Source organism: Pongo abelii, chromosome 11 (assembly GCF_028885655.2).
Source record: "Pongo abelii isolate AG06213 chromosome 11, NHGRI_mPonAbe1-v2.0_pri, whole genome shotgun sequence".
NCBI classification, from domain to species: domain Eukaryota; kingdom Metazoa; phylum Chordata; class Mammalia; order Primates; family Hominidae; genus Pongo; species Pongo abelii.
This window is the reverse complement of record NC_071996.2, coordinates 80,239,346-80,816,061: the sequence shown is the minus strand read 5'-3', so window position 1 is coordinate 80,816,061 and position 576,716 is coordinate 80,239,346. Positions and strand designations below refer to the sequence as shown.

General features: G+C 38.9%; 4 protein-coding genes, 3 long non-coding RNA genes, 1 other non-coding gene and 2 pseudogenes across 14 annotated transcripts in view; 6 read left to right on the top strand and 4 right to left on the bottom strand.

Moving 5' to 3' along the window:
* Positions 1–28,130: 28,130 nt before the first annotated feature.
* Positions 28,131–34,615, top strand: LOC129058053 (uncharacterized). The gene is made up of 3 exons (XR_008522879.1): positions 28,131–28,751; positions 34,188–34,338; positions 34,438–34,615. It is a non-coding gene; the product is annotated as an uncharacterized LOC129058053 (long non-coding RNA).
* A 1,900-nt stretch (positions 34,616–36,515) lies between these two features.
* LOC112132540 (U5 spliceosomal RNA) lies at positions 36,516–36,619 on the bottom strand (annotated as a pseudogene).
* Positions 36,620–49,564: 12,945 nt separating this feature from the next.
* On the bottom strand, positions 49,565–66,758 carry RBM45 (RNA binding motif protein 45). Of its 3 annotated transcripts, NM_001131567.1 has the most exon segments (10): positions 49,565–49,823; positions 53,024–53,224; positions 54,923–55,086; positions 55,301–55,385; positions 55,562–55,691; positions 57,825–58,004; positions 58,777–58,899; positions 60,998–61,124; positions 62,792–62,914; positions 66,332–66,715. In NM_001131567.1, coding segments are annotated over 9 exon segments (1,425 nt in total). In that variant the 5' UTR covers positions 66,632–66,715; the 3' UTR covers positions 49,565–49,823; positions 53,024–53,031.
* Positions 66,759–74,678: 7,920 nt separating this feature from the next.
* LOC112132396 (cytochrome c 2-like) lies at positions 74,679–86,748 on the top strand. The gene is given in 3 exon segments (XM_054548834.1): positions 74,679–74,847; positions 86,184–86,251; positions 86,551–86,748. Coding segments are annotated over 3 exon segments (435 nt in total).
* Positions 86,749–106,270: 19,522 nt separating this feature from the next.
* On the top strand, positions 106,271–553,542 carry PDE11A (phosphodiesterase 11A). 5 transcript variants are annotated; one of them, XM_054549537.2, is made up of 21 exons: positions 106,271–107,546; positions 167,659–167,817; positions 272,080–272,169; positions 282,657–282,797; positions 304,895–304,959; positions 340,577–340,709; positions 360,752–360,827; positions 363,091–363,158; positions 364,103–364,195; positions 405,335–405,385; positions 446,685–446,831; positions 447,092–447,199; positions 462,970–463,079; positions 473,642–473,732; positions 477,405–477,505; positions 495,551–495,628; positions 500,947–501,010; positions 507,146–507,220; positions 512,781–512,864; positions 547,227–547,390; positions 547,468–548,956. In XM_054549537.2, exons 1-20 carry the CDS (start codon positions 106,635–106,637, stop codon positions 547,380–547,382), a joined length of 2,802 nt encoding a protein of 933 aa, XP_054405512.1. In that variant the 5' UTR covers positions 106,271–106,634; the 3' UTR covers positions 547,383–547,390; positions 547,468–548,956. The 5 variants fall into 5 exon arrangements, with proteins under 5 accessions (XP_054405512.1, XP_024099169.2, XP_054405514.1 ...); XM_024243401.3 differs by having other exon boundaries at positions 547,227–553,542; XM_054549539.1 differs by lacking the exons at positions 106,271–107,546; positions 167,659–167,817 and adding exons at positions 254,359–254,506; positions 255,065–255,208 and having other exon boundaries at positions 547,227–548,956.
* On the bottom strand, positions 139,985–140,087 carry LOC112132414 (U6 spliceosomal RNA). Its single transcript, XR_002914187.2, has one exon. It is a non-coding gene; the product is annotated as a U6 spliceosomal RNA (small nuclear RNA).
* On the top strand, positions 183,295–184,816 carry LOC100433228 (apoptosis inhibitor 5-like; annotated as a pseudogene).
* LOC112132294 (uncharacterized) lies at positions 451,564–503,386 on the bottom strand. Its single transcript, XR_002914113.2, has 5 exons — positions 503,283–503,386; positions 476,265–476,407; positions 473,625–473,759; positions 472,100–472,361; positions 451,564–451,764 (listed from the first exon to the last, which is right to left on the bottom strand). It is a non-coding gene; the product is annotated as an uncharacterized LOC112132294 (long non-coding RNA).
* Positions 553,543–557,773: 4,231 nt separating the features above from the next.
* Positions 557,774–562,411, top strand: IFT70A (intraflagellar transport 70A). Its single transcript, XM_003776028.5, has one exon. It carries the CDS (start codon positions 558,080–558,082, stop codon positions 560,075–560,077), a length of 1,998 nt encoding a protein of 665 aa, XP_003776076.2. The 5' UTR covers positions 557,774–558,079; the 3' UTR covers positions 560,078–562,411.
* Positions 562,412–570,898: 8,487 nt separating this feature from the next.
* Positions 570,899–576,716, top strand: part of LOC129058052 (uncharacterized) — a 9,444-nt gene continuing 3,626 nt past the window's right edge. The window contains exons 1-2 of the long non-coding RNA XR_008522878.2: positions 570,899–572,319; positions 572,837–573,000. This is a non-coding gene — a long non-coding RNA (uncharacterized LOC129058052). The remainder of the gene's footprint in view (positions 572,320–572,836; positions 573,001–576,716) is intronic.

The window sequence follows — 576,716 nt, the reverse complement described above, 5'->3', positions numbered from 1 at the left end:
TGTCTAGAAAATCAATTTTTTTTTTTTTGGAAAGGTGATCACAAGTTATATTTTTGTTGCTATTAACCATTTGATCTCCTGTTCATTTGGTAAGCCACAGGATCTTAGTCAGGTACAAATCCGTTCAAGAAGCAGGTTGATCAAGCATTTAGAACTTGATTCAATGTAAGAAGCAGGGTAATAATGTTTCTCTTCTTAAACACACCTACAATTTTGATTTCTTCCCTGCCCCTGCCCCTGTGACATAGCATGTTTCATAATATATATTGAAGGTTTATAGGTTTATATATCTTCCAGTTTTTTAAGGTTTTTTTTTTTTTTTTTTCACAGTCTTGCTCTGTCACCCAGGCTGGAGTGCAGTGGCACAATCTCAGCTCACTGCAACCTTGGCTTTCTGGGCTCAAGGGATCCTCCTGCCTCAGCCTCTTAAGTAGCTGGGACTACAGGTGTGTGTCACTATACCCGGCTAATTTTTTTTTTGTATTTTTGGTAGAGATGGAGCTTTGCCACATTGCCCAGGCTGGTCTCAAACTTTTGGACTCAAGCAATCCGGCCGCCTCGGCTTCCCAAAGTGCTGGAATGACAGGTGTGAGCCACCGTGCCCAGCCTATCTTCCAGTTCTCTAGCCTCAATTAAAGGATTCTAGATAGATTTCAGCAAAACTATTTTAGGCCTACAGTGAAGTGAAAATACAAAGCTCAGTTTACACCAGTCTAAGTCTAGGGAGATAATCAGAGTTTGATTAAGACAAGAACAGAATAAATGTGCCCCTAACTGCCAGAAGGATGCCTCACCAACAAGGCCGACGTGGTATAAAACTACCAATCTCATTCATCCCACCAGTTTCTCACTATGCATTAGTGCTTTCTTGCTCTCCATGTCCCTTTTTGTCCATCTTATATTCCAGGGTCCACTGTTATAATAATTTCTCCCATAAAATTTCCTCAATTCCTGAACTGCTCTTTCTGATTGGCTACATTTGAACCCTGTAAGAACTCAGGTACCCCAGCTTCTCTTGCTCTGCATGTGACCAGCTGAACATTGGTGGAGAAAATTACACATTGACTTCACTCTACCTTTAGAATCTTAGTTCTCAAAAATACTCATTATACAACACAGCAATCATACGACTTTTCCTGCAGCTTTCTTTTTTGCTCTCAAAAATACCATCTCATATATTCTTCTCCATCCTCAAATCTGCTACTCCATACCACTTCAAACCTCTATCTGACAGTCTTGCATCATTCTTGTTGCGAAGTTAGAAGTTCAAACAGGAACTTCTTGCTTTCCATTTCACCCATTTACAAACCTACCTGCATCTAATTCTATCTTCTCTTTCTTCCCTCCAATTACCACTGATGGATTCCCCCTCTTCTCAGAGGCCAATGGCATAGAAAACATGTGTCCTGGATACCAGTTTTCTGGCTACCTCAAGGACTTTGCTTCTTGAGTCATCCCTTCCCTCTACTGTAGGATCAGCCACTTCCTCTTTCTGGGATCATTTCCAAGAGTATACAAGCATGCTCTAGGGCTAATCATTCTAAAAAAGCTTCCCTGATTCTATTCTTATCTCTCCAGCTGCTTCATGCTCCTCTGTTCCATTTCATAGCTAATTTTCTCTGCCTTCTCACTTCCTATTCCCTCCACAGGCCATTTCTATCTATTTAATAGCTTCTGCCCTACTGTCTGCCAGACTGCTCTCATTAAACACCACAGGTTGGTCTTAGTGACTTCCATGTGGCTAAATCCAATGTACGACTTTCTATTTACATCTTACTTGATCTTTTACCTGCATTTGACAAGTTTACTACTTCTTCCTTGAAACACTCATTCTTCTTTCTTGATTTCTGGGAGACCACATTGTCGTGATTTTTCTTCCTAACTCTGACATACCTCTTTCAATTTCTTCATGGTGCTCATTCTATTAACTTCTTTTTTGCTTGTTTGTTATTTTTTTGTCTATTAACTTCTAAATGTTGGTATTTCTGAGCTTTCATCCAGGGTCACAGATGCTTCTCTATGTAATCCCTCCTTGCAAATCTCTTCTCTGATCTACAGACACCGTTTTCCAGCTTCCTACCTAACATCTCCACTTAAATGTTTCACAGCATTTCAAACTTTACATGTTCAAGACTAAACTCATTTTATTCTTACCAAACCTCTAGAGTTTCTTATTTAAATAAATGATACCACATTCCACTTAATTGCTCGTCTAAAATTTCACTTCTCATATCTAATCAATCATTAAGTCCTGCTGTTTTTACCTTCAAAATATATCCAGTATAGTAATGCGGACTTTCCATTTCTCTCTTCTCTCACTGGAAATCATATAAAAACAAAAGAAGGATAGAAAGAAGAAAAGAAGGAAACTCACAAGAAATGTTTCACATTAAACTAAGGAAACAGCTAAAATCTTAAACCACAAAACAAATTATGTGGTTCCCCCAAAGCAGGGAAGATCATGCAGGAATTCACATTCACAAAAGCAGAAAGAGTGTTTGCAGATGTAAATTTCATAAAAAGACAGCAAAGAACATTTCTTCAAGGTAAAAAGTATGTTTTTATTTCCAAAATCTCAATACCTTGTTTCTAACAGTAGGGGCAAGGCATACATGCTGGCCACAAAAGCACCCCTGGACCTGGTTTTGTTCTGAGAAGTGGCAGAGGAAAACTTAAGTGAGAAAATATATAGACAAGCCATACTATAGGAAGCAGTCTGTCTCTATGGCAGAACCAGGGGAAAAACGCATTGTGAAAATTTTCTGCCTGTTTACTTTGGCTGAGGAGAACTGAAGGCTAAACAAAATTACATAAAATCAAGATTATAAAAAATGTTCCACTAACCAGTAAGTGACCCTGGTCCTTCTATTACATGAACCTCTTTTTTTTTAGACGGAGTCTCGCTCTGTTGCCCAGGCTGGAGTTCAGTGGCGCGATCTTGGCTTACTGCAAGCTCTGCCTCCCAGGTTCACGCCATTCTCCTGCCTCAGCCTCCCGAGTAGCTGGGACTACAGGCACCTGCCACCACGCCTGGCTAATTTTTTTTTTTGTATTTTTAGTACAGACTGGGTTTCACTGTGTTAGCCAGGATGGTCTTGATCTCCTGACCTTGTGATCTGCCCGCCTCAACCTCCCAAAGTGCTGGGATTACAGGCATGAGCCAGTGTGCCCGGCCTACATGAACCTCTTGCATGTAGTGGCACAGGAAAAACTCAGCTGTTTCAGTGATGAGTAATCAAAAAGGAATATGCACAGTATTCATACAAAGATGCTACACAAAGAAAAAAAGAACAGAACAGGAAGAAACAAAGGGTTGACAAAACACACTTACAGAAAAACATTTTCATAAAGCAGCTTACAATTATGATCAAACATTTTACCACTAACCTTAAACATAGAATGAATGAATCTCCTCTATGAGGAAGAACCACAAAGCAAAAATATAAGAGCTTATGGAACAGATGTTAACACAACAGGAAGAAATGAAATGTAAGCTGATAGAGCATATGGAAGGGAAGAGAAAAAAATGTAACCATTGCAGAAATAAAAGCAAAATGGGAAGTAATATGTAGGTAAATATGTCCTGTTGAAATCACAAGAAGAGATATATTAAGTGGAAATGAGGAAGTGAGCAAAATGAAATGGAAATGAAGAGATTTTTAAAAAGATTAGATAGCAATAATTGATATAAAAGGCAAGCAAGGGAGAGTCAATTGCCTAATTGAAGTGTGGGGAAAACAATTACACAAAAGTAAGGAAATAATACTTAAAGATATAGTTGTAGAAAAATTTCCTGAGATAAAAGAATACTTAAAATCTTAAAATTGTATCTTTTCTTTTCTTTTTTCTTTGTTTTTTTGTCAGGGTTTCACTCTGTCATCCAGGCTGAAGTGCAGTGGTACCATCACAGCTCATCACAGCCTTGACTTTCCTCAGCTCAGGTGATCCTCCCACCTCATTCTCACAAGTAACTGGAACTACAGGCATGTGCCACCACACCCGGCTAATTTTTGTATTTTTAATAGAGATGGGGTTTCGCCATGTTGCCCAGGCTGGTCTCAAACTCTTGGACTCAAGCAAACTGTCCACCTGGGCCTCCCAAAGTGCAGGGATTACAGGCATGAACCACCATGCCCAGCCAAAATCGTATCTTGAAGGGACCCAATTTATTCCAGGAGAAACTCTCTTGGAACAATGACTGAGACATACCCTATTAAAGTTGTGGAACTTTAATCAAGGTGACATCAACAAGAAAGCAGACTAGGAGGTCCTAATGCTTGTCCCTCCATAAAAACAACAATTAAACAATCACCTACTGACAAAAATAGCTCTGGGATTGCTCCAGATTACAAAGAAGAAGCTGCAGCAAACCAGTGGAGCACAAAACCAAGGATGCCCATATAGAAAAGCATAGCAAACATTTTACTCACATTATCTTGTCCCCCAGTTCATCACAGCTCAGCACCAAGATGGATCCCCTTGGCTGTGACCTCCTCCCAGTCGGAAAAAACAGACTAGAGGGATTCTGGCAACCTTTGCCACCAAAGACTTCAGCAGTCCTTACCACCGCTGCAAACACCTGCAGCTTTTGCCACCAAGGACCACCCTTCTCCCCAGTTTTCGCCAACACTGGTATCAACTGATGGAACTGATCTGAGTCCATGCCACTATGCTCTCCAAGAGGAGCAGCTACCACTGCAGCCCCCTTGTAGCTGGAGCTGGCATTCTCATACCTATCTGTAGATTAATGTCTTTCCCCATTGAAGCCAGTCCACAAAGTCTAGAAGAGGTGACTGTTCCCTCAAATATTCAGACATCCCTGCAAGGCTATAAGGAACACAAAAATTCAAGAAAACATGACACCATCAAAAGAACACAATAACTTTCTAGTAACTAACCTTAAAATGAAGGAGATCTATGAATTTCCTGACAAAAAATTCAAAATAATTTTTTTAAAGAAGCTCAGTGAGCTATAAGAGAGTACAGATAGACAATTCAATGAAATGCAAAAAATAACACAAGAACAAAATGAGTTCAACAAAGAGATAGAAATAATAAAGAAGAACCAAACAGAAATCCTGGAGCTGATCAATACAATAAATGGCATGAAAAATGCAATACAGAAATTAAACGGCAGACTCGATCAAGCAGAAAAAAGAACCCATAAACTCAAAAGCAGATCATTTAGGCTGGGTGCGGTGGTCATGCCTGTAATCCCAGCACTTTGGAAGCCGAAGAGGGTGGATCACCTAAGGTCAAGAGTTCTTGACGTACCCAACATGGTGAAATCTTCTCTCTACTAAAAAATACAAAAAATTAGCTGGGCATTGTGGCATTCACCTGTAGTCCCAGCTACTCGGGAGGCTGAGGCAGGAGAATCGATTGAACCTGGAAGGCAGAGGTTGCAGTGAGCTGAGATTGCGCCACTGCACTCCAGCCTGGGCGACAGAGCGAGATTCCATCTCAAAACAAAACAAAACGAAACAAAACAAAAAAACAAAAGAATATCAGCTGATTTCTCAGCAGAAACTTTGAAAGCCAGGAGAGAGGGAGATGATGTATTCAAAGTACTGAAAGAAAAAAACTGCCAATCAAGGATAAATTATCTTTTAAAAATAAAGAGGTAAAGACTTTCTCAGACAAACAAAAATGAAGGTTGTTCGTCACCACTAGACCTTACAAGAAATGTTTAAGGGAGTTCTTAAAATTGACACAAAAACATGCTACACAGCAAAGTGAAAACATGAAAGCGTAAGTCTTGCAAGTAAAGGTAAATATACAGACAAATACAGAATGTAGCACTGTAATGGTGGTGTTTAAGTTACTTTTAACCCTAATAAAAGTTAAAAGATAAAAATTGTCAACGGGTATACAATATAAAAAGAAGCAAGCTGGGTGTGGTGGCTCACACCTATAATCCCAGTGACTCAGGAAGCTGAGACAGGAGGGTCCCTTGAGGCTAGGAATTTGAGACCAGCCTGGGTAACATAGCAAGACACCATCTCTAAAAAAATAAAAAAATTAACTGGATGGAGAGTTGTGCCCACAGTCCCAGCTACTTGGGAGACTGAGATAGGAAGATTGCTTGAGTCCAGGAGTTTGAGGCTGTAGTGAGCTATGACTGTGCCACTGCACTCCAGCCTAGGTAACAGCAAGCCCCCATCTCTGAAACAATAAAAATAAATAAATTTATAAATTTAAAAGAAAGCAAACTTTGACTACAAGAACATAAAGTGTTGTAGGGGAAGTAAAAGTGTAGTTTTTCTATGCATTTGAAATAGTTATCAACTTAAAGTAGGTGGTTACAACTGCAAGATATTTTATGCAAGCCTTGAACTAATCGCAAAGAAAAAAACCTACAATTGGTACCTGAAAGATAAAGAGAAAAGAATCAAAGCAAATCACTACAAAAAAATTAAATAACAAAAAAAAAGCAAGAGAAAAAGAGAGAAAAAAAGACTTTAAAACAGACAGAAAACACTTAATAAAATGGCAATATTAAGTCCCTACCTATCAATAATCACTTTTTGAGATGGAGTTTTGCCCTTGTCGACAGGCTGGAGTGCAATGGCACAATCTCAGCTCACTGCAACTTCCACCTGCCGGGTTCAAGCGATTCTCCTGCCTCACCCTCCCAAGTACCTGGGATTACAGGTGTGCACCACCACGCCTGGCTAATTTTTTTTGTTTTTAGTAGCAACAGGTTTCACCGTGTTGGCCAGGCTGGTCTCAAACTCCTCACTTCAGGTGATCAACCTGCCTCAGCCTCCCAAAGTGCTGGGATTACAGGCATGAGCCACCGCACCCGGCCAATAATCACTTTAAATGTAAATGGATTAAAATCACCAATCAAAAGGCATAGAGTCCCTGAATGGATAAAACAACAGGATTCAGTGCTACCTTGTCTACAAAAGACTCATTTTAGATTTGAAGACACACGTAGTCTGAAAGTGATGGGATGAAAAAAGACATGTTATGCAAATGGCAACCAAAAGAGAAAAGGGGTAGCTATTCATATATCAGATAAAATAGACCTTAAGTCTAAAACTGTCTCTAGAGACAAAGAAGGTCATTATATAATGTTAAATTATACATTTACATGTATAATTTATATGTATTATACATTTACATGTATGATGGAAAATCAATAAACAGTTGACTTAAAGAACATTCTAGACCAAATGCTCTTAACAGACAGAACTTTCCATCCAAAAGCCAACAAATACACATTCTTCTCAAGTGTGCATAGAGCATTCTATAAGATATATCACATCTTAGGATTCAAAACAAGTCTTAATACATTTAAGAATATCTAAATCATTCCAAGTATTTTTTCCAACCACATGGGATAAAGCTAGAAATGAATAACAGCAGGAAAACAAGAAAATTCACAAATATACAGAAACTAACAACATGCTCTTGAAGAACTTTAAGTCAAAGAGGAAATCGAAAGGGAATTTAAAAGGTATCTCAAGACAAATGAAAATAAAACACAATATACAGCATCTTATGTGATGCAGCAAAAGCAGTACTAAGATGGAAGTTTATAATGATAAAGGCCTACATCAAAAAAGAAGAAAAATTAACTAAGCCCAAAGTCAGGAGAAGGAAGGAAATAATAAAAATTAGGGCAGAAATAAATCAAATAGGAAATGAAAAAAAAACAGGAAAAATCAAACTAAAATTTGGTTTTTGAAAAGATAAAACTGATAAACCTCTACTTATACTAAGAAAAAAAGAACATTCAAATAGATAAAGCCAGAAATGAAAGAAGAAACATTACAATAAATGCCTCAGAAATAAAAAAATCATAAGGGACTATTATGAACAATCATATGCCAACAAACTGTATAACCTAGCAGAAACAAAAAAATCTGTAGACATATAACCTACCAAAACTGAATCAAGAAGAAGTGGAAAGCCTGAATAGACCAAAAACAAATAAGGAGATTGACTCACAATAAAAAATCTCCCAACAAAGAAAAGCACAGGACCAGATAGCATTGTTGGTGAGTTTTACCAAACATTCAAAAATAATTAATATCAAGTTTTGTAAAACTCTTCCAAAAAAGAGCAGAGATAACACTTTGAAACTCATTTTATGAGGCTAGCATCACCCTGATGCCAAAACCAGACACAAACACTACAAGGAAAGCAAGATACAGGCCGATATCCGTGATTAACATAGATGCTAAAATCCTCAAGAAAATACTATTAAATGACCGGGCACAGTGGCTGGCGCCTGTAATCCCAGAACTTTGAGAGGCCGAGGCGGGAGGATCAGGAGGTCAAGAGATCGAGATCATCCTTGCCAACATGGTGAAACCCCGTCTCTACTAAAAATACAAAAATTCACTGTGTATTCTTGGCATCCTTGTCAAATATCTTAGGAACACAGTAACAATAATAATATAAATTGTAAAGTGACCTTAACAACAACAAAAAAATAGAGAAAGTACAAATACACAGAATGATAAATGAAAAGGGAGAAATAGTTGCGTATGTAGAAGTAGACAAATAATCCAGTGACTCTGCTCACCCCTGTTATAGAGAGCTGCTATTATCTATGAAAATAAAACGGAAAACAGGAATGAATAGATGAATGGACTTTGAAGAGACGTTATAGTCTTTGTTTCAACAATAAGGATTATCTTATTCAATACATTATTTAGGTGTACTATAGTTAGATACATATAATTTGCCAAAACTGACTCCAGAAGAGACAGAAAATCCAAATGGACCAGTTACCACAATAGAAATAAAGTAGTTTGGCAGAAAATTCATAAAGGAACAGAAAATTCCAAAGCTTTTATTTTTATTTTTATTTATTATTATTATTTTTTTGAGATGGAGTCTCGCTCTTTCGCCCAGGCCGGACTGCCGTGGCGCTATCTCGGCTCACTGCAAGCTCCGCCTCCCGGGTTCACGCCATTCTCCTGCCTCAGCCTCCCGAGTAGCTGGGACTACAGGCACCCGCCACCGCACCCAGCGAATTTTTTGCATTTTTAGTAGAGACAGGGTTTCATCTTGTTAGCCAGGATGGTCTCGATCTCCTGACCTCTCGTGATCCGCCCGCCTAGGCCTCCCAAAGTGCTGGGATTACAGGCATGAGCCACCGCGCCTGGCCCAATTCCAAAGCTTTTAAAACTGTTTCGAAGTATATTAAAAGAAAGAAACATTCTAAATTATTCTCTGTCACTCTCTCTCTCTCTCTTTCTTCCTGAGACTCGTCTTAATCTGTCATCTAGGTTGGAGTGGAGTAGGGTGATCATAGCTCGCTGTAACATTGAACTCCTGGGCTCAAGTAATCCTCCCACCTCAGCCTCTCCTCCGGAGTAGCTGGCATATCAGGTGGGTGCCACTGTGTGTGGCTAACTTCTTAAAATTTTTTGTAGTGACAGGGTCCTCACTATGTTGGCCAGGCTGGTCTCAAGCTCTGGCCTCAAGAGGTCCTCTTGCCTTGGCCTCTCAAAGTGCTGAGAGTACAGGTATGAGCCACCATGCCTGGCCTAAATTATTTTAATAACCCAATATTTGCTTTTAAAAAGCCACACAAAGCAATCTCATTTATGACTATGGATGCAACATTTCTAAACAAACAAACAAAACAAAACAAACAAACAAAAATTGCAGTAGTATTTAGTAGCATAGGAAAATTATAAGCCCAAGTAAGGTTTATTTTTAAAATGCAAGGATAATTTAAAATAGAGTGATTCATTGTTATAATGGATATAAGGAGAAAAAAATCATAATACAGTTTCTATACTCTATCTATATTCTATATCTATATTAGAATATATTCTAATAGAATATGTTCTATATTCTATTTCTATCAAAAAGTTATTTGATAACATTCAACAGTTACTATTGGTTTAAGAAAATTAACCTCCCAACAAAATAATAGGAATAAAAGGAAACGTCCTCGACATGGTAAGACATAGCTACCTAAACCCGAAAGCTAGCGTTATGCTGAATGGATAAATACTAGAAGCATCCTCATCAAAGTCAGGACAAGTCAAAGATATTCTAGAGGTTTAACACATGATAATTTAAGACTATCCTAGAGGTACTAGCTAAATTCAATTAGAGACAAAAAAAAGTAAGATGGGGTATAATTATCATAATTTGAAGATTATATGATTATATATTTGGAAAATCCAAGAAAATTGACTATTACAAACAATAAGATAATACAATAAAGTTGTTACCTGCAAAATGATTATATAACAGGTGAACATATACATTGCTCTCCCTAAACCAATCAGAGTGTTTCAATAGGATGGGGTCAAACTGATTAGTGTGGGCCAGTTGGGCTCACACCACAGTTAGCATTAAGGCAAATCACATTTAAACAGCTTGGAATGGACTGTCCCCCACTCCCCCGATCCCCCTAAATTTAAGGGCTGTTTACAGGGAAAAGGATAAATGGATACTGGATGGGAAATAACACATGTCCACTCAACCAAAGAAGGATTAGGCATTTTGGTTAAGATTAGGAGCTACTGCTAATCTCCTCTCATAAAACGGCGCAAAAGAAATAGTATAGTGATTACTAAACAAAGATATTTAAAGAGAAGCTAGCAAGAATAGTAGAAGTGCTAGGATTTTTATTTCCTCCAGCAATATTTAAAATGAAGTAATTGTGTCTCAAATCCTGATAAATCGTTAACAGGCTGCGTTACCCATTCCATCATCCTGCCTTTTCTCCGCTGTTGTTTACTTTCTCTTTTGGCACATAAAATTGTCCAGATGAGCCATCTAGGAAGGGTACATTAATTTAACTGGGCATACGTGAGCATTAAAGGCTTGTGACACACATTGTTACATAAAGAATGCTGAATGCTTGTATACTGTAATGAATGTGTGAGGCCAATAACTTTTTAATAGACACATCATTTGGTAATTGTAGATTATTGGATCCCAAATACCTTGCTCATTAACAGGTGCTCATATATTTCAATTACTCTTATTCTTCTTGGTTGGTTTAAAACAATACTTTTTTTAAAAGTCTAATTAAGTGGTCTTCTGACATTTTAGCCAAGATGACTTTAATAATAGCAGTAATTATATAGCATTGACAATATTTTCATGACTTACAAATACAGAAGTTTCACAATTGTCTTTAGAAGTATACTTTGGCTAAGCATTTTTAAAAACAAGTTACTTTGGGTGTCAGAAAGATAATTGGGAATTTCTTTTTCAGAGTGAATTGTTCTTCACTAGATTAAAATTCAATATCTGTTTACGTTAGATAGAAAATGGAATTTTTATGATCCACCACCAACTTGACTGAATTATAGTAATATGGCAGTGGAGAGATGACAGGTATCATTTGTGTGTGGGAAGCATTTGGCAACATGTTTTGATGAATTTCATCCTGATACTTTTCTCCAACAGGTATTACTGGGTTTAGAACGATAGTTTTTTAAAGTTCTATTAAACATTTTTAAAGATAAAAGAGCTAAAATAAATGTATGGTAATAATTCAGGAAGATGAAATAAACATGGAGCTTGTAAAAGTAGATAATATAACTGTTGTTTGTATTTTAATGCCTCAACCTTTAAATTACAAATACGTAATTTCATAGAAAACATACATTTGTAATATACATTTATATTGTAGTTAATACACATACTAGTTTGATACATTAAAATGATTATAATACTGTTTCAAATGCAGAATGTAAAAATTATTGCGTGCTATAATATAATTCACATTCTAATATAATTCACACATACTAATATAATTCACACTCAAAAATTTTATTTTTAACATGATCTAAAATACTATTTTTTCTCACTCATCCCTTTTAAAAGGCACAAAATAAGGAACAGACAATGAAAAACACATTTGGTTGAAACTAAAATAAGAATACAGTATTTTTTTTTCTTTGAAACAGAGTCTCCCTCTGTCGCCCAGGCTGGAGTGCAGTGGCGCGATCTCAGCTCACTGCAAGCTCTGCCTCCCGGGTTCACGTCATTCTCCTGCCTCAGCCTCCTGAGCACCTGGGACTACAGGTGCCCGCCACCACACTTGGCTCATTTTTTGTATTTTTAGTAGAGACGGGGTTTCACCGTGTTAGCCAGGATGGTCTCGATCTCTTGACCTCGTAATCCACCCGCCTCGGCCTCCCAAAGTGCTGGGATTACAGGCGTGAGCCAAGGCACCTGGCCAGAATACAGTATTTTTAAACAATCAGTTTTTTTTGAATAGTTGATGCAAGCACTTTATGGTAGATAAAAAAGGATAAAGTAAAAAAGATAGCTCTTTTTCTTTGCTGCTGCCAGGTGTCCAGCTCTTCTCCCTGGTGGTTATACTATTACCAGTTTTTTTTTCCTTTCCAGAGCTGTTCAGTGCAAAGAAGCTAATGAATGGGTAGAAATTATACAAACAGTATCACTGTACACATGTTCTATACTGGGTTTTTTTAATTGAAGAACATCTCTGGGAAAATATTCCATATTAATGCCCATAGAAATACTATGTTACTTTTTAACGTTTGCATAGTATTCCATTGAATGATGCACCATAACTTATTTAATCAGTTCTTGTATTAGTCAGGGTTTTCCAGAGAAACAAAATGAAGAGGACATGTGTATACATATAAAATTTTCTTTTAAGAGAATTACAGATGCTGGCAATTCCCAAATCTGCAGGGTGGGGTAGTAGGTTGGAGACCCAGGGAAGAGCCGATGTTGCAGTTCAAATCTGAAGGCCAACTGCTGGCAGAATTCATTCTTGCTTGGGGAAGGTCAGTCTTTGTTCTATTCAGGTCTTCAGTTGATTAGATGAGGCCCACCCATGATATGGGGCACAGTCTTCTTTACTCAGAGTTCACTAATTTAAATGTTAAATCTCATCCCAAAACACCCTCACCAAAACATCAGAATAACGTTTAACCAAATATCTGGGCACCGTGGCCCAGCGACTTAAAATTAATCATCACAGTTCCCTATCAATGGCTAGTTTGTTTATGATTGTTGGCTAATATATTGTGTATTCTAACATATACATATTTCATAGATATGCAAGTATATTACAGATTAAATTCCTAGAAGTGGAAATGCTAACAGTCCATGGGTGTATGCTTTTAACATTTTGATAAATATTGCTAAATTGTCTTTTGAAGTGCTTGTACCAGTTTATATTTAGAAGGATGAGAGTGTCAGTTTTTCCTGTCCTTTCCAACACAGTGCTATGAAATTTTTTAATCTGCTATTTGGATGGGTATGATATGAGTCAGGTAACTAATAAGAAGGCGTAGCCGGGCGCTGTGGCTCACGCCTATAATCCCAGCACTTTGAGAGGCTGAGGCAGGCGGATCACGAGGTCAGGAGTTTGAGACCAGCCTGACAAACATGGTGAAACCCCATCTCTACTAAAAATACAACAATTAGCCAGGCATGGTGGTGTGTACCTGTAATCCTAGCAGGGCATTAGAGGCAGGAGAACCTCTAGAACCCGGGAGGCGGAGGTTGCAGCGAGCCGAGATAGTGCCATTGCACTCCAGCCTGGGCGACAGAGCAAAACTCCATATCAAAACAAAAACAAAACAAAAGAAGGCATTGTATGCATTTTAGCAAGGATATTTCCCATCACGTATACAGATTCAGGATGTACACAGTAGTGTTATCAAAATAATGATGGAATGTAGAATTCAATTTATTTTAGTATTAACAGTAGTGCTAAGAGATTATAAATGAACCAAAATTCTTTATTTATCATTAAGAATCTGACACAGGCATTTAAATTTTTCAGTTATACTTTGCTATGGTCTGAATGTTTGGGTCCTCCCAAAAATCATACTGTATGTTAAAATCCTAACATCAGGTGTTTGTTGGCATTGGGGGGTGGGACCTTTGAGAGGTTATTAGGTCATGCGGGTGGAGCGCTCAAGAATGGGGTAAGTGCCTGATATGTATGGTTTGGATCTGTGGCCCCACCAAATCTCATGTTTAACTGTAATCCCCAATGTTGTAGGTGGGGCCTTGTGGGAGGTCATCGGATCATGGGGGTGGTTTCCCATTAATGATTTAGCACCATTTTCTCAGTACTGTTCTTGTGATAGTGAGTAGGTGAGTTATAGTGAGATGTGGTTGTTTAAAAGTGTGTAGCGTCTCCCCCTTCTTTCTCTCTTCCTCTTGCACTGGCCATGTGAATTGTGGCTCCCACTTTGCCTTCACCATGATTGCAAGTTCCCTGAGGCCTCCCCAGAAGCTTATGCCACTGTGCTTCCTGTACAGCCTGCAGAACCGTGAGCCAATTAAACCTCTTTTCTTTATAAATTACCCATTTTCAAGTATTTCTATATACCAGTGTGAGAATGGGGAATGGACTAATGCAGTGCCCTTATAAAAGGAGCCTGAGAGAAATTCCTTGCCCCTTCAACCATTTGAGAACACAGCAAGAAGGCAGCATCTATAAGCCAGAAGATGAACCCTCCAAATCTGCCTTGAAGTTGGACCTCCCAGCCTCCAGAACTGAGAAAGATAAATTCCAGTTGTTGTAAGCTAACCACTTTATGGTATTTTGTTATAATAGCCTGAATGAATTAAAACATACTTTGTGGGATAATCTGCATACTTGGGGAATATTTACAAATTTGGAAATTCAGTAAAGTTCTCAGGATATATACCCTGTTGTAACATCAAAGATGAAAGATCAAAATCAAAGGAGATAGATTTAATAGGCATTTGGAAAATCAGTTCAATAGGGAATGATTAGATAGAAACCACCTAAATGTCCACTGAAACATGAGTGGACTGGGCAAGGTGTCTCAAGCCTGTAGTCCCAGCACTTTGGGAAGTTGAGGCAGGTGGACTGCTTGAGCTCAGGAGTTCAAGACCAGCCTGGGCAACATGGCAAGACTTTGTCACTACAAAAAAAACAAAAACAAAAACCCTAAAAATTAGCTGGGTGTGATGGTGTGTGCCTGTAGTTTCAGCTACTCGAGAGGCTGAAGTGGGAGGATCCGATCCTTTAGCCCAGGAAGTAGAGGTTACAGTGAACCATGATTGCACCACTGCACTCCAGCCTCAGTGACAGAACAAGACCTCGTCGAAAGAAAGAAAGAAAGAAAGAAAGAAAGAAAGGTAGATAAAGAAAATGTGGTATATAACATACAATGGAAGACTATCCGTAAAAAAGAAGGAAATCCTGTCATTAGTGACAACATAGATGGCCTGGAAGATATTACACTAAGTGAAATAAGCAAGTCACAAAAAGGCAAATGCTGCATAATTTCTTTTATGTGAGGCACCTAAAATAGTTGACTTGTAGAAGCAGAGAAGAGAATAGTGGTCACCAGGGGCTGAGCGAGGGAGGGAGTGTCTGTTCAATGAGTATAAAATTTCAGTTATGCAAGATGAATTATCATGCACTTAAAATTTTGTTAAGAGAACAGATTTTGTGTGAAGTGTTCTTACCATAATACAAGTAAAATAAAACAACATAACATAAAATAATTAGTTTTACAAGTGAAGAAGGGGGAGGAGCTGGGAATGATGACCTCCATTCTCTTACTATTCTGGCTTTGGAGATTGGTGGGAATTCATTTCTGAAGGAATCATTTTGAAGAAAGACCAAGCGGTGAGGGGAAAGGGGAATTCTAGAGGGCTAGGAGGCCAGAAGGCACCATAATTCTGCTTCCGGGAACTTCTATGTGCTGAGTCTCCACTGAAGACAACAGTGTAAGTAACTAGTGACAGAAAAATAGGAGGAATCTAAAATCTCAACATCCTTTATTTGTGTATTATTTGCTTTGTGGTAGCTGTTGAAGTATTTTATTCTAGTAGCCAAAATTTGTTTTTAAAGTATAGAAGTATAAACAAGCAACATAAGGAACATATTTTCAACAACAAAAAATGCTCACAGCTCACCCTATTATGAATAGCTCTTTTGTTACATAATATTTCAGACATTTCCATCAGGTTTCACCAGAGGTTTGATCTGTGATTAACATAGTATCTTAAGTAAATTATATAACAGCTATGAAATTTATAATTTCAATCACCATTACATTGAATCTATAATTAAATAATATCTACTACTATACCGATTGTTTATTTAATTAGTTACTTTTCCTTTATCTAGGAAGGCATTATTATATCACTATGCTGTCTTATAGTTTAATAAATTGTTCATCTAAAATCTCATACTAACTATGCTAATTTTGCTTAATATTTAGAAGAGGTACAATTTTTTTTTTTTTGAGAGAGGGTGTCACTGTGTCACACAGGCTGGAGAGCAGTGGTGCAGTCGATTATGGCTCACTGCAGCCTTAAACTCCTGGATTCAAGCGATTCTTCTGCCTCAGCCTCCCAGGTAGCTGTGGCTACAGGCACTTGCCATCATGCCCAGTTAATTTTAAAATTATTTTGTACAGATAAGGCCTTGCTATGTTGCCCAGGCTGATCTTGAGCTCCTGGCCTCAGGCAGTCCTCCTGCCTCCTGCCTTGGCCCCCTAAAGTGCTGGGCTTTTTAAGTGTGAGCCACTGCACCTGTCCAAGGAGGTACAAGTCTTAATAAAACTGCAATCAAAATGATCCAGAACAGAATGGGGACATTCAGAAAGTCTAAGCTTATTCTCCTGTTCCATTATGGACACTCTGGAAGACATTGAGGAGGTTCTTTTCTGTGCCTCTTTTTCTACAGGTCAATTTAGATGAATCATTACCATCATTTTGTGACTTTGAAAATCTAGGGTTTCAGAATAAAGGGTTAAATAACTTTATACATTTGAAAAGAAATAAATTTAAAGAAATTTATTCTTCCTTTCTTTTCCTTTCTTTCTTTTTCTTTTTTTTTTAAGATGGAGTATTGCTCTGTTGCCCAGGCTGGAGTGCAATGAGGCGACCTCAGCTCACTGCAGCCTCCGTCTCCTGGGTTCAAGTGATTCTCCTGCCTCAGCCTCCTGAGTAGCTAGGATTATAGGCACATGCCACCATGCCTGGCTAAGTTTTGTATTTTTAGTAGAGACTGGGTTTAGCCATGTTGGCCAGGGTGGTCTCGAACTCCTGACCTAAAGTGATCCATCAGCTTTGGCCTCCCAAAGTGCTGGGATTACAGGCATGAGCCACCATGCCTGGCCAAAATTTATTATTTCTGATTCATAGAAAAGTGTTAACATCAAATTATTTTTAAAATTATGTTAATAGTGAAAAAGATAATAGAAATTTCTTTGTCATAAAATTAAATTTTGTTTCTTTTTTAAGGAAGTAAAATATATTAAGGTATTACATTTAAATATAACTTTTATATGGCGATAGCAATGGATGAATCTCCATTTCATTTCACTATAAACTATATAATTTGGTTTCCTACTGCGAGGGCTTTAAATCATGATACTTAAAAACAGTCTTATTTTCCTAGTTGCAAAAAGCTCTGTTAATCAGAAAATGCACTCTTCTGTTCACAGAAACAGATGGTATGTAATATTTGACCTTCTCAGAGAAAATAGAATTTAAAAATACTTGAACAAGAGTACAAACATATGAATTTTGAAATGCTGCAGGTGAATACACAATTTCTAGTTAAAAACTCTCTTAGAATACATCTCTCATCAAATACTAGGCCTTGCTTGGAATAAAGGAAATCATTCATTGGAGTACTCTGCTTCTCTTTCACATCTCTTGGGAAAAGAGGAGGAAAATCAGATAATGAGAAAATGAAGAAAGCAAACTCTAACCATCAAGGTTTCAAATGTGTAGTAGACATACATTGCGTTGACTACCTAGTTCACAATGCTTCTCCAAATGGCTATATTTTTCCTACTTATCCCACCCCACATTTGGGAAAATGTTCATCCTCCCCTTGCTCTGAATTGGAGGTTCCATCCTGTTACTGATATAACTCCCTGACCCTGAAGAGATATGCATATGACTCAAGAAGGGCTAATCACTTGGCCATTGTGATTGGTCCAAGGGATGCATGTATGAGTTAGTCTATGCCAATCAGTCTCCTTCCCAGAGATTTTCCAAACTGGGGCCAGGAGGAAGCACTTCCTTTCTGTTTGGTTGCTAAGCTATGAGGCTAAGTTTGGATCCATCACAGGCCATGTTTCCAGTCTTACACAGATGGCAGATCCAAAATCATAAAGTTAAAAATCAGAGAGAAGCAGATTCAAGCATAGAGAGAGAAAGAGAGGGAGAAGACGTTTAAATTATCACTTCACACCCATCAGGATGGATGGCTACTATATTAAAAACAGTGTTGATGAGGATGTAGAGAAATTGAAACCCTGTTGGTAGGAATGCAAAATGGTGCAGCTACTGCGGAAACCAGTGTGGTGATTCCTCAAAAAATTAAAAATAGGACTACCATATGATCCACCAATTCTACTTCTGGGTATATATCCAAAAGAATTGCAAGCAAAGTCTTGAAGAAATAGTTGTACACTCATGTTATCAGCAGGATTATTTCACCATAGCCAAAGTGGAGAAACAACCCAAGTGTCCATCAATGAATGGATAAAGAAAACGTAGTATATACATGCAATGGAATATTATTCAGCATTAAAGACAAAGGAATTATGACACATGCTAGAGTAAGAATGAACCTTGAGGACATAATGACACATGCTAGAATAAGAATGAACCTTAAGGACATTATGCTATGTGAAATAAGCCAATCACAAACAGACAGACACTGTATGATTCCACTTACATCACTTACATATGAAATCTATAGAGTAGTCAGGTTCATAGAAACAGAAAGTAGAAGGGTAGTGGTTGAGGGCTGGAGGGAGAGGGAAATAGGGAATTTTTGTTTAATGGACATAGAGTTTCATTTTGTAAGACAGAGGTTGTGGAGATTGGTTGCACAACCATGTGACTATCCTTAACACTACTGAACTGTACACTTAAAAATAGTTAAGATGGTGAATTTTATGTTAGTGTGATTTACAATTAAAATTTTTTTAATTAAATTAAATACATTCTTATAATCATTAGAAGAAAATCTAGGTAAAAATATATCAAATGTAAGCATGACATCAAAAGCAAAAGTCATAACAGAGAATGTCTATGTAAACAAAGAATGTGTTAATGCTGATTATCTGTTGGCCTTTGTGTTATGGTTACTTTTTTAAATCTTTGATTTGCTATTTTTCTGTAATGAACATTACTGAGTTACATAATGAGGAAATGCAATAAATAATTTTTAATTGGGAAAAATGAAATATTGTGGGTTTTTTTGTCTTTCGCCAAAGATGGTGAATAATTATAAAATTTGGTGTTAGTGAAGATATGAAAACAGCTACTCTTATATACTGCTATGGGAATGTTATCTGGTACAACCTTTCTGAAAGGCAATTTAGTCACCTGTACAGGCCAAAATTGATCTGTGGTTTCTAAGTCTCTTTATCTGAATGAATTGCTTTGTGTTTGTTTGTTTGTTTGTTTGTTTTTTGTTGTTTTGAGATGGAGTCTTGCTCTGTTATTCAGGCTAGAGTGTAGTGCACCATCTCAGCTCATCAACAGCACACAGGAAGCTACTTACCATGGTGGAGCCATTTGCTATCACTTTGACATCTTGTCAAAAAACAAGGGCACATGTAGAAAGGCTGAAAAATGGCTGATAAAAGGCCAACTTTAAAAATAGAAAGGAGATAATTAGGAAAACACAAATCAACACGCTTAATGTTTCTGTTTAGACAAGATCCTGAAGCATTAAGCTGTAACATTTAAAAAATATTTTTCTCAGTAGAAGAAAAAATGGAAAAAGGGTGTTTGTTTCATAATACTGATAGCATATCACACTTATATTACTTGAAAAAGTAAAAAAATATAGTAATATCCAGGACTACCTAATTAGGCAGAATTTTAAATCTGACATCCCTAAAGATACAGTTTTCTTAACTTAAACATTGATTTCTAATGCCTATGGTCTGATAAAAATAGATGTTAACAAACAAAACAGAGCTAATTTGTGTCATAAGAATTAAATCTCAGTCTGTTTCTGCAAAAAATGATTTAATCTGTTAATGCCTGGGGTAAAGGATTTATAGCAATTTTTCAAATAGGAATAGTTCCAAATACTAGCTTTTCCCAGATATTTCCCCCAAGGACTTATTATAAGAGAACTTCAATTGATGTGTAAATGAAGAAGACAACTGCCTACATGGATGATTCAGGAGAGTACCAAAACCATCTATCTTACTGATGCCAACAGATTCATTATCTTCCTTCCACCAATCTCTGGGTATGTTTTGAATGGAATAAGCCTTCAAAAAAGAAAAAAAAAAACAGTTTCTTTCTACTGCAAACTCTTTAAGGAGAATGACACATTAAATCCTGTTATGAACTAAATGTTTATGTCCCCTGAAAAACTCATATGTTGAAATCCTAACCCCCAAAGTGATAGTATTTGGAGGTGGGGTCTTTGGGAAGTAATTAAGTCCTGAGGGTGGAGCAGGATTAGTGCCTTTTTAAGGAGAAGAGCTTGTTCTCTCTTTTTCTGTCTCCCCATCCCCTTCCTCTTCTTTCTCTGCTCCCTGCCACAGGAGGATACGTGGAGAAGAAGGCCATCTGCAAACAGGAAGTGTGTCCTGTCTAGACACTAGATCTGCCAGCACTTTTATCTTGGACTTCCCAGCCTCCAGAACTGTGAGAAATAAATATCTATTGTTGAAGCTACCCAGTTTATTGTAGTCTGTTATAGTAGCTGGAATTGACTAAGTAAGGCAAGTCAGCTCCAGTAAGGATGAGTTACTCTTCTGAGAAGGGAAGAGCCATGCAATATGAATGCATGGAACACAGGGATCACTAGGAGGCAGGGGTTGAAAGAGGGAGAAAATAGCAAAGAAAAGGGTGGTGGACCAGACAAACTTGTCCTACACCTTAACTTGCCTTCCCAAGACAGACTCTGGCTTCCACTTAGGCTTTTTCTGTTCCCATTCTCAGCATCTATATCTTTCCACTTCATGCTGTTTGATCAAGAGAGGGAAAGTGGAGCAGGCAAAGAGAAGCTCATAAAATTTTAATGTTATAAATTATAGCCCTATTTAATAGTCAAAAAGTTGAAAAATAATAGTCCTTTGTAACTCCAGAGAGAAATCAGTTAGTGAGATGGCACAGGTAGGCTTCCGGAGAGGCAGACTGTGGGTCAGAGATGAGCAGGCAGGAGGTTCATTAGGCATGCTCCAAGAATCATCACCTAGGACAGGAAAGGCAAGGAAAGGGAAGGGACTGGCAGAGGGAGAAGTGGAGCCATGATGGATTGATGGATTCTCAATGAAACCCTTAGCCCTCTGGGATATTCTGAAGCAGGGATGACCCATCAAAGATGCCTTGAAGTGGGGCAACAGGGCTAGGCCTTTATACATCTGCATTGACCAGTGATTGGATGTAGACCACCCCAGAAAGGGACAGTCACCTTAGGCAAGGAATCTCTCTTCAACTGAGGAAATCCTTGAAAGGAACTGACAGCTGCGGGCTGCCTTGTCCACAGCATTCCTTGCTCCTCAGGGAATAAAACCTTCAGTCCTGAAGGGGGAATCTGAGCAGTGCATCACAGTCACCACCACAGAGAGAAAACTCGTACCTACCACAAAGCTTAATGTATATTTAATAACATTTGTTTAATAAATGAATATCCTTGTTCTGTCTTGCAAATTGTCTCCTTCCCAACAAAAAAATTAATATGGTATTATTAAAGTTTTTATAGACAATTGTCTTCGATAACTAGTTTTTCTCATGTGAAAGACTGGCAAGATATCGTTCTGTAGCTAAACCTGTGACCAAGGAAAATGGCATTATGTGACAAATATCTGTGAGAGTCTGCTGTAACTTAATGTACGTTTAGTTTTGCATTTTTGTGAAAAACAATTTGCATTTTGAAGCCATGTTAAACATATAGAAAACTTACAGAAAGAGGACAAAGAACTTTTGTTATTTGAACAGTTTGAGAGTAAGTTGCTGACCTGATGCTGTATTACCCCTATACTTTAGTGTATCTTTTCCTATAGACAAGGATATTCTCCTATTTAACCAGAACACAATTACTCAAGATCAGGAAGTTAACATCAGCACATTGCTATGATCTAATCCTTAGACCATGTTGAAGTTTTGTCAAATGTTCCAATGTAATTTATAATAAAAGAATCCAGTCCAAAATCAAGTACTGCATTTAGTTCATCTCTTTAGTTGTCTTCAATCTGGAACCATTCCTGTCTTTCCTTGACTTTCAGGACCCTGACACTTTAGAAGATTATAGGTCATTAATTTTTATAATGTTCCCCAGTTTAGCTTTGTCTGATATTATCTTATGATAAGGTTATGCTTCTTTGGCAAGAATCTCACCGAAGCAACGCTGTGTTCTCATTGCATTCTATCAGAGGGTCTACATTTTCAATTTGTTTTATTACTGAGATGTTCACTTTGATTATCTGATTAAAATGGTATCTTCTAGGCTCCTCTATTATAAATTAACCTCATTTCCCTTTTTTTATTCATAAATATTTTGCAGGACGTACTTTGAGGCTATGCAAATATCTCATTCTCCAATAAGTATCAATTTATTTATTTATTTATATGACTGAAATTGTAGATTTATGCTTTAATCAATTTATTACTATTATTTACTTTGATGCTCAAATTTTTCCAGATTTATCTAGTGGTGTACTCTTGAAGCTGACTTCTGAGTCATTTTGACTTGACGCCTGCACAATTTTGGGGGGCACTTCTTACTTTCTAGCTTAGTAAGATGTTCCAGGTTAATCTTTTATTTCCTCTGCCCTAATCCTGAAATCAGCCATTTCTCTGAGCTCTATTTTTTTTATTTTTTATTTTTTGAGACACAGTCTCTGTTACCCAGGCTGGCGTACAGTGGCTCCAGCATAGCTCACTGCAGCCTTGAACCTCCTGGGTTCAAGCAATCCTCTTACTTTAGCCTTCTGAGTAGCAGGGACTACAGGTATGCACTACCACACCTGTCTAATTTCTAAAAAATTATTTTTGTAGAGACAGGGTCTTGCTGTGTTGTTGATATGGTTTGGCTCTGTGTCCCCACCCAAATCTCATCTTGTAGGTCCCATAATTCCCATGTGTTGTGAGAGGGACCTGGTGGGAGATGATTGAATCATGGGGCTGGGTCTTTCCTATGCTGTTCTATGACAGCGAATGGGTCTCATGAGATCTGAGGGTTTTATAAACAGGAGTTTCTCTTCAGAAGCTGTCTCTTTGCCTGCTGCCATCCATGTGAGACATGACTTGCTATGTCTTGCCTTCCTCCATGATTGTGAGGCCTCCCTAGCCATGTGGAACTGTAAGTCCATTAAACTACTTCTTCCCAGTCTTGGGTATGTCTTTATCAGCAGTATGAAAACAGACTAATAAAGTAAATTGGCACCAGTAGAGTGGGGCATTACTGAAAAGATACCCAAAAATATGGAAGCAACATTGGAACTGAGTAACAGGCAGAGGTTGGAACAGTTTGGAGGGCTCAGAAGAAGACAGGAAAAACGTGGGAAAGTTTGGAACTTCCTAGAGACTTGTTGAATGGCTTTGACAAAAATGCTGACAGTGATATGAACCATAATGTCCAGGCTGAGGTGGTCTCAGATGGAAATGAGGAACTTGTTGGGAACTGGAGCAAAGGTGACTCTTGTTATGTTTTAGCAAAGAAACTGGCAACATTTTGCCCCTGCCCTAAAGATTTGTGGAAGTTTGAACTTGAAAGAGATGATTTATGGTATCTGGCAGAAGAAATGTCTAAACAGCAAAGCAGTCAAGAGGTGACTTGGATGCTGTTGAGGGCATTCAGTTTTATAAGGGAAGCAGAGCATGAAAGTTCAGAAAATTTGCAGCCTGACAATGTGATAGAAAAGAAAAATCCCATTTTCTGAGAAGAAATCTAAGCCAGCCTCAGAAATTTGCATAAGTAATTTGGAGCCAAATGTTAATCCCCAAGACAATGGGGAAAATATCTCCAGGGCATGTGAGAGGCCTTCATGGCAGTCCCTCCCATCACAGGTCTGGAGGCCTAGGAGGAAAGAGTGGTTTCATGGGTTGGGTCCAGGGTCCCCTTGCTGTGTGCAGTCTAGGGACTTTGTGCCCTGCATCCCAGCTGCTCCAGCCATGGCTGAAAAGGGCCAATGTAGAGCTCAGACTGTGGCTTCAGAGGATGCAAGCCTCAAGCCTTGGCAGCTTCCACGTGGTGTTGAGCCTGTGAGTGCATAAAATTCAAGAATTGAGGTTTGGGAACCTCCAACTAGATTTCAGAAGACGTATGGAAACACCTGGATGCCCAAGCAGAAGTTTGCTGTAGGGGTGGGGTCCTCATGTGGAACCTCTGCTAGGGCAGTGCAGAAGGGAAATGTTGGGTGGGAGCCCCCACACAGAGTCCCTACTGGGGCACCACCTAGTAAAGCTGTGAGAATAGGGCCACCATCCTCCAGACTCCAGAATGGTAGATCCACTGACAGCTTGTACCATGTGCCTGGAAAAGCCACAGACACTCAACACCAGCCAGTGAAGGCAGCTGGGAAGGAGGCTGTACCCTGCAAAGCCACAGGGGTGGGGCTGCCCAAGACTATGGGAACCTGCCTCTTGCATCAGCATGACCTGGATGTGAGACATGGAGTCAAAGGAGATCATTTTGGAGCTTTAAGATTTGACTGTCCCACTAGGTTTCGGACTTGCATGGGGCCTGTAGCCCCTTTGTTTTGGCCAATTTCTCCCATTTAGATTGGCTGTATTTATCCAATGCCTGTACCCCTATTGTATCTAGGAATTAACTAACTTTTGATTTTACAGGCTTATAGGTGGAAGGAACTTACTTGCCTTGTCTTGGATAAGACTTTGCACTATGGACTTTTGAGTTAATGATGAAATGAATTGAGACTTTGGGGGACTGTTCAGAAGGCATGATTGGTTTTGAAATGTGAAGATATGAGATTTGGGAGGGACCAGGGGCAAATATGGTTTGGCTCTGTGTTCCCACTCAAATCTTGTCTTGCAGCTCTCATAATTCCCACATGTTGTCAGAAAGACTCGGCAGGAGATGATTGAATCAAGGGGGCAGGTCTTTCCCATGCTATTCTTGTGATAGTGAATGGATCTCATGAGATCTGATGGTTTTAAAAACAGGAGTTTCTCTGCGCAAGTGCTCTCTTTGCCTGCCACCATCCATGTAAGCTATAACTTGCCTCTCCTTGCTTTCTGCCATGATTGTGAGGCCTCCCAAGCCACGTGGAACTATAAGTCCATTAAACCTCTTTTACTTTCCAGTCTCAGGTATGTCTATCAGCAGTGTGTAAATGGACTAATACAGTTGTCCAGGCTGGTTTTAAACTCCTGGGCTCAAGCTATCCTCCTGGCTTGGCCTCTCAAAGTGTTGGGATTACATGGGTGAGCCACCACACCTGGCCTATGTCTCTGAGCTCTATTTAAGATCACCTCTCCACTAGGGCACTTCACCCATCATAAGGATATAAAAGTATGCTAAAGAAGAGTTTATAAAAACTATATAATGGAGTGTTTCTTGCTCTTTAAGTTTGAAAGATACAGCACTCTGTGCTTGAAATTCTAAGCTCCAAAGGTACAGATGTCATAGGTTTATTCCAATATCTTTACTGTGTAGATGTGTATCTTTAGTGTATCTAGGAAGTAATGTAAATTTAATAGTTTGCACAACATAGTGCAATTTATATAGCCAAGGCCTGTAAAAGGTGATAAAATCCATTTAAAACTGCTCTGTGGTAAGATTTGTGATTGCCAGTTCAGCAGCATAAGGGTGATGGACTTTGAACAAAATAGACAACTTGGGTTTGTGTCTCAGCAGAACCCTTTAGTAAGAAAATAATCTCTACCTCACTAGGTTGTGTAAATATTAAATGAGATAGCTCTCATATAAACTGTAAAGGGCTATTTTAATATAAAATATTATTTTAAAATGCTTACAGTCACATAACTATTAAAACCTCAAAAAATGAACCTGGTTTTCTCAAGGAAAGAAAAACCAATGTGTGAAAAAAACAAACAAACAACAAGAACAAAAAAAAAAAAAAGAAAAAAAACCGGTAACACTATTAGCCTTTTAAAACTGAGATTGTATTTATAGGCTGCATTTTTTTCACAGAACCTTAATAGAACTCAAATTACCATTGTGCTGAAATCTGTCTAATGATTACCATTATTGCCTAACTTTCTTACATGCTTTGTTAAATTCAGGATATGCTATTCTTTGGGGTCATCTACAGATAAATTGTTTGTTAAACTGTTAAAATTACTGAGAGTAAACCACTAATAAAGAATAGTCTGCAGCTCTTTCAAAGGTTTGTAAACTATGGGTGGACCTGAATAATGAGTTAGGAAGAAAATGAACTATTAAAGAATTCTTACTTGTTCTTATTTAGCTGGAGTTTTATAGAAAAGAAGAGAAAACTAGTGAATTGCTGTTAATTTTGTAGGTAAGAGTGTTACTGTCTTTTTAAAAAGATACTAGCTTCTAGAGACATACTAAAACATGAAAAAATGTAATATGAAAGAGACATTTTTCCTGAGATGAGTGGATGAAAGTCTATAGTTCAGGAGTCAGCAAACCTTTTCTGTAAAGGGCTAAACAGTAACTATTTTTGGCTTTGCAGGCCATACAACTTCTGTTGCAACTACTCAACTCCACTACTGCAGCACAAAAACAGGCATGTAAACAAAAGAGTATGGCTGTGTTCCAACAAAATTTTATTTACAAAAGCAGGAGACAGGCTGGATTTAGTCTGTGGGTGATAGTTTCCAACCTCCGGGACAAATGAAACTAAATTTGCCGAGATTAATGTTTATGAAAGCTCAGTGATGGGTACATAGAAGCTGTTACACTATTCTGTGTACATTTTATATATTTTAAATTTTCCATAATAAATTTTCTATAATAAAAAGTCAAAAACAAAGAAGAGAGAAAATTTTGATGAGAGAAGAGAATGAGATAACCAGGCTGTGATAAAATACCTTCATATTTGATATACACGTTTTACTAGTTTATTTTAATGATCCGATTTGCTGGCTACTTTCCATTTATTTATTTATTTATTTATTTATTTATTTATTTTTGAGACAGGGTCTTGCACTGTCTCCCAGGCCGGAGTGCAGTGGCTTGATGATGGCTCACTGCAGCTTTGACCTCCTAGGCTCAAGTGATCCTCCTGCCTCAGCCTCCCATGTAGCTGGGACCAGGGGTACATGCCACCACACCGGACCAATTGTTGTATTTTTTGCAGAGACAGGGTCTCATTTTGTTGCCCAGACTTGTCTCGAACTCCTGGGCTCAAGCAGTCCTTCCGCTTCAGCCTCCCAAAGTGTTGGGATTACAGGCATGAGGCACCACACCCAGCCTATTTTCCTTTTATATAATCTGCCTGATCATTTTTTAAAAAAGGTACTGAATTGGAATATTTTTGAAACTATTTTTTGGTAATATACTACATTTGGCATACTTAAGTGCCAAGGGATTTTAAAACCTTTTATTTTTAAAAAACCATCACATGAAATAAAGGATATATTTCATATAGGAGTCTAGGACTTCGGATTACAATGCTATTGAAAGTTCATGATTTGCATTATTCCTTTACTCAAAACGCATGGCCATGATACATAGTACATTAAAGGAAAAAAATACACAGCTTTTTTTTTTTAAAGGACTTAGCTGTGTTCAGTAAGATAAATCTCCCTGAGCCAGGAACAGAAAATGCAGTGAGGAAAATTGGTAGGTGGAGGCCGGGCGCGGTGGCTCACAACTGTAATCCCAGCACTTTGGGAGGCCAAGGCGGGTGGATCACGAGGTCAGGAGATCAAGACCACCCTGGCTAACATGGTGAAAACCCGTCTCTACTAAAAATACAAAAAATTAGTCGGGCGTGGTGGCGGGCGCCTGTAGTTCCAGCTACTCAGGAGGCTAAGGCAGGAGAAAGGTGTGAACTCGGGAGGTGGAGCTTGCAGTGAGCCGAGATCACGCCACTGTACTTCAGCCCGGGGAACAGAGCGAGACTCCGTCTCAAAAAAAAAAAAAAAAAAAAAGTAAAGAAAAACGAAAATAGGTAGGTGGGAGCCATGAGCCTGCTGAACTCTGGGTCAAGAAGTAGATAGAGGCAATTGTGACTTCATATCCTTTTGGGAGATCAGAGACAGGTTCACTGCCTAAAACCAGGAGCTGGGCTGGTGATCCTCACTTACTCCCATCCCTTTCACAAGGAGGCTTAAAAAGCTGCTGCTGACTACTGCCTGGGACTACAGCTTTAGGGGAAGCTGTGAGCTTTAGGAGGCAGGACAGAAACACAAGCTGGCAACCAATATTCCACATGTTATCATGAAGGATGTAATCAATGACTAGTCCAAATTATCATTTTTTTAAAATTTTATTTTGCCGGGCGCGGTGGCTCACGCCTGTAATCCCAGCACTTTGGGAGGCCGAGGCGGGTGGATCACGAGGTCAGGAGATCGAGACCATCCTGGCTAACACGGTGAAACCCCGTCTCTACTAAAAATACAAAAAATTAGCCGGGCGCGGTGGCAGGCACCTATAGTCCCAGCTACTCGGGAGGCTGAGGCAGAAGAATGGCGTGAACCCAGGAGGCGGAGCTTGAAGTGAGCCAAGATAGCGCCACTGCAGTCCGGCCTGGGCGAAAGAGCAAGACTTCAAGACTTCGTCTCAAAAAAAAAAAAAAAAAAATTTATTTTAAGTTCCCAGATACATATGCAGGACATTCAGGTTTGTTACATAGGTAAACGTGTGCTGCTGCACGTATCAACCCATCACGTAGGTATGAAGCCCCACATGCATTACCTATTTTTCCTGATGCTCTCCCTCCCCCCACCTGCCCTCACCACCAAGGACAGACCCCGTATGTGTTGTTCCCCTTCCTGCGTCCATGTATTCTCATTGTTCAGCTCACACTTATGGGCGAGAACATGTGGTGTTTGGTTTTCTGTTCCCGTGTTAGTTTGCTGAGGATGATGGCTTCCAGCTACATCCATGTCCCTGCAAAGGACATGATCTCATTCCTTTTTATGGCTTCATAGTATTCCATGGTGTACATGTACCACATTTTCTTTATCCAGTCTATCACTAATGGACATTTGGGTTGATTCCATTTCTTTGCTATTGTGAATAGTGCTGCAATAAACATATACATGCATGTATCTGTAAAATAAAATGATTTATAGGTCCAATTTATTTACCCCTTTTTGTGCCCATATCCTTTGCCATTGTAACGTTGAAGTTCTTCCCATAAAAGGCAGTATGGCTGGGCGCGATGACTCACACCTGTAATCCCAGCACTTCGGGAGGCCGAGGTGGGTGGATCACGAGGTCAGGAGTTCAAGACCAGCCTGGCCAAGGTGGTGAAATCCCATCTCTACTAAAAATACAAAAATTAGCCAGGCGTGGTGGTGGGTGCCTGTAATCCCAGCTACTAGGGAGCCTGAGGCAGAGAATTGCTTGAACCCAGGAGGCGGAGGCTGCGGTGAGCCGAGATTGTGCCACTGCACTCCAGCCTGGGTGACAGAGTGAGACTCCGTCTCAAAAAACAAAAATAAAAATAAAAATAAAAAAGGCAGTATATTTTTCTGGGCTCAGCCATGGGATATTCTTTGGCCAATGGGGCATTAGTAGGTATGATGAAAGCAAGGGCTTGAAATGTGCTTATCTAATGGGGCTTGCCCCCTTGTACTTTTGTCACCACAATGAGGAGAGTTTTCCCCAGGGTAGCTGATGCCCTAGGCCCCAGAATAAGCATAAGTAGCAGAAATGCCCTCCCTGTTTGCAGACCTGGCAACTCCACTCACCTCACACCATCTCTGTGGCTAACGGTGCCCCAGGTGATATGATCCAGCAGCCTCCTGGCCTCGTCCCCTCCACTCTCCCTCTCTCACTGTTCCAGGTCCATAGCTTCCTCTCTCTCCCTTGAACACCTGCCCCAGGGTGTTTGCACTGGCACACCCTCCCCCTTTCTGCCCAGCTGGGCCCTTCTCATCACCCATATGTCAGTACAATTGTCATCTCCTCAGAGAGGCCCAGGCTGCCCAGGGCCCCAGATTCCAGCTGCGCCTCAGAATGAGCATGTGGAGCATAACTGTCCTGGCTGCCTGAGACCTGCTTTATAAAGTAAAGCTACTTCAGCGACTGCAGCCTGAAGTTGCCCTAACTGACCTGCAGACCCATGAGAAAATTAAAAGCTTATTAACAAAATGGAAAGCTTACATGTCACTGAGATTTTGTGATTGTTTCTTATGTAGCAATAGTAACCTAATCTAGAAGTCAGCACCTAATACTGGGATGCTGCTGTAATCAGAACCTAAAATTATGGTATTAGCTTAGCGTGGTGGATATGGTGAGGCAACTATTAGAGAAACTGAAAAATGGCAACCTGTATTTGTACAATGGTTGCCCATAGTAATGTGGAGGATAGTAGGATAGTTTCTAGGCATATGCCAAAGGTATGGGGCTAGGTGCTTTAAGTGCTATACTTTTTTTTTTTTTTTTTGAGACCAAGTCTCACTCTGTTGCCCAGGCTGGAGTGAAGTGGCACGATCTTGGCTCACTGTAACCTCTGTCTCCTGGGTTCAAGAGATTCTCCTGCCTCAGCCTTCTGAGTAGCTGGGATTACAGGTGTGCACCACAACATCCAGTTAATTTTTTTTTGTATTTATTTATTTATTTATTTTGAGACAGAGTTTTGCTCTTGTTGCCCAGGCTGGAGTGCAATGATGTGATCTCGGCTCACTGCAACCACCACCTCCTGGGTTCAAGACATTCTCCTGCCTCAGCCTCCTGAGTAGCTGGGATTACAGGCATGTGCTACCATGCCTGGTTAATTTTTTATATTTTTAGTAGAGATGGGGTTTCTCCATGTTGGTCAGGCTAGTCTCGAACTCACAACCTCAGGTGATCCGCCCGCCTCGGCCTCCCAAAGTGCTGGGATTACAGGCATGAGCCACTGCGCCCGGCTTTATTGTATTTTTAGTAGAGACAGGGTTTTGCCATGTTGGCCAGGCTGGTCTCGAACTGCTGGCCTCAAGCAATCCACCTGCCTCAGCCTCCCAAAGTGCTGGGATTACAGGCGTGAGCCACTGCTCCCAGCTTTAAGCCCTATTTGATAAAATAACAAGAAAAATGAGAAATTCAGAAAAAAAAAAATTCCACTGACTTGCAAGAAGTGTTTAGAGAGCCCAGAACTTGCTTAGTTGAATAAAATTCTTAATCTCCAGCTAGTGAAAGTGTTTCTGATCCAGCCTGGGAGAAAAATATCAAACTAAGGGCAAGGCTGTAACGTTCTTCATTTAGACATCTGAAAGAATTAAGGTATTGCCTGGTAGATCCTTTCACCTGGAAAAAGGGGTTTCTAGAAAGCTTAAGGGCAGGGTCCCTCAGAAGTCGAATGAGCATTAGTTCCTCATAATAAAGTCTAGAGAGACAGGCATGTAGCAAAAAAGAATTGTGGGTGTAGGGTGTTTTTTTTTTTTTTTTGAGATGGAGTCTTGCTTTGTCACCCTGGCTGGAGTGCAGTGGCGCAATCTCGGCTCAGTGCAACCTCTGCCTCCTGGGTTCAAGCGATTCTCCTGTCTCAGCCTCCCGAGTATCTGGGATTACAGGTGCATGCCACTACGCCCGGCTAATTTTTGTATTTTTAGTAGAGAAGATTTCACCATGTTAGCCAGGCTGGTCTCGAACTCCCGACCTCAGGTGATCCGCCCACCCCGGCCTCCCAAAGTGCTGGGATTACGGGTACGAGCCACCGCGCCTGGCCACATAAATTTTTAAAAAGAATAAATTATGAAACAAAATCAGGCTTAAGTGATCCAAGAATAGGTAGAAAGAGTTTTTTAAAAATTTGCTGGACATGGTGGTATATGCCTGTAGTCCCAGCTGTTTGGGAGGCCAAGGCAGGAGGATGGCTTGATGCCAGAAGTTCAAGGATTTAGTGCACTATGCTTGCTCCCGTGAATAGCCACTGCACTCCAGCCTGGGCAACATAGTGAGACCCTGTCTCTAAAAACATAAACATTTTTAAAATAAATAAAATAAAAGAGTTTAAAAAATTAGGAGAACATACCAATTTAAAGACTCAATGGACATTCTAGACTGCACACAGTCTAAGAAAGAATTACTATATTTTAAGGCATTACTGAGGAAATAATGTAAAATGCAACAGAAAGAGGTTTTTTAAGATGAGTGAGAAAATAAGTGACACAGAGACCAGACCGAGAGGCTCCAACTGTCTAATAAAACTTCAAAAGATGAAAATAGACAAAATTACAAACAAGCAATATTTGAAGAGATGGGGCAGAGAACTTTCCAAAATTGAAGAATAATCCCTTAGAGTAAAAGTACATTCTGTACCAAGCAGGATAAAATATAAACTCTTATGTAGACACATAAAAGCAAAACTGCAGGATACAGAAAAAATTTAAAGTTATCAAAGAGGGGACAAAATTAACCATAAAGGAATAAAAATTAGACTAATAACAGATTTCTAATTGAGAAAAATAAGTGACAGGATGCCATAGAATAATCGTTTCAAATTGCTAAGGGAAAATTACTCCGGATGTAGAATTCTATACTCAGCCAAAAGCTACTATCTAAGAGTGAAAGCAAAGTAAAGGCATTTGCAGACAAAAAGGAAACAAAATGAAACAAAACCCCAAAATACATCTCACTGAAATAACCATTAGAGCTTGCAAGAAGAAAAGTGAATGTAAGGGAAAGAAGTTAGATGCAAAATACAATGATGATTTTATGGCATGTGAATTGAATATCAATAAAATTATTTTGTTTAAAAAGAAACAATGATGAGCATAAAATTGTCATGTTTGAATTTTTTTTAAAAAAATGTATTTTATGATAAAAATGTTGAAACCGAATTTCCAGACAACAATAAAAGAAAACGTAGGAATTTGTTAATGAGTAAACAAAATAATGTCCTTTTCCTGTTTGGAAGGAAGATACAAATGCCAAATAACTTTAGACTTTAGTAGGAAGTTTAAGGGTGGCCCCTAAGGAAGAGAAATGTAATCTATAACTTCCAAGTAAGGAGAACATCAAAGTGGGGGGATAATAGAAAACCTTATCAATTTGGCAGACGACCAGAACTAAAGAAGCAAATGTTAATAATAGTAAACACATAAAATAAAATGATAAAAAATAAATGCAAGAGCTAGGCACGATGGGCCAAGTGCGATGGCTCATGCCTGTAATCCCAACACTTTGGGAGGCTGAGGTGGTTGGATCACTTGGGGTCAGGAGTTCAAGACCAGCCTGACCAACATGGTGAAACTCCATGTCTACTAAAAATACAAAATGAGCCAGGTGTGGTGGTGCACACCTGTAATCACAGCTATTTGGGAGGCTGAGGCAGAAGAATCGCTTGAACCCAGGATGCAGAGGTTACAGTGAACCAAGATCACACCATTGCACTCCAGCCTGGGCAACAAGAGCAAAACTCTGTCTTAAAAAAAAAAAAAAAAAGAGCTAGGCATGATGGCACACAGTACAAGTCCCAGCTATTCGGGATGATGAAGCAGGAGGATCACTAGAGCCCTGGAGTCTAAGATCAGCCTGGGCAACACAGTAAGACCACACTTCTAAATGAATGAGTAAATAAGTAAATCTAAATGTCATGAATCACAATGAATGTAAATGGGTTACTGACCTACTGAATGGCAGACTATCAGATTCCACAAAGAACAAAATATAGCCACATGTTGCTGTAAGAGATACATCCAAAGTAAAATGTCACAGAAATTTTGAAATAAAGGAGTAAAAATACACTACACAGGGTTCTGATTCTGAAAATAATAGAGGAGCTTTTTATCAGACTATGTCTCCTCTAACAATTATAAACTCTGGGCAACATATATATATTCAATTAGTTCACATATATATGACCTAATTGAAGGTACTTGGAGAATCACCAAAAGCAGACAGAAACCAAGGGGAGTAAACATTGAAAGAAGAGAAACACACTGGGTGAGATTCATGTTTATGAAACTTTACCTCAGCACAGCAATGCTAGAACTCAAGCAGAAAAGTGCAGTCTTACTGGCTTGAGTCAATGGGCAGACTTTGGGGAAGCCTAAGCCGTTTGAGAGCAAGGGAGCATCCTTCAAATAGGATAGAGCTAAAAAACAAGTAGTCCCAAAAATCTATGATAAACCTCACTCAACATTTTTGGCTGACTCTTTGGCTTTGCATGTGCAAGGGAGACTACCAGAGATGATGGTGATGGAAAACAACAACTGAAAGGATGAGAAATCCAGGGGCTGCCCACTGCAAAAGAGGCAGAGTTAGAAATGGGGGTCCAAACAAGCTAAGTGCCTGCTAGAACAGAAATGAAGACTCTTCATATAAAGGTAATAGAGTCTAGTCTAAACAATGTTTGATTCCCAATGTCTTATATATGATAAAGCTAAACATGTGAATGACTAACGTAACAACTGTTATTCTTACAGTGGGTTACCCTTCAGCCATGAAAAGGAATGAACCACTGATACGCACAACAGCATGGATGAATTTCACAGACCTCATGCTGAGTGAAAGCAGATAAACACAAATGAGTACACAGTCAACTCTCTGTATCCCTGGGTTCCACATCTGTGGATTCAACCAGCCTAGTTTTAAAATACATGGAAAAAAAAAATGGATGGTTGTGCCTGCATTGAATACATACAGATCTTTTTCTTGTCATTATTTCCTAAACAATACAGCATAACAACTGTTTACATAGCATTTACATTGTACTAGGTATTATAAGTAATCTACAGATAAAGTAAACAAGAAAATGTGCATAGGTTACATGCTAATATTACATCATTTTACTTTTATTTATTTTTGAGACAGGGTCTTGCTCTGTTACCCAGGCTGGAGTGCAGTGGCACAATCTTGGCTCACTGCAACCTCCGCCTCCTGAGCTCAAGTGATCTTCCCATCTCAGTCCAACAAGTAGCTGGGAATACAGGCGTGAGCTACCATGCCAGGCTTTTTTTTTTTTTTTGGAGAGATGGGGTTTCACCATGTTGCCCAGTCTGGTCTCAAACTCCCGAGGTCAAGTGATGCACCCACATCAGCCTCCCAAAATGCTGGAGTTACAGGCGTAAGTCACTGCACCTGGCCTACATCATTTTATATGAGACTTATCCATTTGAGCATACATGGATTTTGGTATCTGCGGGGAGATCCTGAGAACATTCCTCCTCAGATACCAAGGGACAACTGTATGCTGTATGATTCCATGTATGTGATGTTCTAGAAAAGGCAACACTATCTAGTGTGAATGAAATCAGCAAAAGGATATTCTTGTGAGATTGATGGGAAAGGGGCATGAGGGAACTTGCTGCCCCAATAAAAATGATCTCTATCTTGGGGTGCGATTGTCAAGAACTGTGAGGGGTCTGAGATGTTACCCTACTTGCAAGATAAAAAGCCTGCCACCATCTCCTGCATCAGAGACAAAGGGCTTCATTATCCACAACACAGTAAGCAGCCTGAGCTGCATGTCTGCCTTGGCTCCTCTTGTCCCCCAAGTCTTACAGGGGTAAGGCAGAGTGGCCCGAGTGGATGCCGTGCATGCCACAGTGTGTGCTAGAACTGAGGAACACCAAGCTTAAGGAGCCTAAATCTTTAATCAAGAGCTGTAACTCTGCTTGCCCTTTGCCCTGGAAGGAGACATTATCTTAATTTTACTAAACAGAATTTGTCTTTTGCTCCAGAGGGAGACACTATCTGTCTTCTGATTCTGTTTACTATATAAACATTCTTTAAAAGATAGTGTCTCTGCTTACAAGACAATCAGAAACACAACAGACCCATGGGAATAGTCTCCAAAAGTGGGTTATAAGAGTGTATGCATTAATCAAGAATTCTCAAATCTTACACTTAAAATGTGTAGACTACACTGTAATCTTTATCCCCCAAAACACAACAATAAAACCCTTTAAAACAAACACAAAAGCAGAATTAGGTGTGGACAAATTAAGGATGACAGAAAAGGGGAATTCCTGTGTTCTTGTGAATCCTCTAAAATTGATAGGTTTGGGAGAAGCCAGCCTGCCTTACTGGCAGCTGACCTCACTGTAAACTACTTCTTCAAACTACGTTATATAATTATAATAGAAGCTTATAATAATTATATAAGCTATTATACATAAGGGCAAAGAAGTCATCTTTTTTCTTTCTCTTCACCATTATGTCCTTGGCAGCTAGTACATACATGTTCAATATATTATTGTTGAATAAACTTGTACAACCAAGGTGAAAAAGGAACTAACATTTTGACCCCAAAGTCACTGAGTCCCCTCTTTATTCTGCCATCTGTAATCCTTTTCTCTTGCTTTCACTTCTTATCTCAGTTATACTTTTCTTACTTTATCCTTCCACCTCATTCTTTCAAGGAGTCATACAATGGAATAAAATTTTTTCACAATTACATGGTCTATTTATAACATAAAGATTTTATACTTCCTTCTTAAAAAACAAATAAAACCCAGAACACTGGTTGAATTAAACAGTGTGTAAACTTAAAAAAAAAAAAATCCTTAAACAAGAGGCCTCAAAAAATTGGGTAAAGACTGTTCCCTCCACGGAAATCTTCAGTAAAAGGCAAAAGATTTATATGATCTGAAGAGAAACCAGAGTATCACAGTGTGTGAACTTAAGTGAGGCCGTGGAGTCATATTTCTTGAGGGCAAATCCCAGCTCCATTACTTATTTGCTATGTGTCCTGTCAGAAGTCATTTAACCTCCCTGTGCCTCACAGTATCAATTTCACAGAACTGTTAGATGGCTAAATGGGAAAATATCTCACAGTGCTTGGAACAGTAGTGATATAGTAAGAGTTTAACAAGTATCATCTATTATTCAAAAATCACCTAGATTTGGACTGTGAACTAGGCACTAGTAAAATTGTACAAACAACAAAAATACAACATTAAAATAAAAATTAGCATGATCTTTAAAAATAAGCCTAAGTAAAACTTCAGTTTGAAAAGGCAGTACCTAAACAATTATTGCAATATCTATAGAGAATGCACGCTTGTTTACAGAATCTCTGCAGGAGACATACATAGGAATCCTTCATGCTGTAATCCAAATGGATAAAAATGTATTTTGTGCCTATTATGTATAAGGTGCATAGTTGTGTTTGAGGTTACAAAAATAAAACACAGGCTTTGCTCATAAAAACTTTATAATCTAGTAGGGCATACAGTATATTTTTAATTTTTTTTTTTTTTTTTTTTGAGATGGAGTCTTGTTCTGTCACCCAGACTGGAGTGCAATGGTATGATCTTGGCTCACTGCAACCTCCACCTCCCGAGTTCAAGTGATTCTCCTGCCTTAGCCTCCCAAGTAGCTGGGATTACAGGCATGTGCCACCACGCCCAGCTAATTTTTTTTTTTTTTTTTGTCTTTTTAGTAGAGAAGGGGTTTCACCATGTTGGTCAGGCTGGTCTCAAACTCCTGACCTCAGATCATCCACCTGCCTCGGCCTCCCAAAGTGCTGGGATTACAGGCATGAGCCACTGTGCCTGGCCCTTTTTAGATTTTTTTTTTAAGTGCAAATGTTCACCAAGGAAAAATGGAAAATGGTGAAAAGCAAATACACCCATATGGCTCTTTCAAATTCATTCTAGCTTAAAAAAAATTGTTAACTACATTATATGCAATTTTGTATTCTGCTTGCTTTCTCTAAATAGTAAGCATGATTTCCATTCTATCCCATAGTTTTGGAAGGATTTGGTGTTACATAATATTTGATTAGTGTGTGTACGTGGTAGCATCTGTAATCTTCGTTATGGCCACTGATATTTAGTGTAGCGGTTAAGAGAATGGGCATCAATTTTAAGTCCCCTGTATCTGAAGCCCAGCTTTCCCATTTGCTGGCTGTTGCTTGAGCAAGTTACTTTATTTCTCTGAATGTACTTCAGCTTCCTGTTGATAAAATAGGAAAAATAGTACTTATACCATAGAGTTTTGAGATATATGTAAAGCCACTCGCCCAGTGCCTGGCAATAAATCTAGCTAAGAAGCAATTTTAGACATTGTTTGCCTTACCAACATGCTTTCCATACCTTCCCCATTATATTGCAGTCATGCAATTGGGAACAAGCCTAGACACTGATTCATTTAAACAACTCAGGCTAGTCCCATCCTTCCAGCTAGTGATTGTTTCAGACTAATCATGAATAATCCAAAGAGTCCATGACATTCATATGAACATAAGAATGGACAAGTAACCAATTTGGGCAAACAGATCTCATTGTTGATCTATTGAGATGTGTATTAGAGTTGAAGAGCAGGCTGAGCAACAAAGTGAGACCCTGTCCCCGAAAAAAAAATGTGTATTAATGGTTTTTTTCCCCCAATGGGAACTGCTCTTTCATCAAAGGATAAACCCTACTTAGCAATGATATGTTGTTCTTTAAACACATGATTTGTACCTCTAATATTTTATTTAGGTTTATTTGCATCCATATTCATAGGTTAAAGAACAATTTATAGCTTTGATTTTTGTCTTTCCAATGTTTTGGTGTCGGGGTAACAGTAACTGCACAAAATTTAATGTGGTGTACACTCACCTTTTTCTGTCTGCCAGAGAAAATTTATATAACATAGGAATAATGTGCTTCTTAAAAGTTTGGGAGAATGCACAGAGTGATCAGGACTCATTTGAGGAGATACAATTCATTGGTTACTCCATTTTTTTCTTTGGTTATTGACCTGTTTGAATTTTGTAATTCTTGAGTGGGTTTTCTAAACTTGTGTACTGAATATTTCATAGCAAATATTTAAATTAAAATAATTAAGGATGACATTTATTTTTAATAATGTTTTTCATTAACTTTATTATTTCTGATTTTAATTTTTTAAAAAAATGCATTTGCCAGGAGGTTGCCTATTTGCTTTCCTCTGATTTATTTCTGGTCTTGTCCATATTGTTACTTTTTTCCCTTGTGTTACATGTCTAATTCGTTCATTTTCATGTTCTAAATAATAGTGGCTATCAGTTTTCCTTTCAGCATAGCTTTAAACATATCTTCTAATTTTTATTTGCCATTTTGTTTTCACTCAATTTTACTGGATCTTTTTGACAAAACAATTGTTTAGGAGGCTTCTAAATTACTTTTCACGATTGTGATTTACTTATTAAAATTTTTTAGTTTTATTACCATGTATAACTTTTGCCCTTTAAAATGCACTGCAGGGAAACTGTCAGGCTCTAAGGATTGCTTTCAGCTATTACAGGCCATTCAGATGCTGAAGTAACGTACAGCAGGTGAGCACTGAATGTCAGAACCATTTCATTCCTCCAGGAATCCACGGCAGCCTATAGGATCTAAGCTTAGGGTAGAAGAGAGTAAGAGGTGTCCTTGCAATCAGACCAAAGTATTTCAAACAGAGAGGCTGGAAAGAACATGTTGGAGGGGTTTTGTTTATCCTGCTATAAATACTGTAAATCAGCTGATGTGCAGAAAGCTAACAGATCTTTCTGGGTCCTCTGTGCTGCTTTTGTCATTCAGCATTGCTTTCTGATCAATTTGTAAACTATTCCATTTGAGAAAAGATATATATTTTTTCTATACATATTAATTTTGTTTTATTTTTCAGTTCTTGCAGATAATTTCTCTCCATATTTGATTTGTGTTGTGATGGTTAACAGAACATGCTAAGGTTTCCATCACAATCCCTACACTATTGTAAAGTGTACTTTGTACTTTCACATTTTAATATATGAAAGTATATATATATTATATATAAAGTATATATAATATATAAAATACATATAATATGAAGTATATATTATATATAAAATCTATATTATATAAAGTATATATTATATATAAAATATATTATATATAAAATATATTTTATTATATATAATATATATTATATATAAAGTATATATAAAGTACTTTGTAATTTCACATTTTAATCCTATATGAGCCTGCGTATAAGTGTCAGGGTCTGTTGTCTTTACTAATTGTAATTTTATCAGTGACTATGCTTCTGTTATTTAGCCTTATAACTTCTCCTTAAATTGTACTCTGAGTTACTTTTTGTGTTAAGTGTGGGTGACAGAATTGGATTTAAAGGTAAGTCTCTTGGACGAAGGAAATAATTGCATTGTTTTTAGAATTTAAACAGTTTCAACAGTTTTGGTCTTACATGCTTTTTTTGTTTTTACTTTTGTCATACACACAATTTCACTTTTGTATTGTTCAATAATTTGAAGAGGAGACATTCTGTTATTAATTTTATTATTAACAACCTTAACAGATTTCAAAAGATTCTTAATCTTACATTTAATTATCAAAGTAAAAAAAGAATGAATTTTAATATTTCTTTACAAAAGAGAAGGATTTTACCCCTTACCCACCTCCATCCCCCCCAAAAAATAAACTGCCATTCCTTCTTGGCCTTCATTAACTTAACCTAGGGTTATAAATCCCACTGAAAAATTTCGAAATAGATAAGTCATATAATAAACCTCTTTTTTTTTAAAATGAAATTTACAATTACCTTCATTATTCTAATAGTTTCAGTGATGATTTCAATACTCACCGACTGGCCTTTCTTTCCTCATTCTTTTATTCTTAATTTTGATTCATTTTGGGAGTGTGGTGATTAATTTTTTTCCAGAAAGGGCAAATGAGCAGTACATTGTATATCACAGAATGTCTGTTACCTTTACAATTTGGATGAGTAGAGAAATCTTGGGCTACAAAACTGCAGACATTGCTCCATTCCAGATGGCATTTAAAATGTGTAGAAGAGGATCTTCAGTCTTGTGACTTTTAAAATTTTTTAGATCAACCATGTTTCTTCTATTAAAATGAGTTATTGTTTATTGGGAACATCTATTAGTCAAAGGATAAATCTCTGTAATCAGCCTTTTTGATCTGCACCTTTTCTCTTACTATATTCGTCGGAGGGTGCTTTTTATCTTTTGCTCTGGCGCTTTTTGTTCATCCTAACTTATTTAAGCTGCAGAGAATCCTTTAAAAGAAAGCTTTTAAAGCACAATATATAACATTGATGAAAGCAGTTCTGATCTGGATAATGAACAAAAAGTGGGGGAACTTCCCTCCATCTTCGCTTTGTGGACTCATGAGAACCCACAGGATTCTGAAAAGTAGTTCAGTATTCACTGTTCATCATGGATTCAATTTTCTTTAGTGCTATGACTATTTACTATTTCTGACTCAAATATTAATTTAGCTTCTCCCTTTCTTTTCTCACTCTTATTTTCCTGCCCTCTTGCCATCATAATACCCTGCTGCACCATAGGGGGAGCAAAAGCAGATATTTTCTAATATTTCTTGTTCTATAAGCACTGGAAGAACAAAGTCCTTCTTTCTAAATGCTACAGGACATTGCTCTTCTCTCATTCTGCAGAACTGTCTGTTTCACCAGCCTCATGCTGATTTTTGCTTTATTCACTAAGAAAGAAAAACTTTAATTGAAGTATAAGATAAATAAAAAATGCATACTCCATAGAGTGCAGCTCAAAAACGATCAGTTATCCCCATCCTGGTCAAGAAAAACAAGACCACCAGCACACCATAACTCCCTTTGTGAACTCCCCCATTCCATTCTGCTCAAAGGTATGTTTTGCTTGTTTTTGAACTCTGTAACTGGTAATCCTACAGCACATCTTTTGTTGGCTGGTTGCTTTTGTTCAACATTATGTTTGTGAGATTCCTTCAAATCATTAAGTGTAGCAAGTTAGCTCATTTCCTTGCTATAGAGTGTCATATGCATTCTGTTCATGGACATTGGGGTTGTTTCCACTTTGAGGCTACTATGAATAATACCAAGAATGTTTCTGTATGTGTCTTTTGGTACATATATGTACACATCTTTGTTGGATATATGCTTAGAAGTAGAATTGCTGAGTTGAGGGTATACATATGTTCAACTTTAGTAGATACTGTCAAACATTTTCCCAAGCGGTTGAGCCAATTTGCATCAGCAGTTCTTGTTGCTTCACACTGTCACCAGTACTTGGTACTGTCAACATTTTAGTTCTTGCTGTTCATACCACTGTTAGGGTAGCTTATTGTAGTTTTAATGAGCAGTTCACTGATGACTAATACGGCTGAACATTCTGAGTTTTAAAAGATTCTTAAGCTTATATTAACTATCAAATTAAAAAGAATATTTTAATATTTCTTTACAAAATGAATCTATCCACTCCTCCTGTCCTCTGCCAAAACAAAACAACCCCAAAACAAAACTAAATAAAACTCCCCAAACAAAAAACCCTGCCCTCTTCTTGGTCTTCTTTTGTGAAGTGCTTGTTCAAATCTTTTGTCCATTTAGTTACTTATTTCACAATGAGGTTATCTAGGCCAGTTGCAGAGAACTGTCAGACTCTGAATATTGCTTTCAGCTCTTTCAGTTTACTGAAGTAAGTGCTGATATAATATCCAGCAGGTGGTCAAAGGTGTTAGACTCATTTCATTTCCCCAGGAAATCCCAGGAGGTCCGTCAGATCTGCAGTAGAAGAGGGTAAGGGACTTCCTTGCAATAAGATCAAAGTTCTCAGTGTAAAGAAGCTGAAAAGAACATTCCGCACCCCCCACCCCAATCCCTATCTGTAAGTATTCTAAATCAGCTGATGTGCAGAGGCTAAGACATCTTTCCGTGCTGGTTATGTCACCTTTGTCATTCATACTCTTCAGGTCAGAGGTGGGATCTTTTATGACTCCCCTACTGAGGTGAATGCCGCGTGTGGTTCTCTTAGTCAAGCAAACCTCCAACATAGTGCAGCTTCAGGGCCACTAGTGAAGGAATGCAGAAAGAAGCCTATTATGACAAGACTCTCAATAGCTGTCTCAAATTAATAGTATAGCCTTCTCATACATAAGTTAATAAAGAGTGTCAGAAGATGGGAGGCTAAGGTGTCATCTTGTTTTATTTGTTTTTGTTTGTTTGTTTGAGACGGAGTCTCACTCTGTCGCTCAGGCTGGAGTGCAGTGGCATGATCTCGGCTCACTGCAAGCTCCGCCTCCCGCGTTTCCACCTTTCTCCTGCCTCAGCCTCCCAAGTAGCTGGGACTACAGGCGCCCGCCACCACGCCCGGCTAATTTTTTGTATTTCTAGTAGAGATGGGGTTTCACTGTGTTAACCAGGATGGTCTCGATCTCCTGACCTCGTGATCTGCCCACCTCGGCCTCCCAAAGTGCTGGGATTACAGGCGTGAGCCACCACGCCCAGCTGTCATCTTGTTTTATTAACAGGATGTTCCAATGTAGAATTGGAGTCAGCCATTTTTTAAAATCCTACCCCTTACTGGGATTCTACCGAATTTCTATTTAGTAGAAATTCTTTCTAGTTTCCACTAATCTTAACCTAAGTTTCTATGATTGATATAAATTTTCTTCCTACTTAATGTTTTCCAGGTTGTTTTTGTAGAACCCTGAGAGAGGAGGTTTGCAGAGGCTTGTATTTACACTAATATTATCTTTCTTATTTTCTAGATGAGAAAACAGACCCAAAAAGGCCATGTGGGTACCATATATGAAACTCATTTTTGGGGAACTAAAGGCTAATAATATCAACAAGATCTAGAAGACATGATAAATTCCTGCTACAAATAGCTAAAAGCTATTAAGTAGAAGCTGGATATTCCAGGCACATTGCTAATCTTTAAGGATGATGTAAGGGAGATTTACTTCCGATTTTTTTTGTGTGTGAAATACCTCCTTTGAGTTAACATAGTAAAATAAGACTGTAGGGACTACATTACAGTACCTGGTATAGACTCCTTATTGCCTATGATTCCCAGATTTAGGCTAAAAGTAGTAGGAGATGAGTCCTGTTAGGAATTTCTGGTGAAATAAACAAGCCAAGATGGTACCTAATGGTAGATGAATTCTGGTAGGAGTTGGTGATGATAAACCAAAGGTAGGTGCTATCTTTCCTAGTACACTCTTTTTTTGCCACCGTTGACTCAATCTTGATATTGATAAAGCAGCTCCCCCTGTCCAGTGCTCTCAAGCAACTATTGTAGATTGTTTCTAAAGTCAGTCCTTTAAGTAATAGATTAAAATCTTCTTCTCTACCCTCTTCAAAATGGTCACACTGGCACTTCTATTAAGTTACGAATGTACTAATATAGAAAAGGGAGGAAGACTTTTGTGCCAGTGGGACAATGATATAAGAATGTAAACATTATCTCCTAGGGCCAAAATCCAACACAATGGATAGGCTTTGTTTTATTTTAAATTTATTTTTGAGATGGAGTCTTGCTCTGTCACCCAGGCTGGAGTGCAGTGGCGAAATCTTGGCTCACTGCAACCTCCGCCTCAGCCTCCTTCGTAGCTGGGATTACTCCAAAAGATTCTCCTGCCTCAGCCTCCTTAGTAGCTGGGATTACAGGTGACTGCCACCACGCCTGGGTAATTTTTTTGTATTTTTTTTGCAGTAGAAACAGGGATTTACCATGTTGGCCAGGCTGGTCTCAAACTCCTGACCTCAAGTGATCCGCCCACCTCAGCCTCCCACAGTGCTGAGATTACAGGCGTCAGCCACTGCACCCGGCCCAGATAGGCTTTGTTGACAAAGAGAAAAAAAAAATGAAATTACATATTTTTATATATCAGAACTTCTAGTAAATTAGTATATGCCTTTAAAGTAGATGACTTTAATTTTTTTTCTAGCATAAAGAAACAACAAAAAAACAGAGCAAGCAAGCAAACAAAACCCTTAAAAACTCTGAGCTAATGAATGCTGTTACCTATGTCTTGTTAATGCTAGAAAATATTAATAATATATAAGCAAAAAAATTAGTTGTAACATCATTACTTACAAAATCAGAAAAGAATTTGGAGAAGAATTCAGAGAACGTAGTTTCACAGAAGTTATTGGTGGGAAGCACTTTGGTTATTCTTCTGTGCTCAGTATTTCCCCCAGTTTCTGTAGAAAACAGTACTGGTTCTTGCCTTTTCACACAATTCTTGAGTTTTGTACCTCATATACAAACAACTGTTTAAAAATGGTCTCCTGATGCCTTCCTTCTGCCACTTCTGTAGAATTTCGGTCAGACAAGCAGTTTCTAAGAGTCCCACGGTGGTATAGCCTAGGTTAGCTAGCTCACATGGACCTTGACATCCAGATACTGTCTTCAATTCATATATGACAGTCACAGAACTCCCTTTCTCTCAGATAATTACTCAAATTTTCACAGAGCCTGGTAACTTTCTCAAAGTATAGTGGGAGCTGCATTTTCTACTAAGGACAAGACTTTTCTACCTTAAATAAAGTCAAAGCATGGCCATTGTAATGAATGAACTACAACTTGATATTTTAACTGAATATTCCTGTCTGATCTCCTACCAATACCATACCTTCAGTTCCCAGGATCCATGTGTTCTTGAGCTACTGTTTCTAGAAAAGGAAATAATGCAATCCATTTATTAGAATTCAAGTATTAAAATGGAACTTCTTGTCTAATAAGGATGATCATTTTTGTTTTCTCTTTACTAAAATCATATGTAAAAATAACTGCCCTGATTTTTAATAGCGCTTACCATCCACATATGGAACAAAGCCTGCGTGTGGCTATACCTCTAGGTGAAAAGGCAATAGATTTCACTTGTTCTTGCCCTCACTGATTTTTAGCTTTAGTATTTATTAAAGGTATTGAAAGTTACAATGTACCTATAAATCAAAAGGTTTTTGGGTACATCAAAAAAGCATTCATTTTACAAGAAGATTCATCTTACGATTATAAGAACACTCACACACACACAGAGGTATTTCTGTACCCTGTTGATTATTCTATTTCAGTTTTTTTGACAATGATAATTACATCTCCTTCATACTCCTTTGTCATTTAAAACAAATAATGTGTACCTACTTACTTTTTCAGAATCCCAATCTTTGGTAATTTACTTAGACAATTCACTTAAAAATAAATGTAAATAAAAATATTAGGTAAAAGTTTTGAATGGCATAAACAATTACCATCCTTTACAAACATCAAAAAATATTCACTAACATAAAAAAGATGGCCTATTATTTGTTATTTGTGAGACTGTGTTTTTCAATTTCTTAATGCAATTCATATTTACTGACATTAACTGAGGAAAAACCAGATGCTTAATTCTAAAAAGTGCCCAAGGTAAAAAGACTAGGAAACAACTTCTCGATGCGTTACTTTTACAACAATCCAACCTAAGGTCCAACATATGAAATCTCTTTGGGCCAGTATATTCCAAAGTGAATGCCACTGACCACCCCATCATAACCACAGCTTGTTCAGAAACTCACCCCAAACCTGCAGAACCAGTATACCTACATTTTAAACAAACACTCATGGTGATTCTTGTGGACACCAAAGTTTAAGAACCACAGTTTTGGCCGGGTGCGGTGGCTCACGCCTGTAATCCCAGCACTTTGGGAGGCCGAGGCGGGCGGGTCACCTGAGGTCAGGAGTTTGAGACCAGCCTGACCAACATGGAGAAACTCTGTCTCTACTAAAAATACAAAATCAGCTGGGTGTGGTGGCACGTGCCTGTAATCCCAGCTGCTCGGGAGGCTGAGGCAGCAGAATCGCTTGAACCCGTGAGGTAGAGGTTGCGGTGAGCTGACATCGCACCATTGCACTCCAGCCTGGGCAACAAGAGCGAAACTCTGTCTCAAAAAAAAAAAAGAACCGCAGTTTTAGGCATCTCAAACACCATCATTTCCATCTCAGTGCCTTAAATTAACATTGGAATGCTGCACTTTATCACCAATGTTTATCACCACCTAGTGGTAAAGTCCCTTATTTCTACTTTCTATGGGTTCATTCATACTGAATAGGATCCCAATTAAGAGAGAACAAAATTCAGAGAAAGCTAAAATTTTAGAGTAATAATTTCCTGGGTATTTTTCACTATCTTTTTATCTATGGTAGATGAAACCTGTGGAGCTAAAAATACTGAACATTTTCTAAATGTATTTAACCATGAAAAATTCTTTCCAGTATTTCAAGGAACATAGTTTGGAACATGTTGCTTTAGATGCAGCAAATTTGACAGTTGCTTTCAGTAAACTACCATACAAGACCTCAGTTAATGAATTTACAAGAAGGCTTTAATCAGGCTTATTTTAAATGTTATTTCTTATTTTAACTACATACTTGAAAGGTTTATTGAGATGTATTGCTTATTATTTAAAAAAAATTTTTTAAGAAATATATACTAATAAAACTTCACTGTGTTGGCAGTTTTAATAACTAACATTTGCTGGGCATCCAAGTATTTATATATTATGTTCTCATACTCAAAGTGCATCTGAGAAGTAAACATTAAGGTGAAGACATAAACAACTAGATTACTAAATGCTATTTTTTAGGTTCTAGAATTTCCTCATTCTAAGAAAAATCTAAAATTCTGGCTTTTAAAATACAGCTTTAGGGATCAACTGCAAAAGATAGGAAGACAGGACCAAGGCTAAATGAGAGGATTAAGATGAAATGCACTCTGAAGCTGAAGTAGGCATTGTTTACTGAGACATGCAATTGGGAAAGAAAACAAAACAACAGGTTGTACTGAAAAAGCAGTGTTTTGTAGGTAGAGAGGTATCATATGATCTCTTTAGAATTTATACTAAGAGTCAAAGAAATACATCTAGATAAGGCACCTTACTCTTACCACAGCTGTTTGCTGGGACTGGCTGCCTGACTGGTAGAAGGGAGAAACCGGGATCATTTAATCTGAACAGAGAATGTGGAGGGCTGACCAGGTATATGATAGCTACCATGTGACAGATTCAAGCTCTCCTAGAAAGCCCAGTGAAATACTTTAATAGGGGAAAACTGTAGGAAATAGGATCTTATCTCAATTGTGAAGATTAACCAAAGACGCAATAGACTCAGGTAGGAGGTAGAGTGCTCCTTTCTATAACTAAGTGTTACTTTTACACGGTTTAGATTAACCACCTGGCAGAAATATTTTTGAGGTAATTCAAGCATTAGTTACATGGCAGAGCCCAATAACTTGTAAGGAACAATTTAATTCCAACCTGTGAAAACTGAACTATGTGTACAGTAAATGAGTTTGGGATAACTACACCTATTTTTTGGTAATTAATCCACAACTTCCCTCATTTAGGTTTTTCATTGCTTTGTTCTTTTAAAAAATTAAAAACAAAGAAACAGAGGACAGTGGCTATTCACAGGTACAATAACAGCACTCTGCAGCCTCGAACTCCTGGGCTTTGGCACTCCTACCGCCTCAGCCTCCTGAGTAGCTGGGACTACAGTCACGCGCCACTGCACCCAGCTTTGCTTTCTCTTTAAAATACATCCTCTGCCTCATAGAAAGATACCTGGCCCAATTCTTGTCAGCAGTTTTGCCTGTGAAGATACGACTAAATTTTCTTATCTAAATTTGCTAAAATCACTGACTTTTAAAAGAAAAGATTTTAGTTTTCCAATGGAGATGTCCAAGTATAAGATACTCAATTATTAAGATTGCTGAATTTAATCTTTCATCGTTTGAGTCAGAATGTGAGAAGTATAATGAGGAGATAATTATGTTTTAACAAATGCATATCATTTATAATACCTTTTTATGAAAAGTGCCAAATGCTTGATTTAGATATACCTTTTTGATACATATCAATTCAATGCCGGAGCTAATAAATTTTTTTTGTTAGAAGTTTTCAAAATACAAGCAGAATAGATCCCTAATTTTTAATCTTTATTTAGTTTTAGTTTTTATTTTTGAGACAGGGTCTCGCTCTGTTGTCCAGGCTGGAGCAGCACTATTGTGGCTCACCGTAGCCTCGGTCTCCTAGGCTCAAGCAATCTTTCCGCCTCAGCTTTCTGAGTAGCTGGGACTACAGGCACACACCACCACGCCTGGCTAATTTCGTAATTTTTTGTAGAGACCAGGTCCTCTATGTTGCCCAGGCTGGTCTCCTCTTGAACTCTAGGGCTCAAGTGATCCTCCCATCTTGGCCTCCTAAAGTGCCAGGATTATAGGTGTGGTGAAAACCACCCCTGGCCCTAATTTTAATCTTTAATTTCAAAATAACTATACTTCCTATTGTAGTCTGTTTTGAAAATTCCTTACATGTCATATTTTTGGAGTGGCCATTATTTCTATAAAGATAAAGATGTCCATCTTCCAAAGCCACTGACATTTATTTAAATTTATTATTAACAAGTTTTAATTTTTTTATCACTGTTGCCTTATAATCTTAAAAGAGCTTTACAAAATTACCAACACATTTTGGTATAACTAAAAAAAATACAGTATAAAATATTTCCAATGATTTTGTCTTTTGTCCTTAGATTAAGTGTAAACAGTTAAGCTGCATGTATAGATTGAGTAGCAATTACCATATTTTACTGACTCTAAGATGCAATTGATTGAAAAAAGCACCTTTTCATGTTTTATTAAGAAAGAAAATAAGGTTGTCAATTACACTATGCCACACAACTGATATCGAGATGCTTCTACTTTCAGGGGTGTTAAAATGTGAAAGATGTGCATCTCAAAATCAATGACATATGGCATTTAGTCAAATTCTAAAGACTGTCTATTAAATTTTTCTGTTCTTGTCTTTCACATAAATAAGTCATGATTTAGTTAAGCAAAGAAAACTTTATTTCTGCTACACGTAACAACATATTACTCTAAGGAACAACTACTATATTCGTTTTAGCATTAATGTATGGATTCAAAAATACATGTCAGCAATCCCTGCTTCCCAGACAAAACAATGCTGTACACAGACTATCAGGTATATGGAAAAAAAAAAGCTGTCAACTGTCCACAGGGAATGCGTCCAGTCACATTTTCAGTCAGTCAGCTGAGGATTATGTCATTATTTAGTCTTTGTTCTGTAGAAAGAACACAACACAAGTATGAAAATCATCACCTGAAAGGAAAGGAAATAGCTGTTGTAGTATTCCTAAAATGTTAGGAATTGTTCCTTTATTTCAATATACCCAATGTTATCTGCTTAATCATAGCTGCCCCCAAATACAACCAAACTTACTCAGAAGGGTGATGCAGGTGCTGAATTTCTAGAGGGAAAGTGTTGTGAATTAAGAAAAAATCTGATGCTCTGAAATACTAAAATTTATATTTTCCTCAAACAGAAAGAGAATTACATTGTGGTTATCAGACCCATCTCAAAATAGAATTCAACTACTTTCAATGTTATATCCTTGGATCAGTTGCTTCTATTTCCCAGTCATGACTCACTTAATCCCAGGCCCATACCTCAGAGATAAAAGAAACCAGCCTTCATGAGCTGTGTTTGCAGCCTCTTAAAAATTAAAGAAACAAACAAAAAAGTGCACCTACCCCAAAAAACTTGTCACAATCATATAAAATTTGGGAAAGTCTTCCACAGTATTTTATTGAACCTTAAAAATAAGGTAATATGTTTGTTTAATACACCAACAAAGAAGAAGAATCTCGTAATGGAGTCCATTGTAAATAGAAGATCCGCAGCAAAAATAAAAAAGCCATGCTGCAATTAGAAGAAATTCAAAACCGTGTAGCTAATCGTATCCTATCCAAATAGCCATTTTCAACTAACCTGACCCTACTTTATCTCTGCCCTGAATATGTGTAACAGTTCAAAAAAGGGAAAAATGATAGATTAAAATTTTTATGAACAGCCATGCTGAATATGCAATTCCTCTAATGCAGGAGATTGGATGAGTTTAAGGGAAAAATGTGGTATTTATAAAGCTTAGTTCTCACAGCACCAACTGGCCACGAGGTAGTTTTATATCATCATACTTTTAGTTTCTGATCATTTGGATGTCATTATTTTAGATAAGAAGACATCTCAAAGGTTTCACTGAAGCTACAAATGCAAGAGTTTTCAAAGCCTTTTTTTCATTTTACAAGGAATTTTGTTGACTCATTGTCTCTCAAAAGCCCTATGAGAAAACTGGGCCTCAAAAAGGCAAACAGGGTCAGGCGCAGTGGTTCATGCCTGTAATCCCAGCAGTTTGGGAGGCCGAGGAAGGCAGATGACTTGAGCTTAGGAGTTCAAGGCCAGCTTGGGCAACATGGCAAAACCCTGTCTTACCAAAAAAAATTACCCAGGCATGGTGGCACATGCCTGTAGTCCCAGCTACTTGCAAGGCTGAGCTGTGAGGACTGCTTGAGCCCAGGAGGCAGAGGCTGCAGTAAGCCGAGATCAGGCCATTGCACTCCAGCCTGGGTGACAGAGTGAGATTCTGTGTTTAAAAAAAAAAAAAAAAAAAAAATAGGCGTAGAGACCAGCCCAGTCGCAGTTAAATGGCTTTTTATTTTAAGCCCAATATTCTCTTTAACATGTAAATAATCATTAGAAAAGGTTCAACCACAAGATTAATTTATATACTTTTCTACACTGAGAAGTCGAAAGTCTGTATTATTGTCCTTTTTAAGAACAAAGATTTATTGAGTAAAAGCAAGAACTATTTATTTCCTATTATTGAAATATTCACAGACTGGAAAAAACACATTTTTTGCATGCTAGATGATAGCTTCTCCAAACAGAATTCATTCTTAACATTTTATCCATAAACAGGAAAAAATGCTTGCTAATTCCTTTCCACTGCCAATTTAATATATCCAGGGTTAAATTGCTAACAATGTATGGTACAATGAGAGTGGTTTTGTCATTTAATAAAACATTTAAAAAGATTTAAAAATTAGGATTATTCATAATGGGCCCAATGGGCACTTTCTCTTGTCAAATGCCTTCTATGAAGGAGGAACTAATCATGTGATCCGTTCTAGGAGAGGAAGGGTCATCAGCAGTGAGGCCTGGCAGGAATCATTCTCATACGTGCTAGCTCACATAATTGGTCAGAAAGAAAATCTTAAGTGAAAAAAATAAAGGTTTCAAGCCAGTAACTTCAAACTGAATTCAAAGTGCCTGCCATCTACTACATTTGACCTATAGTAGACTTGGAAAGTTAGTGTGTGGGAACAGGAGAACGGCTTCCCCTGAAATTCAGAATTATTTTACAGAATAAAAACAGCCAAATTTTAAGCCAGGCACGGTGACTCATGCCTGTAATCCCAGCACTTTGGGAGGCCGAGGCAGGTGGATCATGAGGTCAGGAGATCGAAACACGGTGAAACCCCGCCTCTACTAAAAATACAAAAAATTAGCCAGGCGTGGTGGTACATGCCTGTAGTCCCAGCTACTGGGGAGGCTGAGGCAGGAGAATCACTTGTATCCAGGAGGTGGAGGTTGCAGTGAGTCGAGATCTCGCCACTGCACTCCAGCCTGGGTGACAGACCGAGACGTCTCGGGGGGGGGGAAAAAAAGCCAAACTTTAAGGAATGTTTCCCCAAACCATACAGATATAAACTAACTGTCACAGTCAAAGAAATTGTAGTTTGATTTTTGAAAACTAATAAATAAAATAGGAAATGGAATTCATATGGCTGTATGTATCAAAATTTACAATAAAGAGTTTTTGGTTGTCAGGTTTTCTTAAAAAATACATATATTCATATGAGAATATTTTCTGAATGTATTGTTTTAATGCACAAACTCACAAATATAAGTCCAGAAAACACCAACATTTAGGTTCAAAAGGTCCAAAAATGATAGATTATTTGATATTGCTTTTTAGGCATTTCATTAGAGAGAAGTCAAAACATTATCTTTATAAACGACTGTTATAAATTACCTCAATTCATAACTCAAGACACCAATTCTTCAAGTTAAAAATCTTTAGAAGTATTTCAATTTTTTTTTTTTAAAGCAATCCTTATTCTAGCACTGGACAACTTTAAAGTTTATATAAGCACATAATAAAAAGTCTAATTCTTAAAATCTAAGATTTCACAAACAAAAACTATTATTTATCTTTCTAAATTGAAATGTGATTTTATTTTATAGAAGGGTAAAAACATTCTTCAGTAAATGTCAACAATTTTTAAAGTTTAAATAGTTGCAAAGCTCTTTTAACCGACAACTTCTAAATCACTAAAAAGAAAAGTTCATAAAGTACTTACACATATTCCTCATTTACTATTTACTCAATATGTTTTAAAATTCAGATTAAAAAGGGCTTACCTCAAGAATCAGTAAGTTCTTTGCCGTTTGTTAGATTCTTCTCTTGGCGAATCTGCCAGCATAACTTTAAGTCTCACCCCATTCAGAATCTTTCCATGTAGAGTGGCAATGGCATCATTAGCACTTATTCTATCGGCATACTTGGCATACCCCACATTTTTTCCTGACACAAGGTAAACTTCGATCAGGTTACCAAAACGACTGAAACAAAGTGAAAAAAATAATCAACCAAAATTGATAAATACAACTGCTCAGGTCTAAAATTTGGAGTCCATTCTTGACTCCTTTTTCACCCTTCTCCCCAGATCCGACCTCCAACTCATGTCAATCTTAAACATCTCAATCAGTCAATTCTATTCATTCTCATTCAGGTCTCTCTTCTCATTCAGACCATCATCTTTTCCTTAATCTAACTCCTTTTTCACTAGTTTCCTTACCCCTGAGCTTGTCCCTCTTCAATCCATTTTTCACTCTGTCTTCTGAGTGATCTTTCTAAAACATAAATATGATCATTTACTCCCTAAAAGTCCCCTCAGCAGCTCCCCACTGCCTCCATGGTGACAACAAATTCCTTAATATAGCTCTAGAGCCTTTCTGACATTGTCCTTGGACTCTTTAGTTTCATTTTCCCTAATAATCTCTCAAATTCCCTATTTAACAGCCCTTCTTTTACATTCTCTATGGCAGAAATAACCATGCATACCCCCAGCTTTCACCTGTGGAGAAATTATTTTTATCCTTCAGGTCTCCACATACACTTTCCTTCTTTCAAGGCTTCTCAGAGTTTCTAAGGTAACTGCTCTTCCTATGTATCTTACACATTCCTTATCACAGCAACAATCACCCTGGGTTGTAATTTTCTGTTTACTTGTCTGTTTCCTACATGAGATCAGCTCTAAGAGGACAAGAATCATAATGTCTTGTCCTTTTAATATTTTGTTTACATAATGTCTCTTGTACTTAGCACAGTTCCTGCCTTGAACAAAGAGGAGGTTCAAGAAAAAGCTAAATATATCAGTTAAATAAAGGTCAAAATACTTGAACCATATCCTGATATTTTTTTTCCTTTTGAGCCTCAATATACTATCACATTATGTCCCTGATATTTTGTGCAGCTCTTTAACAAGCTTCCTATCTATCAAATTCACTAACATTCTTGTAAGGCAAATGGGAAAAAGGCCTAAAAGAAAAAGCGAAGAAAGGAGTTATGTTAAAAACACAAAAATAAATAAGAACCTTCCCTTTATTATAAAAAACATTTATATATTTTTCCCTACAATCAAGTAATTGTTTACACAATGCAACTGTATAATCCTTAAGGATCCAACAATGCACCAACAAAACAGAAGATGCTTAGTAAAAAAAAACACAAAAAACAAAAAGGGTCTTACTCTGTCACCCAGGCTGGAGTACAGTAGCACAATCGTGGCTCACTGCAACCTCGACCTCCTGGGCAAAAGCAATCCTGCCACCTTAGCCTCCCAAGTAGCTGTGACCAGAGGCATGTACCACCATGCCTGGCTAATTCTTGTATTTTTTGTAGAGATGGGGTTTTGCCATATTGCCCAGCCTGGTCTTGAACTCCTGAGCTCAAGCGATCCTCCAACCTCGGCCTCCCAAAGTGTTGGGATTACGGGCATGAGCCACCACACCAGGCCCATTTCATGTTTCAAAAACAAAATAGCAGGAAATTCTGTATGGAGCCTTAGGATGTGTGACTGATAAACAAGAGAAGAAAATAATCAGAAATTGAAAAAGATGATATAAATAAGGAGTTTTTAAAAGCAGAGAACAAATAATCTCTACCTGATAGGTACTGGATGAAGGAAGTGTCTAGATTATGAGAATAATTAAATTACTAGTGTAAATAAAATATAACAAAAAGTGTAACTTTCTTACCAGAATATATCTTCTAATACGTCTAAAGGTAAAGGATGAGGATTAAACACAATAAAAAGTCTTTCTTTCACAGGAGTTTCAGCAGGGGCTTTTTTTTTGCATGATGGAAGTACAACATCTGTCTGGATTTGAGGCAACTGTGATCCAGAGCTTCCTCCAAATTGCTGTTAACAGGTAGAAAACAAGAAAAAGAAAAAAATGCCCTTTAGGGATTTTTGGCCAAGAGCTAAAGACAGATATGTATCATGGCATCTATGTGGTCTTCCACAATAGCTCTGAAAATTTTCATACATAGATAATCAACAAAGTATGATTTCTCTTCACATTTATTTTATATGCTATTGATATATTATAAAGGTTAAATTCTTACCTACTTACCATAAATTGTTGCTGACTTGGGTTATTCCACACCATTGATGCAAGCTGTGCAGCTACCATCTGCGTTGCCATTTTTCTAAGGAGACTGGAGACAATAACTGATAATTTACAGAAAACTAAAAATATTCAGTCTTTTAACAGTAACTTGTTTTGTGTGACTTTCTCACCTGAGAGGTCAATTGTTTCTATTTTTATTCTTCAAGTCCTATCAATCATGTACACTCAAAGCTCGGCTTTAGACACTCTTGGAATGGTACTTACTCTGTTGCATTACTTCCATCATCAATGAAGGAAACACCTATTCGGTTCCCAGGAGGGTACTGAAATCCATGTAGTTTGTATTTTGCATAAATAGCTGATGCTACATTAAAATACTGAACCACTCCATGACCTAAAATAGAGAACATACAGAAATGAAAAAGGAAAGCAGACTGAGTGCCTAAGGCCTATGTTACAATCTATCACAAAAATGAAACCATGTAGAACTCTAATATCACACAACTAGTAAATACAGAATCAAATGTATCAGAAAACACAGTTCTGTTATCATGTGTGCAACAGGTGTATTCCTAGAAAAGGAAGAAATAATTTAGGGAAAAATATGAACATGATATTTTAGGGAAAATGGAATATTAACATACATCCTGTCTAATAAGTTTAGTTTTAGGATACTAGCTTTTCTTATACGATACCAATATACTTAAAAGTCTAAATTTTTATTCTTTGAAATCTACTTTGAAATTTTAAGATTTTCCCAACCATACTGGGTAGGAAATGAAATGAGAAGTGACAGTTGAAAAGAATATATACTCATCCTGGCTATCTGCAGCAGTAGGGAGAGGAAAAGTGATTTGAATGAAAAACAAAAAGATAGGGAACAGAGGATCTCAGATCACAAGTGATATATTTTACATTCCTTTGGAGAGATTTCTGCCAAAGGGACGAATTTCAATTTAGGAGAGTGATGTTGAAGGGAGGGACAATGTTATAATGCATTCCTTAGAGAGCCCAGGAGCTTGTGACACAACCAAAAGGTTTTCACATTTATAATACAAACCACTGGGGAAACACTTATAATTTATGTTCATCTGGAAACCCAAGCATCCAATATGATAATGAAATTAAAATAAAACACAGAAATCAAATGACCATATAAAGTTAATTCAAATGAGATTCGAACTGTATGATGACACCTTTATTAATAAAAAGATGTTCCAATGACACATATATTTCAGACACATCCAACCAGAGAAACAGAAGGTACAGGAACAAATACATTTTGACATACCAGATAAAAGGGAGGGAACAAAACAAAATAAACACAACTTCATATGCATATAACAAATGTGCCAAAGAACACAAAAATACGTGCCTAGAAGTCTTAGAACGGAGAATGACAGCCTATGATCGGGTTAAGGTTGGGGATGGCTCAAAGACAGTTCTACAAAAAGACTAGTGCTGGGTTGGGTACTAGTGAGTATGTGGGGTTGTCTGTATGAAGGGTGGAGTTACCTTAGTCCTGTTGGTCCACATGACCAAACTCATGTCACTACTTCTATGTCAACAGCCATGCCACTCTAAAAGGACTAAATCAGGTATCCTTACAAAACTGGAAGAGATGCCAACCAAGTATGATTTCTCTCTACCACCCCTCACTAACAAAGAAAAAAAAACCCTTAGATTTACTGAGTGCCCTATTACATGACAGAACTTGCATTAAGTTATTTTACATATTTTATCTCTAATTCTTACCTAACCCTGGCAAAGAAGGTATCAATGATCCAATTTTACATACGAGGAAAGAGAGGCTCAGAGGGGATAAGCAAGTTGCCAAGGTCTCAAAGCTGCATGCCACTGCTGGGATTTGTACCTGATTCTATGCAAAATGGAATGCTAAACTTTCCCATTATGCCACAATGCCTCCATTAACAAAGAGCCTTAATAAAATCAAAAGCTTAAAACACAAAGATGGGTTAGCTAATGTTAGATAATGGGTTTAATCAATTAACTAATTAATAAGTTCACATGGCTGATATTGGAGTCTTGCTTCCATTGAGAATTGGAAGAAGCAGGAGAGAAGCAGGGCATTTAGATGCTTGGAATGAAAGGAAGGAAGGGTATAAATTTAAGAGAAAGAGATCTAGGGATGAATGAGGAGGAAATTTTGTGAGTTTCATAATTTTGTCTAGCATTAACCAAAAGAGTACATAGTGATAGAGGCTCTATCCTGAGGTATTTTTTGTTGTGCAACTGGAATACAGAATGTTATATTTTGTGGGAGTTAAAATATATTTTACAGTGAACAATTTTGTAAAAAGAAGACATATTTCCAGGGCTTTGTTTATTAAGGTATCACCATATTTTGAAGTCTAAAGTAGAGAAAAAGGAAAGATAAAATTCCTGTCACATGAGCAGTACTTGACATAAAAGTGCCACTGGAGAAAAGCCATTTTAACAAAACTCTGTGTGTGTGTATATATATATATATATATATATTTTTTTTTTAATGTGAACATTATTTTACCATAATTTGAATAAGGATCTCGTTGAACTTCACAATATTCCAATCCCGGTACTATATCAAAAATGCTGAAAAGCTGTTCTTCAGTGAAAGGAACTCTTGATACAACTGACAAGCGTTTGGAGATTGCTTCCTGGCCTCGGCTGTCATTCTTGTCAAAACTTGAAAATTCAGATTGTTGTTCTCCAACAATATGAAAAAAAGTAAATCTTTAGATTTCTACACAGCCAACAATTCGCTTAACATTTTAACTACTAGAAAACAAAGAGTCCATTGTACTGAATAAAGGCACCATATTTTGTAGTATGCTTCTGGTCATCAGAACTACCGATGGGACTAATGACAAGAAAAGACAACTCTCCCCACTCCCCTACCTTTAATGCAGAAATATAAGAAGAAATGCATAGTCTAATTTCACAGAAAGAAGTTTATTAAGCAAAACTGAAAAATATGGTAAGTATTTTACCTGAACGTTTACGTCAAATAACATTCACAGGCCTTACTTTCATTACCCATTTTCCCCTTTTTCTATCAGAGCTTCTTCTTTTACCATTCCTCTCCTTTCTGTAGCCCTAATTTTAAAGCAGCAGTAGTTCTGGGACAAAATTTTAGGACTCATACGGAGAGGATATCTACATATGTCTTTTTAAGTTTTTGGTCAGCTATATAGAGGCAGAAGCTCACCCAAAAAAGTGGCAGTGGCAATAGTTTCTAATATGAGGAATGCGTAACTTAACAGAGAAAACTATAATTAGAAATCAGTTAAACAAAATAAGTGTTAAATATTAAGAACTTCAGGAGTCATAATCCACTTTTTAGGAATAAAAAAACTACATTTAAGATTTTTATTCACTAGGTGAAATTTATAGATGCCCAATAACAGAGTATTCTTTAAAACCCAAATTAGATTGCATATACTACATTACACTATTAAAAGTAAAGGTTGCCTACTTACCAAATGGAAACATATTTACTCTAGGTTCATGTCCCAAAGCCTCTTGCCTCATATTACTATAATAATCTTGTTCAGAGGATTCAGAAGCTTTATTTTTAGGTTCAGCCAAGATTGCTCTAAAACCTGAAAAAAACCCATGAATTTCAAGTTTCATAGCAAATTTAACATACCTGCAAATATACTTGATTGCTAGTGCCTGACTTAGCTTTATAAATATAATTTTACAAAGCAAAATCTATACAATGGCCATCTCCTCCAGACCTACTTCTTTGCTTTCTGGAAGATGGCAAAGAGTAAATGACAAACAGCAAGAATCCCAAATTACGGGTCAATGTAGACATGAAAGATCAGCAATTCTATGCTATCCGTTCCCATCTCCCCCTATTACAGATAACATCGTCATTCATTCACTAAGCTCCTCAACATCAAAATCCTGTAGGGCTTCTTCATATTTAAGCTGTCACCAAGTTTCTTCCTTTGAAATGCACACAATTAGAATATGCTATCTTTTACTCTAACTTCTCTGGCTCTGTTTTTAATTAAGATTCTCTTCAATTAATTACAAGAGCCCTTTAACTGTGTTTTATTTTGCTTCTGGATCAAGGGTTCTTAACTAGGGGTCCAAGGATGAGCTTCAAAAGGTGGGAAGATTCCGCGAACCCTCTGAAACTTTAAACAAAATGCTTATTATGCATTTATGTGCACATGGGCATATCTCAACGGTTCAGTTTTCTTCACATTATTCAGTGGCTTAAAAAAGGATAAAACCAGCCAGTCTGAATTCTTCTCTGGAAATCTATCATTAATACTGTGGGGTTAGATCAACTGTTCTTACTTTTGTCTTTCTAAACAATCTACAAAGGAATCCTAATGCGGACTAACCTTGAACTTTTCCTAACCTCCAATATATGGTTCCCATGTTCCAGTGTACCTAGTTAACTGTGTCTCAGAATGTCTCAACAGAAATACTATGCTTTACTCAGACAGCTGCCTTCACAGCACCAAGCAAAAGACATGTTTATTCCTGGCATTGTGCCTCTGCTAGCACTGCTCTCACCTTCTGTCCTGCCTCCTCGACACCAGACACAAGTCCTACCCCCTCAGCATGTGTTGCCATGCTCATCCAGCACACTTGTTTTTCACCATTGACAGACTCTACCATACACTTATGAACATTTTTTTCATTTGGCAAATTCTTATTGAGTCTACTATAAATGGCAGTTACTTTTATAGAGAGCTTAATAAATCTTTATTGAGGGCCTATTATTGTTCTAGATACAGACAAATAAGACACACTTCTTGCTTTCAAAGAGCCTTTAAAAAAAGTTCTTCCATTATTCTTTATTTTTTGCCTATTAGATCTTGGCTACCCAATACAGCTATAAATTCCTTAAATGCGAAGGCTGCCATATACTTCATCTGTATCCCTCTACTTAGCATATTGATCAGTATACTGCAGGTACTCAATTAGTGCTGGCTAAATGAGAAATTTAGAAGGATCTAAGAGAAAATTTGGGTATGTACCTTAGGGGTATCTAAGAATTCTACTGATTAACAGTAATTATTTCCAGTATGTATAGATTTTTATAATGTCCTAAAATCCAGGAATTTAATTACTCTACATATCATTTCTAAAGGTCAATATACCTAACTAGAAGTATACCAACAAAGAATATTCTCTTTGATATATTTAAAATTCTTATTCTTTATATATACAGCAACATCAGAAGATCACATTCATGTCACTCTAGCTTGAAATTAACCCTATCTATATCAATTACCTATGTTAGCACATCTTATAAATCTTATCCTTAACCTATAGGTTTATTAGTTATACTTTATACTCTTTGGGATGTAGATCAAATATAAACAAATATAAAGAATATTTTTAAAATCTTGAAAAGGTAAGTCAAGTTTTTAATACTTAAAATTCTAAAATACACTTAGAAAACCTTAAAAACCTATAAAAATAATACCCAAAGTATGCATTTCACTTACTAAGTTAATGTAGTTGCTCTTATTTCTTCAAGATAGTGCCTCAATGAATGTTTAATCATAGCCCCAAAATATTTTTCTTCCTTGGACTGTAAATATTTAAATACCCACTGCTAGAATTACATTAGCAGATACAGTTATTAGCAAAAACTAATATTAAATTCAGTTATTTAGAATAATCAGAATTTTTTACAAAAGTTTTTAACAATGTTAAACACATCCTTACTTCGATCACAGTTTTCTATTGCTTGGGCAGCTTGTGATGGTTTTAAGTATCGTACGTAGCCCAAACCTTTACTTTCTCCAGTGACTTTATTCTTAATAATGCTGCAATACTCGATATCTCCATACACCTAAGAGAGTTAAAAGACATGATTTTAGGGGACTTAAAATTAATTGAACAGAGTATTTCAGAACTAAAAATTTGTTTATATGTGACCCTTGCACGCAAAGAAATAAGCAGTATAAAATATGCAGATATTGCATATTTGTATATGCAAATATGCTTATTTCATAGACGAGGAAGCTGGGCTTTAGAGAAATCAAAGAGGGACAAAGTCACAGAAGAGTAAGAATTTGTACATGGTCTGGATAGCTCCAAAGTCTTGCTCAACGGTGGTTAAGAGCCAGAGCTCTGGAATTAAACCTTCTAGATTGAAATCCTGAATCAACCACTCATTAATTAGGCAGTTTACTTATTCTCTCCGTGCCTACCTCTTTACTAAAGGGGCTAACAGTAGTATCTACCTCACAGGGTTCTTTAAGGGTTAACTGAAGTAAAACATGTGAAGTGCTTACATGGGGCTTGGAACATACTCAAAGAACATTAGCTATTATTACTTGTCTGTCTTCTAACAGGAACATAAATGATTGTGTATTCTTTTGAAGGAGTGCTTCTCAAAGGGTATCTCTAAAATATGCTGGTTCACTCAGAAAGTTACCATTCTGAGAAACATGCAGTAGTGTTTACTTTCAATGTTCAAAGAAATATGGAATATAATTGGTATTTATTATTTTACAAATTCTTATGTAATCAATTAGCAACTTAATTATTGTACATTATAAAGTGTTATATTTGTTCATTAAGGAAAAGATAAAAATTTATAAATATTTAAGGGTAAAAAACATTTTCCTTACTACTGGAGGATCTATAAAATATACGTTTTCGGTATTTGTTATTTTTGAAGTATTTTATTGAATTCTCAATTGGGGTAGGACAGAAAGTTTGAAAATTACTTTTTACTGCTTGTTTTCTTTCTTGCTTGTTGCCACCCAATTCATGGGAGGATTAGTAGAAAAAAGATAAAAAACTACAATTCAGAACAATTTAAAAATGGCTTTTTAATAATTTGTGTGAAAGCTTATCACTGCATAAGTTAATGGCTAAAAAGACATAAAATTATCCTCAAATTTCATTTATATAGGTCAGAGCTATATTTACGTTTTCTTCTTTAAATATAATTCCTTCAAAGGCCCAATTTTAGGACAAAAACTCTTCAAAGAATAAGCCTTTCTGTGAATGAGTACCATGTCAACACACCATAGGCCGGTTCTCATTACTAGATAATACAGTTCACACACTCAGGTCTGCCTGATTCGCCTCTACATGCCAGGCAATAGAGGGGAGTGATAAAAGCCTGCTTTGAAATTTTAAAGACCAAGAGCAGGCTCCAGACTCCGACAGCCTGGGTTTAAATCATAGCTCTACCACCTACTAGTTGTGTGACTTTACTTAAAAGTTTCTGAGCTTTATGCTTCATTTCTGTGAATCTCTACTTTCACAATAAAGTAGGGGGAGACTACCATTACTATTTTCCAGCTTTTATATATTCTTTAATTTTAAAAACTAATTTATGCTAGGTTTAATATTTAAAGAGTAGATTGAAATTGATGAAAACAGTTATGTAACTCCCCATGACTACTCTATTGACCTTATTCCAACAACACTTCAGATTTAGTACCCATACAACCTATGCAGGACTATGAGTTATCACATATGCTAGCTGATTAGAATAAATACCTTAAATTTTTCCCGCAGATCTTCTTCTGTGTAGGACTTCGGTATCATAACAAAGATTCTTGTAAGTTCTTCATCTTCAACATCTCGGTGACTTCCAGATGATCGGGACTGAGCAATGAAAACCTAAGAAACAAACAAAACTCCCAAAATAAAATAATGTCAACTATTTTCCCATTTCTTAAATTTTTTCAAAAGCAATTATTCTTGCAATTACTTCTTTTTTTTCTTTGAGACGGGGTCTCACTCTGTCACCCAGGCTGGAGTGCAGTGGTGTGATCATGGCTCACTGCAGTCTCAACATTCTAGGCTCAAGTGATCCTCCCACCTCAGCCTCCCAAGTAGCTGGGACCACAGGCACACACCACCACACCCAGCTAATTTTTTAATATTTGTAGAGACAAGGTCTTGCTATGTTGCCCAGGATGGTCATGAATTCCTGGGCTCAAGTGATCCTCCTACTTTGACCTTCCAAAGTGCTGGGATTACAGGTGTGAGCCACTGTGCTGGGCCTGCAATGACTTTTTTTATGAGATAATACCAATCTCTGCATTGTGTTTTTCCCAAATGTATTTCTACTTTTGCATTTATTTTTAGCCAGAGTAATTTGAAGAAACATAATACAATTAATTAAAACACCATAAACAAGGGCACTCGCATTGTTTGTTTCTTTTTCCTTTAAAGGGGTCTCTATATCTTGGTCTCTGATCCACTGCTGGTAAAGGGGGCTCTATATCATTGAAACATGAGAAAACTGGAACTTATGAAATTCCAGAGTAGGAAGCAGCAACCAAGAAAACCACAGTGTTAGAGACATATCCCTTTATAGTCTACTTCTAGTTATTCCTTCAATAAATCTATACTATATGTCAAGCACTATATGAGTACAACTATTAAGTAACATGGAAATGGCCCACTAGAGTCTTGTGGCTGATATCAGTAATAAATGGTAAATAGGGAAATACAAATAGGGAAGCTTTAAGTATATGCAAAGACACTAGAGAAAAAAAAAAGAAGCACAGGTTAAGATGAAATTGGAAGTGCCATCAGAGCACAGATTTCTATATTTTAGAGGACTGAGGTGTTTCAAATCTCTGATAAAGGAGACAGTCTATGTAGAACATACGTAAAATAATTAACCTCCTCATGGTAGATTTCTCCCATAAATCTTTACCTTCATAGACTGAGTGTTCATAGGCTCTAGATAAGAAGCATTCTTGCAAAACTACAGCCAAGATTTTTTTCTTCTGTTTTCTAGGTTTCCCCCTTTCCACCAGATAACATAGTTGGTCACAGAATAACTTTTACTTGGACAATCTTTTCTGGCTGAGGCCTGGTATGATAATATTGTTGTCTTATAGATCTTCTGAAACTTTGCAAAAGCAAAGTACAATAGAAATATTGAAGCTGAATTAATTTAACTGGAAATGCTGAAAACAACCCAAGAGTGTTCCAGTTGAAGATGGCTCAAGTTGCAACTGCTGAATGAAACTAGTCTGTTAGGGTGTGGTGGCTCACAACTGTAATGGGAGGTTGAAATAGGAGGCTCACTTGAGCCCAGGAGCTTGAGACCTGCTTAGGCAACATAGTGAGGCCCTGTCTCTACGAAAAATAAAAAAATTAGCTGGGCATGGTGGTGCACATCTGCAGTCCCAGCTACTCAAGAGGGAGGATGAGGCAAGAGGATTGCTTGAGTCTGGGAGGTGGAGGCTACAGTGAGCTGTGATCAAGAAGCCACTGCACTCTAGCCTGGGTGACAGAGTGAGATTGTCTCAAAAAAAAAGAAAAGAAAAAGAAAAAGAAAAAGAAACTAGACTGTCTAGCTAGGTACTACAGTGAAACAACCTTCTGGCTAAAACTGAATAGTCAAAAATGTGGCAAAGAAAATAGTAAAGTTTATTTCTTTTTGGGAACAAGATCTTTAATTTCTCTGAGGCTAAAAGAGAGGGTACATTTCAGGGTTGGGCCTTTAATTTCTCTTACAGAAATTTATCAGGGGAAGGTGGTCCATCAATTTCAAATATGGGACATTTTTTTGAGTTGCCCACAAGGGCTCTGTGGCCATGTTACACTCAAAATATAAAAACCCTCTCCACTAAGGTCATAATTGGACAGCGATAAAATTCATCAGTCTAGTACAGGGGTCAGCAAACTATAGCTCCATTTTTGGTATAGCCCATGATGTAATAACTGTTTTTACAATTTTTAAGGACTGTAAAAACAGACAAGGTTATGTGACAGAGACTGTATGTGGCCTGCAAAGCCTAAAATATTTACTAGTCAGCCCTTTACAGAAAAAGTTTGCCAACTCCTGATCCTGTATGCTGTGGCCCTACCATTAATTTTGTTGCTGTCATTCTGACACACTTCAGAGGGTTGGAGAGGTGGGAGGAAGGGACTGTTTACTGTGTTGTTGGTATATTCCCAGGCTCCTTCTTTTTTGTGGATGGAGCAAGACCTCCAGAGACTGAAATATCTCTGAGTCCTTTATTTACATAAGTCCATATTAATACCATTCTCAGTCTGGAAAACAATTTTTTTAAAAAATTGAGAAAATATTTTGTGTAAATTACCAACAGAATAACATACACAGCAACTATTTACATGGGGCAGACGAAGGGTACAATGTAAGCAATTGCCAGATTCTCAGGATTGAGTCCTGATTTGAGATCACAGGGAGTAAGCTGTGACATCTTGGCTACTATTGATCAATAACAAGCACATATTGAGGGCTTACCCTGTGTGAGGCACTGTGCTGAAAGCACAGATTATGTCAAATAACCCTCAAAATGATCCTTCCTGCCACGTGTCATTATCACAATGATTTGGCTCTTCTTAAGGCAGTTTACTTTGGTCTGCTTTCAAAGAAAAGTTGCAGTAACGGAAAGGGTCAAGAACCAAATGTATGCTATTAACACTTTCAGAAACAGAGCTCATTCAAAATAATTTTCCAAAATAACAAAACGTGAAGAATATGTTAACAGTGACCGTTTTAAACACCTGCACTTATTCTTTCTGTACATGTATTCTTTCGTCTGGTACTAGGAAAACGTCCAACACCAGAGGTCCCCAGTTTAAAGTACTTTTGTCAAGTTGTTAACGCCTCATCTCTACCTGAGGAAAAGTAGAGTTTTTCCGTTTTTTATATATGGAAATCTGGGCATCTGAGAGAGGAAGGTCAGAAAAGTACTCAAAGTAGGCTAGGACGAGTTTGGCAGTGAACTCAAGAGCTGGTGGATTAGTGAGGGTGAGGGAGAGGGGAGGCCCAGCCACTGCTGTTCTGTCACCCGGTGGCTGCGGTTGCCGGGTCCGCTCTCGTGGGGCAAACATTCCGCATCCCGTCCCCTTCCCTGCAACCCGGCGAAGCTTCGTGGGAGGGGAGACTCTCCTCAAAGCAGCCCCTGTCCCCAAGCCAGGTGCTGTCTGGTCAGCTGCCGGGAACGGATGTTCCACTCCTCCCTCACCTCGGCAGAGCAGCAGGTGAAGGGAGGTCCAAGAGGCCCACTCCTTCCCCCGAGGGCACCCCGACCCGGGCACCCGCACCTTGATGGGCTTGGTGTCGTTGGGGCCGAGGCACTGGCCATGCATCTCCTCCATGGCCCTGCAGGCCTGTGAGCTGCGGGCGAATTTGACAAAAGCAATGCCCTTGGACTCCTTGGTGTGCTTGTCCCGCACCACCCAGATGTCCTGGATGTCGCCAAAAGGCGAGAAGCGCTCCCTCAGCACCGACTCAGGCGTGTACTTGCTGATCACAAGGAAGATGCGGCTGTTGGGCGGTTCGTCCAGGCTGTCCACGCCCGGGCGGAAGCCCCCGCCGCTCGCAGAGCTGCCAGCTTCGTCCATGGTGCTCCACCCGAATGCAGGAGCCTCACTGCTCTTTGCTTCTGCGGTGTCTGCCACCGTTGCTGTCTCACACCCAAGCCTTTGCCGGCTCGCTGCTCCGCTTCCGGGAGAAAGAGGAGTCCCGCGCCAGGCGCTGTCCAGCCGCGCAGGATGCGGCCTTCCGGGGAGCGGCCTGCAGCGCCCCCTGGCGACGCGGGGGACCCTGACCCAGTCTAAGTCTCAAATCCTCAAATCCAGCTGAGCCTAGGCCCAAGTGTCAGATGTGCAATCGTTGTTCCCTGCAGGCAGAACAGCGCTGCCTAATGCACAGGCTTTCCCAACGCTGGCTTTACCCCACCCCTAAGGCCAAGGATTCTTTCCAGTGTTAAAGAAAAAATTATTCATGACACTCGTTAGAGATGGTACAGGAAGGCCAACTTTGACAAAGGGAGCCGTGGAGATAGGTCCAGGGACAGCTGCAATGGGGTCTTGCAGTGGGAGAGAGAGATTGGACTGAATTTTGACTCTAATAAGGACAAATTTCTAACCAAGAAGCTGGGTGGGAGGTCAGTGGATGGAAAATTACAAGGAGGGAACATCAGTGTTAAGGAGGATTCTGGCTAAACCAACTTGACAGGATAGTTGCTGAAGGCAGGCCAGGGTGATTGATATCCATGGTAGTCAGACACCAAGAATGAGGATTTTCACTACACTGATTCAGCAGGATTCTTGCTCAAATTGGATTCTACAAGGACAGAAAGCCCAAGATCAAGCCTAGTCAAGCAGAGGACTCAAAGGAGCCTAAGTTTTGGTCAAAGCGGAGAGTTCTTTGTCACCATCTTGGTCATAAGCTCAATAGACGATCAATATAGGACAGAGTTCAAACTATACAGCATTAGAGTTGGAAGGAAGCTTTGAGATCATTCAATTTCAGCGTCATTTGTTAGAGATAAGGAAACTGAGGCCTATAGCATAGCCAAAGTAATAGAGATAAAAAGTACGGCTAAAACCAGAACTAACTTGGCCGGGCGCAGTGGCTCATGTCTGTGATCCCAGCACTTTGGGAGGCCGAGGCTGGTGGATCACGAGGTCAGGAGATCGAGACCATCCTGGCTAACACAGTGAAACCCCATCTCTACTAAAAAAAATACAAAAAAATTAGTTTGGCGTGGTGGAGGGCACCTGTAGTCCCAGCTACTCGGAAGGCTGAGGCAGGAGAATGGTGTGAACCCAGGAGGCACAGCTTGCAGTGAGCAGAGATTGCGCCACTGCACTCCAGCCTGGGGGATAGAGCGAGACTCCATCTCAAACAACAACGACAACAACAAAAAACCCAGAACTAACTCCATCTGTTGATTTACTCAACTTCTACAAGCAACCCTGGGGTTGGAGGGCAGTGAGGGTGGACTGCTCAGCTGTGGAACTAAGAGAAATCATAGAGTGCAAGCAAAGTCGGAAATGCCTTCTTGTTAACAAGCCTTAGAGGAGAGGTCAGAAACCCAGTAGAAATCCAGAAACAAGGCCTGGATTTAGCAGTGGCATTGGCATGAAGTGAAAGGAATGAACCCCTAAGTAGACTGAGGGCAGAGTTCTTCAAATGAACAAGTTCTGGATGCTAAGACCTAGGCTGCTATGAAGTCAACCAGATAAATACTTATTGTACTCCAACTATGTGCCAGGCTCTATGCCAGGAGCTAGATATATAATGAGGAACAGGAAAGACATGTCCTGAGGGCTCATTTTCCCCCACTGTGAAAATCTTACATGTAAATATATAATGCAAAGTAATATCAGATTATGTTACATGGTTTTGCTGCTGAATTGTGTGAGCCTGGACAAGTTACTTAATACTTGCAGCTTTGGTTTCCTTAACTGTAAAGTAGGAATAATACTACCTACTAAATAGGTAATACATATTATTTTATGGTTGGATTAGTTAAGCTTGATAGCTGCCTAATAGCTACGCAGGAGCATGACTATCAAGTTTAATTAATTCACCCATTCACTTAATAAGTATTTTTGACTATCTACTATGTGTTAGGCACTGTGTTATACTGAAGGGATGCAGTATTGAACAAAATAATTACTCTTCTTCCCCCACAGAGTTAATCATTTAGCCTTGTATAGTTATGCTCATATAAGATAATATATATGGAGTTCATAGTTTAGAGATCAAATGAGATAATATTTGTATAATGGTATAATCGAGATTAATTTTCTTGTTCCCTTTGACTATGGTATCCACTCCCCGACCCCTGATATTATACAGTTGTGTGATGACTACTGAGAGTCAGGGATTGTGGGTTGTCACCCTGGATTTAGCACTAACAAGATTTTTATAATTTCTCCTTGTATTACATTCCATATCTGTAATGAGGGTTCTGTTTACCCTGAGGCTGAACAACTCTAGGAAGTATCTTTTCTTAACTTTCCATTTCTCTTTATCCTACCCACAACAATCAAGGTAAATGAAAATAATTTGATAGTGTGATAATTTTGTTCATGAGAGGACGTGCAAAGCAATATTATTTGCAAACCAGTGCCATCTAGTGGAAAATGTGTAATTTTCTTAAATTGTCCTGACTGGGCAATCTCTATTCTTTGTGAAATAAGACTACTGATTGGTGTCCTGAAAATTTTAGGCTGTTATTGAGAACAGTTAATTCTTTTCTCAAAAAAACATAAAAGATTGCATAAAACAAAACCAGGAACAGAAATATTGGAAAATGCCAGGAAAGCAAAATTTCTTTACTATCCAATTGTGTGTAATATGACATATTCAAGGAAAATTAGAAATTTACTTATAAATTAAAAAAATATAGTAAGTACATTTTCTTCATGACTTATGTATTTATTTTAAACAGATTTATTGAGATATAATTCTTCTTCTTATCTTTTTTTTTTTTTTTTAAGGGATGGTGTCTCACTATGTTGCCTGGGGCAATCTTGAACTGGCCTTAAGTGATTCTCTTGCCTATGCCTCCTAAGTAGCTGGGATTACAGGCGAGACCCACCACACCCAGTGAGTTCTAATTCTTACATCATACAATTCACTCATTTGATGTATTCAATTAAATCACTTTTAGTACCTTCACAGCATTGTGCAAGCATCATCACAATCAATTTTAGAACATTTCATCACTCAATGACCAAACTGTTACATTTCAAATCATAAAACCTTTGAACATGAATTACATGTAACTAAAACACCTAAAAATGTCTGAGGTTTAAAAGAATGATTTTTAGTTAGTCTGCTTAATAGAAGAAACCAGGTGCTGGGCATTTGCAGACTAAATTTTTTTCAAGGCTTTAGAACATGTAGCCTATAAAGCACTGTTATTAGAATGTACACACATGTTTGTTTCACATGAAATTCAGATTTTTTTTGAAACTTTTTCTCCCTCAAATCTTTTCTTTTTAAAAATGAGAGGTGACATTGTGACTAATTTTTGAAATGCCAGGAGCAAACAGTAAATTTTTGTCATTATTTTCCAAACTCAAGTACAATGAGGCTTACTTAGTTGGTGATATTAGTCTTCATATGTTACATTCAATTAACTAAAAATGTTTTGCCCTATTTGCAAATTTTTTATAGGTTTTAAAACTAAGACTTATTGGTGATCAATTAGTAGCTTTCAGATTGTTGTATATGAATATGGTCCAGAGTTTCCATTTGACCCATCTGTAAGGCTACTCGCTACTGATAACGTATGCAATTACTTAGTCTGACCTGTGGCAGGCACTCAAGAAATGGTAGTCTCCTTCTTGAGTTTGCATGCCTTTGTTTGAGTTTGAGAATAATATCTAACACCTGATTTTTTTTTTTCACGGTATGCTTGCTCCTTTTGATTCAACTTGATGACATATATCTTTTAAATGTGTAGATCACAGGACAAAACTCATAGATACCACTTAGAATAGTTTCATTAAAGCATCTGGTGACTGCGGCTATTTAAATTAAAATTACTTAAAATTACCTAAAATTAAAATGAATTATAATGAAAATAATTAAAAATTCATTTCCTCAGTTGAATTAGCCAGTTTTCGACAGCTCAAGAGCTATCCAGAGCTACTGGACAGCGGGCACGTAGAGCTAAAGACTGCACAGCAGGTACAAGGCTTTAAGCTTCTGCGAGAGGTGAGATCCCACGGGATCTGGGGGCCAATCAGCCGCGGGACCGGGTCCCGGCTTGCCATTGGCTGGCGACCACTGGAAGCGCGCGTCCGGCTGCGCCTGCAGCCCAGGGCGTGAGGTGCTCTTTCTGGATCGCCAGCCTTGAAGTTGAGGCGTGGACTCTGGCCGGGTGGCTGTCCCAGGTGATTGCTGGGAGCGGGGGCAAAGGGCGGAACCACTGGCCGTTTTTAATGCCAATACTAAAAAGTGTTTCACTAGCATTTCTCTTTTTATGAAAAGTAAGACATAGCAATGGTATGTACCCACCTAGTCCTCTTTAAGCACTCTCAGTTGGGTAAAAAGAAGTTGTAAGCATCTGCAGTGTTACAGATATTGTGTTCAACACAGGGTTGCCAAGTCACCCTTAAAAAGGAATTGTTCGCTGGGCATGGTGGCTCACGCCTCTAATCCCAGCATTTTGAGAAGCCGTGGCAGGCGCATCACGAGGTCAGGAGTTCGAGACCAGCCTGACCAATATGGTGAAACCCCGTCTCTACTAAAAATACAAAAATTATCCGGGAATGGTGGTGCATGCCTGTAATCCTAGCTACTCAGGAGGCTGAGGCAGGAGAATCACTTGAACCCGGGAAGCGGAGGTTGCAGTGAGCCGAGATCACACCACAGCACTCCAGCCTGGGCCACAGAGTGAGACTCCGTCTCAAAAAAAAAAAAAAAAAAGGAATTGTTAAACCTATAAGATTATAGATTTAATATTAATTCTTCTCCAGTGCTCACCAACCTGTGACCGTAAACAAGTCACTTAGTCTCTCTTTGCCTCATTTTCTACATCTATAAAAATAGAGATGTTAATGGTATCCATCTTACAGGGCTATTGTGAGGACTAAATAAGTTAATAATATATAAAGTGCTTAGAATATGCCTGTCACATATTAAGCACATACAAATGTTTGCTACTGTTACTCTATTTAATGTTGAAATTATTACTTCATTCTTGGAAGAATGACCATTTTCATACTAGATGCCACATCTTTGCCTATTTCAGTGAGATATTTCTTTTGAAATATGAAATGCTGATAGAGTGCCAAATGATTATAGGACAAAATGAATTCTCTTCATATTCTTCCTATCCTTCTCAAGATATTCTATCCCTTGCTATCCTGCTCTTCCCTTCCTGCTATTACTGAATCTGTTGGTTTTAATGCACTTGGAAGAGGGTCATAGGTATTTGCACTGGCAGTATTCGTCTATGATTAGAGAGGGCAGAAGTAAACATTTTAATTGTGATTAATGCTGGTAGTTTTAACAGTTATAATGGAAGTATGTTACATGTGACTTTCATGTGAAATCTGTAGTTTATGAGTAAGGACAGTTTTTTGTTTGTTTTTAAATGTCTAGTTTCCTGAATTACTAGTAACATTTACTTAGTATAAAAATCAATATGATTTTTCTTTTTTTTCTTTTTGAGAGAGTCTTGCTTTGTCATCCAGGCTGGAGTGCAGTGACACGATCTCGGCTCACTGCAACCTTCGCTTCCTGGGTTCAAGTGATTCTCTCACCTCAGCCTCCTGAGTAGGTGGGACTACAGGCGTGCACCACCACACCCAGCTAATTTTTGTATTTTTAGTAGAGACGAGGTTTCGCCATGTTGGCCAGGCTGGTCTCGAACTCCTGACCTCGGGTGATCCAACCACCTTGGCCTCCCAAAGTGCTGGGATTACAGGCGTGAGCTACCATGCCCAGCCTCAATCTGATTTTTCTGCTTTGTATAAAAATTGGAAATAAAGATTATCTAGTTAGTGCTTAGATGACTTTTTTATGATATAAGCTTTATGGTTATGGTGAATGTATTTTGTGAAAAGGCCAAAAATGTGCTTTTGTGACTGAAGTTTTATCCTTTATGGTCTGTGCTCAAAGGCTTACTGAATTCTGAACCTATTTAGATAATTAATAGAACTGATAATTGAATGCAGTACTCTGAGTGATGTTTGAAGTTTTAAAGTAAGCTTCTCTTGGATAAAGTAAGTTTTCTTACCCGGCTTTCCATGAAACCTGAACTATTGGTTAATAGCTTAGTTGTTTTTGGATACTACCTAAAGAAAACTATCTTCCCTTTATGTGGATTATTGACACTGTTATGGGTTTCCACATAGATTTAAAGAAGTTAGGGAGATACTGGTTTTGCAGGTTGTTGTGTATAAAGCATTGGCCTTTCTTGGAGTAGTAACTAAGAATGTTTGTGTCATTCTGCCAATATTGAAGAATACAGATTGTTTAACTACAGTATGTTAAACAATTGTATGAATTGTAGTTAAACAATGTATTTCTTCTATATTGGCAGAATAACACAAAAGTTTTCTGTTTCTATTGATAGATGAATATGTGCTTAGGACTCTACTCTCAAAGAATTTGGTATTTTCATGATGTCTGTAGTAGTAATTCTTTGCGTTCAAATCCATCCCAAAGCCCATCTCGCTTGCACTCATTCTTCACAGAACACAAAAACAGAAAAATAAAACCCAGACAGCGTATTCCTTACTATATTAAAGTACACTTTTTTTTTTTGGACAGAAACCGCAAGTGTTTATTGCAGAAATCTGGCCAAGGTCCCAATTGGCTGGGCAGGTGAGATAGGGAGGGGTGGAGAAAGTGATCTGGCTCAGGGGCTCAGAGCTGTGAGGTGATATTGGGTGCCAGGCTGCAGGTTAGACCTATGCCATCTGGTTCCACGTTCAGGGCCTTCATTATGTCATCCTGTACCACCGTGGAGAACCTCCTGAGACATCGATAAAGTACAATTTTTTGATAGTTTGAAATTATTTTAATTTTTACATCGTTTTAGATGGAGGAGGCATTTATTTAGTTATATAATTTTTAACAGTCTCAACCAAAATATCTTTGTAAAAAATTTATTTTATATATCTACCAAGGTTTTTGTTTTTGTTTTTTGAGAGGGAGTCTCTCTCTGTCACCCAGGCTGGAGTCTAGTGGCGCAATCTCAGCTTACTGCAACCTCTGCCTCCCAGGTTCAAGCAATTCTCTGCCGCAACCTCCCGAGTAGCTGGGATTACAGGCGTCCGCCACCACACCTGGCTAATTTTTGTATTTTCAGTAGAGACAGGGTTTCACCATCTTGGCCAGGCTGATCTCGAACTCCTGACCTTGTGATTTGCCCGCCTTGGCCTCCCAAAGTGCTGGGATTACAGGCATGAGCTACCGCACCCAACCCAGTAAGGTCTTTACTACTTAAAACTGTGTATTTTCCACTACATTAGTATTAAATGCATACTAATGCTGACTGAACTCAACAATGTTATTTCTGATTGCTTTCAGATAATGCTTGATCTAATCTGGTATCTATAGCTAAGAATGTAAAGTAAATGAGAAATTATGTTACATATAGGTTTCTATGGCTGCATTCTTTTCTGTATAATTTTTATTTTTACAGTTTGATTATTGTAGACATATCAATACTCATAGTAATATCATATTTAAACACCTTTCCTATTTGTTCTGTTCTTATTTTTAAATAAGGGGATGCAAAATTAGAACTATATGTTTTACATCATCTTTTGCACATGCACTTTTTAGAAATGAAAAGGAATATGATTGACCTGGATAAATTAATATAATTCTTTGAAGGCTGAAGTAACCCATTTGATACCAGTAGCAGTTTCTGAAGTAGCTATGGCTAGAAACTTAAAATAAGCCTAATTAATGAGATGATTGTCTTTATGAAATTGGATGCTATAATATATCTGTGTTTTTGAGCACCCATACATTAAAGCTTGCATGCTTTAAAGGATATGTTTTTGTTTAACATCATCAGCATTCACTTTAGCCAAAATGATGGAATTCTTTTTTCTCCCCAGCTTTGAAAATCTAATATATATATATTTTTTGGTTTGTGGTTTTAATGTTCCATTGCAGAGCAACATGGGAGATGCTGAAGCAGGCAAGAAGACCTTCATTCCAAAATGTGCTCTGTGCCACACAGTGGAAAAAGGTGAAAAACACAAGACTGGTCCAAATCTCTGGGGCCTCTTTGGCTGAAAAACAGGAAAAGCACCAGGATTTTCTTATACAGAGGCAAACAAAAACAAAGGTAAAAACTAACAGTTGTGGGAGAGAACCAGATACATTGTAGGAAAGAATAAAGCATATGATTTGGCATTATAATAATTTCCTAATTTGCAGCGTTAAAAATGGACCACTCTTTACATATTACTGAAATATGGATTTATATCATAAGACCTGCATTTGGATAACTGATCATCCTTTTAATCAGAAGAATTAAGAATCTTGTATGGAACAGGTTTTTGCCTATACAGGGTATTTGATTTTAGTTAATACATTTTTCTTGAAAAAGTATAAGCTAGATTTTTAAAAAATCATATTTTAGTGGTATAATGGTAGTAGTGATGCTATGTGTAGTATTGATTTTAGCAGAGTGGGAGAAATATTATATAGTTTGAAGAGTATATTCAGCATGTTTTTTTGTTTGTGGGAAGAGGGTAAAGTGAGACAGTATCTTAGGATTAAGATCGAAGTGGTTGGAAAAGACTACACTATCTTTGCAAAGCAATTTGTCATTCCTGGATATTATAATCATATGGAGATATATATGTGTGTGTGTATATATATATATATAAAATCTCTGAGAATGGAGATTATAATATGATAATCCTGTTAAATATATATATGGTTATATATATATATATCAGCTTTTTTGAGTTTATATATATATATATCAGCTTTTTTCAAAATAGGGTATAACTCTATTTGAAACTTTTCTTGGGGCCCAGCATATCTTATAGGTTGGCATTTCAAGTCACTACTATTTGGAAAGGATTTTATTTTATTTTTTATTTCTTTTTATTATTTTTATTGAAGTGAAATTTATATAACATAATTAGCCATCTTAAAGTGTACAGTTCCGTAGCATTTAGTGCATTCATAATGCTGTAAAATCACTGCCTTTCCCTATTTTCAAAACTTTTTTATCACTCCAGAACACCTGCATCCATTAAGTAATCACTCTGCATTCCCCCTTAACCCTATTCCCTGGCAACCACTAATCTACATTCTGTCTCTTTGGATTTGCCTATTGGATCATATAAAAGGAATCATATAATATGTGACCCTTTGTGTCTGACTTCTTTCACTTAGCATAATGTTTTCAAGGCCCATCTAAATTGTAGCATGTATCAGTACTTCATTCCTTCCCCCCCGTTGGAAATGTTTATTTAACAACAACAACAAAATTACAACAAACAACCCGGAATACAACAGGTGGTACAGAGAAACTAAGTCTAGTAATTTTTTATGGCAATCAACACTTCTTGTGATGCTTTTCATTCCTTTTTATGGGTGAAATTCTAGTTATGGCCTCTAGCTACGTAATTCCAATCTCTGACTTTGTTATTACATGACCCCTGTGCATCTCTGTCTTTACATGACCATTTTCTCATAAGGACACCAATCATATTGGATTAAGGGCTCATCCTACACCAATATGACCTCATCTCAATTAATCATATCTGCAATGACTCTATTTCCAGACAAACTCATATTCTGAGTTACCAGGGGTTAGGACCTCAACATATCTTTATTTGGGGGAGACTCATAATAAAGGACTACTTTTACATATAAAATAAATACATAATTGGCCAAACATGGGGGCACACACATGTAATCCCAACACTTTGGGAGGCTGAGGTGGGAGGATTACTTGAGGCCAGGAGGATTACTTGGTCTGTAAGACCAGCCTGGGCAATGTAGTAAGACCCTGTCTCTACAAAAAATAAATTAGCTGATGGCTGGGCGTGGTGGCTTATGCCTGTAATCCCTGTACTTTGGGGAGCCAAGGCGGGTGGATCACCTGAGGTCAGGAGTTCAAGACCAGCTTGGCCAATATGGTAAAACCCCATCTCTAAAAAAAAAAAAAAAAAAAAACAACTTAGACCAGGTGTGGTGGCTCACGCCTGTAATCCCAGCACTTTGGGAGGCCGAGGTGGGCAGATCACGAGGTCAGGAGTTCAAGACCAGCCTGGCCAACATAGTGAAACCCCGTCTCTACTAAAAATACAAAAAGTAGCCAGGCATGGTGGGGTGCGCTTGCAGTCCCAGCTACTTGGGAGGCTGAGGCAGGAGAATCACTTGAACCCAGGAGGCGGAGGTTGTGATGGGCCGAGATCATGCCACTGCACTCCGGCTGGGGCAACAGAGCAAGACTTTGTCTCAAAAAAAAAAAATTAGACAGATGTGGTGGTATATTCCTCTAGTCCTCGTTACTCAGGAGGCTGATGCAGGAGGATGCCTTGAGCCCAGGAGGTTAAGGCTGCAGTGACCCATGATGTCACAGCTGTACTCTGGCCTGGGTGACAGAGTGAGACCCTGTCTCAAAAAAAAAAAAAAAACAAATTAAGAAATTAAGTAAATAAATTTATAAATACATAGTTGATAAAATACTTATACTAAAAGTACATTGAATAAAATTTAATATTTGTCAAGTCAGTAGTATTTTATCATCTTTTAAAATATCAGCATATTTATTATTAACACAATATCATTGTATTTGGGATGTGCAAAAATGCTGGTAATAGGTACTGGTAATAATTTGGTCTTTGTCCTGGGTTCCTGGCAAGGAACCTCGAAAACCTTGGAATTTCTAGAGTGACAAGAGTATGTTTGTTATTATAGTTGGCCCCTGGGACCAAGACCTGAGTTTATGTTTATAAGATGAATTGCAGTGAACTCCCAGATAGTTTCAGGATGGGTGCTGACCAAACTGCAAGGACCAATCAGGTGATTTCAGAATTAAGGCTTTGAGCTAGATGAGTAAGTCTGACCTCTGGGAACAGAAAGGGGGTTGGAGGTTGAGTTCAGTCACATGGCCAGTGATTCACACAATCATGCCTGTCTAATGAAGCCCCAATTAAAAACTTTAGACACTTTCAACTGGAACTCTGGTTGAGCTTCCTAGTTGGTGAACACATCCATGTGTTGGGAGAGTGATGAGACCTGATTGCACAGATAAATGACTCAGAAGCTTTTCATTTGGGACCCTCCCAGCTGTCACCCTATGGGTCTCGTCCCCTGACTAGTCCTGATTTGTATCCTTTGTAATACAACTATAATTGTAAATATAGTTCTTTCCTGATTTCTGTGAGTCGCTGTAGTAATAAATTATTGAAGTCGACGAGGTTGTGGGAACCCCCAAATTTGTAGCCAGTTAGTTGGAAGTTTGGGTGGCTTGGGGGCCCCTGAGCTTGCAGCTGGTGTCTGAAGCAAAGGTACTATGGAGTCTGCGCTTACTCTGGGCAGGTAGTATTAAACTTGCATTGCAGTTATTGCAATAGGATTCTCAGTTGATAGACTACTGAATAGATCAGTTTTTAACTCATCTTCATTGTTAGCATTTATATAGCTTTTTGATTTTTAAAGTAGTATTTCTCTATAGAGTCATTTTATTATTATTATCCTGTTATAAGCACAATTTTTGAACTTCTAATTTGTAGAGCAGTCTTAAGCCAATGTTGTTCCTCTAACTGCCAGTAGTTTGAGGAATTTATTCCTTAATAGCATTGATTTGAAATAATATTAAAACTTATACCAAATATGCCTTTTATTATATAGATTGTTGCCAACAGTTGTAAGGCTTGGTTTTAATATTATTTAAGAATTAGAAATAAAATTTCCCTAAATCGGATTATTTAAGTAATATTTGTGACTAATTTGAGGGTATAATATTATTATTTGTTAGTTCTGCTGATGAAATAAGACCAATAAGTAGCTTACTATGTTAATTGCACTAGGATTTTAAAATAAGTTTACTTAAAACTAAACAAGGATTTAAAAAATATGTTAGCACAGCTTGGCTAAAAACAGACTTCAATAAGTAAGAAGAACCAGGAAGTCAGTAGTTCAGTGTTAATAAAAATTGTGGTGCACTGTCAACCGTATTTTATTTTTTTGTGTTTGACCTTTCTGTTGCAAATAATTATACTATTTTTATTTTCAGAAGAATACAGAAATTCTCAATTTTAAAGATTCTTTGTCCCATATGACTTGTGTAGAATATAGTTTTACAAAACTCATGATTATACCAATAATCTTATATTATGTGGTTTTTAAAATCGTAGCAAAATATATATAACATAAAATTTACCATTTTAACCATCTTAACTTACAATTCTGTGTCATTTTAAGCACATTCGCATTGTTTTGCAACCATCACCACCATACATTTCCAGAACATTTTCATTTTCTCAAACTGAAACTCTGTACCCATTGAATAGCCCCTGGCAACTGACATTCTGCTTTTTGTCTGTGAATTTGACTGCCCTAGGTACCTAATACAAGTGGAATCAAATCATACAGTATTGGTCCTTTTGTGAGTGGCTTATTTCACTTAGCATAATGTCTTCAAGATTCATTTATGTTGTAACGTGTTGAAATTTCTATCTTTTTAAAGACTGAATAATATTCTATTATATGTAGATAGCATTTTGTTTATCTATTTATCCATTGATGGAGACTTGGGTTGCTTCCACCTTTTGGCTCTTGTGACTAATGCTGCTATGCACATGGGTGTACAAATATCTGTCGAGTCCATGTTTTCATTCCTTTGGGTATATACCCAGAAGTGGAATTGCTGAATCCCATGATAATTCTGTGTCTACTTTTTTGAGGAACAGCCATATCATTTTCCACAGTGGTTGCACCATTTTATGTTTCCACAGTTCCATTGTGAATTACAATACACAAGGATTCTAATTTCTCCAACTTCTCACCAACACTTATTTTCTGTTTTTGTGATAACAGCCATCCTAATGGGTTTGAAGTGCTATCTCATGTGGTTTTGGTTTTCATTTCCCTAATGATTGGTGATGTTGAACCATATATGTTGTGTTTTTCTTTCTTCTTCAATTTTTTTTTTTTTTTTTTTTTTTTTTTTTGAGATGGAGTCTCACTAACTCTGTCACCCAGGCTGGAGTACAGTGTTGTGATCTCGGCTCACTGCAACCTCTGTGTCCCAGGTTCAAGCTATTTTCCTGCCTCAGCCTCTGGAGTAGCTGGGATTACAGGCATGCGCCAACACATGCGGCTAATTTTTTTTTGCTGTTGTTGTATTTTTAGTAGAGACGGGGTTTCACCATGTTGGCCAGGCTGATCTCGAACTCCTGGCCTCAAGTGATCTGCCCACCTCAGCCTCCCAAAGTGCTGGGATTACAGGCGTGAGCCACTGTGCCTGGCCGTACTGTATTTTTAAAAACATCAGTAAATGGATAAAATTTTTCTTTTGAGAATAATGTCTTTATAGTGCGTTGAAGCACCACTTGCATTTTTGGGCAATGATAGTTGAAGCGGGTTTTAGAAACAAATTGTTTGAATTAATTCATGATTTTTCCAGGATTCTATGCTAATAAATGGTGGAACTAGGATACAAACCCTGGTTTTCTTGGGCCTTTAAAGAAATCGTATCATGAGATTAGCATATTAGCTAAACTATCTTATTAGGGATTTAAGTCTTTATCTTTTGCTTATTGTCATGTCAAATTTTGTTAGTGGATGTAGTAGGAGCACATTGAATCATAAATGTATTAATAACTTTAAAAATATTTTGAAATACTTACATTATACAAAAATCCAAATAGTTCAAAAGAAATATTTACCATTATGCATGGTAAGGAAATTATGTATGTTCACTTTTCCTGAAATTCTCCTATTCCTGTCCCTCTACCAACTAAATTTATTTGCCAATATTATTCTGTTTGATAATTTTGATAGTCATATTTATACTTTAAAGAATATCCATGTGCCTCTACAATTAGATTGATCTACATTAAGCAACATCTGCTTATCCTCCACTATGAAGGATGAGAAAGCCAAAATATTTATACAACCTCCCATTTTTCATAGTCTCCAACTCTTACCACTTAGGTATGCTGTTATTTCTACTCTGATATGCCATATATCATTTACATCCCATGTAACCATAATTACCATAGTTGTTTTTAATGTTTGTTCTACATTTAAATAGTACCAGTGAGTGTTCCCAGATGTTACCATATTATCTTCATTTATCTTTTGGTTAGTGGATGGTTTTCTATTCATTATAACAATAAGAAAGTATCACCAGAACTATATTGTCCCAGTTTTTGGATGTTTAAAAACAGCTGGGGATCGTTATGACACTTGAATGATAATTTGGTCGTAAAATTATTGGGAGACATTTTAATTGCTCAGGATTTTATATGCTTTATGTTGAATTATTGTTTGGAGAAATATGAAACCAGCCTGATGGCTTTCCATTATGAGTTACTTGGTTTTTTATTTTATTTTTTTCTCCCTATGTTTCAGTAAAAGTCTTACTGAGAGTTAGCCAATTTGCTAGGCTATATCTAGACCTTGACTGATCAATTTCACTATCTCCTGGGACATGCTATATTCTTCCAATTGATAGATTCAGTGCCTTTAGTTTTGAAAGTTTTCTTGAATTATATGTTGTAATAGTTTTACTCTATTTCATTTGTTTTTTAAAAAATCTTACTTCGGCCACCGGTTGTGCAGATCTTGTATCTCTTTGTCTGAGTATCTTCTGTATCTGTCATTTGACCTGGAGCTGATAGCTGGAATGATCATTTAAAACTATTTTTTCCATTTCATTTTTATCAGTATTTTGAAGTCTGATTGTGCTAGCAGCAGCATTGTCCCTTTTTGCTGTCATTTATATGTTTCTGTTTTATCATTTTCCACTAGCGTCTTTGTAGCTCTATGATATGGTTTGGCTCTGTGTCCCCATCCAAATCTCATCTCGAATTATAATCCCCATAATCCTCACATGTCGAGGGAGGGACCTGGTGGGAGGTGATTGGATCATGGGGGTGGCTTCCCTCATGCTGTTCTTGTTGTAGTCATTGAGTTCTCACGAGATCTGATGGTTTTATGAGTGTTTGGAAGTTCCTCCTTCACACTTCTCTCTCCTGCCACCTTGTGAAGAAGGTACCTTGCTTCCCCTTCATCTTTCTCCATGATTATAAGTTTCCTGAGGCCTCCAAGCCATGTGGAACTGTGAGTCAGTTAAACCTCTTTCCTTTATAAATTACCTAGTCTCGGGTATTTCTTTATAGCAGTGTGAATGGACTAGTATAGTAAATTGGTACCAGGGGTTTGGGGCACTTCTATAAAGACACTTAAAAATGTGTAAGAAATGGCTGAGCATGGTGGCTCACACCTGTAATCCCAGCACTTCGGGAGGCCAAGGCAGGAGATCAAGACCATCCTGGCTAACACGGTGAAATCCCGTCTCTACTAAAAATACAAAAGATTAGTCGGGTGTGGTGGCATGCGCCTGTAGTCCCAGCTACTCAGGAGGCTGAGGCAGGAGAATTGCTTGAACCCTGGAGGCGGAGCTTGCAATGAATTGAGATGGCACCACTGCACTACAGCCTAGGTGACAGAGCAAGACTCTGTCTTAAAAAAAAAAACAAAATGTGCCACTCCAGTTTCAACTATGGCTAACTGGGTAATGGGCAGATGTTGGAACAATTTGGAGGGCTCAGAAGACAGGAAGATATGGGAAAGTTGGGAGCTTCCTAGAAACTTGTTGAATGGTTTTGACCAAAATGCTGACAGTGATGTGGACAATGAAGTTCAGGCTGAGGTGGTCTCAGATGAAAATGAGGAACCTATCAGGAACTGCAGTAAAGGTCACTCTTGCTATGAGTTAGCAAAGAGACTGGCGGCATTTTGCCCCTGCCCTAGAGATCTATGGGACTTCGAACTTGAGAGAGATGATTTAGGGTATCTGGTAGAAGACATTTCTAAGCAGCAAAGCGTTCAAGAGGTGACAGAGCATAAAAGTTTGGAAAATTTGCAGCCCGACCATGTGGCAGAAAAGAAAAACGTGGGCCAGGCGCGGTGGCTCAGGCCTGTAATCCCAGCACTTTGGGAGGCCGAGGCGGGCGGATCATGAGGTCAGGAGATCGAGACCATCCTGGCTAACACGGTGAAACCCTGTCTCTAGTAAAAATACAAAAAAAAAAAATTAGCTGGGCTTGGTGGTGGGTGCCTGTACTCCCAGCTACTCTGGAGGCTGAGGCAGGAGAATGGCGTGAACCTGGGAGGCGGAGCTTGCAGTGAGCTGAGATCGCGCCTGGGCGACAGAGCAAGACTCCATCTCAAAAAAAAAAAGAAAAGAAAAGAAAAGAAAAACCTGTTTTCTGGGGAGAAATTCAAGCTGGCTGCAGAAATTTCTGTAAGTAACAAGGAGTTAATTGCCAAGACAGTGTTAAGCACCAAGACAATGGGGAAAATGTCTCCAGGGCATGTCAGAAACCTTCAAGGCAGCTCCTCCAATTACAGGCCTGAGACCTAGGAGGGAAAAATGGTTTTGTGGGCCAAGCCCAGGGCCGCACTGCTGCTCTGTGCTCTGTGCATCCTTGGGATTTGGTGCCCTGCTTCCCAGCCACTCCAGTTCCAACTATGGCTAAAAGGGGCCAAGGTACAGCTCAGGCCGTTGCTTCAGAGGGTGCAAGCCCCAAGCCTGGAAAGCTTCTATGTGGTATGGGGCCTGCAGGTACACAGAAGTCAAGAATTGAGGTTTGGGAACCTCTGCCTAGATTTCACAGGATGTATAGAAACACCTGGATGTCCAGACAGAAGTCTGCTATAGAGGCAGAGTCTTCATGGAGAACCTCTGCTAGGGCAGTGTGAAAGGGAAATGTGGGGTTGGAGCCCCATCACAGAGTCCCCACTGGGGCATTGCCTAATGGAGATATGAGAAGGGGGCCACCATTCTCCAGACCCCAGAATGGTAGATCCACCAACAGCTTGCATGTGTGCCTGTTTTGCCACAGACACTCAATGCCAGCCTGTGAAAGCAGCCAGGAGCAGGGCTTTACCCTGCAAAGCCACAGGGGTGGAGCTGCCCAAGACCATGGGAACCCACCTCTTGCATCAGCGTGACCCAGATGTGAGACATGAAGTCAAAGGAGATCATTTTGGAGCTTTAAGATTTGACTGCCCTGCTGGATTTCGGACTTGCATGGGGCCTGTAGCCCCTTTGTTTTGGCCAATTTCTCCCATTTGGAAAGGGTGTATGCACCCATTGCTTGTATCCCCGTTATATCTAGGAAGTAAATAACTTGCTTTAGATTTTACAGGCTCATAGGAGGAAGGGACTCACCTTATCTCAGGTGAGACTTTTGACTATGGACTTTTGAGTTAATGCTGAAATGAGTTGAGACTTTGGGGGACTGTTGAGAAGGCATGGTTGGTTTTGCAATGTAAAAATGATGTTAGATTTGGAAGGGGTCAGGGGTGGAATGATATGGTTTGGCTCTGTGTCCCCACCCAAATCTCATCTCGAATTGCAATCCCCATAATCTCCACGTGTGGAGGGAGGGACCTGGTGGGAGGTGATTGGATCATGGGGGCAGTTTCCCCCATGCTGTTCTCATGATAGTGAGTTCTCACAATATCTGATGGTTTTATAAGTGTTTGGAAATTCCTCCTTTTCATGCTTCTCTCTCCTGCTGCCTTGTGAAGAAGGTGCTTGCTTCCTCTTCACCTTCCACCATCATGGTAAGTTTCTTGAGGCCTTCTCAGCTATGTGGAATTGTGAGACAATTAGACCTCTTTCCTTTATAAATTATCCAGTCTTGGGTATTTCTTTACAGCAGTGTGAAAATAGACTAGAACACTCTACTTTGAGCCCTTAATTCATAAAGGCCTTTTTTGAATCCATGGAAATATGGCTATGATTTTCATCTGCCTATTTATTAATACATAATTTCTGATGTGTATTTTTCATTTAACATTTCGTTTTTGTTTTTCGAGACAGGCTCTCACTCTGTTGCCAGGCTGGAGCACAGTTGTGCAATCTCAGCTCATTGCAGCCTTGACATCCTGGACTCGATCATCCTGCCTCAGCCTGCTGAGTAGCTGGGACCCCAGACGTGCACCACCATGCCCGGCCATTTCTTTTTTCTATTTTTTGTAGAGATGGGGTTTCACCACGTCACCAAGGCTGGTCTTGAACTCCTGAGCTCAAGTGATCCACCTGTCTCAGCCTCCCTAAGTGCTGGGATTGCAGGTTGCAGGTGTGAGCCACCATGCCTGGCCTAACTTTTGCTTTTCATATTCCTTTCTGCTGTGTGTATATATGTGGGGTGTGTGTGTGTGTGTGTGTGTGTGTGTGTGTGTATGTGTGTGTACTGTGTGTATTGTGTGTATTGTGTGTATTTTCAGTACTTTCTTGTGCTGGTTATTTTTGATTATTACCCATCTTCTGATGAAGATAATCTTTTTGGACTAGTTATTTGCAGAAGGAAAATAAGGATGATGGTTTGAGTTTTCCAGTTAGTTTTGATGTCTTCCTTACCCATAGTTATATTGGAGATAACATATGCCTGAGCAGGTATGGGTTTATGTTTTGGTGGGGCTGTTATTTGGCTCTTTACTTCAGCTGGCAAAGACTGGCAGGCCTGGGGTTATGTTACCTTTGCAGTTTCTCTTGTACCTTATAATATAAGTTAGAGTGCTTCTTTCAAAGAGGACATATTTATGTTTTCTTCATTCATCCTGGCTCCCCTGGTCCTCCATGGTGTCAAACTGAATTTAAGAAGACTTTTATGGCCAGCAGATATATCCTATTCTTTTTGAGCTAAACAAAGGCTTATGCCTTTGCCTTTCAGAGTGTGTCACATACTTTGGAGAGATGCTTAGTGAAAGGTGTCATTACACTCTGGTCTAGGTTTCATGACCTTGGTAGGCTTCTAATTATAACAATTATAACAGGTGCTTCCTCAAAGGTTTTATCAAAAGTGAAGGTAGCATTTCTGTTTCTCTTTCTCTATGTTCTTTTTGACTGGTTTTAGAAAGAAAAGAAAGGAACCTTTCTCTATTGTCTTAAAACTGGATTTTTGAAATCATGGATTTTGATGGAGATCTGAATAGAGGCAGCTTGGTATGATAGGTAGAAAAAACATGGAAATATGAGTTAGTAGTCATAAATTCTTGACTCTAGGTAGCTTTGTAATCTTAGGACAAGCTTTGGACCATCATTTACTAATCTGCAAAATTAGAGATTGGATTACATGATCTCTAAGACCTTTTCTAGAAGGAACTCACTGTGATTCTTGGAGGATGAGAAACTGCTTAAGCATAATATGTCTTTGGTGGTAGTTCATTGGTTTACCATAGAAGACCCTAAACAGTATGTGACTGTTTCTACAGTATGGATTTCTACAGAGAAGCCAAGGAGTGGAGACAAATTTTGGAAATTTCTTATAGGTCAGGATCTATAAGTCTCAGTTAAAATAGCCTCCCTACTGAGTCCAAGATTAATCTTTTGTTCACATATGTAGGTCAGATCAGAAAGTGAGCCCTACAAATGTAACTACACAAACTTGAAACTTACCTTCACCTTTGTAGGTATTGTATGGGGAAAAGAGACTCTGATGGAATATTTGGAGAACCCAAAGAAATATATCCCTCGGACTGTATGTGGTGGCTCACGCCTGTAATCCCATCACCCTGGAGGCCGAGGAGGGCGGATCACCTGAGGTTAGGAGTTCAAGACCAGCCTGGCTAACATGGTGGAACCCCATCTCTACTAAAAATACAAAAAATTGCTAGGTGTGTTGGTGTGCGCCTGTAATCCCAGCTACTTGGGAGGCTGAGGCAGGAGAATGGCTTGAACCTGGGAGGCGGCGGTTGCAGTGAGGAGAGATTGCACCATTGCACTCCAGCTTGGGCAACAAGAGCAAAACTCCGTCTCAAAAAAAAAAAAAAAAGAAAGAAATATATCCCTGGAACTAAAATGATCTTTTCTAGTCTTAAAAAGAAGAGTGAGAGAGAAGATCTTATTCAATATTTGAAATGGGCAACATCTTCACTTCGGAAATGTAAGCCAAAATTTCTGATTTCAAAAATTGCACGTTTAGAGAAGTCATATTTGATCTTTTTTGATCAGCCTGTAGTAAGTTTAGCATTTTAAAATAAAGGTTGATATTTTTTATTGTGTGTGATCTACTGATCAGGAGCCCTTCAGATTCTGAACTCGCTTTTGTTGGCATGCTCAGGAAGGGGATAGGTCAAGATGGAGGAGGAGAAGGAAGGAAACTAAAATCTGTTGTTGTTCAGTAGTCTTTACATGCACAAAATAGTTTATAAGTCTAACAACTACTATTGATGATGGCTTCCACATACTTATTTCTCTGTAATTGGAATGTAAATATAGAAGACCTTAGCTTTAATTTTCATTAAGTTGTGCTTGGTTATGTGTTTGCTTTTTATTATAAACAATACTTAAAGCAACTTTTTAAAAAGTAGGGAAAATAAGGTCACATAGTTGATCTTACCTTAGGAATGTTTTTGGGAAAAAAGAGCAAATTGTTGACCTTGGGTGACTTAAAATAAAAGAGAGAAGGAGAAAAGCATGTCCAATGTTTTAAATATTTGTATCATATAATATGTAATCTTCCCACATTAAGATACTTTGCTAATCCTGAGTAATATGAAGGTAAATTTGCAGGGAAGGATAGCAGGGACACTGAAAGAGAGGGAGAAAAAAACCCTAAAACCTTCATCATAAATGTGGAAAAAGCCCCCACCCCACCCCCTTACAGCAAATATAAGAGATGCATGGTGGGGCAGGTCTACAGCAGGGCCTGGGTGGAAGGGAACAGTGGCTTTGTGTAGTGTGAGGCAGCCCCTGCAGCAGCTGTGCAGTCCTGCAAGTGTTCTATCACCCAAATGATATGGCCCAATGCAAGAAGGAGAAGCTGAGTCTGTACCAAAGGGATGGGTAGTGGACTAGGTCAGGAATCATTATGGGTGAGGATAAGACATCTGTTACCTCATTTACACTTCACAACGGTGGCCCTGTGATGTGGGTTTTACCTTCTGTGTTGACACCTAGAGAGATCTGGCACCAGAACCAAAACTTGGATCTTCTGCTCCAATTCCTTGTGGCTTTTCACCATTATCTTGGGGATGATATATTAGCTAGTTAAGATATTAGTGGGCTAGGTGCAGTGGCTCACACCTGTAATCCCAGCACTTTAGGAGGCCGAGGTGCACAGATCACTTGAGCCCAGGAATTGGACATCAGCCTGGTCAACATGGTGAAACCCTATCTCTACAAAAAATACAAAAATTAGCTGTCCATGGTGGTATGTGCCTGTAGTCCCAGCAACTCGGGAGGCTGTGGCAGGAGAACTGCTTGAGCTTGGGAGGTCAAGGCTGCAGTGATCTGTGATTATGCCACTGCACTCAGCTTGAGCAACAGAGTGAGATCCTATCTCAAAATAAAATAAAAAAGATATTAGCATATGCCTCCTGTGAAGATGTCCTAAAAGAGTTCTCAGAGTGAGGGGAACATATTGACAAACAATGATTTCCAGATAGTTCCATTAAATCTGCTAAGTGCCCAGGCTTACTCTTAATGCATCTGGTAAGTCGGGGAGAATGCACTCCTCATGGAGCCCAGTGCCAGTATTGTGTAGGAAAGAGCGCCTGTGGGGGCCCAGGGAAGGCTTCAGAAAAAGCTGAGCTTGTTATTCTCTCCCTGAAGGAATTATCTGATAAGGGCAGAGACATCTGTAGGGACTCTAAGAGTGTACTAAGGATGTTGCCAGTTTCAGAGCTCAGTTAGGTTTGCAAATAGGTAGAATTAGGTGATGTACCTCCTATCCTAATTGGCATGAGGCCAGAGAGCTCTCTGAGAAAGAACTTGAACTCCATCCACATTTATAATTACAGTTTGGATTTATACAACCCTGACAGATGAACTTGGTGGCACTGATAAAAGCTATATTGCAGGGGGAGGTAAAAGGCCCTCAGGTTTGGAGCTTGAATACTTTTGACTTACGGGAAGTAGAAAGAAGATAGTATGAGGAGAGTTGAGATGAAAAAAGGCAGGTGGGTAGAAATGGAGAAATTTTAAGTAGATTTCCATTTAAAAAATTGTAGTTAAAAATAATATGTTGAATGTTGCTTTATGTTTACCTTAGAGCAAAATAAGTATCTCTTTGCCGATAGCAATGTTTCCTGTAAAGAAATAAAAGTTGAAAGAAAGTCTGCAAATGAATGCAATAAGTAAAATACTTTATTGTGATAGGTGTTATTATTGAATATATATTATTTCTGAGAGGCTTAAATCCATTTTAGGATGAATTTACATAAAGGGACTTTTGGGTATGGTGGGGATTTTATACTGTGCCAATTTAGCTAAGCTGGAACTGCATTTTCCAAATTATTCTCTATATAGTCCTCATTTAGGGCTGGTCACAAGAGAAATTTGTCTGAGATTGAAAAGGGGTCAGGCAGAAACTTTTACATTTGGAAGGTCAGTTCAGGGCCCCAGTTACAAATTATACTTGTAACTAATCTATTGGCTCACCTTTGTGTGGTGGGACAACAGCTCTTCCAACTCCTGCCACGTACTCTTTTATAGCTTTTCTAAGTCTTGGGCCAGGACTGTGTGGAGCTTCAAGAGGAAAGGGCCTCGGTTTTTCAGGCCATTCATATCATCCAGCTTTGAAATCGGGAGAAACAGACAACACAGGTACCAGTTTACCCTCACAGGCTTGTCATTGCTTTCTCTGTTTGGCTTGCAACTTTCTTTCCAAGTACTTGCTCTGCTGATCTACAACAACCTTAGGCCCATCACCAGATGCAGAACCATTAACAAAGATCCTTTGACCAGACTTGAGTCAGGCTCCTCTAAACTGTCTTCTCTACTAGGCCCTGACCTTGGTCTCTGTCTTTGATCCACTTAGTGCAGTTTTAGCAAGAATTGTGCTAAAGTAGTTTAGCAAAAATCTCCCACCCTTGGTATCTGATAAAATTCCTCACACCTCAGCTTTGATATCTAATCCCCTGGCCTGCCTTCAGCAAGTATCCTGTTAAGTTGATTTGGCCAGAATCACCTCTTACACCTGGCATTTCCTCTTAGTGCTTTTCCGTCCACTGAGCTTCCACCCTGCTCCTTAGCTGTAAGCTCCACTTGACCTGTATTTATAGTTGAGCTCAATCTTTCTCCCTACTGCAAAACTCTCATCGCAGTAGTCTCTTCTTCAGTAACATCTTTCTTCCTGTCTTTAACAAGTGTCGGAATAATTTTTTTCTCTAACTCCAACAACCTCCCATAGTCGTCTTCACTAGTTCTGCTCTGTGGTCTTACTGACTTTCCTCTGATCATTTAACTGTCCCTTTCTCGACCTTTATCTCCTCAACTTCTCCCCAAATTGTGGAAGGCCCAATTCCTATAATAAATTCCTTATTCACATCAATCATGGTGGTACTGCTTATCTGCTGAAACCCTAACTGATACGGGCATCATATCTGTGCAACGCCTACTTTGTGAAAGATGAGAACCTCTAAGGAAATTACTCTTTGAGTGCACTTCCGTCTAAATTAGGTGTACCCTGACAGAGCAGAGGAAATAATAATTAACTTTTACAACTCTTTACGGTTATCAAGTTGTTAAAGTCTGAAAATGTCTCCTACACTTGAATTAAATATCCAGTAGGAAAAGGATTCATGTTAATCAGAGAACAGATTTCTATCGTGATGAAATCTGAAAAAGTAAGTATTTTTGTTTTGTAGTACCGTTAACAGGAACCAGGAGACTTTAGTGACCAGGAAATGTTATGGTGATAACTTACCAACAAAAATATATTTAAAAATATTTAGACCATTGGATGATTATATAGGAACACTGATCACTTTTAGCATAGGCAATTCTAGTTCATGTCTTCATAAGGATCTAAAAGGACAAAGTGTTGTTTCATTTAATTAAAGTGAAAATGTGAGATTAGTTAACTTGGCAATTATTTGTGTGTTACAGAAGGTACAGAGAGAACTCTTCAGAAAGCAGTGGAACATTGTCAGATCCTGCATTCTTAAAATTTTTTTAGACTAGTGAGTGAAGTACTTCCCAGATGTATACCTCTAGTCAGTAGGTCTTGTGGGAAACAACGTACCATTTGTTTTTCAAGAATAATAATTTTTTGAATTGAACCCTTGTGTCCTACAATATATTGTGTATAATACAGAATAATTTTGAGCATTTATGTTTTGCTTATTCTTCCTCCTCATCACATTCTTCTAAAATATTAACATAGATTAGAATTTAGAATCAAATTTTCTTCTTTGCATTTTTCACTTTGTGATCATTATGATTAACTTGAGTTTGAAATCACAATTTCATGCATTTCCTCAGCTTGAATTTCTCATTCCCCACAAAGTGGGGCTTCATGTAAACACATAATACTATGAGAGTAAGGCAAGTCAGAGTGGGGCACCATCATGTGAGTCATGGGTTGCATGAAAGACAGAGGTGGGGGGCTTCAGTGAAGAAAAGGACAGTATTTCCTCATTTATAAAACATGAGGGGTTGGGCCAGATCTCTCATTTTCGAATATATCTTATTGCAGAACCACTTGTTTAAATGCAGCCCTCCTCCAAATGGGAAAAAAACAAAACAAAACAGTGTTTAAAACAGAACCACTCTGATTGAGAAGTGGGACACCTTCCCTACTCCTCCATATCCTTCCTCCCTACTCCTAAGTATAAAACTACTTTCAAATAAAGTGTACAAAGGTTAGAAAATGTTTGAAAACTTACAGTTCCCACACTCTCATTTTATTTTATTTTTGTTTTTTAAAATTTGTATAAATTTTGTTACATGCATAGATTACATAGTGGTGAAGTCAGGGCTTTAGGGTATCCATCACCCAAATAATGTACACTGTACCCATTAAGTAATCTCTCATCATCCACCTTCTTTTCTCCTCCTCCCTTCCAAGTCTCCTTTGTCTATCATTTCACAGTCTATGCCCATGTGAATGCATTATTTAGCTCCTACTTTTAAGTGACAGCATGAGGTATTTGTCTTTCTGTGTCTTACTTGTTTCATTAAAGTTAATTGCCTCCAGTTTTATCCATGTTGCTGCACAAGATATGATTTTTTTTTATGGCTGAATAATATTCAATTGTGTATATATATGACATTTCACCCAGGCTGGAGTGTAATGGTGCAATCTTGGCTCACTGCAACCTCCGCCTCCCAGGTTCAAGCAATCCTCCTGCCTCAGCCTCCCGGGTAGCTGGGATTACAGAAACCTGCTACCACACCCGGCTAATTTTTGTATTTTTAGTAGAGACGGGGTTTCACCATGTTGGTCAGGCTGGTCTCTTTGGCCAAGCTGGTCTCAAACTCCTGATCTTGTGATCTGCCCACCTCAGCCTCCCAAAGTGCTGGGATTACAGGTGTGAGCCACAGTGCCCGGCTGACATTTTCTTTATCCAGTCATCCATTGGTGGAGGTTGACCATATCTTTGTTACTGTGAATAGTGCTGTGATAAACATACAGATGCAGGTTTCTTCTTGTTACAATTATTTCTTTTCCTTTGGGTAGATACCCAGTAGTGGGATTGCTCATTTTAAAGTTGAGAAAACTGAGGCCCAGAAACTTCTCCAAAGTCAAACAGTTAGTGTTAGTCCTCAAAACTGGGACTAGAACACGGGTCCTGGTTTCCCAAAATCTGATGTTCCTACTTTTATGTGGGGTTCTGGCCAGATTCATACACTTTTAATGACTATTGTCTATCCAACCACTTCCTCACATTTAACTTTTTGTCCTTCTATAAAAACTGCAACAATCATATAAAATAAAAATTTTTAAATGGAATCTTTCTGTTTTAATCTTACCAAGAGATTTATTTTTGGTTTGTTTTCCTTTTTTGGTAAGTATTTGGAATAGTATTATGTGAAAATCATGGCTCTATAAATTGCTGTTTGATCATAAAAATAGGGTGGTCATTTCAAACCACGTATGCCCATCTCTACCATAAATAAGAATGTGGTCTGTTACAGTGGATTACCATTCATTAGTTTATTCAATAAATATTTATTTATTGTGCATTATGATATCTGGTCTCTAATGATGGCCCCTGATAAACCATGCTTCCAGCTATTCATGCCTTTGTGTAGAACTCTCTCATGCTGAATCCGGGTTGACTTTGATTACTTTAACCAATAGGATGTGATAGAAGTGATCTTATACTAGTTCAGATCCTAAGCATTAGGAAGACCTGGAAGCTTACACTTTTGCATTTTGTGGAAGACCTACACCACCATGTAAGAAGGTTGGCAGTCCTGCTGGAGAGAGCGTGTGGAGAAACCTTATGTAGAGAGAGAGGCCTGAGACTATTGGAAGAGGGGAAAGGGGAAAGATTGATTCAGCCAGGAGATGGGGAGAGAGAATTTGAGTGATTCAGTGGTTCCGGAGTCCCAGCTGAGCCCAGACAGAGTGATCCATCCAGTCCAGTCAAGTCTCCAGGTGACTTCAGCGAAAGATTGTTTTTATTAAGTTACAGTCTTTTAAAAACCTAGGATAGTGGTACTTTTCGTAGCACAACTGTCTCCGAAAATCTGTTTGATTTTTGTTCTTTTTGTCAATCGTCCTTTGTGCTTGTCAGGCTTTCATGGAGTCACGTTTTTTACTGAGCCATTTATTTGCCCCGGTACTGAGTTTTAATTGGCTTTTGTTGCAAGACTATTTTTAATTTCATCTGTAATTGAGATGAGAAATAGTTGCAGCTTTCAGACTGGCAACTTCTAGGATCTCTGGATTCTCTATTTTCCCTTGAATCCCTGCTTATAAATAGGCCAGTTCTTTTTCTGAGTTCCCTTCTTGTACAATCTTGTTAAACACAGCTAGTAATGACCAAATACTCTAGTAACATTTTGTTCTTCAGTTTCTTCACCTGAAGCTGTATATGCTTTAGGTTTATTTTATTTTTTTATTTCAACTTTTGTTTTAGGTACATAGGGTACATGTGCAGGTTTGTTACATGGGAATATTGTTTGATGCTCAGGTTTGGAGTATGGATGCCATCACCCAAGTAGTGAGCATAGTATCTGATAGGTAGTGTTTAAAACACCCCTCTCCACAGTGTCTTTTGTTCCCATATTTATGTATATGTTCGTTAGATTTCTTACCTGTTTAAGGTGTTGTAGGTGACAGTTTCACCAAATATTTTATCCCTGTATAACATGGGTTACCATTTTTCCAGCTCCCGATAATAGTTTCCATGCCACTCTCTGTCAGGTATTGAATATAGGGCCATATATTTTGGTAATAGCAGCACCTCACATCTAGGTACCAATTTCTGTATGTCAACTTGCTATAGTAACAAAATCTCAGGGACCTGCAACAACAAAACATTTATTAATATTTCTCATTCACATGGCATATAGGCTGTGGTTGGATGTGGTTTTGCTCCAAGTATCTTCTCATTCTAGAACCCAGGTTAAAGAAGTACCTATATGGACATTCCCACTCGTGTGGCAGAAGGAAAGTCTAGGAGCCATGGAAGAAGCTCCTGATGTTTCAGGAAGCTTCTGCTTAGATGTGGCATACATAATGGGTGCTCACATTCCACTGATCAAAACTTATGTTAAGTGGGCAAGGCCAATGTCAATTAAATGAGAAGGTATACGTTCCCTGAAGGAGGAATGCAAGTCACATGACAATAGTTTGTCATTCTTTTAGAGGGAAGAGGGTAGTAAATAATTGCAAAAAAGAAAAAAGCTATCTACCATAAACATGTATATGCATTTTTTTTTGCTTGTATTTTCGCTTCATACAATCTTTCTGTTGAACCCAGTTTCATTGCTCTTTGACTTACCTGTTAACCCGACCAGTCATGCCCTATGCGTCAACTTCGCTTTATTCTTTTTTCTAGTTTGTATAGTTGCTTGCAGCCTGCCTGCTCCCATGTCAGACTTGTTCGTGTCTGCATTCTGGCTTGCGAAACCATCAGCATTTCTTACTCTCTGACTACTTCTCCAGTAGTGATATGTGAGCAATAAACCAAGCCTTTGTAAAATCCAAGTTTAGATTGACTACAGGCTAGTGATCAAATTATTGTGCAATTTTACCTGAAGCATGAAGAAATTAGATAACTGAGATTATTTGATAGCTAGGACTAGAAGATTCTATTCCCCAGTTATATCCAAGAACCTCACTGAGCTGCTCAAGGAGGTAATTTGTCATTGAGGTTAAATTCTGATTTAGAAAAGAAAGTTATTTCTCTTGCAATTCTGCTTAGAATAAACATGGTCTTTTTACCTTGGAGTGTTAATTTTACTTGAAGATAAAAGTCTTTTTGGATTTTTATACTTTTGAGGTTTTACCTATTCTGACATGGAGGGATAGCTATAATACACTATTGAGTAAAGAAAGCAAATTTCTGATGGATCTTATAGAATGGCTCGCTTTTCTATATTGTTTTTTTCTATACATACAAGAATATGTATGTTTGTGTATATATGAAGGTATCTATATAGCTATTGGCTATTGATACATACCACACTGATAAGTATGTGTTTCTTGGGAATGGAGATGGAAGACTTATTTTTTCTTTATATAATCTTATGTTTAAATTTTTACAAGCATATATTATCCTTTTCGTAAAAGAAGAAAAACTAAAAGTATAGCTCAAAGTCACTAAAAAATTTTGTCAGGTGCAAAAGCAAAATCCGTGAAACTGTTTTCTGTCACTAAATTTCATATTATTTTATGAAAATCCAGAAAGAGGAACATTTTCCTGCATAGCAAGTTATTAGGAAACTTATTTTGTATGTATTTTGGGAATGTGGTGTTATTAGTTGTACAGCCAATCAAAGGTATGATGAACTACTTTAGCAGGAAAAGGTAATTCAGACACTTTCTGGTAGGGCTCTTTGAATCTATATGACTTCCCTGGACATGTGCTTTCTTGGCCAGTCTGTGGAGACCAACATAGCCAGTTCTTTGGAAAAACAAGTGTGTCATTTTTCTGAGCAGTACTTTAAAAAAATTTTTGTTTTTATTTTCTGGCTTCTCAAGTTGGTTCAATTTCCTAACACTTTTGTGCTCCTTCAAATATTTGGTTCTATTGGCTGGGCGAGGTGGCTCACACCTGTGATCCCAGCACTTTGAGAGGCTGAGGTGGGTGGATCACTTGAGGTCAGGAGTCTGAGACCAGCCTGACCAACATGGTGAAACCCCGTTTCTATAAAAATACAAAAATTAGCCGGGCATGGTGGCAGATGCCTGTAATCCCAGCTACTTGGGAGGCTGAGGTAGGAGAATTGCTTGAACCCAGGAGGCAGAGGTTGCAGTGAGGTGAGATTGCGCCACTGCTCTCCAGCCTAGGTGACAGAACAAGACTCCAACTCAAAAAAAAAAAAAAAAAAACTTTTAGTTCTACTGAGTTCTGTTTTTCTGTACAGTGATTTTTCAATTAGCCCTAACTAGCAGAAAGTATGTGAGAAATACAAGTAAAATTCTAAGCCCTACAACTGACTGAACAGACCGTCTCTTGGCCAAGGGTATCAGAGTAATCTTGAAAACTAAGTTCTCAGCCATGATTGTGTGAGAGGTCAGATATGGCTTGTTACACTTTCTCCCAGGCTAACTCTCCCCTAAGAGTACAACAGAAACTAGCCCTTTCACTGATAACAACCAGTCACTTGATGCTGCCGCACCGACCATGGAGTGGTTCTGGCCAGTCCACCCAGAATGCACAGTGAGGGTTTTCGTGTCCTCTGCTTTACATTTGATGTCAGAGAGCAAAAACATCACCCTTGGATCATGCTAATGCTGCTGTTTTTTGTACGTGGGCCCCATGAAGGGACGTACAGCTGAACTGCGCATGCACTTTGTTTCTTCTTTCATAAGTATTCATGACTCCTCCTATAGCTGATTGAATATGTATGTTTGGCCACCCTGTTAAACATAAATTCCTGTTCCCTTTGCCCTTCCCTCAAAGTGTCTGTTTCCAGCTTCTGACTGGAGACTATGCTTCCCAGCGTGTTAGAATGGCCACCCTGCAGGCTGCAACACTTATGAGGGTTGAAATTTATGAACTCTGTCATTTTTTAGTTGACATATGGTTTTTAAAAAAGGTTTTACTATTAAAAAATGGTATACGTATTTTAAAATTGCATTTCTTTCAGGTATATGGACTGGTGGCTAAATTAATGATAACAACAATAGTAATAGAATGGCTAACATTTATTGAGAGTTTACTATGTGACCGAAACTGTTCTGTTTCTTTCTTTTATTTTCAATCCTGCTCCTTTTGTACAGATACTATTCTAAGTGCTGTACCCATATTAACTCATTTAATACTCACAATTCTATTAATGATTCACATTTTGCAGATATAGAAACTGAGGCATCTTGCTCCACCATGGCTTGGTACTAGTGGGAATATGCAAAAGGGAAATTGAGATCAACTTAAAAGAAAATAATTAAAGGTGGTGATGGAGATGACATTGTGCCTGAAGCCCCCCACAATGGCCTTCACTATGACTGTGTGACAGATAGCACTGCTCCCACTTCAATTGGAAATCTAAATGAGAAAAGCCAACCTACGAAGTACTGGGTAGTCTCTGATACATATTTAAAGTGTGAGTTCTATTGCAGAAATGCAGATGACTTCAACCTTGGTGTCCTTTTGTGAGGAAACCTTTGACAGTAAGTGTGAAAATGATAACTTTTAATAATTTTTAAAAAAATTACTTGTGCAAATGTTGAAAGAAAATCACCAGAATTGTTTGCAACTGAAGAAAGAAAAGACTGAGCTTAAAACTCCCTCCAAGGTCAGTGTCAGAATATCCTTGGAGGGTTAAGCTCATTTAGTAGGGGAAAATTTGGTGAGGTCCGGTTTGAAGAGATGGGTGAAAGAATGCAGGCAAAGGCAGCCAGGCTGAGAAAGATGCCATTTTGGTCATTGTTAACAAATGACACTTCCTACTTTGCTCAAAAGAATATTTGATGAGAGACTGAAATTAACCAAATTCTTTACCTTATTATTATAGTATAGCATGAATTGAATAATTTGCTCAATTTTTTCTTTTTCTCTATATTTTCTTTTATAAACTGGTAAGACATTTAAATTGGTCTATTTCTTGGTGATAAAATAGCTTGTAGAAAAGTTTTCCTATAAACACAAGAGTCTCATTAAAAAGCAGGTTATGTGCCAAAAATGTGTATGTATACACAAGTGAGAAAATTTTTCAGAGGCTAAACTTCAGGAGGAATATCTGGCATCGGGTTCTGTCTTGATTTGTTCTTTAATGCACAAGGGTATATTCATTAGCTGTTTTTATAACACGTAGTTGTGATGTAATTGGAGTTTCCAGAATGATAACTAATTATGTTAGTACTATTTCACATTACATTGCACATTAGTAAGATTAATTTGGCAACAGATTCATGGTTTCTCAAAGTTCAAACTATCTTTAATTTTGATATATTTATTTTGGAAAGATAAATTCTGACATTAAAACATTATAAATGTTTTATGAATAACTTGTACAGTATATTTTTAAAAAATGCTTATTTGAAACTAGAGCTGGTTGGCCTTGCTCGTCTGTCATTTATCATGATCACTCAAAAAATAAAATAATTAATTGAGGGTTGGCATGTTTTTTTTAATATATTAGTTGCTGTGGAAGTTACTCTTGGGAGTAATATTTCATCTTTGAATCAAGCCATAAATAACGAATGAGACTAATGGAAACTGTCTTTTAAATGATAAGGCATTTATATTCTAATTTTATAAAATTTTTCCTATAAGACATGTAAAACAGTGCTGGAATGATTAATTATTTTTGATTTAGTGAATGAAGGCATGGCAGTTAAGAAGAAAGGCATCAGTGCTTAATATTTATTTCTGCCCTTCTTCTTCTATATAACTTCCCTGAATTCAAACCTAAATTAAAATCTGTTGTTGGACACATAGAGCAATGGAACAGAATAGAGAACTCAGAAATAAGACTGCACACCTACAACCATCTGATCTTTGACAAACCTGACAAAAACAAGCAATGGGGAAAAGATTCCCTATTTAATAAATGATGCTGGGAGAACTGGCTGGCCATATGCAGAAAATTGAAACTGGACCCCTTCCTTACATCTTATACAAAAATTAACCCAAGATGTTTTAAAGACCTAAATGTAAAACCCAAAACCATAAAAACCCTAGAAGAAAATCTAAGCAATACCATTCAAGATATAGGCACTGTGGCAAAGATTTCATGACAAAAACACCAAAAGCAATCACAACAAAAGCAAAAATTGACAAATGGGATCTAATTAAGCTAAAGAGCTTCTGCACAACAAAAGAAACTATCACCAGAGTGAACAGACAATCTAAAGAATGGAGGAAAATTTTTGCAATCTATCCATCTGACAAAGGTCTAATATCCAGAGTCTACAAGGAACTTAAAGAATTTACAAGAAAAAAGCAATTCCATTAAAAAATGGGCAAAGGACATGAACAGACACTTCTCAAAAGAAGACATTCATGTGCCCAACAAACGTATGAAAAATGTTAAACATCACTGACCATTAGAGAAATGCAAATGAAAACTACAATGAGATACCATCTTATGCCAGTCAGAATTGTTTCTTGGCAATTATTAAAAAGCCAAGAAACAACAGACGCTAGTGAGTTTGTGGAGAAAAAGGCATGCTTTTACACTGTTGGTGGGAACATAAATTAGTTCAACCATTGTGGAAGACAGCATGACAATTCCTCAAAGATCTAGAACCAGAAATAGCATTTGACCCAGTAATTCCATTACTGGGTATATACTCAAAGGAATATAAATCATTCTGTTACAAAGGTACATGCATGTTTATGTTCATTGCAGCACTATTCACAATAGTAAAGAAATGGAATCAATCCAAATGCCTATCAATGATAGACTGGATAAAGAAAATTTGATAGATATGCACCATGAAATACTATGCAGCCATGAAAAGGAACAAGATCATGTACTTTGCAGGGACATCAATGGAACTGGAAGCCATCATCCTCAGCAAACTAACGCAGGAATAGAAATGTTCTCACTTGTTCTCACTTACAAGTGGGAGCTGAACAATGAGAACACATGGACATGGGGATGTGGGGAACAACATACACTAGGGCCCATCAAGGGGACGGGGGAGGGAGAGCAGCAGGAAAAATAGCTAATGCATGCTGGACTTAATACCTAGGTGATGTGTTGATCTGTGCAGCACGCCTTTACCTAGGTAACAAACCCGCACACCCTGCACATGTGCCCCAGAACTTAAAATAAAAGTTGAAGAAAAAAAGAATCTGTTGTTGAATTTTTCCCTCCAGCTTTTTCCTCCTTTTGTTCTATTATTAGTATGTCTATACTCTCAATCTTAATACTAGTTATGGATTGCTATTGAATATAAAAATATCGTATTGCATTTAAGGATACTTCTGATTTTTAGAAAATAGAATTCCTTGTCTGTCAGCCTTCATCAGTGGTATCTTGTATTGTCAGTTGTTCTTTAATGTAAATGTTCTACCTCTCTAGCTAGACTGTACATGTTCCTTGAGGAAAGAGATGACTCTTAGACTATTTTATATTGTCAATGTCTTAACTCAACAGTCTTGATTATTTAAGATATTTTAGTGAAGTTACCTTTATGAAGATTCAAGGAATATTTTAAATATTGAATTTATCCATACTCTGCTAGGTTTGAATCTCCAAATATATAGAAAATATTTTCAATAATGAAAAACCAACCAATTTTTTATCAACAAATTATTCTTCAGCAAGATATTTTGATTATTGCTGATTTTTCTGGTGAAAAATACTCTTGATTTTAAGATGAAGAAAATATGTAAAACATTTATGGCATGATATTGAAGCTCATTTTTCTGTAACTTTATGGGTCATTATCATTCACCAAGATATCTTTGAAATTTTAAAAACTTACCTTCTAGATACTTATTAATCTTTAATACAACTATGAATGTAGGTGGGCTTCTGGCTCAGAGTGCTTTTAATTTCTAAATTGATAAAAGAAGAGATAAAAGAGTAGTAAAGTGTGTTTTAATGTAAAATATTTTTTAAATGGAGAATTAAATGCATCGTGTTGGGTTGAATAAACACCAAGTGTTCAATGGTTTCTAGCAGGTAGATGACCAAATGTGTGGAAGCAGGACACATAGGACACAGCACAGCTTTTTACTGGGGAAGCAGGAAACATAGGATGTGTGACATTTGAAATAGATGTTAATGGAAAAGAGAAGTTTGAGAGTCAGGGAAGGGGAGAAGAGCATTTCAATTAGAAGCCCAGAAGAGAGAAGGGGAGAATACTTGGAGAGTTGTGGCAGGAGGTGAGAAGAGAGATGGAAAATAAAGGTGCAATGAGGAAAGCTCTTGCATTCGTTTCCTAGGGCTGCTGTAACACATTACCACAAACATGGTGACTTGAAACAACATACATTTATTCTCTGACAGTTCTGGAGGCCACAACTCCAAAATCAAGGCATTCAGAAGATTGATTTTTTTTTTCCTAAGAGCATCTGTTTCATGCCTGTCTTCTAGAATGAGGTGGCCACCAGTAATCCTGGATATTCCTTGGCTTGTAGACCCATCACTCCATCTGTACCTCAGTCTTCATACTACCTTCTCCTCTGTATGTCTCTGTCTTCTCTTTTGTACATATATTATAAGGAAAGTGTCACTGGATTTAGAACCCACCCTAAATCCAGGATGATCTTATCTTGAGATCTTTAATTACATCTGCAAAGACCCTCTTCCCAGTAAGGTGACATTCACAGATTCTGGTGGACATAGGTTTTGTGGAGCTGCAGTTTGACTCATTACTTGCCTTTTGACAAGGCCTTAATGTGCCATTTTTACGTTTGTTATGTGGAAGGTGATACTGGTTGGTAGAGAATGGACAGATAATGAAGGCTTGAATTAAGGAAAGCAGGCTTGGAGAAGGCAGCTGGATTTAAACAGAAATTTCTGCAGTAAAATATACTGGATTGAGTGATTTCATGTGGGTGGGAGTAAGAGTGATCTTGGAGATGAGAAATTTGAGGTGCCTGTGAAACATTTAGGAGGAAATATTTTGCAGTAGTTAGAAGTGGGGCTTTGGCATGATCATGCCACTGCACTTATCTGGGCAGCAGAGTGAGACTCTGTCTCAAAAAAAAAAAAAAAAGAAAGAAAGAAAAGAAAAGAAATAAAGAAATGGGGCTCTGAGGTTCAGGAGAGAGTTTGTGTGGTGAATTGTTAGATGAGTGGCTCCCAGTGAACCATACCTGTGAGTATTCATGTCCTTGTCCCTCTCTCAACTGATGTGCTTGGCTATATAATTGGCTTTGATCAATGGGACATTAACAACTATTGTATAGGCCTGATAGGCTCTTGCATATTGGGCTTACCCTCTTGCAACACTCCCTCTTGAAACCCAGATGCCATATTGTAAGGAAGGACAGGTTATCCTACCAGAGCCAGAAGCCACGTAAAGAGGAACTGGAAAATTAGATAAAATGTGGAAAGAGATCTCCTGGAGAAAAACTGAGCAGCCTCAGCCACAAGTCAGCACTGAGGCCCTAGATATGTATGAGAGGCCTTACTGGACTATCCAGCACATCCCAGCTGCCAGTTGAATGCAGCCACATGAGTGACTTCAGCCAATACCAAGTGAAAGAGAAGAACCACTAGTTAACCTACAGAACTGTGAGAAGTAGGAAAATTGTTGTTTCAAGTAACTAAGTTTTCAGCCTCCCTTTATGTATTTGATGATGCTCAGTGGTCACACAATAAAAGTCAGTAATGTCTGTTTTAGGAGACGAATAATTAGGAGGCAAACTTAGGAGACAGAAATTCACTGGGCTTTAAGAGGTTAATAGCAAGTTGTGAGATGTTGGTAAGGGTGGGATGGAACTATGAGTAGATCAGAGGTTGGCCTAGCAGGTGACTTTGGAAGAGTTATGTGTCTGCTCTAGATTTCAATGTAACCATGAACAAAATGTGGAAAGCATAGTACTAGATGAACTATAAGCTTCCATCCAGTACTAAAAATGTAATGGGTCCCCTTTGGAATAACAAAAGTTATCTTGCCTGCCACCTAATGTTTTGCACTTTGAAAGTACTCAATAAATGCTAATTGGCCATGATAAAGAAATAAATACTTATATTAAAAAGGAACTTCTTATTCTTGAAAAATACAAATAGGAAGACTCCTTTATGTTCTTTAATGAGAGGCTACTTGGACAATCTTTACAGACTGGTAGAGATGGGAAAGGGTAGATGGAGGAGGAGCCTGCAGAGTCTCTTCCTTGCTCTGAGTGATCTATCTTCACAGTATCGTGCCTTTTCATGTGTGATAGTGCCCTGGGGGATTCTATGGACTGCACAGTATCTTCACAATGTCATACCTTTTCTGGTATGATAGTTTGTGCCTGAGGGGGCTTTATAGACTGCAAATGTTGTCATAGAGTGTATTATAGATAGTTTTGATGGAATTAGCAGATAAGCAGAAGAGGTCAGAATTACACAGAAAATTGTTTGGAGCTATATTTCCTAAAGGGAAATATATTTTTATTTTCTTTACCAAAGGAACCCCTTCAAGGTTCCATATTGGGCCATTCTTTCCTAGTGGGACCTCTTCCATTATTTCCTAAGGGGACCTCTTCAAGTTTCCATATAGGGCCAAGAATCATCCTTTCACCCTGCCAGATCTTATACAGATCCTCCTTTGTCCCCTCCTACTCTTTGCCCTGTGAGGATGAAGTATCAACAGGCTTCAATACCTTCTAGCTTATATCTGATCACTGATAGAAGAGAGGGAAAAGAATAAGTTCTAGCTATTATTAATATTTATTCCTAATATCCCTCCTTTGAGGTTAGCTTGAGCTGATGATGCCTTTTTTTTTTTTTTTTTGAGACAGAGTCTCACTCTGTTGCCTAGGCTGGAGTGCAGTGGTGCGATCTCAGCTCACTGCAACCTCTGCTTCCCAGGTTCAAGCAATTTTCCTGCTTCAGCCTCCTGAGTAGCTGGGATTACAGGTGCATGCCACCATTCCAGGCTAATTTTTGTATTTTTAGTAGAGATAGGGTTTCGCCATGTTGGGCAGGCTGGTCTCGATTCTTGACCCCAAGTGATCTGCCTGCCTCATCCTCCCAAAGTGCTGGGATGACAGGCATGAGCCACCATGCTTGGCCTGTTGATGCCTTTTGATGGGCTGTCACTGCTCCCCTCAAGGCAGAAGTCACTATCCAATCCTCTTTCCTTCCAAGTCCCAGTAACTTTTTCCTCCTCTTCCCCTCATGTCTAGGGGTGGTAACTTCTCTACCGCTATGAGTCCCAGGTTTCTTCACTATTTCTGTGGTTTACCTATATTCCACCTTTGTAATTTGTTCCTTTGTAAATTAACCTTCTTGGAATTTAATTTGAGTGTGCTCTGTTTCCTGTTGGGACTATGACTAATACACATACCATTCTGCAGATTGAGAGTGACGATAAATGGCAGTGTGGCCACACCAACACACATCTCATTATCAGTCCTCCATTACAGCCCTCTGGACTATCTTATGTGTGCTGTCTGTCACTTTCTTATTTTCTTCCCCAACCATTAACTCCTTTAGTGACCTCACACACCAAGCAGGGAACATGGCTACAGCCGATTCAAAACCAAGCTCAAAATGTTGAATTCACTTTTTCGGATTTCTCTTCTATTGCTTTCCCCATCCTTTCCAGTATTCTTCTCCACTCTCACATCTCTTGGTGCTGTAGACGGAGATCTTTAGTCAAAAGCACAGCTTTTGTCTTGGTCTTCTTTTGTCCCCGGAGCCTGGAACATGATAAATGCCAAACAACTGCTTGTATAATGAATACATGGAAGATGGAATTAAGGAAGTGTCTTTATTAAACTTTCTGTTTCTAGGAAGCCCAGGGTTGGTCTACTTCTCTCCCTTCCCTAAGAAGCTCGTTGCTTCATTTTCATCAGATCTCTACTCAGTGCTTTTCTTGTCTCCATGCACAACACTGCTGCTGTATTATCACCAGTCTCAGGGTAGTAAATGTTTTTTGTTGTTGTCTTGTAACAGCTTTATTGAAATATAACTTACATACCATAAGATTCATTCAATTAAATGTACAATTCAATGAATTTCAGCATATTCAGATTGTGCAACTATCACCACAATCAATTTAGAACATTTTTATTATCCCCCACCCCCCAAAAAAACTCATACACATTAACAGTCTCCCACTTCCTTTCCATCTAGAAAGTAACCTACTTTCTGTCTGTATGGATTTGCCTATTCTGGACATTTCCTATAAATGAAATTTTACAATATGTGGTCATTTGTGAGTGGCTTCTGTCACTTTGCATGATGCTTTTAAGCTTCATTCGAGTACTAGCACGTATCAGTGCTTTATTCCATTTTATGATTGAATAATATTCCATTGTATGGAGATATCGCATTTTATTTGTCTATTCCTCAACTGATGGACATTTGGATTATTTCCACTGCATATCGGTAAATGTTTAACAATTAGCAGTCCATTAAAAATAAAAACCCTGACACATAACATTTGCTGATTTCCATGGTGTAAACATTCCCGTTGTGACTGATTGCAAGCTCCATGATGTGACTGAACACAGAATTGGAAAGAGATTTTAAACTAGGTACTCGTGAGTCCTTACAAGCCAGTTTCAACATATCACTAACCATCTTTACTGACAGATCACTCAAGTGACCAGAGACATAGCTACATGCAGTAAAGTTTCCATACATCGTCACCTTAGAATAATAGTAATAACAAAAGTAATACAACAGCTAACATTTACTGAGCACTTTTTATGTTTCAGGCACTATACTAAACATTTTTTTTTTCTTTTTAAATCTTGATCACCACTCACCTTCTTGGAAACCAGCAGCTCCAAATTACCAGGATTCTATGCTTGGTTTACTGTCTCCTAGCTGGTCTCCCTGCTGTTTATTAAATACCCCAAACTCTTCAGCACTTACTTCCTCTACCTGGTAAACTCTTTTTCTGTACTGTGTTTTACACCCTTTCTCTATGTAACCTACCCCTACCCCAGGTACACGAATTTGGTTAAAGTCATGAATTGCTCACATAGGAAACTTTATTTGCTATTTTCGGGGAAATGCAATTCCATTAATATTTACTGAGCACCCACAAGGCGCTGGGCAGTGTTAGTGAGCAAGTCCCAGGAATCCTGGGAACCAACAATCCACAGTCACATCCCAGAAAAATAACCCTGCCTGTCTCTGAGGGTGAACGACACCCTCGATTCCTCGGAGTCCGCTTCTGTGTTCAGATCCCTGCAAAACATCAACACTTCTATCTCGGACTCCCACTGGGTTCCCGCTGGGCCTCCTCGAAACGCTAACGGATTAAGGGGCGGTGAGTAGGGAGGGTTGGGGAGGTAAGGGAGCAAGAAGCGGGGAAGGAACAAGGTGCGTTTCCCTCTTCTAATCGTGTTCCAATCAGGAGTCGCGTACCCAGGCGCCGATTCCGGCCGTCCAGAGACTCTTCCAGGAACCGCCTGGCAGCCTGGGCCGTGGACTTTGGCTGGTCTGGCGTCCGTGGCTCCCTCCTCCTCTCTCCTCCCTCCAGGCTCCATGCCTCACTCAGGGGCGTGTCCTGCCCTACCTCCCTGTCACAGCGGTCCACTCATCCGGTTACAGCAGCAGTTCCAACAGCAGCGGCGGCGGCAGCCAGAACAGGAGCAGCGATAGCTCCGATTTCCGAAACAGGAGCCGGGGCAGCGGCGGCAGCTCAGTGCAGGGCACCTGTGCGGAGCAGGAGTAGCAGGACCAGGGGGTGGGGTCGGTGTCAGCCACTCTGAGCTAGAGAAGGACGAGGCATCTCCCAGATTCCACTGCTGGGAATAATCTCCAGGGGAGGTGGCGCCGAACTGGGAATACTGGTGGGGGTGAACATGTGCAGGAACAGCTAGAGGCCTCGGGGCAGGAAAACATTTGGTTCACGTGTAGACAGGCAAGGAAAGCTGTCTAGGACCATGGCAGCCTCCCGTCTGGACTTTGGGGAGGTGGAAACTTTCCTGGACAGGCACCCAGAGTTGTTTGAAGATTACTTGATGCGGAAGGGGAAGCAGGAGATGGTTGAAAAGTGGCTGCAGAGGCACAGTCAGGGTCAGGGGGCTTTAGGTCCAAGGCCCTCTTTGGCTGGTACCAGCAGCTTGGCTCACAGCACCTGCAGAGGTGGCAGCAGCGTTGGTGATGGCACTGGACCAAATGGCTCTCCCCACAGCCAGCCCCTTCCCGGTGGCGGGGACTGTGGTGGCGTTCCCTTGAGTCCCAGCTGGGCCAGTGGCAGCAGGGGCGATGGGAACCTGCAGCGGAGAGCTTCTCAGAAAGAGCTAAGGAAGAGTTTTGCCCGCTCCAAGGCCATCCACGTGAACAGGACCTACGATGAACAGGTGACCTCCCGGGCTCAGGAACCCCTGAGTAGTGTACGACGGAGGGCACTTCTCCGGAAGGCAAGCTCCCTGCCCCCCACCACAGCCCATATTCTCAGTGCGCTGCTGGAATCGAGAGTGAATCTGCCTCAGTATCCCCCTACAGCCATCGACTACAAGTGCCACCTGAAAAAGCATAATGAGCGTCAGTTCTTTCTGGAATTGGTCAAAGATATCTCCAATGACCTTGACCTCACCAGCCTGAGCTACAAGATTCTCATCTTTGTCTGCCTTATGGTGGACGCTGACCGCTGCTCTCTTTTCCTGGTGGAAGGGGCAGCTGCTGGCAAGAAGAGCTTGGTCTCCAAATTCTTTGATGTGCATGCAGGAACCCCTCTGCTGCCTTGCAGCAGCACAGAGAACTCAAATGAGGTGCAGGTCCCCTGGGGCAAAGGTATCATTGGCTATGTTGGGGAGCATGGAGAAACGGTCAACATCCCTGATGCCTACCAGGTAGGACTTTGCATTGTCCCCTTCTCCCAGAGCCCCATTGGCTTGGGAGATAAGCCTTCGGTTATCGTCTGGCATCCAGGAACACATTAATTTAGGCTCTTTACAATACAGATCTTGCTATTTAAATTCCTGAGTTTAGACTAGTTAGAATGTTACTACAGCATCTTTGATGTGTTGGTCCTTTCTTAACACCCAATGGCTTGTGAGAAGTTAATATATCACCCAATAACACCACTTATTTCTCTGTCAAGACACTTTGTCTTTAACACTTTGACACTTTGGCTGGTCTGGCATCCACAGCTCCCTCCTCCTCTCTTTAAGATATCAATGTGTGGTTTTAGTATGTGTTTGTGAGTTGCTAGAAAAAGATGTGTGCTCCAGAATTCCAGTGTTAAGATGAGCATTTTGGTGTCTTTGATGTCTTTTGGGGACCATAATGCTTCATTCTGTAAGTCAATATTGGAAAGAGAACAAAGTGCTTAACTACTTCCCTGTTCCCTTCTCTAGATTAGAGTTGTACAGGTTGTAAGGTAGGGAAAAGAGGAAAAGAAGAGGAAAGTCAGGGGAAAAATGGGCCTGTGACCCATTTGTGCCTTCTTAGTATCTATTTTAACTGTTTCTGTTGTTGAGATTAGAAAGATTGGACAGATAGAGGGGCTAGTTATCTTTAGGCTCAAATATAGCATTATCTGTAGTCAGCTTTGATAGGACTGAGCAAGTAGGTTTTTAATTTATGAAACAAACAACAAATATTGATAATTTTTTAGCAACTCCAAAGCCATCAGCAGGGTAAACATGTTAGTTTCAAGTGGAAAAGGAAACTCAACATGCCCTCATCTGGGTTTTCTGAGCCTTTCATTTTCACAGCATTTTGAACTTGATATTAGTTGCTGGATCTGAAAACCAGTCCGTTCTAATTTCTTCAGTATTTATTCACTGAATGTGATGAAACTGGATGTTATTTTCTATGAGACTTCATCAGGGTTCATAAGAATTAAAAATTCTCATCCTTGGTTAGGAAAGTTTTATAGTCATCTGGTAAGTACTTCTTCCAGTGGTCTCAGGGAGCTACATGTTTCTCTAGAGTTTAGTTGCTGTTGCTGAGAATAGCAAAAAGAGTGGGAAGGACACTAAAGGTAAAATTTTATCTATTTCATCTGAAAGTTGACAGTTTTACATAGAAAATTGACTAGCTTTTACTAAAGCCAAGTTTCATATTTTTGTGTGATATCTGCCAACCTAACACTTTAATATTAAAGGATGTTTGTCAAAATACCATTTTTGTTAACTTTTTATTATAGACTAAGTGCATTATTCATTTTATCTTTCTTGAAAACTTTAAAAGGTGTAGGTGAAGCAACAATGAATGGTTTTCAACAAGTGTTTATTTCTCTACAATCCTAGAAATCTATGAGAAGAAATACAAGCATTTAATAATTGATATGTTGAAGATTCTATACAAATTTTGTCACAAATTATTATTTCTAGAGAAATAAAACAATCACACATTTTCTTCTTTCCTATTTTTTTTCCACATCCTTATTGTATGCTTGGGCTAAAGAAAAATACCTTCCTAGTTCAATGATACTTATTCTAGCCTGGGGTTGCAGCCTTTTCTCCTTATTGCCCTTACTTTTAAACTTCATCCCTAATTGATTTTCTCCCATTTCTGTAGCTTTTATTTCTTACCGTCCTCTTTCAGGCCCTAACTTTTATTTCATACTGTCCTTTCTTTAAGAGCATAATTCTCAGCCTCTTCAACAGTTAACTTGTCTTGCTGCTATCTAGAATTGTGGCTGTAGGTGTCATCACAGGCAGGGGAAAGCAGGTTTTCGGCAGCTGATGCTTCCTGTGGGCTCTACCCTTACTCTGCAGAGTGTAAAGCAAAGTTGCCTTTTAATATTTTTGGAAGCTGACACTGGGAAAGAGGAGTTTTTCCTTTTCCCCCCAGAGTAGTAATGATGACCACAAAAGGGGACTGGGTTGTTGTGAGGACTGGCAAAAGGCAGGTAGGGGAAAGGTGCTATATGGGTTGGGAATTTACCCTGGGTTTACCTTGTTTTCATTTCTATCTGGTTAGAAAGTTTCTCTTTTCTTTTTCCATTGGCTTCTTTTATGTATCTCTGTATTTTTAACTTGGTGTAGTTTTCTTCATTTTAATTATGCTACTCTTCTTTGATAAAGCTACTTTTTTTTTCTTTATTATGGTACGCTACAGTCACCAATGGTGTGACCTTGGAGAATTTCTTAATCTCTCACAGCCTCAATTTCCTCACCCATAAAATGGGGACAATAATACCTACCTAGCAAAGATTATTTTTGTTTATCTCAATAAAATGATATATTGTGTCAAAGCCCCTAAAATAATATCTGGTACATTGCAATTACCCAGGAAATGGTAACAGTTTATGAAGATAATGATGATACCTAGTTTGCTGATATTCTTTTTCTTTCTGTTTACCTTATTTTCCATTGTTTTGCTCCTTATCTGGAACTGAGATGTGAAGTCAGCACATTTTGACCAGCCTAATCTTTTCCATGCTCCACCCTTAAATTAAGTATTTTGGAACCAGGTTTACATTCAAGGAACATGAAAATATCTATCCTTCTATTCTCTACTTAAAATGTCCCTAAATGTGGTTGGTAACACCATATCCTAGCCTATCAAAAGTTCTATACTTTGTTCCTCTTAGTAAGACATGCAATGTAAACTTTTTATAGGGTTGTTGTAGGGAAGGATGTTGCATCCTTCCCCAGTTCTAGCATTTTCCTCCATCCTTTCCATTTCCTGGTGTTACAGATTTCTCTTAATGAAAACTGACAACCTTCCAAATACATGTTCTTTTGTCATGATGTTTTAATTTGTACCAAATATGCAAGCATCTGGAAGTTTTTATGTAAATGTGTAACCATCCTTCCTGATTCTTTGTTAACTACTATATTTTTAAGGTGTTTCTTGCTCAGCTTCAGACAGTGTATTTTTTTCTTCAGAAGGTAAGATTTTTTTTTTATTGCACAGTTTCCAAATTTAATCATTTAATAATTACATTGATGATACTCTTGGGGGTTCCTAATATGGGCAAGAGAAAGGCATTGAAGGGACAAAATTATGATGATAAGTGTGGCATTCTGGAGTCAAGGGTAGAATATTTAATGAAATGCTAAAATTGAATAGAAGTTCTGACAGCCCAAAACCCCTCAGTTTATTTCATTATTTTGCATTACTTTCCTCAATTAGTCCTGAAAGACAGACTTGAAATTAGGAAAAAAATAAATTGTAAATGGAAAAAAAAAAATTCGTTTTTAGGTATTCAGTCCAGATCATAGTGACTGCAGTATACCTTTGCCCCAGATAGTTATAAGTTATTTAACAGCCCACTTTAATATAGTAATGAAAAAATTGCCCTCAAGAGGTTGAAAATAAGAACATTCAAGTAACAGGTGTTCTCTTTGAGATTATTGTAAGCATTCAGAATATAGCACTTTAAACATTCATAAAAATTGTGAGGTGAATTTTTGTCTGTGTTGATAATGATAATACAGGTGTTTGATGGGCCCGGGTATGAAAAGCAGCAGGATGTTTTGTTAGATGAACTGAGAGGAGGAAAGGGGATGACGCTGAAGGGTTACAGGTGCGCCTGTCTTTCAGAAGGCCTGATCTGTTTACACAACAGCTTCGTTTATTCATTAGTTCCAACAAACATGCACAGAGAGCCCATTATCCCCAAGGCCTTGGGTAGAGGGCCTATGGGTGTACAAAGGACAGGATATGCTTCTGCTCTCCAGGGGTGTACAGTAGACAGCCATGTACTGTCCACAAAAAACTAGTACCAAGCTGTACAAACTAAATGATGTTAGTCTTGGACAAGTATGGAGTCACTTTGTGACTGGGCTCATAATGAAAGACTTCAAGGAGGAGGCACCATTCAAGCTATAAATAGGATTAGATTTTCCAGTTAGAGATAGTTGTGGGGTAGGGAGAAGTGATTCCAAGTCCAACAAAATAGCTTCAGCAGAGACACAGTGATGACCAAGCATAAAATATGTATAAGGGAGAGTGAGTGGTTTAATTTGGCCAAAATATTGCATATTGCATATCTATGACATTCTATTGTCATAGAATGATTTGCAAAAGTAAGGTGAGGACAAAAGAAGGAAGGACTTTGAACACCTAGCTAAAGAGTTTGAACTTCACCAAGAGTAGGCCACAGGGAGCCATTAAAAATATCTTAGCATGATCAAAGTGGTATTTTGGGTAACCTGGTGGCAGCAGCTGAATGGATTGAACAAGGAGAGGCCCAAAGCTGTGGAAATAATTAGGAGTCTACTGTCATGGTCTGGTGGAGCCACTCAAAGCTGTGGAAATAATTAGGAGTCTACTGTCACGGTCTGGTGGAGCCATGATGAACAATTAAACTCAAGCAGGAACAGTGGGAATGGGCAGAAGGAGACAGATGGGAAGTGGCCTGTGGGTGTGGATTTGGGAAAGGAGGGAGGGAGGTCAATGATGACTCACATTCTAAATCCAGGAGATATGAGGAAGTGTGATGCCTTTATCCAGAACAGGGAGAGAAGCTGGGTTAAGGGGAAAGATTCTAAGTAGGGCCAGCTACATAATTTGTGGAGCCTAGTGCAAGATGGTAAAGCAGGACTCTGGCCGGGGTTAGAGAAGTCAGTCTCCCCTTCCCAAGAGTCTGTCCCCTAATCCATAGCAAGCTCCAGTCTGAGAGTCCGAAGGGATTGCAACCTCTAGGCTGGGGCATTCTCAGTATTTGGATTGAGGGTGGGCAAGGGGCCCCCGCTGAATTGCCTGCCTGAGGTGCCATGCTGCTGCCAGCTCTGGGTGAAGAGAGCCACATCCTTGCACTTCCCTGAGGTGGTGTGGGGCATGCACCTGCCCCTCTCCGCACCCTCCCCAGACCTCATCTAAGAGCAGAGTGCAATGGCAGACATGAGATGTGGGCCTCTCCCTCAGCCCATGTGACCTGGTTGCTAAGGGCAGAGGTGAGACTGGGGAGGATGGATGGGGCCTGGGACACCATGGAGCAGGGATCAGGTGGCCAAAAACCAGTCCTGGGCAGGCAGTGGGAGGGGAGACTGTATGTGAACCAAGGTTCTGGACTCTGGGGCCCATACTCCATTGTTCCATTGGACTATGCTTACAAAGCACAAATTCAATAATAAAAAGTATTAAGAATCGCACACAGCATGGCATTAAACCTCAAGCAGGGGTCTTTCATGCCACTGCACGGGTCACATACTCATAAAGCGGGCCCTGAATCTGAGTCATATGGAGTCTAAGGTAGAGAAGTTCAGTCTTAATCCAGCCTTGTCTACTGCAGCCCTTCATGTGGCCTCAGCACCATCCTAATTAAATTATAGGCTGTTTTCAATGCCCAGATAGTGCTTTTCTATTCCTGTATTTTGCATCCTTTCTGCCAGGACTACTACTTCTCCATCTTTGCTTATTTAGAACCTGCTTGCCTTCTCATGATATGAGAAGGGAGAGCTGAGTGCCTTATCCTTGAAGAGAGGAGTTGGAAAACAACACAAAAAATTATACATAAAGTTGTATTTAAGAATGCATTGCAATATGCTGATATATATTTATTATATACATTTTCTAATATGAATAACAATATTTAATACTTCGCTGAATTTCAGTTTTCTTTTTGGAATAATCTCCATTGAAATAATCACATTGGTTTGCCTCAGGAGGAATTAATTTTAGGTGTCCAGAAAATTCAGCGATGTGAGTGCTTCGTTCCCTGATGAGCCAGTGCTGATAGATATGGTCTACACTTGGGTTATTGAGTTGCTGAGATTTGTCCAAAAAGGAAGATGTTGATCATACTCCAACACTGATATTATAAAGGAATTTCATGAAATCTTATTCCAGCTTTGCACAGTGTTTAAAAAAATTCTCCCAAGCGCACGAACATGTTCACTAGCCCAGAACCAGAGTTGATTTTGTGTTTGAAGTAGGAAACTCTGCTATTTCAGCCTCTTTTCCTGACAGACACATGATCGTGATAAACACAAGGACAAATTGCATTTGCTGCTTTGTACATGAGGATAGACTACAGAAAGGCACAGTTCCTACAAAATCATGGAAAGGTAATTTAAGGTTAACTAAATTTTTTTCTCAACCCATAAGCTAAATGTTTACTAATCTGACCAATTTATTTTGGTTCCTGAGGTTTGGGTCACCTGTTTATTAACAAGGCTGGCTTAATTTGGAAGTTAGGGTTTCATGTTGAATATAATGTTGAAGAGTCATACAAACTTTTCTCTGAAACAGCTTTGAGTTGTTTTATAGGAAAGTCAACAAGATCCTTGAGGTACATTGCTTGCTGCTTATTTTAAGGGTAGCATTTTGCAATATAACCACATTCTTTTGGAAAGTGAAATTTTAATCAGATAAAGGCAGTTTAATCATAAAAGAGTGGGTTAAGTTGCTAATATTTTAGGAGAAGTTTCAGTTCCTGGTCATTTATAGGCATTGAGGCTATATTTATTTATTTGGATTAAAATAGTAAAGAAGGTTTTCTGGCATTAAAAAATATACTTTCTATAATTCCTGAGGTTTTTTTTCATTAATTGGTTGTTTTTGACTGAACAGTGGTTTCATATATTAATGACAAATTATGTTTCCCATCATAACATATAGCTTAAAGGCTGTCGCAAATTCAGGAGAAGAAATCTTTTTTACCTGAAGTAAAAAAAAGGGGAAACCTATGAGATACCTCTTTAGGGTGTCTATTTTTTTCTTTTCTTTAGAGACAAGATCTTACTATGTTGCCCAGGCTGAATTAAAGCTCCTGGGCTCAAGTGATCCTCCCACCTCAACCACGTGAGTAGCTGGGACTATAAATGTGTGCCACTGAGCCTGGCAGGGTGTATACTTTTTTTTTGTTTTTTAACTTAATAACAGAAGGTAGAGGGAAGCTTCACTGTGGATGAATAGTAACTTCATTTATGGAGTACTAACTTTGAGCCACAAAGCTCGTTAGCAAGCAATGTCTCTTTTAATCCTCTCAACAATCCCCTGAGGTAACTATGACCACCCCCATTTTACAAAAGGAGAAACTGAGGCTTGGACAGTTTAAGTAATTTGCTTAAAGTGACTCTGTTGGTAAGTGAGGGAGCTGACTCCCTTATTCTCTTCAAGTTATTCTGTTTATTCGTGAGATTCTGTATCCTCAAAGACAATCCATAAAAGGTAACCTTGGCCAAACACACCTACAGCGAAGAGGTGACTTTGGTCTAGTTTGTGCAACCTGTTCTCTGTACAATCTCTTTAAATCCATTTGCCTGACAATTGAATTCTTAGGTTACTAATAATATTGTTAAACTGTAAAAGGCATCAGAGTGTGACAGAACATGCTCTAGACTTACAGTCAGGAATTGTGGTTCTATTCCCAGTTCTGCCTTAGTTTTTTAGCTATAATATAGGGATAATATGTTCAGACATGTCTACCCCATAGTATTTTGTAAACCTCTAATCATCAAATCTAATCATTAGATTGCAATGAGATAATGGAAAAGCATTTTCCAATGGATAAAGTCAGAAATGTAAGGCCTTATTAATGTTTTAAAATACACAGTTTTTATTCACAGTGTTGTCTTTGGAAAGGACTTTGAACATAATAGGAGAGTTTTGATCTAAAATGTGGTAGTACCTGTATTGACTATAATTCCGAATTTTCTGTATTCTTGATGTTCTAGCATTTGAGGCTTACGACCCTGGAGAGAATGCCCCTCCCAGGGCTAGCTAATTTCTAGAGAGAGTGAAGAACTCCCTTTTGAGGGTACCTCTGATATATAAATCAGCCGATTCAGAGCCCTAACTATCTCCTTTATCAAACTCTCATACACCCAGACAATATTCTCCTTGCCCTAAATCACCCAGGGCCAGGTACCCAACAACTAAAGACCACTCCTATAGCCCATAGTTTGCCAAAATTATTCAAACTAGCCAATCCTAAACTTACTCAGCTACCTACCCTGTCTCACTCATCCTTCCCTGAAGACCCTAGTAAAGGTTAAGTGCTATGCTCTGCCCTGACTTCTGCCTCCGGACTGACCCTGGCCCTTCCCTATGCGGCCCTGCACAGTGTGTGGTGCCTCCCGTTTCTAGGGTCTGTGAGTATGAACTTTCTTCATGACAGTCATTTCTGTGTTTGCTTTACCATACCCCATTAAAACAAATCCTAGGTACTTTTTAACACAGTACCACACATACGTAATCCCTGAAACACAAGAAATGATTACTTTAAAATGTAAAGAGATCAAATGCTTTAAATGAACATTATGCTGTCGGGATTTAGAGGCCATAATAAATATTCTACCTTTGACAAACACACACATGTTAAATTTCTTGTTACAATTGATCAACATGCCTATTTTTCTAGTCTGAAATCCTCATATGAAATCTCCAAGTTGATGATTTGTAGTTTTATTGTCAAAATATTAAAAATTTTTAAAAATGATGATATTTGGCTCAAGCACTTGCAAACTAAATCAATTCTAGCAGCTGGCATTAAAGAATAAATGAACACTAAATATCATGCCTGTAATCAAGATCTAATAATTTAGTAGGCTAAGTATATCTATGACACAATTTTATTGTAGATGTATTGACTATTCCTTATATAAAACATAGGCTTTCTTTATGTTTTCGTGTTTGGAAATGGTGATACTTTTAATACCAGCATTACCTTTTTGCATTTATGTTGCATGTACTACTTTATCAGATTACCAGAATGTTTTAACCTTTACATTTTTCAATTAAAAAATTAGATGGTACTCCTTTTTCATTTAAATGGGTGTACACAGTTTAATGAGCTAACAGTTTTTGTGGGTATTTGGCAACTTAGTATGCATGATTACATATTACATATTTAAAGTTTTCATAACAGCTGTAATGGCATTAAGAACTGCAGGCTTGGGACACTGTGGGAAAGATTATCCCGGGGTTGCTAAAGAAACCAGTCCAGATTTTTGTTCTTTTCTGAATAAAGTCCTCTGGAAAAGTGAAGCTCTAATCCCCTCTCTCTAATGGCCACCTTTATGGCTACTCACACTTCCCTGTTAGCCTCTTTTTCCTTTTGCTTCCAGAGAACCACTAAGTGAGAGGGTGCACACTCTGTTACTCTGCGCAACTGCTAAGGTAGCTTCTTTTTTTTTTTTTTCTGTCTTCAGGTATGTGAGACTGGAGTCAGATTCTTTCACTTCCCCATCTTTGAGCATTGGCTTTGAAAGCCCAAGACAGCCCTAGCCATAGCCCTCCTTTTTATCATAACCCTAAAATTATCATGCAGAGAAGCAAAGAGAGGAACCAGTGGCAGCCAATGTGCCATGAATTAACCAAGCAGGGAGACGAACAGCTGGAAGCTGAGGCATCTCTCCCCTCTCTCCTTTGCCATTCATTTTTAAAATGAATGAACAAGAGGAACAGCCTCTGATTTGATCCTTTCTTTTACTCATGCCTGCTGTGAATAGACAGAAAGGAGCTTTAAAATATAAAGGGCAGGAAAATATTTTTCTACCTCTGACTTAGCCAAATTAAGATTATTTGCTATGTTACAGAACAAAAAGGTCAATTGGAGGAAGAAGAGCTACTGTCATTATAATAATGTTTCATACTTAAGACTTTGGGTTTCTGTTGAAGAAGAAACTAATTTTGTTCTTCAGAAATAGCCTAAAAAATCAGGATCAACCATTCCTGTAGGTAGCAATATAGCAATATTAATCATTTCTTTTGACTGCCTTGTGAGGTTATATATTTAATGAAGAATCGCATGGAAATAATTTAATGCAAAATTATATAGAAAGATATGAAGGTATAAAATGGAACAGATATGCTTTCTTACTACCAAGTGAAGTCAAACTTTGCTTCTGAGCCACCTCCTCTCTTTACTCTTCCCTATTGATCTCACCCTCATGCTTGAATTCTAACTTAGCACCTACCACAGGATCTGGCATAGAGTAGACGCTTGGTAGATCATGTTTGAGTAAGTGGAAGAGCCTTTATTATAGCCTTTATTTTGTCTCAAGACTGACACACACTGATGAGATCATTATGTGGGTTAGCTTTCTCAACAGGGGTATTATTGGCATCTTGGACAGATAATTCTTTGTTGGAGGTAGGGTGACCTGTGCATTGTAGGATGGTTGTTTAGTAGCATCCCTGGCCTCTCTCCACTAGATACTTGCCTAGTCTGGACAATTTAAAAAGTCTCCAGACATTGTCAAATATACCCTGGTAATAAAATCACACCCCCACCGCCCGGCTCCACCGACCACAACTGATATAGGATAATTTGGCAAGAACCATATACTGCCTTAAGAATAGTCACAACTTCTCCAGCCTGGCCAATATGGTGAAACTTCGCCTCTACTAAAAATACAAAAAATTACCCAAGTGTGGTGGCACGCACCTGTAGTCCCAGCTACTTGGGAGGCTGAGGCAGGAGAATTGTTTGAACCCAGGAGGCAGAGGTTACAGTAAGCCAAGATCATACCATTGCACTCCAGCCTGGGTGACAGAGTGAGACTCTGTCTCAAAAAAAAATAAAAAGAATATTTACAATGGCTTATGTAACAATTCCAGTCATGCTAAGAAAAATTTTATGGGTATGTGCAAAGATTTGTGTATATGAATACTTGTTGTAGTATTATCTATAATAATAATAAATTATCAATCCAAACATCCAACTAGAGGGTTGGATGAATCAATTATGATATATTATAAAAGGGAGTATTTAATCATAGGAGATTGCTCAGAGAATACTATTAAGTGAACAAAGTGTATTCAACAGAATCTCAGTTTTCTTAACAATAACAACAGACGCATAAGGGAAATGGTGGAGTGCACCATTTTCAGAATCAGACTGAATTCAATTCCCAGTTCCATCATATCCAAGGGCTGTGTCATATTTTACCTCTCTAGTTGCTAGTTTCTGCAATTCTAAAATGAGGATAATGATACCTTCTGTCTTAAGAGGTTGCCAAGATTAAACCTGAAAAGTGCTTAACACTGTTTGTCACTTTGTTTGGGCTCAGTAAAAAGTAATTAGAATACTGCATGATCAAAGGGTGGAGGTCAATATGCCAAAACATTGATAGAGGTAATCTCTGAGTGGTGGGCTTATGACTAATTTTTCTCTTCTCTTTTTGTTTTCTTTTATTTTTTTCCATATATGTACTAATCATTACTTAAAGAAACCATATTTGCTTTCTCAGATACCCTTCCAAAGCTCAGTGGCACACAGTAGTAACACAATGGAAGCTCATTTCTCACTCTTCTGAGGCTCAGCACAGTCTTCCTGATTGATAGGTGGCTCTCCTCCAAGAGAGGATTCTTTCCTTCCTGAGCCTCAACACGAGGGTTCAAAGGGTGCTGTCAGCATTAACAGCCCATCAGCAGATGAGGGAAGAGACAGAGAAAAATGGGAAATGAAATGAGAGATTTTCCTGTCCTGTCAGGAAGTGCCACACATTTCTTGCTCATATTTCATTGTCTTTCTAGACTCTAGAACCCAGGGATGTGACCATAGCCAACTGCAGGGAGGCTGGCAAATGTAGCTTCACCCTGACCCAGAGTGGGCCCCAGCCCCAGTCCCATCCAGTCACTGCGTGCCGTCAAAGTCCAGGGCCTTCAAGTGGTGAGCGTCCTCTCCAGCAGGTCATGATTTTCACAGGCCTGTGCTTGTGTGCATGATTATCTGCCCATAACAAAATCTGAGAGGGAAAGCCAGTTAGGCTTTGGGAAAGGGATCAGAATGGCACAGGGAGATGATTCTTCCTGTTTTAGTTTTCGCTGTTCAGAATGGATTGGAGAATAGGACTCTGGGGAATAGGGCACTGGAGGTAGGAAATTTGCTAATGAGATTGTTGCCTGTAAGCTCTGAGGGTTACAAGGTCAAGAACTGGGATCAGACCCAGCTACATAATTTATAGGACTCAGTGAAAAATGAAAACAGGGGTCTTTCTAGGGACAGGGAAGTCAATCTCCCCTTCCCTAGGCCAGCCCCTGCAGGCAGCCACCCGACCCATGGTAGATGGGCAAGCCCCAAAAGATGACAACCTCTGTGCCTGACAAGCTTGCTACCTGGATCAGGGGTGGGCAGGAGGCCCCCACAGAGTCGCTTAATGAACATGCTGTGGTGCTGCCAGCCTGGGGTGGGGACATCCCCGATGTCCAGGGCCTTTCCCTACCCAGAGACACTGACTTTCCCCATACCCATACCCTGGGCCCTGCTAGACGTGGAGGGCAATAGTAGAACACAGGTATCTCTGTTCACTGACCCTGTTGCAGCCCTGAATAGAGCAAGACAGGGCTCATGCAGCTAGGGCAGGAGGCAGAGGCTGAGAACCCATCAGGAGGCTGGACTGTATGTGAACCTCTGAGGCATGCTCCATCAGACCTCATGTACAAAATACAAATTCCAAAAAAAAATTATTAAGAATTTCAAGATAATGACTGTAGTGCATTAAACTTCAAGGGTGGGTGTGGGGACTCTTCTTGGCACAGGACCCTGGGTGAATGCACTGGATGCAGGCTCATGGAGCCATACTGGAATGAGGCCTAGACTATGACTTTGTCAAGATAAATAATGAGAATGGCAAACTCTCCATGGAAGTTCATTCTTTTTTCCACTAACTTCCATAGTAATTTGTCTGTATGACTCTTGCTATTTATTCCAATTTTGGTTGCTTTAATTTTGGTTCACCTGTCTTTCTCTCCATTAGACTGTGAGCTCCTTGAAGGCAGATGCTATGATTTTCTTGGCTTTGTAGCACTCCCTGTGTTTGGCATGGTACCTAGCACATGGTAGGTAGATACTCAGTAAAAATGTTATATGTTATATGAATAAATGAGGAAAAGGAAATATATTAGTCTGTTCTCATGCTGCTGATAAAGACATACCCGAGACTGGGAAGAAAAAGAGGCTTAATGGACTCACAGTTCCACGTGGCTGAGGAGGCCTCACACTCCTGGCGGAAGGCAAGGAGGAGCAAGTCACATCTTACATGGATGGTGGCAGGCAAAAAGAGAGTTTGTGCAGGGAAACTCCCATTTTTAAAACCATCAGATCTTGCGAGACTCATTCACTATCATGAGAACAACACAGGAAAGATCCGCCCCCATAATTCAATCACCTCCCACTGGATTCCTTCCACAACATGTGGGAATTGTGGGAGTTACAATTTGAAATGAGATTTGGCTGGAGACACTGCCAAACCATATCAGGAATATAATGAAAAATTCAGTCACAGGGTAAGTGGCCTAAATACCAGCACTGGGTTACAAGGTCAAATTAGGACCAGGGGGTTTAGCTAATAATGCTGAGCTAGGGGCCAGGCGCAGTGGCTCATGCCTGTAATCCCAGCGCTTTGGGAGGCCAAGGCGGGTGGATCATGAGCTCAGGAGTTCAAGACCAGCCTGGCCAACATGGTGAAACCCTGTCTTTACTAAAAATAGAAAAATTAGCTGGGCACAGTGGCAGGTGCTGGTAATCCCAGCTACTAGGGAGGCTGAGGCAGGAGAATCACTTGAACCCAGGGGGCGGAGGTTGCAGTGAGCCGAGATCATGCCACTGCACTCCAGCCTGGGTGACAGAGTGAGACTCCATCTCAAAATAAATAAATAAAATAATGCTGAACTAGGGCACTTGTAGGCCAAGAGTCCTTGCATTTTCTCATACATAAGGGTAGGACAGGTTCCCAGGTCAAGTGGTCAGGTGCAGGGCTATCATGGTCCAGACTGTGACTGTTGGAGACATGAAGGTTCAGGGGACCAAGCAATTCATCTATTACCAGTAGAGAAGAGGAATGAACAAAGTTGGAAGGATGGAGCAAGAGAGAAAGACTATGACTCCAGTGGTGATGATGTAGTTAATAATGGCAATGTTGGAGCAAAGAAAATGTAGTCTGCATTTCATATGTTTATTTAAATCACTGTGGTGATATCTTTTGGGCAAGGCAGAATGATTTGCTGGGGAGAATATAAAAGGTCAGGCTGGGAACTCTCTGATGTAAGGGTGGTAACTTGAAGCACATTAATGTATGTAAAGAGCCAGAGCTCAGCCTTTGATGAGAGCAAATGCTCTGCCACCACCACCACTTCTGCTTTCCCCTGAAGAACCAAGAGCACAGCATATTTATGTTTTTCTAGTCTGTACTTCTCGACTTGTTTCCAGGAAGTGTCCTCCAAGATTGTCAGATTTGTTTTCGGACTCAAGATATTTTTATTTGGATTATCTACCATTACCCTAGAAAGTACTTAACCCCCGCAATTCTTCTAAAGTCATCTGTGACCAGTTTTGTTAAACAGCTAAATGACATTTCCAAAGGCAGTGATCACAACAGTTAATGCTCCAAAGCTCAAAGGAATAGTTAAATGCATTTATCTAACATGGTTCAGAGTCCCCTGAACTGCTGGCTATCTCAACATTTCCTCTTTTCTCTTAGTCTTTCTCTGTTTCCTCTCCTCTTTCCATTTATTTGTCTTGTCCTCTTAATTTCTTCTTTTTGGACATCCCACACCTGCCGTTCCTTTTGTGTAATGGCTTCCCCTGGTCCGCCCCATTTTTCCCCTTCTCCCTCCTCCTTTCCTTCATCTTGCCTGTCTCTCTTTCTCCTCATTCTCTTTTCTCTTTTCCTAATCCTCTTCTTGCCTTCTATGACCTCACTTACCTTACTATCAAACTGATATAACATGAAAATAAGTATTTGTTCCCAGTTTTTAATTTTACAATCATATTTTTAAATCTCATTGGCCTCTTTCATAAAACAGTTGTTTCTTTTTTACTTCCATGTGGCCTGTGAGTGTATCCTTCTTTTCCATTTTAATATCAGATACATGAAATACTTGTTTTTCTTTTAAATACACAGAGTTTAATTACACTTTAAACTGTTACCCCATGTGGCCCTTGGTTGTAATTTATTTGCTATATTGCAATGTCTTGCAATGTCTTGCAATGTAAAAAGGACCTTGCTCCACCATTCTAAGTAGAACAAGTGACAGAGAAATTTGTATTTAAACACTTGTTTGCAACATCCAGGCTTTTATTAGAATGAGAACGATAATAAATATTCTTTCTTTGATATATCTCTTAGCCTGGTATCTACCAGGAACTTTTAGCAACAGCAACCCAGGAGTTACCATGCCAGCAATTCTCAGGCTCATTGATTGAGGTCTTGTCTCTGTTAACCTAAAGTTCCTGATGGTGAATATCCCCTTCAGGGCTCTTTTTCTTTCTTTTGTATACAGAAAAGAAATATTTTCCAATATTTTCCATCTTCCTGAATCCACCAGGAAGGATGTGGGATAATCACCTTTGTTATTATATTTCTTTTCCCTCAATATGTTAACGCTCCAAAACTTGCTTAGTCATTTGTAAAATTGAGCCACAGGATTTGCTGGTGCCCTTCTGTGATAAGTCATGAAAGGGAAAGTCAACCACGCTTTATCAACCGTGTAGCTGTTTCTGAGAGCTTTTTTTTTTCTTGACTAAAAACTACACAGAACCTTAATATCTGCATCTTCATTATTTTTAGCAGAACATAATCCCTGGGCCTGTATGTGGAAGTGTATTTAAAAAAATATCACCCCAGCTTTATGAAAGATACTTTTTTTCTTTCCTAGAAAAAAGAACCCATTTATTACGAATGCATTTCTTATTCTCAAATTTTCTATAAATGTACAAAGCTAAATAATAAGGCCAGCTTTTCAATATTTGAAGTAGAAAAATGTGAATAATGGAGCATCAGATGGCTTTCTCTTTCTATCTCTTCCTGTAGGGCTGTCATCTTTGATAACCACTATTTGCCTAAGGAGATGTATATAGTAAAATAATCACGATAATAATAATTATTATTACAATAGAAATACTAGTTGGTCCATTATTAATTTTCTCTTTGTAGAAATTCCATCTATAAATTCCTTAGTCAATGCATTTGGAACTACAAGTGATGTTTCCAATATTTGAATATGACTTTGAGCCTGGCACTTTATTTTTTTATTTTTTATTTTTATTATACTTTCAGTTCTAGGGTACATGTACACAACGTGCAGGTTTGTTACATATGTATACATGTGCCATGTTGGTGTGCTGCACCCATTAACTCGTCATTTACATTAGGTATATCTCCTAATGCTATCCCTCCTCCCTCCCCCCACCCCATGACAGGCCCTGGTGTGTGATGTTCCCCACCCTGTGTCCAGGTGTTCTCATTGCTCAGTTCCCACCTATGAGTGAGAATATGCAATGTTTGGTTTTCTGTCCTTGTGATAGTTTGCTCAGAATGATGGTTTCCAGCTTCATCCATGTCCCTACAAAGGACATGAACTCATCCTTTTTATGGCTGCATAGTATTCCACGGTATATATGTGCCACATTTTCTTAATCCAGTCTATCATTGATGGACATTTGAGTTGGTTCCAAGTCTTTGCTATTGTGAATAGTGCCACAATAAACATACGTGTGCATGTGTCTTTATAGCAGCATGATTTATAATCCTTTGGGTATATACTCAGTAATGGGATGTTGGGTCAAATGGTATTTCTAGTTCTAGATCCTTGAAGAATCGCCACACTGTCTTCCACAATGGTTGAACTAGTTTACACTCCCACCAGCAGTGTAAAAGTGTTCCTATTTCTCCACATCCTCTCCAGCACCTGTTGTTTCCTGACTTTTTAATGATCGCCATTCTAACTGGTGTGAGATGCTATCTCATTGTGGTTTTGATTTGCATTTCTCTGATGGCCAGTGATGATGAGCCTTTTTTCATGTGTCTTTTGGCTGCATAAATGTCTTCTTTTGAGAAGTGTCTGTTCATATCCTTTGCCCACTTTTTTATGGGGTTGTTTGATTTTTCTTGTAAATTTCTTTAAGTTCTTTGTAGATTCTGGATATTAGCCCTTTGTCAGATGGGTAGAGTGTAAAAATTTTCTCCCATTCTGTAGGTTGCCTGTTCACTCTGATGGTAGTTTCTTTTGCTGTGCAGAAGCTCTTTAGTTTAACTAGATCCCATTTCTCAATTTTGGCTTTTGTTGCTGTTGCTTTTGGTGTTTTAGACATGAAGTCCTTGCCCATGCATATGTCCTCAATGGTATTGCCTAGGTTTTCTTCTAGGGTTTTTATGGTTTTAGGTCTGACATTTAAGTCTTTAATCCATCTTGATTTCATTTTTGTATAAGGTGTAAGGAAGGGATCCAGTTTCAGCTTTCTACATATGGCTAGCCAGTTTTCCCAGCACCATTTATTAAATAGGGATCCTTTCCTCATTTCTTGTTTTTTTTTTTTGTCAGGATTGTCAGAGAACAGATGGTTGTAGATGTGTGGTATTATTTCTGAGGGCTCTGTTCTGTTCCGTTGGTCTATATCTCTGTTTTGGTACCAGTACCATGCTGTTTTGGTTACTGTAGCCTTGTAGTATAGTTTGAAGTCAGGTAGCGTGATGCCTCCAGCTTTGTTCTTTTGGCTTAGCATTGACTTGGCAACGTGGGCTCTTTTTTGGTTCCATATGAACTTTAAAGTAGTTTTTTCCAATTCTGTGAAGAAAGTCATTGGTAGCTTGTTGGGGATGGCATTGAATCTATAAATTACCTTGGTCCTTATGGCCATTTTCATGATATTGATTCTTCCTATCCATGAGCATGGAATGTTCTTCCATTTGTTTGTGCCCTCTTTTATTTCGTTGAGCAGTGGTTTGTAGTTCTCCTTGAAGAGGTCCTTCACATCCCTTGTAAGTTGGATTCCTAGGTATTTTATTCTCTTTGAAGCAATTGTGAATGGGAGTTCACTCATGATTTGGCTCTCTGTTTGTCTGTTATTGGTGTATAGGAATGCTTGTGATTTTTGCACATTGATTTTGTATCCTGAGACTTTGCTGAAGTTGCTTATCAGCTTAAGGAGATTTTGGGCTGAGATGATGGGGTTTTCTAAATATACAATCATGTCGTCTGCAAACAGGGACAATTTGACTTCCTCTTTTCCTAATTGAATACCCTTTATTTCTTTCTCCTGCCTGATTGCCGTGGCCAGAACTTCCAACACTATGTTGAATAGGAGTGGTGAGAGAGGGCATCCCTGTCTTGTGCCAGTTTTCAAAGGGAATGCTTCCAGTTTTTGCCCATTCAGTATGATATTGGCTGTGGGTTTGTCATAAATAGCTCTTATTATTTTGAGATACATCCCATCAATACCTAATTTATTGAGAGTTTTTAGCACGAAGGGCTGTTGAATTTTTCAAAGGCCTTTTCTGCATCTATTGAGATAATGATGTGGTTTTTGTCATTGGTTCTGTTTATATGATGGATTATGTTTATTGATTTGTGTATGTTGAACCAGCCTTGCATCCCAGGGATGAAGCCCATTTGATCATGGTGGATAAGCTTTTTGACGTGCTGCTGGATTCAGTTTGCCAGTATTTTACTGAGGATTTTTGCATCGATGTTCATCAGGGATATTGGTCTAAAATTGTCTTTTTTTGTTGTGTCTCTGCCCGGCTTTGGTATCAGGAAGGTGCTGGCCTCATAAAATGAGTTAGGGAGGATTCCCTCTTTTTCTATTGATTGGAATAGTTTCAAAAGGAATGATACCAACTCCTCTTTGTACCTCTGGTAGAATTTGGCTGTGCATCCATCTGGTCCTGGACTTTTTTTTGTTGGTAGACTCTTAAGTATTGCCTCAATTTCAGAGCCTGTTATTGGTCTATTCAGGGATTCAACTTCTTCCTGGTTTAGTCTTGGGAGGGTATATGTGTCCAGGAATTTATCCATTTCTTCTAGATTTTCTAGTTTATTTGCGTAGAGGTGTTTATAGTATTCTCTGATGATAGTTTGTATTTCTGTGGGATCGGTGGTGATATCCCCTTTATCATTTTTTATTGCATCTATTTGATTCTTATCTCTTTTCTTCTTTATTATTGTTGCTAGCAGTCTATCAATTTTGTTGATCTTCTCAAAAAACCAGCTCCTGGATTCATTGATTTTTTTGAAGGGATTTTTGTGTCTCTATCTCCTTCAGTTCTGCTCTGATCTTAGTTATTTCTTGCCTTCTGCTAGGTTTTGAATGTGTTTGCTCTTGCTTCTCTAGTTCTTTTAATTGTGATGTTAGGGGGTCAATTTTAGATCTTTCCTGCTTTCTCTTGTGGGCATTTAGTGCTATAAATTTCCCTCTACACACTGCTTTAAATGTGTCCCAGAGATTCTGGTATGTTGTGTCTTTGCTCTCATTGGTTTCAAAGAATGTCTTTATTTCTGCCTTCATTTCGTCATGTACCCAGTAGTCATTCAGGAGCAGATTGTTCAGTTTCCATGTAGTTGAGCAGTTTTGAGTGAGTTTCTTAATCCTGAGTTCTAATCTGTTTGCACTGTGGTCTGAGAGACAGTTTGTTATAATTTCTGTTCTTTTACATTTGCTGAGGAGTGCTTTACTTCCAACTATGTGGTCAATTTTGGAATAGGTGCAGTGTGGTGCTGAAAAGAATGTATATTCTGTTGATTTGGGGTGGAGAGTTCTGTAGATGTCTATTAGGTCCGCTTGGTGCAGAGCTGAGTTCAATTCCTGGATATCCTTGTTAACTTTCTGTCTTGTTGATCTGTCTAATGTTGACAGTGGGGTGTTAAAGTCTCCCATTATTTTTGTGTGGGAGTCTAAGTCTCTTTGTAGGTCTCTAAGGACTTGCTTTATGAATCTGGGTGCTCCTGTATTGGGTGTATATATATTTCGGATAGTTAGCTCTTCTTGTTGAATTGATCCCTTTACCATTATGTAATGGCCTTCTTTGTCTCTTCTGATCTTTGTTGGTTTAAAGTCTGTTTTATCAGAGACTAGGATGGCAACCCCTGCTTTTTTTTTTGTTTTCCATTTGCTTGGTAGATCTTCCTCCCTCCCTTGATTTTGAGCCTATGTGTGTCTCTGCACATGCAATGGGTCTCCTGAATACAGCACACTGATGGGTCTGGACTCTATACAATTTGCCAGTCTTTGTCTTTTAATTGGAGCATTTAGCCCATTTACATTTAAGGTTAATATTGTTATGTGTGAATTTGATCCTGTCATTATGATGTTAGCTGGTTATTTTGCCCATTAGTTGATGCAGTTTCTTCCTAGCATCGATGGTCTTTACAATTTGGCATATTTTTGCAGTGGCTGGTACCAGTTGTTCCTTTCCATGTTTAGTGCTTCCTTCAGGAGCTCTTGTAAGGCAGGCCTGGTGGTGACAAAATCTCTCAGCATTTGCTTGTCTGTAAAGGATTTTATTTCTCCTTCATTTATGAAGCTTAGTTTGGCTGGATATGAAATTCTGCATTGAAAATTCTTTTCTTTAAGAATGTTGAATATTGGCCCCCACTCTCTTCTGGCTTGCAGAGTTTCTGCTGAGAGATCCGCTGTTAGTCTGATGGGCTTCCCTTTGTGGGTAACATGACCTTTCTCTCTGGCTGCCCTTAACATTTTTCCTTCATTTCAACTTTGGTGAATCTGTTAATTATGTGTTTTGGAGTTGCTCTTCTCGAGGAGTATCTTTGTGGCGTTCTCTCTGTTTCCTGAATTTGAATATTGGTCTGCCTTGCTAGGTTGGGGAAGTTCTCCTGCATAATATCCCGAAGAGTATTTTCCAGCTTGGTTCCATTCTCCTCGTCACTTTCAGGTACACCAATCAGACGTAGATTTGGTCTTTTCACATAGTCCCATATTTCTTGGAGGCTTTGTTCATTTCTTTTTACTCTTGTTTCTCTAAGCTTCTCTTCTTGCTGCATTTCATTCATTTGATCTTCAATCACTGATACCCTTTCTTCCAGTTGATTGAATCGGCTACTGAATCTTGTGCATGCATCACGTAGTTCTCGTGCCATGGTTTTCAGCTCCATCAGGTCATTTAAGTTCTTCTCTACACTGTTTATTCTATTTAGCCATTCTTCCAATCTTTTTTCAAGGTTTTTAGCTTCTTTGCGATGGATTCGAACACCCTCCTTTAGCTCGGAGCAGTTTGTTATTACCGATCTTCTGAAGCCTTCTTCTCTCAACTCGTCAAAGTCATTCTCTGTCCAGCTTTGTTCCATTGCTGGCGAGGAGCTGCGTTCCGTTGGAGAAGAGGCACTCTGATTTTTAGAATTTTCAGCTTTTCTGCTCTGGTTTCTCCCCATCTTTGTGGTTTTATCTACCTTTGGTCTTTGATGATGGTGATGTACAGATGGGGTTTTGGTGTGGATGTCCTTTCTGTTTGTTAGTTTTCCTTCTAACAGTCAGGACCCTCTGCTGCAGGTCTGTTGGAGTTTGCTGGAGGTCCACACCAGACCCTGTTTGCCTGGGTATCACCAGCGGAGGCTGCAGAACTGCAAATATTGCAGAATGGCAAACGTTGCTGCCTGATTGTTCTTCTGGAAGCTTCATCTCAGAGGGGCACCTGGCCGTATGAGGTGTCAGTCTGCCCCTACTGGGAGGTGCCTCCCAGTTAGGCTACTCGGGGGTCAGGAAGCCACTTTAGGAGGCAGTCTGTCCATTCTCAGATCTCAAACTCCATGCTGGGAGAACCACTACTCTCTTCAAAGCTGTCAGACAGGGATGTTTAAGTCTGCAGAAGTTTCTGCTGCCTTTTGTTCAGCTATGCCCTGCACCAGAGGTGGAGTCTACAGAGGCAGGCAGGCTTCCTTGAGTTGCAGTGGGCTCTACCCAGTTTGAGCTTCCTGGCCACTTTGTTTACTGAATCAAGCCTCAGCAATGGTGGGTACCCCTCCCCAAGCCTCGCTGCCACCTTGCAGTTCGATCTCAGACTGCTGTGATAGCAGTGAGCAAGACTCCGTGGGTGTGGGACCCTCCAAGCCAGGCGGGGGATATAATCTCCTGGTGTGCCATTTGCTAAGACTGTTGGAAAAGCACAGTATTAGGGTGGGAGTGATCCGATTATCCAGGTGCCATCTGTCACAGCTTCCCTTGGCTAGGAAAGGGAATTCCCCAACCCCTTGCACTTCCCGGGTGAGGCGATGCCTTGCCCTGCTTTGGCTCATGCTCCATGGGTTGCACCCACTGTCCTGCACCCACTGTCGGACAAGCCCTGGTGAGATGAACCCGGTACCTCAGTTGGAAATGCAGAAATCACCCGTCCTCTGCATCGCTCATGCTGGGAGCTGCAGACTGGAGCTGTTCCTATTTTGCCATCTTGGAACCTCCCCCAAAGCCTGGCACTTTAAAGACAAAAACCTAGGTCTTATCTTTGATTACTTTCTTTCATTCACCTACCATATTAGGTCCATCAGAAAGTTCTTTTGAGTTACTCGTAAAACCATCTCAAATCTGTTCACTTTTCTCCAACTCTACTACCACAACTCTTACATATGCCACTGGCACTTTAAGTGCCAGGCTCAAAGTCATATTCAAATATTGGAATATTAAGATTACGTTCAAATATTGGTTATTCAAATGTTCAAATGTTGAACATTTAAATATTCAAATATTGGTTATTAAGATCTTCATAATAACCTTTTAAGAAATGTAGAGTAGGTGCTATCCTTTCCCTTTCATAGATTAGGAAACAAGCACTGAGAAGTTAGGTCCTCTTCCTGAGGTCACAGGGCCACAGTGTTAGAGGAAGGACTCTGTTCCACTCCCACTGTTCCTCCCACTCTTGAGTTTTGAGAGGACCCAATACCTACCTTCTTTCTTCCCTACCCTGAACCAATTGAGATGAGAAAAAAGACAAAAAAGAAATGCATATGGGACATCAAAATGTCACATTTATGGCTTATGAAACAGATATTGGAATATGGGCTTATATTTATAGGCATGTATAATTCTCAGCTCCAGAATTAGATAAACCTACCCTCCCAAGCACAGAAAATGCTGGATGCCCACAGTCCTCCCCATGCAAGGGGCCTGTCCCTTTGGAAATTACAGCATCAGGGAACTGAAGGACTGCTCTTTGGGGGTGGCCTGACTCCCAAGGATTAAAGGGAGGAAAGAGCTAGGTTGTGCATGCCCTGTTAGTCTCCCTAATTCCCTCATCAGATAACTCACCCTACCTTTCTGAGGAGGAGCAAGGAATGGATCCAAAGGGTGCAGGGGTTAAGGGAAGTCTTTCCTCATGGAAAACAGAAAAGGGGGAAATATTGTTCCTCCTCTGACATATGCCATGCCACTTCTCAGATTGTTATACCCGGAACATTGAGAGAACTCTTTCTTTCATGCCGCGCCCCCACCCACCATCCCAATACTCTCTTGCCTCTGCCTTATCTTCTTTATCTTCAGTTGCCCAAGCCAGAACCCTAGGTGTTACCTTTGATTCCTTCCTTTTATTCACCTACATATTAGATCCATTAGAAGATTCTTCTGATTCACTCCATAAAACAATCTCTAATCTGTTCACTTTTCTGCAACTCTACTACCACAACTCTGATTCAAGTCACCATTATCTTTCACCCAGATTATTGAAACTGCTTCCTAGCTGCTCTGCCTACTTCTGTCTGTAACCATTTCTCATGTAGAATGTTCATGAGCAAAAGGAGTTCATCCTGGGTAGGCAGTGGATAGGATGGTAGAGCCAGATTTTTCAAGGGCCTTGTTATCTTAGTCACCTTCAGTTGAAGACAGTGATCCGTGAAAGGCCTGGGAGCAAGAAGGGGCACAGATCTGGGCTTCCCTGCAGTCATCATCTATGGGAATGCAGGCAGATGACCTCTCTCTCTGGCCCTCAGAATCTCCATATATAACATGGGGGTGGTTAGGAAAATGACTTCTGAGACTTTCTCAGCTCTAAAATTCCATGTTAATTATGAAAACACAGAGGAGAAACCTTACAAAATAATTCTGCCCCAAAATTTTAAGCTACTAGCTTTGTAGCAGATTATTCTTGGTGTTGAATGAGGCTCATGTCTGATCTTCTCATAGTGTGTCTAGTGGCTGCTCTATCACGTTACCAGAGGGGCTCAGGGCTGTCATCTGACTGAAAGTACTGATGAGGTGACTTGTAACAAATCTCTATTTGTGTAACAGCATGTTGTTTTATATATCTTTAGGATAGCTGGGGAAAAGCCATTCTTTGATACTGCCACTGCGTGATTTTTTTTTTTTTTTGAGACAGACTCTTGCTCTGTGGCCCAGGCTGTAGTGCAGTGGCATGATCTTGGCTCAGTGCAACCTCCGCCTCCTGGGTTCAAGCTATTCTCCTGCCTCAGCCTCCCGAGTAACTGGGATTACAGGTATGTGCCACCAGACCTGGCTAATTTTTTGAATTTTTAGTAGAGACGGGGTTTCACTGTGTTGGCCAGGCTGGTCTTGAACTCCTAACCTCAAGTGATCTATCCGCCTTGGCCTCCCAAAGTGTTGGGATTACAGGCATGAGCCACCATGCCCGGCCTTGGGTGATATCTTGAAGAAAGAAATTATCTGGGTCCAAGTTTGTTTCTGGGTCTTCTCATCAACTGCAATAAAGGATATAGACAACTATCATGTCATAGGATCTGAGTCCTTTTGTCTCCAAGTAAAAAAAAAAAAAAAATCACAGAAAGTTTTTCTGCATACTTATTCGTCTAAGAACACATAATAAGTCTACAGGAATGAGATAGGCCCTAGACATAGGAATAGTGGACAAAAGATATATGCCTCAAACTAACGACTTCACAACCTATAATTCTTTTATAGTTCTATGCACCTCAAGATTCCTGGCTTTTCCAACTGTAAGAGTCTCCGGACATCTCTGAGGACCCATGAGCAGTGAACAAGTTAATTAGTGATTAACACTAACAGAAATAAATTTACCACTTGATATGAGCAATAATGGGACCCAGGATAGGTTCATTGACTGAGAAAAGTAAAGAGAATCTACAAGGGAACTCAAGATGAACTGACTACCTCAGCTTTGCCAAAAGCCAACCATGTTTAAGTCAGGCCTGCCTGACTTGAAAGGGGCGATCAACAGCCTTCCTTGACCTTCTATCTATCATCTCACCTTCTGACTCAATGACTTTATTATTCTGAAGTTCTGACCCCGTACTTCAATTATAAAAACAAACAAACAAATGAACAAACAAACAAGAAACCTAAGTAGAAAGGAAAATTGATGGTTACAATACAGAGACCAACTACTTTCTCAATGTTATATTTCTATAATTTCTTAGACAATCTACTCCATGATTGTTTCACATTGTAAGATTTATTATAGAATCTTCCAAAAAGTGAACTGAATTCAACATTATAATAACATAAGACTTCTGCTGATAAGACTTCATCCATACATTTTATAGTCCTCAAAGGATCAGCTGCAAAAAAATCATTTTTCAATTAACACACAGGTGAAGAGCTCATATCAACTGTACCAACCAACCCCCCCAAAAAAATTAATAGTAATAGCCAATATTTATTGAGAATATGTTATGCACTAGGCACTGTGGTAAGATTTAGTTATCTCATTTAATCCTCACAAGGTTCTATGAGATAGACACCATTACTTCCTACATTTTACATGTGAGGAAGCTAGACTTGAATAGGTTTAGTAACTTGCCCAAGTTTATACAGCTAGTAAGAGGCAGACCCCAGATGCAAACTGAAATTATCCAGCTCTGTTTAGATTCTACAGTTTTACCATTATGGGAAATATTAAGGATTACATTCAGGTTCTGTTCACATGTTCAAGGCTGGATTCCTGTCCATGAAAGAAGGCGGCTCCTTGATGGAATATGAAGTTCAAAAATCTGCTAGAATGCATTCCAGAAGCTGTTTTAGCCATTCACATCCATTGACATCAGGTAACTGATTATTTTTGTGCAAAGATCCTAACAATCATGTCAGGTTTGGAGAGTTTGGAACAAGATGCCTCAGGAAACTTCATGGTTTGCAATATAATCCATTAATGCCTGTGAAGGCAATACTACTACTACTACTACTACTACTATTGACAGTAGTGATAGTTAACACTTATTAGAAGCTTTCTTAATTTGCCCAAGGTCACCAGCTATTAAGTTGGAGAGCCAGGGTTTGAACCCATATTGTTGGAGCCACAGTTTGTACTCTTAACCACCACAAACTGCTGTCTCTGGTGTGGTATGTAAACAATGAGTGGCAGTCTGTTCAACAACATCTTTTCACAATGCTCTTTACCAAAGTTGTGAGACAGTGTTGCCAAGGACTAAACAATATTTCTGGAAGCTATGTTGTGAGTGTGCAAAATGGATAGTTTCTTTAAATATGAAAAACTTTCATTTGTCATCACAACTAATCAGTACCAAAATCTGCAGGGAAGGAATCTGTTTATATTACTAGGAATTAACTGGATGATATAGTTAACAGATTTCCTACAACATTTTAGAGAGTTTTCAAGGTAGAGTTTGAGTTGCTCTATGCAGGTCTTATACTTGCATATATCCATCATAAAACAAAGAGATGTACAATTTGTCTCTGAGAAAAAACCTGAAGCTCTAGTGTATACAAGCAAGCAACTTATTCTAGAAAAAAACTGCACATTTCTCTTTATTGTGAAACTTCTTGTAAACTCTAGGTGACCTGTAAGTGGGGCACTGAAGTTACAGCCATACCAGTGATCTATTGGTCCAATAGCTTTTTGCTGTTCTGCTATAGGGAATGTCCTTTGGGTGGCATTTGTTACCTTAGTCATGGATTGGTTTGATTGCTGGAGCTAGACACCTACTGAAGCAATCAAAAATAATAAGTGGAGTGGGGTATAACATCCCCCAAAAAAACATCTAGGGACAGAATTTGGGAAATGGAGAGTTTCTATTGTTTCTAGTCTGATTCCTGTTCTGTATTCTGAATGTGGTGATATACTTGTGTAGCACTTTATGATTTATAAAATACTTCACCATATACTACCGAATTCATCCTTGCTGTCTGAAAGTTAAGAATTACTGTCCTCATTTGGAGAGTAAAGAAACAGTCTGAGAGAAGTTAAATGGCTCAGTTTTGGGGCTGGGCAGGGGATTCAGGACTTGTGGAATCATATGCAGTGCTTGTTATACCTCCCAAGAACTTCTTATGTGACCGTGATCATCAGAGGTTTAACACAAGGGTTTATATCAGAAAATCATACATTTTACTGATTTATATATATATATATAAACATTCTGTTTTTGGAAAATATGGTAAAATCAGGATTCTTCACTTCTTTGGTCATTGCATTATTTTTATGAAACGGCCTATTACTGGAAAAAATATTTGAAAGACATTTGCAATTCATGATGTTCCTACTCTTCATGAAGCAAGAACTTCAAGCTTTTTGGGAGATATTTTATTTCTTCTATGTTTTCCTTCTGCAGAAGTCAATCTTTGCTAATATATTTAATCATAGACTGGAAAAAATAAAAAGACATGGTGTTGAACTGGTGACAAGAAGAATGGCAAGCAGTATTAACTTCTTACTCTTTTCTAGTACATTAGGCTGAACAGAAACTACTGTTTGTACCACTGACAAGTTTCTTTATGGTTTTTGAGCTGTATTAAACACCAACATGGACAGAGGCTTTGAGGACAAATTGCTAACTCTTCAAAGTAACATAGTGTGGTGAAAAGAGCCCAAGCTTTAGACTCAAGCATCTCTGAGTTAGCATCTTGGCTCAGTTATTGGTAAATTACTTAACATGAGATAAGCTACTTAGCTTCTCTTAGCTTCAGTTTCCTCATATGTATAATGGGGCCAGTAATATCCACTTTGCATGGTTGTTGTGATTATTCCATGTGTGCAAAACTCTGGCACGGATTTTTGCATACATAAATGCACAGGTTATATGGTAGGCTCCTGGTAAATGATAGCCATCATTGCTATTATCTGAGGAATCAATAAGTCTTGTAATTACCTCAATTTCTTTGCAGTTTAAACTGATCACAAGTCTCATTTAGTGCCTGTTTTAAAGGCTAGCTCACCGTATGTGGTGCTGGAGTAATTGGTATGACTCTTATGTCTCCGCTTGTCTACTGGCTTAGAAGATCAAGATTCAAAGCCAAAGTTATGAGCCATCTGCCACTGCAAAACCAAATTATGTTGTCTTTCTCTTCAAAGCAAATTTTGATGTCTGAAGAACTTTGATCTGTCTTTTCTGGATAGTCAAATCTGTGTACCTTAGCAGGATTTGGCTAATATCTTGAATTTAGTGTGAAAGGCGGACCCAGTGAAGAAATTTCCTGGGGAATTCATGCTATTTATAAGCCATCAATGTGAATCATCTGCCCATGACAGATACTGTCTGTTAGGGAAATAGCATTGATTCTTATAAAAAATGTACAGTTCCTTAAGTTCCATTTCACAAATGGGCACCCAGTACCTAATATGAGCCAGATATAATATAATAGTATAAGACTGCATTGCATAAACCACAACCAGAAATTATCTTTGTGACAATATCAGTTAGAAACTATAACTAAAGGCAAATGATTTATTTTTATCCTGTAAAAGGAAAAAACATCTATAAAATCTTTAGCAGCCATGGATGCCTCAGCCCCCATGTCCAAGGGGGCCAGCTGTCCCTCGCCTCCCACCATTCTCTCTAATGATTTAACATGAGGTTAATACAGAGCAGCTTTGCAGCAATAAGCAATGCCTTGGTTAAGGGCTCTTGCCCCTAAGTGTAGGGTTTTTGTTTGTTTGTTTGTTTTTAACTTCTATGTAATATAGTTATAATTTTAGAGGCTTCATGGCAGAATATCCTGAATGCTTGCAAGTTTTTAAAATCAAGTTTAGCATTCTGAATGTTACTTAACAAAATCACATACTGAGGCTCATGGTGGGGAGAATGGAAAGTCCATCATGTAAAATAGATTAGCTACACATTAATATCTTTCAATTTGCCACCAGTTTATTGACTTGGAATAGCCATTTACTCTTTAAAATTGTATACATAAGGGGAAAGTTCCAGGTTAGATCTTTCAGAACATGAAATAGATCAAATATATAACTAGGATGGAATTTTTTTTTTTTTTTTTTGAGACAGAGTCTTGCTCTGTCACCAAGGCTAGAAAGCAGTGATGTGATCATGGCTCACTGCAGCCTTAAACTCCTGGACTCAAGCCATCTTCCAGCCTCCGCTTCCTAAGTAGCTGGGACTACAAATGTGTGCCACCACACCTGGCTAATCTTTTTCTTTTGTAGAGATGGAGTCTCAATGTGTTGACAAGGCTGGTTTCAAACCCCTGGCCTCAAGTGATCTTCCCACTTTGGCCTTCCAAAGTGTTGGGATTACAGGCATGAGCTACCATACCCAACCTTAGGATGAATTTTATTTAATTGTATGTATCTTTAGAATGTTTGAATAAGAACTATTTATGAGGTATGTGAAGCCAGCTGAGGCTGCATAAGAAAATTACATTTACTAATTGTCCTCTTTCCTCACACAAGATCCTAGACTCATTTAGAAACAGAGAAAAGGAATAGTAATGTTTACACCATGCCTTTACAATTTTTTGAAAAGAAAGCAAAAACCTTTTATGTGAGAAAATTACTTTTGTGTGATCATCTAAAGTTTGGGGCATATGATTAATATGGGCCTTATCAGAAATTTATGTTCAAGGTAGTCCTTTAATTTGCAGGCTGGTTCAGCTGTTTTGTAACATCTGGGGGATAATGCTTGAAAGATTGTCTTTTCGAGGAGAAAAGGATACAGGGCAGATTTGAAACCGGACAAATAGCACTTCTAAAGAGGAATTTAGTGCTTTTGATGCCTCGGCAATGACATCTGTCATCCAAAGTATTATGAAAAACTGGAAAACTTGCCATGCAGACTTAAAATAAATATTAGCTTCTAACATTTCTGAAAAAAAAAAATATGTGTGTGAAAATAGCTCATTGTAGGTCTTATCTAGTTAAAAGTTAATACTGAATATACCTTCTTTGCAGAAGTCACATGATTCTTTAAAAAATTTTCTGGCCGGATGCGATGGCTCACACCTGTAATCCCAGCACTTGGAGGCTGAGGCGGGTGGATCACAAGGTCAGGAGTTCGAGACCAGCCTGACCATTATGGTTAAACCCCATCTCTACTAAACATACAAAAATTAGCCGGGCGTGGTGGTGCATGTCTGTAGTCCCAGCTACTCGGGAGGCTGAGGCAGAAGAATTGCTTGAACCCGGGAGACAGAGGTTGCAGTGAGCTGAGACTGCACCAGTGCACTCCAGCCTGGGTGACAGAGCAAGACTCTGTCTCAAAAAAAAAAAAAAAAAAAAAAATTTCTGAGCTTGACACGGAGGCTCACACCTGTAATCCCAGCACTTTGGGAGGCTGAGGCAGGAGCATTGTTTGAGCCCAGGAGTTCGAGACCAGCCTGGGCAGTATAGTGAGACCTTGTATCTACTAAAACTCAAAAAGATTAGCTGGGCGTGGTGGCTGTGCCTGTAGTTCTAGCAACTCGGGAGGCTGAGGAGAGAGGATCACTTAAGCCTGGGAGATCAAGTCTGCAGTGATCTATGATTGAGCCACTGCACTCTAGCATGGGCAACAGAGTGAGACCCTGTCTCAATAAATGAATAAATAAATAAGTAGATAAAAATTTCTGACTGTTCATTTTTATCATTCTGTATTTTTTGACTTTAAATTACATGCATGTCAGACACTAGTATCAAAGTCATAAAAATGACCTGGACAAAACAATGTAGAAAGAACTGTAAAGAAGGAAGGCAATTCTGTTTAGTAGATGATCTGTAATAAATGGTAATGTCAAAGCATAGTAAAAGAAAAAGTGAGCAAATTGAGGTATGTAGTTCTCTGAAGAAACATTCCGTTTTAGTATCAATAAGTCTGTGGAGTGAAATTTTAGTTTAGTGGTTTAGCCACAGTGTTCCTGTTAACATAACAAGGGTTGGGTTGTTAACTGCTCATGTTGCTAAATCATAACCCTAAGAAGTCTGCACATTCAAAACAATATGTGTGCTGAACATATCAGAAAGGACAAGAGCTTCAGTTCTTCAATTTTCATTATATTGTCCATTGCCTTTAAAAAATTGTGAAATGCATCATATATTCAAGTGGAAGAATAAAATATATACATACAGCATAAAGAAGTATAAACTGGACATCCTTCTACTCACACCAGATTAAAATGTAAAACACTAGCTGGGCGCTATGGTTCACACCTGTAATCCTAGCACTTTGGGAAGCCGAGGTGGGTGGATCACTTGAGGTCAGGAGTTCGAGACCAGCCTGGCCAACATGGTAAAACCCTGTCTCTACTAAAAATGCAAAAATTAGCCAGGTGTAGTAGTGCACTCCTGTAATCCCAGCTACTCCGGAGGCTGAGGCAGAAGAATAGCTTGAACCCAGAAGGCGGAGGTTGCAGTGAGCTGAGATTGCGCTGTTGCACTCCAGTCTGGGGAACAAGAGTGAAACTCTGTCTCAAAAAAAAAAAAAAAAAAAAAAAAGTCACTACGTTGAAATCTTCTGGTGCCCTTTCACAATAATATTATCCTTTCTCTTGTCACCACCACTTTCATTAGCATGCTGAGTGTTGTGTGAAATATCCCCTTGTTTCCCTCCCCATGACTTTGCCACCTATCTTTGTTTTCCTATACAATATGCAATTTAATTTTGCCTGCTTTTGAGCTTTGTATAAATGGAATCATTCTACATGTATTCTTTTGTTTCTTTTTCTGCTCAACATTATGTTTTTGAGATTAATTCATGTTGAAATGTGTAGCAATAATTTCCAGTGCCGTATAATGTTCCTTTGTATAAATATATCACAATTTATCTGTTCTACTATTGACAGACTTTTGAGTTATTTCTAGTTATTTTATTTTATTTTTATTTACTTATTTTTATTTTTTGCTTTTATCAATAATGCTGCTATGGGCATTTTGTATCGGTCTCCTGGAATCTTGGCATCATATTTGCATGACCGCAGACTTTTAACTCTTCATTTTTGTAACTTTTATTTATTTATTTTTAACTCTTAGGTTTGGGGGTACATATAAAGATTTGTTACATAGGTAAACTTGTGTCATGGGGGTTTGCTGTATAACTATTTCATCACCCAGGTATTAAGCCTGGTACCCAATATTTATTTTTTCTGCTCCTTTCCCTCCTCTCACCCTCCATCCTTAAGTAGACCCCAATGTCTGTTGTTCCCTTTTTTGTGTTCATGAGTTCTCATCATTTAGCTCCCACTTATAAGTGAGAACATGCAGTATTTGGTTTTCTGTTTTTGTGTTAGTTTGCTAATAATAATAGCTTCCAGCTCTATCCATGTTCCAGCAAAAAACATGATCTCATTCTTTTTATGGCTGCATAACATCCATGTGTATATGTACCACATTTTCTCTATCCAATGTGTCATTGATGGGCATTTAGGTTGATTCCATGCACGTCCTGCAAAGACATTGATTCCTTGTGTTTGTTATTGTTAATAAGGCTTCAGTGAATACTCGTGTGCATGCCTTTATGGTAGAATGATTTATATTCCTCTGGTTATATAGCCAGTAATGGGATTGCTAAAAATATGGAATGCCTCATGAATTTGCTCATCATCCTTGCACAGAGGCCATGCTAATCTTCTATCATGCCAATTTTAGTATATGTGCTGCTAAAGTGAGCACAAGCATTCGTTTCTTAGTTATTCAGTGTTCTTCTTGTTCTGCTGCCTCTTCCTCTTTACAGTGAATATATATGGGGCCAGGACCACCATGGTCACCAGAGCACAAATTCTAGCTTTCCCTACCAAGCCCATTCCCCTCATGGCCACCTGGTCTATGGACAGGGTCCTCGTTTACCTCCCAGCCAAGAATAGAACAGGCTACTCATGGTGGGTATGAAAGTATGGGCCATGCAAATGTTCTGGGGTGAACTCAGTGAGTGACTCCCCCTCAACCCTCTTTTCATATGTTTGTGTTTTCTCTTATTGTGGAGTACTGGTCCATGTCATTGGCCCATTTTTCCTATTGAATTTGCTTTTTTCTTATTGATTTGTAGGAGCTCCTTATATACATATATATTCTGAACACCACCCTCTTTATTGGTTATATGTATTACAAATATTTTTTCTTCTTTATTGCTTGATTTTCATTCTTTTTTTTAATAATGTGGAATGAAAGAAGTCAAACAAGAATGCATACTGCATGGCTAATTTAGATAAAACTCTAGAAAATGCAAACTACTCTCTAGTGACAGGAAGCAGATCGGTGTTATCTGAGGTGGGGCATGGTGGAGTGGGAGGGATGGAAGGTGGGATTAAAAAGGGCATGAAGAAACTTTGGTGGGGGTGATAGTTATATTCATATCTTGATTGTGGTCATTTCATGGGTGTAACCATATGTCCAGACTAATAAAATCATATGTGTTAAATATGTACAGTTTTTTTGTATTTCAGTTATATCTCAATATATCTGCTTTTTTATAAAAAGAAATTTGAATATTTACATTAAAGGGTATCTAATCTATAACCCTTAGCAATTTTTTTATTATACTTTAAGTTCTAGGATACATGTGCAGAACATGCAGGTTTGTTACACAGGTATACATGTGCCATGGTGGTTTGCTGCACCTATCAACCCGTCATCTAGCTTTTAAGCTCCCCATGAATTAGGTATTTGTCCTAATGCTCTCCCTTCCCTTGTCCCCCACCCCCTGACAGGTCCTGGTGTGTGATGTTCTCCTCCCTGTGTCCATGTGCTCTCATTGATCAACTCCCACTTATGAGTGAGAACATGTGGTGTTTGGTTTTCTGTTCATGTGTTAGTTTGCTGAGAATGGTGGCTTCCAGCTTCATCCATGTCCTTGCAAAGGACATGAACTCATTCTTTTTTATGGCTGCATAGTATTCCGTGGTGTATATGTGCCACATTTTCTTTATCCAGTCTATCATTGATGGGCATTTGGGTTGGTTCCATGTCTTTGCTATTGTAAATAGTGCTGCAATGAACACATGTGTGCGTGGGTCTTTATATTAGAATGATTTATAATCCTTTGGGTATATACCCAGTAATGGGATTGCTGGGTCAAGTGATATTTCTGGTTCTAGATCCTTGAGGAATCACCACATTATCTTCCACAATGGTTGAACTAATTTACACTCCCACCAATGGTATAAAAGTGTTCCTATTTCTCCACAGCCTCTCCAGCATCTATTGTTTCCTGACTTTTTAATAATCACTATTCTAACTAGCATGAGATGGTTTCTCATTGTGGTTTTGATTTGCATTTCTCTAATGACCAGTGATGATGAGCTTTTTTTCGTGTTTGTTGGCCACATAAATGTCTTCTTTTGAGAAGTATCTGTGCCTAGCCTTTGCCCACTGTTTCATGGTGTTGTTTGTTTTTTTCTTGTAAATTTGTTTAAGTTCCTAGTAGATTCTGGATATTAGACCTTTGTCAGATGGATAGATTGCAAACATTTTTTCCCATTCTGTAGGTTGCCTGTTCACTCTGATGGTAGTTTCTTTTGCTGTGCAGAAGCTCTTTAGTTTGATTAGATCTCATTTGTCAATTTTGGCTTTTGTTGCAATTGCTTTTGGTGTTTTAGTCATGAAGTCTTTGCCCATGCCTATGTCCTGAATGGTATTGCCTAGGTTTTCTTCTAGGGTTTTTATGGTTTTGGGTTTTACATTTAAGTCTTTAATCCATCTTGAGTTAATTTTTCTATAAGGTGTAAGGAAGGGGTCCAGTTTCTGTTTTCTGCATGTGGCTAGCCAGTTTTCCCAGCACCATTTATTAAATAAGAAATCCTTTCCCCACTGCTTGTTTTTGTCAGGTTTGTTGAAAATCAGATGATTGTAGATGTGTGGTGTTATTTCTGAGGTCTCTGTTCGTTCCATTGGTCTGTGTATCTGTTTTGGTACCAGTACCATGCTGTTCTGGTTTCTGTAGACTTGTGGTATAGTTTGAAGTCAGGTAACATGACATGTCCAACTTTGTTCTTTTTGCTTAGGATTGTGTTGGCCATACAGGCTCTTTTTTGGTTCCATATGAAATTTAAAGTAGTTTTTTTCTGATTCTGTGAAGAAAGTCAATGGTAGCTTGATGCGAATAGCATTGACTCTATACATTACTTTGGGCAGTATGACCATTTTCATGATCTGATTCTCCCTATCCATGAGTATGGAATTTTTTTCCACTTGTTTGTGTCCTCTCTTATTTCTTGAGCAGTGCTTTGTAGTTCTCCTTGAGGAAGTCCTTCACGTCCCTTGTAAGTTGTATTCCTAGGTATTTTATTCTCTTTATAGCAATCATGAATGGGAGTTCACTCATGACGTAGCTTTCTGCTCGTCTGTTGTTGGTATATAGGAATGCCTGTGATTTTTGAACATTGATTTTGTATCCTGAGACTTTGCTGAAGTTGCTTATCAGCTTAAGGAGTTTTTGGGCTTAGACAATGGGGTTTTCTAAATATACAATCATGTCACCTGCAAACAGAGACAATTTGACTTCCTCTCTTCCTATTTGAATACGCTTTATTTCTTTCTCTTGCCTGATTGCCCTGGCCAGAACTTCCAATAGTATGTTGAATAGGAGTGGTGAGAGAGGGCATCCTTGTCTTGTGTTGGTTTTCAAAGGGAATGCTTCCAGCTTTTGCCCATTTGGTATGATGTTGGCTATGGGTTTGTCATAAACAGCTCTTATTTTTTTGAGATATGTTCCATCAATACCTAGTTTATTGAGAGTTTTTAGCATAAGTGCTGTTGAATTTTATTGAAGGCCTTTTCTGCATCTATTGAGATAATCATGTGGTTTTTGTCATTAGTTCTGTTTATGTGATGGATTACATTTATTGATTTGTGTATGTTGAACCAGCCTTGCATCCCACAAAAGAAGCCAACTTGATTGTGTTGGATAAGCTTTTTGATGTGCTGCTGGATTCGGTTTGCCCTATTTTATTGAGGATTTTCACATAAATATTCTTCAGGGATTTTGGCCTGAAAATTTCTTTTTTTGTTGTCTCTCTCTGCCAGGTTTTGGTATCAGGAAGATGCTGGCCTCATAAAATGAGTTAGGGAGGATTCCGTCTTTTTCTATTGATTGGAATAGTTTCAGAAGTAATGATACCAGCTCCTCTTTGTACCTCTGGTAGAATATGGCTGTGAAGCCATCTGGTCCTGGGCTTTTTTTGGTTGGTAGGCTCTTAATTACTGCCTTAATTTCAGAACTTGTTATTGGTCTATTCAGGGATTTGACTTCTTCCTGGTTTAGTCTTGAGAGGGTGTATATGTCCAGGAATTTATCATTTCTTCTAGATTTTCTAGTTTATTTGAGTAGTAGTGTTTGTAGTATTCTCTGATGGTAGTTTGTATTTCTGTGGGATCACTGGTGATATCCCCTTTATCATTTTTTATTGTGTCTATTTGATTCTTCTCTCTTTTCTTCTTTATTAGTCTAACTAGTGGCCCATCTATTTTGTTAATGTTTTAAAAAAAACAGCTCCTGGATTCATTGATTTTTTTGATGGGTTTTTCATGTCTCTCCCCTTCAGTTCTGCTCTGATCTTAGTTATTTCTTGTCCTTTGCTAGCTTTTGAATGTGTTTGCTCTTGCTTCTCTAGTTCTTTTAATTGTGATGTTAGGGTGCTGATTTTAGATCTTTCCAACTTTCTGTTGTGGGCATTTAGTGCTATAAATTTCCCTCTCAACACTGCATTAGCTGTGTTCCAGAGATTCTGGTCCGTTGTCTCTTTGTTCTCATTGGTTTCAAAGAACTCCTTTGTTTCTGCCTTAATTTCATTATTTTCCCAGTAGTCATTCAGGAGCAGGTTGTTCAATTTCCATGTAGTTGTGTGGTTTTGAGTGAGTTTCTTAATCCTGAGTTCTAATTTGATTGTACTGTGGTCTGAGAGACAGTTTGTTATAATTTCTGTTCTTTTACATTTGCTGAGGAGTGCTTTACTTCCAACTATGTGATCAATTTTGGAATAAGTGCAGTGTGGTGTTGAGAAGAATGTATATTCTGTTGATTTGGGGTGGAGAGTTCTGTAGATGTCTGTTAGGTCCACTTGGTCCAGAGCTGAGTTCAAGTCCTGAATATCCTTGTTAATTTTCTGTCTTGTTGATCTGTCTAATATTGACAGTGGGGTGTTAAAGTCTCCCACTGTTATTGGGCAGGTATCTAAGTCTCTTTGTAAGTCTCTAAGAACTTCTTTTATGAATCTGAGTGCTCCTGTATTGGGTGCATATATATTTAGGATAGGTAGCTTTTCTTGTTGCATTGATCCCTTTTGTCTTTTTTGATCTTTGTTGGTTTAAAGTCTGTTTTATCAGAGACTAGGATTGCAACTCCTGCTTTCTTTTTGCTTTCCATTTGCTTGGTAAATATTCCTCCATCCCTTTTTTTTTGACCCTATGTGTCTTTGCTTATGAGATGGGTCTCCTGAATACAGCACACCAATGGGTCTTGATTCTTTATCCAATTTTCCAGTCTGTGTCTTTTATTTGGGGCATTTAGCCTATTTACATTTAAGGTTAATATTGTTATGTGTGAATTTGATCCTTTTGTCATGATGTTAGCTGGTTGTTTTGTTACGTTTTTGTTTTTGTTTTTTGTTTTTTGTTTTATTTATGAAGTATTTATTGATCATTCTTGGGTGTTTCTCGGAGAGGGAGATATGGGAGGGTCATAGGATAATAGTGGAGAGAAGGTCAGGAGATAAACACATGAACAAAGGTCTCTGGTTTTCCTAGGCAGAGGACCCTGCGGCCTTCTGCAGTGTTTGTGCCCCTGGGTACTTGAGATTAGGGAGTGGTGATGACTCTTAAAGAGCATGGTGCCTTCAAGCATCTGTTTAACAAAGCACATCTTGCACCGCCCTTAATCCATTTAACCCTGAGTTGACACAGCACATGTTTCAGAGAGCACGGGGCTGGGGGAAAGGCCATAGATCAACAGCATCCCAAGGCAGAAGAATTTCTCCTAGTCAGAACAAAATGGAGTCTCTTATGCCCACCTCTTTCTACACAGACACAGCAACAATCTGATCTCTCCTTCCTTTCCCCACACTTCCCCCACTTCTTTTCAACAAAACCGCCATCGTCCTCATGGCCCGCTCCCGATGGTCGCTGTCTCTTCGGAGCTGTTGGGTACACCTCCCAGACAGGGCGGCTGGGCAGAGGCGTTCCTCACCTCCCAGACAGGGCAGCCGGGCAGAGGCGCTCCTCACTTCCCAGACAGGGCAGCCGGGCAGAGGCGCTCCTCACTTCCCAGACGGGGCCGCCGGGCAGAGACGCTCCTCACTTCCCAGACGGGGCGGCCGGGCAGAGACGCTCCTCACTTCCTCCCAGACGGGGTGGCGGCCAGGCAGAGGTGCTCCTCACCTCCCAGACAGGGCGGCCGGGCAGAGGCGCTCCTCACTTCCCAGACTGGGCGGCTGGGCAGAGGCGCTCCTCACCTCCCAGACGGGGTGGCCAGGCAGAGGCGCTCCTCACTTCCCAGACGGTGTGGCGGCTGGGCAGAGGCGCTCCTCACTTCCCAGATGGGGCAGCCGGGCAGAGGCGCTCCTCACTTCCTCCCAGACGGGGTGGCGGCCAGGTAGAGGCGCTCCTCACCTCCCAGACTGGGCGGCCGGGCAGAGGTGCTCCTCATCTCCCAGACGGGGCAGCCGGGCAGAGGCACTCCTCACTTCCTCCCAGACGGGTTGGCAGCCGGGCAGAGGCACTCCTCACCTCCCAGACGGGGCGGCTGGGCAGAGGTGCTCCTCACTTCCCATATGGGGTGGTGGCTGGGCAGAGGCGCTCCTCACTTCCCAGATGGGGCAGCCGGGCAGAGGCGCTCCTCACTTCCTCCCAGACGGGGTGGCGGCCAGGCAGAGGCACTCCTCACTTCCCAGACGGGGTGGCCGGGCAGAGGTGCTCCTCACTTCCTCGCAGACGGGGTGGCGTCCGGGCAGAGGTGCTCCTCATCTCCCAGACGGGGTGGCCAGGCAGAGGCGCTCCTCACCTCCCAGACGGGGTGCCCAGGCAGAGGCACTCCTCACTTCCCATAGGGGGTGGCGGCCAGGCAGAGGCGCTCCTCACTTCCCAGATGGGGCAGCCGGGCAGAGGCGCTCCTCACTTCCTCCCAGACGGGGTGGTGGCCAGGCAGAGGCGCTCCTCACCTCCCAGGCGGGGCGGCCGGGCAGAGGTGCTCCTCATCTCCCAGACGGGGCAGCTGGGCAGAGGTGCTCCTCATCTCCCAGACGGGGCAGCCGGGAAGAGGTGCTCTTCACTTCCTCCCAGACGGGGTGGCGGCCGGGCAGAGGCACTCCTCACCTCCCAGACGGGGCGGCCGGGCAGAGGTGCTCCTCACTTCCTCCCAGACGGGGTGGCAGCCGGGCATAGGTGCTCCTCACTTCCTCCCAGACGGGGTGGCAGCCAGGCAGAGGCACTCCTCACCTCCCAGACAGGGCGGCCGGGCAGAGGCGCTCCTCACTTCCCAGACGGGGCGGCCGGGCAGAGGCGCTCCTCACCTCCCAGACGGGGCGGCCGGGCAGAGGCGCTCCTCACTTCCCAGACGTTGGGCGACTGGGCAGAGGCGCTCCTCACTTCCCAGATGGGGCAGCCGGGCAGAGGCGCTCCTCACATCCCAGACGATGGCGGCCGGGCAGAGACGTTCCTCACTTCCTATACGGGATGGCGGCCGGGCAGAGGCGCTCCTCACATCCCAGACGATGGGCGGCCAGGCAGAGACGCTCCTCACTTCCTAGACGGGGTGGTGGCAGGGCAGAGGCTGTAATCTTAGCACTTTAAGAGGCCAAGGCAGGAGGCTGGTAGGTGGAGGTTGTAGCGAGCCGAGATCAGGCCACTGCACTCCAGCCTGAGCACCATTGAGCATTGAGTGAGCGAGACTCTGTCTGCAATCCCAGCACCTCGGGAGGCCGAGGCAGGCAGATCACTCGAGGCCAGGAGCTGGAGACCAGCCCGGTCAACACGGCGAAACCCTGTCTCCACCAAAAATACAAAAACCATTCAGGCGTGGCAGTGCACGCCTGCAATCCCAGGCACTCGGCAGGCGAGGCAGGAGAGTCACAGGAGCCCGAGGGAGGGAGATTGCAGCGAGCCGAGATCACGGCAGCACAGTCCAGCTTCCGCAACAGAGGGAGACCGAAAAAAGAAGGAGAAGAAGGAGAGGGAGACCGAAGAAAGGGGAGAGGGAGGGGGAGGGGGAGGGGGAGAGGGAGAGGGAGAGCTATTTTGAACATTAGTTGATGCAGTTTCTTCATAGTGTCACTGGTCTTTATATTTTGGTGTGTTTTTGCAGTGGCTGGTACCGGCTTTTCCTTTCCATATTTAGTGCTTCCTTCAGGGGCTCTTGTAAGGCAGGCCTAGTGGTGACAAAATCCCTCAGCATTTGCTTGTCTGGAAAGGATTTTATTTCTCCTTATGAAGTTTAGTTTGGCTGGATATGAAATTCTGGGTTGAAAACTTTTTTTTTAAGAATGTTGAATATTGGCCCCCACTCTTTTCTGGCTTGTAGGGTTTATCCAGAGAGATCCACTGTTAGTCTGATGGGCTTCCCTTTGTAGGTAACCTGACCTTTCTCTCTGGCTGCCCTTAACATTTTTACCTTTGTTTCAACCTTGGAGAATCTGATGATTATGTGTCTTGGGGTTGCTCTTCTTGAGGAGTATCTTAGTAGTGTTCTCTGTATTTCCTGAATTTGAATGTTGGCCTGCCTTGCTAGGTTGGGGAAGTTCTCCTGGATAATATCCTGAAGTGTGTTTTCCAACTTGGTTCCATTCTCTCCATCACTTTCAGGTACAGTAATCAATCATAGGTTTGGTCCTTTCACATAGTCCCATATTTCCTGGAGGCTTTGTTTGTTCCTTTTCATTCTTTTTTCTCTAATCTTGTCTTCACACCTTATTTCAGTAAGTTGATCTTCAATCTCTGATATTCTTTCTCCCACTTGATAAATTTGGCTATTGATACTTGTATATGCTACAGGAAGTTCTCATGCTGTTTTTCAGCTCCAATAGGTCATTTGTGTTCCTCTCTCAACTGGTTATTCTAGTTAGTAGTTCCTGTAACCTTTTATCAAGGTTCTTAGCTTCCTTGCATTAGGTTAAAACATGCTCCTTTAGCTCAGAAGAGTTTGTTATTACCCACTTTCTGAAGCCTACTTCTGTCAGTTCGTCAAACTCATTCTCCATCCAGTTTTGTGCCCTTGCCAGAGAGGGGTTGTGACCATTTGGAGGAGAAGAGGCATTCTGGTTTTTTGAATTTTCGGTTGTTTTTTGCACTGTTTTTTTCTCATCTTCATGGATTTATCTACCTTTGATCTTTGAGGCTGATGATCTTTGGATGGGGTTTTTGTGTGGGGGTCCTTTATGCTGATGTTATCACTTTCTGTTTGTTAGTTTTTCTTCTAACAATCAAGTCTCTCTTCTGCAGGTCTGCTGCAGTTTGCTGGAGGTCCACTCTAGACCCTGTTCACCTAGGTATCATCAGTGGAGGCTGCAGAACAGCAAAGACTGCTGCCCGCTCCTTCCTCTGGAAGCTTCATTCTTGAGAGGCCCTGGCCTAATGCCAGCCAGAGCTCTCCTGTATGAGGTGTCTATACAGGTGTCTGACAACCCCTGTTGGGAGGTTTCTCCCAGTGAGGAGGCACAGGGGTCAGGGACCCACTTGGGGAGGCATTCTGTCCCTTAGCAGAGCTAGTGCACTGTTGCTTTTCATTCTTAATGGAAAACCCAAGTCCTTTTTTTTTTTTTTGAGATGGAGTCTCGCTCTGTCGCCCAGGCTAGAGTGCAGTGATGCAGTCTTGGTTCACTGTAACCTCTGCCTCCTGGGTTCAAGCAATTCTCCTGCCTCAGCCTCTCCAGTAGCTAGGACTACAGGCATGTGTCACCACACCCAGCCCAAGCTCTTAATTTTAATACTACTTGATTTATTGATCTTATAGAAATTTGCATTTTTGTTCTTATTCTTGAAACAGGGTATGAAGAAAAATATTCTCCTATAGTGTCTTTGGAAATTTTTATAAATTTGTTTTCATATTAAGTATTTAGTTTAATTGTAATTCCTGTTTTTGTGTTAGGGTGTAGGATATGAATACAAGTTTATTTTTTTTTCTATTTGAATAAGCAATTGACCTAGGGTCATTTATTGAGAAGTTCATCTTTTCTCATGATCTGTGATGTCTGCTTTGCCATAAATCCATTTTCTATATGTGCATGGGTTTGTTACTAGGCTCTCTATTATTCTGTTGGTCTATTAATCTATGCCTGTATTACTATCACATTGCCTTAATCTCTGTAGCTTATAGAAAGTATTAATATCTAGTAGGGTGAATCTTCTCCCCAACCCCTATGCCTTGTTCTTCCTCAGGAGGGTCTTGGCTTCAGCTGGCCCTTTATTCTTTCATGTCAGTTTTATAATCAGCCTGTTGAGTTTCACACATACACACATGTACACACTCTGATAGGATTTCAATTGGAATTGCACTGAAGTTATAGGTCAGTTTAGGGGGAATTACTGATGTATGAGAGTCAGTCTTCCTACCCAATAATATGATATATATATTTTTTCCAATTTAATCTTCTTTAATGTCTTTTAAGACTTTTTTTTAGTTTTCTCTATAAAAGTCTTACACATTCTTTGCTATATTGTATCCTAGGTATTTAAAAATGTTTATTGATATTTTAAACAGTGTATTTAAAAAATTATATTTTTAGTCAATTGTGGTTATCTAGAAATGCAATTTACTTTTGTGTGTCAATTTGGAATCCAACAACTCTTATTTAAATTTTTATCTGTAGCTTGTTTAAGATTTTCTGTGTAAGCAATCATATCATCTGCAAATAATGACGGTTTTCTTTCTTTACAATCCTTTACCTTTTATTTCTTTTTCTTACCTCCTACTGTGCAAGAACCTCCAGTATCATGTAGAACAAGACTGATTATAACAGGTCTCTTTGTCTTGAAACTGAGCTTATAGAAAATGCTTTCAGTTTAATCATTAGGTATGAGGTTTCTGTGGGTTTTTTGAAATCCCCTTTATTGGGTTAAGAAAGTTCCCTTCTATTCCCAGTTTGCTAAGGAAGTTGTTGCTATTATTTTTCAAATAATAAGAGAATGCAGAGTTTTATTAACTTTTTCTGCCTTTACAAAGATATGAATTTTTTTACCTTACACTGTTAATGTGGTGAATTACTTTAATTGATCTCATATTAAACCAGCCTTGAATTCCTAGGAAACATCAACTTGGTCATAAAAAGTTATCTTTTTTTATATATTGTCTGATTTGTTTCACAAAAATTTTGGTTTTTAGGGTTTTTGCATCTATATCCATTCATAAGCAAGACTGGCCTATATTTTTATATTTTCTTTTTTTTGTCACCCAGGCTGGTGTGCAGTGACACAATCACAAGATTCACTGCAGTCTCAACCTCCTGGGCTCAGGTGATCCTTGCACCTCAGCCTCCCAAGTAGCTGGAACTACAGGCACATGCCACTATGCCTGGCTAATTTTTAAAATTTTTTTATAGAGACAGTGTTCCACAATGTTGCCCACTCTAGTCTCAAACTCCTGGGGTCAAGCAATCTTGCTGTGTTGGCCTCCCAAGGTGTTGGGATTACAGGTGTGAGCCACTATGCCCAGCCTGTTTTTTTCTTAGAATACTCTTGTCTGGTTTTTAAAGCAAAGTTATATCACAAATGAACTGGGAGAATGGTCTTTCTTTTTCCATTATATGGAATAGTTTGTAATAAATTAGAATTGCCCAATGCCATGATGTTTGGTAGAATTTCCTAGAAATCTATCTGGATCTGAGGATGTGTGTGTGTGTTTAATGGGAATATTTTAAAGTACTGATTCAATTTCTTTAAAGCTTATAGGACTCTTTATGTTCTCTAGTTTTTTGAAAGATTTTTTTGGATAAGTTTTTATCTATTTACTTCATCTAACTTTTCAAATTTATTGGCACAAAGTTGTTCATAACACCATTATATTTGTTTAATCTTTGTAGCAACTATAGTTTTAGCCCCATTTTATTCCTGATTTTTTAAAATATAAGGCCTCTCTCTTTTTTTTCTCTCATGATTATTCTCTCTAGAGATTTTCATATGTTATTCTTTTTTTGAACTTTGTTAATTTTTGTCTTAGTCAGTTTTGTGCTGCTATAACAGAATACCATAGACTGGGTAATTTATAACAAACAGAAATTTATTAGTGCACAGTTCTGGAAGCCAGGGAGTCCAAGATCAAGGTGTCTGCATCTGGTGAGGGCCTTCTTGCTGTGGCATAACATGGTGGAAGGCATCATATGGTGAAAGGGCAAAGAATGCTGGGAAGAGGCAGACCCACTTCTGCAATAATGAACCCACTCAAGTGATAATGGTATGAGTGTATTCATGAGGGCAGAGCCCTCATGACCCAAACACTTCTTAAAGGTCCCACTTCCTAATATCATCACAATGGCAATTAAATTTTAACATGAGTTTTGAGGGGGAAAAACATTTAAACCCTAGCAATTGTCTTCATTATATATTTCCTGCCATTTTCATTAACTTTTGCTCTTATTTGTATTATTTTTTCCATTTTCTTGAATTTATTTTGCTGTTCTTTTCCCCTAACTTCTTATGGTTGGATGATTATTAAGTTGAACTTTTTTTTTTTTATCTGAGGTAAGCATTTACAACAGAACCTTTAAGAACTCTTTAACTGTGGACCATGGTTTTGATATATGATGTGTAATCATCCTGGTATTTTTATAGTTAGACATTATTTTTCTTAGTATTTTCTAAGTATTTTATAACTTCTATTTTAATTTTTTGATAGATGGGTAATTCAGAAATGTATTCTAAATGTTTAAATATTTGATTTCACTAGTTATCTTTTTATTATTGTTCCTAACTAAAGTGCATTGGAGTTAAATTATATTTTCTGCATGATGTCAGTTATTTGACATGGTGATTTCAAATTGGCTAACCCGATGACAGCTTTTGGTGAACTTTCATAAACTTTTCATGTCAATCATGGAACTAATTATATGAAATCTCTTGTTGTTGGGTGCAGTGTAGCTAGATGTATGAGATGTATGTGAGCATGCTGATGGGTGGCTTATGGTGGGGAAGACAATATCCAACGATGCCTATAAGATAACCTTTCTTAAGTAAGGCAGAGGGACTTGGAAGCTATGAAATTTTTCAATTTGTTTTTGAAACGCCATCTGAAGGAGTATCTAGGAGTCTTATAGACTTTGGTAGCCTAGGGCTTGTTGCAATTTCTACTGCTTCTGTTGTTCCGTACTATGCAGATCCTAAAGTGAAGAATTCTAGTGGGTTAAATTGATTGCTCATTTTACTGGAACACCTCAGAAATGAATTGAGATTTATAGAATGGTTCCTGACCCTGTTATTTGCATGAGAGTAAATGCTAGCCGATATATTAGATCTTTCTAGCCCAACAAAACCCAAACCTGAAAAATATGAATGGTCTAATTAGCTGGCTATTCCAGGTGCTTGGATTAGTTCGTAAAACAAACACTGCAGCATTTTGCTAGCTGGCTAAGAAAATGACATGTTACAAGGCAGCAGGCAAGAGAACAGTTCTAAGAGGGGCTAATCAACTCTATCCGAGGTGGAATAGCTTAGATGAGAGTGCCAATAAACATGCCGACTCATTTCTCCAGTGTGTCTGGCTAGAGGGCTCCTACTCGCAAACGTTTATGTGAAAGCACTTTGGTGCTTTATTTAAGGAAAAGGCACGCTTGTATTTATCCAGATTATTTACAAATGATTCCTGCTGATGGGATCCATCCTCTGAATGACTTCCCCACAGGTTGACACCTTCAGTTTGGTATGTCACTCCTACTCTCATATTATAGGGCAAGAGATTCATGTCCCCATTTTTTTTTTTTTTTGATGGAGCATGTGACCATATAACTTCTGCAAGGAGTCCAGGTACTCTTGGCACTTTGCTTATTTGTAGCTGAAGCTAGGGTGAACACCAAGGAAATGGAGAACCTGGCCTGGGAATGGAGAAGGAAGGCTTCAGGGATGCAGAGACTTATAGTGGGGAAGGGAATGTGTGTGGAACCAACCAGCTCCAGGAATCCACCTGCAAGGTTGGTGGGAAGTAGTGTTAAGCTGCTTCCAAGTCCTTTTCCCAGTGGAAGATGCCTGATTTTTTCTAACCTGGGCTTTCAGTGGTGGAACACACTGCTGTGGCTGGAGGACTTGTTCACAGCAATCTTTTACAAACTTTTATTTACTAGTTTAATAGTTTGTTGAGTTTTTTTTTAGTTGATAGTATTCATTCTTTTGGAAAATCAGGATGTTTTCCAAGATTATATATGCTATGCCACATAAGAAGTTGTGATATTTCACATTAAATGTGGAGAAGGTCAGAATCTGAGAGAGTTGAAAAATCCATCCATTTCACATATCAGAACATTGCCCAATTATAGTATCTTGACAGTCTTCTGTTCTTTGTTCTTTGTGATTTTCGGGCAATACCACTAAGTTCCTTTGGCATTCTGGGTAGCAGGTCAATTGGACCTTTTATGATAAGAGATTTTTTAGCTAGGATGATAGTGGCTTAAAAAAAAAACAGCCAGGGCCATTTGGATTGCTAGCTTGGACTCACTTATATCTTGCTGAAAGTATAGAATGCTATGGTTTTTCATAGAGATAAATTATTTATGAATATTGACCCACCTCCAGCTTGACGGCTGTCATCTGGTGTATGTTGCCTATCTATTTTACTGACAATTCAGTGGCATAATGGCTTCTATGTTTTTGGAGGGCACTTTTGAAACTATTATGCTGTCTTAGATGGTAATTTCATCACCCTTAGGAAATTATGCTAATTTTACTGATTTCTAAACCACTTTTCTTCATGTAACTTTCTCATGTCATAATAAAACCACTTATAACATGTAAAATAAATTCTAACACTTTTTTTAGTGGTATTGTGTCTATATCATAATATAATCCATTTCCTCTTGAATATGTAGATATTTTTCAATTTTTCCTTATCATAAATTCCTAGAAATGAAATTATTAAAGAGTATAAAAATTTTTAAAAGACTTTTGTTACTTCTTGCCAAATTGCCCTCCATATTTATTGCACTAATTTATATTCTCATTAGCAATGTATAAAAGTAGACATTTCACTGGTCGTTTCAATAAAGCTAGATATTGGCATCTTAAATGATTAATACTATAGTATTTCATGTTAAAATAGGAAATATGTCTTGGCAGGGTTTGAGTAAATTTTTTGTTTTACTTTTGCAATTTATTAAGAGATGAGTACATTTAAGTCTTTATTTTGCTTGAAATTAATTTTGATGTCTGATGTGAGATAGGGGTCTAACTTATTTTTCCCAAATATGTAACTAGTTGAATAATCCATAATCTTCTGACTGATTTTAAATAATACTCTTTTGATTAACTAAATGCACTTATTTCTATAGACATTTATTTCCACATGTACATATACATATATAGGCATATGTGGCTCTCTATTCTCGTTCATCAATTTTTCCATTTTTAGAACAGTTTTAATTATTGTTGCTTTGAAATAGATTTTAAAATGTGATATTCACTGTATTTTTATCATCATGTTCTCACAAGAATGTATGACCTAAAACATTTTGAAACATTTTTAAAAACACATTTTATTTAAAAATCTTAAATGATTAATACTATAGTATTTCATGTTAAAATAGGAAATATGTCTTGGCAGGATTTGAGTAAATTTTTTGTTTTACTTTTGCAATTTATTAAGAGATGAGTACATTTAAGTCTTTATTCTGCTTGAAATTAATTTTGATGTCTGATGTAGGATAGGGGTCTAACTTATTTTTCCCAAATATGTAACTAGTTGAATAATCCATAATTTTCTGACTGATTTTAAATAATACTTTTTTCATTAACTAAATACACTTATTTCTATAGACATTTTATTTAAAAATGTGTTTTTAAAACATTTCAAAACCTAAAAAACTTTAAAAAGCAGACTTTAAAAAATTACTTTTACTTTTTTCTTTTCTTTTTTTTTTTTTGAGACAGTCTCGCTCTGTTGCACAGGCTGGAGTGCAGTGGCGCAATCTCGGCCCACTGCAACCTCTGCCTCCTGGGTTCAAGTGATTCCCCTGCCTCAGCCTCCTGAGTAGCTGGGATTACAGGTTCCCACCATGACGCCCAGCTAATTTTTGTATTTTTAGTAAAGACGGGGTTTCACCATGTTGGCCAGGCTGGTCTTGACTCCTCACCTCAAATGATCTGCCCACCTTGGCCTCCCAAAGTGCTGGGATTACAGGTGTTGGCCACCGCGCCCGGTCAAAAATTACTTTTTAAAGTTAAACTTTTGTCAAAGAGGAATTTTAACCTCTGCATATTAACAATAAAACCTAAACAAATTATGTAATTAAAATATAACATATCACTATGACTCTATAAATTATGGTATTTGCCATAAATGTGGGCAGGATCAGCATGTGATTGAGATAGCTGCCTACATATCAGTTACATTTTTGGGCCACTTTTCGGGTTGTCTCAGTTGTCTTCAGTGGGAAGAATTCCAAAGCTCTCTGTTGGAGGTAGTCTGTGTTAGGTTCTGATGAATGGGTGAGACCAAGTCTCCAATGTCTCACTGTTAGATCTGTTCTTCTGACCTGGACCTGGCTTTTCATGCATCACTGTCTTGACCTTGGCTTGCCCTGTATTCTCTACTTTCTAACTGTTTGTCTGGTGTCTGAATCACAGCTTCATGCTGATAATTCCCTTCCCCTTGTTTGCAGACTGCCTGGCCTTCCTGGTTTTACCTTAGAGCCTCATTTCCCTGATTCATTGCAGTTCTTAGATGGTCTCACTGTGCCAGAAAAAAAGGTGCCTTCTGGTTAGCTGACCCTTCCCATAGCTCTTTCTTCAGGTACTGGCCTTTTCTTAGACATTTTCATTATACACAATAAAGCTTATAGAGCATGAGGTTGCATTTAACTCCAGGTACAATATATTTGCAGACTTACTGTAATAGATATCTGGGCTGTCTATTAAAGCAGTTTAAGAATTCATCATTTTCTTTTTTACTACATCAGTTGCGCTTTGGTTTCAAGTGTGGTGTGGGTCTTCATTTTCCTGTGTATTTTGCCTTGAGATTTGTATGTGTATTTATTGTAATAAAGAGAAATAATAATAGTCATGATGATAAGACAGGACCAAAGAAAAGTGCCAACTAAGAAAGGAAGAACAGAGGGAAATAAGATCAGCAAACAATGTTTACTTTAGCAACATGACTAAAAAAAGGGATAATGCCCCAAACAACATGGTAATCACAATAACTGTTTTGAAACTTCATATCAAATTATTTGTTGGTGGCTATCAACCACCAATTCTATTTGAAAGACTTAAATAAAGGTATGCCCTTTAAACATTTAGCAAATAGAGCTTACCTATGTGAATGTACAAAATACTCCACTTCCAACTATACTACTTCAGGTCCATAAAAGAGTGAAGCTTCAGAAACAATTTTTGGTAATCTTTTGTACTATTTAGAACTCTTTAGGAAAGAATTTGGAGATTCTTTTTGTTTACGGTACAGCAATGAAATTCTGCAAATACATATTAAGAACAACAATGATAATTTTTCACTTTTTCTCAACAAATATCAAATTAGGCCTAAAGAATGAGCTATGTAGTTGCCACATGCTGTGTCTTTGTTTTTATGCAATGTAATCCCAAGTCTTCCATCAATTCAGAACAATTAGTTCTTCTTTCTATGAAGAAAGGCAGAATAATATATTTCAAGTCATTAAAGACTAATCAATTTTCGAAAGCTTTGCCTTCCAAGCATTTTCTGGAAAATAAATGATGTCTACTGATAAGTCATAAGTGTAAGGAGATGATTTTATGAATTGGAACTAAATGAGTGTTACTAAATGATATACCAATAAAAGCAATTTTTTGAGCTTCAGAAAGTTTGGCAATCTATTGGTTTGTGTTTCAATGGATTATTCATTTTATGTTTTTTACTTCCATTAGCTTCTCTACATTACAACTCCATAAGGCATTTGAAAGAGGATGTAGATGAAATATGAGACTGAACTTTTTCTCTGAATCTTTTGATGGGGCAATGGGCTAATATGATGTTGAAAAAGGTATGCAGGCCTAGTTCATGAAGCCGTCAGGGTAAGTGTATGGAAAAGACAAAATAAAACAAAAGCTAAAGCTCTAAAGCATGGTTTATAACCTGTTGTCTTCAGACCCCAGAGGCCTTGGATTTTTATTTTTTATTTTTATTTTTTAAGATGGAATCTTGCTCTGTTGCCCAGGTTGGAGTGTAGTGGCGCAATCTCAGCTCACTGCAACCTCTGCCTCCCGGGCACAAGCAATTCTCCTGCCTCGGCCTCCCGAGTAGCTGGGATTACAGGTGTGCACCACCATGCCTGGCTAATTTTTGTATTTTTAGTAGACACGGGGTTTCACCATGTTAGCCAGGCTGGTCTCAAACTCCTGACCTCAGGTGATTCACCCGCCTCAGCCTCCCAAAGTGCTGGGATTACAGGCGTGAGCGCCCGATGAGGCCTTGGATTTATTAAGTGACCCTCTAATTCAGTGGTTCTTAACCCTACCCTGACAAACAGCCAGAAGTCAGATCCCCTTCAGGGCCCCTCCCCCTACCAATTGTGATTTAATTGGTTGGGGTGGGGCTAAAACATCAGTACTTTCCTAAAGGTCCCAGGTGATTCCAGTATTAACAAGTACTGCCAAGCTCTGTTCTATTCCTATGTATGTCTAAGTGTCTGTAGGCCAAAGAATACCTTATATACATGCATATCTTATTTCACCTTTTCTCTCTAATTTCTTTATAATTTTTCTCTATAATCTTCTTCACAATTTACAATTATAACTTTATAATTTTTGAGCTATATTTTGTAATTCAAAGACAAGGTCATTTGAAAGTGTTATGGAATTAATAGGGGCTTTTGTCATTACGTATTTCCTCATAAGTATGTTCGGGAAACATAATTACATCATGTGGATACTCTTAGACTTGAACAGTTTGAGCATTTTGGCTATGAAGGACCTAAGGTAGATTCAAGATTCTGGTTTTTAAAAATCACCCTTGTAGATTAAACGTTCGTCAAGATTAGTTCTTGGCTTAATCGTGAGTACTGGAAAATTTTACTGTAAAGTATTGGGGATAGAGTCCTTAAAGACAGAGGGAATAAAAGAGATCTTAGGCGACCCATCTTTGCCATGAATGTGGGACCTGGATAAGATTCTCAATTCTGAATCTTGCCTTAGGGAGCCTCCAGTGATTTCTCTGAGAAAGTAGAAAGAGAAGATGGATTTGTTTTGCTTCGAGGCTTCTTTCGTACCTCTAAAGTATGTTTTTTTGGGGCTGGCTGGGATTCTTGAGCATATTAAATATAACTCTTTCTCAAAGACATGAAAGCTGAGTTCAGAGATTGCTTTTTACAGCCTTTGTGGATCTTGAAGGTGGGAATCCTTTTTCTGGGTGTGCTTCATGGCACCACATTCAACTCAGAAACTTGCAGATGGGTTTGCAAGTGCAAGATCCTGGGTCAGAAATGTATCCAATTACTGTTTTCTATGAAGGAGGCACAGGTCAGTTCCTTCACTGAGAAGTAAAAATTGCTTTTGGCCTTGTGACTTTGTCTTTTTAAAGGTTAAAAATCATAGCTGCGTGTTATATACAAAAGACAGATCTGCATAAAAGGCATGGAAAAGATTTCTGCACTTCTCAAGAGCAGTTGTACTTAAAATATCTGAGGTAGAAAAAATATTATGACATAAAAATACTCAAAGCAATAGGAGTCTACCACAATTATAACAGCTCATTCCAGATTTTAACAACCTTACTTTACCTTAATTTATTAGAAATCTCTCCTCTTGTAGATCATTTCTTGTTCTTTTGTCCTAAGGGAGATGAGTAAAAATTGGGCACCATTCTCCATATGATATTTCATTATAATCCTTGAGGTATTTGTTAGTTTCCTATTCAAGTTTCCATTTTCAGAAACAGGCACATTTTTTGCCTTCTTACTAGTCCTGTTTCCTCCTTACCTGGCCTTCTGTGAAGCTCTGCTGGTGATCGTGATGACCTTCTGAAGATCCTGGGCTTAAAAGCTGTTAGGCAAAATTCCTATCCTTACCTGGACAATTTTTACTTTCCATTCCAAGTTCTTTTCCTGAAATTAAAAAAAAATCGTCTATGTCTGTATCTATATCTAAATCTGTCAAACTTCTTTTTGAGCATCTGTACCATGTGGATGACCCACAGTCAACTAAACCTTGAAATGTCCACAACGAAACTCATATTCCCCAGAATCTGTTCCTCACTCTGTTCCTCACTCAGTGAATCATCCCACTACCCACCCAGACATCTGCACCAGAAATGTAGAATCATTTTTACTTCTCTAACTTTCACAACCTTCCAAATTAATCAGCATAGAGTCAGTTCTATTCATTCTACCTCCTAAATATCTCTCAACTCAGTCCATTTTCCACCACTCCTACTACCACTAACCACCATCCTAGCCCAGAGACGGTTCATCTCTCACCTGGACCTCTTGCTTCCAATCCATTCTTTACATGTAGCCACAGCAGTCTTTCTAAAATGAAGACTCAGTCATATCACTCCCACTCACCTTCTTAAAACTCTCTAGTGACCCCTCGCTTCCTCTATGATAAATTTATAAGTCTACACCTAGTTACTAGGCACCCTCTCATCAGCCTCCAGCTGTCTTTCCTACCCATGTCTGACACTTCCCACAAGAGCCACCTTCAGCTTCTTTCTGTTCCTCAAATTAACCAGTGTTTATTGCCTGTGGACTTTAGACATACTATTCCCTCTTTCTGGGACATTATCCTCCACCTCTCCCTAATGCTTCTCTCCTTTTTTTCTGGATAATTCCTATTGATCCTGTGGGTATCACCTTAAAGACTTCACTTTCTTTGGGAGGTATTGTCTGACCTTAGACTAGTTGTGGCACCCTGTTGTGTGTTCCATAATGCTCTGTGTTTCCTCTACTATTGTACTCATTTGTGGTGATTACTTGGTTAGTTAAATCTATTTTTTAATTTCATCTATTATTAAACTTTTCTTCCTTCTATAATATGAGTAACATGTTCCTTTATCTAATTATTTTCCTAATTTTCTTCATCTACTATAATTAATTTAGGCCTCAATTTGGGACTCAGCTTTCTTGATTGTTTTTAATTGGAAGATTAATCTACAGATTTATGTATATATTAGGAAAGTGCATAATTGTATCAGCGATTCTGATCTCCCATTAGATTAGATTAATTTGATTTTATCAAGTTTTGAGTTAATTTGTGAGAATTATCTTATAAGTAGTGTAATGAAGACACAGACAAAGCATGTCCTAAGATACATTATTTTTTAAAACCATTAAGACTTAATGGAGGCTGGGTGTGGTGGCTCATGCCTGTAATTCCAGCACTTTGGGAGGCCGAGGCAGGTGGATCACTTGAGGTCAGGAGTTCGAGACCAGCCTGGCCAACATGGTGAAACCCCCATCTCTACTAAAAACTCAAAATTAGCTTGGTGTGGTGGCACATGCCTGTAATCCCAGCTACTCAGGAGGCTGAGGCAGGAAAATTACTTGAACCTGGGAGGTGGTGGTTGCAGTGAACAGAGATCGCACCATTGCACTCCAGCCTGGGCAAAAAGAGGGAAACTCTGTCTCAAACACACACACACACACAAATAACAGACAAAAAAACAAAAAAAACAAAAAAAAAACAAAGACTTAGTAGAATAAATCTTTCTTCCTAGCTTTTATTTTAAATTAAAAGATTAATACTTACCGCATGTATTAATACAATTACATTTTCTCCTTTTTGTTTTTGAGACAGAGTCTTGCTCTGTCACCCAGTCTGGAGTGCAGTGGCACAATCTCGACTCCCTGCAACCTCTGCCTCTCGGGTTCAATCGATTTTCCTGACTCAGCCTCCCGAGTAGGAGTAGCTGGGATTACAGGCGCCTACCACCACACCCGGCTAATTTTTGTATTTTTAGTAGAGATGGGGTTTCACCATGTTGGCCAGGCTGGTCTCAAACTCCTGGCCTTAAGTGATCCACCCACCTTGGCCTCCCAAAGTGCTGGCATTACAGGCATGAAGCACCGCTCCGGGCCACGTTTTCTCTTTAAGTTATCAGTTTATCAGGTGGATTTAGAGAGGTGAGGAGATGGTGGGGAGAGTTTAGACCATTTTTGTGACTCCTTGTCATGCTAAAGCATCCCAGTGTCTATTGTTCTCGTGCGACTTTGGATGCTTTAGCAATGGGGTAGCAACCTACTCCATAGCCTTGGTGGTTGGTCTACTCAGACTCAGAGTTGAGTTTTGGTCAGTAAGACATCCTTCTCCAGAGATGCAGATTATCACAAAGGTAAGGGCAAACAGGCTGTTCCTTCTCCAGAGTGGATTTTCAGTCCATTCCATCATGGCCAACACCATTGATGTGTAACCACCAGAATACATACCACTCTTCTTGCTCCTCCCCATTTTAAGGCATTTCCCATCAATAGATTTATTGCTCTCACTAATGACTAAAGTCTTTATCATTTAGGACAATGGTTCTCATATGAGGATAACAAAGGAGCATTTAAAAAAATACCAATGCCTAGTAATGATTGATTCCATTTGTGATGACTTTCTCAAGTTAATTTTCAGATGCAGTCAGGGGGAAGAACCACTGATTTTGGTCAAAGATGCACTTCACCTTGTTTAATAAATTGATTTATCAACCTTCTACTCTCTTCATATGTAGACTTTCACCTTTATCTCAATCTCCCCCATTCCAGTAAATGATACTTCCATCCACAGTTTCTCAAGTTAAAATCTGAGGCTCATTGTCTTTTGTCTATTCTCCCCTCCCAACCAATTCATCAGGAAGTACTACAGACTCAACTTCCAACATATTTGTCTACTTCTCTTTACCCTCATTGCCTTTTTCTTAAACCCAGACTGTCCTCATACCTTACCTGGACCACCAAAATTTCCCAACTGGTCTATTTCAATCCTGTGTCATCCTCCACAAAGTTCTTAATTTTAGATAAGAATAAGCCATCTAGGTTTATAAAAATCTTAGTATTTTACTACATTGGGCTTTTTTTTACATAAAAGAGTCGAATGTGTTTTATTATACAGCATTTTATTTTTAGAAATTTTATTTCATAGAATATATTTTTATATTAGAAAACTTCAAATGGGAAAATAACAATTTTTTTATACTTTCATACTTGTAGGCAGATTGTTTTAAGATAAGTAAAATAAACATATTTGAAGGATTAAGTTTTCATTTAGAATGTTTGATATTTTAATACAATTACAAAGGAGACTTCTTCCCTAAACGGAACTTCTCTACATTCAGCAGCTTTCCAAGCTCCTCTTCTTAGGATTTAGAAATTAGTAGTGTGAGATATCAGCTTTTTCTAATTTTAATGTTTCCCAAGGACATGGAACCATCAGTAGCTGATATCAACCGAACAGAGGGGGAAATTTTCAAAAATTAAATATTGTCTAATTTTCTGCAAAGTCTTTATGCATGAATTAGTAGTCTTTCTCTTTGTCTATCCTTATCAGGAAAAATACAGGAGATGTTTGATCACGTATTTAGTAATTAAACTGAATTCTGTTTAAGAGATTGGTAAATGAAGATGCAAAATCTCATATATAATGTTTAGTTATACTCTGATTCTGGGAAAAAAATCTCATTAACTCACCAGAAAAATGGGACTCAGTTGCACAGTTTCTTGAATACAAATCCTCTCAAACTTTTCCTCAAAGATTAAATTCTGGGCTGGGAGCAGTGGCTCACACCTGTGATCCCAGCGTTTAAAGAGGCTAAAGTGGGAGGGTTGCTTGAGGCCAGTAATTTGAGACCAGACTGGGCAATGTAGTGAGACCCTGTGTCTACGAAAAATAAAAAAGAATAGCTGGGCATGGTGGTGTGCACCTGCAGTCCTAGCTACTTAGGAGGCTGAGGCAGGAGGATTGCTTGAGCCCAGGACTTTGGATGCTGAAAGTGAGCTATGATTGCACCAAAGAGTTTTTTCTCAACAATGAACTTATCTGTTACTTCCTTTTTATTGTTAGTGGAATGGCATGGCAGAGCAGAGGCAAAGAGAAGTAGCTTTCAAGTTGTTAAGAATTACTTTTTAAGGTGTTAAGTCTAAAAGGTCAGAGCTTCCACAGCATGGCAACAGCTTTCCAGATGACCCCATCATGATAGTTGAAATCACAAAGCCCAGCAAAGGTTAAAGTCAAGTGTGCCAAGTTAAAGTCAAGTGTGCCAAAAGGCCTGCCTTGGCAGCTTTCCGTAATATGTCTCCATAGACATAGTTTGAAACAACTTGTTCAAGGTCCTAGTGACTAAGGAGAGTGAGGGCTGTAGCCAGGGAGTAGTCCATCGCAGAGCAAGGATTCAAAGCAGCAGCTGGAAGCAGGAGCTAAACACTGGAGCTAAACACTGACAACCCCGTCACCAGTCCAGTGGACAGACACAGCCTTGGGAACAGAATGGCGGCTGGGGGGCAGGTGAACATGCTGTGCTCCCCACCATCCTGGGGTAGGTCGGCCCTAGGGATGTGCTGAGACATGACAGGTCTGACCAGTGGGGTTCAAAGCAACAGAGATCAGCTTCCTTGGGTGCCACAGATTACACTTAACCTCCAGAGAACCACCATCTTGCTGCTGAATTGTTTTTCTTTCTTTCTTTTTTTTGAGACGGAGTCTCACTCGCCCAGGCTGGAGTGAAGTGGTGTGATCTTGGCTCACTGCAACCTCCGCCTCCTGGGTTCAAGCAATTCTCCTGCCTCAGCCTCCTGAGTAGCTGGAACTACAGGCACCAGGCACCACGCCCGGCTAATTTTTTATATTTTTAGTAGAGACAGGGTTTCACCATGCTGGCCAGGCTGGTCTCGAACTCCTGACTTCTTGATCTGCCGGCCTCAGCCTCCCAACATGCTGAGATTACAGACGTGATCCACCGCGCCTGGCCCCCCTGAATTGTTTTTCTAAAGAAATAAGCTTTCTTGTTGTAGTTGAAGCCTCCTCTATGCTTCTCCCTGATGCCACTTCCTTCCTTCCTCTCCACAGGTAATCACTAATATAAATTTAATGTTTATTATTCCCTTACATGCTTTTATAGTTTTGCTACAGATTTGAATCCATAAACGATATTTAGTATTATTTTTAAGTATTGTGGTATTATATAGATGGTATCAGACTGCTGCTTGTTTGTTTCACTTAACATTATGTTTTTGACATTTGTTCATGTTGATACAGGTAGCTCTAATTTATTCATTTAAATTGTATAATACACTACCAAACCACAAGATCATATTTTTCTCTTGATCAACATTCAAATGGCTTCACATTTTTAATTTTCATAATTGATGTTGCAGTGAACATTTGCGTACCTCTCTTCTATATATTTGGAAAAATGTCTCTACGTATATGCCAAAGAGTGGTATGTGGAGCCTTAGGGCCTTAACAACTTTTCTATATTCTGCATAATTGCAATGCAATCTTTTCAAAAGAATAAATTATTTAAAAAATATTATTGTGCATGTATAATATGCATGCCAGGATGAAGCAGTAAATAAGAGAGACAAAATCTCTGCTCTCTTAGATTTTATATTTTAGTTGGGAGGAGAACAAGTAAACTGGTAAGATAATTGCAGAGAATCTAAGTGCTAAATAGTGGCCAATGCTATTCTTCTGCTTCAAGATCTTCAAAGGTTTTCCATTGCATTTGGGATTAAATATAACTCTTTCTAGGCCTGTGAGACTTGGCACCATTTGGTCACTGCCTCCCTCTTTCACTCTCTTTGTCTCCCTGTACTCTAGCCACATTGACCTTTGACTTTTTGGAACTTATTAAGCTTTTTCCTGCTTCAGGACCTTATATGTATTGGTTCATCTTCCTGGAAAGTTCTTTCCACCACTCTTTGCCTGGAAAATTCTTACTCATGATTGAAGTCTCAGCTTATTTGTTCTGTTTTCAGAAGAACTTCCTTGATCCCTATAAAAATAAGTCCTTCATATTCAGTCTCTCTCATGCATTTTGCTTTTTTCTCAGTAACACTTACCACAATATATAAATATACATCTATACAATGTCTGCCTCACCTACTTGATTGCAACTTCCACCTAGCCCATAGCCTGACATGTAGTAGTTCCTCAGAGAAATTTAAAAATAATTAATACAGATTGCTGATTTTCTGAAAGTTTGGTCACATACTTGTTTTGAGCAGGATATTTGGCTTTGAGTTTTGATTTCCCTCTCTTTAATTGGATTCTCCTCTGTCTGGGGTTTAGGGTGGCCTCCATGGATCACCAGACCAGAACCAGGCCTCATAATGGCATTTAAAGACTCCTGGCCAGGCACTGGGGCTCACGCCTGTAATTCCAATACTTTGGGAGGCCAAGGCGAGTGGATCACCTGCGGTCAGGAGTTCGAGACCACCTTGGCCAATATGGTGAAACCCCATCTCTACTAAAATGCAAAAAAAAAAAAATTAGCCAGGCATGATGGCTCGCATCTGTAGTCCCAGCTACTTGGGAGGCTGAGGCAGGAGAATCGCTTGAACCTGGGAGGTGGAGGTTGCAGTGAGCCGAGATCAAATGACTGCATTCCAGCCTGGGTGACAGAGCGAGAATAGCATAGCATAGGCACCAGTGCTTTGTTTTTGTCTTTTAAGCCTCCTTTAACAGGGGTGTGCAGAAGGTACAGGAAGAAGCCTCACTCCAACCCCTGACTTGAAATAGTTTATCATCAGACTGGATCCAGTTTACCATCTACCTTGGAGCATTTTTAGTCACAGTTACTCAGGAGTCAATCTTTTTCTTTTTGTTCCTTCCACCCTCCTTTTTCTCTCTCCTTCCCTTCTCTCCCTCCCTCCTTCCATCCATTCCTTCCTTCCTTGAAAGTGAGTTGAAGGTATTATGATATTTCACTCCCCAAATACTCTAGCATGTATATCCTAAGAATAAGGACATTCTCCTGCATAATTACAACACTAGTATCATACCTAAGAAAGTTTATAATGATACAACTATTTGACTTAACTTTCTCCAATTGTCCCTCCAGAAATATCCTTTGTGGAATTTTCGGAATTTCTAGTAAAGGATCACATATTTTATTTGGATTTCAGGCCTCTTCAGTCTTCTTTAAATTGGTATAGCTCCCATGGTTTAAATTTATATTTATTTAAAAAATTTTTTTTTTGTCTTTCATGATCTTGACATTTTTTAAGCATCCAGGGTTAGGTTTCTGATAGAATGACTGATGATCTCTACGTTTCTTAATTTTCATTTCCTGAATAATTAGATTCACGTTACACATTTGACAAGAACACTGTATTCTTGGTGATGTTGTGTCCTTCCCATTGCATTATATCAGGAGGCACATGGTGTTAATTTTTCTTCTTAAGAGTGATGCTAAGTTTACTTGTTTGAGGTAGGGTTCACCAGATTTACTCACTACAAAGACACCTTTTACCTTTGTAATAAGGAATCTTTAGGTGTGGCACTTTGAGACTGTGAGACTGTACTGTTTAAGTTAAACAGTTTTCACCCAGTGGTATTAGCATACTTAATGACCCTTGCTTGTAAACATAATTATATTGGTAGTTGCAAAATACATATTATATAATTTTATCATTTATTTTATATATTTTAGCTGGCATTCTATAGAGAAGTCTTTTATCTCCCCATACCCCACATCTTTTTGGGAGGATTTCAAAATATCATTATGTACTCATAGATTCTTTTTTCACAGGATCATTTTGGCCAGAAATAAAGAAGTTCTATATTGAACAATTTTTTACAGTGTTTAGTATGTATTTCTCATGTAAGTTTCTTATATGACATTTCATATCCTGTCTTTTTGAAATAACACGTTTTCATAAATTGCATACTATAGGCTTTCCTTAAAAACACGTTTCCCCAATTTTGATGTGTTGCAGTTGGGCTTAAAGTCTCTCTCTTCATTTACTATGGCAAACAACTATGGTGTTGACTTATTTGAATTTATATTCCTTTGGTGAATAAAAATGAAGTCAAATCTGTTATTGTGATTAAAAATCCATGGGGCTAGTTCCCAGTGATAAGGTATCATATACAGAAATATGATACCTGACGTGTACTACTCTCCTTCTCCCTGACAACAATGCACATGCAGTTAATGCTTTCTTTGTCTTACTTTTAGGATCGACGATTCAATGATGAAATCGACAAGCTAACTGGATACAAGACAAAATCATTATTGTGCATGCCTATCCGAAGCAGTGATGGTGAGATTATTGGTGTGGCCCAAGCGATAAATAAGACTCCTGAAGGAGCTCCATTTACTGAAGATGATGAAAAAGTAAGATTTCATGCCTTTTGTGAGTTGTACTTTTCTTCTTGGTCATTGATTGCTATTCTCCTTTAAAAGACAGGAATTATGTGAATAGCTGTTGGATTAGCCCATTCATGGATCAAAGAGCTTTTCTCATGGTATACAAAATGAAATGGGAGTTTTTCAATATTTCGTAGAATGTGGTAAAATTGAAATAATTACTTAATCTTTTTGGTAGCTTGCTTTTCATTATAAGCCTTGGTAGCATTGTTGTTGTTCCCTGGTCTTTATCTTCCTTATAAGTAAGATAAGGATCACAACTCCACCACACATGGCCTAAGGGAAGATAGAAAATATAGGAAGATTGCTGTGTTTCAGAAACTCAGCACTTTCTCCTATATTTTTATAACTACAACGAAGAATTGTTTTCTCAGTTCTTATATAAAAATCTCAATAAAAACGAATGTTATTTAATTATTATTCCAAATTGCTAATAAAAAGAACATTACTTTTGTCCCTGAAGAGTAATTGACCTTGGTGGAAGTAATGTACTTTTTACTCTGAAATTTTAAGTTCTTTCACTAGTAGTTTATTTACCAGCTTATATTAAAAGAGAGAGTCCTCAAAGAACTGAAGTTCTGGCTTTGAAGCTTCTACCTTTATATTGAATAAAATCTGGTTGAATATTTATAAAATTTGTGCTAAAAGCTAATCTCAAATTAGTTTGTTTAAGTTTGATGACTCTCATATTCCTATTTAATTAAAAAACACTTTATAATTTAACCTTCTGGATGTGGGTTTGTTATTTGCCAATGCTAATTATAAATGCATTAAATTAATGCAAATGTTCTGGCACAGAAGGTCAACATGAAATATGATTGTAAGGAAACAAGAAGGTTTTTAAGTGAAGACAGTCCTTGATTGAGGTCATTTTTATAGTGGAATTGAGATGGCCCAACTCTCCTTAAAGGTTTATGAATTCATAGAGCATGATAGGACCTCAAAAGATTTCTTACAATGAAGTAAAATGCTATGGGGTATGAGGTACTTGTATTGGGATCCTAGGAAGCACAAAGATAAATCCCAATCATGTTATGTCATCCAGGAGCTACACAAGGCAGGAGACAAGAATCATCAGCAAGTTGTTCTCAGACAGGCTGGGGGCGCCTAGGAAAGAGAGGCTTGTTCTCACTTGGATCTGAAAAGGCTTCCTGGAAGAGGCGGTATTTGATCTGTCCTCTGAAGCAAAAATAGGCCTCCATCAGACAGAAACAGATGAGAAGGAGAGGACGTTGTTTAGAAGTGAATGTAAATGTAGGCCACTTTATTCCAATAAAGATATTTCCATGGAATGTAAGATAAAGCAGAAATTTCATTTTGTGCATTTTGTATCATAGATGGCAGAGTCCTGAGATGATGTGCCTCTTACACAGATTTAGATAGAAGGATTTGGGTTTTGCGTCTTTCCAAACATAACCACTACATACCCATGCCATCCCCCTAACAGTTTAGTTTGTACACAGATGGTAGTCCTGCCTTTGCTCTGCTGCCTTCATTTAAAAGGAACTCATTATATATTTATTCTTATCTTTGATTCCATTTATGTTAGATTTGTTTTCTGGACTTTTCTTAATGGACTTGTACCTGTGAGATAGAGCTTCATGAGCTGTGAATAATTTAAAGGGAAGATTTGCACAGGACTCTGTACCTTTCTTGAACAGCGTCAATGTTTAGTTCTGTTAAGAATGAGAGCCTGGGACTGAGTCCCAGCTCAGCTAATGACAGGCAGCTGCTTGGATGCACAGCTCACACTTATCTCTGACCTGAAGTTTTCTCATCTGTCAACTATACTATTCACCACTCTATAGCAGGAGAATTAGATAAGATCGTCAATGAGAAATACTTTGCAAAATACAAGAAACTAGGCAAGTGTAAAATACAATTTTTTAAAATAATTAAACTAATATTTTCCCTATGAGTTTTAAAGTATTCTTCTTAATTTGTCACTTATCCTCAAGCAACTTTTTTCTTAGATTCAGCCTTATCTGAGTATTTTCTAGCTTGAAATGATATATTTTTCTCTTCTGTAGTTATCCCATGTGCCACAGTGGCATTTTATCTTCCAGCCTCTACAATTCCCACACCTGACTTGAAAACTCTACTCTAGTTTTGCTTCTTGTAAGAAGTCCTACCAGTTAGTGCAGGTAGATTGTGTTCATGCAGGTGGCACCAGCTGGAGAGTATTTTATCTCAACAACTTCTGCATATGGTTATTGTTATTTCCTGAAAGGATCCTTCCTATATATCGCAAACCAAACAGAAAAGGTGAAGGAGAAAAGCAGAAGACAAAATCTAGAAGTGATTCACGGGAAAGTATTTCTTCCAAATAAGGGAAGACAGCAAAGTATAATGGCTGTACTGGCCATATGATGAGTCTATTTGGGTTGAAATTACATCTCTGCCATGGCCTCAGTAACCTTCGGCAAGTTATTTAGCTTCTCTGGGCCACAATATTCTCCTCTTAGAAGAGGGGTGATAGTAACACTTATCTCACAGGGCTGTAGGGAGATTAAATGAGAGAATCCGGGGAAAGAACTTGGAAGAGAACTTAGGATTTAGTAGGTTCTCATGGGCGATTGATTAGCTTTTCCTGACAGCACGTGAATACATGTGAGGTATCATGTGTATGTCAGTCAGGTCTCAGTTTAAAAATTACCTTTGTCTAATTTAAGTCTATACATTCATATCAAGTGGACCTCCCAGGTTGCTGAATGGTGGTAGCTGGGAAGGTGGCACACCCAGAGAAGGATCAGAAGCTCTGCACCTCTTCCCCTATATCTCGCCCTATGTATCTCTTCCATCTGGCTGTTTCTGAGTTACAACCTTTTATAAAATTATAAACTGGTATTCTATATGAGAGATTGGGTATACAAATGGACAATGACCAGTCCACACATAATGACAGACCCACATTCTCTTCAGCAGGCAGCTTAGAAGGCCAAATCACAGTCTCTGTAGCCATCAGCCTAGCACGGCCAGGATTTGGTCAATGACTGCCACCTTCCCTTTTTTTTTTTTTTATCTCATCACGCCCTCCATCTCTGCATACTTATAACTCAGAGCCACTGAGAGAAAAGCCAACTATATTCCCTGAACTCATTACCTAAAATGCCGTGCTTCTAGTTACCCTGCCTTCAGCTTCCCCATGCCAACAACCTCCACTCAGAACATACCTAAAGTCTATTTTTTTCACCGTAAAACTTGTGCACTCCCCTTTGAGTGTTCCAAATGCAAGAGATGGTGGCTGTCTTCGTTGTTATAGCATGGGATGGATAAATAGCCTGTGTTTGTCCTCATTTAAAGACAAATTTTTATTAAATGCAATCTATATGCCAGTTGCTCCTCCCTTATTGGGATTTCTCCAATTAAAAGGGGGATATATTTCTTTATAAGTTCATGAATCTCTTGCCTTATTAATGCACATACTCTTTTACTTGGTTGTACAAGGTTATCCTTATATGTACTAATTTAAATTCTACGTTTTAACCCAGTTATTTCTGACATATGCGTCCACATACGAATATATTCTACGTTTGTCATTTTGGGAGATCATAAAATTTTCTTCTTTTCTTTTTCTACAGAGCCTAGTTTGCTTAGTCACTGTCCTATTAGTGAGAATTTGGATTTTTTCCTCTGTGTTTCACTAATACAAATAGCCCCTGAATGAACATCTTGAACAAATTACGTTTTTCTTTGGTGTTATTTCCTTGAGGGTATATTCCAAAGACTGAAATTACTGACTCAAAGGGCAAGAAAAGTTTTATAGCTCTCATTCCATGTTGTAGATAGCTTTTGGAAATATTGATCCCATTTACAATGGTATCAGTATGCGTACCTAATTTCTCAGAGCTCTGCCAACTTCGTTCATGTCACATTTTAAAACTCAAATTAGTTTTCCTTGGTCAGCCAAGCAGACTTCAGAAAACCTTCTACCACATTCAATAGCATATACTGCAGCAACCAAAGTAATTTCAATGTTGCCTACAAGTAAGAAAACAAGGAAGCAAAAAGGAAGCCATGTCGTGAGTGTTAGGTGAGAGGCTCTGGAGTTAGAAAGTCTCCAAGGCAGGTTCATGTCTTTGCTCTGCTGCTTATTAACTGAGTGACCTTCAGCAAGTGGCTGCATCTCTCTAGCCTCAGAACCTCCATCACAGGGTTGTTGTGTGGAGTAAAATAGATAATAGATGTAAAGTGCTTAGGGTAGCACTTATTGTCAATAAATGAACCTCATGAAAGTTCACCATATATTTCAAAGCCAGACTAAAGTAATTTGAACCCTGTTCGTAATTTTATTTTATACACATAACTGCCATGTCATCATTCACATGAATAGTGGTAAATTTGTTGCACATTAGCATAATATGATTTGTATGTCGTGATATCATAAAATGTCAACATCTAGAGACTATAAGTTATGTTCTGTATAATTTCAAAACATTTTGTAATATGGAAATCAGTAAATCATTTGACTGAGAGAAATTACAAATTAAATGTGGTATACTCATTTCTGGGCTATTTATGTACCTAACATAATTGTGCATAGGACCACTATATTGTGTTTCTTGGAAATTCTATACCTATAATTCAGTGGCTGTGCTACATCATGTAATACATATACCCTGTAGTAGAAGAGACTGGAAAAATCACCAAGTCCGTTCCCTGCCACCTTTTCCTTCATCCAATGCAGGAAACTTTACCTGACAGATAGTCATCCAGCCTCTGCCTGAAAGTTTCCCTTTTAATGACTTTAAGATCTTCATGCTCTTTACAGTTCTTGGATAATTAGCAATAATTTTATCAGCAGTGGTGGGAGTTTGTATGAAATATAGCCTACTATATTCACATATTAATTATTTAAGTTCCATACTGACAAATTACTAGTTTGATAATTCATGTTGAAAGTACACACAAAGGCAGACCATGCAGGAGAAATGATTGGAATTTTCTGGTTCACTTTGTGGGTTTCAAACAAATATTCCTATTTTTCAGCAATATGTATAAACTAGCTGATTTAGGTGGTATGACTAGACTCTTTGCATTCAATTAAGTCATTACTTTGTTATTCCTGGGTGAGTGAAGGAAGGTATTATTTTGAAGAAGAAAATAATGAGACCTGGATAGGAGCAAACATTTGTGATCTATTAAGATGTGTGGGCACACCAGCATGAACCTGGGAAATGGAAATGAGCAAGGGCTCTTATCTGCCTTCCCAGGTTCCTATACCTCTGCCCTAAAAGTGTCATTTCATATTGCAGTGTTCCATAAAGTATGATATGTTTATTGCAGGTACTTCCCAACAGCCAATGTATTAGCAGTTGTGGCTTGAAGTTCTTCTTTGGCTAATCTCTGTAGGTTTCTTTAGCCTTGGTCACCTCTCTTCAGCTCATGATTCGGAGTGTTTGGTTACCCTGCTGCTCTCCTTCATGCCAACATGTTCTGCCACCCCATAGAGCTGGGATGCAGCCAACTTGAGCTTGGTTGCTGAGGGGCTGGCTGTGTTCCAGTAGCTTGTTACTGATGATGCCGCCCTGCCAACTGGTGTTGAGGATGGTGCCTGAATGATGCTAATGAGTCTCTGCAGAAGCTGGAGTTTTGTTATTAGCAACAGGCCTGAGACTCACAGCCAGATAATAGGGAGAATTTTATAAACTCCTAGCCTCACATTTCTAATAGTGTAAGGAGAATGTTTAGGATTCTTGAGATGTCAGGGGTGCACAAGGTATTTAAATTTACTGTAGTGAGGAGGGGAATATTGACTGCATCATGCTGAGAAGGGGCAACAAATTGATGGCTCCAGAAGACTGAATGCAGCTCACACATGTATGACCTGCATGGGATTTGACTGGCATAGAACTGATTTTTTTTAAAAATTAGATTACCTTTAGACATGGCTGCAAGCTATAGTACTACTATAATAGCCAACCCTCAAACAACTAATCAGCTTAATAAAGTCAATTTCATGGGAGCAAAGACAGATTTCTTCTGTCATCTTATGAATAGTTTCCACAGAAGGTACTTTTCAAAGGTACTTTTTGAATATTTTTAAAAAATATTGTTATGTACATGAATAGTGGTATTACAACAACTCTGCCAGGCAACTTTTTATGTTCCATATTAATTCACCATTGTCTTTATAAAAGATACACAAATGCTAAAAAAAGAATTAACTAATTATTAAAAAATACCCTTTGTGTTCTCATTTCATTTGATTTTTTCCTTTTCTGCCTACATTTCAACTAAGTTAGATTTTTGAATCTGTTGAAATAAAACTATAATTAAGGCCAGGTGAGATGGCTCACACCTGTAATTCCAGCACTTTGGGAGGCCGAGGCAGGCAGATCACAAGGTCAGGAGTTCGAGACCAGCCTGGCCAACATGGTGAAACTCTGTCTCTCTAAAGACACAAAAAAAATTTAGCCGGGTGTGGTGGCGCATGTCTGTAATCCCAGCTACTTGGGAGGCTGAGGCAGGAGAATTGCTTGAACCCAGGAGGCAGAGGTTGCAGTGAGCCAAGATCGTGCCATTACACTCCAGCCTGGGTGACAGGGAGAGACTCCGTCTCAAAAAATAAATAAATAAATAAATAAATAAATAAAAATAATAATTAAAAGTCGGTCGTTAGCAAAAAGGTTTTAAAAGTCCTGGCAGATGGCTCATGATTTCGTTATATTTGATCAATAAGACTTCAGTCCTGGAATAATTTGAATTGAATCCCATAACTCATTAATTCCAATATTTTATCTATATTTAAATGATCTACTCACTGCACTATTTGTCTTTTAAAAGCTGTTAGCCAGGCTTCATATGATCACTGTGAAACTATAATTTGTTCACCAATTTGTTTGTGTTTTATGTGTTCACTCGACTATATCTGACTGAGTGGTTCAAAAACAACCAAGATTCTTCTGTATCATAATCCATCCAACTGTTTACAAAGAATTTTAAAATCTGGAACTCAAGTGGCACTGCAGCTTTCTACCAAAAATAAACCAGTTTCTGTAATTCAGTGATAGCTTTAGAAGGCCAATATAATTCAGAGAAAAATGAAATCAAGAATTATATTGAAAACAGAGACCATTAAGTTCTCCAAAAATGTTTCATTAATTATTTTGCTCATTTTTCTGAAAACCTTCCTGCCTTATCAATAAAAAACATTCACTTCTCTTCTTACAATTGAATCTTAACATAGATGTAGTGGGAATAAAATAATGGAAATAAAATTTATTGAACACTCTGTCAAAGATGCTGTGGTAGACGAAGTTGGAGTTACAAGGAAGAAGCAAGCATTGGCCTGGCCTTGAAAGAACTGAAGTCTTTCTCATTCACTCTTCTAAAATGCTGCCAAGACAGAGGCAGAAAGAAATGTATAATACTGGCAAGCATACTTTCATTCTTTATTAAGAGAAACAGGTATGTTTGGAATTCAACATCTTTGGTTGGAATGCATTGGCTTCCCCCCCACCCCTTGTTTTGATAGAAATGGAATTAAGTGAAAGTAGTTAGTCTTTTCTGTAGTCTTCAAATTTTATAATGCCATTTATTTTTAATTTAATCCCATTCAATTATTTAGTTGTTATACATTGACATTAACTGCTGTATTTTATGACTTTGTTTAATAATTTTGTTCTTTCAGGGCTGGAAATAAACTTAAAAAAACAACAACAACCAAGATTTATGGGAAAACTATTACCAACACAGTACCTGCCAGAACTCAGGTTAAACTTCAGGGATTTTTTTTCTATTGGAGCAATATTGCCATGGTGTCATGGCTCTGGTCTTTTCCTCTTCTTGACTTTAGGGTAAAAAGGCAAATCTGCCTGCCAGGGTCCAGCTTAGGGGTTAACATTCAACAAAAACTGGTCTACCCTGTCCCTGATTTTGTCTTGGGCTTCCCACTCCCATACTTTTCCTTATATTCTTACCTATTAATGGAATTCTCATTTCCACCTTTCTTTCAAGGCTTAAGCCAAATTCTGTCATCTCAGACCTAAGTAGGCACTATTCCAAAAGTGATTATTGTTTGTCTTTAATAGTGTTTCCTAATATTTTATAGTTTAACATTTTTTTCCAGGTGTCCCCAAAAGATTGCAGTTGAATTTTGACTCACATTTATTGAGAAAATATATAATGATTAAATATTAAGGAATTTAAGGAAATCAGTAACACAATAATTGAACAAAATGAAGGATGATACCTACATAGTGTATTTTTAAATTCCAAATGCAGATAATGCTTGGTATGCATGTAGATTTACAGGCCTCTTGCAGCAGAAATTCCAGTGTCTTCTTGATTGCTAATATACTGGCATTTGTAATTTCCTGCTTCCTTAGCTCCTCTTTTTATGTTTCTAAGAGCTACCAAGGAAATGATAAATGCTTAGTTGCAACATCCTTCTTTCTGTTTCTTTCCACATACTCTGCAGGATGTACATAAGGTAGTTTGCAGTTATCAGGAACATGAAAAATAAATGAACTTAGTAAGTTATAGGGCTGTTACTGTTACCGTGCTGAATGTGGAGGACTTTGCATGATCATTGATCTGCATACTATTTTTAATAGCTATATAGTGTTCCATTTGTGTGGAAGAACTATTCATTCATTCACTATTTATTGCGTTTCTACTTAGTAGACAGTATTATGTTTGAGACACGATTCCAAATGCTGAAGTTAAACTGATGAATTAGGCAGACAAAAATTCTTGCCCTCTCAGAGTTTACATTCTAGTGATAAAAAACAGACAACAAACAAAGTAAGTATATAAGTATATAATGTAATTCCAAGTAGTGATTAGATACATAATTTTTTTAAGAGAGGGGGCTCGCTATGGTGCCCACGCTGGTCTTGAACTCTTGGGCTCAAGCACTTCTCCCCTCGGCCTCCCAGAGTGCTGGGATTACAGGCGTGAGCCACCTTGTCTGGCCAGGATATGTAATTTTCATAATTTAGATTATTCAATTTTTTTCTGTAGCTTTTATTTATACGAATGTGCTTAATTAGTCTAGGTAATATCAAAAGGACTAGCAGTAAAGTAGGATATTTCACTAGGAAGCAAGATTTGATCCAGAGCTGTGGCTCAAAATAACTATGATAAATTGTGACTGACTTTTCAACAGAATCTTTCTTTTTTTCCCCTTTACTCCAGGTGTTCATGTAAACTGTGAACACCTGGAGTAAAGGGGACTCAACTCAGTTACTGAGTTCATTTATTTTTCATGTTCCTGGTAACTGCAAACTACCTTACCTAGATCCTGCAGAGTATGTGGAAACCCCTCTAGGCTGCCTTAGGCACTAAAACTTGAAGTTCAAGAAAGTATTGTCTTATTATTATGTTCACCTTAAGTAACTTTTTGTTGTATCTTCTTATCAGTATTAAGTTGTAATCACAATTTCAGTTTGCCATCCCCTGAACTGGGGAAGTTAAGAGACTGGATGATAATAACCTGACATAGCCAGGCTGTAGATATGCATCACAGTGCTGAACAGACAGGACTCTGGCACATCTAGGAGGAAAAGTTTGGGGGGTAAGGAGAGCTCGGTGCGTTCTGATATTAAGGGACTGATAGATACATCCATAGCTCTTAACGCTGGCAGGACTTGAAACAGTATTTTAGTTAAGCCACTTCTAAAAGTGCAAAATGACAAAGAACTGTCTTATAAACTCTTCTCTGATTTATTCAGGACTTGGACAGGAGAGAACAATTTGCAACTGTAGATTAGAAATAAATTTGTTGGCAGGCAAAATTGTTATTAAAGAACTAGAATGGGATGTGGTGAATTGTTATTTACTGGAGATTTCAAATTAAGATGGATAACGGTCTTCTTTGAATAACTAGTTTAGCATTATTTGAATAAAAGAGCAGGGTTGCTTCTTTTCATCTTAGAATGCTGAAATACTTGAATTTGAATTTTTAAAAATTAAATTCCTTTCTGATGAAAAGTAAAATTTAATAGAATCCAAGTATATTTGTCTATCTTTGAATTGGGTATCTCTGCCTTTCTTGGATTTTTTTTCGTTTTCTTTGGTGATAAGATTATTTCCTAATTTTAAAAGTAATATGAGCTTATTATAGAAAATTTGAAAAATACAAAAAAAGGAAAAATTAGTATCACCCATAATCCTAACTTTCAGAGATAATACTGTTAAATTCTTGGTTTATTTACCTATATTTATTTATTTTTACCTACAAATAAAGGTATGTTTTAAAAATTTGCATAAAGTAGTACACACAGTATTTTATCATGCTTTAAATAATTCTTCAAAGATGTAATTTACATGTTTGCATTATTTTCCACTATGTACTTATACAATAGTTTATTTAATCATTTTATTTCTTAACATTTAGGTTGTTTCAAAAATCACATTCTTACAAAATTACAAATAATGACATCTTTACAAATAAGTCTTGGACTGTGTCTTAGAATAGCTGTTAGGTTGAACTATTAAATTGCTGTTTTGTAGGTCAAAAATGATCCGATATCTGCAGTTTTATATGGTTCAAACTAATGCTTAGGATTACTGAGTCAAGGGATTTAAACATTAATTTTTTAAACAGTGTTATTGGGATATAATTCACATACCATACAATGCTCCATTTAATTCAATGGTTTTTAGTATATTTGCAGAGTTGTGTAAACCATCACCACACTCAATTTTAGGACATTTCCATCACCCCAGAAGAAACCCTATACCCATTAGCAGTCACTCCCCATTTCCCCCAGCTCTCCTACTCCTAATACCAGTCTAGGAGTGGTACCTTCTAGTCTACCAGTCTACCTTCTATCTCTGTGGGTTTGCCAGTTTTGGACAATTCATATAAATAGAGCCATATAATATGTAATCCTTGGTGACTGACTTCTTTCCCTTAGCATAACATTTCAAGATTCAACATAACATTTTCAAGATTCATCCATGTTGTAGCATGTATCAGTACATCATTTCTTTTTATGGCCCAGTAATATGCCACCATATGGATATACCCCATCTTATTTGTTCATCCATCAGTTGATGGATATTTGTTGCTCTTTCCACTTCTTGACTATTATGAATAATGCTTCTATGAACATTTATTTACAAGTTTTTGTGTGAACATAGTTTTTTCACTTCTCTTGGATTTCACTTCTCTAGGAATTGAATTGCTGGGTCATAAAATAACTCTAGCGTTTAACCTTTTGAGGAACTACCAGACTGTTTTGCAAAACAGCTGCATTATTTTGAATTGCAACTCGCAATGTATGAGGGTTCCAAATTCTCCACACCCATGTCAGTACTTCTTACTATCTTTTTAATTGTAGCTATTCTAGTGAGTGTGAAGTGGTATTTTATTGTGGTTTTCATTTGTCTTACCCTGATGGCTAATGATGTTGATCATCCTTTCATGTGCTTATTGGTGGAACGTTTGTTTTAAGGGCTCTTGATAAATTTCACTCATTTTTCTCTCCAGAAAATTATATTAATTCATAATGCCAATAGCAGTATATGAACTCACTAAACTTTTATCAGCTTCGATAATTTTTACAAATTGCATTCCCTTGATTTCTAATTTCACTTTATTTCTACCCTTTGATTTATTCAGTGTATGCATGCCTTCCACAAGGAATTAATCAACCATTGGTCTAATTTTTGATATAATTTTTTATAACTGGCATAATTTTTTAACTAGAAAATAAACACTAGCATGATGCAAACTGACCTAAGCCAATTCGACCACACAACTTCTAGGTTATTCATAATACCTCCTAGGTACCTCATAATAGCTTCAAAAGAGTTTGAATTTGGTGGAAGCTGGCTACTTTCCTATAATCTTGCTATTTGGTTTTAATAAAAGCAGATCTCATTTTCCAAAGAACTTAAAACAGATCTACCATTTGACTCAGCAATCCCATTACTGGGTATATATCCAAAAGAAAATAAATCATTCTACCAAAAGGACACATGTACTTGAATGTTCATCACAGCAGTATTCACAGTAGCAAAGCATGGAATCAACCTAGATGCCCATGAACAGTGGATTGGATAAAGAAAATGTGATACATAGACACCATGGAATACTATGCAGCCATAAAAAAGAATGAAATCATGTCCTTTGCAGCAAGATGATGCAGCTGGAGGCCATCATCATAAGCAAGTTAATGCAGGAACAGAAAACCAAATAATTCATGTTTTCACTTTTAAGTGGGAGCTAAACACTGGGTGATCATGGACATAAAAATGACAACCGTAGACAATGGGGACTACTAGAGGGGGAAAGGAGGGAAAGGGGCAAAGTTTGAAAAACTAACTATTGGGTTATATGCTCAGTACCTGGGTGATGGGATCATTCATATCCCAAACCTCAGCATCACACAATATACCCATGTAACAAACCTCACCTACATACTCAAATCTAAAATAAAAGTAGAAATTATAAAAAATACAAATAAAAAGCAGATAGACCAAATCCTGCCACACATAAAGATGTTTATTTAAACAAAATTTTGTGGGCAAGTTGGGTCAAATGGTTCATATACTCTATTCAGCAGTCTTCATGAAGCCCAAGCTCTCTTTATTTTAGATAATACTAACTTTCCTAACAATATTTCAAAGGCAGAATCTGGTTTTCTGCTGGTGGGCAAGCACCAATCCTTTGACCCAGTGGCAGGATTAAACAACTTCAGGGCTTATCTCTAAGGAAACAAGTTTGGAACTTACTAGATTTTCATACTTTATTAATGCAAAGGTAGGTTGTATGTTCTAGAGACTTAGAATATTATAACTGCATGTATCTTGAATAGGACTAATTGCAGTGATAAGAGTTGATATCTAAAATCCATTGTGCCGATTAACAAGCTACTGATTTCACCAGTGAAATCCATTTCTAACGTTGCAAGGCCCCATGCTATTGAAGGCAGACAAAGATCTCTGGAGCACTTGTAATAGCCACATTTTGAGTGCAGCTTTCTGAATACCCCTGGAGTATAAATTCTCACTAGGGTGACTGTCTGCTCCTTGATGGCATGTTAAACTTACACCACACACACACACACACACACACGCACACACACACACTTTCACATTGTCTTTGCTAAGGATTGTAAAGCAAATTATAGACATCAGGACAGCATGCAGTATTTCTCAGTGTTTTCTTTTCTTCTTAAATGAGAAAATGATGGAAACATTTAAGTGTGTACTCTGTGATAGGTGCTTTGCATATACTGTCTCATTTAATCCTCACAACAACCCTGTTGATATTATTATAATTCTCACCTTATGGATGAGAACACTGAATGTGAGCGATTTTAAAAATGTGTCCAGGGTCACTTGACTTGTGCTTGCAAAGCCAGGAATTGTCTGCAACTGTCTGTCTTGGCACACCACATGGGGACACTCGGTGGATGTTCATTAGTTCCCTACTGTTGCATCTTCACTTTTGGGACCCATGAACAGGTAGATGGGCCTGATATACATGTATAGAAGGTTAAATAAACTGAGGTTTAATAATTTTGTGTGTGTGTGTGAGGAGAGGGTACTTGACACGAGGAAAACATTATTTCTAAATTACATTGCCTGGTGGCATTTCAGCTTTCCATAAATATTTGTAACCACACTTGAGCTTTGTGTCTGTAAGAAAAAGTTTAAAACTAACAAAGAGTTAGAAATCATTAAAAAATAATAACGGCTTTATACATATACAGCTATGAGGTAGATACTTTAATATTTTCATTTTCTTCAATTTTGTGCTTTTACTGACAAAACATTTTTAAATTTATGGTTGTTTATTATATTTTCCTCAACTGAGGATGAAAAGAAGGTGAGGATTAGTCTAATTTTAGCATTTTTCTTGCTTTAAAAAGTTGTGCCTCAAATCAGAATTTGCAAATAGCATTTGATTGCACTGAGTGATAAAGTGAGGTGTTCCAGTGTAAATTACCCTGCAGCCTACTTAGAGCTTTTTCCTATGTATAGCAAAATTTATGGAGTATGCTGTTTAAATGAAGCCACATCATATTTCCTGTTGGAGAATTTCAAATATAATATAACTCTGTGACATACTTTGTAATTTCTATTTTTAACAGTAGGTAGTGATTTAAAAAATCTACTTGGATATTTATTTTTTCCTTTACTTCTTTTCTGAATTGAAGGTAGGAATGAAACCATTTTCTGGTCATTTTCCATTATTTCCTTTTATTTCTCCCACATGTGCCATGGATAATATCCTGGCTAGATATGATTGTAGGTTATTTTCACTGTCAGATTCTGATTCCATTGCCAATCAACAAAAGAGCATTTCCCCCACCCCTTTCATATTCTGCACACTCTATTTAGAAATGAGAAAAAGTCTCAAAGGTAGGCACGACTATACTACCAAAGCAGGCGGCAAGGTGCCCCAAGGGAGGGCCCAAGCTGGAGTGAGAGTATGTTAAGAGGGGAAGAAAGTAATGAGTGGTTTTGAAAAATGAGGTTATGTAAGTTAGAGCTACCCAGAGATGCTTTGAAGGTCTATTAGACACAGTTCTTGAAAGGGGGTTTAAATAAAACTAAAATATAATAGCAAACTCTCTCACTGGAGAGAATTTAAAATGATTCCTCACAAGAATTAATTGACACCATCAGAAGGCTGGAACGGGCTTTAACCATCCAAAAAGTGTGCTTGGTATTTTGGAAGAATTGCTCTCCATAGCATATAATAAGTGGCTGTGGGAAATCAGTACCTTTTCTTTAAAGGTGCCACCCAATGTTTAATAGCATTGGGTAGCATCATAGCGTCTGGGCAGTTTTAACTCCATTCTCAGTGCTTGGTTATTTGGTATACTTCATTTACAAAAAACCTATCCATATCTGTCTTCTTTCTTTCTCTTAAAAAAAGTTTCTGATTAATTTTGCAAAGCTTTATTATCGACATCAATTTTGTTTGTCCGAATGTCTCAGTGATACTTGTGATGTAGCGTAACTGAAATTTGTTATAGGTATTCCACTTTCTATTTCCAAACCCAGAGTGAGGCATCAGAATAAGTCTTCAGTTATTCTCCCTTGTCGTGAAGACAGAGAACCACGATCCTTGGATGAACCTATAAATGTCCATTGCTTCTTTTCAGTGGTTGACTCTAAATTTATTTTTAAGTCTCGGCTTAACACTTGGACATGATTCCCATCATGATTAGGACAATCACAGGACATGATGGGCGTTTTGCTGTTCTTATTCTTTTAACCTCTGAAACAGAGTGGCAGAAATTATTGTCTCTATGAGACTGAAAATACATTTTGCACTAGATCTAGAGTGCCCATTGTTTTAAGATTTGATCCTGATGCTGTGGTTTGTTGCCATGGATGTTTCCATTGTTTTACACTTTAAAGAGCCATCCAGCTGGGCATAATAGTGCAGGTAGTGAGCTTGGAGAAGTGCTGAGGTGGCGGTCGTGCCGGCAAGGGTGAAGATAGCTGGAGCAGGCCCTGGGCTTGTCGCTCACCATGCCAATGGTAGAGGAGCTTTATGGCAACTATGGCATCATGGCCGATGCCACAGAGCGAGTGGGCCAGCCTAAAGATGCCTATCAAGTGATACTGGATGGTGTGAAAGGTGGTACTAAGGAAAAATGATTAGCAGCTCAATTTATTCTGAAATTCTTTAAGCATTTCCAGAATTGGCTGATTCTGCTATCAATGCACAGTTAGACCTCTGTGAGGATGAAGATATATCTATTCGACATCAAGCAATTAAAGAACTGCCTCAATTTACCACTGGAGAAAATCTTCCTCGAGTGGCAGATATACTAATGCAACTTTTGGAGGCAGATGGCTCTGCAGAATTTAACCTAGTGAACAATGCCCTGTTAAGTATATTTAACATGGATGGAAAAGGGACTTTAGGTTCATTGTTCAGCCAAATACTTCAAGGAGAGGACATTGTTAGAGAACGAGCAATTAAATTCCTTTCTACAAAACTTAAGAATTTACCAGATGAAGTATTAACAAAGGAAGTGGAAGAGCTTATACTAACTGAATCCAAACACGTCCTAGAAGATGTGACTCATGAAGAATTTGTTCTATTCATGAATTACTGTCTGGGTTAAAAAGCTTACAGACAGTAAGTGGAAGACAGCAACTTGTAAAGTTGGTGGCTGAACAGGCCGACCTAGAACAGACCTTCAATCCCTCAGATCCTGAGTGTGTAGACAGGCTCTTACAGTGCACTTGGCAGGCAGTACCCTTCTTCTCTAAAACTGTCCATTCCACAAGGTCTGTGACATATTTCTGTGAGCAGGTTCTCCCTAACCTTGGTATCTTGACTACTGCAGTGGAAGGTCTTGACATACAGTTGGAGGTATTGAAATTGTTGGTGGAGATGAGTTCATTTTGTGGTGACATGGAAAAACTAGAAACAAATTTAGGGAAACTATTTGATAAGTTATTGGAATACATGCCCCTCCCTCCAGAAGAAGCAGAAAATGGAGGGAATGCTGGTGATGAAGAACCCAAGCTACAGTTCAGTTATGTGGAATGTTTGTTGTACAGTTTTCACCAGTTGGGCCAAAAACTTCCAGATTTCTTAACAGCCAAACTGAATGCAGAAAAACTCAAAGATTTCAAAATCAGGCTGCAATACTTTGCACGAGGCCTGCAAGTTTACATCAGGCAACTTCACTTAGCTCTCCAGGGTGAAACGGGTGAGAACAGAAGAGAACAGAAAACAGAAGAGAACAAAATTAAAGTTGTTGCATTGAAAGCAACAAACAATATCAATGTTTTAATCAAGGATCTCTTCCACATTCCTCCTTCTTATAAGAGCACAGTAACACTATCCTGGAAACCTGTACAAAAAGTTGAGATTGGGCAAAAGAGAGCCAGTGAATATACAACTTCGGGTTCACCACCCCAAAAATCTTCAGCAGGACAAAAAAGAGATGCCAGGCAGATTTATAATCCTCCCAGTGAGAAATATAGCAGGAATTTGGGCAACTTTAATTATGAGAGGAGCCTTCAGGGAAAGTAGAGGGGGCTGAGGTTGGGACACACGAAGAAATCATAGTCGTGGAAGACTCTACTGAATAAGACATCAGCATTCTTCAGCATAGTCATGAGCTTAATATACTTAAATTCTACTACTCATTGGATTTCCGGGGGTGTCCCTTTAAACAGACTGCTGCCTTCAGCTAAAAACTTAATGTTCTTTATACTTTTGTATGTATGATCTACTTTTGTAACAGACCATGGTTGTGTCCAAGGTAAAACCACAGTGATATTTTTGGATGCTTTGTCTGCAATATTGACTTGTTTTTGCAATATCATTATTCAGACTTCAAATTGTGAATCTTTTAAATATCTTGATAATGTTGTTGAGAGCTGTTCATTCTAAAATGTAGTGAAATTCAGTCTAGTTCTGCTGATAAAGATGATCGATTTTGAAAAGTTGCTGATTTTCCTCTTTCCTCTGTTTTAGTTTTTTGCCCCATATATGGAGAAGAGTAACTGTAAATCTTAACATTTTGTTTTCATTGTTTAATAAAGCTGCTAGGCAGTGGTGCAACATTCCTGCCTAGTGTCATAAAACCATAATATTTACATTGCTTTCTTAAAATGTAAGAATGACATTACAAGGTGGGGAGCCAAGATGGCCGAATAGGAACAGCTCCGGTCTACAGCTCCCAGCGCGAGCGACGCAGAAGACGGGTGATTTCTGCATTTCCGTCTGAGGTACCGGGTTCATCTCACTAGGGAGTGCCAGACAGTGGATGCAAGTCAATGGGTGCGTGTACCGTGAGCGAGCCGAAGAAGGGCGAGGCATTGCCTCACTCGGGAAGTGCAAGGGGTCAGGGAGTTCCCTTTCCTAGTCAAAGAAAGGGGTGACAGACGGCACCTGGAAAATCGGGTCACTCCCACCCGAATACTGCGCTTTTCCGACAGGCTTAAAAAACTGCGCGCCAGGAGATTATATCCCGCACCTGGCTCAGAGGGTCCTACGCCCATGGAGTCTCGCTGATTGCTAGCACAGCAGTCTGAGATCAAACTGCAAGGCGGCAGTGAGGCTGGGGGAGGGGCGCCCGCCATTGCCCAGGCTTGCTTAGGTAAACAAAGCAGCCGGGAAGCTCGAACTGGGTGGAGCCCACAACAGCTCAAGGAGGCCTGCCTGCCTCTGTAGGCTCCACCTCTGGGGGCAGGGCACAGACAAACAAAAAGACAGCAGTAACCTCTGCAGACTTAAATGTCCCTGTCTGACAGCTTTGAAGAGAGCAGTGGTTCTCCCAGCACGTAGCTGGAGATCTGAGAACGGGCAGACTGCCTCCTCAAGTGGGTCCCTGACCCCTGACCCCCGAGCAGCCTAATTGGGAGGCACCCCCCAGCAGGGGCAGACTGATACCTCACACGGCCGGGTGCTCCAACAGACCTGCAGCTGAGGGTCCTGTCTGTTAGAAGGAAAACTAACAAACAGAAAGGACATCCACACCAAAAACCCATCTGTACATCACCATCATCAAAGACCAAAAGTAGATAAAACCACAAAGATGGGGAAAAAACAGAGCAGAAAAACTGGAAATTCTAAAAAGCAGAGTGCCTCTCCTCCTCCAAAGGAACGCAGTTCCTCACCAGCAACGGAACAAAGCTGGACGGAGAATGACTTTGACGAGCTGAGAGAAGAAGGCTTCAGACGATCAAATTACTCCAAGCTATGGGAGGATATTCAAACCAAAGGCAAAGAAGTTGAAAACTTTGAAAAAAATTTGGAAGAATGTATAACTAGAATAACCAATACAGAGAAGTGCTTAAAGGAGCTGATGGAGCTGAAAACCAAGGCTCGAGAACTACGTGAAGAATGCAGAAGCCTCAGGAGCCAATGTGATCAACTGGAAGAAAGGGTATCAGCAATGGAAGATGAAATGAATGAAATGAAGTGAGAAGGGAAGTTTAGAGAAAAAAGAATAAAAAGAAACGCGCAAAGCCTCCAAGACATATGGGACTATGTGAAAAGACCAAATTTACATCTGATTGGTGTACCTGAAAGTGATGGGGAGAATGGAACCAAGTTGGAAAACACTCTGCAGGATATTATCCAGGAGAACTTCCCCAATCTAGCAAGGCAGGCCAACATTCAAATTCAGGAAATACAGAGAACACCACAAAGATACTCCTCGAGAAGAGCAACTCCAAGACACATAATTGTAAGATTCACCAAAGTTGAAATGAAGGAAAAAATGTTAAGGGCAGCCAGAGAGAAAGGTCGGGTTACCCTCAAAGGGAAGCCCATCAGACTAACAGCGGATCTCTCGGCAGAAACTCTACAAGCCAGAAGAGAGTGGGGACCAATATTCAACATTCTTAAAGAAAAGAATTTTCAACCCAGAATTTCATATCCAGCCAAACTAAGCTTCATAAATGAAGGAGAAATAAAATCCTTTACAGACAAGCAAATGCTGAGAGATTTTGTCACCACCAGACCTGCCCTAAAAGAGCTCCTGAAGGAAGCGCTAAACATGGAAAGGACCAACCAGTACCAGTCGCTGCAAAATCATGCCAAAATGTAAAGACCATGGAGACTAGGAAGAAACTACATCAACTAACGAGCAAAATAACCAGCTAACATCATAAGGACAGGATCAAATTCACACATAACAATATTAACTTTAAATGTAAATGGACTAAATGCTCCAATTAAAAGACACAGACTGGCAAATTGGATAAAGAGTCAAGACCCATCAGTGTGCTGTCTTCAGGAAACCCATCTCACGTGCAGAGACATACATAGGCTCAAAATAAAAGGATGGAGGAAGATCTACCAAGCAAATGGAAAGCAAAAAAATGCAGGGGTTGCAATCCTAGTCTCTGATAAAATAGACTTTAAACCAACGAAGATCAAAAGAGACAAAGAAGGCCATTACATAATGGTAAAGGGATTAATTCAACAAGAAGAGCTAACTATCCTAAATATATATGCACCCAAAACAGGAGCACCCAGATTCATAAAGCAAGTCCTGAGTGACCTACAAAGAGACTTAGACTCCCACACATTAATAATGGGAGACTTTAACACCCCACTGTCAACATTAGACAGATCAACGAGACAGAAAGTCAACAAGGATACCCAGGAATTGAACTCAGCTCTGCACGAAGCAGACCTAATAGACATCTACAGGACTCTCCACCCCAAATCAACAGAATATACATTTTTTTCAGCACCACACCACACCTATTCCAAAATTGACCATATACTTGGAAGTAAAGCTCTCCTCAGCAAATGTAAAAGAACAGAAATTATAACAAACTATCTCTCAGATCACAGTGAAATCAAACTAGAACTCAGGATTAAGAATCTCACTCAAAACCACTCAACTACATGGAAACTGAACAACCTGCTCCTGAATGACTACTGGGTACATAACGAAATGAAGGCAGAAATAAAGATGTTCTTTGAAACCAACGAGAACAAAGACACAAAATACCAGAATCTCTGGGATGCATTCAAAGCAGTGTGTAGAGGGAAATTTATGGCACTAAATGCCTACATGAGAAAGCAGGAAAGATCCAAAATTGACACCCTAACATCACAATTAAAAGAACTAGAAAAGCAAGAGCAAACACATTCAAAAGCTAGCAGAAGGCAAGAAATAACTAAAATCAGAGCAGAACTGAAGGAAATAGAGACACAAAACACCCTTCAAAAAATTAATGAATCCAGGAGCTGGTGTTTTGAAAGGATCAACAAAATTGATAGACCGCTAGCAAGACTAATAAAGAAAAAAAGAGAGAAGAATCAAATAAATGCAATAAAAAATAATAAAGGGGATATCACCACCAATCCCACAGAAATACAAACTACCATCAGAGAATAGTACAAACACCTCTACGCAAATAAACTAGAAAATCTAGAAGAAATGGATAAATTCCTCGACACATACATGCTCCCAAGACTAAACCAGGAAGAAGTTGAATCTCTGAATAGACCAATAACAGGAGCTGAAATTGTGGCAATAATCAATAGCTTACCAACCAAAAAGAGTCCAGGACCAGATGGATTCACAGCCAAATTCTACCAGAGGTACAAGGAGGAACTGGTACCATTCCTTCTGAAACTATTCCAATCAATAGAAAAAGAGGGAATCCTCTCTAACTCATTTTATGAGGCCATCATCATCCTGATACCAAAGCCGGGCAGAGACACAACCAAAAAAGAGAATTTTAGACCAATATCCTTGATGAACATTGATGCAAAAATCCTCAATAAAATACTGGCAAACCGAATCCAGCGGCACATCAAAAAGCTTATCCACCATGATCAAGTGGGCTTCATCCCTGGGATGCAAGGCTGGTTCAATATACACAAATCAATAAATGTAATCCAGCATATAAACAGAACCAAAGACAAAAACCACATGATTATCTCAATAGATGCAGAAAAGGCCTTTGACAAAATTCAACAACCCTTCATGCTAAAAACTCTCAATAAATTAGGTATTGATGGGACGTATCTCAAAATAATAAGAGCTATCCATGACAAACCCACAGCCAATATCAAACTGAATGGGCAAAAACTGGAAGCATTCCCTTTGAAAACTGGCACAAGACAGGGATGCCCTCTCTCACCACTCCTATTCAACATAGTGTTGGAAGTTCTGGCCAGGGCAATTAGGCAGGAGAAGGAAATAATGGGTATTCAATTAGGAAAAGAGGAAGTCAAATTGTCCCTGTTTGCAGATGACATGATTGCGTATCTAGAAAACCCCATCGCCTCAGCCCAAAATCTCCTTAAGCTGATAAGCAACTTCAGTAAAGTCTCAGGATACAAAATCAATGTACAAAAATCACAAGCATTCTTATATACCAACAACAGACAAACAGAGAGCCAAATCATGAGTGAACTCCCATTCACAATTGCTTCAAAGAGAATAAAATACCTAGGAATCCAACTTACAAGGGACGTGAAGAACCTCTTCAAGGAGAACTACAAACCACTGCTCAAGGAAATAAAAGAGGATACAAACAAATGGAAGAACATTCCATGCTCATGGGTAGGAAGAATCAATATCGTGAAAATGGCCATACTGCCCAAGGTAATTTACAGATTCAATGCCATCCCCATCAAGCTACCAATGACTTTCTTCACAGAATTGAAAAAAACTACTTTAAAGTTCATATGGAACCAAAAAAGAGCCCGCATCGCCAAGTCTATCCTAAGCCAAAAGAAAAAAGCTGGAGGCATCACACTACCTGACTTCAAACTCTACTACAAGGCTACAGTAACCAAAACAGCATGGTACTGGTACCAAAACAGAGATATAGATCAATGGAACAGAACAGAGCCCTCAGAAATAACACCGCATATCTACAACTATCTGATCTTTGACAAACCTGAGAAAAACAAGAAATGGGGAAAGGATTCCCTATTTAATAAATGGTGCTGGGAAAACTGGCTAGCCATATGTGGAAAGCTGAAACTGGATCCCTTCCTTACACCTTATACAAAAATCAATTCAAGATGGATTAAAGACTTAAACATTAGACCTAAAACCATAAAAACCATCGAAGGAAACCTAGGTATTACCATTCAGGACATAGGCATGGGCAAGGACTTCATGTCTAAAACACCAAAAGCAATGGCAACAAAAGCCAAAATTGACAAATTGGATCTAATTAAAAGAGCTTCTACACAGCAAAAGAAACTACCATCAGAGTGAACAGGCAACCTACAAAATGGGAGAAAATTTTCACAACCTACTCATCTGACAAAGGGCTAATATCCAGAATCTACAATGAACTCAAACAAATTTACAAGAAAAAAGCAAACAACCCCATCAAAAAGTGGGCGAAGGACATGAACAGACACTTCTCAAAAGAAGACATTTATGCAGCTAAAAAACACATGAAAAAATGCTCACCATCACTGGCCATCAGAGAAATGCAAATCAAAACCACAATGAGATACCATCTCACACCAGGTAGAATGACAATCATTAAAAAGTCAGGAAACAACAGGTGCTGGAGAGGATGTGGAGAAATAGGAACACTTTTACACTGTTGGTGGGACTGTAAACTAGTTCAACCATTGTGGAAGTCAGTGTGGTGATTCCTCAGGGATCTAGAACTAGAAATACCATTTGACCCAGCCATCCCATTACTGGGTATATACCCAAAGGACTATAAATCATGCTGCTATAAAGACACATGCACACGTTTGTTTATTGCGGCATTATTCACAATAGCAAAGACTTGGAACCAACCCAAATGTCCAACAATGATAGACTGGATTAAGAAAATGTGGCACATATACACCATGGAATACTATGCAGCCATAAAAAAATGATGAGTTCATGTCCTTTGTAGGGACATGGATGAAATTGGAAATCATCATTCTCAGTAAACTATCGCAAGAACAAAAAACCAAACACTGCATATTCTCACTCATGGATGGGAATTGAACAATGAGAACACATGGACACAGGAAGGGGAACATCACACTCTGGGGACTGTTGTGGGGTGGGGGGAAGGGGGAGGGATAGCATTGGGAGATATACGTAATTCTAGATGACGAGTTAGTGGGTGCAGCACACCAGCATGGCACATGTATACATATGTAACTAACCTGCACATTGTGCACATGTACCCTAAAACTTAAAGTATAATAATAAATAAATTTAAAAAAAAATGACATTACATTTTTAGGAGAAAGTAAGTTGCTTTGCACTGCTTACTTAATTCTTTTCCATATATTGTGATACAAACTTTTGAATATGGACCCTTACTATTTGAATAGAAATGTCTATATATAATATACGTACATACATAAGCATATATGTGTATGTATATATATGTGTGTGTATATATATATGTATATATGTATGTATGTATGCTGTGAAACTTGACTACACGACATAAATCACTTTTTTAAATTCCCGGAATGGGTAGTCTGACACAGTGATTATCCTTTTGAGGCTGAATCCGTTATTAACTTGTTATTTAGGTGTTTACTCCCAGTAGCAAAGGATTCTAAGTCAGTTGCACTTACATGATTAGTGTTATTTAAACTAAAAATAAAGGCTGTATTTTCTTTTTCTTTTTCTTTTTTTTTTTTTTTTGAGACAGAGTTTCACTCTTGTTGCCCACGGTGGAGTGCAATAGCGAGATCTCGGCTCACTGCAACCTCCACCTCCCAGGTTCAAGTGATTCTCCTGCCCCTGCCTCCCAAGTAGCTGGGATTATGGGCACCCACCACCACACCCAGCTAATTTTTGTATTTTTAATAGAGATGGGATTTCACCATGTTGACCAGGCTGGTCTCGAACTCCTAACCTCAGGCAATCCACCCGCTTTAGCCTCCCAAAGTGCTGGGATTACAGGCTTGAGCCACCGCGCCCAGCTGGGCTGCATTTTCAAAGACAAATTGGAGATTGCTGTTGGTGAAATACAGCCAAAATACTGAATCTGACTATGTATAGATTTCTACAGGAAGAGATAGTATAATTTAGAATTTGGAGATTTCATAACCAGGGCTACCCAGAAAAAGTGACTTGATAACATGGTACCAAGAAGGAAGGGATGCTCTCTCAGTTTGCTTTTGCCATTTTCAAGATTTTTAACTTCTCAGGTTATTAATCAAAATTATTGTATAAGTTAGCCAATAGAATTTTTAGGTTAAAACAGCAGATGGTGGGGGTGTTTGTGGAGTGTTTAATGTCATGGGGATTTTTAGTAGCATAGAGCCTTTGTTCTGCATTTGAATGTTTAGTATATTTTTGTTTCACAGTTAATCTTCCCTCCTCAAGTTTGCTATTCAAATCAAATGCCTGGATGACATTTCTAGTAGTCTGATGTATTTTTTGAGGAATAGTTTGTGATTCCAAAGCAGGTGTCTTCATTACCATTACCTCTCACTGCAGAAGAAGCAAAATTCCTTTGTTAGAATTACTGCACATATGTATGGGGAAAATAGTTCTCAAAGGCTAGAATGATACAAGTGAGCAAAAGTTGGTCAGCTTGGCTATGGATTGGTGGCAATAATCTCTAAACATTCCAAAAGACTGTGAGCTGAACCTAAACTCCCTTGGAATCTGAACAGACAAAGGAATATAAAATTGCCATTTGAAAACTGACCCGCCACTCTGGACCTCAGAGATAGATCAGCCAGTGGCCCAAAGCCATTTCAACTACAGAAATTGTGTTGAGACTACGGCTAAATAAATTTGAACATTAAGTATAATTTTTCCACTTTTCCTCTTTATAAGCATATTTGTAAACTCACAGCTGAGCAGAAGTGACTTTACTCTCTCAAGTTTGATACTGAGTTTACTGTTCCCTTACCCCTCACTCTTCCCTTTCCCTTTCCTAAGACAATAGTGCACAACTTCGGTTATTTTTGCTTCCGAATTTGAATGAAAAACTTAATACCGTGGATTTTTTTTCTTTTGCAAGACACCTGTTTATCACCTTGTTTAAACATAAATGTCCCCTTATGCTTTTGAAATGAATTTCTTTTTGTAATTAAAAAAAAGACTCATCCAGTTTAAAACAACAAAACTACAAATTATGGCAGACTTCTGATCAGCAGCATGGATTTCTTAAGTAAAAGAAAATGGGAAACCAAACTGCTTCTTACATTCTTGTCTTCAAATTGTTACCAAGGGGAAGATTATGCACAGATCATTGGGTCAAGTAAGGGTTATTGTTCCCTCAGCAAGCACATTGTAATAAGTCATTCTCCTTCTTGAAATTACATCTTCACTAGGATCAGTATATAAAACACAGTTCTATTTGTGCTGGAAGTACAAGGTCGCAGCCATTCACCTGGAAGGTGATCCTTCACAATTATCCCTAGGAAAAAAACTTGGAAAAATACTCTGTGCTCTTCGTGGTTCAATGATGTAAAATGTTTGTATCATGCTCATTATGGACATTAAAGGCAGGAAGCTTATCCAACACACAGACATGTGGGTCTGGTGCTGTGTTTAGAAAGACAGTCAACTGGAAGTTGGTAGCATACGTGCCATGTATACAGCTTTTTATGTTTACTCTCTTAGAAGCTGGTGGAAACATCAATCATTATGATAACATCAAAATTTACTTTTGCAGGCCAGGCGCAGTGGCTAATGCCTGTAATCCCACCACTTTGGGAGGCAGAGGCGGATGGATCACTTGAGCTCAGGAATTTGAGACCAGCCCGCCCAACATAGTGAAACCCTGTGTCTGCTAAAAATACAAAAATTAGTCAGATGTGGTGGTGGGTGCCTGTAGTCTCAGCTACTTGGCCGGCTGAAACAGGAGAATCGCTCAGGGAGGGGGAGGTTGCAGTGAGCCGAGATAGCGCCACTGCATTCCAGCCTGGGCAACAGAGTGAGACTCTGCCTTAGAAAAAAAAAAATTTACATTTGCAGAGTCTAATCTTCACATATATACATATATATTAACTCATATAATTCTCTCAATATTCTTATGAGGTAGGTAAGAATTGTTAAATTTTTTTCTTTATAGATAAAGTAACTGCAGTCTGTCCTGTCTAGCAAGAAGTTAATAGTGGAGCTGGAAAGTCATTCTTCTTTCCTCTCCTTTTTCCTAGCTTGTCATTTTTCATAAACAATGCATTGATTATTCCTACTACTTAGGAAGAGGGGAGCTCAAAGTAAAGAGTACCCCCATTTGATGAATTGTAAAAATGATGTCACTCAATATGCCAGAATATACAGATAAACAATCAATAGGAAATGCAATATTCTATTGGAAGATTATATCAATGAAGTCACAGATAATCAGGTTGCACACTGCCTTGTTAAAAGACATAAAGGCTGCACAAGCCTTATTTTATCAATCCTTACAGAAAAATTTTAAGAACCATGCACACTGAATGTATGAAAATCTTAGAAAGCAAGGGGACTTTAAAAATTACTTTATTCAAACTCTCATTTTAGAGCTAAACATTTTTTTTTTAAAAAAAAAGAAGAAAAATAAAGAGGTTTTGAGATTTTAAATTATTTGCTCCAGGTTGCACAATTAGAAAACCACACAGCTGAGAGTTGAATCTGTGCCTTCAAATGCCACTGTCCCCTAGCCTTACTCTCTACCACGCAGATGTTTGGCTGCCTGTGGGCAGAGGGCCAGATGACAGTGGTGGTTCCATTCAGCTCTGTATTTCCTTGGTGAGCAAAACCACAATGATAGCCCCATTTTATGAGTAGGAAAATTCTGGTTGAGAAGTGCCCCTAGAAACAACAGTCAGTGGTGTAACTTAAGTCTCAAGTGCTTCCTTGCTTGTCTTCTCACAGATAGTGGAGTGTACCATGTTTCTGCTTGTGGAGAATCATCTATATATTTCAGCCATGAGAGTTAAGAATTAAGAAAAAAGGAGAAAAAAAAGAATATCTGTTTTCCAGCTATCATTGAAGTAAAGTATATATTGTCATGTTCTTTGACAATCTCAATTATATTGGAATCAAGTCAAAATGCTAAGGGGTGAGGTTTTAGGCAGTCACAGTTCTGACTTTGTTAAGGCTGATATTTGGATAGATCAATGTTCTATTATGTCAAACTGAGGGATCTTTAAAAATTGTTATGTAAATCAGACACATGCTTAGCTGAAGTATCTTAAAAGAGTGCTTCAGCTACTTAACTATCTTCTGATGACCATTGATCTCTGGCCAAATCATTGACACAAGGATTTAAGAATAAAGAGAACCATTGGAATAAAAGTTTATACAGAATGTACTCTTAACCATTAGACATGGAAACATTAGTGGAAATGGATTAAGAATAGGTAGGAGGCGGATACTTACTGAAGAGGCAAATAGCATGAATGGTAGAAATATTTTGGTAACTTCTGTTTACCATCTATATACATAGAACATTTTGATTCAAGTGTTTTTGATGCAGGCGTTTTGACAGTTAAAGCAAGTGGACGCCCTGGAATCTTGTTCCACACTTAACCACCATCTGATTTCTGGACAATTTTTATTTTCCGCTGTATTAATTTATATACTGTTTGGAAACTTTGTTAAACTTTGGTCTTGTATTACTTTTATGTCTGAGATGAATCCTGTTTGGTGGTAGTGTATTATTTTGATATAATGCTGGGTTCAGTTAGCACTTAATATGAATAATGAAATTGATCTGTAGATTTTTTGGTACTATTTTTATCTCTACTGTCTTTATTAAGATTATGTTAGATGTATTATTTTAGAATTAGAAAAAAAAGCAGTAATATATTATTTAGTCTTTTATAATTAGGAAGCCTCTAAGGGGTTATCAGGTACTCCCCCCAAAGCATTATTATAAATGAGTTTTACTATAAGGGTAAATGTGTTATTTAGAGAACAGTTAGAAATTTAATTAGGGTCTCTTGTCGGACTGGAGCTGAGAATAAGAGATTGTATTATGGCCCAAATCTCTTCCCCTCAATATGTACCCAATTAAAAAGAAATCTCAAAAAACTTATTGGAAGAAGATAATGCTCTTTATATAGATGTTTTGCAGCACTTAAAAACTCATGCCATCATAAAAATCTAGAAGAATTCTATCCTGACCAGCTATGAAAAAGTTGTTTGATGTGACTTTCTATAATTTGCATATGAAAAGAGTATATATATTTTCATTTCCAAATGTAAGATATATTATTATTATTATTATTATTATTATCATTTTTTGAGATGGAGTCTCACTTTGTTGCCCAGGCTGGAGTGCAGTGGTGTGGTCTCGGCTCACTGCAACCTCCGCCTCCTGAGTTCAAGTGATATTCCTACCTCAGCCTCCCGAGTAGGTGGGATTACAGGTGCCTGCCACCACGCCCGGCTAATTTTTTGTATTTTTAGTAGAGACAGGGTTTCACCATGTTGGCCAGGCTGGTCTCAAACTCCTGACCTCATGATCCGCCCGCCTCGGCCTCCCAAAGTGCTGGGATTACAGGCGTGAGCCACTGTGCCCGGCCCGATATATTAGATTTTACTTTTTGAGACAGAGTCTTACTTTGTCGCCCAGGCTGGAGTACAGTGGCACAATCTTGGCTCACTGCAACCTCCGCCTCCCAGGTTCAAGCGATTCTCCTGCCTCAGCCTCCCAATCCTGAGTAGGTGGGATTACAGGTGTGTACTACCACACCCAGCTAATTTTTGTATTTTTAGTAGAGATGGTGGTTTTACCATGTTGGCCAGGCTAATCTCGAACTCCTGACCTCAAGTAATCTACCCATGTTGGCCTCCCAAAGTGCTAGGATTACAGGCGTGAGCCACTGTGCCCAGCCAAGATATATTTTAAATACTTGTTCTTTATTTTATTTATTTATTTAAGATGGAGTCTCACTCTGTTGCCCAGGTTGGAGTGCAGTGGCATGATCTCAGTTCACCACAACCTCTACCCCCTGGGTTCAAGCAATTCTCCTGCCTCAGCCTCTCGAGTAGCTGGGACTACAGGAGCGCACCACCGTGCCCAGCTAATTTTTGTTGATCTTGTGATCTGTCCACCTCCACCTCCCAAAGTGCTGGGATTACAGGCATGAGCCACTACACCACACTCCGCCTTTTTTTTCCTTTTTTTTTTTTTTTTTTTTTGAGACAGAGTCTCGCTCTGTCACCCAGGCTGGAGTGCAATGGTGCGATCTCAGCTCACTGCAATCTCCACTTCCTGTGTTCAAGCAATTCTCCTGCCTCAGCCTCCTTAGTAGCTGGGGATCACAGGCCCACCCTACCATACCCAGCTAATTTTTGTATTTTTAGTAGAGATGGGGTTTCACCATGTTGTTCAGGCTGGTCTTGAATTCCTGACCTTGTGATCCCCCTGCCTCAGCCCCCCAAAGTGCTGGGATTACAGGTGTGAGCCACTGCCTGGCCTTAAATACTTTTTGAAACTATCCCCCCCAGATACTTGTAACTCTGAAAAATTACTGCTATAAATTTTGAAAATAAAAATCGTTAAGCTCTGTTATTGATCAACCACATTATTAAAAGGCAAAAATAAGTGAGTGTTAAAATTGTAACATTAAAGCAGGAACCACAAAGTCTGATATGCAGAAAATTCCATATACAAGTGAATTTTCATCGACTAGGCAGTTATCTGATTGAAACAATTTATGTTTCCTTCTGAAAAGAGTACATGGTTACTAATCACGTAGCTTGTACTAGGTTAATCCTTATTCCACCTCTATCCTTACCTATCCCCATTGGTGCTGGGATGAGGCTTATCAAAGGAAAAAGTATGTTGGTTCTGCATATTATTATTATTTAAAGAAGCTGAAACTGTAGTGAGTGGTGTGAGTTTTAGGTTGGATTCAAATGTCACATAGTCAATTCTCTCTCATTCTCTTTCCCCCTTCTCTCCCTTCATTTCCATCTTGTTTCTTAAAGGATTTGAGACATCTGATGGAAAATATTGGAATATGAATAAACTTTCATGGCCAGATAATGTGATAAGCTGAGAATTCTCAAGGAGTTTTTTTGGTTTTTGGTTTTTATTTTTTTTCAGTGCTAGGATGTGATGGTAATTTCCAGCTACTTTTTGTCTTGACCAGAATGTGTCATTGATCCACTCTTTCTGGCATGAGGTGAGGCTGGAGGATTCCAGTGGACTCCTGGTATTTAGATAAATGCTCCTAACCTCAGGCTGAAGGAATTTCAGATGAGGAGCAGTGACTAACAGCATGCGCTTCTTGATTCCTGCCAACCAGAAAAGCTATTCTCTCTCAAAATCGGGACATTCATTAACTGCAGTGAAGATCCTTGCTAACACATAAGTATAACTGTTAGGATTGCATCCCCACTGGGTCAGTGAGTGGAGTCATTTCCCCACTGTGTCAATGGTATCAGTCCCTAGTTTGTGCATGAAGGAATTCACAGAAAAAATATCCTCTGTTTTATAGAGGAAATGAGAGTTAATTTCCTTTCTTATTTGTAGCTCGCCTCTGAGTATGATAGAAAGATTTGACTCTGGGCAGAGTATTCTTTCTGGACTTTGTTCTTACTGTGCTATGACTAATAGCTTTTCATCATAACCACATCCAGAATTGATATTGCTTTAGGAAACAGCATTCCACATCTCTAGTGAATTGCATATCTTTCTTGAAAAAGAGTAGATTGCTCATATTGTCATTGTGTATTTTCTGATGTAATAGAGGCACTAAAGCTATCAATTGCTTTAGACTGTATGACAGTATTGAAGGCCACTTAACAGAATGCTGAGTAATACAACTGAATCAGACTCATCTCACCAAAAAGTTGAGCAAGTGTATGTGGAGCTTGGAACACAGTTAGCAGGCAAGCCTATTTTGCCATCCTGTCTGAGATATAATACTGAAATTTTGCAGACAGAAGTGATACATTTTTTATGTACAGATAACACATATATCTTGATGCATCTAGAAACCCTGATTAGTTTTGAGTAAAGTAAAAATAACGGGACCACAGAAGACCTCACAAAGGTTTCAGAGGACTCAGTTTCAATGGACATTTCTTGCTGCCTGTATACCTGTCATATGACCAGGCTTTCCACAGCTGCTCTCAGTGGCCCTCAGCTTGGCTCATCTTTTTGACTTCCAACATTAATTCATGTCTTATTCCCACTGCCACAGACAGTGAAGAGAAGATGACTGCCACATGAGAATAGAGTTAGACAATTCAGACACTCTGGCAGGACTGGCTACATAATTTATAGAGCCCAGTGTAAAATGAAAAGGCTGGGACCCTTGTTCAAAAATTAAGAATTTTAAGCCTGGGACAGTAGGACTTTAAATCAAGCACAGGACTCTTCTAAGCATGGGGTCCCTTGTGACTGCACAGGTTGCACGCCTATGAAGCCTGCTTTTTTAGTCTTGAAATAATGAAGGTAGAGAGGAATTTGCTTTACATTTACACAATTTGCAAAGCAGTAATAGAATGCATGAATTTTATTTACAGTGTCTTAGAATATTAAAGCTAGAGAAACCACTGAAGTTTCAAGGTGGGTGATGATAGCGTGTACTCCTTTACAGCATAGCAGGAACAAACTCTTTCTCTGAGAAGTCACACAAGGTAGATCGAAGAGTTTCTTATTTGTGTTGGCCACAGAGTTGGGTTGAACCATGGAAGCATCAAGAGGTGACTGTGAATACCAAGCCTGAGCATGGGTGACATTATTGAACTCCTGGTCTCAGGATAATTATAGAAGGCTCAAAGTAAATGTGTTTATTGATCCAGGCCTGGGTTGCTTTCATCAGTTAGAGCTTTAGAGTGAAGATTCTCACAAAACTTAGAAGACATGAGAAAACACTTCTGCACAAGATTTGGTGTGTGGCAATGGTGGTACTCAGTGACTTCTCACACTTAATCCACTAGAAATTGTGTTTATACTGTCTCCTCTTTCTGACTTTAATTTTACATAGCTGGTCAGCTTTTAATGCATGGACTGTGACAGTGGGGAAGAAAGACTTTACAAAGACTTCTTTGAAGGAATGTTCTAGAGCCATTGAAAAGCTAATAAAAGAATATTGCCTGGTTCTTCTTTTGTCATAACACAAAGTATTAAGCAAAAAATAAAAACATAATAAATGATAAAAATTAAAACACAACTGAGAAATGTCTTCATTCTTTAAAATTCTATAAGAAGAGAGTTGACTCCATTTTTTTAATGCAATAGTCATGCATAGAATATTTGTTTCTGAACAAAATAATTCTAGAGACAGCAGCCTGTTTTCTACTCATCCTGCAATTTAATAAAACATTTATTTCTGATGAGAAAAGATACTCCTGCAGGGATTTGAAAGTGTGGAGTGGCTCACTGTGGTAGAGACTTTCATTTACATCATCTTCTTTATTATATGTAACTACCCAATTTGGTATGTATCGTTATCCCCACTTTGAGATAAGAAAAATGTGGTTCAAAGTTAAACATTTCAATAAGAACGTCCCTCAGAACAGTGATTGTGTAAGGTATCAATTAATAGTTGTTCTATGGTAATTGAATGGTTGGAAAAATACTTGATTTAGCAAACATTAGAGAAGATTAGGAAACTTGGAATATGTAATTGACATTCTTGGAGTATGTAATTGAGGCCTTTGGTTCTTTACCCTTTTCCCTCTTCTTCCCCTTAAGGGTTAGAGAGTCCTCTGCCTCTCGATTCTCACAGTAAGAAAAGCTGCCCTCATAAAGCAGAAAGAAAATGGTATTGGCTGTAGCACTGCAGGCTGGTGGGGGACATATTTGGGGGACATGGTCTTCATGGAATCGTTGCAGTTTTACTATTTAAGTAGATATCAATTGGTTAATCTATCTCTGTTTGCAAAAACACATTGAAGGATGTAGTTGCAGAAAGTTTGCTGAAAAATACTGGACACTAAGTATTATATTTAGTCTTCAAAGTTAACATTTTATGGTAGCTTTTATGTATGGCTGAACACCATTCTAAGCATTCTGCATGCACTATCTCATTTAATCTTCATCATCTAGTGAGATATATACCATTATTATCCCCATTCTTTTTTTTTTTTTTTTTTTTTTTTGAGATGGAGTCTCACTCTGTTGCCTAGGCTGAAGTGCAGTGACACGATCTCAGCTCACTACAAACTCCACCTCCCGTGTTCAAGTGATTCTCCTGCCTCAGCCTCTTGAGTAGCTGGGATTACAGGTGCATGCCACTATGCCCGGCTAATTTTTTGTATTTTTAGTAGAGACGGGGTTTCACCATGTTGGGCAGGCTGTTCTTGAACTCTTGACCTCGTGATCCTCCCACCTTGGCCTCCCAAAGTGCTGGGATTACAGGCGTGAGCCACCGTGCCTGGCCCTATTATCCCCATTCTTAAGAAGACAAAATCAAGGACCAGAGGGTAAAACACATGAGTAGTAAGTGGTGGAATATGGACTGGAACCAGCTCCTTAATCACTGTGGATATTGTGTCTAAGAGGAAGAACACAGAACATTCATGAAACGTGTTCATAGTGGGCAGAGCAGGCACACAGGGACTGTGAAAAGGCTCTGACCCTGCTGCTAGAGATGCTTCTGTTTGTCCTCGGCTTTTCTAGTTTCATGGCTCCTGAAGGCTGACTCTGTGTCAGGAGAGAAGACAAAGCTGAGAATGGGGAAGGGATTCAAGGACGGATTAGCCTGGTGTTAGGATCTGGAATCCCCACTTTCCTGAAGGTCTCCAGGTGGAAGATGATAACAGGTGTGTTTCACCTGTGTGTTCCCCCGACCCTACAGGGTCATGGTAATTTAGTGCTATCACTATTCTTTGCAGTGTTTGTAGTTGCATACAACTGGGTGGGGTTAATCTTACTCTACATTTGGACAAAAAAGGACCCAGAAAGTGAGCAAAAGGATCCTTTTTGCCTTGTTTCCTTGCTGCTTGAAATAGTTTGATAGCTTCCTATTTGAGAGAACTTGTTCTAGATAAAAGGGTTTTGGTTAAAGATCACTTTGGCTCATGTTTTTTCGGGCAATTCCACCCTTCTGCAACATAATGTGTAAGCTTTAAAGAAGCAAATGCAAGCACTTGCGCATTGTTCTGCTCTTCACATAGCAATTTATAAAACTCTTGCAATCCCACTTTTTGTCTTTGTACTGTATCAATTCTTAAAACTTTAAAGTTCAACAACAGAAATCCTCTTATTTTACAGATTAAGAGACTGAGGCAGATAGAAAAGACTTGTTCAGTGAGATACACAGTGCAAAGTTTGGATGAAAATCAGTGTTTCTTAATGTTGAGTTCAGAATTCTTGCATTGCCTCCATGCCACTGATTAAAGAATTAATGAATTTCTCTAAATATAGAGGCTGAATGCCCAAAATGCCATTGCAAGTGAGAAGAGAATATTATCCCTTACTGATTTTTTTTTTTCTGTTTCAATGAGTCCCCTGAAGATGAGAGGAACCTCTGTTATGCCCGTGTTCCTTGCCTTGCGTAATTTTAGTTCAAATCACAGCAACGCACAGATTAAATGAAATAGCTGGAGGTAAATTGTGTCAATCCTTCAATAAGGTATAGTAATATTAAAATTCAGAACTCTAAATGATCACTTTTCAAGAAAGCTTTACTATGTATCTACATTATTAATTTCAATTACCAACTCTATTTGACATGTAGACATTTTTAGTAGAGTTATTGAAGAAAAAAAAGCACTATATTAACTATAATCACCTGAAGTGATAATAGTCACAGCACAGTGACTATCAGAAGCAATTGAAGACTATTACTGGAAAAATCAAATATGCACCTGATTTCAATTGTATCAATTGCCAATTGATTTATTGGTCCATTAGAGCAACTGGTTGGAGGTAGCTGAGAGAAGTTGGAAGGTTCTCAGTAAGAGTTTTTGAATTTCTACTTTATGAACTGCTGGGTGGTGTAATAACAACTACATAGAGACACAGAATGTCTAGGCGACTTGCCAAAGACCATAAAGCCAGTCAGCTTTGGAGCCGGGTAGACCTCAGGCACTATGGCTGTTAACCACCATGCTTCAATCTCTGCTCTACAAGGCGAGCTGGGAGCTTTGCTAGAAGATATTCTTGAATTCAAAACTTAGCTCTGCTACTTAGTAGTGTGTAGTAGTAGTTGGCAAATTAACTTGTACCTCTGTTTTCTCTTTATTAATAGAGAGAGCATTAGTTCTAATCTCATGGGGGTTTTTTTGGTGAAGTTTATGTATATAATGCTATCTACTGTACTTATCACAATATCTGGCATCTAATGAGAACTTAACATGTGTAGCTTTTATTTTATTAATAGGATTTTTATAACCATGGAGGAGTTAAAAATTAGCAGATACATTATATATCCCAAGGAGCTCTTGATTTAATTGGGAACTGAAACATACAATTAGGTGCAAATTAATCAAGAATAAAAACATAAAGAATAAAATCCTATAATTTGAAAATGCTGTAAGGAGGCACTGATATAACCTATGTTTTCTTTCTTTCTGGAGTTTTTTTCACTCAGTTAAAAGTATATGTATGCCATTCATGCCTATCTTCAGCAATATGGTAGGGTATCATGAGAAAGTTATTCATTCTATATTTTTAATATATAGTCTTAAGTTTTCCATTACCCTGTTGCTACAATCTGTTTACAAGAGCAAGCAATTTCATGCAGTTTGCTATGCATCGCTTTTAGCTCTTTCCTTAGGCACCAGTCTAAAATCAGGGTAGCAGTAAGCCACTTTCAAATTATAGTGGTCTTTTCCTTTCATGTCTACGTTTCAAATTTTTATATAAACCACTTCGCTTCCCAAGCTGTCCAACAATTGCACAGCAAGAGACAATCATTTTGGTATTGATTGATAGCTGCTAAGTAGAAAAAATTTCATAGAGCACCAATGCATTAAAGAGAAGGTATATTGCTAATTTGTTTTATTAATTTGTTTTATTAATTGGTGCTACTTTGGGAGTCGGTTTTGTCATGCACTTCTGATAAGAGCTTCCAGTCAGCTTCAGAACTCTTCATCTAGAAGATCACTTTTCTAAGCTGTCAAAGTCAGTTGCCTTGCTTAGTTGACTGAAACAATCAGATTACACAGACTTGATGACTAAACTTGTTTATGTTATGGCTATACCTAGTGAACTAATAATTCTTAGTTTTCTGTCTATCTTGCAGTTCAATGATAAATTCATCAGTGCCATGTATTTCAAAATAAAAAATAATAAGAAACCCAGAACATATGAAAAAGTTTCCTTTAGTCCACCAAATAGCAAAACTCTCATGCATTTATCTATTTTTTTTTTGAGTAATTAATTTATCACAGTAAGTGGCTTCTTAGGTTTGGTAGATGGCCTAGAGTGTGGTTTTGATTATAGCTGCTTTATTTTCATTTATGTAATCTTTATTCATCTTTATTCTGCATCGCAGCCTCAGACTTTTCCAGTTTTCTCAAAGCTACTTGGACTGGCTCACTTTTTAGAGTAGATGTTGATTAAAAGGTGCATCATCAATAGCCCATTGCTTATAGTGCCACCGTGTGGCCTTCATCCATCACTGCTGCCCACTTAACAAGCACAGCAGGTCCTCAATGGGGCTGAATCTAAAACTAAGTTTCTTTAAGAAGTGCATCCCTAGCACGTGTAATTATTTGTTTTTAATCACTATTTTAGAAAACCAAGGTAAAGACAAATTACAAAATGAGAAATGACTGTTATTGAGGACAAATTAGAAATAGAAACAAACCATCTCTAAATTACTTAATACTGTCAAAGGGAAAATATGTTTGCTTTATGAAGTCTGGATTTACAGTTAAATTTTTCATGATTTTTTTCTTGAGACAGGGTCTCACTCTGTCACCCATGCTGGAGTGTAATGGCGTGATCTCAGGTCACTGCAAATTCCCCCAGGTTCAAGTGATTCTTGTGCCTCAGCCACCCAAGTAACTGGGATTACAGATGTGTGCAACCCCATCTGGCTACTTTTTGTATTTTTAGTAGAGATGGGGTTTTACTACGTTGACCAGGCAGTCTCGAACTCCTGGCCTCAAGTGATCCATCTTCCCACCTTGGCCTCCCAAAGTACTGGAATTACAGGTGTGAGCTACCATGCCTGGCCTTATTTTTATAGTGTAACAAGAGGCTGGTGTACATTTGAATTCTTTTTTCTGGCTATCAAGAAATTACATTTTGCTAGCAGTTTTTAGAAGGCAAGAAATTAGGTGCCTTAAATGTCATCTTGTTAAATTGTGAAATATTTAATCCGTTCCTCCTCATTTTGATTCTTCTTCTCCCTTCACATTGGCATATGAATCTTTCTTCTCTGCCACATGGTTCTGTCATAGGAGGTCTTTAAGGCATTTGAATGAATCAATATAGCCCTAAAAACCCCCACCAAGTTGTTGTATCCCCTACTGGCCTGCATTCTGTCCTCAGAGAGTCCTATTTTTATTTCCTTTGCTAACTAATTTGAAGTCTTTTTTTAGGTTGTACCCATGATTGCAATGTCAGAATATTAAGCCTTCATAGCATGTTGCAGTTTGGGGCAAAAATATATATCATTTTGTAAAACATATGAAGAAATAGAAATTAATGTCTAGTGTTTGGGCATTAAGTTGCGTGATGAGAGTGGAGTTACAATCAGGGTTATGGCAGAGAAAACTGGCCAATAAAAATAACAAAAGCTTATATTACTCAAGACATTTAAGGAGAAAAAAAGAAATTAGCTGAAAAGAATTCATTTTGATTATTAAGTATGTAATTTATATTCATTGGAGTTCCATTAAAGAGCTGTTCTCTTCCATTTGTGATTAGTACAATTGAAGTTGTTAAGACGATTAACACACCATTCAAAGTAAGGATACGTGCCCTTTCTCTGTGTAGTATATACTTTTGCAGGCCCAGTCGCAAAGGCCTGTGCCAGTTTTCTTTGTCTCAAGACCAGGAATCTATAGAATGGCAAAGAGGTCAATATCCTGCCTTTCCAGATTCAGCTAAGCGCAGGAAGGATACTCATTAAGTTCATACCTACGTCATTCCATTGAAAAGACTGAGTACTCCTTCCTTTAAAAAGAAAAGAAACAGAAAATGAATCACTAGAGAAGGATATTCTACAATTTTGAAGTACTTCATGTACTAATGTATCTGCTGCAGAATATTTCTAGCAAGATAATTTCATAAATAATTGTTATGAGTTGTGTCCTTCCCACACTCCTGCAAAAGATAAGTTGAAGTACTAACCCCCGTTCCTCAGAATGTGATTTTATTTGGAAAGAGGGTCTTTACAGAGGTAATCAAGTCAAAATGAGGTCATTAGGGTAGACCCTAATCCAATATGACCGGTGTGCTTTAAAAAGAGTTAATTTGGACAGAGAGACCAATATCCACAGAAGGGAAGACTCTGTGAAGAGATACAAGGAGAATGCCATGTGAAGACTGGAGTTATGCTGCCATAAACCAAAAAATACCTGGGGATACCAGAACCTGAAGACAGCAAGGAAAGATCTTTCCTTTACAGTCTCAAAGGGAGCAGGACCCTTCTGACACCTTGAGTTTAGACTTCTAGCCTCCAGAAATGTGAGACAATACATTTCAGTTGTTCTAAGCCACCTAATTTGTGGCACTTTGTTATAGCAGCCCTAGGAGACTAATACAGTAAATATTGAGCTAGTACTTTCTGCCATGCCCTGTGATGAGCACTTGACAAAAACTGTCTTATTTACATCTAGGACCAATCTCAGGAAGGCTATTATTATCTTCCCAAGATACTAACAAATGAAGATAACTAGCTTACTGGAGGTTAAGTGATTTGCCCAAGATCACACAGCTATTAAGTGAAGGAGCTGGGATTTGAACTGAGATTGGTTTAACTCTAGCTTCTGCTGTGTGTGTGTGTGTGTGTGTGTATCTAGTTCTCACTGGATTAAGGTCATAGCCACTTTCACACCACCCTCATATCTCATTGAGAACCACTCACCTCTATTTAAAGGAGAATTACTCTTGAAATTCACTGACAACCCCACCTTTCATGTTCAAGGGCACAAGTAAGACTCTTCATTTCTCTGACAATAAAAGGTTGGTAATATTCTCTTGACTCTTTGTAATTCGAAATTTATAACCTTATTGGCCTTTTCGTCCACACCTCTCAAATTATTTCTGCTTTTTTCCATCACCCAAATCAGTGTAGTTTCATATGTGCAACAGAGTGAAAAATCTACATGGAGTCAATTTTCTGCTTCAAAAGAATTTCTTTTAAAAAATCCAACCAATGTCTTTGTAAAAAACTAAATAAATCTGCATTGAATTGTGTAGATGTCACAGACACTGAACCTGGGCTAAAACTTAAAACCCAAAATTGTATCAGTGAGAATAACCCCATCATTCTGAGAACAGCTGTCTTCCAAAGGTCAAAATAGGTGCTGTATTTTTACTAATACTTATGTCTATGTTACAGTTTGACTCCATTCACTGATCAAAAAACCAAACCAAGAAATCAGTTTAATTTATAACAATGCCACAGGTTGATGCAGTTAAAAAAGAATTACAGTTAGACCAGTAGTTACACAATACAGACAGTTGATTGGACATTAGTCATAGGATATAAAAGCTAAAACCATCAAATTAGATTTCTATTAACTCATCAGAGATAGAGAGAATTGGGAATAGACTTGATTTATAATGCCTAAAATTTCTCCTTATCTGGTATTCATTTTTTTTAGGATGTCACCTTCTACTTATTGGTCCACCTTAAAGCAGTAGGTTTGGAACTTTTTTGACTGTGACCCATAGTCATGGCAGTCAGGGGAGGAGTTTCAAGAACTAGGGCTATCAGCACTGTCAACTGCTTCCGAGAGATTAAAAGGATGATTAAGATAATCTTGATATTTGGGGATCATTATTTATTGAAACAAATGTTCTTACTATTGTTTGATGTTTTCACTATTGTTTGATAAAAATGATCATCTGCCGGGCGCGGTGGCTCACGCCTGTAATCCCAGCACTTTGGGAGGCTGAGGCAGGCGGATCATGAGGCCAGGAGATCGAGACCATCCTGGCTAACATGGTGAAACCCCATCTCTACTAAAAATACAAAAAATGAGCCGGGCATGGTGGCAGGCGCCTGTAGTCCCAGCTACTCGGGAGGCTGAGGCAGGAGAATGGCGTGAACCCGGGACGCGGAGCTTGCAGTGAGCCGAGATGGTGCCACTGCACTCCAGCCTGGGCGACAGAGCAAGACTCCATCTCAAAAAAAAAAAAAAGATCATCTGAGGATATCCATTCACACTTGAGTAATAAAGCTGTCGGTCGGAGAGATACAAGTCCCTGGATTCCACAGAATTGAGATGCTGCATACCAAGAAAACCCTACTTCTTTGTAGGTGTTCCATGTTTCAAAAACATTGCTGTATAGACAAACCACCAAGGCCTTAGGCAACTCACAAGACAGCATCTATGCATCCTGCACCTTGAGTTGGCTATCTCATAACAATATAAAAATAATTACCAACCATGCAAGGCATATTTCATTTTCTTTTTCTTTTTATATTGGTCACCCCCAACACATTGTTTATAAAATAGGAAGAAGTCACTAGTTTTATATGTCAACCTAAAATAACAACAGAGACAGACTTTCCAAAAAGGAGTTTATTCAGGAATAGCAAGGGATTGCAATGTGGGATATGCATTCTATGGTGAACCATAGACACATCCAAAGGGGTTGGGGAAAGGGGGAAGCTTTTAAAGATAAAAAGAAGAAATTCATATAAGCCATTTTCTTGAGTATTCTGAGTCACAGCCACATATATCTAATGGGCTGTCAGATCTTGCCTGCTGTGCCACAGAACTCCCAAACTGCCTTCTCCACTCTGGCCCTATCTCATGAAGCTTTCCCCATCTCTCATCAGAGCTGTTATCATAGGCACAACTTCCCTTTTCTCAGAGTAGCAGATCCAAAGCTTTTCTTCCCCACGTAAGTGCCTACCAACCTCTACCCTAGTCCTATTTATTTGGTAACTGGCTCGTTGGTTACAGAGAAGGGCATCTACTAGGAGCCCTCACCTGTAAACTGACCAGTCGGGATGCTTGTCCTAACTTCTTAGCCTCTGATGTCCCTTCTTCTATCTAGGGCCAACTCCTCCTCATATACATAGGACCCTTTGCCCACCCATCTTCTTTATAGCTTTTTTTTCTTTCAGCTTTTTCTTCTCCTCTAACTCATTCCCCCTTGCTAACCTCTCCCCTATCATAAAACATCATTTTTTGCAATTCAGCCATTCTTTTCACATCTCTCTCTCTCTCTGCTTTCCTTGAAGGATAAACATCTTGAGGGAGGATTTTACACCTGATGTGGCCATTCCATCCATTTTCATTTATTCTTCACTCTAGTTTAATTTGGCTTTCTCTCTACCACTTCACTGGATGCTTCACTGAGGTTGAGTATTACCTGCCAGGCAAATCCCAGGGTGTATTTTGAGTCATCGGCTCCTTTTGATCTTAGAGCAATAACTGATACTGTTTGAAATCTCTCTGGCCTTCTGTCACTGTTCTCTTCCTGTCTCTTGGACCATTCCTTCTCAGGCTTCTCTTTCCTGCATGCCCTTCAGTGTCAGGGTTCTTTATGTAATCCTCTTCTACAAATGGTCTCCATTTTTTAAGTGGTCTTTTTCCTTTTCATGACATTGTCTACCACTTTTACCTTGAGATTTCTAAATCACTCTTTGTAGCTCTGCTCACCTATTATACAAACTTAGCTTGATGGATTTAGCTTTTATATCCTACTGCTGGTATCACTTTCATCTAAGTGAGGAAGACAAATAAGAAAGTGATTTATATTACTTACTTTCTTATGAGACTCTATTGGTGTCTAGATGGTTCTATTTCCAGTTCTTATTATGCCCAGAAGTCCACAATGGAAAGTCACTACTGGGTAGTCACATTATGTCTTTTATAACTGCCTTTTTTTTCTGAATTACTTAGAGGTTGCTATTTTCTAGAATTTTCTTTTTGAATTGTCTGGATGTTCCCACCAGCTCTGTAATAAGTTGAGTGACTGGTATTATTGTCCCTTTTCTGCCATTATATTAATGGGCAGGAAAAGAAATACCCTGGTGACCTTACATAACGGGACTTATAAATATTAGCCTCCTCCATCCTCTCTCTCTTCCTCTTCCTTCCCCCATCTCCTTCTCTCTGTCTAGACAGTGGATGACCAGTCAATAAAGGATGTCCCTATTTGGTGTTCTTCAACTTGGAACAGATCTATGTTTTAGTCAGTTATTTCAGTTTAGTTTAGTATTAGTTTAGTCAGCTAAGGTAGCAGGATGACGTCCATGGCTTTGTGAAAAGCTTCCTAAAACTGAAAGTATCTGTGGAGGTAGGATAATTGCTAGGGACTTTTTAGCCTTCCTAGCCTGACAGGCTAGCTGTGGGGACCTGGGCAAGTCACTTAGCCCTCATGAGTTCTAATATCCACATATGTAAACCTACTGACTTCTCCTTCCTACTTCATGGGCAGTTTGTGTGGGAGAAAATCAATATGAAAAGAAAAGGAAAAGTAAATATACTGTAGGTGGCTGGTAACTATTTTTGTATTGTTATAAAATAGCCTGCTCAAGGTTCACATGCATAGCTGCTGTCTTGTGAGTTGCCTAAGGCCTTGCTAATGGGTGGTTTTTTCTATAGAGCAATGTTTGTTGGAACATGAAGACATAGGGTTTTCTTGTTATGCAGCTTCTCAGTCCTATAGAATCTAGGGACTTGTAGCTCTCTGACAGCTTTATTACTCAAGTGTGAATGTATATCCCCAGATGACTATTTTAATCAAACAATAGTAAATACATTTGCTTCAATAAGTAATGATCCCCAGGTATCAAGTAATCATGGTCATCCTTTTAATCTCTCTGAAGCAGTTGACGGTGCTGATAGCCCTCCTTCCTGAAACTCCTCCCTGACTGCCATGACACCATGCTGTAAGACTCTGGTCCACTGCATGCCTCAGTCTTCCCCTGTTGTACCTCCCGTGATTCACTTCTTTTATCTTGAAGTAGTGGTGTCTTCAAAGTTGCTGTCTTCTGCTTTCCTTTCTGTTCTACAGTCTATCTCTTGGGAGTCTTACTAGTGTACATTATTTCAACTAACACTTTTATGCTAAACCTAGGTCACTAGGCTTATTTGACTTCTGAAGCTCCAAGGCCCCGCAGATCATTTCTGTTTGGATCTTTTGCTGGCTTCTCAAATGCTACATACCCTGAATCAAACTCACTAACTTCCTCTGCTTGTGTCCTGAGTTTCATCATTCTCTTGAGTTTTCTGTGTTGGTCAGTTTTTCAACTACTTGGCTGGAGGCATTGGCATCATACTTTATTCTGCTCCTCCCTCTAATCTCATGTCTATATCTAACTAATTAGATATAGTCAAAGTCTATCAATGTGACCTAGAAATGACTCTTGGATCTATAACCTTTAAAAATGAGAGTTTATATTTCTGCATTCTTGATTCTTGCTGTCACTCTCTGGACTACTATTGCTAGAATTACATTTTTACAGTCCTAATGTGAACGTGTCAGTTTAAATATTTGACAGCTCTCTATTGCTTCTAGCATAAAACCACAACTTTTTAGCATGGCGTTTGAATGGTTTCAGGATTGAGTCTCAACTACTTCTCAAGTCTCTGGACGAATCGCCCATATGTTTCACACTTGATTTGCGTTGGAATTTTTGCCATTTACAGTACTCGAAATGCATATTCCCAGCTCGTTATCTTTGCTTATTCAATTCCTTTAGTCCAGAATTCATTTAAAGTCACTAATGTTCATTAAAGTTCCCCATATGATACCATCCAATAAATGTTTCTTGGATAGAATTATCATTATTAACTTCCTTCCTGAGCATAAATATGAAAGCAGAGGTCAATTTTTTTTCAACGTTGTATTTCCAGTAATTAGCAGAATGCCAAATGCATTACAGATATTCAAAAATATTTACTTGAAAATAAAATCTTTAGAATGACAAGTCTGCATGGTTATATGTATTTTTAATACCCATTTATTCCCCAGGAGATACAAAGTAGTGTCATACAATCTTGTAAATACAAGATTGGTACTGACATAATTAGTTGCAAACCCCACTTTTAGTCACTAAGATCTGATTGTTGATAATAATGAATATTTATAGGGAGAGGCTTACTTTTTTTCTTTACATAAAATTTTGCACATATAGGAATCATAGGTTTCAGTATCATATATTACAGGGCACATCTCTGTTCCTTGATGTCTATTAGCACAGCTTAACAATATAGTGCCCATGGAACACTGAGTGTTTATATCAACATTAACAGTGAAATTATGGGTATAATGCAAACACTGGAGAGTTTTCTTTTATTATTTTACTTTAAATTCTGGGATACATGTGCAGAATGTGCAGGTTTGTTACATAGGTATACATGTGCCATGGTGGTTTGCTACACCCATCAACCCATCATCTAGGTTTTAAGCCCCACATGCATTAGGTATTTCTCCTAATGCTATCCCTTCCCTTGCCTCCCAACCCCGACAGGACCGGTGTGTGATGTTCCCCTCCTTGTGTCCATGTGTTCTCATTGTTCAGCTCCCATTTATGAATGAGAACATGTGGTGTTTGGCTTTCTGTTCCTGTGTTAGTTCACTGAGAATGATGGCTTCCAGCTTCATTCATGTCCCTGCAAAGGACATGAACTCATTCTTTTTTATAGCTGCATAGTATTCCATGGTGTATATGTGCCACATTTTCTTTATCCAGTCTATCATCGATGGACATTTGGGTTGGTTCCAAGTCTTTGCTGTTGTTAATAGTGTTGCAATAAACATACATGTGCATGTGTTCTTATAGTAGAATGATTTATAATCCTTTGGGCATATACCCAGTAATGGGATTGCCAGATCAAATGGTATTTCTGGTTCTAGATCTTTGAGGAATCACCATACTGTCTTACACAATGGTTGAACTGATTTACACTCCCACCAACAGTGTAAAAGTGTTCCTATTTCTCCACAGCCTCGCCAGCATCTATTGTTTTCTGACTTTTTAATAATTGCCATTCTAAATGGTGTGAGATGGTATCTCATTGTGGTTTTGATTTGCATTTCTCTAGTAATGATGAGCTTTTTTTTTCATGTTTGTTGAGAGTTTTTAATAATGGAAAAATTGGTTCATCCTATGGGAATTTATTTGACTGCATATGAGTATTTTCACCTGAATTGTTTGCTTTTTAAAATAGTTATGTAAGCTTCAGTTTATTTGGAATTGTATGTAGTAGTTCTTTGTTACCTTCTCAACTAGTGAGCATCACTTAGAAGAGCATCAGAATTATAAATTTTCTTTAGTTTGCTATAGAAAAAACAATTTCTACCTTAGCATAATTTCTGTGATCTAGATAAAATAGGAATCAATCAAAATCTAACAAAAAGGAGAAATATTTGTCTTTTTAGCTGGGTTTGCCTGAACAAATTATTTTATTGCTTTGAGAACCACAGGGAAGACTAATTGGTGTTGACATAAAAATAAATGTTTATGTTGATAAACCTTGATTTATTAGGAGAAAAAATAATATCTTACAGTTTAGAGTCAGAATAAATACAGTCTCTGTTTTTTTTTGTTGTTGTTGTTTGTCTTTGTTACCTTGTTACCAAGGTCTAGGGGATAAATAAGAATTAGCACCTCATCTGATAAACACCTAATCACCACTCTCCCAGCTGAGAGGGTGTGAGAAAGTGATTAAAAGCGTGGATATTGAAATCAATGTGGCTTGAATTACCATTTATTATCTGTGTGACTTTGGGCAAATGGCTGAATCTCAGACTCCATTTCTGCATTCATGAAATAGGTATTCATTTATTCATTCATTTATTCAATTATTCAATAAAACAAGCAAAAATACATTTGTCCTCATGGAATTTACATCTAATATGGCAATAATAACAGTACCTAGCTTCCACAATTGTTGTGGGAATTAGCTGATAAATGCAGATAAACTGCTTAGCACAATGCCCAGCACCTAGTACATCTAGTAAATTAGAGAAAGTGACTAGTATAGTTTCACACACATATAGAAGAGGCGCGTGTGTGGGGATGGGCCCTGGGGAGACAGTAGATTGGGGCCAGGTTTTAGAGGCTAAGGTTTATTCAGTACTTACTACTGTCAGTCTATACTAGGTGCTTTAAGCTTGTAACAATCCTGTGAGGCAGATATTAGAAATTAACGTTTATTCAATAATTCCTTCATTCAATCAAAAAACCTTTATTATAAACACAATCAAAAGTGACAAAGGAGGCTGGGCATAGTCACTCACACCTGTAATCCCAACACTTTGGGAGGCCGAGGTGGGTGGATCACCTGAGGACAGGAGTTCAAGACCAGCCTGGACAACATGGCAAAACCCTGTCTCTACTAAAACTATAAAAAATTAGCTAGATGTGGTGGTACATGCTTGTAATCCCAACTACTTGGGAGGCTGAGGCAGGAGAATCGCTTGAACCCAGGAGGCGAAGGTTGCAGTGAGCCGGGATCATGCCACTGTACTCAAGGCTGGGCAACACAGGGAGAGTAAAAAAAAAAAAAAAAAAAAAAAAAAAAAAAAAAAAAAAAAAAAGACAAAGGAGACATTACCACCAATCCCATAGAAACACAAAAAATCCTCAGAAACTATTACAAACATCTCTAGGCACACAAACTAGAAACCCAGAAGAAATGGATAAATTCCTGGAAACATACAGGAATGAATCAGTAAATAATTGAAACCATGAACAGACTGACAATGTGTTCCAAAATTGAACCAGTAATAAAATCCTACCAACCAGAAGAAAACCTTGAATTAGATGGATTCATAGCCAAATTCTACCAGATGTATAAAGAAGAGCTGTCACCAATTCTATGAAACTATTCCAAAAAACTGAGACAAGGGACTCCTTCCTAACTCATTCTATGAGGCCAGTGTCATTCTGTTACAAAAACCTTATAGAGACACAAGAAAAAAAGAAAACTTCAGGCATACATCCCTGATGAACATAAATGTAAAAATTCTCAAAAAAATACTAGCAAACTGAATCTAGCCGTATGTCAAAAAGCTAATCCACTATGACCAAGTAGGCTTTATTTCTGGGATGCAAGGTTGGGTCAACATATGCAAATCAATAAATGTGATTCATCACATAAGCAGAATTAAAACAAAACCACAAGATCATCTTATGGACACAGAAAAGGCTTCCAATAAAATTGAACATCTCTTCAGTTAAAAAAAAAACAACACCCTCTATAAACTAGGCATTGAAGGAACAGGAACATACTTCAAAACAATAAGAGCCTTCTATGACAAACCCACAGCCAACATCATAGTAAATGGGCAAAAACTGGAAGTATTCCCCTTGAGAACTACAGCAAGACAAGAATGTCCACTCTCATTATTCCTATTCATCATAGTACTGGAAGTCTCAGCCAGAGCAATCAAGCAAGGGAAAGAAATAAAAGACATCCAAATAGGAAGAGAGGAAGTCAAACTATTTCTCTTCCCAGATGATATGATTTTATACCTAGAAAATCCCATACTCTCTGCCCCAAAGCTCCTAGATCTGGTAAACAACTTCAGCCAAGTTTCAGGATACAAAATCAATGTAAAAAAATCAATAACATTTCTATACACCAGCAATGTCCAAGCTGAGAGCCAAATCAAGAACACAATGCCATTCACAATAGCCACACAGAAAATAAAACACCTAGGAATACAGCTGTCTAGGGAGGTAAAAGATCTCTGCAATGTGAATTACGAAACACTGCTGACAAAAATCAGAGACAACAAATACAAATGGAAAAACATTCCATGCTTATGGATTGGAAGAATCAATAACTAAAATGGCTATACTGCCCAAAGCAGTTTATAGATTCAATGCTATTCCTATCAAACTACCAATTACATTTTCCACAGAATTAGAAAAAACTATTTTAAAATTCATATGGAACCAAAATGAGCCCAAATAACCAAAGCAATACTAAGCAAAAAGAACAAAGCTGGAGGCATCACACTACCTGACTTTAATCTATATGACAAGGCTACATAACCAAAACAGCATGGTACTGATACAAAAAGAGACAAATAAACCAATGGAACAGGTTAGAGAACCCAGAAATAAAGCCACACACCTACAACTATCTGATCTTCGACAAAGTTGACAAGAACAGGCAATGGAGAAAGGACTGTCTATTCAATAAATGGTGCTGGGATAACTGGCTGACCATATGCAGAAGAATGAAACTGGACCCCTTCATTTCACCATATATAAAAATCAGCTCAAGATGGATTAAAAAGTTAAATGTAAAACTTAAAACTATAAAACCCTAGAAGAAAACCTAGGAAACACTATTCCAGACATAGACCCTGACAAAGATTTTATGACCAAGACTCCAAAAGCAATTGCAACAGAGAAATTGACAAATGGGAACTAATTAAGGAGCTTCTCCACAGCAAAAGAAACTATCAACAGAGTAAACAGGCAACCTACAGGATAGGAGAAAATATTTGCAAACTATACATCTGACAAAGGCCTAACATCCAGAATCTTTAAGGAACTTAAATTAGCAAGCAAAAAGCAAACAATGCCATTAAAAAATGAGCAGAGGACATGAACAGACACTTCTCAAAAGAAGACATACATATGGCCAGCAAGCATATGAAAAAAGCTCAGCAACACTAATCATTAGAAATGCAAATCAAAACCACAATGTGATACCATCTCACACCACTCAGAATGGCTCGTATTAAAACATCAAAAAATAACAGATGCTGGTGAGGTTGCAGAGAAAAGGGAACACTTATACACTGCTGGTGGGAATGTAAATTAGTTCAGCCATTATGGAAAGCAGTTTGGAGATTTCTCAAAGAACTTAAAACAGAACTACCATTTGACCCTGCAACCCCGTTACTGGGTATATACCCAAAGGAATAGAAATCATTCTACCGTAAAGACACATATACATGCATGTTCATCGCAGCACTAGTCACAATAGCAAAGATATAGAATCAACTTAAATGTCCATCAGTGATGGACATGGATATACACCGTGGAATACGATGCAGCCTTAAAAAACATGAGATTGTGTCCTTTGCAGCAACATTGATGGAGCTGGAGTCTATTATCCTAAGCAAATTAACACAGAAACAGAAAACCAAATACCACATGTTCCCGCTTTTAAGTAGAAGCTAAACATTGAGAACATATGGACACAAAGAAGGGAAAAATAGACACTAGAGCCTATTTGAGTGTGAAGGGTTGGAGGAGGGTGAAGATCAAAAAACTACCTGTCAGGCACTATGCTTATTACCTGGGTGATTAAATAACCGGTACAAAAAACCCCTGCAACATGCAAGTTACCCATGAGACAAACCTGCACATGTACCCCCTGAATCTAAAATAAAAGTTGGAAAGAAAAAAAATAGAAATAGAGTTAAGTAGTAAATACATAATCAACTAAATAGCTAAAAGTTTAATATGATTAACTCGGAGAAATAGATATGTGTATTACGTATTTGGGGGATTGGTGGATAGAAGATAATGCTTCTTTTAAAAATAAATCTTGAGGTTGCACTGAGCTGAGATGGCGCCACTGCACCCCAGCCTCTGTGACAGAGCAAGACCCTGTCTCAATAAAAACAAAACAAAACAAAACAGAAATAAAATAAATCCTGTTGATTATTTGACTTTTTCAAGTTATTTATATGTATCACCTGGAAAATAATAGAAATTGAATAATATACAGTAATTTAAAAAAACAACCATTATTGAGGATCTTCTCTATACCAGGCATTGTGCTAGGCACTGGAGATACGAAGATGGGTAAGACTCAGGGCCTCCCTTGCAGAATCCACTCACGATGACAGTTCAGTGGAGGGCATGCCGTGGTAGAGTAAAGCAGAGTACTTTCCCTGCACCTAACCCAGTCTGAAGGGGTGCAGCTGGATGATGGAGGCCACTGGAAACATCTCCCACTTGGACTCCAGTTCTCAAGCAGCCACCCTGCCCCATCCTCAAGTTTTATTTTTGGCTTTCTAGATACTCTCTGGAAATTTGCCCTATACTTGTGCTTTAGGATAAGAGCTATTTTCAGATATCATATTTCTGCAAACAGATTTCGAGAGAGAAGCAAAGAATAGGGAAAGAATGGGTTGGGTGTTTCTCTGGATCTACTTTCTCACCTTGCAGGTGGACCAGGGGAGAGTAGTACTTGGGTAGCTGAATTGTGGCTAGATACAGGCAAGGAGTGGGCCTATTAACTTCACTGGACTTGAGTTTATCTTTGTAAGTTGGGAAAATAACTTTTCCTTGGAGTCATTTTTCATATTCAAAGGAATTATAGTAGAAGCCTTTAACGATCTGCTCCTGCTCTGATATCTCATAATTCTCCATGGAGGAGGGTAGGTCACCATATCATAATGCATATTTATGGGGGTATGTGGAATGCAAGGTTACACTAGCACACACTCAGGTCTGTTTCTGATTGATGTTTCCTCTCGAATCCATATAGAGCTCATCCTGAAGATACAGAAATATTGGTGTTTTGAGGGAATGAGTGAAAAAATTATCTGAGTAGGAACCTTTATAAATTTAGTGGAAGATATTTAATCATTTGGAAGCAGTAGATTTTAGTTTCTTATTTTTCTCTCTTTGAAATAGTTAAAGGACATAGATACAGAAAGCCTACTGACTGCCCGATTTTATTTATTTTTCCTACAGAAGGCACAGGGATCTGGAATAATTCCCACCATCCCAACCAATTTCTCTATTTACTTTGTCTTAAAAATTCTTCTTGGCAACTTTTCTTTTGAAAATTGAAACTTTGATTTTCGGGAAGTAACAGTTCAGAATATTTTTTTAAAAAATGCATTTGGATACAGTATTAACCAAACCTCCAGTTCAAATCAGAAAACTTCTGAGATTTTTTTTTGAGTGTTTTTTTAGCTTTTTATTATCTCCCCCTGCATTTACTTGTGTTCATTTTTATGATAATGCACACTTTAATTTGTCTAATAAATATGTTCCTGGAATACGAGTCAAGCTGCATTTAAAATGTTGTTAGGATTTGCTGTTCAAATGGCCTCTACTCTAAATTTATTTTGCAATGTAACTTATCTGACCGTAATTCATCTTTCATATATGCTTGTATTTTGATCTATTGGGTTTGTCTAAAGCAAGGCACATCAATTAACTATTGGATCTATTCCTGTTTATTAATCTCATAAAATCTAAGAGCTATCACTTCAAAATTTTAAAATTCAGAATCTCATGTGATTAGCACTGTTACTATTAATAGCGATGTAGTTTTCCTTTATTTATAATATATTTTATATCCATGATAGTATATTATATAAATTCATTATATAATTAAATGGGCTTATTAAGTTTGAGTATTTTCATTTTACTGATTGTATAACTATAAACTGTGAGTAGGGATATTGACACATTTGTGGACATTTATTCACTGAACAAATATTTATTTAATACCTACCAAGTGCAACACACTGGACTAAAAACACTGTAGAATGTGAAGTATAATATATGACCTTATTTAGGAAGTTATAGTATATTTGGGGAAATAGATATACACACATAATAAGTTACATGATGCAAGGCTTAAATTGCAATATGAGATGACAACATAAAGTAGCATTTCCCAAACTGAGGTATGTGAGATAATTTTAGGTAGTAGGCATAGACAAACTTTTTTTTTTTGAGACAGAGTCCCACTCTGTCACCCAGGCTGGAGTACAGTAGTGTGATCTTGGCTCACTGCAACTTCTGCCTCCCGGGATCAAGCAATTCTCGTGCCTCAGCCTCCCGAGTAGCTGAGATTACAGGTACATGCCACCACACTTGGCTAATTTTTGTGTTTTTAGTAGAGATGCGGTTTCATCATTTGGCCAGGCTGGTCTTGAACTTCTGACCTCGGCCTCCCAAAGGGCTGGGATTACAGGCGTGAATCACTATGCCTGGCCTACATAGACGAACATTTTTATATTAATGGTTATATTTTACAATTATCTTCAATTTATGCAAAATGTTATTGGCTTTCCATTATGGTCATGATCTAAAATTTCCTATAAAATAAAATGTAAGTAAAAATGTGGGAATTTGTTTCAAGAAAATAATAAAGACCAAAACATAACAGGTAGTATGTATTGGCTTTCCATTATGGTCACGATTTAAAAATTTCTATAAAATTAAATGTAAGTAAAAATGTGGGAATTGGTTTCAAAAAAATAATAAAGACCAAAACGTAACAGGTAGTATGTGAATATGGGAAAAAATAGTGAAGGGTATGTGAATACTGAGATTTGGGAGACTGATTAAAGAAATGTCATCCAGTTATTTGTAACAAGGCACATTGCCAGTGATACAGCCTCTATACTAGAGAAGGAAAGGTCTCAGCAGGCTGGGCGTCAGGGCAGGCTCCATGAAGACTTGTGACTAGGCAGAGAGAAGGGTGAGCTTCACACCTTAGGTGAGATTCTCACTGATTAAAAAAAAAATAGAAGCATGGATGAAGCTGGAAACCATCATTCTCAGCAAACTATCGCAAGGACAAAAAACCAAACACCACATATTCTCACTCATAGGTGGGAATTGAACAATGAGAACACTTGGACACAGGAAGGGGAACATCACACTCCAGGGACTGTTATGGGGTGGGGGGAGGGGGGAGGGATAGCATTAGGAGATATACCTAATGTAAATGACGAGTTAATGGGTGCAGCACACCAACATGGCACATGTATACATATGTAACAAACCTGCACGTTGTGCACATGTACCCTAGAACTTAAAGTATAATAAAAAAAATAAATTAATTAAAAAATAAAAAATAAAAATAAAACCTGGAGGCCAGAATTCACATTCTCTTCTGTGACAGAGAAAGAGTTTAGAGTAGAGGTTCTGTGTAGGAGAGGATGGGAGGAAAGCCTGAAGATATCAGCTGGAGAGAGGCAAATTATACAGGACATTGAATGTTGGGCTGAGAAACCTGGACTCTTCCTGCTGTTTGTAAGAGGAAGCCATTTTACTCCGTTTGGGGGCAGCATCCTGGAGGAATGATCAGGAAGTTTCTGAAAAGCCATCTGGATCACATATACGTCTCTTAGCATGAGAGTCTCAATATTGTAATTACTGAAGCATTTGCTATCTGGGATTGACATCTCCTTTACCACTGACTGTGGTTCTGCATCAACTTGTGACCTGAAAGACCAACCAGTCAGGAGGCAACATTAGGATATGTATGGATCCATTTAAAGGGGTCATGTCTAGGGCAAGACTAGACTAATATTAAATATGGGATGCTGGGCAGCCCAAGATAACTTTCAATAGTTTTGCTTAGGGCCCACCTATTTTCCCTAAATAGCTACGTTGTACATGTAAAAGATTTTTGATTAACGTGTTATATTAGATTTGTTTTCATGTGCTTCATTTTTTTTTCTTCTTGACTTGGCAGCTTTTCTGTTTTAGACAATTATATATGACTATGGAAAATCTCAAGTTCCCTTCTATATAACTTGCTTTAATTCTCTCATGTGGGCAGCCTGGGCATTTTTAGCAACCTGGGAGTAGTTCTCCTAAGTTTATTCTGAAGTATGTTTACATACAAATTTGGCTATAAAAATGTAGACATGAAATGACTCTAATGTTTTATAATGAAATTCAATTTCAAAAAATACTCATAAATAATGAAAACCATTATTAATTCTACTGTTTAGTTGAAATTTTTTCATTCCTGATGAGTTTCAAAATGGTACCTTTAGCTTCTTCTTTGATACACAATGGTATCAAAGTGGAACTATTTTCAAATTGTCTTCTGTCTTCTAGGTGGATGAAAAGGAGAATTTTGGGTCCCCATCTCTACTTCAATTAGAGTTTTAAATTAAAGTCTGCTTTAATTTATTTTTATATCTATTCTCTGATGACACTTTGAAACTCTAAAATAATGATGAAAAAGATAATGGAAACTCTAAGCGATGGGGAAATTTCCTAAGTGGTCCTGGGATAAAAAAAAAAATAATGACAATGATTGCTCATCAACCCTGCCAGGAGGTGCTGGGCTAATTCTAAACCTTTAGTTATGTATCAGTAAGCAAGGACAGCACTGTGTAAGCTGGGGTTAATGCTTAGCTATTTAGGAAAAAAAAGAGTGTGAATTTTATTGTTACGTTATTGAAAGAATAGTATAATTATTTATTCTAATCATAAACATTAAGCAGTATTTCTAATACCAAAAATTTTGAAGGCATTACAATAGGAGTAAAATTTAAAGAAATATAATATATAGAGAAACTTCTCACCAATACTTAATAAACCTGTATCTCCTTGTTTCCTTATCTAAATCCAACTCTACTTGATTTGAGTTTTGGATATCCAATTGATATATCAACTTTTAGGCCTCTTTGCAACCTATTTTCTCTGAAGCCTTTCCTATTCCAATAAAGGACCACACCATTCCCCCAATTGTTCAACCCTGAAATCTTTTTCTTACTACTCAAATTAATCAATTCATCAGCAAGTCCCTGTTGGCTTAAAATATATCCCAGTCTGTCCTTTCTCTCTGTTTATACAGTTACCATCCTGATCATGATCCAAGCCACCCTCATTTCTTGTCTGAACTATTGGTACAGCCTCCTATTGGGTCCTCCTGATTCCACTAGTGCTCCATAACTATGTATTCTCTTTAGGGTATCCAGAGGGATACTTTAAAAATGTAAATCAGATCATGGCACTTCTATGCATGAAAAACTGCCACGGACACTTTTGGCAGTGTATTCAAATTCTCAGCCCTGGCTTCCAAGGTCCTACATGATCTAGGCCTGTCTTCCTTTGAGACACCTTTCCGTCTTCTTTCCATCATGTTCAATACTCTCCAGCCATAGGGGTTTTTCTGTTCCTGACACATACCAAGCTCATTCTAGTCTTAGGGTTGTTACACGTCTTCATTCCTCTTCTTGGCTCTGGTTGCCAGATCAGCTTCTTCTTTTCACTCAATACGCCTTCCCTGGGAGATCTTTTCCAAATGAGTCCCTTGACCTTCAAGTTACTCTTTTCTTATAGCAGCACAGTTATCTCATTCATTTACTTGTTTATTGCCCATCTCTTCCTCCTCCACTATGACGTGTAAGCTACTGGAGAACAGCAACCTTATCTTCATGGGAATTTCTCATTCCCAATAGTTAGCACAGTGCCTGGACTGTAATAGGGGCTCAATAAATTTTATTCAATTAGTCAATCTATTAATTCAGTATTTTTTCTCCTTTTATTTCATAAATTTAAGGAGACAAACCTTTAGTTATTTTTCTCAGTTTCTTTCAGTTTGCTGTTACTATTTTGTCAATCTCTAACTCTGGAATTATACGGAGAGGCAGGAAAAAAATAGCACTTTTCTGTACTAAACCCAGCTCTGAGAGTTGCTCAGTTTAAGGAATTATGTCCGCTCCTTAAGGTTTGATTCTGATGAAATTCGCCTTGAGGTTTTAGCATTTCTCTTTTGATAGCCATGCTCTGTACTTCCTTCATAGTGAGAAGCCAAAAGAGGGAGATTAATTAATCCCAGTGTGTGCAAGAATGATATTCCATGATTGTCTCTTTAAGGTCACAAGGGAATAACTTACCCCTCTCAGCCTTATCTTATTTCCATTTGTAGATATAGATTTGTTAGTCTAAATTTTCTTTCCACATCCAAAATAAAATATACTTGTTCAACAGTTAAATAAAATTGCACAAGCACTCAAAGCGGAGATAAAATGCAAGTAGTTTCACAAAGGGCTTGCACTATTCTTGGGATGGCCTTGTGCTGCTCACAAACATTTCTCTGTCGAGGCCATTTGCCAAACCATTTTACATCCTTGTATGTACTAAGGAGGAAAAAGCATGCTGCAATACTTTAGGATTCTATTTATTTTTTAAAATGCATTGAGGCTGGGCACGGTGGCTCACGCCTGTAATTGCAGCACCTTGGGAGGCTGAGGCAGGTGGATCACCTGAGGTTAGGAGTTCAAGACCAGCCTAGCCAACATGATGAAACCCCATGTCTACTAAAAATACAAAAATTAGCAGGGCATGGTTGCACGCATCAGCTACTTGGGAGGCTGAAGCAGGAGAATAGCTCGAACCCGGGAGGGGAGGTTGCAGTGAGCCAAGATTGCGCCACTGCACTCCAGCCTGGGCAACAGTGCGAGACTCCGTCTCAAAAAAAAAAAAAGGCATTGGAAAAACAAAGGTAAAGGATAGAGCAATGTATAGGTAGGTCTTCAACAAATAGTTTTGGAGTTACGGGTATTTTTGTATTCTTTACATCTTTGAAGACTTTCTAGATTTTAAAACAATAACATGTGTTGCTCTTGTTTATTATTCTTATTACTTTTATAATCGTAAAAAGAATACTATTTAAAAGAAAGAATTATTGTAACTAAAACCCAAAGGTGGCTGTGAGCAGCCAACCCTCTGGCACCTTTGAGTGTGACAAGAGAGAGGGCCTCCATCTCTTGTCTCTAATAACCTGGAGAATCACATAGCTCAATGGGCTCTGTTTTATTTTCTGGTTTAGAAAAGCTGGTTTCAGGCTCACAACTGGGTTTGAAGTGTAATTCTTTTCCAGACAAAAATGCTTTAAAAATCACAATGTACTACATAATGGGATTTCATTTCTTCCTGAGCAACATTACCCAGGGGAAGTTTTTTGTTTTGTTTTGTGTTGTTTTTAGGATTTAAAAAATTACTTCCATTGAATTGATAATATTTGGTTCCATGAAAAGAAACACTATTGAATTTAACAGTTCTAACCATGGAAGTTCTGAGACCATTGAAAATAAAGAATTAAGTTTGCCATCTTCTTTATCCTTTTTTGTTGGGAAAAATAGCATATATTATATACAGTATTGAGTTTTCAAGAAAAGTGGAAATATTTGTACATTTATGTTCTTTTGTGCTACGAGCAGCCAGTGCAGTTGATGACATAATTTTAAGTATCTTGCTACTGAAAGTCTGAACTATGGACCAGCCCCATGTTAGAAATGCAGAATCTCAGGCCATTGCAGACCTGCTGGCTGTTTAACCAGCTCTTCAGTGTCTCTTAGACACATTAATTGGGAAGCACTGTCCTAGAATACTTTGGGAATTTCCAGGTCCTAACTGCTACACCTCTAGCTTCATTTATTGCCCTTTCTCCTTTTCATCTTTTATCACTCGTGACCAATAACTTATGGAGAAGTCTGTAAAGCAGGACTTCTTAACCTGGGATCTGTGAACTCTCAGGGAATTGTGGGTGATTTGTGAACCCACTGAAATTCTACATAAAATTATGTATGTATACACATACTCAGCTTTCATTAAATTCTCAGGAAAGAAACAAACAAAAAAGTTAGCCATTCCAGGCTATAAAAGCATAAATACCACCATGCTTCTCATTAAAACATGGAATTGGATGACTCTTGTAGTTACAGAATTATTATTCCTACCTGGGAAAAATCTAAGAGAAAACATCAATATGCCTTTCCCATTGTTTTAATAAAAAGAATCAAATTGACTCAAGAATTGATCACAGAGACCAGGAATTTTTGAAGAAGCTTTCTAATTCCCAAAAATTGAATTATGCTCCACTGGTCCTGATGTGGTAGGTTAGGAGAATATTGCTTTTTTAGTACTCATAGGTCTTGCATGCTTTAGGGTAATTAAAGATAAATGTCTCCATATTGTGAGTTTTGTGCCTTAACTATCATTTTGATTACTTTGATTCCCTATGACAGAGCTCCTCATCCCTGGCTGCATATTAGATTCATCCCACCCCAGACCAATTGAATCAGATTCTCAGATCCCCTGGGGGTGGAGACCAGGTTTACTGGGTTTTACTTTGTTTTAACTCTCCCTGGGTAATTTTAAAATGTAGCCAAGTTAAGAACCATTTGCACAGAGCAATGTTTTCAATAAATTCCAGAATGGCCTTATTGGGGAATCGTGTGTCTTGCATTAACTAAGGGGCACTTGATTCTCTTCCCCCTGGGCAATGAAATCCCTTTTTCTATTGAAATATCATTATATATGTGCACCGCTGTTCTGTCTTTCTTCATTATGTCAAATGGAGGCTGATGTACAAAGAAGCTGTCCAAATCTGGAATTGACTTCAAGAACTATTGAATCTTCTAGCATTTTGTCTGCTGCTCTAATTACCAGTCCATCTCAGAAAAGCTTTCTGATGTTTATATTATGAGTGACTTTTCAAATACAATAAACCTGAAAAGGACCTCTCTCTTGGGCTCGTTTATGGAGGATACTTGATATGCTGTAAGAATGATAGAAATGAGTAATTGTGCTATAACTAAAGAATTTAATTGTAAGTAACATTTTCCCCCCATTAGAAGTACTTGGCTGATAGTGGAGTTATAAAATGAACAGCCTCTGACATTTTACAAGGCTAAGAACACATAAGAATCTGTAGGATTGAGGATTTCAAAGAGAACAGGGAAGCATTGTAGACCAGAACACATAAGAATCTGTAGGATTCAGGATTTCAAAGAGAATAGGACAGAGCATTCTAGATGAGAAATAATTTACAGTCACTAGTATGCCTTTCACCAAGTAAAGGAAGTGAAATCCCATGATAAAGTTTCCATTTGTAAAACTTTCCACTAAGACATATTCGCAAATTGATGCCCAATTACATATTCAAATTTTTCTATTTGGTACTCTAGCATTCGATTTTGCAAGCAGTTTTCCAAAAAATAACCTTAGTTTGTGAACTATCCTTTTCTAAAGGAGATCTCTGGCTATCTGGGCACTTATCTTCTCACTCTTTTGGGAATTTCCATGGGAATTAGAAGGATTTGTGCTCACTTCATGTTCACCTCAGGGATGAACTCACCAAGGGTTTATTTAATTACAATTTCCTCTAAGATGATGAGAATGCATTCCTGAGAATGATAAATTAACATCATTTTAGGAGATGGGAAATAGGGAACGGAGTTACAGAATAATTTAAATCTGATGAAGTTATTTTTGAAGTAGCAGCTTGTACTCAACATTAATGAAAAAAATTGGAACTGATTATTTTCCTAGTATCTATGCCTTAGTCATAATGCTTTCTCAGTCTGGAGAAAATAAATTTTCAGAAAGATATAATGTAACTTGTATGATATTAACTTTTCTTAAAAACAGGATATTCACTTTTCTTCAAAACATGATATTCACTTTTCTTTCCTTCTAGCTAAGGGATTTCTCAGTTTTTCTTTGTGAATGTATTATGATCAAAGTGATTTTCTATTTGGAATGGAAAATGCATGCAGATTATGTTTATGCCTTTAATCTTTACCTTGGCTTTTTTGATTGTAGGAACCTCACCAGGAAGCTCTGTGATAAAGTTGCCCTTCTTTCTAATGTGCTTCAGCATCATTCTTGGAATTTTTGTTTGTTTGTTTCTGATGGAGATTACAGTTTTGTGACAGCTAGGCCCTTGTCTGTTGTTTCATATTTTTCTATGTTATAAAATTTCTATACCTGAGTTCATGAGTTACCTGCCTATTTCATTTCCATTGCTTTGATGGACTTTGCTTTTAATTTAAGCCAAACTAAAATACTCACAGAGGTTTGGCGACAAATCTGAAATATTTTCCCGCTTTTTGGAAAGACAAATAATGGTTGAGTTGTGAAGCTTAATAATCATTTTAAATTAAGCCCACATTTATGACTGTCTAAAATGTCCCAGGTTCTGTGTTAGGCATTCCAGGAAAAGCAGTAATTGCCTGTCAGGGAATCACATATGAGAGGGGAAATAGAAAACTAATAACTATAATATAGTGTAAGTGCAATGTACAGAGTGGGGGCGGACCACAGAAAGATGGCAGAGACCTCTGAGAGAGTTGGAAAGGGCTGCAAGAAGGAAGAATGTAAGTTATTAATATCACCTGTTCAGTTACAAGTAACAGCAACCTCTTCAAGATAACAAGCCAAAAGAGAGAAAGAAAATAAAGAGGGATCAGTTTCCTGGAAGGATATGGGTTTCTGGCAGGAAAAGAATAAAAGAAAGAAAGCTGAACCAGGCCTCAGAAAGTACCCAAACTGCTGAGTTCTGAGCATCTAGGTATCAGAAACTAAAGGACAGTTCCTAGGGGGAGTTACTGTAGGATGAATTGACTCCAAATATTTTCTGTCCTTGTGTTGCCTCCCTCAAGATTCACAAGAGAAAATCCGGTGTGGGCCACATGCCTACCACTTAGATAAGACAGGGGAGGCACTTTGATTTACAGTGCAATCAAAATGCTGTGCAATGAGGGAACGGTAATTCCCAAAGAGAAATCAAGGTGCAATTACTGGAAGAAAGTGGAATGGATGCTATCAAGCAAAAATAACAGAAGTCTGTTCCAGGAAGGGATACTTAATCCTTGGAATATAAGTAGGAGTCTCTTAGGTGGAAAGTGGAAGAATGGCCTTCTAAATAGAGGGCATGGAATAAACAAAGAGTCATAACAGAGTCTACTTTGTCATGTATTGGCAAGACATTTAGCATGGTGGGAACAAACTATAAATGAGGAAGTTTAGGTGGTGAGAAGTGGCAGGAGGTGAGTTAAGAAAGATCTCCATATGGAAATACCTAATGTAAATGACAAGTTGATGGGTGCAGCAAACCAACATGGCACATGTATACCTATGTAACAAACCTGCACGTTGTGCACATGTACCCTAGAACTTAAAGTATAAAAAAAAAAATTGCCTTTTTTTTCCCCCTAAACAATCCTCTAAGAATGTTTGCAAAGAAAATAGCCTTGGAAGATAAAGATAATTCTCTTCTCTGAGGAAAGGGCAAGTTTGTTTCTGCCAAGTACAATGAAGATAAATCTTCCTTTGGGGCTTACTGTCAGGTAAGCTTACTGCCCATTATAGAAGAGTTGGGCTCTTCTATAATGCTCAGAATTCCTCCCCCATAGCACTGCCCATTGCATGAACAGGTGTCACATATCCCACTTGCATTGCCCTTTGGGATTGAGTCTCAGAAAACCTTCACAAATGCTGATACTCTCATTACCACTATTACTCTAAGAAGTAAAATTCTTTGTCTCTGACCCAGGAATCTCATGCCTTCTGTCACCATCCATAAAATTATGACAAGCTAACTAGATGATTTCAAGTGGGATAGGATTTTAGATTCTTCACTGTCTTGACAATAACAACACCTGAAAACTAATATAAACTATCTTTCTCAACATTTTGTGTCATTGAATTCCATTGATAAGTTATGGAAAACACTTATTAAATTTAAGACATTTTCATATTCAGTGATCAAGAAGATACTGTCATAATAAACTTTCACTAGAATCCAGCTATTAAAGCCTCATGTACTTAGCCAGGCAACTAAAATTGCCCAAGTTGAAATTAGTTGTTCAGTTAGACAACAGGGACACCTGGTTCCTTATAAATATCATTCTTCTTTCCTTCACTTTTGTATAAGACTTCTCGTTTTATTTCTATTCATACTTTTTTTTAAGTAAAACTTGTTTACACTTAGCTCAGAGGAACATTTCTATCTAACAAAAAAGATTCACAACAGGAAAGTTACACAGACTTGAATTGGTAAAATATTAGTTGTGTTTGCATAGATTAATAATGTTAATTTTCTACATCACAGTTTCTTCATCTGTAAAAACAGAATATTAATATATACTCTACAGACTTAACAATTTTTTTTTTTTTTCGAGATGGGGTCTCGCTCTTTCGCCCAGGCCGGAGTGCAGTGGCGCTATCTCGGAGTGCAGTGGCGCTATCTTAGCTCACTGCAAGCTCTGCCTCCCGGGTTCATGCCATTCTCCTGCCTCAGCCTCCCGAGCAGCTGGGAGTATAGGCACCTGCCACGGCGCCCAGCTAATTTTTTGTATTTTTAATAGAGACGGGGTTTCGCCATGTTAGCCAGGATGGTCTTGATCTCCTGACCTCATGATCTGCCCGCCTCGGCCTCCCAAAGTGCTGGGATTACAGGCGTGAGAAGGACTAAGCATTATTAACATGATATTGACATGGATGTCACAACTCCCCATATCCTTTTCTTCCCATTTCTCCCCATCCTGAAAATCTCTGCCCCTCATTGTCTCCTAGGCTAGACTAATTAATACTGAGGATAATAGCCTGGTCATGCCTACTTAGATGTATCCTGCCCTGTGACTTCAGGGAGATTTTGTCATTTTTAGACCAGATACCAGACTTTGAGGATGAAGACTAAAGCATAGACAGAGATGGGCAGAACCCAGGTAGCAGAAGATGAGAGAAATAACTAAGCAAAAGTGAGTTATAAAGGTAAAGAAGAAGGAGAGCTAAAACAAGAGGTAGGAAAGAGTGAAGGCAAGACATTCCTGGGGAACTCTAGCAAATTGAACTCTAGAGAGTCTGGAAAAGGTGCAAAAAAAAAAAAATGGAAAGGAGAGAACAGAAAGTAGGAAAGTATTGTTAAGAGTTACTACTAGGATTCCCAAGATATGTAATTAAGAAATAAAATTGCTTTTGTAATTTGGAGATAGTGTCAGAAGAAAGTGGCTGTTGAAATGTGGTTCTTTGAATGCAACATTATCATAAGTTTGAATCACATAGATCACGTATCTACAGTATCAGTACTTACATTTAAGTTATACACAAATTGTTATATCATGTTCTCAACAAAGAGTATTATCTTTATTTTTCCTGCTATTCCAGAATTAATATGAAAAGGGGAATATAAAATAAAGGAGACCTAGATTCCACTGTCAAAGGCAACTAAGATATTTATTTGTATTTGCATTACACCCTGTAAGAATGATAGTACAAAAGCTGTGAAAGTTTGCATTGTCAATCTGAAATGACTCTACTGTCTTTGAATAATGCAGACCTCCCAGTTACCCAACAGCTCCTTCCTTTGGGTGCTGTGATGAGGCTAGGTTAGGCCCTCAGTGGGAGTCGTATTAATCAGGTCATTACAGATACAGGATCATTTTCATTAGGTATTAATTAAGTACTATATGGCAAGCACTACATTATGCACATCACATGTTTTATTGCCTTTATTTCTCACAACACATGATGTGAGAAATATTATTATTATGATCACCTCCATTTTACAATGGAGCAGGAAGCAGGCTGAAGAAGCTCTGAACTCCCCCTGGCTCAAGGTCTGATTAATCCAGATGCTTACTCAAATAAGACCAGCTGGGATGGATCTATACACATATATGAAGGAAACAAAATAAAATATTGAGAAAGGCTATCTCTGGATGGAGGGCTATCGCTGAAGGATGGGTGGCTTTAACTTTCTTCTTCATGCTTTTCTGTGTTTTTCAAATTTGTAATGAATACATGTTGCTTTTCTTAATGTAAAATTAAAATTAAGATTTTAAAGTAAAGATGTATTTATAGAAGTGATTGTGTAACAGATCACTTCTATAACTTACCAGTATAAATGGCAATCCCAAAATTTGTTTAGGATGACTGATTTTAGCTCTAAAATGGGGCAGGAATGAGTCTGAAATTTGGCATTCTTGAAGAGTACAGCACCTTGTCAAATACTGTGTGTGTAGGATGAGCACTAGAATATTTTTCCTGTCTTTTTAAGATGTTTTATATCAGTTTATATCTTGTGATTAAACATTTTAAATACAAAAATAAACCAGAAAGATCTCCATATGACATGGGAAAAGATTAAGACTTTTGGTAATATATATAAAATCAAGTTTTATTATTAAATTTTTTTTTAAGAGACAGGATGTCACTCTGTCACCCAGGCTGGAATGCAATGTTGCAATCATAGCTCACTGCAGCCTTGAACTCCTGGGCTCAAGCAATCCCCCCACCTCAGCCTCTCCAGTAGCTAGTACTACAGGCATGTGCCACCACTTTTGGCTAATTTTTGAATTTTATTTTTTGTAGAGATAGTGTCTCACTGTGTTGCCCAGGCTGATTCTGAACTCCTGGACTCAAGAAATCCTCCTGCTTCAGCCTCCCAAAGTGTTGATTACAGGCACAAGCCACTGCACTCAGCCTGTTATTAATTTTTTGAACAATTTAAATCAGTAGAAAAATAAGCAGAAAATTGGCAAAGAAATTCAGTTGATTAACATACATAAGAAAAAAGTTCAACTCTCGGAAGTGAAAGTTAATGAAAAATAAACAGATATTATTTTCTACCTATCATTTTTCTATCTAGAGTTTGAGAAGACCAGCTGGGATGAAGTTTTATATATTGTACATGAAAGTATAAATTAGAACAAGTGTTATTTTTCTAGAAAAGAATTCGACAGGTATTTTAAGATTCTTAAAGTTTTCTTCATCTCTGATCCAAAAATTCTACTTTTAAGATTTTGCTTGAAGGCAATAATCATGGATGCAAACAGATACTAGGTTTCAAGGATCACAGTGTTTTATAAAATCAAAAAATTGGAAAATTTCTAGAAAATAGTAAGAGAATAAGCATATAAACTATATATCCCAATTCAGACATTAAATCATGTTTTCAAAGAATTTATAATAACACAAAAGGATTTTCATGTTATGTTAAATGAAAAAGTAGTATATACATATACACACATGCGCATAGTATTATTTTGACTCTGTTAAAAAAAAAAAAAGGTCTTACACACATACAATTACCTATCTACCTGCCTACCGTCTATCGTGATCTATATACGTATATGAAGGAAACAAAAGAAAATATTGAGAAAGCCTATCTCTGGATGGAGGGCTATCGCTGAAGGGTGGGTCCAGACTTTAACTTTCTTCTTCATGCTTTTCTGTGTTTTTCAAATTTATAATGAATACATGTTGCTTTTCTTTTTAATGTAAAATTAAAATTAAGATTTTAAAGTAGAGCTATATTTATAGAAGTGATTGTGTAACAGATCAAGCAATGCAGAGATCTAATAAAACTGTTCATTTTCTAATTGTTGGGTATAGCAAAGAATGTGAAGCAACCTAAATTTCCATCAGTTTTTTAAGCAGAGTCTTGAAAAGTAAATTCACATCAGCAAGAATCCTTAGTGTAGTTCCACCTTGTTGTATAACTCAGAGGGCACCCTATCTGTTGCAAAGATCAATGATGAAGGCTGTTTCAGAACACTTTACAAGTTACACATTGACAGAACTTTCTTTTGGTTATATTTTGGTTATTGGTTATTTGGTTTTTGGTTATTTTGGTTATATTTTCCATATCCTCTAATCCAAAATTTCTCCTGCCCTGAGGTAAAATACTTTTCTTCTTGTCTCTTTCTAGAGGACGGAAGGAAAAGATGGGTCCAGGTCTTTATTTTCATCCTTCATAGACTAGAAGCCTGCTTTCACATTACCATACGGTCTTCTTTCCTTAAGATTCCAGAATAAATCATGAAAATAACCTTACAAATGACAAAGAAAGTCCCATGCTCTGATCATGTTTTTCAGAACGTTTGACAGCATACTGTAAACACGTTAAAACAAACAAACTCAACATTAACTTCTGAACGTGTAAAGGACATTTAAAAGTGGCTCCATCAATAAGTTGTGCTGAGAAAACTGAACATCGACATGCAAAGAATGAGGCTAAAGCCTTATTTTACACCTTACACAAAACTTAACCCAAAATGGATTAAAGACCCAAGTGTAAGACCCAAAACCATAAACCTAGTAGGAAACATAGGGGGAAATCTTCATTACACTGAATTTGGCAGTGGTTTTTTGAATATGACGTCAAAAACATAGGCAACAAAGGGAAAAATAGACTGGGTCTATATCACACTCAAAAACTTCTGGGTGTCAAAGAACACAATGAATAGAATGAAAAGGCAACATACAGAACAGGAGAAAATACCTGCTAATTATATATCTGATAAGGAGTTAATATCCAGCCTATATAAAGAATTTGCACAACCCAACAATAACAAAAACTAACATGATTTAAAAATGGGCAAAGGACTTAGACAACATTTCTCCAAAGATGATATATAAATGTCTAAGAAGCATATGTGAAAAGATGCTCAATATCATTAATCATTAAAGAAATGAAAATTCAAACCACAATGAGATATCACATCGCACCCATGAGCATGGCAACTATCAAAAACAAACAAAGAAAAAAGAAAATACCAAATGTTAGTAGGGATATGGAGAAATCTGGAACCGTTGTGAAATACTAGTGGGATTGTAAAATGGTGCAACTACTCTGGAAAACATTATGGCATTTCTTCAAAAAATTAAAAGTAGAACTACCATATAATCCAGCAATGTCACTTTTGGATATATATTCAAAGAATTAAATGCAGGGTCTTGAAGAGATATGTGTACACCCATGTTTATAGCAGCATTATTCACAATAGCCAAGAGGTAGAAGCAATCTAAGTGGCCATTGATGGATAAATGGAAAAACAATATTGTGGTATTGTACACCTACAATGGAATATTTTTCAACTTTAAAAAGGGAAGAAATCCTGTTACATGCTACGACATGAATGGCCTTGAGGGCATTATGCTAAGTGAAATAAGACAGTCACCAAAAGAACAATAGTGTATGATTCTATTTATATGAGGTATCTAAAGTAGTCGAATTCATAGAAACAGAAAGTAATAGGATGGTTGCCAGGGGCTGGGAGGAGGGTGAAATAGGGAGTTGTTTAATGGGTATAAAGTTTCAGTTTTGGAAGAGATAAAAGTTCTAAAGGTCTGTTGTACAACAATGTGAATATACTTAGACTACTGAACTATAGACTTAAAAATGGTTAAGATGGTAAATTTTATGTTATGTGTTTTTTTACAACAATTAAAAAATTTAGCCGGGTGCGATGGTTCATGCCTGTAATCCCAGAACTTTGAGAGGCCGAGGCGGGTGGATCACCTGAGGTCGGAAGTTCAAGACCAGCCTGACCAACATGGTGAAACCCCATCTCTTCTAAAAATACAAAATTAGCTGGGCGTGGTGGCACATGCCTGTAATCCCAGCTACTCGGGAGGCTGAGGCAGGAGAATCACTTGAACCTGGGAGGCAGAGGTTGCGGTGAGCCGAGATCGTGCCATTGCACTCCAGCCTGGGCAACAAGAGCAAAACTCCGTCTCAAAAACAAATAAATAATTTTAAAAAATAATGGCTTCAATGGATGGTATAAGGAATAATAGCTAACATTTGCTGGGCACTTGTTAGGTGCCAGGTCCTGTTCTAAATGCCTTACGTGGTTAATCTCATTTCATTTTCACAACAGTTCTATTAGGTAGAATCTATTATTACCCCAATTTTACAACCAGGGAACTGATATTGAGAGAGGTTAAGAAGTTTGTCCAAGGTCATAAAATGAGGGAATGATGAAGCCAGGGTCCCATCCTCAGCAGTCTGGCTGCAAAGCCTGTGTTCATAGCTATTATATTACAGGGCTAATGTAGATGAACATGTTTAAAACAATAGCATTTCTTGTAGAAAATAATTAATATGGGAAAGGAAGGCCCTCATTACAGAAGGACTGGAATGGGAGTATGAAATCCTTCTCCGTAGCCACAGTGACCCTGCTTTTGTCACTGAAATTCCCTGAGCTTATCTCAACTAGATGGACTAGATGATGTTTAAGGTCCATTTATGCTGCCTGAGCCTGTAAATCGTGCCAAAATATCCTCTAGAATTGCAGCTACAAAGTTATCCAGGGCTTCTGCCACAGGGAGAAATGTTTGGAGGTTCTGCAACACTCCACATTCTGTCCCTCCATCTTCCGAGTCCTGACTATGGCAAACAATTGCCTTCCTTAAAGTAGAACGTGTTACTTTTCCCTATCTCCAATCCCTGTGCACTAAAATAACCATGGCAGCATGGGGAGAGGGGAGGAAGGAGAGGGCAGCTGGTGTAATCAGGTCAAATAAAGGTAATTCCAGAACCCCATTTGGCTGGACTGGTGAAGCATTCTGTACTCTAGATCTCTTTGTAGAGAGATTGAAATGTGCTTTAAGGTGCTTTTTAAATTACCCTGTCAGGTGGGGCAATAATAGTGATTCAGGGTACTTGGTATTTTGGGAAAAAATTGGAATCTCTACACCTGAATCAATCCAGGAAAAATTGCCATGCTGCTATATAAACACTTGGCATCAGGAAAAGGATAGGTAGGAAGGATGTGGAAGAGTGGAGGGGTTTAGGGTTTGGGGATTGAGGAATTTAACTGATAAAGGGGTCCTCATGAGAGTTAGAAGAAAGCAAATGATTGAACTTGGTGGAATCTCAGCTTCTCCACTTACTAGGTGGAAAGTTTAGGACAAGCTACCTGATGTCTTCAAGGCACAGTTTCCTAATCTGTCAAAATGAGTTACTAATACCTAAATCAGAAGATTGCCGTGAGGATTAAATGAGACACTCTATTCAAAACACCTAGCACAGTTTTCAGCTTGCAGCAGGGATTGAACGAGTGCTGGCAGGAAAGCTGAGAAAGGCGCTTTCATTACCCGGAGTTCAGCTGAGAGTTGTGGAGAAGATTAAGAACCCTAACCTTCCCCCGACTGGTGTTAATTTTTACTATGTATTCTCTTTCTTTGATATTTAGTCCAGATTGGTCTGGTCTGAAATATGGTCATGTCAAGCTTTGATTTGACTAAGAAATATGTAAACTTGAAAACAAGTCAGTGCTTCCCAGCATGCGCATCATGAAGCACCATTTCTTTTAGACTGCAAGACAGAAGGTAAACGATGTCCTACTAAGAGACTCACAGTATATATTCAAGTGCAGGGAATGAAAAGTATTTCCCAAGATTTTGTTTAATTTAGTGATTCTTAAATTTATTGGACAGAACCCTTATCCCATAACAGCAATTAATACCACACAGAACACACTTCAGTGTGATTTCTTGATTCCTATTATTTGCGAAGTGAATTGCTTGTATTTTAAAAATTACCAGAATGTATGTTTTCTAAATGAAATTGATAATGGTATTAGCTAGGAGTGCAATGGACAAATAGGAAGGCAAGTTATTATAAATAGAACTTGCATCCTTCCTTCAAGAAGCTGCTGAAATCCCACCTTCTTAGTTCAGCTATTTTGGAATAAATAAAATAGAATCAATTCTCAGGACTCTATTAAATCCTGATTATCATTTCATGTACTTTTTCAAATATGCTTCCAAATATCATCAGGACTGCCTTTTGGCCTGGATGTCTTCAAAAAAACATAACCCAACAACAAATAGGTTGATTTAGATACTCAACCTCTGAAGAAAAAACCAAATTGGAGAATGTATTCATTATTATTATTATTATTATTATTATACTTTAAGCTTTAGGGTACATGTGCACAATGTGCAGTTTTGTTACATATGTATACATGTGCCATGTTGGTGTGCTGCACCCATTAACTCGTCATTTAGCATTAGGTATATCTCCCAATGCTATCCCTCCCCCCTCCCCCCACCCCACAACAGTCCCTGGAGTGTGATGTTCCCCTTCCTGTGTCCATGTGTTCTCATTGCTCAATTCCCACCTATGAGTGAGAACATGCGGTGTTTGGTTTTTTGTCCTTGTGATAGTTTGCTGAGAATGATGGTTTCCAGTTTCATCCATATCCCTACAAAGGACATGAACTCTTCATTTTTTATGGCTGCATAGTATTCCATGGTGTATATCATTGTTGGACATTTGGGTTGGTTCCAAGTCTTTGCTATTGTGAATAGTGCCGCAATAAACATACGTGTGCATGTGTCTTTATAGCAGCATGATTTATAATCCTTTGGGTATATACCCAGTAATGGGATGGCTGGGTCAAATGTATTCTTAATGTATTGAAAAAAAATCTTTAAAAGATACTGTTTTAAGAAAAATTATGGAAAGCTTCATCCTGTACAGATTAGATAAAATAGTATAGTAAACCCATCCCCCAGTTGTACAACCGTTCACTTCTGGACGATCCTATTTCATCTCCACTCCTACCCACTCCTCCTCCTCCCATGTTATCATAAAGCAAATTTCAAACATCATTCAACTTTATCCACAAATATTTAAGTTATATATCTGTAAAACAGAAGGATTCACTCTTTTAAAAAAAATTGAAAAACTATTTTTGCATTAAAAATTAATGATAATTTAATTGCTTCATAAAATTTTATAACACTTTATTTGTTCAGAACAAGGTCCACTTATGATTGGCTGATACATTGTTAAATATTTTTAAAGTATAGATTCCTTTGCCCTCTCTTTTTTTCTCTTGTGATTTGTGTGTTAAAGAGAAGGCTAACGTGCCCAACTTGTCCTGGTTTGCCTAGGACTTTCCCTGTGTTAGCACTGAAAGTCTCATGTCCTAGACAGTCCCTCAATCCAAGAATATTTGCCCTGTAATGTTTCCCACAATATGGATTTTGCTGATTGCATTCCAGTAGCTAACATTTTTCTCTGTAACTATCTATTTCTGTAAATTGGTAGTTGGATCTAGTGTCTTGGTTAAATTCAGAGTCGACCTTCCTTCCTTCCTTCCTTCCTTCCTTCCTTCCTTCCCTCCCTCCCTCCTTCCCTCCTCCCTCTCTCCCTCCTTTCTTCCTTCCTCTCTCCCTCCCTCCTTTCTTTCTTCCTCCCTTCCTCCTCCCTTCCTTCTTCCTTCCCTTCTTCCCTCCCTCTCTCCCTCCTTCCTTCCTCCCTTCCTCCTTATTTCCTTCCTCACTCTCTCCCTCCTTCTGCCCTCCCTCCTTTCTTCCTTTTTTCCTTCCTTTCTTTTTTTGGTAATATGGCTTTATTAGTTGTAGTGTAGTATGCCTCTGCCAGGAGATATATAATGTCTGCTTGGCTCTCCTTTTGTAATGTTAGCAGTTGTTGATAAACAATGTTTAGCTTAGCAAAACATCTTAAAAATCCTTTCCCAGCTCTGATTTCTTCTATTACAGAAGTTCCTGGTTGCATGTTATGCAAGTTTGCTAGGGCTGGAATAACAAAATACCAAAGGCAAAAATGGCTTAAACAACAGAAATGTATTTCCTCACAGTTCTAGAGGCTAGAAGTCCACCATCAAGGTGTCAGCTTGGTTGTTTCTTCTAAGGCCTGTCTCCTTGGTGTGCCACTGGCCATGTTGTTCCTGTGTCTTCACGTTGTTTTCCTTCTGTACCTGTCTGTGTCCTAATCTCTCCTTCTAAGGACACCAGTCATATTGGATTAGAGTTCATTTATGTGACTTCATTTTATGTTAATTACCACTTTAAAGACCAGCCCTGATTATATTATGTGGTACAGGGGTGCTGGTAAGGAACTTCAACATACTGATTTTGGGGGGGAAAACAATTCAGCAATCACACATACCAAACACTCTTTATTCCTCTTCTTTCTTTTTAATAGGAATCTACACTACACCTCACTACGATGGGTTCCCAGGTAGGGGAACCTAATCCTGAGCCACAGGTGGGTGAATTATAGTGGGTCTAGGCTATCTGGTGGTCTTATTTTCCTTGCCAGGGAATTGTGTAAGCATAAGTAGGAAATGCAGTTCCAGCCAGGTCAATGGGATGTGAGGAGGCTGCCAAGAAGCTTCTGAGGAGGATGGTCCTCACTAATTAGAAAGAAGACACAGGAGAAGAAACAGAACTGCTTCTGCTGGAACCTGAGGAAAGCAAGCCAGCCTGCTTGTGCACCACACGTATTTAGATTGGTAGGCATGGCAGAGCAGAGGGATGGATGGATGTCCCTGAAGAGCCTTTGGAATCTGAATCACCTAACCCTACCTCCTTACTGTGGAGTTTCCATGTGTGATGATAAGTCTTTTCCCTTTTAAGAAACCCTAAGCTCATATTTCTGTCACTACTTTTGGAGGCATCCTAAGCAGCATGTCCCCTAAACTCTGTCTCCTAAACATATTTAACAACTCCAATCCCAGCTGCTAGCACTCTTCCCTCCTCCCTTCCAACCTCCCCTTTCACTCCTACATCCTTCCTTTTATCCTAATTGTCATTCTTTCCTTTTTCACTCTGAAATTTTTAGCTTCTCCTAGTAACTCCTCATCTGTTTATCCCTGAGTTTGCAGGTCAAAGAAAAATATTGGGAATACTCACAGTTGCCAATTTCTGCCTGTCTTCATATGATATGTCCTTTTTTCTTCTGCATTGCACCTAGTGTTTGTGGCAGTGTCTTTTGGCTGGTTGAGGCTCCTCTTCAGAAAATAAAATCTATAGCCTTTTTCTCTATTTCTTGGAAAAAGAGAAACTTTCCTGGAAGTGCCCCTTGTATTGAGTGACAGATGAATCTGCATCCTGTCTGGGGTATACAGGATCTTCTATTCACCTTGGAGATCAAGGCAAAGTTAAAGTGTTCTTGCTCTTCCCATTGTAGGTTTTTGGAAAGAAAAGAGAGAAAGTAAATTTAAATCAACTTAGTGCATAGATTTCACAAGAAAAGAGTCATACCTTCTTGCCAAGAGGCCTGGACACGGTGGCTCACACCTGTAATTCCAGCACTTTGAAAGGCAGATCACGAGGTCAGGAGTTTGAGACCAGTCTGGCCAACATAGTGAAACCCCGTCTCTACTGAAAATACAAAAAATTAGCCAGGTGTGGTGGTGTGCGCCTGTGGTCCCAGCAACTCGGGAGGCTGAGGCAGGAGAATCACGTGAACCTGGGAGGCAGGGGTTGTAGTGAGCCGAGATTGCACCATTGCACTCCAGCCCAGGTGACAGTGCAAGACTCCATCAAAAAAAAAAGCTTTCAATTTATTATTAAGTTTCTGTTTTTAATCAGTTGTGTGTCTTTCATGTCTCCCTCAGGGTTGACATTTATAACTAAGTGCATTAGAGGTAGAGTGACCATATAATGTATCATCCAACTGTGAGCGAAAGGAGGTGGTTCAACAGGAAGAAGCCAGGTCACTCCCAAACTGTGATGTATGGTCACTCTAATTAGAGTGCTGTAAAAGCATGTATAGCGTTCTTCTGTTGAAATGTGTAAAGAGATGCCTCTCAAATTTTTTAGGGGCATAGTAACTAGTCCACACAGTTCACCAGCAGCCTAAACTTTCAGAAAATTGAAGCTCTGAGAAGTATCAAAAAGATATTAAAATATAAATACTTAATAAAAGTATCCCTTCATTTTTTTTTTTTTTTTTTTAAGATGGAATCCTTCTCTTATCGCCCAGGCTGGAGTGCAATCATGCGATTTCAGCTCACTGCAACCTCCCATCTCTTGGGTTCAAGTGATTCTCCTGCCTCAGCCTCCTGAGTAGCTGGAGTTACAGGCGCTGGCCACCAAACCGGGCTAATTTTTGTACTTTTAATAGAGACAGGGTTTCACCATGTTGGCCAGGCTGGTCTCAAACTTCTGACCTCAGGTGATCCACACACTTCGGCCTCCCAAAGTGGTGGGATTACAGGCGTGAGCCACGGTACCCGGCCATATTCCTTAATTTTTAAAGTCCTGGAATAAATTAATAAATTTCCAATCCAAGACAGTTTTCAAATAGCCACCTATCTGTGGTAGACCCTCTGTGATGGGAAATCTTTAGAGACCTGTTCTTCTCAGCATTTTTTCAATTAGGGAAGATCTGTGAGCAGTTGATAAGTGAAACACTTTGCTTAAACTACATCAAGAGCACAGGGGTGGCTTTCTGGCCATGGTTCCAATGAAAATAATGTGAGCTTTTTTTTTGAACCTGAATGAAAAATAGATCTGGTGTCACTCACAGAATGTGAAATGATGGGCTGCAATTCTGACATTGTCACCAAATACCAAAATACAGCCAAGTTCAAAATAGACCAGACATGGAAAATTTTAGCAATATGTTCTGGGAGAGCAAGAAAAAAAATGTAAAAGAACATTCATTATTATGGTTCGATGCTCAGTTTTTCACACTTCAATCTGCCAAGTAAAACAGGCGCTTTCCTTTTTCCTCTCTGTCAACATCTCACTCTCTCAAATAACATTCCACCCATCTTTTTCTGTGGTTCCCTAAGACAGTAGGTTAAGATAAATACATAGATGTCTTAGAAGACTTTGAATTTCCCAAAAGAGTTTTAGGAGAAAATAAAGCAAAATTATATAAAGAAGAGACAACATATGTTGAGGAGTGATTTTATGTTCCCAGGCACATCATAGAGCAGGTTGAGAACTGATCAGGTTGCTGTGTTGAATGGCCAGTTCCTTAGGTATTCTGGTCTTTCTGACATCTCTTGGAGATAGGGAGCTGGGGCTAAGATCCCTATTACTCCCTTTTGGCTGATGTTAATTATTTTGCTCAACATCACATTTATGGTAGGTGTTACAGTCAGAGCTGGGCCTCAAACCTAGGTCTTCTGGCTCCAAGTCTCAAGCTCCTTCCATGGCATGCCCCTGAGCAGCCTGCCCCAACAGATCTGCCTCTGGTTGCTCCTTCCCCCAAGGATCTCAGGACATGGCCTCCGGCTGGCAGGGTGAGGCAAGGGCCCCACCTTGAGTGTGGAGGGAGTGGAGGGGTCGTTGGTTTGTGTGGTCTCTTGGGTACTGCCTGTGATTTGTTGTGTCATGCCTCAGAACAAATACAACTTTGCACTAAGAGGGCAATTTCAGGCAATCAGTTTTCACACTAAAAGCAAAAGCACTACCTTGAAAATTTTATATATAAATCAACATGGTAAAATGATGTCTCACAGTGACATTCAGTGCAGCTAAACTACTCTTGTTTTCTGGTCCTTTGCAAATTCGTAGCTATTTAGCCCAACAATTTCCAACACAGGAACTCCTGACCCCTCGCAGTCTGAGAAGTGGTGGTAAGTAGTGGTGGGTAAGAGTTGAGGTGTTGGTAAAAGATGGAGGGCCATGAGTAATTAAATAATTCAAAAAGACTAAAAGAGACAACATGCTTAACCAGAACAAGTCTATGTAAATTAAATAAAACAAGATATTTAGTGTGCTTTTGGTGGGAATTTTATCAATATCTTTTTTTTGTACTTTTATTTTAGATTCAGGAGGTACATGTCCAGTTTTGTTACCTGGGTATATTGTGTAATGCTGAGGTTTGGGGTACAAATGATCCTGTCACTCAGGTACTGAGCATAGTACTCAACAGTTTCTCAACCCTTATTCCCCCCTCCACCTCTACTAATCTCTAGCATCTGTTGTTGCTATCTTTACATCCATGAGTACTCAATGTTTAGCTCCCATTTATAAGAGAGAACATGCATTAATTTGCTTAGAATGATAGCCTTCAGCTGTATCCATGTTGCTGCAAAGGACATGCCCTCACCCTCTTTTATGGCTGCATGGTATTCCATGGTGTATATATATCACATTTTCTTTATCCAATCCGTTGTTGATGGGCATCTAGGCTGATTCCATGCTTTGCTATTGTGAAAAGTGCTGTGATGAACATGCAAGTGCATGTGTCTTTTTGGTAGAATGATTTATTTTCTTTTGGGTATATGCCCAATAATGGGATTGCTGTGTTGAATTGTAGTTCTGTTTTAAGTTCCTTGAGAAATCTCTAAACTGCTTTCCACAGTGGCTACACTAATTTACATTCCCACCAGCAGTGTATAAGCATTCTCTTTTTCCACAGCCTGGCCAATATCTGTTGTTTTTTGACTTTTTAGTAATAGCCATTTTGACTACTGTGAGATGGTATCTCATTGTGGTTTTGATTTGCATTTCTTTGATGATTAGTAATGTGGAGCATTTTTTTACATGTTTCTTGGCCACTTGTATGTCTTCTTCTGAGAAGTGTCTGTTTGTGTCTTCTGCCTATTTTTAAATGGGGTTATTTGTTTTCTGCTTGTTCAGTTGTTTGTGTTCCTCTTAGATTCTGGATATTAGACCTTTGTCTGATGCATATTTTGCAAATGTTTTTTCCATTGTGTAGGGTCTGTTTACTCTGTTGATGGTTTCTTTTGTTGTGCAGAAGCTCTATAGATTAATAAGATCCCATTTGTCAATTTTTTTGTTGTTGTTATTGTAATTGCTTTTGAAAATTTAGTCATAAATTCTTTCCCAAGGCCAATGTTCAGAATGGTGTTTCCTAGGTTTTCTTCAGGGATTCTTATAGTTTGAAGTTTTACATTTAAATCTTTAATCCATCTGGAGTTAATGTTTATATATGGTGAAAGGTAGGGGTCCAGTTTGATTCTTCTGCACATGGCTCGCCAGCTATCCCAGCACCATCCATTGAACAACGAGTCCTTTCACAATTGCTTATTTTTGTTGATGTTGTTGAAGAACAGGTGACTGTAGGTGTGTGGCTTTATTTCTGGATTCTCCTTTCTATTCCATTGGTCTATGTGTCTGTTTTTTGTACATGCTGTTTTGATTACTATAGCTTTGTAGTATAGTCTGATAGTGTGAAGTTGAGTAATACTTCTGGCTATTTATTTATTTATTTATTTATTTTATTTTTTATGGAGTCTCACTCTGTCACCCAGGCTGGAGTGTAGTTGTGTGGTCTTGGCTCACTGCAACCTCCACCTCCCTCGTTCAAGCAATTCTCCTGTCTCAGCCTCTGGAGTAGCTGGGACTATAGGTGCATGCCACCATGCCCAACTAATTTTTGTATTTTTAGTAGAGATGGGGTTTCACCATATTGATCAAGCTGGTCTCGAACTCCTGACCTCAGGTGATCCACCCACCTTGGCCTCCCAAAGTGTTGGGATTACAGGTATGAGCCACTGTGCCCAGCCTGGCTTTGTTCTTTTTGCTTAGGATTGCTTTGGCTATTTGGGCTCTTTTTTGGTTCCATATGAATTTTAGCATAGTTTTTTCCAGTTCTATGAAAAATGACATTGGTAGTTTGATAGAAATAGTGTTGAACCTATAGATTGCTTTGAGCAATATGGCCATTTTAATGATATTGATGATTCCAGTCAATGAGCATGGAATTTTTTTCCATTTGTTTGTGTCATCTACGATCTTTTTAAACAGTGTTTCGTAGTTCTTCTTGTAAAGATCTTTCACCTCCTTGGTTAGATGTATTCCTAGGTATTTTATTTGTATGTGTGTGTGTGTGGCTATTGTAAATGGGATTATGTTCTTGATTTGGCTCTCAGCTTATACATTATTGGTGTATAGAAATGCTACTGATTTTTGTACATTAATTTTACATCCTGAAACCTTGCTAAAATTATCAGTTCTAATAGCCTTTTGGTAAAGTCCTTAGGATTGTCTAAGTATAGAATCATATCATTAGCGAAGAGAGATAGTTTGACTTCTTTTCCTTTTCAGATGCCTTTTTTTTTTTTTTAACTCTTGCCTGGTTGCTCTGGCTAGCACTTCTAGTACTATGTTGAATAAGAGTGGTGAGAGTGGGGATCCTTGTCTTATTCTAGTTCTCAAGAGGAATGCTTCCAGTTTTTGCCTGTTCAGTATGGTCTTGGCTGTGGGTTTGTCATAGATGGCTCTTATTATTTTGAAGAATATTCCTTCAATGCCTAGTTTCTTGAGGGTTTTTATCATGAAGGGATGTTGGATTTTTATCAAGAGCTTTTTCCTCATCTATTGAGATGATCTCTTGATTTTGTTTTGAATTCCATTTATGTGGTGAATCACATTTATTAATTTGTGTATGTTGAACCAATTTTGCATCCCAGGAATAAAGCCTATTTGATTATGATAAATTAACTTCTTGATGTACTGTTGAATTTGGTTTTATGTATTGTTGAATTTTTTGAAGATTTTCATGTCTATGTTCATCAAAGATATTGGCCTGTAGTTTTCTTTTTTCATTGGGTCTTTACCAGGTTTTGGTATCAGGGCGATGCTGGCTTCATAGAATGAATTAGGGAAGAATCCCTCCTCTTCAATTTTTTAGACTAATTATAGTAGAATTGGTACCAGCTCTTCTTTGTACATCTGGTAGAATTCAATTCATATGGTCCAGGGATTTTATTTGGTTGGTAGGATTTTTATTACTGATTCTATCTCAGATCTTGATATTGGTCTGTTTAGTGTTTCAATTTGTTCCTGATTCAATCTTGAGAGATTCTGTGTTTCCAAGAATATTCGTTTCCTCTAGCTTTTCTAGTTTGTGTGCATAGAGGTGTCATAATCATCTCTGAGGATCTTTTATATTTCTGTGGGATCAGTTGTAATGCCACTTTTGTCATTTCTGATTTTGCTTATTTGGATCTATTTGGGTCTTTCTTTCTTTTTTTTTTTTGTTTTGCTTTGTTTTGTTAATCTAGCTAGTGGTCTATTGATCTTGCTTATCCTTTCAAAAACCAACTTTTGGTTTTGTTGGTTCTTTGTATGGATTTTTGGGTCTCAATTTTATTCAGTTCAGCTGTGATTTCAGTTATTTCTTTTCTTCTACTAGCTTTGGGGTTAGTTTGTTCTTGTGTTTTAGTTCCTCTAGGTGTGATGTCAGATCGTTAATTTGAGATCTTTCTAACTTTTTGAGGTAGACATTTAGTGCTGTAAACTTTGCTCTTAACACTGCTTATGCTGCATCTCAGAGATTTGGGTATGTTTTGTCTCTGTTTTCATTTATTTCAAAGATTTATTTTTATTTTTGCCTTGATTGCATCTTTTATCCAAAAGTCATTCAAGAGCAAGTTGTTTAATTTCCATGTAAGTGTGTGGTTTTGAGAGATCTTCTTGGTATTGATTTCTATTTTTATTCCACTGTAGTCCAGGAGTATGGTTTTTCATGATTTCAACTTTTTTGAATGTATTGAGACTTGCTGAGAGTAGATTTTAAGTGTTCTCACCACAGAAATGAGAAATATGTGGGGGAATGCATATGTTAATTAGCTCAGTTTAGCCATGATAAAATGTATATATGTTTTGGAACAACATGTTGTTCATGATAAATATGTACACTTTTTATTTGTCAATTAAAAATAAATAAAATAGAACGTTGACAACAAAAGAAAATTAGAGATAGGTGGAGTTTTTGTTGTTTGTTTTGTTTTGTTTTGTTTTTTGAGACGGAGTTTTGCTCTTGTCGTCCAGGCTGGAGTGCAACGGCGCAATCTTGGCTCACTGCCAGATAGGTGGAGATTTTAAAACATAGTATCCATAAAGAAAAAAATAATAAAAAGATGCTCTTGATGGGGAAAAGTGTGGGATCTATGGATTAGCCTGTGACAATGTGAGTCCCAAGGGGAGGTGATCCTGGCTAAGGAGCCACAGTGCAAGACTCCCTCCATGTGCAAGTTCTGGGGCTTTTCTAATTAAGGTTCAGAGACCAGTTGAGGCTCCAAGCATTCTACCATCCTCTGTGAATCCTTAGTAGGTCCCAGTTTGTTCATGGATCCTCTTTGGGATTCAGGGTGTGTTAATCAGGATGAGCATTTGTATTTGTCCAGGGCTCCCAAAACGACTCTGGGCCTTGTGTTAGTCAATGCCTGTCTCTACTTTCTCTGTGTTTGGCCATGTCCATGGCTGTCCTACACAGTGCATGTGGTAGCTTCCCTATGAATAGTTGTGGGATGAGATTTCTTATCCTTTCTACTCTTCTGTGAATCTTATTTCCAGATAGAAGAGACTTGGGCCATGGAGGCTGTTTTTCAGTTTTCTGTACTATTCAGTATTCTCTGTTATTCAGAGTAGTTATTCAGATTCTACTTTTAACTCTGATTACTGCTTCTGCCTTTACCCTGGGCTTCCCTAGGATGCATACCGGGACTCATGCCAAGACTTTTTTTTTTTTTTTTTTTTTGGTCTATTCTGATCTGTATTAAGCTCATTTACAACTCACCCAGGTATTTTTATTGAATATGGTTGTTTGCTTGCAAGGTAGCCATTGTACAGCTGCTAATACCTGCTTGCCTGCTTGGCTACAGGCCTTTTCATTTTATGAGCATGCACAGTCTGTCTCCTACATGCACTGAAGGAACTTGTTTAAGAGTAAATGAGTCTCTAATCTGTTTTCTCAAATTTATCAGAAAAATTAGCTTCAGAAACACTGGTCACTTTATGAATAGCAGCACAAATATAATGATATTGTGAGAGGGCTGTTGAATTTCACAAAATTAATCGATCAATTGAATTATCTAAGAATAAGCTTTAAATTGAGCAATGAGAAATCTAAAGTATTAACTGCCAAATCACATACAGGTACTGACAAAATGAACAGCCCACACTTACTCTATCAAACTTGTAAATGGTGATTCATTGCTGTTTCTTGGCAGGGAGTATATTTTGTTTATTATAATCATATTTATTCTGGAACTCTGGTTTGTTAAGTAAATAACTTATACAATGGTAGGATTATTGCTCAAACAGCAGTAACCTATTTACAGATCCTATTGCTGTCTTTAGAGTCCCACACAGGAGCAGACTGAAAGAAAAGCAACACTGTGTGCTATGATTTCTGTGCTGTGAGCTTGATGTGAGACTTGGGGGGAAAGCTTTATAAAGTTCTAAGTGGAATTTATTCAACTACAAAATTAACTCTCTCTTCCCACACCCCCACATTCACCCACATACAGCCTCCTGAAGTAATTTAATTGAGATTAACTGTAAAAGAAACCCAGGAAAATGCCAAATGTTGAAAGGGAAGGTAAACCACAGAAGCCACTTCATGGGAATTATGAACTGAAACAAGAGTCTTGTCCTGGTACGGATGAAGCTTCAAGTTCATCCTAGCAGGCTTTAAAATACTGATGCAGCCTTTAAAATACAGTTACAGCATACAGTTACTCAGAGTATAGTAGTCTTCCCTTCTCAGGATTCATGCAGTTACTAAATATCCATTTAGGTCTGATCTTAGAGACATTGAATCAGTGTTCCTGAACATTTTGCCCAGCAAATGGAGATTCTCAGCTAACAAAAAAGTGGTCTCTCCAAATATGGTCTCTAAACCCCAGAGAGTGTGAACTCCTCTTGAAGTGCCAGGAGCAAAACAGGGTATGAGCTGACATCCTGTGGGCTGGTGCACATTGTTCTTGTGGAAAGGAGGGAACAGCCAGCCGAAATGGAGGGAGGAGATTAGGAGGTGTGGATGACTGTGAGAGAACCCAGGCTGGGAGCACTTGCAGAGAAAAGTTGGCTAGCCTTGTTGGATTTTCCCCATCTGCAACACTCGAGTTCCCCTGCAAACTCCAGCAAGTCTTTTGAAGAAAAAAGATTTCTTTTTTTTTTTAATCATCCCCCCATGTCGACCTAAAAGAGCACAGTTTACTTTTTCAAGGTTCTCAAACACCTTCACTTTAAGGAACATAAAAATTGAAAACCTAACTTCAAGATTATTTTTAGACTATTCTGTTGTTTTTGTTTTTATTTTTTTTTTGAGACAGGGTCTTTCTCTGTAACCCAGGCTACAGTGCAGTGGCACAATCATGGCTGACTGCAACCTTGACCTCCTACGCCCAGGCAATCCTCCCACCTCAGGCTTCCAAGTAGCTGGGATCACAGGCATGTGCCACCACCCCCAGATAATTAAAAAAATTTTCTTTAAGCAGTCCTCCCGCCTCAGCTTTCCAAAGTGCTGAGATTATAGGCATGAGCCATTGTGCCTGGCTATTCTGTTATTTTAAACAAAGTTAATTCTTCAGTTTCAGTCAGAATCAGAACTTATACGGGAACTGGAGATACTGAACTTATATTAGTTTTCCACAGTTCTCTCTCTCTCTCTCTCTCTCTTTCTCTTATTTAGAGACAAGGTCACCATCTGCTACCCAGGCTAGAAGGCAGTGGCAAGACCATAGTTCACTGCAGCTTTGAACACCTGGGCTCAAGTGGTCCTCCTGCTTCAGACTCCTGAATAGCTGAGAGTACAGGTGTGCACCACCATGCCTGACTAATTCTTTAATTTTTTTTATAGAGATGGGGTCTCACTTTGTGGCCCAGGCTGGTCTCAAACTCCTGGCTTCAAGTGATCCTCCTGCTTCAGCCTACCAAAGTGTAGTTTATTCTTAGAATCACATAAATAAAATCTTTACATTCTGTCAAGTGATTGTCATAAAGCTTTGTGAGTATTCATTAGATGAGATTTACCAATTGATGTTTCCTCTATCTTATGGCTTTTTTTTTTTTTTTTTTTTGAGACGGAGTTTCGTTCTTGTTGCCTAGGCTGGAGTGCAGTGGCACAATCTCGGCTCACCACAACCTCCGCTTCCTAGGTTCAAGCGATTCTCTTGCCTCAGCCTCCCAAGTAGCTGGGATTACAGGCATGCACCACCACATCTGGCTAATTTTGTATTTTTAGTAGAGACAGGGTTTCTCCACGTTGGTCAGGCTGATCTCGAAGTCCCGACCTCAGGTGATCCGCCTGTCTCGGCCTCCCAAAGTGCTGGGATTACAGGCATGAGCCACCGTGCCCGAGCTATGTTCTTTTAAAATCCACTGTAATAATATATAATGAACTTGGCATTATTGTATTTTAAATAAGTCAGAGCTTTGAGATACTCTTTTGCTTTATGAAAGTAGTTAATGTTAGTATTTCTTTCTCAAAGGTAGACAAACTAATGCAAAGATTGGGTTACTAAAATAGTTATTTTATTGTCCCACTTTACCAATGATTTGATATATTGTCAGCAAAGGTTTATGGAAAATGTGTTTTTCTGGAACTCCTCTGTTAAATACTTTACTCTTAATTCTTTCATTACCAGGCACCTAATGGAACAGTTTCACCTTTGACAATGTGAACCAACAGTCTGGTATCCTGGAGTGTAATGAGAGTTTTGTTCTCTTTTATAATCTTAACAGTTAAGAAATGGATGTCTTTCCTCTTCACATTTCCATAGAACAAAATCAGTGCTTGATATTCATATTGGGTATTGGACGTTTAGGAAATATTTGCTAATTTGACATAAGTACGACAAGTGGCAGGTTTACATTAAGGCAAATTTTTTGAAAATTATGCTAAATAACCAAGAAAGAGAAAATATTTCAAATGCAAAGGCTGACCTGAAAAGTTTGACTAGCTGTCATGGCAATAATTGATTTTTAAAAATTAATGATTGAAAGGAAGAGAGCTATTGTTTGGTTTTATATTTCACTTCATAGGTGTGGGTCAGGGTCACTTGTGCGAGGGCCAAGAGAAAATGAGAGTGGAATATATGTTGGAGTCAGATTGTGAAGGTCCAGGAATGCCCTGACCTGAAGGCAATAGGGAGTTGCTGAGGACATTTAAGCAGAGACTACATGGTCAGATCTGGGGAGTAAATGGTGGCAGAGAGAAGAGGAGATCTCAGCAGGGAGACACTGGAGGCAGAAAGATCAGTGAAGAGATTTTTCTCATGGTGCAGGTGATCATTGATTAGGATTTCCAGATGTGGAGTAAAAAAATTACCAGAATGATCCAGGCCTTCAGGTCCTCAGAATGAGCCAGGATTTTAAGTACATAGGCCCCAAAATATCTGAATAGTGGTAGACTGAGTAGAAGGAAAAAAAAACAGGAAATATAGATAATAATAAATAAAATATTATCTGTACCACATTTTGGACTTAAGCAAAATCAATAAATAGCTATGAAATACTATGAAATTATCAACTCCTCTTTGGAGCATATCTGAGAAGCAATCCTTTCCTTTAAACCTTTCAAACCAAAATCTGAAACTTGCTGCATCTCTTATTTGTGAGCTTCATATTTTACTCCCTAGAGCTGTTTGCCCTCAGTGCCTTAATTTCTTACTTGCTTATTTGTGTTCTATCTACTGAATTATAACATAAAGATTGAGGAGATATTGAGTTATGTATCAGTGAACCAGTGCCTTAAGCTGATTCTTTTAGACATAGAATTTGTTTCTGAGACAGTAAGAGTACAGATAAGAACATCTGAAGCTAGTATTTTGCTATAAACTTTCCCTAAAGTATCATGAAATCAAGAAGGAAAACATAAATTCCTTTTTAACTTTAAAAAAATTTAGTAGAAGTACAGATGATAAATCAAGAATCTTTTTTTTTTCCTAGAAAATGAAAAAACACTTCTGAAATTAGCTTAAAGCATATATTGAGAATGGCTATCTATGAGATGTTGGCAAAATAAGATTAGTGCTGAGTCTAATGTGGAATTTACACAAATAATGCTTCCAATGACAGGAATTGTTTATTTGTTTTGGTTTCTACTATCTTTATTATCTTTCTAAATTGATATATATTTAGAGAGAATTTTTGCTGCTTTCCTATTCTTCTTCAAATGGAGGAAGGAGATTTGGGTGACTGTGAGAGAACCCAGGCTGGTAGCACTTGCAGAGGAAAGTTGGCTAGCCTTGTCCTGATTCTCCCCCTCTGCAACACTCAGGTTCCCCTGCAAACTCCAGCGAGTGTCCTGAAGAAAAAAGATTTCATTTTTTTATTGATCTTCCATGTTGACTTAAAAGAACACAGTTTAGTTTTTCAAGGTTTTGTTCTTCAAAGAATAGGGAAGATTGTATACAAGAAAAGACTGCATAATGTAAAAGTTGATCCTCTATCTACCCCAACCCACGCCTGCCTTGTAAGCTTCTTGGTAGCTGTGTGTATGGGAAGATCTGCCCCACATTCTCCTTTGGTAAGTGATTGTGCCTAAAGAAAGCTTAACAGCCGGCAGAATGTGAATCAACATATAAAGCCATAAAGTTATATATTTGTGTGTATGTGTGCATGTCAATTCAAGAATTATTTCTTGAGAAACATTGTACCAGAGATTGTGCCCTGTTTTAGAAGGAGAGAAAAATAAATAAAATATTGACTCTGATATCAAGGAGTTCACTTTCTCTTCATGATTTGACACTGGATCTTATAAATTCCTTGAGTTGATGGCCTTCTCTAGCTCTTGTGGCCATGAATAAGTGTTAGAGAAGTCATGGAATCAAACTAACTTGCAAGAGTTAGTCTGCCAGAGATATTCGTAAGGAAAATTTCTGCCCTTTAAGACCAATACAAATAGGCATCATTGCTTTTGGCTCAGGCAAAACTCTACTTGGTAGTCAGCATTTCCGTAGTGTCAGCTTAGGTCAGGCTCTGATTTTATCATGGCCATGGATGCTATTATATATCAATATAAATCCAAAATACAATTTGGGTTCATATATGATCATATTACATTTATTTTAGTAAGTGAAGACAAGAATTTAAAGCCATGGCTCATATTCTGAACTATTTCTTTTAAAGGAAATAATGTTTCTTTAAGCCAACACAAGCTGTGTCCAACTTGCTTACTCATTAAATAATAAATTACACTTTAGAGTAAAGCAGATATCTGGGTTTCTTGACCTGGTGAATATATGTCTTTATATATGACATTTTTTATACATTATTTTAGACCTCTTACAGACTGTGTTATTTATTAATTGATTCTTTTATTTATTTAACATATATTGCTGGAGCCACCACTCTGTGCTAGGTGTTCAAAAACATCAGCCTAACATTCTTAAGAATTCCGGAATATTTTTAGAAGTAGATTTCAAATTTTATGAAATCTAAATAAGTAACACAGAATTCTGCCTGAAATGAAGGTTAATTATAACTTTCTCAAATAACTTTATATTTGTGTACATTTATTATCTTGGACATTCGGCATCTTGATAGGAGGACTTGATTTTCCTCTGGAGAACTATCTTGTCCCCACCTCTTAGTCTTTGTTGGTTCTACTCAAAGCTCAATCATGGGCATATGGCTAAGTTCTGGCTAAGTCTACTAGAGGATTGGTTTTCTTTGGCCTCAGAGATTGGGTCAACAATGACCACGTGACCCAATTTAGGTCAATAAGAGTGAGGGACAGCTGAGATAAAAGGAGGATGGGTCAGAATTTTAATGACCTCATTCAAGATCTTATTCATCACTTACTGAAGCTAACCCTACCCCTGTACTTTCTTTTCTTTTCTTTCTCCTTTTTTTTTTTGCTGGGGGAGAGACAGAGCCTTGCTCTGTCACTCAGGCTAAAGTGCAGTGGCACAATCATAGCCCATTGCAACCTGAAACTCCTAGGCTCAAGTGATCCTCTCACGTCAAGTCTGCCATGAACTGTGACTGTGCCACTGCACTCCAGCCTTGGCAGCAGAGCAAGACCCTGTATTTTTTTAAAAAATTAAATGAAAATAAATAATAAATTAATAAATTAAAAATATTTAATATAAAAGTACTGCATTAGAGGTATGTACAAAGAGCTATAAAAGCATTAGAGCTATAAAAGCATATAAAGTGCCATTTCTTTGGTGGAGTGAGGAGAGTGCAGAGAGAAAATGGTAGAGCAAATTGAAAAGTCCAGAAAGATTTTATTGAGATATTTGAACTGGTCCTTGTAAAATAAGTAGAGTCTGACAGATGCACAGAGTAGGCAAGAAGGTTCTAGAATGAGGGAATTATGATGAACAAAGACAGAGGTATACAACTTAGTTGTACATGGGCATGGATAATCTATTGTGACTGGAATACAAGAAATGTAGAGGGAGAAGAGTGCTGGAAGATGGGTCAAGAAAAGTCCACTGTGTGTTGGGAATAGATTATGAAGGGCTTTGAGTGTAGGCCCTCTAAGCCATAGGAAGCCGTGGAACACCCAGAAAGGTAGCTTGGATTGGGATGGGGGTGAGGGAGTGGGAAGTGATGATTAAAGGAAGCAGACAATGTTGAGACATAACTAACAGGTAAAATTAGCTGGACTCGGTGATGTTGGGTATGGGACATGGCTCTAGGTTTTTGGGTTCAGCCCTTTGTGGCAAGATGGTACCTTCACTAAGATATACTCCTCTTGGAAGAGAAATAAGTGGTTGAGGGTGTTTAATTATTATTATTATTATTATTTGTTGTTATATATTCTCTTTTTTTAAATTTTATTATTATTATACTTTAAGTTTTAGGGTACATGTGCACAACGTGCAGGTTTGTTACATATGTATACATGTGCCATGTTGGTGTGCTGCACCCATTAACTCTTCAAGAGGGTGTTTAATTATGAGTTCTGTCTTGGACATAAAGTATTTGAGGTGCTTTTGAGACATCTAAGTGAAAATATTGAGTAAGCTGTTGGATACACACAGATCTTAGTCTCAAGCGGGTAACCTGGGTTAGAAATATAAACTTGAGAGTCATGCATGCAGAGGGCAATTTAATCCAGTATTGTAGATAAGATTTTTTAGAAGGAGAGGAGAGTGAGATAGGAAGTCTCAGAATCAAGCCTCAAGGAATGCTAAAAAGTAAGTCAGATGGGAAAAAAATCATTCTGCAAAAGAACATGAGAAGGAGGAAAGTTTTGTAAAGTCAACAAAAGTAAGTATTTTAATGATATTCATCTGAGATAACTCTTTTTCCCTTCCAGCTTCCTGTCTGTCAGATTTCCCCATTCATCAGGCCACAGACATTCTTGGGATGTAGCTAGGGAAGAAGTCCAGCTGTAGATACCTTTAATTTGAGTTTAGTAGGATAATTTTTATGGTTTCCAGTCCCTTCTGTGGAAAGTTGTTGCTAGCTTTATGCGGTAGGAACAGCTTTTCTGAATACTCTTTTGCTCACCATCCTAGTTCACTCAACATCTTGATGCAGATATACAAGGTCAGTGGTTGCATTTTGATATGAAAGTGGTCTATGGTATGTGGGTCTGGAAGAATATGTATAGTGAAGAAGAAACAAGGTTTGAAATGTGCGAAGTCAGAAACTAGTCTATGGAAAAAAAATCTTCCAATCAGACTTGTAAAATGTGGTTTTTCATAGATGCCTATTCAAATAGAAGTTTTATGCTCTCCTATCAGGAGCATACTCAAAAATGCAGCATATGCCATGATAAACATGCTTTTTTTCTCTCTTTTTTTTTTTTGCTTTTAGATGAGAATTATGCAAAATATAATTTATTGGAATTCCTGCATTTGTAGGACACAAACCAGTACTAGTAGTGCAAATAGGAAATGTGTCTCTGGGTAAAGTTGTATGTATTATGCATCCCATCATAAATAATATAAAGCTCATTTGTATCAATATGCTAATGAAAATGGAATTATTTTCTGTATATCTATAGGAAAATAATATTAAAAATTATAGTTACATGCAGAGGCAATAAAAAAGCATGCTATCAAAAATTTGGAAAAATTAATACAAATATGCTACATTTCTGGATCTTGTGATGTTCGGGATATTGTCAATTTAAAAAAAAACCTTGTACAATATGGTTTCTTTCCTAATTCTAAAAAAAAAAAAGTTATTTTTGAAACAATTTTTTTTTTTTTTTGAGATGGAGTCTCGCTCTGTTGCCCAGGCTGGAGTGCAGTGGCACGATCTCGGCTCACTGCAAGCTCCGCCTCCCAGGTTCACACCATTCTCCTGCCTCAGCCTCCCGAATAGCTGGGACTACAGGCGTCTGCCACCACGCCCAGCTAATTTTTTGTATTTTTAGTAGAGACAGGGTTTCACTGTGTTAGCCAGGATGGTCTGGATCTCCTGACCTCGTGCTTCGCCTGTCTTGGCCTCCCAAAGTTCTGGGATTACAGGCATGAGCGACCGCACCTGGCCCAAAACAATTTTTTGATTGAAGCAAAATATACATATATAATTTACCATCTTCACTATTTTTAAGTATAATAAATAGTACTCATGGTGATAATAAATAATAAATAAATTTCTAAGAATAGAATTGTGAAAACAAAGGGCCTGTACTTTTTAAAGGCATTTTATATATTTTGCAAAACTGTTCTTCAGAATTGTTGCACCAATGAATCTCCCTCAATAATTATATGAGAATGCTTGTTTTCCCATATTATTATTGGCCCTGGGGATTAATTTTAATGATAATATTTGTCAATATAGTAGGAGAAATCTGATAGCTCATTGTTATTTTTATTTATATTTGTTTGATAATTAGTGTCCTGAACACTTTTTGTTCTTATTTTAGCTATTTGTGTTTCTTTTTGGTAAACTTCCTGTTTATATCTTTTGACCATTTTTGAGGTGTTTTTTTCTGATTTTTTCCTACTTAGATGTTCATAAGTATCATAAACATTGCAAATAATTTTCCCAGTGTGTTTTGCTTTTTAATTTATTTTACATATTGAGATATAGATGTTTTCAATTTTAAATGAGTGTGAAGTCTCTCATATAATTTCCACGTATAGGGTATGGTTGGAAAGGCCTTTCACAATGAAGAACTATGTAAATGTTTACCATATTTCCCCTATGGCTTTTATAGTTATATATTTTTATTCTGTCTTTAATTTCCCTGGGCTTTTTCAAAAAGGATTTTCTAATTTTTAGGCTTTTTTCTAAATGATGAACTATGTCCCAACACGATTTATTGATGAAACCATCCTTTTCTTACATATGAACTTATTTTATGTATTTTGTTCTGGACTTCTGTTCCTTTAAGTTGCATGATTATTATGTCCTTAGTACTATTCTGTTTTGGTCATCATAACCTTACAACTGGTTCCTCTTATTTCTCGTTTCATTTAATATTGACTATTGTTAAACATTTTTCATTTCATTTGAATTTTAGAATTACCTTTTTTTTTAAATTCCAAAAGTATCATTCTACGTTTCACTAGAATAAAATTTATAGATTAATTTGGAGAGGTAATTGATATCTTTTTAATATTGATTCAATATCTTTTTATTGAGAAATATGGCATGTTTTTCCATTAAAAAATTATTTAATACCCATTATAACTTATTAATTTTATAGCCATTGGGTATTGGATTTTATCAAATGACCTTTTAGAATATTAAGATGATCATTTTTTTCCTTTAAAAGTTAATATGAAAGTTTGGAATAATTGATCTTGAAACATTGAACAATCAGTTTATTCTAAATATAAATTCTTAGTCATGTTTCATTTTTTAATATTTGGCTAAATTCAACTTTCTAATATACAGATATGTATAGATATTAAATCTTCTGGCCAGGCGCGGTGGCTCACGCTTGTAATCCCAACACTTTGGAAGGCCAAGGTGGGTGGATCACGAGGTCAGGAGTTCAAGACCAGCCTGGCCAATATGGTGAAACCCCACCTCTATTAAAAATACAAAAAATTAGCCAGGCGTGGTGGTGCACGCCTATAGTCCCAGCTACTCAAGAGGCTGAGGCAGAAGAATCGCTTGAACCCGGGAGGCGGAGGTTGCAGTGAGCCATGATCATGCCATTACACTCCAGCCTGGGCAACAGAGTGAGACTCTGTCTCAAAAAAAAAAAAAAAAAAAAAAAAAAAAGATGTTAAATCTTCTAATATTTTTATTTAGGATGTTTCTTATCTGTTTTCATAAGGGATCTATTCTGTAAGTTTGATTTTTGCATTATTTTTATCATGATGTGCTACCAGTAATAAATAATGTGTCTTCAAAAAATATTTGAGAGTCTCCTTCTCTGGATTCTGGAATCGTTTGAATAGCATAGGAATTTTCTTGTTCTTGAAGATTTGAAAGAATTTGCCTGTGAAGCCATTTGGACTAGCCCCTTTTCTGAGAATCAGTCTTTTACAAGTTTCCTTATTATTTCTGCGGTGACTATTTTACTCAGAAATTCTCAGGTCTTGAAGAACTTGATTCAGTTTTGTTAATTTATATTTTGCTTAAAATATACAAGTTTACATCAGATTTGCAAATATTTAAGTTTGAGATTATGGCAAAAAATGTCTATTATAATTCTTTTCGTTTTCTTCTGTAGCTGTGACTCTGTTTCCTTGATCACTTCTGTTTTAGTATATTTTCGGGGTTTTTCCCCTCTGATTAAACTAGCTAGTGACTTATTTGCCTTATTGCTTTTCCCTACATGAGCTATTTCTGGATTTATTTATCAATTCTAATGGTTGTTTTCTCATTTACTATTTTCTGCTTTTATTTTAATTAATTCTTTCCTTCTGCTGTCTTTAGGCTTATCATTTATTCTTTCTGCTTACTTTGTATGTAATTGAGCCCTCAAAATAAATAGCTGAACCATGAAGAGAAAGGAAGCAATAAAGGAAAGGCTGAGACTCTGTTGCAGACAGACTGAATATGGGTGGAAAGTAGAAACTGTGAATAGGGGCAATAAAGTAGTTTGGCTTCGAAGCTAGCATCTTAGTTTGTAAGCTAGACTGTTCTAGGATACCAAATGAGAAATCTTGCCGAATTACTGATGACTCATGTAGACAGTTTCCCCTCTGCTATTTTGGATTGATACCCCAGTTTGTTAATAAATGATTGATTGGCCCTTCACAAAGTTTTGTTTGTTGTTAGGCCAACCTTTAAAGCTCTTTAAGTCTTCAAGGCTATCCATTAAGAATGCCCTGAATTTACTAGGTACCACTTTTGTGTTTTAGTTGCATAGATACAACTTACGAATTTTATCAAGGCTTTTACATTTATAATATTCATTTTAGGGTACTATTACATTAATTAAATATTAATGCTCTAAGCATATTTTCATAGCCTTCTCTGTTTTAAACTCCACTGGAGAATATTACTGGAAATTAAAAAATAGTATGGTTTATTATCCATGTCATTGGTGTTGCATTTGGATGATGAATTATTTTGGAAATTAAAAAAAAAAGATATATAAGTAGAATAATCCCCTCTGGGTCTCATGTGTTTCTCTAAATAGCAATTTTATATTTCCTTATTATTTTTCCTGAGATTATTATATATCTTCCAAAGTGTCTGTAAAATGCTGAGCCACAGTCTTAAATATTGGAGATACTTTCTGATGAGCTTCTAATGAGATTTTTAAAAATACTGTATGTGGTATGAATTTCATACCACATGTATTTCATAATATGTGGTATGAAAATGCTCACACAAATGTAGTTTGAAAAAGACTAGTATTTAATATGTGTAAGACATATTTATACCTTACATTTTAAAAAGTTAAGACAATGGAGCACGTTGGGATGGATAGTCAGTGTGTTTAAATTTATAGCTTTTCTGGATGGAAAACAAAGGTTACTGGGTTCTTGTCACATTGCAAGGATGAGAGGATCTTGGCTACTGTTGCAGCAATGGTGAGAGATCTGGGAACTATTACCAGAGATGGTGAGTGATGGCAGTGCTGGAGCAGGGGAAATCAAGGCCATGGGAACAGAAGTTTCAAAAGCTCCTGAATTGCTTATGCCTACATCTGGATAGCAATCAATGATGGCTCCCAGGATTTGGAATTGGGTGATTTGAACTTTAATATTTTTATTATTATTATTATTTTTTGGCACATATAGGGTGGTTTTGGAGGCAGAAGCCCTCTTTCTTTGGAAGAAAGAGGGAATTGAGATGATAAACTTGGTTTCGGAATGCTGAGTTTGTGGTAGTATAAGAACCTTCAAGTTGGCCGGGCACGGTGGCTGACGCCTGTAATCCCAGCACTTTGGGAGGCTGAGGCGGACGGATCACGAAGTCAGGAGATCAAGACCATCCTGGCTAACACGATGAAACCCCGTCTCTACTAAAAATACAAAAAATGAGCCCGGCATGGTGGCAGGCACCTGTAGTCCCAGCTACTCGGGAGGCTGAGGCAGAAGAATGGCGGTGAACCCGGGAGGCGGAGCTTGCAGTGAGCCGAGATCTGCCGCTGCACTCCAGCCTGGGCGACAGAGCTAGACTCCGTCTCATAAATAAATAAATAATTAAAATAATAATAAAATAAAATAAAAAGAACCTTCAAGTTGAAATGTCCTCTAGGCACCTGGTGATGTGAAGCCAGAGCACAGAGAAAATGTCAGCACTAGAGAGCCCACTTTGAGAGTCGTTCCAGAGGTAACTGCTGAAGACACAGATAGAAGGAAGGGACTTTGGTGCCTGTTCAGTCACTATGGTTGAATTGAGAGTTCAGTTCAGTCTAGGACCAGGAATACTAAAATTAGACTATAAGAGAGAGTAAGCAAATGTTTTCAGAGCTCAAGCTGTGTCTGGATTAGAGACTGAAACGTGGGTCTGGAAGGTAGCAGATGTGACTGATTAGAAGTGGGGTTAGGGATGTAGTAAAGTGAAATCAGAGGCAGAGGGAATTCATGACAGACCAAAGTTCAAGAGCAGAAGGAGGAAGTCTTCTCAGCTGTCTTAAATATGTGGCAGTACTGAATTTGTTGTCTTTTCTGACTCTTGCTCAAAGGTTAATTCTTGCATAGCCAACCCACTTTATTTTGTAATATTCTTATATTGTGGAAATAAATAAATCCTTAGAGAGAGAATGTAGAAAGGGACAGTTAGAAGACCAAAGACTGAACCCGGGAATATAACTTGAACATGAGTGTCAGAAACATAGAAAAAGATTAAATAGGGGTGTATAGTCCATGGAAGCCAAAGTTTCATATCTAGCTGGTGATCAAGTGTTAAAGGCTGCAGAAAATAAGAATGTAGAATAGTTGTATTTCATGTTCAGGTAATTGGGACGTCATAGACAGGACACAAGCCAGCCATTTCTGAAGACTGCAAAACTGTAAGCAAAACGACAGGAAGTGAGGACATGAAGCCAAGCAGATGTAGATTACACAGTGAAGGTGGAAGCAATACCAAATGAAGGGAAACACTCCTTCTTTGAACGGACAGGGAGGATCCAGACATAGGAAAGGGTGGGAATGCAAAATGGCACAGCCACTTTGGAACACAGCTTAGCAGTTTCTTGCAAAGCTAACGATACGCTTACCATGCAATCCAGCAATTGCATTCCTGGATATTTATCCAAATGAGTCAAAAAATTATGTCTACACAAAAACTGGCACATGAATGTTTATAGCAGCTTTTTTTCATAATTGTCAAATCTTGGGAGCAATTGAGATGCTCTTCAATAGATGAATGGATAAACAAACATGGGTATATCCAGTTAATGGAATATTAATCAGTGATAAAAAGAAATGAACTACTAAGCCATGAAATAATGTAGAGGTACCTTAAATGGATATTGCTAAGTAAAAGAAGCCAATCTGGAAAGGATATATACTGCGTGATTCCAACTATGTGACATTCTGGAAAAGGCAAAGCTACAGAGTCAGTAAAAAGATCAGTGGTTGCCAGAGATTTAGGGAGAAGGAGGGAGGGATTAGCAGGTGAAGCACAGGGAATTTTTAGGGCAATAAACTATTCTGTATGATACTGTAACGGTGAACGTGTACATTTGTCAAAATCCGCAGAATGTGTGACACAAAGAGTGAACCTATTGTAAACTTTGTAGACTGGACTTTAGTTAATAATGTGTCACTATTGACTCATCAGTTGTAACAAATGTACCACTCTAATGTAAGATGTTAATAATAGGGGAAACTGTGTGTTGGGCAGGGTCTATGGGAAATCCCTGTACTTTCCACTTAACTTTTCTGTAAACCTAAAACTTCCCTAAAAAAACCTACTTCTTTAAAACAAAATTTTAAAAGGAATAAAGTACTGATATATCTTCAATATAAATGGACCCTTAAAACAGCATGCAAAGTGAAAGCAGCCAGACACAAAAGGCCACATGCTGTATGATTCTGCCTTTATATAATGTCCTGTACTTTATGAACCAGGAATTATAAAAAGGAAGGAGTTTGATAAATGAGACAGTGAAAGAAAGCCTTCTGCTACTAATAGGAGGAAATAATGTGAATGCATTTCAAATTTAAAGAAAAACTTAGGCATTTCTCATCAGAAAATAGTCTAAGAGGAAATTTTATGTTCGTATGTTCATTGTGGTATAATAAGATTTTTCTAGCATTTCAGGGTGTTGATACCTTGACACCTTGACTAAGTTTCTCTATTGTGTAGCTTCCTGCATTTATACCTGTGCTGGGTAAGTGAGGAATCATAATGATCTTAATAACTAAAACTCAAGAATGCCTGGATCAAACAGTAGCTCAAACCAACTTTTTGCAGAAGCTGTGAGTTACAAAGGCAGATGGAATAAATGGGCAGGATGATATATGTAGGTCAATCTGCTTATAAAAATAACCTTGGCAGAGTTATATAGGCAGATATCTTTGTAAAAGTTCTTCACACTGTGAGAGGGAGTAGGCCAAGTTTACTGAGCCATAATATTATTCATCTTAGACAAAGCACTCATAGCTTGTAGGCCTAATGGATTGTATCAAACAGATGACAATTACTGTTTGATTATCAAGTGAGATTATCAAGTAAGATTCATGAATTGTGAAAATGAAAAATGTTTAATATTCTTAGCACATAAAGGGTACTTACTGAGCAATAAGTAATAGATGAATGTCCACTTAAAAATAAACAAAATAAGCAAAAGAGGCCATATTTTAAAAACAGACAACCAACAGATTATGAAAAGCGTTCAATCTATTCATCAAGTAAATGTCAGTTAATACAAAAATGAGTACTGATTTTATCTGTCGGATAGACAAGATTTTAAAAGAATGGTAATACCCAGTGTTGTATGAGCTGGGGTAAATGAATCCTCTGATTACTGTTAGTGGGAGTATAAATTGGTAGAGCCTTTTTGGAGGATGATTTGGCAGTAGTAATTAAGATTTTTTGAGCATATATTCTTCAACCTTAAAATTCCACTTTTAGGAAACTGTCAAACAGAAGTATTGCCCAGGTGCATGAAGATTTATTTGTAAGAAAGTTGACAGCAGCATTATTTGTAATAAAGAAAAATTAGAAACAATGGCAATGTCTAGTAACAGATACAACCACCCCCTAGAATATTCTGCAGACATTAAGATGAATGAAGTAAGTTCTCTTTGAATTAACATGTAAAGATTTCCAAGATATATTGCCAAGTGAAAAAGAAGGTATTGAAAATAACTTATATTGTGATCCCACTTATGTTTACAAACAACCCTAAAACTAGATATTGTGTGACTGTAGCCATAAAACATCCAGAAGAATACACTACAAATGCTAGCAGGGTTGTACCTTGGGAAGAGAGTGGGCAGTGGGACAGGGAATTAAGGGGGAACTGTCGTTACTTTACTCTATGCACTTCTCTACTCTTTTCTTTTAGCAAAAAGTAAATGTGTTTATATTGTTAAGGATTATTTTAAAGGGTACACACACCCCAATTAATTAATATTAGTAAAGCATTTAGAATATTGCCTGGTACAGAAAAGCACTATGTAAGTTGTGTGTTGCATAAAGTAAGTTCCAATATCAACGCTTTACTCTAAGAAAATAATAATGGGATTTGGAAAGATTTAATTTCTAGGATGTTTAACCCCAGAATTATTAATCTAAAATTGGAAGCAACCTAAATGTCCAACGTTCTATGATTGACTAAGTAAACTACATTAATCCATACCATGAACAGAGTATTTATGGTAATTTTTAAAACTTTCTTGAGGTATATTTTATATATCATAAAATTCACGCATTTCAAGTGAGCAATTCAATGACTTTTAGTAACGTTATGAGAGGTACAACCATCACCATAAATCAGTTTTAGAACCCACTACCAGTAAGATCCCCTATGCCCATTTACAGCAAATCCTGTTACTGCTGCTAACCCAGGCAACCACTAATCTACTTTCCTTCTCTATAAATTTTATGTTTCTGCACCATACAGTGGGATATTTTGCATCCATAGAAACTGGTCATATTAGGTAACAGCTAGTTATAAAAAGTGAAAAAAGCTGATAAAATATTACGTATAGGATTAGCCTATTTGGCTTTATGTGAAAGGAAAAAGAGAGAAGAAAACTTGAATATATTCCAAAATGTTAATAATGGTTAACCTTGAGTGGCAGAAATATGGGTACTTTTTTTTCTCTTGAAATCTATGATCAGAAAAAAAAATTATTTTAGAAAGGACATGGGTCCTGCAATAGATTCCTTCAGGGTTTTCCCTGAGTGTCTGGAAGTAAGAGGGTGGGAATTAAAAACTGCCCCCAGACATGAGAAGGTTATTTCCCTAAAGTTGTGGGGGTGGACATAGGACCAAATAGAAATAAGGTTATTGAGTGATATGAGTAGTACCTACATGATTCAAGCACTCAGTAGACCAGAGCCTCCAAAAAGTCAAAGAGAATAGGTGTTGATGCCACTAGGCTACTTGCTAGGAACTGAATTCAGCATCTCTGCCCCTGGATAGCCTCCTGGGGATATTTTAGCCAACACTAGCTTGTAGGAGAGGGGCTAGAGTAGTGGAAGGGGGCTCATTCCAACCTCCCTGGGGTCCCAGCTTTAATACTCAGGGACAGAAGTAGAAGCACCTCAATTTCCCTGTCCTAAGAAGGGAACATGGAAGAAGAGTGATGAGGACGCCTAGACAGGAGAAGGGGAGCCTGTAAAGATTCACGCTTTAGGATATGTTCTGCCCCAAATTTGGACCAGTGAGGAACCCCCCTTGGGTTTGCTTTCCTTGCTTTCCTCCCCACATCTCTGATCCATTATCTTGTCCTTGTTTCTGTCTCAAAAAACAAAGCTTCTCCTTCTTTTTTATTTGCCCTCTTGTTCTCCCTTGTCTTTTGTGAATGAAGTCTCCCACCCTATTCTTCAGAATGTCAATTCTCATAGTGGACAATTTCAAAAGGCATGTAATTGGATCATCTATTCCACTACAATTTTTTTTTTTTTTTTTTTTTTGGAGATAGAGTCTCACTCTTTCACCCAGGCTGGAGTGCAGTGGCACAATCTCAGCTCAGTGCAGCCTCTACCTCCCAGCTTCAAGTGATTCTCCTACCTCAGCCTCCTGAGTAGCTGGGACTAGAGGTGTGCACCACCACGGCCAGCTAATTTTTGTATTTTTGGTAAAGACGGGGTTTCACTATGTTGGCCAGGCTAGTCTGGAACTCCTGACCTTAAGTGATCCACCTGCCTTGGCCTCCCAAAGTGCTAGGATTACAGGCATGAGCCACCGCGCCTGGCCCCATTACAATTTTTAAAACAATATTTTATATTTATTTGTATCTTTTGGAGACTGTTTTCTTTGAAAAGGGCAGAACACTGGTAGAAAAAGGCATGCCTTAGCCAAGGGCATATATTTTAGTATGAGCTAACAAGAGTCATTTATGATTCTGATTCTTAAAATAAAAGCTCCACCTTTTATCTTTATCGAATTTGTGTAGAAACAAAATTGCAGTGAATGAAGCTACACCTCTGGAAGCAGGGCTTTCCTCTGGAATCTCTGGAAAACTGCACACTCATTTAAAAATTATTTTTAATATTATATTCCTAAAAATGTTCTGAAAGTATTTCATCGTATGAAAATAATGTGTCTGCTTTCATATTTTGATATGTTATTTTCTAAATTACTCTACTTGAAGAGTTTATTCAGCATTTGAATCACAACTGTCTTAAAACATCCCCAGTTCCAAATCAGTGGGCTCCAAATCAGTGAAGCTTTATCATATAGTTACTGCCTGAAGGCAGAAGTGACTTTAAGAGTCACTTCTGTTTTCAGAATCTACACAAAGGGAGGAGGTATTATCTGTAGGTGGGAAAACCTTTTTTTCACCTGTTCATTTAGCTGACAGTGATGTGGCCCTTCAAGCTGTTTTGCCTTCTACAAGTAGGGTCCACAAACGGGATGGCCCCCTTCACTAAGATTCTCCAGTGTAGACCCCCAGCATTCTTTAATGATGTATAATTGGACCAGACCACACAATGGGGCTTTAATAGCCTTTCTTTGTGGCTTGCAAGTTTGAAAAGGCTGGCTACCTACTGTCTTTTTTTGTGTACATTGATGGAAGGCCCAGTGCTCAAATTCTATGCATATTAGTGATATTTTAATGAGTTTCCAAGGCTAAAATGACTTTTTTACACTGTTTAATGATTTTCAGTTTAACTTTATTTCTGAGTGGGATGTTGTAAAGATTAATTAGCCAATGTTCATAAAGTGCTTTCAAGCCGAAAAGTGCTGCACAAGCCTGTACAGACTCATTAGCTTCTTAGTCATTAAGGCTTTTTAGACCTTTGGCATTCTGAAAATACATAATGAAGGCCAAATTAGTTGGTTTTTTTGGAAATGAGGGACTTCAGAAAGAGCAGAGTAACAGAATAGAGCGAGATATATATATATATATATATATATATATATATATATGTATATATTAAGACATCTGTAGCACTGGGACTGAAAAAAAAGATAAAAATATTTTGTTTTTCATTTTCTATTTCTACACTGCTTCAGTTTTTCTTACTGCCTCTTTTCAAAAATGTATTTGCCTGCTTCTCCTGCACATTTCTTTAGAAACTCCATAGATCATACTGTCATATGCATATACATTGTGCAATTGAGTCTGACCCCAGAGGGCTGAATTGTCATGCCAATGAATGACACAGGGTAGAACATTTCCTACATTAACAAAGATTCACTCTCAGTGTGCAATGAGTCATGAAGGTATAATATTGTCTCCATCCACAGTAATGTTTGGCCAATATATACATTGGAGGTTACCATGTTTCAATTAAGCCTTTGACTGAGGCTGACAAAATACAAATTGGCTACCAATGACGTAAAGAAGACCTAAAAGAAACCGGAGACAAAGGCAGATAATCTACCAAGATTTTGATTGGCAGCTGGCTTTTTAGCAGCATCAGTTGCACTTGATAAGGGAATAATATCTTTTAAGTACTGAGAGGAAAAAACTGTAAGCCTAGGATTGCATACCCAACTACCTTACCTTTTAAGATTGATTATAAAATAAACATATTTGCATACAAAACTAAAAACATTTATCACCAATGCTAAAAGATACTCTAAAGGATTGTCTTTGGAAAAAAAATAAAACTGTATCACAGAAAGAAGGAAGGGATGTTGGAAGGAATGAGGAGGAAAAAACTGGTACACATGTGGGTAAATCTAAACAAACATTAATAATAACAATAATAATAATGTCCAATAGGGCCAACATTTGGAAGGCCTTAACAGGGAGTTGAAATTTGAACTTTAGCCTGTATTTTTGTGAAAATATTGGAGGAATTTGAGCTGGCTAGTAATCATCTCAGGGATATAGTTGAAACTAGTGGTAAACTTGAAAATAGTAATGGTATCATGCAATTTAGTGTACAGGCTGCATATTAACCCAGGGCCTGATGGGAGAAGGCAGTCAGGCGGCTCTTGTTAAATTGAACTGATCTGTGCATTCCCAGTACAGTGAGTAGGGTGTTCATTTTGCCATTTGCTTTTGTTTGGATGCTGTTATAGAAGCATTAACTTGAAAAATTGGAGTACACAAAACAAGACAGCAGGAGTCTCTTTTGCCATTCAAAATGCCACGTTAAATGCCTTGTAATTGACTTAAAATGGCAGAGTTTTTGTTGTTTTTCATCTCCACTAAAGGATAAGAATTGGAAGTATATTGTGATATAAGGGGTTTGTTACATTTGTATGAGAAAATTTCATGAAAGCGACATTTGCTAGATGTGTAAAATGGAGGAAGATTGTGGAGTTGCTTTTCCTGAGGTTGTGACAAGTAAATATCATTCATCTGTCAGGACTAAATTGAGGGGTGCTTTGTCGGACACAGTGGGGTAGATGAAAAGAACTAATACCAATCTGATTTGCATGCTTTCTTGATAGTACATTGTACTATTCATGAAGAATAGCTTATACTACTTGGAAAAAGTATTTGCAAATTCTAAATTTTTAGATTAAAAACTAGGTTTAACAGAAACAAGATTGGATGAGGATGAAGAGATTTGCGATTGACTGACAGTTTGATGTTGGACTGTTCCTAGGCTCCCGGGGGCACTGCAGTGTTCCCACTGGGCTAAGACTGGAACGTCTCTAGTCATGTGTGGAACACAGCCTGGTTCCTGGTCCCTGATTCATTTTCCACTCTATAGCTGGAGCCACACCACAGGACCTTCACCTGTGGGCCCAGCTTTGCCACAGCCCCTATCTGTGAGCAGTTCTGTGTCTCATTAAAACATAGTGCCTCACATTTCATACCTGATGGGCCCCTTTTTTTCTTCTGCCATTTCCCTCCCTTTCACTACCAAGAGTATAAGCTGATCCTTAAAGCTCCACCTGGAGGCGAGGGCTCTGCTACCTGCTGACAGGCTCAGTTTCTTTTCTGCCCAAACTTTCTACTCTGGCCTTCATAACCACACTCTGATGCCTATCAGTGTGGTCTGCTCTCTACCTAGGATTTCCCTTACACCAACTGCTAGACAAATTGCCCCCTGAGAATGGTTGCCTTGTTATCTCCGGAAACTGGGTTTTGCCTGCTCTACCAGAACTGCTTCCTGCTTCTGCAGTCTCCTATGACTGCACATACACTGGAATAATGGACTACTAGTCTTAGTCATCTATCTTGCATTGCAGTTAACCAGACTATCATATTAATGGTATGAAAGATATGTATGACTTTGGGAAGCAGGAGAATGTAGAAGTTAAGAAGGTAGATCCTAGGGTTAGGCTGCTTGGATTCTAAATTAAGCTTCTCTATTTACTATCTAGGTGACATTGTTAAGATTTGTAAAGGGTCTGATTTTACTATACTGTACATGCAGGCTAGTTAGTCTGCCACAGTCTCATGGATGCTGACAGAAGACATGAGACTCCTGGATCCGTGACAAAAAAACAGTTTATTGCTCACAACAATAGCAATAGTTTGAGCATCAGCATTTTTTCTGGTTCCCTGACCCCAGTAATAGCACATATAGTAGATTGCATGACAGCAGAGGAACCTGAAATGTAAGCAACCCAAATCTTTTATAATGAACAGTGAGCCTGCCTGACCTCTGTCTAGAGGGGGATATTGTCTTTATTATACTGGATAGTAAAGACTTCTGTTCTTTGCTCTGAAAGGAGACAGTATCTCTGTCTTCCAAGGCTGTTCATTGTATAAGCATTCCAGAAAGATACAGCCAGTGCCTCTCTTTGCCACGTGTGCGGAAACATAAAATATCCAGAGAATTATCTCCCAAGAACTTTGGGTAAGTTCTTAAAGCCTCAGTTTTCTAATCTGCAAACTGGGATTAATGGTAAAACATAAGTGAATATAAAACAGATATAATGCATATACAATGCTTAACATCATCCCTGACACATAGCATCATGCCTGACACGATGACAGAAGGGCTTAGCCGATGGCAATTACTATTATAAATTATTTTTTCTTGAATAAGGTGCAAGCATGTTTACTGAATTCTGTTTTCTCTAGTAAACAGAATATTGCAGCTCAATGATGTTTCACATTATTTGAATCACCAAAGATTAGAACTAAAAAAGACCATAAACCTGGCATTTACAGATAAGAAAATAGGTTCAAGAGCTTATATGATTTGTTGCACTTCACACAGCAAAACTGTAAAAAGAACAAAGATTATTTGATTTAAAATTCAGATTCTTTTTAATTTAACATAATACCTGGAACTCAGTAAATATTGGAATTACAAACGAAGTGAAGCAAGCCTATGATATATTAGAAAACATTTCACATGTTCATTTGGTCACTCTCCTCTTACTTGCTTGACTTACCAACCACCTTAAATTTGTCCCCTAAAGGCAAAAATAAATAAAACAAATAAGTAGTGAAAGTTAAAATAAGTAACCCACATCTCCTCCTTGCTTTTATCCCCGTTATAGTCACAGTCTCCATGGCAGAAAAAAACAAAGAGCCAAAAACAAAACCTCCAGAAAACTACAAGGAAAGTGCTTGTTCTATGTGTAGGTGATATTGAAAGTGGTCCCATTCTGCCTAAAGGCAGGGAAATTCTAATGGAATATCTGGCAGCTTTATGCCAACAGCTTTATCTTGGCTTATGGACAGACTTTCTAAGGCATGAGGGGGAGTAGCAAGAAAGGGGAAAGTAGGGGGTAACAGAAATAACATCTAGTTCCAGAAGGCGACATGTGAAAATCCAGGGAAGGAATTTATCCCCAAAACATCTGCAAAAATCATTGATTTTTGTATGTCTTCTTAATTCTGATCCCATTGTTTCTCTATCTTCTTTAAAAATGAGGTCATAGCTTTAGTTTTTATATGGCTCTGAAATTCTTTCCAGGACCCTAGGTCAGAGTTGATCATGCCCAGGTAACCAAAGAAAGATTTTAATAGGAAATTCAGTGATAGGGAATGTGAATTGCCCTTCATCTTTTGTGTACCTCAAGTCTTCTTCATAATTGCCTTGCACTCCAGGTGATTCTGTTCTGGATGTCCCGGGTGCTTCACAAGTGCTTCCCGAGTTGGTGGAGGCTGCTGTCATCCCTCACCCACAGCAGGCACTGCACTGCCCTCTGCTGGATACAGCAGGAATTGCTCTATTTTGCCAGCGCTTTGTACCTCTTCCTAGGGCACCGTTGTGTGTGCGTGCGTGCGTGCGTGTGTGAGAGAGAGAAAGAGAGACATAGAGAGTCTATGATATAAACATGCTTTTTTCCCTCTTGCTTTAGAGAAGTCCCAAGTATGTCACTTGTTTCATCTACATTGCGAAGAATTTAGGGAAATAGTTCTTTCAGTTTTTACTTAGAGCATTCTATCTCTCTGGAATCAGAGATTCTGGGGATGAATTTCTTGAGAGTGCAAGGCAGTAGTAAAAATCCCTATGCATAAACCTCCATGACGAGAAAGTCTTTGTTAGGGGTAGGCCCATCACGGCTGGGTGTTTCTGCCCATAGGAGGACTTCTCCACTACAGGCTCCCAGCCTTTCCTCATCAGGCTTCTGCAGAAGCATCCCACGAGTATGATTTGTGTCCAGTTATGTCTACACAGTGGCAGACACAATTAGAACTCTGTCGCAGAAGGCTGCCAGGCCTGCTGACCCCTGAGTTCCCACTGGGCCCATCCTGACAGGCATGTTTAAAACTGGTAGCAGATAGGTCTAGAATCAAGCTGAAATCCCTGCTACAGATGTGAATTGTATGCCGTATACGTATGGTATATGCCATATGCCAACAAAAGAATTGACTTATATCCTGCCTACCTCCAAATGTGAGTATGGGCACATGCCTTAAATTCCAGGTATATCACAGTTCATTTACTTATTTATCTTTCTTTTATCCAAGAAATAATACGAGCTGCTTTAGGCACAGTTCCTATGTCACAGCCCTCATAATCTGTTGCTTCACTTTATGTCTCATAGATGTGAATTCTCTAGTTAAAGCTTGATTTACAACATATTTTAGTTAACTTTGAAAAATATTCATTCTGAAGTTAAAATACTGGTATCAACAACTCTCTGTACTCAATCTCTATAGATACAAATAAAGTATTACAATCAGGCATATAGAGGAAGTGTGGAATTTAGTCTACAAGGGATGTATCAATGTTCTTATGTTTTAATGTTCTTACTACTCTTTTTGTCCCAGGTTATGCAGATGTATCTTCCATTTTGTGGAATCGCCATATCTAACGCTCAGCTCTTTGCTGCCTCAAGGAAAGAATATGAAAGAAGCAGAGTGAGTAAATAAAAACATTGTTGACACTCCTCAAAACTCTTTCTGGTTTCTGTAAGTCATTATGTCTTTTAAAAACAGCCAATGAATGATCTTTGAATAGTACAGGAATCTTTTTTATTTGTATAACTCTGCAAGGCTGTGGTTGAAGGTACACTTTAAGCAATAAGCCCAGATGGAAGCGGATACACATTATCTGTTGTTATTTGGGGGAAGGGGTGCAAGTTTCTTTTTTTTTTTTTAATACTCTAGTTGGTAAAATTGTTTTTATTTATTTATTTATTATTATTATACTTTAGGTATATCTCCCAATGCTATCCCTCCCCCCTCCCCCCACCCCACAACAGTCCCCAGAGTGTGATATTCCCCTTCCTGTGTCCATGTGTTCTCATTGTTCACTTCCCACCTATGAGTGAGAACATGCGGTGTTTGGTTTTTTGCTCTTGCGATAGTTTACTGAGAATGATGATTTCCAATTTCATCCATGTCCCTACAAAGGACATGAACTCATCATTTTTTATGGCTGCATAGTATTCCATGGTGTATATGTGCCACATTTTCTTAATCCAGTCTATCATTGTTGGACATTTGGGTTGGTTCCAAGTCTTTGCTATTGTGAATAATGCCGCAATAAACATACGTGTGCATGTGCCTTTACAGCAGCATGATTTACAGTCCTTTGGGTATGTACCCAGTAATGGGATGGCTGGGTCAAATGGTATTTCTAGTTCTAGATCCCTGAGGAATCGCCACACTGACTTCCACAATGGTGGAACTAGTTTACAGTCCCACCAACAGTGTAAAAGTGTTCCTATTTCTCCACATCCTCTCCAGCACCTGTTGTTTCCTGATTTTTTAATGATTGCCATTCTAACTGGTGTGAGATGGTATCTCATTGTGGTTTTGATTTGCATTTCTCTGATGGCCAGTGATGGTGAGCATTTTTTCATGTGTTTTTTAGCTGCATAAATCTCTTCTTTTGAGAAGTGTCTGTTCATGTCCTTCGCCCACTTTTTGATGGGGTTGTTTGTTATTTTCTTGTAAATTTGTTGGAGTTCATTGTAGATTCTGGATATTAGCCCTTTGTCAGATGAGTAGGTTGCAAAAATTTTCTCCCATTTTGTAGGTTGCCTGTTCACTCTGATGGTAGTTTCTTTTGCTGTGCAGAAGCTCTTGAGTTTAATTAGATCCCATTTGTCAATTTTGGCTTTTGTTGCCATTGCTTTTGGTGTTTTAGACATGAAGTCCTTGCCCATGCCTATGTCCTGAATGGTATTGCCTCGGTTTTCTTCTAGGGTTTTTATGGTTTTAGGTCTAACGTTTAAGTCTTTAATCCATCTTGAATTGATTTTTGTATAAGGTGTAAGGAAGGGATCCAGTTTCAGCTTTCTACATATGGCTAGCCAGTTTTCCCAGCACCATTTATTAAATAGGGAATCCTTTCCCCATTTCTTGTTTTTCTCAGGTTTGTCAAAGATCAGATAGTTGTAGATATGCGGCGTTATTTCTGAGGGTTCTGTTCTGTTCCATTGATCTATATCTCTGTTTTGGTACCAGTACCATGCTGTTTTGGTTACTGTAGCCTTGTAGTATAGTTTGAAGTCAGGTAGCATGATACCTCCAGCTTTGTTCTTTTGGCTTAGGATTGACTTGGCGATGCGGGCTCTTTTTTGGTTCCATATGAACTTTAAAGTAGTTTTTTCCAATTCTGTGAAGAAAGTCATTGGTAGCTTGATGGGGATGGCATTGAATCTGTAAATTACCTAGGGCAGTATGGACATTTTCACGATATTGATTCTTCCTACCCATGAGCATGGAATGTTCTTCCATTTGTTTGTATCCTCTTTTATTTCCTTGAGCAGTGGTTTGTAGTTCTCCTTGAAGAGGTCCTTCACGTCCCTTGTAAGTTGGATTCCTAGGTATTTTATTCTCTTTGAAGCAATTGTGAATGGGAGTTCACTCATGATTTGGCTCTCTGTTTGTCTGCTGTTGGTGTATAAGAATGCTTGTGATTTTTGTACATTGATTTTGTATCCTGAGACTTTGCTGAAGTTGCTTATCAGCTTAAGGAGATTTTGGGCTGAGACAATGGGGTTTTCTAGATATACCATCATGTCGTCTGCAAACAGGGACAATTTGACTTCCTCTTTTCCTAATTGAGTACCCATTATTTCCTTCTCCTGCCTAATTGCCCTGGGCAGAACTTCCAACACTATGTTGAATAGGAGTGGTGAGAGAGGGCATCCCTGTCTTGTGCCAGTTTTCAAAGGGAATGCTTCCAGTTTTTGCCCATTCAGTATGATATTGGCTGTGGGTTTGTCACCGATAGCTCTTATTATTTTGAGATACGTCCCATCAATACCTAATTTATTGAGAGTTTTTAGCATGAAGGGTTGTTGAATTTTGTCAAAGGCCTTTTCTGCATCTATTGAGATAATCATGTGGTTTTTGTCTTTGGTTCTGTTTATATGCTGGATGACATTTATTGATTTGCGTATATTGAACCAGCCTTGCATCCCAGGGATGAAGCCCACTTGATCATGGTGGATAAGCTTTTTGATGTGCTGCTGGATTCAGTTTGCCAGTATTTTATTGAGGATTTTTGCATCAATGTTCATCAAGGATATTGGTCTAAAATTGTGTTTTTTGGTTGTGTCTCTGCCCGGCTTTGGTATCAGGATGATGCTGGCCTCATAAAATGAGTTAGGGAGGATTCCCTCTTGTTCTATTGATTGGAATAGTTTCAGAAGGAATGGTACCAGTTCCTCCTTGTACCTCTGGTAGAATTCGGCTGTGAATCCATCTGGTCCTGGACTCTTTTTGGTTGGTAAGCTATTGATTATTGCCACAATTTCAGCTCCTGTTATTGGTCTATTCAGAGATTCAACTTCTTCCTGGTTTAGTCTTGGGAGAGTGTATGTGTCAAGGAATTTATCCATTTCTTCTAGATTTTCTAGTTTATTTGCATAGAGGTGTTTGTAATATTCTCTGATGGTAGTTTGTATTTCTGTGGTATCGGTGGTGATATCCCCTTTATCATTTTTTATTGCATCTATTTGATTCTTCTCTCTTTTTTTCTTTATTAGTCTTGCTAACGGTCTATCAATTTTGTTGATCCTTTCAAAAAACCAGCTCCTGGATTCATTAATTTTTTGAAGGGTTTTTTGAGTCTCTATTTCCTTCAGTTCTGCTCTGATTTTAGTTATTTCTTGCCTTCTGCTAGCTTTTGAATGTGTTTGCTCTTGCTTTTCTAGTTCTTTTAATTGTGATGTTAGGGTGTCAATTTTGGATCTTTCCTGCTTTCTCTTGTGGGCATTTAGTGCTATAAATTTCCCTCTACACACTGCTTTGACTGCATCCCAGAGATTCTGGTATGTTGTGTCTTGGTTCTCGTTGGTTTCAAAGAACATCTTTATTTCTGCCTTCATTTCGTTATGTACCCAGTAGTCATTCAGGAGCAGGTTGTTCAGTTTCCATGTAGTTGAGTGGTTTTGAGTGAGATTCTTAATCCTGAGTTCTAGCTTGATTGCACTGTGATCTGAGAGACAGTTTGTTATAATTTCTGTTCTTTTACATTTGCTGAGGAGAGCTTTACTTCCAAGTATGTGGTCAATTTTGAGTGACCTACACAGAGACTTAGACTCCCACACATTAATAATGGGAGACTTTAACACCCCACTGTCAACATTAGACAGATCAACGAGACAGAAAGTCAACAAGGATACCCTGGAATTGAACTCAGCTCTGCACCAAGCGGACCTAATAGACATCTACAGAACTCTCCACCCCAAATCAACAGAATATACATTTTTTTCAGCACTACAAGCTTCTTTTAAAAATGAAATTGGCTGGGCACGATGGCTTAAGCCTGTAATCCCAGCACTTTGGGAGGCCGAGGTGAGTGAATCATCTGAGGTCAGGAGTTCAAGACCAGCCTGGCCAACATGGTGAAACCTTGTCTCTACTAAAAATACAAAAATTAGCCAGGCGTGGTGGTGGTGCCTGTAGTCCCAGCTACTCGGGAGGCTGAGGCAGGAGAATTGCTTGAACCCAGGAGGCGAAGGTCACAGAGAGTGGAGATCGCACCACTGCATTCCAGCCTAGGTGACAGAGTGAGACTCCATCTCAAAAAAAAAAAAGGAAATTAATATCACATCTATACTATAAGGCAGCAGATATATCCTTGCTTACTTATGGCTTTGAAGGAATAACACAATTTGGTGATGCTTTTACAACTAAGTTCCTTTAAGAAGCAAGTTATGTTACAAACGTGATCTTACTCCCACTTCCCAGATTTTATTTTTGAATTGAAACAATTTTTGGATTGAAACAATTTTTGAATTGAAAGGGTTTCTGAAAGTGCCCTTCACTATATACTTGGAACAATAATGCAAAGACTATTTTATAGTATTATAAAGAAACACTTAGAGAGCGCTTTTATACCTTCAGGAGCTATAGATCTAAGTTGCAAAAAAGGCAAAGTCTAGTACTCAAAAAATGCTAAATTATCAAATAGAGATTAAATTATATTATACTCATTCTAATTTTAAATAGAGGAAGATTACTGTAACAACTTAGAAATATATTTAACAAAATGACGTTCAAAAAGGTTTGAAACCCCTAATTATTCTGGGCATCAAGTTGATTAAAATTTCATTTGCTAATTATTATGATTTATGGATATTTTTGTCAGTAAACAGATGAACATAGTTGACTAATATAGCCATGGTCCTTAGCATGGCATACCACATATTTTCTCTGATTTGATCTTCTTTTCATCTTTAGGCCCATGTCTTACCATGCTCCTGCTTTCATCTGGAACTCCAGCAATATAGTCCCCAATTTCCAGCAAACAATCTGTTTCATTTGATCATACCGTTAGCCATATTCCTCCCTCTGCCTTCAATGCCTGATGTCAGTCCGACTCCTTCCAACCACACCATCTGCCTCACGCATTCTTCAGGACCCAGCTCAGCTTTCTGATTAATCTTCCCTTCTTCACTTATGGTTTTGCCTTGTATCTACTGCCACTATTCTATTATGAATACTTATCACACTGTATTATGGTATTTAAGGAGGGCCCACCTCTCCAACTACATTTTGAACTCCTTAAGTGAAGCTTCATGTATGATTAATCTTTGCATTCTTGTGTATGGCACAATTAATTTATTCATTCAACAAGTATTGATTGTGTAGTTCCCTTCACATGCTGTCTATCCAAAGCCCCGCCCTTACAGAACTTACTATTCATGAGAACAATACATATTAGATAAGAAAACAATTTTTTTAAATTGCATAGTATAGGTAGCGATAAATACTGCAAGGAAAAATAAAGTGAGATAAAGGGATAAAGGGTTGAGGAAGGCTGGGTTGGGAGGACGTTTATTTTAGAGGGTTATCAAAAAGGTCTCTATAAGGAGATGATCTATAAGCAGAAACTTGAATGAAAAGAAGGAGCAAAACCACGCAAAGGTCTGCGGAGAGCATCTCTGGCTGTGGAATACCAAACACAAAGGACTTGGGGCAGGAGAAAGCTTGGTCAGTGTGTTTAGAGAGCAGAGAGAAAGGGGGAGAGTGAAAGGGAAAAAAAATAAAATGAGGACGTGGAGGCAGGCCAGATGGTAGAAAAGCCTGTGGGCATGGCAAGGGCTTTGGCATTCATTCTGAGTGCAATGGAAAGCCATTAGATGATTTTGAGCTGAGTCTGACTTACTTTTAATAGCGTTCACTCTGGCCTCCCTGGAGACAATAAACTGGCTGGGGAGGGAGGGAGAAGGCTGGAACAGTAAGAGGACTTAGGAAAGAACTGTATTGAAGTCAAAAAATAATATGGCTGGGACTAGGGCAGTGAGAAGTGACAGATTTCCTCCAAAATCAGTGGTGAAATCTATGGGGGCTTGCTGATATGGGAAATGAGTGAAAGAGACTCTTGGCTGGCACAGCTGGCAAGTAAACAGTTGGATACAGGAGTCTAAAGCTCTGGGAAGATGTCAGGACTGGAGATTAAGATTTGGGAACCAGTAGCATATAAAGGCTATTTAAAGCCAGGGATCTAGCTGGGTTAATTTAGGGAAGAATATGTAGATAAGAGAATGGAAAGCTCCAAGGACACGTCCAGGAGTAAAAGAAGGTCACTAGAAAGAGGGACAAAATGCAGATACTCATTTCCTGGAAGGCAAGTGACATCAAGAAGCAGGGCCTATTCAACTGTGTAAAATACTTCCATTATCTGTTGAATTGGATATTGTCACACACGTCCGTGTGAAGAGAGTCCACCAACAGGCTTTGTGTGACCAACAGGGCTGTTTATTTCACCTGGGTGCAGGCAGGCTGAGTCTGAAAAAGGAGTCAGCAAAGGGTGGTGGGATTATCATTGGTTCTTAGAGGTTTGGGATAGGCATACAAAGTACATTCTTAAGGGTGGGGGAGAATATTACAAAGTACCTTCTTAAGGGCGGGGGAGAATATATCGTATCAGTTAGGGTGGGGCAGGAACAAATCACAATGGTGGAATGTTATCAGTTAAGGCTATTTTCACCTCTTTTGTGGATCTTCAGTTGCTTCAGACCATCTGGATGTATACTTGCAAGTCATAGGGGATATGATGGCTTAGCTTGGGCTCAGAGGCCTAACAGATATTATCCTAGATTTTCTTCTCTTTTTCTCCTATCCTGGAGCTAGTCTGCATTGTTATTTGTAAAACTTCTATCACTTGTTAATAAAGCAATTTAAATTAGAAACAATAAAATTACTATAATGTGATTTGTCAGTGCAAGACTCAAGGCACAATTAGTTTTTCCTCTGAGATAAATGTTCTTGTATATGGATCCCAGAGGCTCTCTCCATGCAATCACAACAAATTGAAAAGTTAAATAATTGTTCAGTTAATGTGATCCATCTGAAGAAATAGTCTAGATGATTAAAGAAATAATGTTTTCCCCATTAATGACAGGGCTTTTTGCTTGTAATTACTGAGACAATTGTCTCATTTTTAATGTCTGAATATGAAATTATTGTTCATTGACCCCTTACAGAGATTTGCTGTCCAAATGCCAAATATCAAGATTCACTTAAAAGTTTTTTCACCTTTTGATGTTCCTGTTTGCTTTGGGATCATGGAGCAATATGGTCCTTAGCTCTGTTCAGTCTTTCTTTAGAGACAGTGTAACCACCCAGTGGGTTCACTTTGCCTACTGCCTAGACAAAGCTGATTTCTCAAGACAGGGGAATTGCAATAGAGAAAGAGTAATTCACACAGAGTCGGCTGTGCCAGAGACCAGAGTTTTATTATTACTCAAATCAGTCCCCCCGGATCAGAGTTTTTAAGGATAATTTGGTGGGTGGGGGAAGGCCAGTGAGTAGGGAAGGCTGATTGGTTGGGTCGGAGATGAAATCATAGGGAATTGAAACTGTCCTCTTGCCCTGAGTTAGCTCATGGATGGGGGGGTCACAAGATCAGATGAGCCAATTTATCGATCTGGGTGGTGCCAGCTGATCCATCAGGTACAAGGTCTGCAAAATATCTCAAGCACTGATCTGAGGAGCAGTTTAGGAAGAGTCAGCTGTATGACTCCTAAGCCATAATTTCTGGTCTTGTGGCTAATTTGTTTGTCCTATGAAGGCATTCTAGTCCCCAGGGAAGAAGGAGGTTTGTTTGGGAAAGGGCTATTATCATCTTTGTTTTAAACAATAAACCATAAACTGTGTTCCTCCCAAAGTTAGTTCAGCCTATGCCCAGAAATGAACAAGGACAGTTTGGAGATTAGAAGCAAGATGGAGCTGGTTAGGTCAGCTCAGTTATAATTTTGCAATGGCAGTTTCAATAACCCTACCCAGGATATTTGGTCCTCTTTCAATTGCTCAGTGAACTGGACTCATTTCATGGATTTCTTAACTCATTCAGATGTTTTTTCTTTTCTTTTCTTTCTTTCTTTTTTTTTTTTTGAGATGGTATCTCACTCTGTCATCCAGGCTGTAGTGCAGTGGCGTGATCTCAGCTCATTGCAACTTCTGCCTCCCAGGTTCAAGTGATTCTCCTGCCTCAGCCTCCTGAGTAGCTGGGACTACAGGCATGCACTACCACACCTGGCTAATTTTTTTGTATTTTTAGTAGAGACGGGGTTTCACCATGTTGCCCAGGCTGCTCTAGAACTCCTGGCCTCATGTGATCTGCCTGCCTTGGCCTCCCAAAGTGCTGGGATTATTGGCATGAGCCACCACGCCCAGCTACTCAAATGCTTTTTTACCAGGATAGATTCAGAGAAGAAATTTTCACATTTCAAATAATTTCAGGACAAATCAAATTCATTATTGAAGTTGAAAATTAGTCATGTCCCTGAGATGATGATCAGCACCATGATGAATAGATGTGAATTTGACAATTCATGAAATCCTTTTATGAGAGGTCAGACTTGAGATTGCACCTCTTTCTACATTCTGTTGAATCAAGTGCCCTCTGGGCAATTCACTGACTGTGTAATTTTCTGATTGCTCTCTGAGAGAAGCATAATGTCTACCACCTGTACATAACCTACTATTCTTAAATCTCTGGAAACATCCATGCCATTAAAAATTCCAAACAAATATTACTTATTATTTATTTTTCACAAATCCATACCTGACCTGAGCAAACAAACATTATTTCAAGGCAAAAAAATTGCAGCTAATTTCTTAGCTAGAGAAAACCACAGGTTACTACAATTTAATTTTTAAATAAGTACACAGTTTTCAAGTTAGAGGTTAAGATTTTTTTCTAAGTCGTGTGCTTTTCATTCTGCTGTTTTAAAAAAAATTAATGTGTTTTCTTTCCTGATATATAAATATCTAAATGTTCTCCTGGACAGTTTGGGATAAAGCAGTATTTTCTCTTGGGTAGAGGAATTAAGGAGGGTATATGTGTATGTGTGTATATGTATATTTATATATATATGGAGGGTATATATATTTTATATATATGAAGGGTATGTATATATTATATATATTTATATTATATATGTAATTTATGTATTTATATTTAGCAAAGACTAAATGTAAATTACATATCTTTATATATATATATATATTTAAGAATCTGAACCTTAATTAGCATTCACCTCTCTAATTCTTTCAGAGTTATGTAAGGGATGTGTATTAGTGAAAATGTCTCAAGTTTGACCAAGAATCTGTTTCTTCCTGATAGTGAGGAAAAGCTGCTTTGTAAGTTTCTGAAATCAATGTGCTTTGGAGGTATTCATTATTTATAAAATGTTTTTTGGTTTTGGTTTGTTGTTTGTTTTTTAGAAAGAGTCTCACTCTGTTGTCCAGACTGGAGTGCAGTGGCGCGATCTCGGCTCACTGCAACCTCTGCTCCCTGGGTTCAAGCTATTCTCCTGCCTCAGCCTCTGGAGTAGCTGGGACTATGGGAACATGCCACCATGCCTGGCTAATTTTTTTTGTATTTTTAGTAGAGACGGGGTTTCACCATATTAGCCAGGCTGGTCTCAAACTCCTGACTTTGTGATCCACCCTCCTTGGCCTCCCAAAGTGCTGGGATTATAGGCATGAGCCACTGCGCCCGGCCAAAATATTGGGTTTGTACCTAGTTGCACTGAAGAAGAATTACTACAGAAAAGGGGAAATGCCTATAGCTAATGGTTATATGATCCCTGTGTCAAACTGAAATATTAATAATCAGAATCTAGTTTTAAAGAGTTTATTCAAGTGAAAAGCTGGGAATGGCCAATCCGGGAGATGCAGACTCCAGAGAAATGGGGTAAATGTTCCAAAGTTAAAAAGTTAAGCTCTTGCTTCTACAGGCACAAAGTAAAGAAATTTAATAGGATTTCAGCATTTCCTACACAAGGCTGGTGTATGAGTTATAGCAATATAATTAGTTACAGTTTGTTTTCTTTTCTATACAGCTTGTTTTCTTCATAGCTGGTTTTCATTTTCTTTCCAATTTAAAAGAGTATATTTAACATTCCATCTTAAGGCAATGTTATGGCCATGGAGTCCTTGTGTGAGAAGAGTAAGAGGGAAGTTAATCTGTAATGAAGATCAACAGTGAAGAGGGAAGGGGTCTTCTCTGGTGCTCATTAGTAATTTTCAGCATTTTACAAAACAATTTTGGTAAGGAAGAAGGCTAATCTATAGTCAGAGAAACAAGGGTTATACCTGCCTTGGTTACGCCTGCCTCTCAAGTGACCCCTATAATCAGCATCCTTTAAGACTCAAAATATTCTGGAGTTCCAATAGCTTAGGTTTTGAATTACTTATCTTCACACCTGTTACAAGAACTAGCTCTATTCTCAAGTTGTATTTTGCAGTTTAAACATGTGTTGTAAAATTGAGTGATAAAAATATGTCAAAACAATCATAAAATTTTTTAAAATTAGCTACACAGAAAGATTTATTATATTTTATTAAGGCAAAGACTAAATTAAATTTTAAGAAAAAAGAAACTTTTTTTCAGTTTTACATCCACCTAAATACATCCATTTCATCTTTTCTAGGCTTTGCTAGAGGTGGTTAATGACCTCTTTGAAGAACAGACTGACCTGGAGAAAATTGTCAAGAAAATAATGCATCGGGCCCAAACTCTGCTGAAATGTGAACGCTGTTCTGTTTTACTCCTAGAGGACATCGAATCACCAGTAAGTTATCTTTTATCTTTTAAAGTTGAAGACTGTGTGAATGGAATAAAGTTGAGTTTATTTATAATTAAACTTGTGAAATTGTGACTTGATTCACTCTCTTCATGACTCTTCAACCATGGGGCAACTTTTCGTAAAACAAGAGTTTTTTATTTTCTTTATGTGTATTTCATTCTCTTTTTGCAGTCAACTTAGAAACATAGACTTTTAAGCTAACAGGGACTTTAGAGATCTATCCCAGGCCTTTGTAATTGCAGATGAGGGAACTAAGGGGTTCAGTGATTTGCCCAACCTCACATAGCTCCATTAGAAGATAAACTCAAGTGTCTGTCTCACATTTTATTTACCTATGAAGGGTAAGGCCCTCAGCATTTCGGGGGGTGGACTTCAGTCCAGACAATGCTCCATGGCCTTCTTAAGGCAAGGAGGAAGCAAACAAATGAATGGAGATTCAGTACCCTTAGCTCTTGGAGCCCAGACAAACTGGACTCGAGCAGAATGGAATGGCCAACCGAAGCTGGGCCCTTCCCTGCAGCACATTTGTCCTGTGGAGGCTTCCAGGTTCTTTCACAGCTGCTGTTAACCTGCAAATTCTGGCACAGAGTAGCCTTACCAGGTGAAGGGGGCTGCTGTTCACTTCCCTGCAGGGGTTCCTGCCACTCCATAGGGAAACATCTCGTTCAGGGCCTTAGGGCTGCCTCACCGTGGCAATTTGTGGCCAGCTTTCTGGTTTTGTTAAGCCCTTTGGCTTTCAGGGGGAAATCTGCTGGGTAGATAAGCAACAATATTGAAATAATAATCATCATCAATCTAAATTCTTGAAGTTAAATGTCTAAACCCTTGGCAGCAATTTAATATCTTTGCTGAGAACTTGCTTCAAAGATCGGGAATTGTCTAGCAATTAAGAGTTGCTTTAATACCTGACAGAATGTTATTTTGCCACACTTTACTTACAAAAGATTATTCCCTTTGCCTTTGGGTTTGTTTTCCTCAAAGAATAGGAACCTTAGGGTAAATTTTGGAGATTTAATAATAAGTATTGTAAGACTTACAATATTGAGTTTCTTTTAAAATTTGTATATGTTTAAAATGTTCAGGAGTGTTTCCCCAGATTTTAGCAGAGATTGGAGTTATTTCTGTTTCAGTCAGTGCAGTTTACACAAACAATAGCCTGGAAAGTACCATGTGATTGTATAAATCTCAGCTGAACCTTGGGAGAACATGCACACACACACACACACACTCCAACAGCCCATATTTATGGAGTGTTTCCAGAAATGTTGTGAAACATTTGCATTCTTTTAATCCTTATCTTATAAGGTAGGTGTTACTATCATCCTATAATAATTTTATAGATGAGGAAATAAGGCTCAGAAGGTTGCGTGACTTGCCCGTCACCTCCACTGCCTGACTCTAAAGCCCCTTAAAGGAACGGAAAGTGGTGGGGGTGCTCATTAATACCTGGCAGGTTTCAGGGCCACAGAGAAGCCCCCATTAAACAAAGGCAGGAAGAGGCAACTGTTGGGGCTTTGGCTGCCAGGATAACCTGAACCACCCCAAGGTCCCTGTGGGAGCAAGTGGCTGGGGGTGAGGGTCAGAGGTATGCAGGCTGGAATCTGGACACAGGCAAACTCATTGTTTGCTAGCTCACTTGTAAACAGATATAAAAGCAACTTAAACCAGTTAAGTGTGGTCATTCTTGCTAATCTTCTAACTTGGACTAGTTTTTATGGTATGGTCTAACTCTTTGGCAAATGACCAAAAAAATATAGATGATGGAAGATGATATAGAATGTTGGGGCAGAGCTGGAGGGAGCAGTAGAAACAGCAATATCTTCATGGTATAAAGTAGGGAGAGGAGTGGTCAAAAAACACCATCTAGATAGAGTAGATGGTACAAACGATAACAGCGCTGGCTGGTATTCTACTGAAAGTTCAAAAGGCCTCTTTGCTATCACTGCTGAACATTCTAAGACTAATGTTGGGGCAGAAAATTCTGAACCACAACTCATCATTTCTTCTCTTTTCTTACCCATCCCCCTCCAAAGTGATATTGATGGAAAAACCAAACTCCATAAAATATTTTATTTCTGTTTTGTTTTGGTTTTTTGATTTTTTAAATTCTAATTTTCTAAATTTTAATTGATAAATAATAATTTTATGTATTTATGGTATACAGTGTGATGTTTTGATACATGTATATATTGTGGGATAATTATTTATTAATGTATAATTTATAATGTATATGTATAATCAAAAACATATTCCTTCTATCTAATGAAACTTGTACACGGTGACCAACAACTCTCTACTCACTTTTACTTTTAGCCTCTGGCAACTACCATTCTACTTTTTTTTTCTATGAGTTCAACTTTTTAAATTCTAGAAATACGTGAGATCATCCAGTATTTGTCTTTCTGTACCTGGCTTATTTTACTTAACATCCTTCAAGCTAATTCATGTTGTTTGGAATTACAAAATGTTATTCTTTTTAAAGGCAGAATAGCATTTTTTTTTTTTTTTTTGAGATGGAGTCTCGCCCTGTCCCCCAGGCTGGAGTGCAATGGCACAGTCTCAGCTCACTGAAACCTCCACCTCCTGGGTTCAAGCAATTCTCCTGCCTCAGCCTCCTGAGTTGCTGGGATAACAGGCACCCACCACCATGCCCAGCTAATTTTTGTTATTTTTAGTAGAGTTGGGGTTTCGCCATGATGGCCAGGCTGATCTCGAACTCCTGACCTCCGTTGATCCACCCACCTCGGCATCCCAAAGTACTGGTATTACAGGTGTGAGCCACAGTACCCAGCCCAGAATAGCGTTTTTTAGATGGATAATTGTTTCTATTACCTTGTGTATTTTACAGACTTATTATTGAAAGTTTTCTCTGCCATCAAGTCCCTCAGAGCACCTCCAAAAAAGCGTCTCTTGAAATATGAAACTCACTTCTTTTTTTTTAATTTTAGGTTCAGGTATACATGTGCAAGTTTGTTATATAGGTAAACACGCTTATTCTGAGCCAATATGAGTGACTGTGGTCCAGGGAAAATACAAACAGAAGAAGCCTTGAATAAGTGGTCCCAAGGTAGTTGGATCACAGTTCGGTTCTATACATTTTAGGGAGGCAGGAGTTACAGGCAAAGACATAAATCAATACAGGGAAGGTATATATTGGTTTGGTCTGAAAGGGCAGGATATCTTGAAGCAGGGATTTACAGGTTACAGGTAGGTTCAGAGATTCTTTAATTTGCAATTGATTAAAGGAATAAGGCTCTATTTAAAACTTAGAGTCAGCAGAAAGGAATGTTTTAAATTAAAATAAGGATGCTATGTAGCAAGATTGGTGGCCTACAGGAATGACTTAACCCTTGCTTTACATGGTGTTAGGTCTTGTTTATAATTTGGTATCTTATTGCCACAAAGAGTCTGTTTCGTGAGTCTTATGATCTCTATTTGAACATTAATGCTGCTCAGCTGTGTATGAACTCCAACACGGAGGGCAAATAATGAGGAGGCTATTCGACTTTCCTTCCATTTATGGCCAGGAATTCAGTTTTTAAGGTTTTACTTGGGTCCCCTTAGCCAAGAGGGGGTCTGTTCAGTTAGAGTAGGATTTTATTTTTAGTTTATAGTGAGAATGAGCTCCTCTAACACCATAGGGATGAACTCTAAAGGTTAAAAGTGAACCAGGTGAAAAAAAATATTAATCTGCTCAGTATTGTTCCAGAAGCAGTGAAGACTTGTTGGCAAGTCTGCTGCCTGTGGAGGTGGTGGGAGAAGTTTGGGGTAAAGGTATCTATTTATGTGGCATCCCCAGCAGAAAACCTACCAACACTAGGCATTCCTTTAATACACTTCTCACCAAAGGCTTCTCAAACCTTTAGGCTTGTAGGTGTCACAGTGCTGTGCACCACCGAAGTTGTACAGTAGAAATTATAGAAAGGAGACTAGAAACAGTCCCACCACATTCAGGAGAAAAAGCCAGGATAAACAGGAAAATGTTTATCTCTGCCCCCACATTCAATATCAGCTTCCATCATCTGTACTTTTTTAGTCATCTGCCAAAGAGTTAGACCACACCATAAAAACTAGTCCAAGTTAGAAGATTATCAAAAATGACCACCCTTCTAATCTACGGTATTACAATATTTTCAAACTTGACAAAGTTATTTTTACTGGAAATATTTCAATAATAGGTATATTTTTCTAATAATAAGGGAATCCATATAAGATCTCAATATTACCAAGCAAATCCACAATTATACCTTTTCCACATTACTTATGACCTTTCTTTCCTTATTATTATCAATGAACCTATCACTAGCAGGATGCTTCTTAGACAGTCTTCATCACCTCTGATGCCCCTGGTATTTATGATAAACACCAAAGAGCTTTTCCTTATGCAAAGTGTTAGTTCCATTTTTAGATGTATTATAACCAATAGTTATCTACATAACATAAAACAAAAATTTCAGGAAAAAAAGATTGATATCAAGGGGTTAAGGGAAGTCCCCCTGTCCACACCCCTCCCCAACTTGACAGTAAGCATGTGGTATGTTACTTCAGGGGAGGAATTACTCAGAATACAGGAACAGCTAAATGGGTTTTTAAGTTCAAAAATGGGCTTTTAAAATTTATAGCAGGGCTTTGCACAGTAGCATGCACCTACAGTCCCAGCTACTCAGGAGGCTGAGGCAGGAGGATTGCTTGAGCCCAGGAGTTCAAGGACAGCCTGGGCAAAATAGTGAAACACCACCTCTGAAAATCAATCAATCAATAAATAGATGAATAAATAAATAATATAAAATTTATAGCAGGGTTATTCTGGAAAACCAAAACTTTTTCCTAAAGGCTTGAATGAATCAGAACCTAAAATTATGAACAAAACAGTAGAATGAAAAGAGAATAGATGAAGCTCTAGACTATCCCATTCTTGGATTGCCTGGACTAAGGGAGGAGAGGTGGAGAGGAGAATAATAAATGTGAAGTTGTCAGTCTTCCTAACCTTGCTCCCAGACTCTATTCTCCGTATAATAGTGGTGGTGGGCATTGGAGAGCAGGTGGGGGGAGTTGAAGCTTCCCCCAGGCATCATGGCAGGAAAAAAGAGGTGACAATGTCAGAGGCGGTAAGAGGCAGTGAGAGCCTGACAGCTTTTCTAGAGTCCCAAAGGAGCATGAGAGGCAAATGCAGCTTTCCCCATTTCCTGGCAGACATTAACAGAGGGAGGGCTGGGGCCTGAAGAAGCCTGGCTGTCAGGATGAGGAAGAGACAGGGTTGTGACCTAGTCCTGGAGGGGCTGTGGATATTTATGCATATCCAGTGTTAGGAATGACTATGCTGAGGGCCAGCAAGGCCTTCTTATCTCAGAACAGAGGCCAGTCTGGGTGAGCGGGTGACTGCAGGCCAGCCATGTCTCTTCCAAGCACCCGGAAAGGCGCATGTCTCCTTGGTGAAAATTTCAGTATTAAATGAGTCTCAATCTGAAATGACTGAGAAAACCTGAAGTGGCTGAGTTTAACTGGAGTAATCTCTTTTGTCTTCTGCCAATAAGCAAACTTGGGGCTCAAGCAGATAAATTTAGTTGAGTTATAGAAAAAGAATATGTTACTTTTTTGTATAGCCGTATCTGTGAACTTTTAAATCTATAATCAATATGCAAATTATATTCTCTAATTAGTTATCTTGTATTCAATCCACATATATAACAATTAGATAGATGGGGAGAATGATGTATTATTCTATAAATGTTTTGGAAGCAAATGGCTGGCAATTTGGAAAAAAAAAACTGTAAGAAGCTGGATTTCTAGTTCATACCTATAAAAATATAATTTTATAACATGCAAAATTATGATTCATATAAATATAAAATAAATGCAAGTTGAAGATTTTTAAAACTCATTAATGTGTGAGGGAGCCAATATGATGTTAAAACCAGTCCAAAGAGCACTTGAGAAGTTAGGTGTTTATGGGCAATGTTAAGATACAATTTCAATGTTAAAAACAATACTGGTTAAAGACAAAACTAAGCCATAAACTATAACCTTCAAGATTATCTTTTCTATTGGAGAGAATGACTTGTATCTCTACCAGAGAAAAGTACAAACTAACATGTAATTTCACTAAATCTGGAGTCTTTTATCTGTATTAACCAGTGAGAGGAAGAAACTAAGTACATTTCTTAGATCAGAAATTGGCAATTTTTTCTGTAAATGCCCGGATAGTAAATATTTTAGGGTTTGCAAGTCACACAGTCTCTATTGCAGCTACTCAACTTTGTCCATTATAACACAAAAGCAGTCATAGACAATATATATAAAGAATGAGCATGGCTGTGTTGCAATTAAACTTTATTGACAAAAGTAGGTAGTAGATCAGATTTTACTAGCAGACAAGGGTTTACAGACCACTGTTCTAGATAATCCTTTGCCCTCTTATAACATTGAGAAATGCGTACCCAGCTTTTTGCCTTATTTCTGTAATGCCAATGTAAACTTCATATGAATCAAAGATTCAATGTTAAAAAAGCAAATGCAAAAATACTGGTTAATATGTTTTATTCATTTGGTAGGTAAAGGCTCTTTAGAACAATCATTCAATTCTGATGAGAATAAGCACTTTCAAACAGCTCTATGATTTTTTCAGCCATCAGATTGGTAAAGCTTGAAAATAACTATAATAACCAGTATGAGTATGGGCATTAGAAAATTGACTTTCTCATTACTGATAGTGGGAACTTGAGTTGGGATAACTTTTATGGTCATCAGTTTGGAAAAATATATTTGGAGATGGAGTCTTGCTCTGTCACCCAGGTGGGAGGCCCAGGCTGGGGTGCAGTAGTGTGATCTCGGCTCACTGCAACCTCCGCCTCCCGGGTTCAAGCAATTCTCTTGCCCCAGCCTTCCGAATAGCTGAAAATATATTTTAACTTGAAAAAGGGATAGCCTTTGCACCCAGCAACTCCTCTTAAAATTTAGATTAATGAAATGGATGGAGATGAGATGAAAATGAGTATATAAGAATACTTACTGCATTCCTATAGTAGTGAAAATATAAATAATTCAAATATCAATAGAAGTTTATATAATGAAATTCTATGTAGTGTTTTAAAACAATGATATATGACTATATTCATAGGAACAATGTCTTTGATATAATTTTAGGTGAATAATAAAGGGTAGAAACAACATATATAAAAAGAAGCTGTTTTTATCAAAACAAGGGTACATAAATAAGATTACATTTTCACAACTATTAAATTTATGGAGCTTTAAATTTTCTCCTTTTGAGTCATATTTTCTTGTATCTTCTCTTCCAGGAGGAGTCATGGGTTTATCATCTCATGGAAGGAAAGGGCAGGTAGTCAACCTCTTCGCAAGAGAACAAACTTAAAAGTCAGGGTGTCAGGAGAGAGGATTTGCTAAATGGATTTATCTTAACTTTTAGCAATTAAAGACCAATCTGGACCCAGAACAAGACATGCAGGCTCCATAATCCACAAAAGAAGTACTCATAACCCCATGCCACAAGTCATCACTCCACTTCCACCCCATATAAGGTTGGGAGGGCTGCTTAATTCAGTGGAAATTAGATAAGATGAAGTATTTAATAAAAGGCTGAGTGAGGTTACTTGCCTTCAGCCATCTTGGGCAGAGCACGATGTTCACCAAAATAAGTCATGTATACTTGCTTGAAACAGTAAGAGCAGGTGCCTGGGCAGGCTCGGGGATGTTTCTTGAGTCCTCCTTGCTGCCATAGATTGGCAGACGGTGTGGCCAGGGTGAGTGGAACAAGGAAAGTTGCAGACAAGTCATCCTGGAAACAAGGTTATTGATGTATCAGGATAAATGGGAACATGAGTGGCAAGTCACCCTGCAGCTGCTTATCTTGGCCAGCTGAAGAGATTTAAAGGCTAATTCATTACACAAAAATACCTATGTCATATTGGACTTTACAGTAAGCATAGACTTCTCACCAGGCAGAAGCTGAAATGGCTACTCAGAGCAGTGTTGGTGAGAAAACACTCAAAGACAATAAACTGAAATTCAAATGCAGCCACCCTAAATCATTCCCCTGACTTCACCCTCCGTGTCCATTATTCATCTAAACATTAACACACAACAAAGAGCCACCAGCATGGGGCTCATGCAAGATACTATAAGAAAAGAAGTAGGAAGGGATGTGAAAACAAAAGCCAAGTGAAAAACACACACCAGAAAAACACTTAAAGTTTTCCATGAAATGAAATAAAAATAAGATCTCTCAGGAAAAATAAAGTTGTTCAAGAAAGAGATACAAAAGCTTAAGGAATAAATGATAAGCAGTATAAAAGATAAGAAACTGGGTTGGTAGAACTTGGAAAAAAAGTAGAAGAAAAATATGTAGCTGCACAGAAAGGAATACTACATTAAAAACAAGAAGAAATAGTACTTCTGAAATACTTTTAGGGACACAAATAATAAAATTGAAAACAAAATGGAAAATAATAAAGCATTAAAAAAGGAGAATGATAAAAATGGAATCAGAATAACAGAGGTCCAAACTAAGTATTCTGGGCAACTCTAAAGAGAACATGGCAAATGGAACAGGAAAAAAAAAATTCAAAATTATAACACTAGGACATTTTACTGAAATAAAGGCAATCTTGGATTTACAGACTGAAGGAACACACCATTTCAGGCAAAATTGATACCGACTGCTTAACACTGAAACACATTTGGTCTTAATAGACTTCAGATATTGAAAAAAGCATATGGGCATTTACACACAAAAAAATCAAAGCACCTATTGCAGAAAAATTCTTTCTGATGTTAGACTTCCTAGTTGCAGTCTCCTGTGCTGGAGGACAATGGGCAATATCTACAAAGTCCTCAGGGAAAGAAAATGTGACCCTATAATTTTAAATCCAAAATTTAAAGCCGAACTCATAGACGATTACACAAGTCACAGAGAGCTATTTTCAAATATGCAAAGAAGAGCACAGCAAATGTAGTTCTAAGAAGCCCTTCCTGAAAAATATGAGAGTTTGAAATCTAGCAAAGCAGGTGATGTGTGGGGAAGTTGGGATAAGTAAGATGGGTATTGAGTATTGAACGTATTTAAATATCGAAGTAAGGCTAAAAAACAGTGGAGCATATGTTTGTAGATACAAATGCAAACCTTATATTGTAAACCATAATAATGATGCTGGTTCCCCATGTTCTCCAAGTTCCACAGGTGCAACAGGTGGGTGTGGGCATGCACATGCACTGGGTCATAATTACAGAAGAGGTCATATTACAACACTGTGCTTGGGAAATACATCCCTTTTCTGTTGAGTGGTATCAAGCCTGATGTTTGTCTGTGGAAAGATGTTACTTCATCTCCCAGGTTTGCTCACTGCAAATACAATCCTGAGAACCAAACTAGGGCCTTGCAGTCCTGACATGCATGGCTTGGTTTTGTGGATTGCCTCTCTCAACAGGTATATTTGTGGAATATTTTAATTTTGATGTGTCAAATTTATTAACCTCCCTTTTTGATTTTTGCTTTAAGGGTTTTGTTATAAAAATCTTTATCTACCTTTCGCTATAATGGCATTATTGTATATCTTTTTACATCCATTTGGTATGCATGGTCTTTTTTATCTACCTAGAATTTGTTTTTGTGTGGAGTATAAAGCGGTATGTGTATAACCAATTGTCTTAGAACTGTTTTGCCTCCACTTTGTAATGGCACTTCAAAGTTATAGTGTTTCCATATATACCTGGGTCTGTTTCTGAGCTCACAATTTTGTCCTGCTGGTCTATTTGTTTATTTCTGCACCAGTATCTATCTGAATTTCTGTAATTTTGTAATGCATTTTGATATCTGACAGGCCAAGTCCTCAGTGTTGTTCCCCTTTAAAACTGGCTTGCTTATTCTTGACCTGTCATTCTTCCATAAAATTTTAATAGCAGCTTAGCAAGTTCCATGAAAACTCTGTGTAGATTTTGATTGAAATTGATCTAATTTATGGATCAATTTGGGTAACTCCTGCAGGTAGCAGAGTATTCAAGGGCAAGTGGCCTTCACACTGAGAGCATTTATTAACTTACATGACTAGAAGTCTCCAGGAGGTGGTTCTGGGGATGACGCAGCAGCTAGATGATGTGATCAGGGACCCAGGCTCTGTCCATTGCCCTCTGCTTGTCTCAGTGGTTGGCCATCACCAGCTGGCTTTTCCCTTTATAGTGTACCAGGCAGCACGTCCACACATAACTGTGTCCAGGAGAAGAAAAAGAAACTTCTTTTCATATCCCTCTCTTTTCTTTCACGGAGCAAAGTCCTTTTTGTTTGTTTGCTTGTTTGTTTGTTTGTTTGAGAAGGTTTCACTCCGTCACCTAGGCTGGAGTGCAGTGGCACCATCACAGCTCACTGCAGCCTTGACCTCCAGGCTCAAGTGATCCTCCCACCTCAGCCTCTCAAGTAGCTAGGACTAAAGGTGCACACCACCACATCCAGCTAATTTTTGTAGAAATGAGGTTCCACTAGTTGCCCAAGCTGATCTCGAACCACTGTGCTCAAGCAATCCTTCCACTTTGGCCTCCCAAAGTGTTGGGATTACAAGCGTGAGCCACCGCACCCAGCTGAGGAAAATCTTTTTTTTTTTCTTTTAAGGGCATGTCCAGCTGACGTTTCCTAAGACCCTGTTAATCAAGAATGAAATGTTGTCCAAGTCATCTATATTCTTAATGCTTTTCTATTCTTCATCTATCAATCTCTGGTTACAGGTGTGTTCAAATTTTTAGCTTAACAGATTCCTCAATATTTTTTGTCCAGTTATATAGGTTGTTGATTTAGTTGTTTGTATTAATTATGTGTTTTTGAATTTGGGATTGCAGCTGATTTTGATGGGAGAGTGTTTTTGTTTGTTTGCTTACGCCATTGCTTTCTTTCTTTCTTTCTCTCTTGCCCTCTTTCCTACCTGTGTAATAGTTTGTCCAGCTTCTGGTGGCTCAGATTTCCTGCTGTGTAGTAATATTACACCAAGCTGGAGGCAGCTTGGTTCAGTTTCTTGGGGTGAAGCTGGGTCACCTCTTCCCCATGCCCCAGCAGGAGCTGAAATTCTGACCATCATTGCCAGCCTGTTTCTGGACTTGGAGTGCAGCAGGCCTACATGTCTTCAGGCTTGTGACTTTAGAGATCTTTTCCCTCCTTTCCCTTCTCCTCCCTACCCCTCTCCTTTTCTTCTCTCTTCCTTTCAATCTCTAAATGTCTTTCTGATTTCCTCTGTGTTTTATCAGTCTTTTCTCTGTTTTTGGAAGAAATCAGATATGTAAAAGCATGAACTTATAGCACCATCTCTACTGGCATTCTGTACACTACTTTTATAATTAGAAAACAAAACAGTATCATTTCAGGAAAATAAAAGTTTCTCCCTCCAAAAATAAGTTTTATTTCTATTTTATTAGAATAATTCCTGAAAACAAAAGTTCTATTTGTATTTTGTGATTCTAATACTTAAAAAAAACTGCTTATTGCAAATTTATATTTTATGGCCTTTATATTTAAAGGGAATAAGGGAGAAAAAATTAATTCTGGTTGTAGAAGCTTTGATTCACCAATATCTTAACTCTGTGTTTAGAAACTGCATTTGTGGTCTTTAAGCTACGCACTCGGGTGTAAACTGTTCAGTTTACTGAATGGATGCCAAAAATAGAAATGAGGAATGCTGTTCTAGCCCTTTCTCCTGACAAAATTAATATTTTGCCCCCTTTTGCTTCTCTAAAGTGTTTCAGTCCATTGATTTTAAGTAATTTTGTCAATGGCATTTTCCATTAGACTGGGAAGAAAGAAAGATTGCTCCATAGCTGGCTGCTGCTGTTAACATTAGGAACTATTTAGCTCCTTGAACTGAGTATTCCGTGCTTACTGTTATTCCATCCCATGAACCTGTCTAAGCAATTCCTATCACTTCTCTTAGTTCTTTCCAGCTCATGCATTTACTATTATTTCTATTTATTTTTGTGTGTAGTCAAGGAAAGTGAATGTAGACATTTTAATCTTATGTCCTAAGGCACTGTCTCAAGTCCTAGTTTTTACAAGTGTTCTCTTCTTATGTATCATCCTGATGGCTGGCAGCTATTTCATTGTTAGGAACTCTACAAAGTACTTTCTAACTAAGCTTATAAATACCTGGCTAGTGTCTGGAGTTTCTTTACAAAACTGTGAAGCATAAGCTAGCTAGGCACACTTGTTTTCTTATATCCTCCTTAGCTCCTTGGTCCTTACGTAAATATACATACAATTAAGACAGTGAACTAGATGGTCTTCCTGAATCCTACATTCAAGGGGAAGAGATGGAGCGAGCATCCTCCGATTGTTCTGGGGCAGTCCATAATTCAGTGCCCTCCTTCTCAAGTGAATTGTAAAAATTGCCTCAGCCTTTCCTTTCTATATCATTTACTTTCCATTTCCCTACCTTTCCTTCTTCGATTTTCCTTCTCCCTATAAAGAAGCCTACTTAAATTCAGTTTGATTTTTGTTCCAAGTGTTTTTCTAGTGTGCAAAGTGGAGAGTATTAAAAAAAAATCCTCTGATGATTACCCAAACTATTATTGTTATATACACAGTCATCCCTCAGTATCTGTGGGGTATTAGTTCCAGGACAGCACATGGATACCAAAATCTATGCACACTCAAGTCCTGCAGTCAGCCCTGCAGAACCCCCAGATATGAAAAGTCAGCCTTCTGTATCTGCAGGTTTCACATTGCCCTGAATGCTGTATTTTCAACCTGCATTTGGTTGTGGATGCAGAACCCATGGATAAAGAGGGCCAATTATATTAACTGAAAAAATGTGTATATATACTACTATATACACACACACACACACACACTCACATCATTAATGTATCATATTACTTTTTCATACATATTAACTCGTTTTATTAATAACTGTATATCAATATAGTAAATCAACTCACATAATTAATCATTTATATGTTAAACATACATATGCATATATATATATATAAAATCTCCAACTACTGAACCCCTAACCCCACTGTCCATCTCCATTACATCCCATCCCAAATCTTCTCCACCTCTGACATTTCCTATTTAGCCAATAGAATCATCACCATTCAGTAAGTAACTCAAGCTAAAAACCATCGAGTAGTTTCTAAGTCATTCTCACTATTCTACATTCACTTGTGTCTATGATCTGTTGCTTCTACCTTGGAACATCATTTCTAGCCCTTCCTTCTCACTCTTTCTACCACCTTCTTCACTCTGTCTTTACTGATTTCTCACTAGGACATTTTTCTCCTGACTCATTTCTTGCTTGCAAACAGGGCACTCTTCTTTTCAATCAATTACTGCTTCTTTTTAAACATGCACTGGCCTCTCCTATGATTCAAAACATTGGTAATTGTCTATTGCTTGTATAATATTGCTCACACTACCCAACATTCAAAGCCCATCACTTCTGCTTCTAACTTAACTTGTGGTTCTCCTCTCTGGTCCTCAGCCTTGCTCTATCCTTTTCTTCACCTCTACCCCACCTGCCCATGGTCAGCCTAAGCATATACTAGCCTATTAGCACAAAAGATACATATCTTTGTGCAAATAGTCCCAGTGAAAGACAAAGTGCACCAGACAATGAAGATCATTTCATCTGGCTATTGCAATAGGGAGAATGTTCATTAATGGTGAACATCTCAAAGAAAAAGAAAGGCACTTCGGGTTTCACAGAAACCTATAGACAAGGGAGTTACCTACATCATTCATGAGCCTTACAGGAGTCATGAGGAAGAATGGAGAAACGTCTTATTTTGAAATGTGCTAGGGCAGAGTGGTCTGTTGAGGATAGCCAATTATGGAACAGCAGTAGAGAGATTTCTTTATCATTACTATCTGGGGGGAGCGCAGAGCTCAGGTAAAGTTCAACATTGTCAATTCTACTGGCTACTCTCTGGAACCTCTCCACTCCCCAACTACCTATGGTTGGTCTTTCTGTCTTTCCCTCAGTGCCCTTGAGGGCTGATCTTTGCTTACCACACCACTTGGGCTCTCTTGTCCTCTGGCTGCCAGTTGGGTTTGACAAATAGAAGGTATGAGCGGAAGATTTAAGGGCCAGAGGAGTGAAAGACATTGGGTGTAGTTATTTTCCTTATTCCTTCTTTACCAGTTCTAGGGGTGGCTAGATCTTTCCATGGCTTCTCTTCACACGGATATCAAAATCACCTCCAGGATCTCAAAATCACCCTTCCCTTCTTCCCTCCCTCCTCTTGTGTAACCTCAGACCTAGAAGTGTTAACTGCTTTCCAAAGTTGCTAGTCCCTGGGTGCCTCACCATTCCTTATTGGGTTCTTTTCACCCTACCCACACTTCTATAGCTTGCCCCTTTATTGAATTATGTTCAGTTAAACTCTTCTGAGAGTTCTGTATTTTCTCCCAGAATGGATTGATTTGTTTCCTCAGCCTAGGAAACTTCCCCCACTTGTCAGCCTAGAGCGTTCCTGCTCGTCACGCAGTTCACATGAAGACTTCCTTAACACCTTCCTCTGTGCACTGGTAGCATTTTGGACATACATTGTGGTGAAACATTTGTGAACTGTTTCCTCTTCTGTACTGTGTTGTGAGTTTCTCAAGGATAGGATATGATTTGTGCCGCTTGGTGTTTACAGAGCCTATAGCAGTGCTTGGTGCACTAAGTATTTGATAAATGCTGACTGCATGAATAAATGATTAGAGTAAATTGGCGTAAGTGAGAGATTTATTAAGAAGCATAGTAAGAGATGATTGTTTAATTCATTCTTTTTTTTGTTTTGTCTTTTGTTTTGAGACAGAGTCTTGCTCTGTCACTTAGGCTGGAGTGCAGTGGTGCATCTCGGCTCACTGCAGCCTCCACTTCCCAGATTCAAATGATTCTCCTGCCTCAGCCTGCTGAGTAGCTAGGATTACAGGTGTGTGCCACTATGCATGGCTAATTTTTGTATTTTTAGTAGAGATGGGGTTTCACCATGTTGGTCATTCTGGTCTCGAACTCCTGATCTCAGTTATCTACCCACCTTGACTTCCCAAAGTGCTGGCATTACAGGTGTGAGCCACCACACTTGGCCTATTTAATTCATTCTTTTGCCATTTTGAGTAGTCCTCTTATAGAAAAATAGAGATTCAGGAAATTAGAAAACAAAAATCATAATTACTTAGTAGATAATTTTTATTTTGGTGCCAGGAATATCTATTTGAGCATAGTTTTTATTTTTTTAACTTGTTTTTAAATTAAAAGAACAGAGAGAAGCCAGACCAACTAGCACTTGATAAATATCCAAATCAAAAAGACTTCTGTCCATGGAGCTTTTCCAAAGAACAAGCAGGGAGATGTTTTGTTTACTTCACTTGGCAGGTACGCTCCCTTCCCCAGGGTGCAATAATCAGGGCTGATCAGCAGCAAAGGGAGCTTGAAACTAGTTGTTTAGTATCACTAATGTAGAAACCACTTCTGATATTTCCCTTATAAGATTCTCTTTTTTACTTAGTGTGTGTATATTAATTTATTTAATCCATGTTCATTTAGTAAATGTATAATAAAATCAAAGTTGGATTTAGATAGTAAACTTTTAAAATTAATAAAACTAAGAATTATATAATCGGTCCAAGTCAGGAATAAAGCATAAATTCTATTCTATTTTATTTATGCCTTCACCTATTTGGTATTGGTCATAATTTCTGCAGTGTCATTCTATATATCCCATTAAATTATATCCAAATATTTAAGCTGATTTTGCTGTTTAATTTTTTAACCCAAGTATCTGACTATAAACAATTTTCTAATTGAATGCATTATATTTTCAATTCTTTTTAAAAATATAAGTTGTCTGATGCTTTGAGGAGCAGCCAGTGGCCTGCCTGCCTAGAATTTGCTATTCAAAGACACTTGTGAGCGTGAAAGTGGGCACTATTAATAATTGTCCCTGGACAACAGGCTTAATTGGAGTGGAACTGTCCCCTGCCAACCGGGGATATATCCTCAAGTATATCTCGTACCACTTACCCTGTGCCTAAAATTTCTATCATTGTGATATTGTTTCAAATTAAAAGATTATGACTTCAAGAATCCTCTTTCTGAATATAGCTGTATCACATGAGAATATTAATACATTAACCTATCATTAGCCATTAACAATTTAGCAAAAATAACTGATCTGGCCTAGAAATGGCTCTACACCAGAGAAGTTGGCAAACTTTTAAAAATAAAGGTCTGTCTACTAAATATTTTAGACTTTGTGTCCTGTACGATCTCAATTGCAACTATTCACTCTACTGTTATAGTAGAAAGCAGGCACAGACAATGCTTAAATTAATGAGTATGGCTTTGTTACAATGAAACTTTATTAGTAAAAACAGGTGGTAGGCCAGATATGGCCCATGGGCCATCCTTTGCCCGCTCCTGCTTTTGACGACTGAGAGGCTGGCAGATGAATTTACATCTCCAGAATTATGTTACTTCTCAACTGTTCATCTTGCTGCCCTCATCATGGACTAATGCCACATGCATATTGCCTTGCCAAATAATCTGATGACTCAGGGTCAGTTTGGCTGTGAATCTAACCTCAGAGGTCGACTCACCTTGCACTTTAAATTTTTCTTCTTTAAAATGTTGCAGTAGTTGTGGTTCTCCTGAGAAACAGAACCAATAGGAGACTAGATAGATAGATAGATAGATAGATAGATAGATAGATAGATAGATAGATGATAGATACATAGAGGTAAAGAGATTTATTCTAGGAATTGGCTCACATATTATGGAAGCTAAGAAGTCCCACACTCTACTGTCTGCAAGCTAGAGAACCAGGAAAGCTGGTGATGTAATTCAGTCTGAGTTCAAAGACCAGAGAATCAGGAGTCCCAGCGTCTGAGGACAGGGGAAAAATGAATGTCCTAGCTCAAACAAAGAGAGCACATTTGCCCTTCCTCTTCCTTTCTATCTGAGCCCTCAGTGGATTGGACAATGCCCACCCACATTGCTCAGGACAATCTTCTTTACTCAATTTATTGATTCGAATGCTAATTTCTTCCAGAAACACTTCACAGACCACCCAGAAATAATGTTTTGCCAGCTATCTGGGCACCCCTTAGCCCAGTCAAGTTGACAGATACCAATTAACCATCACAAATGTTAAGTCTTAAAAGGTTAGAGACCTTATTTATTATTTCTTTGGTATCTCCCTATGCTATCCAGTACTTTATAGACACTGGATAATCAATATTTAACCAAAGATCAGTAAACATCAGTATCTTCATTTTTCTTCTAAAGACACAGGAACCTAAGAATTATGATATAAGTGTAAAGTTAGGGAACATAGCCTACAATACTTCTCTCACTCCTGATACCATTTATGAGTTTTGGAGTTCCCAAAACCATGCTAAGTTTCAATAATTTGCTAGAAGGGCTCAAAGAACTCAGTGAAAGCTGTTACACTCACAGTTACGTTTACTACAGGAAATCATACAGATTAACATTAGCATGGGGCAGAGTCTAGGAAAATTCCACATGTGGACTCTGCTCATGGAGTCACGGATAGTGTCAATGTCTCCTGGCTATCATGTGTGACAAGATGCATGAAATTTTGCCAACCAGGGCCTGAGCCTTAGTTTCTAGAGTCTTTATTGGGGCTTGATCACAAAAATGGTGTTGGCCTGCCCATGCAGCTGACCTCTGACTCCACTCCTTCAGTGGTCAACTGATACCATGTGTCCCAAACCTCCCACCCAAATCATATTGTTGGTGGGGCTCGAAGCCCCCATTCTAAATCACATTGTTACTCTTTGCACATTAATCAGGCATTCCAAGGGTTTAGAGATTACCTCTCAGGAGCCAAGGACAAAGGCCAGACCTCTCTTTAGGAAAGGTTCAGTTCTTTCCTACATACAAGGTCAATCGTGGTTCATGAATACAGTGTCTGACTTTGATCATGGCACCATAACCCATTTTACTGGAGGACACAGCTAATGCATTCTATGGAATGCTGAAGTGGAATGATACATAGTCCTTGACTTTCCCCTTATACATTAAAAATGAATTTAGAAAACAAAACAAATAAAAGTTTTGTCCCTGTTTTTCTTTTCAGCCTGTAACTTATGTTGGAGTAAGATGTTCTAACATTTTAGAAAAAAAAGTGTTTTTTCCATTTAGCAGTTTTTCCAACTTCTTTTACAAGAGTTCAAACACCCTGTCATTTCATTAAGAGACATGTATATATCTTATCCATTCTCTGTAGATCTATAGGTTCTATGGCTTTAAAATGCCATTATTTCCTATTATTTCCTATTCCATTTCTTATATCCCTCAGTTGCTATTCCTCAGATGGAAAAAATATTTTTAAAAGATCTTTATTTTCTTTCATTTTCTGGACATTTCTCACATTTGTTTTCTTAAGGCGTGAAACCAGAAGTGCACTTATTTTTTCCAGGGAGCACTAGTTTTGAGGAGCCAGGGCAAATTAAGCTCCCTACCATAAAGCAAGCTCCATAACTGCAGAGATTTTATTTTCTTTTACTTTCACATTTGTAATTCCAGTGTATACTACACTGCTTGACACATAAGACAGTACCTATTTGTTGTATTGAAAGATAATTTTCAAAAAGTTAAAAACTTAACTCTTGCAGAAATCTAAAGCAAGCATGTATCAAAGATTTGTTTAATTCATTAAAAAGAGAAACCGCAGGGTGGCAAAGTTGGTTCTAAAACAGACACTGAAAGAATGCCAGCATAAGATTGCTAGATTAGCTTTTTAAAATGGTTACTACCAGTCAGGATAATACAATTGTAACCATTGAGTTTTTCTTTTCTCCTGCACAGAAATCATTTGCATCTTTACTTGGATAAAATTTATTTGTATTGCTATCAGATTTGCAGAAATTAACATCTACTCTTACCACGCTGTAAATTATTCTAATCAATAGTAAGAAGTAGGCCAAATGAAGCATTCTTAGTAATATTGGAGAATTTAATCTCGTTTATCAGATCAGGAATTTAAAAAATGTCCTGCTCAATTTTCAAATGCAGAAACAATTAACAGTTTATTGATAATTGGATTAATCTTATACCAAGCCAAGTGTTTTACTTCAAGTTACTTTTTAGTCTGTGTTTACTCAAATTTGGGCATATAGGAGGTACTCAATAAATATTTGTAGAATTAGTAAATAAAAGTAGAGTTTATTCTGGTTTTGAAGGAGTCATGTCCAAATAATTTACTGCTGCAATAACACTTGATCTTGCTTATTAAAGCAGTGAGAAGTGGAATCACTGGAGCTGTGGAATCAGAACAGCATGGTTCAAATCTCAGTTTTGCAATTTCCTGCTTGCATGGCTTCCAGCAAACCACTTAACCCCCTAAGTCTTAATTTGCTGTCAATAAAATGAGGATAAAATCTACCTTCTGGGATGTTGTAAGCATTGATACATACATAAAGGATTGTTTATAATGTGTGCAAAATCCCTCATTTGCAGGAAAATGACCTCTCTATGTGATTTGGCTCCCTTTCGGCATAGTGGCCTCAGGGAAGTTGCACTTCTTGCATGGTGACCGAGGGCTCCAAGCACACATATTTCATCAGGCAAGGCAGAAGCTGTGTTGCATTTTACAACAACCTTGGAAGGCATGGAGCATCTCTTCCATATGCTCTATTTGTTGAAGCTTTCAGAAGCCCACCGGATTTCAGGAGAGAGGACGTAGATCCTACCACTTGGTAGGAAAGTGGCAGGGTTACATGGAAGAGAAGAATATGGGATAGGAGATATTGTTGTGACCATCTTTGGAAAATAAAATTTGCCACAATGAGTGATTCTGTAGAGGCTTAATTCATATTACAATATGAAATGAAATATGTTCTATAGTTGTCAAGGGTATTTCCTTGCAGTCGAGCTATTGTCATTGCCCTACATTCATCTAGTCACACACAATTTTCTTTGTGATGAGCCTTTTTTCTATTTTTTCCCTAATGTTGCATTTGCCTAGCTTGAGTTCATTACCTCACTGATAAAGCTGTTTTAATAATTTAATCTATTCCTAGTTTCCAAATCATTTTCTCAGGTGCCCATCAATTCCTTGTAAGTGGTTAATTTAAAAGGCCTTTGAAGCATGACTGCATATGGCTAAGGAAAATCTAAATGTCAACCTTGGAAGCATTCGATGACATTCAGATGGACTCCTTTCACTATAGGGGCTTGTTTTTCTATCATGTGGTGTATCTTGTCAAAAGAGGGTATTGGGGCTCAGAAAAGGATACTTCAAAGCATGGTGCCTTGGCATACTGAGCACGTTGATCTAAAGGAAATTAAAAGGCCTTAGAATTGAGTCCCCTCAGAGCCAAGAACTTTCTAACCTTTTCTTGTTCCTCCTCACAAATACAAGCTGGAACTCTCTTCCATCCCCTCCCTGAAATTTTATTAACCAGAGAATATTATTCACATATCACAGGAAGGAAGACTGACGAATGTCCCCGTGCCCAGACAGACTTTCCATCTGTTCTGAGGGCACTCTGAGAGACTACCTGGGAGACTTTATCTGCATAATAAGATAACCTTTGGCCACATGTGGTGGCTCGTGCCTGTAATCCCAGCACTTTGGGAAGCCAAGGCTGGTGGCTCATCTGGGGTGAGGAATTCAAGACTAGCCTGGTCAACATGGTGAAACCCTGTCTCTACTAAAAATGCAAAAATTAGCTGGGCATGATGACAAGCCCCTGTAATCCCAGCGACTTGGGAGGCTGAGGTGGGAAAATTACTTGAACCCGGGAGGCGGAGGCTGCAATGAGCCGAGATCGGGCCACTGCACTCCAGCCTGTGTGACAGAGTGAGAACCTGTCCAAAAAAAAAGAAGATAACCTTTGTTCACAGTGAAGTTCCACCCCTTACCTTCCTGCCACCTCCTCCAGAGCTCAGAGAAACTTTGTCCCTGGTCATTGTCTGTTCTTTGGGCTCATTTAATTCCTCTGAAATTTTTTTCTACCCCTCAAAACTGCCTACATCCCCCATCCATCTCCCCTATGAAGAGGATGCTGTTTAAGCTTCAACCATCTGGCCCTCCTTTGAGTCTCATATTTCATATGGCTTCTGTGCTTCCGCACATTAGTAAATTTGTATGCTTGTTCTCCTGTTAATCTGTCTATTGGCAGTTTATTTCAGCAAACCTTCAGAGGGTAGAAGGAAAGGTTTCCATCCACCCCTACAAGGGCCAGAAATAGTGCCTTTCTCACTCAACATTTGTAGTGTTGAAAGAGCTGGCACTCTAGCATCAGAGAGAATCCCTTTCATGCCAGTTGCCTTATTTAATTGTGTGAAACTGAGTAAGTCTTTTTAAAAATTATGGGTTAGTTTCCTCATCTATAGATTGAGTATAAAATTCTCTACTTTAGATTTATAATAAAGAAATAATCAAAAAAGCTTCTGCTGTAGGGCCCGGTTTACAGTGTAAACTCAATATTAGCCAATAATAAGAAAAACTACATTGACATTTTCTGTTCCCATAAATTTCCCCTCAACATAAGCCTTGGTCAACTCTCGCACTGGTATGCTAGTTTCACTGGAGAGGTGAGAGAGGAAGCGTCCACACAAGAATGATTGTTGAATAAGGTGGCTTCCTCTTCTTTACCCTTTAGGTGGTGGTACCACAAAGCTCACCTGAGAACAATGATGAGCCAAGCTTAATGATGAGCTAACTCCAGGAGCCTGGGGTTGACAGAGGGCATCTTCTTTGAGGGGTGTTCTGTCCCTACTTGGGTCTCTATTGTTGTTGATTGGGTTGTTAAAAGAACAGTTTTCTTTTCAAGTATTCAAATGAGATTTTCCTTTACCTGACCTCCATAGTTCATTGTACACCTAATTGTAAAAATATGTACATGTTTAGTGAAATGTATTACAACTTTGACAATGTATGCTTTGTAAGAAATAAGTTACAAGGTGTAGGATGGGATTCTTCTCTTCTACTCTCTCTTGGGATTTCTCCACTTAAAAATCTCTCTTTAATCTCCAAGTATTATAATCATTATAAAGATGAAAATGTTTATTACATTATTTTAAACTGCAATAAAGCTTTAATTGACCTGGATTTATTATCTTTCTATGCGACAGGTGGTGAAATTTACCAAATCCTTTGAATTGATGTCCCCAAAGTGCAGTGCTGATGCTGAGAACAGGTAAGGCTTGTGGGGTTCATGTGTCTTTTGATGTTCTTTTGTCCTTGGTGTTAGCGGTATTGCATAATTCTTAGAAGATAGTAGTAGTTCTTTATATTAGCAAGTACAACCAAATATCGTGACTCTTCTGTATTTCAGGGTTTAAATTAAAACTGTATCTTAAAAATAAATGCATATACAGCCGGGCGCGGTGGCTCACGCCTGTAATCCCAGCACTTTGGGAAGCTGAGGCGGGCGAATCATGAGGTCAGGAGATCGAGACCATCCTGGCTAACACGGTGAAACCCCGTCTCTACTAAAAAATACAAAAAAAAAAATTAGCCAGGCATGGTGGCGGGCGCCTGTGGTCCCAGCTACTTGGGAGGCTGAGGCAGGAGAATGGAGTGAACCCGGGAGGCGGAGCTTATACAGTGAGCCGAGATTGCGCCACTGCACTCCAGCCTGGGTGACAGAGCGAGACTCCGCCTCAAAAAAGTAAAATAAAAATAAATAAATAAATAAATAAATAAATAAATAAATAAATGCATATACATCTAGCTTGCAATCAGTTCTTAGGGCCTTGTACTTGTAATAGGATTAAAGTACTTTAGTACTTGTAATAGGATTAAAATGTTGCCTTTAGCTTTATTTCTCTTTTCCCTGAAACTTGTAAATTTTTGTTTGTTTGTTTGTCTTGTTTTTTAATGTGGAGTCTCGCTCTGTTGCCCAGGCTGGAGTGCAGCGGTGCAATCTTGGCTCAGTGCAGCGGTGCAATCTTTGCTCACTGCAGCCTCTGCCTCCCAGGTTCAAGCGATTCTCCTGCCTCAGCCACCTGAGTAGCTGGGATTACCGGGGCATGCAACCACACCTGGCTAATTTTTGTGTTTTTAGTAGAGACTGGGTTTCACCATGTTGGCCAGGCTGGTTTCGAACTCCTGACCTCAAGTGATCTGCCCATCTTGGCCTCCCAAAGTGCTGGCATTACAGGTGTGAACCACTATGCCCGGCCACCTTGTAATGTTTTGAAATAAATCTTAAGATACTCTGCTGACTCCTGAACTTTGAATCCAAGTTATTTAGGTAAGTTAGTATGGAATAGTACTGGAGCAAACCTGTTTTTGTTAAGCCAACAGTTTCAGTTTCTTTTCACATCACATATTTGACTAAATCTTCCAATAAAAAAAGTAAAATTTTAGATATATCTTAGCTGTACAGACAGCCTAATTTTTTGCTTTATTTTTGCTCTTTGTTTCTCTTCCTCCCTCTTGTTTGTCCATACTTGGCCAATAACATCCCCTTGGAAAAAAGACAGAGAGTTTCCAGTAATTCACTTCTTGTTCTCATTGGCATCTTTGAGGCTATAACAGGGTAGAAGTGAAGATTGCAAGCAATCAGTGAATTTCTCTTAGCTTTTTACTGCCTTGAATAATAGCTGTGTTGCTACAAAAATTCTCTTTGGTTGCCTCTAGAGAAAGGGTTAAAAAATAGTGAAATTAACCAAAATGCAGACATGGAGAAAGAATCGTAAAGCACTCAGGGCCGTATGATGATGATGACAATGATGAAGATATTGATACTAAAATATGAGCAACCTCCATTATTTGACTGTTATGTGTTCCATGTAGTATGCTAAATGATTTATAAGCATTTAATCCCCCAAACAATCTTTTGAAGTAGGCATTCCCCCCATGTTATAAAGGAGAAAGCCAAGGTTCATCAAGTTTAAGTAACTTGTTTGAGGCCCTGCAACCAGTAAGTGGTAGCCACCAAGGACAAGGTCACCTAGATAAGACTCTTCCAACCTCTGAACTTTGATTCCATAGCCACACGTCATTTAAAATCTGGTTGTTGATCTCATCTAGTGAATACCTGTCAGGTTAATGTTTCCCAAATCTAATGGGTCAATCAGAATCAGGCTTAGAAAGTTTAGTAGAAACTAAATTCTCAGAACATACACTGAGAGATTCTGATTCAGTACTTCAGAAGTGAAGTCCTAAAGGTCTATATGTTCTAAAGGCCCTCTGGGTAATTACCTATTTCAAGATGTAATACTCAAGAGTAATTTGATTTTTATATCTATTATTGCCTTTAAATTCAGGAAATAGAAACCAGTAAGTAAAAATAAAAGGTAAATTACTTTTTATCAAGTGCATGAAGTTTAAAAGGGGCCTTTGCTACATACTATATAACTCCATTTAGAGGACGTTCTTAAAACGTCAAAATTATAGGAAGAGAAAGTAAATCAGTTCATTTCCAGGGACAGGAGATGGAGAGAGGGGTTGACTTCAAAGGGGTAGAGGGTTGTGATGGAACCACGCTGTATCTTGCTTGCAGTGGTGATTATACAACTGTATTTGTCAAAACTTGGAGAAATTTACCTAAAAAAGGGTGAATTTTACTGACTGTTAATAATACCTTAAAATGGAAATTGAAATGGGAAAAAGAGGTCTTTGGTAAGAGGTTTTATAGTCATAAAAATGTATTTATGTTCACATCTATATTTAATGCCAGCTAATCTATACCTAACCAAGATATTTTGCATAGAAAGTTACTAGTAGTATACTCAGCAATTTTCCTGAATAGAATGTTATAAAACAACATGAAACACAATAGAAAAATATCTATTCATGCTGATATCTTTAGCTATTCATGACCTCATATAAGTTATATCTCTCATATATGAGAGGGGAAAGCTTTATGTAGTTATTAAAACACAACCTTTGAAGTCCTAATGCTTCAATATTGTTATTTTTTATACTGCTGAACATGTTCTCATGGTCATTTCAGAATTAAATACTTCTGATTTTTATTATTTTTAATCCTGAGAGAACTTCCATGTCAAAATGAAATGACCCAAGACCTACACTGCTCTTGGCAAACTTTCTGATAATAAAAGACAGAAAGAAAGGTCAGGTTTTCTTTAAAGGGACATTTGAAAAGTGCCTTTGAACTTTGACATTATGAGATAGTCCTATTCATCATTCTATTTATGGCTTTTAAATTAATGTAGAATGTTCATTTATCTCAGAAGACCTTTCCATCATTGTCCAGTAATTCTCCTCGTGTAGATCTGAGTTCCTTCAGTCATTTACTGGAAGTTAAAGGAACCAAGACAAGTGACTCCAGAATTTACTTCACCAGTGACATGGAAGGGACATTGAAATGGGCTATGAGTCTAAAAATCACAGCTTGATCTCACAGTCTGATCTTTCCTTTAACCTTTCATCATTTAACATCTTCACTATAGATGATGTCTATTAGATACTTTAGTCCTCTGAACATCAGTCAGAGTTATAATAGTGTAGTTTTTAGAAGACAATTTCTATGGCTCCTTGTAACAATGTTTCAGGGTATTATTTCAATTCTGATGAACTCTGGTTTGAGGCTTGCTGATTTTTTTTTAATTAAGTATTTATTGATCATTCTTGGGTGTTTCTCGGAGAGGGGGATATGGCAGGGTCATAGGATAATAGTGGAGAGAAGGTCACGAGATAAACACATGAACAAAGGTCTCTGGTTTTCCTAGGCAGAGGTCCCTGCGGCCTTCTGCAGTGTTTGTGTCTCTGGGGAGGCTTGCTGATTTTTATAGATAGTCCTTGAAGCCATTTTAAAATAAAAACCAGTTTTTCTGACTCATCACTTCTGCTTAGTGTCTTTCACTGCTTTGTCATAGCTAGTCTCCTATTGGTCTCCATGCAATGAGTACCAATCAATTCAAGAACTGGAAATGGTTTGATCCATCTCCCTCCATGAAGTGTGCTCCTCTTCCAGGGTATGATTGTCAACACCTCTAGTGACAGGATTCTCACTATGTCATGATAGACTTCTTGTATTTATAAGGGGTTCTAGTAGTTAGAAAGGCATTTTATGTTGAATTATATTCCTATAACTTCTATCTGTTTATTATAAATTTGTTCCTTGGAGGCAGTTATTCCTTCCTTCAACAGTCATTTATTGAGTACCTACTCTGTGCTGAGTCCTCTGCTAGGTGATAGGGCTACAGAGATTTTTTAAAAATTAAAAGCAGTCTCTGTTCTCAAGGATCTCAAGGGCAATGAACAGTGATGGGAGTGGGTTAAAAATATAATACAAACATAACCAGATTTCGCCAGGCCTCCAGACTATGGCTTTAAATAAATATAGTCACATTAATAGTTGTAATTTATATATTCGGCTGCTTAAGCATTTCTATGTAGTGTAGCATAAGAACCCTAGTCCCTTGTAAAAGCCATCCTTGAAGTATTCCTGGAGTTTCTAAGATTTCTTTTTTTAGAGACAGGGTCTCACTCTGTTGCCCAGGCAAGAGTGCAGTGGTGCAATCATAGTTCACTGTAATCCTTGAACTCCTGGGCTTAAGCAATCCTCCCATCTCAACCTCCCAATTAGCTAGGACTACAAGTGCATGCCACCACACCTGGCTAATTTTAAAATTATTTTGTAGAGATAGGAGTCTCACTGTGCTGCCCAGGCTGGTCTCAAATTCCTGGCCTCAAAGGATCCTCCTGCTTTGGCCTCCCAAAAGTGCTGGCGTGAGCCATCATGCCAAGCCTAAGATTTAAAATAATAATAATAATAATAATAATTATTATTATTATTATTATTATTATTATTTACTACTGACTCATCATTTCTTCCAAGTGACCACCCATAAATCCTCTCCCTCTGGCCATGACAGAGCAGCGTCCTATGATGTGGGCTTCCTTGCCCACTCCAGAATTCCCACGGTCATAACTGCACTCCTCACCAGTGCTGTGCCACAGCTCCCCAGCACTACCTTAGGTGCACTGGTGACCTTTACGAACCTGGGGAAGGCTGGGTAATTTGTGCAGAAATGGGAAGAAGGCTCACTTTCTCCCCCAGGTGTCATAGTCTGTTGCCTAGCCCCTAAACCGCCCGGAGTGTACCCCATTTTTTACAGACCTTTTAATTCCTAAAGCTTTTGTTAGATGTTAACCCACAGAGATCCAAGTGCATGTAGGGAGAGGGATGCACAAAAGAAAAGGTGGAGGACAGAGTGTTAAGTAGCCTGAATGTTAAACCTTTTATGTGGACATTTTTCCTTTTTTAAACACTGTATTTTCTCCAAGTTCCCTGGTCATGAATATTGATGGCTCTTGTCCTTTAGTGAACCAGTACACTCAAGGCAAGATGAGATAATCTGGTATATTTTAGAACAATAGGGAATTAGAACTAAAAGAGATTCTATTTCCAGAATGAATACTTTTTCACTAACTGGGAGAATACAGGTATTTGCTTCATGAGCATATGGGAAGAAAAGGAGCCAGCTCTTAAGCTCAGTTAAAAACAACAGAAACAACATGACACTATTTTTGAGTTTTACTGTGTGCTAAGTACTGCACATGAATTATCCTGTTTTTTCCTATATTACAGATAAGAGTTAAGAAATATGTCCAAGGTAACACAGTAAGTTACAGAGGCAATATTTGAAATCCAGTTAGCCTGGCCCTGGCACTAATCTTCTCATCCATTACGTTTATTACTTGCAAGTAGATTACCAGGAAAATTCAGTAGAATTGCTGAAAGAGCACAATGCCTGGCACATAGTAGTTGCTCAATGATTTTAAGGCACTTTTTCTCACACTTAACATGTTGAAAGTCAGGATGGTATCTTACTACCAGTGATGTCTTAGTGACAGTTGGTGACACAGCTATTGCCTGTGCATGTACAAACTTGGTCAGAGCTGTTTGTGTTATCTCTTCAATTGTGTATTGTACGTTGTCGGTACTACATAGATTGGACTTAAATGCTGGTTAATATGTGTGTCCAATGAGATTACAGTGTGGTCTGGCATTGAAATGAAAAGTTATTTTTTTTGCAGAAAAACATACAAATAAGAAGTGGAGTGTAAATTTGATATTAGTGATGAAAATATTTGTTTTTGGAAAACTGGTCCCATTTCTGTATGTTTTTTCAAAGCAACAATGAAGGAAGAAACTTCCAAGAAGATGAAGTGGTGCTATATTTGGTTACTGAAATACATCTACATGGGTCGCCTGACACATGTCAAGTTATGCAACTGAAGGCAGGAGAAATTGCCAAAGCTCTCATAAAAAGTGAAATAAATTTCAAAACAAGAAGAGGCTGATGTAACTAAACTCATGCATGATGCAAGACTGTTATTAAGGTGTGGAACATCAATTTGTCAAAAATTTTCAACTGATTGGAAACTGCTTAACATCCACTGACATGTAATTCATTTAGGAAAAACTAGGAATTTAGTCAAATAGGAAATGCTAAGAAAACCTCAGTGTCCTTTGACATACCTGCCAATGCCAAGAGTGCTAAAACAATTAACATTGAGAACATAGATGACAAAATGTACAGCATTTCAATGTGATGTCATGCATGATGTCAGGTGATCAAAACTTGTCACCGTATTTAATTTTGAACAATATCAAACTAAGTGTGGGAGGCAGAATGTTGGCCCCCAAGATCCTCACCACTTGTCATATATTCACGTTACATTACAAGCCAAAGAGATTACAGAGATAATTAAGATTACTAATCAATTGATGTTAAAATAGGGAGACTATTCTGGATTATCTAGGTGAGTCTGATGTAATCACCTGAACCCTTAAAACAGAGCCATCTCCCAGTTGAGGACACAAAAGGAAGCTGAAAAGGTGCAACAGAAGGGAAAAGTCGGAGACATGTTATGCATGAGCAGGATTCAACAAATGTTGCTGGTTTAAATATAGATGGGGCCAAATGTCAAGGAAACCTGGACCTCAGTCATACAACTGCAAGGAGTTGAATTCTGCCAACAACCTGAATGAGCTCCATTCTTCCCCAGAGCCTTCAGAAAGGAATACAGCTCTGTCAATTCCTTGATTTTGGTCTTGTAAGATCCTGAGCAGCAAATCCAGCATGTCATGATGAACTTGTGACTTCCAGCCCTCTGAGATAATAAATAGGTGTTGTTTTAAGCTGCTATATATATATAGTAATTTGTTATGCAGAAGTGGGAAATGAATGCAATTTTAGTGTGTGAGTTTGAACCCATTCTCAGATGAAAATGAGATTGAACTCAATGCTATTATCTTATGTGTGTGCACTCATGCATGCATGCACATACACACAAATAGAGATGAATGACAGGTGAGCTGATGAATGAGTGGTGTACAGCCATGTGGAAAGATGGCCAGGAGTCTTACTTAACCTTCAAAGTGATGTTAGCTGTTGGTGCATTTTTAGACATGTATCTGCACAGTGAAAAAAATTCTAGTGGCAAGACTGGACATTAGCAACCCTTAAAATTTCAGCCAACAAACCAAGGAAAGATCACTTTAGGAAGGAATATGAGTTTGGTTTTATCTAAAAACCCTCCAATGGCATCGTCTACTAAGTTCAATAAGTGACAACCTCAAAACTTACAAGAGAGTGTCAGCAGCTTGGAAGAAATTTCTGGAGATGATAGCAGAGCACTTTTAAAGATACATGCTGCATCATTAATATCCTGATGGCTTTGAGGATAAGATCTGTGAACACTGATGACTCTGAATTGAGAATTGATTCAGAAGAGTGACACTCTTTATTTTCCCTTGTGTATAATCAACTTGTATAGTTTTACATTTTCCTTCAAGAATGGTATATGATAGAATTTATATTGAATCTGAAATATCTTTTAAAATAAGGTTAAAATATTTTAAGTGATAATGCATTGCCTCATAGCATTTTTTTCTTTTAGTGGGCTGACAACAACAGTCCATCTTACAATCGATGCTCTCATAGGTTCAATGACATAATATGACCCTAGAACCGCTTTGTTTTTCCTGTGGCTTTTCCACCCCTTAGCTCATCTACATTTCCCCCGGAGAGTACATATAGCTCAACTTTGAGAAGCACCTAAGAGAGTTTAGAGTTTCTTTAAATTTTAAGATTAGACAGCCCTGTGACTTTTCTCAACATTAGTTTTCTGCATTGAATTTTTTAGGTTAGAAGAGTGAATCTTCTGTTTCAATGCCTTATTGACTTTTATTTTCTTTTCCTTTACACATCTGTGCGGAATCTAGTTTTGCAAAACAGATTACCCCTTCTAGCAATGGTTTGCAACCATTCCTGACTTCTCTGTGACTCTTCCTTTAGATTTCCAGCCACCATGGCCCAAATCCTATGATTCTTTTAAGGAGAATTGACTTCCACGAGACGTAGCTCTAGTGAGACAAACCACTGGATGAGCTCTATAGTTAGTCCAAGAATCTCTTAGCAAGACTCCCAGAGATGTCTGGGTTACCATCCTTTGTCTTTGTCCAGCAGCAATGATACATTCAGGAATAACCTTGGAATAGACTGTATTAACCTGCAGAGACGAAGTATGATGAGTGAGGATTTTGTTTATTCCTGAGTGTACTATGATTGTACCCTGCAATCATATTGCAATTTTTTTTTTTTTTGAGACGGAGTCTCACTCTGTCGCCCAGGCTGGGGTGCAGTGGGGTGATCTCGGCTCACTGCAACCTCTGCCTCCTGAGTTTAAGTGATTCTCCTGCCTCAGCCTGCTGAGTAGCTAGGACTATAGGCCCACCACCACACCCAGCTAATTTTTGTATTTTTAGTAGAGATGGGGTTTAACCATTTTGGCCAGGATGGTCTCAATCTCTTGACCTCGTGATCCACCCACCTTGGCCTCCCAAAATGCTGGGATTACAGGCATGAGCCACCACACCCAGCCCATATTGCACATTTTATAACTCTGAGATGTACCTGGGTTACATGAGGTGATCTCCAGTACCTAATCAGATTATGAATATGATTCTGGGCCTGGAGGAGCACCTCCATGCACCAGAAGGTTTTATGTGACGTACTCCACTTGGACATTATCACTCAAAAGCATGCAACCCTGGTGAAGCTGTTGGGAATCAGAAATTCTGTTCCTACTTTAAAGAATGTTACTAAATGTCTTTATGTAAATTCTGACTGTGCCAACTTTATTGTGTATCCCTTAGATCATGACTTTCAAACCTTTTCTAATGCAATCCGTGACAAAAATATCCAAACCTAGGGAGTGTACATAAATATACACACAAGTATACACACACATATCTAAGACAAATATTTTATGAAAGTATGCTTACCTTTACTATGCATCTATATTCTTATCTATTCTTTTAAGGAAAGAAAAACAAAACTAAAACATCTGCTGTCATGACCCACAAAATTGATTTCATGATTTACACTTTGCGGTGACCCACAGTGTGAAAAACACTGCTTTAGACTTACAGGCCTTGTCTGATTTGCCCATGCAGTGTTTGTGGCCTCAATCAGTACCTATATTGGTTATTATTAAATACCATGATTGTATGAAACTAGTATTTCCCAAGCATTTCAAGAACTACTTCACTCAAATACATATTATCCTTCGAATTAGGCACCTTGGAGAGTAGTTTGTTTGTGTAAGTCTGTTTTATACATCTGTTTAGTACAAGTGAATACAATATATCCCTGGAATCCCAGAGACACATGCAGACACATTCAGTCCTACCAAGACCTTTCAGCTACATTCTTCAAGTCTTGTACTGTATTCCTTCTTAGACATACATTCATGAGTCACTTCTGCTCTCCAAAGAACATATGCCAATATTAGATGAGCAAAAGATTTTTCAGGAGAAAGAAATGTGAAAGCTAAAGAGAGCAGGATCAGCAGTAGATGGGGAGAGCATTTGACCACAGTGCTCTGTGGAAGAAGAGAGACAAGTGTGGAGTGAATATAAAGAGTCTTTGGTCACAGTGTGGTTTGGAAAAAATCACTGCCTGGCCAATGGGAAGTCCCGAGCAGAATTTGCCAGTTGGAGAAATCATGCTTCCACGGGAGTGACCCAGTTCCTGCCCTCATCACGCTCAGTCATTGACGGGGAACAGCTCCAGGGGAGGCTTGGACCCAGAGGCGTGGAGATGGAGGTGTCAATCAGCTATACTTCCTGATGAGGTTCTCCTAAAGGGAGATGTGAATAGGGCATCTCCATGGCCACAGCACTTGGTGGGCTACTCAGTAAGTATCACTTGATTTATTCAACTATGCCAAACAATTTTTATTATTCTTACTTGGCAGCGTAATTATCAGCTTTATGCTAATTATTCTTATCTTTAAGTTTTTTTTTTCTTGAGATGTAATTCATATACCACAAAATCAACATTTTAAGGTGTTCAATTCAGTGGTTTTTAGTATATTCACAAGGTTGTTCAACCATACCACTGCTGTCTGCTTCCAGAACATTTTCATCACCCCAAAAAAGAAACTCTACCCATTAGCAGCCACTCCCCTCTCTTCCCTCCTCCCAGGCCCTAGCAACTGCTAATCTACTTTCTGCCTCAATGGATTTGTCTATTTTGGACATTTCTTATAAATGGAATTATATAATATGTGACCATTTGTGTTTGGTTTCTTTTACTTAACATAATGTTTTCACTATTCATTCATGTTGTACATGCACTTTATTCCTTCATTACTTTTTATGGATGAATAATATTCCACTGTTTGGATATATCATATGTTTCTTATTCATCAGTTGATGATGTTGTTTCTACTTTTTTGGCTATTAAGAATAATGCTGCTGAGAACATTCATGTACAAATTTTTGAGTGCACATAGATTTTCGGTTCTTTTGGGTATAGGCCTAGAAGTGGAATTGCTAGGTCATGTGGTAACTCTGTGTCTAACTTTTGGACCAACTGTCAGACTGTTTTCTACAGTGGCTATACCATTTTACATTCGCACCAGCAAAGAATTAGGGTTCCATTTTGATGCTTATCAATACTTATTTTTATTTCTGTCTTTCTTTTAGTTATAGCCATCTTAGCGGATATGACATAGCATTTCATTGTGGTTTTTGTTTTTTTGGGGGGTGCAGGGGATGGAGTCTCGCTCTGTTGCCCAGGCTGGAGTACAGTGGCACAGTCTCGGCTCACGGCAACCTCTGCCTATTGGGTTCAAGTGGTTCTCCTGCCTCAGCCTCCTGAGTAGCTGGGATTAAGGTGCCTGCCACCAAGCCTCACTAATTTTTGTACTTTTAGTAGAGATTGGGTTTCGCCACGTTGGCCAGGCTGGTCTTGAACTCTTAACCTCAGGTGTTCCACCCACCTTGGCCTCCCAAAATGCTGAGATTACAGGTGTGAGCCACTGTGCCTGGCCAATTTGTTTGTTTTTAATGACCATGCTTTTTACAATTAGGGTGCTATTCAGGCTCAGAATTCTAAGCCTAAACATTATGTAGTAGCAAGAAGTGAATGACCACTGGAAAATGACCCGTATGATTACTTTTAAGTAGTAATACAAAAGGGAACTCATTTTGTTTATGGCATCCCTCATGTGTACAAAACAAGCATATAATAAAAGAACACTATAGGTTATCCCATCCATTAGTCACCCCAAAACATAGTTCATGTTACTTAAGATCATTTTGGATCTAAAAATTTATCCTTTGAAGAGTGCTATCTCATGATTGATTATCTCCCTTTATGCCATTTCTGAAGTACATGATGAGTCCATATCCTTGCTGGGCAATTTGTCTCTTTGTTTTTCACATATTATGTAATTTTATTTTCTTTGAAACTCTGCCACAATTCACATCAAATACTTCTATATTTGGACCATCATTTTTCTCTTCTCTACCACTTTTTCTACTTGCTAAATTCTTTTTTAAATAAGTTTTATTATGTATATTTAAGGTATACAACATGTTATGGAATACATATAGATAGTAAAAATGTTACTTTAGTGAAGCAAATTAACATAGCCATCATCTCACAGTTGCCCATTTCTTTGTTTTTGTTGCAAGAGCAGCTAAATTCTACTCCTTTAGCATGAATTCCACATACAATACAATTGTATTACCTAGTGTCCTCATGTACATTATTTCTCTAGGCTTGTTCATCCTACATATCTGCTACTTTGTATCCTCGGACCTACATCTCCCTGTTTTCTTCCCACTGACCACTACCCCTAGTAACTACTGTTTTGTTCTCTCTGTATATTTGAATTTTTTTCAGATTCCACATAAAATGAGATTATGCAATATTTTTCTTTCTGTGTCTGTCCTGTAGCACCTAGCGTAATGTCCTCCAGGCTTATCCGTGTCACGGCAAATGGCAACATCTGATTCTTTTTTAGGAATGAATAATATTCCATTATATATATGTACCACTTGATAATATTCAATATCTTTATCCATTCATTAATCAATAGACACTTACTTGTTTCCATATGTTGGCTATTGTGAATAATGCTGCAATGAATATGAGAAACTAGATATCTTTATAAGGTGGTGATTTCATTTCTTGTAAATATGTATCCAGAAGAGGGATTGCTGGGTCATATGGTAGTTGTATTTTTAACCCCTTTAGAAACCCCATACTATTTTCTATAATAGTTGTACCAATCTATATTCCCACCAACAGTGTAAAGAGTTCTCTTTTCTCCACACCCTCACCAACATTTGTCATCTTTTGACTTTTTGATATTAGCCACCCTAATGGGTACGAGGTGGTATCTCACAATGGATTTGATTTGCATTTCCCTGATGATTAATGATGTTGATAATGTTGAGCACCTTTTGATGTACCTGTTGGCCATTTTAATGTCTTCATTGGAGAAATGTCTATTCTGATTTTTTGCCCATTTTTAGATTAGGCTGTTTGTTTTTCCACTTTTGAGTTGTATGAGTTCTTTATAAATTTTGGATGGTTAATCCCTTTTCAGATATATAGTTTGCAAATATTTGTTCCCAATACATAGTTTGCTATTTCATTTTATTGGTTGTTTCCTTTGGCATACAGAAGCTTTTTCATTCGATGTAGTCCCATTTATTTACTTTTGCTTTTGTGGACTGAGCTTTTGGTATGATATTCAAAAAGTCATGACCAAGGCATTGTCCAGGAGTTTTCTCCCTATGTTATCTTCTAGGAATTTTATAGTTTTTGGTCTTATATTTAGGTCTTTTTCATTTTGAGTTGATTTTTGTGTATGGTGTAAGATAATAGTCCAATATCCTTCTTTTGCATTTGGAAATCCAGTTTTCCCAGAACCATTAATTTAAGAGACCATTATTTTCCTATTGTGTCCTGTTGGTGCTTTTGTCAAAAATTAGTTGACCATACATGGTTTGGATTTATTTCTGAGCTCTATATTCTGTTCCACTGGCTTGTGTGTCAGTTTTTATGTCAATATCATACTGTTTTATTTCTATAGCTTTGTAATATAATTTGAAATCAGGAAGTGTGACACCTCCAATTTTGTTTTTCTTTCTCAGTATTGTTTTGGCTATTTGGGTCTTTTATGTTTTATTAAAATATTAGGATGGTTTTTTCTGTTTCTGTGAAGAATGCCAGTGGAATTTTGATAGGTATTGTACTGAATCTGGATATGCTTTAGGTAGTATGGACATTTTAACAATATTACTTCTTCCAATCCAGGAGCATAGGATATCTTTCCATTTATTTGTATTTTCTTCAGTTTCTTTCATCAGTGGTTTATAGTTTTCAGTGTACAGATCTTTCACCTCCATGGTTAAAGTTATTTCTCAGTATCATTTTATGCTATAGTAAATGGGATTGTTTGCTGGATGTCTTTTTCAGTTAGGTCATTATTTGTATATAAAAATGCTACTGATTTTTGTATGTTGATTTTGTATCCTGCAATTTTACTCAATTCATATATTAGGTCTAACAGTTTTTTGGTGGAATCTTAGGAGATTCCAGAATTATGTCATCTGCAAATAGAGATAATTGTACTTCTTCCTTGCAGTAAGTATACTTTACAGTTCCTTGGAGAGGCATCTCATTGTAATTTTGATTTGCATTTTCCTAATGGCTAACAATGTTATGCATCTTTTCATGTGATTATTGGCCATTTGTATGTCTTATTTGGGAAACGTCTATTCAAGTCTTTTACCATTTTCAATTGTGTTAATGGTCTTTTTATTGCTGAGTTGTACGAGTTTTTGGTATACTTCATATACAGGTCCCTTATCAGATTTATGATTTATGTATATTTGCCTCCATTCTGAGTTGTCTTCTCACTTTCTTGATGGTGTCTATTGAAGCACGAAAGTTTTAGATTTTGATGTTCAGTTTATAAATTTTTTCTTTTGTTACTTGTGCTTTTGGTATTATATCTAAGAAGTGATTGTTTAATCTAAGTGCATGAATACATATGCCCATGTGTTCTTCTAAGAGTTTGATTATTTTAGCTTTTGCATCTAGGCCCTTGATCCACTTTCAGCTAAATTTTTGTACATGGCGTGAGATAAGGGGTCCAATATCATTCATTTGTACAGGGACATCCAGTATTCCAGCACCATTTGTTGAAAAGACTATTCCTTCCCAATTTATTTGTCTTGCCACCCATGTGAAAAGTCAATTGACCATAGATATATAGGTTTATGAGACTCTCAACTCTACTCCATTGATCTGTATGTCTTCATGCCAGTATCACATTGTCTTGGTTACTGTATCTTTCAAGTAAGTTTTAAAATCTAAAAGTGTGAGTCCTTTGACTTTTTGTTTCTCATCTTGAAGATCATTTTGACTATTTTAGGTCTCTTGTATGTCCATATTAATTTTAGAATCAACTTGTCCATCTCTCCAAAATTAGTAGCTGAGTTTATTTTAGGGATTGCATTGAATCTGTCAATCAATTTGGAGAGTATTGCAATCTTAACAAGATTATATTCCAACTCCTGTATATAAGTTGTCTTTCCTTTATTTGTATCTTCTTTAATTTCTTTCAGCAATGTTTTGTAGTTTTAAGTGTAAAAGACTTACACTTATTTTGATACATTTATTCCTGTTTTATTCTTTTTGATATTATTATAAATGAAATTATTTTCTTAATTTTTGATTTGTTCAATGTTAGTGTGTAGAAATACAGCTGAGTTTTGTATATCAATCTTATGGCCTGTAACCTTGTTGAACTTGTTTATTATAATAGCTTTTTTATGAATTTCTTAAAATTATCTGTATATGAGATTTTGTGACCTGCAAACAGGGATAATTTTACTTTTTTCTTTACAGTCTGAATGCCTTTTTATTTCTTTCTCTTGCCTGATTGCATGTCTAGAACCTCCAGTACATTGTTAAACAGAAGTGGTTAAATAGAGAGCCAATATCCTTGTCTGATTCCTGGTGTTAAAAGTAAAACATTCAGTCTGTTACCATTACTGTGTTGGCCGTGCATTTTTTGTTAAGTGTCCTTTTATCAGTTTGAGGAAGTTCCCTTCTATTTCTAGTTTGTCGAATGTTTGTTAAGTGGCATGAAAGCATGTTGGATTTTGTCAAATGCTTTTTGTCTATTGAGATAATTGTGTGATTTTTGTCTTTTATTCTATTAAAATAGTATATTATATATATTGATTTTTGGATGTTAATCCAATCTTACATTATTGGGATAAATGCCATTCAGTCATGGTGTGCATACCTTTTTAAATATTGCTGGATTTAGTTTACTAGCATTTTTGAGAATTTTTGCATCTATATCCATAAGGATCTATAGCTTTCTTGTGATATAATTGGTTTTGGTGTCAGGGCAATGCTACCCTCATAGAATGAGCTGGGAAGCAGTCTCCCCTTTTTTTATTTTTAAGAGTTTGTTAAGGACTGACATTTTAAAAAAGAGTCTTCTTTAAACATTTGGTGAATTTCACCAGTGAAGCCATCTCTTGCTGAGATTTTCTTTGTGGAAATATTTTTAATTATTAATTTAACCTCTCTAATTATTATAAGTTTATTCTAATTTTAAAATTCTCCTTGAGTTGTTTTAATACTTGCTTTATGACTTAACACATGGTCTATAATTGTTACCTAATTTTTTGGCATACCATTATTCATAATATTCCTTTATAATCTTATTTCTACAAAGTTTGTAGTTAAAGCCCCTCTTTTGTTTCTTATCTTAGTGATTTGAGACTTCTCTCTTTTTCTCTTGGCAAAACTAGCTAAAGGATTACCAGTTTTACCTTTTCAAAAAACAAATTTTTGTTTTGTTGATTTTCTCTATTGCTTTCTGTTCTCTAGTTTGTTTATTCTCCCTCTAGTCTTTATTATGTCCTTTCTGTTTGCTTTAGGTGTAGTTTGCTCTCCTTTTTCTAGTTTCTTGAAGTGGAGGGTGAGGTTATTGATTTGAGACCTTATTCCTTATTTTTCCTTTTTAATGTAAGCATTTATAGCCATACATTTCTTTCTAAGTGCTGCTTTTGCTGCATCCATTGTATTTTGGTATGTTGTATTTTGTTTTCATTCAAAGTATTTTCTAATTTCCCTTTGATTTCTTCTTTAACTCTTAGTTTGTTAGAAGTATTGTTTTATTAACAAATATTTGTGAATTTCCCAAACTTTTTGGTTATTCTTTCTAATTCTATCCCATTGTGTTTGGAGAATTTTTTTTTATCATATGAGCCCTCTTAAACTTATTGAGACTTTTTTTTTGACCTAACGTATGGGCTATCCTAGGGAATGCTTCTTGTGCTCTTGAAAAATATATATATTCTGCCATTAGGTGGAGTGCTCTATAGATGTCTGTTAGGTCTAGTTGGTTTATAGTGTTGTTCAAGTCTTCTACTTTCTTGTTAATCTTCTGTCTAGTTGCTCTATTACAGAAAGTGGGATGTTGAAGTCTCCACTATTTTTATTGTTGAATTATCTATTTCTCCTTTCAGTTCTCTCAACCTTTGCTTCATATGTTTTAGGGATGTGTTATTAGCTGTATGCTTATTTATAATTGTTATATTTTCTTTTTTTAATATCAAATAATATTTTATTGTATAGATATATCACATTTTGTTATCCATTAACCAATTGATGTATATTTTGTTTTTTCCCCTTTTTGGCTTTTATAAAAATGCTGCTATGAATATTTGTTGTACAAAGATTTTTTTTAAGTTTATTTTATTTTATTTTATTTTTATTATACTTTAAGTTTTACAGTACATGTGCACAACGTGCAGGTTTGTTACATATGTATACATGTGCCATGTTGGTGTGCTGCACCCATTAACTCTTCATTTAACATTAGGTATATCTCCTAATGCTATCCCTCCCCCCTCCCCCCACCCCACAACAGGCCCCGGTGTGTGATGTTCCCCTTCCTGTGTCCAAGTGTTCTCATTGTTCAATTCCCACCTATGAATGAGAACATGCGGTGTTTGGTTTTTTGTTCTTGAGATAGTTTGCTGAGAATGATGGTTTCCAGCTTCATCCATGTCCCTACAAAGGACATGAACTCATCATTTTTTATGGCTGCATAGTATTCCATGGTGTATATGTGCCACATTTTCTTAATCCAGTCTATCACTGATGGACATTTGGGTTGGTTCCAAGTCTTTGCTATTGTGAATAGTGCCGCAATAAACATACGTGTGCATGTGTCTTTATAGCAGCATGTTTTATAATCCTTTGGGTATATACCCAGTAATGGGATGGCTGGGTCAAATGGTATTTCTAGTTCTAGATCCTTGAGGAATCTCCACACTGTCTTCCACAATGGTTGAACTAGTTTACAGTCACTCCAACAGTGTAAAAGTGTTCCTATTTCTCCACATCCTCTCCAGCACCTGTTGCTTCCTGACTTTTTGATGATTGCCATTCTAACTGGTGTGAGATGGTATCTCATTGTGGTTTTGATTTGCATTTCTCTGATGGCCAGTGATGATGAGCATTTTTTCATGTGTCTGTTGGCTGCATAAATGTCTTCCTTTGAGAAGTGTCTGTTCATATCCTTCGCCCACTTTTTGATGTGGTTGTTTGTTTTTTTCTTGTAAATTTGTTTGAGTTCATTGTAGATTCTGGATATTAGCCCCTTGTCAAATGAGTAGATTGCAAAAATTTTCTCCCATTTTGTAGGTTGCCTGTTCACTCTGATGGTAGTTTCTTTTGCTGTGCAGAAGCTCTTGAGTTTAATTAGATCCCATTTGTCAATTTTGGCTTTTGTTGCCATTGCTTTTGGTGTTTTAGACATGAAGTCCTTGCCCATGCCTATGTCCTGAATGGTATTGCCTAGGTTTTCTTCTAGGGTTTTTATGGTTTTAGGTCTAATATTAAGTCTTTAATCCATCTTGAATTGATTTTTGTATAAGGTGTAAGGAAGGGATCCAGTTTCAGCTTTCTACATATGGCTAGCCAGTTTTCCCAGCACCATTTATTAAATAGGGAATCCTTTAATTGCTATATTTTCTTATTGGTTTGACCCTTTGCCATTATAAAATATTGTTATTTATCTCTAGTAACTCTTTTTTTAAAAAAAACTGTTTTGTCTGACATGAATAGCTACTTCAGCTCTCTTTTGCTACTGTTTGCATGGTGTAATATAAATACTTTTTCCATTTTTTTACTTTAACCCAGTCATGTCTTTGAATCTAAAGTATGTCCCTTGTAGACAGCATAAAATTGGATCATGTTATTGTATCCATTCTACTGATCTCTGCCTTTTGATTGGAGTGTTTAGTCCACTTACATTTAATGTAACTAGTGATAAACTAGGATTTACATTTGCCTTTTCTGTATTTGTTTTCTATATGCCTTCTGTCCTTTGTATTCCCCTATTCCTTCTTTACTGCCTTCTTTTGTGTTAAATAAGTAAATATTTTCTTTCTTTTTAAAAAATGTTTGTGGGTACATAGTAGATGTATATATTTATGGGATACATGAGATGTTTTGATACAACATGAAATTAGAATATCATGGAGAACGGAGTATCCATCCCCTAAAGCATTTGTCCTTTGAGTTACAAACAATCAAATTACATTCTTTAAGTTATTTAAAAATATACAATTAAGTTCTTATTGACTATAGTCACCCTATTGTGCTATCAAATAGTAGGTCTTATTCATTCTTTCTAATTTTTTGTAAACATTAACCATTCCCACCTTCCCCTGAACCCTCTGCTACCCTTCCCAGCTTTTAGTAACCATCATTCTACTCTCTATGACCATGAGTTAAATTATTTTAATTTTTAGATCCCACAAATAAGTGAGAAAATATGACATTTGTCTTTCTCTTCCTGGCTTATTTCACTTAACATAATGATGTACAGTTCCATCTATGTTGTTGCAAATGACTGGATCTCATTCTTTTTTATGGTTGAACAGAACTCCATTGTGTGTCCACATTTTTTTAATCCATTCATCTGCTGATGGACACTTAGATTGCTTTCAAATCTTAACTATTGTAAACAGTGCTACAACAAACATAAGAGTGCAGATATCTCTTCAAAATACTAATTTCCTTTCTTTTGGGAATATACTCAGCAGTGGGATTGCTGGATTTGTATATTGCACTTATACACTCTTGGTTGGAATTCCACCAACTGGGTACAAGTGTTCCCTTTTCTCCACATCCTCACCAGCACTTGTTATTGCCTGTCTTTTGGATATATGCCATTTTAACTGATAAGATGATATCTCATTATAGTTTTGGTTTGAACTTGTCTGATGATCAATGATGTTGAGCACCTTTTCATGTGCCTGTTTGCCATTAGTATGTTTTCTTTTGATAAATATCTTTTCAGATATTTTGCCCATTTTTTGGTCAGATTATTAGATTATTTCCTGTGGAGTTGTTTGAGCTCTTTATATATTCTGGTTATTAATCCCTTGTCAGAGGGGTAGTTTGCAAATATTTTCTCCCATTCTGTGGTTTATCTCTTCACTTTGTTGTATCCATTGCTGTGTAGAAGCTTTTTAATTTGATGTGATCCCATTTGTCCATGTTTGTTTCGATTGCTTGTGCTTTTGGGGTATTGCTAAGAAATCTTTGCCTAGACCAATGTCCTGGGTATTTTCCCCAATGTTTTCTTGTAGTAATTTCATAGTTTGAGGTCTTAGATGTAAGTTAAACAAATATTTTCTAATGTACCATTTTAATTATCTTGTCATTTCTTTCACTATACAATTTTTTCAGTTATTTTCTTAGTGGTTGCCGTGGGGATCACAATTAATATCTTAATTTGTAACAATCTAGTTTGGATTACTATCAACTTAATTTCCATAGTATACAAAAACCTTGCTCCATATAGCTTTGTTCCCTACCCCTTCATTTGTGTTATTGTTGTCCTACTAATTACATCTTTTCATATGATAAGCCCATCAATGCAGTTTTATAATTTTTGCATTATGCCATTGTCTTTAAATGAGATAGGAGAAAAAAGAGTTACAAACATACATTTATACTATCTTTCATATTTACTTATAAAATTTTCTTTATTGGTTCTCTTTATTCTTCATGTGGATTCAAATTGCTCCCTAGTATCCTTTCATTTCAGCCTGAAGGCTTTTCTTTCGTATTTCTTATAGGACAGGTCTACTGGAAACAAATTTTCTCAGTTTTGTTTATTATTTAAGAATGTCTTAATTTTTCATTTTTGAAGTATAGTTTCACTGGATATAGAATTCTTGGTTCATAGTCTTTTCCTTTTGGTAGTGTGGATATATTATTCAGCTGTTTTCTAGCCTTATAGTTTCTGATGATGGAGCTGTTAATCTTATTGAGGGTTACTTTTATATAATGAGTTACATCTCTGTTGTTGTTTTCAAGATTTTCTCTTGTCATTATCTTAGGACAGTTTGATTATAATGTGTCTAGATGTGGATCTCTTTCAGTTTATCCTACTTGTAGTTTATTGAGCTCCTTTAATGTGTAGATTAATGTTTATTTTAATCAAGTATGGGAAGTTTTCAACCATTATTTCTTCAAATATTCTTTCTGACCCTTTGTCTCCTTTTTTACTGAGAATCCTCATTATGCATATGTTTGTATGCTTGATGGTATCCCACATGTTACTGAGACTTTGTTCATTTTTCTTCATTCCTTTTACTTTCTGTTCCTCAGACTAGATGTTTTGAATTGATCTATCTTCAAGTTCAATGATGCTTTTTTCTGCCTTTTCAAGCATGCTGTTGGGTACCCTAGTGAATTTTTTATTTCTGTTACTATACTTTTCAATTTTTGAACTTCTATTTGGTTCTTTTAAATAATTTCTTTCTCTTTATTGATATTATTTATTTGGGAGACAGCCTTCTCATATTTTCCTTTCAGTCTTTAGATATGATTTCCTTTAGTATTTTGAATGTATGTACAATAGTTCATTTAAATACTTTGTCTAGTAAGTCCAACATCTTGGCTTATTCAGGGACAGTTTCAATTGACTGTTTTTTTCATATATGGAGCATCCTTTACTGTATCTTTGCACGTCTTATGAATTTTTGTTGAAAACTGAATGTTTTAAATAATATAATGTGGAAACTCTGGAAATCAAGTCTATCCCCTCACCCCACCATCTAATGTTTGTTGTCGTTTCTGTTTGTTGCTATTATTGTTGTTACTGCTATTTGCTGTTCAGTGACTTTCCAGAACTAATTCTTTAAAGTCTGTCTTTTTGGGGGGGTTTGGCATCTGAAGGTTCTGCTCAGTTAACTTAGTTGTCAGCTAATGGGACAGAGATTTCCTTAAAAGCCTGAACCAATAAATCTTCCAGCCTTTGCTGAGGAGCTCTATGTGCATGTGAGGGATGCCTTCAATCCTCTAACAGGGATTTTACTTAGTTTTCATTTTCCACTTACACAGAGCTTCAAAATCTGCTAGAGGTGAGAGCCTTCTCAGTTCTTTCCCAGACATTCATACAGTAATGTGTTTGTGTGTGTGTGTGTGTGTGTGTGTGTGTATGTGTATGTGTTGCATACGTTCTAGATGTCTATGAATATGTACAAGCTTTTCAAAGCCTTCTGGGAGCATCTCATTCCCAAGCTTATCTCATTAAGCTTTTTGCTCAGCTTCTTGTTAGCTGCAAGTGTTATCACCACCTGAAGCAATTGCCATGTTAAACAATTACTGCTGACTTTTCCCCACAAATATCCCTGCGGGTAAAGGCTGTTCTCAGTAAACAAGTTCTGAGTCAGGTCAAATAAAGACAAGTTCTGTGAATGGAGGTTTCCATGGAACTGCTAAACAGGTCAAACAGTGACAATTCTCTGGGGATAGAGCTTTTGGGGAGTTCCAAACTCATTCTTCCTCTGCAAGTGGCTGCTAGGCTGCTGATTTTCACAGCTACCCCAGAGATGGAGAGAGGGAGATGCAAATAAGGTATGAATGGCTGACCTTTTTTAGGGAGTTTCTCTCACCTGTTTATATGCTACCTCTGCACTTTTATAAATGCCACAAAATGTATGAGCAGCTTCTACAGAAAGTTTGCATCTAACTTTGCAGAAATTGTGTGGAACATAAAAAACACAATAAAAACCAGAACTGAAAAAAAAAAAAAAGCCATAGATCTTGCCGTTTTTCCTGAGATTCAACTACAGTTGAATAAATACTCATTGGATTATTGTAAGCCTTTGGTTAATTTCTAGAATTCTGAAAAAGTTGATTTTGACAATTTTTGCTAGTATTCTCGCTGCTTTTATGGAGGCGCAAATTTTCAGTGATCTACTCTGCCAATCTGGAACTTCCTTCCTTTTCTCTTTACTTTTTCTTTTATTTCTCTGTGTCCAAGGTAATAGGGAATGTAAGTCAAACTTACAAACTGATATGAGACAAAATATTTCCACAGTATATAATGAATATTTCATATTTGTTCTGTTTTCTTCTGCATGGATCTTCTTTCTTCTACTCTGCCTCTGCTAGGAAGGATGTAATAGGTGTTTTGTATAAATAAAAATATGCTACATATTTCAATGTCAAGGAAATGAAGAAAACCTTTATAACATTAAAAAATTAAAACAGCACCATCACTACCATGACCTGTCGTCTTGGAATGTAAGCAAGATATGTGTTGCTATGTAACTTCCTTTAAACAAGGACTTTCTTTTTGACTACTCTCTAGCATATTAAGGGTTGCTGAACCTCATTTTGCCAATATTTAATGTTGTCAATTGACGAGCAAGTGATCCAGATAACCTTAGAGGCTCATTTCTACTCCCTTTCTGGCAAGGAGGTGGCTGAGCTGGTCTGAATTAGCTCAATGGAAGACAAGACTGGTGCCAGAAGTTGAATTCTGAGTCTCCCTCTTGGTATCAAGGCCACTTCATTTACCGGGAAGCTTCATTGTTACAAAGTCACCAAGATATTCTCTGCCGCCTTTCACTAAAAAATATGCAGAGTGTATGAAGTTGGGGTGATCCACTGAAACACTATAGGCTTGACCTAAGCACATCTCTCAGGGAATCATGTTGCTTTGATACTTCTGGGATTCCATATTTTCCCCCCACAAATAACCCTATTTTGTAAATATACTCCCTGGCACTAGTGAAGTATGTGTCTGTGCCCCATTTGCATGATATTAATTATAAGAGCTAAACATCAATGAAGGAAAGGAAGCCTTGGTAATGAAGTTGTTTATCTTCCAAATTCATCTTAATGAATTTGGAAATGTATTTTTCAAGCATCTAATCTTTACCTCTTACCCATATGTAATTTCCATCTTTTCTTTTTCATGGCATTGAATATGAATACTCAAAGGCTCTCATTACCCCCATTTATTTCAGACCAATGAGCTTGTCACTCTAGTAAAACTGTCACAGACGAGAATGAAAGCTATAAAAATGTTCCATGATAATAAGCCATGTGAATAAGTACTGAGATCAAGCATAATAAAGTAGCCTGTATAAGTCAGCTGTCCCTCAGATTAATACTATGCAGTAAACAGAATTATGGCAATTTAGAAATCTTAGCAGTTGGTTTTTATGTTTGACTCTCTTGCTTTAGTAGGTCTCTCATTTAACATGCTTTAATTAATATTCTAACAAATTGAATCTGCTTCCTTTCTTGCTGTGTGTCTATGTGTGTGTGTGTATACACACATATATATAGATATACATACACACATATATATACATATATATCTACATATATACATATATATCTATACACATATATACACATATATGAAGATATATATACATATATATACATATATATATAGAGAGAGAGATATATATATGCAGGACTTGTTGGGAAGGTGTGCCCTCAATCTAGAGATGTATGGAGGTATCCACAGCACCCTCACAGAGAGATAGTGGGGCTACTTGAAACCTCCAGCAGGATAGAATCCTGACTGCTCTAGTATTGGCAATTTTGCCAGCTGGCACATTTTCTCCTCAGTATTTCTCCAAATCTGATAATGATGCCACCGTCAAAAACATTTAACATCTCTACTGTCCTAGGAGTTAAGCAGTTAAACAGAGCATGTCTCACCTTGGTGTTTTTAATTAAAGAAAAATATTTGTGATATAAAAAGCCGGTATTTATTGAGAGCCTTCTATGCGCTATGCAGCCTTCAACATTCTATTATTTTATCCTCAAAACAGCCCTGCAAAGTGCGTTTTATTTCCCATGTTTTCCATTATGGAAACTAAAAATTAGAGATAATAATAAAATTATCTGTAATCTCACCGACAGGAAATGTTGGACCAAGATTAACAACAACAACAACAAGAAAAAACACCCAGATTTATTCAGCTGTGAAAGAAGCAGGCAATTGTCATTATATGATGCTAGATGGTAGATACCAACCACTTACAGCAATGCCATCTGACACCCATCTGAGAGTCACAACTGCACAGTGACACCAGGTGATAAATCTCATCATTCTAATTGCAGAAGTTGAGGAAATAAAAGATAGAAAATGTGTTCTTTGGTTACCATGCGTTAATTTCTGTTAATACAGAATGCTTAAAATGAGAGGAATAAAAGTGTGATGAAGTGTCCTCAGGCAAGACATTAAAGGCAAGTCCACTAACAGATCATGATAAATTTAGGAACTCCTGCAACTTAGAGCATCTTCTTCTCCTACCACAGGGTAAGAGCTGACAGGCTGGCTCTGCTTGTTAATTACACTCTCTCCCATTACTTTTTATGACTAAAAGACTTGTTCGATAACCTTCAAAGATATACTTAAGCCATTAAAAGATTATTAATGTCCCAAGTCCTGGGTGTTCGAGACTCTCCTGCTGAGGTCCTAGCTTTGAGTCCCACTGGTATTTACTTAGTTCCCTAATCTCCTAATTAAAAGACAACTTCAAAAAGCATTGCACAGCTGGAGGCTTCAGGAAGGGCTCCAGGGATAGACAGGCTGAGCTGAGGGGGAAAAAAGTAAGGAATGCAGTTTCTTTTTGTGAATCCAACCTCAGATTGACCTCTAGTCAATGAAACAAAATGTCAGATACTATCATATAGATCAAAAATCAATATTTGGCTTGCAAAGCATTAAAAAGAAGTCTGTCCCAAACAGTTATTTGAGTTCCTGACTCTGCCTCTCTAGCTCCTACCACTCACTGGGTAACACTCAAGCTGTCAGAAGGGCAATTGACAATCATTCCTTGGTAATGAGAAAATAGATTGTGCTTATATTGCAACTTTCAGTCCCACCATAATAATCTATTTTTAGTTAATGGTCACACTCTTCATTAATGACCACTAGTGCATCAAGGGTAGTATGTTAGTTCGATCTTGAAAATGGCAAATTTGAGGTGCTCAGGAGGAAGTCTCCAGAAAGTACTTAGGTATATACGTAGGGAACTCTGGACTCTAGGGGCTGCTGATACAGAGAACAGTCATCTGTATGGGAAACCAAATACAGCATGCTCTCACTTATAAGTGGGAGCTAAATGATGAGAACACATGGACACCTAGAGGGGAACAGTGCACACTGGGGTCTGCTGGAGGGTGGAGGGTGGGAGGAGGGAGAGGAATGGGAAAAATAACTAATGGTTACTGGGCTTAATACCTGGATGATGAAATAATCCATACAACAAATCCCCATGACACATGTTTACCTATGTAACAAACCTGCACACCCTGAACATGTACCCCTGAACTTAAAAGTTAAAAAAAAAGACATTTTAAAAACGAAAAACAGAAAGAGTCATCTGTATGGATATAGTTTGGGATACAAAGCTTGTGCATGAAACCACACAATATATTGGTTGGCCTCTTCTGCAGTAGCCTTATTCACCACTTCCACCATGTATCCTAAGCATCAGCTCTATTATTTACTATACCAATACAGAAAATCCTGCACTTCTTTTATTTTTATTATTATTATACTTTAAGTTCTAGGGTACATGTGCACAACGTGCAGGTTTGTTACATATGTATACATGTGCCATGTTGGTGTGCTGCACCCATTAACTCGTCATTTACATTAGGTATATCTCCTAATGCTATCCCTCCCTGATCCCCCCACCCCACGACAGGCCCTGGTGTGTGATGTTCACCTTCCTGTGTCCAAGTGTTCTCACTGTTCAATTCCCACATATGAGTGAGAACATGCAGTGTTTGGTTTTTTGTTCTTGAGATAGTTTGCTGAGAATGATGGTTTCCAGCTTCATCCATGTCCCTACAAAGGACATGAACCAATCCTTTTTTATGGCTGCATAGTATTCCATGGTGTATTATGTGCCACATTTTCTTAATCCAGTCTATCACTGATGGTCATTTGGGTTGGTTCCAAGTCTTTGCTATTGTGAATAGTGCCGCAATAAACATACATGTGCATGTGCCTTTACAGCAGCATGATTTATAATCCTTTGGGTATATACCCAGTAATGGGATGGCTGGGTCAAATGGTATTTCTAGTTCTAGATCCTTGAGGAATCTCCACACTGTCTTCCACAATGGTTGAACTAGTTTACAGTCCCACCAACAGTGTAAAAGTGTTCCTATTTCTCCACATCCTCTCCAGCACCTGTTGTTTCCTGACTTTTTAATGATCGCCATTCTAACTGGTGTGAGATGCTATCTCATTGTGGTTTTGATTTGCATTTCTCTGATGGCCAGTGATGATGAGCATTTTTTCATGTGTCTGTTGGCTGCATAAATGTCTTCTTTTGAGAAGTGTCTGTTCATATCCTTCACCCACTTGTTGATGGGGTTGTTTGTTTTTTTCTTGTAAATTTGTTTGAGTTCTTTGTAGATTCTGGATATTAGCCCTTTGTCAGATGAGTAAATTGCAAAAATTTTCTCCCATTTTGTAGGTTGCCTGTTCACTCTGATGGTAGTTTCTTTTGCTGTGCAGAAGCTCTTGAGTTTAATTAGATCCCATTTGTCAATTTTGGCTTTTATTGCCATTGCTTTTGGTGTTTTAGACATGAAGTCCTTGCCCATGCCTATGTCCTGAATGGTTTTGCCTAGGTTTTCTTCTAGGGTTTTTACGGTTTTAGGTCTAATGTTTAAGTCTTTAATCCATCTTGAATTAATTTTTGTATAACGTGTAAGGAAGGGATCTAGTTTCAGCTTTCTACATATGGCTAGCCAGTTTTCCCAGCACCATTTATTAAACAGGGAATCCTTTCCCCATTTCTTGTTTTTGTCAGGTTTGTCAAAGATCAGATGGTTGTAGATGTGTGGTATTATTTCTGAGGGCTCTGTTCTGTTCCATTCGTCTATATCTCTGTTTTGGTACCAGTACCATGCTGTTTTGGTTACTGTAGCCTTGTAGTAGAGTTTGAAGTCAGGTAGCGTGATGCCTCCAGCTTTGTTCTTTTGGCTTAGGATTAACTTGGCAATGCAGGCTCTTTTTTGGTTCCATATGAACTTTAAAGTAGTTTTTTCCAATTCTGTGAAGAAAGTCAATGGTAGCTTGATGGAGATGGCATTGAATCTATAAATTACCTTGGGCAGTATGGCCATTTTCACGATATTGATTCTTCCTATCCGTGAGCATGGAATGTTCTTCCATTTGTTTGTATCCTCTTTTATTTCATTGAGCAGTGGTTTGTAGGTCTCCTTGAAGAGGTCCTTCACATCCCTTGTAAGTTGTATTTCTAGGTTTCTTTTTTGTTTTTTTTTTTTGAAATGGAGTCTCACTCTGTCGCCCAGGCTGGAATGCAGTGGCGCGATCTCAGCTCACTGCAAGCTCCGCCTCCCGGGTTCACGCCAGTCTCCTGCCTTAGCCTCCCGAGTAGCTGGGACTACACGGTGAAACCTCATCTCTACTAAAATAAATAAATAAATAAATAAATAAATAAAAGGTATTTTATTCTCTTTGAAGCAATTGTGAATGGGAGTTCACTCATGATTTGGCTCTCTGTTTGTCTGTTATTGGTGTATAAGAATGCTTGTGATTTTTGCACATTGATTTTGTATCCTGAGACTTTGCTGAAGTTGCTTATCAGCTTAAGGAGATTTTGGGCTGAGACGATGGAGAAAACCCCACACTTTTTAAAGCTTTACTGATGCTATAGTTTTGTCTGAATTGTTTTTATCTTCTTTCTCTTCCAGGTGAACTCTTACTTATCCTCTAAAGACCAGCTTAGACCAACATCCTTCCACATCCTTCCATTAGGCCATTTATAACAATTCAGTATCACTATTGTGAGCTCCCTGAGAGTATACTCCTCTGGCTTCTGCCCATACCCCTTTCTGTATAAGTAGGGGCTAGGCTGGGCTGACATCCATGTAAGGATGGGTTTCCATGTGCCAGCTTCTTTCAACAACAAGGAAAAGATCCTTATTGTTCACTTAATGCAAGATTTGGCTCACTCCTGTCCAGCACTTAGTAGAGGCCAAACTAGTTGTCATTCTTGAAAGACTCCTGAGAGTTTCTAGTGAAGACATCTAAGTAAACTCTTATGTTGAGAAGAGAAACATGAACACAAGCACAATCTAATGATTAGCATTATTTTATTAAGATGTTTTGTCTTCTAATGTAGAGACTCTTTTTTTTTTTTGGAAAAGTAATGCCGAAGATAGTCTTTTTATTTTCACACAGTTCTCTGTATTTGAACCTTCAGCTAAGCCAGGACTTTCAGACAATTAAAGATGTTGAGTCACTTGTTCTGGGGTATTTTATTTTGTCTTGTTTTGCTTTGCTTGTATTGATTTACCTCCTACACGACTCTGCAACTTGTCAACCCTGAGGTTTATGTATACCTCACCGGCCCTCACTTCAGGGGCAGCCACATATCAGGAATTACGTGTTTTCTGTAATAGGGCAATTCTCTTTTATCCCTCTACAGTCAATATATTTGAGCTCATGAAGCTCTCTTTGAAGTCAGTTTGAGTCTCACATTTGGAAGCAAGATACCACTGAGAAGAATCTAAACTACAGCCTTTATGTGAAACTCACTTAAAAACCTACATTTTCTTATACACCTTTCTCTAGCAAAATAACAAGATAAAGAATTTCTTTACAATTAGAGTGTTACGCTAAAATGAATCGAGCTTAGGGAGGTCTACTTTGTAGAGAGTTAAAATAAGCTATTAAGTGGTTAATTATGACCTTTTAAGGAAGTTTCACTGAATTTCAGGTGTCAACTATATTTCTTTTACTTTTCTCAAACACTTATATCAATACATTTTTACCGTCTGCAGTTTTTTTCCTTTAAGCCAGAATTTTTAAAAATATCCCCAATGTAGGGATCAAAATAGTGTTGTGACTTAAATGTACAAAGCTATTAAACATGGACAAGTGAAATTAAACATGGACAAATGATTTGCTTTAAAAAAAAACTTTAGAAACATTTGAATGGTTTCTCAATCAACCATTAGTCTTCAACAACAAATGAATGTTGCTAAGAACTCTACACTGTTTTTTCTTGTTATGCACCAGTGTACAGTTAATGTGTTGGCTACACACACACACACAAACACACCAACATTCACACCAGACATTCACTTGCATGAGGAGATTGATAAGGGTCTTTGTCTTTTTGTTGAAAGAATTAGTTGGTACGTGAGTACTCGTCTAATGTGAATGGGCATCCCAGCCCTATCCTCTATGTCTATAGAGAGTGGTATGGGCAAAGGCAAAAGGAGCTGTTTAAATAGGAAACTTGTGAAAATGTGGGCATAAGCAATATGGCATTAGGGCTCAGGCACCAACATGCTGCATAGAGCTTGGCAGACAGTATTCTTCCCTTCTTCTGTGAAGCTTTGGCACTCTGGGAGCTACCAGTCAGGCTCCCTCAAGTGATTTCTAAGCAGTAGGCTTTAACAACGGGCCTTGAATTAAAGAATAAGTATCCCCAAAGGTTGGAGGTCAGGGAAGGACTTGGAGGTGTCTGTGGTCTTACAATTATGTACATGGCAGCTAAGAACCACTGAGTTGACATGAACTGATTTGCACCCATAAGCTTTGGAGGCCTGGGAGTAATCAAGGTGTAGTTGTGTTTCTAAACAGCAGTGAGTCTCTATCTTGGTTCTGGCCCAAACTGAAAATCTTAGTATTGGATTTGTTGGCCTTTGATATCTCTGGTGGGAGTTTTTAGACTCAAGAAAGTTGGTTAATATTAATTTAAACTTCCAAAAACTTATCAAAAATAAGACCTATTGGGAACTATCACTCCTGACGTTTGTTGCTAGAAACAGGGTCTAGAATGAAGGAGGTGGTCATACCCCCTTCATCCTACTCAGACACCATGGAGAGAACTGTGGACTGGACTGGCTTTCATACTCCAAAGGACTGTTAACAAGGGGGGCTACATCTAGGACTGGCATGGTACGAATAAGGAAGGTATGCCACAAGAGGAGTAACTTAAGGAATTGGAGACAGGTGGGAGAAGAATGATGTTAGGTGGATGATCATGGGTGACATGTTAACTATTGCTAAATATTTTGAGGGCTGTCAGATAATGAGGTCCATGCTCTGTGGCCACAAACCATGGAACTTGGAACCAAGGATGATGACTATTAGAAAGTAAACTGAGCTGCCACAAAATATAACGTTATATATGATAGGTAGTGAGTTTCCTGTCACTGATGGTGAGATTACATGCCCAGTTTTCAGATGTGTTGAAGAAAAGCTTGAAGGAGGGCCATTGAAAGCCCATAGAAATGTCTCTGTGAGAATTAGGAAAAGGTGCCCTCTCCACGTGGATGCAACTTCAAGCAAACAAGCACAGTTAGACTAATTTCCACACCCCCCCCCCCCACTTCTCCCTTTTATAGGGCATCCGTGTGCAAGGCAGAACCTGCACAATTACACATGGCTGTGTCTGTGATCTTACCATGTTCTGTCCCAACAGCAACCAATTGCAAAAGAGAAAACCATACTGAATAAAAGTTCCCTCATAATTCAGGGGGAGGTGATGAGCTGTAGGAACTTTTTGAAAGAGCTTACTCTAAAAGTTAGATGTGTCCTTCCAAAAGCAGAAATAATTTGGGCCCTTTCCTTTGTGATTAAACTCACAACACCACATCACTGAAATGTATAAAGGGGTACTGTGATGTGCAGAATTTGCTTTAAAAGTTGTGATGCTTTTAGAAAATGTTTAGAAAATGTGATGCTTTTAGAAAATAATATGCTGAGCACTTTGCATGAATTATCATCTTAATCTCTACAGTAGTAGTATTATACCCATTTTACCGATGAAGCTTTCCTGAGATCACTTTACTAGAAAGCAGCAAAGGGGACATTCGATTGAGGTATGCCAAAACTCATGATCTTAATCATAACATAAAATTACCTTTTGTTTGTAAAGAAGAGAAGCAAGCTTTTGAAAGCTCTAACTCAGTGTTATGATTCTGCATTATAGTAGACCATTAGGAATTCCAAAATTGAGCTGGTGCGTAAGCCAGAATGTGATTACTCTGGTCTGAATGTTTGTATCTGCCCAAAAATTCATATGTTGAAACCCAGTCCCTAATGTGAGGGTATGACAGGGTGGGCCTTTAGGAGGTGATTAGGTCACGGGGGTGGAGCTCTTATGAATGGAATCAGTGCCCTTATAAAAGAGGCCCCAGAGAGATCCCTCATTCTTTCTACCATGTGAGGACAAGAAGGCACTAGACACTGAACTAAAGCAAGAAGGCACTAGATACTGAATCTGCCAGTGCCTTGATCTTGGTCTTCCTAGTCTCAAAACTGTGATAAATAAATATTTGTTGTTTATAAGTCACCCAACTTATGGTATTTTGCTCTAGCAGCCTGAATGGACTAAGACAGTGATGTAAATACCAAGTGACAAATCAGCTCTCCTGTCTGTCTCTCTGAGGATCTGATCACTCAGGCCTTAATTTATGTTCCTGTGCAACATTAAACTGAAGAAATGCAGAGGTGATTTTCAGAAAATCTGTTTGCACTGTTGTACTGACCTATAGGTCAGTTTGAATCTCACCTCTTCTCTGAAGCCTTAGCTAGATTACAACACCTGAAGTCGTTTCTCCCTCCATGGACGTCTTCAGCACTCGTGATTGGTACAGTTGACTTAGTAACTTATCAACACATCTATGTGAAAAATTTTTCATTTGAAATTTGAAATGGGCATTTAATTTTTATATTGTTTAAATGTCAGTGTGTTTATTTCTCATCTCCCCAGTTAAGTAGCAAGCTCCTTGAGAGCAGAGATCATAGCTTACACTTTAGAAACGGCCTCAACCCTGCCTTGCACAGTCAGTATTCCTTCTACACTGTTCACTGATTTTACAATGATTTCAATTCAGTATGCATACTGAACCAAGCCAAATTCTAAGCATGTTTTAGATTTAGAGTGAGTTTTTCAGGAGCCCCTGCTCAGTAAGTGTTTTTGTCATCATATCTTCTTTGGGAATTCTGTAAGTAGGGACCTAAAGCTCTTAATTATCAACTACAGTGGTTTTTCCTCCCTGTTCCTGTAACTAAAGTCTCAGACTGAAGTGTTTATTATCTTTAGCAGCTTCCTTAAACTCTCTCTGATGTGGACTGCCCTTCCCTATTTGTTCTTAGGTGACAACCCACTATTCTTGCTATAATGCTATCCATTAACTCCTTCTGAAAGGCAACAGGAAAAATACTATAATTTAGGATGTTGGGGTCAGATTTAGGTGAAAATTCTATCTCCACTTGGTAAAGTTATTGAGCATCCTAGATCTCCATTTTCTGATCTATAAAATATAGAGTAGCATATCCATCTCATAGGATTTATCTGAGGACAAAACAAATTAGTCAGGTAAAGTATCTGGCCTGACCCTTGGCCCACAGTAGATGGCAATAAATTTAAGCTTTTCCTCCTAAAATTTCTTCTCTTTCTCCCCTCCCCCTTTATTACCACTTTTCTTCTCCTTCCCTTCCCTAGATATAGATTTTCCTACATGTTCTGTCCCTGAGTGATCTCATGCATTTTACTCTCCCTGAAAATTATCCTAACTCTGGATTAGAGTTTTCAGTCCTGAGGACTGATAGGATTTTGTTCCTGGACTTTCAAAAATGAACATGTCCCAAGCTTACAGAATATCTGTCATCTTTCTCCTATCTCCCCACTCCTTAAAATGACTGTGTTCTGCTAATAGGGCCACAGTCGGGAACAAAATGTAAGCCACTGCTATCTGGCCACAGAGCCTGTGGAATCTTCTGCAGTACCTCTTGAGTCACCAGCACCATCACCTCCCACCTGCATGACTTCTGTGGTCTACAGGACCTCTTCCCACCTTCAGTGTCTCTTACCCAGTTCTTCTTGCTCATTGTACCTGGATTAAGCTTTCTAAAATCACATCTTAAACCACGTCACTTCCCTGCTCCGTATTCTTAAATAGTTCTCCATTGCCTATAACTAAGGTCTCAGCAACTTGGTCAAGGCCTCACCTTTGAGCCTTGACCTCTTTTTCAATTTTGTTCCCACCATACGATTACTCATTGTGCCAAGAACACACTTTGTACTCTGCTGCATTTGTGTCTTTTGTTCCTGCTGTTTCCTTCTAAGTCCTCCAATCTCTCCTTGCTGAACTCTTTCTCATCCTGAAAGACCCAGCTTGAAGTTGTTGACACTTATTGGTAAAACTGGCTCCTTCCTTGAGCCCCACCCCACCCAACCATTTTTCAAGTTCCTCCCTTGACATCTGTGCCCAGACCTCTCCCCAGCTCCTGCTGCAGCGCTGCTTCCCACACTCCACAGAACACTCTAGGTCAGCAGCTTCGAAACGGTGTGATCACAGAACACCTCAAAAATTAAAATGTGGAATAAAGTACACAGTGCAGAATGAACTGGCAAGCCAATTAATCCCTGAAAGAAAGATCAGAATTTAGCCCATACCCTTTTATAAACTTAGAAATGACTTCACTAAGTCATTTAGATCTTTGTGTGAGGTGCATTATCTTGTTTCTCCTAGATTTTGCTTTCATTGCAGCACAACATAAAATTTCATCTCATGAAATGAGATGTATATAAAACAGCAAAAAGAAAATAACTTTTTTGTTCTTTTGTTTTGATTTGTTTTAGAAAATAATGCTTCCTCTTCTCTTTGAAGTACTCAGTCTTTTTACTTCTTTGATTTAGGTGCCATCTAAGAACTACAACACTCAGCTTTTTATTAAAACTTCCATTTTTCAGCCAGAGAGCCGTAGAGAATAAAGTTTATGTATTATTAATGTTTAATATGCAATAAGGGATGAATAACATTACAAATACATGCTGAATTTATCAGACACAGGCCAGCAATCATTACAGATGAGATATATTAATGATGGTAAATAATGTTTATGTGTCCCACTCACTCATGCATCCAGTGGCCTTTCCATGCAGTTTCCTGCCTTCTCAATGTGGCATAATTTCACACAGGGACATGATTGCATAATAACAAAGACGATGTGTACATTTAGTGTTTTCTTACATATAGTGCAGCTTAGATTAAAAAGTCAATACAGTGATTATTATTCTTGCTGTAGTATACTCATTTAACATCTCATGAAATCCAGGGTTCCACAGAAGGCAGCTTGAAAACCTTGCCCTAGTATGCTTGCATCCATTCACATAATTTCAGTTATCACTTGCCAAGCCACAAATCAGACATCTTCCAGGAAAATTTTCCTTGCCAATACTAATTCGAACAGTTCTCAATTTTGTATCTCTGTGGCTCCTGGCAGTGCTCAATATATACTTGTGGAAGAAAAGATGGAAAGGAGGAGAAGAATGAGGGATATTAAATAATTCTTACAGCATTTCTGTATATGTAGTGTCTGTCGTGAAAGTGATAAAAGGGAAAGTTCAAAAAAATCATTTAGCATAAAATTCCTTGTTCAAATTAAATATGAAAATAGTTTTAATTATTAATGTTAAGGGTCTGTTGCATTAAAATAGGCTTTTAAGTGAGATTTTATAAGTGGAATATGTGCTATTGTTAAGAAACATAATCAAAAATTACCAAAATGGTTAACTAAGATACTAAAATAGTTATTAAAATATTACTGTTATTAAAATAATGACTAAGATAGTAAATTGTTTTTGTTTTTCAAATAATTACTAATTAAAAGACCATAGTCTAGATATGTTCTTTTGCTGCATTTGTAATTTTTTAAATTCCCAATTTACTTCCTGATTTTTCCCCATTTGGGTTTCATTCTTCCTTGTGCCAAAACATCTAGTCTGTTCAGTTAAAAAGGGCAAACTGGAAAGCTGATGGAATTTTATTAGTTGTTGGTGTCTTATTGTTAATTTTGGTCCTTACATATGTTTGCCAGCTTTGGGACCTAAATACAACCTAGAGTTTCTCTCTGAATCATAGGGAATCTATGGTTTCTGCCCATGGATTTAATTATTATACATTATAGCAGGTAAGTCATTTTGAAGTAGCTACTGATAATTACCTTGCTATTGCTCTGTGACTAATGTCACTTATTGCTTCTTAATAAGGACAGATTATCCTGATATTAGTGTAGTTTATAGGGTTTGATTTCAAGAAAACTTACGTTTCTCTCTTTTCTTCCTGCCTACCTTGGTGCTCTGATAGTTTCAAAGAAAGCATGGAGAAATCATCATACTCCGACTGGCTAATAAATAACAGCATTGCTGAGCTGGTTGCTTCAACAGGCCTTCCAGTGAACATCAGTGATGCCTACCAGGATCCGCGCTTTGATGCAGAGGTAGGAGGAGCCCCTCTGGTTGCAATCCTAAGGTTCAATTATCACACTGTTGAAAATAGTTGAAACACAAAAAGGAACATTTACCAGCAATTCTTTTGCATCCTTCCCCTGTGATCTTATTTTTAGCATTGCCAACTGTTGACTCTAAGTTAGAAAAACTTGTCTAACTCTACCATGATTTGTAGCAAGATGGTTATCCTTAGTCTGATGCTCTTTTATGATTGGGTATATTTTATATTAAACTATGAACTATTTAATAAAAAGTGTATATAATACAGTTATTTCCCAATAGACCCTAAAACAACTACCATATTTATAAAAATTGTTCCCAAGAAACAGTAAATTTGTTGGTGTTATTGTTTAATGTTAATTATCTAGGCACACTGTGTTGATATACAGAATATATTAAAACAATTTTGAAGTTTACATTCTAAGGTAGTGTAGAGTATCATACAGATAAATTCACATAAACTGATAATGTCTCTATGTACATATGTGTACTCTTTCTATATATATATACTCATATATACATATTGAATATACACATTCATTAAATACAAGGTTTCCTATTGAAGATTGCCCAGCTGAGCTCTGAAGAGTAGCAGGCATTTTTTTGGTGAGGAAGGGTAAGGAGATATGTGTTCCAGGCGAAGCTGAGCAGGCATGGGGAGTTGGGGAAGTGAGATGATCTAATGTGGCTGAAGGGCCATGATCCATAAAACTGGAGAGGGAAGCAGGGACCAGATCACCAAAAAACTCTGAAAGGCATGTTAAGAAATTGGAGTATTTGTTCTGTGCAATGGGGAACCATTGAGTTTTAAATGGGGGAGAAGCAAGAGTTATATTTTAGAATGATCACACTGGCTACAAAGCAAGGGATAGGTTAGTAATGATAACAACTGAACAGTTAACCTTCAACCCTGAGAAGTAGATGTCATCATTCCCATTTTACAGAAATTGAGAGCTGCTCTATGGCTTTGGAGGCAGACAAAGATTCAGTCCTACTACCTCTCAGACTCCACAGCCCATACTCTTAATCCTGCCCTGTGCTGTCTCCATTGTCTGTTGCCAGGACATGGTGACGGCAGGGAGGCTGGGGTCCAAGTCTAATTTACAACTTCAGTCAGATCATCTTTGCAGATCTCTGCAGGAAAACCTTATATTCCCAAGCTTACCACCTCCCTGTAGCTGCCTAGAACTCTCTTCCCCAGGCTACATTTTCCATGTATTTTCTATTCCTTCTTGAGGTTAGAGGCTCCTAAATCCTTAAATGAACTCCTAGTCTGGGCTGGGTGCCTTTCCAGCTGCTCCCTTGGCTATCGTAACACTGACTACCCTCTAGTTCTCCTCAGTTTTTATACATTAAATCTGAAATTTGACTTACCTTTCCTTGGGAAAGTTCACAGTTAAAAGTTCTTTGGTTCTCCTCTGGTAAGGTAGAACACTACTAACTTGGTTATATGACTGGAGCACTGAAAATGATTTACAGATGTCAACCATTTATGTACTTTTCCATTGTGGTTGAGTTAGGACTGATTTTATGTCAGAGAAGTTAGTCTCTTCTCCCCTTTAGGCCATTGAACTCCAAACGGTCATGCAACCAGAACCACAGACGATGGCTCCCTTTTACTGGGGACCCTTAGATAGGCCTCTGAGGGAGATCTGACTGCCATCTTCCCAAAATAGTGCCCCCTGTCAGCAGGAAGCAGTTAAGATCCGTCTTTGCCCCTATTCTAATGGCAGTTAGATGTACCTCTTTGGAGAAGGAACGACAGACTAAATACTAAAAAGTATTACAGTTTTATCTTTCTTTTAAAAAAAATTTCATCTAAGTGCTTATTTTCCTTCAAACCATTAATTAGAGCTCTTTTCTTTATAAACATAACACACATAACACATATATGATTATATAGACAGAGAGAAGAAAATCTAGTAGTTGTAAGATTTTTCATTTGCCAATCTAATTGGATTATTGGCCTCTGGGTGTAGCCCTTTAAGAGCAAGGCTAGGAAAGCTTGTGTTTTCTAGGGCCTAACAAACAGGTACAGCTGGAAGACAAAAACAGATTTTGAGAGGGATCTACCTGCCTCTAATTTCTGAGGTTCCATGAGGAAAACAGAGGTTTCTCACAAAATGGGATCTGTGGTGTCTTCTCTGTTTTTCCCAAGGAGTCACAGGCCATCAGAAATTATTTTAGGGCCTCTCATGTGTGCATTAAGAGTGGCAAGACAAAATGGAGAAAAATAATTCAGTCAACTGAGAAGAAACCTTTTTCCAGAAAAACAAGATTCAAGAAGGGAAAAAAACCATAAAGGTCCTTTAAACATACTTGAGTATCTGCTTTTAATTAAGCTGAGCACTCCTTAAGAAAGTCCTTTTAAATCCCTTATTACCTGACTTTAGCCATGCCAAGCAGCCAATATTTCTGGCTTTTGAACTTTACCAAAAGTAACCTCAGAGGTGAAACCAACAAGCCTCAATTAAGGTTATGACTTAACTACCAGTGTACGAAGTATTTTCAAAGTGGGAGGTAAGCAGTTTTTACAACATCTAGAATCTTTAATGGTAGCTCAGAAAAGGGAAGATTTAAGAAGAGAAGCTAAAAGTTGTTCACGGAGGGGAAGAGAATCAGCAAACGGTAGACGTCACACAGCTATTAACTTGAAAGTACTCATTCTCCGTGAACCCAGGAGGTGGAGCTTGCAGTCAGCCAAGATCGCGCCACTGCACTCCAGCCTGGGTGACAGAGTGAGACTCCATCTCAAAAAAAAAAAAAAAAAAGTACTCATTCTCCAAGCCAGGATTGAACCTGAGCCACCATTGTAAAATGTCAGAGACTAAAACAAAGCACTCCCACGTAGTTACAGGTCATGCTCCCAAGGATGTAAACAAGATGCAAGCCTGCAGCAAAGTTTGTTACTGACCAGTTTGCTGGGCTGACTTGAAAAGTGGACTTATGGGGTCCTACACCCACATCCTATCCTAAAGTACCCCTCTTTCTGACAGAACCATATAGAAAGACATGCAAAGCATACCAGATTGGCTACAGCTTAAGACCAAACTCATAAATCCTTTTTCATTAATCAAAACTTTACAGAGAATATAAACAGTGATCCTTACCATTCCTTTTACCAGTTTGCACAGGGAGGGAGAGGCCAAAAGTCCAACTGGTAAAAGAAACTTTTACCCTTTTGCTGGCATGTCAGGCTTCTGGATTCCCTTCCCCTTGTGTCCGGAATTGGTGGGTTCTTGGTCTCACTGACTTCAAGAATAAAGCCGTGGACCCTCGTGGTGAGTGTTACAGTTCTTAAAGATGGTGTGTCCAAAGTTTGTTCCTTCTGATGTTCGAATGTGTTTGGAGTTTTTTCTTTCTGGTGGGTTCGTGGTCTTGCTGGCTTCAGGAGTGAAGCTGCAGACCTTTGTGGTGAGTGTTACAGCTCTTCAGGTGGCGCATCTGGAGTTGTTCGTTCCTCCTGTCTGGAGTTATTCATTCCTCCAGGTGGGTTCATGGTCTCGCTGGCCTCAGGAGTGAAGATGCAGACCTTCGTGGTGAGTGTTACAGCTCATAAAGGCAGTGCGGACCCAAAGATTGAGCAGCAGCAAGATTTATTGCAAAGAGCAAAAGAACAAAGCTTCCACACTGTGGTAGGGGACCCTAGCGGGTTGCCGCTGCTGGCTCGGGCAGCCTGCTTTTATTCCCTTATCTGGTCCCACCCACATCCTGCTGATTGGTCCATTTTACAGAGAGCTGATTGGTCTGTTTTACAGGGAGCTGATTGGTCCGTTTTGACAGGGTGCTGATTGGTATGTTTACAATCCCCAAGATAGACACAAAAGTTCTCCAAGTCCCCACCAGATTAGCTAGACACAGAGCAGTAATTGGTGCATTTACAAACCTTGAGCTAGACACAGGGTGCTGATTGGTGTGTTTACAAACCTTGAGCTAGACACAGAGTGCTGATTGGTGTATTTACAATTGTTTAGCTAGACATAACGGTTCTCCAAGTCCCCACTAGATTAGCTAGACCCAGAGCACTGATTGGTGCATTTACAAACCTTGAGCTAGACACAGAGTGCTGATTGGTGTATTTACAATCCTTTAGCTAGACATAAAGGTTCTCCAAGTCCCCACTAGACTCAGGAGCCCAGCTGGCTTCACCTAGTGGATCCCGCACTGGGGCCACAGGTAGAGCTGCCCACCTGTCCTGCACCGTGTGCCCACACTCATCAGCCGTTGGGCGGTCGATGGGACCGGGTGCTGCAGGGCAAGGGGCAGCGCTCGTCGGGAAGGCTCAGGCAGCGCAGGAGCGCATGGCAGGGGGGAGATTCGGGCATGGCAGGCTGCAGGTCCCGAGCCCTGCCCCGCAAGGAGGCAGCTGAGGCCCGACGAGAATTTGAGCACAGTGCCGGTGAGCCGGCACTGCTGGGGGACCCAGCACACCCTCTGCAGCTGCTGGCCCAGGTGCTAAGTCCCTCACTGCCCAGGGCTGGCAGCACCAGCTGGCCACTCCGAGTGCAGGGCCCGCGGAGCCCACACCCACCCAGAACTTGTGCTGGGCCGCGAGCACCACGCGCAGCCCCAGTTCCCACCTGTGCCTCTCCCTCCACACCTGCCTGCAAGCAGAGGGAGCTGGCTGCAACCTTGGCCAGCCCAGAGAGGGGCTCCCACAGTGCAGTGGCAGGCTGAAGAGCTCCTATAGTGCAGCCAGAGTGGGCGCCAAGGCCGAGGAGGTGCCAAGAGCGAGTGAGGGCTGCCAGCATGCTGTCACCTCTCACCCTCAGCTCAGTTCTAAGCCAAGCAGTTTAAGGTCTGGGAAATTAACTTTTCCCAGTTTGGAGGATGCATCCGAGGGGAGTATCCTGTAGTAGGGGGACACAATTACCCGTCTGTGAAGAGAGGACAGAGGAGGAAAAAGAAGGCATTTTCTCTAAGGAGCCCCCAGGCCTCAGGATGCATTTGAGAGAGGTACAGACTAAAGATGAATGGTTACCCAGCTACGAAGATGGGATAAGGTGTCCCTAATTCCTTTGTCTTCCTGGCAAATATGGGGTACATGAGGGAGAGAAACAAGAGGTGTTTCTTTTCTTTCTTCTGTCCTTGTATCTTCAAGTCCTGGCAACCTTGACAGGGTGCTATCCATAGGTGTCAGTGCAGCTTCCACTCATGTTAACAGAGGGGCCTAGAGGGTGGGAATACCTGTACCCACCCACATACACCCTGTATCCACCGTTGTCATAACCTTTGCATTCCTTAGACCTTGACAGACTGCAGCCAGCAGCTGGCTGCTGCCTCCTTATCATAAGCTGAATGCTAAGGTAAAGCTGAGGAGCTGGGTTCTCCTCAAACAAGAGAGAGAAAAAGGGTGTCTTGTGAATTTGGTTCCTGGCCTAACAAGATGGCTTCCAAAAGGAAAAAAAAACTCTTGCATAGAAAAGCTCCCTATATCTGCAAAGCTGTTTTAACAGCTAACAGGGTGGAGAAAAGGAAGAAAAAAAAGCTTAGGTGCAAGCCTGGGAAGATTCCTGGGGGAGAAACCTCTTATTCTTATGCAATGGGTTTCTTCATCAGAGAGAGAAACCTTTAATTGCTGTCTCCTTGCTGGGGCTCCCACCAAGCTGGATCCCTTGGCCAGGGGAAGGGAAGACTCTGTGGGTGCCTGATGGGAAACACTGGCCAGCTAGCCACCCCAGGCCCAGGCTGTGTGACCCAGACAGGAGAGGAGTGGGGCGGGGAGCCACCACTCACCTGTCTGTCCTGTACACATGCCTGCGACCATTGGGGTGAGGGTGAAACACCCCTAATATTGTAAAAGAAAAGATAGGTACCAATACATTCCCCCCAAAATGAAGGAAAATCCATGAAAAAGAATGGGTTGGACTGAGGCCGACATTTCCAATGCCTGAGAATGATGGGGCGGGGAAGGGGGCAATTTCCTCTGCCTTCAGAAAAAGTCTGAGGATGAGAAAGCTCAGAAACAAAAGTGAGAGAGATGTTTGGGTCCGCATTTTACTCACCCTTCTGACAAGTCCCCATAGAGGCCACCAAAATGATGCAGGATTTTTTTGCTTCTTAGGTCAGCTAATCTGGGTTCTTGTCTCATGACCAGGAAGAATTAGGCAGGCAGACACATTGAAGGGTGAGGAGGGTGGAATGTATTAAGTGAAAAGAAACCTCTCAGCAAAGAGAGGGGGTCCTGTGAGCAGGTTTCCACCTCCCAAATTGAATACCAGGGCCACTACACACCAGCTGAAGAGGCCAGGCTCCTCCCCTGCATTAGGCCCGAATTTCTGGTGGCCCCACACCATTCCCCCAGTGCATGTGGGCCTCCAGTATGCTGCGGGCATGCCCAGGTAAGCCCCCTGTGCAGGTTCCCTTATCTGCACAAAACATCTGGTGTAACACTTGTGGGGCAGGTTGGAAATTCTCCAGAGATCCTTCTCTATCTGTCTAGGCCTTTGTCTGCCTCCTGCCTCTATCACTAATATCTATTCTAAATTTCTCAATAGCTCAGTGGCTAATTCTGGCAACCTGAATTCTTTTTAACTGACCCCGATTCTTCAGAAATTGGGATAGAATGCCCCAAAATGGATTGGCCCTATTCTGGGATTTCATACTATGGATACATCAACTTTCAGTAAATAGAAACATTGGATATTTTTTAGCTTACAGGGGCGGAAATGGAGACTTGGGGAGCTGAACTGGTCTGCCAAGGCCACACAGCTTTCTTAAGGCAGAGCACAGAACACACTCTGGGCCTTCTGGTTCCTGATTCAATGATCTTTCCTTTAGCATCCTCTTGGGGAAAGCATCAGCTGCTGAGGGTCTGCCTAGGTAATAGAGTCACCACATTCTTCCTTTCTCCCTCCTCACAGGTACATGAACTCATGGCCAGCATACCTACCTTTTTGTCCTATCTGCTCTGCTCATGAGCTGTGGAGTCTTGGGCATACCACTTAGTTTGCAACATGTAAAGTCCTACATAAATATCTTATAAACTGTGCAGATATAGTCACCAGGTCCTCCCTTATAGGAGCCAGCAGTATGATAAGAGTGTGCAGACATCCATGCACCAGGTTTCCTAGGCACATTGGAGATGATTAAATGTGGGGGCTGGCTGTGTTAGTGGTGGCAAATCCATGTGGGTCTGCAGCAACCTCAATTCTTGCCTCCTAAGAAGAAAGAATTTGACTGAGGGGCATTAGGCAGAAGGAGAGACTGTGGCAAGTTTTAGAGCAGGATTGAAAATTTTTTTAAAAAAAGCTTTAGAGCAGGAATGAAAGGAAGTACTTTCTTGGAGGAGGGCCAAGCAGGTGACTTGAGAAATCAAGTGCGCTATTTGATCTTTGACTTGGAATTTTATGCATTGACATACTTCCAGGATCTTTCATTCCTTCTCCCTGACTCTTCCCTTGGAGTGTGCTGTCTGCATAGTGGCCTGCTAGCGCTTGGAAGGGGAGCACGCATAGTGTGTTTACTGGAGTTGTATGCATGCTTACTGGAGGCATTCTTCCCTTACCAGCTGAATGTTTCTCGAAGGTCATATACCAGTTAAACTCTGCCATTTTGCCTCTTAATGCACATGCTTGAGTCTGCTTGCCCAACTCCCAAGATCTTATCAGGAAGCAACTTGTATTAGTCAGGGTTGTCTAGAAGGACAGAACTAATAGGAGATAGATAGATAGATAGATAGATAGATAGATAGATAGATAGATAGGAGTATTAAGGAGTATTAACTCATATGATCACAAGATCCTACAATAGGCTGTAAGCTGAGGAGCAAGGAAGCCAGTCCAAGTCCCAAAGCTGAAGAACTTGGAGTCTGATGTTCAAGGGCAGTAAGCATCCAGCACAAGAGAAAGATGTAGGCTAAAAGGCTAAGCCAATCTGACTTGTTCATATTTTTATGCCTGCTTTATAGTCTAGCTGTGCTGGCAGCTGATTAGATGTTGCCTACCCAGATTAAGGGTGGGTCTGCCTTTCCCAGCCCACAGACTCAAATGTTAATCTCCTTTGGTAACACCCTTACAGACACACCTAGGATCAATACTTTGCATCCTAGAATCCAATCAAGTTAACACTCAGTATTAACCATCACACTACTGATCACTAGTTTCAGGGTTTTTCTATCTATTGGGAGACTGCCTTTTGTTGGCACTGGCTGCGGCCAATTATTATTTTAGAGAGACAGTTTAACAACCACCTGACCATCACCTGATGGTCACCTGACATTCGTGGAGGGGTCGGAGGGGGCCTCTCCTGCCCTGCTCCTTCCTGACTAGCTACCTACTGTAATTCCTGTACTGCCCAAGCCTATGCAACCCACCAATCCTTAAAACATACAGCTAAAGCCGCACCAATCCTTAAAACACAGCTAAAGCCAGTTACACTTGTATATTTCAAACATAGCCCTGATGACTACATTTACAATCCCTGTATCAGTTAAAGTAATAGATAAACTTCAAAATTTCTGTGGCTTAATATAATAGAGGTTTAGTTTTTGTTCATGTTAAGCCCAAATGGGTTTTCCTGATCAGTGTTGGTGGGATAGGGAGGTGTTCCCTATTATGTGAATGAAATATTTCAGCAGCAACTTATGAATGACTTACCCCATGGACCATATTGTGAATTCTTCAGATTGATAACTGCTGGTGCTGATCCCAGTACACCCACTTGTGTGCATTTGATAGTTTCTTCTTCAATTCAGACTAGCATAGGAAGCTTGCCAATTTGGGAATTCATGACACCAGTGGCTATTTTCTGTTAGTAAGAGATAATTTACTCTATCAAGCTTTGCTTTAGGCATACAGTTAAGGTATGAAGGGAAACTAGATTTCTAATTTCTGTGTCTTTCCTATCTTGATAAAATTCAGGGAAGTCCTTAGAAACTCTGCCCAAAGATATGCAGCAAGAGAATGATCCTTATTTTGAAATCTCAGTTTTGAAACTGTTGGTCTTCCTTTTGATAGAAGCTACAAAGGGATGTCTTTAATGTGATGTAAACCCCATCCCAAGTGCTGTCAGATGCCTGCTGAGAGGGCTATGGGGCAAGTAATCATAGTTGTTTACCTGCTGGGTATTCTCTTAGTGATTGCCTTAAATATTTAATGGAGTTCCCTCCTTGTGGTGAACAGAGCAGACTTAGCAGGCGAGCCATAGTGATTACTTGCCTTCTGAATGCCTGTTTGAGTTGGCTCTCAAAAGTGGCACCTGCTGGGCTTGATAGCATACATGGTTTTAAGGCCAAACTCTTTGGCTTATGGGTGGAAAAATTATGACAGAAGATTATATAAGATGTCACAGAGCTAGAACTACGTTTGTGAGCTTTAAATTCTGCGACCTTATGAAAATCATGGTTTATTCTGTTACAAGATTCTATGAAAAGAATGTAAGACAGAAAAGACCTACTCAATATAATATTATATTTATTTATAACAGTACAAGAAACCCTCATGTTTATGGGTTATCTGTTCTTAGGTTTTGTAGCTTTATCAGTCATCTGCTCCATGGGAACAGGCTATCCATGTGTGTTTCTGAAGACATTGTCAGGATTATTATGTATATTAATTTTCTATTGCAGCAAAACAGATCACCACAAACTCAGCACTTAAAACAACACCCGATTATTATTATTATTATTATTATTACTATTATTATTATTATTATTTGAGATGGAGTCTTTCTTTGTCTTCCAGGCTGGAGTGCAGTGGTGCATTCTCAGCTCACTGCAACCTCTGCCTCCTGGGTTCAAGCAATTCTCCTGCCTCAGCCTCCCGAGTAACTGGGATTACAGGTGCACACCACCATGCCCAGCTAATTTTTTGTATTTTTAGCAGAGACAGGGTTTCACCAGGTTGGCCAGGCTGGTCTTGAATTCCTGACCTCAAGTGATCCACCCAGCTTTGCCTCCCAAAGTGCTAGGATTACAGGCGTGAGCCACCGCGCCCAGCCAAAACAACACCTGATTATTATCTCACAGTTTCTGTGGGTCAGAAGTCTGGGCATGGCATTGCTGAGTTCTCTGCTCAGGGTCTCACAAGGCTGAAATTAAGATATTGGCCATGTGGAATTCTCATTTGGATCTTGGCGTTCTTTTTAAAGCTCATTCAGGTTGTTGGGAGAATTGAGTTCCTCGCAGTTGTAGATTGAGGCTCTCATTTTTCTGCCGGCCATGGCCCAGGGTCTATCTTAGCTCCTGGAGATTGCCCTTGAGTCCTAGAATGTGGCCCTCTCATCACATGGCAGCTTACTTCTTCAAATCCAATGGGAGAATCTCACTCCAGTTGGCTGTGACAGAAGCTTACATAATGTCCAGAGTGGCTTATATAATCTCAGGAGTGATTATCCCATCATCTTTGCCATGTAACGTAACATCACCAGGGAAGTGACTGTGCTAACATATTCACAGGCCCTGTCCACACTCAAGGGAAAGGATTATTCAAGATATGTAGGAAGCCAGAGTTGGGAGTGGTGGCAGGTGGGATTCTTAGAGGGCATCTTAGAATTTTGCTGGGCACGGTGGCTCATGCCTGTAATCCCAGCACTTTGGGAGGCCGAGGGAGGCAGATCACGAGGTCAGGAGATCGAGACCTTCCTGGCTAACATGGTGAAACCCTGTCTGTACTAAAAATACGAAAAAAAAAAAATAGCCAGGCGTGGTGGCACACACCTGTAGTCCCAGCTACTCGGGAGGCTGAGGCAGGAGAATCACTTGAACTCAGGAGGCGGAGGTTGCAGTGAGCCAAGATCGCGCCACTGCACTCCAACCTGGCTATAGAGTGAGACCCCATCTCAAAAAAAAAAAAAAAAAGAATTTTGCCTATCATACCCTAATAAAGACTAAAATTTAGTCCATGCACAATGTCTATCCCATGAAGCAATCTATATATCCTGATATTTTAAAATGTCTACAAGAAAAAAGTAAACAGAGAAATATGTTTAAAATAATGTATAGAAGTATGTATAGAATAATATATGTGGGTATATATACATAAACAGTATATGCATATTTTAATAGGTATTTTAAACTTAACATGACTAAAGCACAGGCCACAGTCTCCTGCCCCCCAAGCCTGTTCCTCTCTCTGTTTCCATATCTCTATTGAGGCAACATGATCCTTCAGGATGCTTATGTCAAAAAAAGTATAGGCATGATTCTCCCTTTCTCTCATGTTGAACATGAATTCATCAGGAAGTCCAATTGCATAATTTATCCAGAATCTGACCACTTCTTACCACTCAGCTGCTACCACCGAGATCCAAGCTACCATCATCCCTGTACTATTTCATGTACAAATCCTCTTAAACTGTCCCTCTCCTTCCACTTTTCCCCTCTATACTCTTTTCTTCACACAATAGTCAGAGGCTATTAAATTTTAAGTTACGTTACAACTCTGCTCACACACTCTTCAGTGTCTCCCTATTTCACTGGAGTAAAAGCCAAATTTGCAATTCTTTCAGAGATCTATAATGCCATACACCATCTGGCACCCTATCATCCACCCCCATCCCTTACTCATACTACGCAAGCCACACTAGTCTCCTTGTTCCTACAACGTGCCACTTACACGCCCACCTCAGGGGCTTTGCACTGGCTACTCCCTCAGCTGAAATACTCTTCCCCCAATATCTGCATGGCTCATATCCTCTCCTCTTTAAGACCATTATTCAAATGTTACCTGACAGTGAGGCCTGATACCCTTGGTACTCCTTACCCCTCTTATCTGTTTTTTCCCCATCATCTTAACATCTTCTAACATATAATTTATTAACTTATCTTTGTATTGTTTACCATCTCTTCTATCACTAAAATGTAAGCTCTATGAAGGTGAGGATTTTGTTGTTTTTTTTCACTGATGTATCCCCAACACCTAGAACAATGTTTAGTACATAATAGACATTCTTGTTGAATATTGTTCAATATTGTCAAATATATTATCTATGTGTAATTTATGAATATGATTTGTCATTAAATATATTATATATTGACATATGAACTTAATACATATTTATAAGAAAAGATGAGGAAGGACTTGTACCAAACTGTTAATAATTGCTATCTCTAAAGATGGAAGGGTTAGGGCTTTTGATTTTATTTGTGCTTTAAATTTTTCATGTGTTCATATTATTTTTATAATCATGAAAAATTTTAAAGATATTCTAAAATCTTAGACTGTCTATATCTTATATGAAATTATGTTTTACCAGGTTATTTTGAGTCTTCTTAAAGTTATAAACAATTATCTAAAACCATGTTTGAAATAATACAATATCTAAACAAGTCAATTTGCCTTGCTGTATCTTTGGGGAATTCAGATGGATTATTTTCTATTCGCCTTTGCCTCTGTTTCTTGGGATTTATTCCAACTAGGAGCATTGTCTGAGATTGTCCCAATAGCATGTACATAAACTGCATTTGCAGATGACCACCTCTTGTATTAGGTGACTTCTTAGAAGGCATACTCTATTTACGAATATCCTCACCATTACAATCATTCTGTCCTTGCTTTCAACTGGCAATGTGCCTCAGAATTCAATTTTCTGTAGTTAGTTGCACTTTAATATATCATCTGTGACACTTTCTGCCCTTCTCTTTTTATTAGATTCAAAGAACGCATTAAAACAAATACACTAATGCAAAACAAGCCATTATTTAGTCAGTCTAAGGTATTATATTCTATTGTTTAATTCAGTATTTCCTTCCATTTGTATAGTTATGGAGAGAATTTTCAAAGCCATCACATGCAGTATTTGCTTTTTGCCTACAATAAGAATGAACACTTGGACTCAACATTTAAATAGAAAAGGTTCATTCAGCAAAGGGAATGTCAGAAATTAACTAGAAAGTAGGGCAGGCCTTATGCATGGATGGATTTGGTGGTCCATTTATTTGTTACAAATTCAGGAGAGGTGGGAAACCCATCAGTACCTAGATCTCCTCTGCCATGGAAGGCCAATGCCCAGAGTTACACAATTAACACTAAGGTGGTGTGATCTGAACTCTGTAGCTCTTCAGTCCCATGCAGTTCTTCCATGTAAAGTTTTTCCTCTGATTTTTTTAAAGCCTATTATAGACAACTCAATAGTACTTATCCTTGTCATGTAGCACTTAAGGATAATGGGGCTCCAGGCTCTGAGATTCTTTGATTTAGAGCTTTAAAGCCCATTTTGCCTGCCAGATCTTTGTGGTGGAGCACTCCCGCACCCCCACAGTGGCTGCTGAGAGCAAGCCTGGCAGGACAGGTCATTCTCTATTCTCTGTAACACCTTCTGGTCTATCAGTTATGCTTCTGTTACAAAGGGAAATGTGCAAAATTGAAAACATTAAGAGACAACGCTTTGTGGATCAGCTGAAATTCATTTGCTCTTGTCAGTCTTCTCTCAGTTTCTGTTACTTAGTGTGAACCAGTTTGAGAACTTTTCCTGAGAAGATGGGTAGATTGGACAGTGGACATAAGAATTACAGATGAGCAGGAGGGGAAGGAAGGTTAGAGGTTAGAAGTTAGGGGGATTACTAAGACTTAAATAAAATATAAAATGGGGAAGCAGTGGGTAGTGAAAACAAATACAAGTCACACAAGTTAGAGGTTAGAAGCTAGGGGGATTACTAAGACTTAAATAAAATATAAAATGGGGAAGCAGTGGGTAGTGAAAACAAATACAAGTCCCACAGTTCTAAGAATCTAACAGACTTTGCTGCATGGGCAGTGGAGAAAATGCCTCAGCTCCAAACACAATCGTTTATTTTTCAGGAATTTAAGGAATCATATACAGGCACTATTCTACAAGCCATTAGGATTGATCCTATGTTCAGGTAAGATAGGCCAAACTCAATTCTCTCTCTATTATTTCACGGAAATCAAGGGACTGACTTGGAACATTGGCTCCCTCAGCTTGTCTGGTTACTAGAATTTCTCACCAATAGATTATCTTTGGGGAGAAAGTGTTGCTTTAGATTATTGTTAAAGTTGTACATATCTTTCTAAAGAAAGGAAATATGCTGAACATTAATAAATAGTATTATATTATCACCAATTTATTTAACATTTCCTTTGACCACCTTTGAGAGGCTGGAAAATATAACAAGTACATGTTGATGGCTCCAAGAGCTAAACCATCTTTAATTAGATCCATTAATTGGAAAGGCCCCATGAGGACAGAAACTAGGTGACATTTTTAAGTAGACATGTCTTTGCTTGGAAAGAACTAAGCACTCCCAGAAATATATTTAGTTTAACTGTTGCCTTTTAGAAAGGCTGCTTTGTCTCACGTGGTCTAACTTTTGAGACTCTAATAGTGTGAATGTTAAACCAAGAATGACCAAGGCACCGTGTGGAACAATAAAGCAAATTTTTTTGGCAGGTGTTCCTTTCAATATTAGCAATATTTGTATTTGTAAAACTCCTTACAAATTTTGAAACCCTTTCACACACAAATTTTCATAAAACAACTTGGAAAACAAGAAAAAGCACAAAGATGAGAATCAGCTGTGAGGCCAAAATATGAAGATAACCAATGTTACCATTTTGGTGTGCAGGAGATAAATATTAATGATAAAATTGAGGCATTGAAACTTTGGGTGACTTCATTGGGTGGTGTGGCTGATGGGCATTTTTGAGCTCCATTGACTGATTTGATATGGAGAGTTGGGGTTATCTGGTGAACAGGAATGATTCTTTCCTTCATACTTGCTTATTACTCTTTCTCCCTGTTTGGAATTTATTCTTTAGACATCCTATGCTTTTTTCATCTCCCTTCTCCTTTTCCTCCAGCCCCTGCAGAGGATAAAATGGACTCCTGGGCCTTGCCTTTTCATATGGTTACATGAACTAACCTGGATTAGCACAGTTTTCCAGAAACAATAGCTGCTGCCGCAAATAGGCAATTAGGGAATTTCATTAATGATTTTAAAATGGAAAAATTCACTCTCCTCACACTCTGCCATCCTTCCTTGTTCTCCTCTCCCACCTGATTGGGCTCACCAAGCATGTTGATCATCACCATTCCTTAGCTTCACCTCCTTCCCTCAAACACAATGGAAACACTTTAAAGACACCCTCTGCATTCTCTGATGCTTCACCTCTTCTCCTGTGCTCAGCCCATACAAGACTCCAGCTCTGAATAGATGCAGCTCTGCTTTCTCAGTATGGCCTTCCTCTCTTCCAGGACTAACCACTTGACTTTTATTCCTGATCACATCCTTTCTTCCCTTGACCATTTTTGCCTTCAATGATCCCACTATGTTGCTAAATTCAGTAAGCCATTTTCAGTCCTTATCTTATTAGACTTCTCTATAGCATTGGACACTGTTGCTCCCCCTAAGTTCTACTTAGAAAAGAACTTCTTCCCTTATGGACAAATTATCTGTGTTTATTATCTAAAATTTACAAACTAGGAACAATAATTTTAAAATTCTAATAGCCAAGAAATTCAAAGGAAACTATTATGGTCATAATTTTTCCAGGATCCTTCAATGTATATAATATGCTTTTGTATACCCACAGGCTTGTACACTATTATCATTTAATATATTAAATATTTTCCATATGAGTAACTATTCTTCTATAGCATGATTTTAATTAGATGCATAATATTCTGTTGTGTGAATGTGCTATGATTTACTTAACCAACTCCCTCCAGTTGGATATTCATGTTATTCTAATAAATCACTAAGATAAATAATGCTATGGTTCACACTTTTACATGTAAAGCTTTGTGCATAGCTTTGATAATTACCAGAGGATAAATTCCTAGATAGGAAATTGATAGGTCAAAGAGTATGTATTTATACTTTTTTAGGCTCTGGATACATATCAATAAACCTATTTCCGGAAAGGCTGTAGAAATCTGTTCACACATTGTGGATGTAGTAAAACCTTCAGGTTAAGAGCATGAGCTTTTGAGTTCTTGTCCATCCCTGTCACTGATGTCACCTTTTTCTTCTAGCACTAAATATTGTGTTCCCCAAAGTTCAATTTTTAGTCTTTTTGTTGGACAAGTTCTCTCTTGCAATAACCATGCAATTAACTTAAATCTTACCCATGCAATTAACCCAGAGGACTGGTGACTCCAAGATTAGTATCTCCAGCCCCTCTCACTTGTAATGTGTGTCCATTGGGAGTTCGTATCATTTCCCTCAAATTTCCCGTGTTCCCCACTTCAAGGAACTCTTCCACCTTTACTCAAGCCAGAAACCTCAATGTTATCCTCCATGAGGATGGGAGAGTGCATACTCCCACTTTCCCAGAATAAAAAAAACTCTTTTGGGGAACTGTAGTGCTTTAAAAGTGATGGGTAAACAAAATTCTCTTTTATTTAACTGGCGAACAGCCTAAGATTTGTTTTTCTCACCACCAGCTTCTAAATTGTCTTTCTTACTGAATGTTCCTTTTCTTCTTGCGCATTATGACCTGTCCTTCAGCTGCCCAGATTTCATAGGAGACATTAGACAGGAGCTACTGTTGTCCCAGAGTTGGCAGAGACAATTGTGCTTACTACTCAGTGCTGCCTCAGACCCAGTGCTCTGTATAATGGTATGTGTCGCTCCCTCAGCAAAACAAAGTAGACCCAGCCATCCTAGTGCTGCTGTAGCTAGCCTAAGTCTGTAGATTATACCTTTCTAAAATTGGCTTTCTTCTCTTCATGCTTACTGGTATTGCCTTAATTCAGATTTTATCCTTAGGAAGGGGAAGAAAACCAGTTTGTTTTTTTGGAAGATAACTTTGATGGATGTGTCTGCCATTGACTGTGCTCCTTTGAGCCAATCTCTCTCATTCAAGGCAGTTAATCCCTCTAAGTCTCATCTGATAAGAGAGGATGATAACAGGACCTACTTCATGGGGTGGTTGTAAAAAGTATAAAATAATGCATAAGAGAGTGCTGAGCGGAATGCCAGACAGAGAGTGAACATCTAACAAATGTGAGCTTATCATCATCACTGTTGTCTTTGAAGAGTCATTGTAAAGGATCTCGGGCTGCTCCTGATTTCTCTAAACAGAGTCCATTGTTGTCTTTCCAATAGTGTTTGAACATCCTCTACTTGGACACTTATTTTATCTCAATATTTCTATCTTTCCTAGACTGTGAGTAGCTCAAGGGTAATGACTATTTGAATCCATTTTTCTATCCTCAATACTAAGCAATGTGTCTGGTGCATAGGAGGTAGTAAATAAATATTTTTGGGAAGAGTACACTGGGCGAATGATTTATGCTTATGTTTTTGTTTTTTCATCTGGAATTCTCAAATATCAATAAATGTAATTCACTCTATTAACAAACTAAAAAAGGAAAAATCACATAATCTAAAATTACATGACTAAAAGGTATAAGAATTAAAGGATAAGATGATGTGATCATGTGGCGAGAAAATCCAAAACACTTTACAGGTAAGGCATTAAAGTTAATAATTGAATGTAGCAAGATTGATGGAAACAAATTTAATATTAAAAAGTCAATTGTATTTTTATGTACCAATTACAAGCATTAGAAAATAAAATACTACTGTTATTTACAATAACATGAAGTTTTTAAACATCAGGATACAAATATAACAAATTATGTGTAAGAACACTACATGGAAAACTACCAAACTTTGCTAAGAGAAATTTTAAGAGCCTTAAATAAATTAAGGGATATTTATGGATTGAAAGACTCAGTTTTGTAAAGGTGGCAATTCTCCCCCAAACTGATAGATTCAAAAAATACCAATAAAAATCTCAGGAATGTATATGTATGTGTATAAACTACAAATTGATTCTAAAATTTATATGTAAATGCCAGAGGTCAAAAATAGTCAAGACAATCTTGAAGAAGGACAAAGTTGGAGGATTTGCACTACTAGATACTGAGCCTTATTATACAACCGTATTATTTAAGACAGTATGGTACTGGCATAAGGACAGATACCTAGATCAATGGACTAGAATAGAGAGTTCAGAAACAGATCCAAATATATATGGACAGCTGATTAATGAAAATGATGGCACAGTAGAGTGATGGGGAGAGGTATTGCTTTTTCCCTCAAAACAGTGCTGTATCAGTTGAATATCCATTAAAAAAAAAAGAAATTTTGACTCCTAGCTCATATTATACATGAAAATCATTTTCAGTTGGGTTATAAATTTAAATGTGAAAGTTCAGACAATAAGGATTCTAGGAAAAGCATAGAATATCTTCAAGAGGTTGGAGTATGGAAGGATTTCTTGAATAAAACCAAAAAAGTACTGACCATAAATTTAAAAATTGAAATATTTGACTATATCATATTAGGGATCTCTGAATCAAAAGACACCATTAAAAGAGTGGAAAAGCAAGCCATAGAATAAGAAAAATATTTGTAACATGTATATCTTGCAGAGGGCTCTTATCCAGAATATAGAAGAAACTTTTACAAGCCAATTTTTAAAAATCAGACAACCCAACGGGAAAAAAGGCCAAAGTTCTGAACAGGCACTTCATGGAAGAGAGTAGAAATAGATGATAAATATATGAAAAGTTGCTCAACTTCATTAATCATAAGTAGGAAAATTATAAATTTATTGTCCAAATTTGGACACTTTTGAGAATGAAAGGCATATTATTAATAATTATGTCAGGAAAACAGACTTAAACCAGGACTTATGGTCACCCTAGTCATCAGAGATAATCAAATTACTTTCACAAGGAGATACAACCACATATCTATCAGAATTGTCAAAATTTTTTTTAAAAGCCTGACAACATCAAATGTTGGTGATGATATAAATCAACTGGAACTCTCATACACTTCTGGTACAAGTACTTTGCAAAACTTTAAAAATACATATTTTGAAGCTGAACATGTGAATAACTCAGCAATTTTATTATAAGTATATGCCTATCAGAAATGCATATGTGCACTAAGTATGTACAAGAATTTGGGGGCTTGGAGGTGGCTTCTGGGGTAGTGATAATATTCTATGTCTTGATCTTGGTGGTAGTTGCATAGATCTGTTCATTTTGTAAAAATCCATTAAGCTGTATACTTACAATTTTGGGGCCTTTCTACATGCATGTTAATCTTCAAAAAACATTGAAAAAGAGAAACTAACATATTGTTACAATGAATAGAAGATATCTGGAAAATTAACTCCTCAAAGAGAAATGTCAAAAAGAAAAAAATCCAAATATAAAATTTAGGTATGTAAATTAACTTTTAGTTTCAAGTGTTTAAAATATGTGGCTCTTGCCTTCAACAAAGAATATTTTAAAATATCTTTTTATCTCCATATCCATGATCCAAAACCTTCATATCTTATTGTTTTCTCCTATTGTATTAGAACAATAGATTGACCTTCCTCACTGAAAATCAAGGTCATATTAACTCCCCAAGACCCTTTCACTCTTAGCGGTTTCTCTCTAACCATTCAAATATGGACCATTGTTTTTAATATTAAATGGAGTTTGTTACTCAATGTTTGATGTTGATAATTATACCTCTGTATTTTAAATGTCACCTCCTGACATCTTTTGGGGTACAGAAGGAAAATATTCAAACCTCTACCTCTATCTTACCTTTTTTGTATATAGATTTGACAACATACGTAATAATTTAGTAACAGTAAAAATATAGAGTATTAAAAGTAAATGTAAATATGACAGCATTATAGGCACAAACATTTTTTACCAACAAGTGTACCCAGTCAAAGATAAAAATTGATCACTGGTTTAATTAAAATGCTTTAAATACCCAGAGGAGAAACAGTTGCTGCAATTCTTGTCTAGTGGTGTGGTCATGATCAAGATAGTTTTATGTCCAGGTCTCTATGGCTGCAGGGATTGAAGGAGGTCATGTTGGTTTGGGATTTATTTGGTTGATTCATATTTGGCTTGGGTTTGATTTCTTTAGGATGTTCATTGTGATGAAGGAGGCAGGTGAGTGAGTTTATGCATTACAAAATTAGGTTACAATGTATAAAATAACTTTAAAAAGTTATTTTTGAATATCTGTTATGAAAAATGGAAAAACTGTAAATCAAAAATGAATAGTTAATATTCAATTTTAATTAACTTCTTTCTTGTTTCCTAGGCAGACCAGATATCTGGTTTTCACATAAGATCTGTTCTCTGTGTCCCTATTTGGAATAGCAACCACCAAATAATTGGTAAGAGATGACCTAAATAGTTAAACTTCTTGAATAAAGAAACAGAAGTTTGCTTTAAAATACTCCCATATCTTTTTTATGTGTTCCCTCTTTTTATGGCCAGGACTCATCAAACTATGTCTCACACTCTTGTATAATTTCATAAGCGCAGACTCCTAGTGAACCAACATTATCCACAACTTGAACAAATATGTATTAAGTTGAAAGAACCAATAAATTTTAAAGTTGGAGAGAATCTGAGTTATCAACCAATAGAACTCTTTTATCTCACCCTGTGGAAATAGAGGCAGAGAGCGAAAAAAAAAAAAGCCATAGAGAGAGAGAGAGAGAGAGAGAGAGAGAAATGACTTCAAGAAGGCCACAAAGTTAATAGCAAGGTCCGGAACAAAACTCAGGCTTCCTAACTCCTAGTGCAGACTTTCTTACTATGTCAATGTGTTTACATCTGTGCTTTTATACATGGTGTAAAGGCAAAGGAAGAAAGAACATTCTCTATTGGACATATACTGAGCATGCATTTTCTGCTTGGGCAGTTCTGAAATAGGCCACATTTTCCTCACAATAAGGGAATCATGGGCAAAAACAGCTTCCAGTTTTTCTCTTCCTCCATTCACCTTTCCTTCTCCTCAAAAAACTCAATTAGGAAAGCATCAAATTCAAGAAAGAAGCCCAGGCAAGGAGAATTCATGGTTGAAATAGAGAAGTCATGAAGGATGGAGGAATTAGTTGAAATTATTGAAACACAATAAAAATGTGACTTTTTTTCCTAAGAGACGTAAGAACACTAATTCATTTGGTAACTAATGCATCCATTTGCCTTTCTCTGCTTCCCCCTAAAATTGCCTGTTAAAGTCTAAGACACTGCTGCTTATTAAAGGATTTAGTATTCTGTGAGTGTTTTTAAGATCTGAATTCTGAGATAATTCATCAGCTTAATCTGCATAAGAATATTGGTATGTTACTGAACATAAAGAATATTCTAAGATTTGGGATCTAAGCCTCTAGTACAAAGACTTAAACTACATCATGCACAGAGTTTTAAATAAATTTATGTTTAAAGGGAAAGTCCATAAGAAACACCATGTGTTGCTTGCTGATATTCTGTGGCAATCTCATAGTCCTACATTTCAATCCTAAAAGTAAACATCCCTTATTACTTCAAAATTAGGACCGTAGTTTGCCTGGTTACATGCTAATAGTTTTGTGTTTCATTATTTATATATATGTCTTCTTGCATATGATGACTTACCTCCCTGGTGGGAAGTTGGGTATTTTTTAAAATACCAGCATACTTTAGAATTACAGCTGGTTGCTTTTTTTTCTTTCATACGAAATGAGGACACAGGCTAATGGTTTTCAAGATAGTTGATTTTTCTTGTTTAACTTGTGTGTTTGGGAAGTCATGCCCTAAAATATCTGGTATAATACTAGAAGTGAAGTTTGGAAAAAGTAATCACTCATAAATTAAGATTTTTAGAACTATATGTACCCTCTGGTAGCAGGAAACAGAACTAACTTTGCTTTGAAGGTTAACTGTATTATATCAACTTTTATTGCTTGTAGTAATTCCTAACATTTCTTGAATGTTTACTCTGAGTGAAGCAATATGCTAAATGCTTTATGAACATTCTAACATCTCATTTAATCTTCATAACCTTCTTAGATAGTTAACATTTTAATCCTCATTTTACAGATGAGGAAATTGAGTGCTAAAAAAGTTAGGTAATATGCCCAAGGTCACACACCTGATGGTGGAGTTGAAATTTGAACTCAGATCATCTAAGTCCAAAACTTATGTTCTTAATCACAATACCATACTGCCTCTTTTAAGTATTGTGCTTCACAGAATTTTATATATATATATCTTTTCAGTTGAAATATATATATACATATATTTTTTTCAGTTGAAATATATATATATGTAGCTGAATACACACACATATTCAGCTACATATATACTCAGTTGTATATATAATATATGGCAATATATTAGAGTTACTGTAACTAGTCATCTAGAATCAGATTAAAGCCTTGGTAGAACTCCAGACTACTGAGATCTAGTCTAAATAAATCAGCCTTGAAGAGAGAGTGCATTGTCCTACACCTCAGATTTATTCTCATGAAATCGGCAGGCACTTGAGAGACCAGAGTTTAAACTCAGTGCAGTTCCTTAAAAAAGGCGTAGAGTTAGCTGTGGCTACTCTATTGAGAAACACAATGTCCAGTACTGAAAATGACCACATAATCCACTCTTTCCCCACAGGAGTGGCTCAAGTGTTAAACAGACTTGATGGGAAACCTTTTGATGATGCGGATCAACGACTTTTTGAGGTAAGAAAATAAATTTATAAACCAAGGTTTATTTGGAGTCATCAATAGTCCCCTGGTTGCAGCTTGCCCAAATTTGAAAAGACAAACAATTATTAGTCAATTATTATTATACTTAAATGGAGGGCAAAATTTACAGGAAGATTTAAGGAATATGTAAATGCTTAAGTGAGATTTGATCCTATTTTTTATGAATTGGATTATTTTGAAACCATCCATTATTTTTATCCTAATTTTATTACAGAATTACCCTCTCTTTTCCCCAAAGTGCTATTTTCTTACTCTTGTCTTGCTTGTGTGTGTTCAGAGTCATGAAACCCTGAGCCAGCTCTGCCAGGTGTACTGCCCTCACATTTCTCTTGTTTACATGCTTCCGTGCATTCACTCCAGGCGCTCTAGCTGGAGAAGCTAGCCTTGAATGGGCTTCCTCATAGACTGTACCAGTAGCCAACATGAAAACCCATGGTTATCTTTCTCTAATCAAGAATACCTCATAGCTTCTTTATTAATGGTTCTAACTCAATCCTCCTTCCCCTTAACACTTACCTTATGGTTACATTAACTTGGTTTCTTTACCAAAGTATTTTATAGCCTAGCAACTAAAAGAGGTTGCTTTGGTTAAATAGAATGGATTTACTAAAATCAGTCCACAACCTAAATAAATTAAGAACCTATTTAAACAGCGTATAAGTATGTTTTTAAACGTATGAAATAGTTTCTCTACAATGACATTAAATTCATAATTTTTCCTCATGTGCAGTGTGAGCTATAAAGTTGTTATATAACAATAGTAATTAAGAATTTTAATGTGCCTATTTCCCCAAGGCCTACCTCTGTGTACAACAAGATTGTATTTTCAGACCCATCCCTGGTGACTGCCTGCTTTCATATTAGATTTTGCCGATGAGTTGCTGCAATGTTTAATTAGCAGGTTTGCCCTTTCCTAGGCTTTTGTCATCTTTTGTGGACTTGGCATCAACAACACAATTATGTATGATCAAGTGAAGAAGTCCTGGGCCAAGCAGTCTGTGGCTCTTGATGTAAGTACAGTGTTTATGTCAGGTTTGTATGCTGTCAGCTCTAATTTTATGAGGGAAAAAATTTCCCTGGTTGTGGGGCTTAATTTCTCAAATTTTAATTATTCATTGGGCCTTAATCATTTTAGGTTGTGGGTTTAAATCTCATGAAGTCCAGAGAAACACAATGTTGCATATAATTTCAGGGGTTCACAGATGCCTTGAAGCCCATTCATATAAGTCCTATGTTTAGATATAGATTTTTTAAAATTACATTTATTAAATAGTGACAATTCAAAGATAATTTGGCAGGATTTCAAATTTATTTTAAACTTAGATATGAATATGTGTAGATAATCTATAAAGTCACAACTTTTCTTATCATAGGAGAAGAATCATACAAGGATATATGACCTAGATGGGGAAAGCTACTCCTGTCATTATCTGATTCCCTTTCTTCCTCCCTCCCCCAACACATGTCCCATCAAGAACCTTGACCTGCTCCCATGTCTGCACACATGTCCTCTCAGACACTAAGTTCCAAAAGAGCAGTTCTAATCTTCCCTGAATCTCAGATGCTTGTTTTGACTCAAGACTCATTTTTTTTCTAGCTTCTGCTCTGTAGTTTTTTTGTTTTTGTTTTTGTTGTTTTTGTTTTGAGTCTCATTCTGTTGCCCAGGCTGGAGTACAGTGGTGCCATCTCGGCTCACTGCAACCTCCACCTCCTGGGTTCAAGCAATTCTCCTGCCTCAGCCTCCCAAGCAGCTGGGATTACAGGCATGCACCACCATGCCCAACTAATTTTTGTATTTTTAGCAGAGATGGGGTTTCACTATGTTGGCCAGGCTGGTCTCGAACTCCTGACCTCAGGTGATCTGCCCGCCTTGGCCTCCCAAAGTGCTGGGATTACAGGCATGAGCCACCACGCCTGGCCTGCTCTGTAGATTTTACCAAACATTTTCTTTATATCTGTGAAATACTTACTAAGTAGGCAAGATAAAATGTCAGTGCCAAGATAAAAATATATAGAAGAGTATGATATAATACACATGAAATCTTCAAAATATTCTGTGTGTCAAGCCAGATGTAAGAAGTAGGCAAATTGATGTTACCTGCACTGCTCTGATTTGAGATGTAAAAGATATAAAATTATAGTTATCTGTCTATGTGCTTTTAATTTTCTGGCTAAATCATGAATTCTAGAAGCACAGGGATTTTTATTTGCAATGCCTAGCAGGGTGCTTAGTGCAAAGTTGGGATTTATTGAATAATTTTTGAATGGAGGGTGGGAGGGAAAGAAGGAGAAGGAAAGAATCCCTTACCTTGGTAAGGGATGCTTTTTGTTCTTCTGGGACAGCCCTGCTTCGTTTATATGTAATATCTTTTTATAGTAAGGACTAAAAACAGTATCTATCGGATGCGTCAATAAATGAGTGAACTATAAATATGCAACCAACTGATAAGAATCATTAGTATAGCATTAAGGTCTGTGTGCAGAATTGTTTTCAAATCCTGGATCTGTCACTTACCTCAACTGTGAGAATTAAATGAGATGAAGCATGTGAAGATGTTAATAAGTATTCAATAAAATCATAGCAATAATACTATTATTATTTATAGTAGTATATTTATTACTGAGAAATCACCATGGATTGGGGAGAAATAGCAAAGGACAGGAATTTAGAACAGCAAATGTTGAGTTATGCCTCCTTCACCATCATCAAATTCTGATCTCCACAGTGTTGCTTCACCCATTGTTTTTCAGTAACTGCAGCTATTAAAAAGGACACACCATACACTAGTCCCATCTAAATCCTACTTCATTATGTCACAGTATAATTAACACACAAAGAGAGAACATCTTACATATGCCCATATTCTCACTCCTCACCTACCTCTGGCACATCGTCATCCTCTTGAGAAGGAGCTAGAATAACTGGGTTGCAGCGTGAATGGCCATTTACCCCCAGATGGGAAGATTCAGTAAAAGGCACCACTCTCACTGGCACTACTCCTACCCCAATGAGCCACAGTTACTATTACCTAGAAAACGCTCATGTACCCTAGAATTTCTGGCCACAGTCTCCTTACCCATGAATTGCTTATTTCAGTTCATAGTGAACACCTCCTGTTTATGTAACTCAGATCCCTCTGTCCTTAGACACAAAAATTATTACTGACTCTCACAAATCTCTAGCCCAACTCTTAGCCTTGTGACAATCTTAAACTTTCAAGAAGTTGACTTATAGGTGTTGACTTCTTTGTTCCACATGCTTTATTTTGTGCCAGTGTCGAAAGTGGCATTCCCAGTCAGAATTATGGTGTTGCCATCTTGCTCTTGCCACTTCCACTCTCAGCCAACTCCCACCCCACTGAGTACGAAATTCTTGACACTAGTGATCAGGTGGCATCCACCCCGCTCCCTGGCCTAGGAATCCATATGCAAGAGTATCTGGAAGGATTTCTTACCCTGAGGACTTTATAAAGACAAAAAGTGATTTTTTGAGAGCTACTAAACCCAAATTCAGGAATGAGATATACATATATTATAATATACATCAACTTCTGAATATATATTTTTAAATTTATGTATTTATACATATTATATATGAATATGTGTAAGTGTAATATTTTTCTAAATATTTCTATTAAAAGTATGTATTTATAACTTGCTTAGTCCCATAAAATATTTGAGCTACTTTATGAGAATATAAATTATCCAACAAATTTTTTTAAAAAGTAAAATAGTAATAACAGAGCTGAGAAAGAGAGAAAGCCAAATGCCATGTTACCCTTCTGTCATTCCTATCCCTTCTTTCTGAGATCCTGGGCTAGTCCTTTCCCCTTTTCCACTGTGGCTAAGGGAAGATTCCCCACTCAGGTGTGCCCAGGTTCCTCTTCTCCTTGTGTTGTCTCATTTTTGCTTATTCTCTTCCATTATTGTCCTACTTGACCTTGACTCCAAAAGAGCTGTGTCTAAATGTAGCTCTTTCAGTCCCATAACCTTATTGCAGTGTCTTTTTTTTTTTTCAGTTAGCAACAAGAGTGGAGGGAAATAATCCATTCCACAGCACCCAGTAACAAAAACTACCCTAGAATCTTTTCCTTCCTTAAAAAGGGAGCACAAGTAGTTCATGGCCTAAAGAGTTAATTGGAATACATGTCTTGCTGTGTGTTCATGAGACTCAAGAGACAGCACCACACTGTTCTCTTCTGTCTTTTAAAAATCTCATTCCCAAGACATTTTTCATAAAAATACTTCCCTCCATGGTATATCCTCTGAAAGTAAATATTCTCCAGATAAATTCCCTGGAAAGACTAATAATTCTCACAAATGGGGCAGAGTACAGTCTCTAAAACACTCAGAGCTCACTGAAAGTACACTTAAAAAAAAGTAGGGCTTTAACTTTATTTTTTCCTCCCAAACAGCCACTGATTTCTATATATTTATTTAATACTGGCTACTTTTCCTAATGATTTTGTTACTGGAAAGTACAGGAATCCTCAGTTCTTGTCTTACTTGGGAGAAAGAATTCAGCCAAGAGACCAATTAGTAATGTAAGCAAAAGATTTATTGAAAGAAAATAAAGAGTACAGAGTTTATTGAGAGAAGGACCCTCCAAGAAAGGAGCAGGCTGGTCCAGCTGGAGAAACAGGAGTAGTAGCATCAAGGGTTAGGTAGTAGCAGAGACAGTGCACGCTGAAAGATGAGGCAGAGCAGGGTGTTTAAAAGGGGATGAGCCAGCAGCAGCCCCAAGAGTTCTGCATTGTGGTTATTATGGCAGACTGTTTCTTCAGGCTTCTGCCTCTGCCTCCGCCTCCAGTTTCTGCCTTTGTCTTTGTCTAGTTCCCACTTCTGCCTTAAGTCCCCACCTTTTCCCCCACCTAGTTTCCACTCAAAATTTGTGGGATTCCCCCTTACTGTTGGTTCACATGTATGTGCAGGCCAGTGTTGGATACAAATTCTGTATAATGCCTGCATTACTCATTATCACCGCCCGAGGAAGGTTGGAAAGTGGTTAAATCTGTACTTATTGCACCTGTGTATCTCTTAGGAATTTCTCCTTTTTCCCTCTTTACCCGCTTAACAGCATGTAGCTAGCTACATTCTGACAGGACAGTTTGATTGCAGAGTGAGTGATTACTGGGAGTAAAGGGGCATCTCTTTCTCCATAGGTATTTCCCTTCCTCTCTGCTCATAGCTAGGATGTATGTTTTGGGTGGTATCTGGGTTATGAGATTTTTCCAAACCTCCCTTTTCTCAGGGTACTCACCCTCCTGCTCATATCTAGCTTATCTGGCTGCTTGAACAAGTTGAAATACCACATTAAATTATATAAATTCTTATATATATTCAAGTATATTTCTTTGCATGTTACTTTGTCCCATTGATCTACCTGTTTCTAAACCAGAAACTTCATTGCTTTAAGTACACTTTTAATGCAGATCTTGCTTTGTGTCAGTATCCCCTGCAGAAGGAGGTTGCTAACTTTATCCATGCAAAAGGCAGTGTAGGGAGAAGATTTAAAGTGTTGATTTTAGTATTAGCCTGATCAGTTAGTTAGGCTTGAATCCTGGTTCAGTAGCTATTGACCTTGGGCAAGCTACTTAACCTCTCAATCTTGTTTTATTCATATGTTAAATGGGTATAAGAAGCCTGTTTTCCCCATAAATATATACACCTACTATGTACCTACAAAAATTAAAAGTTAAAAAAAAATTTGCAAGCCTGTTTTAAGTTACAAAAAAAATACAGGGAAAGTGTTTAGAAAGAGTGTTTAGTTACAATTGGTACTTAATAAAAGTTAGATGTTCCTACCAACCAGTGCATTTGGAGTCCTTAATCTTCATTGAATTTTGTCTACTTAGCCCAAGATTTCTTGTAAGACTATGCTGACTGGGGAGCTATAATTTTTTTCGCCTGTTTTATCAGGAAAATCACTTCCTGCTTAAAGTCAGAGCTGAAAACAGATTGCCTGTTTCGTAGTTCTTTGATACGTGCTGTTTAGTCACACCACTGAACATCCCAGAAGCATCACAAGTGCAGCTGCTCCAGGGCACTAGTGTTTGCTCAATGCAGGCCCATTGTCCATAGCCTGTATTACTATACATGTATCTGCAGAAAAGTCTAGGGCATAGAAATACAAAATTTACCATGTCAGAAACAGAACAGGTCTTTAAAAGCTAGACATCTCCAAGGACAAAGCTTCCCCAAAAGATTTACCATGCAAGGCAGTCCTTTCCCTGTTGTCACATATTGGCAATTTCAGCTTATTTCAGCCATAATCCACACATGGTGAGAAATAGAAATGTAAGCATACAAAACATTTTCTACTGTTCTAGCCTTTAAAAATTGGAGTGACTAAATACATTATCCAGATTTTGTTTAACAATTGAATTATCAACTCAATTATTTTGATGACTGTTTTTCTTAATTTCTTGTAATTTAATTATACAATTCTATTGTTAAAATCCTTTGTCCTAAATATATGAAATTAATACTCTAAGGCTCTTAGAGAGCAGAAATGCTCTTAAAGCTGAATAATGGAACAAAGAGAGGCATTTACTATCATTTTTAATAACTTTAATTTCATGATCCTGATTTCCATTCTACATGACCAAGAGCTTCAGAAGAGCTATGCTAATGTATGTTCATATTTTCTGAGAGTAGAAATTCTTAGGTAAAAGGGGGAACCTTTTTCTAAAAGCCGCAATACAGAGAAAATAAAAATGTAGATGTAGAATACAACTTCCTCATTTTCAACATCAGGAACTGTCCTTTGGGGTGTCTTTCACAGTTACTGCAAATGAAGCCTTACCTAATACTGAAGAGAAATTTGCCAGAAAATATAAGTCTGTGTTCTAAGGGACACTGCATACAGCTTTAGGATCAGAAGAGGGAAGAAATGAGGGTTTGACAGAGAGTAAGAAAAAGGCATATGCTATCAGGATCCAAGCCTCATTTATTCTACCTCCCCAAAGCCTCTCCCATCTATTTCTGCCTTTACAATTGTGACAGCAACCATCCTACTTAAAGGCTCCATTACCTCTGCACTGGACAATTGCAATAGCCTTCTACTTGTTCTTCCTAAAACATATTTTAGATTTCATCACTCACCCACTCATAGACCTTAAATTACTCTCCCATTACCTATTAAAGTACAAATGTCCTGGCCTTTGAGGCCCTCAGAAATCTCATACCAAACTATTTTCCTACCCCTGGCTCTCATTTCTCTTCTCAAGAGTATTATATGCTACTTACAAACCCAATGATGTCATAGTCTGAAGACCAGCTACCTGTTTCTCTGCCATCTGATCTCCGCTCTAACCTCCCCTCCACTTTTGTCATTCTCTGTTTCAATTATGCCATATCCACTCAAAATGTTCCCATCATTCGAAGCACAATGTAAATGTAGTCTCCTCTGTAAAAACTTCTAATCCCAAAACTTTTTTGTTCCTGTTTGCCCTACATTGTCATTAATTGTAAGTCTGTATGTTTACCTCTGCTGAAACATATGTGCCTTGAAGTGTGTGATCATGTCTTTAGCTTTTATTCTTTTCAGTATTCTATATATAATTGGTACTCAATAAAAGTATATTGAATAAATGAATGCATCCCACCACAAAAAATCATTTTGTCTGCCATGACAACATTCTGGAATGGAAAAGCTTGGGCTATGTTGGGAGAATTGACAGTCACTCTTAGTGGCAGTCTTGCTGACCACAGACTGGCATAACATCAGCTCTGTATTCCCTTCCTCATTCATAAGCCATGGGTACAGATACAGAGTTGCTTTTATTTGGGGAGGATGGTAGACCTCTTCCTAGATACCATTTTCCATGGGATATATCCTTAGATGAGGATGAAGAAGCCAATCTGACTTCCTGAAGGTAAGGGAGAAGGAGAGAAGTGGAAGCAGTGATTCTTTCATCAGGAATCTTCTAAGCTCCGAGGAAAGATTTTCTCTCACTGGATGAAAGGGCTAGACTCAGAGACTACAAGTAGAATGCCACTTCATTCTTTCTCACTCTTCTTCCTTTAAATTTACTCTGTTGAATCAATCATCCCCACTCCTGTATAAACTGTCTAGTACCATTCCACCACTTTTTTGGCACACACAGATGTTAAATTGTCTCTCAGCTTCTTCCCTTCTCATTTAGAAGCCTGTAGTCAGGAGAGAGACACAGTCATAGCTTCTTTACTCTTCCTCACTTCACCTTATCTCCCAATTCAGGTACAGGGCTCAAGAGGGAGGTAGGATGAAAGGGCAAAGTCTTATGATTTCCTAACTTGATTTCAGGGCCATCTGTGTCAGACACCAACATTTTCTTTTTGTAATGAGCTGCTTTTATAAATTCTTCAGATAACTGCCTGGCTGAGAATCTCCTGTTTGCAATTACTTGTGGGTTTGCCTCTCCTGACTGACAGCTTATAATCCATTCTCATTCCTGGCTTCCACTGGCCCATCCTGACCCTCCCTCTGTGGGGTCAGCTCACTTCTCTAGGCAGTCCTCTTGGTGAAGGTTATTTTTTGTTGTTTTTGTTGTTGTTGTTGTTTTAAAAGAGTGGTAAAATAATCACATGAAATTTATCATTTTAACTGTTTTTAAGTGTAAAGTTCAGTAGTACTAAGTACATTCACGTTGTTGTGCAACCATCACCACTATCCATCTCCAGAACTTTTTCATCTTCCCAAACTGAAACTCTGTACCCATGAGACACTAACTCCCCACTCCCCTCTCTTCATCCTGTGGCAACTGCCATTCTACTTTATGTCTATGAATTTGACTACTCTAGCTACCTCATATAAATAGAATCATGCAATATTTGTCCTTTTGTGACTGGCTTATTTCCCTTGGCATGTCTTCCAGGTTCATTAATATTGTAGCATGTGTAAGAATTTCCTTCATTTTTAAGGCTTGAGTAATATTCCATTGTAAGTATATACCACATTTTGTTTATCCATTCATATATTAGTGGATACTAGGGTTGCTTCCATGGTCTGATTATTTTTCATGGGTCTTTTTGGGTCAGGGGAAAACTCACTCAATTTAATGAGTCTTTGCTCATTAAATTGTACAAACACAGGTCCCCTCAATGTAGCACTCCAGTCTCTTCCTTCTGTCCACTAACCTTTAGAATTTTTAGGTATGGATCAGCTACCAGTGTCTGCTAGCATGTCACATCCTGGGGAAATACATATTAGGTTCTCCAAGTAGTTCTGTAGAAGGAAGCTTTAAGAAACCCTAGCTAAGAAATCTTCCATATAAGGCTCTCTCATAAACTGTTACCCTTTTCTTACACAATTCAGAGATGAACAGTGAGCAGCTCAGCTTGGAGGAGGTAGACCTAGTTTGGGGCATTTTCTTTCCAAGTCCTGTGGCTTAGCATGTACCTTTAGAATACAGTACCTGTTGTTCTAAGTTATAAACTCAGAAAGAGTTCCACTTAAACATCCTTTTATCTACCAAAATAATTTTTTCAGACCAAGTTACTGTCAGACAATGATCTAGTGATTGTCCAAATGATAACTATCTACTCATGTTAATTCACAGGTACAGGGAATACCAAGCTGTCAATTAGAAATCCAAATGTAGCACACCAGTAGATACAGAATTGTTCTCATTTGTAGATTCTTCTTTACTGAAAACATGTTAGATTAGGTGAATATTTCTTTCTCCATTGCCTACAAATTAGATCTTTCAAGATTCTCCACTATTGACATCAATATCTCACTTCATCCCTCCATGAAAAAACCTAGATTTATTTGTGTTTCTCAAATATATCTTGAAATTTTTATTCTGAAACTTTTCTCCATTTCCTTAAAGTATTTTCTAACAAACCTCAAATTTCACCTCTTTCATTAATGTTTTCTCACCTACCCCAAGAGATGTGATTGTTTCTTACTTTTAATCTCTTTATAAAAGGGCTATTGACACATGAAAACTGTTATTTTAGTTAATCTTTGTATATAAATATTTTACAAAGACTAGTGAAAACAGTAGTAATCGTGTAGATATTTGGTATGAGGATAAAGATTAGTCAGATAGTTTTCTGAGGATTCTTGTATACTAAGTGTAACCCATATACAATATTTGTCTTACTTGTTCTTTTAAAAATGTTTTTGCCAGGACTGGTGGCTCACGCCTACAATCCCAGCACTTTGGGAGGCCAAGGCAGGAGGATCACTTGAGCCCAGGAGTTCAAGACCAGCCTGGGCAACATGGCAAAACCCCATCTCTATAAAATACAAAATACAAAAATTAACCAGGCATAGTGGCATGCGCTTGTAGTCCTAGCTACTTGGGAGGTTGAGGTGAGAGGATTGCCTGAGCCCAGGAGGTCAAGGCTGCAGTGAGCTGTGATCATGCCACTGTACTCCAGCCTGGGTAACAGAGCAAGCCCCTGTCTCAAAAAATAAAATAAAATAATAAAAACACAAATGTTTTTAAATTATAAGAACAATGCAATTGTTATAGAAAATGTAAAAAGTATCTAGAAGAAATAAAAATCAGTGGTAACTTACTTCTTAAAGCTAACTACCTTATCGTTTGGATTGACAGTTTTTTCTTTCTTTCAGCCCTTTTAAGATACCACTGTCTTTTGGCTTCCACTGTTACTAGTGAAAACTCTGCCATGATTTTTGTTGTTCCCCTAAATGTAATGTTTTTTTTTCCCTTACTGCTTTTGCCATTTCCTTTTAGATCTTTGTTTTTCAGTCATTTGACTATGATGTACATAAATGTGTTTTACTTTATGTTTCTTATGCTTGGTGTTCACTGAGTTTCTTAGATCTAAGAGTTGATAACTTTCATTGATTTCAGAAAATACTTGCCTAATATCTTTTCAAATACTTATTTTTTCCTATTCTCTCTCTCTTTCTGGACCCAGTTACGTATATGTTGAATCAAATGATATTGGCCCACAGTTCTCTGACACTCTGACATTTTTCAGTTCTATAAATTTTGACTTGGTTCCTTTTTAAGGTTTTATTTCTCTGCAGAAACTTATCAACTGTTATTAATTATATCCACCTTTTCTTCTATAAATTTTTCTATATATTCTAAAATTTCTTCTATAAATTTTTAACACATAATTCTTTATAATTGTTATTTTGGATTCTTGGTCTTTAATTCTAACATCAAGGGCATCTGTAAGTCTGCCTGTATCGATTATTTCTTCTCTTGATTATAGGTCACATTTTTCTGCTTCTTTGTATGTATTCATAAGTATTTATTGCATACCAAACATCTTGTATAGAAGGACAAAAATAAATAATATTTTTACTAGATTTGTTTGAACTAAATAAAATCTTTTGTTTTGTTCTATTTCTCATAAAGAGGATATGTGATTTTTAAAAAATGTCAGACACCTAGAATGAGAGGCTGATCATAAAAATTTGACCATCTGCAATGCTTTAGCTGGGGATTGGCTGAAGCTTTTTATTAGTTTCAGTTTATTTCTGCTTTAAAAAGAGATTATGAAGATTTCCCTTTGCCCTTCAACCCAATCCCAACTACCCAGGCTGCATTGAGTGACTCGTCACAATCAGGATTTGAGCTGGCAGGGGTTTGAGTTGCGGCTAGAGTTCCTTTCAGTTCTCTTTGGCATCAACTCCAGCAGGGCCTTGAATCTTACTCATGTGCAAGAATGTACGATTTCCATTTTCTGGCCCTGCACTCATCATCAATTTCTGTGGCAGAGAATTTTCAAGCCAAGAGATTTACTTTTGCATTTGTGGCTCTTCCAGATAAGAGTCTGTTTGCCAACCCATGCTATCATTTGAAAAATTGCTAGTTTTTCTCCTTTTTAAGAGTTGCTCTATGATGGCAGGCTCATCTCTCCACTATGTAAACAATTGGTCCCAGGTATGGAAGCAGTCACTGCTCTTTATTGGTCTATAAAAGGCTTCTCTTAACTGGAATTTTATTTGTTTAGACTTCTCTTTGTCTCACACTCACTCTTTGACAGCTTTAAAATGAAGTATGATTTTTACTTTATCTCTTTTTTCTTGTTATGAAGGCAGTGATAATCTTTTGAGATCTTCTTTACCTATCCATAAGTTGAAACCACTGGCCAATCCTTTCTGTTTTCCACTACTGATCTGAATGTATCAGATATTAGCATTTTGGGTAATTTCATGATAGTTTGTCAGGAACGAAGATAAACATATTTTTAGTCTATCATCTATCCCTCTCCTTGAATTGTTAATATTTCTTGTTTTATACATTTTTTATTCCATATTTTTGCAAAAACAGGTTCAAGACCATGAAGTGTTTCTTTTATAGATTTAAGAGTACTCTTTTACTTCATTGATTTGACCTTGGAATCGACTTAGTTTGAAATTAATGTTGTTATCTGTGCTTTCTCTTTTATTTTACTTCTTTTCTGGAATACAGTCATTCAGTGAAAATTTCCTATTTCTAAGCATTGTGCTGGGCACTGGAAATAAGGCAGTGAGCAAAGCAGACTTATTTCTGCCTTAAAGATCTTAGAATGTGGAGGCAAACCAAAAAAAAATCATGCAAACCAGAATATAGTAATAGTTGTGATAAATTCTTGTAAGGAGAAAATACACGATGCCGTAAGAGCATCTGAGAGGGGACATAACCTCTACTGGGGTTTTAGGTAAATCCTTCTTAAGGATATATATTTAAACCAATAATTCCTGACTCATCTTTTTATTTTATTTTTTATTTCTGGGTCATTTTGTTTTAGGCATTCATTTTTGTAAACTACATACATCTAAATATATATTTTTTTAATTTTTTTAATTAAAAAATATATTTAGGGAGTACAAGTGCAGATTTCTTACATAGATATATTATGTAGTGGTGAGTCAGCTTTTAGTGTATCCATCACCCTAATAGTGAACATTGTATCTAATAGGTAATTTTTCAATTCTCACCCCCTCCCAACCTCCTACCTTTTGTAGCCTTCCATGTCTATTAATCTACTCTGTATGTCCATGTGTACCCATTCTTTAGCTCCAACTTATAAGTGAGAACATGCAGTATTTGCCTTTTCTGTTTCTGAATTATTTCAGTTAAGACAGTGGCCTCCAGTTCCATCTATGTTACTGCAAAAGACATAGTTTCATACTTTTTTATGGCAGAATAGTATTCCATTATGTGGATATATATATATAACATTTTCTTTACCCAGTCCTGTACTGATAGACATTTATGTTGATTCCATATCTTTGATATTATGAATAGTGCTGTGATAAATATATGAGTGCAGGTATCTTTATGATATAATGATTTATTTCTCTTTGGGGTTATACCCAGTAGTAGGATTGCTGGATTGAATGGTAGTTCTCTTTTTAGTTCTTTGAGAAATCACCATACTGTTTTTCATAAAGATTTACTAATTCCCATCAACAGTGTATAAGTATTCCCTTTTCTCTGCCTCCTTGCCAATATCTGTTGTTTTTTGACTTTTTAATAATAGCTATTATAACTGGTGTAAAATGGTATCTCATTGTGGTTTTAATTTGAATTTCTCTGATGATTAGTGACGTCGAACATTTTTTTCATGTATTTGTTGCCCGTTTACATGTCCTTTCCCCCTTTTTAATGCGGTTACTTGTTTTTCTTATTGAATTATTTGAGTTCCTTATGGATTCTGGATGTTAGCCTTTTGTCAGATGCATAATTTGGAAATTTTTTGCCCATTCTGTGGGTTGTTTACTTTGTTGATTTTTTTTTCTGTACAGAAACGTTTTAGCTTCAGTCTCATTTGTCTATTTTTCTTTTTGTTGCCTTTGCTTTTGAGGGCTTGGTCATAAATTCTTTGCCTAGGCCAATGTCCAGAAGAGTTTTCCCTAGGATTTTGTCTGAAATTTTTATAATTTGAGGTCTTACATTTAGGTCTTTAATCAATCTTGAGTTAATTTTTATCTGTAGTGAGAAATATGGGTCCAGTTTTGTTCTTCTGCATATGGTTATCCTTGTCTTGTTCCAGTTCTTAGAGGGAATGCTTTCAACTTTTCTCCATTGAGTATGATGTTGGCTGTGAATTTGTTGTGTATGGCTTTTATTTTGTTGAGGTATGTTCCTTCTGTGTCTGATTTGTTGAGAATTTTTATCATGAAGGGATGCTGAATTTTATTGAATGCTTTTTCTGCATGTATTGAGATGATCTTATGGTTTTTGTTTTTAATTCTGTTTATGTGATGTATCACACTTGTTGATTTGCATATGTTGAACTATTCTCACATCCCTGAGATAAATCCCACCTGATCATGGTATATTATCTTTTCGATGTGCTATTGGATTTGATTTGCTAGTATTTTGTTGAAGATTTTTGTGTCTATGTTCATCAGGGATATTGGTCTGTAATTTTCTTGTTTTGTTGTGTCCTTGTCTGGCTTTGGTATCAGGGTGATACCGGCCTTGTAGAAAGTGTTAGGGAGAATTCCCTCTTCGATTTTTTTGAATAGTTTCAGGAGGATTGGTATTAGTTATTTGTATGTTTGGTAAAATTCAGCTGTGAATCCGTCTGCTCCTGGTCTCTCTTTTATTTTATTTCTGTTGTTGTTGTTAGGAGATTTTTTTTATAAGTGATACAATCTCACTGCTCTGAATGTAATTTTTTATCTAATCTAAGATTCTGCTTTTAATGAGGGATTTTGGCTTTATATCTATTATTTCATCTTATTCTATCTGAGCGTCTACTTTCTTATGCTTTTCTTTTTCTGAATTTTACTATTTGGACTATATTTTGCTTAGTTTCTTTTAGTCCTTACTTGAAGTGAAAATTATTTATTCTCATTTTTTTTACAAAAGCATTCTTTAATCAATATTTCTCTAGTTAATAAAGACAAAAATGAACCAGTATCTTTTAACTTCTTACTATATAAAAAAGAATTGGAGTATGCACTTTCCCTATAGTTTCCTAGTTTTTGTTCATGTATTATAGATTTTTAGTTACATTTTCATTAGCAAATTTTTAAATTTATACAAGTGCTTTTGCAGTATGAATATACCTGTATTCATAACATTTGGTTAGGCATAATCTTTTTGTTTTGGCAATCTAATCTTGCATATCAAAATGCCCCGAAATGTATTAGCTTAAAACAACAATTTTGTTATTTTTCAATAGGAAAAAATGTCTTGATATATTATCACCCCAGAAAGTTCCCTTTTGCTCCATCCCCAGGATATCACTGCTACCCCCAGACACAACCAGTGTTCTGATTTTTTCTACCTTAATTCTACCTGTTCTAGAATTTCGTGTAAATTCAGTTATACAATATGTACTCTTTTAGGTAAGGCTTCTTTCAACCACCATAATGCATTTGAAGTTTGTCGAGGTTGGGTATATAACTTTGATGTTTTTAATTGCTAAGTAACATTTTATTATATGATTATACCATAGTTTATCCATTCTTCTCTTGATCAATACTTTGGCTATTTCCATTTTGGGGCTGTATGAATAAAGCTGCTATGAACATTTTTGTGTAAGTATTTTTGTGAACATATGCTATGATTTCTCTTGGGCTAATACCTAGTATTACTTGGTCAAAAGGTCAGTATGTGTTTAGTTGTATAAGAACTTCCAGGTATATATTTTTTCAAAGTGGCTATACCATTGTACATTTCTATCAAGTAACTATGAAAGTTTTAGTTGTTCCACAGTCTCACCAGTATTTAATGCCATCATTGATTTTAATTTTAGTCATTCTGGTAAGTGTATAATATTCTATTATGGCTTTAATTTTCATTTCCCTTATGACTAAAAATGTTGTACTCTTTTCTATGTGCTTATTTACCACTTGGATATCTTCTTTTGTGAGCTGTCCAATTTTTTTGACCACTTTTAATAGGATTGCTTGTCTTTTTATTGTTAACTGGAAGGAGTTCTTTATACATCCTGGATACTAGTCCCTGGTCAGATATATGTATTGTCAATATTTTCACCCAATTTGCAGCTTGCTTATTCGGTTTTTCATGGTGTCTTTTAATAGGAAGATGTTTTTAGCTTTGATGAAGTCTAATTTATCAATTTTTTAATTTAAAGCTTATTGCTATTAGTGATCTAAGAAACGTTTGCCTACCCACAAATCAAGAATATATTGTACTGTTTTCTCCTCTAAAAACTTTTTGGTTTTAGCTTTTACATTTTGCTCTATGATTCATCTTGATAGCCATTGAGGTTCATTTTTAAATAAAATATTTATCATTTATTGGAAAGTTCTTCTTTTTCCATGGGATCACTTTGGCACCATTGTTTAAAACATTAAGTGTTGGCCCATTTCTGGTCTGCATTCTTTTCCATTGATTTGTTGATTCTGAGCTCTTGCACTTAAAAAATCTTTGTTAACTCCAATGTGGGTTTAAATTCTTTTATTATAATTTGAATTCTCTTCAAACTGTTCCACATGTTAACCATCTCCGTTGTTGTCTATATATTCACTCACTGAGTAAATGTTTGTTGAGCTTCTACTTTTTGGTAGACACCATTCTCTATACCGAGGACTCAGCAGTTAAAAATCAAACGGTATTCATATTGTCATGAACCTTTTATTCTAGTAAGACAGGCAGTAGATAAGTAAACAAATAAATTAGCAAGATAAATGTATTATACTGTATCAAAAGAAAATGAAGCAGGATGTTTTAATAAAAAGTGACTAAAAATATGGGGCTACTGTGGATACATTCAGGAGAGACCACCCTGAGCAAGTGACAGTTGAACTATGTTAACTCATTCTTCTGTTTGTTTGTTTTATAAATTTCATTCAAACGTATTTTGCCTATATGGTTTTCTGATCCAGTTTCAATGATGCTCTTTCTTCTTGTATCTTTGAAGATACTAAGCATAAGATTTCTAAAAGGTTGCATGCATGAAACAATTATCAGATGTATTAAAACATTCTCTCTGGGTTTTTAGGGTGCTCCTCTCCTTCCCTTGGACTGCAGTGTTTGCCAACGGGCAAGACTTTGGGGTTGCCCCTGAGCTCTCTTGTGGTCCACTTATGTCCTGTTGAATCTCCTTGGTTAGATATACAAAAGGGGAGCAAACTTATGTATTAATATTTAGTTACTTGGCTGATTCTCAGCATCTAGCAGGTAAACATAGATCTAGTGTACTCCTGCTAGGCTGAAATGGAATCTTCTCCCCCCAATCAGGTCTCAGTGGATTCTGGATCCCTTATGTATAGAGATGTGTTTATGGGTCTGGTTCACCATTATGTGCCCAGTACCAGCAGCACACAGTAGACATGTGGGAAATGTTTGTTGAGTGGATCAAGTATAGTAAAATACAAATAAAAATCATAATTAAAGTACAAGAATCTCAATCCTCAGCATACACTGCTACGAGGGTTTTTGAATGAACTACAGTTAGGTGATTAAAATGTCAGGCTTTAAAATCAGACTGTTAGAGGCTGGGCACGGTGGCTCACACCTATAATCCCAGCACTTTGGGAGGTCAAGGTGAGAGAATTGCTTGAAGCCAGGAGTCTGAGACCAGCCTGGGCAATATAGCAAGATCTCATCTCTACGAAAGGAAAAAAAAATTAGCCAGGCATAGTGGCATGCACCTATAGTCCCAGCTTCTCAGGAAGCTGAAGCGGCAGGATCCCTTGAGCCCTGGAATTTGAGGCTGCACTGAGCTATGATCGTGCCACAGCCTGGGAAACAAAGCAAGACCCTGTGTCAAAAAAAAAAATTTTTTTTTTAATTAGACTGTTAGGATTATTCTTAAGTTTTTTTTAACCTTTGTTCTGAGACTATTAGGATTTTAATTTCAGCTGTGCTACTTTTTTACCTGTGCATCTCAGGGCAGGTCAATTTCTCTGTGCTTCATTGTTCTCACTTCCCAACCTTGTGGGATTGTTATGACAATGAAGTGAATTAACGCCAGTACAATATTTACCACTGTGTTCATATAATGTCAAAAGTAGCAGTTACTTATATTATAACATCCCCCACCCCCCACCATCATATGGTGCTTTATTTGCAGTGACTCTCTCCCACAAGATGAAAGCGAATACTTCAAAAACAGCTACCATTCAGTAGAAGGTGAACTGGCTAATTTTCTGGTTAGTACAGATCCTGGGTCTCTGAGTGAGAGCTCGGACAGTAGAGAAAGGAACACTGCCCTCTGGAGACTGCTTTCAGAACAATGCCTTCCCATCTTCTTTCAGACCAAGGGGGACTGCTTTATTTTGGGGGCAGATATAAAGCACTGTTAAGCCACTAGTTATTTTTCTCAATCCAGCTGCATCTGCCTTATACTTGGTGAAAATTCGTCTCATATTCTAGTAGTAGATTATCAGTTTTAGTTATTGATGGTTTCTAGGTATTCATTTAGGTATTCTGTGGAAAGTGGGAGAACTTACATGGAGAATCAGCCATGAGGCATCATTTTTTAGAAATAAACTTTATATTTTACAACAGTTTAGATTTACAGAAAAATTGGGAAGATAGTACAGAGAGTTCCCTTATACCTCATACCCAGTTTCCTCTATTAAGATATGGTACATTTGTTATAATTAATGAACCATATTGCTATATTATTATCAACTAAAGTCCATACTTGATTTGTATTTCCTTAATCTTAACCAAATATCCCCTTTTTGTACCAGGATCTCATTCAGGATACCCTATTACATTTATTCATCATGTCTCCTTAGGCTCTTCCTGGCTGTGATAGTTTTTCATACTTTCATTTTTGATGACCTTGACAGTCTTGAGCAAACTGGTCAGGTATTTTGTAGAGTTTCCCTCTATTAGAATTTGTTCAATGTTTTCCTCACGATTACACCAAAATTCTGGGTTTGGGGGAGGAAGGCACGGAGGTTAAGTGCCATTTTAATCACATCATATCAAGGGGACATACTATCAAAATGACTTACCATGATTGATGTTAACCTTGATCGTCTGGCGGAAGTAGTGTTTGTCAGGTTTCCCCAATGTACAGTTACTCTTTTTTCCTCTTTCTACACTGTAGTCTTTAGAAGGAAGTCACTATGCACAGCTCACACCTAAGGAGTGGGGAGTTATGTTCCACCTCCTTGAAGAGGAATTATCTACATGTATTATTTAGAATTCTTTTGTATGGGGTATTTGTCTCTTCTCTCTGTTTATGTATTTATTTATCTCAATATATTTATATACTCAGGATATATACACACCAATATTTGTTTTACACTTAGGGTTATATTCCACTACTCCTTTCTTCATCAGATATCATTTTATACCAGAATCCAGTAAGGTAATTTTTTAACAGCAACGAAAAAGAACTTATGTATATGGACAAATGGTGCTTCTCTGCAAATAGTCAGCAGGGGAGTCTATGTACTACTTCTAATAATTATATCATCATTTAAATATGTTTGAAACACTTTAATGGAAACCATGAGATTTGTAAGATAAACAATCATTAATGTTACGAATGGATCACCTATTGTGTGCCAAGAACTCGATTTTCACCAAAACAGCATAGACTACGACTATGTAAATTTCATAAGCTGTAGTACAATCTCATGTGATTTCAGTCTAATAGAGGACAGAGACAAATGAAAGTATGATTACTGTCAAGTGTAACGAGCTCCAGGAAAGAGGTAGATACATTAGGGGAAGCATAGAGGAGGGGGCATCTTGTTCAAAGTCAGACATAACTGCTTTGCAGAGAAGGCAATTTCAGAGTGACAGGTAGCAGTGAGCTATACAATTTCTAAAGACAACTAGCAGGAATGCTCCAGGGAGAAGGAAAGTCATAGGTAAAAGTAGGGAGAACTGAAGTAGCATGCTATTCAAGCACCTCAATGCAGCTAGGGAAAAGGGCACAGCAGAGGAGAGGCAGGGCCTGAGGCTGGAGAGCTACCAGGGGTCAGATCCCAAAGGATGCTTGTATTACACAAAGGAATTTGAACTTGATTCTAAAAGCAGTGGAGAATCATTGAAGTGTTTTCAGCAGGAGAGGAACATGATTAGTTTGACATTTTAGAGAGATCATTCTGGCAGCTGTGAAGAGAAAATTTATCTTAGTATTTCATGATCATACTTTTTTAAAACAAAATGTTGATCATGTTTTTATTTTATTTTCTGTTAAATGATTTTGGTGGTTTTCCAAAATCAAATCTGCTCTCAAATGATTGCCACCACTGTCATGGTCTAAGGAACGTACTTTGAGATCCTGGATAAGAGTTCCCAAACACAGCAGAACATTCGGAGTAACTTAACATAGTCCCCATGGTAGCCTTAAGAAGTAATTGTTATTTGGATGCATTTGTTCTGGTTTATTTGTTTAAAATTTTTCTTTCATTAGCTTACATTCTTTTTATTTATTCTGCTTTTGCTATGTTATTTTGGTGCTTTTTGAGATGCTACATTTATTAAATGCTTATGTTTCAGGCATTAATTATGTGTTTTGCATATGTATTTTATTGAACCTTCACCAAAACAGCATGGAGTACACAGTATCATTCCCATTTGACAAGTGGGCAAATTGAGGCTCAGAAAGGTTTAGAAACTTGCTGAGAGGGCTTTTGTGGCTTGCATTTCACAGATAGAAGTAGAGCCAGGATTCAAGCTCAGATCTATCTGTTTCAAAGGGCCATGTTGTACAAATTGTACTGCAAGGGCTCTTTTGAGGAATGTCCTATCAGTTGCAGGAGGGCATTTACCACTGGAGCCCTTGGCTGCCCTGATGGAAGTGGGAAGAGAGCCAAGGTAAAGGGCCTGTTTTCTACACCAGGGGGCATGCTTCTGGTTTATGAGACTGTGATGACAGTAATTAAGGGTAAATAATGAAGACGTGCCCATTGATTTAAAAGCTCAAACTGAATAAAGCACCCTTGGAAATGTATTGTCCTCCTCCTCTTTTACCTCACTGAAAATTACTAACTTGTCAGTAAGGAAACTGTTTGTTTCAACCCTAATGCTTTTGGTTTTACAGTGCAGATCCTAGGAGTAATAGCCAGCGTCTCTGTTGGGCTCCAGCAGCTCACTTTTTTCTGGAGCAGTTGCTGAGTCTAAGTTAGTTGACTCAGGTCAGTTACCCCACAGTGTGTGAAAGAGAACAGCTTTCTGTAGTGGAACAGCCATGCCTTTGCCTGCTGGCTTCCCTTGTAAAACATTGGCTTATGAAAGCCATGTTTATAGTTGGCCAAGTAAGAAACTGACATTCACTTTAGGCCCAGTGTTCAGTATCTTGATAGTGCTGTCATAAGGGGACAGTACCAGGATGCCGCATTCAAAAGGTGGCAGATCACACCCCAAATCCAACCAGAAGGAACTAAGCCTACAAACCATTTAGAAGACATTGGAGTTGCTCACCTCCCCTTCCCCCTAGATCCCCCTCCACACTGTGCTGGATTTGAACAGGTGTGAGCCCTGTATTATGCACATTTCAAACTCGGTCAACCCCACACACAGCCCCTACAGAGGTGCATCCAGAGGAGCCCAAATCTCAGGGAGAAGCCCATGCAGGTCCTGGCAATGGGCTTGGGGCATTTGGGGTACCTGGGGGAATTTGAGATACCTGGAATTTAGTTTGGCTGATCCCAGGTACCTGAAATATAATCTGAATGACATCATCCCAGAAATCCATGGACTTTTCTTTCCAGGGGATAGGAGAGACATAGTGGAGCCCTTCAAAGCTTGGGACCCAGGCCAGCTCTCACAAGTCAGTCATCTGAGTGTCACAAAGACACTAACCAGGTTCCTGCTCTGAGTGTCTCCATCCCAGCACCTGCCTTCATTATGGCCTTAAAGTCACAGTCAGGTCTTTCCAAAAAGACTTACTGTAGCTAAAATCTTAAAGCAAATATATATATTTGCATATATATGCATATATATTTGCATGTATATGCATATATTTGCATATATATTTGCGTATATATATGGGGGGTTTTTTATATATATATATATATATATATATATATATATATGGGGGGTTTAAACAAAATAATAGTAATAATTATGTACAATCCCCAGGGACAACTTGGGAGACTTGCTTCACGTGGCCCTCCCTAACCACCTGAAAGTATTTGATGATGCAGTCTTAGGGAGGTGGGATCCACATTTCTCAACACATAAAAATGATAAACACTGAGGGTGGTGGATAGCCCGATTTCCCTGATTTGATCATTATATATTCTTTGCATGTAGCAAACACATGTACCCCATAAATATGTAAATTATCATATCTCAATAATGGGTAAAACAAAACCTGCTTGGGGTTATCTTCAATTCCCTGCCCAGTGGAGAGGAGAGGCCTGACTTTAGGCACCCAAGAAGGCATTTCAGAAGGTCTTTGACTAGCACCTAAAAACAAAGAGCATAAAAGCCCCCACCCCCTTCTCCATGCCCTAAATGTGTACATCACATATATTGATAAACTCTGTGGCAGTTAAGCCGAAGCGGGTAATCAACACTTTCTAGCAAAAACACCTGCTCTTGGAATGGAAGCAAACGAGCCAATCAGAACATTGGCTCAGGTGTTGGGCCCAGAGCAGAGACTGGAGAAACATTTACCTGTTGTAGCCCCTTCCTGTTCCTGTCATCAGACGTCACCAGATGATGAATGTAAGGAAGTTTTCAAACCCTCCTACTTTTATATATCTATTTCCAAAAGTGTGTCCCACCCTAAACATTCCTCCCATTGTCCAGAAACTCCAAATTTGGCCCCATTAGGCCCATCTCCCAACCTCACATTCAACTTCCTGTAAGTGATTAAATTCATCCTGTAGAATGAAATAAGAATAAAGGTTAAAATACCATTTTAAAAACCAGACACCGGCCGGGTGCAGTGGCTCATGCCTGTAATCCCAGCACTTTGGGAGGCCAAGGCGGGCGGATCACGAGGTCAGGAGTTCAAGACCAGCCTGGTCAACATAGTGAAACCTCGTCTCTACTAAAATCACAAAAAATCAGCTGGGCGTGGTGGCGGGCACCTGTAATCCCAGCTACTCGGGAGACTGAGGCAGGAGAATCGCTTGAATCCGGAGGCAGAGGTTGCAGTGAGCCGAGATCACAACACTGCACTCCAGCCTGGGCAACAGTGTGAGACTCTGTCTTAAAAACAAACAAGCAAACAAAAAAACCAGACACCAATTAACAAACAGCAGACATTCGTTTGTGGGGTGTGTTGGGGGGACGTTGTGGGAGTAGGGGTGGGAATCATACCCAGATTGCCAAGGAATTAGATTCACCCAAAGAAAAAGATCTGGCTCATGTGGGTCTGAGGGGCTGACAGCAGCCCCTGAGCTTGACAGAAATGAGGGAAAAGCTGCCTTTATCTCTTTGAAAAGGAGGAAAATAGCTCCTTAATTTAGGAAGTATACTGGGCCCAATTCGATGAGCCTGCCTCTGGGAAATTGGTTTTTATCCCCAGCAAGTGCCTACACTTACTTGTTTTAAGAAAAGGCCAAATTACGATGGTTTCCAAAACTTCTGTGATCTAATCCCTGGTCCCTCTATGACCCGCTGTTATTCTCGCTTTCCTCACTCTGTCCCACTGGCCTCTTTGCTTTTCCTTAAACAAGCTGGGCACATTTGTGCCATAGGACCTTTGCACTTGCACCCTACACCCTCGCATCCTGATATCCACATAGCTTGATCTCTCTGCAACTTCATGTTTTGTTTGTACTATTCAGTGCCACCTTCCCAGACAGTCTTATTTAAATCTGCCGTGCCCCCTTTCCTGCCCCCAACATGCTAATCTCCCTTCCCTGCCTAGTTTTTCTCCATAGCACTCATCATCACTTGATACTCTACCTTTTACTTATTTCATTCCACTCTCTCCACTGTAGATCATAAGCCCCATACCGGCAGAGATTTTTGTCTCTTTTTTTGACTGATGTATCCCTAGCACCTACAATAGTTCCTAAAGCATAGCTGATACTCAATAAATATTTGTTGACTGAGAAATCTTTAAAGGCATTGTATTTCCCAGTACTGGTGCCTATTCCTGCCTCAGATTCATAATGAAATTCACTATCTGCAGCTTCAGATGGCCGTGAACTAAAGTGGTCCGGTCCCTCCCCATCCTTCTACTGACTAGACACCGGAGCAAGTCAGCGTGCCTGATCCCTGTACTGCCGCAGTGTGAGTGATGGAGCCCTAGGTACTCACAAGCAGAGGGAAGCAGCCTTCCTTGTTTCGGGTTCCAGTTTGCTTGTATGTGGCCTCACATGCCCTTTCCTTCCCCTTTTTGGTGGTCTCTGGTGCATGGCTCCCTCCTTCAGGGACCGGGACCCGGGACCGAGTGCTTCTGTGGCTCTGGTCCTTTCCTCCCTGAGTGAAGCTCTTTTTTTTTTTTTCTTTTTTTTTTTTTTTTTGCAGATCCCTGTGCGTTGTCTCCACAGATCAAGGTCTCCCATCCACCATCCTCGTCCAGCCACTGTTATCCCTCCCACTTCCACTCTTGCCCACCTGCAGTCCACCCTCTACACAACCAAGGCCATGTTCTACATGTAATATGAATCCATTTATGTAAGTTCAAGAACAGGCAAAACTATATACTACCCCAAGGAAATGAATGCCACAAAATTCAGAGTAGTTGTCACTTCTGGGGTGGGGTATCATTGAGGAGGGGCACATTAGGGCCTTCCAAGGTCATAATAACTGGAAAACTAATGAGACAATGTCAGCCTCTTGCCTGAAACCCTGGATGGCTTCCCATGGACTCTAATGAAGTCTTTATCCGCCTGAAAGGCCCTGCATGACTAGGCCTGTGCCCAGCTCTCCTGTCTCCTCTGCCCACTCACATGCCCTAACACCACACAAAGGTGACTGCTCCCTCTGCCCAGAGCTCTTCCCCTACCCCTTGGCTGGCTGGTTCTTTATCATTTTCCAGGTCTCAGCTTAAGTATCATGTCTTCAAAGAGGTCATCCCTAACCAACTTCCCTGCCACTCCCTGCCATTCTTCCCACCTCCTCCCATGGTTTCTTTCAGCATTTTGCTACTTGACTTTGTAGCAATTATTTCAACTTGTATGTTTGCCTGTTTAGTGACTGCGCAGTTCTGGACACAAATTAAGTCTTCAATGTATATGTCTTGATTGAATGAATGGTTCATTCATTGGTACATCCCAGACTGCATTGATGTGATTCCCTGGTTTACTCAAATCTAATCTGATCTCCATGGCCACCGACCTTGGCCCAGACGGATTGGAAATTGCCCTTTGCATGTTTATTTCATCCATGGTGACCAGTCACTTCTGTGGCCCTAGTGAGTTTGACAGTGGCCCAAACTAGGCCTGGTCTCTCCTTATTCCTTTTACTTCAGAAGGAGCTCCTAGCAGAGCTGGGCTATTTCAAACATAAAATGCTCCATGGTGTTCCTGCATAACCAGTGTAAATAAGCAATGTATCTCCCTCTCAAATCATAATGGTAATCCTTTGATTATGCAAAAACCATGGGGGGAGAGGAATGGAAAATCAGTATATATAAATATTTAATAACATGCTACTCAGAAGTATGGTCTTAAGTGAAATCAGACTACTAAAAGTTCTAGTTATATAAATTATAGATTTGAAAACAATTTGGCACATATTATAGTTGTTTCAGAAACAGCAATAACCAATCCAGGTTGCTCATTTATACCCGAAGAATGCTATGTTCTTCTCTGTTCTTATTAATGAGAAAAGCAAATAAGCAAGTAGTTCATTAGAAAAGCATTTGTGAAACATTAATACATTTAATAACCTATATGATTAAGAAAAACAGCCTCACTTTAAAACAGAATGAGAGGAGTAATGCAATTGTGGGAATGGAACACTTATTTTGAAATAGTTATAAATTATAGTCCAGTATGCATATGTATAGAGCCATATTTAATCTCACTAAGAATTAATCATTAAAACCTTTTTAAGTGTTAATGCCTGAGATCCTTTATAGGAGAATACTAAAAACTTAGAAAAATCAGAAGACTCATTATCACATGCAACGTTTTCCAAAGAAATAGGCTATTTCTTTCACCTTAAGGACATTGAAATGATTGAAATTAATAACTAAGCATTTCCCAAAAGTTATAGAACAAAAATAAGCCAATCATTTTCCTTAACATAATTATTTTCTTCTATAGGTAACAAAATATAGTCAAAGCAATAGTATTTAATGATCATATACTCTATGTACTGTGTATGTTAAATATAAACAATATTTAATAAACATATACTATAATCTCACTTATTTGGAGATCATATCTATCAAACACAACCCTGAAAACACAGAAGAGAATCAGGAAGTAAGCAAAAGTCAAATAAACCACAAATGTATATACTAGAGTTCATACATTGGACTCATTTGCTCTGATTTTAAACACTATTCTAACGTAACTTGCTATTTGATTGCCCAAACCATTGTGGTAACCATCAGTGCTCATCACCAGTTTTTTCTGGTTCTCTCCCATCTGGGCCTATGATCATGTTACACTGCCTCACTTCCTTGAAATCAGGTGGAGTGCTGTAACTTGCTCTGGCCAGTGAAATATGATTCAAAAGTACATATATTTCTCACCTTTTACTGATGAGGAAACTGAGACATAGGTTATATAATTAGGCCAAGGTTACAGGTCTAGTGAAGCCAGGATTGTGAGCTCAGCAGTCTGACACAAAGCCCCTATGCTCAAAGACCAAACTATACTGGCCCCCCCATTGTTGGCATACTAAGCATTGACAAATTAAGAAAACAAAGTTTTACTAAATGAAAGGAAATGGCCTGTCTTAAGAATTGCTGTAGGTAATCTATACAGCAGTTAATCTGTATAAACAGATTAAGTCCTACCACTGACCCCTGCAAATGGGGAGACAACAAGTTCAGACTACAAGCCTAGAGCAATTCACAGCATAAATTCTGGTTTCTGTGCTCAAAACTATGTAGTAGAGTTGACTTACATGATTATAATTTTAAGCTGGATCTTAATCAGATTGCTTTCATAAGCCAAAGATGTCACAAGGCAAACCTCAAAATTGGAACTCAGCTTGGAAGGTCACATGGGTTCTTGGCTTGTGCAGGAAAGAATTCAAGAGCCAGCAATAAAGTGTAAAGTGACAGAGTGAAGTGAAAGCCAGCAGTGAAGTGACAGAGTAAAGTGAAAGCAACTTTATTAACTAAAGGAATAAAAGGGTGGCTACCCCATAGGCAGACAGCAGCATGGGCTGCTTGACTGACTATACTTATGGTTATTTTTTGATTATGTGCTACACAAGGAGTAGATTATTCATGAGTTTTCTGGGAAAGCAGCTGAGAGTTCCCAGAACTGAGGATTCCTCTCCTGTTTAGATCATATAGGGTAGCTTCAGGACAATGCCATGGCATTTGTAACTGTAATTGTAATTGTAAACTGTCATGATGTTGGTGGAGTTTCCATTCGTATGCTAATATATTATAATTAGTGTATAATGAGCAGTGAGGATGACCAGAGGTTGTTTTCATAGCCATCTTGGTTTTGGCAGGTTTTGGCAGACTTCTTTACCACATCCTGTTTTATCAGCAGTCTTTGTGGTCTGTGTATCTTGTGAAACAAGTCCTGCTGAATTCCTTTTTCATCTCTCCTCAGAGACTATCAACTCTTCCTTAATCCTAAAAGGTTGTAGAGGGACAGAGGTTTCATCTTCTGTAACTGCTTCATCCTGGACAGGAGCTGTCATCTCTATCTGCTCTGGAGGCATAGAAATCTCTCACTACCTTATCTAATGATTTATAGGGACTCAGTCCTTCCTGCAGTGGCACAGGCTGGAACCCTTGAGTCAATTATCATGTTTGTCTGGAACTTTGGTAGCCTAGAAGATATAAACTTTACCCATCTGAATACCTGTTGAATATAACAAATAATTTTTTTAAATGAAATAGCACCTACTGATAATTAATAAAATGCTTAACCCCAGTTTAACAATGCTTATAGGAAGAGATCAATGCCATTTGAAATCTAAGTGAATAGGCTGGAAAACCAGTACCCTATTATCTGAAATACAAAGCCAAACAGATTTTCAATAAGAGGCATTTTTGTGGAAACAGAATAAAAACAAAGGTTAATTTTGGGCAAAATCTATCCAGATGTTAGACTTAAAGCATCTTTAGTTACAGAAGAGGAAGGCAGTGGCAATCTGACGTTTTTCTTGCCTATATTGCAAGGAATAAGCTTTAGCTTGCAGGGCCTCAAGAAAAAAGGTAGTAGTAATTTTAATGAGCTTAATAGAAAAAATGGAAGACAAATGTGAAAATGTTAGTTTGGGTACTTGTTGCTGAGAAAGAATTTAGAAATCAGTCCAAATTCCAGGGGAAAAAAAACCACCTCAAAAACATGGACAAGACTAGAATCTAACCACTGAGCTAATAAATAACTTAAGACACATATGAGAACTTCTGAAGTATAACAAGGTGAATGAAATGTTATCTAACCATAGGCCCCAGCATTCCTCACTAAGACTAAGGAAGGAGTTCTATGGGAAAATCCTTGACAAGCCCTCTTGATATTGTACAGATTATGAGGGAATGAATATTGACTGCCTCTAGTAATCAGAGGATGTGGGAAATGATTCTGTATGAGAAATGAAGAGAATTGTGTTATTATACATTTGAATATAGGGAGGGGGAAGAGAGAAAAAAAGTTACATTGGAGAGAAGCCAGAAATATGAGTAAAGGCTGAGACTGTACAAGATTAATGGTCAGTGAAATGCCCCATTGGTGGCAGGGGCAAAATCTGTTTTGAGAATGGTGGAGCTGATACTTCATGAGAGGGTGCTTGTTTGTTTGTTTGTTTGTTTGTTTTGATGCAACTTCATAATTTGTCTTTTCAGAAAGAAAGTGGGGAGGGGAGAGATAGAGAAAGAAGGAAGGGAAGGATGGAGGAAGGAAAGAAAGAAAAAGGGAGAGAAAGAGAAGAAAAAGAAAGAAAGGAAGTAGGGAAGAAGGGAAGAGAGAAGGAAGGAAGAAAAAAAGAAAGAACCTTCTTCGCACTATACTAAATTTATGAATTCTTGATGTGAGTGGATTTTTTTGGTGTGGAAATTGAGGAGGGAGATGAATTTCACATTTAGTGTGATGATTATATAACAGATACAGCACAAGAATACATAAGAACTCAAAGGCCAGGATGAGAATATAAACCTGCCAAGAATGTGTAGACATTTTGAAAAAGGCTTTGAATTTCCATAGTATTTCATGAGTTTAGGGGTTCAGGTTGATCTTACCTATATTTTGAAAGACAAGGAAGCTTCAGCTGACACCTGATTACAGAAATCTTTGGATGGCATAGGGTGGCAAGTCCCAGTTGAATGTTGATAATGTTTTGTTTATTTATTCCTTTTTAACCACTTTTTGGCAACTTAATGGTTTAAACACAAACTCCACATAGAGTCAAAGGGAAGGGACATAGACCCCACCTCTCATAGAAATAGTGTCAAAGAATGTGTGGTCATCTTAATTCACCAGATAATAATTTGGATGTAGTTGCAAAGTACCTGTTAAATTTCAAGATTTATATAATACAAGATATGTTATCCTCTGGCAAGGGCACAGGTACCAATATTTAGAGGGAAAGATAGTTTGGGAAACTGCCAAATGAATATCAGTGTTGTCATTATGTACTAGCTAATGAGTAGTATTTAGCCTTATGAATGCATCTTAATGGCTTGCATTTAAAAATTAGATTGAGATTTAAAGTGTGGTTACTAAAATTAACATTTCAATCTGGGTAATGACATAGAATGATTACATTAAACTTTTTATTTGGGTGAAAAAATGATGAATGAATTTCTCATCCCAAGTTGAGGGCCCACTCAAACCACTGGAGAGTTGACTTCATACCTTTGAATAAAACAAAATGCAAAAACGGCATATCTCTTTGGTCAAGAAGTTTAATTAAAAGAGAATTCAGTTGGACATGGTGGCTCACATTTGTAATCCCAGCACTTTGGGAGGCGGAGGCGGGCAAATCACCTGAGGTCAGAAGTTCAAGACCAGCCTGGCCAACATGGCGAAACTCTTTCTCTACTAAAAATACAAAAATCAGCTGGGTGTGGTGGCACGCACCTGTAGTCCCAGCTACTTGGAGGCTGAGTCAGGAGAATCTCTTGAACCCAGGAGATGGAGGTTGCAGTGAACTGAGATCAAGCCACTACACTGCAGCCTGGGGAACAGAGTGAGACTCTGTCTCAAAAAAAAAAAAGAGAGAGAATTCAGCCAAGATGGGCAAGGTCTCAAATTGACCACAAACTCTATTGGCACCATTTTTGCAGCAGTGTGTGTTTACTTTGTGTTTTTGTGTCACATTTTGGTAATTCTTACAACATTTTATACTTCTTATTATATCTGTTATAATGATCTGTGATCAGTGATTTTTAATGTTACTATTGTAATCCTTTGGGGCACTATGAACTGTGCCCATATAAGGCGGTAAACTTAATTGATAAATGTTTTGTGTTCTGAATGCTCTGCTGACCAGCTCTTCCCCATCTTTCTCCCTTTCCTTGGGCCTCTCTATTTTCCAAGACACAACAACACGGAAATTAGGCCAAGTAATAACCCTACAATGACCTCTAAGTGTTCCAATGAAAGGAAAAGTTGCACATCTATCACTTTTAATCATAAGCTAGGCATGATTCAGCTTAGTGAGAAAGGCTGAAAGCTAGGCCTCTTATGCGAAACAACCAAGTTGTAAATGCAAAGGAAAAGTTTTTGAAGGAAATTAAAAATGCTGTTCCAGTGAACATATGAATAATAAGAAAGTGAAACAGCCTTTTTGCTGATATGGAGAAAGTTTTAGTGGTCTGAAGAAAAGATCAAATGAGCCACAACATTCTCTTAAGCCAAAGCCTAATCCAGATCAAGGCCCTAATTCTCTTCAAATCTATGAAGACTGAGAGAGGTGAGGAAGTTGCAGAAGAAAAATTTGAAGCTAGCAGAGGTTCATGAACTTTAAGGGAAGAAGCCATCTCCAAAACATAAAAGTATGAGATGAAGCAGCAAGTGCTGATGTAGAAGCTGTAGCAAGTTATCCAGAACATCTAGCTAAGATCATTGATAAAGGTTGTTACACTAGCCAACACATTTTCAATGCAGACAAAACAGCTTTCTACTGGAAGAAGATGCCATTTAGGAATTTCATAACTACAGAGGAGAAGTCAATGCTTCAAAGCTTCAAAGCACAGGCTGACTCTCTTGTTAGGGGCTATGATAAGTAGCTGGTGATTTTAAATTGAAGCCAGTGCTTATTTACTATTTTGAAAATCCTCGGGCCCTTAAGAATTATGCTAAATCAAGCCAGAAGTGGTGATGTACACCTGTAGTCCCAGCTACTTGGGAGGCTGAAGTGGGAGGATCACTTGAGGTCAGGAGTTCAAGACGAGCTTGGGTGACAGAGTGAGATTCCCTCTCTGAAAAATAAAAAATAAAAGAATTATGCTAAATCTACTCTGCTTGTACTCTATAAATGCAACAGCAAAGTCTTGATGACAACACATCAGTAAACAGCATGGTTTGCTAAATGTTTTAAGCCTCCCATTGAGACTTACTGCTCAGACAAAAAGATTCCTTTCAAAATATTACTGCTAATTGACAATGCACCTAGTCACCCAAACACTCTGGTGGAGCTGTACAAGGATATTAATGTTTTCATGCCTGCTAATACAGCATTCATTCTGCAGCCCATAGATCAAGAGTAATTTCTACTTTCAAGTCTTATTATTTAAGAAATACATTTTGTAAGGCTGTAGCTGCCATAGATAGTGATTCCAACAATGGATCTGGGTAAAATAAATTGAAAACCTTCTGGAAAGGATTCACCATTCTAAATGCCATTAAGAACATTTATGATTCCCTGGAGGAGGTCAAAATATCAACATTAACAGGAGTTTGGAAGAAGTTGACTCTAACCCTCATGTCTGAATTTGAAGAGTTTAAGACTTCAGTGGAGGAAGTAACTGCAAATGTGGTGGAAATAGCAAGAGAACTAGAATTAGAAGTGGAACCTGAATATGTGACTTAATTGTTGCAGTCTCATGATAAAACTTGAACAGATGAGGAGTTGCTTCTCAGATGAGCAAAGAAAGTGGTTTCCTGAGATGGAATATACACTTGGTGAAGATGCTGTCAACATTATTGAAATGAAAACAAAAGATTTAGAATATTACATAAATGTAGTTGACAAAACAATGGCAGGAATTGAGAGGACTGACTCCAATTCTGAAAGAAGTTCTACTGTGGGTAAAATGCTATCAAGCAGCGTTGTATGCTACAGAGAAATATTTCATGAAAGGAAGAGTTAATTCATGTGCAAACCTCATTGTCTTATTTTATGAAATTGCCATAGCTTCAGCAACCACTGCACTGATCTATCAGCGGCCCTCAACATTCAAGCAAGACCCTCCACCAGCAAAAATATTATGACTTGCTGAAGGCTTAGATGATCATTAGCATTTCTAGCAATAATGTAATTTTAAATTAAGGCATGTGCATTGTTTTTTAGATATGCTATTACACACTTAATAGGCTATAGCATAGTATAAACATAACTTTTATATGCACTGGGAAGCCAAAAACCGTGTGTGACTCACTTTAATGCTACATTCACTTTATTGAGGTCGTCTGGAACCAAACTCTCAATATCTCTGAGGTATGCCTGTATTTTATTATTACCCCATGTTTGGCAGGTATCTTTTATTCTACTTTCAATTTTAAAAAATGAGTCTTTCTTCGAGTTTTAAAAAATATTTTTTATGATCGATTCTGAAGGTCATGATAACAGATCACACAGCAGACACAGTTATCTGAAGTACCTTTTGAACATTTCATTCTATTATACAGCAGTGTCTTAAATACTTGACAATAAAAACTGATGGTTTCTCAGTTTCAACGCATCTGTTCAGTTGCCATATCGTTGAATACTGTCATCATCTTGTTAAGAAATCCTGGAGTATGGTTCTTCACATAGTTAGATGACACTTCTGTCGGGTTATTCCAAGTAAATTGGCTTTTCACTCCTTGTGGTTTGTCATCTTTCTTAGTTTAAGGACTACTGCTGAGAGCAAAGCTTCTTTATTTCTTTGGAGCTCATCAATATAAATTATTTGGGATTTTACTTCAGATCATCTTAGCTTAAGTCGGCCATCCAGCCTTTACCAAGTGCCACTTTGCCAGCAGAGCAATAAACGTATTCATGCAGCCCTTTTGTGCCTGAGACACTCAGTCTGGATCCTCAGTGGGGTCTTTGTTCCTCCTCGCTCTTAAGTGCTTCTTTACATTTGTGTTCCTCTCTGCTGGTATAATGGTCCATATCTCATTTCAGGAGCAAATGGCTGCCCAAATCCACAACAAATTAACATTCAAGACAATTGGTGCAAGAGATCTGTCTTCCAGCTACTCAGGGACAGTTCTGGGGGCTGCAAGACAGGCATTTGGTTCTGGTCCTGAACTGCATGTAGAGAATGGCAAGGCTTGATCCAGTGGTCCTATCTCATAGCTCTGCCCGTTGTTTTTCTTTTGAAATATAGTTAATTGTCTTTTCCTGCTGTGTAAATGCAACACAAAAACGTGACTTCTTTCCTCTCTCTTTCACGGGTCTGATAATTGCCTTATCTGCTTTTTTGTTGTTGTTTTGCTGGAAGCAAGTTCAATCCAAAAGTTAATTAAAGTTGGTATCGTTTTGCAAATAGTGATTTATTTTAGAAACTATAAAAATTTCTTAAGTCAGAGCTCACCAACAAAACTGAGTCAAAAATATTTTCTCCATTAATACCAACACAAAAGATAAATCCATCTATCAGAAATTTTCTTGTGAAAGTTTAATGCTCATCAAGTGTTCTATGGATTAACTGTTTACTTTTGTATGTATGCTTTACACAAATTTTATTTAGCTGTCGAAAAAATTAACTGATATGTACGTTATAGTAATACTCTCATAACCTAACAATGTTTCTCATAGAGAATGATAGTATATTTATAAAACCATGTCTTACAAATGCCTCTTTCTTCAAAACTATTATAATGCATTCAATTAAAGCTTTTTTACTTGATCAAAGGTATTATTATTCAAAAATGTATGATGAACCTAGATACTTGCTATGAAATATATAGTTTGGAATTGTGGAGGAAACTAACTTATCCAGGAAGGTAGGGCAATAGTAGTTTTAAATAATATTATTCTGTAATTTGTTAAGATTTATTCTCAACTATAGAAATTTGCCTGATTTTTAGTCATTATCTGTGCCATATAATATTATTTATGTATGTAAAACAGTAACGATTCTCTTTTGAAGATTGACTATGCTAAAAGTAATTAAGAATTACTTTTTTTATATTTTCTTCAATGGCCTCCATAGATTTGTGACAGGTCTTAGGTTAATGAGGTTATGTGACTGTGTAAACTTGCTTGGGCTGCCATAACATAACAAAATACCACAGACTGAGTCACTTAAACAACAAATATTTATTTTCTTACAGTTCTGGAGGCTAGAAGTTCACAATCAGGGTGTGTATCAGTTCCTTCTTACTCTGCTAATAAAGGCATACCCAAGACTGGTTAATTTATAAAGGAACGAGGTTTAATTGACTCACAGTTCAGCATGGCTGGGGAGCCTCAGGAAACTTACAATCAGCAGAAGGGGAAGCAAACATCTCCTTCACATGGTACAGGAAGGAGAAGTGCTGAGCAAAAGGGGGAAAAGCCACTTATAAAACCATCAGATCTCATGAGGACTCAGTATCATGAGAACAGCATGAGGGTAACTGCCCCCCATGCTTCAATTACCTCCCACCAGATTCCTACCATGACATGTGGAGATTATGGGAACTACAATCCAAGATGAGATTTGGTTGGGGACACAGCCAAACCATATCAGGGTGCCAACATGGTCAGGTTCTGGTGAGGGCTATCTTTCTGGCTTGCAGATGGCCACCTTCTCTCTGTGTCCTCACATGGTCTTCTATTTCTCTTATTTATATTCCGAACTCCTCTTCTTATAAGGACCCCAGTCATATTGGATTAGGACACACCCACATGACCTCATTTTACCTTAAGTACCTCTTCAAAGGCCCTGTCTCCAAATACAGTCATATTCTGATGTCCTAGGAATTAGAAATTCAATAAATGAATTGGTGGGGATTGGGGGGCACAATTCCCCTCATAATAGTAGCGTTGCTGAAAATATTTCAGACTTGAGGCATTTGGTAAGCTTGCCAGATAAAATATTTTGGAAGAAATGTCACTGGGAGATGTTGTGAGGTGGGGGTGAAAGGAGAAACAGTATTTTGGCATGTAGCTTAGCGTTTTCTGGATTTGTTTCTAGCCTTCTTAATTTGGAGCATGTAGAAGGAGGGTTGCCAGATAAAATACAGGACACTTAAGTACATTTGAATTTCAAATAAACCATAAATCAATTTTAAGTATGCATATGACACAAATAGTGAAAATATTTATTGCTGATCTGAAATTCAAGTTTAACTGTGGGTGTCCTCTATTTTTATTTGCTGAAACTGGTGATCCTACCTACACTGCTTACTTTATGCTCATATATAAGGCATATCATGATTTCATTGAAAAAAATACACTAATTCAGGCCACTAATAATACAAACAGTGAGACATATGGGTAATGGAGGCACTCTTTTAAAATCGTTTTATTTTTTATTTCTTGATTCGTTAAATATTTACTAAGTGCCAACTAAGTATCAGCCATACTCCCAGGGATAGGATATACCTTCATGACCAAAACTAGACCAGTCCTTGCCTTCAAAGTGCTTACAGTCTAGTGGGGGAGGCAGGTGATGAATAAGATAACAGGTAACTCCAATTGTGCGAGTGGCGTGAAGGAAACAGCCAGTTAACTCAGAGAATAATGGAGTTAACAGGGGCTGATTTCTCATGGTGGTCAGGGAATAATTCACTGAAGGGGTGACATTTAACTTAATTTCAGAAGATGATACCAATGAGGTGATGAGGACAGGGAAGCTCTGAGGTAGAAAAGCGCTTGGTGTATAAATGACAAAAATGAACAAAAATTAGTGTGGCCAATTGCGTAGAAGACGGAGCACTGGCAGCACGAAGTTTAGTTTGAGAATGTGCCAACAGCCAGATGGTGCAGGACCTGTCCAGTCACGATCCAGGCTTTGGACCTAACCTCATGAACCTGAGATCTGTGACCAATCTGTGGATGCCATTGAAGGAAATACAGCAAAATTGCAGTGGGAAGCCACTGGTGACTTTTCAGCTGGGAGATGGCATGATTTGATTTCTACTTTTTAAAGATCACTCTGGCTGATGTGTACCAAGGAGACTGGATTAGTATCCAATTGATACTAATTGATTGGATGGAGTGGCACTTACAGAGCTGGGGAGGACTGAGAGAGAAAGGGGTTTGTGCAGTATATTAGTTTCCTGTGGCTGCTGTAACTAATTACCATGATCTTAGTGGATTAAAACAACACATACTTATTATCTTACAATCCTCCAGATCAGATGTCTGAAATGGGTCTTACTGGGCAAAATTCAAGATGTATGTGAGGCTACATTCTTCTGGAGACTCTAGGGGACAATCCATTTCCTTGCCTTTTCCGTAGAAAACCTGCCTGCATTCTGTGGCTCGTGGCCCCTTCCATTTCAAAGTTAGCAATGGCTAGTCAAGTCTTTCTCACATTGCATCACTCTCATTCTCCTGCCTCCTTCTTTCACTTATAAGGACCCCTGTGATTACATGAAGCAAAGCCAGATAATCCAAGATAATCCATCTCAAGGTGACAAGATTAGCAACCTTAATTCCATTTGCAACCTCAGTTCCTCCTTGTGACATATCATATACACAGATTCCAGTGATCAGGACATGGACATCTTGTGGGGGAGCATTATTCTGTCTATCACATAAGGGAAAATCTTCATGTATATTTAGATGTGTTAAATTTGAAAAGCCAGTGAATTGACCAAGTTGGAAGTTAGTAATGTAGGTAGACGAATATGTGAGTGCAAAACTCAAAGAGATTTGAAAGTTATCAACACAGAGATGATGTATAAAGCCATGAGAGTGTATGGCATCACTGAAGAAGAGACTGAGCCTAGAAGCTTCCACATTTACAGTTAAGGTAGAGGATGAGGGGCCAAAAAAGAAAACATAAAGAGCAGCCAAAGAAATAGGTTGAAAACCAAAATAATGTGGTGTCATGGAAGCCCAGAGAGGAGACTTTTCAAAATAGGAGTGAGTGCTCTCCCAAGTTTAATACTGCTGCAAAAGGCAATTGCAGATTCATCAGTGGATTTGTCGGCAAGAAATTGAAAGTCTTGACATGAGCTATTTCAGTGGAGAGGTGGGGGCAGAACCAAAACTGAGGCATATTGAGGAGGGAATGAGACATGGCCAGTGACCATAGGTGATGGGGAAAAGTCCTATGTGACCACAATAGCATGTGTAGATGCTTATTAAAATTAGCAAGGTGATTACATTTGGTCACAAGCTTTTCAACAAGAAGCTGGGAGCTAAGGAAAAACTTAGCTTGGTTGTGTATTTACATCCAGTCAGAATCGCATGATGGCTAAATTGATACAATACATGAAAGAGGTACAAATATTACTGGGTTCTCGCTGTGCCCTGTGTGTAAAACCTGCAAACACTGAAGGTAAACTGAAGCACCACCATCTTTCTGAATGCATCCCAGAAAATCCTATAGGACCAAACGAAAGGAACCGCTTAAAGAGGAAAATCAGAGTTCTTAAGCAAGATTTAAGGGTCTCTTATCTTAAGGAATCCACTCCTGTGGCTTTTTGGTTTTTCTAGGGATTCTTAGAGGGAACAATGCTACCATCTTCCTGGACTGTGGTTTAGCAATAGGGCCCAGTCTTTTAGAACAATGTACTCCTATTAGCCGATGATTCCTCCCTGCTCACCAACATGGATTGTACTCTTCTGGAAGAAGGTAGTTGAAAGATTCTTTAGCTAGACCATTTCTCTCCCCCCCTACTGGTTCTCGGAGTCCTACAAAAGGAAACAGGACTCTCAGAAACAAGAAGATTCAGAAGGTAAACCAAAAGCTTCCTTATCATTAACTTTGTCTAATTAGGTAGAATAAATAAATTCCTATGTACTTAATAGATTAGCCAGTAGAGGCTTAAAATCTCAGGATAGAATCCAAAAAAGCTTTAGCTCTAAGATGTGGCCCGTGAAATTTAAGAATCATGAAAAAGTAACCAAAGTATTTATTTATTTCATTAAGGTCTTATTCTTTAACTATACATACATTTAATTTCAGACGTATCATAGACCTAAACACAAAAGATAAAACTATAAAGTTTGTAGAAGACAGCATGAGATATATATTCACAACTCGGGGGCAGTAAAAAAATTTTAGAAAGGATATGTGAGATTGAGCACAGTGGCTCATGCCTGTAATCACAACACTTTGGGAAGGAGAATTGTTTGAATCCAGGAGTTCAAGACCAGCCTGGGCCACATAGTCAAACCCTGTTTCTATAAAAAATAAAATTAGCTGGGCGTGGTGGTGTGTTCCTGTAATCTCAGCTACTTGGGAGGCTGAGGTGGGAGGATCACTTGAGCCAGGGAGGTCAAGGCTGCAGTGAGCCGAAGTCACGCCACTGTACTCCAGCCTGAGTGATAGAGTGAGACTCTGTTCAATAAAAAATAAAGAAATAATATGTGAAACGATAGCAATTTAAATAATTGACAAATTACACTTTATCAAAATTTAAAACTTCTGTTTTTTAAAAGACACATTAAAAGAAAATTAATAGACAAGCCATAGACTGGAGGTAATATTTATGAAACATTTGTCTGACAGAGGACTTGAATCCAAAATATACAAAGAACTCCTACAACTCAATGACAAACAAAACAAACCATTGTAATTTTAAATGAGCAAAAAGTCTTAATCTGTAATAATTGTCTGCTTCACTGATTCAAATAGTTTCAATTTAGTGGAGTAAACAGCTTTTTTTTTTTTTTTAATAATGGAAGTGGGAAGAGTTGATTTAAACAAACCTAAGCACCACCTGGTGGCAGATATTTTGAATTGCAGCTTGAGTTTTTGTGGTATATTTTTTAAAGATAAAGTTTGAAGAGTGAATCTGCAGAAATAGACTTGAAAACAGTAAGAAATTCTAATAAAATGACAGCCAAATTAAATTTTACCACAGTAAAACTGAAACAAAAGAGCAAAATCAATTCATCTATGCACTGAAATACCTATTGATATTTTAAGATAAGATAATGACTTAACATAATATCCAGCCAAATATTTATTTGGTAGAATTTTAATTAAATATTAATACAATACATATAAGTTGGCTATTTGTTTGCCACGTGTTCTACATGTAGTATTGCATTTAATCTTCCTAAGAACTCTGTAAAGTACAGGCCCACTCCATAGAATATTTCCATAGTTAAAATTTCCCGGTAGAATATATCTTTATTTTTAATAACCAAACCTCATAGAACATATTTATCTCTCAATACAACATTTTTCTGTAAGAAAAATGTTTACAATGGAAGAGAAAGTATTACTTAACACAAAGAAACTTTTTGTTAATAACTACATTAGTTATGACCAGAAAGTAGCATTAATTTTATTTATTTATTTATTTATTTATTGAGACAGGGTCTCACTCTGTCACCCAGACTGGAGTGCAATGGCACGATCTTGGCTCACTGCAACCTCCACCCGCCGAGTTCAAGCGATTCTCCCACCTCAGCCTCCCAAGTAGCTGGGATTACAGGCACCCATCATCATGCCCAGCTAATTTTTGTAGAGATGGGGTTTCACCATATTGGCCAGGCTGGTCTTGAACTCCTGACCTCAGGTGATCTGCTCGCCTCAGCCTCCCACAGAAAGTAACATTTTAAGTAACTATAACATAACTGTATTTTTTGTTTTATATATACCTATGAATTTTACTGTGCTTTGGTTGAGTTTTAAGAAGTTGCTGCAGATCTTATAATACACTGTAATTTTTTTCCAATTAAAAATAATTAAAAGTAGGCTCCTTGTTAGTGTTTTCAGGAGGAGCCTCTACATTAAGCAGGAGATGCCTGTGTAGTATTATGTTGTACCACCTTATAAATGAGACCCAAAGAGATTAAACCATTTGCCCGAGCTCCCAGGGCTTGGAAGTGGAGGCGTGGCAGCCTAACTCTGAAGGCTGTGTTCTAACCACCCTGAGACACTGCTTCCATTGTGGCTTTGCTTGTATCACACAAATGGTATGTGCCATAGGTCAGTGCTTCTCAAAGTTCTTGGTCAATAGGTTATTAGGTTGAATGTTACCAGTTTAATGTTACCTAAAATGGAGTTCTGTGGCTAATTAGATTTGGGAAATACTAAGTTTAATGAAATAAAGCATGTTACTTTACTTTTTGCAGCCAAATGTGCACTGTGATTCTCTAAGGTTGGTAGGTGAAGAAGGAGTTAGCATTTCCCAGACTTATTTGTTTGAGATTTGTGTAGATTAAGAATGTAGGCTGGGTGTGAAGGCTCATGCCTATAATCCCATCACTTTGGGAGGCTGAGGCGGGAGGATCGCTTGAACCCAGGAGTTTCAGACCAGCCTGGAAAACATGATGAGACCCCTGTCTCTACAAAACAATACAAAAATTAGTTGAGCATAGTGGTGTATGCCTGTGGTCGCAGCTACTTGGGATGCTGAGGTGAGAGAATCGCTTGAGCCCAGGAGGTCAAGGCTTCAGTGAGCTGTGACCACACTACTGCACTCTAGCCTGTGCAATAGAGTGAGACCTGTCTCAAAAACAAAACAACAACAAAAATGTGTCTGGCAGCATAAAACATATAACATACATATGCTATTTATGTGTGAGTGTGCATATGTCTGTAAATATGCCTTATAAAATGCCACCAATGTGCATTTATTTGTCTCACACAACAAGAATTCTGGGGCAGGGGAGCCCAGGGTCCTTTCTCTTTCCCTTTCTGTTCTGTTCACAGGAAGCTGGCATTCACTGCCATGCTTGTCACCTCATACACACCAGATTTTGCTGCACCTCTAGGCTTTACAGCTGTACCACGAAGGAAGAAAAAAGAAAGAAGCAGTGCCGACACTCCCACTTATAATTCATTGACCAAGGCAGTGTCATAAAGGCCACCCTATAGGACCACCCCCAGCTGCAGGGAGCCTGTGAATTGGGGTTTTTAACTTTTAAGCCTCTGTGTCAATGAGTTATGATGTAGATAAATGCAAAAGTTGATTCTCACTCACATGACATGTCATCAGCTGCAGGTTGGCTGCGGTTCTGCTCAATATACCTGCTTTATTTGGGGGCTCAGACTGAAGGATCGTCCCCTCTCAGGCCATGCCCTTCCCATGGTGGAGGGAAAAAGGAGGTGGCAGAACTATGTGATTGCTGTTGAAGACACACTCAAAAGGGCATTTGTTACTTTTCCCATTGGCCAAAAGAAGTCACATGCCAATGCTGATGTCAATAGGACAAGGAAGTACAATCCTCTTACAAAAGGGGTCACTGATATATATCAATATAATCTTTCCTAATATAATAAAAGCAGGCAAATGAGAATAGGTGAGGAAACGGAAGTTGAGTCATCAGCCTACAGTGTTTGCTACAGATCACACACACATGCTCTAGCTTTTCATTTGCTCGTAGAGCATTTCACAGGACAAGTATTCACATCCTTTGGGAACTATAGTTTTGAGCCACAGCATGTCTTTTTTTTTTTTTTTTTTTTTTGATAGGGTCTTACTCTGTCGCCCAGGCTGGAGTGCAGTGGCATGATCTCAGCTCACTGCAGCCTCAACCTCCTGGGCTCAGGTGATCCTCCCATCTCAGCCTCCCTGAATAGCTGGGACTACAGGCACACACCGCCATGCCTATCCAGTTTTTGAATTTTTTGTAGAGACAAGGTTTCGCCATGTTGCCCAGGCTGGTCTCAAATTCCTGGGCTCAAGTGATCTGCCCATCTTGCCCTCCCAAATGCTGGGATTACAGGTGTGAAGCACTGCACCTGGCCATTGTCCTTTTGGTGATATAACTACCCATAGAAAAATCCCGGTATAAAATATTCTTTAATATGTGAATTACGTCAGAGAATGTTATTAGACATGTTGTTTGTTGTCATACATTAAAGTCCACCTTTAAATCAAGGTGATATACATAAGGAAAGCTTATTTTTAAGCCAGGAGAATTTCAGAAAATACAGTCATGTCTAGTCATTAAAATTTTGTTTTTCTTCTGAATCAGGTGCTATCATACCATGCAACATGTTCAAAAGCTGAAGTTGACAAGTTTAAGGTAAGGAAGAAAATGGTTTCCTTATTAGTGCATACAGTTAAACTTCTCCTGGCCTCCTGAGCTCCCTCACATGCCTCTAGAGAATTAATCCTGCCCATTGGGAGCTGGAGGACTAGCACTGGGCAAAAGTATATTTGTATATTTCTGTTTTAGAGGGGAAGAAGGACTTATATATAACTGAGTAGTCATTTTATAATCATTTACATGATTCAGTATTTCTTCCTATTTATTAAGAAAGCACGATATCAGGGAAAAAAATCTGTAATATGGTGAGAATCAGGACACCCGGTTTTGGCATCAGTTTTACCTCTAACTTGCTGTTCAGTTAAAAGCTTAGGGCTGTATTTCCATCTGTAAAAATATGTGACGAGATTGAGATAATAATAGCTAACACTAAGTGCTTGCTGTGTGCCAGACACACTACCAAGCATTTTACCTGCATTAATTCATTTAATCCTCACAATCCTGTGAAAAACATACTATTCTACAGATGAATAAATTGAAGCATGGAGATGCCAGGCCAAGTTCAAACAATTGTAAGAGGTATAGCAATCTGGTCCCAGAACTGGAGTTCTTAACCACCATGCTTCACTACCGCACAGAGTGATCCCCTTTCAACTCCAACATCTGATGGGTCTATGAATGTTAGATATTCCTTATCACCTTAGTAACTACCATTTCCTTAGGTGTAATTCAGAATTCTTGCTTGTGTCCCTGCACTCCTACCAGGCAGTTTTAGCAATGAGCAAAACACGGGAGTAAAGGGAAATTGATTTCCTTTCCTTTTGAAAGTTTTGGTGCCTGCCTTTTTATATTTAGGTGGCAGTTCAGAAAATTATCAGGAAAAGCTACCACAGTCATGAGAAAGATCATGTTTTATACTGCAATATTAGAATGTAATATCACTTGGTGATGGATACTTTTCTAAGAGTCCCATTTGCATATATATGGTGCAGAGACCATTGGGCCTAAGAATTGAATCAGATCATTAGAACTGAGCACTTGAATGATGAAAGGGAGCAAAGGAAGATGTTTGTTCCAAACACGAGCGCATGAATGATGAAAGGGAGCAAAGGAAGATGTTTGTTCCAAACACTGAGAGTAGGGATAAAAGAACTCCTCACAAGGGCCAGAAGCAGCACATATACTGCGAGCATAGGAACTGCTCAGGCTCTATCCAAGGATAGGGTCTATTATTGACATAGAGAGATGCTTTGGGGAAAGACCTGCAATTGTAACCCAGATAAAAAGGGAGAGATAGGGTGCCACCAAGAAGTGACAGCTGACAGCAGAGGGAGGAGACAGTACAACTAAAACCACAGCAGTCAGGGCCCATTTGTTGCAGAGGAAAACATCCTGCATACCAGCTTGAACTCAAGCTCCATCACGACAGCACTAATTGTGTTTTATTCACTGCTGTGTCTCTCCTGCCTTTTATGGTCCTTGGGACATAGTAACACTCAATAAATACTTGTTGAATGGATGAATGAATGAATAGATAAGTGAATGAATAAATAAATCTGAAGAGCACCAATGGTTCTAGAACTCGAAGCAGTTAGTCATTAAGAAAATTTTAAAATGGTGATAATATATAATTATTTTATATATTTCATATAAATTTTACTTAATGTATATAAATTTTATAAATTTTCCATCAAAAATATTTAAGCCTTTTTATGTTAGCCAATAAAGTTCAATTATTTAGAAATCCTATTTATGAAAATATCCAGTTCCTGCTAAAATGCTAATATAATGTTTATATTATATTTTTGCTATTATTATGATTATCATCATTGCTAAAAGAGGGTAGAGGTAGGCAAGAAGAAAGACAGCAAATATGATCATACGAGCTTTGACTCATATGACTAAATATGACTGCAAGAGCTGCCCAGAGATATAGCAGGCCAAAATCCATAGTTGTTTACTTTTTTTTTTTTTTGAGACAGAGTCTTGCTCTCTGTCACCCAGGCTGGAATGCAGTGGCACAATCTTGGCTTACTGCACCCTCCACCTCCCGGGTTCAAGTGATTCTCTTGCTTCAGCCTCCCAAGTAGCAGGGATTACAGGTGCGCCTCACCATGCCCTGCTAATTTTTGTATTTTTAGTAGAGACGGGGTTTCACCATGTTGGTCAGGTTGGTCTCGAACTCCTGACCTTGTGATCTGCCTGCCTTGGCCTCCCAAAATTCTGGGATTACAGGCATAAGCCACCATGCCTGGCCTAGCTGTTTACTTTCTAAAGGCACCAACATTCAGGCTTAATTTTTTGCTTAAAGAAAACATAGTCCTGGAATTTGGCATGCATTTATATTGTTAGCTCACAAATATACTAAAATATGAAGTTTTTAAATTTGAGAACAAAGGGTTATTTTATCTTAAAATTATCAAGATTAAGAATTTAACTGATTTACTCCAGATTTTATCATGACAGATATTAGCTAGTATCCTATTACAATGTAACTGAGATATAGTAGATCATTTTAACCATTTTAAAATGGGATTTTTCTTGATATATACAGTAAATAAAACATTATTCTAATTGGTAGCTGATGTCTGTTATAACTGCAGCAATAACATTAAAATGTAGTGGGCTTAACATAATCCTGCACATAGACAGTGAAAAGCGTTTACTGAAATTCCAGGCTGGAGTACGTTCAATGGCAGTTTTCTAACATTGTAGCTAAATAATAGTAAATACATGCTTTGTTTTGACCAATATATATGACAAACCATGTTTACGTTCAAGTATATTGTCATTCTTCCTGCCTGCAGTACTTTTTTAACAAACATGATTGTAAAAAAATTTTTTTAAGTGTGCAATGATTTGAAGTCTGGAATCAGTTATCCATGAGATTTCATGAGTTAAAGCAGGGGTCCTTAACCCAGGCCATGGACTAGTACCAGGCCACACAGCAGGAGGTGAGCAGCAGGCATGCAAACATTACCACCTGAGCTCCACCTCCTGTCAGATCAGCAGTGGCATTAGATTCTCATAGGAGCGCAAACCCTATTGTGAACTATGCATGTGAGGGATCTAGGTTGCGTGCTCCTTATGAGAATCTAATGCCTGATGATATGAGGTAGAACAATTTTATTCCAAAACCATCCCCACACCCCCACCCCTCCCAGGTCCATGGAAAAATTGTCTTCCATGAAATTGGTCCCTGGTGCCAAAAAGGATGGGGACCACTGAGTTAAAGGATGGCTGAGTCCCAATGTGTTGGATTATACCCGACCAGATTAGTGATCAGTGATTCAGAGCTTAAGCCAGAGTTTGGGAAGAAACTGATTCATCCAATGCTGACAAAAATCTGTAGGTCAAATTTTACATACGTAAACATGACAGACTTCAGTTGGAACCCAAGCTGCACCACATCTGGGATGCAGAAATGTCTGGGAGACAAGCTAGTTGTAGTTATTTACATGAGAGACTAACAGACCTTCTGAGTCAAGAACTCTTCCTCATGAAAATTAAGGCCACGGACCTCAGTGTCTAGATGATTCCAAGTTCGGCATGTACTTTGTACCTTGGATTTATCCCTCACCTCAGCCTCCCATGGATCCATGTTCTCAGCTGAGAACGTGAGTAAACACAGAAGGCATGAACTTTGGTATGGTTTCAGGGCATCAAATGCTCCCGATAGAATGGGTCAGTGTGCTAACAGAAGGCAGCAGCCTAATGAAGGAAGCATCACTACGGACCCGTGGCAGGGCCCCTTCCTACCTGTGTGACCAGCGGAAGCTGATGGCATCGATGGAATCAATGCAGGCTCAGTGGTCACATTTTAAGGACAGGTAAGGTATACCCTGAGGACTTCCAAAAATAAGTAGGAGAGATGGAGACTCTGTACTATTGGAGAATGCGATATATACACCATTAATTACTCTTAGTTTGTACCATTTGTACTCAGAGATTGTGGGCCCTAAAGGAAGATTGATTTCACATAAGATAAACCTGTAGTGAATCTTTTAATAATCATTAATGCTAGGCTGATTCCATCTTACCCTTCCTCATATCTGGTCTTCCTATTTCATACTCCTTTATGTTTTGGGATTTTCTCCCCCTATTCTAGAATGCCTCGTTAGGGGGAGCATTGTTGTTCTGTTTTGTTCTGATAACCCTATTACTTCTGTTGGGAAAAATTTCCTTGAGGAGCGTGTAGTAGTGACAGGTGGGAGAATGGGATTAGAGTGTGAAAACCTTTCTAGAAGTGTCCTTGGACTGTCCAGGCAGAATAAATAGATAAAACAACATATAATTACTCATCCAAGAATGTCAGAATTTGGGTTTATTTTTCCTGATTCTGATATATCATTTATACTTCAAGAAACAGTCTTTCTTGTAGGTTCACCTATACACAAAAAGATCACAGAACTTCCTGGAACTAATGAATTAACTGTTTTGAAAGTCTGATTCAGGTTGTAGTATCAATAAATTATCCTTTATGGGTTGATTGCCCTGTGCATCTAATGAGGAAACCAGGATCTAAAAAATGGTTTTTAATCCTCATTAACATTTACTGATCTTCCATGAACTTGAAATAAGAAAGTTATTACAGAAAATTTGTGCAGATTTTAGTGACTTTTTATATCTCTGCAGCTCTGTGCTAACAGGAATAATGTATAAAGACCATATTGACAATTACATCTCCTTGAAGATGGCTGGTTTAAAGGCTTTCAATAACCTAAAGATGCCAGCTGTGATAACATAAGAAAACGAGTTTAGTACCCCAATTATATGCTCCCATAATTTTATGGACTTTCCTTAAATTCCAATGCGGTGGACAGACCAAACAATTATCACTATATATTGCCAGTTTACCAATTAAAATCAACTCATGGATGTTGTGGTGTTATATTGCCACCTTGTATCATCCCTTCCTTCAGTTGAGAACTGCATGGGTTATGGCTGCTATCAGAGATGAACTCATTTACAGCACTATAACTGCCTCAGTAATTAAGCACCAATAACTTAGGTTGGGGTTTGGGTTTGGACTAACTCATACATATTTCAAGTTTTCAATGTTAATGCCTAGGCCACAAATTAATATCCTAGTAAATAAAACAAAATAAAATAAAATACCAAGAATAGGTACTCCTTGTGGCATTTATATACTGAAATAAGAATGACTGCATCAAAAATAGGATCTTATGACCTCCTTTGCAGACTGAGCAATAGGATGTGATTTACTAGACTTAAAAAAAATTAGATTTGAGAAGACACTTTAATCCGTGAAATAGTCTAGCGTGTATAATAGGAGGCTTCAGCCCTCAAGACTGCCTTTACAGCTATGCCAGGAGATGTGTCTGCCGTATGCCCTGCACTAGGGCCCCTTGCACAGCAGGCGGGTGCAGGGCTGTCCCCCTTCCCTTGGCTGGCCAAGTGCATGGGGTGCCTTTTAGTAGTTGATCCACCAGGTGGCGCTCCCTTCTCCAATTGGCACAAAGGCACTACACGCGCTAGCCACCGCCCTGTGCAATCAATTTCCAAAGCCGTGGAAGAGCCCAATCCTTGCAGCAGCCCCTTGCAGAGGCGGAGTGCACTATGCAGACAGAGGGTAACACCATGGCATTTACCCAAACTCAGGCGACACAGAGAATGCCGAAGAGGAAGAGGGGTAGACCTGAGTCCCATGGACAGCTGCGGGATGGCAGAGGCCGGGGAGCTTACTACCCACCCCATTGGTAGGGGCACCTCCAGCTCCTCCCCCTCAGGGCGGATGACCCATAGAGGCTCCTCCACAGCCGGGGATAAAGCAGGACTTCTGGGTACCAGAAAGAGGGCAGGAGCTTTGTCTTGTTTCTCTACAGTCTCAGTTCTCATGGCCTTCCTGAAATGCTACCTTCTGAAATCCCAACAGTGGCTTTCCAGTGCATCTCGGCTCATTTCTAAGGTGGTTTAAAAGATTACCTAGAAGCCATATAAAAGGAATTCGTTAGCTAGCCTATGCTGTCTCCTCTTCTGTGCCTGCCTTTGGAATTTAGGAAGTTGTTTTGACGTTAAATAGTATTTATGTCAAGTTTAATATCCGAGTTTTTTTTTTTTTTTTTTTTTATCGTCAGAGAAAGTTATTGAACCTTCACCAGGAAATTGACTGCAGAGAAAACAGCTGCATCAGCACCCTAAAGGGCATCTCCTGCTCACAAGCAGCAGCCGAGCCGGGCGGCTTGCACTGCTCAGGACGCATCCATAAATATGCGGAGTGCTTTGCGTTCAAATGTCCGGCTGTCTTTCTGAATTGTGTCTTAATCAAATGCCACATCAGAAAAAGGATGGTTGTACTTTGTCACTCTTGAATATTGAAGATAGTGGCGGAGGGCGGGGGAGTGGGTGCTGAGCATGAGGGGAACCAGGTCTGCAAGCCCAGGCTGGTCTTCCCTCCTGCTTAGCTAAGCGGCTAGGGATTGAGGGCCCTTCAAGGACCCGCCTGACCAAAATACATCCTGTGGTGACCCTGACCTCCCCTCACATCAACTTCAGCAGCCACTATTTGTCACTTCTTTCTATTTGAAAACAAAGGGAGGACACTGTCCCCAGAAGGTCACTGTGAGCATCTCCTTTCCCTGGGAGGAAGAGCGGGCCCGGAAGATTTTCTCCCACCTTCTCCCTCCCCCATGTTAGCACAGCAGAGTTCACTGCATTCCCTAAGTGTCACACGGGAAGGCGCAGGAAGTCTGAACCTGAGGCAGTGAAATAAAGGAGGGCTCATTTTTGTTTCAGAGCGCTAGGAACAAAGCGGCAACAAGTCCTGAAGGTCCAGTGGAGAGCAACAGTGTGGCCCAGTGAGATCCCTGACTCCTGAACTGTGAAGGGAACTGGAGAGGTTAAAGTCATCAGAACCTTCCAGAACACTAGCGCATCTGGGACTGTATCACTTTATCTTCTTTTTAGTTTTCCTCTAATTAGATCCATTGATAACTCTATCTGTGACGCCAGGAAATGAAGAACACGTAGCTCCTCACTTCAGTGAGAAGGGCTTGGGTTAACCATGACAATGGGTGGCCTTCCCTCTACTGTTCGTTCAGTGTGCACAGAGCTACGACCTCCTGGCTGTTGGGCTTCTGTAGTCCTCAATCTCCAGTTGTGCACTTTGGCTATCATTGTACAGTCATCATGGGGTCCTCATCACTGCCCGCCCCCACATGCAGTCTTGTCCATTCTGCCTTCCAAACATCTCCTGCTCCTGTCCATCCTCACAGCCCTCACTAATTCAGATCCTCATTCTCCCTCAGGCAGGCCATTATTATTGCACACTGCTCTCCTAGCTGGGCTCCCGCCTCCTGCTGTTGACCCTGTCCCAGATCCATCCTGTGCACAGCTAACAGATGAACAGATGAACTCTTCTGTTGGTGTAGGTTCCAGGTCACAAAGTTTAGTATCTTCTAGAAGCCTCTAGATTCTTTCAATTCGAATTATTTAATTGGACATTAAAAGTATTCCAAACTCTAACTTTCAGCTCACTTTTCCAGCCTGTTTCCCACGCTCCCACTGAGCCATCCTTAACCAAATAGTTCTACTTGGTGTTTTCTGCCCATTCCCTGTCCTTTTATATTTTTGCACCCATCCTTCTCCCTATCTGTATATATAAAGCCTTAACAATCTATCTGACCCTTCTCAACTGCCCCTTTCTCCATGAAGTCATTCCTGCTGTCCTTCAGTCAAAAGTGACCTTCTCATTTGCCTTTCTTCCTACCATATTCATCACTTTCTACCTTGCAATATAAATCTTGGTGCACCTGTCTACTCAAATGATTAAAGTAGATGCATTTTTAGGAGAGAATCCTTGACTTACTCATTTGGTAACCCTTATATCACCTAAAGCCATGCCTTGCACCTGGGTGCTAGAGAAATTTCTACCTTGTGACCAAATTCCTTGAAATGTTTGCCATTTTTATGGCACAAGAAATTATAATGCTTGGGTGGAATTTTGAAGCAGGGACCTATGACAATGGAAATTTCTGACAATTTCACCCCAACCCTTGCTTTATGCTGTTTGAAACCCCTTGTTTTTATGTTCCTGGTTGTTGTCCTGTGCACCCTAAACTATATGAAAATAAAGGGATTCCTTTTCTTTGTTTAGGATAGGTACTCCTATCCTCTTTGGAGTGTGCTGTAATGATAGTGTCTCTCTTCCCCGCTGGAGGCAAAAGTCCCTTGCCTTTAACTCTCAGTTGATTCAGCAATCTCTTTACTACTAAATACGTTTCTTCCATGTATCCTGCTACCACCACCCTGCGACTAAATTTTTTTAAACCTATTTTTTTGACCTTCAAAACACCTAATACTTCATTATCTGTATTTGTATTTACTATTTTATATAGTTCTATATTCTGTCTTTCCTGTTTTTGAAATCATGCTCTGGTTTGGCTGTTCTTCCTATTTTTTCTCATTTGGAAATGGATTCATCCAAAATCTTTTAAGTGTTTGTGAAACGTAATTCTCTTGGTCTCAAGACACCCTATGAAATAGGAAGTTAGGAGACAATGTCTGGCTGAAGGGTTTTCTGCAGTCTCAGTAGCCAGTCTCAGTAGCCAGTCTCAGTAGCCCTTTTAACAGTCTTTGTAAGACCATGGACACAGTAAGACAAGAGCAAGCAAGTGTATAAAAAGACAAAGCAGCCAGCCACCAGACCTTTTGGTTAATTTCAATTTCTAGGCTTCAGGTTTCCTCATCTGCAAAACAAAGCCATTTCTAGCTAAAAAATGCTATAATTTTATGAACCTATCAAATTTATCTCTAGGAAGAAAGGGGAAAATACAACATAAAACAACATAAATGTTGACAAAACATTTAGGGGTTTTTATGATTTTCGAATACTCAAATTTTTGAATTCAAGCTCTGTTCAAGATAGCTCAGCTTGATTTAATTACATATAAGTACTTTCCAAAGCCCCCCATGACTATATTATATTTGAAAGGTAATATAATATAATAATACTCATGAGGAAGATGTGTGATTATGTGGGTAAAACAAGAGTCTCAATCTCATCAGTATAAAAACTATACACTAATGCTACCTATAAATGTTTAAATAATAAAAATGTCTTAAATAATAAGAAATAGCAGTGTATAAAAACATGTATATGTCCATTATCTCACTTGAGGCTCACAAAGTCTTGGTGAGGGCAGGGTTAGCATATTTCCATTTTACGTAGAAGGCAACTAAAGATCAAAGAACCAGCAAGAAAAATGGAACCCCTCTGCTTTAGTTTTTCTTCTGCAATGTTTTGTCTGATCTTGAAGACAATGCTGTTCTTCAAGTGGCGGAGTAGGAAAATGGAAGCAATGTCATGGAGTTTCATTCTTAAGTCATTTCTTTTGATTCAGCTATTATTCTTGGAATCTTGGTGGCATTTTGACATTTTAGGGGTCAAATAAGCATGAATGGTAATGACGTCTGAGAAAGACAGACAGAATTGTTGGCTGAACTTAACATATTGGCTTTTAGTAAGACTGTTTATGGTACTCTTTGGGCAATTAATATGTAATGTTGTTTTATTAGAAACTTCTTTTTGTATTGTGGTTGTGCTATCCATGTGACTTTCTGCCCTGAGGTTTTAGATTACTTGGAAACCTAAGGAAATTGGAAACAGAAACATTATGGAGACATTGCATCATTCTTAGCAAGAGAGTATATGATTCATTATTCTGACATCTCGCCTGTCTTCCTTACAGTCTGATTGGCTATCTAGCTGTATCAAAATCTCTTGACATCTGGAAAGCTCAAAGGAAAAAGAGCAGTCCCACTCTATTATCCTGTGCTCTCCAGGCCTGCCAAGTACCTTGTACGAAAGATAAAAAGGATATGAGATTGCAAACATCAGTTTCATGATAAAGCACTTGTCAGGTGATAAAGTCTTATGTTTAAGGCATGAGCACTTATGAACTAGAGACTATTTGGGGGAAGATATGAAGTGAAGAATGTGAGACTGGGCTTGCATTTTTTATAATATTTCTTATAGTGATACTTGATATTGGGAACATCATGGATGGTAATCTGCACATCTGAAATATGATGATTTTAACATAAAACTCTCAAGGTAAAATTTTAAAGATTTTTCAAAAATTTTAGCTATTCTGAATTAGCTCCTGATACTGTTTCCATTTGTGTGTGTGTGCGTGTGTCTGTGTGTGTGTGCACATGCTTCAGCTTAACGGGATAGTCATATGATTTGGAGTTTCAACTCTGGCTTTACAAAAGGATCTCATGGCAATTCATTGTCTCCAAAGAGAGAAGCAAATGGAAAATCCCTGAGAAAACAGGGTCTGAGATGAAGCACTTTGGCCACTGGGTGCCATCCTTGCTCCACGTAAGGATTTGCTGAGCCACATTTCTAGGAAAATGGTTAAAACCCCAAAGATAGTAATTTAAAAGTAATATCGAGATATAATAATGTTTGTGTGTACGCATGACCTGGAATATGTTAGTGACATGGACAGCTTATTCATTTGCCCAGGCACGAGGTGGAGGGACTGGGGGACTCTCCCCTTTGATTTAGCCTTAAGAACAAAGCCTGGGTAAGGCCCTTGTGCTTGCTGTATCCCCGTGAGGCAGCCAGTGGGTGGCCAAAGAGGCACTGTGGAGGTCTGGGGATTGTTGATGAGGTGGTGCAGTAGGCATCTGGAGGTCAGCAGGTCAGATGCTACATTAATTCTTTTTATTGTGGTGTGTAATTGCAGCATGCATGCAGCCAGGAGACTTGAGCCTCGATGTCTGTGTGCCTGCACTCTATCCCTTCAATGCGTTCATTTCCTTACCAGAGCTGATAGAGCCATCAAGCACTCCTTCTCTTCCTTTTCCCCAGAATGCTGCGTGTTGGTGAAATGGTAGCTCTGTTGAGGTGCTTTTTGCTTCCCTAGAAGCAATTCATAACTTATGTTCACAAAGATACCACCTTAGCCAGATATCAGAACATCTACAGTCAATACACAATATCTGTGCAGAATTTTTCTGTCTTTGGATTTGATGCCCATATACTTATACAACCAAGGAATTAAACTCAGCATTATGAACAAGAATAGCCACAGAGAATGTTCTTTTAATATTCTTTTTTTTTTTTTTTTTTTTTTTTTTTGAGACGGAGTCTTGCACTCTCACCCAGGCTGGAGTGCAGTGGCGCCATCTCGGCTCACTGCAAGCTCCGCCTCCCAGGTTCATGCCATTCTCCTGCCTCAGCCTCCCGAGTAGCTTGGACTACAGGTGCCTGCCACCATGCCTGGCTAATTTTTTTTTTTTTTTTTTTTTTTTTTTTAGTAGAGATGGGGTTTCACCGTGTTAGCCAGGATGGTCTCGATCTCCTGATCTTGTGATCCACCCACCTCGACCTCTGAAAGTGCTGGGATTACAGGCGTGAGTCACCGTGCCTGGCCTCCACAGAGAATATTCTAAGACTGTCATGTAATTCAGGATGATGTTTCCATCCAGGGCCTAAAGCATTTCGTTGAGACTAAAAGGAATTAGGCTGTGAACAAGTCCGAATTTTAATAAAAACTGCAAGTCTGTTAGAGTCCCACTGTAACAGAAAACTCTAGAATCGTTTCTATAAGACCACATGGTAGAAGGGATCTAAGTTCAAAACAGATTTCACCTCATCCCCCCAGGCTGGGGGCCCTAGCATCTGGCCTCACACTGGCTCTGAAAGCCTTCCCAGAGCAGCATCCACAGGTACTTCTTTACACTCACTATAATCAAATCCACACCCACGAAAGGTGAAAGTCTGAGAAGGGCTGGTAAGAACTTACAGTGAGGCTCTGTTCAACCTATCCAGGGATAAGAGGCTTAAATACTGTTCTGTTATTAAGCATCTACAGGTGGACGGACTTTAAAATACATTTCCTGGGCTTTCTGTAGGATAACATGATACCAATCATTATACATTTTCAAATATTGCTGTTCACTAAGAGAAATGCTATGATAACCACAGCATTTTTGCTGATTCTAAGTGCTTTCATAGCTCTTATTTCATTGAATGTTAACAGCAAGCCTCTGAAGCCGCATCAGCGGCTCTATCCCATTTAAGGATCAGGCAGCTAAGAGAGATGTTACACTGCCAGTTTGGAGACCTTGGTTCATGCTGCTGAGGCCCTTTTCTTAGGCCCCAGTATATGCTCAGTCTACTCTGTGTGACAGTCATCTGGAAAATAAACATTTACTGAACATTTTACCAGCTGCCAGGCCTGTTTTTGGTGCCTTACCTGTATTAATTTATTTAGTCTTCACAAAAACCCTACTATTATTGTTCTTATTTTACAAATGATAAAACTGAGGTACAAAGAGAAACGCCCAGGTAACTACATTGCACACATTAAGAAATTGAGATATGGGTGGGCATGCTGAATTTGTAAGACCCTTTTTGAAATGTCATGGAATGCTTTTTGTTTGAGATTCTTCTAGTCTTGGCTTGACCCTCTCCTTATCGTCTCATTGTGAGCCCTTGAATAATCTTGGTTTACTTTCTCGATAGATGGGTTCAGGTTTCAACAGACCTTGCTAAGAATGTTTTGGTTTGTTTATGTGTTCGTTTGTTTGTTTTAAGGTTACATAGTTTGAAAAGTAATCCAGCCCCATTGCTTGAGCAGGTATGATTCCTTAGCCTTGAAGATTCTAGAATATCAACTTCAAGGGATATGTTTGTGGGCGCTAACAGCACTTATTTTCTCCAAAGGGCAAATTTCAAACAATTCCTGTGCTGAGTGATCCCATTCCTCTTGCTACTAGGTTCATTTTCCTAACACATACTATAATTCACCTCTGGCCTTCCCGGAGATGGAGATGAGTTCTGTGAAAACCAAGCTTTGTGATTTCTGTGGGAACAGGTGGCCATCCTCAACACTTGGGCTTAAGTTTGTCAAACAACTCTGTAAACCACTGAAGCTGGCTTTTGAGGAAAACCGCTTTTTACTCTTCCCCTCACCACCAACAGAAAAGATTTAGAATTCAGAAACGAACAATAAGAGAGTGAGAGGCTTTCTGTGATGACATTGCTCCAATGTGAATTTAAAGGGAATTTCTTTCCCTTTAAAACCATGAAGAAATTTATGCTTCTGCCTAAAATATCTTTTAAACCATCAGTGGTCTTCTTGAAAACAGCTTTACTCCGGTTCTCTGAGGAGTTGTGTGTGAGGGCAAAAGCTGGTTATTTTGATAACCCCTGAAAGACCAGGGGCCCACTATTCTAGTGTTAGCAGTGGCCCTGTCTGACGTGGGGTTCAAACAAGCTTCTCTCCCCACAGGAACTCTTTCTCTTATTGTGTGGTAAATTCATTAGTGGGAAGGCAGGGTTGAAATGGCCCCAAGGTCCCAGATGTAAAATCTCCTTCCTCTATATAGTATGCAAAAGCCCAAAGTCTTCCCGGGAAGTGTTACAAATGAGAGTATAGTGCACACCAAAAGGAAACCCTGCCCCACAGAATGGGCTCCTGCAAAACCATCTGCTACCCTCAGAGCCACTTGGCCATTCCTGGGGCTGGCTGCTGTGACTCTCCACTAAGCACCCAGGTGGCCCCTTGGGCCAAATATGAAAAGCCTCACATTGCACATGGAGCCCTTGGGTACTCACTGCAGACTGGCTTGCTCTACAAAGGGGTAAGGGTGGCCTCTGGCAGAGCCTGGGTTTCTCATCTTTCAGCAACCCCTTCTAGAAGGGAACTATGCATTCCCAAGTTCCAGTTTGGAAAATATCAGGGACATTTTCTGATTGGTCCGCTTGGCCCGCTTGGTTCCCCTGTCCATCCCTGGACCAGTCAACTGTGATGAGGAGTGTGTGCTTAGAAAAGTGTGTCAGTTGGAAAAATCAAATCCAGGTGGAAACATGGGGTCGCAGCAGAAGGAGGGCCAGTTCTAGAAAGGAAAGAGGTCCTGGTGGAAGGTATCATAGCTGTCCTTCACAGTACATGCAGGTAACTTTTGCATGACCCCATGCCCTCTTTTATGGCAAGCAGGCATTTCCTGGGATACAGGCGAGATGCTCACAAGAGCCTCTTCATAACGTCTAGAAACTGGGTGACACCCACAAGTGATCGCTCTGTCTGCTGAAGTGGTTCCACAAGTGATGTTGGCTATATAGCATTATTGAAAAGAATGTTCTACTATGTCCTTAAAGCATTTCTATTTCCACAACTAAATAGAATCAGGGATGACCCCACTGATGCTCACCCTGATTTGGCTCTCAAATGTACCCAAATATTATAAGGCAAATAAATATAACTTCCAGGGACATGCCAGTTAAACTGGTCCAGGAACTCCTCACTAATAACTAGCCCATCAGGTCATCTCAGATCAGCCTCTTTCTCTTATGTTTGAACACCGTAATCTCTGATATATAGAAAAACCCCCTGCAACTGGAACAACCAATAACCCACAGATTTCTTCTAGTCATTTCTTCATGAATTTATTGGGACCTGCTGGAGAATTAAGGAGATCAGACAGGCCAAACATCCCTAGATCTGATATTTGAAACTCATAGTAAAATAGCTCAATTCCTAATCTACTTCCTGGCCTCATTGGAATTCAATTAGTAGAAGGACATTCCTTCCTAGAGGCTCGTTGGCAGATTTGTGTGTGAACAGTTAACCCCGTGTTAGCAAAAGCAGTTACTTGTATCCAAACAGCTCTCTCCAGCTGCAAAGATGAATCCCAAAGCTGTTTGGACAGGACTGTGCTTATCCTCCCACCAGGATGCAAATATTTTAAGTGGACAGAGTGAGATAAAATGCAGCCAATGCTGCCCCTGACACTGACCACATACTGTGCCTGCTGGATTTTTGGACTTGAAGGTCAGGGGAGGAAGGTGAAGGAAGGGACACTGGAGACAAGGAAGCAAAGAAAATCCTTCATGACTTTGTTGAAAATTATTTGCCAAATAAACAAGCTTGGGCTTTAAAATGTATGAACACAAATTCTACCAAAGTATGTGGAAATACCCATGTATTTCTTGAACAGGAAGAACTGCTCATCAGACCATAAAAAGCAGGAGATCTGAGGGTAGGACAACCTTGAGTTTTTTTGGTTTTTTGGGGGTTTGTTTTTTTTTTTTTGCATTTATTTTTTGTCTGCAGTATTGTCTGCAATGTTCTTCAGATGCCTGAATGTAGACTCAGGGAGATTTATTTTTCTTCTGACAGGGTATGTTATAGTTGTCACTCAGCCTTGAAATAGTCTTTCCCTCCAGTGGATCACCAGGCCAGTAATATATTTGCATAGCTATTCCCAACTGTCACTCCTCTGCCAGCCTTCATGCGTCAGCATTGCACAGTATGCCCAGCCAGCCAATGGCGGGCTTTGAAGCTGCTGCCTTTAAGGAACTTGTTTTCAAAATATTCGCAGTCACCCAGCAACAGGAAAAGGCATTTCATTGGCCCTCTCACTGTCAGCTGGAAAGGAGGATGATCCAGATAGGCCTCAGCTGTGAAGATCAAGATGAGACATGGGGGGCGGGGCAGATGTTTGGACACAGAAGCCTCTCAGTGGCAAATGTGGTATTTTATAAGTATCAGATGAAGCAATGCTTTCATCCATAAAAATCAAATGTAAAAAATGTGGCACCATACCAGGGCAGGTAGTTTTCATCTGCAGTGTCATAGGATGCATACAAGATAGATGTTGGCCCCCACCAATCTTATCTGCCTGATAAAGGGAAGTGCTGCTGAGGGATGGGGAGGGCCTTCGTGGAAAGTGAATTAGGGCTTTTGGTGTGGAAGCAAGCCTCTCTCTGCTAGGACTAACATGCCATGTAGGGTGGGTATTCTAAATGCAAAGCAAGTCCCCAAAGTTACTCTATCACTAACTGATCCTGTGAATTATCTTGCCCTTAAAACGTTCGTCATTCTGCTTGACTCTTCAAGCTGATTTTTCTTCCTCAGAGAAAAGCAAAGGAGAGAACCAAGGAACTAGTCAGGGTTGCCTGGGCCTTGAATAACAGGCTGCGGTGCCACCTGTCTACTCTAATTTCTCCTTCATGTGGACCTGGGCTATTCATAGGGAAAAATAAGGTTTTCCTCTTTCTGGTTTTACTCTTTTGTTGTTACTATAACACAGAAAATTAATATTGATGGAATGTATATGTGAATCAAAGCAACTAGGGAATGATCTGAAAAGAACATGTCATAAAACAGACAAGAAAAAATAAATGATTAAATTATTGACATTCAGTCCTAGCTGAGGATCTGCCCTCTCAGCACTTCAGGCTACATGTTGGAAAGGCATTCACTTTCAATGACAACAAACAGTTAAATTCCAAATGCTTCAATGCCAGGAATCCATACATTAGTTGTCATTAGTTGCGGACTTGAGCCTAATTCAGGGCAAACAGTTTGATTTGTAAGAGCTCACTGAATATACATTCTTCACTGCCATTCACCTGGGCATCTGCTCTTTCCCGGTTCAGAGAAGCAAAATGGAGGGAAGGTGCTTTTTGCTTTTCCAGAGAGCTAGTCGGATTGGAAATGAACTATAACTAACAGTTATGATAATCAACAATGGGCAAACGTATTAACTTAGATTGAATACTATTACATGCATGTTAATTCTGCAGACTCGCATTAACAAATTAGTGAGTGAATATCATTCCTGTGAACCTCTAATGGGTATAAATAATGACACAGTCAGATTTGCCTTAGTTAGACTCTAAGCTACTTGAAAATTGCTATTATCTCTGGTGACTAACAAAATGCCTGACACATAGTAGGCACTCAATAAAACATTTGTTGAATGACTAAAGCAATACATTGATGACTGAATTAATGAATTGATAAATAAACCCCAACTTGCAAATCTACCTGAGCTTCACAGATGATAAGCCTTGGAAAGCTGTGAAACATTTCGATCTTTTACATGTTTGGGTATATGCATCTAATGGAAAGTAAATTCAGGAGTCCTGAGTTTTAATCTTGTTTATTCACAACTCTATGAGACGAATGTTATTATTACCTCATTTTATGGATGAAAAGACTGAAGCCTAAGGAGGTAAAATAAGTCACTGAAGATCACAGAATTAGTAATCACAGTATAAGATTTAAATCCAGGTCTAATCCAAAGCTCATGTTGTTACCATTATAGGAGTCTACCCTGACACCTACATATTTTTTGAGTAGTGAAAGAAGAACCCAGGGAGCAGGACAGGCCACATTTCACCACAGCATTACCCTTCTTCCGTTTCAAAGCCCAGAGTAGAACATTGAAGAGAATATGCATATAAAATTCAGATACTATTTTGGAGATGATATGAAATACACTGAGAGTCACGATGCAGGCCGGATGAAAAACCTGAGCTCTCAACAGGTCACTGATCTGAGGTTGGAGTTTTTCACATTCTGTTTCTCGTGGTGAGCGCTGCAGAGGTGGGGAACTGGCTCATCTGGCTCTGGTTTGGCCATCACCATCACTAGACGTGGGTTCAAGTCCCAGCTCTGTCTCACATCCCACTGTGGGCAATACCTTAAGCCCTTTGGGCTTCCCTTTCCACAGTCACAAAAGTGAGAACAGAAGAATCACCTCAAGGGGTTGTGTCAGGATTAAATAAGATGGAAATATGAAAAAACCTGTATGTATCCTAGCACATTGTAGATGCTCAATAAATATTAAGTGTCCATTTCTCCTGTACTCTTAAATAAGATGAATCTCATTTGTTTTGAATATTATAAAATTACTCTGTAAAGTCATCTCATTTTTTCTCTGGTCTTGCTTAATCAGTAAATTTTTGTTTCTTATCTAAAGAGGAGGAGAAATGGGTTTTCTTTTCCAGTAAAACTCTAGAAAATCTCAGACACAAGGAACAAATTTAAAGCTAGAAATCTACATGAGACACAGCTTTCTGAGGCTCCATCTCCCAAGCTTCTTCCCCAGTTCCCACTTCCCAGGGAAACTGCACTAATGATACAGACATTTCTGGGGCTAACAGGACCTGCCAGCTCAATGGGAGAAAGGCTTTCATAAATTGTAGATAAAGTCTTGGAATGTTTACCTACAGCAGAGGTTCTCATCATTTTTTGTGAGGAAGCGCTATTAGTCATTTACGTAAAGTTGATATAGTGGCAGGTGTAGGTTTTCAGGAAAGGTTCTGGGTGGAGCAGGCAGCCTGTCCCTTCCTGCTGAAAATGACAACCACCAAGGAGAAGGAAGTGTGATAGGAAGTAAGTCCATGAACAGGCAAATCCACGTATCAGCTAAAACTCCAAGATCAGTGAGTAGATCCAGATCTGACCCCAGGAAAAGCTTCTTTCTCAGACACATCAGAGGTTTGGAGAGCTTTTTTTTTTCTTACTCACTGTGACTCAATGCATTAGAAAGAGGATAATCGGGATGCATAAATGAGAGGCTTCTGTCAGAAGCTCTCAGCTCTGGCTGGACATTAGACTTGCCTAGGGAAGGGAGCCTTTGAAAATAATACCAATACCTGGATGTCACCCCAGACCAATTTTGAAAAAGTTGGGCAGTGGGCCAGAATTGATATACTTTTTAAGCCCCCAGGTGATTCCGTAATAGAGCTAGGAATGAAAAGCACAGTTCTAGCTAATATTTCCCAAACTGGTATCTCACAGAACACTGCTCCACAGAATATTAATAGATGTACCACATGCCCACAAAAAGTGTTTTGGTACTAAAATAATTTTTTTAAATGCTATATTAAATAAAGTTAAACAGGTGCCTTTACTGTACAATTTCTGAGACTTTATACCCTTGTGGGCATTGTGCCTCAAATGGTAGAGTACTAACTTTACCCAGCCAGTTTTGACCACACCTTTTACAAAGCCCATCAGCTAGTGGCTTCTATAACAGTGTACTAGGGAACACTAGTCTAAGCACATGCTTGCCTTGGACTTGGCCTTGGCCTCACATTGTCAAAAGAAAGGCAGAGAGAATCTTGAGCTGAGGCATCCACCAGTGGCCATGTTCTGTAATCTGAAATGCCGCAGGATCATCCAGATCCTGGCACTGATGCTATTTCGAGAATGAGCCTTTAATTATTATGCTCATCATTAAATAATAGTTGCAATAAAGACTTATCTCAGGAATTTCCAAAGAGCAAGTCACTTTAATTACAGTAATGTATATTTCAAAGCTGCTTCATTCTTTATTGTCACTATTTCCACCCTGAAAAGAAAATTTGTTGCTGCTTTGAGTTATAAATTGCCCCCAAAGAAGGGGAGCTCCTAAAGATTCATATTGCCTTAGTATACCCAGAGACACTCAAAGAGCAAGTCTTTACCTCCAGCCAGGGATCTCTGAAAGGAGCTGGAAATAAAACCGAACTGACAATGATATTGAGCTTGAGTATGTGCAGAAATTAACGATGTACTAACTATCTAACTGCCTAAAATAAAAACGGGTAGTCAGTGATTTGTATTTTACTGAGCAGAAGTGGCAAGGTTTCTTATGTGCAGCTGAGATTATGTACTGTTGTAAATGAAACCCAAACTCTAGTTTTCAAGATCTGAGAAGGGAGCTCTTTGAGCCTGCATCTTCCCTTCCTAATATGAGCCTGCATATTCCCTGAATTTCTGACTTATTCCCTTTCCAACAATGTCATTTTTCCATTTGTAGTTGGTAATATATAACCATGAGCAATTTCTAAATCATGTTAAACTAGTGACCATACTCCATGCCAAGGGCCTTAGAAATTATTCAAGTTAGGTTTAATGAAAATAATAATGATAATTTGTATTACTATTATTGCTATCATTAGTTGAGCACTTACTATATGCCAGATTACATGTGTTATCTTAATTTAATCATTAAAACAACTCTTAATTGTCTGGGGAGCTGTGGTGTTAGATTTGCCTGAGAAAGTTGGCTGGAGTATGGCCCACCGACAGTAGCCATAGAAAATAGCAAAGCAAACTAGCTTCTTAATCTCACAATCACTACCCAGAAAGGAAAGAATAACTTTGGGCATACTTAACCTGACTGAAATATAAATCTAATGTTTGTTAACCTCTGGGAAGAAAGTATAAAAAAGGACAATGACAACAACAACAAAAAAGAGAGTTAGAATATTAACTCCTACAGTGGCTCATGCCTGTAATCCCAGCACTTTATGAGGCCAAGACAGGAGGGTTGCTTGATCCCAACAGTCTGAGGTTACAATGAACTATGATTGTGCCACTGTACTCTCCAGCCTGGGCAACAGAATGTGAGAGACCCTCTCTCACAAAAAAAAAAAAAAACAACAACTCCTGTATTTCCAGCAAAAATAATGGTAGATGGGTGGTACTCTATATAGTGTCTGATGGGAAAAGCAGCTCAGCCTGGCCTAGCCATCCTTGCAATAGCACACACTGTATTTGACTTAAAGAAAATGGCTTTTGGCATTTATCCACATTATTTTCCACTATCTAATTCTAAAGCACAAAGTTTCTAGTTGTGGTAAAAGCTATTTTTATATTTTATTTTTATTCCCCAGAAAACAGTTTCCAATGTTGAAGAATAATAATTTTATCAATATAAATAACCTACCTGCAGGTGTTTTATATCATATTCAATAACAAACTACGAAATGTAACATTTTTGCTTTGACAGCCCATGAAATCCATCATCTATTTTCATAGATCCTTTATTCAGAAAAAGATTTGATTTTCAGGATTTATGGTCCAATCAGAAATATTTGAATTAAAGATTTGCAGCTGTTGAAATCAACATCAGGATTTACTAGTAAAAACCTAGAATCAGTGGGTGAAATGTTATTGTAATCATTTATCCTTTGTGACCTTTAAAAGAATAAAAAAAAATAACTGCTGTCTCATGCCTATAGTATATATCCCACAACACTAGATAAGAGCAAGAAGCTTTTTTCATTCACCCTGTAGTTCATGACTCTTCCAAGAATTACCAGTACACTGTTGCTAGGAGGCAGAGGCATTGCACAATCTCAGTGTTTAATAATACGCAAATAGATAAGATAGAAAAACGGCTTTATTCACCTGCTGTGTCTTTACAAGAGTAACCAGAATGAAGAGAAATATGACTTGATTCATTTTCAGAAGATAAATTTACAATCTGTCTACTCTCTTTCTCTGATGGGTTAGCATGCAGGACTCCTGTATGAGTCCAAAAAATGGACTCCATCTAGAATTTCTGTTTAGTCAAATCATCCTCATGGAGGCAAAATATTTCCTATCGGTGGTAATTCTGACTTTAAAAGTATTCTGTCTTAAATAAATTATTTATCATATCATTTATTGGCTTTATTAAACGTGTTTCCATGTGCTGGAGCTTTCTTGGCATAAAAGTAGAAGTATGACCCTTATGATCTGAAATGCCTCGTATTCCAGACACAAGCTACACAGTGCTACCAATTAGAGTCCGATCTAAGAGAGATTGAGCAGGGCATCCTGAATATTGGTAAATTCTGCCTCAGATTGAAAGGGGACTTGGCAAGTACTAGAGGATCGGGAGGGTCTGGACTGGAAATGGTAGATTCTAATCCTGGCTCTGCCACCAGCAGGTGCTCTCACCTTGGGCAGGTTATTCGACCTCTCTGGCATTAGACAAGCAGGGATCGGCCTACTATCATTTTCAGGTGTTCTGAGTGATATTCAGAGGCCCACAGCCAATCTCTTGTTTGTTCCTAATGAGCTGAGCTGAGGATGAGACCAAGGTCTCTCAAAGGCTTTGCTGAAATCCCCGAATGCTACAGGCAATATGATAAAAGGCAGGCCAGATGTTGCCTGAGAACCCAAAATTCAAAATGGAAACTTCAGTGTTGGATCCTGGGTGGGGATGGAAGTGGAAGAGGAAAGGAGAAAGGTGAAAAGGATAATTCCAACATCTCTAAGCTTTTAAACTAGCCCAAGAGACCAGTTTGGAACACCACCAGAATTGACTTCTTTACCTTCCTTCAAGAGTAGGAGACCCAGAGCTATTTTGGACTTGGCCCAGATGCTCCACAGCAAACTCCCTGTGCCACCCATTCTATGTAGAGGTGAAGTGTGTGACTTGAGGTGCACGGAGGCTGGAGACCAGGCTGCTGCTGGGAGTTCAGAGCCAAAAGCAAATGTGGCCAAAGTAGAGCACCAAGGTCAGAACAGGGTCTTTCCCACAGGTGGGGTGAATTTAGAAACAGGAGCCAAATTGTCAAAACAAGGCACAGTCGAGGGAACACTGGCTATATTTCAGGAGCAATGAAGCAGGTCCCTGACAAAATCATTGATGCTTTTCAAACTGTTCTTTACTTTCTCCTCTACTAGTGAGAATCCTACCCTCAGAGTACTGTTATACGGAGACAACAGGTCAGTGTTTCCCCAGGACTCTTGCACCACCACAATAAAGCTTCAGAATACTCCTACTTCTGGCCTCTATCCAGCTGACATTACAGAATGCTTGCTTTTCCTTCTTTTCTCCTCTACTGTGCCTGCCCAGTTCATACCCTGCCTCTATCCTCAGTTTTTCTGTCATTGTTTAATACTTTCAGATAGTTCTTAGTTTCCTCTGGTATCTATCTTATTTCAGTAATCCTTATTTGATGCTAATGTTAGATAATCCCAGTCAATCTTTTATTACCTCACATTTAGGTTTAGCTCTCTATACTGCAAGTTTCATTCTCACCACTTTTTTCCTCCCCTCTTCCCCTCTCACCCTCAGAGTCTCTATTCAGGCTTACTTGTATGGTTAGAAGCTCTGCCTTACCCAGCCACAAATCTCTTTCTCTCACACTGGCAAGTGAAGCCTGTCTTTGCTGGGTATAGGAATCTAGGATTGCAATTCTTTTGTCTCATATGTCCATAGATGTTATCTTTTAGCTTCCAAGTTTGCCTTGAGAGATAAAATACCAGACTGATTCTTTTTCCTTTTTAAGTTATGCATTGTTTCTGTTTGGCAGCTTGTAGAATTCTTTTTCCTTCTACCTTAGATGTGATATCAGAACATGCCTGAGTATGGGTCATTTTCATTGTTTCTACAGACTCTGGTCTTTCCTTGGTTTAGGGAAATGGCTTATTTTGGTTTGTTAGTTATTTCATTTCCTCAATAGGTTCCTTTTTTTTCTTCTGGAATTTCCGGTGTTTGTTCCTTTTCCTCCTGAATCTATCTGCCAAGTATTTTGTGTTTTCCCTCCAGATTTCCAAATTTTTATACCTTTCTATGCTTCAGTGTATTTCTTCTGCTTAATCTTCCAACTCACTACTTCAGATCTCAACAAGAAACATCTTGTTCGATTTACCTACTAATTTTTTTTAGAAAGTCTCATTTTTAGACCCATTTTTCCTGCTCTAACCCTTAGATGTGATGATGATGATGATGATATGCAAATTGTCTTCTGTCTCCCCCAGCAGCTCTATTTCTCTCTGGTGGCTGGGTTCTTCCTATGCATTGTTATTTTCCTTTGTTCATTGAGGCTCAGGTCTGGCTCCTGGGAGACTTCAAGGGCAGCAGTCCAAGGACTAGTGAAAGGCATGAGGCCCCACAGGTAAGCAGTGAGTTCACAGGCAGGTGGTTATCAACCTCTATGGAGACTTCAGCAGAAGACCTCTTGGGCTCCCTGGTCTCCTCAGCTGGCAGCCATGGCTGATACCATCCCCACCTCTCAGGCGTAGAGGAGGACTCAGCCCACCTGACAAGCTGTAGTGGGCAAGATATACAAGAGGACTAGGAAAACAAATACACTCACATATGCTGTTGCTGTCCTCCTGCCAAGAAGGACCACTGGGGGCAGGGTGTTCCTAAAATTCCTAGGGCTCTCCAGCACAAGGCCTGGGCCCTCATCTGGCCCAGAGAGGCCAGCATCTCATGCCAGCCTCAGAACCCTTCAGGGCCTGGGCTTTGCTGGCACTCTCAAGGCCCAGCAAGCCTGCCAGTGGAGTGGGACTAGTCCTGGCTTCCCACCCTGGCATCTCACTGGCATCACCTGGGGAATGTTTAAGAAATAAGGATTCTAGGTCCCATCCTAGACTTACTGAATCAGACTCTCAAAGTGGGGCCTGGAAATCTGAGTTGATGCATTCTCTAGGTGAATCTAAAACAGGGCTTAGTAGCAGAGCCACTGATTTAGGGTGGAAGCCGATGCTTCTGTCTAGGGGAATAGGAGGCCATTTTAGATGTGGTTGGAACAGAATATGCCCTGGTAAGAGTTCTGGCCACTGTGCTTTTATAACCAAAATGCTAACTCTCCCAAAGACCTGAGATATACTCAGTTTCTCCTTCTTTTTCAATATACCAGTTTCTCTCTCTTTCATGCCATGATTTTTTGTGACATGGTCTTCTATAGCTTGGGATAAGAAGGAAAGGTATTTGTGAAAAGGAATGAATATCCTTTATTACAAACACTGGACCTAAAAATGCTGGGGCAATATAAAATGAGGAGAGCATACAGAGAAAATTGTCGTGATAACAACTTTCACTAGGTTATGTTGCAGAAAGAAGCACTGTAAAGGTTTGTTTCTAGCTCTCACTACATTTGGGCGATGGGTTGGCTGTGGCTTTGTTGCTCCTTCATCCAGGATTCAGGCTGAAGTAGAAGCCCCATCTGAAACGTGCCATTCTTATGGCAGAAGGAATAAAACAAGAGAGCTAGCAAAACCGTATGATAAACATATGGTTTCTGCTCCATGCATGTGCGTGTGAGAGAGCATATATCAACCCATTCACATTCTATTGGCCAAAGCAAGTCACGGCCAAGCTTGAAGTCATTGGACGGGTAAATATCATCATTCTTTGGGAGGCCCTGGGTCACATGGCAATGCATGCTCATGTAGAATCCTCTCACATGTAGAAAAGTGGATACTGGAAATAATACCATTCATCACAGCCACTGAGCAGGAAAGCATCCCTTTCAGAAATTATCCCCATTAAGAGACCCAGTAGAGAAAACCACCTGATAGATAGTGATTGAATAAGGTGAACTGGACCCTTGACCTCCTACACCTCATGGCTGGTGGTATCTCAGCACTCAGTAATTCAGGCAGGTGCAAGATGTCCTTTCTCTTCCTGCCCTCCACAGAGCAAACATGCACAAAGGAATCCAAAGGAAGTTTGAACATACTTTAGGTTCATGCTGATCTCTCTAAAGTTATATAGTCAAAAAAAAAAAAAAAAAAGCATGAAACAATCAGAGAGGTCCAACTGGTTGGCACACTCTCCCCCAGGCAGATCATCACAGATAGACTTCAGGGGCACCCTGCAAGGTCACTAGAGCATGTCTCTCATCCTCCTACCCCCAACTTAATAACTCTTCCTCTTGCACACATCCCTTTATTCCCTTCCCCCAATACCTCCAGCTTTTTCTGTTTTATAGCTTCAAGGTTTTCTCCTCCCCTCTGTTTCCTGAACTGGAGTCCCCATTTGGTTTTAACTTTTAAGTCTCCAGCCCTACTATTCCCTTTCTTGCTTGGCTTCACTGCTGGGCAGGGGCAGAGGAGGAGAGGAGGGGAGGAAAGCCCCCAGGTGGACCCCAGGTGGTAGCTAGCTTATCTTTCTTTCTCAGTGATACAGATACCTAAAAAGCAAAAGTTATCTCATCCAGTCAAGGCTGGCAGATATTTTAGGGTCTTCTGCTCACACAATCTCTCATTTCCAACTTGAATTTCATGCATAGCCCTATTCAATCACCCCTTCCCGATTTCTGGGTGTTAGACTTGTAAAACTGTCCAAGTTCTTACTCTACCCCACTCCCTACCTTTTCCCTTTAGGTTTATAATATGGTAATAACTTATTGCAGATTCTTACCAGCAAGTTAGTTAACTCTCTAAGCCTTATAAGGGTGTGAATTCAACAAGAAACTAGCTGCAGGTGGTAGCCACTTAAAAAATTCTAATTCTCTTCCTTTTAATTTCTCTTCAAGGGATCTGAGTGAACTATAACTTCTTGGCCATCCTAGACCAAGTGAGGTTGATTTTCCTGACGTCTCTACCCTGTACCCTTTTATCTGACAGTTGTGCAGGCATTTCTACCCTGTGCCCTGTCATCCAATGCTTGCATAGTTCAAGGCATACTGTTGGTGCTCAGTGAGTACTTGATAACCCAATTTCTTTCCCTCACCCTTCACTTTCCTGTCCTTCATCTTACAAATTTCATGCCCTCTTTATATGTCCTTGTTCTTATCTCTTTTCTTTCACAGCTGAAACCAAGAGAGCAGTATTTGCACATTTAACCTTTGTGTGGTGCTAACCATCAGTGATCCTATAACTATCAGAAACTATGAGAGTGTAATGGAAAATAAGTACAATTATTTAAAACTTGAGTTTCACCCCTGGTTTCTGTAATCAGCATCTGTATTAAGCTTTGATTCTTTCCCTTTCCTTGTCCCAAAAGAGAGCTAAAGAAAAATCATTATCAACAGCTTTATCAAATGACTCTCCACATCATTAAATCATGTTGTTTTTTATGCAGAAGCAGGAGGCGAATTCAGAAACACATTACCCACGAATTCCAGAAGCATCAGAGTAGGAAAAGCAGCTGATATTTAGCTGCTTGATCATTTCGCTTGTGCTCTGGGACTGGTCCCTAACACTTTCCTCTTGCTGGCTCTGCCACCTCTCCTCTTAGCTGGGGCCTCCCTTCTCAGGACGAGGATTAAGAGTCGGAACCTCCATTAGCTCTACTGACCTTTGGAAATGGAGCTTTTCTTCAGACCTCAAGACATTGCCTCCTTTTACTTTCCTAGCCTCATCTTCCTCCTGAGGAAAGTGTTCTCAGAGAAAGTCCCCTTTCACATCTGTCCGTTGAATTTAGCTGACATTTAGGGACAGCCTGCCAAGGGGTGGACTCTCTAGCTGGTACAAAAATGAAGCAAACACAGTTTCTGTTCTGTCCTGCCCTTCAGAGAGTCCCTGTCTCGTGGGATGCATAGATACCTGCGCAGCACCTGGCAGTGTACCTGACACATAGCAAGCCCTCACTAAGTATTTGTCAAATGAACTGAGTGAGTGGTTGACTGCACAGCAACTTCGTTGGAGAGCAGTCTATGGTAAATGCTGTAGGAGAGAAAAGGACAAAATGTAAGGGAAGATCGAAGTGACAGACATTGCCTGTGCTTAGAGGCACCAACAAGGACTTCATCAGGGGCAATAGAGAGGATTAGAGCTGCAGGCCAGGGGTTCCGTAGAGCTAGATGGGGTGAGACAAACTGGGATTGTCACAATAGGGCTCCCTGAGAAGGGAAAATCTTTCCTGGACCTTTTCTCAATAGGATAGTCATGTATAATTTTCTCTAAATACAGGGAGTATAATGATAGGAACCTAGGCATGGTAAGGGAGGGTGCACTCAACAAGATTATTAGACTGGAGAAGCACTCCACTGCCAGCTCTCAACAAGAGAGTCTCCTTCCCTGGCAGACCGGGCAGCCTGATAATCGCATTTGACAAGGTTACAGTCCTCTGATCCTTATCTTTTTTTTTTTTTCTTAAGAGACAGTGTCTCACTCTGTTACCAAGGCTGCTGCAGTGCAGTGTTGTGATCCTAGCTCACTGCAGCCCTGAACTCCTGGGCTCAAGCAATCCTCCCACCTCAGCCTCCCAAGTAGCTGGGACTGCAGGTGTGTACCACCATGCCTGGCTAATTTTTTTTCTGTGCAGACAGGATCTTCCCCAGGCTAGTCTCCAACTCCTGGCTTCAAGTGAACCTCCTTCCTTGGCCTTTAAAGTGTTGGGATTACAGGCATGAGCCATCACACCCAGTTCTTATCTTTAACTTGGACTTGATGTATCATGTTTTCCTCCAGTGTATCTTGGATAACCCCATATTGAAAATATTTCTTTCCAAGAGTGAATATGGTGCAGTTCCCTAAAGAGAAAAAGCCTTTCTAAGTTGCCTTCTCTAAGGCACCAAGGAGAGGAAGAACTAAAATTGTAATCAGGACACTTTAAAGGGACCACCATTTTTGGGTCTGACATGGAACATTTATTTTGAATTTCTAGATATTTAGTGCTCAATTCATTTGCAATAATGATAACTGTCTGTTATGGACCAAATTGTTTCTTCCCCACTCCCAAATTCATATGTTGAGGCCCTAATCCCTAGTACCTTAGAATGTGACTATATTTGGAGATAGGGGTTTTAAAGAGGTCATTAAGGCTAAATGAAGTCATATGGTTGAGCCCTAATCCAATGACTGGTGTCCTACAAGAAGAGGAAAAGACACCAGAGGTGCACATGTACAGAGAGAAGGCCGTGTGAGCACATAGCGAGAAGGCAGCCATCCACAAGCCAAGGAGAGAGATCTCAAGAGAAACCAAACCTGCCAATACCTTGCTTTTGTACTTCCAGCCTCCAGAACTGTGGGAAAATAAATTTCTGTTGTCTAAGCCACCCAGTTTGTGGTATTTTGCAGACTAACACACTGTCGTGTACTGAGGGCCTCCTATGAACCTGGCACTGTGCTAAGTATTTTGTCTCACTTAAGCTTTTCAATGACTGTAAGATAGTTATCATTGTGTTCCTTTCTCAGAATAGGACACTGATGCCCAAGGCCACAGCTTTAGCACGCAGTAAACTCAGATTCAAATGCACATCTGTTTGGCTCAGAAGATTATGCACTTGGCATCCCACCAACCCACATTTATTAAGTACTAGCCATGAGAAAAGTACTAGGCTATGATAATTGCTGACATTTGAGAATCTTAATCCTTTCCTTATGGAACTTATGAATGATGAGAGACAGATTCACAAAGACCACAAAAATAAATAAGTTTTGTAAAGCTGCATGGCAGAAAATCTCTGGAAGCAATAATTCCATGCTGTGCCACAGTGGATCTAAGCTAAGAGGCATTCAAATGATTGTGTGGACAATATAGGGTAGTGGTTACAAACACAGAGGGCAGGGCTAGATTCACTGGGATTGATTTCTAGTCCCAGCAGTTTTCTAGTTATGTGACCTTGAGAAAGTCGCTTGTCTTCTTAACCTCAGTTACTTCATCTGTGCTATGGAGGCTAAATTGGGACTAGTAATAGAATCTTACCCATGGGGTTGTTGCAGGATTAAATGAAATACTATAAAACACTTAGCACAATGCTTGATACACAATATGTCTTAATAAATGCACCATGATGAAAAAAAATTTCTAATGCATGTTCCACCCAGCACTAACAAAACTAGCCAACCTGTCTAAACATGGTTGAGTTCTTAATTTTTTAAATTAAAGCTGTTAGTGTTGTTAAATTTATGAATATCTTCACTGACCTTTGTATGTGGGTTATTCAAATATAATTTCATTTCCAAGGTAGTTGCTCTGTCCACCATATTCAGCTTAAGTCAAATACTAACATATTTCACCAACAACACAGTCCAGGCAAAATTCAAATGTTTGTCTGTGTGGAATAACAGTCTAACAGAACTGAAGACAGAATGGACTAATAAAGTATCTGAGAGAAGTCAAAAAGCAGATTAAAAATGCAGTGCGTACATGACATGTGTGCATGCATGTACTTGTGTGTGTATTCAGGAACACCACCATCCAGCCAAGAATAAATCCAGGTACAATTCAAGACAGGGAATTGTGGCTCAGGAATCAGGACACACACCCCTCTTTGCCTCATTTGATAGATTACTTCTTCACTGCGAGTGATGGCTTTATCCAGCCCTAAGAGTAGAAACCTCTTTTATAATGCTTCATGTGCTTTTATGGCAAAAACCAATAAAAATATTTACTGGATTTACAAGTAAAAGTATATAAATTCTTACTTATGTTGCTGCATAGAGGGTCTGTGAAAAATATGTGAGAACTAGAGTCTGTTTTTCTCTAAGAAGACACTCAACTGAATGTTGAGACAACAGCAGAGAGATGCTTCATTTCAGAAGTGACAAAGAGACTCTACGATACTTTTTGATGCACAGGATGGGAAATTGTTTATACTGAATGCATAAATTTTGAAACATTTCTTCTGACCAGCTCACTGGAAGGTGATGATTGGGTAACTAGCCTCATGTGTCACTGGTGACAGAGTACACTCCTATCTCCAAATAGCAGGCCAAAATATGGGAGCCTGGGGTACAGGACAAGATTGAGGAAGAGCATGGGATCCAGTTAGTAACATGAATAGAAAACCCAAATAAAACTCCTCTCCTGGCAGTGGCTCTGCACCATCCTCTTCATCCTCAAGGTGGCCCACTATTGTTGCCATTAGCTACTAAGTCTAATCCCAAGGTTCCAGTTTCACCCTTCACTGGCTTTGCCGCACGGTGGAGTGCAGTACTTTGTAAGAGGACCATTGGCACTCATCACCCCAGGACAAGCAGGGCAAGATCAGGTTAATTTTGAACAAAACGATAAAAACAGGAAGTTGAGCCTCCAGTTCCCTTTGCCCTGTAACATTGTTCTCTACCATTTCACAGGCCGTGAGGCTTGATGCCCCTTGCTGTCTTTTGTGCGTTAAGAGCTTGGTTCCATATTAGTGTTGGCTTGTTCCTTTGACTTATTGTTACTGGCAATGCTTTGATAAACTTGACATTTTAAACTACAGAAACAAGGGAATATGATGTTCATTAGGTTTAGCCGTTTGACACTAAAGTGCTAAACCAACTCATGCGGTCTCTATTATTAGTTTACAAACCCTGGTCCATCTCTAGAGGCTGATGTTTCCAGACAGCTTCATTTCCTGCTGGTGAACAAGTTCTCTCCTTATCTTCCTTCTTTTTCTGCCTAGTCACTGAAACAGTCATTGAATTGTTGTCTCATGCCTGTGTGCTACCAAGCACCATGGAATATGGAAGAAGGAATAGTGGTTGTGCCTTCCCTCTCTCTGGTGAGGCTGCAGCAGGGAGGGTCAGTGAGGACTCAAGAAAGATCCACAGTGCAGCAGGTTGAGGTTGATGTAGGCAGGAAGCCATTAAGATTCAACCGAGCATGTGAGTTAAGAAGCAATATACAGAGAGCATAGTAGTTCTGGGCAGAACCAAAACAAAAGGCAGCAATCTCTGAGCCAGAAAGATCATGCTGGACTGGCAGCATCATCTTTGGGGAATTCATATCGCACATCTCTAAACCTTAATGTGTAATGTAGTCAACACAAGCTTAACTGCCTCTTATCTCCCCCAAGAGCACTTCCTTCCTTCCATCAGTTTCCTGCTACTAAGACATAGAAAGAAGGACACTACAAGAAATTCATGACAAACTCACAGAGCCACCATGCTGCACTCACACATCCACCCTGCAAGGACCTACCTTCTTCTTGGAGGGATGAAGCTGGCTAACCTCAGAGTTACCCAGCTGGTGAGCTCAGATTGGAACTTGAAGATTGGGGTCACAGGGTTAGGGACGCCTCTATGTGTCTTCTACTATAAACTGCCCCAGTGATGTATAAACAAATGGAGCATTGGATTCACACAAACTTAGAAGGCAACTTGACTCACCTATATTACCTGATCTTGGATTTCCATGTGCACATGTATCTAAGTGTGAGGTAATCACCAGGGTAGTTGGCAAAAAGTTCACACAACCTCAAATTCACCAGGGGATATTGTGGCATGGTTTGGGAAAAACTAGTAAGATGACTTTCAGCAGGATTATCAAGCCTTCACTCATTCATCTGATAAATATTTAATGAGTTTCTCCCATGTGCCAGGTACTGCCTACAGTGGTGAAGACTGCAGTGAGCACTTAGGACACAACAGTAAACAAGACAGACACAATTCCTATCCTTGTCCATCAGACTTTCAACAATAATTACACAACATATTAATGATGGACATCGTTAACCACTGCCTTGGCTCTCAGGAAGTTTTGAGCTGCTTCATTTCAGCTTCCCAACCTAGTTCAGGTGTAGAAGCCTTCTCCACCTCCCACTCCCACCCTCCCAACATTCCTGTAGGTTGTAGGTATCCAGAACCCTGCCCCTCTTTCTTGGCATTTTTTTTTTTTTTTTTTTTTTTTTTTTTTTTTTTTTTTTTTGAGACAGAGTCGCCCAGGCTGGAGTGCAGTGGCGTGGTCTCAGCTCACTGCAAGCTCCGCCTCCCAGGCTAATGCCATTCTCCCGCCTGAGCCTCCCGAGTAGCTGGGACTGCAGGCACCCGCCACCATGCCTGGCTAATTTGTGTGTGTGTGTGTGTGTGTGTGTGTGTGTGTGTGTGTGTGTGTATTTTTAGTAGAGACGGGGTTTCACTGTGTTAGCCAGGATGGTCTCGATCTCCTGACCTCATGATCTGCCCACCTCAGCCTCCCAAAGTGCTGGGATTACAGGCATGAGCCACCACACCCAGCCAATAATGTGATTTATTTTATATTTTATTTTTTATGTTATGTTATGTTATGTTATGTTATGTTATGTTATGTTATGTTATTTTGAGGTGGAGTTTCACTCTTGTTGCCTGGGCTGGAGTGCAATGGCGTGATCTTGATTCACCGCAACCTCTGTCTTCCGGGTTAAAGCGATTCTCCTGCCTCAGTCTCCAGAGTACCTGGGATTACAGGCATGTGCCACCAAGCCCAGCTAATTTTTGTATTTTTAGTAGAGACAGGGGTTCTCCATATTGGTCAGGCTGGTCTCGAACTCCCGACCTCAAGTGATCCACCGGCCTCGGCCTCCCATAGTGCTGGGATTACAGGCATGAGCCACCGCGCCCGGCCTCTTTCTTGGCTTTATTAGTGTCTTTAGGTATTGTGTGTTTGGTGACTAAGCAAGGGTGCATTGCCCAAACAGGTGTCATTCCCATTGGGTGGTCAGTGGTTGAGGTGCTGGACGCTGATGAGCTAAAGTCCTCACCACTCTTCCATGGGAGGAAGAGCTGGTGAACTCTTGAGTGCAAATAATGAGAGGTTTCAACTTAAACATGGGACAGTCCATGGATTCTGATTCAACTGTCACTTAGCTCATGGGAGCTCCAACATGGGAGTCCTTTGCCTCCATGGGGGTCCTTTGCTAGGTGCATCCACTTTCTAGGTTAATGTGCAAGGATCAGCAGCCATGCTCCCGGGGGCTCTCTCCTTCCCTCTCTTTCCTCATTCGTGTATCTCTGTGAAAGCGGGAAATTCTTCTTCCTCTTCCCTTTCTTTTTTTTTTTTTTTTTTTTTTAGATGGAGTCTCACTCTGTCACCCCGGCTGGAGTGCAATGCTCACTGCAACCTCCACCTCCTAGGGTTAAGCAATTCTCCTGCCTCAGCCTCCTGAGTAGCTGGGATTACAGGTGCCCACCACCACACCCAGCTAATTTTTGTATTAATTTTTGTATTTTTAATAGAGACGGAGTTTCACCATGTTGTCCAGGCTGGTCTCGAACTCCTGACCTCTGTTGATCCACCTGCCTCGGCCTCCCAAAGTGCTGGGATTACAGGCATAAGCCACTACGCCTGGCCCTTCCTCTCTTACTTATCTCCCCCGGGAGCACGTCCTTCCTTCCTTCTGGCTCTAGAGTACTCTCTCTTTTCCCCTGGTTCTTTCAAAATAGATAGACCCATTAGACCCAGAACCCCACTCAACCGAAAACAAATTCCTTTTCCCTGGAGGACACAGAGGGTTGCTTGGTCTTCAAATTTTCCCAGAAGAGGAAATAAAGGGTTTGCTGTTGAGTGCAGCAAAGAAAGGGAAAAGGAAACACTGGCAATTGCTTTCCCATACGAAAAGGGCCCAAACATTTGTCACCTGCCACAACTAAAATTGGGACCAGAGCTTCAAAGGGGAAGTTCTGGGAGGTTTGACCATAGAGAATGGCGACTGGTCACTACCACAGGTCGAGGGAGCCAACCTGGCATAGACAGCAAACAGAAGTCAGTCCTGGAGTCACAGGCAAGCCAGGCGCCTGCTCTGTGGTCCAAGGCCACTGGAGCTTGGCAAAGCGGATGCCCTTTACTTGGATGAACTCAAGTTTTACAGTTGTTTAGGCAGCTAAGGGGTCCAAGCCTATTAGAGGAAGTCTTGGATCTCTGTGAACAAGCACTGTTTTTTTGTTAACAATGGGGCCCTCTGTCTGTGCCTCCTGGTATTGCACCATCTTCAGGGGAGATTGGAACAATACTCTGCAGTGCTGTTCTCCGCCATGTTTCCTTATTCTCCTGGTGAACTTGTATTCACCCTCCAATGCCCACATCAGATGATCCTCCTCCATTGTGCTTCTTTTCATCTCATACGCCCACTCCTGTTGTTGCCTCTGAACTTTATGCTTCTGGTTGTTATGGTTTTTTTTTTTTTTTCCACGAATCATTGTTTATTCTTTCTTCTTGGGTAGCCCACGAGCATCTCAGGAATGGAGTCCACAGCTTTTCTTAGGTTTTGATACATGCTCTATGACCTTTAAACATTTTTTATCATAGTAACTATTTTTAACTGTTTAAATTACTAAATATACTTTATAAAGCTGAGGTTTAATGACAGTTTGGAATTAAGGCAGGAACGTGAAGCCGAATGTATTTCACTAAACGCTCCCAGGGGTTCCTGCGGTGCCCCGTGTTTCCCCCATCGCAGCTCTTAACCCATACTGTTCTGTAATTGCCTGTTTGCTTCTCTGTATCCTCTGACAGGCTGCGAGCACAGGGACCACACTGATTTTACAAACGTAACCACAGCATATGCCAGTGCCTGGCGTACAGTTAGGTGCACAATACATATGTACTGAATTAAAATGGATTAAACTGGGCGGTCTCTTGGGGCAGAGGATAGAGCTTGGCTCTTCAGAGTCTAGTTACCAAAATCTTCTCCACTCACCCTATCCTTCTATGGGGCTGCTATCAGTATAAAAATCATAATGAGCGTAACAACAACACACCAACATCAAGCGCCATCATGCCAGGCACCGTTACTTACTATTTCCTATTTCCAAGCACTGTGCTAGGCTCTGTGTGCATTATTTCATTCACTCCTCACAACAGCCATGCAGCACAATTTTGTGATTGTTTATACAAAGAATGCTCAATCTGAGGCTTACGTTAGTTTCTTGCCCACTGCCACTCAGCCAAGTAAGTGTTAAAGGTAGGATGAGAGCCCATATCTGTCATGAAGAGTGTTCTAGGCAACTACAAGGCAAATTTAATGAATGGCATCAAAAGAAAACAATTGCCAGAAGAATTTAAATCCTACTTTTTTTTAAGTAATGGGGTTTCGCTATGTTGCCCAGGCTGGAGTGTATGCAGTGGCTATTCACAGGCTCGATCATAGTGTATTGCAGCCTCAAACTCCTGTGATCAAGCAAAAACCTACTTTTTCATAACATCACTGCTCTGCTAATACCATTTATCTCCTCCTTTGTCATCTCCTCATTGTTTGCTCCCCCAGAAGACAAGTTATTTTTTCAGCATGGTCTTGGGAGTATTTGAGTTGTTTCTGGGTTAGCTACAGTCAACACAAAGTAACAATTTGGGTTCATTCCAAAGTCAGTTGTGAATTTAGAGACTTTCCCAAGTGAGTTTTATATAAGTAAAGACAAAAACATTGTCCCTCACGTGGGTCCAGGCCACTCATAATAAAAAACGGGTTGAAAAGCTAGTCATCTGGATATAAATCCCAAACTCCAGCCATGGTGCACCCAAGTTAGTTTGCATAATACAGAAAGGGGGACCCTCGCTTGGCATAGGCCCATTTTGAGAGGCAGTGTGATGATTAGGAGCCAATCTCTAGCACAAAGCTCCCCAGGTTCAAATCTGCCTCTGACAATCACGCTGCAAATTTGACCAACTTATTCATTATTTATTTTAGTTGCCTCATCATAACATGGAATTAAAACTATTCCCAAGCTTTTAGGGTTCTTGTGAACATCAAATGAGTGAGTATATGCAAAGTATAATCCTAAAACAGTATCTGGCACATAATAAGGGCTATAATTATATTGGCAAAAGAAAGAACTTTGCTGTCCCTTCCACATCACCACAGCTCAACCTCCTGTCTCCATTAATCCCAGAATCATAAGGCCCCTGACTACTGCTTTTTGTCCAGAGGATTAAGAGAGTGAGTGGGCTGGAATTAGCAACAAGTCAATTTTCCTTTGAATTGCCAGGGCTGGACTACCACCCACTTTGTTGTTTCTTCCCATTTTCTGAGCATCACAAAATGTAATATTCATGTATCAAGGGATCCAGGATTGTATTTTAACATTTTATGTCCTCTTTGTAAAGCTACCTTTTCAATTTTAGAGGAGGCAGTTTTATGACTCCCTTTGATAACCACTTAACTGTTAAGACCCAAACAAAGAAGAGGAATGGTCAAAGGATATCAGGTACTTCCAACCAGCTAGAGTCTCACTTCTTGAACATTATTCAAATTAGCTCCAGGACTCATAATTCTGTGTTTTCATTTATTGCTGCAGTAAAGTAAATGGTTCTTTTATCCAAATGTTATTTCCTGGCTATTAATTCAGTAGTTATTTTGGATTGTGGCACTCCTCTTTGATTTAGGGATATGACACCTTATAAATATTTAAAAGTTGAAGACTGACACTTGGAGAAATTGACTTTGATTTGTTTTGTTAATATCCTATGGCTAGAGTAATTATAGGTTTGGAAGATGCAATCTCATTTTCTGTTTACTGGAAGCAATGGGGAGCACTGTGTCTCTATAACAAGGAATTTGTCAATGAAAGGCTATTCCCAAATCTTTTGCAGACCAGATCTCTATGCTTGTCTGCTCAGGATACATACTGCCTGTTACTCTTCATAGTTTTCTCCAGAACCTGCTCTTGAACCCAGCAATGTGGGGATGAAAACTACCCAGACTTCTCGAAATAGCTGAAAATGGTCATTCTTGAAAGGCTTGGAACTTTCTTTCATCTACAAGTGCCAGCAAGGGTTTATGGCAGGGCTCAGTGTGATCTACACACCGGTATGATTTAACCATGGATCAATCAACCTATTAGGGGAAAAAAAGACAAGGTCAATAAGGATGGGTCTTGGTGAACCAGAGGTCATTTTACATTTTCAACGTAATGTTCTTATTTCCTTTCCATTAACATTTCATAATGAAAAAATTCCTATATTCTTTAATTTTTAAGATAATTAAGTGAATTTAGTGCCTTTGAAAGGTAGAGGATTTATAATGGTATCAGGGAATACACTATTAATAATCTACAAGACAGGGGCCACCTGGAGTGGAGCAATGCTGCCTCTATCACCATTTCTGCTTCTTTGATAACAAACTGTAACAAGGTTTAGCCTCCTTTGCCAATTCAGAACCAAACTTCTCTCCTGAGACCAGAAAGATTTGTGTCTTTTGGGACAGGGCCTCTATCTCTTGAAAAGTGTTTTTTTTCACTAACATCTGATTTTGAATTGGAACAAATTACAACAAGTACAGATCTTTCTGAGACCTTGGTATTCTCTATTTACAAACCCTCAAACACATGATAGGAGTAAAGAATTGTTCTGGAGCTTCCCTAAGGAGAATAAACATGGCATCTGCCTCTAAGATTGTTACAGCCTAATAAGTGAGTTCACTGGCACAAGTGAACCCACAGGGGCGCAGAATAAGAGAAAGAGATCTACATGGTTGCAGCCAGACCTGTGCACATAGAAACAAAGGGCCTACAGACCAAAGGCTGGCTTCCCTCTGAGTTCTCCAAGCTGACCATTCTAGGTATCATTTAATAAAGATAACTTCATTGATTTTTGGATAAAGATAATAGATTAACTACACTCATTTTCTTTTGTTCTCTCCCCATGCCCTACTAAAACAAAAATAAAGGTTTTTTTTTTTAATGCATAAATTCTCAAAGCCAAAGAAATTGGGAAGGGACTTAATGGTGACAAAATTTTGGACGCTAGAAAACAGATGGATGAATAGGAAGTAATTTAGCAAACTCAAGACAGCCAAAATAACCTAGCAATGGGAAAAGCTGAGAGGCAAGTAGATTTATACCATAGACTCCTCCCCACAAATAGCTCAGAAATTGACTAAGTACCTTTGGAAGTGCAAATGAAGATGGGCTTATAAACAGGAAGACAGAGAGTCTAAGAAGCAGTTAGAGCCCCAGATACTTTGTTCTACTCCCCCACTCCATAAAGACTAGAGGCTTGTCCTCTGGAGAGAGTATAATCTTGGGTCTCTGGGTTAGGGAATCGGCAGTGCAGAGCGTAGGGTGGGCATGCAGGGTGAAAACAGGAGGACTGAATGAACAGGAAACCAACGCTGAGACTCCTCCTCCAACCTGCTTCCCCACTAGGCTCCAGCCAGAAGACTCTTCTCTGGGGATTCTGAGTAGCTAAAGAGTAAAGACACAAAGACACTGATATTTGGTGGCTTCCCCAAGGAAACAGGTCAGACACATTCCCCCTACAGAGAAGCCCCCAGAAGCTCCAATAGAAACTTTTAGAGCCCCACTTTTACACAGGAGTGGAAAACTAAAGATTACCAGGCTGCTAAGGAAACCGTCTAATATTTCTAAAGCCTCTAATGTATTAAAATAATTTATTGAAAGTTGACTGATGAAGAAAGAGATGAAACTATTGATTGATGAATGGAACAAAAATGTGGTATATGCATACAATGGAATATTATTCAGCTTAAAAAAAAAGAAAACCTGTCATATGCTGTAACATGGATAAACTTTGAGGACATTATGCTGAGTCAAATAAGCCAATGACAAAAAAGACAGATATTGCATGATTCTACGTGTATGAGGTAGAGTAATCAAACTCGTAGAAACAGAAAGGAGAATGGTGGTTGTCAGTAGCTGGGAGGAGGAGGAAATGGGGAGTTGTTTAATAAGTATGGAGTTTCAGCTATGCAAGATGAAAAAGTTCTAGAGATCTGTTGTATGACAATGTGCATATAGTTAACACTACTGTACTGTACACACTACAGTATTTTTACCACAATAAAAAAAGAGAGACTCAAAGTACAGAGAGTAAAGCCAATTATAAGAAGAGAAGAAAATGACAAATAGAATTGTCATTCACATCCTCAGGCAGGTAAGAGAAAATATTGTATCCGTGAAATAAAATTAGGGTACTATTAAAAATACGTAAAAAGGAATATCCAGACGACAAAAGAATAGCTCTTAGAATGAAAACTGTGGTACTAAAATCTCAACAGTAAGAAGAAATTTCCTGGAAAACAGAACAAAAAGGAAAAGAAAAAATATGAGAAATGAAAAACATGATAGAAAAAGAAAATAAAAACTAAAAGAAAGAAATGAAAGAAAAGAAAAAAAGAAAAAAGAAAAGAAAAGAAAAGAAAGACAAACCAGTCCAAAGGTCAAGTTAAGGGAATTTCAGAAAAACAAAAGAGAGGAAGAAATCTTCAAAGAGCTTATTTTAAAGTGTTTTTCTAGAATTAAAAGACACAATTTTCCAATTAAGAAAAGAGCTTACAACCAAACACCACGTGTTCTCATTCATAGGTGGGAACTGAACGATGAGAACAGTTGAACACAGGGCGGGGAACATCACACACAGGGATCTGTCGTGGGGTGTGGGGAGGGAGGAGGGATAGCATTAGGAGATATACCTAATGTAAACGACGAGTTAATGGGTGCAGCACACCAACATACACATGTATACATATGTAACAAACCTGCACGTTGTGCACATGTACCCTAGAACTTAAAGTATAATAAATAAATTTTTAAAAAATATTTAAAGTGGCAACAAAAAATCAAAATGCAGAGGGGGATGGAATTAAGTATCTTTTTTTCCTCTGTCTCTTTTTTTGCAATCAAAATTAAGATGTCATCTTAATAATTTATTGTAGCTAATGATAAGCCTTTAAAATAATTTAGTACAGCTAAAGCTGAGCCTCATGGTAACTACAAAGCAAAAACCTGTAATAGATACACTGGAAAAAAAAAAGAAAAGGGCTTATAAAGTGCCTAGGATAATGAATGAAAATAAACTCACACCAAGGCACATTTGTATGACATTTCAGAACTCTTGAAGCAAAAAGATTCTACAAAAATTCGGTTGGAGGGGGGAGTTATTTTCAAAGTATAATAGCCCAGAATAGCTTCTGACTTCTCAGAAGTAACATCGAAAGCTCAAAGAGCAATGCCTTTAACATGCTAATGGAATGATTTCCAACCTAGAAATCTTACCTAGGCAAACTATTAATGAAATGTGACAGTAATACAAAAGCATTTCAGACTGCACGGCCTCACAAATCTACCCCACACCTTTTCTTGGGAATCTGTTAGGGGATGTGTCTCACCAAAATGAGAGGAGAAAGCAAGAAAGAGAAAGATGTGGGCTAGAGAAACAAAAGAGAGAGAGAAAACCATTCCCACACTTATGGTGAAGGAATATCCTAGGATGGAAACTACTCATCAGACTTATAAGATAGTTGGTCTAGATTGGAGAAATGCAGGAAGTTCCAGGAGTGATTTATTCATGAAACTGATGGAATGCCCAAAGCATATGAACATTTTGAGAGGAGACTTAGACAACTGGTAGAGAGTTTAGGGGTTGAATTAATTACAAGTACATGGAAAACTAAGCTCCACCTATGGAAGAGCATAGAGTTGGGAAGGAAGGATTAATTATGTGGTTTCTGGAATGCTTAGAGCAGCCAGAGTTGGATTGAATCTCTTAGCCAAAGTAAGTAGCTCCAGGGCATAAATTACTGTCAGGGTAATTTAAACCCAGTGAATAGATAGGAATATGAATACAGAATGGTCTCCGATAACCTGAAAATATAAAAGTGACTCCCTTACCAAGAGTGATCCAAAGAATATGGTAAACCCAATGAAATCACCATACAAATGATTTCCAAAGATTTTTTTTTCTCCTTTTTAGGCTTGTTTGTAGGGTAGCTGATTGACAGTTGCCTAACATGGGTGTTTTGAAAACCTTGAATATATATGACCAGTATTGTAATTATGTTGTGATGTTTATATAGAATGAAGCTAAACAAGACAGCAAAATTGATCTCCTCAGTGAAACATAGGCTTATGCTAAACCTCCAGATATCTCTATTTTATTAAGACAACATATTTCCCACCAGAGATGTGCTGTCTGATCCTTTCAATCATTCCGAATATACAGAACACGTGTGTAACAAAGAACACGTGCAAGCTACAGGATATAAGGATATAGAAACAAGGCAAAGTGGTGTATTCCCATCTCCTTCTCCTGAATAGCATCAATTAAAATTCACAGCTGCTGGCTGCCCAGATGTTTCTTGCATTTAGTGCTCCGTAATATGCATCAGAATATGTTGTATGACCACAGTTTCCATAAACTTGACAGTTCTGTATTCTAAATTCTGCAGACTAGATCCGGTGTGTGTATTTTATTTTCAGATTAGTTTCCCTCCCCCCGCCCCAACCCTGCCCCCACCTTCATTTGCTTGGGGCATTTGCAGTTCAGAAACAAAATACATTTACAGCTCAGAGTTTAGCTGTATCAGGGTGTAAGTGCAGGTCAGGCCTGATTTATGTGGCACTTCTGATAAGCAGGGGAGGAGAGCAGGATGGGGGTTTGGGAAAGCTGGTGAACTTGGCTTGACTTATGTCTTTTGCTTTTGTAGGCAGCCAACATCCCTCTGGTGTCAGAACTTGCCATCGATGACATTCATTTTGATGACTTTTCTCTCGACGTTGATGTCATGATCACAGCTGCTCTCCGGATGTTCATGGAGCTGGGGATGGTACAGAAATTTAAAATTGACTACGAGGTAAGATGTCTGTCTTGGGTGATCCAAGCAGTTCACCTGGGACAACGTGTTAGCCACTCTGAACCACTGGTTTCCCAAATACAAAATGGGGATGATAATCCCTGCCCTGCACACCTCATGGGATTACTGTGAGAACCAGAAGAGATGTTTGTGGAAGGCCTTTGATCACTGAGGGTTACTCACACATAAGGCACCATTGAGATAAGGGTCCACTGGAATCACTTACAACTGCCTGACGCACCCTCTCCCTCCCATTTCAGACACTGTGTAGGTGGCTTTTGACAGTGAGGAAAAACTATCGGATGGTTCTGTACCACAACTGGAGACATGCCTTCAACGTGTGTCAGCTGATGTTCGCGATGTTAACCGTAAGTGTGCTTAGTGATGGTGGAAGATCATTTCTCATTCGTAGCAACTGGCAGGCCTTCTCCTTTATGTTTCCATTTCTCTGGAAAATTACCATGTGATCATTTTATGTTGGAACTTACCTGCCCTGGTTATGAAAGTATATATGTGCCAGCAATTTCTGAGCTTGAAAGCTGTAACATCGTTGACCCCTTGAAGCCGGTGTAGCCTTGGAATGATTATTGAGCTTCTGTTCAGTATTTTTTCTTGGTAAACTTGTTCTTTTACAAAAGAAATGCTCAGATTTTTAAAGTAATCTTTTTGCAGAGGAAATGTAGATGAGTAACAGAACAAAGAGATCACTGGATATGACTCTTTTAGCTGGTGGGAAGCCAGTAGGGAGGTGTGAACATCACCCGCAGGAATATGGAAATCCTGAGAGGATGCTTATTTGAGACAATGCCCAGGGAGGCCAAGGGGAAAAGAGGGCTAAGAGTGCGCACTCTCCAGGTTTAGGGCTTACTTGCCTTAAAATCTCTGTCCCATGGGATTTTAACCCAGTGATGGTGGCCAGTCTGTTTCACGGAGATATCTACTGCAACTGGGCAGATGTAAGCCTTGGAATTTAATCTGAAAGCAAATGTTTGTGGCAAAGATTGAAACAAATCCTCTATTTACCTCTTCTGGCAAGAAATAAGGCTTGTTTTGGCATAATTTCTATTACATTGTTACGCTATCATCAAGTAAAATGTTTTCTGGCTTAAATATGTTGGTTTCTTTGGCCTCATAGTTATATATACACACGTCTACATACATGTCTGTGGGTGTGTGTAAACATATTTCATACAAAAAAAGAGAATGTGAGTCTTGGATTCTTCCAACATAAAATAAATACCTTATATTTTTGCACCCAGACAAAAATTTAAACACAAAATCAGAGCACCAAATGAAACGCATTTTCCTTTGGTCCCAATGAACAAAGACGATTCTGCTTCTTCCTCAAAAAAAAAAAAAAAATCTCTGCCTCATTTTCTGCCTATTAAAATTTTACTCATCCTTTAAGGCATTGCTGGTGCCAGTTTTTCTACAAAGTCTTCCCCTTTTTCCCAAATCATCAATAATTACTTCTTTCCATGTCCTGTATCTAGTACAACACATCTTTCTTGCTACTGTGTATTTTAAGTTACAAATCTGTCACTTACTCCTATAGAGTAAGCTGCTGAGGGAAGAGATCATTTCTTGTTTTTTCAACAGCATCTACTTATTTGCTCAACCACCATTTATTGAGGGTCACACCAGTCCTTGCACTCTGTCATGTGCTTGGTGGGTTTTCAAAAAATGTATGTTGAATTGACATGAGCTGAAATGTGCATCTAGCATAAGAAGATGGGGCCGGAATGTCTTTTATACTAGGGACTTGTGCTTTGGGTCCTCAACTGCTTAAGAAACAGGCAGACTGGCCTGGGAAAACTGGACTGGTTCCATTCTTCTGTTGCATCCACCGTCAGAGGAGTGAGCCAGTCAAGTGAGAAAGGAAGATGCTTTGAACCATGAGGCTTAATAGCTCAAGTAACAACCATTGCTTGGAAAAAATTCTTCATTTTGTTTTTCCATATCCTACTGCAGTAAATAAGGTATAATGTTTTGTGTATAGAGTTCATGTGTCTGGCCCACAGAGGACATTCAATAAAAAACTTTTTAACTCATTATTTTGGAAAACCTATGGATTTATGCTGAATTGCCAAAATAAGTAAGCAGGAACCCTGTTCAATGAAGGAAAAAGAAATAGCTGTGACATTTTTGAGTTAGAAATGTCAAGGACAGAGACAGATTTTTATGACAAGCCTTAAAATAGTTGGAATAGGGGAAACTGGCAAGAGCAGCAGGGTCACAGTGGACACTTAGGAGCGAAAGGAAATATATATCCAGTTTTCTGCAGTGGGTATTTCCATTATATGGGCAATTTTGATCCTTTCCAAGAAACTGAAGAGAATAGAATTCTTAAACTGTATCACCACAATGGGGATGCTCATATCGTCAGAATATTTCCAGGGTGCAGTTGTTTTGCAAGTATGCTCAGCAATCTTGAAGAGCAGCATTGTTGGAGAAGGCTTAGGTTTTGTTTTTTTGCATTCGTGCTAACACAGAAAGAGGAGACTTCATTGTTAAATTTCTCTAAGGAAGGTGGGTGGAGGAGATCACAAAACAAAAACATGACTTCAGAAAGAATACAACATTATTTTGTTCTCCTTCACATTGTATTGAGTAGCCACATCTGGAAAAGATAGTATTTTCTGCTCATTAAATTTTGTTGAACTTAACTAAGGGTTACAGTCGGTTAAAAGTGTCAACATTTGTTTTTCTCTAACATAAGTATCTTCTCCAAGCTTGACTTTGGTCAGTCTGGTTAATCAGAATTTTTTAATTAAGAAAATAATTACAGAAGTAACAAAGACGACTCAATCAGTGTAGCTAAAAATAAATTTAACTCGCTCATCAATTCTCATCTCTGGAATGTGGCTCAGCCTATGGTAAAATGATGCCCTATTTCTTACCACCAATGGGCACTCATGCTTTTGGCACCCCTGAAGATTCTAAAAGCCTTTCAATGTTTTGATCTTATCAGTGATTAAATTTCCATTCCAGTGATCTCATATTTCCTGTCTGTGGGTTGTGTTAGAACCAAAATTCTCTATTAATCTGGGGGGAAAAAAGAAAGAAAAGAAAGGAAACTCACCATATACCAACCATTGGATTCAGCCTGGGTCATGTCATAAGGCTAAGAAAGCACAGCGTGTGTGTGCTGAGGCTTCCTCTAGATGGCGCTCCAAGGCAAAGTTTACCAGCTGGTTTCCAGAAAAGGGGGAAAAAACCTTACCAACCTTCCTTGAAAGTGCTTCTTTTCTTCTAGCACAGGGAATACTGAGGTACACACCCCACCACAAAATAAATGTTTTTCCTAAAAGAGATAGCAACAAAACCAGTCTGTCGGAAAAGAGCATCTTCCATCAGGATGAGCCTGTTTTATGACTGCCACCTTGCATACTGCGCTGTTAATGTGAATAATAGTGTTCTCCGTGTGACCTTAAATCTGTGATTGTGTATTTTTCCAAGCCCATTGTCTCTGGGAATGGGGAGATGCATAGTTGTGTGTCACTGCTGAACAAATTTTGGCACCACGTACAACGGGATGAGCAAATTATAAATATACGCCCTAGCTTCCTAGCCTTTAACCCTAAAATGACTTCACGGGTGGAAAATAAACTTATTGACTCAGCATTGTGTTTTGCAAAAGTATTCAGGTTCATGTCTAGGTAACAAAGCGGTTTTGTTCCTTTAGAAATTAAAAAAAAAAGAACTACTCTGCAGGACAGGCAAATTGATATAAAATGATAAACATTTTGTTCACTGGGAACCCTATTAATGACTTATTAATTTGCTCCATGCCTCTGGTCTGAAATTTCACGTTTATAAATTTGAAAGCTTCAATGTTATTCTTTGTTTTTAAAGAGATATTTAGATAGTTAAAATTTCCCAAATACTTTGAATTCCTCTGGCAAATACAGTAGGTAGTGAGTTACTATTTGTGGTTAAAATGAGGAAGAAAACCTGCAGATCAATGATCACCATATAAATTAACTTTACTAATAGGAGTTTATAGAACAAATATTCCATCATGCACATACATAATAAATAAATTATAACTATAAATACGTGATAAAAGATGAGGGACATATTTCTTATGTTCACGATGTAGACTAGATATAGGAAATGACTCTGCTTTTGTTTGTATTCTGTAAAATAAAAGGCATGTAGTGGTGCCAAGGTTGCAGAGACATTTTTTTCGGTTTTATAAATGATGTATGAGCTCTGACAGATTTTCCAAGGGGAAAAAAAAAAGATTTCTTTAAGAGCCAGTATTCTTTACTATCCCATAAATGTACTCATTAGCACTTTGGGCCATGCCCTGCATCCCGTAGGATATCAATAAAGATTAATTGAATGAGTGAATTTAGTTTAGGGTAATATTATTCAAGGAACCATGTTGCTTAGTGTCCAGTTTAAAAAAGCTATAAAATGATGAACAAATATCATTGCTTGAAATCTTGTTCTTTCTTCATATCACACTAAGGTTCAACTAGGGTTCATATAGAATATTATGATCTTGCAGAATTCACTGGATATGAAAAGAGAAGAGCACATGATCACATTAAAATTTATGGTGGTGCTGGCAGCGTGGCGCTGGTGGGGAATTGCAGTTAAACACTAATAATAACCAAGTATCACAGCAAACACATTGACACTCCCTGACATTTACTGGGGGCTTCTTAAATCTTAATGTGGAGGTAGCGTGTTGAAATCCATATTTGTGTTGTCAACAAGGTTATTTTCGGAGATAAGCCAAACCATTTTATTGATAATTCAAACTAGAGAGCAGAAGGGATGTTTAGGGAGAAAATCCATCCTATTCACCAGCTTGAGGCTGATGTTCTGTCCTCTGACTGCAGTTTCCAGGAAAGTCCTTGATTTTTGAGGTAGAAAAGTCCTTCTGGAAGATCTTAGAAGCACAGCTGAAACTCCTCCCTCCCTGTCCAAGAAATATAGAACCAATTGAAATTTTAAATAAAATATTTTTACTCAATAATCAGAATCCTAATCTCAACAGAAATCAAATTCCTTTGTAGACTGTAACACTGGAAGTTACAAAGAGAGAGATCTAGATGTTTTGTTCTGTAACTGACTAAAATAAATAATAAACAGTAATCATATTTGTAATCATCAAACATCATTTTTACATTGCATTTCCTTATCAAAAAAAGTAGTAACTTGTTATATTTACTTTAAAATAAATGGCAGCATTATCGTAATAATATAATAAAATCTACATGATAGAACAACCAACTCTTTAATCTTCATGCAAATGTAACCTACAAGATGGCAAATGTTTAATTTAGAAAAGGAATTATTTTTAAATGTTTTTGCAGAATATCAGCACCAGACACAATAAATTAACTATGGGGCTAATCAATTTGAATACTGTGTTTAAATTACATTTAAGACTCCTGTCTTTTAATCATTTAAAAAAGGTTTCTATTTTTACTCTCTCTGACTGCATCTTAGAGCCCCAATTAGGCACTCCATGCTTCCAGCTGACATTCCCTTTATCCACATTTATTTTACAAAAGAGAAAAGGCAAAGCTGCACATAATTAAGAACCTGGTGTGCTAACAACCAAACATACAATTGGGCAGAAGGATAATCCAATCCATTTCCTCTCACAGGAGAGTAACCTCCATAACTCACTTTAAGCCCTGCCATTCATGAGTTATGGGTCATTCCCTTTCTAGTGAAAATAAATTCTCCCGCACCATCAGCCAGAGCTGGGTATTTTTCTTAGGACATGTAAATTGTAAAAGTGTATGACCATAATCATGTCTGACGTTACAGGGAAAGTATAACCTCTTGCTCATGGACATAGGCTTATACGTAAATGTATGTGGTTTCGAGGCTGGGGCTGCCTAGTTACAATATAGGATTTTTGATTAAAGTGAATTTATTCTTGAGATTTTTATGATGTTGGTAAACTGCTTAATCTGTCGCTTTGTGTTTTATGACACCAGCCAAATCCTCCAGGTCGGGGAGACCCAGCAGCAGAGCCATGGTCATTTATCACAGCCTCCATTTTCCACGGTGTATGATTTCCTAGTGGCACTTTCTTGGGACTGAAACCTGGCACCTAAGGGTGTTAAGTTGGGAGCTATAAAAAGTTTTAATTTTTCATGGGTCTCATGTTTAGTTTTGGCTCAATTATGGCTAATAAAAATTGGGGTAAGCTTTGAAGAAGCCTCAAATTCTTGAAATTCACCAACCTGGGCTCTGTGGCACTTTGAGAGATCAGTCTTTCTACACAATTAATGTGCAGGAAGTGATCTGCTTCATTTTCTGTGGTCATAAACCATTTGTTATATTATATGCAGTTCACTGGTAATTTATCGGAAATAAAATATAAATTATATTTCTAAACACGGACAAAACATACCGTCCTTGTCGTCAAAAAAGCATCATAAAGCACAAATATTGTTAGGGTTGAAAGCTAAGTCCTTAAGAATCTGATCTTTTTCTTTTGGTTCTTTTTAAAATGCATTATATGTGCTATATACATACAGCTATGTTTATTTATTATCTTTTGATGTAGAAACCTCAACTTTCTCAAGTCTTATTATTTAGTTGAAAATTTCCTTATACAATTTGTATATCTTTTTGTACATTTTATCAAAATAAGAGAGCAGAAATATATTGAGCAAATTTTATTTGACCACATTAGGACTTCTTGAGAATGAAATAAAGAGTGTTGACAGATACCAGAGGTTTGCTTTGAAATATGCTAGCAAACAAAACAAAACAAACACACACTGCATGTGAAGAGACAGATGAAACAAGCCGCAAAACCTGTATTCCTGCTGAAGTTGGGCAATGACTGCACTGGGTTCATTATATTAATAGTATTCTATTTTTTGTATGTTTTTAACTCTCCAAAATAAAGAATTTGAAAGTTATGCTAATAAACAGGTTAAAAATTAAGACTTAGAAGTGGTTATATAGAATATAATAATAAAGTTATATATAAAATTAATCCAATTTTTAAATGTATGCATCAAACATCTATGCAACATATATAATTGTACTGGACTGTGTTGCCTTTCTTAGACTTACGTAGACAAGCACTTGCAACCGTAGTTGAGGCTAAGGGTCAACATATTCCCAAAACGTGACTAAGGTTTTATGATTTGATAGTAAGTGCCTTCAGAAGCTTCTGGTTGGGAAAGAAAGTCATTTATATATAGACTGTAAGGTTTTTCCAACTCTGAGCTTGGTAAGGAAAGGATCAGTTAGGCCTAAATCTATATTTAATTAATGCCAAATCAATATTTGGTTGCATTCATCTTGAAAAGAAAGATAAGCAAATTCAATCAAAACTATCCCGTTCCCATGGATAATTAGACAACCTGCAATTGGCTTGTTGCATTGCATACTCTGGTAAAGGAGATATGTGAGCATGTTGGTGCTAGGTGGTGATTCCCTATCAGCTGGAAAGGTTCTGATCTCTGGACCTCAAAATGGGCCTAAGGTGCCCCCTTTTCTCCTCAGCAGACCCATTTATTGGTAGACAGACATTACTGTAAATGCCGAGGGAGTATGACTACTAAATCTAGATGCTATAGTTTGCTCAGTAGGGATTTTTTCCCCTCCATTGAAGTTTGTGGTTGCATACCTGTGCTTCCCCTTATGCTTTCATCACACACTGTCTCTGATTGACAAAGGTAAGATCGTTTTTTAAAAAGAAGGTATGCTGTGACATCCAGTAGTATAAATACTCATAAGCACTCCTAGTAAGCAATTGAAATCTGCTTCCACTCCAAAGCTTGAGATAGTCCTCTGCTAAATATTATTGCCTTGGAGCATATGGAACAGTTTGATACCCATCAGGCTGCCCCTAGGATCTATATGTTGAGTGGTTGCCATTCCATCACAAAGCAAATAAAATAGGGTCTGAAAAAGAAGCATACTGGGGTTGCTGTCCACGCACACGGAGCCCTAACATTGCCCTAACAATTCTCTGACCACCGTGATCCACCCATGACTGGGATATGTGCTGAACTGGGGGGTGACTGAAGGCACCCTTCTTATAGAACCATCAGCCTCTATTAGGAGATGTAAGTTTCACAAGCAGACTCTTCATGTTAAGGATGACCCAGCAGAGCTGGACCAGCCACCAGCATTGCAAATTGGGGCTTTTTTTTTTCTTACGATGGTATGAGCATCTTGTTTGTGGCATTTACAATGAAACCTTCAAAGAGCACTTTTTTGGCTGAAATAAATGTGATTTTAATAATGTACCAAACAAAGACCCCAGATAGTGACCCTGCAACACTCTGCATGCCAGAAATTTAAAAATACCAGAAATTAAATGCTTTTTCTATAAATACTGCCTTTCTGTCCCAAGCTCATAAGGCCTTCAAATTCAAGCCATCTGTAGATCAGCGAAGGCACGATGACACAGATTAGGAATATGGTGTGCAGACTCTTCTAGAGGAGGCACTTCCTTGAGAAACCATGTTTTTCCAACCCCTTGGAATTGTCTGAGCCTTACTTTTTCCTCTTCTTGTCCAAAAGAGTGAGAAAGATAAAGAAGAGGAAGAAAGACTCTTCAAAACCTATCATATTGTCCCTCAACCTTAGCCAATCCACCTAGGGCTCTGCTGCAGTGCCTGGACATCAGAATCCATGGTGGAGCATATGGAGCCTACTATCTTCAGCTTTAGGGTGTCTGCAACCATTAGGAATTTCTAGTACATCATTAGATTCCCTCTGTCTTAGTTTGCCATCTGCTACATCTCAGAATCAACAGGATGAACTCATCAGGAAATCCCTTATAATTCAATACTTCCGATAGTTGGGTTCAAAAAGAAAGGTGAGAGCAGAATTTCTGGCATCATTTTCTCAGATTGCTGAGCCAGGACTGCACACATGGCAAGGGTGTGCAGTCCATGGTGCACCTCCTCCAGAAACCAAGCAGGAGGAGCTGGACATTTCTACCAGTTCTGTCTTCCACAAAGCACAACCAATGTTATGACAGCTTCTCTTTAGAAAACAGTGCTCTGTGGCACTACTCTGCTGGCTCGAGGGGTAACCAGATTCTATGTGCAGCAAGGGGCGGCTGTCTTCTTCACTGCCCTGTTCCTAGTGCCAGGAAATCAGTAAATAATAAATATTTGTTCAATGAATGAATGGACACTTTTTAGAATATCGCTATTTCATTTCAAGCTGGGACAGTTTGATGAAGTGTGGGCTAATTCTTGAAACAAAAAAGAATGTACAAATATACATACATGTGTATAAATATAGATGTTCTTATAAACAAATGTTCTTTATGGAAATTTTAGACACAAAGAAAAAAATTTAAGCCAACTGTAATTCCACTACTGATAATATCTTGATGTACATCTTAACAGTCTTTTTCCTATACATATATTTAAACATTTTATAAAGTTGAGATATTACAAACTATTGTATCTTTCTTTTCTCTCCAAACCTCATTTGTAAAGCACTGTATATTATCAAGCACGTATTGATGTGACAGAGCCATATTTAAACTAAAAATATCCAATGGCTCTGCAATATCAATCTCTTCCTACTCAAGAATAACGTCCTTCGTGAAATAAAGCACACACCAAGGGATTCTTTACAGCCCTATTATCTAACACTGTATCATCACAATAGGATTTAAAAGCTGTGCAACTGAACCCACACCTCGACTTAGGGGCTGTGTAGCACAGTGAGTAAGAACACAGACTGGGGAGCCAGGCTACCTGGGCTTTTATCCCGCCTCTCTTACTTTATAGTCTTGTAACCTGGTGCCTCAATGTCTTCATCTACAAAATGGGAAGATAAGAACAGTTACCTATCTCAAGAGAGTTCTTGTAAGGATTAAATGAGCTAATGAATGTGAAGTATTCAGGAAAATGCCTGGCATATACTAAGCGCTATAAAAGTTAACTGTTGTTGACATTATCCCAGGCCTCTTCTCAAATCTACCCAGTGCTCAGTATATAATAGGCACTTAATAACACTTCTTAAATTAGTAAATTGTCTATAGCACCATCTAGTGTTGATATTATGGGTGTTTTTACACCTGTTTGGATTCAACAGAGTCACAAAGTAACGGTCATTTTTCTCTGGCTATGATATTCCCCCATTCACTGGTATCATACAGGATCATCATTAAAATGAGAGTACATCCTGGCTGATTCAAATTTTACATTGGCTAATGATAGAAATTACTGGGTAGTCCAGGAGACCCTGAGAATCAATCTTACTGGCTTGGGTCTTTTGGAGTTCTAGTTATTATATGCTGTATTGGCTGGGGGTAGGCTTATCCCAGTATACATTTCAGCCCAATGAAGGAATATCATTGGAGGCCTGCTCAGAGGGCAGGTGAAAGGCTTTGCTGGAGGGGGTGACATGGGAAATGGGTTTATATGCCCTGGCTGACTCTACTTAGATATATTGTATTTACTGCTTATATTTCTGATACGAACTGTGAGGGAATACAGGTGAGAAGATATATTAACATTAAAGCTCAATAAAAACCATAATGATTGGGTCAGGAGCAGAAAGATATAATTTTATTTGAAAATAAAAGAATAAACCAGAGTCAAGAATGGGGTAAATGCATTAAAATATACTTCCTGCCGCCTCTCTGTTTTCTTTTGAAAGTGTATTGTCTTCAGCAGGCAGTTGACTTTTTCTACTCAATATCGGTACATGCAGGCCTGAATGGATAGCCCTGGGAGGAAGATGGATGAGGATGGGGGAGGGGCAAAAGGACACTTAGTGGCAGGTGGGCATTTTTCAGGCCTGATGACTCCCAGAAACCATTTACCAGGCAGCTTTAAATCACAGTCAAGAGATAGGTGCTGCTTCAGTAACTCAGGTATCACAGTCGGGAGAGGTAAATATGTTTTGTGTGACTGTGTGTGGGTGCTGTACTTCAGGGATTGTCTACTCCGAGGATCTAGAGACAGGCTCCATAGTCTTTGATATTATAAAATTATAGAAAATGTTCTAGGAAGAGAGTCTAGGGCTCTGTTATGTTCTTAAAAGTATCCATGATACCAGTAGTTTAAGACCAAGATGCTAGATTTCTGGGCAGAGCAGGGGACAGGGACTGTGTGGAACATTTTAGCAAAATATGTTCCATCTTATTATAAAATGGATGATAACTGATGGTTTAAAAATGGCTGGAGATTTTGATCTCAAATCTATTAGATGGCATTTGATTTTAACTACTGATTAAATTTCTAGTCAAATTACCTTATTTTAACATTATCTCTAATCTTACTGCTCTGATTCATCAGCTAGTTCTAGTCAATAGCTTTTTCATGGGCAAAATCTCTCTAAATTTTAGCACAATATCATTGCACAACACTTATTTCCGGAGTATCATAGGTAATTATTTCATATTTGATAGACTTTTCAAGTTTTACCTAGTATTAGCAAGACCAAACCCAACATTTTGAGTTTTAAGATGATAGAGATGACAACAAAAGACATTTATCCCCCTCCCCTTCTCAAAAATCATCCTAAAATAATACGGAGAAAAAGAAATGTACACAAATCCTGCCTTGCATGGACTCATAACACATGAAGGCAGAAAGTGAAGGGAGGACAGTTCATAACTTAGCAGAGAAGAGAAACCCAAGTGTCTTCAGAGCTGAGGGTGTGGAGGAAGGGGTACCCACAATAAATAATGCTACCCCCCAGGACCTAATGAGACTCAGGAACTGGAGGCCTCAGATACCATGAAAATGAGGTGATGTGGAATTAAGGAGTGATGGAAACTGAGTGCCCAAGTCTCCATCCCCTCTCTGTGTAATTGGAGGGCTACTCTTCCCCCTGTCTCTGCCATAACCAGAGTATTTGCCAGAAAAACTGAATCCCAGAGTTGGGTACACAACCAAAAGCAAAATTAGGATGAGGTGCACACTCAAAATAAGAGGCTTAAGTGAAAGCCTACATCCTCACAGGTGGACAGCTACAGTTCTCTTTTCTCAGGATGCCAACACACGTGTTTACACCATTCCCAGGCAACAGATTGGAAAGTCCAGAGAAAATGAGTTTAGATGTTGACATTTGGGCATCTCCAGCAAAAGACCAGCTGGCCACACAGTCACCCCGTGATAAGACACAGCAATCTCCAGGCACCACCCACATACACTGGTGCACAGTGAGCTTTGTGATGCTTTACTCTTAAGAATGAATAGACCACCAAAGGTTACCAGACACTTGAGAGAAACCACCAAACACAGAGAAAAGAAGGAGTTCAGAGAAAAAAGGTAATACGGGGAACAGAAGAAATTTTCAGAAGAATTATAATCAATATCTTCAGAAAGACAAGAAAAGATCATGCATCCATGGGAGAAGAATAGCATGCTATTATAAGACAAGGAGCAGCAAACAAGAAAATGCTTATAAACTAAACATATCATTATGCCTGGAAAGTAAGAGGAAAGGCTTATATAGGAAATGGAAAAGGGGAGATAAGAAAATAAGAAAATCAGTACCAGAAGTCCAGTATCCAACTAATTGGAGTTTCATTCAAATAGGGCAGAAAAAAACTGCTGAAGAGAAAATTATTTTAAAAAAAAGAAAAGAAAAAAGGATTAGTAAATTTCTTCATTGTGCTGAAGAAATTGATTCTCCAGATTAGGCTTAACACACAAATTGAATGGGGAAAAAAGCCCCAACCCAAAGCATATCTCTGTGAAATTGCTGAACACCAGAAAGAGAGAGGAAATTCTAAAAGAAAGAAAATCAAGTAACATTCAAAGTATTAGGATTGAGAATGGTATGTTCTTCTCGAAAGCAACTTTGGAAGCTAGAACACAATACAGCAGGCCTTCAAAATTCTGAGTGAAAATGTTTCAGCCTAGAATTGTGAGGCACGCTGAGTATGAGAATAGAATAAAGATGTTTTTTCAGTCATGCAAAGCCTCAAAAACAACCAACTCCCCCAGTGTTTAAAAAAAGTAAGCCGTTTTCTCATGAAGCCCCTGCAGATGTGCTCCTGTAAAACAAGGGAGTAACTGAGGAAAAAGAAAGGCATGGGCTGCAGGAGGTGGGGGACCAGACATAGGAGGGGAAGGAGGAACCCCCTGAATGATGGTGGAGGAAGCTCCAAGGGCAGCTGGCAACAGAGGAGAGAATCCAGACCAGACCCCAGGGTCGGGCTGCAGGAAGGAGTCCCCAGGACAGGAAGGATCTAGAAACAAGCTGCGACCATTCTGGCTCACTTCAAAATTGCTTTGAGAAGCATTTTGCAGAATTGTGTAGGGTGTGAGAAGACTTAGATGTTTCACAGAAATCCTAACTCCAGGAAACAAGAAAATGTACATCATTAAGGAAACAATCATTGTATACTGGTTGGCTCAGTGGTGAATGATATTTATAGGATGGTAATATAGGAAAGCTCTGTGGATCACATTGGGAGTATGAGGGGAGGGTGACCGTAAACTCACCTGCTGCTAGACTTCGCCAGTGTTCAAGGGCAGATTCTGGTGAAAGGACGCTAGGAGCTTGCTCCCTTCTGCTATGCACTAGCTGGGAGACCCTGTGACTTAGCCTCTCTGTGACTCAGTTTTCTCATCTATAACTGGGGACAGTAATAGTTTCTACCTAACAGGACTGTTATGAGAACTCCATAAGTTAAATGGCTGTAAAGCTCTTAGAACAATGTATGGTACATAGAAAGGACAATATGAGTACTTGGTGAATAACCAAGTGCTAATAATATGTGCATGCTATATAGAAATATGGTGGGGGGCCGGGCGCGGTGGCTCACGCCTGTAATCCCAGCACTTTGGGAGGCCGAGGTGGGTGGATCACAAGGTCAGTAGATCGAGACCATCCTGGCTAACACGGTGAAACCCCGTCTCTACTAAAAATACAAAAAATTAGGTGGGCATGGTGGCGGGCACCTGTAGTCCCAGCTACTCAGGAGGCTGAGGCAGGAGAATGGCATGAACCTGGGAAGCAGAGCTTGCAGTGAGCCAAGATCGCGCCACTGCACTCCAGCCTGGGCGACAGAGCAAGACTCCGTCTCAAAAAAAAAAAAAAAAAAAGAAAGAAATATGGTGGGAAAACTACGAATTTAGGTAAAAAAGAAAATAGAAAGTAGTTGCCTTCGGGAATCAAGAAAGGAGAATAATGAGGGACTACTGATTTTTAATTCTAAGTCTCAGTATAATTTGAATTTTTTTAGTTACTGCAGGTAATAATTTAAGTAAAATAAAATTAACTTAGAAAAACTAACAGCCAACTGCAGATTTTAAAATGAAGGGCGTATACAAGCTTTTTTGTTTGTTTATTTGTTTGTTTGTTTGTTTGAGATGGAGTCTCGCTCTGCCGCTTAGGCTGGAGTGCAGTGGCACCATATAGGCTCATTGCAACCTCTGTCTCCCGGTTCAAGCGATTCTCCTGCCTCAGCCTCACGAATAGCTGGGATTACAGGTGTGTGCCACCAAGCGAGGCTAATTTTTGTATTTTCAGTAAAGATGGGGTTTTGCCATGTTCGTCAGGCTGGTCTCGAATTCCTGACCTCAGGTGATCTGCCCACCTCGGCCTCCCAAAGTGCTGGGATTACAATTTTGAGCCACTGCGCCTGGCCGGCATATGCAAGCTTTGACATGGACTATTTCATACTCCCAATTTATTAACATTCCCATTTGCTATACAAATGAAGTTATATGTATTTCTAAATGCAGCAGTGGACCCAAGTCTATTTTTTAAAATAAAATTGTCGGCCAGGCGTGGAGGCTCACACCTATAATCCCAGCATTTTGAGAGGCCGAGATGGGTGGATCACCTGATGTCAGGAGTTCAAGACCAGCCTCACTAATATGGTGAAACCCCATCTCTACTAAAAATGCAAAAATTAGCTGGGCATGGTGGTGGGTGCCTGTAATTCCAGCTACTGGAGAAGCTGAGGCAGGAGAATCACTTGAACCCAGGAGGCAGAGGTTGCAGTGAGCCGAGTTGGTGCCATTGCACTCCAGCCTGGGTGACAGAGCAACACTGTCTCCTAAAAAAATAAAATAAAATAAAATTGTCAACACAAGAACCTGTTATTCAGTTATTTCTGCAACACAAACATAACCAATTTAAAAACAAAATTTTCATTGCTCTAAGAGAAGTGTCTTACAGATGTGGGCCAGTGATCCTAGATTTGGGGGAAAAAAACACATGAAAAGTGAAGCAATTTGTACCCTAACCCTCCCCCTCCTCCCACTCTCTGATAAAGATTTTAATAAGTAATGAAATGAGAGACTTACAAAGTAAAAGAGGGGGAGATATAAAGGCCTTCGATCAAGAAAATGCATAGACCTGCTTTCCCAGAGGTCCACTTCCTCTTCTAAACTAATGAAAGGGCCAGCAGCAACCCAAGAAGCATTGCTGCTCTTGGTTACATAATTATATTAACCTGCTTCTAAAAGAAATCACATCGCAGCTGTGCATTTCACCAGCAAGCTACCACAAGATAAGAAAAAAAGAATTCCCAGTAATGGATACCCCACTCAATCCTCAGTCTGGTTTGACAATCCTCTGACAAATTCTGGTGTCCATGACATGCACTGCCTTATTATCTGTATGAATTTCATCTGTCTACCAACCTAATATGGATTAGGGTATTTACAAGATAAACTCTAGGATGTCATTGTATAACAATTTGAGTATGTTAAAGTCTCTCCTTTTAATGTTAAAAAAAAAAAGAAGGGTTGTGTTTTCCTTCTGCCTGCTCTCATTTGGGTGGGATCTGGCGGGTGTAGTGTTCAGTTTGAAATTCACTGCCCCCTCCTATTCCCCAACCTCCAACCTCCAAACCCTATGCTCATCATTAAAGTGTATAATAACAAAACACATTTTGCCCTGGGCCTTTGCCAAACTGTCACTGTCTCTGGATAGTCCAACCTTCTCTCTAAAAAGGGAACAAAATAGTCTGAACTATGTCCCAGTGTGGCAGCGTGGGCTGCTGTGACAGCAAGCTAATTCATCACTGTAGGGACCTTAGGCTGTGCAACTGACCACCCAACTTACTGTTGTCTGAGGGAGTGGCAGTTAATCATCTCCTTAAATGATATGGGTATGAAAACAGAGTTGATTGTTGCTCAGCACCTAACCTTATCCATCCTCTGTGCCCCAGTAGTGACTGTTGCCATTTTCCCCTTCTTCTCAGACTGCTGGGTTTCAAGAGATTCTGACCGAGGTGGAAATTTTAGCGGTGATTGTGGGATGCCTGTGCCATGACCTCGACCACAGGGGAACCAACAATGCCTTCCAAGCTAAGTAAGTGTTCTAAACTGTTGTTATTTTAATGCATTTGCCTTCCTGTTCAGAGCCAAAGGTGACGAATGCTAAAGAGTAAAGCATTAATTTCTGGCATCTGAGGCCAAGGCCACGCAGGCTTGGGCGTGCATGTCATGGGGCCCATCCATCTTTATAATTCCCTATTCTTCTTTTAATTGCAAATTTGCCCTTCATGTCATGCTTGTTGATTTGGTCGGTCTCTATTGACCTTAGTCAGATAACAAAGCTTGGATTTTAAAGGGTCTACTTTTTTCCTCCCAGAATATTTGCCTTTATGGTGTTATAAGCTTCTCGGACTTGCTACTCTCAAACTCTGGTTTGAGACTGTTAAAATAAACGCAGTCTTAGGAAATTTGATGAAGCAAAATATAGTTTTCCTTCTCCAATAGAGTCTCTTCCAGGATTCTTTTGATGTTGGGTATTGTATAAACTGTAGTGAAATAAAGCCACATTCAAGGAATATAGTTTTTGCTCCTCCCATTCCCTACTCCCATAGAAAGGTGGAAGAAACAAAGGAATTACAGAAATACAGGGATGTCTGGGCAACCGTTTGCCACACACATGATGTATATAGATAGAATAATCTGTCCTTAAGCAGGTTTTCCTGGTCAAGATAGCTGTTGCTTTGTGGCTCATACTGTGGCCAAGGCCACAGAACTTACGGGTGCTAGAAATAAGACCAAAACCCAGGTCTCCTGACTTGTATATTGAGAGTCTGCCTTTAATGTTCCTTTCACTGTTTGCCTGCAAACAAAAGATACAGGCTTTCAGAGGCTGGAGAGAAAAGTTTTGGGGTGGAGAAAGTAGAGAAGGCTTCAACGAAGAGGTAAGATTAACTTCAGATGACTGATTTCTTAGCCTCTAGAACAAGTCAGCCTCTATTATCTGAAACTTTCACAGTCTGCTCTTTGTCAACAGGTTCTTTTCAGCTCACCATTCTCTTTTTTCCTCCAAACATCTACCCACTAAGACTTCACGAGTCTTGGACTCTTGTATTTACTCCTTATCTAGCAGATGAATTTCAATTTTGTGCCCTCGGTCCAATCTGTATCCTATAGCCCATCACTTCAGTGCTGTCTTCTCAATATCCTATCATTTCCTGACCAAGTCTCTGTGACATCCACTCTGCAGAAACTCAGTCCTGGTTCCATCTAACAATTCAGTCTCTTGCTACTCTGCCTAGACTCGTAAAAGCTTTAGGAGAAAATGTCACAGCTGTGAGAGTTAGAGACATACCAAATATATATTCCTCCCACTTGGCTGGACGCTAGAACTCGCTGCCAGTCTTTCTGTGTCCCTAGCCAGCCCCATTCCCCATTGCTCTTAGCAGTTTCATATACCAAACTTGTGTCTTCCAAAACCACCTCCTGCTCCCCCGCCTCCCCCGCACCACTCAGCAGATCACCTTGCCTCCTACTTCATGGAGAAAATTGAGGCCATCAATCGAGAACTCTCTCAATTTCCTCCCCTGCCACCTACAAACTTATCTATCCATCCCCATCCTTCCCTCCTTCCCTCCTATCTCGGTAAGAGGGCTGTCCTTCCCTCGTCCGAGGCTAATCCCTCCACCTCTGCCATGGACCCTTCCTTGCTTCTCCTCTGGGACTTTGTGCCATCAATCTTCCTCTCCCTGCTGTATCTACTGTCCCTTTCTGCTGGCTCTCTGCATCCTATTAATAGAAACAGCTCCCCCGCATCTTGAAAAAAGCCTACCCTAATCCCCACTTCACTCTCCAGCTTCAGTTCTATTTCCCTCTTTCCTTCCCAACCAAGCTTCATGGAAATCTGTCTGGGTCCACTTCCTTCCCTTCTCCCAACCCCTGTCCTCCCACATGGCTTCCGGTTCCACTCATTTGGAGAAACCACCTCAGGAATGACACCCGTGGCCCCCTTTTCTCGAAGCTGTCAGACCTTTTCGTTGTCCTTCTTTCATAATACCTCTTGCCATGAGATATACTTTGTCGCTCCCTCCTTCCTGAAACTCTCTCTTCCTTTGTCTCACAGACAAAGGGTTTTCATCCACCTATACAGCCTTGAATCTCCGTTGGCTTCAGGCCTCTGTCCCCCTGCCCCAGCCTTCACTGATGATGCCCTCCCCCTTCTTCTCTCGCTCTTCACGATCCTTTAGGCAGGGCCACCAGCCATCTGCTGATGAGCCCTGAATACATTTCTATTAACTATAATTCTCAGCTTATTTCCAGGCACTTATTCCATTGCTTGAGGAACACCTCCTCTTCGAAGTCCTACAGTCACCTCGACCTCAGTCTTTCTCTCCATGCGTGTCCCTCTTTCTTGCATTCTCTACCCCAAGGAATGGCCCCACCAAAAATGCGCCAGTCACCCAGCCTACCCTGCAGCACCCCTCAAAGCCAGTGCCTCCTCTGCATGCTTACAGCAAGGACTGCTTCTTGGCATGACTCCTGGTTTCCTACAACGAACAGCGTGACTCTCCTCCCGAGGCTGCTTGGCACTCCAGAATAATCTTTCTAATTCACAAAGCTGACCAGGTCACTCCCCTGCTTAAAAGCCATCCACACCTCCTGTGGCTTTTAGAGTAGTGTTCCAGTTCCTTAGCTTAGCCCCATTCAGGCCTTTTTCATTCGGACTTCTGCCCATTTCCCTGGCCCAGTGCCCACTCGCCCCAGCTCACCCCACTCATGCATCTATGTTCCGGACACAGGGACTCCAAGAAGCACTGGTGGGGTCCTGCTCAGTCACATCTCTCTGCTGCCCAATATGCTGTTTCCCCTGCCTGGCATGCCTTTCTCTCCTTCTTTCCCCAAAACTCCTCTGAAAGCATCATCTTCGTGTTTCTGTCCACCCTAATGTACCCCCATGGTCAATTTCCTATGCCCTGGTTATGCCTTTTCCAAAGTGTGCACTTCATGCCATTTTAATTGCTGACTTGCAGGTGTGTCTTCCCTTCTTATTTGGCATGTGCAACAGTGCGTGGACAGTACCTGGGGGAGCATAATAAACAATAAATGTTTGGTGAATGAACAAACAAAGGATAACTGCATGAGTGGATGAGATATTTTTAACTACAGCACTTTAACAAAGTTTCCTGATTTCTTTAACAGATGCAACCTCTTATAAATTATTATAAAACATTGCTTGTTTGTTTTTAACTTTTATTTTAGGTTTGGGGATACATGTGAGGGTTTGTTACATAGGTAACCATGTGTAATGGGGGTCTGTTAAATATGTATTATTTCATCACCCAGGTATTAAGCCCAGTACCTGATAGTTACCTTTTCTGCTCTTCTCCCTCCTGCCTCAAATAGACCCCAGTGTCTATTGTTTCCTTCTTTGTGTTCATAAGTTCTCATCATTTAGCTCCCACTTGTAAGTGAGAATATGTAGTGTTTGGTTTTCTGTTCCTGCATTAGTTTGCTAAGGATAATAGCCTTCAGTTCTATCCATGTTCCTGCAAAAGACATGATCTCATTCTTTTTTATGGGTACATAGTGTTCCATGGTGTATACATACCCATTTTTTTTAATCCAATCTGTCATTGACGGGCATTTAGGTTGATTCCATGTCTTTGCTATTGTGAATAGTGCTGCAATGAAACATTGTTTTATACATTGTCTTGATGCTGCACTAAACAGCTGGAGCCCATTGTGTACATTGTGTATGCTTTCATTGTAGGGTCCGATTGCTCCTTGTTTGGAGTTCTTGTGTCTGCACTGCATTATTTTTTTAGGATTGCTCTCTCCCCCAGGCCAATGGTATCATCGTCAGTGTATCTCCCTCTAGCATGCTCTCTCCAGCCCCCTACCACTCTGCCACTTATGCAGAAAGATGGGATAACTGTGTTAGAGTTGTGTCTGTAAAACAAGAGTCAGAGCCTTTTGAGTCCTTTCAAGAGTGAAGTGCCCAATACTTATACTCAGATACCAATGGCCTCTCCCCAGAGAGAGAGCTGATGTATGGCACTGACAGAGGCTACTCTTCTTGCTAGTTGATCCCTCAGCTGTTGGGACCAACAGTGCACACCTAATCAAAGCTGGACCGATCGGATTTTATCTCACAGGAATTTGGAGTTAGATTACTGTGATATTAAGACAGTTAGCTGCAGGGATCCAAGCTGCAGGCTCATGTAGATTTGGGAGCTGAGGCTGCCATTTGGAAAAAGCTATGATGACCACATACCAAGCTGATGAAAGAAACAAGAAAACCAGTCTACAAAGAGGAGAGAAGGAGGGAGCTGATATTCAAAGAGAAGCAAAACAGAGAGACTGTGTAACCTGAGAGAAAGATTGAAAAATGGCAGGCTTGATCCCTGGCTCTCTACATCCTTGTTTCTATTTCTAGGAGATCCAGCCACTAGAGTGGGCTACTTCAGAGTTCCTGGTATCATTCAATCAGCCTTCCTTTTAGTGAAGCTGGTTGTTCTCCATTTCTGTTCTTTGCAACTAACACTTCCTGAGACAATGAGAAGAACTACAGTTTATTTATTGTTTACTGTGTCTTAAGCCCTTACTGACATCAACTCTGTAGAGTTGATATTTTTGTATCCATTTTACAGGAGGAACTGAGCATCAGGAAGGTAAGCAAACTTGCCCAAATCCATTCATGTGGTAGAGTGGAGCCTGGACCAAGGCTGTCTGTTTTCAGAAGCCATTCTTTAACCACTGTATCATACTCTGGTCCATGACTTTGTGACATCTATTTGAGTTGTTAAGCTTCCAGTTTATTGGCTGCCTTTCCAGATACGTGAGCTCTTGAACTAAAATATATTTTGACATCCAACAGTTCAAAAACGTGAAGCCATAAAAATTATAAAACCAAACTAAACCTTACTAGTCATGTTTTACACTACCTCAATTTTACAAAAAAAAAAAACCAAGGTCCCCAAATCTCAGGTTGCTTGTATAAGACTAAACAACATTCACACATATGAGGTAGGTATTGAGTCACTAGTACTAGATTTCAGAGAGCTTTTTGCATCCTCACATCACATGATCAAATCTGCCTATTCCAAGGTAGTGTGATGCATTTTTCTCAAGACAATTAACTTTGTACAAAGTTTATCAGCTCATGGGATGTCAGGGGCACTGCACCTACCTTATGGAGTCATTTTTGCACTTAGGACACTTAATGCCACCATTACCCAACCTCCGTTAAGATTTCCCTTGACAATGAATGCTGAAAGAGGCTTTTTAGCATCATGGTCAAGGAACTACCTTTTTATTGATTAGAATGAGAGTTATTCAGTGAGTGTGCCATTGTTTAGAAAATCCCTTGCAAGAAACCTATCTTCTTTTCTTGTTTTTTATTTCCCAGTAAGTGAGTACTTTCTATATTCAAGATGCTGTGCTAGGCATTGTGGGAGAAATAAAGAGATATAGCAAACATCCCTTCTCTTAAAGTGCTCCCAGTCTAATTGTAGTCTTTGAAGTGATTTGAAAATGGGATTTAAATGCACCAATTATTATGCAGCAAAGTATATGCTACCTTTTTTTCATATATAAGGCTATAAAAAAAACAGGAGACATTTAGCAAGGCACAAATTACTATATAAAATGCAAAATGCCTCTACAATAAAAAGTGTGGCTTTCGTTAGAGCACAATTTGATTTATTCTCTTAGCCTTTCTGATAAGTGAACCTTCGCATTTTCATATTTTGTTCTTAATTTTTAAGTATTGGAGTGCGTGCAATGAATGATCAATAGGTAGAGAGGGCAGCAATACCACAGTGCTTTGAAATTGCTCTGTTCACACCTCTCCCCTGTTTTCTCTAGGGACAGCGTTCCCCACTCATCCTTCTCTCTATTACAGCTGCCCTGATGATTAAATATCAGTACCAAGCAGCTTTGTAGTATATTCTCCTAGGAGACTTCTTCTATTCATTTCTAGCATAATCTCTTATACTCATTTCTTGGGAATGAAAACCCATCTTGTCGCTTTCGGCCAGGTCCCAGAAGTGAAATACTGGGGCACATTAATCTGCCATGACAGCCTAATCCCATTCCTCACCATCTCCCAACAACTCTCAATTTCCTAATTACCTTTCATAGTTTTCCTTTTTAAAGTTTCCTTTAAGTCACGGCTGCACACTGCCATTCAGTCTCTTTTTCAAAGAATATGCATATCCAGGGAAGTAATGAAGGTACATTTACATTTGCACACATTTTTGGTGCCTGTGCAAAGTGTCAATGCCTGTAGGGAAATTTCCACCTTGACTTTTCTTTTTAATAAGTTTCTCCTCATTGAGCTGCCTATCCAAAATGAAAAGTTTTAGTATGTTAAGATGACCTACCATCAATAATGCACATCGTGAATACTTACATGTATAAAGGTATTTGTACTTATGGAATTTGGATTCTCTGCTCTGCCTCTCTCCATACACCCTACATATATATAATCATATTTTCACAACTAAAGGATGTGTGCCCCAAAGACACGTATATAATGGATATACTTAGCACAAACAATTAAAATGAGGTGTGCTGTTAAAGTCAATTTTTTCCATATGTGATTGATCTCAGGGTATTTTTTTTCATATTTTATGTGAGAAAGTAGAAGCATACCTTTATAAGTGGAAGTGTATTATGTGAGAGACATGACCTCTTTAAAAATGGTTTTACAATCAGCCGGGCATGGTGGCTCATGCCTATAATCCCATCACTTTGGGAGGCCGAGGCGGGCGGATCACGAGGTCAGGAGTTCAAGACCAGCATGGCCAACATGGTGAAACTTTGCCTCTACTAAAGATACAAAAAATTAGCTGAGCGTGGTTGTGCATGTCTGTAATCCCAGCTACTTGGGAGACTGAGGCAGGAGAATTGCTTGAACCCAGGAGGTGGAGGTTGCAGTAAGCCGACATCGCGCCATTGCACTCCAGCCTGGGTGACAGGCGAGATTCCGTCTCAAAAAAAAAAAAAAGGTTTCACGATCAATTAAAAGTAGATAATGCTGCTAATTATGTTCCCCTCCCACAAAATCACAATGCATTTTCACATACTGCCGCCTCTGGAAAATCCTTACCATAAATAAACAGATTCACTTTTTAAAGCCAGCATTTTCCAAACTTATTTAGCCCTGGAACCCTTTTTACTTCTTCTCTTAATGCCATTTAACACTCAGAAGAACTAGTATTCTGTAGAATACTTATTGATAAAGCTTACCTTCACAGATATGTTTTTTTTTGTTTTTTTTTTTTTTTTTTTGCCACTTATATCAAGACTGTAGACTTGGCTCTTGGTGGTTCCAGGAAGTTCCCAGTGTGTAACAGCAGATATAGGCAGCGTTCTTAATGGGACTTGGCCTGAGACAAAAGGCACTGAGGGGTTTGGCAGTCTAGAAAATCTGCCAGGGACCAAATCTAATAGTGTAAATAAGGGATCCATTTGGAAATGGAAGTATTCTTGCTTAGATGATTTTACTTTTAACAAACCCCTCAAAGTTGGGTTAGTACCATGCTCCATTCTCTGAGGGCTTAGATGGCACCTTGTTTGAAGAAAAGTGAGCATTTTTAGTGCAAGGTTGATCAGAGAAAAATTCCTGACACAATTATAGGGGATTGTGAGCTTCCTGAAGGTCAGAACATGTCTTATTTCTCTTTGTATTCCACATGCCTGGGGCCTGACATAATAGTTATCAATGCTTATTGGTTGAATGAATGATAGATGAATGAATGAATAACAAAGTCTCCCCACACTTTCATGGCATTAGTCTGGTTCAGTGGCAAAATCTACCTATTTTCTGTGATTGAATCAGTATTGTGTGAGGCTGAGCATAATGTAAGATGGAATTACAGAAGGGAACAAAGAGGGAATCTGACGAGGAAGATGCTCAAACCATAGACAGTGGCTGCCTTTGCACAAATACTGGGAGATAGAACACACCAGATCGGAGACATATGGATATGGGGGAGAGGCCTCCATCCTACGCACAGGAAGGAGCAGTGCATCAGAAGCCATGGTGTATTTGTTAAAAGGTGGTGTTATCGTCCCCATCCCCACTCCCTTAAAGGAGAAAATATCTCCTTATTCACCAAAACAAAGAAGATACAGAGTGACTTCTGATCATCAAGCTGATGCAACTTTTGTGGAGTCTGTTAACCCAACATGAATAAGGGAAGAGATAACATTTTGTATCTTGACTAGATACAAAAGATTCACACTAGTAAGTGAGGTACATGTGAGCATGGCTGATTCATAGGAATGATCACAGGAATCAGCCTGTGGTTAGCAATGATACTAATAGAATTCTGAATTAGATTTTGAAATCTTCTTTCATTGATAACAACCAGCTTAGTAAAAATGGAGAATCAAATATCAGAAATGTATGTTATAATTATCATTTTCATTATGTAATAAGAAGCTTAAAAACTTGGATTCAAATCTGGAACTGGTACAAGCTAGCTGTGTGACCTTGGAAAAGTTACTCAACTTCTCTGAGCCCTGTTTTCCTCATGTGTAAATGAGAAAATAATACTTATATCATGGTCATTGTCATGACTAAATGCTATAATGTATTAAGTTGTTAATATATAGACTACTGCATGGTAGATACTAATGGTAGCTTTATTAATAATAATATTAGTATTATAAAATATGCTAACACACTTATTATCAACCTCCCAACTTGAACTGTAATCTCTCAACACAGTAACTACTGTAAGCTTATTAGACAAGCAACCAATATTTTTTAAAGCACTTACTCTATGCCAGGCTCTAGGATGTGATATGCATATAAAGCATTGCAGAATTTCAACAGCCAAGACAAAGGCATATAGTATACGTTTTGAAACACGTGTCTTCATAGAAATGAACTCTATGTAAGACAAATAGTAACTAACATAAAATATTAATTTATCACTAAGATTTGCCTAGCAAATTTGTACTTATTAAATGATATAAATTAAGGCAAGATTTAAAGAAATAACACATACATGATTAAAATCTAATACCCTCCTTACTAAGCACCTAAGAATAATAATTCTGATATTTTACATTATATTATATTATATTCAATAATTCCTACTGAACCTAATCCTGTTGGAACAGCTGACCACATGTTGGGAGAAGAATTGGGAGAGTCTTTTCAAGAATTGCAGGTCCCTTGTACCCTCGAACCGACGGTGGTTTTGGGCTGCCTCCCACTGAAGTTGGAGGAAAGCTTGGGACCAAAAGTCTTCATGTTGCACTCAGATGCAGTCCTTGCTTCTCTCATTAGCAGGGCAGATTGTATGCAATCAATCTCCAGCATTTCCAAGTTAAGGCCAAATTGCCCTTTCAATGTCGAAGCCCCCTGCAATAAGCAAGAAAGAACAAAATGATCTAGATGGATCCTTATCCTGAGTCCCATGGCTGCCTTTTACACTGTGGGCTTCTCTGGGATGTCTCTTGATTCTTAAGATGCTCTAACTCCCATTTCTTAAACAGAGTTAGACGCGAACGTTTTTGAACTTTTTTTTTTTTTTTTTTTTGGAGACGGAGTCTCACTCTGTCCCCCAGGCTGGAGTGCAATGGCATGATCTCAGCTCACTGCAACCTCTGCTTCCCAGTTTCGAGCGATTCTCCTGCCTCAGACTCCCAAGTAACAAACACTTTGCAGAAATGACATTGTTAAGGAATGGGTTGTTCTACATAAATGAAATTTACAGATAACTCAAAGTAATCACTTTAAGTATCAATGAGTATTTTATTAATTTAAAATGGAAATAGTCATGTGTTTTAATTATTGATTAATAATTAATATAGACTACAATCTACTACATGCTGGGAACTGTAATAGGCATTTTCAAATATTTTATTGTTCTCATAAATAACAGGTTAGGTAGATAATATCATCTTAGAGACAAAGAAACTGAGTCTTAAAAAGGCCAAGTAACCGCCCGAAGCTACTACTTGGAGGAAGAGCTGAGATTTCCCTCCAAATCCAGAGAACTTTTCAGAGTTCCACACTGAGATATCACAGTGTGACTATGGACTGGGAGGCCGTAGTAGAAGGCTGTCAGCCTTTCATGTAGAGTAGATAAAATGCACTCTGCAGAATATTCACAAGGTCTTCTCCTATGGAAGGTCAAATACATTTTGTATAAGACCGTTGTTCTGAACACTCAGAAGTCACAGAAGGTTGAGTTCATGAAGCTTCCCTGATCCCCGGAGCCAGAAATTATGTCTTTTTTTCCTCAGAACATCCATAGCACTTCGATTGGACCTGGAGCACATTTCTACAGTGATTAGTATTTGCATTGTTTTTATGTGCATTATTTTTCCTTGTTATCTCATCTCATCTTTCTTACTAGTCTGTAAATTTCTTAGGGGCAGAGACTGCGTTGAATTCATCAAATATCATTTGCAGCATCTAGCCTAATACATAGAAAGTTCTATGTATTAGGAACTTTCTTATATAGAGAAAGTTCCTGAACGATTTATTTCATAGATGAATGGACTACAAAAGCAGTTACCTGAGAATGTGTCTGCTCATGGTCCTTTGCCAAAAGCAAGAAAAGCAATTTGATCCAAAAAGCTGGTGTGAGGGAACCATCGCTAGGCCCTGCTCACTCACCCTCTGTCCTCTTTCAGGAGTGGCTCCGCCCTGGCCCAACTCTATGGAACCTCTGCTACCTTGGAGCATCACCATTTCAACCACGCTGTGATGATCCTTCAAAGTGAGGTACAGGTCTGATGTTCTGCTTCTCCCCTTAACAGAAACCAAAACAACTCTTTATTTCCTCCCTCCCTTTCTTTGTGGTGCCACGGGTAGACACAAAGAAGTGGAAAAACCATTTCTAAGTCAACTTAATGGGCCTTAGTGGCTTTTTCTGTTCCTTTACATGCCTGAGCAGGACCTTGCAGAGTCTTCCTGAGCTGATTCACTTGGATTTCATTATTGGTTAGGAGGCTTTTCAGATTCACTTAGCAGGGTAACAGATATAGACTGCTTGTCACCAGAGCATGACCTGACCTTCCTCAAAGGATACAGAGCACTAAGAGAACTTGATCCAAACAGTGAGTGGCCCAACATTCCCATTTGGTGAAACTCTCAGTCAATTTAAAAGATGGTAGAAGCAAAAACAGGGTGAGCAAGTTACACTTTATTAGCACAATTGAGAAACTATACAACTTAAAAGAACTTAAAATTGCTGGTGGGACCACTTAGGAAGTGAGAACTGCAGCTAAACTTAAGACCCAGGGCTAATGCCATATGCCTGATTTTGCTTCATGTGGCAATGCAGGAGTTAGAAGTAGCTGGAATTTTATACTTTTAGCTCTCCACAGAGAAAAACAGAAACCACTAACTGACTCTGGCTGCGGCATCTGAGTTTTAAATTGCCAGGAAAGGATCTGTTTAATTTTCTGCAAGCATACACACTTTTTTTTTTTGAGGCCAGGAAGGGATCATCTGTTCCCCATTATTTGTCAGTTCTCTAGCTTCTCTAGCTGTGCCATTAATTATTATTATTATCATCATTAAGGCTCTGCTTCGCTGGAATAGCATCATTAAATATGGAGGATTTTTACCTCCAGCGTATCTTGAGAAAGCATGTCTTTTGCAATATCATGGAGGCCTTCGACCCCATAAAGGAGAGTTGGCACTCCAGAACCTGAATGCAGACTGCAAAAGGGAAAACCTGCTGGGAATGATGTATTTTCAGTTGGGAATGAAACACCAAGAGTTAGGCTCTCGGTAACTGGCAGAAGCCAGCATCCTGGCCTCTGTGGCTGTGGAAGTGTCCTCCAAAAACAGTGTCTTAGCTGAGAACTATGGAAGAACTTTGGTTCAAACTAACTGTTCTGTGCTGGTAAAGGTGATGAGTATACACCTCTGACAAACCACCACCTTTGTAATAACACGTATTATAAACAGGATGTCAGGTTTCCTCAGGGAAACCCACTCACTCAGAATTTGTGTTCATGCAAACAAAACACATTGGCCGTCCTTCACTCTGGGATTCCCTATGAAGAACAGAGACTATCAATAATAGAACCATGCACTGTCCCAGCACTGCCTCCAGTCCCCTGTGGTCCTGCCCATCAGAAAGGCAGAAATGCAGGTGCTATTATTGTTCCACTTTCCAAATGAGCTCTGGTGCAGAGAAGTTAGATAGCTTGAGGAAGTTTGCCCAGACCTTTCTTCCTCCACATCTGCATGTCTTTCCATTAACACCACACTCACCGCCTCCCTAAACAAAGAGTAGATGCAGTATTTCAGGGAGACTCAAATCTACTTCAGGGACCAAAACGTTAAGGCACTGTAGAAGACTAATTTGCATATAAACAATACACTGATTGCAAATTAACTTTTTCTGGCTAACACTGTCACTCTTAGCTGTAAAAGGCATTAGTGATTATATATCCTTCAAAGTACAGTCACATGCAACATGTTTTGGTCAACAAGAGACCACATTGGTATGACAGTGGTCCCATAAGATTATAATACCATATTTTTACTGTACCTTTTCTATGTTTAAATAGGTTTAGATATACAAATACCAACCATTGTGTTACAGTTGCCCACAGTATTACAGACAGTAACATGATGTATGGGTGTATAGCCTAGGAGCAATAGGCTATCCCATATAGCCTAGGTATGTAGTAGGCTGTATCATCTAGTTTTGTGTAAGTGCTCTCTATGATGTTCACACAATGAGGAGATCACCTAACAATGTATTTCTTGGAATATACCCTCCTGTTATGTGATGCATGACTGTAGTAAAATGCACATCCTCATAAAATAATCCACATCCTCAAATTCAGACCAGATTTCTTCATATCTCAATGTTAACTTTTACTGTGACTTGCTCTTAAAGGCTGTGTTTCTTTGGGAGATTCTGGGTGCATCGCTGGACCCAGGTGACTGCTTTTCCATAGCTTCCTACCACTTTTTCCCCAGCCCCAGAACACCTGCCTGTGATTGATCATTGGGTAATGCGCAGGCAAAAAAACCTGGGCAGAATTATGGTGCAGCATTCCTTTTGTTATTTGTCTTCTTCTTAACAGCTGAATTAAGAGTCTGAAGAGCTCATTTGAAAATTATTATTAATATTGGACCTGGTCCCAGGTAGAACCACTATACTCTAGTCTTTAAGGAGTGGCGGGTTCACCCAATGAAATAAATTAACTCGGGGAAACAGATAATCATCTGGTGCCTGGTAAGAGATAATTTACTAATTGATATCCTAGTTCCCTGAAATAATTAATTTACCTCTCATTGGAGAATGGCTCATTCTCAGACAGTCATTCCACCACTTTCCTTCTCCAGCATCTTCCGGCTCTCAACACGAGATTTAAAACTGGTCCAGTTCCCAGGCCAGATGCTCATGAGTTCATATTTCACACTAAGAAAACCTAAAAAATGAAAAGTCCTGACTTTAAAAACAAACTAAGTGAATTGTTGGTCACTTTACAGAAGAATTTTTCACTTTACTAAAGGCAAATATTTTAGCCTAAGTGTAGCTAACACAAATTTTGATGAAAACAAGGGTACCTGTCAAAGGTATGAAGATAAAGATGTCATCCCAACTTTACTTAGGTAAACGTCATTTCAGAGTCCCACTGTGCCAAGAACGATGTCTTATGCATCCTAACTATTCAGTAATTATTCATATTTACCATACTGAATTTAGCCTGCTACACACTTCATCAAAGCGCACCTTAATGGTGGGAGGCAGGTTTCCTCTGCTTCAGCAGCAGTGACATGTTGGGCCAGTAAATCTTTGCTCTGGGGGTCTCCTGTGCATCATGGGGTGTGTAGCAGCATCCCTGGCCTCTACTGCTAGATGCCAGTAGCAGCTCAGCCATTTGTGACAATCAAAAATGTCACTAGACCTTGCTAAAGTTCCCCATTGTTGAAATGGCCCCCAGTTGAGAACCACTGTTCTAATGGCTTTTTATTCTTCTTAAAGTCATTTGTTGCCATAGCAAGTGTTTCCAAAATGCCAGCTTAAACCTTTACTGGTAGTGAAAATAGCATTTATTTTAGGGGGAGAAATGTTCCCAAATGTTTCACAAACTTCTCCTCTAAGTAATTCCATAGGAAATGGGTAGTCAGATGGAATTGTGGGCACAACCTATTCATAGTAAGACAAGTTCCAACAACTACAGATTTTCCGTTTGAGACTAAGCATGTAACAAAGTGTCCCTTGTTAGACTTTGTCAAAAATGACTGTGCATTCTGGCTTTGCTAGGTTTGCCAGAGAATCTGTTTATATTTATACAAAATTTCACTATGCTTTTTAAAAAGTGATTTTTTTAATGTTCCCAGACTTTTTTAAATAGAGGAAAAACATGTAATCAACAACCACAGGTTTAATGTCCTTTGTGACTTTTTACTTTCTCATTACAGGGTCACAATATCTTTGCTAACCTGTCCTCCAAGGAATATAGTGACCTTATGCAGCTTTTGAAGCAGTCAATATTGGCAACAGACCTCACGCTGTACTTTGAGTAGGTATTGGCATTTGATCTGTTTGACAAATGGATATCTAAAGTTCCATCCTGTAATTAATCTCCAGGTCTACACTGGAGGTTACCTGTTCTAGTATTGATATCAATGTGTAAATGAGCTAAACTTTTTTTGTTGTTGTTTCTCTCTCATATAAATGAAGTCCATTAAAGTGGTGTGTATAAGCCAAGAGAGTCAAGGCTACAGTCACAAGATTTCTATTTTTCTTCTGTTTTATAAGCTTGTTTGACACACAACTCTGAAACTAAGTGATGGCCATTTTTATCTTAGATGCTAGCTAATATTGCTATTTAAGACTGTTAACTTCTGATCAGCTGTATAATGGCATTGATAATGAAGATGAAAAATATTCAGTGATGGAAAATTAACTAACAATCCAACAGTTTATTCCTTGATTCTTTTCTATCTCTTTCTTAGAAGAGCTTTCTCTCCTTTTCACCAAAGTTCAGGCCTTTCTCTGAGCTGGAAGTTGCACCCTCCCATTTCCAGTGGGACCTGCTTTATCAGGCGCCACCTCTCTTAGCAGCCTGGAAATTTGCACAATTTTCTCCTATCTTAAAGACCAAACCATGTCACTCCCTTAAAAAAATTTTTCATTTGACCCTATGGAGACCTTTAATTGCTTTTTTATTTACCTTTCTTTTACTGTCTACCTTTTTAAATAAACAGAGCACATTTAGTACCTCTATTTTCCCAACACCCATTTACACCGTGAAGAGCAGAGTCCATCTCCACACTCTCTTAAAATTGTACACTCAGAGGTCATCAGAGACATTTATTTCCTCAAATTTGATGGCCTGTACTCATTTCTGATAGTTTCCATCTTCTTTGAGATATCTGAAGGTTTAATGAGTTATTATTAATTTCTACTCTCCTTGTTTCCCCAATCTCCAGCTGCCTTTCTCTCTTCTTTTCTAGATCCTTGGCAGGTTTCTTTTCTCCTTGCTCCTGTGTATAAGCTCTTGAAACATGTTCTTCTTTCTCTACTCAGATCACTCCCCTGGCCTCATTTCTATGTTACCTCTATTTATGTTATGACCTGTGTATAGAAGACTCTGCAATTCTTCACTCCAAACTCCCTAACACTGTAGACCTGTATCTCCAGCTTCCACCTCAAAAACCTTCAGTGTCCTCATTGCTTTCAAAGGAAGTTCTAAACTCGATTTGACTTTCAAGGCCCTCTATAATCTGCCCCCAACCTTTTTTCATTTCTTCCTTCCACTTCTCCCCTACATGATTGGTCTACATCAACCAGACTAGTCTACGCATTACCCTTTGGAACACCCTGTGTAATGCTCCCTGTGCCCTGATTGTATCACCATTCCCACATCGAATCCTGTTCCTCCACTCGCCATCTTCCTGACTGACCATCCTTTAAGATCTGTCTCTTCTATCACTTTTTCTAGGAAGTCTTGTACCATTCGCTTTGAAATGACTCCCTTTGAAAAGCACTGTGGCATTGCATCAGTTAGAATTAGGTTCAATTGTAAGGGCCATTCAAAGCTTAAGACACTAAAAGCTCAAAGAGAATGCTAGAAAGTTAGTGTATAGAACGCTTAGCACTCAGGAAGTCTACTAACACAGCCAGGTCACTCCCTTTATTCTACCTTTAGAAGGCCAGAAATTTATCCTCTGGAGAAATAAAATGAAGAGCTCTGAACTGAGGAGAGGTACAGGGTGGGAATGAGATACAGTGCTCAGAAGAAGGGATTAAGTTAAATGGAACCAGTCTCTGGATTGAAAACCTATAGCCCATAGCCAAGCACTTAGAAGCTAGGAGTCTATAGGCCACACACCCAGGGTTGTCAGATTTAGCAAGTAGAAGTACAGAAAGTCCAGTTACGTTTAAATTTCAGATAAACAATAAATACTTTTTTAGAATAGATAGTTAGATGTCCCATGAAACATTTGGGACATATTTATACTAAAAATTATTTTTTGTATATTTCAGAATAGCTACAAGAGAGGACTTGAAATGTTCCTAACAAGTAGAAATGATAAATATTCAAGGTGACAGATATCCTAAACACCCTGACTTGATCATGGCACATTCTATGCATGTAACAAAATTTCATATGTACCCAATAAATATGTATAAATATTATGTATCAAAAAATATTTTTAAAATAATTATTTTTTATCTGAAACTCAAATGATTTTATCTAGCAATTATACCCCTCCCCGCCACACACAACTCCCATTTAGCTTTTTAATGCCTTACTATTACACACAGAAAACCAAGAATCACGGAACATTTTTTCAGCATCCGATATGAAAGACAGAGGCCAAACAAACAGAAAAAAAAAATGAAATTCAGAGAAAACAGGGAGAGGAAGAAAACAAAACTAAAAACTGTTGTTAGTATTCTCAGAGAGCTAAGATATTGCATCCATGAAACGAGAACAGGATGCTTTTTAAAAATAATAATAGGAGCAACTATGAAAAAGAAAGTGCTTTTGAAAATTGAGAACATGATAGCCAAAATAAAAAAAATCAAATGAAAGCATTAGGAAACACAGGCAAAGGAAAAAAGCCAGCAAAATAGAAAACACTGCTATATTTCATTATATCTCTTGTAGTACTATTTGATTTGTTAACTATGTTCATGCACTACTTTGATAAATATAATTTTTAATTAGTTTAAAATATATACTTGAAAATTAAAATCCCAGCTCTGCCACTAATTAGCTGTGTGTCATCAGATAAATTATTTACTTCTCTGAGCCTTTCTTTCAAGTATAAAATGGAGATAACAGTACCTATGTCATGTCTTAGAAATGGTGACATCTACAACCTCATTTGTTTTATAACCTATCTATTTTGCATGTTTTGTGGCCCTTTGGTTGACTTAAATGTCATGATCTTTCATCTATTTTCTGGATTAATGCTCCTTGATTTGGGATTTATGGAAAGCCTGTATCCTTTTAATGTTTATTGCCTGTCCCTGACACTTGCATGATCTCATGTTACTTTCCTCAAAGTAGAAGCATTTTCCCAAGCCATATTTCCAAGTAACTTCTAAAGAGAGAAAAAAAAAATATCAACACTCAGAGTCCATTTATCAAGCCCTGTTAGGGATTTGACGAATCACTGAGTGACCGCTGGCATGCAGTCAACGAAGTTGGTTGCAACTCGTTTTCTCATTACTCTGTTCTTATCTTAATTCTGCAGCCCTTGCTAATGTTTGCTGACTCCCAAAGAAGCTGACTTGTTCTCATTTCATCAGCGTTATTGTTTTTTGAGGTTCTGAATAGCTGCCCATTCTCTAATCTAGACTTTCAGAGGATTGATTCACTTGCCTGTCTAAAGTTGCATTAAAATATTGCCATATTTTTAGCCAGAACAATCCCTAGGGTTATAATGAGGGGGATAGCAGCTACTACAAACTGTCGCCCAGATGTTTTTATTTAATAAATGTGCAATTGTGGAATCGGAAGGATCTTAGAAATGATGCAATCCAATTCATCTCCTTTTTTGCTGATCAGGCACAGAGGTCCAAATGGTTAAACAGCGTAGCTTAGGTCACATAACTCATTATTGATAAAACTGGAACCCACACCTCCTCTTTCAGGGCTTTTTCTTCAATCACCATGCTTCCCTCTCTAATGGAAGAATCAAGAAATCATTGTCATTTTAATTGGGGATATATTATGTGATAATGTTGACTCTTTCCAGGTGTTCTGTAATCAGTTTAAACACCAGCTTGAGGCCCCTGTGTCCTCTCCCAAAGCAAAGTTGGAGATAAAGGCTTGCATTCAGGTAGTTTAGTTTTGGAAATGACACCAAGAATAAGAGTGAGGGGCTGGGACAGTGAAATGGGGAAGGAGGGAAGCCAGTGAAAGGAAGGACACATTTCTTTGTTGTTCACCACTATGGTCCGCCAGTCTTGATCCTGCAGGGACCATCTGAGAAGTCTCATATATCGCACTTCAAAATTGTCCACCAACCACCATCCTCATCAACCAAATGTCGATCTGTGGGATGTTAACTCTCATGTACTTCCAGGTTGTGTGTGCCTGATGACTGGGCATTCCTGCAGCCATCTCATCCCTGTTCCCACACATGAAGTCAGAGCAGTGCCAGGGCAGAAAGTATGTGATCCACAGGACAGCTGAGGCACTGCGTGTAGCAGCAATGGCAGGAGAGGGGTGGGTGGGCCAAGAGGATATGAGGCTTCCCGTACAACTAGTTTCTGGAAGTCTGGATTATTGTTGGTTCTTCTGCCCTGACTACTCAACTCAAAAGTCATGATACAGTTGAAGAAACCAAAAAGGAAGCTCACTGCTTTCCTCCCCTAGAGGGAGAAAGTCACTCTAGGAAAGGGCCAGGCTGGGCAGGGTAGAGCCCTGCCTTTTGGAGACGGGTTTCTGACTCATTCCTAGAGGCAAGATTTCTTGCCATGCTCTAAAAGGAAAAAAATATATGAGATTCATGGAAATGTGGAAAGGCTTTCAAAACATCCACAAAAACTTATGACTTTAATTTCTAAAGACCTTGTGTGTCCTTGGGATTCTACGTCATTCAAATGGCATATGAAAGCAGAATTCACAAGATTAAAATACAAAAACAAACAAAATCCTTAATGTGAATTTCTAAGTTTCACAACCTGAGCCTGGGGGTTAATGATTCATTCTGATTTTCCAACTCACTGAAAACGTTTTCCAGTTACTGCTGAGCAACTTTCTGAAATTGATTTCTGTGCCTGTTTCTGAGTCCCTACAGTGAATAAGGATTTGATAATTAAGTAGTAATTTCACCAGCTTTGAGAGTCAGATCTCTCTTTGCCTCAGTTTCCTTGTCAGCAACAGGGGTATAGGCATATCACCCATTCTAATCTCCTAGGATCCTTGTGGCAGTGAAAAGAGATTAATTTTATGAAAGAGCTTTGGCAATGTAAAGTACCTTATAAAAAAAGGAATCACTCAGCCAGAAAACTTAATAAAATATGCACCATAAAAGATGATGCTTGTTGGAGTGTGCAGAGAGATCTAAAATTACAAATGTTATAACTTCAAAGGGATGATACAAATGCCCTGTACTATTTATCTGCATGTAAATCAACAAAGATGACCTATGCACCTTCCACTATTAGTAATAAAAACAACAACTAATATTTTTTGAGTGCTTACTTAGGACCTTTATATATACATTATGCCATTCAATAGTGAAAGCAGTCCTATTAAAATAGGTACTATTATTAACGTCAACCTAAAAGAAAGAAGCTGTGGCAAAATTAATATAAGTAGAGAGTTTATTTGGGCCAAGATTGAGGACTGCAACCCCGGAGCATGGATTCAAGTTGCCCTGAATATACAGTCCAATTAGCAGCAGTTACAAGTGGATTTTCAAAAGGAAAGAAGAGGTATTTTCTACATTGTTTACCAAGAATTTACATTAACATAACATAAGCTATTGATTGGCTTTGTTACATTGTCTCTTGTATCACAAATTCTAGGAACATGAAGATAGTGGGTGAGGCAGCTAGTCAGAAACAAAATGACTTTCAACAGTGGCCCCCAAGCATGGATTAGGGGAGTGGGGAGCATAACTGAAGTCCCATACTCATTACTCTCTGGGCCTGCAAGGAGCTCAGACTGCTCTGAGCTGTTTTTTCTTTTCTCATTAACCCCACAGTACACATGAGGAAACTGAGGTTTGGAGTGATTCAGTAAATTGCTCACAATATTAAATAGTATATCTGGAATTTGAACCAAGTAGTTGGACTCCAAAATGTTCTTAGTTACTCTGCAGTTATATAGTAGTCCAAGAGTACTCAAGGGGAAACTGGGGCCAATCCAGGAAACATTTGGGCATTAGAAACAGCAGAAATTTGAGGATGTAAATGTCTAAAGCTAGTTCCAAACACATTTTGTGTCAGCATGCTAAGTGTTAGCAATTCAACTAATGCCAGGCCCCACCACTGGGAGTGCAGGGTGGATGTGGAGGCTCCAAGTCAGTGATGCTTGGACCCAATCTGGTGGGGCTAAGACTGCAATTAGAGGCTTCTTGTGTGAAGTTGAGCTAAGTTGGTGTACCAGGGGTTGAAAATTCTTTAGCTTTAATACAGTCACAGGGGTTGTTGCTATTGGGTAGCAATAAACAGTTTAGCACGGATCCTCAACAGGTTGTGATTACGTAACACTATATCTCATCCTCTAGGTGCCTGCTCCATGCCCAGCACCATTCTAGGCATTACAGTATCTTCCTGTATCAGCACTGAAATGGAAGCTCTATGAATGCAGACACCTAACTCTTTAGCTCACTCTTGGAACCCACAAAACCTGACACACTGCGTGACATAATGAGTTCTCAAAATAACTTTTTGATACTGAATTATCATATCAATGTGCAAGGTAGATATTGTTAGCTCCATCTGATAAATAGGGAAAACTGGGCTTAAAGAGATTGAGTAATTTGTCCAAAGTCACTAAGTTGTCTGTGATCAGTTCTGCATGACACAATGCCTCAGAGCATGATTTAAGCAAAGAATTTTCCAATAATTCAGATAAATCCACTTGGGTGCTCAATGCTTTTAAGATTGGCTTCCTAAATTAATCAGACTTATCTTCAAATTGAAAATTTGCCACTTCTCTCTGCGATCTACACTCATCAGCAATTATGGAAAATGCCCAGTCTGATGGTTTCTTTGTATTTGTCTCTCAAAAGGGATGCAGTAAATAGCATTTCTCGAAAGCATCTGATGATGACAGAAAAATGCACTAAACTATTTTAAATTGTTCAATGTGATAGTTTGACCAATTCTTTTAAAAATTAGATTAATATCTAGACAATTCACTTTAAAAAATTACAGTGGGAACTCAACCAATGTTTCTACTGCTAGGCAAATATTCATTCATCATTCAACAAAAGTTTATTAAAAGCCAGCTATGTTCAGTGTTCTCAACTTCTACAGTTGCCTGCGCTCAACCAACCCCATACTGGAAAGGATGAAAGTAAACTGATTAGTAATAAGGTGTTAATGACTGATAGAACTTAAGCCATTACTCTATCCCAAACATTATTATATTTTAACAAAGCCTGATTACTTAACTCATTGAAATTATATATTATTATAACATTAGGACAGCAGCCCCTGTAGTAGGTTGATGGAGGAAGTATTTTGGTAATTCTTGACATATTTCAAAGAATTTTTCCATATACTCATTCCATATCCCCATCCATATGATATCAAAACTGACTAAAAAATGAGAAATGTAGCCAACTAGCACTTCTTAATGGTTTCTTTGTGCCAGGCACTGTGCTAGTTGCTGGGAATGTACAAGCAGATAGGACGCGGTTCTTACCTTCAGGGACTCAGAGCCCAGTGGGGAAGAGCGAAGGCAGCAACATCCAGCAGTGAAGGGCTGTGTGGAAGTGAATGCAGGAGCAGCTGGAGTGCGCTCCATCTAGCCATGGCTTACACAGCTTCTTTGCCTGGTGATTGTGGTTTGAATGAACTGACTGCTAGGGCCTTGTGGTCTCTAATCTTCTGCCATTTTCAACATCTAGAGTAATTCTTATCTTTCTGCTTCCTGCATTTTGCCAGTTTTATTTGGGCCATCAACAAAAGCACAGCATCAAACAGGTCATTCACTCAGGTTCTTGGCAGACCCTTGTATTATCAGTGCTAGTCTGAAGCAGGGAGAAAGTTCACTTCAAAATTAAATAGAACACTTTTTTTCTTTAGTCATAATAACTGGAGTTAACATCTGTATATTAATTTTCTATTCCTCTCCAATGTTTGTATGCAAAAAAAGTCCAGAAATCTCTCTAGAATCTGCATGTAACAATTAATTGCAGATGTATGATTTGCCTGTTGAGCAAGCTGTAAGAAGACCAAAAGCACCCACTCACCCCATCCACACATCCGTGCACCCTGCAACCCCTGCCTGACAACTCTGGAGTTAAAATTGAGGAGAGTTACAGGCCGGGCACCGTGGCTCATGCCTGTAATCCCAGCACTTTGGGAGAACAAGGCAGGTGGATCACCTGAGGTCAGGAGTTTGAGACTAGCCTGACCAGCATGGAGAAACCTGTCTCTACTAAAAATACAAAATTAGCTGGGCATGGTGGTGCATGCCTGTAGTCTCAGCTACTCGGGAGGCTGAGGCAGGAGAATCTCTTGAACCCGGGAGGCAGAGGTTGCGGTGAGCCGAGATCACGCCATTGCACTCCAGCCTGGGTAACAAGAGTGAAACTCCATCTCAAATAAAAAAAAAAAAAAAAGAAATTGAGGAGAGTTACAATGATGATTTGCCACCTCAGCAGTAAAACCTTCCTAATGTTTATGGACTTTTAGTAGATTCAAAGGAGTTAGATGAATAGATAGATAAAGAATATATATACCTAAGTACATGTATAGATACACAAATTTGCAAAAAAATTTCATGATTAAAATGTACACAGAAATGATGATTTCTCATTTTACAAATAAAAGATGCCTTGCAGATAAATTACAAACCAGAAAGATTTTCAATGTGGTGATGGGTGACTGGTAACCAATCTTTAGAATTATTTTTGAAGGTAATTTTAGCAGTTCTGTTCAAATTATGCTTTTTTAAAGACTGCTATTTTTCTGAGTGGGACATATGTCAGGAGAGCAGGATAAAAGCCTAATAAAAACATATCTGATTATAAATGAGATTTTCCAGTAAGTTGCTTTTCACTAGCTGAGGTACTTGCCATTGTCCTTGAAAACCAAGGTTCCCCATGATCTGCGTGAGAAGTTAATGATACAGCTCCTCATGACAAAGAAGTCTGGATTCAGCAGGTATTGTGTATTTTTGTGGATTTTCAAATACTCTTTTTAGCAGCCTCATGCTTCTAAAAATGCCCCCGTTTCTAACATTTCACATATGTTCATGCTGTTTACTCTGTTTAATCTATATACACATATACATTTAGATGCTAACAGAACAGCTGTATAGGCAAACTTGTTCCCAAAAGCACAGTGAATTTCACATTGTTACTTTGTAATGATTATTACTAGGGAGAAGGTCAGAAATACATCACCTGGAGCTGTGAACCACCAATCTGGCCCAGGCTATCTGCAGCTCTTCTTTGGAGCACCCCCTTGTTGATGATGGAAAGAACCCTGTCTGTGTCTGCCTTGATACTTGGTATCGCCTTGGTACAGCAGCCTGTGATGCTGTTACATCGCATGAGGGCTGCTGGCCCCACTGTCCATACACTTACAACATGAAAAGCTATCTGACCCAAAGGTTTATGCTACACATAGTTTACAAAGAGTATCTCAGAGGGCAGAACCGGGAGGCTGGGGACTTGTAATCTACCCAAAAGGAAAAGTTCTTCCTTATAGAAGATTTCAGTCAATACACATGGAAAGGTGGAAATGGAAAAATCATCATCTGGCAAATACCACAGTAGTAATTTTTATTGGCAACGATAGATCTTTCTGTAACTGCCCTGGGACCCTGGACAAGTCACTTAACCTTCCTTCACCTTGAGTTTCCTCACCTATAAAATGAGAGAATTAATAGGAGATTTTTCTCAAAAGTTCCATACAGCCCTACCAGTCTATAACTATAATGAAAACTCAAACAGAGAAAAGAAGTCATTCTATGACCCAACAATTTTACGTATACATGTACATATTCATATATAGAGAGAGAGAACTCACACAAATTCACAAGGAAACATGTACAAGGTGGTTCATAGCTGCATTGTATGTAATAGCAAGAAATATTGGAAATAATATAAATTTTCATCATCCAGGAAATGGGTAAATAAACAGTGGTATAATAATAGATGGAAATAGCATACATCAGTGTGAAGGAATGGCCTAGAATTATATATGACAACATGGGTAACTCTCGCAAGCATTGAATGGAAAAAGCAAGCTGCCAGAGAATACATACACTATTATGACATTATTTGTATAAACTTTTAAAACACATAGAGCAATATTATATATAATTTGCCTAGTAAAATTATAAGGATATACATGATGATGCTTTATACAAAATTTAGAAAATGGTCATTGTATGGTGAGTGGGAGGAAGGCAGAAGCAACAGTTGGGAGGTGCACAGGGCCTCAACAGGACTGGCAGAGCTTTATTTCTAGGCAGGGAGGTAGATGGAAACTCTATGTATGTCCATTGTGTAATTTTTATACCTTTTAAATTTATTAAATATGCACAATAAATTTATTACATGATCTTGCCATATCATCACTTCAAAATCCTTTTTGTAGCCTTGTGAAAATGATTAACTCTATCACCTGAGCTTTCAAGAAGGATTTTTTTCAGGAACTTAAAAAAAATTTAAATGTGGCCAGGCACAATGGCTTATACCTGTAATCCCAGCACTCTGGGAGGCTGAGGTGGGTGGATCGCCTGAGGTCAGGAGTTCGAGACCAGCCTGGCCAACATAGCAAAACACCATCTCTACTAAAAATAAAAAAAATTAGCTAAGCATGGTGGCAGGCACCTGTAATCCCAACTATTCAGGAGGCTGAGGCAGGAGAATCACTTGAACCCGGGAGGCGGAGGTTGTGGTGAGCCAAGATCGCACCATTGCATTCCAGCCTGGGCAACAAGAGTGATACTCCATCTCCAAAAAAAAAAAGAATTTACATGTACTTTGGTTTAAACTTTAAAATATCTCTTTGGCTATTTAATATGTGACCAAATACATTACCAGATGTGTTATACATGGTTCCACCAGCGACTACACTTTTCTTTTCTTTTTTTTTCTTTTTTGAAACAGTGTCTCACTCTGTCGCCCAGGCTGGAGTGCAGTGGCATGATCACAGCTCACTGCAGCCTTGACTTCCCAGGCTCAATCTAACCTCCCACCTCAGCCTCCCTAGTAGCTGGGACTACAGGCGCGTGCCTCCACACGTAGCTAATTTTTGTATTTTTTCTAGAGACGGAAGTCCACTTTGTTGCTAAGGCTGGTCTCAAACTACTGGGATCGAGCAATCCTCCTCCCTTGGCCCCCCAAAGCACTGGGATTACAGGCGTGAGCCACTATGCCTGGCCTCTCATGTTTTTCTTGACAAAATTATACAAGTTGATCAGTTCCTCATGATTCCTATTATCCAGAAAGATTCCTAATATCTCCTAAGAACATAATCAAACCTTGGGACGACAGAGTAAGTAGAACCTATCACGAAGTAGCCATCCTTTTGTCTGTGAAGGAAAAATCAAATTAGTATGCTACGTTTTGATATACCCAATGAAAAGGCTCCTCTCACTGTTCCCTAGGAATAGTGGGTGTTCCCTTTTGTCCTAGCGTTGCTAATGTGATGTGAAGTCTATGACTGATTTTGATTCTGTTGATCTAAGACTTTCACACCAGCAACTCTAGCTGTTAAAATTTCTATCATTGGGGAATTTATTCTTATGATGCTGTTTGATTGTTATATCATAGATTTGCATTTTTTAAAGAAAGGAATTTGGGCCGGGCACGATGGCTCATGCCTGTAATCCCAGCACTATGGGAAGCCGAGGTGGGCAGATGACCTGAGGTCGGGAGTTCGAGACTGGCCTGACCAACATGGAGAAACCCCATCTCTACTAAAAATACAAAATTAGCCAGGCCTAGTGGTGCATGCCTGTAATCCCAGCTATTCGGGAGGCTGAGGCAGAGAATCGCTTGAACCCAGGAGAACCCAGGGGGCAGATCGCGCCTCAGAACCAGTGAGCCAAGATTGCAACATTGCACTCCAGCCTGCACAACAAGAGCAAAACTCCGTCTCAAAAAAAAAAAAAAAAGGAATTTGTTTTCTGCAATGAGTTAGGCACCCAGAGAACATGCTTTCACTCTGCATCGAAGATGTTATGTTCCCTGTAGTGAACATACTATGGGCAGATACAACAATAGTTAGTGGAAGGTGAGTCAGATGTTGGATGGAAATGGTGTTCTTACTTCCTACAACTTGTTATGTTGCCCGTTTGGTTCAAGTTAGAATCTATTCTGCAAGAATCTGACAGGGCTTTTCTTGAATAGATTTTGTGTTGTTTACTTACCTCAATCTCTCCAAATGGCAACTGTGAAGCCCCTAGAAAAATTAGGATCTAGGTGAAACCAGTGTTTAAAGAGTTTGTTTGTTTAATGATTAGCTTTCTAAAATAATCATTCTCATTCATTCATCAATTCAACGAATATTTACTGAGCTTCTACTACATGTCAGGCATTGTTGTAGATATTGAGGGGCAGAAGTGAACAAAAGTGGGCCAAGCCTTTGTCCTCATGAAGCTTCATTCTAGCGATTTCTTGGAATAACTCATAGAATTGAAACGGCCACCCAGGAGCATATGACGACAAGGAGGATGGCTGACAAGCTTTCAGAAAGTCTTTCACAATCCTCCAGGATCCTCCCAGCCAAGCGAAGTGCCTTCCTCCGTGCTCCAAGGACACCCTGGATGTATCTTAGCTGCTTGGGGCAGCTGTTATTTTAACCTGTTGTGTTTGTATCCCAGCTCTGCCACTCACCATCTGTGAAATCTTGAGCCAGGTACTCACCCTTCTGAGCTTAATCACAGTAACTAATCCTTACTGATAACCTAATTTTGCCAGGCAATCTGCTAAATGTTTTACGTAAATCATTTCATTTGATCCTCCCATCAGCCCTACAAAGGTAGATCCCATTACCATAACTCTTTTACTAATAAGAAAACTGAAGTCCAGCAAGGTTAAGTAACCTACTCAAGGTCAGTTATGTGAGTAGTGAGTGCCAGACCCCATTAAGTCTGCCAGGAACACAGTAAAGACCCAGTGAATATCAACTTCATCAGGGCTGGAACTAGGGTGAAGTAAGTGAGGTGAGTGGTTCAAGTACAAGTTCAGATCTTGTCTTTATTTAGAATGTTGTTGTGTTCATTATGGATGTTTTACATTTATTTTTATTTTGTTAAATATCGCATTAAAATATTTATCTTGATAACTAAGTTTTTTGGCACTCACTGCAGTTTTGTGCCCCAGGTGAGTGCCTGTCTCACATCACTCTAGTCCCAATATTATTATTCTCATTAATATTACATTTAAAGAGGGAATTACCTATTTATTTGTTGGTAGCCCTGGCTAAACTCAGAGACATTTAAAAATAACTCCCAATTGTAGGAAGAATCAATATCATGAAAATGGCCATCCTTCCCAAGGTAATTTACAGATTCAATGCCATCCCCATCAAGCTACCAATGACTTTCTTCACAGAATTGGAAAAAACTACTCTAAAGTTCATATGGAACCAAAAAAGAGCCCGCATCGCCAAGTCAATCCTAAGCCAAAAGAACAAAGCTGGAGGCATCACACTACCTGACTTCAAACTATACTACAAGGCTACAGTAACCAAAACAGCATGGTACTGGTACCAAAACAGAGATATAGATCAATGGAACAGAACAGAGCCGTCAGAAATAATGCCACATATCTACAAGTATCTGATCTTTGACAAACCTGACAAAAACAAGAAATGGGGAAAGGATTCCCTATTTAATAAATGGTGCTGGGAAAACTGGCTAGCCATATGTAGAAAGCTGAAACTGGATCCCTTCCTTACACCTTATACAAAAATCAATTCAAGATGGATTAAAGACTTAAATGTTAGACCTAAAACCATAAAAACCCTAGAAGAAAACCTAGGCATTACCATTCAGGACATAGGCATGGGCAAGGACTTCATGTCTAAAACACCAAAAGCAATGGCAACAAAAGCCAAAATTGACAAATGGGATCTAATTAAACTCAAGAGCTTCTGCACAGCAAAAGAAACTACCATCAGAGTGAACAGGCAACCTACAAAATGGGAGAAAATTTTTGCAACCTACTCATCTGACAAAGGGCTAATATCCAGAATCTACAATGAACTCCAACAAATTTACAAGAAAAAAACAAACAACCCCATCAAAAAGTGGGCGAAGGACATGAACAGACACTTCTCAAAAGAAGACATTTATGCAGCCAAAAAACACATGAAAAAATGCTCACCATCACTGGCCATCAGAGAAATGCAAATCAAAACCACAATGAGATACCATCTCACACCAGTTAGAATGGCAATCATTAAAAAGTCAGGAAACAACAGGTGCTGGAGAGGATGTGGAGAAATAGGAACACTTTTACACTGTTGGTGGGACTGTAAACTAGTTCAACCCTTGTGGAAGTCAGTGTGGCGATTCCTCAGGGATCTAGAACTAGAAATTCCATTCGACCCAGCCATCCCATTACTGGGTATATACCCAAAGGACTATAAATCATGCTGCTATAAAGACACATGCACACGTATGTTTATTGCGGCATTATTCACAATAGCAAAGACTTGGAACCAACCCAAATGTCCAACAATGATAGGCTGGATTAAGAAAATGTGGCACATATACACCATGGAATACTATGCAGCCATAAAAAATGATGAGTTCACGTCCTTTGTAGGGACATGGATGAAATTGGAAATCATCATTCTCAGTAAACTATCGCAAGAACAAAAAACCAAACACCGCATATTCTCACTCATAGGTGGGAATTGAACAATGAGAACACATGGACACAGGAAGGGGAACATCACACTCTGGGGACTGTTGTGGGGTGGGGGGAGGGGGGAGGGATAGCATTGGGAGATATACCTAATGCGAGATGACGAGTTGGTGGGTGCAGCGCACCAGCATGGCACATGTATACATATGTAACTTACCTGCACATTGCGCACATGTACCATAAAACCTAAAGTATAATAATAATAATAATAATAATAAAAGAAAAAAAAAAAAGAAAGAAAAAAAAATAAAAATAACTCCCAATTATCTTGTGACCATAAAGCCTAATAAGGACTTGTTACAGAGTACATGTTCAATAAATACTTGTTAGACTTCACAATAATTTGAAAAAAAGATGAATTTCTACGTAGTGAGAGGAGAAAACTGGGCAAACTGTTAGATCTCTATTAGTCCAGTTAGTCCACTTTGTATTATTGTTGGCAGTAATAGTATTAATATTGTTTACAAATTAACCATAGCTTCAGGTATTGAGTATCTAACAGGGCCAACTGTTTAGTGCACCTTATCTCAATTTCTCACTACAAAGCTGGAAACTGAGGCTCAGCAATGTGAAGTTACTCACCCAAGATCACACAGCTAATAAGTGACAGTCAGCATTAAGCCAGGTCGGTGTGGGTCCAAACCTGGGCTCTTTCCACTCCACCACTTCCCTTTCTATTTCACTTCACAGTCAGTGATGCTAGTGTTGTAGAAAAAACTGGGTTCTTGTCACACAACCAGGAAAGATTAGACAAGCAGACACTTTGAAGGGTGAGAGGTTATGGAATTTATTGGGCAAAAAGGAAAAAGACTCAGCAAAGCAAGAGAGGTTCCTGTTAACAGGCCCCCATCTCACAGACTGAATCCCAGGTTCCCACACAGGAACAGAAGGGGCCAGGCTCCTCCCTACTGCAAACAGCGCAAACTTCCCGAGGCCTCACCCATCCTCCCAATGTGCAGGTGGGTTGGAGATTCTCCGGGGAGCCCGTTTTACTTGGCTATCTCAGTAATATGAAAAAGACACGACCATTGGTCATGAAGAAGGGAATGGATCAAGTGAAGAAGATAAGAAAGTTGTATGAAGAAAAGAAATGTATACACCTGCCCACCCAAAGTAGAAGGAGTTCCTGGGCCCTTCTGTGTAATTGGGTTATGCCATCTCTCCAGTTGCTGTAAGGTTGTCTTGGAGATTCTTCCAGGCTGTATGTAGTATGGCCTTGACCTGCATCATCTTGAAACGATAGATCCAGGACCTGTCTTTGTGTCTCTAATACAGAAGTGAGCTATACATTTGTCTTCCTGACCTGTCTCCTTTCAAGTAATTTTAGTAGTTAGTGTGACCCATTGGCAAGAAATCCACACAGTTGGTCAGTTGGTGAAAAGCACCCCAGGCCAGACACGGAGGAGCCAGTTGTTCTCAACCTCTTGTCCTTTGTCCCCCAGTACAGAGGGTCAGCACTAAGTTTCTGAGATCCTAGTCTGATTTCTACCATAAATTGTATGTCATGGTGGTATTTTCCAAAGTGTAGTTTTTGAAACATCAGTACTATGTGGAATTTTGTGATGAAATAAGGTTAAACAGGCTTTTCTACCTCCATATTTCTCAGAGACTTCAAAGGCTAATATAGATGGTGTCTCCAAGAGAGATATATTAAGGGCAGCATTTCTCAAACCTACTTAGCCAGGAACGTCTTCACATGGAGCACCTCTTAAGTCTAGCATTTTGAGAGATGCGCTTTGGGAAATGGTGTGTTAGGATCTCTTAAATATTCTCTCATTAGCAAGTGCCAAGAGGATGAAAACCTGGGAGGTGATTCTTACATCAAAATGGTGATGTCCTCTTTTTTTCCTTTTCTCACTAAAACTGAAAATCATCTAACTGAAATATTCCTTGCTTGTCTTTTCCATATCTACGCATCTCCAAATGGATTTCCATGGGTGTATGTGTGAGTTGTAAACCAAAAAGTGTCTGTGACAGGTCTTAATCAATTTAGAAGTTTATTTTGCCAAGGTTAAGGACATGCCCGTGACACAGACTCAGAAAGTCCTGAGAACATAGGCCCAAGGCAGCTGGGCTACAGCTTGGTTTTATATGTTTTAGGGAGACATAAGACATCAATCAATACATGTATGATGTACGTTGCTTCAGTCAGGAAAGGCGGAACATCTTGAAGTGGGGAGTGGCTTCCAGGTCATAGATGGATTCAAAGATTTCCTGATTGGCAGTTATTTGAAAGGGTTTATCTAAAGACCTGGAATCAGTAGAAGGGAGTGTCTGGGTTAAGATAAGGGGTTGTGGAGACCAATGTTTTTGTTATGCAGATGAAGCCTCCAAGTAGCAGCCTTCGAGAATAAATTGTAAATATTTCTTATCAGACTTTAAAAGGTGCCAAGCTCTTATTTAATTCTCCCCTGGATTAGGAAAAAGACCTGGAAAGGGAAGGGGATTCTCTACAGAATGTAGATTTTCTCCAAAAGAGACAGCTTTGCAAGGCCATTTCAAAATATGTCAAATAAATATATTTTGGGATAAAATACTTTGATTTCTTTTAGGGCCTGCTATCTGTCATGTTGGTATCTTATTGCTACAAAGAGTCTGCTTTGTCAGTCTTAAGGTCTCTGTTTTAATGTTAATGCTGGTCAGCTGTACCTGAATTCCAAAAGGGAGGAAGGAATAATGAGGCATGTCCAACTCCCACTTCCCATCATGGCCTGTACTAGCATTTCAGATTAATTTAGGAATGCCCTTGGCCAAGAGCAGAAGTCCATTTATTTGGTTAGGGGCTTAGAATTTTATTTTTGGTTTACAGTGTCAAGCACTTAAAATGTTCAGACACTATGCTACATGCTTTCCACATGTCATTCATTTAATCCTCACAGTAACTCTATGAGTTAGCAACTGAAATCCCTGTGTTAGAGATTAAGAAATTGAGACTCAGAGGATTTAATTAACTTTCCAAAGTTGTACAGCAAGTGAGTTGCTGAGTGAGTTTTTAAACACAGTTACTTTCAGACTTCATAGCCTATGCGTTTAAGCACTGAAATGGTGAAATAGTTATTTTCTAACCTGGAAAAAAATATATTTATCTTGAATTTACTACCAGGGAGTTTATCTTATCTTGGATCATCATGCAGCTCAATTCTTTGTTGGATGATAAAAGAACATTCTAGAATTGTCCCCACTTTTTATTTGTCCTTGCCTCCCTTCTCTGACTTTCAGTAAGTGTCACAAGGGCTTCACAGCACATAATCCTAAATGCTGCACCACATTGTTTTCTGTTTTATGGCTCTATAATCTCCTCCGTTGTAAATACATTCAGAAATGATTGTGGCTTTTCCTTGAAGTCTCAACATTTTTTAGAAAGTGATTTATTTTGATAGTGCTTTAGCCTCATGATTTCAAATATTAAGTTACTTGGTTCAGGTGGTCTTATGTTTTTCCCATAAATGTATTTATGTCACCCCACAGACTGGGAAATCTCATTCCAGTTTTTTTTTTCTTTCTTTCTTCATTTGATTTTCCTGCAGGAGGAGAACTGAATTCTTTGAACTTGTCAGTAAAGGAGAATATGATTGGAACATCAAAAACCATCGTGATATATTTCGGTAAGAAAAAGCTCTTGTTTATGTGTTTCTTCATTATTTGGACATTTAGTCCAAATAAATTTTCTGACAGTACTAAGAGCATAGAAGTGATTTTTAAAGTAACAAATCTTAGCTTACATTCAAAACATTCAGAGATCAGTTGAATAACTAGAGAAATTACTGAGAATGTCTTTTCATCTTATAATTTATTTTTGTCTCAAAAATCTGCCATCAAAATTAGAAAATGAAGTTCAAATTGGTTCAGTTTTGGCAAGCCATGATTTCTTCTGTTTCCTGGGGAAGTAGGGGTGCAAGTCGGGTGGACAAGGAATTTTTGCATCCTAGAAATCAGAGTTACATAGCACAAAGGAAGTGGGGAGTAACTTTTGCTTTTCTTTAGAGACAATAGGCATTGCGGATAGATAACCAGTCAGAACAATATTGGAGGTGGAGATAAGGAGTCTGTTCTAGCCTTTGCCTGGGACGTCTTGCAAGTTGTTTAGAAAGGACAGTAGCAACCCACTCTGTTTATGGGGCAAATTTTAGCCTCTCTTGCAGCCACTCCAGAGAGTGAGCACTATTCCTCTTTCTCTCATACCCCATCCTTCCACTCTCTCTACCTCAACCACCCCAGACCTTCTGCTGTCTTATTCCTGTTCTAACATTGCTAAGTTTTGCTGGGAGAGCTCGTGAGGCCAGGGTTAGGGCACACTGGGTCTGCTCCACAACCAGGCAACTACTGGATTACCCCAAGCGGAAACCTTGACATAATCCTGCCATATCTGCTATATAAAATCTCTGGCACCATCTTCTGAACACAGGCCACTGCCTGCCCCACCCTCTGTAGCTGTCCTCATGTCACCTTCCTGCAGCCCTCTCCCCAGAGGGCTCTAGATTTTTTCCTCTATACTTTAATATTCCTCTGTATTATCTTTACAGACCTTTTTCTTCATTTTTCATCTTCAAGACCAGCCCCTCCACTGGTGCCCTAATTCCATTCCTTCCACCTCCCCACCCCCCACCCCAACCTGGCTCTATCAATCATGCTCCTTCAGCTTCCATTTTCAAAATCTGTTTTATTAATCATGACCTTTCCAGACCTAAAAACACACTTCTGCCTCCCCAATCAAAAAGTCATCCCTACAAGCTGCCTTTTCTCCAGGCCCCCTCATAGTTTTCTCCTTCCCTTCACTCCCACACTTCCTAATTTCTTGTAAGGCAATGTCTTTCTTTTTGTATAATTTTTAATGCCATGAGTAATTATATGAATATATATTTTCTGTAACAAATCAAACATTGCTAATAAGCCCCCAGATTTCCTTTGAGCTCAACCCCCAATTCCCATACTGGTTGCACAGCTGTATTTTGTTATTAGTGTATTGTGTTTTTCCAGACCATTTCCAAAGCATTTACATACACATGTACCCTTAGGAAAAATACTGTTTAGTGTGTATTTTGATTGTCTATTTTAACATAAATTGTATATTTACATACCAATGTGAACCTGGTTTTCCACTCAACTACATGCTTTGGAATTCTTTACATGTTTTTACCTCATCATCTTTTATCGTTGCACAGTATTCCAAAATACAGATATACCACAGAGTATTTATCCATTCCTTACTGAGGAATTAAGTCTATACTATGTGATTTCTGCTTCTGTTGAACCACAGTCACCTTCCAAGTATTAAAAGCTACAACCTTTGTTCTCTTCAGCTTCCTGATCTCTTTATAGCCCCTAATTGTGTTGAGCTCTCTTTTCTTAAAACCCTCTACAGCCTTGGATTCTGCAAAGCCATATCTGCTTCTGGATTCTCTCCTTTATTTCTGACTCTTTCGTTCTTAGTCTTTTCTAGCCCTTCTTCCCCCCACCATATACTAAACAGAACCGTCCCCCAAGGATGTATTTTTTATTCTCTTCTCTTTTTCCTCAGCATCCTTCTAGTGTCACTACTATCTCTTCTCAAATGACTCCCAGCCCTTTTCTTGGGCTTAGCCTCTCTTCTGAGCTCTTTTCCTGAAATGCCATTTCTCACTCAGTTTCTCTACCTAGATATTTTCCTACAGAGATTTTCAAACTGTTTTGACAAGGAACCCCATATGGAAGAAATATCTTATTTGGAAGCATGTTACATAAAATGGAGGTGCTCTGGGTTCTCCCCTCTCCCCTCATCTGCCCTCCCTCCCCCATTTCATGGTTACACTCTGACCACCTTGCACCAAGGGTGGTGCTCTAAGGGAGAACCATCTGTAGAGAATTTTAAAATAGTAATAAAACCAACTAAAAGTCAGTCTGCTTTTTATTACCACCATGTGCCAGCAATTCTAAATAGTCAATGGTGAGATATACCTCCTAAGAAATGTCTTTTATTGGTATAAATTCCAAACAATTGCTGAGGTTACTGTTAAGATAAAAATAATTGATATGAAAGCTTCAAATAAGCACGTTTATTATTTATCCTTTCCTTGCACACGTAATGTAAATTAATTCTAAGAGTGTCCATGCATACAGCTGGCTCTTGACATAGGTAGATGCAGCTATACATTTTCAATAGTAAGTTCCTAACTGTTCAGAACTTCTCAAACTCTCTGGGTGTCGTTTGTGTTTCCAACCTTGCAGAACTCATATTCCTGCTTTCAAAGACTATATTCAGAATAAACAATGATAGCCCAGTGATGGTAAAGATGAAGACATATAACTTGAGATACTTTCATTCTGTCATGTTATGTGATCATTCGTGGGTTTCATTCATGTTTAAAATTTAAAACAGTGAAATAAGCGCAAACTGCAAAGTGTCATATTTTTGTTTGGCAAGTGCAGATTTCAGTCTACACACAATCTTTGTACTCAATTTAAATATATCTTTAACATTAAAATTTGTTCATTTTAAATTGTTTTACAACTACAGAACAAATCAAGAAGATAATGATTGTCACAAGATTATTATTGAAATAATGTTGGCATATAGAGGAGAGGTATGTTAACTCACTGTAAATTGAACTAGAATTATAGGGACCTCAGTCTAAAACAGTTGGTAAAAACTCTCTCCCTGGTCTTTTACTCTCAAAAAGATCTTTCACTTCTTGAAGAGTCTTAATCTAAAAAATAAGATAGAACTGCTCATTTGTTTTCTTCAGTTCTTCCTTTGCAATCTTCCATCCCTGTGCCTCCCTTCCCACTCTCCCTTCCTTGTTTTAGGCTCCTATCAATTTATATCTCCAATGAGTCTCCTTCCTTCCACCCTCTCCTTCTTCAAACCATCCTCACATCCACCACCTAAAGTTTCCTCCCTAAAGGTCTATCCAGGTCCCTCCTGAGTCCTCAGGCTTAGTTGACTCCCCAGTGCCAGATGGACAAAGGTTGCAGCCACTCTACCCGTCCTACCTCTCAGCCTGTCCTGTCTCCTTTCTCTGCATGGACTTCTTGCTCCACTGTATTCATTGAAGTAGAGATTCTTCTGTCAGGAAAAGGATTCCAATCCCAGCTTTGACACTTAATAACTGTACAACCTTGTGCAAGTTACCTAAAGTTTCTGAGCCTTATTTTTTTAACTTTAATAAGAGATAATAATAGTATCACTACCACATATAGAGACTGAGTCAATCACCCTGTGGAGGCTTCCCAATAAGTGGTAGCTATTAGAATTATCATCTGAGCACCTAGCAGATACTCAGTAAACTTGTTGATCAACTGATTAATGGCGATATGCATTTGAAGAGTAAGTTTCAAATTATCAACTGGACAGAACCTAAGTAATTATCCACATTATGATACAAATAGGCAACCTCATAGAGATTATTTGCTATGCAGGAGAGATGCTGAGAAATCCAATGCTTTAGCCAGTCTTGTCCCCCTCCAGTACTGTCAGCATCCGTGTGTTGTAAGAGGGCATCTGGTAGCTTTGTGATAGGCACAGAATCCTGAATCCTTTACTCACCTTGGGAAGGGAAAATGACTTAATCTCTGCGTGCTTCTGTTTACTTATCTGTAAAATAAGGATAATAGCAACTACCTCTGGGGTGGTGATGACGATTCATTTAGTTAGTAGTTTAGTTAGCAGTTGGTTAGTAAAGCACTTAGTACAGAAGCAGACACACAGTAAGCAGTGTAGAAATGCCTGATATAGAAGGTCAAAAATGAATAGACTGATGTGTCTCCCTTTGCGTAGTTCTTAACACAGGGATGTTTGGAATTAGAGGTTTCATCAATGCTGCTCGAGTTGAGAGGGCTGCTGATGCCGGTGCCGCCTGGTTGTGCCTTGAATGACCTATTGTTATCTGTGACCCTGCCTTGTTCCCTGGAGGAGTTTCCTGTGGGGGGACCCCCCTGCCATCTAAGTATGCTCTGCCATCTGGGCAGCAGACATGTTTCCAAGGCATTAGATCTGGCAGGGTATGAAATGTTAACACCGGACATCAGGACAGCCCTCTGACCTTTGGTTGCATACCCCTTTCTTCCAAAAGCAGTTAGCCAAGATGTGGTTTCCCAGCTCAAATCCTATGTTACTTTTCATCACATTCTGCTGGTTTTCAGCACAAAGAAAGCAGATTTGAGACAGAGTGTGCCTTATTTTTCCTCCTCCCACCACATTAAATTATATATAAGCACCAGAGCTATCTACAATTTGAATTGTTCCCCGTGTTTCCATGGTTCAGTGTGAATTATGGTTAACCCTGCCCCTCAAAACTCTGATTCAGACCATTCCTGTGCTTTCTTATGTGCCCAAATTAATGAAAGCTGGAGCTGAGTATGTTTCTTCTTCATAATGCTTATAAACCATGGTTGGAGCCAGGTAGTAAACTGGGGTGAAACGATATGGCTCTTGCCCATAAATCTTAGCTCTGTAGAGCGGATGAAAATGAAGGAGCCCCTTATGTGGCATGTGCCTTGCCTCTTTGGTGTGGGTTTTCTTTTGTTCCCATCAATCAATGATAAGTTGGTAAGTAGTTTCATCAGCCATGTATACAGTGTTATATACTGATTCTCTCGCTTATAGTTTAAAAAAACCCAACAACATTGTCCATTATAAATTATTTTAAGCAGAGCTTGCTTAGCTCAGGTGTACAGAAAGTAGTGCTTTGCTTTCCTTGATTTGCTGCAGACAAAACAAAAGGGCCACCAGAGGATGTGTGAGAGCTTTGTCTTCCTAAGCAGCGTGGCCACACGATGGAGATGCTGAACACAGGGACTATAAACAGTGCTGCCCCTTGTTGAGGAAAGGAAGATGTGAGCTGGCCTCATTTCCATTTTATTTTATTTATTTATGTATCTAGGACGGGTTTGTTTAGGAATGCAACAAAAGGTTATTCAGGCTGTTTTGTTTGGTTCTGTTTTTCAGATCAATGTTAATGACAGCCTGTGACCTTGGAGCCGTGACCAAACCGTGGGAGATCTCGAGACAGGCAAGTGGTGATTAATGGCAGGGCTCAGCAGAGGAGGGACTGGGGGGGTAAGGGGGACACAATATTCCCAGAGCCCTGACTACCAGGCACTGAAACCCTAGTCAATTTGCATCAGTATTAACATGGTGTAAAAAATAGCAGGAGGCTTAGGCACGACATAGTTTATTGCACAGCCCTTTTTTTTTTTTATCGTGCTTTCACTAAGCAATAGTATTTCTGACTCTGTAAGATATTTTTAATGCGCGAAATCTGAATAATACATTGACCATTAAGGCAAGAATTTCAAAGATAGGATTTTTGGCAAGATAATCACGTCTTAGTACAAGGTCTTGTGGTTTTTTTTATATCTGAAAATAAAAGGCGGCAAAAAGGAAATTATATTTTTCTTTTCAAAGATAGGATTTTTGGCAAGATAATCACGTCTTAGTACAAGGTCTTGTTTTTTTTTATATCTGAAAATAAAAGGAGGCAAAAAGGAAATTATATTTTTCTTTTTAAATATTATTTAGATATCAGAAACCTCTGTGGTCAAAATATGCAGTATCCAATTTAACTTGCAGAAAAACAAACCATGCCTTTACCACCTATCTGATTTCTCTGCCACAAAGCATTAGTTCTATAAGAATAGTTTTCTTTTTTTTTTGCATTTTATTATTATTATTATTATACTTTAGGTTTTAGGGTACATGTGCGCATTGTGCAGGTTAGTTACATATGTATACATGTGCCATGCTGGTGCGCTGCACCCAAGAATAGTTTTCAATTTAAGTAACTACCCAACTTAAGATCAGGGATTACTGATAGTATTTAGAGGTTAATCATTATGTACGTTTTATGATGCACCTACTGTCTGGGGTCCAAAACAGTAACTTGGCATCTAAAGACTTGACATTTTAGGGAAAATAAGATACATTTCCATATCAATAAATAACTAATATTTATTGACTGCTTTACATATATTATCTCATTTAATCCTTAAAATTGTAGTCAGCTGAATAATGGCCGCCCAAAGATATCAGGTCCTAATCTCTGGAACCTGTAAACATTACCGTCAAAGGAAAGAGTATCTTTGCAAATGTGATTAAGCATCTCAACTGCAGACTGATCCTAGATTATCCAGGTGTGCCCTACATCCAATAACAAATGTCCTTATAAGAGGGAGCTGGGGGAAATTACACACTCAGAAGAAGGCAATGTGAAGACAAGGCAGGGACTGCAGTGATGCAGCCGTGAGCAAAGGAAAACTGGAAGAGGTAAGGAACGAATTCTCTCCAAGAGCCTCCAGAGGGAGCACATCCCTGCTGACACCTCGATTTCTGCCCAGTGAACTGATGTAGAACTCCCGGCCTCCAGAACTATGACAGAATACACTCCTGTCGTTTTGGCCACTAACTTTATGGTAATTTACAGCAGCCTTAGGAAACTAATATGGTTATTATCCCCATTTCACAAATGGGAAAAATGAGGGTTAGAAAGGATAAGAAGCCTGAGTTTAAACAGCTTGTAGGTGGCGGAGCTAGGTATAGATTCTAGCAGATTAGGCTCCAAAGCTTTCATTCTTAGCAGTGTTTTATGGGTTCCTTCACAGGATGCATCAGTCAGCATTTTTAATTGATGCAAGTGTATCCACAGAATAGGCTATGTTATCATTTTACCCAAAATCTTAGTGGCTTTAAATAACCAATTGCTCACGAACATGGGCACCTAGGGTTGGCAGGCGCCACTTTGTCCTTATTCTGTATTGGGGCTGAAGGAACAGCCACTACCTAGATCATTCTGACAGAGGCCCTGGAAGGTCTCGCACTGGCAATTAAATGCCTCCCGCAACAATTCATCAGCCAGAACTTGTCACATGACCCCACCCAACCAGGAAGTACCATCCTTCTATTTGCTCAGAAAGGAGAAAGCCAGAAATAGTGAATGCATGACTACCAGAATTTGCCCTTCTCATCACCAAACATATGATTCATTCTCCCTCCAGCAGACAAAATATACCCATCCTTCCTCCAAGAAAGACAACCCAAATGTCCCATCAGTCATGGCATCAAACTCTTAAGTCCAGGATCTCTGGGAGATACATGCTAGTCTCTACAACAGATCTGGATGCAGATTAAAGACCTACACACACCCAAAATACAGCATCCAACATACACTCAAAGACAAATACCAATTATAACACTCCCATTTGGAAAGGGAAGAGATGAGCGATATTCATAGCAATGTGGAGTGGTGAGTGGTCCATGGCAACTCCAAAATCCCGCTGGGTACTCACTGTGAGATGTTCTACCATGCAGGGGACCCTGATTCTCTGGGAGATGCTCTCCAGTTCCTTTTTCCCTTGACCTTTCAATCCTCCCTGGGAAATTATTCCTTTCCCATCACCCTTCTTAGCTCTATCTGAAGTTCAAACTGCCTTCTTCTCACCTAAAGAAGGTTGAAGTCCCAACACTTGTTTTGTGTAATCATGGGCTTAGGGTTTCTTTAGCACCAAAACTCTCTTGTACGTTTAGTCAGCTTTTTATGTTTTTGATTCAAGTCCTTTCCATTTGCCCATAACCACATCCACATTCCATACAAACATCTTAGATTTTCTGTATTTATTTGCTTGTTTACATTTAGGAATAAAGAAATGTGGCAAATATATTTATTTCTTTCTCTCTTCTGGCTTAATTCCTAGTGCCTTGGGCCTAACGGGCTTCAGTGAGAGAACCATATAGGTAAATCATTTCGTTGAGCCATTTTTGTCCAGTTAGAAGGATATGCTGCAAACTACCTAATTCATTCAGATTCTAACTCTAGGTGTCTTGGCAGTACCTTTGATTTGATTCTTATTACAAAGCTGAGTCCTAATCAAACTTTGTCAAAGTGTATCGCAATTTTCATTTTCATAGTTTGGAATTGAGAAGCAATTTTATCTTCCATCCCTGCAAGTCCCTGAATTTGTGACTATTTCCATTTCCTTTCATTCCTGGGTATAAGCCTGTTCCTCCTTTTCTAAACTCACTTCCTGTAATTCCTCGCAAAACAGTCAATGGCAACCATCACATGCTACTAACATTTTATTTTCTAATCTCATCTCCAAAGACTGTAAGTTTATTCAGAACATTGTTAGCTTTTAGTTATAATTGTACAAATTATTTTGTCATGGATTCTCATCTTTATGGCCTCCTCACTATCTTGATACGTGGCCCCCAAGCTGATGACACGTATTTTAGGGTCTTTTTCTGTCTTTCTCTTCTTTTCTAACAGCAGCACCTCACTTCCGTACCAATTTTTGTATTAGTCAAGGCTAGGCTAGGCCTTGGTTCAGTAACAAATATATTCTTAAATTCCAGTTGTTCAACACAAATAAAGGTTTATTTCTTGCTCACACTGTCCAATGTAGATCAGGCAGTTTTCCAATAGAGTATTCCACCAATAGTGCTTTGGTTTAAATTTCAGTGTGACATATTTGAAGTTACAGAAAGTCACATAAAGCAGGATAATTGTGAAGAATTTGTGTGGTTGACTAGCTTCTTTCCACATCTCTGCCCACTGTTCATCTTCCCCCCTCCCCTTTCCCATGTGGGAAGGCCTCCCTTCTGGGAGAGTTGATGAGTAGACTGCAGGGAAGAGGTAGGAGGCTCTTCCAGGTATTGGGGAAAAGAGTAGTACTGGGGGAGGCTAGGGATGGAAGGAGGTGGAGAGTGTGAGGAAGTTGGGAGGACTGAGAGAAAACTAGAGAAGAGCCAAAAGGGAATGGGGTGAGGTATGATGTGCCAGCACCTTCAGAAACCCCAGTGAAATGCATGTCAAGAACTCAAGGAGCAGTAGCCCCAGGGAACAGAAAAGTGACAGGGCAAAGTACTTGCAAGGAAAAAAATTTCTGCCTTGATATTTTAGGCCAACTTGGGAGGCCCAATAGCTGCTTGTAGGTGGTCTTCTCGGTCACTAGTGTAAATATTATTTTATTTTCTGGATGTGAGGTTCTGTTGAAAAGTGCAGAAATGTAAGATTTCAGGGAAATAAAACACAAAACCATGTTTTTCCTAATGTTTCCATCGGAAAGCTTGTCACAGTTCTAAGCTAGCAATCTCATTCTTGTTTGTCTCCAAATTGATGGGTTAAATTTTTTTGTTTTTTAATGCTCACTTCAAAATTTTAGGAAACATTTGGAGAAAACAATAGGCCCTTCTTTAAAAAATATTTCTCTAACTTCCTGGATGTTGATTTTTTAAAATTCCCTTTCAAAATGTTTTCTGCTGGGGTCTATTCCACTTTCCCTTCCTGCAAACAAGACTCTAAGCATGTGGGTTTCCCAGTGATTCCCCCAAGGCCTGATTAGCATCTCAATTTCCTTCTTTAATAAAAAATTCAATCAGGAACCACTTAATGTTCCTGATTGGGTTTTTAAGTACAAACAAAGCAGTTGTGCAAGTTAAGCTGTGAAAGGAGCACAGGGGAGATACCAGCAACTACTTGAGAAAGAGCAACGACAGAATTTTGTTTTAATTTCTTTTCTTTCCAGGGGCTACAGACCTATGCAGGACTCCCACCTTGAGGCGCCTGATGTGCACATTTACATTCTTTAATGCAAAAGACCTAGCTTAGAGCAATCTGAGGGAGAGTTCTGGGAACTGAATAAATGAGGTCATACCCTTAGGGGACCATTTCCTCTTCAAAGGAAGGCCAGAGAAAGAAGAGAGAAGCCTGGTGTGCTGAAATGCAGGGTAGCAGGAGAGACTGGAGAGAAGACAGGTGAATTGAGTCCTAGAAAACAGGCACATATACAAGATGCTGGGGTGAAGGGGATTTTTCAGTCAGTTCCAACTAGTTTTTTGTGGTTCAATTCTTGAAAGGGGCCCATGTTTCTTAATAGAAATATAGAAATCTGAACTTACTGGGTATTTGATTTCTTTATATGTGACTGCACACATGCTACTCTCAGATGTGTGTGTGTGGGGGAGTTTAGTGTTGTGTTTCAGTTTTATCTATAATCTGTGATTTAGCAAATCTCTTGAGAGATCAACGGAGTTAAATTATCTTGATACTGTGCACTTGACCAAAATTAAACTGTCTCATCTTTGCCAGATTTAAGAACCTCATCTTCATAAGAACTTGGAATAGAGAAAAATTTCTTTGGTATCCATGTCCTCTTACCATGAAGTTGTCTGGGATTTATTCTACTCTCCCAATTTTTTTAAATCCAGCTAGTTCATCTCAGAAATTTCCTAGATGCACACCATAGTAGCGTTGAAAATAGCCATTCAACATTTAATCTGTTATATCAATTTGCTTCCCACACACTATCCTGAGAAGTGAAGGTGTGGAAAAGAAAAAAAAAATCTGTTTAGCTTGGCAATAATCAGTAGCTGCTGACCATCCAAGCTAATGGATTAAAAGTAGAAAAATATAAGTCTCTAAGGTTTAAGGTAGAACAAGCGTCCCATTGTCTTTGTACCAAGTAGAGCCTACCATAAATTAACACTTTTAGTGCGTAGATCCAGAGAGCCTGAAGACCAAGTCACGCTCTTCAAACTATACCGTGACCTACTGTAAAAGTCTGCTGTGAACAGTGAATCTGGCATTAGTCCTGCCTCTTGATTGATTGCAACAGTAGGAAGCAGAGGATGTGCCCTGGGGTTATCCTTCCCAGAGTGCATACAAATATTGGTAGGGAGGGAGTTGAGGAGTTTTCATGTGGCAAGTTAAAGCTGGGCTAACATAAAAGTATGCAACAAAATAAAGAATCTACATAGAAACAATAAAAAGTTGGCTAAACTATCATTACATAATATAACAATAATTACACATTATTATTAAATGAATATTTGCTTCACTTTTCTGTATAAGAACTTTTCCTTCTTTGAAGCTGGCAACCTGTTACCTCATCCCAAATATGGAAGCTGTACTGTGGGAGATTTCCTGTTGGCATGCATCTAAAATTACATTGCACAAGTTGTCCTGATTAAAAGGAAATCAGTTTCATTAAGTTCTGTAACACCTTCAAACATGAAAGGTTAATATACTTACTTCCTCATAAGCTTTTTAAATGATTGTGTTGATGAGGATCACCAAATACATAAGCAAGAAAGAACTTCTGAGTCTCATGATAAACTACACATAACCACGAATTAAAATATTTATGTGTTTCAGGTGGCAGAACTTGTAACCAGTGAGTTCTTCGAACAAGGAGATCGGGAGAGATTAGAGCTCAAACTCACTCCTTCAGTGAGTTCATCCTTTAATTATCACGTATTTACCCTTTTGAATGACATTTTCAAAAACAATTCCAAATTACAAGTTGGAAATGGGAAAGACTGAAAATGGGTTTAAGGAAGCACTCCTGAAAGTTTAAAACCTTAATTAAACTTAAATGCTAAACACTCTTATTCCCAAGTTTCTGATTAAGAGTGGTGAGCTACTTAACAAGCATTTTCTACGCACCCACAGTGGGACAAGTAGGCACAAGGGAGGATGAGCAAAGTGGAGTTTGAATAATTCAAAGCCCAGTGCTGGCATTTCATGTATGCCTACTTTAGAATAGAAACACTGTGCAGCAAAAATTAAAGGCAGGCTGTCTAGCTTTGAGAAGCTAGATTTTATTTTCCAATCTCCAACTTTCAAAATCCCAAAAGCACATCATTTCAAATCTCTGTTTCTTTTCTTTGTCTGTAAAATGAAAAAGTTTCACCTGGGGAACTAGGTTCTGGTGATATGAACGCTATTTATATTGGACTCATCTGCTCAGTTATTACTTAAGAATGTTTACTTTGGGCTCAAGATGATGCTGTCTTTAAGCATAAGGATGCAGAAGACATAACTACCTCAGTCACCACCTCAAGAGGGGCAGCCTCTTTATTACTAACCAATGATTAGCTAAAAACATATAACCCAATGACTCTGAGAGTGGTGCAAAGCATTTTAAAGCCTAGCATAGCACAGTAGATTCAGTGATACTCAAGGAAGGTATCAATTGTCAAGAATGTCTGTTTATGAGAACCCAAATTAACTGAGCTTGAACATTTGGAGATATTTATAAGGTCTTCAAGTTTTAAGACATTCTTCTTTGCTGACATTTAAAAACAAGGAAAAGCAAGAGAACTAGTTCCTAGTTTGAATAGTTTCACCTGCTTGAAGTCAGAACGCACAGTCTTGCTAATTTTGAATATTCTTAATCGGTTGCTTACGTACAAAAGGTCAGGAGGCTACACAGGTTGAAACACACATAACAATTATTTGAGTTTTCAAAGCAACATTGACTTAGTTTCTCAAAACATCCCTTTTTTTGGTGGTGTCACCAAATTTGGTTATAAAAATAAAAATATTAGCTTGGGATACATACAGTTAATGTACAAAGCCTAGCATGACCCAAATTCTGTCATATCTACTTTCAAATAAAAGCTTTTCCCCCCTTAAAAACCGTTTCAGAGGCATACTCTGAAGGGTTTACAATGCAGCAATACCAAAGGTCATTTAATTAAATGAAAAAAAATATGAGTAAATTGCCAGCACTGGTGAGCCGGTAGGTGCAGTAGAGCAGCACTAAGGAGCCTTTATCTGTAGGCTCAGGTAAGGCATTTTCTGTAGACATAAATGAAATTAATTTTGTGGTAGAAACATAGCTCTAAATGCTCCTGTCTTCTCACAAAGACTGCAGAGCACCACTGATGACCATCTCCTCAGGGGAGGCCTGGCTGATGTGGCAGGGTTAGCCCTCAGTTCTTTTCCAGAAATATCTGTAAAAATGCATGCACCCAGAGCTGACAGCTGCTGTGCCCATTATCCCTTGATATTTAGGAAGAAAACTGTCCTGGAGCCCCCTCAGGTATCATGGTCCCAGGAGTCATGGGAGTCACTTCATGAAGACAAAGGCTAATCTGGCTCACAGCCAGAGGGTCAGGACTGGAAGCAGTGAGTCAGTTAGGAAAGCCTACCTGAGTGCCTCCATGTGTCGGGCATGAAGCAAGGCACCTTGTATCCAGCAATGAGTAAGACACCATCTTCCCTGCCCTCAAGGATCCCTTGTCAACTGGTGGGAAATATAGACATGAAATAAATGATTACTAATACTCATTTTATGAGATGCAAAATGCTGTGAAGCACAGGACTGTGTGGGGCCTCACACTCATTTTTTTCTCATCAAGCATTGATTAAGAAGTGACTAGTACAATAATAAATCCCTTAAAATTATGGTCAACTAATCTGCAACATGGGTGCCAAGATAACATCTTTTCAACAGTGGTTCAAGGACAACTGCATATCCACAGGCAAAAGAATGAAATTGGCTCCCTATCTCTCAGCATACCCTGAAATAAACTCAAAATGGATCATACACCTACATGTAAGGGCTAAAACTATAAAACTCTTGGAAGAAAATATAGGTATAAATCTTCTGGATTGGGGTTAGCCATGGTGTCTTAAATATGAAACCAAAAGCACAGGAGACAAAAGATAAAATGACCCAGAATTGTTGGTCCAGAGATGTTGAATTGAGCTTCACTAAAATTAAATTGAACAGCCAGGAGCGGTGGCTCACGCCTTTAATCCCAGAGCTTTGGGATGCTGAGGCGGGCTGATCACTTGAGGTCAGGAGTTTGAGACCAGCCTGGCCAACATGGTGAAACTTCGACTCTACTAAAAATACAAAAATTAGGTGTGGTGGCAAGCACCTGTAATCCCAGCTACTCGGGAGGCTGAGGCAGGAAAACCGTTTGAACCCAGGAGGCAGAGGTTGCAGTGAGCCCAGACTGTGCCACTGCACTCTAGCCTAGGTGACAGGGCGAGGCTCTCTCAAAAAAACAAAAATAAATAAATAAATAAATAAATAAATTGAACTTTATCAAAATTAAAAACTTTCATGGATCAAAGGACACTATCAAGAAAGTAAATTTTCCCATGTTATGGGAAAATACTTGCAAATCATATATCTTTTATGGGCCAAGTATCTAGAAGATAAAAAGAATTATTATTAACTGAACAATAGAAATTCAACTCAATTTAAAAGATAGGCAAAGGATCTGAACAGACATATCTCCAAAGAACATATGTAAATGGCCACACAGCACGTGAAAAGATGCTCAAAATCATTAGTCATCAGGGAAATGCAAACTGAAACCACAATGAGATATCACTTCACAGCCACTAAGATAGCTATAGCAAAAAAGACAGACAATAACAAGTGTTGGGTGAGGCTGTGGAAAAATTGGAACCTCATACATTGTTAGCAGGAATGTAAAATTGTGCAGCTGTTTCGAAAAACAGTTTGTCAATTCCTCAAAAAGTTAAACAGTTACCATATGACTTAGAAATTCTACCTCTAGGTATATCCCCAAGAGAAATGAAAACATAACATCCACATAAAAACTTGTATGTGAATGTTCACAGCTATTATTCATAATATCCTGGAAGCAACTCAAATGTCAATCAACTGATGAACAAATAAATAAGACATCTATACAATGAAATGTTATTTGGCAATAAAAATGAATGAAGTGCCGATGCATGCTACATGGTAAACCTTGAAAACAGTGAAAGAGGCCAAGTCACAAAAGACCACATATCATAAGATTCCATTTATATGAAATGTGTGCAGGATAAGCAAATCCATAGATAGAGAAAGTAGATTAGTGGTTGCCTAAGGCTGGGAGTGTGGAAAAAAAGTGAGAGTGACTGCTAATGGTATGGGGTTTCTTTGAGGATGATAATAATGTTGTATAATTGTAGTGATAGTTGCTCAACTTTGTAAATATGCTAAAAAACACTGCATTTTTTAAAAAAGTAACTTTATAATATCCACTAGAAATGGAATAATTAAATAAATATGAAAATTTTAGACAGGGAGAACTATACAGAAAATAAAACATAATAATTTTTTTTTTTTTTTTTTTGAGATGGAGTCTTGCTCTGTCGCCCAGGCTGGAGTGCAGTGGCACAATTTTGGCTCACTGCAATCTCTGCCTCCCGGGTTCAAGTTATTCTCCTGCCTTAGCCTCCCAGGTAGCTGAGATTACAGGTGCCCACCACCACGCCCAACTAATTTTTTGCATTTTTAGTAGAAACAGGGTTTCGCCATGTTGGCCAGGCTGGTCTCAAACTCCTGATCTGAAGTGATCCTCCTTCCTTAGCTTCAAAAAGTGCTGGAATTACAGACATAAGCCACCACACCCAGCCCAGAATAATAGTTTTTAAAGAAACATTTTGTATATTTATTTATTTTTATTTTATTTTATTTTATTTTATTTTATTTTATATTTTTTTGAGACAGAGTCTCAGTCTGTCACCTAGGCTGGAATGCAACGACACAATTGTAGCTCAATACAGCCTCAACATCTTAGGCTTAAGCAATCCTTTCACCTCAGCCTGCTGAGTAGGTGAGACTACAAGTATGTGCCACCACAGTTGACTAATTTTTTTTTTTTTTTTTTTTTTTTTGTAGGGACAGAGGCTTCACTCTATTGTCCAGGCTGGTCTTGAACTCTTGGGCTTAAGTGATCCTCCTGCCTCAACCTCTCAAAGTGCTAGGATTACATGCATAAGCCACAGCACCTAGCTCTAAAGAAACATTTTGGATCAAGACTCATATTATTCACAAGAACTATCCCTCTCTCCAGCACATTTTCACAATTTTCTCCAAATTCCAGTCTTCTTTCCTGCTATTTGCCATTTTCCATTGCAAGACAAGGATGAGAAGAGCCTGGGGGAATCAGTGACCTCCTCCCCAATTTGGAGATATTTTCCTCAGATTTGGCAGCTAGTGATTTCTGCCCCGCCCACTCCCACTCTTGTTCATACATCTGAAGGATGCAGGATTTTCCAACATCTCTGGACCAAGGGGATTGCTTGTCTCCACCCTCATGGCCTATAAGGACACCAAAATAATGTGAATGCCACATTTTATGTAAAGGAAAGATAAAACTTACTATATAGCATTAACGGAGGGCAAGTTAAAACCAGATAGCCCAGTCTTCTAGATAGGTAAGGGCACAAGGGAGCTTCTCAGGTCTGGGCCTGACTCCTTAAGAACAAAGGGAGAGACAGTCTCACTGGCACAGAATTGGCAGTGTTTGTTCAGTGAATTAATTTTAACACTAAAATTCCAATTGATTGTTTCCCTTAAGTCTGCCCAACAGAAAAATGTCATTTATTTTTCTCAAAAATATACCTAAATTATCTCGAACATTATATCATCATAAAGCTTAAGGGCTGGGAATGAAGAGATAATGAGTCCACCCACCATCATCCATACAATGATAGATAAATATTTAAAAATTTATTAAAGACAGAACCTTATTGAAAAACATATGCAGTTGCCAAATCAACCCCTACCCTGAAAAATTAGTATAAATGGTTTCTATTTACAATAAAATTGCTTTTAAGGATATTTTCCAATCTGTCCTATTCTATCCCACCCTCTCACTATAGAAATAAAAGCCTGCATTATTTTTGTGGCAGTAAAACATATTCCTTTCTCCTTGACCTGTACCCAATTCACAGTGACCTGATGACTTGATTTAGTAGCAGTTACTTATATTTGAAGACAGGTTTTTGCCCCAAGAAGTTGCACGCTAGAAAGTTCAAGTAAATTTGCTTACAAATCTCATAAAAAGAGGTAAAAACATTTTATTTCTCATCATAGATAAAGGAGAAGAAAGTATGTGTAAAGATTGATTGTGATTTGCGAAGGGTTCAGTTTGTAAAAAAATGGATCATTCTAGCAAAGTGTTTGACAAAGCACCCTGTAAAATACTTTGGTGTAATAAAGCAGAGTTCTTCCTGCCCCCCATTCTAGGCAATTTTTGATCGGAATCGGAAGGATGAACTGCCTCGGTTGCAACTGGAGTGGATTGATAGCATCTGCATGCCTTTGTATCAGGTACTTTGATTTGGGAGGGCCTGCGTGTTCTGACTGAATCAGAAAAGGAAAAGTGTGTACTTCTCAAAAGCACTCATTTTAGGAGACATTTCCAGGGTATGTACATTGCTGAGAGCTCTGGCTGCAGTTTTTCTTTCTTGGATTTCTGACTGTCCCCTGGCTGGGAAGAGTTGGTTCTAGGAGGCTGCAGACCTGCATTCTCCACTTCCTAGGATATAATCTCCATGGGCCTCCACTCCCTCATCTGTAAACCAGGGATAATAATATTTTATTTACTGTCTCTCAAACTGTGTCCCATAGAACATGAACATCCAGCCATCATCTAATAGCCATCTGTTCAAAAAAAGCTCACAGGCCCAAGAAACATGTTTAAACTTGATCAGCTCAATTTCTCAAACATATTTGACCATGGAATTTTTTTTTACAAATTTTCTTTATTAATATAATGTGGGAATGAGGATTCCATGAAACATGGTGTTCTGCTCTGACCCCATGGTCTGAGCCAGGGGGTTTTGTAACACATCTTCCAGCTTCAAAATCTGCTTGTCTCTGAGATGCATGTGACAAATCCCAACCAGTGAATTTTGAGCGAGATGCGCTAATGATTCCAGCTTTGCTGCTTGGTGTGTAGGCCTCTCCTTCTGAAAGGAGAAAAGTGTCGCTTTGAATGGTTCACACTGCACTTTTTGAGTACGGATCAGGGCTGGCATCAGTTAACACTAACGGTTTATTGTACATTGGCTTTTAATTCTACTTCTAAGCATTTGCTTTCATTTGTAAAAACCTGGCAAGTTCTTTACCCCCAACCTAGCTCAATCAGACTGAGCTGCTTTCCTAACTTCAAAGTGAGAAACATGCAGGGAAAGCAAAAGCTCTTTAGTTCCTCACCCTATGTAACCCCATTAAAAACACAGTATTGTTTTTTAAGGACCTCACAACCATCAAGTTCAAGATCATCTACCACTTTGTTTTCAGCACTTTTAGGAACTGCTGAGCCCTGTCACAGAACCCTGAAAACAAACAAACTTAGAATACTGTCTTGAAGATGGATACGTAATTTTTGATAACTATAACAAAAATAAATTCATTTTTGTTTTATATTAGCCATTAAATACATGATACCATAAAATCAGGTAAAGTTTTAAAATAATCTACAATCACTTATTTTAGTTATAAAAGGAACATAATGTTCTTTTATTTAATAATGGAAGATTGGGCAAACAAAATAGAAAATGATGTATACTTTATTTTAAGGGGATCCTCAACTCTCTTTTCTTCCTGTCTGCTCCTCCCATCCTCAGTGTCTCCGAATAAGCGGGCCCCCATGTGCAAAGTTCAACAACTTTTGGGTCAGGTGTATCTTGCTTTGCGAAACTGACCTTGACTATACATGTTGAATTACTTTTTAATGTTACTCAGTTTTGTGTGCACACTTAGGCAATAAATGGGATGAAGAAATTATTCATGCAATTACTACATTCCTTTTATTTTGGGTAAAGCTTAGGAGGATGAAGATATGTATTGGGGTGGGAAGCTGATTAAGTTTTGGTACTAGTTTGCAAAGCTATTTTGGAGTGAACTCAAAGTCTATACACTCTTCCTATGTGTTGTTTATAGGAAAAGCTGTAAAGGATCCTCATATGGTTTTCCATGTTAATTTGTTTTATTACTGATTCACAATCCTTTAGGACTTATCTTATGCTTCCTATTAAATGCTTTGAAATCTTTAGATTACAAAGGAAGTTACTTGAATTTAAGTGGAAATAGCAGTTTCTAGAATTTAGGGAGTAATATTATCCCTTCACATTATATATTGTCCTGATTTTTCACATCTGTTTTACTTTACTACTTATCTGTCAGTTAGATACATCTGCTATTTTCAGCTTCAGGAAATTAACATATAGAAAGATTAAGTGATGCTCCCACCAAATTAGAGTTGTGTCCTGCTCACCCTGACCTTTGTTTTGGTGTAGTGACCTTTCTAATGCCCTACTTCACCTCTGATGGAAATTTCTTGCACCATTTTTTATTATTTAACTAACTGGGGAGAGATGTGTCATGCTGAAAGGGAATATGGAAGGAGCTATTTGCAGAAGCTCATATTCATACTTGCTGCTCTATCTTTTCATTTAACAGGGGGTGAAAATCTTGTTCTTTTTGATTCCTTATCATCACTAAGTAAAAAAAGATCTCATTATTTCATTTGTAAGTTTTATACAAGGCTTTGAAACCAATCATTTTAAGAGCCCTCAACTGAAACTTTGTAGGGTGAGTTTAAGTATCCTCTCTGAGGGTCCTATTTTATTTTATTTGATCTCATGCAGTGTTCTCCCTTCCCTCCACTATTTAACTGGATAATCTCACATTAACTGTTGGTGCTTCTGAAATGAAATTGAATCAGTCAGTGGGCAGGAATCACCATTTGTAGGAAGACACAACACCTCGAGGAAGTGACAAGCCAGGAAGGTCACTGATGTGACACCATTCACTGAGATAACTCAGTGAAAGTCAAGTTTGGGGTTTTGAACATAAAAATGCAATAATAAGGAGTCTGGGAGGATCGAAGGCAAGTGGGAAGTGTGCAGGTGGCAGGAATCCCTGACGTGATTGGTCTGAAATACAGCATAAGAATTCAGCTTTGCTTTACCATGTTGGTCTAGGCATACGGCAAAAGAATACCGAGGAGTACACATGAGACAACGCATGTCCCCTCTAACAGCTAAGGCCTGACCCCAAGGTAGGGCAAGGTTGGGTGGCAAGAACCTTCATGTAGAGCCCAAGGCAAGCACTCTCATAGAGAGAGCTGGGATCTTCCTGCAGGTGGAGGAGGTTGGAGAGTTGGAGTCTACAGAGGGTGGGAGTTGACCCAGGGCACCCCACGGCTGGAGGCTCTTGGGTACAGCAGAGGGACAGAACAGCGACTTTGGCAGGGGCAGGTGGCCATGCAGCGGGGCAGTACACACGCATATGGTTTTGGTACAGCTTTTTGACTTCATTGACTTTCACTGGGTAGTTCGGTTTTACTTCATGGTTTTAAAAGGGTTGTGCTTGTCAAATATCAAATAGATAAAGCACTTTCTGTTTGTGTTCCTGTTTGCTGAGTTTAGCTCTTCTCCAAGCAAAGGATGAAGATTATCACTACGCTCAGTGCCTGAAGGGCTACTTATTTATGTGCCTACTTGGCACCTGCACCGGTATATTTTGGATGCCCGGTGCATTTAAAATCGAAACTCTTATCTCTGAGATAGCTTCAAGTTCCACTCAATTTTTTACTACATTGAGGGAAAACAATGAGGAACTCCCCTTCCTCCAAAATGTATTCACTAGGAAGTTATCTAAGTAATCTTGAGATTGACAGAAAGCAACAGACAGAAAATATATAAAAATATATAAATAAAACAGAAAAAAACGATGTGCAGGCCCTCTTTACCATATGTATTGTCAACGAAAGAGGCTGACTGGTTCTATCTCAAGTGGAGAAAGACAGCATGTCATTCTGGCATTGATTTAGCTCTCCCAACATGCCAGGTGGGTAGGACACATGCACAGAACAGTCCCAAATCGATGAATAGTTATCTAATAAGGATGTAGGCCAGGCTTATATCCATATGTTTATATGTGAGCATAGAGTTATCTGGAACTTGCTCTCTTTTTAATCTTCAGACTTTCCTTAAAGAGAGAGAGACAGAGAAGGAGAGAGAGAGAGACAGAAGAAAGAAAGAGAGAGAAGAAAAGAAAGAAGGAAAGAAAGAAAGAAAGAGAAAGAAAGAAAGAAAGAAAGAAAGAAAGAAAGAAAAAAAAAGAAAATGATTGTAACAGGATGAAGTCTTGATTTATGGGTGACAGCCTTTTAATCAGGAAGCCAAGAGTGGGCAGGGAACCATCAAAGCACATTCCCCAAGAGAAGACTCAAGCCCTGGTTAGTTAGCTGTGTCCTAGCAGGGTATCTCGAAGGAATACATTGACATCTGATTCCTGCACTTTCTGCTGTCTTTGCACCCTGCTGGGGATCCATTAGCCCTGCTGCTCAACATCGCAGGAAGAAAAAAAAGACACAATCAAACTCTGAAGTCATTGCCACACCAGCCTTAGGGATAAACAGAAACCCTCATGTCACAGTATCATTTTGAGCTTTTCTCTGCAATAGCAAGCTAAGTTCTGGCTCCTTATTTTCATTCTCAACTTAACCAAATCTCAGTGTACCTAGAATGTCAGTGGTGCAGAGTCATTATAAATCTTTTGTTTGTTAAGGACTGAGGGATTTCATTTTTATTATGAATGTAATCTGATTTTTAGCTCATCCCAAACTGGCTTTTGATTTTGGAGTGGATATTTTCTCACAGATAATGCAAAAGGATGTGACCTGGTCAGCATCTAGCAGAATAATTTTCTGTTTCCATTAAGAGTAGGAGAATTTTGTTAAGAGTAGTGCCTCTCTATTAAAATGTCATGAGGTTTCTGAAACAGGCAGGGCTTCTAATGTTAAGATTTACAGTAACCTCTGATTTTTTTCTCTGCCTTCACTTTTTCTTTTTTTTTTTTTTTCTGAGATAGAATTTTGCTCTTGTTGCCCAGGCTGAAGTGCAATGGCTTGATCTCGCCTCACTGCAACTTGCACCTCCCAGGTTCAAGCGATTCTCCTGCCTTAGCCTCCTGAGTAGCAGAGATTACAGGCATGCACCATCACACCCGGCTAATTTTTTTTTATTTTTCGTAGAGACGGGGTTTCACCATGTTGGCCAGGCTGGTCTTGAACTCTTGACCTCAAGTGATCTGCAGGCCTCAGCCTCCCAAAGTGCTGGGATTATAGGCGTGAGCCACCATGCCCAGCCTCTGCCTTCACTTTTAATGGTCATTTTGGAAAATACATTCCACGTGATGCAATATTAATAGGCTCTCTGGAAAAAAGGGAGAAAAAAACTTTAAAATATAGTTGAAATCGTAGAATGGGAGTTAGAAATTGACAAACTAGAAAAGAGGATATAAGGTGCTACTCCAGGACACTTTCTCTGGATACTGATGAAAGTACTTTAAAAGTAATCCAGTAAGCCTGTAATCCCAGCACTTTGGGAGGCCGAGGCGGGCGGATCACGACGTCAGGAGATCGAGACCATCCTGGCTAACACAGTGAAACCCAGTCTCTACTAAAAAAAAAAAAAAATACAAAAAATTAGCTGGGCGTGGTGGCGGGCGCCTGTAGTCCCAGCTACTCAGGAGGCTGAGGCTGGAGAATGGCGTGAACCCGGGAGGCGGAGCTTGCAGTGAGCCGAGATCGCGCCACTGCACTCTAGCCTGGGTGACAGAGCGAGACTCTGTCTCAAAAAAAAAAAAAAAAAAAAAAAAGTAATCCAGTGTTCCCTAAAAACAACTTCATCAGATATTTAAAAAAAAAAAAAAAAAAAAAAAGACACCACTCAAATCAGTTAGTTTCCTATAAGTGTTTCTCTGACTTTTAGTATTCTTGTGGATGAAAAGGAAGAGATAGTTGGGTCTAGTTTCTTACTTATCCTTACAAAGGGGGGATATATACGGAATGGCATCATACATAACTCAAAAAATACAGGAAGAAAGAAGGAGGGAGGAAGGGAGGAATGTAGGGAAGGAGAGAGAGAGGGAGGGAAAAGAAGAGGAGAGGGGAAGGGAAGGGAGGAGAAGGAGAGGAGGGAAGGGGAGGAGAGAAGGAAAGAAAGAAGCAAGGAAGGAAGAAAGGAAGGAAAACAACTTCCTATTTTCTCTATAACTGATCTATCTGGCTCCACTTTTTCCTGGTGATGGGGAGTAGGGTGGTGGCTGCATTCAGGGACTATTATTTAAACTTGACTATTAAAGTATCTCAATCTCTTCTGGTTAAAGTACTCCTAATCAGAGCTCTTTCTCCTCCCCAGCTGACATCTAGGTACCAGGGAACTCACCTATGGTTGTGATGATTTTGCGACCTTCAAGAGAAGGACCCCTGGTGCACATCTTGTCTGTTGGGTCTTTCTGGGTTAACTGAGAGGTGGCTGGTCGCAACTCTGGCTGTGATGCTGTGCCAGCCCCGTGTGACTATGATGTGGGTGTGATGAGCACTTTGTGCCAGCCCTGGCCACCAGCTCTGGCTACTTAAGTCTGTGGTCCTTGTGGCAGCCTCTTGGCAAGCCCCCTCCACCACCCCCAGAAGCTTCCTGGCCAGTTCTAGCTGATTGGGTCTCTTGGCATTTCCTCAGTCCCCCCGGGGCACCCATGAACTCCCAGCTACTTTCTCTTCACCCTGCTGTCCACATAACTTCCTAAGTCTTTTCTAATATGCTGCCTGGGCGATACCAACTTGCTTTAGGAAGATTCTATTATTTTCCTGCATTAGGCTCTGAAATTTGAAATAAAAGCCCTCCCCTTACCTTTAAGGTTTGACCCCCCCAGGAATGTGAAGCCAGGACTACTCACTTTTGATCTCCCTCTATCTCACCCCCATCTTTCTGGCCTCTCTCCCCTCTCTCTTTCTCCTCTCTTCTCTCTCCCTGCCCCTCTCCCCACTCCCCCTCTTCCCCTAATATTTCCATTTGCTTTGCTTTTACTGATGGGAACTATCCTTAGATGGTCTCCTCTGTGTTCTTCCTGCTAGAGCTTTGTAGTAAAACTTGAAGATCTAACTTAGCCAGGTTTGGTTCTTAATAGAGAAAGGAGAGTTCTGAATTGTAGAAAGCCACTTCACCATGCAAAGCTACAAGTAGGGCTATTCTTTTTCAAAGCTGAATGATGGCAGCTTGTTTCTAGCTGGGAACCGCCATTTGCCTGAAGGAGGGAAGCCTACTGAGATGATGGGAGAGGAGCCCCAGGCATCACCATTTAAGCAGAATGGAAAATGCACTGACTTACTATTCTCAAAATATTGTCCTTGTTACATAATAATGTACCCAAATCTGAGTGCTGATAGATAGTAAAGCCTGTTTATCTCAGAAAATATTGTATGTGTTATTAGTCAAATATGAATGGAAGAGAAACATTAATATTCAAAAATGTCAGTTTTATGTAATTTATAGGCCCCTCCACTACAGTCTATCTTCCAAATTTTTGACAAAATGATCTTTTTTAAAAAAAAAAAATCTGATCACAGCTTCTCCCTGCTTTAAAGACCTCAGGTTACTATCACCATCTATAAGGTACCTTCCAAAGTCCTTGGTTTAGCATTCGGAAACCCCCTCATTCATTCTGAAGCTCACACCTATTCCTTGGCCTCATCTCCTGTCACCCTGCCCACTTCCTCCCCAGACACCCTTTGCCCAAGCACAGGACTCACTAGCCATTTGGTCCATCTTCCCTGGCCTCTGCCTATGCCTCCTCACTCTCATATGTGCCTGGAAGACACCAGCCCAAGCTGTCACTTCTGTAAAACCTCTACTTCCCCACAACATTCCACGGCACTGTCTCCATCTCTTTATAACCACACACTCTGTATGTGATTATTTTTCTGTCTCTTCCCCATTAGACGGGTTTCCTGGAGCCACCATATTCCTGGCACCTAGCACAGTGCTAACACATTAGAGCTGCTCAGCTAATGTTTGTTGAGCAAAGGAATGAAGAAACAGAAAAGTGAATGATGGGATGCAGTATAAGCAGTGGAATGTATGAAGTAACCTTATAATGTCATTTAGTTATCACCTATAAATACAGTCATGTGTTGCTTAACAACAGGGATACATTCTGAGAAATGCGTCTTTGACAATTTCGTCATGCAAACATTGTAGAGTGTACTTACACAAACCTATATTGTACAGCCTAATACACACCTAGGCTATAGGGGATAGCCTATTGCTCCCAGGCTACAAACCTGTACAGCATTTTACTGCACTGAATACTGTAAGCAATTGTATCACAATGGTAAATATTTGTGCATCTAAACATATTTAAACATAGAAAAGGTACAGTAGAAATATGATACTATAATCTTATGGGGCCATGGTTGTAGATATGGTCCATCATTGACTGAAATGCCATTATGAGGTGCATGACTATGTATAAAACCTTTCATCAGAGTATGCACTGTTATATTCCTGCCCATAAGCTGGAGTATATGGCCTATGATATCTTTTTATAAAGTGGTTTAGTTCTCATCATAGTTGAATTCTACTGTAAAGGGCCAGTTAATAGCCACAAATTCAGAGCTTTGACCTTTTCAGCTACGAAATACATTAAATTTTCTTTTATCTAGCATTGCCAGAAAATGTAGTCCTCTAGTTATTTTAATATTCAGGTTAAGAGATGGAGCTAACATATGTCACAGATAGATTTCAAGAAATTTATATTGTATATTGCATACATATGATTTCAAGAAATTATAATACAATAAAATACACTAAATTTATCATGATTAAAATGTAATCTTTCTTTGACTTAGAAAACTTTTAGGATCCTATAGTGTCTAAAAGTAAACAGTACAAACATCAACTAAGAATATGCTCTGTTCTTAGCCAGGCATGGTGGTGTGTACCTGTAGTCTCAGCTACTTGGGAGTCTGTGGTGGGAGGATTGCTTGAGCCCAGGAGTCCGAGGCTGAAGTGACTATGATTGCAACACTGCACTCCAGCCTGGGTGACAGAGCAAGACCCCATCTCTTTAAAAAAAAAAGAAAGAAAGGAAAAGTAAAAAAGAACGTGCTGGGCAGGAAGAAGTTCTGAGTAGCAGAGAGTACTCATTAATAGAAGAATGGATTAGTTCCTGTTCCTTCCAACATTATGCATGATAATTGGCAGGTGAAGGCATCTCATACCCTTCGCTACATCTCAAAGTTCTTCCAGCACACCTGATGTTTTTCATCTCCAAAAAGTCTTTTGACCTGATAAACAACCATCTCTATGTATATTTTTTGGTAAATAAAATGGACTATAATTTGTTTTATTTCATAAAGCTTTGAAAAAAATACCCATTCTTTGTATGTTAATATTAATATATTCCTATTCATATGTATTTTATGAGCTCAAACAGTGCCATGAGTCCATATTAAAATGCTGGAATCCAATGGAAAAAATAGGATATACCCTCAATAAGGTTTTTGAGGACAGATTGAAGATAAGATATTAATTCTTATCTTAATTCTTCTTATCCAGCTGACCAACATACATAACTATTTTTTAAAGGATTTCTGCTTTGGAATCATGAAGCTAAATGTCTCTTAACCCCAAGTCCTTACAAGGCTTGGAATGTTCTCTTCCCTTAAGTAACTTTCTAGTTTTTTTAGAGAGCATATTTTAAAAGCTTATTTGCCTTTTCTTCATGACCCTGTCTTCTGTGGCTCTCTTCAGAAGAAGTAGGAGAGAAGCAGCAAGTGTGGGAGGAAAGGAGGGACGAAGGAAAGAAGGAGAAATATATGTGAATGTTAAAAACTCTGCTGTTGAGGTATCAAAAGCAAACGAGAACAGTAAAGAAAACATATATCACCTTAGAGAATACCTAAATTGTCAAGAGTGACTGTTGGGAGATATAAGAACCTCACATTCTCTTATTCCTGATACCCCTTCCTACTACTGTCCACATCCAAACACATTTTTACCAGGGTACATGAGTGTATTCTGCTTTGGTCACTTAACATAAAGTTCTTAATATGTTTCCATGTTTCTACATAATTTTTACATTGTCCTTTTTTTTCCTTTCTTTATGAGACAGAGTCTCACTCTGTTACCCCGGCTGAAGTGCAGTGGTGCATTCTCGGCTCACTGCAACCTCTGCCTCCCAGGCACAAGCAATCTTCCCACCTCAGCCTCCTGAGTAGCTGGGACTATAGGCACACGCCACCACACCCAGCTAATTTTTTTGTATTTTCATAGAGACAAGGTTTCACCACATTGCCCAAGCTGGTCTCCAACCCCTGAGCTCAAGTGATCTGCCCACCTTGGCCTCCCAAAGTGCTGGGATTACAGGCATGAGCCACCGCATCCAGCTTTCACATTATCCTTTGAAATGGCAGCCTAGTATTTCGATCAATTGACTTGTTGTAATTTATTTAATTGTCCCATACTTTTTTCCTAATAGAGATAATTCTGAAATGAGCACTTTGGTGCCTCATTTTATCGACTTATTTAATAGTATTAAGCATGATTAGAAATAATAGAGTTGCATTTCTTTTTTTCAAAGAAAGATATACACTCTGAAGGAAACAGAAAATAAGTGGAGATAAGCTATCCTCAAATATTGGAAGCTAAGAAGGAAGTAATCTCCCAGAATGTCTGCACAAGGGGAGAGCAACAGGGAGCCAGCCGATCTGCCTTTCAGAAGGAATGCCTGAGAGGCTCAGGACTTAGGAACAGCCAAGAGTGGATATGTTAGTTTCCAAGGGCTGCTGTAACAACATACAGCAAACTGGGTGGCTTAAAATAACAGAAATATATTTGCTCACAGTTCTAGGAGCTAGAATCCAGGTGTCAGCAGGAGTGGTTCCTTGTGAAGGCTCTGAGGGAGAGTCCGTTCCATGCATCTCTCCTTGTTGCTGATGGCTGCTAGCAGTTCTTGACATCCTCTGCCTCTGTCTTCACATAACGTTCTTTTGTGTCTGTGTTTCACATGACCTTCTTATAAAGACACAAACCATTGGATTTAGGGCCCATTCTAATCCAATATGATCTCACCTTACCTTGATAACTAACATCTGCAAAGACCCTATTTCCAAACATGGCCACATTCACAGGTACCGGGGTTAGAACCTCAACATAGCTTTTGGGAGGACACAAGTCAACTCACAACAGCGAGGTTGAGGAATCAGCCTGGAAACAAGAGGGAAAGAAAGGTTAGAAGTTGGTAAATGGGATCTCAGGAATCTCCCACAACCCACACAGCCAGGTCAACAGCCTGTGTAGCCACTGCCAAGTCAGGAGACTGGAGAGTTCTCTCAGAGCACTCATGGAGAGAATCGGTGGATGAAATCTAAAGTCCATGAAATGATTTGCTGGACTCTCAGATGCCCTATGACTCTGCACCTGGAGTGCCAGCAGCCAGATACCCCCAGAAGCAGAAAAGTGGGAATCTTCTCTAGGGAAACAGAACAGCCTCAGAGACAAGATCTGCATGGACTTGCACTTCATATTCTCTCGATGAACCAATTCCCTGTAGGATGCCCTTAAAATGGAGCCACCATTTGACAATCACAGCTCTCCCACTTACCTGCCCTGGTCCACTTTGTACTCTGCCTTGAATAGGTCTTTTGTCTTTCAGTGCCTTGCATTTAAATATATGCAAACAGATAAGGGCTCCAGAATGTTTGAGCAAAGCCTCCAATATGAAAGAATAGATGCAAACCAAAAAGCATGAAAGAGAAGGGAATTCAGAGCGTACAGTAAAGGCAGGAAACAAAAGACAACTTCAAAAAAACTTCCATTGCCATCAAAAAGCTAAGAAATATGTTGTAAAACAAGGCCAAAATGCCTGGGGTACTTTTTCTTCTCTATTACTTTCTAGTTGTGCCATCATGATTTTTCTCCTTCATCTGGATCCCCTATATTAGTAGGGTCTCCTGACTGCCTCCTTGCCAGCTGCCTCCACTCTGATCCCAGTCTCATGCGTATAGTCCCATCCTCAAGGCTCCATGTCACCACCAGAGCTATCCTCCCAAAGCACAGCTGATTGCATGGCTCACCTGTTTAAAGTCCTTCGGGCCCTCCCTCCCCCTTACTACAGGAAAAAAACCTTAGTTGGCACAATTGACCTTCCCATCCCCCCTCCTCTCTCTCCTTCCTTTGTACCCTCTGCTCTTGCCATAAGCTAAATGTTCCACACCCCATGCCTGGGCTCACCTAGCCGTCTGCAGGCCTACCTTCCCCTTCTCTCCCCATGCAACTCCTAGTCTTACTTGAGGACTCTGCTCAGATGACAGGTTCTTAGGAAACCTCTGTTTGCCCCCAGGAGGTAGATATTCTAGCCTCTGGGACCCTCTTTGGGTTCCTTTATTAGAACATCTTAATTGTTTACATTCACTGTCTCTGTTACTCAGCCAGGATGCCCAGCACAGCTGAATCTACCAACCTCTTCCCTCATCCAAGCTGCGGCAGCAGTGTATGTGTGTTGTTATCAGCCACTGGGAGACCCCACAGGGCTGCCTCAGCAACAAAGCAAGTGCAAGAGAGTGACAGGAACGGGAAAGATTGGGTTATCACATTGTTACTAGTAAGCGCTTGCATTTTCTCAGCATCTTGTGCTTTCAGGATGCCCTGAAATAACCTATCACTCTTGAATTGCCCTGTGGCGGTGTTAACATTCCTGCCTTTATTTCACAGATGAGAAACTAGGGAGGTTATACTTGCTGCTCACAATCGCCCCAGTGAATTAGGGGAGTTTCAGCATCTGAACCAATAACTCCTACAAGCAGAGGGATGAGCTACAGAACCATAAAATAACAAAAAAGGACAAATTATTCTCCAAGTCTTTGATTCAATATATCATCATCGAATTTAGGTTTTAGTGTTACAGGTGATCTGAACAGCTGAAAAATCTAAAGAAGAAAAGAGAAATAGAGAAACAGACATACAGAGAGACAGCAGGAGGGAGGAATAAAAAGACCTAAGATGAGGGCCTAAGAGGAGGCAGTAAGGGCTGAGTGTTTTTCTAAGTGTCCTCTTTCAAACCTGCCCTCTACATTCATAAACTGAGGACTCGCTATCCTCAGCTTTCTTTTTATGGTGATCACCACTGGCTCGTAGGTTTGGCTGAAAGCAGCTTCACTCTGCTACTTTTTAAAGGTTTTGGGCCTCACAAAGTGACTTTCTTCTTGGAGCAAGTGGAATTGATGATAGACAATATCAACCTTTCCAAAAGTCTGAACAAAGGGAGGTGAAGTATGTGGAAAAGCTTTGGAAAGAGTACACCTATTATAGTTAAAGTCCTCCAGCATGTGAGTCACTATTGTTATCATTAATATCATCTCTCAACCTCAGTATCTCTGCTGTAAATTTGGATAATAATAGCCAAGCTTCCTGTCTTACAAAGATGTAGTGAGTCCATAACAACACTTTTGAGCACTTAGTATGTGCTCAAGACTAACTTTCCAAGCATGATCTGATTTAATTCTCCTCACAATACCAAGTTAGATGCTATGAGGATCTCTTTTTTCAGATGTGAAAACTGAAGCTATAGAGCTTCTGTAACTTACCTAAGAATATATAGTAAGTGACAGGGCATAGATTCTTTCTGCTTTCAAATCTGTGACTCCTAACCAGTATGACCTAGTGCTGCCTGAGATAATGTGTGTGCAGGTGTTAGTATTATACAAACCTCAGATCATTTACTGGGTCACCTTTAACAGAAGAAACATGCTATTTTTATACTAGAATAGTTAACTAGGTGCATACCTGCAGACCATCCGTAGGAGGGGAAAGCAAAACCCTGAAAGGTCACTATTAAGTGACCTGACTTGATAATGGCAGAGCTGGGTTTAGAACCCTAGACTTTGGACTTTTAGTTTCAGGTTTGTTCCAATATATCCTACTATCTATGTATAAAATTTGAAATACATTACCTGAAAGTTTTCAAAACTATTCTAAGGAAAAAAATTTTAAAAGGAAATTTACTGAAGTAGCAAGTTCTGCTTGCTTTCAAACAAGCAAAAAACAGACTGAACCAGAGAGTTTGTTTTGAAGGGCAGCATGGTAAACCAAGATGCCTCCAAGAACAGGGGCAATGGAATGAAAAGTCAGCAAACAAGGTAGAAAAGACAGCCCTGATAGGGCCTGAGAAACTGAACAGAAAATCTGAAGGAAGATAAATGGATAATTTAACAGCCATTCAGTTTATAAGAAAGACAAAGAACAAGCTACATTGCATCAGAAAAGGACTAGAAATGATGATGGATGGGACCCTTCAAATGAGTGGTGAACACAACAGAATCACAGTTGCCTGCAGAATTCCCAGCTGAGGGCAAATCTGAGGAACTAAATAAGGATATGAGACTGATAGGGATTGAAGAGTTTTTCAAAATCTATTTAATGGCCAGGCAGGAGACATTGATCGCTTTTCAGAGGAAATGCTGAGGGGCAATGAGGTAGTCAGCCTTTATTTGTGATGTGGATGGGGGAGTGGGAGAAGGGAGGTGTTTATTTATATATGATGTTATTGCAACATACATTAAGTATTAAAATTATTTTTGAATTATGGTGGTAAAGCACTAAATTTTTTTGATCTTTGTGGAAATAAGCATTTCTACTTTTTGCCCCTGTACTTGTAAGCCTTTTTTAACAATTAACCAATCAGATGACTTAATACTTCTAACACATGACCAAAGATTGCTATTTTCTTTATCTGTTCATGATAGACTTTTAAATTTTTTATTGCTAAATAGTTTAGACACCCTCAGTGAACACAATTCACAAAGTACAAAAGGCACAAATTATCAGAGAAAAGAGATCCTCCCTCACACTCCTTTTTGCAAGTCACCCAGTTCCTTTCACTGGGGCAACCACTGTTAACCAATTCCTGCATATGCCTCTAAAGATAGTTTATATACAGTGTGTTTTTACACTGTTTTTAATACATAATGCTTATACATTGTTTTCTATGTAAATATAGTGCATATGCATGCATCTATATATACTATGCTCACACATATGTATCTGTGTGTAAGTGCGTATGTATCTATGAACATATATGAGCATAGTGTATATCCTGCTCCATATCTTGCTTCTTTACACTTAATTTATTTTTTAGATTATTCTTTTTCAGTCTCCATGCAGAAGATGTCTCATTGTTTTTGATGGCTGCATAGTATTAGATTTTAAAGATGAAAAATAAATTATTTAAACAACAATTAATTATTTATTTATGGACATTGATGTTGTGTCTAATTGTTTGCTGTTGTAAACAATGCAATAAATATTCTTATAAATACACAATTTTCATACTTTATTTGTAAGAGAAATACCCAGAAATAAGATAACTGGGCATTTGGCGTATAAGCATTTGAGATTGTGATAGGTATCACCAAATTTCTCTCTGTGGAGTTTGAACCAATTTACATTCCTACCAGTAATGTCTGAGATGCCTATTTCTCTATGCCCTTACCAACACAATGTATTACCAAATATCAATTTTGCTAATACGATAGATATAAAATCTATCTCATTATAGTTTTAATTAGCATTTTCCATATTATAAATAAGTATGATCATATTTTTAGTATAGATTTATTTACTTAGAAGCCATTTGTATTTCTTCTGTAAATGCTTTATATTTTTGCCTATTTTTCTATTGAACTAGGGCTATTTTCTTACCGATCCATAGGAGCTCACTGTCTATTAAAGAAATAAACCCTTATTATTTGCAAAGGTGACAAATATTTTTCCAAGTTTGTTATTTATCTTACCTAGTTTTCTTCACATCAGTTTTTGACTGAACTCTTTCCTTATGATTTGAATGGTCACTGTTATCATATACTGATTCCCTTAACTTTGGTTCTATTTTTAGTCTTTCTATCAGTTCTACTGACCTATCTGCCTAATTATACTATTTTAATTAATATCACTTTATAATATATTTTAATGTCTAATAATCCTAGTTTCACCTTTCTTATTATTCTTTTCCAATATTTTCTAGGATTCTTATTTTTTCATATAAGCTTTAGAATTTAGTTCAAAAGGAAATCTGGTTTGTCTTTTTACTGGCTGCTTATTTAATTTTACATGGTCAATGTTCGAGAGTTAAATTAATATGAAACTTTCCAACATTTAAAAGATAGAAAATGTTGCCCATTAGGAAGTTTAATTTATAAAGTTATTATGTTCCCTCTTAAACTGCACTCTAAAAATGAAATAAAACTACTGAAAATATTGGTCCCTCTGTGCCTACACAAACAAACTTTTCTCATATCTTTGGCTTTTGGGGAGTTAGTAATGTAATTAAAGAAGAGCCACAATAACATACCTTATACCAGGTCTTCCAGTAGACAGATTGGCCCCTTTCTAGGACAAAGAGAAGGCCAACTAATGATACAATATCCTCCTCAGACATATGCCTAGTGGTATATGTAACATATTCCCTTTCTATCTTTTTATTATCTCAAAATTGTCACTCTTTTTTGGAGACAGGGTCTCACTCTGTCACCCAGGCTAGAGTGCAGTGGTGCTATCATAGCTCACTGTGACCTTGAACTCCTGAGTTCAATAAATCCTCCTGCCTCAGCCTCCTGAGGTGCACACCACCACACCGAGCTAATTTTTAAATTTTTCTGTAGAGACGGGATTTCAATGTGTTGTCCAGGCTGGTCTCAAACTCCTGGTCTCAAGCGATCCTCCCACCTCAGCCTCCCAAAGATCAGGCATGAGCTACTGAGGCTGGCCCACTGTCTTTATCAGGCTGTAAAATTAAGAAAAAGAAGTTTCCCTTGCCATAGGGAGAGAGACCACCAACATAATAAAGGATTTTTATCCCCCAAGGATCTTTACCTAAAGACAAAGCATTTCTCCTGGATGCTTTGGGTCTGGTCCTCTGTAGATCCGGGACATTGGGATTCATGGACTTGATGGTTCATCCCTGTCTCAGAACTGAGCACTGTCTGGTGCTAGGTAGGAAGCCACCTTTAAACTCTCGCAAGAAATGCTCAGTAGTCATCATATTTGCATGGTGCTCACTAAGCAGTTCATTAGTGTGTATAGTTAGGACTCTCTTTTGGGATTCTTTTGGCGCTCTCAAATATAAGCTAAAAATTTAGAACCAATGCTAATAGAATATTCTAGAATACATTCTTTGAGGTCCTATAGTGACTTACACAGAGCACCATTCGCACCAAGGACAGATATTTGCAATTCTGTATTTGTAAACCCATTCCCACACAGACACCCTATCCATTATTTTAGGAAATCCTAGAACTTGAGGCATGTGGGAAATATACAGAAAATGTACAGTGAATGAATGTTTGCAGCTCAACAAACTAAAAGTTTTAAGTGATCCTTTTTACACATTGAACTTTGAAAAAATAATAGAGTTTTATATATTTCTATGAAATTTCAGGTGATGGTATTAGCAGAAAACATTCCAGTATATGGAAGAGTGGATTATTACCATGTGGCTGCTTTTCAGTTACATGTTCCAACCACCTCTTGTAAGAAGCCCCATTCATCAAAGGCTGTGGCTTCTGGGTCAGCAGCCATTCCTTCCAAGTCAAAAGTTGCCTACACAATGAACATGATTGATTAGCTACCAGTCTGCTCTGAAAATCCAACTAACAGGATAACCAAGGACAGCATCCTGGAGGGGCTCATTATAACACAAGAAGCTGTTCTTCTTGCTCCCATTTACATGAGCTGTCTTTAGGCTTGCCTGTCCTTTACAACTTAGAACTCTTGTTTTATTTTCCCAGGGCAGGGTAGAGTAGATGAGTCAAAGATAAAAGGTGCACAGACTACATCTAACGTTTGGGAAGTGGTGTTTCTTCTTTACTCAGCAAGACCTCCACTTTCCTGTGAATCTGTTCTGAACCAGCATCAGAGACATGGAACAAAAAAAGTTGCACCATTGTCCTCAACACTGCAGTAAGGTGTGAGATACCCATTGTTACTAGTGTGCCAGTTGAGACCCCTGATGTAAAGACACTATGAGCCTTGTACTCAGCCAAGCCCGGACAGACATTTCAGCTCTGCTGTGTACTTAATCATGTAAACTTTGGCTCTTTAACTTAGTTTTTCCAATTCCAGGTTCCATATCTGTCAAAACAGAGCCAATAATAGCTATCTCACAGCACCATTCTGAGTTGTGATCAGCTCACATATGAAGAACTCCAAGTATGGCTCCTGGAACATAGGGCACATGAGTACTCAGTAGTTAATTCATGTTAGCAAGATGTGCTTTACTTTCCATCACAGCAAGCAAACAGGTGGCCCACAGAATAGATTCAGCTCACAGACGTGTTTCATTCAGTTGAATACAGTTTTTAAAGTTGTAAAATGTCCAGTTTGCCATAGTCCCCACCACTCCCAACTCTATCATGCAGGCTATTTCATTCATTAACTTTACTGGCCTGGCCCTGTAAACATTTTAGTTTCAGACTCTCACCCTATATTATGGAAATAACAATGCAGTCAATCCAAAAAGACTAACATTCCTGCCTCATTAATTCAGAATGTTAATGTCATTTGTGAATATTATTTTCCACAAAAGAATCTCTTGTGCATATAAATAAGCAAAACAAGTAACTTGAGAGGTCAGGAAGGAACTGGAAAGAGAAAAGATAGAAGGAGATAAAACTGCTATAATGCATTGTTGCATTTTCACTTTTACATGCACGACTAATCTGCTTCAAATCTTGGGGGAAAAAATGGTCTCTTCCTAACTTATTACTAATACTATAATTAGCTTACAGGATATTAGACATTGATGCTACAAACATCATCTCTTGTTATAACTTGGGTAGACTATGCCCTTAATATTCCAGCTGCAAATCTGAATTATTCTTGTGTTGGATTCTAATGAGCTAATATGCCTTCATACTAAGCATTACCTTTGAGTATCAAGATGCCCAAAACACTGTGCCACCTGCACAGGTAGTCAGAAAATAGAGACCTACAATATGAAATCAATTTTCTCATTTAGGAATTATATTTAGCTCCTAGTAAAAAATAAAAATAATCTAGAAAAGCCAATGCTATACTGCAATTATATGGCAGCCATCAGAAACCTAGTTCTTGGCCAGGCATGGTTGCTCATGCCTGTAATCCCAGCACTTTGGGAGGCCAAAGTGGTGGATCACTTCAGGTCAGGAGTTCATGGCCAGCCTGGCCAACGTGGTGAAACCCTGTCTCTACTAAAAAAATTATATATATACAAAAACTAACCAGGCCTGGTGGCACACACCTGAAATTCCAGCTACTAGAGAGGCTGAGGCAAGAGAATCACTTGAACCCAGGAGGTGGAGGTTGCAGTGAGCCAAGATTGCACCACTGCACTCCAGCCTGGGTGACAGAGTGAGACTCTATGTAAAAACAAAAAAAGAAAGAAAAAGATAAAGAAACCTAGTTCTCCTTTTTCTTTCCTTAGCACATGGCTGCTGTAGTCAAGTTTGCCTCATAGTCACAAGATGGCCACTCTGGCTCCAACTATCATGTGCATATTTGTATTAGTCCGTTTTTACACTGCTAATAAAGACATACCCAAGACTGGTTGATTTACAAAAGAAAGAAAGGTTTAATGGACTTACAGTTCCATGTCGCTGGGGAAGCCTCACAATCATGGTGGAAGGCAAGGTGGAGCATCACATTTTATATGGATGGCAGCAGGCAAAGAGAGAGAGCTTGTGCAGGGAAACTCACATTTTTAAAACTGTCAGACTTTCTAAGACTTATTCAATATTATGAGAACAGCATGGGAAAGACCTGCCCACATAATTCAATTACCTCCCACTGGGTTCCTCCCACGACATGTGGGAATTGTGGGAGTTACAATTCAAGATGAGATTTTGGTGGAGACACACCAAAACTGTATCATTCCACCACTGGCCCCACCCAAATCTCATGTCCCCACATTTCAAAACCAATCATGTTTTTCCCAACGGTCTCCCAAAGCCTTAGCTCATTTCAGCATTAACTCAAAAGTTCATAGTCCAAAGTCTCATCTGAGATAAGGCAAATCCCTTCTGCCTATGAGCCAGTAAAATCAAAAGCAAGTTAGTTACTTCCTAGATAAAATGGGAGTATAGGCATTTGATAAATACACCCATTCCAAATGGGAGAAATTGGCCAAAACAAAGGGGCTGAAGGCCCCATGCAAGTCTGAAACCCAGTGGGGCAGTCAAATCTTCAAGTTCCAAAATTAGCTCCTTTGACTCCATGTTAAAACAAGAGTTTTAACATCCAGGTTATCCTAATGCAAGAGGTAGGTTCCTGTGGTCTTGGGCAGCTCTGCCCCTGTGGCTTTATAGGGTACAGCCTCCCTCCCAGCTATTTTCATGGGCTGGCATTGAGAATCTGCAGCTTTTCTGGGTGCACAATGCAAGCTGTCAGTGGATCTACCATTCTGGGGTCTGGAGGATGGTGGCCATCTTCTCACAGCTCCATTAGGCAATGCCCAGGTGGGGACTCTGTGTGGGGGCTCCCCCCCACATTCCCTTCCACACTGCCCTAGCAGAGGTTCTCCATGAGGGCCCCACCCCTGCAGCAGACTTCTTTCTGGCCATCCAGGCATTTCCATACATCCTCTAAAACCTAGGCAGAGATTCCCAAACCTCAATTCTTGACTTCTGTGGACTTGCAAGCTCAACACCACATGAAAGCTGCCAAGGTTTGGGGCTTGCACCATCTGAAGCCACTGCCCAAGCTGTACCTTGGCTCCTTTTAGCCATGGCTAGAGTGGCTGGGATGCAGGGCACCAAGTCCTAGACTGCACACAGCAGGGGGACCCTGGGCTTGGCCCACGAAGCCATTTTTTCTTCCTAGGACTCTGGGCCTGTGATGGGAAGGGCTGCTGTGAAGACCGCTGACATGGCCTGGAGACATTTTCCCCATTGTCTTGGGGATTAACTTTCAGCTCCTCATTACTTATGCAAGTCTCTGCAGCTGGCTTGAATTTCTTCTCAGAAAATAGTATCTTCTTTTCTATTGCATTGTCAGCCTGCAAATTTTCCAAACTTTTATGCTGTGTTTCATATGCCCTTTAACAGCACCGAAGTCACCTCTAGAATGCTTTGCTGCTTAGAAATTTCTTCCGCCAGGTACCCTTAATCATCTCTCTCAAGTTCAAAGTTCCACAAATCTCTAGGGCAGGGGCAAAATGCTGCCAGTCTCTTTGCTAAAACATAACAAGAGTCACCATTGCTCCACTTCCCAACAAGTTCTTCATCTCCATCTGAGACCACCTCAGCCTGGATTTCATTGTCCATATCATTACCAGCATTTTGGTCAAAGCCAGTCAACAAGCCTTTAGGAAGTTCCAAACTTTCCCGCATTTTCCTGTCTTCTTCTGAGCCCTCCAAATTGTTCCAAACTCTGCCTATTACCCAGTTCCAAAGTTGCTTCCACATATTCAGGTGTCTTTTCAGCAATGCCCCACTCTACTGGTACCAATTTACTGTATTGGTCCGTTTTCACACTGCTGATAAAGACATACCCAAGACTGGGTGATTTACAAAAGAAAGAGAGGTTTAAGGGACTTACAGTTCCATGCGGCTGGGGAGGCCTCACAGTCATGGTGGAAGACAAGGAGGAGGAAGTAACATCTTACATGGATGGCAGCAGGCAAAGAGAGAGCGCTTGTACAGGGAAACTCCCATTTTAAAAACTATCAGATCTTGTGAGACTTATTCACTATCATGAGAATAGCATGGGAAAGACCTGCCCCCATAATTTAATTGCCTCCCACTGGGTTCCTCCCATGACATGTCACGTCTAAAACCTAGGCAGAGATTACAATTGTGGGAGTTACAATCCAAGATGAGATTTGGTTGGGGAGACAGCCAAACCATATCAATATTCCAACAGCAAGAAACAGATAGAGACAAGGGCAAGAGAATGCACCTCCTGGCAGAATAAGCCCCATTTAAAGAGTTTTCTCTGAGCCTTTATGAATTCTGCTTACATCTCCCTGGCCACTCCTAAGCTCAAGGTAAATTGAAACGTGTATTGTGTAGGCAACTAGCAAACTCTGCTAGGGATACCACAGTTCTGGCAGAATAAATGACCATGTCCTTAAACAGGGCAGGAATTATAAAGCTAGAGCCCTTTAAACTCCATTGTTTTCTAGTCTGAGAAGAACTCAGCTGTTATGAACCCACTGAATCAGCTATTTAAGTCCTTTTCTCTGCTTAAGTCTTTTCTTATTATTTCACCCTTGGTCGTGTTGCCAAACTTCAGCCTTGTATGTAGGTAACCTTGAACCCTGTTCACTCTTTTCCAGGGTGACTCTGCCCTTTACTTGCCTTCTGACCAATCTTGACCTCCGTAGACCTATGTCATATGAACATATCTGAGACCACAGCAGCACTTGAGTCTGTTAAGGAAAACATTTATTAGCTAATGAGATATTCCTGAAGATAAACAGGCAATTCCTATCTAGAAATGCACTTTTCATTCATAATTCTAACCAGCAGGCTGACCTATTCAAACTCACATGCCAGCATTACATATATGGTAGGTGGTTACTAACTTGGGCTCTGGAGTCAGAGACCTGGGACCAAACCCTGGCTCTGAGGCCGCAGGCAAATTATGTAGCCTTTCTGAGCCTGATTTTCTCCTCTCTAAAATGGGTTGATAATGCACATACCTGGTAGTTTTGAGAATTTAATGAGATAAACTATATGAAGCACACATATACCACAGTGTCTTACACAGTTACATGTGTAACCTACATAAATAATTATTATTAATTTTCCAACTTCTGCAAATAACACAAAAAAGATACGTTTTAAGGCTGGTATCTTTAATGTGAATGCTTAAAAACATCCAAGGAAGTCTGGGCTTCCTTCTGTGTTCACCCTTATAGCTTGATTATTTGTTTTTCAAAGCAAGTTTTAAAAACTGCTGGAAGCCTTCTATGGTAGTTAATACATTATCTTAAGCAATTTAGTGCAAATTAATTTTTACACAACCTTGAGTTTCAAAAGCCATTGAACTGGGGAGGGAAGGAGTGAGGTTTAGGAGGAGTCTGTTTGCTGCCTCCCATCTGGACACCACAGCCAGCTCCATCTGCTCTCACATATAGTAACTAACGCTTTAACTCTCTCCTGCCAAACGCACCATGTGGAGTCTAGCTTTTTTTTTCTTTTTTTTTTTTTGACTCAGTAAAATGTGAAAATGCATATAAAGATATGTACTTCAGGATTTCTAGAAAACTTGGTGGAATTATTTTGGCATTTCAAAGTTCTGTTTTTGTACCATAACCCAAGTTTTCCATCAATCTTTATGGTTTTGTTTCTGTTTTGTTTTGTTTCTGGATTTCATTCTCTCTTACTACCACAATACTCCTTTCTGATAGGGTCTTATAGCCACATTGAGGGATTTGGACTTGTGATGATGAGCATATTCATATCAAATAGGAGCCACTGAAAGTCTCAGAGAAGTGAATGGCAAGCTCAGGTTTGTGTTTCTGATTGACTGCTCCATGGTGGCTTCAATATGGAGTGTCGATTGGACAGTGGTGGAGGAAGGCTGGGAGACTAGTTAGGAGGCTGCTGCTGATTTAAAACAGTCAGGGGGATGATGGTAGCCTAAACCAGGGTTGTGGAAATGGCAACAGAATCATGTTCAAAGATACTTTGGAAGTGGGATTGACAGGACTTTTGTGACAGATTGGATGTAAGGGGAAGAGGAAGATGTCATGGATGATCCATGGATTTCTGGGTAGGACAGCTGGATAGATGATAATGCCCAGTTCCCTGACAGAGTAAACCTAAGAGGAAGGCTTGAGGGAAGGTGAGGAATTCAGTTGTAAACAGTCCATCCACTGAGTTTCTGGCCTCTACAACCCATAAAAAAGTAGAAGGCTGGAAAGCCAAAGTGATTTCCAGCCAACTGCAGCACTGAGGTGTGGCATGTAAAATCTGGGAGTATCTCAGATTAAATCATGAATAATCTTAACCTTTGGACCTAAGAGGGATTAGCAGTTCAATAATTCACTAATTTATAACTTAGGATCTGCTCCCACAATTGGCTACCTGTCTCTGAAGTCATACACCTTGAACAGGAAGCTGTTTCTTGAAGATGCTCTTTGCATCTGTAACTGTTGGACAGGCACATGAATTCATGAGAATTTCAGGGCCTGCCACCATTTGCATGTTCTCTTGTCCCTCCTGCTGAAGAATCTGAGCAGAGATGATAACAGTTGGTCATATCATCAGTGGTTTTCCATTTCAAAATGCCAACTTCCAATGATTTTTTTGATATTTTCATCCAGAAAGGGAATAATCATGGTAGTAAAGTGATCATGACCTCATAACAAGAATATGCTGCCTCAAACCGATACATAAGGTAAGTTCCAAGTCTAACTTTATAGTTTTAAAAATCAACATTAAAAAATACTCTACGTTCTTCCTCCTCTATGGTATATTGTGTCACTTAGTTTCTGATTCTCTTGGGTAAGGTGGGGGTGAGAGAAGGCAAAAAATACTAAGTGATGTCACTAGCAGCTCTGGAAATAGACTTCAACAACAGGAGGCCAAAACCATCTTCTCTCTTTGTCCTTTTTTTTCTTAATAAATGTCTTTTTTTCTTAATAAATGAATAGTCAGACAATTTCCTCAAAGTTTTGAAAAATATATTAATGACACCGTTGGACATTTTCAGGTTCAAACACTAATCTGGTTTTAATTTGATGGGGTTCCTCTATGCCCCTTTCCAACAACAGAGTATAGGAGTACTCACTTTTTCTAAGAGCATGACTTCTCTCTGCTCCTCCCTTGTCCCACATCTGCCCTATCTATCCAGCAGCTGGGTTCCAAGAAGTAACTGTGGTCAAATAATAAGCACAAACTGAGCCAGATGATAACAGATGTGGACCACGATGGCAGAGAAACACCAAGGCCAGGATCTGGCTCCTAGCAGGTTGGCAAACTGATAAAAACAAAGGCCCAGGAATAATGGTAATAAGAGAAAATATATCCATTTCCCAAGTGGCTCATTCTAGGTGTGTTTTTACAGCAGGATTTTGTAGCAGGTCAGAACATCCTAACCCCACTCTCAGCCACTGGCAGCTGTCCTAGCCTTAACCCTTCTTCCTGCCACTGTTCTATGGGGAAGAATGGAGGAGAGGCTGCTGCTTCCTGGGGTCACTGTGCCAGATGTTGAAGATTCAAAGATAAAAGGCCTTGTTTCCATTCTCTCTCTCTCTGAGCTTGTGGGATACTAAGCAAGACAGAGTTTTTAAAACCAGTGATAAGGGACCTCTACTACTAGCCATGATTGAGTAACAGGGGCCAAAACAAAACAAAACAAAACAACAACAAAAACACAACAAAAAAACCCAAAACATGAAAAATATATGAAACAACACTTTTCAGACAATGGGCAACAGACAACATAATACAGTGGTTCCTGAATGAGGGGAATGAATGAAGTGAGTCCTACAACTGCTCCAGCTTGTTGCCTGGATAGAATTTCTAGGCCATGGCACGGACAGGGGGAATCCAGGCAGAGCCCAGTGATCTTGCTGAGTTAAGGAGGCAGAGCTAGGAGTCTAGGGAGGCCAAAAAGGTTACAGTTCCCAGGGAAGAGTAAGAGAGAAGAGAGGACTGTACAGAAAAAGCTCCAGAGATCTGCAGAGGGCCACTTTGAGTCTTCAGGTTAGTGATGTTCATCATATCCATGTAAGGAAACTACTGAGGCTGAAGCAAAAGGGAGCAAGTAAAGTGATCCACAGAGGTCACACAGACTGGGGGAAATAGTCCATGCTCCTGCCAGCCAGCGTACCCAAGAAAAGCCTTGAAATACATGAGGCATTGGATACAGTTCTCAGAAGGGTATTACATCAGTAGTGGGAGCAAATTAGCCCTCCACAAAAAAAAGGCTGCTTTGGACCCAGTTTGCGCAGCTGAAAAGCAAGCCTCAAAGGGATTGAATTATTTCCAAATAACCTGGCTATATTCCAGAACAAAACTGAAAAAGGCTTAAAGCAAAGGAAAAAAAATCCATCACCCAACAATATAAACTTTACAATGTCTGATATTCATCAAGAATTATCAAGCATGCAAAGAAGCAAAAACATCTGACCCATAATAATTAGAAAAATCAATCAATACAAATTCAGAGATTATATAGATCATAGACTTGGTAGAAAAAGACATTAAGATAGTTATTATACTTAGATATTTCAGAGGATAGAGGAAAGATTGAGCATGATTAAGGGGTCATGGAAGATATTAAAAAGACCCAAATCAAACTTCTAGAAATGAAAACTCTAATTTTTGAGGTAAAAAAAAAATATAGTAGGCCGGGCGTGGTGGCTCACGCCTATAATCCCAGCACTTTAGGAGGCCGAGGCGGGTGGATCACGAAGTCAGGAGATCGAGACCATCCTGGCTAACATGGTGAAATCCTGTCTCTACTAAAAATATAAAAAATTAGCCGGGCACGGTGGCGGGCGCCTGTAGTCCCAGGTACTCGGGAGGCTGAGGCAGGAGAATGGTGTGAACCCGGGAGGCAGAGCTTGCAGTGAGCGGAGATCGCGCCACTGCACTCCAGCCTGGGTGACAGAGTGAGACTCCATCTCAAAAAAAAATAAAAATAAAAATAAATATATATATAGTAGATGAGATCCATAGCAGATTAAGCCCTGCAAAAGAAAAACTCAGTGACAGCAACAGAAACTATCCAAAATGATATAGAAAAGATGGAAGAGAAATGAGCAGAGCATCATTTGAGCTGTGAGACAACACCAATGGCTAAATATGTATGATTAGAGTCCCAGAGGGAAAAGACAGACGTAAAACATAGCTGAAGACAGGGTGGTGGAAATAAACGTACAGAACCAAGATTCTCAATGAAGCCAAGCAGAAGACACATGAAGGACACTACAGCAATGCACATGAGAATCAAATTGCTGAAAACCAGCACTTTTAAAACTTGGCTTAAAAGGAGCCAGAAGGGGGAAAAAAGACAAGTACAAAGAGACAAAAATACAATCCAGAAGACAGGATCTTTGAAGAACTGCAAAAAAATACAAAGACATTTTCAGTGCAATCGAATTGGAGAGATAGAGAGTGTGCTACAGGCATGCCTAAGGAAGGAGAGTTCTGGTTCCATACCAGAAGACCGGAGAAGACTTCACAGAGAAGACAGAATGTGAGCTGAGTGACAAAGGATTAGTTCTCTAGGGAAGGAATTTTTCACACAATGCGTTAGAGTCAGAAAGACTTAGGTAAACATCCTGGCTCCATCTCTCACTATATGACGATGGACAAGGCACTTAACCTAAGTGAACCTCAGTTTCCTTATCTATAAAGTGAAGATGATAAAAGTACCTACTTCGTGGGACTGCTATGGAGATTTTATGAGATAATGGCCTTTAGGCCCTGGGCCCAGCCCAGCACAGTGAACGTTCAATATATAGAAACTCCTCTTATTTCTCCTTCCTAAATGTCTTCAGAAAAAGGAGGTGAGGAAGAATATGTATTTGGCCCAAGAAGAAATCTTTCCTTCTCTGCTACCAGAGATGCTGTTGGGGTTCAGACTGTAGCTAGTTACTTTTATTCCTCCTTCTATTTGAGGGGAAGCTGAATTCATTGAAGACCTGATGGAGACGAGATAATGCTTAGAGGCAGCAGAGCAGTGGTTCTTAACTGGGAAGACGCTGCTCCCCAGAGGACATCTGGCAATATCTGGAGACATTTTTGGTGGTCACAACTTTGGGGAGGGATGCTACTGGCTTCTAGAGCATTCTATAATGCAAAAGACAGCCCCCACCATAAAGAATTATCTAACCCAAAACATCAATAGTACTGAGGTAGAGAAACCCTGCAGTTTCAGTTCTTCACTTACCAAGTGAATGACCACGAGTGAGTTCTTCATCCAGGCCTTGGTTTTTCTCAATTATATATATAAAAAGAGGATAATAATAATAACCACTTCGTAAAGTTCCTGAGAAAATTATATGACAGTGTTAAGCACTTATTACAGTCTGACACCAACTAAGCATTCAGTAAAAGTTTGCTAATGACAGTAAGAGTCCATGAAACACACTGAAAATACCTGTAACTGGTCAAAAATGATTAATTTGCTGTAAGAGATTTCAGTAGCTTCAAGTGCCATTTGGGGAGTTTCTTTCAGAGAGGGAGTAAAACCAAAACCTTCTGGACAACGTGATTGTGATGCTTCAGTGATACCAAGTGTACTGTGTAGAAATTAGCATCTGGACTGTACAGAGGAGAGGGATCAAATTCTAGATTTGTGTATTCTTCTTAGCTTTACCCACCCTCACACTATCTTTCCAAGGCCTTAATCTAAACAGTAGCTATGGTTTCTGTTCCCTCTCTTTTGTTAGTATGGCTATTATAAAAATCCTGCTATATATCTTAAGTAAAATTATATTTGTTGATTCAGTAATATCTACCAAAATGCAAATACACATTCCCTTTGACCCAGCAATACCCATTCTAGAATTTGACTCTCTGATAAACTTCATACCTATAGAGAGGTTATGTACAAGGATATCCATTACAGCATTATTTGTAATGGCCAAATATAAACAATGTTTGGGTTCCATCAAAAAGGAACTGGTTAAACAAATTTTGACAGCAGTGGAATACTAGATAGCCATAAAAAATGAGGAAATCTAATTTTGTAGTGATATGAGTTTTTCCCAAGATATATTAAGAATAAAAGGCAAAGTGCAGATCAATCTGTATGGTGTACTGCCATTTGTAAAAAGGGGCAAATATATTTATGTGCTTACATATTCAGAAAATTTTTCTTGATTATCTACTCAAGACACTGAAAACATCTGTTGCCTCTAGGGGAGGAAACTGAGTGTCTGGGAAATAGTAGAACGGAGATTTTATATTGCACCTTTGTACCCTTTTGTATCCATGGAACTATGTGAATGTGTTCCTTATTCAAAACATAAATAAAATATGGAATAAACTGTATATGCTGGTCACAAGAGAACTCAACAATGGAGTGTGGATGAAATCAGGAAAGAAGTGGGGTCCCTCAGCCACCTAGATAACCAGATGCCCAGGCTGTGTCCCATAGTGGGGCAAGTATCCCAGGTCCTGTCTGCGATGGGCCAAGAGGGAACTGGAAGGAACATGGGGCCCCAGTGATCTCAAAAAGGTTGCCCCAAGGGAGAAGCACTGCATCCCAAATAGGGTTTTTAGGTCAGCATCAACTCTAACCTACACTTGAAACAAAAGCTGAGTTATCAGTCCTACACTACTAAAGAAAATTCTGGTTTAAAGAGAGAGCACCCTAAGGATTAGAACCATTAAGTAGAAGTTACAGGGGTATAGATTTCAGTTCAACATAAAGGAACAACATTTTAAAAACAGAACAATCAAAAACTAAATGGACTCCCCTGGGAGGTGGTGCACGCACTGCCTCTGAATGGGTTTCAACGGTGGCTGTGTGGTCACGCAGCAGGGATGTCACAGAGGAGAGTCAGGTGTCTTAAGGCTGATGCAGCCGCATACATAACCTTTAGAGTTCCTCCGTGTGTATATGGAGAGTGATCAGATGGGTGCTAAGTTTCCCCCTTCTCTTTCACTGAGGAGCAAGTCAGACTAGACAATAGCATTCTCACAGAACCCATCCCGTGTCACTTGATGAGAAACTTTTAAATACTAGAAGCAATTCTCTTGCTGATGACTCACTACACATAATCACCATAAGCCTTGGAATTTAGGTTCGTGGATAAACCCTTGCTTTACTAGTATTTTAATAGTTCCATATTCTCTCAGCTAACTGCATTTCTGTAACAAATTTAGAGTGTAAGAGTAAGTCGGCCGGGCGCGGTGGCTCACGCCTGTAATCCCAGCACTTTGGGAGGCGGAGGCGGGGGGATCACGAGGTCAGGAGACGGAGACCACCCTGGCTAACACGGTGAAACCCCGTCCCTACTAAAAATACAAAAAAATTAACCGGGCGTGGTGGCGGGCGCCTGTAGTCCTAGCTGCTCGGGAAGCTGAGGCAAGAGAATCGCTTGAACCACGGAGCCGGAGCTTGGAGTGAGCCGAGATCGCCCCACTGCACTCCAGCCTGGGCGTCAGAGCGAAACTCCGTCTCACAAAAAAAAAAAAAAAAAAAAAAAAAAAAAAAAAAAAAAAAAAAAAGAAAGAAAAAAAAAGTAAGTTTTCAAGATAGGAGTTTTGTTACCTTTGCCTAGAACCAGCACCTGGCCACAGGAAAATGATATTCTAATATGGCAATTCTGTGTTTCAGGAGAATATAAAACAAAGAGAAAGAGGAATTCTGAGAAATATGTATTCCTCCTCCCTCCCCAATTTCCTTATTCCACACAAAGGAAGCGAGAAGGAGAACAAAGAGCAAGGATAAAGGGAAGAAAGCTGTTTGGGGCTATGCCAAATAAACCTAAATGGCTTAAGGAATAAATTAGTGGAATGATTCGAATCATGGGCAGGTGCTATGAATGTAATTTCGTAAATGCTTGGGTACCTGCCAGGGAAGAAAAAAATGTGTTGCTTTTGAGATCATTTCCCAGCAGCTTCATAAAAGAAAACTGATTACAGGAATTTAATAAGTAAGACAGAGCCAGAAATATTGTAATCAAATGAGTTTTTAATTACATATGAAGCAGAAAAAAATTCCAATTTGTGCTCTGGGATTAAAAAAAAAAAAAGTTCTGGAGAAATGCTTTTGTAGCAGGAAAATAACATAAACACTAATTTCCATAGGAATTATAGTAGTCAGTTTAATTAAAAGGCTTGATCAGAGTAAAAAGGAGCTGGTGCCAAGCTATACTAAATAAAACCATGGCAGTTGTGGCTACCTCACACTATTGTCTAAATAAAAACACTGTGCATTGAGCAGAAAACAAGCACCTGTATTTTTCTCATGGAAATAAAGGGGATTTTGATCACTGCTGGAGTTACAATGTTGCTTTGTTTTATTATCGTATGAAATAACTAGTAAATTTGATTTAAAATTAGATGTTTCTGTTTAGTGTGATAAACATCACTGTTAAGAGAGAGACAGAATATACTGTCTTAAGGACATTGGGCTTTCAACCCCCACCCCCACTCCCTTAACTTACATCTAGTTACATTTTACTCATATTCATGTAACTCCCTGGAGCAGAGGATTATTTGAGCAGATAAATTAGGTTTACTAACAGGTGGTTTGCAGTTGTGCTTGGAGTCATACACTCTGGCATTCTAACAGAAAAAGAGCTATTCTTCCTGTTGGAGGACTTACTATTTTGACTACTCCCTAACCACAGTCAGGCTTGGAGAAGGCTTTTCACAAGGTGTGCTGAAATCATAGTGGTTTAATGATATGTTCACCTTTTGTCCCTCTTGTGATGAATGGGATGCACCTGCAAGGTGTTTACATGGGACCAGGAATATAACCCTGTCCACAGAACAAAAAATAGCTAACTGACCCAAAGCATAAAGTGGGAAATCACCTTTCCATAGGCTAATAATCTCACAACTTCTGTGTTCCTTCTTTTATTTATTTCTTTATAAGGAAAATAAAAACTACCGTATAGGCCTTAGTGCAACAAGAAAGGGAAACTTTAACTTGTCAGAATTTTGGGGAGCCTGGGAAAAAACTGGCTGGCTGGCAGTCCAGATTTATATAAAAGCAGTGAGCTAGGGCTGGGGAGAAAACTAGATTACTCTCCATGGGGTAAAAGACTGTGCCCTTTGAGATGAAAAGGAGTATGTAAGAGTAAGTCAGTGGGTAAGTCACTTCCCCTATGACAACCTCTAAAGTTTGGTACAGTTAGTAGGCATCCAAAATGTTGAGGGTGATTGGATTTCCTGTGAAAAGGGGAACTAAAGTGAAATACTGCATTAGGAATGATGCAGAATGGAGTCAAGAGGGCCAAATAGACTCAAGAAGAAGTCAAAGAGTACAAGGAAGTAAGACTTGGAAATCACTGAGAGAAGTCTGAAAGGTCCCCCAGCGCATGAAATAGATTTGAGGTCTAATCTCAAGTCTAAAGGGTTGGGGAGGCCTCAAGTGACATAAGATTACATTCAAAGAACAACGTCAGAATTCATGAGAGTTGTATACATATGCAAGATGATGGGTGATAGAATTGATGGATAAGAGGAGAGAAGAAAGGAGAGATGCGTATGAATAAGTCAGAAGGAAGGTCCTGGTGTCAACCCTTACCCCAAATTGATGACAACAGCAATCACTGTTGTGTTCAATGTGTCCTCAGAAGTTCATGTCTTCAGTCTCCTCATCACCATCACAGTCTCTTAAAAACAGGAATGATACAATTACTAGCTGGTTGGAATTGTGCATTGACAAAGGTTGAAGCCATACAATTTCAAGATGTGTACCTTATTATTCCTTGTTTTTTCTTCTTGACTCTTTAAGAGCTTCCCTTTTATGTTATATCCTCAGCAGATTTCTCTATATCTTCATTTTGTATGGCAGGCTAGTGTCCTATCCCTGACTTTTACTTGAGAAAAACAATGGTTTTCTCCATAGCTTCCTAAAAAAATGGAAAGATTACAAAAGGAACCCCCAACTTCCTATGTGGATTCTTACCTTCCTCCTGTGATGGAAGGACTAAGGATCATTCATGATCCTAACATGTGGGGGACATGTTTTATCATCTGTAAGATGCACAGTCATTGTGAGGAATAGCTGAGATGAAGTATGCAGAGCAGCCGGCAATGTGTTTAACACATAGGAGGTGTTAGGTGTTAACGGAAGCTCCCCCTCATCCACGTGGGATGCCAGCTTTTTATACTTCTTTCAGACCCTGGAAATGGAAAACAGGCCCAAGAAGTATGAATCCTTAAAAATCCATAACACTCTCATTGATTCTGTCCATTTTAGACTGAGATTATAAAATACCATGTATATATTTTATATATATATATATATATATATATTTTTTTTTTTTTTGAGATAGAGTCTCACTCTGTTGCCCAGGCTGGAGTGCAGTGGTGTGATCTCAGCCCACTGCAACTTCTGCCTCCTGGGTTCAAGCGATTCTCCTGCCTCAGCCTCCCAAGTAGCTGGGATTACAGGCATGTGCCACCACGCCTGGCTTTTTTTTTTTTTTTTTTGCATTTTTAGTAGCGATGAGGTTTCGTCATGTTGGCCAGGCTGGTCTCAAACTCCTGACCTCAAATGATCCACTCACCTCAGCCTTCTAAAGTGCTGGGATTACAGGCATGAGCCATATTTTAGATGTTCTGATCATTTAACCAGTTAGAAACATAATAGAAAGATTCCATTCAAGGCAAAACCCAAAAGTTAGTAGTGTCTATCTCTTGAGTTATGAGATTATAAATTATCTCCATTTCCTACTTTTTAAACCTATTGTTTCTATATTTTCTAACACTAACATGTTACTTAAAATGTATAAAATAACTGTGAAGGGAAGAAAAGGTATTATTTTTAAAACACCCCCCAAAACCTCATGGTTTAAAAGGACAAAGATCATGTTTCTAAAAGTTAAATGTCATCAAAATCTTATTTCCCTTTTCATTGAGCTGTCCAGAAAATTAAAAGGCTCCTAGATCCTTTGTTACATATGTTTTACTTGGGTGGCTTTACTTATTATTCATCTTTACTGGCATATAGATACATAATAGATATTTTGCTGATCATATTTTACTGGTTGAATATGTTAGAAGCCTTTCATTATGAAAAGTAAAAAAATAAATAAATAAGGAAAATGTAGATATTCATGCATTTAAAAGAAAGACAATAATCAGTAAAGTAGAGAATAGTGGAATTTTCCTGTTGGGCAGAGTAAACTCCAAGCTCCTCTGACCTGTAAAATATTTACCTATTGCTCTTTAATCTGAGCTCCTTGAATTTGTTCTAGTCCCAGTTCAGAAACAAAATCCTCAGCCCTGCCCCCATGTTACCCCCTATCTTGGAGAAGCCCTCTGATATGAAAGCTGAAGAAGGACTCATTTGCATTAAATTAAAGTAAGCCATCTTACTTTTAGGGCTCTCCTTCCACTACCAGGGGCAACCCAGGAGCGGTGAGACAAGCTTATACAATTTGGGAAGAGGAGGACTCTTAAAAACACACACACACACACAAAATTAAGCACAAAAGAATATACTTAGAAGGGTCTGGCACAAGTGAGGATGCTGAAGCCTGACTTTCGTCAGCCTGGTGGTCCATCTGCACCTGGCCACACCCTACATTTCCGCTTCCCTCATCCCGTTTCATCCCTCTGTCACTCTCTTCCACACTGATTCCTTTTCTGCCATGTCTATTTCCATGCATGTTTCCATGCTTTGTATATCTAGCACAGCTCCCAGATCTTTAGCTTTAAAAATGAGCACCTCCTCACTTCAGGATTTTACCTGACCTTTCCTATTCAAGTAAGTCCACCCAGAGTCATCTATGGTAAAGCAATTGTAGGATTATTTTGTAAAAATTTAAGTTCATAGTCAATTGAGATCTGGAGCCCTCTATGGCAGGCAAAGATGCACACGTAAGTAGGCATATGTGAGCTGGATATTTTGTTTCCTGTCTTGCTTGATGTAGTTGTAAAACAGGATTTGAGTCTACACGGCTGGTGTCCCCTAGAGTTGTACACAGCCATGCTGGTGATGTCTTATTTTTTCATTCTCTAAGTAGGCTCTATTAATACAACATATTGGTGTTAAATGCATATTTACTTCTTGTAAATAGCTCTTGTTTACCAAAATAATCATCACTTTCATTTCCTATAGCCAGTTTCCATTCTCTTCATAAATGAAAGGTGGAAAATCATGTCAGTTACTCTGTTTCCTCTCTCCTCCACCTGTGTTTTGTTTTGTTTTGTTTTAGGCACTGGTGAAGGTCAACATGAAACTGAAGCCGATGCTAGATTCAGTAGCTACAAACAGAAGTAAGTGGGAAGAGCTGCACCAAAAACGACTGCTGGCCTCAACTGCCTCATCCTCCCCTGCCAGTGTTATAGTAGCCAAGGAAGACAGGAACTAAACCTCCAGGTCAGCTGCAGCTGCAAAATGATTGCAGCCTGAAGGGCCAGTTTCAGTCCAGCCATGTCATCCTTTTGTTCTTTTAGCTCAGAAAGACCTAACATCTCAAGGATGCACTGGGAAGCATGCCTGGGCTTTCACCTTGAAGCATGGTCAGCAGCAGAGAGAGCAACGGGAAGGACAAAGAAAGAGGTGGGGCAGGGAGCACACCCCAGGACCCTCACTATTCCCTAATGAACACGCATGGGCTGAAATGAAGGCTCTGGGTAGGGGACTGTTTTGGATCCAAGGACCTGTGGACAGTCGGCCTACTCACTCTGAGCTAAGGGAACACTGAACAGTAAAAGCGTCATTAGCGCTGCTTCATTTTGTATAGGGCTTTTCTGTTTGTTACAAGCCAAACACTGCCTGTCTTTGCTTCCTGTCCCTGAATGCCTTTTTGTGTCAGACTGTCCCAAGAATCCTAATTTGCATTCCATAGAGGTATTTTATTTTTAATCCTAGAGCTTCTTATTGATGGATCCTTTAGAATTGCCTACCTAAAAGGTAAACTATACTATCCTTATAAATACTGATCAATCCCAGTTCTCCCCCTAAAAAGGAATACATAGTAGGAGTATAGCAAATGTGTTTGATGGGTAATTCTAGACTGGGACTATGGTACCCTTTTCCAGAGTTTTCAAATTCAACCTTCATTACAGACAAAGTTTTCTCCCAGAAGGAATGGATTGATAGATTTTGATTAAAGTAAGGGTGGAAGGAAATCTGTAGCTGGATTTACCACAAGTGACATCTAGAAACTATAGTTCACAGGACAGAGCAGAGCCATGGAGACTAAGCATTGACTACCTTGAGTTCCCCTAGTGAGGAGTTCTGGTATAAAATGTAAGATTACTACCAGTAACCAACTTAAAGCAAACTATAGGGGTCCCTAATTTTGGATTTTTTCTTAAGTGTAAGAAATAATGCTTCAAATGTTAAGAAATAACAGTCTGGGCAAAGAACGCATATTCTATAGGAAGCCAGGTTTCCAATAGGTAAGAATAAACTGTATTAAGTAGATGTAATGACTAGAAAGCTGCTTTGCTCCCTATATTGAGAAATTGTGGACATGGTATGTCTTATCCAAAGAACGTTGGGCTAGAAGATAGATTTCTATCCCTAGCTTTGGCATTATTGACTGGATTGACTTAAACAAGTCACTTAACTTCTCTAAGCTTGTTTCCTTATTTGTCAAATTAGATTAGACTAGAAAATGATTCTTGAACATGTTTTAACCTTACAACTCTTTGTTCAAATAAATCTTTCAATGAATCCCCAACATATAAAACGTCAAAAAGCTGAATTCCTATGTGAATTATAAGCAGGGTTTGGACATCCAGAGCACCTACAAACCTTCATCTCTTTGATTACATACATGGGGGCCCACAGGGACTCTGAAGAGTTTGAAAATCCCTGGCCTAGATTAAACCTGAGGGCCATTCCAGCTCTTAAAAAAATCTAAAATTTACAAACCATTTTTCTTGTTTTTTTTTTTGTTTCTTTGTTTTTTGAGATGGAGTTTTCACTCTCGTTGCCCAGGCTGGAGTGCAATGGCGCGATCTCGGCTCACTGCAACCTCCGCTTCCTGGGTTCAAGCAATTCTCCAGCCTCAACCTCCTGAGTAGCTGGGATTACAGGTGCCCGCCACCACGCCTGGCTAATTTTTGTACTTTTAGTAGAGACAGGGTTTCACCATGTTTGCCAGGCTGGTCTCAAACTCCTGACCTCAGGTGAACCACCCATCTCTGCCTCCCAAAGTGCTGGGATTACAGGCGTGAGCCACCATACCTGGCCCTTGTTATTGTTATTAATCATTATCAATCATTAACTTTACAAATATTAAAGAAATAGGGGCAATGTTCTACATGTGACATTGTTTTCCTGGCACACAGTAGACAATTCAGGAAATGTTTGAAGAAGGAATGGGTAAAATTAAGATACCAAAATGGAAGTGAGGGGAGAGCAGGTAATTGTAGAGAAAAAGACTCTTTATGGCAAGAAACAAAGTAAAAGAAATGTATAGGCCGGGCGCGGTGGCTCACGCCTGCAATCCCAGCAATTTGGAAGGCCGAGGCGGGCGGATCACGAGGTCCGGAGATCGAGACTGTCCTGGCTAACACGGTGAAACCCCGTCTCTACTAAAAAATACAAAAATAAATTAGCCGGGCATGGTGGCTGGCGCCTGTAGTCCCAGCTATTCTGGAGGCTGAAGCAAGAGAATGGCGGGAACCCGGGAGGCGGAGCTTGCAGTGAGCCGAGATCGCGCCACTGCACTCTAGCCTGGGCGACCAGCGAGACTCCGTCTCAAAAAAAAAAAAAAAAAAAAAAAAGTATAAACCAGACTAAGAGGGGAAAAAAAGCAAGAAGAAAAAGAAACGTAAGAACACCAATAAAGGAAAGACAGGGACCGAGACAGGTGGTTAAGGTAAATGGAAAAAAAAAAAAAAAAAAAAAAAAAAGGTGAAAGTCAATCCAAACAAAGAAAAATGGCACTTCCAACCAAAAAAAATGAAGGTGTAGAACCCTGTTATCAATTGCTCAGAAAAGAGAGACACTTGAGCAGGGAGGGGTTTGAGAAAGGGGAGAAGGAAGGAGTGAGAGCCCTAAAAAATAATGTTCCTAGCTACTCTTTACAGCTATCTCTGCAGGGAAGACTGGAGAAAGTAGAGGGGGAAATGAGTGCAGGAAAAAACTGCCTCTGCAGAGCAGGTAAGAGGAGATTGTTCAGATTTATGGATTTTATTAAGCCAGTTTTCTATATCACTCTGCTATAAAGGAAAATAGCTTCTGCAGGGCTGTCTCTCCTCCTTCAGGTGAGGAACAAAGGGTGGGTGGAGTCAGGGACAGAGTCTGGTCTGCGAGATCATGATGTGTCTGCAGCTCCGAAGCACTGCAGGTGTTTCTGGGTAATGTGCCACATCATGTTTATATCACGAACGGGAATTGAAAATCAGTCTGTGTGAGGCAGAGATGAGCCCACATCTGTTATCCTCCCCAACAGTAAATAAATAAATAGCCCAGACAAACGGATGCCAGTCCGTCTACAGCAACATTTTAAAGCATGTGCTTTATGACAAAACTGGACCCAGGGTCTGACAGAGACTGCAGGCTGCCGTGAGCACTGTAGCTATCCTGAACGTTGATGCTACATATTGCTAAGGGGAACATAATTTATAGCACAAACCCTACAGCTTCCACTAAGGTTGAGTTTTCCTCTCATTTTCTTGCCTTTTTATTGGCTTCACTGCATGGTTGCCAATAGCAACATCCACTGGTAGCAAGGGGAGTTCAACACCATTGCAATCTGCCATACAGTGGAGCCCTGACAATGTCAACCATCAATCTAGTAGCTGTTTGTAATTGCCTCCATCTATTTATCCTGTCTTGAGGTATCTTTCCTATTGTGGGTCAAGATTCAGAAACTGCTGACTAATGCCATGGGTCTGTGTCTCCATGACTATGAAGCAGTGGAAAGGAAGGTAGCAGCTTCCTGGTGCCAACAACCCCAGAGGTTAGAGGTTGAACTCTTGTGGGTTTCAGGCGTTTTTAATCCATTTTCTAAGTAACTTATAATTTTGCAAGAACGTGAGGCATATGCAGTTATCCATATAATCTGCTTTTCCAAAAAAGAGAAAGAAAGTTTCCCAGTCCTTATTATTAATGTTTATTTCCTATTGGAGAAAGACATTTGAAATATGAGCCTTCTTGTAAAAACTCAAACTGACCAGATTATGTTTGCTTCCTCAGGTCTCTTGGCATTAATTGTTGAAATAACTTCATCCTACTTTTTCGATGAGATGTATTTTTTTCAGACATATTTATTCTTACTAGTCAGTATGTAGCTAATATGTGCACAATCTACAATGTAGTGGCAATCCTGGTGGGTAGGGACAGCTTCGCATACTGCAAAGGGTGCCATTCAGTGCATAGCAGACTGGAACTCCCTCCTAGCTTGGCCACCAGCTGAACCTGTAATCTTAGGACTCTCCAAATCTTAGATTCTCCATCTATTACATAAAAGCCCTGACTTTTATTCAGTCCCCATACCAAAGGACCAAGATGTGTTTAGCTTTAAAGATATTTTCCAGATAATTTTCTTTTTTATTCTTCTCAAATAAAATAGCAACAAACCTAAAGCAGTCATCTTCTTAATAAAGACATAATAAAAAGTTACATATATGGGGTAGATGTAAACACAATCATACTACAGATGTATCTTGAGCCTGTCTCTAATTATGATGAAAGATGTAGTCATCAATACAATTTAAAAAAAGATATGTCCTTCTTTTTTTGAGACAGGGTCTTGCTCTGTCACCCAGGCTGGAGGGCAGTGGCACAATCACAGCCACTGCGGCCTTGACCTCTCCAACTTAAGTGATCCTTCCTGCCTCAGCCTCATGAGTAGCTGGGACCACAGGTGTGCACCACCACACCCAGCTAAATTTTGTATTGTTTGTAAAGATGAGGCCTCACTATGCTGACCACGCTGGTCTCGAACTCCTGGGCTCAAGCGATCCTCCTGCCTTGGCCTCCCAAAGTGTTAGGGTTAGAGATATGAGCCACCACACCCAGCTTATATGTCCTTTTATTTCATAAAAAACAATTTTAGATTATCTGATATCATACATATCCCATAAATGGTAGTCATTAATTTAGAAGTGAATTTATAAAGTAAGTCAAGAGAAGTTAAAATTGCACATGCATTTTGTTTCTAAAATCTGAGATGTCTATGCATTTCCAGGTATTGTATACTTGCAAATACATTGGGTTAGAAATCATCTTTAACATTTTGTGTTAATGTAATAACAATATTATCTAATATTAATGCTACCAGAATCCAGCTGCTTTTTCTGTGTATCAAAATTTGTCATACTTTTTCCACTTACACTAGGTGATTAAACAGAATCTGCCCAATTTATTCTGCAGTAAAATTATTTTAAAATCTATTTTTCCTGCTGACTCTTAGAAATTGCAGAAAGACAAAAACCAATTTCATCTCCAGTAATAGTGTGAAACAATTTCTTTCCAGTGGGACAGAAACCTAGACATACTGGGGAAATATTTAAATATAAAGAAAAATGCTTTGGCTGAAAAAAAAAAACAACACCACCAAAACACAAAAAGGATTCATTAAAGCAACAGAACAAAACCTAATTTGGGACCCTAAAAACTCTGGCAATGCCACTGTAATGAAGTTTCATTATCTGCTTCAGAGTAACAGTCTCTGAAATTGTTATTCTGCTACATGCTGTAAAGGACTCCCAAAACTCAAATGTATCAGGAAATGTAAAGGTTAAGTCTGACTACAAGAAGGCCAAAATTGCACCAGCTTCCTAAGTGACGAATAATAGAATAAAACATATAGAGGGCAGAAATAAAGTGAGGTGTATCTGGAAAATTTCATGGTGAGCATTTAGATTTAGCAATGCCCAATGTCATGCTGACTCTGTTTGTCATGACCTTGTCTTCAGCTAGTAATTTGGGGTTGTACTTTTTTAAATTTAATTTTGAATGTTCTTGCATGTTTGGTACATCTCTCCGCACTGCTAAAGATAAATTGTTTATCTGTATAACATAACTACACCAATGTCATTTATTGTATACGCTAGTACACAAATGTGTTTTTTTATTAAGTAAATGATTTGCTGTGAAAAATGTATTATTTGTGCCACCATTTATATCTGTGTTCATTTTCTGTGTGTATATGCGTGTGTATTTGAATCTCAATTTTTCTTTTACTCTAGTTTAGATTAAGACATATTTAGATGAAATTTTAAAAATAGCATTAGAAATAGGAGGCTAAGTTTTGTTGAGTCTCATTCCCTTGGGGGGAAATTGCTTTTGCCATTTTCTTCATGTACAATAACCTAAAAAGGATCTCCTACTGACTTCCTTCCTAATTATTATTGTTTTACGTGAAAGAAAGGAAATATGTTTTCAATTGAGTTGTTTGAAATCATTCCCTTTGTGTAGATTTCCCAGACTGATGTTTCATTGTAAGAATATTACATTATAGACCGCTTGGCCATTTCACAAGCAACTAATCCATAGTTTTGGAAGCCCGCTTTAAGAGACCTGAATATCTTTGTTTTTAATAAAATACTTAGAGTTTAACTAAAGCTCTGGAATAATCTTTATTTCTTTTGAGAAGGATGATTTCAGGGCTGAAAAAAGGAAGCAAGCATCCAAATACCTACAGTTTAAATGTTGACTGTTAATTTAGTCCATTAACCTTGTGTTGATCTGTGATGTTTTCATGTGTGAGAGGGACACTAGGACACCCCTGTCCATATAGCTTTTTAAAGATGACAAAAGGTTCTTCAAATTATCGAAGTTTTTCTGGAGGTAGGAGAGTCTGCAGCCAAATGCTGGGTTCCTGTGTCCGTTACAGATTGCTCAAATTTGCATGGGCAATTACACAGGGGGATCGCATCAATGCAGGGCCACTAGCCACACTGTCGCCATACAATTACACAACGGCTTCGGTGCTTACACTTTAAAATTCTTACACCATTGTGCCTGTTCTATTAGAACAAACTGCAGCAAATGATCCAAAGCCAATTCAAATGACTGGAGAGGAGGTGCCCAGGGAGAGAGAGGGAAGAGGTGCAGTGTGGCCCACTACTGGCCAGCATAAGTAATCACCATTGCTGGCTGCTGCAATCACTGGTTTCTTTGTGCTTTGCAGTCTGCAGTTTTAAAGTGGGGCCAACAATAAGGCTCACCTAATTCACAGAAGGGCTGTGAGGATTAATGAGGGAAGTTAGGCAAAGCAGGCCTGATACTCAAAGTAGTGCATAAACACAGGGGCTTGGAGTAGCTCTTTGTTTGAATGGTTGATTTTTTTTTTTTAAATGCTACTGTATCCACAGTTTTGCCTTCTCTATTAATCCCTTTTATAAACCAAAATGCTATTGTGTTCTCCCTGGGAAGTTAATTTAGACAATAATACTATAAACCCCAAAATACAAGCTACTTGATCAAAAGCAAGGGATATTCAAGAAGGAAATCTAATTAAAATATTAATAAAGCTGGAACTACCAGCAAAAGGAGAGTTCATAATGAGGTTAAATGTCACACCATCTGAGCACAAATGTTCTCAAGTGTTGATTTTAGCATACACTCTTTCCCAAAGTCTTAAAAGATGGAACAGATGCTCCAAAAAGTCAGTCAACTATATTTCCAATTTGGCACTAACTTATAGTTTTCTTCTCTGTTCACGGTAGAAGACTGGAGTGGGAGAAAGGGGATGCAAGATAACTGAGCTCCACAAACTGTCCATCCTGAAGAAAATGGTCTGAAATCAAAGGGAAAAAGAAATAACAACTGGAAAATGGGTTTGCAGAAGGTCCTCCCTTATAAAGGAAGATGTTTGACCACAGCTGTGGTTGAAATACTCACAAATTAACAATGTTTACCAACAGAAAGGGGCCACAGATACAGTATAAATAAGACATACCTTCCAACTAGTTTTAAAAGAGAATGCCAAATAGATTGTACACACAAATAGAATATGGGATTTGATCATGGCATATTTTGGCAGGCAGAACATAAGTATGCTAAGAACCAAGCATCATGCTTTTTGTTCCTATCTATTTTGCCTAAATGAAACTCTTCTACATGATAAACATGTCTCCCTTTGTGTAGCAAAATCCACCGAGTCCAACTCAAATTTCATCAAACTACATTTCCTTTCTACAAGTCACCAAATCACTTTATTGTAACCACCAAATGCTTTCCTATTACTTGAAATGGTACGATACACTTACTTTTTGATATATCCTCCAGGTTTTCAAGATCCTATTGCAAACAAAATGATGCTTTATGACACTTTATAATATTCCACCCTATTTAATTCTTTCCATAATTTCTATCATTAAACGGCCTTCTCTCACCACCACCCCCAACAAAACTAATCTATTCCCCAACTGCCTATCAGAGACCAGATAAAAGTCAGTCTATCACAGCAGCAGTGATGGTCATGCCAATTTCACAGTGTGATCTGTGCATTCATTTCATTTTGAAAATGACCCTGCCCTCCATCTGTCTAAGCAGAATGTCCTGCTTTTTCCAAGCCAGGCCTCTGGAGCAGCATCACATGAAATAATGAGGAAGAGACACAGAACGGCCTCCCTCCTGCCCACTTCAGCCACCACGCTCACAGGTACCCACACAAAGAGGAGAACCCCAACTGAATCCTGGTAGGGATCCCAGAAATTTGGAGGAGAATATAGTCCTTTTATTTTTCATACATTTTCAAGAAGCCATTTGAAGATGATGTAAATACAACCCTGCAAAGCAGAGAGAAAGACTAATGAAGGGCAATTTCCCATTCCCATGTTGTCATCTCAACTTAATTTAATAGCAAATTACCTAAGGTAACAGTACATACATAAGAATTTCAAAATACTGAGCCTTGCGAGGCACAGTGGCTCATACCTGTAATCCCAGCACTTTGGAAGGCCAAAGTGGGAGGGTTGCTTGAGGTCAGGAGTTCGAGATGAGCCTGGGCAACATGGTGAGACCCTATCTCCATTAAAACATTTTTAAAAAAGACTAGCCAGGCATGGTTGTGCACCTGTAGTCCCAGCTACTCAGGAGGCTGAAGCATGAGGATCACTTGAGCCCAGGAGTTCACGGCTGCAGTGAACTATGATCATGCCATTGCATGTCAGCCTGAGCAACAGAACAAAGCCCTGTCTCTAAAAAATAAATAAATAAATAAATAAAATACTGAGCCTAAATTCCCAAGGGAGAACCATCAGGCAGCCAGCTGTAAAGAAGTCGATGCACCCCTTTCCCCAATTTATTACTGAGCAGTATCCTCTACCCATGTACCTCCTTGGGCTTAAGACTCTAAAAGGGTGCACCTAGAGATCAGATTGAAAGAAGCCTCAGAATAGAGTTACAGTAATATTCCACAGTTGCTTTCTGTGGGGTCTTAGGTGAGCCAAAGTCCCATTCAATCCTGAAATGGGTGCAGTTTCCCTTTCTTGGAATTGATGCACTGGGAAGCTCCTTGTCTAGTTCCAGTCAAAAAGACACAACTCTGCCAATTCCTAGCAAGGGAGAAGACAGAGTAAGTACATAAAATCAGCCATATGATGATATGAGCAATCACACACCTACTAAAAATCTCCTTCCAGTGATACTGGGTAAATACGAGCTACACAACTCCAGTAGTCACATCTGCTCACAGCTGGAATCAAGGCCTGGAAGTTCAAAGTTTACTACCTACACAAGTTTAGTTCATTGTTTTAATGGAGAAACAAAGACAATAATATTCCTTATACACACTTAGCACCAAACAATGGGCCCTTACAAACTCATGTACATGAGATACATGGATTGGGTTATTCATCAGTCACTATTTCCTATTGAAATTGGTTATTGGATATCATGGTTCAGCCCCTACCTACCTAGATGTGGCCTTAAACAAACTATTAATTTAATAGTTTGATTTAATTAATAATGTAATACTTAAATCTTTAAACTTTTCTAGTCCACAGACTTCTTAAACTGCAATATGCAGAATGCAGGCTGCTTATTCAAATTAGAAATACTATATGTAAACAGTCTCTAATAGAGGTGCTATATGATATGGTTGATATCATATCAACCATATGATAGCTGTGAAGTTTATATATAGAAAAGATTTATGGGCAGTAACACTATTATGGATGCATACAAAAGATTTGCAGTAATTATGTAGCAAACAACACACTTTTACTTGGATTAGGTTTATATTAGGTGCTAGAGAGATCAATGGATATCATGGGAGATGACAAAAGATACTGATTTCTTATTGGCAGAGACAGTTGGAGGACCACAGCAATGGATACAACCAAGTGTAAACGCCAACATATACTCAGTAATTTTTTTGTCATGGAAAAGGAGAGATACTGCGATCAAAAACAGATCCTCTCCCAGTACCAATTAAGATTCACAGCACTTTTTCCTTATTAACCTCTGGAAACCACCAAAATAAGAAGGATTTCTGTTTGCTGCTGTATTCTGTTCTTACAAACTGTGCCCTCGGGGTAGTATAATAAGAACCTGCTCTAATTCCAAGGGAATTCAAGGACTTAACTCCCTTTTGCCATCCCGCTCCTTTTATTAAAAGGTCCTTTTATTGTACTGACGAATCTCTATTAAAAGCAAGCCAAACGCCAGCATTAGTATAGACCACACCAATGTACAAGGCTCAAAATCGCCAGAACATGGTGCCGGAAATCTTCCTCCGACGCGCTAGAGACCGAGGTGGCACAACAGACACAGAGAGCGCCCCTCATCTTTAGGGGGCAGGGAAGGCGAGTGACCCTGCGTCCCCACTAGCCGCGAGTCGGGTCGGTGCAACAGGAACTACGCCTCCCAGCATGCAGTGCGGCCACGCCCGCGCAGGGGCGCCACAGGAACGATGCATGCCGGGACCGGGAAGATTCAGTCTCTGAACGGCCCGGAGTAGTCGTCTTTCCCCTTCTGACTGCCGCCACTCCGCAGTCCAGAATATTTGAAGATCAATCTGAACTCGAGAGACTAACGAGAACGGTCCCTTTTTATTCCTAACAGATTCCTTCCGTGGCAAAGTAACCGGTCGTCTTCCGTTTCCGGTTTCCCTGTTGCCGTGGTAACCGCAGCATAACAGCCGTGGTGGTTATGGCGGGCCTGAGCGGCGCGCAGATCCCCGACGGGGAGTTTACCGCGGTAGTGTACCGGCTCATCCGCGATGCCCGCTACGCCGAGGCGGTGCAGCTGCTGGGCCGAGAGCTGCAGCGGAGCCCTAGGAGCCGCGCTGGCCTGTCGCTGCTAGGCTACTGCTACTACCGCCTGCAGGAGTTCGCGCTGGCGGCCGACTGCTATGAGCAGCTGGGCCAGCTGCACCCGGAACTGGAGCAGTACCGCCTGTACCAGGCCCAGGCCCTGTACAAGGCCTGCGTTTATCCGGAGGCCACCCGGGTCGCCTTCCTTCTCCTGGATAACCCCGCCTACCACAGCCGGGTCCTCCGCCTGCAAGCTGCCATCAAGTATAGCGAGGGCGATCTGCCAGGGTCCAGGAACCTGGTGGAGCAGCTGCTGAGTGGGGAAGGGGGAGAAGAAAGTGGAGGCGAGAATGAGACCGATGGCCAGGTCAACCTGGGTTGTTTGCTCTACAAGGAGGGACAGTATGAAGCTGCATGCTCCAAGTTTTCTGCCGCACTGCAGGCCTCGGGCTACCAGCCTGACCTTTCCTACAACCTGGCTTTGGCCTATTACAGCAGCCGACAGTATGCCTCAGCGCTGAAGCATATCGCTGAGATTATTGAGCGTGGCATCCGCCAGCACCCTGAGCTAGGTGTGGGCATGACCACTGAGGGCTTTGATGTTCGCAGTGTTGGCAACACCTTAGTCCTCCATCAGACTGCTCTGGTGGAAGCCTTCAACCTTAAGGCAGCCATAGAATACCAACTGAGAAACTATGAGGTAGCTCAAGAAACCCTCACCGACATGCCACCCAGGGCAGAGGAAGAGTTGGACCCTGTGACCCTACACAACCAGGCACTAATGAACATGGATGCCAGGCCTACAGAAGGTTTTGAAAAGCTACAGTTTTTGCTCCAACAGAATCCCTTTCCTCCAGAGACTTTTGGCAACCTGTTGCTGCTCTACTGTAAATATGAGTATTTTGACCTGGCAGCAGATGTCCTGGCAGAAAATGCCCATTTGACGTATAAGTTCCTCACACCCTATCTTTATGACTTCTTGGATGCCCTGATCACTTGCCAGACAGCTCCTGAAGAGGCTTTCATTAAGCTTGATGGGCTAGCAGGGATGCTGACTGAGCAGCTTCGGAGACTCACCAAGCAAGTACAGGAAGCAAGACACAATAGAGATGATGAAGCTATCAAAAAGGCAGTGAATGAATATGATGAAACCATGGAGAAATATATTCCTGTGTTGATGGCTCAGGCAAAAATCTACTGGAATCTTGAAAATTATCCAATGGTGGAAAAGATCTTTCGCAAATCTGTGGAATTCTGTAACGACCATGATGTGTGGAAGTTGAATGTGGCTCATGTTCTGTTCATGCAGGAAAACAAATACAAAGAAGCCATTGGTTTCTATGAACCCATAGTCAAGAAGCATTATGATAACATCCTGAATGTCAGTGCTATTGTACTGGCTAATCTCTGTGTTTCCTATATTATGACAAGTCAAAATGAAGAAGCAGAGGAGTTGATGAGGAAGATTGAAAAGGAGGAAGAGCAGCTCTCTTATGATGACCCAAATAGGAAAGTGTACCATCTCTGCATTGTGAATTTGGTGATAGGAACTCTTTATTGTGCCAAAGGAAACTATGAGTTTGGTATTTCTCGAGTTATCAAAAGCTTGGAACCTTATAATAAAAAGCTGGGAACAGATACCTGGTATTATGCCAAAAGATGCTTCCTGTCCTTGTTAGAAAACATGTCAAAACACATGATAGTCATTCATGACAGTGTTATTCAAGAATGTGTCCAGTTTTTAGGACACTGTGAACTTTATGGCACAAACATACCTGCTGTTATTGAACAACCCCTGGAAGAAGAAAGAATGCATATTGGGAAGAATACAGTCACAGATGAGTCCAGACAATTGAAAGCTTTGATTTATGAGATTATAGGATGGAATAAGTAGTTACGGCTGATAGTGGCTTTTTTCAAAATGGCTTTCTTACGTATCACACTTTTTTTATCTGTATTTAGCCTTGGCATCTTTATATTTGTCTTATTTTGAATCTTATCCACTTTATAAGAACAAGTTTATGTTTGAGCAACTTTTTCATTTAATCCAGAAGAGTAGGGACTATGCAGTGTAAGCTGCATCACTTCTGCTTTCTTCCTACTAGTGACAATCATCTGGTCTTGCCCTCAAGCAACAATTGCTAGAGTAACATCTTTGTATAAGCAAGTAACCCCAGATAGAGTTGATGTTTCAGCTTTGGGCTGTCAAAAGGGTATGTCATGCACCAAAGCACTGTTAGTACGGGTATGTTTGCATTTGGTCACTGATATGTAAATGACTGCCAGCCCACGGCTGGACCACTTCTCAATCAGCAAATAAAGCCATGTCTATTTTGCTATCTCAGGATAGACTATGCTGTCTAATAAATCTAATTCTTAACTCTATTTCTCCAGTTTTTTAGTCCTTTAACTTTCTGGATTGCAACAAAGTCTAGTTTAGACCTTCTCTAAGCCCTTTTAGAAGTACAAGTATAATGGGAATTTCTTTTCTTGGTTCTTTTCAGGTTATGAGGTTTGGTCAGTGACATAATTTTTTTTCATAATTTGGTTGATTGGTTGCTTCTTAAGTTTTATAATAAACGTTTTTCTTCATGTTCTATTTTTGATTTTACAGAAATGATTTTGCCTCCTTGTGAATACTAACATATATTAAGTGTGGAAGCTTATTAATATTTTCAGTTTTTTAAAAACTGAAATTTTTAGTTTTTACTTTTTAATTTTTTAGGAAAAAATAAGCACTGAACTGAGAATGAGAAGACTGAAAGTATGAGTTCCATACCTTCTAATTTTAGGCTTTCAGAAATTCCCTTATTCTTTGGGGTTTCACAATCATTTGAACTATCAGAAGCCTTTACAATTACTTTTGGCTGTAACATCCGATTCTGTATAAGCCATATAGAAAAAAGTTGCCTTTCTTTTTTTATGACCTGGATATATAAGCAAATCAGCCAGGAAATATATAATTGTATTTTATATTAATGTTTTGTAGGATTTTAGCTTACAGTAAATGTTAACCCCTATGGTAAGTGATTGTTATTGTTGGATGTTATACTGATTATTAATAAGAATTTGGATTTTTGCCTTTTTACCTGGAATTTTTGCCTACAACAGTAGCTATGAATATATATAGGGTGGTCCTCAGTCTCTGTTATGGTTGTGCATAAGTTAATAATTTTATAACTATTTAGAAATTGTATAATTCTCTTAACTTCCTCTTTCAGTTTTTGTACTAATGTTTGTTTTTGTTTGGGAAGAGGAGATTTATCCTTCCAAAAAATGATGAACCACCCTTCCATTCAGTAGTCTGACAAGCTGTTATAATGTGTATTTTTTCCTCAATTATTCTTGAAATATTTAGAGCCTCTCCTGCTTCTAATATGAAGGCCTTTAGATGCCAGTTTGCCAGAAATCTGGAAAACAGAGGAACAGGTGAAGTGAAGATGTAATGGAGATTTAGCTAATGATGTACTTCACAATCCACCTTGGATCCCCTGCATGTCCAAATCTCAGTAGTTAATTAAGTGTCTGCTGCCATTAACAGAACAGAAGTAATGGATAACAGAATGGAAATAAGATATGCCAGAACTACTTCCATAACTAACTCACCAAATCAAATCATCAGTCCTTATATTCTTGTTTTATTTAATACAAGGAGAAGAGGCCATGCACTTTCCAAAAGGTCAAAGCCACATAGAATAGGAAGGCAATCTCTAGTTTAAAGCTTTCTCTCAGAGTGTTTTCTCCCCCTGTCTTCAAAGGGTCTACTTGAGAGATAGTGGTGTTTACTGCTGCAGAATGTATCACAAGATAAGAAATGAAAAATCAATCTTTCTTACCACCCCGTTCTCTTTCCCTTTTTTTGTCTTTTCCCTTTTGTCAATTATAGAATTATAGGGACACTTTTCTCTGATAGCTGGAAGTTGAACCTCAACCAGGTATAAAAGATGCATAACAACCTTTTAGCAGTAAGTGTCAGGTGAGTGAGCACTATGATTATCAAGGTGACTTTGGAAACCTTTTAAAAATGCATTTTTGCAAAACAAGATAACATATATTGGTAAAAAGTGACTCTCAGATTGGTAATGCCAGAAAAAATTTTAAGAGGACTCACCAAAAGTACTAGATCTATATAATTTGTAGAATAGAGTGAAGTTTCTTTATATATTTGTAGTAGCCTCCATCTTTTAAACTTTTTGAACTCAATAGAAAAACAGACTGAAATTTTAAAGACATGCAGTATTTGTATCATTTTAAATTCTGTAACACCGGGAATTAAATATACTCAACTTTAGAGGACACTTGCCTTACTGTAATCTATAATCATTTTATATTGAAAAATAGGGCCAGATATTCGCCAAACGGTAATTAATTTATTAGCTATAGGTATAGTGTTTAATATTTTCTTGGGGAGTGAGTCTTTACTAAGTGATTATACTTGATACCACTATTAATTGAGGTTCTTTTGGTTGTTTAATTAAATCAGCTCCTTTGGATTTGGGCCAAGATTGATCCACCACATACTGAAATCCTTTCTACAACATCATAATGTGTATTTATTAGAAAAGGAATTGCTTCATAAGGAAAAATTATTAGAATATAGAGACTTATAAGTACATTTCTAGTGTGAAAAATAAGCATTTGTTAGTTTGAGACCTGCCAATAACTTGATTGCAAATATTAATATCATGTGAACATATAAAATGGGCCCAAGTCCTTGTTCAAAAGTGAAATTTGCACATTTGCGAAATAGAACACATCAATATCAATGACTGAATACCTTAATTCAAAACAGCAAATGGCTAAAATTATATTATGCAAACAGGACCCTAGTAAGGTATGTGGGAAAGCATTTATTGCTGCTAATATTTTATTTTCAATTATTTCATTAGGAGAGTCAAATGCTTAAGATAAAGGACACATGACTAAAAGTTTCACCAGCACTCATGGCATCTGCTGTAAAACATGTGTCCACAGAGTACCCACAAACTCTCAAGATCTTAAGTCTCAACAGTAAATTACTGGTTAGTTTTTCTGATCAGTCTCAATGTTTTAGTCCCAATTCTTCCAAATTTTCCAAAACCATACACTATAGTGTTTATGGAAAGGAGAATATATATTTTTGTGAATATAAAGTGTCTGTTCCATTTTTAAGTCGTGAAGTACCATAGGAAGAGATGGTCACACCCTAACATTGTAAAGCAAAAGAAAGCTTCAAGAATCGGACCATAACAGCAACACTTTGCTGAAAAATATTTAATTAGAAGGCAATACCACATACTCACATATGCTAAGGAGTGCCATTATTTTGTATGTTTACTGGAAAAGGCAAAAATTTTTCCCGTAGTTAAAACAGTATTTTTGTTTCTAGAACTTTTGTTCTTGTACTGATTCATTACCATTAAACTGTTTTCACAAAATGCCAAAGAACAGAGGAGAGCTATACATGATTTGACCAAGACGCTGCAAGTAGTTTCAGAAATAAGGAGACTGTTTTTCTGACAATGTATATAAGATTTATAATGAAATGATTGGTAAAATTATAAAATGATTCTGGAAATAATCATGTAAAATATAAAGTGGGAAATCATAAATATGATTTTTTTTTACATTTGTAGATATGACCTAAATAGGTTCTTTTAAATTACAAATTAAGGATTAAGATAAACATCTGGAATGTATCTGCAGCTAGAGTCTGAACAATGAGGGCTTAGACCAGTTCATCTCTTGAATCATAAAACTGAGGCTCAGAGAGATTAAGATGACTTCCCCAGGATAATATGATAGAGCCAAATAGGATCCGGGCAAAGCCCAGATCAGAATTCAGGGCGTCTTGCTCAATTCTCCTGCTTTTTCCACTCTGCCACCTTTCTCTTAGACAGAGCAGGGACCCCTCTTAGGGGCCTACAGGGCCCTCCAAGTGTGGAAATAAAGGAAAATCCTGAGTTCCAGGCACCTAGCTAGCCCTGAAAAGTAAATAAGCAACTTGATGAGCAAGGAGGTAGTAGTAACTTAAGGCCATAGCCAAAGAAATTGGAATCACAGGATGTTTGGTTCCCCTATAGGAACAAGAGATAACATCTTAACATATGTCCCTGAATTGTTTTTCAGAAACCCAGACCCCCACCAAACAGATCTGCCTGCACATAGACCTCAAATAAGGGGGAACTGAGGACTGAACTCTGACTGCCATTCTTCATGGTCTAAATTTTTTTCTGAGGTGCCTGGAGGAACCCACACCCAGGAGCCAGAGCTTACATTATTTTCTGCTGACCCCAGAATTTTTAAACAAACCTTCTTTTCCTTAACCAATTGCAAATTAGAAAAATTTTCAATCTATCTATGATTAGTAAGTCCCCACTTCAAGATATCCTGCGCTTTTAGGCCAAACCAATGTGTAAACGCCATATATTGATTTACAATTTTGCCTATAACATCTGCTTTCCTGAAATTTACCCCTGCCTTTAAAAAACCCTTGCTTGCAAACCATAAGATAAGTCAGGACTTAAGCTAGAACTGCCTGATCCTCCTTGCTTGGCACTCTGCAAATAAATGTCCTCCTTTCTCCTGCTGCAAACCTCAGTGTGGATGTTTGGCCTTATTGTGCCAGGAGGGCGAATCCCTGTTCAGTTCCATAACACCTTCTCTTAGGTATTTTTTGTTTTTGTTTGTTTGCTTTCTTTACAAATTTTTCTATCAGTGCTAGGCATTTCTTTTCCCAGAGCTATGACTTTTGCCACTTCAGTTCCTGCTGATAATTTAATCAGTGGTTTAATAGGCTTTTTCCAAAATACACTTAGAACATTCCAGGGCTGGCCTAAATTACACTATGGTTTACAAAAGTGTGTTGAGGGTTCCTGAGCAGGTGTGCTGTGCTGTTTGCAGCAGCGCAGATTTAGCTGCAGTGCAATCTGGGCTAGGCAGAAAGATTGTTGACTCACCTGTTGTTTCATCACTACTTTGAAAAAAATCACCTTATATGATCCTTCTTCAAGTCAGTGATTTTCTTCTCTTCATTATAGTTTCCAGCCACCAAACACGTAAAAATGGCCATCAGAAGGCTTCCCTACACCTTAAGTGCAAAGAGCTGTGACTCACTTATCCAAAAATCCCAGCATAGAGCCAGCTGATTTCACAAGTATTTACAAAGTGTTACCAGAGACTTTTGAGGCCCCATAAGGCTTTACCTTTACTTGCAAAGTCCATTTGAGCTAAACTGCTAAACACCCTCTTCCAGGAGATTGATTGCTCATTTTAGTTTAGGTTTTGGGGAGGAAAAATTAAAAGCAAGCAATTGAGCCATGATTAAGTCCCTGTTATTTACCTTCTTTTTTCTTTTTGTACTAATAATTCTTAGTCCACATTCTACATGAGAATCAGTGGGTAAACTTTTTAAAAAGTAAAGATGCCTTGGCTCTAACCCCTAACGATTCTATTTCTATTTATGGAGATGGGAGTGGGAGGAGGGGTCAGTTTTTTTGTAAGTCCCCCAGGTAACTCTAATGTATAGCCAAGGTTGAGAACCATTGTTCTATACACACACAGTAGTGACCATGTGACTGCTCTGTGCTGGTGTGAAGGTTGTGGTGCAACATGTTTGAGAATAAAATAATCCTGATGCCCAACCTAAAGAAATTATGAAAAATGAATAAATGGAACAAATCAAAGGATCTGAATTTTTTTTAGAGGCACTTAATCTGGGGTATTCCGATTCACTCAAATATAGCTTTTAAACCAGTGAAACTTTTTTAAAACATTTTTTTAAAATCATACATTCAATAATTCTTAAGAAAACTTTGGCTTTCATAGAAGGAATTTTAAAAACACTGAAGTAGCTAAAAGCTATACAGTTTGATAGTGGAAGCTAAGAAGGGTTTTCAAAATTTAAGAACATGAAAATACTCTTTTTGTTTTCAAAGACTCATAAATGTCATTTACTGTTGTAGGAGAGGAAAAATTTTCTACTGTCCTCTTAGGGTTTTCAGCTAGGATTGACGTAAGACAGATTAAACAGGAGAAAAGCATACAAATTGTATTTACATGGGAGCCCCCACAAGGACAATGAATACCCAAAGAAGTGGCTTGGCCTAAGCACTTATATAGTAGTTTGAACAAAGGGTGGAAATTGTGGAAAAGTAACTAGGAAGATAAATTAGTTTAACAAAGTTTGTACAGATTTCTCTCAGCCTCAACTCCCTGTCTCTGGTGATAAGCATGTTGTTTCTTTTGTACTGGTATAGGGAGGGTATCTTTCACTTGGGAGTTTCATCTCCTGCTTTCGGGAAGAAAAGGGGAGATTAGAGTGCCCTTCCTATACCTGCTGTTTCTCAAGTGCCTCTATTTCAAAACAACTAATATGCCAAGGCAGCATATTTTGGAGCGGCATGTCCTGAATTCCTTCACTGTCATCTCCACTTAGTTTATTAGTTTAGCTTTGCTAAAGTCAAAAAGTGACTGTGCATTATCATAACCATGCTTACAAATGCTTTTGGTTGACTTTGGATGCACCCAATTTGTTCTCCTAATATTTGAGCCATATTCAACTGTTCTTCCTATAAATTTGGATTCCTCCAAACCAGACTCCAGTCCCATGTATGCATTTATAGATACACATACATTTTTTAAAAATTTGCATTGGAAATTAATAATACTCAATGGTTATGTTGATTTATTTATTTTGAGACAGGGTCTTACTCTGTCATCCAAGCTGTAGTACAGTGGTGTGATCATGGATCACTGCAGCCTTGACCTCCTGGGATCAAGCGATCCTCCCACTTCAGCCACCCGAGTAGCTGGGCTACAGGCACACACCACCACACCTGGCTAATTTTTTTTTTCTTGTAGATACAGGGTTTCACAAGTTAGCCAGGCTGGTCTCGAACTCCTGGGCTCAAGCTATCCATCTGCCTTGGCCTCCCGAAGTGCTGGGATTACAGGCATGAGCCACTGTGCCCAGCCCTATATTGGTTTATAATTCAGTATGAATTCTCCAGCTTCACTCTGCCCCCACCCCCAAACATTTGGTCTAAACTAATGGTTCTCAAAATGTTTGACTGCCCAGTAGAATTATCTGAGAAGCTTTTAAAGGTCTCATGCTGTATTAGTCCACTCTCGCACTGCTATAAAGAATTGACTGAGACTGGGTAATTTATAAAGAAACAAGGTTTAATTGGCTCATGATTCCACAGGCTGTACAGGAAGGATGGCAGCATCTGCTTCTGGGGAGGCTCAGGGAACTTTTACTCATGGTGGAAGGCAAAGTGGGAGCAGGCGTCTAACATGGCAGGAGCAGGACCAAGAGAGCATGAGGGCGGAGGTGCTACACACTTTTAATCAACCAGATCTTGTGAGAACTCACCATCATGAGAACAGCACCAAAGGGATGGTGCCAACCATTCATGAAGGATCTACCCCCATGATCCAATCACTTTCCACCAGGTTCCACCTCCAACTCTGAGGATTACAATTGCACATGAGATTTGGGTGGGAACACAGATACAAACCATATCACATGTGCCAGGCTGCATCCCAAAACAACTGAAGAATTTCTGAGGGTGGAACCCAGGTATCTGTATTTTCCTGAGCTTTCAAAATGCAGCCAAGGTTGAGAACCGCTGGTCTAATTGATCACTATAATTTCCCTTTCCATGATTAATTTAGGAAACGGCATGTGACCCAATCCTTACTAAGACACAAGAAGTCTCCTGGAAGGCTGCTGGGAAAGCTTTCTTTACCCCTTTGGAAAAAAAAAAAGGATATAAGAAAAAGTCTCTCTTCATCAAGCATTGTTGATCTGAATCTGGTGCCACCAGTTTGTGACCTTGATGGAGGGTCGTGGTGACTTTGGGTGAAGGTGACTTTGAAGATATCTTAAGAAACAGAAAGAATTTGTGTACTTGATGATCCTGGAGCCTGACCCACCTCTGAGTCTTCAGTAGAATGGAAATAATATCTTGTTGTTTAAACTTGTTTGAGCCATATTTTTCTGCTTCTTGTCTCTAAAAGCACCCAGAAAACACCATTAAAAAAGATTTTCTCTTTGAAAGAACTCTACTCAGTCTCCCCTGAACTTTTCAAGTAGGCCTTGACTTTTGGATTTCCATATTTGTCCCTACACTGTCCAGTTTTTTTTGTTTTGTTTTTTTTTTTGAGACGGAGTCTTGGTCACCCAGGCTGGAGTGCAGTGGCGTGATCTCGGCTCACTGCAAGCCCCACCTCCCAGATTCATGCCATTCTCCTGCCTCAGCCTCCTGAGTAGCTGGGACTACAGGTGCCCACCACCATGCCCGGCTAATTTTTTGTATTTTTAGTAGAGACAGGGTTTCACCTTGTTAGCCAGGATGGTCTCGATCTCCTGACCTCATGATCCACCTGCCTCGGCCTCCTAAAGTCCTGGATTACAGGCATGAGCCACTGCGCCCGGCCTGCACTGTCCAATTTTAACAAGAATTCTTGGCTTAGTAGACTCCCTCTTCCTTCATATCTGATTACCTTCCAGATGTTACTGGGTCTCTTATTCTCCACCATTCCTCAGGTATGTCTGATCACCCCAGCCTACTTTCAGCAAGAATCCTGTTATGTCAGTCTGGCCAGAATCCCCACTTAGCCCTAATGTTTCCTCTTAGTACTTTTCCATCCATTGACCCCCACCCTGCTCCTTGGCTATAAATTCCCCCTTGCCCATGCTATGTGTGGAGTTAAGCCTAATCACTCTCCCCTACCGCAAAATCCCATTGCAGTGGTCCTGTATACCTATGGATATAGTTCCCACATACACACCTTAAATAAAGGATGCCTCATCATCTAAAGTGTCATTGAATTTCTTTTGGCACCACATATAGGCCATACATTTTGACTATTGTTCATAGGGTGATGAATCTTTATGCACCCAAACACTCTGGGAGTATGTCTTCCTTGAGACCCAGCGTCACTCCTCAAGTTCAGGTGAGTAGGACAGAATTAACTGACCTTTGTAAAGATGTTACCCAAAACCTTGATTTCATTAGCATTAACTGCTCATCAAGTCTTTTGAAATTGCAACAGCTACTCATAAAATTGGATATGAATTCACTGGAAGAGCATTCACTTATGTAGAGGTAAATAGAGAGTTAAATTGTTCCACCTAAAGAACTAAGTCTAAACCTTGCTTACTGCTTCTTGGCAAAAACACAAGGTAAATACCAATGCATACAGCAAGGCATAGAAAACATATTCCCCAGTTTTAGAATTTCCTCCACATTCACGAAGGTGATTTCAGTAAAATCTCAGTAATGATGAAAGAATGAAAATAACAGCAGCATTTATTCATGTATAGTAAACCTCAGCGTTGAAGTGAGACAACCTAATCTATTCTCTGGTGAGAAATGGTAATCTATGTACAGCACTATTTCAGCCTTGGCCCTTTCCAGCTATAAATCTGGTTAAGGGAAAAGCTTCATAAAAATAAATACTTTAGTTCTTCCTGATAATCCCCCTCAGCATTGCATTACACTTATCAGGCCCAACTTAATTCTGAGTTGTTGGCTTATTTCGGTTCTCTAAAAGAAGGATGCTAGAAATTAAAATTCAAACCGGATGGTCCGTATCACATCAGGGGATTGGGACAGTTGATTTACTCCTATAATCTCTTTAAACATCTAGCAGAAGAGGTTCTAAGGCAGAATTTATTGCCTCCTCCTGCCATCTTTGGGCCTACAAAAAACGAAGCAAAATCCTTCTATGAAATCTGAAACTCCAGTCACTGATTTCCTGGCTGATGTCATTTCCAAAGCACGATGTAGCCCTGTGATAGTCACAGCGGGAATCTACCTCTCTATGGGGTTTCCATCTGTTTGCCATCAGAAAGAACCTCTTTGGGGAGCCACGGTAAATGCGGAGAACCCATTCCTCCACATGGGTCCCAGAGTCTTGTATTAGCTTTTCAGTCTTCAGGATCAGCTGCTGTTAGAATTGAGTATGCTTAAATTTCTGCTGTAACTTTCATTTTCATCCATGTTTGGTTTATCATAGGCTACTTGGTAAAAATCTTCCATATGATTCTGAAACTCTTATGCAAATGTTACCAAAATGAAAATTTAGCCACTGCAATTCTTTCCTTTGGGAGAAGAGTTTTCTATATAAGTTTAGGTAATGCACTTCTTATTATAAAATGGCTTGTACTTGAAGCAAATCTTTCTGAGCTCTTTGGTTCCAAAGTTGCTTAAAAGTGTAATATTTTGTGTTGAAAGGCTGTTTATTCACTTCTCTTTAAAATTAAAATTAAAATTTTACAGATGGGGTCTCACTATGTTGTTCAGGCTGGTCTTGAACTCCTGGCCTCAAGTAAGGCTCCCATCTTGACCTCTCTAAGTGCTGAAAGTACAAGCATGTGCCACCATGCCCAACCTAAGTTATTCACTTCTTATTGTTAACAGAGATGATATAATAGGTTAGAGCAAAGAAAACAGATTACAATGACAAGACGTTTCAAAACTGATCTTTTGTGGGTCAGCTTCAATACAGATAATTCACTGTAAATAATTGGGGGTTCACAGCAGTATCAAGTTATAACTAACTGGGAATTGTATTGATCCAGCCATAAATGCATAATGGTCGCTTTTTTTACTGAAGAATCAGAGCATGAATTAATTCCACAGGAATGTTTAATAAAGGAAACGATTTCATGAAGATCAGCCTTTTTCTCATCTCCATTCTTCCCTGTAGGTATTTCAGCCTTCACAGTGCCCGAACAAAAACAGACTCTATTCTGTTCCTCAAGGAATAATTTATTAAACATGTTTTTGTACATTGGTCTTTCTGTGTTTATGTGCCATTTCCTCAGAGAAGGCTGACTATGAGGATGAAATAGAAATAACATCACTGTTCAATATTCTTCAAGCCCCAATTCCTAGGAAATTACAAGGATACAAAGGTCTTTTTATTCATCCTGTCAAATGCCAGTTTGTTTCATTGTGGTTTCCCTGAGTTCGGTATCAAATGAGGCACAGTCCCCAGTGGGGAGTAGAGAAAGACATTTTCCTCACCATATTGGGGAAAGGAAATATGAATACTAAACCAAATGACTGTCAAAGGATGGAAAGGAGATGAAGAAAGGCCTCAAGAAAGAGGATAAGGCAGAAGGGCAAGACCAGATGAAGAAAGGCAATCAACAACTTGCCTTTAAAGGAATGATGAAATTATGACTACCGTATTTACATGACTTAAACATGAGGTGCTACCTCAGTGTTTTGTAAAGCACGTTACACGCATGCAATAATTAACAGAGAAGAAGTTGGCACACAGATGAACATTTTTCAAGAGCCATGTATTTATTTTATCGTGTGTATGGTTTATGTACCCATTCACACACATACGCATACACAAATACACCACATCAAACCTGAAATTTCATGGATTCTATTGCTTAGGATGAAGCTAGAATGAAAATGGTTTTATTGAAGGAAAAATATTAAATAATACACATAGTACTAGGCTATGGCAAGAAGCATGACAGTGATGAATGACTGAAGTTTAAGAAATCTTGGTAAAGGCAAATGAAAGAGTTTCTTGTGAGAGTGTGGGGAGAACCCTACTCTCCACTGATCAAAAGTGTGATTTTTATTTACATTGATTCACTATTTTCAAAAAGCTAGCTTTATATTTTTAGTCAGATATTTTCATCACCTATGGCGAAAATTTCCTTGGGAGAATGTTGCCTAACAAATGTATTGGAAAACAACTAAACTTTCTAGAGCTGTGTTTTCTTGTCTGAAGAGTTGAAACTTTATAAACTATGTTTTTTTTTTTTTCCCACATTTCCTTACCACTCTAATCTGTTCTGATATTAGGATTTTTCCCCCATTTCTCACAAACCTAACAAGTTCTGACTGTTTGGTGGACGACAAATCCTACCAGTAGAGGGAGCCTTATTCTGCTTGGAAAGTCCTCTAAGCTCAAGGATCTTTGCGGAAAACAGGATCACCCCTCCGTTTGTTTGCTGACCACCACCTCCTTTTACTCTGAGTTAGTCATTTTACAGTGTCAGCACCAGCCTGTGGATCTGTCTGACAGCGGATGTATTGTCACAGTGCAGTCTGAGATCCATCCTTCAGCTTTTCTAAGAATCCAGTTAGCTACTGCACGAAACATCTTGTTAAAATCGTGAGTGTTCTGATCATTACCACATTTTTCATTATGTGTGTGGTAATCCTGGGCTGACTAGGCTGGGATCCAATTGTGTTCATTTTGAGTTGGATTCAAAGTTTTAGAGTTGGAAAGATTTTTAAAAGCATCTGTTCCAACTCTCTCATTCCACAAAGTATAGACACTCAAAGAACTTATGTCCCACAGAAAGTTACTAGTGTGGAAATAGGATTATTCGGCTTATGTGAACAAGTCCTTCACAGCCCACTTTAGTCCTGACTGCACCTAGGGGCTGTGCAACTTTGGGCAGGTCATTTAACCTCTGAGACTCCGTTTTCTCTTCTATAAAATAGGTAACCATTAAAATCACTTCAGTTCTATTCTATTGGGCTCACTGCCTCTAAGCATTTAGAGGCAGATGGAGTACTAAGCATTTAGAGGCAGATGGAGTACTAAGGTTGTAGAATTATGAATGATTTGTCTTTTACTGAAAAAAGTTTATAACTATTACATAATCTTTATATTCTATTTGCAGGCAATTCTAAGGCCTCTTCTTGGCTTTATTGTTCCTTCCTGTTCTTTAAATTTGTAAATGATTTTTACCTTTATGAGCATAGAAGGCATTAAACGTCGACTATACCGGAACAAAAATTTATAATTCCAGCATGAATGCAACAATCAAAACGTTAATCCAGGACGGTAAGAGAATGTGGAAAAGTGAAAACAGTTGGCATATTATGGTTGTAGCATTGTGAATGATTTGTCTTTTTTTTAAAAAAAGTTTATAATTGCAAAATAAACATAATTCAAAAGGATGAAAAAGTCCGTGTAAAAAGCAATGCAGAGATGAAGGATCCGCAGTCAGCCAGAGATTTTAGGGGGTGGAGCCAAAGCAATCAGCAGCCCCGTGAGCGCCAGCGCTCCCCACCAGACCCCACTCCTGGCATGTGCCTCAGCCTTGCAATAAAGCTTCCCCTTCTTCAGGATATTGAATTGGGGTTCAGAGAAAGCCAGACATCATGTAATCAGTTTGAAATTACAGCGTATATCTAATAAAAGCCTGCAAAACTTGCCAAAAAAATTTTTTTTTCCCTGAATCTCTTAAAGAGCAATGTGTTTGCTAAGAAAGGGGGAGATGGGAAAGAAATCATGTATAAGAGAAACCTTTTCACAGGACCAACGCAATTCAGACCCAACAACACATACTGGCAGATAGCTTAAAATAGGAACCCCGTCACCTTAGAAGGAGACAGAGAATCAAAGTCTTCACCTTAGAGTGAGGAGAGCCCTGTTCAGCCTGGATCCCCGGAAGGTCCACTCCATCTCTTTTCCTTCTGTTGACATAGCTGCTCTGTGGAGAAGACAAAGGTCTTTCCTGCTAAGTAAAATCAATGCATTAGAGTGTTTTGATGATATACCCTACACATTTGGATTGATTCTATTGGAGACACAGGGTTCACTTCATTGTATGTGGGTCCTGTGCAGTCACACAAAGCTTTACACATAGGAGGATCCTCTTCGTGCTTGGTTTAATCTCTGCTGTCACTGTTTTGAAATTCTTAATAATTTGTGAACAAGGGACCTCACATTTACATTTTTCACTGGGCTTTGAAAACTATGTAGCTGGTCTTGGCTGGGCGTTTTTTATGAGGCTGTTCACACTGCTACACAGATTTCTTACATTACTGCTCTGTGGTTAACCCTTTCAACATGCTTAGCCTGTTGGCCTGCTGTGGGCAACATGTGGCTTGCTGTGAGTTGGGTCTGTGTCTTCCCATGTGTTCTGTAGTGCAGAGTGTGGGTCCCTTCCATGCAGGTTAGTCCTTTCACCTATTGTAAGCTCCAGGTCAGTGCCTGTGTCTTGCACAGACAATCCAGCAGGTTCTTTATCTCTTCCCCAAATGTCCAGAGCTTCATACTCTTTTTACCACGGGTGCTCTAAGAATATACCACCCTTTTAGAATCAACATTAAAGGTAGTTGAGTTCTTCTGAAAACTTTGCCTGGGCAAACATTAGTGTAAATCTGTGCTACTTTGAGCATGCCACATTTACCCTCATAGGCCTTGTATGTGGCAAACAACGAAGAGACCTTCGGTATTGTACTTCCTCTTGCTCAAACATCTGTTGATTTTTAACATTTGATTTTCTGCAGGTCAGGGTCTGCTTTAAGATTTGAAAGTGGCTCCTTTGAATGAGTAAAATACAATTTAACTACAGCTCTGTAGCATTTCTATAGCCAAAACCCCGTGGGCGACACAGCAAGAACTGGCAACCTCCCTACTCTAGCCCCATACACAAAAGGCCCAGAGGAGGATCAGAATAGCCTTTGGGTAATATAGCTCCTTTAATATTCTAGCAATAACTTTCTTCTCCCCTGCTGTCCTCCCAGAGCAGAACAGGAAAGAAACCAAACACTGTCCTATACAAAAATGGGGCCTAATGCCCCAAGGGGGAAAGGAGGAGAGAGAGAAGAGGAAAGGTACCTTGCAAATTTGGGAAATACTTCTCAATATCAATTTAAACTCTATCATCCCAGAGCCTGGCGCAGTGGCTCATGCCTGTAATCTCAGCACTTTGGGAGGCCGAGGCGGGCGGATCACTTGAGGCCAGGAGTTCAAGACCAGCCTGGCCAACATGGTGAAACCCTGTCTCTACTAAAAATACAAAAATTAGTCAGAAGTGGTAGTGGGTGCCTGTAATCTCAGCTACCCAGGAGGCTGAGGCAAAGGAGAATCACTTGAACCTGGGATGCAGAGTTTGCTGTGAGCCGAGATAGGGACACTGCATTCCAGCCTGGGCGACAGAGCGACACTCTGTCTCAAAATAAATAAAGAAATCATAAACTATATCATCCGTGAAAATGAATGTGGCCATTGGATGAGACTGGCAGACACAGCATAAGAGGTGAAGGGATGAGCATGCCTATAGCTCACCCTGGTAGAAATATTGAAAAATAAATCTGACCAGTAGACTTCAGACCCACCCTCCTCCACACAACAAGAAATGCCCCCTGCCCCCCGACCACCCCACACCTTATTGTTTCGTGAGGTTTAAATAGGAACAGTCATCACTAACCGTTTGGTTGAAGTCCTGGATGGCTTCTGCAGACCAAATGACTAGGGGTGTTTGGGAATGGAGTTTTCCTGAAAGAAGTGGGTGTGCACCTGAAGGCTGATGGGCTAGTTGTGACCTAGGTTGGGAGTAGGAATCCACAAAGGGTCTTTTTCCTGTGAGCAGGCTTATATCTTTAAAGTGCACCCCATTTGACATTCAGGGCAAAGTCCTAATTAGCAGGGTCATGACTTTTCCTCTGCTATACAGGCTCTTCCAAACCACATGACCTTGGATGAACTGAAGGGGCAGAGTGTCAATCTTTGGTCCAGGGGAGGGACATCACCTTATCAAGTGGACCTGAACTCAGAGAGGTCACGACAGAAGGTAGAATGAGGCTGTCTCCTTTCTCAGTCAGTGAGAGTTAGCTGTCCCTTGAAAAAGGAAAGTGCTGAGACTGGACATTCGGGTAACTGAAAGAAGCTGGGCTCCTATTGTGGCCTAGCAGGGGCACTGCGCTTCTTGTGTTCACCTTCAAAAGGAATTCTTTGGAAGGGGCATTCTGTAGCAAATCACCACCCAGTTTCTAAAACACCAAGAACGCAGATAGCCTTAATGTTTCCCTCAGCGTAACTAAACTTCAGACGGGCTTCTTCCTGACTTGAGGCTCTGACCTCTCTTTTATTAGAGCATTTTTTTTTTTTTTTGAGACAGGGTCTTGCTTTGTCACCCAGGCTGGAGTGCAGTGGTGCTATTATAGCTCACTGTAGCCTTGACCTCCTGGGCTCGAATGATCCTCATACTTCAGCCTCTGGAGTAGCTGGGACCACAGGAGTGCTCCAGCAGGCGTGACTATTGTTTTGTTTTTTTTTAAATTGAGTCTCACTATGTTGGCCAGGCTGTATTTTCTTTAGGAAACTTTTAATTGTAAATTTGTTCTCTGCTCCTTTGAGATATATGTAAATCTTTTAAAACATCCCTTGCCAGTTTTACTACCCGGAAATGTGTTTGTCAAGGATCTAGGATCCATGTCTTTGAAATATAATCATCAAAGAAGATAGCTTTGAGCCTCATAACATATCCTGCAGAATGACAGGAGCCTAACTTCAGTGGGTGCCTTGCTCCAAGTTGTAAAACTACCACCTGTCATAAAGATATGAGAAGTTTGCTTTCCTTTGGGTAAAGCCAATTAGCAAACACAGATAGCCCACACATCTCCCTCTCACTCCAGCATTCAAAAACACCCTGTTTCCAATGGAGTTGAATTCAGATGAAGTTCTGGCCTCTCTCCCCTATTGCAATAGCCTTGAATAAAGTCTTTCTTGCCTGTTTAAATTTTTGGGGTGCCATTTTTGTTTTAACA

Bases quoted from the DNA above. Each gene is read 5' to 3' on its own strand.
- RBM45 (XM_063712434.1), bottom strand. From the start codon at position 66,631: ATGGACGAAGCTGGCAGCTCTGCGAGCGGCGGGGGCTTCCGCCCGGGC. The intron at 58,005-58,776 runs GTAAGTAGGCAA...ATATTGTTGGAG, and splicing joins AGTAAATATGTTTCCATTTG to AACAACAATCTGAATTTTCA. The intron at 55,692-57,824 runs GTAAAATAATGT...TCTCTATTTTAG, and splicing joins AGATCCTTATTCAAATTATG to GTCATGGAGTGGTTCAGTAT.
- PDE11A (XM_024243401.3), top strand. From the start codon at position 106,635: ATGGCAGCCTCCCGTCTGGACTTTGGGGAGGTGGAAACTTTCCTGGAC. The intron at 495,629-500,946 runs GTAAGAAAAAGC...TCTGTTTTTCAG, and splicing joins AACCATCGTGATATATTTCG to ATCAATGTTAATGACAGCCT. The intron at 501,011-507,145 runs GCAAGTGGTGAT...TATGTGTTTCAG, and splicing joins CGTGGGAGATCTCGAGACAG to GTGGCAGAACTTGTAACCAG.
- IFT70A (XM_003776028.5), top strand. From the start codon at position 558,080: ATGGCGGGCCTGAGCGGCGCGCAGATCCCCGACGGGGAGTTTACCGCG.